The sequence below is a fragment of the Acomys minous genome, assembly GCF_964271855.1.
Source record: "Acomys minous genome assembly, chromosome: 4".
In the NCBI taxonomy this organism is placed as follows: domain Eukaryota; kingdom Metazoa; phylum Chordata; class Mammalia; order Rodentia; family Muridae; genus Acomys; species Acomys minous.
This window is the reverse complement of record NC_140486.1, coordinates 92,659,322-93,163,599: the sequence shown is the minus strand read 5'-3', so window position 1 is coordinate 93,163,599 and position 504,278 is coordinate 92,659,322. Positions and strand designations below refer to the sequence as shown.

Below are 504,278 nucleotides of genomic sequence, written 5' to 3'. Positions count from 1 at the left end.
TTTACTTTATATGTAATCAAAATACAAAACAATATGGGAGTGAGAGATGAATCAGTGGTTAAGTGGGTCCCTGGATGCTTTTCTAGAGGATGTGAATTTGATTTCTAGCACCTACATAACTCATAACCTTCTGTAACTCCAGTTCCAGGAGATCAGATGACTCTCTGGCCTCCAGAACACCAGGCCTGTACATGGTATCCAGATATACATACAGGCAGAACACCTATACACATACAGTTTTAAAATTAAAAATTAAAACAAACAAAGCAGTGACAATTAAAATACAGAACAATGAAAACCCTGAGTTCAAGTCCCAGGCCCTACATGATGGAAGGAGATCTGAGCTTCCCTCTGAGCTCCTCACATTCACTACAGTACATGTGTGACCCCCCCACACACACATGAACAAATACATGTGATTTTTAAGGGTTTTCTTAATGTGCCTAATAAAGCAAATTTTATAAAATAAACATTCCATTCTGTGCCTAGTACTTAGATTTGGTATGCTGCTTTGTTTAAGCAGACAAGGAAACAGTACTTTGTAAGTACCTTCAGTGGGCAATATAACAGTGGGTTTCCTTCCCAGCAGTGAGAGCCATTGAATCAGGACAAGGACACACTCAATGGTTCCCATTAGACAAACAGCTCTTGTAGCTTTAGAAGATGACTTAGAGAAAAGGAGATTGGAGAGAGAGAGAGAGATTTGACATGGAATTTTGAGGGGTTTGACTCATGTTGACCTCTCTTTTGCTCAGGAGTGAATTCAGAGGCTAAATATTGGTCCAGGCTTTAGCTCTGGCAGCCTTGAATCAACTGGCTCTTCCTTTTTACCATCCCTGTAAATATAGACAACTTATTTAGCCTCCTTTGCCTTAAGTATCAATAACTCGGAAGTAATAGTAGCTTGCTAAAGTATTGTCAGATTGCCTGTGCGCGCGTGTGCGTGTGTATATGTGTGTGTGTGAGTGTGTGTGTGTGTGTGTGTGTGTGTGTGTGTGTGTGTGTGTGTGTGTGTGTTTGCTTTGTATGTGCACCATGGGAATGCAGTGCCAGAAGAGGGCAACGGATCCCCCTGAAACTGGAGTTCAAGTTGCAAGTGCTGGAAATTGAACCCGGGTCCTCCTCAAGAACAACAAGTTCTCTTCTGTGCTGAGCCATTTCTCCAGCCCCTCATGTGAGCTTTTAAACAGATTGTTATGACCTTTGTTACCAGTGCTTGATAGATAATGAGCCTCAGCCATCTCTTGTGCCACTGATTTACGTCAGGTGTCTTGCAGATGACCAGTTCTACCTTGTTTTGCAAACCCGTCCAACCCATCCATCACTGCAAAACCCGGCATAGACAGCAGTAACATCATACAATTCCATTCTGTTTTCTGTTGTTGTTTCTGTTTTTTGTTTGTTTGGTTGGTTGGTTTGTTTTGTTTTGTTTCTGGTGTTTTTGAGGCCAGGTCTCATGTAGTCAGATTCTCTATGTGAACATGACAAGGTTGGCACTGAACTCCTGATGCTCCTGTATCTACCTCTCGAGTACTCAGATTACAAATTTGTTCCACCATGACCACCTAAAAAATGCCATCCTTAAAGGAGAGGCAAATGTTGTGCAATTTTACTTTCTCCTTTCCCCGATCTGTCTTTTAAAATATTACCTTTACATTCATTTGTTCTCAAAGTATAGAGTTTGACCAGTGTCCCTCACCCCCGCCTCCTACCCTTCTTTTAGGTGAGTATTGAGCATCTCAAAAGGGGGCTGAAAAATATTCTAGGAATGGGCTTTGTATAAATAATGGTAAGAAAGTCAAGAAAAACACTAGACATTCAAGTTGATATAGCTGCATCCCCTTGCAGTGACAAAATATTTTCACCAACAAGGAAGGAAGGGGTTTATTTGGCTTATACTTCCAGCTCACAGTCTACTTACCCCAAAGGTTAGGGGTAGAACTTAATCAAGAACTTCAAGGCAGGCTGCTTACTATTCCACACATTAGTGCCTCTAGCCAGGGAACAAACATGCAAACATGGAAGTACATCAGCACCCATGAGGGCGCCACTCTGGTTTTTAGGATTCTGCTTATCCAAACTCTGTTTTCATTTCCCTTTATAATATACTCACGGGTCTATTGTATAGACATTATCATGAAGGCCCACAATTTGGGGTGAAAGAGTAGACTAGAGAAGAGGGCAGGCAGAGCTTAAAGTGTTTGTTCTTAATTAGTTGCCCCACTGCTCTGTGTCTCCAGCGTATATAACACAGCACTGGCTGCACAGGGAGGGCCTGCCTTTGTCAAGCATCTGGCTCCTGCTTGAAGCTGCGTTCAGTCACATTCTGCTGACTCCCAGGCTCCAGTGCCTCTGGCTAAGTGAGGGTCATCACATCTGGCACCTGATTTGATATCAGCCACTGACCTTCTTCTCACCTTCATCCCCATGGACTTCTTAACTTAGTATTTCTAAAGATATTATGCAATGCTGTCTTGCTGACTTAGATGGGTCAGTGACAAATTAAATGTTACTCTGCCTCTGCTAGCATGAATTCAAGAGTCATCCCTGTGGCCCAAAACCTGACAGGATATTTGAGTATTCTGACCTGTAAGTCTGGTTGCATTGGCTAGAAGTGTATGGAAATGATGGGGGGGGCGGGCATTCAAGAAGTTATTAGTTCATCTTTTGGAGAGGTAATAAATTGCTTTTGTCTAAAGATGCTTGGAATGGTTTAAGAATAACCTACTTTATGATATAGACTAAGGGATAAATAGTCTCTGAAACTCTGCACCACATACCCAAGACTTGGTTGTTTGAAAAGTATGAAGACAAAATTAAAGAAGTGGGTTCTATTGCCTTTTTCTGACCTCAATGCTTTTAAATGATGATTTGCATTTTGACTTATCCCCCACCCCAGAAGGGAAAATAACAATTTACATTTCAATTATGGTTTCCTTCTGACATTAAAATGTATGGATCTTTGTGAAAATCCTGATCATTATTGCTACCACCTTCATGGTGCCTCCTTGTCTTATGTAAAAGTGAGCCATAAATTATATACTTCTAGGAACACATTAGCTCAGTGAGGCTAAGAGCAGGCAGAGAGGGTGGGAGTTATATTATTTGTAGATGAGTTCATTTCGTCAGTGCCATACAATGAATTTCCAAAAGCTAAAAATCAGTTTAGTTATTGGCTAACTAAAATTCCTAGTAGGTTAAAGTAGAGGATTGTTCAGTTCATTCACAGTTGATCTGGTAGGCCCCATTGACAGTGTTTTAATTAATGCGTCATAATAGTTAATCAAAAATTACTTACTGAGCACCGATCAGGTACATTACGTGAATACTCAGTAGGGAGCTGGGAAAAGCAACCCTGGAAGGGATTAACTAAATGAAGACATAAACTGAACCTGTAAAGTAGATGCTAATGAGATAGACATTTGTCTTTATAAAGTGTCAACCTGTACCTGTGTAATTGGGTGACCCACATGCAATTTCACTCAGAATCACCCAGCCAGGCACAAATCAGGAAGATCCAAATTTTACTCCTTTTAAAATTGAGGCTGTTTCTGTCTGGAAGAGTTGGAAAGAGACACAAGTTAAGGATAGCAGTGAAATTACCCTAGACTTAGTGACTTCTCAATGGGGAAATCCTACTAACATCTGCTGGAATCACTTTCTGATGACACGTACCACGTTGGCATGCTGGGACTCATGTGAGATAAAAGTCAAAAACAAGAACAAAAACCAAAACCAGTGTATGCTTTTTATATGGATTCTTCTGCAGCGGGGAGGGCATGCGTCACACACTGGGAAATGCACATTGTGGTTATGGCATCTAAAGGTGAGTTCAGAGGTGTCAGAATTCAGAATGATGAGCTTCCTCATGGGTATCATTTCCAATTTTGTCTTCTCGTTTCTTGAAATCAGAAATTGAAAACTGGTGGCCTCATGAAAAACTTAACTTACCAGGAAAGTTGGTCGAGGGGAGGATTGTCCCATTGGGACTTTAGGTGAGAGAAGCATAGGAGAATGGAGAAATAGAAGGATAAAGAGGGTCCTGGAAACCTACAAGAAGGACATTATGATGGGCAGATCTGGGTCCTGGGGTCCTGTCCAAACTATGACACCAGCCAAGGAAAATATAGGCAGTAAACTTCGAACCCCTACCCAGACCTAGCCAATGGATAGGATATTCTCCACCGTTGAGTGGAGAGTGAGGTCTGACTTTCATATGAACTCTGGTGCCCCATTTCTGACCATGTCCCCTTGATGGGGAGGCCTGGTGGCACTCAGAGGAAGGATAACAGGGCACCAAGAAGAGACTCGATACACTATGAGCATATACAGAGGGAGGAGGTCCCCCTCAGTCACAGACATGGGGGCGGGGTAGGGGCGAAGTGGGAGGGAGGGAGGAATGGGAGGATACAAACGATGGGATAACAATTGAGATGTAATATGAATAAATTAATAAAATATTTTTTAAAAACTGGTGGCCTGATGATAGGATATTCTTGAGCAGTTGGTGGTCTTTATAATTGAACTAAATAGTATTTTCAATTATATATTGTCATTAAATGCTAGAAGATGATACATCAACATATAATAGTATTGTTCCCCCTTTCTGTTTTGAAAACAAATCACAACTTAGGGACAATATACTAAGTGAAATAAGCCAGATGCACAAAGGCAAGTACCATGCTATCTCACATATAGGAACCACAAAAAACCGTTGACACAGAAATAGAATAATAGTCACTAGAGATTGGGGAAGCCTATTATGGGCGGAAGAAAGATGGTAGACTGCAACAAATGCATATTGTAAGTATGTATACATACTAAAGGCCATTGGCATATCCAATTAGTATGTGTTAATACATAATAATATGATAAGCAATGCCCCCAGATGTCTGCCTGGCCTTGGTCAGCTAAAATAGAAAAGCAGCTGTCCCTTCTAAAGGTCAGTTTGCCACCATCTCCTTGACACCATGGCCAAGTGTCAGGTGCCATTTGTCACTATGGTGCTTTCTTGCAGCTGGCCCACTTGACTCATTTATATCACCTGCCCAGAGCCTCTAGGCGCCTGAGTTTATGACCCCTGTCTTAAGAGTACTTCAAAGCCGATTGGATTTGAGCAGTATTTGGTGATGAAGACAGATATTCCACATTCAGACTTATTCTACTGCATTCCCCTGGGATACCCTGTCTATGCTCCTGGGCAGACTCTGGACTAATTCATTTAGAGAATGCCCATTCATCAAAAGAAGGCCCAATCTAGCACAACCCTTTCTAAGAGGCTATGCAATTTGCCTCGTCCAATTGATGTGCGTATTCTGCTTAGCGTTTCCACAGCAAGAGACAGAACATTGCTCACAAAGACTAATGTCTTATAGGAGGGAGTTGTTTACAAACTTTTTGCCAAAATTGAATAGTTAAATATCAGTCTGAAAAATTCATGCTTGAGTAATCATGTGGCAATGTCAGCTCATTGTCTGTCATCACTGTGGTAGGGTTAATGATGGCAGAGGCTGTGTCTGAAAGGATGAGGGCCACATGAAACTGCTGAGTCTGTTCTAAAGAGTAAGCTGGAAATTTTTCCTTTAATCAACCACATGGGCCTAGTAGCCCAGGAGTATTCAATGGATCCCATGTTTCTCCCATTCCATAAAAATATTAATAACTAGTATTTCATATTTTTTCTCAGAAGGGCCTTGAAAACCCAACACACTGCTTTCCCCCAAAGCAAAATGAAACTGACCCTAGGAAATAAACCTTTCCCCTTATTCTTTTTATTCCTTTGACTATATGCATTGAAAATGAACCTCAAGACAATAGGGAGGAAATCTACAAATATAATATCAAGCTGAGGTTTGTGTTTGGAATCACATGTTCTGGCATTATATTTTGCCTGTAATTCACATCAACCTATTAGCTAGGGCAAGCTGAAGATCCGTGTGTAACTCACAATGATTTATTAGGTTTTGAGACTAGAGAGATGTCTCCATAGGTGAGAGTGCTTGCTGTGTGAGCCTGAGGACCTGAGTTGGAGTCCCTGTCACCTGTACGTGCATGCATGACTGTAACACCAGTGCTAGAGGAAAGGCAGGTATGCATATTATTGGAGCTTTCTAGCTGCTGGACTAACTTCAGTTTCAAAGAGAGACCCTGTCTCAAGGGAATAAGATGGGAGAGTGCTAGAGCAGGACAGCCAACATCCTCCTGTGGCCTCTGTGTTTGCATCTGTGTATGCACCCACACATACACTTGATTACATCCTACACACACACACAAACACACACATACACACACACACATACACACACACACACACACACACACACACACACACACACACATACACCTTAGTCTTTTTCACATTTCCCCATTTTTGGCTGTATGAACTTGAAGTAGTCTGCTTCTGCCTTCTTTCTTTATGTATAAAAATTTAATAATGATCCCCCATCATAGCTGCATTCGGAGAATACATGTAGTGTGATGGGTAGAGTACAAGATAAGGGACATCCTTCATTTTTATCAGTGAGGACACCTTTCTCTCTGCGCTGACTCCAAAGGACCCCAAGAAAAGGCTCTTTAAGAATGGAAGTGGTAAACTCCTGTTTCCATCCTTTCTTTTAAAAACAGTTTTATTCGCCCAGCAAAAAGAAAAGAAAATGAATTTATTTCATGACAGTGCACATTTAAGCTAACTGTTAATTATTTGCTTTTGGCCCAAGATTTTATCTTGGCTATATTTCCCAGATATATGTGCTAAAGAATTTCACAGAAAAGGAACTGGTTTTTGTTGTTGTTGTTGCTGTTGTGTGTTGTTGTGTGTTGTTGTTGTTTAATTTTTCCCTTTGAAAGCAATACTGGAAAAGTTAGTAAGATAAAGAAGGCGGTGGGGGTGGAATGGGGGTGGGGAGCTGCCAGAAAGGTGGCTGCTGTGTAAAAGAATAATGTGGAAGAAACATGGCCTATAACTGGTCCAGGAAGCTGAACAAATGGCATCCCTGGCATTGGTTATCATGTCTGCTCCCCAGCTAGGCTCTCTTCCTCCCACTTTCTCTGCCTCTGTCACTCAAGCTCTTAGTTTTTGTTTTTCCCCTTAAAATAGAAAATCGACAAAAACCCACAGAGAAAAGAAACAGCTGCCCGACCGGCCTCAGAGGCTGGTCACATCTCAGGGTTCCAAAGCTGTGACTAAGACAGACCTGGAGTTTGTCTAACTTCAAGCCACTTGCTAATGCAGTAGGAGCTAGTGGTGTTCCTCATATTTTTAAAATTTAAAAAAATTAACATTTTCTATCTTTTCCTACCAAATTAAAAAGTAAGGCTTTTAGGCCCGTCTGGTTACAGAGCAAGTTCTTGGACATCCAGGGCTATACATAGTAACCTTGTCTTGAAAAACCAAACTAAACCAACTAAACAAGCAAACAGACAAACAAACTGTTCTTTGCTTGAGTTGTCACTGTTCGTGACTTTACTGTGTTCTTTCTAAATAGTTTACTGGTGTTCACTAGATAAACTGTTTTAAACTTTTGCCCTAACTTGTTTTTATAGTCATGCATGTTCATATAATGTAGGTTGGATGGGGTTTTTGTGTATTTTGTGGTAGATTTTTGTTTGTTTTTTTGTCTTCTTGGTCTGCAGCTATATTTTACAGACATCATGACATAGGCAGTATTTACTAAGCGTCTGGGAGCTGCCATTTCTCTCTGACTTCTTTGTCTATTCTTCAATAAAACAAAACTATATATTTTATTCTTCCCACTTTTCTATGCTACCAGACTTTAATAAGACATATATGAGAATTTAAATGTTAAAAATTATGGTGATTCCATGGCTATGGGTGTAGTTCAGTGATAGGGACTTGATTAGAGTGTTGTGTGGGTTTGGAATGAGACTGGTCCAACAGGCTCATATATTTGAATGCTTGGTCCCCAGTTGGTGGAAACTGTTAGGGAAAGGTTAGCAAGTGTGGCCCTGTTGGAGGTTGTGTGCCACTGAGGGTGGAGTCTCTCAGTGCATAGCTCTCTCTGCCTTGTGTTTTTGGATCTGAGGTAAGTTCTCACCACAGTGCCATACTTGCCTGCCTGCTGCCACGCTCTCTGCCATGAGGGTCAGGAACTCTAACCCTCTAGAACTGTGAACCCTAATAAATGTCTTATCTTATAAATTGCCTTGGTCATGGGGTTTTATCACAGCAGTAGAAAAATAATTAAGACAAAAATGGAAATACACAGAGAGAGAGAGAGAGACAGAGACAGAGAGAGACAGAGAGAGACAGAGACAGAGAGACAGAGAGACAGAGAGAGAGACAAAGAGAGGGAGAGAAACAGAATGAAGATAGGTTTTTATCTGTATCTCAAATTTTTACATATCCTTTGGCTCAGTAACCAATACCTCCAGTAACTTTTAATATATTATCATCTTCTTTGATTTTTTTTTTAAAAAATAGAATGCTGTTTACTCTTTATTCTTCTGAGGAGCTCAAAGCTTAAAAGGAGCTTTAGAAATTTCATAATGCTATTTCATCACCTTTTGGTGGGGAAAAGTATATTTTGGCACTTACCTCAGGGTACATAGCTCATGGCAGGAATGAAAATCATATTCTTCATTTTCCAATTTTTGTACTGTTTTACTCAATGTCTGACAAAAGCATTAGAAACAAAACCTTCTATCAGGCACACAAATGGCTTTCTAGCTCTGTGCCACAGCCTGCTACAGACAGAGCAGCCGCAGCTCCCTCTTCCCAAGCTCCGTCTACCCATTCTCTGGCAATTTGCTTTTTGTTGTTTTGTATTTGTTTGTTTGGATTATATTGTATCCACTCAATTAACTTAATTTAAGTTTTTTGGCTACTTCTTAATAAAATTTAATTTGTTACGGGCCTTGTTCTTTCATGCATATAAAAAAAATGCTTAAAAGCCAGTCAGCAGCTTAAATTAAAGCATCTTTTACAGGCTGAATGTGGTGTGTGTGTGTGTGTGTGTGTGTGTGTGTGTGTGTGTGTGTGTGTGTGTGTGCGCTTTGAAAAGTCATATGCTGAGAGCCAATACAGAATGTGTTGCTGTTAGAGACTGAAATTGCTATGAGGATGGAGCCTTGGGAATAGAGCCAGTGCCCTCATTATAAAGGCTAGAGTGAGTGGCTTCTGTTCCTATGTCTGTCCTTCTGCACAAGGGGACAGCAAGTGGGTGTCATGGATGATGCCGAGAACTTTTTATTCACCAGGCATTGGATCTGCTGGGACCTGGATCTTGGAATTCCCAGCTTACAGAAACATTATCAATAAATTTCTGCTGCCTAGAAATTGCCTATTTTTGTTATTTAGTTACAGGATCCTACATGATCTAAAACAGTCAGTCTGCATTTCGTTTTCGAAATTCCTATTTGTGTTCGACTTGGTATTTGGATGTACACTATGGCACGGCTGTCTATATTTCTTGATAACTGAGCCCCAGCACAGCTTGGATATGGACATCTTAATGATATAATAATGTATTGCATTTATCTTGGCAACAAGAAAAACATTTTTCCCCTTAAAACAAGTCCTTGTTCTCTAAAAACAACAACAACAACAAATGCATTTGTACACAAATGAGCACTTGGTCTGCAAAATACCTAAACATGACCTGGGAAAGGTGCACATGTAGACATACTTACCTGTCACTAGTCATTTCTCTTTCTCCCTATCTTATTTTTCCCTTCCACTTTACCATCAGTGGCCAACAGAGCCATGAAGGGCTGTCAACACCGCTGCTTATGTATTTCTTCTGTCAAGGAACCCAGTTGCTCTGAAATTCTCCTGTTTCCATCTGGGTTCTTTGCAGCTCTACAACCATAGCAGTCTTTACTCTGGATGCCAGTGACTTTCTCCCCGTTGTCTCTGAGACCTCAGCAGAATGGCACTTACTTTCTGTATTGTGCCAACGTTGTGATCAAGACCGGGTGACAAATCCCTGGAAGACTGTTGTTGCTTCTTGTAGCCCCTGTCTCTTGAGTCCCACTGGTCTTGTCCTCACAACTCAATTCATAACCTGGGTCTTTCATTTTCCCAGCCCACCTCTCTAAGTGTGTTATTGGTTCTAATCCTTCCCTACCTGTTCAAGTATTCATCAGAGCAACAGCTTCACTTCTTTTGTTACGTTTTGATTTTGTTTTTTTGAGACAGGGTTTCTCTGTGTATCAGCCCTGGCTGTCCTAGACTCTGCCCAGGCTGCCCTTGAACTCACAGAGATCAAGCTGCCTCTACCTCCTGACTGCTGGGACCAAAGGTGTGCCCACCATGCCCGGCTAGCTTCACTTCTTGGTACCAGTATTCTGTCTTAGACTGTTCTATGCTACCACAACAGAAGTACCCAGGCTGGACATTCAATGTGGCCCATGCTTCCGACATATCAGAAGTGCAAGATGGAGAGAAAACACATCTGGTGTGGGCCACTCTCCTGCATCATAGCATAGCAGAATGTATCACAGCAGCAAGGAGGAGTGACAGAAGACAAGACATTTGCTTTTATAAATAAACAAACAAAACCGACTCACTTCTACAGTGACAAAACTACTCCTGAGATGATGACGTTGACTCATTCATGAAAGGAAAGCTGTCTTGTTCTGAAGTCCTTCCGGTAAGCCCTGCCCATAAGCTGTCACAGGGGAAACATTCCAACCAAAGCAATCCATCCCAGATCATATATGTGTCTTTATCACATGCATATGAGCATAGATATTTTCATGTGTATATACAAATATATAATGTGCATACACAGTCATTATATATAAATATTATATATCATATATATGTATATTCTATGCTATATTACATACTATAAAATATCCATCACATAGCATGTAATTATATAATATATATTGATGTTATAGAGTCAGCATGAATAAAATAGAACAAATATTGACATTTAGGCCATCTTGTGAACATCATTCAGGGATTCTCTGCTATATCTGTCAGGGTTCCTTTGTTTCTAAATCGCTTTTAAATGTGATTTGCAGCATTACGAGTTGTATCATCTCACTCAAAACCTGGCATTGCTGTGACTTAAAACCAGAGCATCTTTTTCTCATATGTTTAGCATCTTAGATAAGTGCCAGCCTTTGGTTTATGAAGTTAAGTCTCAAGTAACAAATTCTGTGAGGAAACAAAAAGCCTCTTGTAGCCAGGTGTGCTGAACTAAATCAGAAAAGGAAAAGTTAAATTCATAGGGAAGGAGGCTAGCTTGACTATCTGCATTACCCTCACCATTTCTATTCTACTAGCCCTATTAGAACTTTAACAATAATTTTGCAAAACTTTAAACTGAGCCCGTTGTCCCAAGCCCCCACCAAAGTTCTCTACCCTGGCTTCCCTGAGGTCTCTGCACATGACCGCTGTTCCTGGTGGGTGGATGGAATCATTGAGCTGAATTTGAACTTTGAACTGAAAATCATTCAGTACTATCACCTCGAAGTAGCCTTACGTTTTACATTTTTAAAAGATGTGTCTACGTCATGTTATGTATGTGTGGGCACACTTAATGCTGTGGTGTGCATGTGGAGAGCAGAGGACAGCTTGCAGGAGTTGGGTCTATCCTCCTAACACGTGGGTCCTGAGGCTTGAACTCAGGTTATCATGCTTAGCACCAGGCACCTTTACCCACTGAGCCATCTCACTGGCCCAACTTAATTATTTTAAACATGTTAGGTCAAATTGTGAATGAAAGACGCCTTTACAGGGATTTTTTTTTTAATCTGTTAGCCAATAGTGGCAGATATACACTTGTGTTTGGGTATGTTCACAATTGCCCAGAAGAGGCCTCAAAAATCACTTTCAGACCACACGCTGGCAGGAAAGCTAAACCAAGGGGCCTGTTGCATCACTTGCTGCAATCATGTCCCAATTCTCTAGATTTCCATGCAAGTATGGGAGCAGGCACCTGAGTAAAAACAGATTAACTCATGTTTTGGATGATACAACCCAATCCTATCCTATCCAGGACTAGACACTGAGTAGTCAGAAAGAGAAATACATGCGAGCCAGGCATCCCGCCTTCTCTAGCTACTCATCAATGGTCGGTCTCCTTATTTGTAAAACGTTGAATACATTTGCGGCACTTGCTAAAGAGCAGGCACTTACAAATGAGAGCCAATAATAGTTTAAAAAATTACTTATGTCACTTACTAATTTTGTTTCTGTGATTTTGATAAAAGCTCTAAATTCATGACCTTAATTGGACAGTAGAGGTCGTACTAGTGACCCTGGTATGATCATACATGATGTCCAGTGAGTGATATAAGGAGTTTCAAGACTACTAAAATACCTCTGAGCTGTAAGGAAACAGTCTGAATCTAGAGGTATTAGTAAGTGAAGAGGGTCAAGGTTTATGTTAAAACTTAAAGACTCCTGATTGTTCTATTGGTGCCATTCCTTCCTGCCTGCGATGGGGGCACAAAATCTCTAGCTCTCCAACAAACTTGTTGATGTGACTCTGACCATCAGTCATCTCCAGACAGCACCCAGTCAAAGCCCCCAGAGATATCCTTCGACTAACAGATTCTATACTGGACCACTATTCCTTTTAGGGACCAGGACAGAGAAAATAAGGCTTACCTATCCTCCACGATGGAAGGAGATGACTCTCTTGGGGGAAATATAATTCATGATGGGAGAATAAAATTTGCCTTGTTTAATGCCCCAATATAGGAAACTATCTGCTTATGGCATGATTGGAAATTAGGAAATGCTTGCTATATGAGCAGGAGTTTAAGCACTAAATTGTTAAGTATATTAAAATACCTGTGGAGTAGCACAAATTATTTTACTGTTATCACTGCTCTCCTCAGCTCCATTAAATTAATTGAGAGTTGATTAGTGAAAATTGATATGCAATTACAATGACGTCCATAATCTTGTTGGGATAATTAACTAGAGTAGGTCTTCTTGTAAATGCAGTGTTCTACTTGTAGCTTGGGCTATACTTTATTGCTGATAAGCCTTTTCTCATTGGCTGGGCAATAATCATGATGGATTCTTAATTCTGTGTTTGTCTAAGACAATGGAAAACCATTTAAGTCCTAAAGCATACACTTTCATGTAAAGACTCAAAGAAAAGAACATTATAAGAATTTCTAAAACACATTAATAGGTTGGATTCTATTATTAAATGGCATTTTTCCCTAAGCAGGACTTAATAGTCTCTATTTTAAACATGCAATCTATAGCTTTCCCACTCTCCTTCAATTTCAATTTTCTATTCCTTTTAGTCTGGGATGTTGGAGCTGCTAGGAATATAGACTATCCACCAAGGAGAGCTACAGATGCTGTCTTAGTTAGGGTTTCTATTGCTGCGACAAAACACAATGAGCAAAACGCAAGTTGGGGAGGAAAGGGTTTTATTTTGTTTACACCTCCAGAGCATAGTCCGTCACTGGATGAAGTCAGGACAGGAACTCTAGCAGGTCAGAACCTAGAGGCAGGAGCTGATGAAGAGGCCATGGAGGAGTGCTGCTTACTGGCTTGTTTCCTGTAGCCTCCTTAGCCTGCTTTCTTGTAGAACCCAGGACCACCAGCCCTGGGCCCTCCCCCATTGATCACTAACTGAGAAAAGTACTTATAGCTGAATCTCATGGTGTCATTTCCTCAGCTGAGCCTCCTTCCTCTCTGATAACTCTAACTTTCATCAAGTTGACACAAAACCAGCCAGTACTGGTACAGAGGGAAGCCACCTCGAGAGAGAGTGCATTGTAGGCAGCAGGGTCATGGGGTGGGGCTATTCCAGGCCACTTTGTGTTCAGATGATTCTACCATATGCTCTAATATGAGACATATAGCTTCAGGAATGAGTGTCTCCCTCGCTGGACTTCATTCTTGCTTTAGTCTAGTCTGTCTTTGCTATGCCTATTTCTCCCTTTTGGAACATGAATGCTTACTCTGTGTATACTGGAAGTGTGTGTTGGTGTTGAGACCCACCAACATTGAAACAAGCCCAGGCCTTACTACGTAACATAAGAACAGCCATTTTGTTTTCCCTAGTGTGCAGTTCAATACTTGCTGCTTAGAAGAAAATAACAGAGATGATAAATGTATGCTCTACTTGAGTTAATGATAAGTCTATGTTCTGCTTGAGCTAATGATAAACATATGTTCTGCTTGAGTTAAGCTACAATGCCCTGCTATTCTCACAGGAATGGTAGGGATCTGGAATCCCCAAACAGCAACCCCACAAGAGAGGGAACTGTTAAGTCCCCAAGTTCCCTGCCCCCCCCCCTATGTCACAGCCAATCAGCTTAAAGATCAGCCAAAATGCTTTGTCTAGTTATCTAGGCACAATGTGCCTGAAATAGAACTGATTCTTCCTACATGACTGTAGGGTTTTTGTTTGTTTGTTTGATTTTTTTTTTTTTGGTTTTGTTTTTTTCCTTTCAGAAGCTCACACTGAGAATGCCTCGGGGTCACAGTCTTGGTTCCTGAATCCATACTGTGTCCCTGACCTGTCAGTCTTTGTTAAGTGTTCAATAATCTTTCATAAACGTGAGTTTGGGGTTTGAGCAGTCAGTGCAGGCTATTCCTGAACCCTAACATTTGAGAGTTCATCTTGGGTATCAGAACACACACTGTGTGCCTGCAAGACCATGGGATCTTGGTACCTTGTAGGTTTCCCTGGAATATATCCTTGTTGACAGTCAAGAAACCTGGAGGGAAGGACTGCAGACCAGTCTAAGACCCAAGGGAGGTAAACAAAGGAGTAGAGGGTATTTATCCTATTATCCCTAACCTTCATACCCTCCTAACCACCTTGCCTCCAGAGAAACAGGTGTACCCAGTTCTGGGTTTGAAAGATGCATTCTTCAGCCTTCCCTGGGACAAGAATAGTCAATCCCTCTTTGCCTTTGAATGGCAAGATCCCGAGAATGGGTTCAGCCTGTGGCTGAGCTGGACCAGGTTTCCTCCAGGGTTTAAAATTTCACCAGCCACCACTGATGAAGCTCTACACCAGGACTTATGGTGAATGCATGCAGAATATGTCAAGTGTGACCTTACTCCAATATGTGGATGACTTACCCTCACCAGCGCTAGACACTGACTCTTGCCTAGAGGCCACTACAGCCCTCCTAAAAACCAAACACAAACTAGGATACAGAGTCTAGGCTAAAGAGGCACTGGTTTGCATGTCTGAAGTCACCTACCTGGGCTTCCATCTCGAGGAGGGGCAGGTGATGGAGCCTGTCTCAGGCCCATAAAGAAATGATTCTGGGCACCCCAGCTCCCAAATCCAAACGCCAGGGCCTGAAGTTTCTGGATTCCACTGGCTTCTGCAGGCTTTGGATTCCTGGCTTCCATGAAACCCCTAATTCACTCTATGAGACCACAAGAGATCAAGAAAGAACTTTCGAATGGCATAGAACTGAAGCAGGCTCTATTGTCTGTTCTGGCCCTAGCCCTGCCAGATGTGACCAGACCCTGTCACTTGTTCATGGAGGAACATTGCAAAGGGCATTGCAAAGAGGGTTTTGACTCAAAATTTAAGCCCCTGGCACTTCCCAGTAAGAAACTGTACTCAGTGCCTGCTGGTTGGTCAACCTGCCTAAGAATCATAGTAGCTACTGTGTGGCTATTTAAAGATGCTAACAAATTAACTCTGGGCCTGGGCCAACCTCTGACATTTACCACTCCCCACACTATTGAGGGAGTGCTCAAGAGGCCACCTGGCTCTGCCTCCCAAGTGCTGAAATTAAAGATCTACATCACCACACCTGCCATAAATTTCCTTTTTTAATAAGCAATTTAATACATGTATGAGATTGCTGTAATAGTGCCCTGTTCTAGTTTGCCCCTCTGTGGCTGTGATAAAACACTGACCAAATGCAACTTCAAGAAAATTTTTATTTGACTCTCAGGTTATAGTCTATCACTGAGCAAAGCCCAGGAGCCTGACGGCAAGATTTGAAGCAGAGACCATGGAAGAATACAGCTTACTGGCTCACACTGAGACCACATTCAGCTATCTTAGCTATGCAGCCCAGGCTCACCTGCCCAGGGAAGGGCGCCATGCAGTGGGCTGGCCATGAAACGCATCACTGTTAAAATATAACCTTTTCTTTCTTGTCCCCAAGATCTCAGCTTGATATCACAATGTAAAACACAGTCCAACTTTTAAAAATCCAACTCATGAGGCAGGAACTATTGAGGACTTGCTTATCCTATCTTGGTAGAGTTTGGCCATCAACTCTGCCTGCATGCAAGCTTGCCTTTTTTTTTTTTTTTTTTTTTTTGAGGCAGAATTTTGTGTGTGGTAGAAACGAGAACATTTCCCCCAGTGGCTTGTTTGCCACATTTGAATCCATCTCTATAAGGAAGTTCTTTGATGCTCAGCATCTTCTTTGAGGTGGGCTGGGTGTTGCCAGGAGTTAATCAGTCTTGTTATCAAAGAATCTTTAAAATAATAAAGCATCTTTAAATGCCATATTCTGTAGGTCTCTGAGGCTTAGGGGTTAAGATGTTTGTATGCCTAGATAGAAGCTTTAAGTTGATAGAGATGAGATATTGATTTTCACTCAGAATTTTAGACTCACCAAGATAGGGAAGATGTTCTCTTCAAGTTTGTCAAATACAAATAGCTAAATCACTATGAATGTAACATTTATATATTTCCCGACTATTTCATGGCTCTTCTTCCTGAATGTAGTTTATTTTATTTATGTGTAATAACATAAATGTATATGTAAAAAAAGAAATAAAAAAGAAAAAAGCATATACAAAGTCCAACTCATTAAAGATTTTATTTTATTTTAAAAGTTCAATGTCTCCCTATAAATAAAAATCTTTAACTGTGGGCTCATGTAAAATAAAAATTAAGTTATGTAGTTTTTGCTCCAAAGGGGAAAAAGCAAACATAAAAACAGCCACACTTAAGCAAAGCCAAAGTATAGCAGTGTAGCGCCAAATCTTGTAACTGGGTATCTGACGTCTGGGCCACAGTGCAGGCTTGGGCTGTCCCTCTTCTTTGTCTTGGTCATCCTCAGCATGCAGTTTGTTTAGTGGACTCAGGCAGGCTCCACTTCACTGTGGTGTGTCCTTGATGGACATCATGGTCCTATAGTCTACAGTATCTTAGCATCTCCACGGCAACTGAAGCTGCATCTTTATCAATGACCTCTCCTGCATTTTCATCATGAGCCTCATCTCACCGTATGGTGCCAGGCCCCAGCCAAACTCGATGACACCCTGTGCCCACAAAACTAGTAATGTGGGAGACTCTTACACATCACCAAGCTCCCCTGCTAGCTTCCGATGAAGCCTTGGCTCCCTGGACTGCGGTCACCATGTGCCTCTAGAGCTATAAGCAAGTAAGCAGCTGATGTTTTAGGTCACCCAGTTCATGGTATTTTCCTTTTTATCTTTTTTTTTTTAAAGTAAGAATTCTAGAAAATGGACTTTTTAGTTCTTTAACGGGTTTTCTTAGTTTGAATCTAAGACCTTGTCTAGTTTATTTGGAACACCTACTTTATTAACATTTTACACAGTTTCCTATAGTCTAAATTTCTGTAGAGTGGGCCAGGAGGCATATCCATCTCATGCCTCATTTAGGACATTTGTGTCTTTCTTTTTCTTTTTCTTTTTCTTTTTGTAAATCAAATATTTGGGTTTTTGTTGTTAAGAATCAGCATTTAATTATTTTTTTATTTTCCTCCTTTTTCTGTGCATTAATTCCTCCTTCTGTCTGGTGTGTGTGTGTGTGTGTGTGTGTGTGTGTGTGTGTGTGTGTAAGGTGCTCACTTTTTTTTTTTTTTGCTACTCTTGAAGCTACATTATTGAGATAGTTTTCTACAACAGTACTTTAAAGCAGCAAATGCCTTTCCAATTATCATTTTAGATAGAACTGGGAAATTTCCATGTTGTCTTTTAGTCCAGTTAAAACTAATTTCTATTTTTCTTTACACCTTTACCCACTGAGTAAATTTAATTTCAAAATATATTTCTATTGTTGATTCCTAATTAGTTTAATCATTACCAGAGAGCATAATCTCTGCATGATCCATTCATTTTAAATTTATTCACATTTGCTTTATGGCCTACCATATGAGGGTGTCTTGGAGAACAGACACCTTCAAATGAGTATAAATTCTGCTTTTATTGAGTGGCCTGTATTTACTATTTAGGTTGAGTGTTTTTAAAAGTTTCTATGTCCTTAATAGTTTTCAGTCTAATTTCCTATCCATTATTAAGAGTATTGAAAATCAGATTTTGTTGTCTGCTTCTCAATTCATTTCCCCTAGACACACAACCCCTCCCCTTTTGCAGCTCTGTAGCCTTGTACCTGCTAGGCGGGCACTCTAACATTTGGCTACACCCTAAACTCCCATAAGCTTAGGCCTATATTTTTGGATACATGGATAAGTTCCTATATCTTATTGCTTTAGCCATTTTCACAAACTTACGAGATCTGTCTGCCTCTGCCCCCCAAAGTGCTGGCATTGCAGGCATGCAACTCCAAGCCCTGCTCATTTTACTTTATTTAAAATAGGAGTGAATGTTTTTATTTACTTATTTTTTTTTTTGAGACAGGGAGTCATATAGTCTACGCTGGTCTTGAAGTTATATAGCAGAAGCTGTCCTCCAACTCTCAGTCTTCCTGTGTCTATCTTCAGACTGTTCTGGCTATTGATTTGTCCCACCACACCCTGCTCCGAGAGGACACTCCTAAGCCCTGCCTCCAGTTGTATTTCCGCTCCCTCCCTGCCCCCAAGATTACTGATTTGAGGCTCTTTTAAAGTCACCTCTTCTCTTAATTACATATGATAGTGACAAAACAGTTTAAGTATAGGAAGGTGTCCGGGGTGGCGGAGAATACAAAATAGGAGTGCATTAACAGAATGATCCATATGATCAGAAGAACAAATGGGGAGTCCGCTCCTTTTGAGAAATTGCACTTATTTTATCTGAGATAATTTTCTATATACAATTTACTTGCCCTAGTCATTTGACTTTACATTTCCAGGAATGCTGTTTCTCATAGTCAGTCTTGGACCAATATAGTCTTTTTTTTTTTTTTGTCTGAAAACTTTTTCATTATAAGATTCAAGAATTCATCCCCAAATTCACTAAGAATTTTGTCATTTTAAATTCTAACATATATCTCCTATAAAGAAGCCAAATTTTCACTTTAAATTCCAACTCCAAGATAAAAATTTATAAGAAGAGTGTTTCTATTAGGCAAAACCAAAAGATACACTTTTGGAGCACAGGAAAATTTTAATATGCTAACTAAACATGACTGCTAAAACTTTTGCTAAATAACTGGCTGCAAAGGGCTACCTGCACCTGACTCGTGCTTTGAAAAAAGTAGAACTTTCCTTCAATTAGTAGGAAAAAAAATTATGCCAAAGGCAGTTTACTGGTATGAAATGAATGCAGCATTGCTTTTAGTAGAAGCTGCCCAGGAAACTGGTTTCACAGGAGAAGCAGAAAGGACATTTTAATGAAATGACCTAGGACTCAAATACCTTATACTTCAAGCTGTCAAAGCAGTAAACAGGCTAGGCAGAGAGCCTCGGATGTGCGCTTGGGGACTGAAATGTACACCATGGCCTTGTTTTGCCGGCCTACTTTCTGAGACAAGCAGCTTTCATGAGGTCCATGTGGAGAAGCTACTGTCCTCCCTGCCCACTTTGCAGGCTGCATTGGACCGGGAAGAAACTTTCTCCACCTTGAGGGAGCTGGTCACAGGCGGCTCATGTGCTGTGCGCGCGGTAAGTGGTCAATAGTTCTTTATGGCGGTAAAAGGACACTGACATCCTCGCTGCCGAGGGTTGAGGTGGGATAAGCCCTATATATTAGGCAGAGGAATAGTAGAAATGCCAGGCTCACCGCTGAGCATGCGCAGTCAGTCGCACTCCGCTCTTGTAGGCCTCCGGAAGTGAAGCCTCCAGAATTGGAGTCCGTAAGGGAAGTTGAGCCACCGGATTCGGCGTCCGGGCGTGATGACGCGTGTAGGCGGAGACTACGTGAGGACGGAAGCGGGCTTAGAGTGAGTTTTCCCGTCTGTTCAGCTGCTGAGTTTGTGGCGTCGCTTTTGTGCGGCGTGTGTCGCGGCTTCCCGGGACCGCGGATAGTGGGGCAGGGGCTGAGATTCCAGCAGGGGCAGGCTGGGCGGAAGCGCTGCGTTGGGGGCCAGGGTCCGCCGGGCGGAAGCGCTATTTTGGAGCCATGGTACACCGGGCGGAAGCGCTGCTTTGGGACCAAGTGGATATCGGAAGCGGACCCAGCGGGTCTGGGTCTTATCCCTTCAAGCTAGGTAGGGGTAGTCTCACCTAGACCGCGTGGCTGGACTCTTAGTGGTCTAAGCTGCCCGAATGGGCTTTTGATAGATTCCTCTGACTTCAGGAAGTTTGAGACGAAGTTGCGTCAGCCAGAGCTTGCAGTGACAGGTGCTTGACTGGATGGCCACTTCTGTCTCAACACGTAGACCCATACTATCTTCTGTATGGTTCTTCCACGTAATAGAGGACAGAAATACACCCGAGGGACTCAGCTCTTATCCATTCACACAAAAAGCTCCTATCGTATGCTTCTCCGTTCCTCCAAACCAAACATTATTTAAAAAATAAAACTTAGCAGCACTTGGGAGGCAGAGGCAGGTGGATCGACTTGAGTTCGAGGCCAGCCTGGTCTACAAGGGGAGTCAGGACAGCCAAGGTTACACAGAGAAACCCTGTCTCAAAAAACCAACCAACCAAACAAACAAAAAACTTAGTATCGAATTATTGTGCGGTTAAGATTCGGTTGTTGGGCTCTTAAAATTCCTTTCAATAGGTTTGTGGCACCCAGGATTTTGATTTTGTGTTTTGTTCCTTGAGGGGAGCGTGGCACCAGATTTTTTTCTCCCTCTCTACTTTTTGTCCCAATATCTTAATCTCCTTTACGGTCTTCCTACTTCTGTTACTGATTCTGCTTCCAATCTTCTAGTGTTCTGGCACATTCCAAGAGCCCTCCATCATCTAGGGAAATTGTTGGCAATATAGATTTTCGTGTCATGCCCCTTTGAGCAAACCTTCTGGTCTATTCCAGTGTTTCTGGGTGCTAAGTTTCATGAACAGCATAGTCATAAAAAGCACTCACTTGTGGAGGCACAGATAGTGCGGTTTGAGTAAAGTGAGGTGTTGCCTAGATACAGAATCTCGGGCAAGTCACTTAACTATGACTTCATAGTGCTAAGTATTCCACGTGAAAACAAGTGGGTAGCGCTAAGGTGGGGCCAGGCATTCCTGAGTTACTAGACCTGCATGAGGAAAGCACATAGGTTGTCGAGGAAGGGACGAGTTGTAGGGTTAGATAGGAATTGGAGCGCATGGCTGTTGTGACTGCTGCATAGAGGGCACTTCTTTTATCCCAGCTACACAGGGATAACAGGACACAGGACAACTTTTTAGCTGGCAGTGGTAGCTCACACCTTCAACTCCAATGCTCAGGAGACTGAGGCAAGAGAAATCACAAGTTGGAGGCCAGCCTCGGATACATTTGATGAGACCCTGTGCAAACAATCAAAATAAACCCAGAAAGTCACAGCAGTAGGTACTGACACTAATTTTATTTACGTTGTGGTAAGGTAGTTTAATGTTCTTCTTGTTTCTTCATCTTAGTTATACCTAAGTTTGGCTGATAATTTGGTAAAGGCCAGGACACAGTTGCAAAGAAGCATAGAGGAGTGGCTAGCAGCCCACAGCCAAAGCTGATGATGTTTCCATCCTTATCTTTTGTCCTTACATGTCATCTCGCTCCGTCATAGCAAAGGCGGCCTCATGCCATCGGAAGGGTCACGGTTAAGTTAGACATGCTCTTTAAATGATTTCTTTCTTCACGGGCCCGTGTAGAGGAAGAAATAGTTTCATTCAGGGTCTGAAGTTGCTGCCCTAGCTCCAGGCTTGTCAACATTAAAAAGGGTCAGTGACTGACTGGGGCCTATGCAACCGAGCTTTGACTAGAGAGCGCTGGCGCCAAGGCCATGCTGAGGCCACAGGATACTATGGGGAGTGAGTGTTCATGTAAATACGTCACTTGTGTTATCAGCTTCTATCAGTGATTAATTAAAGTGATCTTGAAGTGGTGGTTTTTCAGAGTCAGATGTTTTCTTATTTTCTGTGTAAGAAAGATGTGTGGCTATGGTTCTGGGTCAGGCAAAGCCAGAACCAAATGTTTGAATTCTGCCTCCTCCTGTGCATTGATTATGCCCTGTAGACAAATTAGCATGTTTCCAGTTTTAAATTCTCCCCCTGCAAAGTAGAGGCTACTATTAAATGAGATAACTATTAATTGTTATTTGTTACTACATTATATGTTAGGTAATGTCTCTTTTTGAAAGAGGAAGAAATATTTTTTGGTTGTGAGCCTAGCGTTTAATTGCTGAGCCATCTCTCCATCCCTGAGGGGAAAATGATACATATCAGTTTCGTTCTGACTGCTCTGTTAATTTCCTCAGCATCTCTTGCATGTGAGGTCACTTTATTACCTGGTCACTGTGTCTTAAGTGATGAAGATGCTGAAGAGAGAGTCAAAGCTTTCATAATTAGTGAGAGAAAGCAAACACAAGAAAATTACAGCTCAGCTTGGTAAAACAGTTATTTCATAACCAGTGATTTCTAGACATTGTTTTTATAGTTTCCAGAAGATTAGAGATAGTTAACATCAAAATATCTTTGATTTTCCTATAGCTGACTTCATTGGGGACAGTCAGCTGCCGTATGATGCTGTTATGTCATAAAGAACGATACTTCTGCAAATAAATGCAGAAAATGTTAACTCTGAAAAAAGTTGATTTTTTTCAATATATGTGCTTTGATATCTATTTTCTAAAATTATTTTCATAATTTTACATAGCTATGAATGTATATACATGGAATATGCTTAAGGCCATTCATAGTAGGCTGTACTTTTGTTTACTTTGTAGTGTATTATATGAAGGTAGAGAGAAAATGTAAAAAGAAATCTATACTTATATGCATACACTCATTAAAATTATTGTAAAAAGCCATTAAAACTTTGAAGCTGTTCTTTAAAAGAGGTCCCTTAAAGGTGCTATTATTCTATCTAAGCAGTGATTCTCAGGGTTTTGTTTGTTTACTTTCTTTTTTTCCTTTTTTTAAACTTGGAGTCTCAGAAGCAGAAACATTTACCCAGAAAGTTCAAGAGTTGTGAGGCTTTAAGATGGACAAGGTTGGAGGACACAGGCTCCTGATCCAGAATGTGTCCGGGGGGCTGGGACTTTGGGGATCCACATATGAGTCACTATCAGAGGCTCAGCTCTGAGCATGAGTTGCACCAAAAAGCTATGATGTTAGGGGTCCAGGTGCTTGGAATCCTTAGGCAGGCCCTGCAGAGTAGCTGGCTTTGTCCCCAGGGCAAACATATGCCTGAGTTCTCATGCAGAGTCATGGGTGATTATTCAAAACAAACCAAAACAAACCCCCAAACAAATCCAGTCTTCAATCTGTCCCATATTTTACAGAAATGGGACTTTATGCTGAATAACAAACAGCAAACCCCACAGCTTTTTAGAAGTTCCACTTACACTATGACAGCTGTATCACTCTTAAAGCTGCGTAGTATTTCAACTTGTTTAGTATCCCAAGTGATCGAGGAAGAGAACTAAGGAGTCAAAAGGAATATATACAGTATTAATTGTGTATACAACCCACGTTTTTGTTATATGACAGCATCTGGTTTGCATTCATATGCTAAAGTAGTTTTGTGTGTGTGTGTGTGTGTGTGTGTGTGTGTGTTTTACTAACATTTTAGTTAATAATGACTCCTCATAAAAATAATTTCAAGTCTCACCATTTGTTAGCTTGTTATTAGTGGTAGTAGTAGTAATACTGCCATTTTCCCACATTTGAGGGGCTTTCCTGGTGACAGCTGGAGAGCGAGGGGGGAGGGGAACCACTTTCAATCAACCAGCTGCTCCTTGCAGCATCACGGTGGTGATATTTCAAAGCTGGTGGCTAATTCTGGCCGTATTCAGAAAAGAAAATGTGTCATATTTCCGGGATGCAGTAGATAGTGTGCAGGGGCCCTTTGGGATGTAGATGATAGCCAACGGCCAGCGTGTGCGTTCAGGCTTGCATGTCAGTGTTATTTACCATCTAGCGTCTTGGACGTTGTTACATGCACATCATAATTACAAAGCAATGAAGTCCAGCTCCATGGGGAGACGTCTCATTACTTTATGGACAGGAAGGGGGAAATGAAGACTGAACTTGAGTGCTGCCCTTCATGCTTTTATGCGGTACACTGTTTTATCTATTCTTCACCGTGGCTTTAGGAAACAAGTGCATTTTTTTTTTTGTCAAAATGGATAAAAGACCAGGTAGCTCAGCAAGACTGAGAATGTGATCTGTCCGAGGCCACACACCGTGTACATGACCCCTTCTGACTTTAACTTCAGGGATCTTACACCATCAGCTGTTTCTCCACGGTGCTAAGTGACATACTTATAATCCGGAGTGACAGTATTAGGATAGCAGTGAATTAAATGTATATACATATTACAGTCACCTCAATTTTATAAGTAATATGTAGTGTACATATATGTTGCATCTATGCATAATTCTGGATTTTTTTTTCTTGAACAAAGCATTTTGGACAACGCCAAAACTTTAACACCCATTATATTACTGGTAGCAAAATTTTGTAATTTTAGGTGTTGTAAAATGAATGAGTTGTGGTTCGAAATTTAAGCAACTATATAAAGACTACATGCTGCCACATAGTCTCTTTTACATAGTCACTGCTCTTTTCTTCCCGTCAATACATGCTAATTTTGTACTAATAGGGGCCTGTTAGGCTTCTCAGTTTTCATCCTGAAAAGAAGTCCTTTAATTTTTGTTGGGTGGTTCTGCCATTTCAGTGGGGTTTGGGAATTGGTCCATCTTCTTCCTCTTGTCTAAGGACAGTGCTTAGCCATAAAAACTTGAAAGCTTGTCCTGCACTTTCCGCTGTGTGCGTACGCTTAGGTGCAGTTTTGAAGTCATCCTTCGTGGTGTGCTAATGCTGCTGTTGATGGCTTTGCCTTTCTAGGCTGTAGCTTCCTCAGAGGACTAGCGTGTTAAACAGAGGAGTATAGACTGATACAGCTGTGGTCTTCATGCCGTTTCAGACATATACCCTGCCTGTCCTAGTCTCACAATTAGAGAAGTGTTTGTTAATGCAGTGGGTAAATTGGGACTTGAACAGGTGACTTCAGGAACCTTCCTGAAGGCCACGAGACTGAAGAGATCAAACCCTTATTCAGTTTTGTTTCTTTTGCTTTTAAATGGATGGGTACACAATTGTACCCCTAAGTTCTAGGGAGACCTTTTTATCCACTGGCACTTCGCTGATGCGTATACTCTAGACTTGTTTTCCATGAAGAACGGAGGCACAGATGCTTTAGAAAACCACTTCTATCCTTTCTACTACTGATTACTTTTAAAACATCAGCTTGGTATAAATGGAAGATACAACTGAGACAGAGCCTCCGTTTTTCCTTTTGAGACTACATTATTCATGTAGTGCTCACCTGAGCGTGAACATTTAAGAAGACTTCCTGCAGAAGTTGCTCTTGCCCACGCCCTTAGGCCTGTACTCACCTGCCTTGAGGAACAGCATGCTCGCTGTCAACTGTTAAGATACAGCCCATGTGACCTCCATGTTCTGGCTCCCTTATGGGGTAGAGCCTTTGTTAGTCTAAAGGACGTGGTGATGCTTCAGATAAACTCAAACCCCCGTGTGAACGCTTTCATAAATGCACAGTGGCTCGGGTAGACGTCTTTGATGGCAAACAGAAGCAAAACTATCTAATTGGTGTGATGCAGATAATGTAGTTAAAGACAAGAACATTACTGGAAGCCATGTGGATGAGCGCAGACACAACAGCTAGTCCAAATGGCCGGGCCCCAGTGAAGGTCAGTGGGAAGGTGTGTTTTCTGGTCTGTGCAGTCTCAGTTCCTGTGACAAGCGCCTTCGCGTAGTCTCAATGTCATCAGTGCGAGTTCTCTATTCAGGTTCCTAGTTCCAGAGCAGAATTGTCCCTGCAAGTTCGCTCTCCCTCAGCCCTGACTGAGAGTCCATCTTTCCCCCCAACCCAAGATCACATGGAATGGGGTGGGCCACAGCTTCTTGTACTTATATTAGATTGGCAAAAATCCCCAACCTGTCCCCGATCACGGGTAATTTGAGGGACCGTACCCCATCTTTGAAGTATGGCTGCCTTTCCCACTTGACTAGTTTTTGTGCAGAGGGGATTCGGTCCCATAAATAATTCAGAATCAGTTCATGCACATGAAATGAGGGGTGACAGGGGCGGGCAGCGCTTTCTCACTTGCGCGGGATAGACAAAGAAACCTGATGTAGAGCAAAGATGAGGGTGAAAGTCCTTAAATCCGCTTGAAGGGCGTGATCAGTGGTATGCTTGCAGTGCGGTCCCCGGTGTGCACCCGGGTTTAAAACCTACGGCTGCAGGGCTGTCAGTAGGGGAACTTTAATGAGCTCTCATTACACTAAAACTTGTGGGCTGAGCGAGGAGGAGCTAGCTTATGATTGATATTGGAACTCATAAGCGTTGACGGGACAGAAGTGGAGTTGGCGTGAATTCACCCAGAGCCGTGGAGCAAAACTGAGGATTATATGCAAAATCTAGTAGCTTCAATTTTTCAGTCACTTTTCATGTGTAAATATAGTCTGATCACTAGTGTTGAGCCAATAGCACTTTTAAAAGTTGGAGGAAAGAAAAATTTTGCCAGCTGACATCTTGAGATTTGTTGTTGTTGTTTAATCTCTAGAAATGAAGGGTCATTAAATTCACACAGTATCGCATAATCTTGACAAATAGTGGCTTGAGATTTTGTTATATAGTTTCTTTTAATTAAAAAGTAACTTATGGGGCCAGCATATGGCCCAGTGGGTAAAGGTGTTCGCCGTGGAAGCCTGATGACCCGAGTTCAATCCTGGGAGCCCATGGACAGGTAGAAAAGAAAACCAGCTCTATAAAGCTGTCCTGTAATGTCTTTGTGATACTGTGGCACATTCTCTCCCTCCCCAAGATCTTCCTGCACACGCCCAGTAATAGAAAACAATCCCACTTTCACACTCCTTTCATGTAACTATACTGTTTAAAAGGTATGTATGTCATTGAGTCACAGAATACAGTTTAAAATGTGGGCTAGAACTCTTAGAGGAGGTTAGTCACCATCTTATAAAGGCACTCAGAAGTATTTCCAGCTTCTTTCCCTTAAAATTACTTTTAATTGATTTGTTTATGTACATAAACCGCCATCACTTCTCAATTGGCAATTATGTCGTTTCTATGTTTGAAATCTTACTTGGTCTTTACAAAGCCAGATGAGCCCGTGTATCCTGTTACAGGGGAAAAACTGACATTTTTTTTTTTTTTTTTTTTTTAGCATCCATTGGTCAGCATGTTGTGGCGCTCCCACTAAGGACTATCCCCTTAGCCACACTGCCCTGACCTGTGTGCATTAATATTGCTGATCTTAGATATAAAGGGCTCAGTCCGTTCCTCCCCCGACCCCCCCAGCCTGTCTATTAACACCCCCATCCCCTGACAACTTTTATGTTCTGAAACTGTTAAAATGTGTCCTGCTATCCATCATCTCGTGCTTCTGTTTGCTATGCTTGTGCCAACCGCTCTCTGGTGCGGCAGCGCGCCCTGAGAAGCCTTTTGTCCTTTCCGTCTCGCGGCAGCCTGACAGGCTTTCATGTGGGAGTCAGCAAGATTGCTTTTCATGGAACAAAGCTGAATGTTGCTTTCTAGGTGAAGAAAAAAAATAATTAAATGCTTCTAAAGATGTATTTGATTAACAGGAAGCTGATCTGTGTAAATTAATTATAACTGTAATGATGTCACAGCCCTGTCTTTTGTTATTAACCAGGTAATTGACCAGGAGTTTAGAAGCTTATTGTAACTGACAGTTAGCAGTTTGACCTTGTGTACTGTCTGGAAGTGAAACACACACAATGAATGTAAATGCAGCCGGTTCATTGGGTTGCGCGTGTTGTCACGGTGTCTGATCTTGGGGTCCTATTTTCATTCTTTCTTTACTTCTTTGTTGAAATTGCTGGCCTAGCCAATAGTCTCAAACTTGACATTATTTTTAAATGCCCCCTAAAAGCATCTGACCAAACACATATGTCTGTGTCCTTGAAGAACTGTAATCAGACATGAAACCTTGGCGCATTTGGGATATATGGTCTAGTAAGCAAATATCAAAACTAAAGGAACCTACTTTTTAACGTCTGTGTGAAGGAAGGTAAGACGGCTTTTGATGGATGGATGTAGGGGCACACTTGATTGACGGAGAGTTTATTCCAGTTTGTAATTTGGACAAGTAAAGTAAGAGTCCTTAGGAATAAGGATCTTTGACCTTTGGTGAGTTTTGTTAAGGACAAGACTGTGAGAAAGAAGCAGACTAGAAGTGGCCAACTACTGTTCCCGGGGTTAGCCACCCGATTCTCCTGCCTGCTAACTGTACTATCAGCCCTGGTACAGTAGGACGTAGCCATTTCTACAAATCATGACGCTATGCAAAATAGCTAAAAAAAAACCTAAAGAGCTTAGAGACAGGTAAAGGCAGGGGAAGAAGATGGCAGCCTTATGTAATGGTAGCGCGTATATGTGTACTCCATGTAAGTAATGTGAGCATTGCAGGAAACATGGCTCTCTCTGCTCAGAAAGCCTCGGGCCTTGGATTGTCAGGACCACAGCACAAAGCTTACTGTTCAGTGGTGGAGATACGATGGAATGTAAAAATGGACAGAAAGCTGTGCGTGCTGAGGTCATGATGTCCTCTGTGAATAAGGTGGCAGTGGGTGCTGAGGAGTGTGTCTACTCTGTACTATCTGCCCCAGCTGGATTCAGTTGTCTGAATGCATCGTATGTGGAATTCTATTCACACTGTCCTCTACGGATGGGGTGAGTTTGAAAAAGCTTCTTTCAAAAGACGTGTTTCAGCGGAACTCACCAGACTCGCTGTCTCTGCCTTCTTCCGTGCGCACTTGTGTTCTCAGGACTCTGTGCTGAGGGCGCAAGCTCGCCAAGCTCCACCTTCACAGCCCCCTTTTGCCTTCTACCTGCTTTTGTTTTTCCTCCAGAGCTTCGCTCAAGCAAGGAACCAGCCCCAAGGTCGTCTCTGAACTGCACTTTGAGTTCACATCGGCAGGTTTGTGTATTACCGGCACACTGCTAAAAAGCATGTGCATTAGATGACATAAGACACAAGCTTGTGACAAAGGACAACACTGAGCTCAGAAGGCTGAGGCACTCAGCAGAAGAAAGATGCCCACTTGTCCAGCTCTGCCGAGATTTGGCTGAGTGGTGCTGTGTACCAGTACAAAGATGGCTCCTTGGGTGGGACCTACGCCAGGGACCCTTGAGAGTTAAAACTTCCAGCTTTTCTGCTCATTGGACCATGCTCTCACTTAAAGAAGTGACACTTGAACCAGGTTTTCAAAGCTCAATTCTGACTTGCTCACAAGATGAGCCCTGAATGACTCTGATTCATTGTGGTTACAGGCTTGAGCAGACTAGTCATACTCAAAGTGAGTGCACAACTGAGGACTAACTAGCGATGTGTAACATGTGTCAAGTTGGCCAGTGGTCTCACTTATCTTTGATTTGTATTTTTAGAATAGATAATCGGAGTAGAAATGTGTGTTTCTTTTTTCATCCTTAAAGACAATAGAGACTAGACTTGGATTTTCAGACTGAGCTGCAAAGCAGTCTGTTTCAGCTTAAGAAATCAATTGTTCCAGAAGTTGATGGTTTTGGAGTACCCAGAGCCACGAAGGTGAGGACTTAACTGGGCAGAGGGAGGCCAGCTAGCATGAACAGAGTGTTGGGGGGTACCGTGTGTGACAGTCATTCCAATTCATTAGTCTGCAACATTGCCAGTTGTTTTAGCTATGCATCTCATTGCATTTACAAAATGCTGCTGAAGAACAGTTGAAGTAAGGAAGTGTCTGCTTTGCCTCCTGCTTCTGGACAGAGAAGCCATGGTGACAGGAGCTTGAGGCAGCTGGTCCCACTGCATCAGCCATCAGGAAGCAGGGAGCTGAGTCATAGCATTCAGCTCCTCCTCTTTTTTTGTTCAGTCTGGGATCCCAGCCCATGCAGCTGTCAGACAGGTCTTTGTAACTCAGTTAACCTAAGCAAGATGATCCTTCACTCTCAGGCTCAGAAGCAGGTCCCTTAGGTGTTGCTAGCCTCTGTCACGTTGACTGGGTTAGTCCTCACATCTGGGGACCCCTGCATATTACTCACCGATATCAAAGCCTTCTAGTTTTGGCTAATAGCCCTGTGGTGCTTTATTTTTTTATTTTTTATTTTTTTATAAAATACTTTAATTTTGAATTTATGTGCGTTGGTATAGGGATGTCAGATCTCAGAGTTATAGACAGTTGTGAGCTGCCATGTGGGTGCTGGGAATTGAACCCGGGTCCTTTGGAAGAGCAAGCAGTGCTCTTAACCACTGAGCCATCTCTCCAGCCCCCTTTAAATAGGAATGCCCCTCATGTGTTTGAATGCCTGCCTCATAGGGAGTGGCACAACTAGAGGGTGTGGCCTTGCTGGAGTAGGTGTGGCTTTCTTGAAGGAAGTGTGTCACTTCAGAGTCTCAGAAGGTCAAGCCCAGGCTCAGTGGCTCACTGTTTTGTCCTGCTGCCTGTGGATCCAGTTGTTAGAACTCTCAGCTCCTTCTCCAGCACCATGTCTGCCTGCATGTCGCCATGCTTCCCGCCATGATGATAATGGACAAAACCTCTGAAACTGTAAGCCAGCCCCAATTAAATGGTTTCCTTTATAAGAATTGCTGTGGTCATGGTGTCTTTTCACACCCTAATTAAGATAGACCTTATTTCAGAGAGTGTAATTTTGAATCTTTGTTTTTCCTTGTGTAATATAATTTATATAGCTCATGTACTGTTTGGTTGTTACTGCTTTGTATAAGTTCAGAGCATTTCCTGAATCTCCAGTTCTTTTCTGGATTGTTCTGCTCTCACTGAAGCCAACACAGTTCATGTGGATCTTTAACTCTCAGCTACCAGTCCTCAGCAGAGTAGAAGGATTTGGTTTTTGATGTGGGAAGCGGTAGTAGTTTTGTCTGCCTGTTTTATTTCTTTAGGTCACTTATCGCCCTCTTTGGTTGTGAGATCAGGGCAGAGGTTGGAGTCTAACCTTTCTGCCCTGCCATTTTCCTCATCTGGTGCTGCTGGCCTCACCCTTTCTGGCTCAGTTTTAAAACTGCTTCTTGGGTTTTTGAAGTCTGCAGAGCAGAGCCCGTCCCCCCTCCCCACTTGATTGTCTTTATTGTCTCACATTTCTAGGCTCAGAAAAGATGACCACCTAACTTGAAACAGTTGTTCCATATTTAAAGTCTTCTCACAGCTACCAACTCCTCCTTGCTCCGGTAACTCTGTTTACACAGATAAGGCTGCTTGTTTGTCATCGGGCTCCAGAAATCCCTCAGACTCCAAAAACCCCCATGTGATAGTGTTTGGAGGCAGGTCGTGTCAGAAGTGACCAGGCCAGGTGGGTATGAGATGGGAAGGAGAGCCAAGCCTTATACAAAGCCCAGTAGACTCTTCTGGTGTGTTCCCTACCGCCTGCAAGAGGCTCTCACCACAGTGATGTCACCCTGCCACTCTCATCTCCACTTTCTGGCTTCCAGAACTCTGAGGCATGATTTTTTTTTTCCACCCAGTGACTGACACTTGCTTATATGGGGTTGAACTAAGGATGCCAAAAGCATTATCTAACATAAGAGTTTCCTTTTCCTTTTGGTAAGAGTTTTCATAAAAGGAAACCTTTTCCTTTTAAATCGTCAACATCACTTTTAATTGCAGTTCTCATTAAGCTCTAGCTAAACTTCATGTTTACTCATATGTTATGAGTAAATGTTGATCTAAAATTAAACAAAACTTGGTTTTTCTCAGTACTGTTAGGAAATTGCTTCAGACTTAATTTTATCCACCAAGAAGCATTCATATGGAAGAGAAATAGGTGTCATCTTTTAAAAACAGGGGTTCTCATTTTGTGACTTAAGTTGGAAGACCCTGGCTGCACAGCAGGCCATTGGGCTATTTCCTGGACTGCTCCTCTGTCATAGCTTCAAGTTTTTATTCCCATAATTAATAGGCATCTGAGGCAGTTGTTACCTGCTGTACAGTGTAGATTGGGAAATTTGGCTCTCATAAGTGAGGTGCAGGTGGGCTGCTGGGGCCTCTCAAAAGCATTGGCAGTGGCAGGCAGTGGTGCTGTTGTGAGAGACAAACAGCTGAAGGGTCTGTCTCGGAGCTTATGGGTATTGTTCCTTTGACTTTTCTTATCTGTATAAGGGAAATAGAATCTGTTTCAGCTTCACACCAGGGCTGCTGGAAGGATATTCACTGGGTCAGGCTCTGGCTTTTGGAATTGGGATTATACACTGTAAGCTTGATCATATGTCTAAAGAGCTCACTTCCATGCCTTCTGGAGGAAGAGAACCCATGTGACTGTCCATTTGTGAAGATGGCCATGTGCATTAAGCACTTTGGATAGAGAAGTGGAGGCCAGACATTTCAGCATCCTTGAGTGTCTTAGGCAGAAGCACCACTAAACTACTTCTGTGGATAATTGCAAAACAGCTTCAGAGTGGACACTGACATAAGTCGCTTTCTGGGAGAGTGCCGGACGGACCAACTGGTACTTAAAACAGAAAGAATGCCTTCATAACATTATAAGAACTAAGTGAAATAAATCACACACATCCACTTCTAAACTAAATGTGTAACTATCAGATGATATTGAAAAGTGTATAGATTATTATAAGACTGCAGTTCCTAGGCTAAGCCTTGGTGGGTCAGTGATGATGATACCTAAGTGCTATCAATAGACACCTAGAATTCTAAGTTTTAGGCACTGTTAGCTGTCAGTTCCAGAAGGGCAGTCTCATTGTTTACGGCCCACTTCAAAGGTAAGGGGTTCAGGCATGGATTAGGAATTTAATTAAGAGCCAAGTGTGGTGATTCCTGCACCAGGAGACAGAGGCAGGCGGATCTCTGATGTTCCAGGCCAGCCAGGGCTACATAAACAAAAATGACAACTTTTTTTTTTTAAACACAGGATCTTTTGGTCTCAAAGCATTTAAGTCAGTCTTTAAACGTGGGCCTCTTGGCCCCAAACTCCATCCTGTTAACCATGGCATGCTTCATGATTTTGCAGGGTCAGAAAGGCATCTGATGGATCGCAGGGGAAGATGGTGTGATGAACTTGGATTTTAAGCAAATTGAATCAGGCATTTTGTAAGTAGATTAGGGAGAGTATCATGTGCTGAAGAGCTGGCCTTTGTGGGTTGTGTCACCACATTAACATGTGGTTATTAATGGTTGCTCACTTGTCTGGAATATTCTTATGTCCATCCATGTAATTCTCTTAAATCCTCATTCCTCCAAGTTACTGTGTAAACCTATACAAGCCTTCCATGTGATTGGTATTAAAGCAAGCCATTCCCTTTCTTTCCTAGTCTTTTTTTTTTTTTTTTTGGTAACTTTATTGTTTAAAAAAATGAACAAAAACCCTGCTGCAAATAAAAGGGCAAGCTATTATTAAAAGACACTTGGACATCATCCCATTGAGGGATGAGGAATTTCTTTACTGGTAAAGATTGTGAATGGGCAAAAAGAAAGGTGGAAGAGCCTGTGTCTTAAAAACTAAGTCTTCTTACTTAAAAGCAGAGGACACAGCCAGTGGCATCAGGCAGTCTCTAAGCTGGCATTCTTAGTTGGGTGCCTCTAATATGGAAGTCTCTGCATCTGGCGAGCCATCACACTAAAGGTCTCCATAGACTTTAAGAGAAGACAGGGTTTTTAACTCCTAGTGTCTCTGGTGCAAAATCCAAGTTGTAGGCTTCCCACGAATAGATACTAGAATGTAACTATTGAGAGTGTCATGCTACTCCCAACGACTAAGCTCCCGTTCCCTCTTTATATAATTTGATTCCAGTCTTCATGTTTTATTCATGAAGTTCATTTTTATTCATTTGATTGTCTTTGCTCTTTTTATTTCTCCCTTTAATGCGAAGTAAGAAAACAGAGCCCCATTCTGATTCCCTTTGCTTTTATCACAGTACAGTTCACAAAGCCACTTAGCAGATTTTAAAAGACTAGAAAAAATTGTTGTTTGTGTGCAGCTTGTCATCAGCTGACTGTGGAGTCTGATGAAGAATCCACACTGTCTCCCCCAGGACCCCCTGTGTACTAGTCTACTTAGGTAGATGATGCTTTCTGGTAAATTGAGCAGGGTATAATGATGTGGAGCCATGCCATCTGCTATTATATTTAATATTTAAATGTTAAATTTGGAAAGCATAATTACTATAAAACTTTTTAGCGGAGCTTTTTGAAACTCAAATATGTTTATTTGAAAATAGACCAGATTTGTTTGTAAGTATTGAGTTAAGAAAATTCTTACTTTCTTAATTTTCAGGAAGATCTTAAATATCTGTATTGTGATCAGTGTATTCTAGGACCTAAGGAAACGACTGCTTTTTCAAAAATAAAATTGTACTGGCAGAGGAATAAAATAATTGTGTTATTGTGCTAGGTAGAAACATTCTCCTCTGTTGATACTCCAGTGACAAGTAGAGAAAATAGTTTCTCAAGTTTGTACTTGAAAAGCCATGAAATACAAGGTTTCTAAGAATGCATCTGGGCAGCTTATTGTGCCCTAGAGAGAGAAGGCTCATTGAGCTGAGCAAGGTGCACTGGTGTCTTACCTAGTCTCTTGGTCCTTTGACTATGTTTAATGTACTGCTCTGTTATCTGGCTCTTGCAATTAAGAAAGCAGAGATGTTTTTATGTTCAGTACGAACATTTGTTCTTTCCATAACATTTCACATGGTTGGAAATAGTTAAAAACACAAGCCCTCTGTGCTCTTTTGAAAGGATTTTGTGGCATTTACAGTCTTATGTGTTCATCTAAGCTGTTCTATGCTGTTGAAGGGCATTCACGTTTCCTCTCAACATACCATGTCCTGGGGGAATTGTGGTACCAATTTTGGCAGTTCAGCCAGGCGCTTTCTCTTTGTGATTTCACCTTTCTTTCTCGTGTTTTCTCTTGATCCGAGCTTGTTCGGTGATTTCTTAAGGGTAAGGGGTGAAGTAAACACTTTTGTGTTGGGTGAACATGTCTGAATTCATATTGTGTTTTCAGCAATGTATAGTTAGCATTTATCGTTATCATTAGCCCTACAGTATCATTAGTCCTTGGAGATGGATGTTCATACCACTTCGTTCTCACTAGGATGAGAAACACAGATAAAACCAAAAGAGTCCAGCTGGGCAGTGGTGGTGCACGCCTTAAATCCCAGGACTCAGGAGGCAGAGGTGGGAGGACCTCTGAATTCGAAGCCAGCCTGCTCTACAGAGCAAGTTCCAGGACAGCCAGGTCTACACTGAGAAATCCTGTCTTGAAAAACCAAAAAAACCCCAAAACAACAACAACAACAACAACAAAGCATAGATTCTTGAGAAGATGAGGAAGTCAGAGGCTTTGCATCCTGCTAGAATGAGCAGGCAATGGCACATGAATTTGAAAAACTATTTTTCGTTATGCCTCAAAAAGTTAAGCCACAATTGCTGCTGGCCCAGTAACTCCTCTAGGAATGCACGTTCATACAGAGAGCAGCACACTCAGATCCTGGGAGCATCCGAGGGCCAGGCTGCAAACAGTGGGGAAAGCCCACCTGCAGATGAATAGGGAAAACAGGATATGGGTGTGTCCATACAGTGAAACTTGTCCATAACAAGTGTTGGTATAACACAGAGTGATCTTCAAAGTCAGATGCTCTGTATGGCGTGATTTCACTTACATGAGATGTCCAGAGTAGCTAAATCTTATCAGAAATTAGGTAGACAATTAAGGTCTAGAGGAAGAGTGGTAGTGGAATCACTAAAAGGTCTGGGTGTCTTTTTGGCAACAAGAAAGTTCTGGAATCAATACTGGTAATGGTTACACAAACTATGAATATACTGAAATCCCCTGAGTTATGTGCTTCAAGAGTGTGACTATTATGGTATGTGGATTGTGTCTCCATTTTAAAAATTCTAAACTTAAGCATTGTGAAAGTCAGATATTTAGAAAACTCTTAGCTTAGGCCATAGCAGGCCTTTGTTAATTATTATATTTTCCTATAATTAACAAATAACAATATATATTCAACTATGTACAACTGTTAAATGAAATTTACCAAAGGTCTCAAAGCAGCAATGGCACACCATTGATCTTTCTCAGCTATGTAACAATGAACATTTTCTTGGAGAGGGAGCCACACAATGGGAGACGACGTCAGTAAATTTGTAGCACTTAAAATAATACAGAGACCCAGTCTTCAGCGAAGTGTTTAATTACTCCCATTAAGACTCTATCATGTCTGTGTTTCTTGTGGAATTAATTTGGTTACTATCACATACCAAATTGGGAATAGAATTTATAACTGGTATATATTCTTGCAATTTAATGGTTTCAGTTATTATTGAACATTTAAATCTGAAAATTGAGATATATACTGCCTTGGTAAATGATAATGGTAAGATATTTTCTGCTTTGCAAGTAGAATTCAAAATCCCTGTAATTAGTTTCTTTTCCCTTTCTCCTCCTTTCTGCCCCCACCCCTTGGGACACACTGGTTTCCCAAGTTATGAATTTAGTTTCTTTGTTTATTCTAGCCATGTAGTTTTTCTTATTACATACCTGTTTAATTTTTAATTTCTCATTAAAAGTAAATATGGCTAATTTCCCCATCAATATTCAAGAAATCTTCCATGATCTTTGCCAGAACCCTGATATAGTGTATATTACTACATAATTAAAATGGTATTTTTCTTGTCAAATAGTTCTGGCAAAGCAATCTGTCAACACATTTTTAAGTGAAGCATAGGCTTATGTCTATGAAGTCGATACAGTGTTCTGGAAGGGAGAGTGGTGCACCTCACATAGTGGGAAGGTTGTTAGAACTGTGGGATGAATGGAGGTGATAAGGAAGGTCACCTAATTTCCTTAACCATGCTCGTCTATCCTGCAATGGAAGCTCATTCAAAATACTAACCTTGACTCATTTGGGAGCCTCTCCAAGCACAGAGCATGCGCTGGTCACCATGGTCACAATGATCACAGAATAGATAGTTCTGTGTAACTGTGGCAGTCACATTCAACAAGGCTACTCCTGCCCTCTGCCACTTAAGCTGCACTTGTGGGGACTCTTATGATATAGGAGGAGCAGAGTGACTAAGGCAGGGTCTGTGCTGATAGAGCAAGGGTGGGTGAGGCACTGGAGTTAGCACTGTCAAGTTACGATAAAGGGGTTTCACTGTATTCTCGCCATGAATGATAAGACATGAAAAGGTTACTGCTGAGGGTTCACCCTACGTTACTCAAGGTTACAGCATGAGTTCCCAGGAGACAGAAGCACATAACTGAGGCCATGCTTCAGTAGGACTTGTCCGAGCTATGCACATCAGTGGGAGAGGAAGCAGAAGTTAGAACCATTGTGGTTTACTTGAGCAGGGCTGAATTCCCCGCTTTACATCTCTCTTCCCCACTGAGCAACTCCACAGCTTATCGGAGGACATTTTAGTATGGATTTGTTACAGGACGCCACTTAAAACTCCTAGGGTGCTGTCCTAGCCTTTGTCAGGGAGGGGCCCTTTCCTCTTTGGCTGAGTCCACCTTTGCATGATGTGTGCATCAAATGAGGGTGCATGCTGCATATGTCTGCTCTTCTTTCCTGGAGCTAGTATCTTCATTTCCTTCAACAAGTATAAATGGTCATGGAGGGGCTGGGAATAAAAGTTCTATTATTTGCTGTCCTCCTAGTACAAAACATTTTATATAGGTGAATGAGAGACTGAATCATCACACTCTGTAGGGAAGGAAAGGACATGTGCACATTGTATTTCTCCTCTAAGGTTGTGCCCTAGGAGCATGCTCAGAAGCCAAAGCTGAACCAACCAAAATTGGAAACCATGATAAAAGGAGTTGTCAAACCTGAGAGTGTGAGTTCATAGGAAACCTTTTTAAAGATAGAAGATGTAAGCAGCTGAGAAAGGGATTAGATAGCGTTTCCCAACACGTGGGCCTCGACCCTTTGGGGGCTGCAGATCAGATATCCCATATATCTATCAGATATTTACACTGCGATTCATACCAGGAGCAAAATTACAATTATGTAGTAGCAATGAAGGCAATTTTATGGCTGAGGTGACCACAACCTGAGGAACTGTATTAAAGGGTTGCAGCATTAGGGAGGTTGAGAGCTGTTGCCCTATAGGCTTGCCTACAGCCTGATCTTCTAGAGGCATTTTCTTAATTGAGGCTCCCTCCTCTCAGATGACTATGCCTTGTGTCAAGTTGACCTAAAAATAGCCACCACTTAACGTACAAACACATCACTGTTAAGCCATATAACCTTTCCTTTCTTGTTCATCCCCAAGGATACACATTAATATGAAAATATTCCAATATATATAAAATATTCCAAGTCTTTAAAGTACCAGTCTTTACAAATTCAAACATTTATCCTATTTAAAAATACAAAGTCTCCTTTAAAACCCAAAAATTACTTTAAAACTTCAGTCTCTCAACTGGGGACTCCTATAAAATAAAAAAATAAAATAAAATAAATACACCCTTACATCAAGAAGGAAGAAGAAGGACACAGTCACAATCTGAACAGAGCAAAGCCAAACTCCAGCAGTATAAATAACTCAGTGTCTATTGTTTGTGATGCACTCATGATCATCAGGGCTCCTCCAAAGGGCTTGGGTCACTTCCCCAGCTCTGCCCTTTGCAGCATACAAAGCGTGTCTTGTAAGCTCAGTCAGGCTCCGCTCCACTGCTACCTGCTGTTCTTGGTAGCCATCTCCCAAACTGTCCTGGTGCCTTGCAGCCAGTGGGCTGCATTTTGAACAGCAACCTCTTCTGCGCTCTCTCCAGGGACTATAGCTCTGTCACGTAGTGACAAGCCTCAGCTGCTCTCAAAACTAGCACCACCTGGGTGACTCTTAGGTACAACCTTGGTTGCCTCTGGAACACACACAGCTTCTGGGTGCTGACGATGAGGACACATTTCCCAGAAGACTTCAGCTCAATGGTGCTGTTCTCTTCTTCAGCCACAGCTGACCAACAACCATTGTCCCAAGCAAAGCAAAGTTTTACTGTAGTTCTTCTAATCTCTTGTTAATCACAGCAGCTGGTACTTCAGCAGCAGCTGACCAGTTGTCGCAGAGTCTTCCCACAAAATGCCCGGCAGAGTTTTTGCTTCCCCCTACACCATCGTCTGCACTGCTCCCAACATGCTCATCTCTCAAACTCCTACAGAAAAAAACTCTCCAAATTCTCAACACTCAATAACTTTTCTAGCCTCAAGGTCCTTCCACAATTCTCCCTAACCAACCCAGTCAGCTCTGTCACAGCAATACCCCAGAGTCATGGTACCAACTTGTCTCAGTTAGGGTTTCTTTTGATGCAGCGAAACACTGACCAAAATCAAGTTGGGGAGGAAAGGGTTAATTTGTTTTATACATTCACACTGTAGTCCATCAGAGAAGGAAGCCAACAGGAATTCAAACAGACCAAGAACCTGGCGGCAAGAGCTGATGGAGAGGTCATGGAGGAGTGCTACTTACTGGCTGGCTCCTCATGGCTTGCTCAGCGGGCTCACCAGGCTTACCAGCCCAGTGGGGACATCACACACAGTGAGCTGGGCTCTGTCCCCTTGAATCACTAACTAGGAAAAGGCCCGAATGGCCTGAGTATAGCCTGAACAAATGAGGCATTTTAATTGAGGTTCCCTCCTCTTAGATGACTACACCTTGTGTCAAGTTGACAAAATTAGCCAGCACACGGTCCTCTGATAAGCTTCTTACTGCATCAGGCATTGGGTAATGCAGAAATCCATAACCGCACAAAGGGCTGAGAATAAATGATGTTGGAGTGTTCTAACTTTGACAACTTTAAAACCTGTATCATTTACTTCTCTACTGCTGTGATATAAAACACCGTGACCAAGGCAACTTACACAAGAAACCATTTTATTGGGCTTATGGTTCCAGCGGGTTAGAGTTCATGATGGCAGAGTGAAGGCATGGTGGCAGGAATCGATGAGAGCTCACAAAAGCAGGAGGCTGAGAACACACTGAAGATGGCATGATGCGTTTGAAACCTCAAAGCCAGCCCACTGTCGCACACTTCCTCCAACAAGGCCATACCTCCCAATTCTTCCTGAACCAAATACTCAAACATATGAGCCTATGGGTCCCATTCTCACTGAAGCCACCATAACGTACCGTACCCCCAGAGGCTCAGGGAATGTCTCAGAAGAGGGGACCAAAAAGAATGTGAGAGCTGAGAATTGGGAGGGAGATGTGCAGTAAAAAGATGACGTAGCCATTGTACTCTATCTACACAGCACTTGGGCAAGATTGGACTCGTCACTCTTCAATGTGGATGAAGGAGGGACCAATGAGGCCACACCCTTCCCCACAGTGTTATCAGCCATTAAAGCTTATGGGGGTCGAGGAGGATTATCACTTTCTTCAGTGATGTAGCCACAGAGAAGTGGCCCCATGCTCCGCTCAGTAACTTTTCCTCCCACACCCCAGCCAAGTAACTCTACATCCACAAGAAGAAAATACGGAAGTACTCGGGGAGAAGGGACTTGTTTAGAAGGGGGCCATTGGGAGAGGGAGAAGGATGGGGGTGCAAATGACCATAATTCATTAGGTAATATATAAAATAAAATACTGGAGGAAGTCCATCTCGGGGATTCAGAGTACATTTGAGCTGAGCCATATAGGAATTCTGCCCTTTACAGGACTGTTTTCAACCAAGTGATATGACTCTATTGAAATGAAAATCCTAGCACTTTGCCAGCACATCCTTTGCTCCTAGAATCTTCTAGCAGTCCTGGGATATTAGTTATTCCAGTCTAGTGAGAAGATACTGCGGTCCGGCAGCCTTAGGCCACAGGCTCACTCATGGCACTCCTAAGTAGACGCTTTGTAAAATTTATTTTTCTTTAAATAGTTTCAATTTTTTGAAACTCAAATATAATTCCATCATTTTCTATGAAGCCCATGCACTGTCTAGTGTGCTCAGTTACTGCTACCTGGAGTTGGGAGGTGAGAAGCTGCCACAAGAAAAGACACATCAGCAAACAAGCACTTTGCCCGAACATCTGCCACCTTCTTTGCCTATTTTTCTTTTGTCTATACCTGACTCCCCATCCCCCACTTACTGTTCTTTCTTTCAAACACTGGATCCTTTTTATGGGCCTGTATTTAGCCTGCCCCTGCCTGCTCCATCCCCTCTCCTCACTAGCTGCTTCTCAAAAGCAGGAACCCATCCCTCTCCAAAGTCAATACCTTCTAGGTTAGCGCTTGGCTGTTTAACAATCCACTCCAGAACTTACCTCTCTGTGGTTCAGTGTAGGAGGGGCTCCTTGGATTCCACTTTCCGTCTGTGTCAGTTAGACAGCTTTGCATCTGAAGCTTAGCTGCCAGTTGCCGGGACCCTCGGAGGACCAGAGCCTGTGCAGACTGGCCCTGACTTAGAACCCTTACAGGAAACAGAAGCTGGAAACAGAAGCCTGCAGTACATCTTGAGACTAGGCTTGGGCTTCTTGCATTACCCGCCCCTCTGCTTTCTTTCATTTAAAGCGTGTCACAATGCAGCTTCAGCCTAGCGGGTGGGTGGGGAGGGGTCACCACTGCCTCCTGAAACCCTTCCTTGTCACTAACTCAAATGAATGCTTTAAGACAGTAGGTCCTGTCTGTCACCACCTTTGGCGGAATTGTGTGCCCACATTCTTGGGTTCCCTCTCTGTGCTTACAACATCCCGAGGCAGCGGTTGGTTTGCTTCCTGGTGACAAGTGAGCTCAAAAACAAGGACTGCATTTTTCAATGTAGGGTTTGGCACATAGATAAGTTTTTAGGAGCTTATGACAAATAAAGAGTTCGGGGAGCAGACACCTGGTAGTGCGGAACTTGGGTTAGGCCGTAACATGTTCACAGAAATCTTAAAACCTACTTTTTGGCATTTTGAGTGTTTCTGCTAAAAATAACAGAAGAGATAAAGAGACTTGGCAAGGATTTTTTGGGTAAAATTACTTAAATGTTTGCATATTGTCTTTGTAGGTTTACTGTCATAGTCCAGGTTGTCATTTGTATCTTTTTTATATGCATATGATGTATGCTTAGGTGTGTATGACGTGTGTTTGTGTATTTGTATATGATGTGTGTGTGTGTGTATGACTTAGCATGTGTGAGTGCTGGCACACATGTACCATGGCATGCGTGTAGCGGGTAGAGGCCAACCTCATATGTTGGTCCTCACCTTCCACCTTGGTTGAGGCAGGGTCTCTTGGTTTTTGTTTTCCCTTGCTGCTGTCTACACCAGGCTGGCTGTGACTCTCTTGTCTCTGCATCCAGATTCATCATAGAAGCCCTGGGTTACATATGCAGGCAACCATGCTCAGGGCTGGGCATGCTTTGGATAATTATGTTCAGGTTTTCAGGTTTCCATAGCAAGTTTAACACCCTGAGCCTTCCCCCAGCCTAGTTTTTCTCTATTATTATTATTATTATTATTATTATTATTATTATTATTATTATTATTATTATTAATTGTGTGTATATGATGTGTGTATTGTGGGCAGCATGTCACAGTGCATCTGTGAAGGTCAGGTGACAACCATATGGAGTTGTTTCTCTCCTTCCACCTTTTCATGGGTCCAAGGATCAAACTCAGCTTGCCAGGCTTGCCTTTTAGTTTTGTTTCTTTGCTAAGAAAGACACATTACAAGTTAATGACATAACGGTCAGGGAAAGCATGCCTGTCGTAAAGTTCACTGGGATGTGGGATAACATTTCTCTCTTAGAATGTGAGATGAAGAGAGAAGTTAGAAGTTAATGTCTCCGTTGGGATGAGATGTAGGCCATGCCACTGTGTGCTCATCTTCCAGCGCGGTCCTAGCAGCACGCCTGTTGTCAGCTGATGAATTCGCATGCACTGTGTGTTTCAGGGGCAGCTCTCCGCATTCCTAATCCTTGACTACGGTTCCCCATCTGTGCTCCTGATATCCAGTCATGCAGCGGAGATCCAGGGGGGCCAACGTTGGGCTCCTAATGCTCCTTTCTCAAGTGTTCCATGTTGGGATCAACAATATTCCACCAGTTACCCTTGCAACCTTGGCTCTCAACGTCTGGTTCTTCCTGAATCCTTTGAAGTCCCTGTACCACTCCTGCATCAGTGTGGAGACGTGTTACCAGCAAAAAGACTGGCAGCGTCTGCTGCTCTCGCCCCTGCACCATGCCAACGACTACCATTTGTATTTCAACATGGTGTCCATGCTCTGGAAAGGAATAAAACTGGAGCGAAGACTGGGAAGTAGATGGTTTGCCTACATCATGGCCACGTTCACGCTCCTCACAGGGGTGGTGTATTTACTCCTGCAGTTCGCTGTTGCTGAATTTATGAATCAGCCTGACTTCAGAAAGAACTGTGCTGTCGGTTTCTCAGGTAAGGCGGACACTTTCTGAGGAAACACAAGTGAGGCCCGTGAGGGAGGTTGGCTGTTTGTTTTCCTAGTTGATAAGGGGAAGGACTCTGAGTGGTTTATGGCTGCTGGGGTCTGCATCTGGAAGAGCAGCCTGACTGGGGTACGAGAAGGCAGCGTTTAGGCTGTCCCGCTTTATTCCTCATCTTCATTCGATCTTCAGAAAGAGGAAGGGCAGAGACACCCAAAGCCAGGCCCTCCAACGTCAGCTCATTCTCTGTGAGAAAATATCCAGCTGAAAATTTTTCTTTTAAATAGAAGTATGGATTTATATAAATTAACAGGCAAAGGGATTTTTTAAAATTTTATTTCAGTTTATTTATTTAAAGACAGGTTTTCTCTGTGTAGCCTTAGCTGTCCTGGACTCACTTTGTAGCCCATGCTGGCCTTGAACTCACAGAGATCCGTCCTCCTATGCCTCCCCAGTGCTGAGATTAGAGGCGTGAGCCGCCTAATGGGACTGAAATTGCCACTGGGATTTAAGTTACATGTCCTAAGTGTGTGAATGAGGAGCTTGGCTTGTGGGTCAGGGAGTACAATACGGAAACAAGAAGACGGAACTCTCCTCTCTGATTTTGCTCTTCCTTCCTTCCTTTCTTCCTTCCTTCCTTCCTTCCTGCCTGCCTTTCTTCCTTCCTCCCTCCCTCCCTCCCTTCCTTCCTTCCTTCCAAAATGCAGCCTTCTGTGTGTGATTATGGAGTGCATACACCCTGCTCTCAGCGTTTTCTATACAGGCTACCAGATACATTTTAGTGGTATCTGTTCACTGTTCATATTCAGATAGCATAAAATTAGCTCCTTTAAAGTGAGCAGCTCCCTGACAATCGCTACCATTGCTGGTGGCCCATTCCCACCTTCTGTGTCTCCTCCTGGGAAGCAGTTTGGAGGGACAATGGCCATCCCCACCTGCAGTTCTCCAGTTGGAATAATTGCGTAGTTGTTTTCCTATTTAGTTTTCTTTGATTCTCTCCTTGTTGGATTGTTGATAGGATGTGTTCTCTATTCCTTTCTAGGAGTTTTGTTTGCCTTGAAAGTTCTTAACAACCATTACTGCCCGGGAGGCGTTGTCAACATTTTGGGCTTTCCTGTCCCCAACAGATTCGCTTGTTGGGCAGAGCTGGTGGCCATTCACTTCTGCAGCCCAGGGTAAGTCTTTACTCTCAAGGAATAAACACAGGCACTGGATGGTCCGTGCCAAGGAGAGGAAATAATAACGAGGGAGCAAGCTTTCTGTTTTTTCATGTGGCGTTGGCCTGTAACCTCAGCACTTAGGCATCCAAGGCCAACTTGGGCTATAGAGAGACTCGGTGTCTCAAAAACCAAAACGAAACCAAAACAAGTTGATTGTTCTTTTACCATGAAGTTTTATTTTTTAACTCCAAGGACAGATTTGAGCTCCACGGTTTTGATACTAGACATTCTCTGGGTGGAATCCTTACTGAAGTGTGGACATGCGGTGTTTTCACTTCTTCCCTTTTATCTAGGAATAAGACTCATAGTTTACAGACTGGATCAGTATTAACCAGTTACTGGTGAATTCTAAGAATATTCTAGAGAATCACATAGATACCACAGGAAGATTAAAACAAAACAAAACCACACACACTGACCTAACATTTTGGGGCCATGTTAAACTATAAACTGCCTTGATAATAAAAAATCTTTAAGTAGGAAATTTTTACAGAGTAATAGATGACGTCTGCTGGGTGTGGTGGCACAGCCTATAACCTCAGCACCTAGGGGACTGAGGCAGGAGGATCACAGGTTAGAAGCTAGCCTCCACTATATGTTTGAAAAATAAGAGAAGAAAAAGGGAAGTATGAACCGTTTGGAGTTGTGAGGCCCTGCTCTGTTACCTTGGTGCTTTGCCTTGACTCACTTGCTAATGTGGTGTCACTCACTATTCACGGCTGCTCAGCTTCAGACTCATTACTTCATTTCCTTTCTCTTCCTGAGACCCTAGTAGGTGCCTGTGTTTGAAGAGGTGTCCCTGCTTAGGGGGTTGGCGCGTGTGTGTGTGTGTGTGTGTGTGTGTTTAGGGGGGTACTGTGCAGTTCAGGATGGGAGAGGGGTGGGTCCCCAGCAGAATTCTTGCCCTTCCCATCTAGGCCCCCCTACCAGCAGTATCTTATTGAGGAAATAAGGGGGAGCTGATAGCAGAGTGTGTCTCCAGCACAGATTATCAATCTCTGCAGAAAGCTAGGCAAGAAACCAAAGTTAAGAGGGTGACAGGGCGAACAGCTCCTAGGTGAGACAGCCACTGAGACACTGAGCTAGAGGACAGGGGTCACGTGTAAGGGGACCAACAGCTCCGGTCCAGCTGTGGGCCCTCAGCCAAATCGGACTCTTCTGTGCCTCATTTTCCCCACTTGTGGACTGAGGAAGACCACTGTTTCAGCAAGAGCAGGTTTACTTTTGTGAACATCAGGTTTGTGCAGTTCTGTTAATCTTCCTCAAAGATGGGAGATGGAGGGGGGGGGCTGTCAGATTTAAAGCAACAACAACAACAACAACAACAACAACAACAACAACAACAACAAAACTAAGTGAGAAAAGAAACCACAGGAATCTAGGAATTGATTTATATTGTAGAGACATTGCCATCCACCACAGTAGCAGGATGCCAACTGGCAGGCCCACCTGCAGCATTTCCCGCACAAGTTTGTGCTGTAGAAGTTATTCTCGCCAATAAAAATAATCTAGAGATTGTCTTTCCAGAGTGGGGACATCATGGTGTTTCAAACTTAGGTTTTTACTAACTAGTTCAGAAAACCCTCTTTCATCACCCATCATGTACTATCGGGTTATTGTTTAGTCTGGGGAAGCCTCTATCAGGCTGTTTTTACATAAACTCCATAAAATCCCGTGCTTTCCTGGTGTCCTTGTGCACTAATTGTCAGGTGTTGTTGGGTTGACTCGGATACGGCCACTTACCTGGGGCGGGGCCGTGTGAGCTTTGATTTCTTCGCTGACTCAATACTTTGGGCTGAATTGACAAACGTAACTGAAACACTTAAGTAATGCTCTTAGCGCTCAGTCTTCTCTGGAAATTCTGTTATCAGAAATCCATGGTGCTATCGATTATCCCTGTGTATAACTTGTGGTAAACCTTGAAGACAGTGTTGCTTGGGTGTTACAACTGCCTAATCCTTAAAGTCTTATTTGTATGAGTTTCAAAACTGAGACTGAAACTGGCGCATTTATAATGGTTTGTGCTGCATTGTCAAGTATGCATTAGCATAGCTGAACTTCTGTTTAATTTCTGTTTTGACTATTCTGTTCTTGTTGTTTGTTTGTTTGTTTGTTTGTTTTTTGGGTTGTTTTGTTTTGCTGCTATGATAAAGAATATGACCAAAAGCAACTCAAGAAGGGAAAAGTTTCTTTTGCCTACAGCTTGCTATCCATCATTGAGGGAAGCCAGCTCCAGGCAGCAATCCTGAAGGAACACTGCTTTCTGGCTTGTTCCCCATGACTTGCTTTCTTACACAACCCAGTACCTGCTTGCCCAGGGGTGGCACCACACAGTGAGCTGGGTCCTTCCACAGCAATCACCAATTAAGAAAATGCCCCACAGACATACATACCCAAAGGACAATCTGATGTAGAAAATTCCTCAACCGAGGGTCCCTCTTCCCAGGGCACACTAGTTCATGTTGAATTGACAGAAGCTAACTATTTACTAGTGATCAATGTGGGTGGGCCCAGCCCATTGTGAGTGATTTAATCCCTGGGCTGGTGGTCCTGGGTTCTATAAGAAACCTGGCTGAGCAAGCCAGTAAGCAGCAGCCCTCCAAGGTCTCTGCCTCAGCTCCTGCCTCCAGGCTCCAGGCTTGTTTGAGTTCCTGTCCTAGCTTCCTTCGATGAGGAACTATGATGTGGAAATGATAAACCCTTTTCATGGTGTTTCATCGAAGCAATAGAAATCTTAACTAAAACAGAGGGGGAAAGTATATGTATATGGAGGGGAAGGGCACGTATGTAGAGGGGAAATTGTACATATATGGAGAGGAAGATGTATGTATTCAGTATTAGGAAATAAGGCAGGATGAGGCATGCTTTCCTTTGCAAAGAAATTGAAATACCTAAATCCAGAAACATTGGAAGACTCCGACACAGCCTTGGAGATAAAAGCTGACGTATTGCTGCCCAGCGTATGTTCTTTTGGACACTAGTTCCTCTATAAGGTTTCTTAGCTTGTATGAAATGAAACCCAGGGAAGCAGAACCTGGGCAGTTGAACCCTTTCCAAGGGAACTCCAGGTAAGAGGCATCAGAGGTAAGCTGTAACTATTGAAACAGTAGAAGGGTTCTAACCAGCCTGGAAACATGGCTTGGCACGCCTTCCCCTTCTCCCCGACTCCCTCTGCCTTGCTAAAAACCACTAGATCACATTCCTAAAGCTAGTCCCCAAAGTCTGTTCACTCAATTTGGCCACTTCCTCCTCCTGAGGCTGACCTCCAAGGTCCAGCTATCAAAGTATTGAAGTCTAGCAATCAAAAGCCCCCTTTGCTGCCCTAATTAAGATGCCTAATCAAAATTAAACACCTCCTCCTATCACAGGGTTTTCTCTTTTCCTTTTATAAACCACCATTTTCCTATGGTCTGTCTCCTCTCTATGCAGAGACAGGACTTTGACCTAGGGGTTAAATACCCCTTCCCCCTGTCCCTTGGTCCCTTCCCCTTCTCCCTGTCCTTTGTCTCCTGTCTTTGTCCCTTATGAATGACCTTTGTCCCACAGGGGCAAATAAATCTCCTTTGTGCTGAGAACATGGTCTTGGAGTGTCTTGAGCTGACTTGAGTTCCCTATAATAGATAACTATGCTCCCAGGATCAGCTTCTTGTCCCTCTAATTACCAATACTGACTGTGGATTACACTTGTGTCCCACTGGACAGACAGACTGCAGATGCTCCTAGTCTCTCTCCAAGTTTCGAATTCTGTTTGCATATTATGGGACAGAGGGAGGGAACAGGAGAGGAAGGTGAGTTAAGTTGGGGCAGCTCTTATCTGAAGTGCCAGTCAACACACACACACACACACACACACACACACACACACACACACACACACACACACACACAGGGCTCTAGCTACGTAGTAGATTGTTAGATCTTTGTCTCTGAAATTAAGAATAAGGCTGGAGGTGACAACTTAGAAGGTGACTGACTGTATGCAGTATCTCTTGTCCCATCTATTCTTTTATAATTCGGCCATTCAGTCTCCAAGTGATTGAGGTGAATTCTCTTATCTTTTGAACTGATAGATTTTTGACATATCCTTCAATAGAATCCAGCTTAAGTATCATGGTAAGTCCACAGGTTTTGGTTTTTGTTTTTTGCCTTGTGACTTAAAATCTTGGTCCCTGAAGCCCATGTAAGAAATGTAGCTTCCCTGGTCCCAGCCACCAACGGTGTCAATATTAGGGTTGTGAGTGAGCCCTGAACTGCAGGTGCAGCCTGAGGTTTTCATGCTGTGGCTACAGACAGTATGGAATAGAGGCCCCTTGGTGGTGTTCTTTCTGGATTCCTGAAACACAGAATCTGAGTCTAAGAAGGCAGTTGTTCTGTGCCATGCTCTATGGGGCAGCATTTTTCTGCAGTCCTGACATCAGCAGTGAGTCATAGGACAAGAGGAGACATGGAATAAGGCAGTGTAAAGATTGTGCCCTGTGAAGCTGGCTCAGGAAGAAGCAACAGTGTCCACTGTGACTTGAACCCTTTGTCAGTTGTGGCTGGCCATGGCTGGTCATGCCTTGTACCCAACACACTGGAGGCAGAAGATCTGGAAGACTGTTAAGTTGAATTCTAAACCAGGCTGGGTTTCATAGTTAAGACCCTGTGGGCAGGGGAAGAAAGAAGAGAGGAAGAGAGGGAGATAGAAGAGATGCAGGCACCACAGTCAGTGACGCACGTAGGTAGTATGGCTAAGTGTTAGTCCAGTGGACTTTGGCTTCAGTTTTATGTACGGTGCCCAGTTAAGTCTAAAACAAACTAATGTGATAGATCATACACTTTTTGAGTTCTGTTTTCTTCAACTAGAATTGAAAATAGATGAATAGTGTCTGATGTCTGTGTCTGTAATGGAAGAGCGCCAGGTTGTTGGTGGCCTTGAGAAGAACAGACTGTGCTTACAGAGTTCAAGGCTGTTGTATCTTATGAGGACACGACCTTGTCCACAAGGTTTCTTCATGGCCCCCGACTCTCAGGATATGTCTGTGTCGGGGTGTGTGACTCATTCTTCCCCTAAGCCAGAAACACTCCTAGCAATTGTTCAGTTTTAAGCAACATTGTTACCTCACCCCTTTTGGAAAAATACACAGGGTTATCAGGAGCAAAGAAGGAAAAGAGGTGTAAAAATTAACCCCATCCCCAGACGCTACAGTCGCGTTTCCTTATAAACTGTTTGAAAAGTATGTATTTCCAAAATCATAGTAGAAAATAAAACCCACTGGACATTGAATTGAGATCCGCATGAGGGCACTGTGTAAGTGAACAGGCAGGGGGTAAACATGCCAGTCCAGCCATGTTTGAGCCAATAAAGCTATGCAGAGGAAGCCTTGTCACAAGAGCAGCCTGCCCGCCGGAAGCTCTGGAGTGCATCTTGCTCTCTTGGGTTTTGGTCAGCGTTCATGCAGCCGCCTAAGAGGCCTAGGCCTGGGATTCAGGATTTTCAAGAATGGCTTACACTGTTTTTCAAGCAATTACTCAATTTGCACCATGCTTTTGTTAGGTTTAGCACAGAGTGCCCCTGTGTGTGGGGGGCATGCGTTCATGTGTTGTCCAGGATAAGTATGTTCTGTAATAAATACCATTTACTGTTTATATCGTAGAACCATATATTTTATCTTCATATTTACTAAGGCTATCGCATTTTTCTTTCTTCATTTAAAAAATTTTTTCTGTATGTCTGTGTCTACATGCATGCGTGCACATGTGTGTGGATGAGGCCAGAGGTTTATATCAGGTGTCTTCCTCAGTCACTTATACATTATTATTATTATTATTATTATTATTATTATTATTATTATTATTATTATTATTATTTTTGAGACCTCTCTCACTAAGCAGAAGCCCACTGATTTAGCTAGGCTCAGCTGGATCCTCCTGACTCTACCTCCTGACCGCTGGAATTGCAGCCATGTGACCCCTCCTGGCATTTTACCTGGATCTTGGAGATGGAAACTCAGATTCTCCTGTTTGCAGCGTGACCCCTTTACCCACTGAGTCATCCCCCAGCCCCGCCGTTGCATTATTCTAATGAGTTTCAACAGCAAATGCATGTAAAAATGATGATCATCCTGTCTGATTTCATGGAAATTGTTCTCTCAGCCTGTTAGAGTTTTCTTCAAGTCAGCACTCCAGAACTGTTCTCAGAGATTTGTAGAGTAGATGAGGTTTTTTTTTTTCCCTATGTTCCTTGGATGTCTGTTTATGTATTTTATGATTATTGTCTTATGTGCTTCCATAAAGGTGTTGGCAGATCCACCTGCCTTCTGGGAGGGGTTCCAGTCAGACAGAGCTTCATGTGGGAGCAGTATTTCACCCCAAATCAAGACTCCCTTGAGATGGATTTTATATAATGAGACAGACATTTTGAAGCAGGATATTTTCCCTCCCACTACACTTGGAACTCACGGAGGGAAAGGTTTTATATAAATCACCACCCTGGCCATGGAATCAAAGCCTATGGAAAGAGAGCCGGTCCAGACCAGGCCTGAACAGCTGGACTCTTCCCTACCTCTTCCCCAAGCACCGTAGGAGTCGGCCATGCTCCATGCAGAGGAGACAGTTGACCCTGACTGCTAACCTGTCTTTAGTTACTGTCTCCTGGGATTTATTATAACCTCTCCTTTTAAAAATCCCTTGTTTCTGGAGGGATGGCTCAGTCTGTAAGCGTTAGGACATGGATTTGGATCTCTGACCCTAAGTAAAAAGCTGGACACGTGCAGTCCCTGAGGGCTCTGTGGGTAAAGGCGCTTGTTTCTCAAACCTGCTGCCTGCCGTTCAATCCCTAGAGCCCACCGAAATAGTCAGCTGTGGTAGTGCCCACCCGTGAACCTGCAAGCCCTACAGGGAGGTGGGAGGCAGACATAAGAGAAGAGACGAGAAACTCACCAGTCAGCTAGCCTGAAGTACGTAGTGTGACAGAAAAAAGAGAAAACTTGCCTCAAACACAAGGTCTGAGGGCAGAACCAAGAAAGTTGCCCTCTGTCTTCCACATGTGTACCAACCACGGCAAATATGCACACATTTATTTACATATACACATCATACATGCAATAATAATTGAAAATAAAAATGTTGGCTTGGTTGGGCCATGTCTGTAACCCCAGCTCTGGGAAGGCACAAATAGGAGGGTCTCTGGAACTTGCTGGACAGCCATCTTAGCTGAGTGTTCAAACCTGAGGATCAGTGAGGTATGCTGTCTCCAAACATATGGTGGCAAGTGATGGAGGACATCTGAGGACACCTGATGCCGACTGCAGCTTCTACATACACATACACACACCCACACAAGCAAGTGCACATAACCACACATGCACACACATGTGTAGATGGACATCGTGGCAGCAGGAGCCTATGCTAGTGACTGCTTACATGCATGTGCCCCTGACCCTGGTACGCAGCTATGTTTTCTACATTTACCTTAACCACAGAACTCAGAAGCCTCTGTCTTAATGGCTACATAATATTTTCCACCAAGATTCTTAGTTTGTTTTCCTATTAGTGCCTGATGCAGATTATAAGTGATGCTGTTTGTCAGTGTCATTTCCAAGTCTCGGCTTTCAAGCCTGAATACTTCTGTAGTTTCCAAAAATGATACTTCTTTGTTTGTAGTTGGTCTTGTTTGTGTCCTCTTAAATGGTTTCAAAGGGTTGTGATTATGTTAATAAGTGATGAGAAAAGCTAAGATACCTTTCTTTCTGTTTTACATTTCATTTATTCATTCATTCGTGTGTGTGTGTGTGTGTGTGTGTGTGTGTGTGTGTGTGTGTGTGTGTGTGTGTCAGAGGCCATCTCTTAGAAGCCAGTTCTCTCTCTCTACTGTGGGGGCCCTAGGAGTTAAGCTCAGATAGTCAGGTCTGGTAGCAGGTGCCTTTGCTGATTAAATGAACAGAAAATGTGGATTTTTAAAAAATTTATGTTCTGGGTGTTTTGCCTCCCCTCCTTCCTTCCCTTACCGCCACCCCCCACCCCCGCCCTATGTGTGTGTGTGCGCCATGCATGCAGTACCTGTGGAGGACAGAAGAGGGCATTGGGTTCTCTAGAGCTAGAGTTACAAACAATTGTGAGCCACCATGTGGGTGCTGGGAACTGAACTCAGGTCCTCTGGAAGAGCAGCCAAGGCTCTTAATCACTGAATTGTCTCCTCAACCCCAGGAAATAATTTTATACCAAAAATAAAGATATAACTTCCAAATGTACCAAAAAGCTCCTTTATTCCATATACCCAATTGTATCTATAATTGGCATTTTATTAGTACTATGTTGTTGTGTTGGCCTTATTATTTCAGTGATAACTTGACAAAGAACTTGAAGAAGAAACTCTTGGCTCATGGTCTCAGTCTGTACTTGCTTCAGTTGACTCTTGGCCCATGCGAAGTGACCGTCATGGCAGCAGATGCTTATGGCACCTCTCATTTCATGATAACAGGAAGTGGACATTGGGGCAAGACAGGACATAGTTTCTTTTTTTATTAAATATTTTTAACATATACATTTTTATTATTACACATATATACAATAAACTACCTATAGCAAGAAGAACCATGACCAAACAGGAATTATATAAATGTTATATTCTTAGTGTTTTGGCTATTTGTATTTGACAGCCTTGAAGAAAACATCTTTTCTATCTTGGTGCATCTAAAATTCTGAATATAAATCAATATCTATCATATCTCATCATTATCAACTTAAAACATCTATCTAGACCTAAAAACCTCTTAACCCCTAAACAACTAAGCTTAATTGTAAAACTAAACTATCTGGTCTTAAATCCCATCAGAGACTTGAGAAGGGATAAATTGATTACCTGAGTATGCCGGGAGTGCAGGTTATTAGCTTTCCAAATGCAAAGATGACAGAGACAGTTTTCTACATGATCAGTCACCCAAAACTCTCTGTAACATTGAGCATCATCTTCAGCCTTCTGGCCCAATATATCTGACAGACATGTTTGTGAGGCAGGAACTATTGAGGACTTGCTTACCCTGTCTTGGCAGAGTTTGGCCCCTAACTCTGCCTGCATCCAGGCTTGCCCTTTTTAAGGCAGAATTCTGTCTGTGGTGGAAACGAGGATATTTTGCCCAGTGGCTTGTTTGCCACATTTGAAGACAGGATGTAGTTTTAAGGACACACTCCTAGAGACCCACTTCTTCCAGCTGATCTCCATTTCCTAAGGTTTCCAGAACCTTCCCTCGTAATACCAACTTCTGGGGACCAAGACTTTTACTTATGAGCCTTTTGGGGTGACATTTCATATATAAACTCCAACAGGTGCATTAGCTAGAAGTGGGGAGCTAGTCTTGGCACTTTGTTGTTAACTAAAGTCTCTACCTCAGTCAGCTAAGTCAGCTCTGCTGTTACACTGCATCGTGGACTGTCTGAATTAAACAATAGAAATCTGTTTCTCTTAGTTGAGAAATCTGAGAATAAGGTGTTGGAAAACAGTTCCTGTGTAGGCATGTCCTGCTGGCTACCTTCTTAATGTGTTCTTAGTGTTCATGTGACAAGGAGAAGGGAGAGGGATCAAAGATGGAGGAGGGATGAGGAGGGAGGGTGGGTACAAAAGGAAGGGAAGGGTGGGGGAGAGAGGCTAGACACGGGGACATAGACATTTGCACACTGTGGTGTCACTTCTTACAAGGGTTGTCATCCCGTCCTCAAAGCCCCAGCCTCCCTGACCCTGTCTACACCAATCATCCCTCAAGAGCCTTGTCTCCAGACACTTCCCATTGGACGGTGGGATCTTATTACATTACTCTGGCAAAGACACAGCTGGGCCACAGCAGCTCCCGTTGCCCATGACAGAGGTTTCACTTACTTTGTAACGAAAGCTCGGAAAAAATACCACTTCTGAGTATCTCTGTATGAGCATTTACTCTCATTTTTCTGTCTTTGATTCAAAAGCCATGTTCAGCCAGCACCCACATGGCATGGCTTCTAAGCACTTTTGAATTTAGTAACAGGAATCCACATTGCCCTATGTAATTGGACAGGCCTGCTGTGGTTCCATGTAAGAAATCGGTTACAAACAGAGCTCGAAATACATGTAACATATGTGTTGAGGGGCTGCTCCTCCCCTCCCCCTCCCCCTCCCCCGTCAGCCAGAATAACAGTAAGCAGTGGCTATAATAAAAAAGCAGCTGTTTGTGTAGTTGCACACAGGGTTGTATGGGATAGCATGCACTGCGCATGTCGGACCTAATTGGCCATCATGCTGTCATCCGATTGTTGCTGTGTGGATGATAACACCTACTCAGTCTACACCTATAAACAGGCTTGTTAACAAGTCATTCCGGTGACATGGTGACAGGCGGGAGGCTTTGGTATTCTCCGTTGTATGTCCTAGGTCATAGGGATTGCAGATTATTTTTAAATTTCAGTCTTTTGAAAACTAAAAAAAAAAAAAAAAGAGTCATGTTTCCTGGTTCAGCAGGTGATACCTGCCCCCTGCTTAAATGAAGCAGCCCCCTGTAATATGTTTCTAAATGTGATAGCTGATGTATTTAAGGTTTTATTAAGCCTTTGAGAATTCCACACACGCATTTGATGTATTTTGATCATATTCACCTCCAACTCCTCCTCCACCTGATCCACTTCCTCCCAAATCCATGTCCTTATTTTAAATAACCCAATGAGTCCAATTTGTGCCACCCCTTTACCCATGTGAGGCCCTCCACTGGAGTGTGGTCAACCACCATCAGCCATATGAAACAGGTTTATTTGCAAACAGGAAATTTAACTGTAAATTTAGTTATTACATTGACTTGAATTTTTCATAGTGATTTTTTTTCATTCAAAAAAAATAATAAAAGGTGTTAAGTTTATTTACCCCTTTGGCCCACTTAGAATATAAGCTTTGGCTTTGGTGGAATTTCTTTCAGGAGATTCTATTGGTGATAAGTGTTTTATAATTAAATATTCACTCTCAAATAATAAGACAACAAATCACAGCTCATATCTTTCTGATACTTTTACTTATTTCTTTCCATTTCTGTATGAGGTATAATGTTTCAAAATAGAGTTTCTTATACTTGCTAAATTTGCTCCTGCCATATTAGGTGATTTTTAGTTAAAGGTCATGGTCACTAAGCAGGCAACAGGGCAGTTTGTCATTTATATTCAGGTTTGGCTCAATTATGCAAAGTGAAGCCAGTGGGCTCTATGAATTGAGGTCATAAATACATCAATTATTCTGAGATAACAGCTGAGAACAGGCTGCAGATGCCATTGACGCTCCTTCCATTTAAAGTTGGATTCTCATTAGCTTATACGAGAGAAAATAATTTGATTCTAATTTATCTTTTTTTAAATGGACATTGCTCCCTTCTGAATTCAAGAGGAGAGCGTTTCAATGTTGTAGCCATTTCTAGTACACAGATCAAATAAATAACAAGTTGTATTTCTAACAGTATATGTCACTGCTATAATTTGTATTATAGCAGTTCCTTGATTCCAAGACACACATCTTTTTAGTAAGTAGCAGGTCATGGACATGATGAGAGTGACATTAGGCATCATCAGGCTAGTGACAATGCTGCTTCCTTAGGGTTTGTTTGGTGTGTGTTATGCTTGTTGTTTTGGTAATTTGTGCAATGCCAGACCATCATCTCATGGATGTTTGATGTTTAGAAAGTCTGATAAGACCTATCTGAAAATGCCTAAGAATATGCGAAGGAAATCATCCTTTCCAGTTTTGAGACCGAGGTCTTGCCTTGAGGTTGGCCTCCAAGTCACTGTCCTCCAGCGTCCCTCGGATTATAAGGTGCCTTGTGGTGCCAGGCTGGAATTTACATTCCTAAACTTAAAAACAACAAGCATAGTATTAGATGCAGACAAAAGGAACTGAGCTTTTTGTTTTTTGTTTTTTTTTTCAGGTCCAAATTCATTATAAACCAACATAATAAAACACTAGAAATTAATGAAAGGAAATGACTCCTTTTTTATAATGAGCAACATGAGCTTCAAGAGAAATTCCCCACAGACAGATTGGCAAAGGCTGCCATTTGCAGAGATGAGTCAGTGCATACTAAACACGTGGCATAAAGATTGATTGAGAAGTTAAGGCAATGAGCCTGTGTCCTCAGGAAGTTAATAAGCTTTTTAAAAAAGGCATCAGTATTATTGAGGGTTTGGTGACCTGAGTATTGCTATGAACTGGTAGGTGGCACACTGGGGACAGGCATTCTGCAGGGTGCATAGATGGCGAGTGTCCAGCCTAAGAAAAAGTTTATGTTCCTTGGTTTCTAAGAATCTGTAGAAACTACAAATAAACCATAAACACAAAAAAACAAACAAAGGAAATGATTGATATCAGTCTGTGTATTGACATGGACTGTGGGGAGCCACTTAAATGCCCAGCCGCGTATAAATCAGTCAATAATTGTTATATAATAGAATATTATACAGCCTTTAAAAATACTGCTAGAGATTAGTTTAATGGATTTGGAAAAGACTCATGGCAAAATAAGGGTGGAAAGTGGAGTTCTAGGTATTATATACAGCATGGTCCCATGGTTATTTTTATATGTTTCATATCCTGGTATGGAACCCTGGGCCTAGCACCTACTAACCAAGTGTTATCTTGCTGAGCTACCACCCTCTGTCTTTGCTTTTTATCCTTAAAGGTTAAAGAGGAACACACCATAATATTAATAGTAGCCAACTTAGATGAAGTATGGGTATATCATTTTCCCCCTTAAACCTTTGGGGTTTTTTTTTTGTTGTTGTTCCAAATTCTCTTCCAAGCCAATGAAATATAACTAGACTGTAGCACTGTTTCACAAATCTTAGCCTGTTATGTGTCTTGTCCTCCACTTATTCTCAGACACTGATCGGTATATTATAGTTCCACAATAAATCTTAGTTGAAAAAAAAAAAAAAACAGAGTTTGGGGTGGGCCAGCCACTGGCGGGATGAAAATCAAAGTACAAGTAAGCAAGTTTGCCACCCAAACTAGGAAATCAGAGGTGGGCTGAAGGGGAGCACCGGAGATTCTAAATGTAGTGAAAAGCTAAAGGCTGAAGAGTGTCGGGGTGAGCAGATAGAGGAGTTGATGTCTCAACTGGCAAGCAGGTGAGGGGCTTGTTCTGCCTCCCCTAAGCTGAGAGACTTCAGAGGCAGCCTCAGTCATCGACGAAATGCATCACGTGGTAGGTCATGTTTTCTGCTCACAGAGTGACCACAGTGACTTGATCATGCTTGATATAAACACAGACTAATACTAACACCGAATCCCTCGGGAGCTTAGGTCTCTGTGTAAAAAGAAGTTAAAAGATACTACAAATGGCTAGTCCAAACCTGTTGTATTTAAGCCTGTGGCCATGGAGTACATATGCATGTTTTATTGTGTAGCCAGAAAGTTTTAAAAGTAACTAGCTAAATCTCTAAGAAGGTCAAATGGGCCGGCAGGGGCGGGGTGGGGGGTGGGGATTAAGAGATGAGAGGAAATGGGCTTGAGTATAAGAAAAGCACTAAGAAATGTTTTTTCACATTTTTAGTTACAATGTGATTCTATGACTTTCCCCCTCACCTATCCTCGCTCCCTCCTCTCCCAATGTCTCTTTCCTCCAGTTCCTTCCAGTCTGCCCGCTCACCCCCTCTAGAATCCATGGCTTCTTTTTCTTTATTATTAGTATATGTACATATGCATAGGTATTACATGAATACAACCTGCTAAGTTCATTTAAAGTTGCTGGTATGTGTATGACTTCAAGACCGACCACTTAGTATTGGGAAACCAATTAGGGGGAAACCTCCTTTCTGTTTTGGTCAGGGAGTCCAAGAGACTCCCAAGACAATACAGACTTGTTTACTGTTGCCCTTGGCTTGAAGGGTGGTCCCAAGTGCTAGACACCATACACTGTAGACACTGGAGTTAGAAGACTTTGAGCTAGATCTGGCCTGAAAGCCTCCTCCCCGAGGTCTAGATACCGTAGTAGCAGTAAGTGCTGTCCAAGTTACCGTGGGAGGAAAGCAGGCAGCAGTCCTGCCCAGGTATGCCACCTGTGCGCCAGAGCCATGACCAGCGTGGCTTGATATCCGTAAAGGTGGAATAGTGGCTCTTAGACCTTGGCAATCACTAACGACTCTATAATTATACTTAATTGCTCAACAGGAGGGAAATCATGCCTGGTACTAGAAATGTAGCCAAATGCCAGGGGCTAGTGAGGTCCTGGGTCTTAGAGAACGACTACCACCACTTCACTAGAGCAGCTTAATTCCTAACTGCACTCTAAAGGTATCTTTCTCCCCACAGATAAGTGAAAGGGGCTTCTCTTTCAGGCAGACAGAGAAAGGTATAGAAAACTACAGCTGCTCAAAATGCAGAGAAAGGCAACATTTAATAAAATAAGAGCCAGATCTGATAGACTTGATAAATGAAGAGTTACACTTTTAAAAAGATAAACTGCCAGGCAATGGTGACTCACCTTTAATCCCAGCACGCTGGAAGGCAGAAGCAAGCAGAGCTCTAAGTTTCAGGTGAGCCTGGTCTACAGAGTGAATTCAAGACAGCCAGGGTTACACAGAGAAACCTTATCTCAAAAAAAAAAAAAAAAAAAAAAAGGAAGGAAGGAAGGAAGGAAAAGATGGCCTAGCAGAGATGGCTCAGTGGTTTATAAACCTGATTTATAAAGAAAAAAATCTCCCTGAGTTTTCATGATTCAGAGGGTAGAATATAATCTTTCAGAACTCTTTGTGTGTCCCTGGTGTGTTATAATTGCTGTTTGCAACCAGATCCCTGGTCTCCTTTGAAGTTACACTTTGGGTTTTATTCAGTGACTTTTTAACCCTGAGAGCACTTAGTCCTAGTATCCTTTGGTTGGGAGTTCATGGTGCTGTACGTTTTCAGGATAATTAACTGTTGGACTCTGATGAACCAGTTACTCTTACTTAGAAGGTGGTGTAAGTATATGCTGAGTAATTTGAACTCGGGGCAGAGGCTTCCCATCCCCCATTTCTCTAAAGCAGCATGGTAAGGTGTGATGTACTGTGGGTAAAAATAACTCAGACTTGTTAATGAAAGACAGTGTGCACCTTATCTGTTCTTGCACCGCACACTTTTATAGATGCTGAAAATGCTGTTGTCAAACAGTATTTTAAAAACTGTCAAAGGGGGGGTCTGTGTGTGTGTGTGTGTGTGTGTGTGTGTGTGTGTGTGTGTGTGTGTGTGTAATGAGTTTTAAATAATTCGGCACTATGCAGGCAGCAGACACTGACTTCATTAACTTGCAGTCCTTTTTTTGTGTTACATTTACCATTAATTACCATGAATCTCTCCCATCCATCCTGTACCAGTGACCAGGGTAGAGTAGACACTTTCGTTGTTGCTGGCTGAGTGAGTCCCATTAAAGAATTGCAGTACGATCGTTCCGACAGATGCTGCATATTGCAAACAGAGAGCTAGGCTCCTGGCAGCAGGGCTCATCTGCTTTGTCTGCCGTGAAGGCTGGCTTGTGGTAGCTGCCTCTCTCTCTCTCCTCTGCTTCTTCCGAGTGCTGCAGCTTCAGAAGGACAGACAGAGTAGACAGGGAGATAGTTGACTTGGAGTGGGCGATAGGTTGTTCAGGGTTTGCCAACCAGCCCGTAGTGGCTGAGCTTTTTAAATATGAAATATAAGCCACACAACAGATATAAGATGGAGAAGTTTATTATAGGGGGAGGAATACCCCAGAGAGAAAGAGAGAGAGAGAGAGAGAGAGAGAGAGAGAGGGAGAGGAGAGAGAGAGAAAGAGAGAGAGGAAGAGGAGAGAGAGAGAAAGAGAGAGAGACAGCAAGAAAGGAGAAAGGAACAAGAGAGGCAGGTAAATGGTAAGCGAGAGATAAGAGTTGGGTTTGCTCTATTTATATTCTGGGCAGCTAGCCCACCTAGTGGCAGACAAGTAATGACATCATAGGTTGCTAGGCAGACTGGGGACAGTATGCTAACAGAGCTCCACTGGAAGAAGAGTTAATCTAAAGTCCCTCCTGTGTTCAAGGCTGAGCAGCAGTGGAAAAGCATCGATCATAGGGGGGGTGAGTCTCGGCCACATTTATCATTGGCTCATTAGTCACCCTTCTCTTGCTCTTCCTGTCCCATTTCTTTTTTTAAGGTGTGACAAAGGAAACCTTTTTTTCCCCCTGTGAAAACTCGTTAAGTGGGATGTGTAATACTGGACATTCCTACGTTCTGCCAAAGAGTAGCCAACCCTTTTTTTTCTCTCAGCATCCTGCTTGGGACTGTTGAGAGTGCTTTCTGTGGATAAAAAGGGGAGTGGTCATGCTTAGGAGCCACTAGACCTTTCTCTGATCTGTATACATCTGAGTGAAGTGACTTCATAATGGAATATTTCATGTATGTTCATACAGAAATTCAGTTATTTGACTCATGTGGACTGTACTTGTCTTTAGACACTGCATTGAAACCTTTGAGGATTGCTGCAGTAACTTTAAAGGTTTGCTCTAAGAAACTTAACTGTAAAAACTCATCAAAATGTATCAGTCCTACCCCAGTGTCTGTCAGAATACACTGTGTGTGACTGCCATCAGGCCCCCAGAGCTCGCTGATCTTGTACTCTTTAGCACACACACTCCGCACTGCTCCAGATTTTGCTCACGCGCACCCCAAACTACTGCCCACCAGTGGGAGACTGCTGGTCTTGTGAATGGCAGGTGACCCTTACGTGTCCCACACAGTTCAACGGGCTTCTGAGGGCTCATAGTTTTAATGAGTGGCCCCTTTTGATATGGATTTCTTAGGTCTTTGGCATGTAATTGTTTATAGGGTTCAGCTAAGACCCAACAGTGAAAATCCAGAATTAGGTGTGGAAAAGGCAATGTTTTCAGAAAACAGTGGTGGTGATTAAAGAGTTGAAGAGCCTCTTGTGGTTGGTGTTGTTTTGAGACATTTTGTTGAGGAATGCCAATCAGCAGAGTAGATTAGGTTTTGGAAGGGTTTGGTGCTTCAAAACATGAGTTATGACCTTGTCAGCCTTGAGCTACATGAACAGTTTGGAGGCTGACCATCCTAATTGTGGTTGTTTTCTTGTTCCTCTGTGTGGGCTGTAAATCCAAATTAAACTTTTCTAGGGCCCTGCGAATCCAGTCAGGGCTACAGAGGGTGTTCCCTCGGCCTCCAGGCATGGATTTAGTGGATAAATTTCTTTCTTTCAGTGTCACTGCGCTGAGTGTCACACCTACCACCTACTTCTTGGCTCTCACAGCCCTAGGTCCTTGGCTCATCAGTGCTCTAATTTTAGTTCCCTATCTCTAAAGTGGGACAGAGTTGTATTCAAGCCGTAGCTTGTTGAGAAGTAACCCAGAAAATGCTGTTACCACATTAATGTCTGTGTGTTGTTGCCTATGGGTAGGTGCTGGAGAACTGGCTGGTGAACGGAGCTCAGGCCAGTCAGAGCATACAAAGGTGTTAACCTACGGATGAGCCTTTGCACGGTGTCCAGCCGGAGTACATGCTCTGGGATTAATGCCGTAGCTATAATGTCTTGGTTATTGTTTCATTGGCATGGCAACGTCTCTTTCTGTCTCTCTGTATACAGTCTCAGTCCACATGGGATCTGTACACAGTGTGTAGTAGACTCCTTCCTGAGACTTGCCAAGTCTTTGTTGCCTCTGTCATCTTTCTCATCTTGGCCAGGATCCTTTTGGCCACAACTTAAGGAAACCCCATGAGCTGATTAAGCAAGAGGACAGTGTTGGCTCTGTATGATTAAATTTGCCAGTGGTGCCCACTAGGGTTCCAGGTATTTCCAATATGATGTGGTTCAGGGGCTCAAAATGTCCACACAACTCTGGACCTCCACTCCAGTGTCTACCTCTTGGCTCTACTGTATTATTCATCTGCTGCTAAGTAGCAAGAACTCTCAGACTTAAAGAAACACACTTGTCATGTCCACTTCTGTAGTAGAGGAGCCTGGACATGGTTTGTTGAGGTGTCTACTCAGCTTGTCTCTCAGGGCTGTGACAAAGATGACAGCCTGAAGTCTCATCTTGATTCAGGATGGATTTTCTTCTAATCCTTATGGCTGTTAGAAGAATTTGCATCCTTATGGGTTGTTGAGCTAAGTAAGCCTCATTGCCAGTTGGAAGCAACTTTTAGTTTTTTACCTCTAGGATGGATCCCAGTGAACCAATTCCTTCCAAGAAGAATCTGATGGTGAGACAGAAATCGCAGTCTTAGGGAACATAATTATGAAAGTGACAAGCTTTATTCTGTTGGTTTACAAACAAGTCATAGGTCTCCTTCATGGGCAGAGTGAAGGGTTTACTAAGGGCTGAGGGCCAGGAATCAGGGGACATCTCAATGTCAGCCTACCTCACCTTCACTCTCTATGGTGACAGAGGTGACTGTGAACTCTCATCCTGCATCTTTACAAGACTGTCAGTTCCAGAACAAAGAGCCCTGGCATCTACTCTGGCCTACTTAACCAAAAAGGACTGGCTAGGAAGGTATTAGGATGTTTCTACTACTGATAAGTAAACCGTCTTAAGTCAATTTGTACATTTTGGAAGCTGCTAACCCGTACTGCAGGTTCACTCAGGAATTTAAGTTTTATTCCTTCTCAAGTCTCTGAGGGGCATTGAAGACAAGATAGTATAGTTTTACAACCAAGTTTCGTTGGTTAGGGGATAAGATCGTTTTAGATCGAGATAAAAAAAGTTAAGCTATTAGAGTTGAGATAGGATAGATATTGAATTTCATTCAGAAATTTAGACTCAACAAGACAGGAAAGACATTTACTTCAAACTGGATGGATGCAGATAGCCAATTCACTATGAATGCAACATGTATAGAACTCATTATTCTCTTGATTGTCACATGGTTCTCCCTGCTGTATGTAGTTTGTTTTGTACATGTGTAATAAAATAAATGTATATATTAAAAAAAAGAATACTGAAAACCCAGGGTGGAGAAACGTATAGAATTGACACTTGTTGCAATTGACCACTGTTTCCTTAAGCTGATTTCATCACGAGATTCTTAACCTTGTCCATAAAGCACAGCTGCCAAGATGGGAGATGAAGGACTCTGTGTTCCTCGTGGCCCTCAAGAGATGAGGTTGCTTCTTTGATTGGCACTGCTCTAATCTGATTTGAGCCCACATGGGGGGGATTGTGTGTACCCACCTTTGATAGATGTCCAGTGTGGCAGGCAGCATTGCAGAATCAGACTGTGCTCGAATGGACAGTTTTTTGGAACTTCATAGCTGATGGTTCTGCACTCTTATTTAACATTAGCATAAATAAATAAATAAGATAAGTAGATCTGCTAAGGAAGCACAGTGTGACATCGATGGTATACCTAGGTCTCCAAGTCATACAGTAGGCAGGACATTTCAGTTTTCATAGTTAAAAGTTTTATTCTCAGACCGCCTACTGCCATCACCTTCTCCCATGTGACTCTTGTACATGTCAGTAAACTGACTTACACATTTTCCTGGACACTTATTTAAATTTTACGTAGATCACTATATGTGGACTGGCATGACTGTATGTGTACCACATGTTTGCCGTGCTCACAGACCAGAAGAGGACATTAGATACTCTAGAACTGGAGTTACAGCTGGTTGTGAGCCATCATGTAACTGCTAGAAACTGAAGCTTGGTCCTCTGCAAGGGCAGAAATTCTCTTAACCACGGAGCCATTTTCTAGTACCTTATCAAGTTTTTATAAGCCCAAGGGACTTGTACATCTTTTGAAGTAACTTCATGCTTCCTTACATGCATTTTCCAAGTTGTACCTTCCCAAGTAACAACACAATATATTCAATAAGACCAACTTAGCAGGAAAGGAAACAGATGTCGTTTCTATGCAGTTATTTACAAAGTGCAGCATCTTGATTACTTTTAAAATATTTCCTTCACTGGCCTAATAAATCAGCTGATACCTAACCATTGGAATTAGAGCTCAGGATTAAGATAACATTCTTACTACATTAGAACCAAAAATTACAAACAAAACAATAGCAATAGCAAGGTCCACATAACCTTAGAAACTTCTTCATGAGATTCACATATGTGGTTAGAATTGAAATTCAACATATCAAGATGTGGACCCAGGAAAGACCATTTATCCACATGTTATTGTGTGTACAGTGGAAATGCAGAGGCGGTTACCATAGCCCCACTGCTGAAGCTGTCTCTGCAGCCCCACCATCTTGAACTCCCATTAAGGATGTCAGCCTCCTGCTGCAGCTGCAGGGAACACAGGTACCAAAGGGCCAGCTGTTGCTCATTCTGAAATTCCTTCCAAAGGCCAAGCTCATGACAACATTATCCATTTGCCTCATCACGGTAGCCAATGCAAAGATCAGGCTATAAATAATACTTCTTGTCTTTCTTTCTTTTTTCTTTTTAATTACTCTCTGGAGGTAAAGGGGAAAATGCACAGTCATGTGGACTCCAGAAGTGTTTCTGTCTGTAGTGGGAACAGATGGCAGAACGTTTCCTCATGCCAAGTTGAGTGTACTCTACCAGAGTACTGTGTGGAAGTGATCATAGCCTCTTTCGGACATTTCCACTCCCCATGTGCATTTCAGTTATGGGGGATGTTTTCTGTGTGTGAGTTCAATATGGAATTCCAGGAATGTGCACAGTATATTCACCTGGGAAATGCTTTGAAAGAAAAATTTTGAGGTCTCATGATTAAAGGTCATCAATTAAATAAATAAACAACTAATAAGCACATTCCAGGTCGTAAGCCAGTGGTTTCCATTGGGCTGGGTGGTTTGGGAAATGAACACTGGCTGTTTTTAGTTGTCATGATGATTAATAGGGGAACCACTAGCATTTGTTATAATGGAGCCAAAGATGCTACGGATCTTGCAGCTTATAAGACAGCCCTTACAAGAATGGTCCCATAATGTGTGCATGCCTGTGCACACTCATGCTCCACACATATATTCTGTTGAGGGACTTGTTCAGGTGAAAAACCTGTTTATGATTATGTGAGTCCAAACCTTTCATTGTTCATATGTAAACACGGAGAGCTCCTGGGGCATAGATGTAATATGTAATGAGTCATAGTCTATTGAGGGAAGCCACGGCAGGAACTCAAAGTGGAAAGGAACCTGGAGGCAGGAGCTGAGGCGGAGGCCATGGAGTAATGCCTCTTTCTGGCTTGCTCGTCATGACTTGCTCAGCCTGCTTTCGTATAGAACCCAGGGCCACCAGCCCAGGATGTCACCACCCGTGGGCTGGACCCTCCCCCATTTATCACTAATTTAAAAATTCCACTACAGGCCTGCTTACAGCCAGATCTTTGTGAGGCATTTTCCCAAAAACTGGCCAGTATACTACCTCTGAGAGTGCCAGCTCCAAATCCAACAGTGTCACTTTAAATAAACACTTGAGGAATCAACCCACACCATGCCTTGGAAAGTAAACTGCTTTCTTACACTTACAACTTATGGATTCTGTGTCTGTCTGTGTTTCCGCCCTTCTATTTATCTTCCTATCAGCCCCAGAAGATTATAAACTTCAGGAGCCAGGGACTCTTTTATCTTGTTTATATGTAGTCAGTTGATAAATATTTGAGTAGACGAATAATTTTTTATTGACCCAGCTTAAGGAATTAATCCTGTCGCCTGGCATAGGCAGGTAGAATTGACAGCCAGGGAGTCATCTGTGATCTTGGAAAGGCTTCTCTGCCTTTGCACAAACCCCATTTATTATTATTATTATTTTTGTAGTTAACGTACTAAACAAGTTTTGTTATGATGGTTTTGTACATGTACGTGTCATCATAGTTAGGGTTTCTATTGCTGTGAAGAGACACTATGACCACAACAATTCTTCTAAAGGAAAGCATTTCATTGGGGCTGGCTTACAGTCCAGAGGTTCAGTCTATTGTCGTCATGGCGGGAATTATGGCGGCATGCAGGGCCATGGTGCTGGAGAATGAGCCGAGAGTTCTACATCTGCATCAGCAGGCAGCAGGGAGAGAAAGACAGAGACAGAGACAGAGACAGACAGAGACAGACAGAGAGACAGACAGAGACAGACAGACAGAGACAGAGACACAGAGAGACAAAGACAGACAGATACTGGGCCTGGCTTGAGCTTCTGAAACCTCCAAGGATAGCCCTGATGACACACTTCCTCTAACAAGGCCATACCTCCTAATAGTGTCATTCCCTAGTGACCAAGCACTCAAATATGTGAGTCTATAGGAGCCATTCCTATACAAACCACAAATACGTCCTCATACTTTATTCATTTCCACCCATTGCTCCTCTCGTCCCCCCCATGCTCCACCTCTCAAGGACTCTCCCTTCCGCTTTCCCTAGACCCTTATTTCTGTGTAGATCATGACTGACAGGCCTCACGTGGGATTCCTTAGTAGCCGTCTATTGCCAGTCCCATGTCTCCAGTTGGCATTGTGTTGAATGGGACAGAAGAGGCAGCACAGGGCGTGTTTACTGTGTAGTTGCTACCTTTGGAGCATGTCAAAAAGGAGCTACTCTACCTGCAATGCCAAAGGTGGCAGGGAGGCATGGTAAAGCTGTTTACATACTGTGTCCTTCCCATAGTCCATGGCCAAAAGTACATGCTGGTTATGTGGTCAGGGAAGACATCAAGAACAGAAAATAGCCAGGCGTGGTGACACACACTTTTAATTCCAGCACTCGGGAGGCAGAGGCAGTGGATCACTGTGAGTTCGAGGCCAGCCTGGCCTATAAAGTGGTTCTAGGATAGCCAAGGCTACACAGAGAGAAACCCTGTCTCGGAAAAAAAAGAAGAAGAAGAAGAAGAAGAGGAGGAGGAGAAGAAAATAGACTGATCACCGTGTTTTCCGAGCCATGATAGACTGTTTCCTCAAAGTTAACACAAAAAGAAAGCCTTTCAATTTGGAGTTATTCTTGTCAGGTATTTTATCACAGAGGCAGAAAAGGTAACTAATACAGAAACCCATACTGAGAAGTGGGTCCACGGCAGTGCTAAGCCCAGCTATGAAACTCCCAGGCCTTTAGAACTTGTGTCAAAGAGGACTGGGGAAAAATTTGAACTTGGCCTTGGGTACTGTAAGGAAAGATTAGTGGACCTTTTTGGTGGGCCCTTGAAATACAAGAATGTTGAAGAGAAACGTGTACAGGGGAGGCCCAGCTCGGGAAGATTCGGAAGGAAACAAGCGTGCTGTTTGGGACTGGCTCTCGGTCATTTGTGTGATAGTCCAGCAGTGTTCTTGTGTCCTGAGGACACAGCAATCACAGGGCTGGGTACCTTGTGCCACCGTATACTTGTTTTTATTTTATGGAGGCTCAGAGAGAAGAAAGTATCTGGAGCTTCAGTTTGGGAATCAAAAGACCGTGGGCTTTCCAAGTTGGGCAAAACATATTCTGCAATATTAAATGGCCGTGTTCTGAGGGGACAAGAGCAGCAGGCTTATGATTTCAAAGGAATGTTTTTGAGAGGAAAAGTTGACTAAAGCAGAATTGTGATTGGTTAATATTGATTGTCAACTTGACAGGGTCTCCACCAGGAGACAGGCAGGCTTGCGAAGGATTATGCGTGTTAAATGAGGTGGGAAGAGCCTAACTATGCCTCTCCTGATGCTGAATACAGTGTGCCCAGTTGCCTCAAGTCCCCCCAAAGTATGAGCAGAAATCAGCCCATCCCTCCTTACATTGCTTTAGGCAGGTATTTCATCTCAGCTCTGAGGCCAATAACAATGACAGGCATAACACTTTGTGTTGCCAGAAAGAGGAGGGGTCTCCAAAGGCTGCCCTGTCTTCCTCCCCGAAAGTCCGAGGCCTCCTTCTGCTCCCAAAGGTAACTCCCCGCTCAGTGAACGGCTTTGAGCAGCAAGGAAGGGTCACAGTACTCCTTAAAGCAAGCTGTATTTCCTTGCTCTGTGGGGAAATTCCGCTTCTGTGTGTCATGCGAGATTCCCAGTTTTGATTAAGATCAGAATCTCTCCTTTCTTTTTTTATTTAAAAAATGAACACTTCCTTAAAGCATGTGAAGTAGTGACAATAGCTAATCGTCTTGTTCTAGGAGCTTTGTGTGGCTGCTCAGGTTGCAGGATGATGCAGTGTGCACCCCTCAGCTGTTTTAATTATACCAGAGCAATTAGATTATAACTCAAGCGTCTGAAAACCCATTATAAAGATAAGGAATTCATTTTACTGTATTATGCTCCAAACTGTAAATGAGATTTAAGATTAATTGTCTAATAGGTTGGATTTTAAATTGAAACTTCCTCCCATTTTTTTTTTTTTTTTACATCTATATGATCCACCATGAAGCTTGGTTATAAAAGTTTCAAAATTACGGATTCTATAAAAATAAAGTTCTTTTCAGTTAAATCGAAGCCAATTTCTTTCTAAAAAACAAAGATGGCTTCTTTTTGTGTCCTTAAACCAGCAGTTTCTCACATCTAACCAGGTGGAGGTGTGTATGTTGTTGATGGCTGAGTAGAGAATAAAATAAGAACATGAGGGAGGGAGGAACAGGAGGATACAAGTGAGGGGATAACAACTGAGATGTAATCTGAATAAATTAATTAAATAAAAAAATAAGAACATGAACGGGGGGGGGCACCCCAACAAAAAAGCCCCGTTCTTATTGTTCTCCCCATAACATGCAAAATACTTGACTATATTTCATTTTTCATAATGAAATTTCAATAATATTTTCATTATTAGGTTTTAAGTACCATGAGGAAAATTCCTGATGGAAACGATAGCCTTCTTAGCCAATGAGTGTAACTGGGTGTGTGCTAAATGAGGGTGAAGGAACAGCCCTTAGGACAGTCAGGGGAAGGAGGGAGTTTGTGGTTTCTTACAGAGGTGCAGTTAAGCTTGGACTACAGGTCACAGAGAGTGTTTGGATGTGGGGAGATGGGTGTGGTGGGTCCTGGGGCTAAAGGAAAGAGGTGAACAATGCAAGAACTGGAGTCCAGTGCATGCTGGGTGTTCGGTAGGTAAGGCAGAGGAAGGCAGTGACACGACTTGCCCTCTGGACAAATACTAACTGTGGGATTCATTGGAGAGAGAGATCCAGGTAGCACGTTAGCTGATTTTCTTTTGCTCGTGTATTTATCTGATGCTCACCTTATATCCAGTGTTGGACTTTTCCAAAGAGTTTAGTCAGGAACCCCTAAGGGCATGCATAGTTAGTGTAGGAAGGAGCCAAAAGGCTGCAGTGGATGTGATGAGTTTCACAAGATGGAGCTTACCAACCGCATGGAAGTGAGACTTGTTTAAGGTGAAAGGGTTTGTGCACATTTGTGTGTGTGCAGACAGTTCCAGACAGCTGACTATCGACCAGGTATGTGACGAGAGAACTCGGCCATCTTGGTTGTAAAATGTGCAGTTCAATACATCCCTAGCAATTCTTAAAGTTGGCCTGAGAGATTGTTCAGGCAGTCAACTCTACAGACACATTCCCTAGCCCACAACCAACCTGTAAATAGCACAGGTCTCTAGAAATACTACTGTCTTGATAGATGTAAGCATCTGAAAAGACATTTTATCGCATGAGCAGTTGTCACACTTACGTGGCAACTCCAGGGCCCAAGTCTTCTTTCAAGCTTGGAGTCTTTTCCTTGTTTTTGCAGAATGACAGAAAGATCATTATAAACCTAAATGGGGTGGCGTGTGGAGACATTTGTCCTGAATTTCGGAGCCCATTTGCTCTACTAGTCAGTCCTGCACAAACACTCTGTCTGCTGTCCTGTAAACACAGATAGGCACTGTCCCTCACAGTGGCTGAGCAGACCAGATTTCACTCTGAGCAGAGAAAACTGATCCCATTGATATTTTGTGATAAGCGGTCCAGAGAAGGGCTGGACATCATTCAGTGGCCTGTCTTGATGGAAGACTTCAGCTGGTGCCGAGAAACAAACAGATCTGCCTCGGTTAGGGAAAGGTGCTGCATTTTAAATGCGTGGATGTTATTATTCATTGTCCTGTTTGTTTGCTTTTTTTTTTTTTTCCTCTTAAGGTAAGAAATGTCATCCTTTGGACTAATTTAAATGTTACTCAGCATAAAAGGCTGTTTGGAGCAAAGCTTGCAGACCGTAACTAATTGACACGCACCAGGCTAATGAGGAGACGGAACGTGTCTAATCAGCAACAGAGCAAACACTCACGAAGGGTCTCCTTTCCTCCTAGGACTTCCTTTGCTGGGCATCTGGCTGGGATTCTCGTTGGGCTGATGTACACTCGGGGGCCTCTGAAGAAAATCATGGAAACATGTGCAGGTACAGAACTCGGAACTAACACCTTCGGCCTGACAGCGATCAGAAGTTCCTCCTCCCGCTGTGCACAGAAGCAGCCCCAAGAGTCCTTGGGGGTTCACTTTAGAAATGTCCTAATATACTCAGGTCTCTCTGGAAACCAAGAGCTAACAGGACAGCCATCGTAGCGTCTCACGTTGTTCCACACAGAGGAATGCAAGCCCAGATTTCTCCCCTGAGGTGTTCTTACGGAGCAAATGCCTATAGAGTTATACCCTCAATCCCTAATGCGTTCACGGGAAACCATACATTTCCTCAAAATGTGAGTTTACCGGAATGTATTTTTCTAGAACAGTGCTTGAATTAGTAGACATGCCTGGCAAGGTTACAGAAGGACACCAAGCCTGGACTGTAGGACAGGGCCAGTGTGAGTTGGAGGACAAGGCACTGTACTAACAGGACACCAAGCCATGTCACTTACTTCTTGCTTCTTATTTTCTTTTCCCTTTTCCTTTGTTTTCTCCCCCTCTAAACTGATGTTCAATGAAAATGTTTTACTTAGTAGTGAATGCATTTAGACCCTTTAATATAAAATACTGTACTGATTTTGACTTGTAAGGCAACTGTTTTGCAAACGCTTGTTTTATAGACCATGCGCGTTCTAATATTTCATCTTTTATTCATGAAAAGTCTTCTGAGACTCTTTTACCTTTTCTTGAACCATAAATAATTTGTTTTCACAGTTTGTGCCGATGACTGTAGTTCTTGGGAACCATATAATATTCATGGCATTTGAAGGCTTTCTGGGTACTGCCTCCACAGCCTTTATTGGCAGGTTGGATTCACTTTGGGGTGGTTTTTACAGGGCCATGCTGCATCTATAGGGATTTCCATTTCGTGCCTTTGCCCCTTATTGTAGCCTGTGTGAACTTGGAGGAGGCAGCAGGAGCAGTCCTTGCTAACAATGGCCCTGGCTTGCATTCTCAGGGCAGCTGGACAGTGGCTCTTCGGTACAGAATGCTAATAAAGGGGGAGATTGCATTGTCCTGATCCACTTCCTGTGTCCTAACATCTAATGCTTCTTAAAGCTCTCTGTGGATAGACTATAAAATTTAGACACACGCTTGATTTAATTTTCAAAAAGTATTTCCTCCCCACAATTATAACATGTAAACTTTTCCCCCTTAAGACCATTGCTGTTTTCTGTGCAGACATTTTTTACATCAATCTTTTTTTTTTTAAAGTGACACAGAAGAAAATTAAGTTTGAAAAAACAGCCTGCAAATTGTTTTCTGGTGAAAACAGAGAAAGGATGTGTAGTGAGCAGAAAATTGGAATAACACAGGAACTTGTAAAAAAAAAAAAATGACCCCAAAGAATGTGGAGCCTGTTGTTTTGTGCTTCCTAAAAGAATTGGGTCATCCTGAGAGTGTGCCTGGGCCTCTCTGTCTGGTTCACCTGTGTCAGAGAAAGTCCCTTAGGAAGGGTAGGGAATGTGGCTCTCCTGATGGCCTTGTTGGGAGAAGGCTTTTCTCCAGCACAGCTTCAGAACCCAAGCCTACTGTCTTTAGAATCAACAATCAGCGATGTCACCTAGGATCTTTTAGGAACCACCTTGCATGTTAATTAGGGTTTTATTGACACCCACCCACAATACACTCTCTCTCTCTCTCTCTCTCTCTCTCTCTCTCTCTCTCTCTCTCTCTCTCACACACACACACACTTTCCTAAAGGGTTGGCTCCAAACAAGTGGTTTGTTTTAATAATTGTCTAGAAATAATTTAAAGTGACCCTGGGCTTTCTCATTAAGAAGTGCACAACTGTTGAAAAGATTATCTGTTAAAACCAGATGACTGTGCCAGGCGTGGTGGCACACCCTTTTAATCCCAGCACTCAGGAGGCAGAGGCAGGCAGATCTTTGTGAGTTCAAGGCCAGCCTAGTTTACACCACAAGTCTAGGACAGCCAAGGCTGCTTAGAGAAATCCTGTCTTGAAAAAACAAACAAACAAAAAAACCATATGACCTCTATTAAAATGTTGATTTCCTCCATGTTTAGGCATTTTCCCCTCCAATGCTGGGTATCCAAGGCAGCAGTACCACTTTAACAATGCAGGTAAGTTCGTGTCATCTCACATATTTCAACTTGTTTAAAAAACTACAAACTGAAAAGCATGGTGCTGCTTAAGATAGCACTAGTTTTGGGTGTGTTCACATGCACACAGCGGTACCTTGACTCTTCCTGGAAGCTGAATGGGGTAAGCGTAAGCCAGGGTGCTTCACAGGTCCCTAGGGAAGGTTAAGGAAGAAGGTAACTCTGGCGTGGAACAATTGTCTGATTGGTGTAAGGCCTCTTGTGTGCAATATGGTGCTTATTACCCCCAAGTCACCCCAGACTCCCACTGGTAGAGTGTTAGGATTGGCCACAGGGATATAGCTCCCCACAGTCTGTCCCATATACACATCCAGGAAGGCTCTAGCTTGCCCTAATATGCTAAGATGGGCTTTAATACCATGAAGCTTAAAGAACAGAATGTATTTTTCATGGCTTCTTTATAAAAAAGATAGAAAGGACTTCCTGCCCAGGCCTAAGACTTTTATACTCCAGTCTGAGCATTCAACTCTAGCAGGGGAGAGAGCATGGGTGGATACTCTGGATGGCTGGGTGGGTGGTGCAGTAGTAGGTACTGGGTGTCTTAATGCAGCAGACTCTATGTGTCTGTTTTTAGAGGCTTATATTGAAGTCTTGGCCCCTATCCTGACAGTATTTAGAAATGGGGCCTTTGGTATGAAATCAAATCACCACAAGGCAATAGCCTCAGGAGTGCCCGCATGAGGAGGGCTCCAGTGAGCTCCCTGGCCTCTTGCTGTTTGAGTCTACTGTTGGTGGTGGTCCGGAACCCGGATGAGAATCCTCGCCTGAGCTGAAGCGGACATCCTCACTTGGACAATTGCCACATGTCGTCACAGTATACTCGATACCGTAATATCAGTTAACGATTTGAAGCTGGCAGCCTTTTGTGGGAAGCACCAGATAGCTAATATTTTAGACACCACCAGGCTCTATGCCACAGTTGACTCTGCTCTAACTAGCCAGCTGTTTCTTATATCATGAGGACAGGCATTGTCTTATGAAAATAAGCCATGTATTGGATTCAGACCATGGGCTGAATAGATTGTCTTTAAAGAAAAGTCTATCCAGGCGCGGTGCCACATGCCTTTAATCCCAGCACTCCGGAGGCAGAGGCAGGCGGATCTCTGAGCTCCAGGCCAGCCTGTTCTACAAAGTGAGATCAGTTTTGTTTTGAATCCTGGCTTACTTAGGCCTTTAACAGATAACAAGGAGTTGTTAATACCTATCTGATCCCTGGTCTTGCTTGTCAATCTGACTAAAAGATCAGTAAAGGGCGCATTTCTGGGCATGTCTGTGAGGTAATTTCCTTAGTTAACTGAAGGGGCATGGCCTTCTTTGAATGTGAGTGATAACATGTAGTTGGCTAAAGACCCCCTGAAATAAAACAGGAGAAAGAATAAAGCCCACTAGTCTCTCCCTTCTCTCGCGCTCATGAGTGCTATCTTTCTATCTCTCTCTCTCTGCATCCTGGACTACATGAAGTGAGCATTTCAGCTCCTCTGCCCCCTGTCTGTGAGGATGGCTCTGCCTTGCCACAGGCCCCTAACAACAGGCAGCAGGCAGACGTGGAAGGATACCATGAGGCAACTCCATTCTTTCAAGGTGCTCTTTCAGGTATTTGCCACAGTGATGAGTAAGCTATCACTGTGCATGTATGTATACATAAATACACACATGCACATGTATGTGTATGTAAATATCAGTTGGGGTTTATTTTTCCCATACAGTGTTATGAAGTCACAGACTGTCAGACTGTTATATCCACCAGCTCTCTGCCAAGGTCACATTGCAGAGAATGCTGTTACAGACACTGTAAGAAAAAAACAAAAAACCAAAAAACAAACAACAACAAAAAACCCAGCAGTCCCTCTCTTAGAGTACATAGTGAGGGGTGTAGATATACAGGTGTGGGTATACAGGTGTGGATATTTATAGGTGGGTAGATTTGATAAGATGGAACAAAAGGGACCATAAGACTAATTAGATAAATATGTCAGCTGAGCCATGGCATGTAAGTCGATAGCTGGTTATCCTAGCATTAGTTGAATTTTTACCTACTTCTACTGGTCAGGTTCCCGCTCCCTCTCTCCCAGAAGACGTCTACACCCAGGGAACCTGCTCTGCCCTGCTCTTCTCTCCTCACTGTACCACACAGCCTGCAGAGTGCCTCAGTTTCCTTTTCCTAAAGGTTCAGACTCCCGTATTGCCGACTCTGCCTTGCCTGAGAATGGTTTTCACACATTTCCCCTACTCTGCTACTAGATTTCTACAGTGGGCTTCACCCATCCCCTTCCGTTCCTTCCAAGCACAAGTCCAGACAGCAGATGACATGGAGACAGGCGTCAGTGCTCTGGCAAGGAGGGGTAGAGTTGTGCATGAGCCTGTCCAGAGGAAGCAGAGTACTGGGACCTGACAGGTGATGAAGAAAAGCAGTCACGGAGAGGACTTCCCAGGGAGAGAAGGCAGAGTCACAAGTGGCATGTTGGGGACTGGGCAGAGAGTGCTGGGAAGGTCCCAAAGGATTAAACCTGTATTGTGACAGTCTTCTCCATAGTCCTCAAGCCTTGGCTCGTGACTGTCAATCCTGGCTTATATTGTGTATGAGTCACCTGCATAGCCTGAAACTCACCCAGATCATGAGGTCAGAAGGGGAGGGCTGCGAACAAGCCCCGCCCCAACTTCTTAGGTGATGGGATTAGGAGTAAAAGCCGTGGCCTTACATGATGGGGACTTTGGACTGGGTACCATAGACAAGAGTTCTGTCTCTGCCTCAAGACGACGCTTTGCATTCGAGGCTTCCACCTCTGCTTGGTCTGAATGAAGTGATTATCAGCTGAACTGAGAGGGTGTGATTGATCAGCCTGTATCAGTCTGGACAGAGAGGATAACTGTAGTCCCTGGAAGCGCACTTTGGCTGACTAGTTTACAGTGAGTAGTATAGACGTGTTCCCTGACCTGTGTGACTGGAGGAACAGAGCTGGTCGGTCAGGAGAACCATCACAGTTCCACCTCCCACTGTGGTGCCTCTCACCTTGTTGTCATAGACTCTCCAGGAGGCAAAGGACAAGGCTACTAACAGCTTGAAGCCAGCGCGTTAGAGGGAAAGCCTTCTACCTCACTTTAGTACATCCCCACAAGCAATGACAGGAGAGTCTTGGGGGGGAGAGCTCTGTCAGTGCTGTTCTTACCTCACAAGCATAAAAACCTGAGTTTGATCCCCAGAACCCAGCTTTAAAAAATAAATAACAGGCGGGGCGCAGGGGCACACGCCTGTAATCCCAGCACTTGGGGAGGCAGAGGCAGGCCGATCGCTGTGAGTTCAAGGCCAGCTTGGTCTACAAAGCAGTCCAGGACAGCCAAGTCTGTTATAGAGAGAAACTGTCTCAAAAAACAAGACAAAAGAGCAAAACTCTGTGTGTGTGTGTGTGTGTGTGTGTGTGTGTGTGTGTGTGTGTGTGTGTGTAAATAATAGGTGTAGTGGTGTTGGACCACCCAGCCTGGCATAGCCAGGCAGCTTAGCTGACTCCAGAATATTGATTCCCCCTGCGCGCGCGCGCGCGCACACACACACACACACACACACACACACACACACACCGCCTTCTTCTAGGTGAAGGGACTAGCATTACCATACCTGTGCACAGACGTGGCTTGACATGGACTTCCTGATCCTGACATTGTGCTGGAAAACTGAGCTTAGGAAGGCTGTGTAATTCGATCACATTTGATCAGGGAAAGACTGGGACAAGAATGTAAGTCAGTGATTCCTTGTCCCTGTTTTTCTGTTGTGTGGGGATGTGAGATTCACACATACTCTGACAACTGAGCTTTAGGAAATAAAGTCACTCTGTGCTCTCTGTCTGTCTGTCTGTCTGTCTGTCTGTCTGTCTGTCTGTCTGTCTCTCTCTCTCTCTCTCTCTCTCTCTCTCTCTTCCCACCTTCCCTCCTTGCCACATTTACTTATATTTATTGAAGACAGAGATGGAAACCCTCTCCTTCGCTGTCTGCTCTCTTTCTCCGTGAGAGGTATTTGCACAGCACACACAGAGACTGGAAATTTCAAGGCAGGAATCCAAGCTCGTTTTTAACCTTCCTTTTTGATGTCCTGTAAGACTAACATATTTATATTGCTTCCTGTGGAGTGATTGGATTTCTTCAAAGACAGCACTACAGAGGGCCCAGGTGGACAGGCTAATGGTCATCTAAGCAACTTTGATGCGGACATACGTATCTCTTGCAAGGAGTGATTTAATCTTAACGTGGCCACCTTCAGCTGGGAAACTCCTTGGAGGTCAAAGAAGCTAACAAATGTTTTAAAAGCTGTTACCAATTTTTCTAATCTGTGTTGTTTTTCTTGATCTCTTTGCTATGAAATCCTGGAATGTGTATAAGGACCAGATGGAGCAGTTAACAAAGTAATGATAACCAGAAGAGCTTTTTATTATTATTATCATTACAGAGCCAAAGTATATAACTTAAAAAGTGTTTATCACAAGACATAATTTGAACTTATTTATCCTAAGCACTGACTGTTAGATTCCTCTGCCCTTGTTTATTATGAAGACTTTAAAACATCTGATTGGGCCATTAGAGGAACAACTGCTGAAAACTTTTGTTTCTCAGGGACCTATTATCATAATAGATATTGATGGCATTTTTGGTCTTGCTAATGATTTATGATTGATGATACAGAACCTTTATTACACCAGTCCTTTTGACTTAAAGCACCACGGTATTTTTCATTCTTTGTTCCCTCGTTTTGTCTGACAAGTATCAAGTTAAGTTTTATAATGTTTGTATGGTAAGAGCTGTTGGATTTATTTCATCAAAGCATTGCTGGGTTGTTTTATTTTTTTTTTCCAACAAATGGAGTAACATGTAGAAAAATGTTTTTCTGCATCAAGAAGATGTTGTGTAAAATTCCTGTAGCTAGCATCTGTGCAGTTAAGACTCTACCATGTGTAGTATTTCCACACAGGAGTGCTGAAATGCTCCCGGTCGTTTGGGTTCTGAATTAGCTAAGTGCCCTGCGGTGGGTTGGGGAGGGATTGCCGTTTGCTTGGCCCTTCCATATTCCCACAGAGCGTTAGAGGTGATAATGAGCCATGTGGGAAAAGAACCCACTATGGGTTTTTGGCCTTGTAATAAAATAATTAGCATTCATGGGCAGGGATGGGGTTGGGGGATGGGCGGTTTTGCCACTTAGGGACTATTGAAATATTCTGCTGCATTTGGTGATATACCCATAAGTATTTGACTAGTGCTATAAAGTCTCTGTGAAGTGAGGTTGTTAATTTTGACTTGACTACTGCTCTTCTCTGCAGTGCTTGGTGTTTGGTGAAGCGTATTAAAAAAAAAAACGATATCTGTAGTAATTCCATCACACTCTCCCTTGCTCTCCAGGTGGAAAGCATACTGAGAGTATCCCTGACACATCAAGGGGACCTGAATTCCTGGTGGTTCCATTGGGTAGAGAATAATTTGAAGACAGTGTCCATCTTTGAAATTGTGTTCTGTCCTCAAATTGGTCATAAAAACCACTGTGAAGGCTTAGACATTTTTACTTTTCTTCTCCTGTTTTGAAAATCATTAATTTTACTCTTCTGACGTGGGTCATGTAAAAAGGGATTTAGAAATGGGCCTGCTGGAAGTATTGAGTAAATATTCAGTGGTATTTACTGCGCTGTGAACAAAGCCGTCATAATTATCCATCAAATTCTAAGAATTTTTACTTACGGCTTCTTTCAGTAATCACTTTTGTTTGTGTTACGGAAATTCAACAAAAGAGAACCAAGCCAGAAGAGTATTATAATAGTTGGTTAAAAGAGTAAAGTATCCACTGAGACATGTCTAGAAAGAAAACTTGCAAACGACCAGTCAACCCATAAAACGATGCTCAACCCTGTTGATCATTGAACCACAATACAGTGAAAGTGGCACATTTCTGCACTTAGGAGATAGAAGCAGGAGTTTCACAAGTTCAAGGCCAGCCTGGGCTACATAGTGAGTTCAGAGCCACCCTGGGTAATTTGTAAGACCCTGTTGCAAAAACAAGATAGTGAGATACCACAATATACCTGCTTGTATTAGTCAGAGTTCCAAAGAAGAATAGAACTTATAGAGTAAATCTCTCTCTCTCTCTCTCTGTCTTTCTCTGTCTCTCACCCTCCCTCGCCCTCTCTCGCCCTCTGTCTCTCTCTGTCTCTCTGTCTCTGTCTCTGTCTCTCTGTCTCTGTCTCTGTCTTTCTCTGTCTCTCTCTGTCTCTCGCCCTCTGTCTCTCGCCCTCTGTCTCTCTCTGTCTCTCTGTCTCTCTGTCTCTCTCTCTCTCTCTCTCTCTCTCTCTCTCTCTCTCTCTCTGTGTGTGTGTGTGTGTGTGTGTGTGTGTGTGTGTGTGTGTGTGTGTAAAGGGGATTTATTAAAATGGCTTACAAGCTGTAGTTTAGATAGTCCATGGCTGTCTATGAGTGGGAAGTCCAAGAATCCAGTAAGTTGTTCAGTCTATGAGGCTGGATGTCTTGACTGGTCTTTAGTATATGCTGTAATTCCAATGACATAGGCTCTGATGCAACTGGGGGAATGGACTTGCTATCATGAACAAGAGCAAGTAGGCAAAAAGAGAACTCACTCCTCCCATGTTCTTCCTATAGGCTGCCAGCAATAGTCCAGAATAAAGGTAGATCTTTCTACCTCAAAGGATCTGGATCAAAGATTTATCTTTCCATCTCCCACTCAGCTGATTGAATAAGAAAAAGTCCCTCACACGTGTGCCTAGTTGTACTGAAGTTTGACGGCCCAGAATAGCCGTCATACCACTACAAGGGCTATGGCTAAATGTAAAGAGATCAAAGAGCAAGGGTTGGTATGGGTGCAGAGCCTCTAGAACCCTCCAAACACTGCTTGTAGAATTTTAAAGAGATGCAACCATTCTGGAAAACATCCTGGTGGCTCCTGAAAGACTTAAACAAAACTGTAGTCAGATGATACACACTCAGCAGAAACACAAATGTGTGTTTGCATATGCACTTGTCCATACATGTTGATAGGAGCAGCATTCAAAATATTTGAAAGGTGGATACAGGGTTGGGGGCCGGAGGTGGTAGCTGCATAGGCAAAGTACTTGCTGTACAAGCCTAAAAGCTTATGTCTGCATCTCTAGCATCCACCCAAGAGCCAAGCATGATGACATCTGCCTGTGACCTTGATGCTTAGGCGTAGGAACAGGTGGATCCTGAGGGACCATTGGTCAGCCAGCCTAGCCAAATTGACAAGGTTCAGGCCCAATATTTTTGCCCCATCTCAAAAAAATAAAAATAAGACAAAAATTAAGGTGGGGATTGATTGAGGAAGACACCCCAAGCCAACCTCCGACCTACACGTGTGCCCCTACACATGTACACATGTACACACACACACACGTAAAAGTAAATGCCTACCATCTGTTGTGTAGACAAACTGTAGCTTAGCTATCCCAACAGCTATTATTTGACTGTAAGAAGGAATGAAGTGCTGGCATGTGTCACAGTAGTTGGGAGCCTTGAGAGCATGCTTGTAAAGTGAACGAGACACAATGCAGCATGCACTGTATACCTCTACTTACACGATTTGTAAGAATAGGTACCTCAATAGAGACAGAAAGTAGCTCAGTGATTACTTAAGAGCTGGGAGGCTTGGGAAGCCGAGGGGCGTTAGCTAAAGGCACACATTTCTTCAGGGGAACAACAAAAATATTTACAGTTACTTGTGGTGACTATGGCACATATACCGAAAAACTGAATTGGTAAATTTTTCACTAGTAGTTTGCTAATATTTTTTTCTGTTCTTATAGCCAAGTTGGAAATGGGTAATTCATAAAGAATAGAGTTTATTTAGCCCATGTTTCTGGAGTCTGGGACACCAGACATGTTGTTAGGGTCTGGTCAGCACTTCTTGCTACCTCAGAAATGGTGAAGGGCATCACATGGAATCAGAGCAAGTGAATTTAGGCCTCACTTCCTCTTCTCAGATAGGCACTGACAGCATCCTTGGAGCTGCATCCTAATGACCCTGCCTAATCTGCATTACTCTGCAAAGGTCCCACCTCCATATATGTACACCATATGACACACATAGTGATGTGAACACATAGTAGTTACTTGGTTAGCAGTTGAAGCTGGATTGCTATATTGTAATTTTATTACTTAATAAAAATAAGGATTCCAAATTACTGAATCTTTTCGCTAGTTATGATATGGATATAGAGGGCAAGAAGATGGGGGAAGCAAAGGCAAAGATCAACTAAAACTCAGTACCTATAAAATGCTATAGGGAAGCCTTTGTATGGTAATTAAAAACTAAAGTAAATTTTTGTTGAGAAATCATACATATTAAAGCATTTTAATAATAAGTTTTAAAAAAATTTCAAAATAGCTTGAATTCTAAATATCAAATTTTTGAGTGTGAAGTTTCACTCAACCAAGTTCTGTGCTTGTCTGTGTCTGTAGTGTTTCATCCATGCCCTTTGTCGGACGTTATGGGGATATGTGATCCTGTAGCTTATAGTTTTCCATCAACAACCAAGCACATTAATTAAGACTTGAAACATCCCCTTCCAAGAATATGATAGTGACAGGAGAGCGGCGAACACGGAACAGAAGATAGCGTCTCATTATGCCAAACTGTTATACGTAAATACAAGTCTCTTCAAACTAATTCTGTAACCATTGACAGTTAAAGGAAACACAAGGATTAGATTCAAACTGACAAAAATTAGAATTATTTTTTTGCAAAAGCAACCTTTGTTTCGCTTCTGTCTTCGCTTAATTGGTGTCTGTTTAGTGTGCAAAACATTATTTAACGACCATGTTGTCTCCTGTTCAGCTCAGAAGCCAGTTTTTTTTTTTTCTAACCTGTTATTCATTGGAAGTGTGGTGTCTGGTAGTTATAATCAGCAAAATTGGCGCATCTGTCTCAATGTTGTTATTAGTTTTTGGAATAGACTGCCCAGCATGGGTGCTCTGCGGTACATGGTACATGCACGGAACATCGGCTGCCTCTTTTTGGATGGAGCCACAGACAGTAAAGGTTTCCTAGCTGCTTCTCCCCACTCTCCCCACTCAAGTCAGGACTTCAGGGGAAACCCTGCAGGGGCCAACAGCTCCAACATGACAAATAGACTCCATCAGGCCGGGTCCCGTCTCTTCTCCAGCACTTGTAGCTGCCTTCTGAGGTATTGATTCTTTACCTCATCAGCGTGTGCGATCTCATTCCTGTCCGGGCATGTTGGGCACTGTGGTTGTAATGGTGACAGGACCGTCATTGCCCCTCTTGTGGGAGTTTTCTATGTGTGTCATGTCATCTTTTCTAAGTTAGATTATTATCATGCTCAAAATAGCGACATGAGTTATTTGCTGGTGTTTGCATTTACAAAGCTTGAATTCTGAAGCAAGAGACAAGTCCATCACTGGCATCTTTAACCATTTGACTGTGCTCACAGGCCCCTCTGGGTATCAGAATCACCACCCGGATGGCAGAGCAGGGGCCTATGAAGAAACTCACAGGAACTACGATGTCTACACAGCAGGACTGAGTGAGGAGGAACAGCTGGAAAGAGCACTAAGAGCCAGCCTCTGGGACCGAGGTAAGAGCCCTGGATCCTGTGGTTATTTTAAGACCGGCCTTGTGGTAAGGTGGTCTGGAGAAGGACTATTTGTAGCAAATTAAGCTTTGAATAGTTTATATAAAAAAAAGGGGGTGTATAGATGAAAACCCCGTGTAGATTGTGATCTCAAAGAATGGGGTGTGATGCTGCTGTCCTGCAGCTCCATCTCCCAAGGTGCCAGACTGGATGCTTTGTTAAGTATTCTTTTTATAGGCCTGCTGAGCTCTGTGCTCTAACATTAACATCAAGAAATGTGGAACAAGGCAAAACGAAACCCACTTAAGTACACAAGAAAAGTTAGCTTTGGAATTCACAGCTGTAAAGGAGGCACCATATCACCGTATATCACAGCCTTGGAACCAAAGGGACTCAGGTTTGAATCCTACCGAATCGATCCCTCCAGAGGCAAAGCCTAGGGCTTTGCAGTCTTAACACACCTTAACACACCGGAAGGTTATTCTACAAATTGTTGTTGAAGGATTAGTATTCTTTTGCTGTCTTTGCTCTAGGTTTGGCCTATGAAGTTGGCTATGGCTATTTTCATTATTGTCATACTGTAAGTAAGTGGCCACTTACTCGGTAACATTGCTACACTTCATGTAGTGTACTGTCCAGGGACAGGGTACATAGAGGTAGAAGATGGGGTCCTCCCCCCTTTCACTGTCTCCGGTTGTGTATGTTCTTACTTGATACCACCTCCTCCCGTCAGGGATCTGCTCTGAAAAGCTTCATGGTGTCTTCTCAGTTTTGTAAGATTATAGCACCTATGCCATATACTGCGCTGCGCAAGTAACCGCCAGTTCAAGTACCCAGGAGAGGCTCGGTGGGTGCTAGGGGTGAGTGGAATCAGGAGTGTCCTCACGTCTCCACAGAGGAGGAGACGCTTGGGGCTTCCGAAATTTGTACTTTTCAGAGACGTCAAAAACATTCTAGGGAGCTGCTTTGAGTGTTGTTGCGAACAGAGAAATAAGGGTTCTATTCAAGCCAGCCCTTGCTTTTGAACTGAGCACTGAGAGACAGAAGAAGACAGAAAAACTGGCATGGGGCACACAAGTCCTGTAGTTCAACAGTCCCGGCAGAGCGGTGTTATGATGCGTGATCTCAGTGGCCAACTCGAAGAGACTTGAAATCTTCATTTAAAACTTTAAGCATCCCATGGCCTGGGTTCCTGGACTGAATAAGTAGAGGAAGCATGTGGAACAGCAGAATTCATGTATTTCTATTTCCTGACCTGGGACACAGTGTGACCAGCCACCTCACCCTTCTGCTATGCTTTCTCTGCCTGGCACCGAATCGCCTCAACTCTAAGTTGGAATAAGTGCACTCTCCAGAGCCAGTGCCGTAACGAATCCTCATAGATATTCCTGTACACGTGGCTAGACATAGTGTGTCATGGGCAAGCAAAGCAGGGCAGGGCTCATGGGCATAGAGTGAACAACTTGTCTCCATCCCCTTCCACACTGGCTTCAGAGAAATCCCAGGAACCACAGAGTGCACACATGTTAGAATAGGTTAACACTTAGGTTTTTGAGGGGACAGTATTGGATTATTGGCATCTGCTCAAAAAAGAAAAAAAGAAATGCCTGCCAGTGGCAAGCCTTCGAAAATGGTAAAAGATCAGAGGAAAATTCAAGCAGGTTGAGTCAGAATATGAACATGGGGTCTAGAAAGTTCCCGTATCAAATGTAAGAGAAAAGATTCAACCAAAAGAGAATAGGCCTCCTTTTGTGAAGTTTCGTGTCTTGAGTTTGTCTCATGCCCCCCTCTCCTCCGGTTTTAAAGGAGTCAGTAGCAAAGGTGCTGCTTTAGTTTTTTTCACCCCTGATGGTGTGCCCAAGAGTGGATTTTTTAGTTTTGACTGGGGGCGGGTATGTGTGTGAGGGGGGGTGAGGTGTGCTCAGCCATTTCAGTCCCAGGTCCGCTGGATCCATTGTTTTGAGCCGAGGTAGCACAGAGTGTCGTGGTGGGAACTTGTGACAGGCTGCTCATCCCTCGGCTACTGCAAAGCAGAGAATGCCAGACAAGAAGAGGCCCAGAGCAAGACAGGGCCTTCAGAAACAGGCTCCTGCTGACCTGTTTCACTAAGAAGACCCCACCTTGTAATAGCTCGTTCAGTTATAAGCCCGTCCAGCTGGAGACAAAGCCCTCAGCGCCGATCCTTTAACTGGCATCAGATCCAAACTAGAGCAGGCATTTATTTCTCAGAAAGAGAGGAGCTCCCTTCAGTAAATTACTCGCCTTCTGTATCTTTCAGAGACAAGTGTGTAGAGCAGTGGTTCTCAACCTTCCTAATGATGTGACCCCTTAATACAGCTCCTCATGGTGTGGGGACCATCCCAACCAGAAGATTATTTTTGTTGTCACTTCATTGCCGTAATTTTGCTACTGTTGTGAGTCATAATAGAAATAGCTGTGTTTTCCGATTTTCTTAGGCGACCCCCGTGAAAGCGTGATTCCACACCCCCCACCAAGGGGTGGAGACCAACAGGTTAAAAACTGCTGGTGTAAGGGATTGATAGCTGGAAACATCCTCTGATGGGCCCGCCATTTCGGAGTGGCTTTAGAGACTTGAATGTAACTGCAAAGGAAGGTCCTTCATTTTGTGGCTCAGAAAAGGAAGTTAGAGTCAGCTTTTGCGAATGTTTCATTTGTAGACCTGTACTGGTTATTAAGCTAATATAAACAAAAATAATATTGAACAGAAAATAAGCAGAAATATTTAAGTATTTAGTAGTGGGCAGGAAATAAGATACATACCGCCTTTACAGGCTCCATACACTTAATCCTGTATTTTTAAAGATTTTATTTATTTTATCTGTATGGGTATTTTGCCTTCATGTGCATCTGTGTAGCACACGCATGCAGAAGAAGGTGTCAGATTTTCTGGAACTGGAGTTCCGGTCGATGACTGTGAGTCACTTTGTGAGTGCTGGAATCAAGCCAGTGTCCTCTGCAAGAGTAGCCAGTACTCTTAACTGCCAAGCCATCTCCCTCTCTTGAGACAGGTCCCATGTAGCCCAGGCTGGCCTTTGGCACTTCATCCTTCTCCACCAAAGGCATGCACCACCACACCTGACCAGGCTTAATCCAGTTGTCTGAAAAACAATTAAGAAAACAACTCAGAAAGGAGCACCATGCTGGGCAGCAAGATAAACAACTTAAATTTTTTCTCCCAATCCTCTTTTAATTAATATTTTTTATGATCCGTCATCTCATTTATAAAACGTTTCAGGGAAAGTAGCATAATTTGATTTTTCAAAAGTTACTGTTGCTCTTCCTGCCAAAGAAAGGTAGGCCTGATGAGAAGACACTGGGATTATTTTGAGGCCAAGGGCTTTGGTTCTGCGTCTGTGTAAACCAGTCATTTGGTTGAGGTAGTTACAACCTACACTTTGTAAGTCCAAGGTGTTTGTGGTGCGCTCTCCCTGCCCAGTTGTTCTCATGAGCTCACCACTGATTTCTCCACGCAGTCAGATGGTCCCCTCCTTCCCCCATTCACTTACAAGTATAGTTTCTGAATGTAAAGCATTATCTCCTTTCCTTCTACAGAAACCCACAGTAGCGCCTGTTAATTGACATTGGTCCTTCAAAGAGCCCATCTACCTCTGAGACCCCCCCATGACCTTGTTTGGAATCTTTGTAACAGTGAGCACATCCTAGAACCAGGGCACCAGGCAAATCTATTGTCTGAAGATTGTTCCTTGATAATTTAAGTTGCTTGGGAGGAAGATTCAGGTTTGAGCCTGAACACCTAATATACCCGATTCTAAACTAATCTTATGAAACATAAAATCAAGTATTCCAAAAAGGAAAGTATAAGCAGTAATGTAGGTGAGTGGTTGTTATTTTTTTGTTACCATCTTCTCTAACGGGAAAAGCAGTAGAAAAATAGAGAAGAGCAACAGAGAATGTCATTAACATGTAAAGGACTCATATAACACAGTAATTAACACCAACCCTTACTAATAAAAAGGAAACCAGTTTGAACATATAACTAAAAACAAAAACAAGCAACGTGCGTCAGATACTAACGTGTTGTGTATTAGCAAAGCTATGCTAAATCTCAACCACATTTGGTGGTTGTAGCGCAGTTTCTATGTACTGCCGATGGGGTGGTTGTAGCGCAGTTTCTATGTACTGACGATGGGGTCTTTGTTCACTCTCTGACTTCTGTGAAGCTCGTGAGGGAGGGTCATGCAAGAGGTGTATGCTCAGTTATTTCATAAAGAGGAGTCGCTCTTCCTAGAGAGATAATAATCCCATATTTGTATGTCTACTACTTATTTTGTAAATGGTAATTATGAAATACTTTTACGTGTATAATAATCTGAATGAAGACTAAATAATTTATAGTTTTGTTATACCATGAAACATTTTACACATGTTAAGAGCAACATTATTAAAACATGTAGTGGTAAAAGTATAATTACGATATTATTAAATGAGTCAAGTAGGATACAAAACCCTGTGTACCAGATCATCATCATTTTAAATAATAACAAAAGAAATCAAGAATTTTCCCATAGGGGGGAAAAAAGCAAAAAAAATAATTTTTAAAATCTTTCAAAATATATCCTTTTTATCTTAATAAAACAATGATAAAGTATTTTGAGGAAAAAAAGTTGGAATGAATGTAAGCAGTCTACAAAAGCAGAGCCTTTGCTGTTATCTCTCACTACTGTGCAGAATGTTGCCTTAGATCAGTTTGTTTGAAATTACTTCCATATTCTATTTAGAACATTCATTGAAAGTAAAATTCTGTGGTCAAGCAACTTTGGGGACAATTAATTTAATAAATGAGTTTCCTCAGAGCAGAACTAATTAAAATCATTAGTATACCATTGCCACTGAGGCGCTCTGTGGGATGCAGCTCGCAGTCTTCCCAGCCTTATGTGAATGTGCACTTCCTGGGTGAATGTATTTGCACCAAAGGGAAGGCAAAGGGGAGGGTCGTCTTGGCTGCGGCCTGTAACAGCGGTTTGCACGCATCATGTTACTTTACCTCCCAGTGCTGTGGTATGGGTCTCGCAAGAACAGAGGACATCCTGCTGCTTACACACGGCAGCTTGTCACATCTAAGAAAATGAGCAATTCCCCAACATCTAACATGGAATCCAAACCAAAACTCACCAGTTTTCCTTCAAAAAAATGTTTATAGCTACTTTTTATTTTTATTCGTGTGTGTGTGTGTGTGTGTGTGTGTGTGTGTGTGTGTGTGTGTGTGAGAAAAGTCACTTGGAGTGGGTTCTGTTCTTCCACCATGGGCTCAGTGATGGTTTGCAGGTAACTAGGTTTGGAGGTGTGGGCACTTTATACACTGAGCCACATTAGACCAGCTTTGTTTTTTAAGCCACCAATGTTGTCTTTGATTTTTGTTGTTGTTGTTTGTTTTTTCGAGACAGGGTTGGCTGTCCTGGACTAGCTTTGTAGACCAGGCTGGCTTTGAACTCACATCAATCTGCTGCCTCTGCCTCCCAAGTGCTGGGATTAAAGGTGTGTGCCACCACTCCTAGCTTTGATTTTTTTTTTTAATAAAGACTACACCCTGTTATTTTGCTCCCCACCCCCAAGAGTCTATATTAGGATTTCTATTATTCTAATGAAACAGCAACGAGCAGGAGCAACTTGGGGAGAAATGGGTTTGTTTCAACGTACGGTCCATCATCACAGGAGGTCAGGGCAGGACCTCAAGGCAGGAGCCTGGAGGTGGGACCGGAAGCAGAGCTAAGGGAGGAGTGCTGCTAACGGGCTTGCTCTTTGTGGCTTGCCCAGCCTGCTTTCGGATAGCACTTCAGACTAGCAGCCCCAAGGGGGCGCCACCCAGTGAGCTGGGCCTTCCTACACCAATCACGGAAATGCCCCACAGGCTTTCCCACACTTAGGTCAATGGTAGGGCTGTTTTCTCAGTTGAGGTTCCCTCTTCCTAAATAACTCTTAACGTATATCAAGTGGACGTAAGCACAGCTGACCCTGTGTCAGCTTGACACACAAACACATCTCTGTTCAGCTAGGGCTCTTCTTCCTCATCTGTCCCCAGGATAACATGTTAATGTTAATATCACAATATACAACTCTCTAACTTTTAAAAACTCCCACAGTCTTTAATAATTCAAACAATTTAAGTGTTCAGCCTCTTTAAAACATCTAAGGTGTCTTTCAGAGTTTCCCTAAGATATGTAAAGTTTCTCAAATATCCAAAGCTATTATAAAATCCAAATTTCCCTAACTGTGGGCTCCTGTAAAAGCTAATGTAGGTTATATAGGGTTTTGTTTGTTTTTTTCATTCCAAGGCACAGTCTGGGACCCACTTACAATCCTGCAGTCTCCACAGGTCTCCACTTCCCCAGCTCTGACATTTATAGCGCACATCAGCGTCCCTCATAGAATCAAGCTGGCCCCTATCCACAGATGCTGCACTCTTGCTGACTGCCCCCCGCCCCCCGTACTGGAATCTCAAAAACGTTGGCTTGCCACTGCAGCCGCACTACACCTTCCCCCATAGTGTCTCCTGAGATCCCTCCCAATAACTCGGTCCCTGTTACATGGAGCCGTGCCTCAACTACTCTTCACAGCCGCTTTAAGTCTGAGGTACAACTGAGGTGTACCTTCTCTCCTTGACCTCTTCAACTCTGGCAGCTTGATGCCACCAACATCAGTTACAGGTGGGAGATTGTTATACATGAAGAAATTTGGCTGATGGCTTGACATGCAGCCTTGGCCCCGTCTGCACCACGACTTCTGTGTGCTGGTCCTGAGAAACACTGTGCAGATGATTTTGTTTAGATGTGCTGGGCTCTTCTTCATCATAGCCTATTCTTTAGCCACAGATGACTGGTTTTGACCATCCCAACAAAGCGGAGGTTTCACGTGAGTGATTAGTGTCTCCTGCTAATCACGGTTGATTCTTCAGCCCGAGCTGACCAGGACCACAGACTCTTGGTTTCAAAATGTTGAACAGTCCCGACAGAGTCTGAGTTGCGTCTAAAGCTTTCCTCCAGAACTTCACAAGTCAGGCCTCCACTGTGTGTACTGCTCTCAGCATTCCTCCAAGCTCCCACAGGAACAGCCCATTGCAGAATAATTCAATGTTCCTTCCAGCCCAAAGTTCAAAAGTGCCTCCACCATCCTCCCCAAAACATGATCAGGTCAAACACAGCAGCATTCAATGAGCCTTGTACCAATTTCTCTCCTCATTGGGTTTCTATTGCTGTCACAAAACACCACAGACAAAAGCAACGTGGGAAGAAAAGGGTTTGTTTCTGCTTTATAGTTTCACATCACCGTCTGTCATCAAAAGCAGTCAGGGCAGGGCCTCAAGGCAGGAACCTGGAGACAGGAATGAAGGCTGAGCCCATGGAAGAGTGCTGCTGACTGGCTTGCTTCTGGTCCCCTGCTCAGCAGCCCAGGGGTGGCACCATGTATCTGGTCGTCCCAGGTCCCCCTATATCAATAATCAATCAAGAAATGCCCTACAGAGTTGCCCAGGTCTGGATATATTCTCAGCTGAGGTTCCTTCTTTGAATTTAAATTATATCAAGTTGGCATTAAACTTAACCCTCCCCGCCACCGATCCCACTGACTTGTCGGAAGTCTATCTTTGATGTGGTTATTTCTTCCTGGTGCGTTTGAGGTGTCTCCTAAATCCCGTTAGGACCTCATTAGCTTCTGCCTAGCAGGTGTTAGCACAGATATGACATAGATAGTCCTGTGTTCTTCACAGCAGTCAGGAGGAGTTAGATGCACACTGTTAGGCCATCCTGTCTTTATTTGCCACGAAGGTGACAGGGACACTTCTTTCTCTGGTTTCTCTCTTGTGAGACCTGTGGAAGCCCCGAGAAGTACCCGGCAGCTATTGTCTGGATGCCCCTGTATTAGCGCCAGTGGTTTTGTGGTCTTTTCCTTAGCCAGTCCTCAGTCCTTACCCTTCTCCTGGCTTCCTCCTGGTTCTTGTTGGCGTTCAAATCTGAGGAGGTCAGCAGGTTCCCACACACCAGTGTAGGGTTGCTGTTTGCTGCTTGTTCTACCTCCTCCGCTCTTGCGTATGTATACTCCAGGCAAGTGACTGTTCACAGGGCCTAGCGTTTGTGTTTATTCTGTTCTCTACACGTCTCAGCATTGCGCATAGGGTTTCCTTCTCCGGGGCTTGAGTCAAGCATTCCTTAGAGATTTACTTTAGAAGCTTCGTATTATTTGTCGCGTTTATTTTTGCTTCTTGACTGAAGATAGATTGGGAACAGTAGTTCCTAAGTCTGTGTGCATATTTATTTTTTTTCTGGGGTTCATGGATTGTTATGATAAGGAGTGTTAGTTAATAGTTGTGCTTTTTTTTTTAAAACATCAGCTGAAAGAAATTTGCTGAGAGCAAGAATACCAAGCCCACACCAATTAGTTTAAGAGCATTCTTCATTTAAATATATTGTAAAAGTAAGTTAGGGAGTCGAGGCAGCAGATTTTTTCACCTCAGGATTTTCTAGTATTTCCAAATAATACCTGGCCATAATTACAAGCTGTAAAGTGCATGGCAGGAATAATAACACCAAAGTGGCCTTTGTAGAAGAAGTGGAGAGATCGCTATTATTTCAAAGACTCGCACATTCACAATTAGCAGAAGTCTTGTCTTGTTCTGTTGGCAGTCAGCACTCAAAAATGAGTCCAAGAGGCAGCTGATACCATAATAGTAGGCAAAATTTGGAAAAGGGCCATCTCTTTCTTTGAGTCAAAAGGCAGATGCCAGCTAGGAGCATTAGCTCGCTGCGGTTTTTGTTCTTTCCCTCTCCACGCCTTGCGTAACTTCTGGTCCCTCTCCCCATTGTCCTTCGTTAATAACCTGCCACCAAGTTCAGCTGGCCTTGGGCACAAAATTCTGTACTTTCCAACTTTTATGTGCCAGCCTGGGGCCTGTGTCCTCATTTAATCTGGAACTCCTTGCTGATGTGTGCGGTAATGTTGGGTATCTTCTGTTCGATTTCTGAAAAGCGCGTGTCCACATCCACACTGGCTGTCCTGTGACGATCAGGCTGAGTGATCATCCCCCGGCACACATGCCCACACCCACCCACACACTGTGCAACTGGGTTGCTCCTTAGCCATATGTGAAATCAAGGCAAGACACACTACAAAAGCCTTGGCTGGAGAATGAAATTGGTCGCCATAATGGAAAAGAAATAGGCTCCTAATTAATAACTAGCACTTTTGCTGTTGATATCTTCGGGCCCTGCTTATAACAATCATATATTCAAGGCAATCAGCCGAAGTATGATTTAAATGAGGGGGATTTGTTGTAATTAAACTGTACATTCTTCCTTTCTCTGTACTAACATCAAGGCATGTAAAGGTAGTGTTTGTCTGGATTATTTTATTGTATGGGAAATAATAAAAACGTGGACTAAATTGCATTCAGTGTTTTTTTTTTTAAGTCAGTTATATTTATTGAACAAAATAGGTTTCATTGCGACATGCTCATGTGTGTATACAAGGACTTTGATTGAGTTAATTGCCCCTATTGCTAAGTCCACTTTTGCTGTTTTCTAGGAGTAGACTGGAGGAAGGCAAGACTAGGAGGTATTGTAGAGGAGGGAGACAAGGGTTTGAAAGTTAGGTCTCCTGTTGTACAAATGAAAGACTTCCTGAAGATAAACTCACACAAATCTATGAGGAAGCTCTGCTTTGATAAATGTGCACATGATATGGTTGTAACTTAGCTGCACTGTGTGTGTGTGTGTGTGTGTGTGTGTGTGTGTGTGTGTGTGTGTGTGTACACGCATGCTTTGGCTTAATGCAGTCATATGCAGTTGGTGGTTTCTAATGTATGCAAATTCCAGCTGCTGCCTTGCTTGGCTTAGGAGCGCTACAGCCAGGACAGAGATGTATAGCTGATGCTAATTCTGTGTGACCGCTTAGCCTCTCTTTTCTTTCTCTCCTTTAGTAATTTGATGTGTTTTCCCTGAGAAAAACTTCTACATAGTAAGAAAAAAAAAAGTGCCATCTGCCCGATTGTCTGAACGCAGTTTCAGTGTAAATTACTGGCTTTCTCCCTACTCCGCATGTCAGGGATATTCATTTCAACAAAGAATGTTTTCTCTTTGAGACCATGTTTAGGTGTGAAATTGTACATGTAAAGAAATAGAAGTATTGCACATAACCATCTGTAAGCATGGAAGAGGAGTAATAGAGAAATGAGAATTCTATGTAGGTTCCTTCTAGAAGGTAGAAGGCTTCTATTTAGGGCCCACCACTTAAAAGTATTAGAATAGCCTGTAAACAATTTAAACATGTTGGGAAATTGATATGAGAGACTGTATGTGATTTAATATGTAATTTTTCTGAGCCCACACTCACCATGTAGACACCATTCATATGCTAATGAGCACAGGTGACAAGAAAAGTATAGCAAGACTGCTAGCTAATGGATTAGTTCCCCCATCGCCCCTTCTCCTTCCACATAGAGACTATCCACTGGGCTGCCTGGTCTGTTTTCAGAATCACTGTTGTTGGGGGACAGGGTGGGGGGAGGGGGGGAGAGGTGTCTCAGTCCCTCATACCAGCAGGGCCAAGGGTGAAGCACTGTAGGCTGAAATTATGAATAAGTCTTGGTCTTTGCTATGAGGTAAGAATGCTCTGCACTTTGATGGGCAGCAGGAGAGTTCAGCAACCTACTGGAGCTCAGCCTAGCAATGTAGTGGATGTAGGAAAGAACGGCAGTAAGTAGCCTTTGGCTTAGGAGAGGGGACGGCCTTACTTGCCAACTGGTGACATATTCTGCTGCAGCAACCACGAGCGACTGTAAGAACCAACTGGGCAAGGGGTTTACTAACACAGTTGTTTGGATTTTCCAGTAACTTATGCAAGTTTTCAGTCTCTGAAGTTATTGATATTTGTATTTGGTGTTCCATAAGATAATTTGAGAAAACCATTGCTACTGGCCTTCTGCAGTCTTGATGTTTCTCAAAAAAAAGAAATGTATTAATTCAGAAAATGGGCTATTGGGTGGTATGTTAAAATTGCCTGCATCCTGTGTTCTCCTTGATCAAGAGATGTGAAGAAATTTTCAGAGCCTCATATCGGGGCCAAAATAATAACACAGAATAAATAGTATCCCCTCCCCCTTTTTGTGTTTGTTTTGCTTTGTTTTGTTTGTAACTGGCGGTCCTAGGCTTCGATATATAAACTTAATAGTTGATACGTTCAACAAACAAAATTGTGTTTTTAATAGTTTTCTGGCTTCTTTCTAAGCATTGCAAGCACACTTCAAAATGATGCATAGCATGTCTCAAGGGAGTATCTGAATATTTTATGTCCTAATTGAGCTGCAGTTTCTTTGGGTGTTCATAAGGAGCTGTGCTGTTGATTATATTAAGCATTTAACTGCTACTTGAGTCTGATGGGGGCAGGGAGATACGGTATTACTCTGATCCTTTGCTTAATGTATTGCTCCATGTATCATGATGTCACTGCATCCCTGAACTGATGAAGGCTGTGATCTGTTGTGGCCTCTTAGGTTTAGGGTAGTAGCATTGTTATGGTTATAAAGTGATACATTGTCACCGAGGAGAAATACAAATTAGCACAAAGGTGTTTAAAACATAAGCTGGGACTGGGAAGATGGCTCAGGTGGCAAAATGTTCGTTATACACACACACACACACACACACACACACACACACACACACACACACACACATACACACACACACACACAAAGTGTCTTGTCCAGAGGATCACATTCTAAGCTGGAAATACCAGACTGGAAGGCTGATGTGTCTATTCCTACAAGGTACACAGCCCAACTAGTCAGGGAAAGAGGAGCCAGGCAGACTGTTGCTGAGCTGTGATTTGAAGCAGACATCAGCATGCCTGACTGTCTGTCTTCCTCAGCACAGTCGTCTGCAGAACTGAGCCAGAGGGCCTTCCCTGTCTTCACTCACTGTCTTCAAGATGTACTATCTTGAATTCTGAAAGCCAGAGACTTGGCACTGTGTGTCACCACTATAGACAGCTCTTTGCTAAATTCAGAAGTGAGTATCTTACTTACAGAGAGCATGATCACGCATCTTTGACTCTCGTCCTTAGTTGCTGCTGTGAGCTAGTTCACCCATGCCAGTCATGGTAATCCTTGACTCCAAGTGTGTCACACCATGAGAGGAGGGGATGACTAGATTGTTAAAGAACAATCTATTGGTGCTTTTCTAATGGGAGTGATCTCTCTTGCTCCTGTGTAACTGGGTTGCTGTACGGGGTGCCCTTCCAGTTTGAATGCTCCTACCTGCCTGCCTTTCTGTCTTCTCCCATGAGGCGACCTTTTAAGGCTTCTGCTAATGCCTTGCTCTTGTACTTCCCAGGCTAAGAACTATGAGCTGAAACATACATTTCCTTTGTAAATTACCCAGGCTCAGGTGTTCTGTTACGGCAATGGAAACACCTGAGACATCTGCCCCTATATGTCTGGCTCAGTTCTATCATTCTGATAGTTTGAAAGTTTTATTTTTCAGCAAAAATTCCTGATAAGAATTTTTTAAATCATGATATAAATTGTGTTGGGAGGGATTTACCTTCCATGTATGAGAAGGCTGTTTGTCATTCTTTCTTTCTTTCTTTCTTTTGTTGCTTAGCTTTCTTCTCAAGTAGTCCTCCCACACACTGAAACTGTATCCCACCATGCCTGCTTGAGAGAGGAATACACACACACACACACACACACACACACACACACACACACACACTTGAGTTAAGGCTATGTAAATTGTTAACTAGAACTCAACTTGTCTTCAGTAGTCCCCCTTTTAGAAGTGGTTCATAATGAAAAGACTATATGCTCACACCTCGCATGAAGTGTGCCCTCAGATCATGTGCTGTTGAGTTGCTTCACAAAGCCACGTGATGGTTGCATATACCAAGTAGGCATGTAGGAAAGGCTCTTCCATTGGCTCCAGCCTCTCCTGTGGTCTTTGTCCGACTTATGTGCTCTATCTGCTGTACCTGCTATGTATGGCTGGTTGTGTTGTGCTATTGACAGGAAAACTGGAGATTCATGTGTTTCTTTGTAGTGTAGAATGACAAGGTTTACTTTAAGAGAGTTTTTCTTCTTTCCTTCCTTCCTTTTTATTTATTGTTTATGAGTGCTTTATCTGCAGAAGAGGGCATCAGATCATATTATAGATGGTTGTGAGCCACCATGTGGTTGCTGGAAATTGAATTCAGGACCTCTGGAAGAGCAGGTGTGCTCTTAATCACTGAGCCATCTCTCCAGCCACCACATGACAGTTTGCTAAGAGTCCAAAACTGTCTTATTTCTATTGCACTTAACCCTAAAGAGCCAGATGTCAAGGTTGTACTATATGTATTTATGTATCTTCACCAACATCAGTTGAAGCATACCCGTGCTATTTAAAATACACTTTTGTGGTCATATAGGACCCAGCTTTTACAAAGTTACTGAGATTAATATAAATATTAAGCTACTTTAAATTACATTCTAACCATTTGCTTTGGAAAGCCTAAATAGTATAATGGTTCAGCAACAGGACACAGGTTAAATAAATCATCATATAGAATCATACTGCACCATTAAAAGCACAAAGAAGCAAACTCAGGGCGTGTCTGGTGAGAAGCAGGGTGCCCACGGTGTTCTTAGAAACATTCCATCTGTTTCCATCAATATCATATTTAACAAAGCGTCAATCGCTTTACTTCTCAGAAACAAGCTATAGTGACATGTGCTTTCTTGTTTGGCTTATATCCAGTTCTGGCTTATGTGCCAGTGATATAGAGCAATTAATAAAGAAAAGTGCTATTAAGATAAAGCCATGCATTACATTTTCCCCTCACTCTCCATAACACCGTAAGCGCAGAGGGAACTCTACCTTATTCATTTATCTGTAGCCTCTGCAGGGTATTTGTGGCGAGGTAGCAAGATGAAGGAGGCCAAAGGGCCCAGAGCATCCTAGCCACATGTCGCCATCCCATTGTCGTCTTTTCTTGCGTGGTTCCTTGTTCCTTTCTGTTTGTATTTTTGGAGACAGGGTTTCACATCTTACCCAAGCTGGCCTGGCATTCACTTTGTAGCCTTGTTGTAACCTCCCCCCCCGCCCCCCCCCGCCCCCGCCTTTCCGGGTTACCACACCGATGGATGTCTTTCTTTCCCTTCCCCTGCAAAAGCATCTATCACTAAAACGCCTAAATGGTAGGTATGCAGCTCAGTGGTTTGCACTTGTATGCAGCCGTAGAACCACGAGGGTAAAAATTTTTCTGACTTCCGTCACTGCCCCTCAGCTTTACTAGTTCAAAGTGCTTGTCACCACTGCCCATCATGGACACGTAAAAGCTAGAACTTGAATGAGTTAATGCTGCATGTGCCTACTAGAGTGGCTAGAATCTGAAAGTCATACCATCCCGAATGCCGCAGCAGATGCCGAAGGACTAGACCCACCACACAGCACCAGGGGCACAGGAAGTAGTAGCAGTCGGAAGCCCGCCCCCTTCTGGTGAAGTTAGATAATAGGGCATCTCATAGCCCTGCATCTCACGCATGCATATATGCCTAAGAGATAGGCAGGCCTGCGCAAAGAATGATCTAACGGCTTCTTCATACTAGCACAGACCCGGGAAAGTGCAATCATCTTTATTGAGGGTTCCAGAATGCAGTAGGCTTATTTTTAGGCTGTTTTAGCTCGGTGCCAGGCATGTCTGTTTACCTCACAGCATACAAAGATGTAAAGCCTCAGAGGTCTTCCTGATGGTGCCCACTTCCTACTTGTTCTGATTCGTCTCATGGAAAGGTCCCTCGGTGCATAGAAGGCTAGGGTGCTAAGGGAAGACGGGTGTACCTCACTCTCTGTGGAAGGTCAGTTTTCCACTGGAAACTGATTTTTGTGTCACTAGAAAACAGTAAAGACTGACTGATAAACATTGCTGCATTCGGAATTATTTACAAATGAAGCTGGAATACCAAAAAAGACCATTCGGTCGTTTTGTTGTTGTACTTTGTATTTTTTTTTTTCCCAGTTAAGTCTGGAAGAAAACTGTATTCTTTTACCCAGTGTGATGCTGAAATAAATTATACTAGCTGGTGGGCAGTGAGGAAGGTAAGGTGTTTAATAAGTGTCTCCTGGCAGGGGAAGCATCTGTGTAGAACATCTGCTGTCTCCGTTGTACCTTTAAATAAACTGGGCCTCTCGGGGCAGGCAGGTACCTGCTTTTGGCACACTGTGCTATGACAGAGATAAATCTTAGACCTGTGGTGATTTACTGATGTGTAGAGGGTGCTTCAGGATGAGGAGGGACATAAGCCCCTGACTTACATAATGTAGGTCCAGCAAAGCCCATTTTGAGCCTACCCCTGAGAACGTGACACCTCAAAGATAAATGACTTTTCCTATTCCTTGGTAGCCTGAATTCTTTGCTAATTGATAGTTTAATGTTCGATACAACCATTGCATACATGGTAGCACATAAGCAAGCATGTGGGCAGTGCTTCTTGGTAGACACATTCTTAATTGGAGTCTCTGGGTTTCTTTGTGTGCTTTGAGGAAGGGACCGAACAATCTGTGGAAACATGTCTACTGCTCAGGCCTGTGTGCAGCAAAGCCAGGTGGGCGGAGGCGACCGAGACCCAGCAAAGGCTGTTCTCCAACTCTTCTTTACATTGTCGGTCAGGTTTTGCAGATTACAGTCTAGCCAGCAGTCTTTAATCAATGACATGTCCTTAATCAATGACAGAGGAAGACCTAGTGGCTCCCCCAAAATAATATTTAATCTCCAGCATGGCTCATCCTATCAACCAAAAGAAAAAATAACTACCCTAGCAAGGAGTTTTAAAGCCAGGATTCAAAGGTGCTCTAGCTGTCCCCCAAGAAGCAGCATTTCCACAAATGCCCTGTGCTCTCTCAGACCTTGACACCAGACAAAGGAACATCATCAGAGTTAATGAGCAATTAAGATGTTCTTCCTGTCAGTTAACTAGCCTACTAATGAGACCAAATAAGCACTGTCCTTAAAAATGCCATACTTGTATTTTCTAAAAACCGTGTTTTCTCTGCTCTCTGCAGCTATAAGACAGGCAAACACTTAACTTAGAAAAAGTAAAATGGACAAAAGAGAGAAGTGTGCAGATTTAGTGTCATTTTACTCTAAGGGCAGAGTGTAGATAACCACTTCTATGAATGTCCAAAGTGATGTCATAGCTTCTGTCACCTTTTTTTTTTTTTTTTTTTTTTTTTTTTTTTGTTAATCTAAAATGCTATCAGACAAATTACTTAGGTGCTGAACAACCTTTTTTCAATGAAGGCATAAAGTTAAAATTTAGGGTGTATAGTAGTCAAGTTTCTTCTAAAAGAACAGAATTGATAGAAGAGATATGTAGGTAGGTAGATGGATGGAGAGAGAGAGAGAGAGAGAGAGAGAGAGAGAGATTGTTTAGACAGTAGAGTGACTTATAGGTTGTGGTGTAACAATGCCTGTCTCCTAATAGAAAGGCCAAGAATCAGGAAATTATTCAGTCCACGGGGCTGGGTGCCTCAGCTGGTCTTCAGTGTATGTTAGAATCACTAAAAAGTAGGTTCTATTATGGGCAAAGGAATGCCTCAGGGGAAGGGTAGATGATCTTGCCGGTAAGAGTAGGAGCAAGCAGGCAAAAGAAAACTTACCTTTAGGGCCCTTTCATGTGAGACTTAGATAGGTCTTTCTACTTGAAATAATGCAAGCAAGAAAATTCCTCACAGATGTGCCCAGCAGAGTTTTAGTTGAATCCAGATATAGCTGAGTTGCAACCAAGATTGGCCATCAGAGAGTAAATGTGGAATTGATCCCTAAGTTTTAATTAATGACTTCAAAACCATAGCCCACGTGTGGGTTCCAGTGTTACCTTGAATGTGATGAGATGCTAGAAGGGTATGAATACAGGAGTAAGCTGAACGGAAGTGATGGGTAAAAGCTAGGGTGGGCAGGTGGGCTACTGGAGGGTTGAAGGGGGCTCTGGCTCCAGTAGACTTTGCAGTGTGGAGACCGTGGGGACCAGAGTGACAAATTGTGATGATGGAGGCAGAAATAAGAACCAAGCCATGAAGAGCCGTGTGTGTGTGTGTGTGTGTGTGTGTGTGTGTGTGTGTGAGAGAGAGAGAGAGAGAGAGAGAGAGAGAGAGAGAGAGAGAGAGAGAGAGAGAGAGAAGAGAGAGAGAGTAGGCTTTGCCCATGAACCTGAGGACAGTTTAGAATAGTGGCTCTCAACCTTCCTAATGCTATACCCCTTTAATACAGTTTATCATGATGTGGTGACCCCCCCCCCAGCCATAAAATTATTTTGTTGCTACTTCACAATTGTAATTTTGCTACTGTTTTGAACAGTGATGTAAATATCTGATACATGACCCCCAAAGTGGTCACGACCTACAGGTTGAGAACCGCTGGTCTAGAACATTAAGAGTTTTAAGTAGGGGAATAGCTGCTGGGCGTGGTGGCTCACATCTATACTTTTTGCACTTGGGATGAAGCAGGAGGATTATAAGTTTGAGGCCAATCTGGGCTACTTAGACCCTACCTCAAAAAGAAATAAAACAAAAACAAACAAACAACACTACCCAAAACAAAGAAATCAGCAAGCAAAGAACAAACACTGTAAGGGAACATGAAAATCAAATGCACGTTTGAAAATCATTGTGCTAAGTGTAGAGGGTACCAGGACTTCAGTGATGGGCAGCATCCCAGGCACCACTGTGAGGCACATGTGCATGGGTACATGGGTACACCCCTGAGTGGAGCATGACTTGGAGACAGACCTGACCGAGGCCCAGAGCTGAATAGAGTAAACCTGACGTTGGAACCCAATGTCCAGCCCCAGACCACATCCTTAATCTTTACATTGCTTCGCCTTCACACTGTCTTAGGAGCTAAAAATTGTGGTATTTTCATCAGAGATAATTTAATAATTATTAGTGTTCCAGGGCTGCATAACAAAATACCACAGACTGAGTAGATTAAACGATAGAAATTCATTAATTATCTAGCTGGCTTGCAGGTGGTGACCTATTCCCCATGCCCTCATGTGTCTCCCAGGCCACAACTCCCTCTTATAAGGACACATTCAGATTAAATAAGGGCTCATTCTAACAGCTTCTTTTTCGAAATTAATTGTTTTGATAAGAGAAGTTGTACATATTTGTTTGTGAACAAGATGGTGTTTTGGAGTCAGTATATAGTGTGGAATAGCTCATGCAAACTTGTTAACATACTTTACCCCCCCCCCCACACACACACATTTTATCTATGGATCAGCATAACCCTGGCTCCAGGCACCCACTATTTTACCCACAAGCAGGTTTCATTTGCCCTTCTGGCCTGGCTAACTCACTAAGCACAGTCCAGGTTCGTCGCTTTGTACACACATCATTTCCTTTGTACATTCACAGGCACGGAGGTTGGTTCCATGCTGGTTGCTGTGAATACTGCCAGACTGTAGAAGTGCAGATGCCTCTTCTAACTACCGAGTACCGTGTCTTTACGTAAATACCCAGCAGCGGAGATTCCGGATCCTACCTCAGTTCTGCCTTTAACTTCCTAAGGAGCCTCTGTGCTGTCTGTCTCACTTACCTTTCCTGTTGCTGAGATAAAGTGCCCAGACAAGAGCAGCTTAGGGGGAGAGGTTTCCTTTGAATCACAGTTGGAGAGTACAGTCCATCACTGTGACGGGAGCTTGAAGGCACTGGTCACACTGCAGCCAGAGTCAACAAGTACCAGAAGGGTGACCAAACAAGCCTGCTTTGTCCTTTGTATGCAGCCCAGTACTCCTTGAAGCTCGGGGAATGGTTCGGTCCCCTTTTAGGGTGGTCTTCCCACCCCACTTAAACTAATTAGGGCCAGAATCCAAATGAATCAAAATAATTCCTCATAGGTGTTCTTGTCCCCTAGATGACATTGATCCTTACTGTGTTTGTGTGTTTGTGTGTGTGTGCACGAGTGTGTGTGTGCATTTGTGTGTGTGCACGAGTGTGTGTGTATGTTATACATGTGGTATGTGGTGTCTGGGTGTGGCTGTGTGACTGTGGGGTTGTGGTCTATATGTATACATGTTCATGTGTGTCATGTGTGTCTGGGTGTAGGTGGATGTCTGGGTGTGTGGTATATATGTATACATGTTCATATGTTTTCACATGCAGAGGCCACAGGTCATGATCAGATTTCTTTTTCCATTGCCCTCCACCTTGTTTTTGAGACGAGGGTCCCTATTGATGTGGAACTTTCTGGTTCACCTAGACTGGCATGCCAGCATGCACCTGAGATCCTCCTGTCCCTGTTTTCCTGGGGCCAGGATTTCTGATGTGAAATAGTGGACTGACTTCTTATGTGGGCTCTGGGGACCAGACTCAGGTGCTCACAGTCTCACAGTAAGCACTTTGCCAACCGCAGCATCACCTGGGCCCACCTGAATATTGTTTAGCCTGCAGATTCACATTCCTGTCAACACAGGGAAGGGTTCCGTTCTCCCAGGTCCTCTGCAATGATTAGTAGGTGGAAGATATCTCATTGTGGTTTTAATGTGCATTTTCTTTAGACTTGGTGACACTTGATTTTTTTTTCAAATATTTGTTGGCCCTTTGTTTGTCTGCTTTTGAGAAACGTCTACTCAGATCCTTTACCCATCTTTAGATTGGGGCCTTTGTTTCCTTGCCATTGAGCTGTTCAAGTACTGGATATTAGTATATATACTCTAGATATTAATGTTTTATCTCTGTGGTTTGTGGACATTTCCCCCATTTTATATGTGGTCTGTTCATTCCATTGTTTGCTGTTTAATGTCACATTTGTCCATTTTTACCATTGTAAAAGTCTGTGCATTGGGGGGTCATATCCCAACACATGCATGCGCACGTGCATACACACACACACACACACACACACACACACACACACACGCACACACACACACACACACACATGTGCATGTATTTATGAATAACATGATCTTCCTCAACTAGTATTGTGGAGCTCCTCTCCTGATTTTTGTTTCTTTTGTTTGGTTTTAGTCGTCTTATGCTTTTAGGTCATATGTTTTCTTCAGCCTGTTTTGAGTTGCTTTGTGTACATATGGTGTGAAGTGCAGGTGTAAAGTCATTTTTCTATGTCTGGGTGTTCTGAAAGCCTCACCTTAACTTAATCACATCCGCGGAGTTCTAGATTTTAGGACTTTACGGTACTTATGTGTGGGAATGCAATTTTGCCCTGATAACATAGTAATAACAGTAGTTTTCATAGCCTACTAAATGGTATTAATGATTTACTAGTTTAGTTTCTATTTGTGTCCTCTGCACACGAGTGCGCATGCACAGACAGAGGTGCGGTAGAGGAACTGCGCTTCACCACAAGCTTCGCAGGTGATCCGAGGACCGGCTAAGGGCAGTCTCCTTTCCCTCTGAATCCATAAGAACAGAGTGGAAACATCAGGTTTTTCCGTGTTTCTTTGTTTGTTTGAGTCAGGGTCTCACTATGCCATCCTGGAATTCCCTGTGAAGACCAAGCTGGTCTCAGACTTGGAAATCTGCTTGCCCCTCCCTCCAGAATGCTGGCATTGACAGTGTCACAGCCAGCTGTGCACCACCATCACATCCAGTATGCATGCACTTCATTGTTTTGTTTTGTTTCAAATTTGAAGCTATACACAGAACCACCTACTTTAAGCAATTACCTGGCTGTCCTAAAGTTTGTATATATAAATTTAATAGTATGTGGTGAACCCGTATGGTACAAGGATATGATGTAAAGATTGGGCTTTTCAAAATATATATCTCCATGCGGGACAAAGAAGCCATTAAGACTAACTTCCATCACATTCCAGCTTTTATGGAAATTTATGCAATTAAGAAAATATAAAATAGCATGATTTTTACGTATGTTATGCTCTAGGCTTTAGACTTTTGAAGAATGTTAACATAATGCAATGAATTTTAATGATTATGGCTTATAGTGCCTTTTAAAAATGTTTGCCTTCTAACATGTTTCCTATTAGAGAGGAATGGAATTTTTCATTGCTAATTAGAGCTGGCTATAATGGGATGGTAGGGCTGTGCCATTTAAGAAGAGCTCAGCTGACACTTAGACTCAGAAGAAAGGACTTGTCCATGAGCTGTTTGGCAGAAGTTTGGCCCATAAAAATTACACAAAGTCCTCATTAACACAGCTGTTATTGAGACTATCACTCTGTGAAAGCCTTGGAGATGGCTGGTCCAGACTACCTTGGCACACTGCACCCTAGAAAGAGAGGTTGTCATTGGCGGGGAGCCATTTGGACAGCCAGTCCCCATGCTTATCTCAGAATCTGTATGGTTCCACTCTCCATACAGAAGCGTTTCCATCATATCACCTGTGCTCCTCCATTTGCTGTTGGCAACAACACGGTCTGACAGACTGGGCGAGCTATAAAGAAGAAAGGTCTATTTGGTCTGCAGTTAGAGAGACATAGACTAAAACCCGTATCTGGTGATAACCTCCTGCTGAGAGTTCCAGGTGGTGCAAGGCGTGGGGCATGCACTGGTATAGTCTCTCCTGCATAAAGTCACTGGGACTCCAGCATCCTTGGTAACACTCCAATTCAGCAGGTCTCAGCCTGTGGGTTGTGACCCCTTTGGGAGGGGTGTTGAATAACCCCTTTATAGGGGTCGCCTAAGACCATCTGGAAAACACAGATATTACATTACAGTTCATAATAGTGGGAAAATGTACAGGAATGAAGTAGCAAAGAGACTAATTTTATGGTTGGAGGTCGCCACAGCATGAAGAACTGTGTTAAAGGGCTGCAGTGTTAGGAAGGTTGAGAACCACTGCACTAATTCTAATCATCCTCTGAAAGGTCCCATGCCTCATCACCACAGTCAGATTTCTACCTTCTCAATACCTCACACTGAAGATTTCATTTCAATTTGGAGAGTTCTGGAAGACACACCCAGCATTCTAATCTAGATTCCCTTTTCCAGTACGGTATTCAATCCAAATATAACCTGAGTTCTTCGGGGAAACCTTATGCACAGTCTGCCCACTAAGTATTTCTCAACTACCATAGAGGATGGTCAATAATATCCCTTGGGATCTCCATGTGCCTTGAGAAGTACCTAGTGAGGATCCACAGCTGAGAGGTCAAGGGATGTCTCTCAAGTTTTAATGGATTCTAGTAAGCAGTTAATGATAGATCCCAAACCAAAATAATGGCAGCCAGTAACCTAAAAAGGTGTTGAAAAGGGGCTTGCCTGCCATCTTGTGTTTAATGTTAAAGCTACACTTGTAATTTCAGTGGTCCTTATGTGATGGAGGCAGGGCAGGTGGCACTGTGCCATCTCCTTCTAGCCACAGCGTCTAGAACCTAGGTCAAGGTTAAGCAGAGATAGCCTTCCTCCTCTTGCTGGGTGCTTGCAGTTTGTGTTCATACAGCACTGATTGGTGAAAACACCTAGCATGTGCCAAACATGGTGCTGAGGATACAGTGATGGTAAATAAGACACACAGCACATTTTGGCCATGGCAACCATCTTCCGGTAACTCACCAAAATGGCAAAGACAAAGGAAAATGGGGCGGGGCGGGGCACTCACTATATGTTCTCTAGGCCTTTTGGAAAACATGGAGTTGTTCCTTTGGCTACACACATGGGAATCTACAAGAAAGGCAGTACTGGACACATCAAGAGAACGGGCAGTGTTCAACAAGGAATGCCCCATTAGGGTTATCACAGCAAAACTGGAAGAGACTACATGTCACCCAGCATGCCTTGGGCACCAGTGTACGCAAGCAGGTTAAGGGCAAGACTCTTGCTAAGAGAATCAGTGTGTGGATGGAGTACAACAGGCACTCTAGGGACAGCTTCCTGAAGTAGGTGGAGCAAAAGGAAGCCAAAGAGAAGGGACCCCAGGGTCAGCTGAAGCCCCAGCCTGTGCCACCTCTGTATAATGGCTTGGGATCACCAGCCTCTGAGAAAGGAGCGATGCTATGGTGTCAACCCAGTCCTGCTGTATTGACGTGCCTGCAGTGGCACTTTGTGAGGACTAACGGGAAGGAGCCTGAGCTGCTGGAACCCGTTCCATACGAACTCATGGCCTAGTGTACAAAAAGGAATGAAGGACTCAGACTGTGAAGTGTTTTCCAGAGGGGGGGGAGGAGAGAGAGAGAGAGAGCACACAGCATCCGTGCCACAAGGGAATGTGTGGCGTACAGTAGAGAAATGAGTCAATGAAGGTAGGGCAGAGAATGGTGGCTGGGAGGGCTGACACACAAATAGATAAAAGTAATCACAGCCGGGGGCATTGCTATAGAAAAGATGCAAATAGGGTGTGGTTAGAGAAGATCCTGGACTCAAGGGAAAGAAACAGAACTGCAGTGAAGATCCTCAAAGGGCTTTCTGCTGAGTCAGCATTTAGCAATTGACTTGCGGCCTCAAACATGAGAAGGAAAAGGAGACAGCTTGGAAAGATGGAAGCTGTATCCATGCTATTTATGCATACTGTTGGGGAGTGACAAGGTGGAACTGACACTACTGTGGTCATGTTTATCCCTGGGGGCTTGGTGAAGAAGGGGCAGGTCTGTGCGTTTGACAGGATGGGAAACAGGAAGATGCTTCCCAGTAGTGAGTGAAATGGGTGGTACAGTTCAGGACCGCAGGCTTTCACAGGCTCTGAAGGGTCTGCTGCTATGTCTGGCTCTGCCTTAGACCTGAGGATGGCATCCAAGAGTTGTGGCAGGCGGTGCCAGGAGGTAGAAGAAAGAATCCCTGTTGCATTGCTTCCCGGACACGGTTCACGAGGACCTGTGTGCTGGTTTGCTCCCTCTAGAATCAGGTAAAGTAGCATAGCCATTAAAAAGCTGCCGTTCAGTTTGTGATGCTTCACAGTAAAAGTTGGTGAACGTTAGAAGAGCCAGACACAGTGTCCCTGGGGCATTCCAGGCCTCTGTATTGTCCTGATAGCCTCCTCTGTATAATGGCTTGGGATCACCAGCCTCTAGAAAGGAGCGATGCTATGGTGTCAACCCAGTCCTGCTGTATTGACGTGCCTGCAGTGGCACACTCATGTGCTGGAGCTGCTTTCATAGAGCACAGCCGGGAAGGCCCAGATTAAAGTGTTGGCTCAGCTGGCTTCTCTGTAGCTGGAGGTGGCCACCTCATCCTTGCTTCTCACATGGTCCTCTCTGTACACATCTCCTGTCTCTTGTGAGGATGCCATTCATAATTGGTTAGGCCTGAACTCATGTGATTCCTCTTAACTTTAATTACTATTTTAAGAGCCTTCTCTCCAAGTGAAAACACAGAGGGTTTGGGCTTCCATAGATGATTTTGGGGAGAATGTAGTACAGTCCCTGTCAAATCGCCACCATCTACTAAGTGCTCACCCCATGCAGAGACTAACACTGGCGCTTTCCCTGTATCCCTTTACTGTAATAAAGGAGAATGCAGTTCCCATAATAACCCTATAAGGTCCCATTTCAAAGATCTGGGACACAGAGAAATAGCTTGCGCAGAGCCTCCATCCTGGAGAGCTCTGTCTGGGAATCACTGCTAGCACCAGAGTGGTCCCTTCCCCAGTCTCTAGGGTCCTTAAGCGTTATCTGCAGAATTTGTGTTTTTCCCTTGCTCCAAAGCTGACTAAGCCTGGGCTTTGGGAGGGTCACCTGCCAATCCCAAAGGGCTCTGCTTCAGGAATACACATAGGCCGCAAATTTCTGCTGAGAAATGAAATGACTTTTTCTTTTTTTTCTTTTCTTTTTTTTTTTTTTGGTCTAGTTTCAGTATTAGCTTCTGCTAAAAGTCAGAGTACAAGAAATATTTGGCACTTAGAATCATATAATTATAGATTATAATCATCAAAATTATTTATTTTAACCCAATACAGCTGGCAGGAAGACCTGACTTGGGAATGTTAGAGGGGTAAGTGGCAGAAGCTGCACAGAAAGGGAAACCTAGGTGCTGCTGCTTGCCCAGGCGTCCTGAGCGTGCTAGACACTAAGCTATACCCTGGCCCTTGTTTGCTGTTGTTTTAATAAAAGAGCTTACTATGAAGCTTAGGCTACCCTAGGACTTTCTCTCCTCCCACCTTTACCACCACCAAATGCTAAGAGCACACCTGATTATGCTAACTATTTCGATGCTCTGAAATTTTGACCACATTGATTTTTTTATGGTGTCGCTCAGGTGATTTTTTTTTTCCTTAGAGAATTAAGAATTATCAACATCTCATTACTTGACGAATTCTACAAGTTATGTTTACAGACATGAATTTTTAGTTTATGTTGCTAATGCTGACATCTTGCTATTTTCTAGACTATAAGGGCTTTGGGTTGGGAGGGGCCTGAGCAGCTCTGTCTCTGAGCAGTCAGAAGAGCTCCCTGCAGTTTTTCCTGCTGACCGAGAATTAGGAGTCTCCAGACACCCTGCAAAAGCAAGCTGTAGAACAGGAATGATTCTGTCTTTTGTAGATCATTGCAAGTTGTTACGAGGATTAAACCTGAATTATCATGATTAACTGACCTTAATTTAAAATGGGTCTTAGGTTAGATTTTTTTTTAATGATAGTTATCAGGTGAGATTTTGCCAGTATTTGATTACTATGCTTTAAAATGCATCTAAGGCGAATAAAAAGGAGCCTAGAAGGGTTTAGCATCTGTATCTCTGAAGCTGAGGTGAATCCTTCTGCAGCCTGCCTTTGCAGTTGTCAGCCCAGCCCAGCCTGGAAGCCCAGCTGGCTCTCCTGCCCAAGGGGACAGACACAGGGTTTGTGGATGGGGAGTTATGGCCCCCTGGGCCATCAAAGATGCAGGCCTGAGGTGGGCGGTGCAGGACACAAGGAACATTTCACCTTCTCCCTTCCTCCTCCTCCCTGGATATACACATCGAGCACACGTGAGGCTCAGCACAGCCTTTTCAAGTTTGTTCTGTCCCTGTTTTGTTTTTGGTTTTTGTTTTCAGAAGAAGGAACCGTGTCGCAGAGAAGCAAAGTAACCTGTCCACTTAGGGACACACAGGGAGCTGTGTGTGTCACACAGGAAGGCCATCCAACCCCTCCTACCTCATCAGCTGTTGCCAGAGTTTACTTTGCAATACAGAAGAGATAGGCACTCCTCGGGCAGCTTGGGCTCCTTCCTGCTTTCCAGCAAAGTAGGGAATCCTACCCTCACCTTTGCTTTTGTCCTTCTGAGGCAGCCTAAGCCAGGGAGAAGCAGCAAGAACAGCTCCATTAACTGTTAACTAGCGTCCTGCTTACCATCAGTTCCCAAGGCATCGCTTAGAGTCGTTAATAAGTGAACACGCATGTTTTCCGAGTGTCTTGATATTTACAGGTCTCATCTTTTACCATAGGAAGTGGCTTCGACAAGCGTATTCATGTGTTGACAGTTCTAATTAATACGACTAATTAGCCCTGACAGTAGAACTGCAAAAAGAAGACCCATTCATAAATTCGGTCTCCTGTTACTCTGCTCCAAATCTAATTACAGTCTCGTCTTCAAATCATTTCTCTATATGGTCAGAGGGCCATCTTACTAAATTCTTTCACCTTTACTTCTAATAAGGGAATTTTATCAAAATTATTGTATGGTTGGAATGTAATTTTCCACTATGCAGGAACTGGTAAAGATCAGAGATGCTAATCTTTCTAGAGAGAAATAAGCAAGAAAACAGAGGATGGGCAGGAGAAGGAAGGAAGAGGAAGGGTGATGGTGTGCTGACGACACACCAGAGGCTCTGGGACCCTTATGAGTATCCCTGCGACCATGGAACCCTGTAGGAAGTGCCTTCACCTCCCCACTGAGGACTCAAACCCGAGCCTGGGCAGTGCTCATTCTTTCCTGACACAGGTTGGACCCGTCCATTCCTCTCACCTGCCCACCCGGTCAGGAAAGTTCTTTTAACATTGATCCATCTCATAGGGGCCCTGAATTCTTAGTGCTCCTGACCTACAGCCCTGTTAAAGAGTAAAAGGAAGAGACACAATGGCCGGCACGGTCCTGATTCTGCTTCTAGCTTTTCCTGCTTTGCTTCGGAGAGTAGCTTGCTAATGCTAGATCCAGAAATCCCTGGTGCTGCTCATGTGGGTGAGAAGCCTTTGACCATGGTGGCCTCTTGCCTTATGCTCTTCCTCAGGCTCTTCAACGTGTAGCTATCTCTGCCTGCAATGCTGACTGCATGTGGCAGGTATTCTCTCATAGCTTTCTGCAGTGAGGGCATTTGTATCTCTACCGCCCAATATGGCAGCCAAAAGTGCTGAACCCTAAGAATGTATTTAGTACAATGGGACAAACTTTTTGTTTGTTTGTTTTAAGATCATTTAAATTTACAAAGCCCTGGTACCCAGTGGTCACTGTAGAGAACCTGGCACCTAGAGGCCATTGTAGAGTGCCGGTCTAGAGCATTGACTCTCAAAGTATAGCCCCAGAATTTGCTGAATATGTAAACTTTTGGACCCTGGCTCAGACCTGCTCAGCTGGAAGCTCTGCTAGGGTTTCAAAAGCTCTGTGGGCCAGCAGTTTAGTCCACACTGCAGTTTAGGACCCATTGCTAGGCCCCACCCTGAGCTCCTGATGTGCTGGGTCCAGCAATAATATGCTTATCCACCCAGCTGGGAGTTGCCCTGGGAACCAGAGCTGGAAGGTGGATCCAGTCTCTATGACGGGGCCCCAAGAGTCTATACCGTAAATGCCACATAATAAATGTGTGAGTCAGCATGTCCCAAGTGTACTTTCTATGGAACTCCTTTTCAGTGTTATCTCGTGATCTCGTAACAAAGGAGTTCTTAAATACATGTTGAGTTAGTGAAAAGCCTTATATAAATCAGCCTAGATTAAATGTCTGGAGTTCAAAGTTCTTACCCCACCTAATGCTTTCTGCCTGTCCCAGCTTTGGCATCCCTTACAATTTATTATTTTAGAGTCCTACTTTGCTGATCCATACTCCAGCAACTTGATTGAAACGGCATTATTCTGTAGCTTGGTAAATGTGTTACAATGGTTAAAAGGTGATTTTTTTAGTTGTTGTTTTTAGTTAGATATGAGTGTGGTATGTGCCTACAGGGCACTTGGCAATGTATATGTAGAGGGCTTTGCATAGTCACAATCACAAGAACCAACGCTAAAGGGAGATACGGTGTTCTCCATCTATAGGACTGTCCTGTGCCACAGAAAGATACAATAGCCTGTTCGTAGCAGACATTAATAGCTTCTTAGTGGCATGACCTCCAGGCCTAGGACCCACTTGTGCTCACCATGTTTCCCATGAGCATTTTAAATGAGGTTTACCGGTGCTTCAGGAGGGTGGCACACCATCTCGTCCTGCTCTTGTATAATGGGATGTAATTCTTCTAGCACATGTAAGATTAAGTACTGTGGGTTTACAGGAGCATCTGAGCTGTAAGCCTACCTACAGAGGAAGGCGTAGTCCCAGCAAAAAGCTAGGGGTGTTGTGAGAATTAACTGAACTATAGGAACGTAGATGGAACATTTTCGACGGTGTCAATCAAAGTTCAAGCAGGAAATGGAGCCTGTGGAAGACAATACCAAGAGTTACTGAAAGGAACTGGCATATGCAGTAGTGGGAGCTGGGCAGGCAAGTCCGAACTCCATAGGGTAGCCCATCCAGAAGGGCAGATCAGCGTTCTCAGACAGCTAGAGACTGAAGCCATGATAGAATTTCTTCTGCGGCTCCTCTTGGGCCTTCCAGCTCATTTACTCAGCCCCATCCAGATGGCCTAAGATGATCTCCTTTGAAAGTCAACCGGTCGTGGACTTTAAGCACTCTACCAGATAGATACCTGTGCAGCAGCTCCCTGGTCTGTGTTTGTTCTGGTCCTTGAAGAATGGCAGAGTCATCAGTGCAGAGCAGACACTGGAGACAGCTTGACAACTAAAAACTAACCAAACAATGAAAAGTGCCCAGCCGGGGAAGGACACTGGGCCTCTGGCATGGCTTTGCTACATAGTCTTTCTCTGACCTTCAATTCTCCATTTTCTCATTTAAAAAGGGGGGGTAATGGGGGTTCAGTAGTTGTCAGAACTTTTTGCCAAGAACCAATAAGATGATGTTTTATAGTAATGATGGTGGTGATACTGTATCGATGTAAGCTGGGATTTTGTGTGATGGTGAAAGGGCCAATAAGAAAACAGAGCCTCTTGTTACAAGCTTTGTCTGAGGCGTACATCTTCAATTCTCTTGATTGGTATTAGTTCCTAATGACTAAAAGAGGATGAAAAACCCATCTATCAATCTGTATCCAGTCATTGCAAAGCCATTCACTTTGGGCCTAGACAAGGCAAATCTCCTTTTTAATCCAGAAGCAAGCACACTGTACTCTTGATGCTTAAAGTATTGGAGGCGAGGAAGAACCATCTATTATAAAGTATTGAACCATTTGCCTACATAGGAGAAGAGTTCAAACACTCGTAAGGAGCTTGCTCCAAGTTTAGGTGATGACTGCTGTGGCCAATTGACAATCACCAAAGAAAGCACCAGGCATGGCAGAGTGAGGGCTAGGGCCCTGCCCCACAAGCTGAGCCCAATCTGCCAAACACGCCTCTCCCCTAGTTTGCAAAGCCATATGTATCTTGAAGGGAATTTAATCCATGTGTTCCTCAATCATTTTTTTGGCTAAGTCATGAAGAAGTTATTTTGTAAATGTGATTTCATGTTTGAAGTCTCTTAAAAGTATTTTTAGTAGGTTTTCATCCTTCGCAAAGCTAATTTTTTTCCCTTGGTTTGTTTTCTTGTTTGACACACTGTGCATCATCTCAACACGTCTCATGGCGAAGGCAAAAGGGAAAGCCTGGGCCTGGCAAGTGTAGTGCACTGACACGGAAGCAGCCGGCATCTGTTTGTAGGACTGTGAACCCTCATCAACTTTGTGTGCTCTATCTCGGGCTACTTCTAAGCTGCTCACCTTGCCTTCCCAGCCCTCTCCCACCCTGCTCCCCACAGGGGCACCATGAAGGGGCCGGGGGGAGAGCAAGGGAAGGACAAAGAGTGAAATCAAATTGCCTCTAAGGCCGATTTCTATGCTTTGTCATATGATTCTTTCTTTTCAAAATTGAGTTCTTTCTCCTCTTTTACCCAGTGCTATTGCCAGCCGGGAGGATTAAGGAGTTTGATAAAACTTCTAGAAAAGGGAGAAATGGAATTGAATTAGGAGCAATCTCCGGCTTCTGATGCTCAGAGCAAATAGAAAGTGGGATCCGCTCGGCTGCAGCTAATTGAAAAGCTGTTTCTTTCTCTAAAAGAAAGTCTTTGGAGTCCGGCGATATGGGTCAGGCTTTGGCCCTGCCTGTGCGTCCAGGTGAGGGTTTGTGTGTCAAGAACACTGCTGACTGCAGAGGGCAGTGGAGCAGCCATGTTTGGGGCGTGGCTGAACTTGGGATCCATACAGACTGCCTGTGCAGCCAAACAGGTGCCTCCATCAGGGCACTCGCCACCCTCAGGGACAGAGCTTGAAAACTTGGACACTTTCCCCTTGGGCCCTGCCAGCCTCTGGAACATTTCCCCATCTACTTTAAAGATATTTGTCCTGTGTGCTGTAGCTCTTGTTTACGGCTTGTTCTAAGGAGGAAGCAGAGATATACTTGGATGTTTTAGGAGGCAGTTATGACTGTTGACAGGTGTCTGCCCCCAGCTGACTGTAGTCTCTGTCAGAGTTACACACGCCCTGCCCACTGTTTGAGAACCTCGGAGAGCTTTTGTGGACTTTGTAATTTAGAAGCCCACTCCTTATCACTTCTGGTGTATTAAAACCTATGTGACCCCCACTTTCAGTTTCTAAATACAAAGTTAAAGTATAAATATATAGAACATGACCCATATGTAACTGTATGTGTAACATAGCTGTAAATTGTTGAAACGGTCCTTTTCATAGGCATAAATTAAATGCTTTTTACATTTTTCATAGCTTCTTTACTTTGGAGCCAACTAATTATTGCAGGTCTTAAGCATGTTCACATGGATGACCCAGAGCAGAGCGTGAGGTAAAGAATAAAAGACTTAACAAACAAGCCAACAACAGCTGGAACATGAAGTCTAGCACCGATGCTTGTCTAACCCTCTAAAGATCTAGCGTCCCTTCTATTTTATTTTATTTCAATTTATATTTTAATCTAATTTTATTTTATAGTCATGGGGAAGCTAAAAGGACATTCTGCAAACTATTCAAAATATAGCAGGGAGTGCCCTTGTATGTGCCTAATATTCCAGCACTTGGGAGGCTGAGGCAGGAGGATCACAAGTTTCAGGGTGGTCTGTTCTACCCAAGGAAACCCTCTCTGAACAGCAGTTCTGTTTCTGTGTTTCTCCTCCTTGTTCTTTCTCCACCCATTGTCTTTTCTGTGACAGCTCAGACTGAGAGAGAACAGACCACAGGACATGGAGGAGCTCTTGTTTACATGATCCAATAGCTACATTCATGCCAGAATCAACTCTTTCTCTCCGCTTTGTTGCTACAGTTTAGTCTGATTCTCCTTACATTCGTGGAATTAATGCAACTCTTAGTAATATTTGAATATTCAAGTTGGTTCCTTGGCAAAATGAAAGAGGGAGGTGCCTTTTGCCTGTCTCTCTGTATGATTTAGAATCCTAGGTTTTTCATAGAATGTGACATCTTATTGAAAGTCCAAAGGAGAATCTGTGTGGCTTTTCTTCAGAGCTATAGGATGGAAAGCTAGAGGAAGGGCCCATGTTGTGAAAGAAGGAGAGAAAGAGACTGCATGTGAGGAGGGAAGAGAAGCAAAGATGCCTTAACTGAAAGAGCCGTCCTTTGCTCCCTCAGCATCACTTCTAAAAGTGTCTAAAAGGTCTGCATGTTGAAAGGACACTGGCCGCTAGGTAGAGCCTCTGCGGGTGGCTAAACACAAAGCCTATAGGACTGCTTTGTGGTCCAAGGTCTTGAGTCAAAGCAGGAGTTGGAAATGAGGGCACTTTCCCTCCCATCACAAAATTCTTTGGGATCCGGTCAGTCCGTGTATCTTTATTGGACAATCTCGGTAGTGATACCACACAAGGCAGATTTGTTCCCTGGAGACAGACGAGCAGTCTCTCTGGGCTCACCGTGTGGAACTCTCTTCACTAGATAATATAATCTTATGGGACTGCTGTCATCTGTGTTGCCTATCACCAGCTGAACTGTTACATAGCACATAAATTGTGTGTGTGTGTGTGTGTGTGTGTTTTCTTAAAGCTGTCCTCACATGACCTTTTTATAAACTCATCTAGGCCATTTAATTAGTGACAGGAATCCCAAAGTATATTTTTCTCCAGAGAGAGAATGAGATCTTCCCAGAATTACCTGGAGGTACCAGTTTCTCTAGAGAATCATTGAGATGGTGTGTGTGTATGTGTGTGTGTGTGTGTGTGTGTGTGTGTGTGGTGTCTGAGGGTGGTGACATTGTTCCTAGTTCGTTCTGTATTCTGCCCTCTCCTTTGCTTTGACTTTAACTTAGCACCTTCCCCCATTTGAAGATCAGTGCTTATTCATTAAGCTTAAAGCGCTACGGGCCTCCAGAGGGTTTCGTAAAAAAACAGTCCTAGGACACAACCTCTCACGCTGCCTGCCTAACCCGGTCCCCAGGGACTTTGTATTGTCTCAGTTGTTTTCTTGCCGAGATTTTTCATTCTTGCAAGGGCCAGGCCTTTGGTTGTCATTCACTGTTCCTGTATGAATGAGTAACAACCAGATGGGCAGAGCCCCGAGCGGAACTGGTCCATCAGACTTTCTTGCTGTGTTTCTCTGACCTGGAGTGCACAGCCAAAGAACCAGTAAGTAATCGAACTACCCCCCATCCCCCCCACCACCCCATGGCTTTGCCTGCTTAGCCAACCAGCTGTTCCAGCTAGGGGTTCCCATTTGGGGTATCTGGCCTACCTTTGGCAAAAAAAAGCCTGTCTATTTGAGGTGACAGGAGGGTCTGGAGCCCTTGCTTGCCTCACAGGATTTTCTCAAGCCCACTTTTTCGCCCAGTCTCACGCCGTCGAGGTATGGCTAAGGAATTCCTCCTCTGTGGGTGTAAGTCATTCGAACTCTGAGCCTCCCAGACCTCTCGCGTCTGCTACAGCTCCAGGCATACTTTGCTGCCAATTAAAAGACTGAGATTTGCCTTGAGATTACCCAGGCCTTTTGTTCATGTGAATCAGAGGACAAGAGAAAAATCAGTTAAGGGCTTGTGCAGTGGAAAGTTAACTGCCCGCACTTTTGAGTATTCGGAATCTGACCTCAAAGAGAAGCCACTGTTCTAAACAGGTTACAAGCTATGTGAGCAAGACTGCACTGGCCATGTTGGTGACTACCTTCTCCTGAATCCCTGCCATGTGACGAGTAGTGTGACAGTTGGTCATAGATTCTCAAGATTTATGACCCTTGACCACCTCATCCTCCCTTCTGCCTTTCCCTCTTTGTCCACGTGGGCTGTATGGTACACTGATGCACTTCCTGGAATCCAATAGTGGTCTTCTAGAATATCCGTTAGTCTAAGAGGAGGAAGGAGAACAACCAGCTGAGTTCACACATTGGGTTATTGTCTCATTTGGAAGGGAAGGGAGGAGAGGGGGTCAGAAGCACCCGCTCCCGCCTAGCTGTGGCTATAAGTACTACAGGCAGAAGGACAAAGTCAGGCCCTTTGCATGCATGCAGCATGTAGGCACCTGGGCCCTGGGCAATGAAGGGGATGCCAGTCCTCAACCATGACTCTGCTCTCACGACTCTGTCCCTGCTTCAGGTGTCATTTTAGTGTGCCCCACCTGTGCGTCCTCTTGGAGATCTTTTTCTAAGACACGTCAAACAAGGTCAAGATGGGAGGCCTGGTGCTTGGTCCAAGACATAGGGTCCTGGAATACCGTCAGGCCGTGGCGAGTCTGGCTCCTGGCTTTCTCTGGTTATATATTTCTGGACCTTTGCGTTCAGAACAAGGTGGCTGAGCCTACAGGGGTCAAGGACGGTCACTGGGACTTTCTGTCCCTCCCTGGTGTGTGGACTCTGCCTGCAACTCTGTGTTCATTTTGTCTTGCACTCAATGAGACCCTGCCTTGTCATGATTGCCTCTACCTCCTCCTCCGTACACAAGAATAGGAAGTGTGTTCGCTTTGGTCTTCAGCTGTACCCACCCCCTGTGTGTCCAAAATAGCTGCCTGGAATTCATGAGAATGTTGTTTTCAGATGTTTATAATCCCGAAGATCTCCCTTCTGTTTTTTATAAGAAAATGACTTGGGGGGGGGGGGGGGTCAGTGAGTGTTTTGTGTCAGAAAAGCTAACCTGCCTCACAGTGAGTTGTCAGTTACAGTGCCATGCATTCTGTGTCATTTGTAGCCTGCCCCAGAAGCAGTGGTGACCCTTGAGGCACTGCCCTAGCCCTATAGATAATTAACAAGATCAAACCCAGGACTGGGGGACACACACAATGGTTGTCATCTGAGATAAAAGCAAGGAAAAGTTCTGATAAAAACAGTGTACCCCAAATTATATAAAGAGCTGTGCCCTAAAAGCGTTCACCGCTAATTGAAGAAGCCTCTTGAGGTTTAACAGCTCGTAAATTCATACTGGGAATTGCCCTATTGTTTTGAAGTTTCAGTCTTGCCTTTAAAGTTAACAGTTGTACTTTTTTTTTCTGTGTTCCTCCAATAAGTCCATTGTAAACATGAAGGCTTTGCATTTTAGCATCAATTTGAACAATGTGGTTTTAAAAGAGTTCCCCACATCAAAGCCAGGCTGTTTGGGCATGTTTTACAGATTCTTTTCTCTATAGTATTTAAAGTTACAAATGACTCACAAGATGGCATTCCATTTAGATCAGTCATGTTGGCAGAGCTCCACCTGCATGGGGCTTCACTGCCCTTCACTTTTGTACCCTAAGAGAGTTATCTTGAAAACAGGTGTGGGGGCCTTTAGCCAAGCCAGATGCCCTTCCCTACAACCTTCACATCGGAGGAAAATCTTGGAATTTATTGTATTTACTACAACAAACCTTAGGCTTCTTTTTGTTCTTGTTTTCTTTCCTTTTCTTTTTGAGAAAATGGATGTCTGATGGTGTCACCCTGGCTGGCTGTGAACTCACCACATAGGCCAGGCTGATCTGGATCTCGCAGAGCTCGACCTGCCTCACAAGTGCTGGGATGGGACTAAAGATATACAGCACCATGCCCAACCTTCTTGTCGTCTTTCTTTAGCTCACACATTCTTTGTATCAGTTCACTTTCTCTTCTCCATGTGCCCTCCCAGTTTCCTGCTTAATAGTAATAGCATTTTGCTGAGCCACTGGTTGGAGGGAGGGCAGTTCAGGGGAAGGAAGCCTTGTGCTGATGGGTTTGAAAGCAACATGGAGGGACATTTGGATTGTGCCACCTGGGCTGGAACTTGATTCTGCATCGAGGCTGTGAGACCACATCCAGGCTTTGGTCGTGGGTGGGATTGGGGGTGCTGAGATAAGGGGGTACATCAGGGGAGTGAAAGACATTAGCTTGTGGATGAATAGTGGAGGTGTCACAGGGAGAAAGAAGAGAGAGACAGAGACAGAGAGAGAGTCAGACAGAGAGAGAGAGAGAGAGAGAGAGAGAGGGGAGAGGAGAGGAGAGGAGAGGAGAGGAGAGGAGAAAAGAGGAGAGGAGGAAGGAGAGGAGAGAGAGCAGCTTGGAAAAGTAGTTCTTAGGGGAGCAGTCTGACCCTCATGGATTTCCTTCAGGTTGGGTGCTAAACTCCTTTAACCCACTTGGTCCTAAGAATATAGTTGTGTATTCTCTGGATTTCTGCACTGTAAAAGTAAATAAGTTGAGGATCAGTGCCAGGAACTTACCTGAGGGCACAAGTAAAGGGAAAGCTCGGATTCAAACTCACCTACCCCTCCACACCCAAAGTGTGGTCCCCTACCATGGCTACGAAGCAATAGAGCACTTCAGGTGTGGCAGGTGGCGTTTGGATTGTGCTGGATGAAATGACTCAAAGAACAAAGCAAGGCAGCCATGCAGCTGGAACCGGCTACAGGGCCTTGCCTCTTGGCTCCATGCAAATGTACTCCTTTTCCGGAAGTCAGTTTCCCTGCTCTGAAATTCTATAATGTTTATAATTTCCTGGATGCCACTCACAGACCCTCCTTTCCACACTCAACCCAATGTTTACCTTTTTTATTTTTAGACAGGATCTTACGTAGAGCAGGCTGGCCTCTGGCTTGCTGATTTTAACCTCTTGCCTCTGTTTCCCCAAGTACAGGGGTTAAGCATGTACCGTCATACCTCACAAACTTTATCAAATCTTTTTTTTTCCCTTGAAACTGTAGAGAGACCTTCTACTACTAGCTTTTTATCGGACTAAAACACATTCTAAACCTGCTCAGAGAGCATTTACCTTCCCTTCATCTCCACCTTCAGCTGTCCGGAATGAGTCTGGTTCCAGTGTCTTGAACTTCCAAGTTTGGTTCTATTTTCTCCTTCGCCATTATAAATTTAGCTTTAGTTTTCTGACAACAGTAAATAGATGTTTAGGAGTAGCTCACTACATGGTTGTCAACTCTCGATAACACAGAACGTCTCAAAAGCATGTTGAGATTAAGTCTGGCTACTTTGACACAATTAGAGGGAGGGCTATTTCAAGAGAAACCCCTAGAAGGATTTGTTTGTTGAAGGTGCTATGCTTTAGTCTGAAGGAACTGTTAATGTAGACACAGCGATGCACACAGGTGCACAAGGTCAGGATTCTGGGTAGGAATGAGTTCATCAGACCTAGATGACCACACAGAAAGTGGGAATGAGACTCAGGGTTGGGTTCAATGCTATCACTCTCAGAAGCATGTGCCTCTTCTAGGATAGCTTATCACATCGTAGAATTGGCTTTAGCCATCACAATTTCAGGCTGACTCTGACCTACATGGCAGAGCTCTGAGAACCAAGGACCAAGGCTCCTGCTTGTTTGTATATTTCTCCAGAAGGCCTCTCAGGGTGCTTATCTCACAGCTTATCCTCTTGGAAAGGGAACAGGGTTGGGCCGTCCTCACTTTCTGAGTTATCTGCTAGGTCTTACCGCTCTGAAGGCATGAGCATCACACTTTCTCCAGCGTGCCTCCTTTGGCCGGTCTTCAGCCCCCTGTGCCCCTGGTACTCTGTTCTCTTTGCTTTGCTCTTCCTTTGTTGCTTTGGCCTGGCAAAGAATAAGGCCATAGGATGAAAACTGCTTTCTTTCTTGTGGAGGATCTAGCCTGGGCTGCCCTTCTGTAGAGTCCTTGGCCCTGCCCTGAGATTGACTATCTCACTGTCACAGCCAGGGTTCCTCCTTCAGGAGATGGATGCCCAGAGGGCTTTTAGCTTTAATGACAGCTTGGAATAATCGCCATGCTTCCCTGGTCCAGCGAGACAGTCAAGGACAATTTCCCAGGTTAGGGTTTATTTCCATAATTATGCATTGATGTCAATATATCTGAACATCTAGTTATACTGACCAAGCTTGTGGTTTTTTAAAAAAATGTATACTGTGAATATTTATGGCTTTTAAGACAGCATTCAGAAATATATATATGTATGTATGTATTTGTATATATATCTATATATGTATATATGCATTTGTATATATGTATATATGCATGTATGTATATATATGTATATGCATACACAGATACACACACACAGACACACACACACATGTATGTGATATATCTCATCTCTCAGTCTGTTTCTTGCTCTTAGATGTGTCAAGAACTCTAGGGCCCAGGCAAATTCATCTGATATGTAACAGTCTGATCTGTATTTCCAAGTCCTATGGCTGCCTAGCCTCCCCTGTTTGAGTTCTGAGTGCTAGCATGACTAAGATCTGGTGCTGTCCCTTGCCTAGGATGATAGCCTCCCTGCTGTGCCTACGGCAGGCAGCAAGCTCTCAGGAGCCCCACTGTAAAGACTTCACCTACAAACACAGGACAGTGACGATTAGGACTTCATCATGCGGACTAGGGGAGGAAGGGGCAGCCATCCACGCCATAGCAGGTCTCTTTCTGGACCTGCACCAACAGGCAGAACAACAGCAGCTACCCGAGATCACAGGCTGAGCTAGTGGATTTTCCTGGCAAAAAAAAAACCAACAACAACAACAACAAAAAACATTGTGCAGGAGGGGCTCTGCAGATTCCTAAAACTCATGGAATGCTCCATTCTTAAGTACTAGTCCGCCCAGAGCTTTGCAAGGAAAAGCACCCAAGTCCAGCCTTGTCATGGAGAGAGCTGAGCGATCCAGTCTTTTCCCTTTCTCTCTTCCTCCTTTCCTTCTGTCTGACATTCCTCTGGATTAGCGCGAGGAGAGGGGCTGATGCAGGTAGGAGGGCTGGAGGGAGGATATGTAGAGGTGTGATGGTGAGTCTTCATTGTAAACATGTTTGAGTAAAGAAATGCCCAGGTATGGGGCTGGAGGGATGGCGCAGCCATTAGGAGTGCTTACTGCTTTTGCAGAGGACCCAGGCTCAGTTCCCAGCACTGACGTGGTGACTCACAACCATATGGAACTCCAGTTCCAGGCAATGTAATGCCTGATTCTGGGGAATGCTTCTGCATGCGTGTAGTACACATAACCCTCACAGAGCCTCACACACACACACACATATATATAAATTAATTTTAACAAAGGAAGTGCCCAGACTAGGAAAGTACACCTGTGCGTGTGCTGACTAAATGAGTAGTTTAATCCTTTGATGGCTTTATAATGTGGCTGCAGAATTTATATGATTGCAGTGTTAGGAAGTTCCAAAAAGTGTGAGGCGCAGCTTGGCTGAGGGAAGTAGGTCACTGGGGTGTGTCTTTGATAATTATGTCCTGACCTGGCTCCTTCCTGTTCTGCTCTGTTCTGCTTCCTGTCCACCGTGAGGAAAGATCCTCTGCCTCAGAGCTTTGTTGCTGCAGTACAAGCATGTGGTGCCCAGCAACTCTGTACTAAACCCTGAAGCTGTGAGCAAAATGACTTCTTTCTCCCTTAAGCTGTAGGAAATGCAGTTACAGCACTGAGGACGGCCACTGACACAGGTAGGAGTGGCCTCGTGCACCCCTTAGCAGAAGCACTCCACATGGTCTCAACTCGGTTCTGACTTGCAGTTAGGAGTGAGGGGAGGCTACAGACTGGAGCAACAAAAGGCGTATGCACAAGAGCAAAACTGAATCCTGACTTTGGAACTGATGAGAAAGGCCTAGATCCACGCCCTCTCTCCCAGTGCCTTGTTTGTCTTTCCTTGGGAAGAACTGTGATGTGACATGGAAGCTGCTAGATGCTGGCAAAGACCCCGCAGACCATCTAGACAGTAAACAACTCCCTAGTATCCGGTGCGGCGTCTTCTGCAGAGCCCATCTGTTTGAAAATGAAGCTCGTTCTGCTTACAATGCGGAATGCTTTGCTGACTGGAGAGTGTCCTAGTTTTCAGCTGCAGGCTCTGTGTTGTGGGCCTCTGCTTCCCCCTGCTGGCAGATGCAAGTACTGAGTGCAGCCTACCGGGTATTTTCAGCTGAAAGATGTAATGGGTAGTGTGGGTCTCGTACCTAGAGATGCAGGAGCGCAGTAAAAACTGGGTGTCTGGGCTTACTGGCAACCAAGTTAGACCCAAATCCATTTCTTAACCAAGTTCCCTGGCGAGTCACATGCAGAGAACAGTGAGGGCCTCCACGCTGGGACGTCAGAGACGGGAGCCCAGTGAAAGTTGTAAGTGACTCCGTCACTTCCTGCTCATCCCCAAGTGTGAGCACCCATGTGACAAATCTCATATGAAATGCCCAGTCTCCCCACTTCCATCTTATGCCCGCTTGGAACTCAAGCGAAGTTTTTACAGTGGGGTTGGAAAGTTGGCTCGGTAGTTATGGATGTCTGCTGCTCTGGAAGGGGACAAGAATTCAATTCCCAACACCCATGTTGGGCATCTCAGAACCCTGGGCAAACCCCAGCTTCAACATATCCCAAGGCCTCTTCTGGCACATGCTCACACATAGACAGACACGCATACATACATGTAAATAAGACAGATTAAAAACAAAATCTTACCAAAAATGTACAGTGGAGAAACTTGGCAAAACACTCCTTAGCCAGTTGCTTAGGGTTAGTCTCACCGTGGTCCATCTGGCTGGTGCCACATGTCCTTGATAGGGAACAAAAGTACCCTTTGTTTCTGTGACTTTTTCTTTCCCTTTGTCAAAACTTGGAACTTCAGTCTAGTCAAGAGGCCAACCATCAATCAAACATAACTTGAGGAATTTCTACATGGTATCTGGCCAGGCAGTCAAAGTCATAGGAAAAAAGAATGACTAAGAAAATCCACAAACCAAGATACTAAGTGGACTGCGATCCCTTGGATTGGACCATGGAACAAAAACGTAGGAAAACTGGCAAAATCCAAATCAAGTCTAGAATTGAGTTCTCAGTAATATGATGACGACTGTTTCTTAGTACTGACAAATCACCTTAGTAATGTAAGGTGTTAACATCACAAGAATTGAAGTTTCTATTCCCTCTGCCATTTTTAATAAATATGTAGATATTCCAATAAGAAAAAATGTAAAATACTTGTAAATGTTTGGGGAGTGTTGGAGCAGGCCACTGAATAAGACCAAATGAGTTGGAGGACACTGCTATGGAGCACAACATAGTGGTTCCTTGTCCAGCTACCAAAAGTCAGAACCAAGTACCATACTCCATAGAGGAGGCCATCCCGGCTGCAGGAGGCAGACAGGGCAAATTTGTGCTCTGGGGGTGGGGAACCCGCCAGCCATGATGACTCACTGGGAACCAGCCATGGGCACATGAGCTTCCTTGTGGAAGTATCACAAATCTGGGCCAGCCCCCTCAGTTACACATGAAGTGTTAGCTTTCTGCTCCAGTCGACCTACCTGTGATGTCATTACTCACCTGCCATGGGGGCGTGGTCCTCCCCAGGGCTATATAAAAGGACAAACCTTCCTGTGCTAGTGCTCTCTCTCTCTCTCTCTCTCTCTCTCTCTCTCTCTCTCTCTCTCTCTCATTCTCTCATTCTCTCATTCTCTCTTCCTCTTCCTCTGTCTCTGTGTCTATCCTTTTCTCTCTCTGGGATACCACTCCCCCCTTTCCTTCTCCCCCATGCTCATTTAATAAACTCCTCTACAACAAAATATCTGACATCTGATATCTCTTGTTATCTTATCTTACACCTTATATTTTATTATTAAACATAAAATTGGTGCCATGACTCATTTTTTAATTATAGGAAAAGGTAGGAATGTTAGGGTTCTGCTTCTCTGCTTCAGTCTGCCTACCTATGATGTCATTGCTTACCTGCCACGGGGGCATGGCCCTGCCCAGGGCTATACAAAAGGACAAACCCTCCTCACCTCTACTCTCTACCCCCTTATTCTCTCTCTCTCTCTCTCTTCTCTCCTCTCCCTCTTCTCTTCTCTTCTCTTCTCTTCTCTTCTCTCTCTCTCTCTCTCTCTCTCTCTCTCTCTCTCTCTCTCTCTCTGTCTCTCTCTCTCTGTCTCTCTCTCTGTCTCTCTCTCTCTCTCTCTGTCTCTCTCTCTCTCTCTCTCTCTCTCTCTCTCTCTCTCTCTTTCTGGAGTACCCTTTCCTCCTTTGCTGCCTGGTACCTTATTATCTTATATCTTTATTTTTAATCATAAAATGAAGATTCTGAGGTCCAGAGAGAAGGGACTTGTCTGAGTTTCCAGTGGAGTCATAGAGATCCCCCACCTTGTGAATCATGCACACCCAAGCTAAGGAACCAGTACCAGTGACAGCTCTCTCTCTCTCTGACCCATGCCATGCCTAAGACCACCTAGCTTTGTTCAGAATTCTTGCATTAGAGCCATTGAGTGGCTAGGATCTCATCCCTGAGTCTGCCTCTCTTGGCTAACTGGTTGCTATTTGTTAGAAAGCACTGTGATGAGGGCCAAGGCTGCTAAAACCATCACTATCCATTGAAGATGAAGGACATAGCAGGTGGCAAGCAGCATGGCCCTGCCTCATTGTGTCTCAGAAGGAGCTGGTGCATTTAAAATTTTGATCTGAGTATATTCTACTCTACTCTACTCTACTCTACTCTACTCTACTCTACTCTACTCTACATTACGCCCCCAACTATTCTCTCCCTTGTTAAATAATGAAACTAAGACTTACTCTGATACAACCCCAAGGAGCAAAAGACAAGAATGAGACTCCCATCTGGGCTCTGAGGCCACTAGAACCTCTCTGCTGCTCTCTCCCATCATGCCAGAGACCCACCTTTAAGACAACCAGCTCTAAGAAGACTGTGGCAAGTCCCCATCCCTTCCAGGCAAATGTCAGAATAAGCAGAGGCCTTCGATGCCTGAGAAAAGTAGCTCAGGCATCAGGGAACTCTTGAAGGCCAATAGGACTTGAGCAGAAGTGTCCTGGCTAGCAGTGGAGAACAGCCATACTCATGTGTTCTTTTTCTTTCTTTCTTTCTTTCTTTTTTTTTTTTTTTTTTTTTTTTTTTTTTTTTTTTTTTGGTCTTCTATGGACTCTTCTGGAACATCAGGAGAGGCCAGGACTGCAGCTACCCCACAGCTTCTGAGAGGAGTGAAACTTAATTATGCTAAAGAGCCTTCATCCCTTTTCTAGCATTCTTGGGTGTGTTTCTTATGTTCTACTCACTCCCCTCATAGACCCATAACACAACGTTGACTTCTGTATTTTACCTTCAGGTTTCTATTTTCCACTGTTAGCTATGGCCTCACACCCATGTCTAATGCTGGGTGTCCTTTTCTCTGTCTCTTTAGCCTCCTGTGTATTACCCAGTAGGACACGGAGTGAAGGACACAACACAGCTTCCGCCCTTGGAGAGCCTGTGTCTAGTTCTCTAAGAGATTGTATATATTTGCCCAGTGAATGTGCCTAGGTGATTTCCAGTAATAAAACAGAAAGTCTAAACAAGCAGGAGAGGGGAAGGGCTTCTTGGAGATGACCAGTCTCTTTGAATCTCCAGATTCAGCCTATGTGATTGGGTAAACTGAGACACCTCCAGATTACAGACAAAAAGCATTCTTTTACAGACTGAAGACATTTTAGAAGCTCCTAAAGCCGTATTGACTGTATGGAGAAGCCTCTAAAGACCATTCTCAGACTCGCCAAAGACTCCTCACAGTAAAACACCAAGAGGATAGAACTTTGAAGGGATTCAAGAAAAACTGAGTTTTCTAAACATTTTTCCATTAAAATCTTTAAATATTCCTTTAAAATAAATCTCTTCTGTTGTTCAGCTGGCAGTCAGCTGCTGCCTTCTCGCTCCTCCACGTTTCTGTAGGAAGCTATAAAATATTCTTTGCTCTAAGAAACCACAGCAAAATACCAATGTTGAGTTCTGCTGAGCCTTAATCGTCCTCAGTGGGGATGCAGGCCCATTCAGGGTCCTAAGTGAAATCTGGCATTTGAGGGGGCGAACCTTAGCCAGGGCAGAAGGTAGATGGTTCCCGGTACTTTCAAACAAATCCAGTGCCTGAGTGGCCAACATGACAGTGACAACTTCAGATTTAGTTTCTGGTGTGAAATGAGGGACCGACACACCCATGCCTGGGGCTCCCTGGAGAAGGAAGAGGGCTTGAGCCTTGTGTCTTTTTTTTTTTAATTTAAATAATATATTCAGATTACACCTCAATTGTTATCCCCTCACTTGTACCTTCCCGTTTCCCCCCTCTCTCCCTCTTTCACCCTACTCTCTCCCCCTAGGTCTGTGACAGAAGGGGACCTCCCCCCTCACCATATAATCACAGCCTATCAGATCTCATCCTGGTACCCTGCCTACCCTTCCTCTGAGTGCCACCAGGTCTCCCCACCAAGGGGAAGTGGTCAAATAAGGGGGTACCAGAGTTCATATCAGAGTCAGTCCCCGCTCTCCACACCACTGTGGGGAATGTGCTGCCCATTGGCTAGATCTGGATAGGGGTTCTAGGTTTATTGCATGCATTGTCCTTGGTTGGTAGAGTAGTTTGAGCAGACGCCCCCTGGGTCCAGATCCCCCATCCTTGATGGTCTTCTTGTAGGGTTCCAGGACCCTCTGAGTCTTTCCATTTCCCCATTCTCCCATTCCTCTGTCACTTAGAGTCCCAATAGGAAGTCCCAGCATCTGTCCCGGTTCCCTGCTAAGTGAAGACTTTCAGGGGACATCTCTGTTGGGCTAGTGTCCAATTATAAGTGAGTATAAACCATGTGTATCTTTGTGGGTCTGGGCTAACTCACTCAGCATGATCATTTCTACTTCCATCCATTTGCCTGCAAATGTCAGGATTTCCTTGTTTTTAATAGCTGAGTAGTATTCCATAGTGTAAGTGTATCACAGTTTCTTTATCCATTCTTCAACTGAGGGACATCTAGATTGTTTCCAGATTCTGGCTATTACAAACAAGGCTGTTATGAACATGGTTGAGCAAATGTCCTTGTTGTGTGGTGGAGCATCTTCTGGGTATATTCTAAGGATTAGAATAGCTGAGTCTTGAGGTAGTCCTGTTCCCAGTTTTCTGAAAAAGCATTAGATTGATTTCCAAGGTGGTTGTGCAAGTTTGCATTCCCAACAGCAATGAAGGAGTGTTCCCCTTTCTCCACATCCTCACCAGGGTATGCTGTCACTTGAGTTTTTTATCTTGACCATTCTGATGGGTGTAAGATGGAATCCCAGAGTTGTTTTAATTTGCATTTCCCAGATGACTAAGGATGTTGAGAATATCAAGTGTTTCTCAGCCATTCAATATTCCTCTGTTGAGAATTCTCTGTTTAGTTCTGTACCCCATTTCTTAATTGGGTTATTTGATTTGGTGGTGTTTAATTTCTGGAGCTCTTTATATATATATTAGACCTTTGTCAGATGAAGGGTTAGTGAAGATCTTTTCCCAGTCTGTAGGCTGTTACTTAGTTCTGTTGACGGTGTCTCCTGCCTTACAGAAGCTTCTCAGCCTCGTCAGGTCCCATTTATTAATTGTTGACCTTAGAGCCTGGGTTGTTGGTGTTGTGTTCAGAAAGTTGTCTCCTGTGCCAATGAGTTCAAGGCTCTTCCCCACTTTTTCGTCTAACAGATTTAGTGCCTCAGGTTTCTGTAAGTAACTTAAAACTGTCCTGTCTCAACTCCGTCACCTGTAAACTTGATAAGAAAATTCTACGTGGAAACATATGTGGGACCAAGACCACATAGAACAACATGGAAGACTCACAAATTGCCGAAAAGCCGAGGCCTCTCAAGTTGACTTTTATAAATTCCTTTATGGATGGTGTAAGTGAAAATGGACTTGTGTATTAGAAAGTACATAAATAAGAGATGGTGGAGAAGGGAGGGTAAGCTGGCGGGAGGGGAAAAGAACTGGGGAAGATAAGACTCCTCGACAACCCAGAGGCTTTAAAGAAAAGACAGGGCTGTAAGGACCCGAGGATGAAAAACATTAGAATATTTTAAATGTGGCCAAACAAGAAAGGATCATCTGAGTTCTGGGCATCTTTTGTACTTCTACCTATGAGCTTGGTTCCACATATTTAGTTCATAAAAGTTGGCCCAGTAATATTCTCCCAAAAGAGGGGTGGTAATGCCTTGGTGGGCGTGGAGCAGAGTTAAACTCTATGCTGATTCTTCCTGAAAAACAATAAACATCATGCACTTGGCTGTTTACTCAGTAGCTTCCTTGGCTGTTGTTTCCCAAGTCTCTCATGTCTATTAAATGGCTGCAACATCAGCCAGCTGAAGGGGAGCGAATCGTGTAATGGCAGCGCCACACTGCTCTCTACCTCAGAGCTTTTGCACTGAGATCCCAGGTGCCTCGTGAGATTTGGGGTTGGCTGGCTTGATTGGTTGGCAGGATGGAAGAGTTGATTTTCTCTCATGCCCAGACTATCTGTTACCCTTCTTTTGAGCCATCATGAAACTTCTATAGGTATGAAAATCACATGGTTTTAGGTAAAGTCCAAGCCATTTTGAGAGTGATGGTATCATAGTGAATGACCCTGAAAGTAAAGGTGTACCTAACTGCCCACCCTTCCCCTTCCAGTTCTCCTCTTTCTAAACTGCTAGAGCTGCTGTTTCTTCCAGACTTTTCTGGTTTTTTTGAAGTAAATAACATAGAAACCATCCTTTCAGGAGCCTTTGTGATTCTAGTGAAGAAACATTCTTGAAAGCGAGCACAGGGGACCTGTGCAGCTGCCCTTGATCCTCGGCAGACACATCACAGAACACTAGTGGTTTATTTAGAGCTTTTGTCCTTTTCTTCCTCTTCAGTCCTCCAATTTAATGTAAAGATACGATCCCACCCCATAATTCCATTTAGTATAATTTGAATAGCATGAGTGCTTATCAGATCATGTGCAGATCTGTGAATGCCAGAAAATTAAACATCTCTATTTACACTAGTGAACAGTAGGGAAAATGGCCATCAACTCTCAGGCTTCAGCAATTCTTATGTGGAGGAAATTGCTTCACTTCCTTTAGCCATGAAATGTGGAGGTTACTGCATTATACATAAGGGTAGAAAACTGAACATTTTCCATCAAGAACCACAAATCAATAAGTTGTATGAACTCACTACTGGTGCTGTAACCAAGCTAAGTCATCTTAAACTAGGCAGTGTTCCCCAGGCCCTTTGAAGCATGCCTACTGTTTCTTTGAGTGAGACTGAGGTCTGACCTCCATTTGCAGGGACATGGGGGTGAGTCTCATAAATACTAATATTCTTTGCCAGGCTCTGCAGAGTAGGGCCAACTCACCCAGGCCAGCAAATGGTCAATGTGAGGTTTAACTAAATGGAAGAAAGGTCCATGCTGGACACTTGGGCTTTCCCAACAGCCCAAAGGTTCCTCTGTGTTACAAAAATGGGCTGCCCAGTGAAGTTTGCCATCACCGACAAAAGCATCCGCAAACAGTGACTGATCTTGGTGCGTATCTTATGGAGTTAGTTCTCTGCAAGCACAGACATTCAGTTTGATCCCCGACGGCATTAGGGCTGTAGCAGGTGTTGAGTGAATGCTATTAAGTCATCTACACGCATCGTCTCTTGCAGTCTTCTCAGCAGTCTCTCAGCAGGAGAGTCAGTCACTCTCACTATTCCATCTCATAAACTAGGAAACCAAGACCAGCATGAGGGAAGCCACTTACTCAAAGATAAGTAGCTACAAATCACTGGTCCTCGATCAACTTTCCCAATGCTGTAACCCTTTAACACAATTTGCCATGTTGTGGTGACCCGCCCTCCCCCCAAACTTAAGATTATTTCGTTACTACTTTATAACTGTACTTTTGCTGCTGTTATGAATTGTGCTATAAATATCTGCTATGAGGGATATCTGATATGTGACCCCCACATACAGGGATCATGCCCCATATGTTGAGAACTGCTGCTGTAGATGAAGTGTAGGGGTCTTGTCAGACTGTTACACTCCAGACCAGTGGGAGGTCAACAGCTCCTCACCCACAGGAACCCACTGGGGCCTGCTTCCTGAAGCATCTTTTGTGGGGCATGTCCATGAGTCCCAGACAGACCCAGGAAGCCATCTCTGATTCCCCGCTAGCATGTTCCCATTGTGAAACTGGAGACATCTTCCATCTATATGAAGCTAGCCTCGGCCCTGAGCTGTGTACCTAACAGATGTGAGCAGATGTCAGAAGCTGGAGGTTACGGTGCTTTGAGACATGTCTGCAGGAGCCTTGGACCTTTTGAGGTTCCAGGATAGAGAGCAGCAATAGATGATGTAGGCGGGTGGAAAACACAGAAATGTGTTTAAAAGTCAGTGCACAGGAAGGAACTGGGTGGCAGAGTGGACAGGACCCTCGTCCCTGGCGTCTTGCTGACTCTGCACACACAGCAAGCACTAGGTGAGTAACTGACTGACAGCTGAATTAAAATTCCTCCCAGAACATCAGAGATTTGTTAACATTTGAAAACTGATTTAAAACCAAGAAAAAGTAGGGGTAGGGTGGTGTTTGGATCCTGAAATGAGCAATTCAGGTAGTTAGGATAGCTTTCCCATTCCCAGAACCCAAGGTTGAAGGATTTTTTAAAAACCCACAAAATGAGAGGCCCGAGCTAATGCCTAGTGCTGCCGGAAGTCATGGCACCGTGGTGCGCTTACAGAACGGGACCACTCTAGTTTGCACTGGAATTTAATGAAACACAAGGTGGGATTTCTGTGCCTTTGATATTAACTGAGGTTCATAAGAGTTGTGGGGATGGGCCGGACTTCCCCGGCTTCCTGTGTTCAGAGTGAGCCCCACATGCCATGAGGAGAAGCAGCACTGAGCATGCGTGGGAACGTCAGGTGTGGTGAGAAGCTGTGGTGTTTACCTTCCTCAGTGCCTCAAAAGGGATGGCAACTGGGTAGGTTGTCAGAGTCTAGAAAACCATGGCTCCGGCGTTGTTCCCTTCTGCACTGGCCAGGAGACCTGAGGTGTCTTCCTAGCACGCTCCGTCCTTTAGTTGGCCCCTCTCTGGAACTGGGATGACTAGGTTGGGAGCGGAAGCCAAGTGAACTAGGAGCTCTTGAGAGAGCTCTGTTAATGGAGGGACTTTCATTCCTCTGAATGGATAGAGATGTGAGTCCTCTCCTCAGCATGTGGTGTTGCTTCTGTTGCCTAAGCCTTGGTTATCCTTGAATGCCCTGTAAATGGGTCCAGAGAGAGGAAGGGGAGGGGAGGGGAGGGGAAGGGAGGGGAAGGGAGGAGAGGAGAGGAGAAGAGAAAAAGGAAGAGAGCACTGCACCTATGGAACCCTCACCCTCTGCCCCCTAACACCTGGCCCCTCTTTCCATCATGAGGACATTAGTCCTCCTAAAGGCAATTGTGGATGCTCTCCTAGAAACACAACAGAAGACACTGGTTTCTTTAAGAGTCTGAGGCCGCTTTCCACTTCAGAGTCTGTGGCCAGTGGCCTGGTGGCCACACTGCCACGTTGATCCTGTTCCTGATTCTAGCCACAGCTCAGTCTAATAGAGCCCTGGCCTGTCTGCCATGGGCTGTCAAAATTGAATGGCCTGGGTTCGTGAGCACAATTAAGAATCCTCTTGCTAAAGCAGCCATAAACAGCAAAATAGGATTTGGATCTGATTACATGAAGCAGTTTTAAGCAATAAACTTGTGTTGAATTGATTCATGTATTTGCCATTTCAAAAATTCACCATTTTGAGCAAAGACAAATTCCTTAAAAAAAAAAAAAAAAAAGCAGCAAAAACTGTATCCTGTAAAACTCTAAATCTTGACGACTCATAAACTGTTTATGGTCCAAGTCTTAAGTTTATTTATTCTCTGTCATCTTTGATCTAGGTTAAGACAGTAACATATGTTTTTGCTGTATTAAAAAGCCATGAAGTACAGGTTCGGTAAGGGATAAACATAGGGACAAGACCTTTCCTCTTCACTTTGGTTGCTCAGGTCAACAAGGCTACACGAGCTTGAGAGGCCATTGTCCTAGCATCAACAGAGAAGGCTAATTAAAAGCAAGCTCGGGGTCCCCAGAACAATACATGAACAAAATAACCAGAAAGGTCATTGCCTTCCTTTTATGAACTTCTCTTTGGCAACTGAAATTCCAGCCTTGTCAGTATGAACATAAATGAGATGTCTTTGGAAAAGAGCCAGTCGTAGACAGCGAACAGGAAGGATCACATGCCCACTTGCTTCTGTTCAGAGGAAGCAATTTTCCTTCCTCACCCTCCCATCTGGCTGGTGAGTTCAAAGCCTCTGCTCCCTGAATCAGCCATGTCAGCCCTGAGTGGGTTGTGATGGCTGACGTCTGGCCATAACAGATCCGTCTGGAAGGCATAAGCAAGTGTTGTTAATACCATGTTTATTTGACAGCAGCTATGTATTTGCGCATCAGTGATGTCCCCTAACACTTTACAGTCTATGAATGGTAGGAGGGAGCAGAGGAGCACAGAGATGGCAACCCTGACTGGCAGGATGTGACAGCTGTTGGATGAGGACAATTAATGGAGCCGGTCTTGACCACTGAAAAGTTGTATTAGAGGAGGTTCTTCAGGCTTGGCCAGGTGTTTAAAGAGTGAGGCTTTTGGTTGATATCGGTGGTGAGAGAAAGATTTATAGCCCATTAGTAGGGTTCGCAGATCCAGGAGTGAAGAGGTATGACATTCCGGTGCCACCTGCTTGCCTGTATGCAACAGCAGGTATGAAAGTCCCACCACGAGGTTTAAGAGCAAGGACTCTTTCAAAGGATGCTCCCACACACCGACTGAAATGGTTGTGCTCTCACTGGCTGTGTTTGGAGTACATCTACAGACTGAAGAACCTCCCTCTGCCTTGTGACCTTTAACTATTGTGCCTGTGTTTTTGTCTGTCAGCCAGCAAAATGTGTGTGTTACGTATGGCTGGTTGGGGGGTGGGGATGAGATAATTAAGAAGAGAATAAAAGATAAAGGCAAAACATTAGCCCCTTGAGACGTTGCATTGTGCTGTCACTGGTTCAGCTAACTTTGCTGACCTTCCACCTCCATGAAGGTGGAACTCATGTCTCAGCCGAGTATGCTTCTTGATACCAGACTGGTAAGACTGGCAGATTAGAGGGAGGAAAGCGGACACTCCAGGGCTGAGCAGGAGAAGCCAGCCAGCATAGTTAGTTAGCAGTGAGCTATGGAGGAGTTAGTTGAGTTGGGCATAAAACAATCAAAGCACCCCTTGAGATATACGGAAGGTTAAATGATGTGAATTATGGAGTGTGGTAGAAGGAAAAACAAAACAACAACAACAACAACAAAAAAACGTCAAAGTGGGACTGAGTACCACAAGCTGGGAATGAATCAAATTAAGTTCATGGAATGAGCCACACTAAAAATATTTACTCTGTGTCGAAATTAGTATTGGCAGATAAGGTTGAAATGTGTTTGTTATGTGTCTTTTTAACATTGAAACAAAGATGACACCAGAACAGCTGGTTTTCTCTTCTTGGAATCCTAGGGTACACCCTGCCTTGTAAATGTCAGAAGGATGGATAGGCAACGTGTGATCCCCCTTTTGCTTTCTCACTGCAGGAAATACCAGAAATGGCCCAACACCGTATGGGTTCCGGCTCACGCCAGAAGAAGAAATGAGGAGGCAGCGTCTTCACAGATTTGATGGCCAGTGACGTGGCACCACTCCTGGAAAGATGTGGTCCAGCTGCGTGGTTATAGCCCATTCAGTTTACTCCCCAGTCCCCTGATTGGTTTTAAACAAAAGCAGAGCACACCATTAATGTCGCAGATCACTCCTGTCTGCCATGGTCTGTCACTCCATGGCTCCTGTATGTCCAGATCTGTAAGTCCAGCTGACACGTCTGGAAACCAGGCTTATCCCAGGAAGCACACAGCTTGCCCCAAGTGACCTGTCTGGCCCTATCATCTTTCCTAAACCAAAGGTCACCTCTTTAGTTGGGACCAATTTCCACTCTTCTCTTCTTCCCTCCTGACTCAGTGGCACACCCACACTGGGATTGAAGACCGTGACCTTAATAGAAAGTGTGTTTTCCCCCACCAGGTGAGAGAATCCACACTCATTCTGCCTGGTATGCCAGGTGCTTGGCTTGGAAGGAGGGGCAGTGCCACCTCCTGGTCCTCCTCACATATTTCCATGATGGTGTGGGAAGAGGATGTGGTTACCTTCCCAGGATTTTCTGGATTCTCTTTGATTCAGGCCCCTAGGGATGCTCAGGCAGCTGGGACTGCCTGCTGTTCACAACCCCTGCTTTGTTCTCCATGTAGAAGATCTGACTAGAGGAGAAAAAGAAAGATCAAAGGTAGAGGGGGGGAAACCCCTATTTGTTCGTTCACTAGATAGCATATGGCAGTAGCAATTTGGGTTCACAGCCAGCCCCCCAGGAGCGGGAAAGGAGGCCTGTTTAACTGCTCCCACAGAGCAGCAGCAGGCGCCACACACAGCAAAGCGGAGGTGTTCCAGTGGATTTCTCTCTGGGACTCCCCCTCACAGGAAGTATGTTTTTTTTTTCTTCATAAAAGTGCCTTCTCATTGGCCACTGTGCCTGCTGTTTGTCATAAACAAGTGTCCAAAGGATGCCCGAGGGAACCGCAGTGTTCAATACACAGACTGCCTGTGTCGCTGAAGGCATTTCTGTTGCGTGTGTTCTGAGAATAAAAGCACGGAGAGAGAATGCCCTACCGCCTCACTGTCACAGAGCGCTTAGTTCAAAGGGAGTGTGGAGCAACGACAGCCGAGGCTCCTACTTTAACCACCACTCATGTAGCGTTGCCGATTATGAAAGTTGTAGACAAGCTTTCTAATGAAAATGCAAACATCTGGGGGGGGGACTGTTAGAGTAGATTAGCTTTGGAGGGGGAGCTCATGGGAGCTTTCTTTGTTTACAGTTTTTATATTCTAATTTTTAAAGTGTGTATGTGTGTGTGTGTTGCTTTCAGAAGATTAATTTATATAATAAATCAAGAAACATGTAACCAGTAAAACAAACTTTAAGCTAAGTACTAAGTCCATTAAGAAAATTCCCGGACTAGGCGTGGTGGCACACACCTTTAATCCCAACATGCGGAATCCAGGATCAGGAGGATTTCTGAATTCAAAGCCAACCTAGTCTACATATGGAGTTCTAAGCCAGCCCAGAACACACGCACACACATACTCCTCTATACACCAAGAACCTGTCTCAAAAAAGAATAGAAGGGAAGGAAGAAAAGATGAAGAAAGGAAAGAAATTCACAGTATATAAATAAAACTACAAACAAATGCTCAGCTTTAAAGCAAGCTAATGCCCAGGGTTGACATTTTGAAGGTATTAATGTCTTGGTTTCTATTGTCTGCATTTGACATATCTGGCACATTGCCAACATGTAGGACCACATCTACTCGTTACTGTGAATCCACTGGACTGTTTCTGACACCTGCATATAAATGGGCTAAGCATATCGGTGAAGTCGGAGAGTATTTGGACAGACTAGCTAGACAGTGGTGCGTGCGCACCTTCGTTTGAATTTGCAGTTGGTGTAGAGCCACAGCTAGCTGATATTGTGAATTACACCTGTGAGCCCGGTACCTTCAAACAGATGTAAATTATAATGGTCATGCTAAATCACCCTTGCTTCTCAAGCTGTTCATTAGCCTCCTATACCATAATGAGAGATAGCCTCTTCCCTGCTTGCCATCTTTTGAAGCTCCTGGAAATTCTTCCCTTATCTCAGTATTCTTTTCTTGTGCATACCTACACCAAATCATGTCTGTGCGCAGTGTGGTTCTGACGGATCCTAGCACAAGGCCTGTGAACTTACCTTCCCAGTCTCCTTCACTCCATACGCAAAGGCTCATTTTTCCACCAAAGTTATTTTCCATTTGTCTTAGAATTCTACTAGCTTGTATATGTAGCTTGAGTCTAATAATACTACCTGCCTCTGCTTTGTTTGACTTGTTGGACACAAAGACCCTAACATCCCAATTTTGGATGGTAGAGTTCTAGTAGGCACTTTTTCATTATTTGTGAAGTGGGATGTCACCAAATGTTTATTACAGATGTAGAAAAGGTCTTTTTAGTGATAAGTGAAAACCAAGTGTCTTTCAGAATAAAGATGTTCTGGAAATTATGATACGTTGTTCAAGTAACGGGCCTGCCTGTAGCTAGTGGTTATTGTTTTCTGTGTCTTTGTTTGGTGTTACATTTTTGTTTGTTTGTTTTGGCCCCATCCACAAAAGGGACTCTTCAAAGTTATGTCAACAAACCAGAAGTGGCCTAAGAAGCAACCTCAGCAGCTGGTAACCTCCAATGGGGAATAAGCACGCAGAGTGATTTTTAAATTTGGCTCCTTTATTAGTAATCTTCCAGTTGTCTTTTATGGGCCCAGTTCCCAAGGTTTGGTGTGGTCCATCAGTCAGTCTAACAGAACTCTTCAGTCACAACCTTTCCCTGCTTCTCAAGAGGAAGAACCGGCTGAGATCGCTTCCTCTTGGTGACCTGAGGTGTGTCGCCTGGGATTTGCAGAGCTTCCCTTAAGAATGCCTGCTGCCGAGGCTGGAGCTAAGCAGTAAGTGACTAAACTTAGTAGCATTTGACCAGAGAAGTCGACTGGAGAAGTGACAGATGACCCTACCACAGAGTGGATCTCTCTTGGGTGTTGGTGTTCAGGGGGAGGGAAACGTCTCCAATCACTCATAAATAATCATTGCTTCTATCCCTTCCCGTGGATCACTGCAGCAACTTCCCAACCTACTTTCCACTGGCCCCACTTTTTTGTTTCCTCCTCCAGTATTTTAGAATCATAAATTCTCAGCTTGGAAGGACCTTCAAGTCTCTCAATTCATTACTTTGCTCAATACTTAAAATCCCTCTTAACTCAACTCTAAATACTATTGCCAGTTGGGCTTCCAAAACCCGTTTTAGCAATATCACTCATCATCTCAGATATCTTTTATTGTTTGTCTGTTGACAAATGGTAAAGGTCAGAGCCATTAACCTCAGCAACTGGGCTCCCAGCAGCTTTGGACCGCATCCCATTTATTCTTAACACTCCACTCACTGGTCTTACCATCCAGGCTGTGAATGCTTCAGATATTAGGACCTTCTCCTCAGCCCTTTATGTCCTCATGTTGTCCTCTGGTTGAGGCCTCTCCTAAAGACCACGGCTCACATCTCAGACCTGCTGTTGTGTTGGGTCTGTGTCTCTTGGTATCCACATGTCACTTGGCAATGGTGATTGCGCCGTGCACGCACATCTTCCTTCCCAGGGCAGGGACTATTTCTCTTGACTGTCCTCACTGTGCCTTCAGCCTTTGAAATCTCTCAAACAATAAATACCTGGGGACTGAAGTGGAAAGAAGCTCATTTGTATGACAGGTGGGAAGCCAAACTGCTTCTCAAGTATGGTGCATACATTTATGTGTGCATGTGTGTGAGTGTGTGTGTGTGTATGTGTGTGTGCATCCATTGTGTATGTGCATGCATACACATACACACACAGGTGCCTAGGGAGACCAGAAGAGGATATTGGATCTCCCGAAACTGGTTGCTGTGATTCCACTTCTCTAAAGGAGCAGCCAGTGTTCTTAACCATTGAGCCATTTGTCCAGCCCCTGGTACCATCACTTAACCATTGAGCCATTTGTCCAGCCCCCGGTACCATCACTTTATTTTTTTGAGACAAGGTCTCTTACTGGACCAGGCATTCTGATGGGCTTAGACTGTCTAGCCAGAGAGGATTAGGTTAAGCTTTGCAGGACCGCTCCAAGCTCGACTGCACATGGGTGTTGGGGATCCAAACCCAGACCATCACACTTGTGCTGCAGGCACTTTACCAGCTGAGCCATCTCCTCACCTTGTAGTTACCTGTATCCTAAAGCAAACTGGCTTCTTTGATACCCGTGTAACATCTTTTCCCCCATTTTAAAGTAGTCCCTATTTTTAACAGAAAATTACACCACTAATACCCATGCCCAGCAGTGCACAGTGCACACTGTGGAGATTTGAGTATGAAGTGTCCCCTGTGTCACCCTGCCCCACTTCAGACTGATGTGCTGAGGGCTTATGTTGCTTCTAAGAAGTGATGGAATTTTCCAGAGGTGGAACCTAGCTGAACTAAGCCAGTGCAGGCATGTGCTTGGGAGCCGGATGCTCCAGCTGGGCCAGTCTTGGTCTCTCTCTGTTCCCTGGCCATGGTGAGGTGAGCAGCCTGTGCTACATGTACCTACTGTATGAGACTCCTCTTCACACCTCAGTTTACCTAGCCAAGCTTGAACTGAAACTAAGTACAAATAGACTCTAGTTTTAAATTGCTCCTCTCAGCCATTTGTCACAGCAAGGGAAAACTCACTAGCAAAAGGAGGCTATATGGAACAATGTTTTATACTGTATGCCTCTACAGCTGCCCTTCACACCTTCAGCCCTTCAAATAACCCTGGATATAGGCAGTCTCATCTTGTTAACATGACAGATAAGGCTTAACTAACTTGACAGGAGGCTGAGATCCATACTGCCCATTGCCCCATCAACAGCCTCTTGCTTGAGGTCTGGTTTCATTTCTTTTCTCCCCCAAACACTGAGTAGAAAGCTATGCTGCACAGAGCTCCAGAGTCTTCTTATTCATCACAGCTCTGGCCCTTCCCTCCTGCAGATCACCCTCCTAAGCCAGTGCCAAGGCTAGACCACATTACAAGGTAGATTTAAGATAAAGATGGGGCCCAGTGCCTGGAGTAATAGCTCTGTCATAAGTGTTTTCTAAGAGAGCATGAGGGTGAGTTAAAACTCCTGATCCCACATTAAATCAAAGAAGGCAGGTGTGGTAGCACATGCTTTTAATCCCAGTGTTAAGGATGCGGGGGGGGGGGGGGGGGAGGGGGGGAAGGATGCAGAAACGGAGGTACCCGGGGCTCCCTGGCCAGCTGGTCAGCTTGTTTGGTGGATTCAAGCCAGTAAAGATGCTGTCCCCAAAAATAAAGTGGATGATGTCAGGCTTCAAACCTGGGACAAATGACTGAAGTGCCTATTTAGCATATCATAGTGGATGCTGGCAGCCAGGTTCTCCCTGCATCCCTCAGTCCCCACCTGTTACAGGGCCCTTCTTCCTGGCATACCCTGGCCCCTACACTGAACTCTGCAGCTCAAAGGGATGGGCTGCCCTCCCCTATAGAATGCAAACGTTTTTGGTTCCCAGCTCTCGTTGTGCCTTTGTACCTCCTGGCTCCTATATCTGACTCCCCTTCTTCCCTCTTCCCCTCCCCCTCCCCCCACATGGCCCATCTTAGTCTGTTCATGTCCACTGTGGACTCTCTCAGATGTCCCTGCCTCTGGCTGTGGTCTCCCACATATATGCAATAAACGTGCTTCTCCGCCATACCTAGGAGCAATCATTTCCTTTCCTTTTTCTTTGTCTTTTTTCATTCAGATGGTATCGGGCAAGTAAACTGTGGGACCAGGGGGACTGGCCTGGAGAAAAAGTGAGGTCTCATCTTGAGGAATAAGGATTGCTCCCTCCCTCTTCTGGGCCTGCATGCCCCAGTGACCATCCCCCCCACCTCTGCCACCCTTAATGTAGTCACATAGCTTAATAGCCAGGTTTCAGGTTAAAACTTCTTATTTCCTTATAAGGACATATCCAACTAGCACCTGGAATTCCTCTTCATGCAAATGAAGCATTCTCAGCACCAGCCCCTGCCAATGATGTACATTCATTCCAAAATCCCTACCCACTTCCCCAAGGTTTATATAGCCCTTATGACCTCCAATAAAGGAGAGCTGTTTCACTGGAAACCATCATAAAGAAGCCCTAACTCCCTATTCACCGCTGAACCAAGATCCTGCTCACCCACCCATCTGGCTAAGCTTCATTCCTTCAAGTCCAGCATCTATGCACAATAGTGCCTGAATACCTTAAGGGAAGAAGCAGACCTGGGCCAGCAAGATGGCACCTGAGGAACAGCAATTTAGGATTATTCCCACATACACATGACACATACAGACACACAACTTCATACGTATATCTGTATACAAGAACATATATATATTTTTTTAAAACCCACTTTGGCTTAAAAGAAAACACGTTTATCAACAATACTGGTTTTGGAAGCCATCACAGAATTTTATTTATAATGAACCACATTGTAAGTGACAATACAGCAAATATTTATGTATCAATAGTAGATCAGGCATCTTGCAAAAGTTGCATGATCAAAGTCTTTTACTTTAAAACCATGGGTTAGAGAAAGGGATGCAATTTAATGGACATGTTTCACATTTTTCCAACGAATCATTAAATATTTAAGCACCATAAAATTCAAGCATTTCACATGGATGTGGCAGCCAGACGTCCTGGTTTAAAATGCATTATGCAGAGTTCCTTACAGATAATAACAGAGACAATTGCAGAATGCTGATTTTTTTTTTAATGTTGATTGTTTGTTCCCTGCAGACCTTACTCATAATGTCCCTGCAGGAAATTGGGTTACTCTTTGTGGTACAATAACGTTGTGAGCTGAAATAAAGAAGATGTTAAAAACTGGCTGGATATAAATAATTCTAATCAGTAATTTATATGCCCTGTGAGAACCAACATGTAATTTTTGTGTGTGGAAAAAATAATTTTCATATTAAAATACTTTATTTTAATAGAAGATGTGTCCCTAATTGGTGCGTGGTGACTGCTATGGTCTAGGCAGGCAATTATCCAACTTTAAGTTTCAACATGAGTATAATGTCCTACCTTATAAATGAGGGAAATTTAGCTGAACTCACCCATGGCTAGACAGCTGAAAAAGGGCACAGCTGGATGGACATCTGGGTTCAGCCAATTCAGAAGTCTTCATTCCCCCATAGCAAGTAAGAGAGACGAGTGTTAAATTACTCCAGTGGGCTGGTCAAAACACTGATCACAAAGGTCTGTTATGTGGTGACCTGCAGGACTTGCTGAAGAAACACTTTGATGAAGTTCAATTCTCGTGAGCCATTCTTCTGACTTTTTCCGAAGCACTCAAAACACACAAGGGCTATGTAGAGGCAATTTGGGGCCAAGAAGCCCTCAGATTGCGAGGGAATACAGATTGCAGCATGAGTCATGGTATCATTTCAGCGAAGGATTTTCTTTCTGCCAAGTCTGAGAGTCAATCTTATTTCTGCAATTTCAGCTCATAGAGAAGTAATTAATTGTGGAGTGAGGAAGGGTCAATGGTTGCTGGTAGCCATTATGGTGCTAATTGTATTAAGAGATTGTGGGTGTGGGGGGGTGTTTGACATTCTGATATTCTGAGGTAAGACAGGCCTAGTATGCTGGTCACCCTTTTACCAGTTAGATCTTATATGCAGAGCTGCACATCAAAGGCTTACTAAGGCGTAGGAAATGAGTCAGTAACAGATAGGCTCGCCCAGGTGCTAACGCTGGACATCCAAAGATTAGCAGAGCACAGTCCCTGCCTCACAAAGGCTTCAGTTTTTAGCCAGGGAATGAGAGAAGTGTCCTGAACCATCAGAGAAGTAATAGAGAACAGACAGCACCGCCTCCCCCCGCCCCAGTCTCTTTGGGAAGTTTATGTGCCTACCACTAACCTATGCTAGGATAAACATGTGTCTACCAAATCAGTGGACCCAAGGGAGGACACTGTTGTAGAAAGAAGAGCTGAAGACATAAAGGTATGTTGGTATTTGCAGACAATAAGCCTCATAGTTCACAATGGACCTTTTACCCCATGTGAAGTCATTTGGATTTTACAGGCAGTGTGGTCACAGGCTTTTAAGCCAAAAGATAAGGAATCCCACTTGGATGGGATTTAGGGGATGGCTGGGATTCCAAACTGGAGACATCTCTTGCCAGAGGCTAGGTGGAAAGCTGTGTGAGAGGAGGTAGCAGCCCACAAAAGCAGGGAATGAGCTTCAGTCTGGGGAACAGAACACGTGCAGCATGGACACGTGCTTGACTGGTGGGTTCCACTTACCAAGGATGAGCACCCAGAAGGAAACATTCCCATTAGGGATCTAGGCCCATTCCAGCCAGTCATGGGTGGAGATCTTGAAAAGGAGGTTGAGATAAGACCATCACAGTAATGGGTTGGGATAACTGCAAAACTTTGTTCGTGGTCCCCTCTGAGCAAGGCTGTTCCAAGAACATTGATATATATCCAGGTGGAAAGAGATAACTTTAAAATAACATGTTCCTTCTGTCCCAAGAATGTGGTTCCTCTTCTCTAGCCCTTCTGGACCATTTCAAAATACATTACCAATTTGTGCCACGTCTAGAGGAAGACTGGGGGAGCTATACTTTGAACCTCTTCATTCTCGCTGTCTCAGATCTAAATTGCCCTCCTAATTCAGCCAGCCATAACTTACTATGAAGCATGTTAACAACCTAACAGCAAAGTTAAAGGGTTTAACGTTGCTATATAGCAAGCCACGTGTGCTCTAGCAGGTCACACTATTTCCCCAGGCCTTCCTGGACCATGTTCTCAGGCCAAGTTCAGGATGAACTTTCAGAAGGCCTGGTTTGGGATGATAGATGAAGGTTCTGGGAATATAAAAGTAATGCAAGTAAGGAAGAAATGGGCTTTGATTTCAGACGCTCAAAATAGCATAAGCTTAAAATCAAATGGGTTAATACTGGGAAGTCAAGGAAATATTTCATGTTAAAATAGAGATGTTCAGCCCTGGTTATGTAGTGAGAGAATATTTTCCAAGCAAAACAAAACAAAAATTGTGTTTCTTTTTAAAAAGCTGAACTCATAGCACTTGAGTGGCTCCAGGCAATTGCCAAGAGACTGGGATGCTATCTTAAAACAAAACAAAACAAATATTATTTACCAGAAAATTGTCTTAAACTGCCACTCCACAGGGAGCCAACAGCAAAAACAAAAACAAAAAAGAATAATAACAACAAATATGCTAACTGTGTTCTGCATAAAGGAGTCATCACTGACCAAAGGGTGGCAGGAAAACACACCTTAGAAATGCTTTAATTCTGTATTTAACTACGTGTATGAGTATGTGTCTGTGGATAGGTCCTTGCATGTGGACAGGAGAACCTGTGGGAGCCAGCAGAGGGAACTGGAGTTATTGGTGATCATAAGCCACCTGTCCTGGGTGCCAGGAACGGAAGTCAGATCCTCAGCAAGGGCAGTAAACACTCTTAACCACAGAGTCACCACTCTAGCCCCAGAAATGAATTTTAGTTGAGTTTTTCTTTCAATTTTTAAGTGCACTGAAAAGTGAGCTCTGACATAAGTATCTCTCAGGCGGGGAGTCTTTTCTTTCCATTAAAATTACAATTTTACTTCAGCCTAGGAAGGTGAGTTTCAAAGAAAAAAGTCTTTCTAGCAAACCTTTCCATGTGTGGTTTGTACCGATCCCTGACTTGGTAGCCAGCAAACCTTTTCGTGTGCAGAAAAGTCACTGCAAATTGACATGGATCCTATCCGTGCATGGTAGCTGCTAAGTGCCAGTGTCAAACAGCTGTCTTGCCATGATGCTAATACAATATAAAGACTGTTTGAAAATTGGTGAGACAGATGCTCCCATTTAAAAAAAAATCATGAGAACACGAAATTCAGATTGGATAGCATCTTTGTTTCTGTTCAAAAAAGCCCCATGCCTTCCTGGTAGGGTGACCCCGACATAAATGAACCTTCTTACCTAACTTTAATTAAGCCAGCCCTTAATTTTTCTCCCAAGTGCATAATGATAGCCCTGTCACCTCCAGAGTGAGTTGCCATTATCCATATGGAGGAGGAGCCTTGCAGGTTCTCCTAGGGAGGAGAGCAAGTGGCTTTGTACCAGCCTCTCCTCACTTGCCGGAGTAAGCCCCATGTGGCTTCAGTGCCATTAGCAGGAGGACACGCTGGCCCCCGACTGGGGCAAAGTGGTCTGTTTGCAAGTTCCCTGGGATGGGGAGTCAATTTTTTGTGAATCACTACCTTAATATTCATTAATAGCTTTTAGGACCCTAATCCCTTATTGAATATATTTTTCTATAATTGCTACTTTTCAAAAGGGTTGCCAAAGTAGGCATTTCCATTCTCTGTAAAATGTAGAGGAGAACATAATGTTTTATATTCATCTGTGAAGTGTTTATGCTAATGTCGACACTCTGGAATACGGGACTGAAGGCCTTCCAGGCACAATGGCTCATTCTGCTTTGAAATGAGCTGCTAATGCTGGCAACGTAGAGAGGTTGTTTTTCTTTTCTTCCTCCTTTTGAAAAACCTCTTTGGGCCATGGTCTCACAATTATTTAAAGTGCATGGTTCAAAAATAGATTATAGAGAAAATCATTTTGAGACACTGAAAATCTCTACTTTGTAGCTTCATGTGTTGGCCTATTTATAGTTTCTCCTGTAAAATCTAGCCAGGAGCCCAACGGATTACAGAATAATTGACTTCAGTTGTTTGAGACACTATCATCCGATGAATGAAGTTTGCAGTTGTTTATAATCTGGTCTTTCTCAGTCACTTGCTTTTCTTGGAATTAACATATGTTCAAGTAAAGCCTGTTCTTCCATCATCTCAATAAGAGGAAAATGTGGGGGTTTCGTCTAGATCAGTGGGGACCAAACAAATCCACGTGTGTAGCATTTGCTTGCTCTGTACAGAGGGGAAGGAGGCTGCTGGGAATAACCATGCTAAGATAAGGCATGGCTGAAGGGGTCTTAAGAGAGCACCACTGAATTTGCTGGGATGGCTGGGAAAGCTTTTCCTCCATGGGCCACCTCTCTTGATGCCTGTTGACATGTTGTGATTTCTCTAGCTGTACTTCACGCAGACCTGGCACCTGCTGATTTTCTGGCGCTGGGCCTGACCTTCTTTCAAGGTGTCTGGTGACGGGCCAGAGGAAAACTGCTGGTCTGGGTTCACCGTGGTCAGCCAGAAGCTGTACTTGTTTGCAAAAAAGTGACATGTTCCCTGCCGGCCCTGGCACTCAAGGAATGGCGCAGCTCTGAAGTCCTCTAGGCAGCTGCCAGGTGACATGAGTGCCTGCCCTCCTCCTTGGTCCCCAGCTCCAGTGTGCTACCCAGAAAAAAAAAGAATTGGGGTTCAGCCACTCCAGACCACCCAGACAGTATCAGTAACATGCCCAGGTCTAGGTCAACTTTAAAATTTAAGTCACTCCATACAGAACAGTAGGAGGTGTGTTGGCTGTGCAGGCAAATTGGAGCCAATTTAACTGGTGGCTGATATAAATCCATCTTCTAACACACTTAGCAAAGAATAATTGATGAGTAAAGATAAAGAGAATAGTAACAGCCCTATAGCTCAACATCTACAGTCTGTTTGCAGTGGCTTGGTTGACCCCGGGCCTTCTGGTTTCTACACAGTACACAGAACTACCCTTGAGACAGAGATAAGACTCAAGGGCAGGAGACTCACCATCAGAAATGAGTACCCAATCCAGAGGCTCCTCCACGTCCGTGGGCACGGTGGGATAGACTGGTCCTGACTATGGACAGCCACCGCCTGTGCTGGGGCCTCACACACAGCACAGCGACTGATGTAAGGGCGGATCTCTTCCTCTGAGAGTGGCATCATAGGAAGAGGAGCTGCACTGGACAGCCAGTAGGACCTGTCATTTCTCTGGGCATAGTGGCATACTTGGTGGATGTTGCAGTAGGCAAAGGGCAGAGTGCTAAACATAGGAAGACAAGACCCAGCCAAACCTGGGAGAAAAGAAGATACACAGTATCTTGTTACACAGCAGCCTGTTGTGTGCAAGCAGCAGTGACTCTCACATGTGGCATTTTACAGACACCTACTATGACCTATGGAGAACCATGCCAGAGCCCACTGCCACTTTGGCCACCTCCCTGATCTGTGGACCAGCCTCCATTCATCCCCCTCTTTGGAGCTCAACAACCCACCAAGAGCTAGAGATGAGCACAGACACAGCTGTCTTCACAATACAAGTGAGGAGCAAACAGATGGTAACAGATGAGACGGAGAAGCCCTGTGGATGAGAGGTAAGGGTTGCCCAAAACTACCAGAAGGATGACTAGACTTTATTTTAAGCTGTGATGCCCAATATGAAAATGATTGAACCAGGTTTGGAGATGGCAGTGACCATTCAAAGGAAAAGATGCTGAGATGGAGAAATCCTGAAACACAAAGCTTTGGCTCAGAGCTCATTCGGCACTGGTAGAAGCCTGGGAGAGAGTGCATCTGTGTGACATCATCTCTGGATATCTGGAGATAGTTTATACCACGGGATGTGGGCTTTGGTGATCTTGTTAAGGGGCTTGGTCTGCCTAAAGGTTCTACAGAACTTTAAGATAGGTGCCCCATCTTGACCAAGGCAAGAGAAAACCTGATATTAGAAAAGAAAGGAAAGAAAGCAGGTTCAAAATAAGCACACTTTCTTCTTTCCCCTGTCCTCAAATAACCTAGGCATCTAAGGAAGGATGTGAGATGGCAGTACCAAGATGAGAAATAAAAATGGGCATCTGAGCAGCTGCCATTCATAGGCCTGCCACATTGTCATCCTCTTACTAGCTAGGGACCAGCCTGCTGAAGGCAGTAAGACCCGCCCAGCTGTCCACTGCCTTCTACTGCTTGACACACTTCCTGCACCCACCATCCATCCCTGCTGTTGCCATCATAGGCCTTGGCATTGGGTCCTGAAGCTTACAAATCTGCTGGTGGAAGGTAAAAAGGAGCACAGAGGGCTGATGCTTAAAGGCTTGTGACCCCAACGCAGAACAGGACAGAGCTGGTCAATGCTATACATACACCCAGGAAGCTCTGCCTCCAACAAAGGCATACATAAACACGGAGCTCAATATGCCCAGTTAAATAATTTACACTTAGTAGCAAAAGGTTGCGTTCTATAGCAAAGAAACATTTATCCTATGTACTGAAAACAAATAAAGAACAACAAGATAATCAAGGTGCATGCCTGTGGTGGCCTAAGCTATTACTTTCAGCTCTTAGGAAGCAGAGACAAGTGGTTTCTGTGAGTTTGAGGCCAGCCTGCTCTAAACAGTTCCAGGTCAGCCAGGGCTATGTAGTGAAACTATGTCTCAAATAAATATATTTATCTTAAAAATAAATAAATAAACAAGTAAATAAAATGAAACAAATAAAAACACACAACAAAACAGTAAGTAGGCAGATGATAACCAGTCAAGAGAATGAGCCTCTGGTATCTAACAGGATCATAGGAATTAGCATAAGAAGCTTTTTTTTTTTAAGTAGTAAAGGCAGAGAAGATTAGAGGCTAAGAAGCTGATGAATCTGTAAGGTTAACCCTTAGGTTTTACTCTCTGAGCCACAGCCTGGATGACCCCATATAGCACGTGACAGCATAAGCTTGGTGTGTCCATACCAAGATCTTGATTGTGTGCCTTCTCCTGTCCTTCCATGTATAACAGGCTGTACCCTGTCCAAAGCTGGGGCATGCCCACAGGGCAGGCCGGTTCTTGATCTGTCTGACTGTGGAGAACAAGGAGGAAGCCACTGAGGTATCCAGGGCCAAAACCCTTGGGCCCAGGATCACCAATTGGACCAGGAGGGCCTGCAGAAAGAAAGAAAAAAGAAGCCCACAATTTAGGGCATTCCGTTTAATGAGCACTTTTAAGTGTCTCTGTTCCAGCATCATGCTCAGCATCAGGAAGCAGAGGGGAGCAGGACATAACGTGCCTCTCAGGACTTCCCCCCTAGTCTGTCTTTAGCACACAAACACACAACTCCTCCAGCAGAGCCACTGAGCTTCTGCAAGGGCTGGTCACTCAACTGAGAACTGAAAACACATGTTTTACTTGCTTCTGAACTAAGCATGGAGGCTCCGTCCCATGTTGGTCTTCCCTAAGTGATGCAGCATCTCAATGACGTCACTTTAGGTAAAGTAAGGAATCTAGATTCCCAGGAACTACATCAAAGCCTGCTCCATCTGCAGCCCAGTGTTACAGGAATGGAGACAAGAGGATGCCTGGGGCTCCTTGGTGAGGCAGCCGACCCAGTTGGTAAGCTCCAGATTCAGTACGAACCTCAGGATCAAAAACCAGGTGGAGAGCTACTGAGGAAGAACCCTAGCCACCTCACACATACCTGTGCACACCCACGAACATGTCACACTCATACACACAAGGTAGATGGGAGGAAACGGGCAGGTTATATGCAAATGTGCTCATCAGAGAGGCTCAAAGCAGCCCAAGGCTCTCACCTCTGTGTGGAGGAGGGGTGTTTTAGAATCCACTCCCTGACAGTTACTAAGAATAAAAACACCTCTTGGGTGACTGAGATTTGTGAGCATAAAATAGAAAACATGAATACCCCTCCCATTACTTGCAGAACTGGTACTGAAGGCAAGTCTGTTTGTGCATCCACGTTAGAAGCTGCTAAGAGCAAAGACTGCAGGGTCAGAGGAAAGGGAAGAGAGGGAAACTCTACCTGGTGCTCCAGGACAGCCGGCCTCTCCTTTGTCACCTTTGCGTCCCGGTGGCCCGGGAGGTCCAGGGATGCCATCCTGACCCCTCCTGCCATCCAGCCCAGGCTCTCCTTTGCACCCTGCAGAAAAGTGCATGGTAGTGGTGGTCAAAAAGTACAGCATGTGCATCCCATGAGCTGACTCTGACCTCTTTACCCGCTTTGACAATATTGAATCTACTCACTTGGTCTACCCAAGTGCATGACAGCGGCTTATGGCCTCAGCCAAGCAACTGGAGCAATGGAGGTCTAAAAAGGTACATCCTATCTGTAGCCCTAGCCCAAGGAGATGTTGAGAGGGTTTGTTGTTGTTGTTTGTTTGGTTTGGTCTTTTTATTTTGTTTTTTTCTTTTAGAAGACCCTGAACATGTAATGCCTTCATGATCACATATTCTTTCATGATGATGTTTTAAAAATCTGGATGGAGGAGTGGAGGAGTGAGTCAAATTTAATAGGATGCATTTTTGTTGTTGATTGGTTGGTTGGTTTGTTTTTTGAGCCTGAGGTTCACCGTATCCCTGGCTGTCCTGGAGCTTGTTCTGTTACCCAGGCTAGCCTCAAACTCAAGAGATCTGAATACCTCTGCCTCCTGAGAGCTTGGATTAAATGTGTGCACCACCATGCCCAGTCTAGGATTTGGTTTCAAGAATGGCTTTTTATCAAGGGTTTATGACATGCTGGTTTCAAGCTGACCCCTTCATATGAATTATGAACTGAGTCTTTATAGCAGCTGTCAACTGCAAGGCCGGTGTGCACTTATTCCAGAAGGGAGAGAGAAACTTATGCAGATGTGAGGAGCACACATGAGCTAACCAAGGAGCAAGGGCAGAGGTGGTGTCTATCAGCCCTAGCCCCAGCTCTTGGCAAACTTCAGATGCATCCTTGTGGATCTTGGCACAATCGCATTAGTCTTGTGGGTATTTTACCTGCTTGGCGTCCTTTTCTCCTTCCCAGTTCCTTAAATGCAGTGTCTACGGGCTCACAGTAGAACCCATGCCCACCATGTATGTGGCCGTTTATGATATTAGACCTATTTAGCAGAATTATTAGTTGTTTTCATGTTTCTAGACTCTATTTGTTAAACTCCTTCCTTGAGTAAGCTTATTATGGGCTAGGGTATGTCATCCTTCTTCCAAATTTATATTGAATTCCTAATTCCTAGTGGCTTACAATGTCTATATTTGGCAACAATGTCTTTAAAGATAGAATCAAGGCAAAGTAAGGTCTTTAGGGTGGGTTAACCCAATCTGGCCACGATATTTATAGGAAGAGAGAGAAAGTGGCTATCTGGAAAGGAACCTCAGAAACCAAGCCTGTGGTTGACTTAATCTTAGACTTGCCCTCTCCAGAACCAAGAGATGAGATGTTTGTGTAGTTCCTACTCTGTTCATTTATTATGACTGCCAGAGTAACTGAACCATTGCTTGAGACCAGCTATTCAGCCAAAGGAGCAGTTCTAAAAGGAACTGTTCTAAAAGGAAGGGCTTTGGAGCCAAATGGTGACAGGGGTGAACCTAGAAAGCAAATGAACTGATCGAAGACATTATCCAAATCCTGTCATGTCAAGCTCCACCCCTGCCCTGAAGAAGACTGTAGGGTCTGGGCTTGGCAAGCTCACAGCCTCAGGGACGGAAGACACTACTTCTTTTTCCATTTGGCTCCAAAGCCGCCCTTCTTTTAGAGCAGCTCCCCCTGTTGCCCTAGTTTAGGCCCTGGATGGGTTTTGTGCTCTTGTTGCAGTAACTGACTAAGAGTCCCCTGGGCCCCAGTCTTCTTCCCCCAGCATGCGCTCTCTGTCTCTCTCTCTCTCTCTCTCTCTCTCTCTCTCTCTCTCTCTCTCTCTCTCTCTCTCTCTCTCTCTCTCTCTCTCTCTCGCACACAAACACACATGTATATTCAGGTGCCCACAGAAGCCAGAAGAGTGCTGGAATATGACCTCTGGTACTCATAACTCTTTGTTTCTCTGTGTACCGCTGTCTTCCCTGGAACTTTCTCTATAGACCAGGCTGGCCTTGAACTCAGAGATATGCCTACCTTTGCCTCCCAGCAGCCATCACTCTCAACCACTGAGTTACCTCTCCAGCCTCTTTCTGCCAACTCTTAACACTAGAAATGGTACTCAAGAAACTTATATTAAGAAAACAGTGCCTACAATAACTATAGGAAACATCTGCAGCACGCTCTATTGCTTCATGATGTCAGACCATCAGTGACGGTTAACTGAGTTGCACAGTCGGCCTCTCTGACGTGAGGAAAGTGAGAGCCAGAGCAGCGTACGTTTAGTCAGGTTTCAGAGTGTCCCTCCTGAGCCACCACACTCCCTCTCTGATTCAGTCAGAAATGGTTAAGTCTGGAATGTTCATCACCCAGATAGACATGCCTTAGGAGTTACTTATCAGATGGAAAAAGTGAGACTACCTTAAATGCATTTAGGGTGGTCCCAGAACAGCAGCAGCACCCGGAACTCTTAAGAAAAATGAATCTCACAGCCCAATCCACACTTGACAAACCAGGAAGTCTAGGCTGGGGCCAGCAATATGTGCTTTACAAGTTCCAAAGGTCTTAAAATCCCAGGCTTTAGCTCTCACTCTTTTTCTCCTGTCTCCAGGTAAATTCAATTACCCCTCTTAACCTTTAGGACATCCCAGCCTGTTGTTGGTACCTTCACTTTCCCACTTTTCCTTCGCCTGCTGCTACAAGGGCAGGGCCTTGTTAGATTCCTTTATTTCTTGCAGAGTGCTGGCACCAAAACAATCGATAAATAATTCATGAAAGTGGTGGTTAAATGAATTATGGCACACTCAAATAATGCAATATTCTGCAGCTGCCACAGACAATATTGTCGGAAAATATGTAATGACACAGAACTAATGGCATGTTGAAAACAGCGGTTTGCACAACACTGTGGAAGAACAGACTCTTTAAAAAACACGTGCAGAAATCAGAGTGGACAGATGATAGACAGCCAACTGTGCCTTTTTAAGCTGTGTTTACTTTCTTTTGTTTAAATTCCTATAGTAAGTTTGTTGTTTTTGTTGTTGTTGTGTTGCTGTTTTGGGGTGTGTGTGTGTGTGTGTGTGTGTGTGTGTGTGTGTGTGTGTGTGTGTGTGTGTTCATGTACATATGTGTGTAGCTGCACGTGTGTACGCAGACAAGAAGTTAGAGTCAAGTGTCTTCCTTGACGGTCACCTTCCTTCCAGTCACCCTTCCCGTTGCTCTTAGCCAGGGGCTCTCATGTAACCTGAAGCTCTCTGACTTACCTAGACTGGCTGCCTAGCACACCCAGGGCTTCTACTGTACCTGCCTTCCCAGCACTGGGATTCCAAGCACATTGGCTGCACCCAACTCCTTTACATGGGTTCTGGGCATAGAACTCAGCTCCTCCTTGTTAGGATCCTGCCCCAGTCTACCTGTGATGTCATTGCCTACCTGCCACTGGGCATGGCCCTACCCAGTATATAAAAAGACAGATGCACCTCGCCTCTCTCACCTCCCCTCTTACCTCCTCTTAGCTCTTACTTTTATTCTCTCCCTTCCTCTTCCTCTCTTCCTCTCTTGCTGTCTCCATCTCTCTGCCTCTGGGGTATCCCTCCCCCTTTTCCTTCTCTCCCCGTGCTCTTATAATAAACCTCTCAATATCATATCTGTTGTGTGGCACATATTTCATATTCTATCTCATTATCTCATTATATTTAAAACTCGTGCGTATGCCAAAAGTACTTTACTAAGCCAGGGCAGCAGTGGCACAGGCCTTTAGTCCTAGAACTCAGAAGGCAGAGGCAGGTAGATCTCTGAGTCCAAGGCCAGTCTGGTCTACAGAGCAAATTTCAGGACAGCCAAGGCTACACACTGAAACCCTGTCTTGAAAAAACAAATGAACAAAAAGAAAGAAGAAAGAAAGAAAGAAAGAAACAAAGAAAGAAAGAAAGAAAGAGGAAAGTTCATTACCAACTAAGTCATCTCCCTAGCCCCAGAATAAGGTTTTGGGTTTTGTTGGTTTGGTGTTGGTTTTTGGTGTTTTGTTTTTGTTGTTTTAACTTCTCCTTAGACTGATGCTGATAACCTCCTATCCATCTACAAACAGTTCTCAGCCATTAGGTATTTCTGTTTCCCTGGGGACATTTGTTAACATATCTGCAAGCATTCTTGGTGGCCACAAAGGTAAAGCTCCAATATTCATGTCTACTGGAAGAGGTCAGGAACACTGCCTGACTCCCCACAACTTGAGCGACCCTTTAAAGAACAGATTCTCTGCCCCACCCCCCACCCCAAGGCAACAGCACTAGGTTGAGAAAAGCTGCCCTACACTGTAGTTGCACTCAGGGCATCATGTATTCCTCCATCACGTATTTAGCAGGCACCTCCCATAACCCAGGACCCTGTGGAGATGCAGCATGGAGCACTGAGAGCCCTACTCCCAGGCTGCTCTGGTCTCTAGGGTAGTAGGAACGCAAGTTGCATTTGACTCCCATACCTTTTGACAGTGCACTGAACAGAATCGTGTTACAGCCGGGCAGTGGAGGAAGAACGAGAGAGGCTGGCCCAGCCTCCCGGCTGACACTGCACACAGGTGCTGAACTCAAAGGCACTGCAACTGCTCTGAAGAGTCTGTGCTTCCCAGATGCTCAGGACCCCCTAGCTCTGACAAATGACCCAATGTGGGCAGGATGTGCAAGCAGAAAATAACCTATGTGGAGACTGCTTTTTTCCAGGGCAGTTTGGTTTGTGTGCTAAGGATGGTCTTCCCACCCTGACAATGACGAGTGCTCATCAGGGCAGTTCCAGGAAGACTGCATCCATTGCCGAAATCTAGAAACACTCCCCATCTTTTCGGCCTCCATCTTCTCAGTGGTTCCTTACACTGTCGCTTCTCACAGGCTGTTTCTGCTCCACTGGTTCCCAATTCAATTGTTTTTGGTTGGCTGGTTGGCTTATTATTTTTGCTTGTGTTTGTGCTTTTGCTGTTGCTGAAAACCAAGCCAATAGTTATGAAAGCAGGGCACCTACTCTGACATGCTATGGACCTGGCCACATCAAAAAGCTTTCAATAGGAATTCAACACAAGAATAGAAAGGATGTGTGGATCTAGAATCCAATTCCCTTTGTGTTGACACATACATATACACATACGAAAGAAATAAATAAAGAAAGAAAGAAAGAAAGAAAGAAAGAAAGAAAGAGAAGAAGGAAGTTTTCACAGATTTGCTATGGAGTTATTTACATTCCTCTTGAAGAGTAACATCATAAAACACTTAGATTTTCATTTCAACAATGAACTCAGAGAAGCTCATACCTGTTCCAGGGGGGCCTCTCTGTCCAGGGACCCCCATAGCTCCTTCTGGTCCTCTTGGGCCTGGCACTCCAGGAAGCCCTGGGATTTGAGGACAGGCATCTACATCTGCAGGAGGCCCAGGTTCACCTGCGGTTGAAATCACTACTGTGTAACAGGTTCACAGCTCTTTCTGCAGTCTCTGGTACACGATGGATTCCTGACACAGTACTAAAATCTTAACAAGAGCCTTCAACAGTCCAGTGTAAGTTCCACAATCATAGGAATTTGCCTTGCTCCACGCAGGGACACGCGAGGCTTCTAGAAAGCCTTTGTGGGTTAAGAGACCAATTGAGAGATGAATGGCCAGTGAAAGCAGAAATAGAGATTACTGGTTCTTGACGGATGTAGCAATACTTTGATGACTTTCAGGGGATTTCCTACCTCTGTGCCATTTTTTACTAGTGAGCTAGCCATAGGTGTCACTGCAAGAGGAACTGGGGGTGGGGTTCCTAAAGGGGGGGAGAGGTTTAGTGTACTGGATTTGCCTAGTATCAGTTACCCCTACATACTTCAGGCTGGCCAGAGGCGCTCATGCAGTGACTTTTCAATCTTGAGTGAATGGGGAAATGATCTATGTGACCACAAAGACAGACTGTTACCTGGGCCCCCACCCCAAGGAATACTGCAGTGCTTGACAAATCCAGCCACAAGGGATTTTCAAACGTTTTTTTGCTGGTGGGAAATTATGAAGAGAAACCTGAGACTTGGTATGATTTTAACTCTTCAGGGGATTTTAGAGTGCACCAGAGCTGAGAAGCACCACTGCAGATCTGAGTTCAGCACATCAGAATTATAGGCCAGGTGGTTAGAAAGAAGCCTCTGAAGAGGGAGGTCTGAAGTGGGATCTAACGTGCACGTGTACGTTCCTACCGCGCTCTCAAGCAAAATGAATAGTGTTGAGCAGGCAATCTGACCTTGAGAACCACCACATTGAGGGTGTGACACTTTGAAAATATTGTTTGTATTCATCTTTCAGTGAATTTCAATTTATTATACAGAGAAGACAGAAATGAAAACCCATTCAATATCCAACTTTAGCTTCAAATGATGAATATTTAAAATAATATGGGTTTTTTGAAGTTTTTGTTATGTTTTCCTTTATCTTTTAATAAAGCAGAAGCTGAAAGAAAAGTGATAAATTGGGTCTTCTGAAACTCCTAGAAGTAATATATGGGTCTGTTTTCAGGGCAATTTTCTTTAGAATAATAACAAATACCTGGAAAGAAAAAACACACATCTTCATAATTTCTTTCTTTTTCCTCTTTTTAAAAAAATTTTGGGGGTGGGATGAGTTTACAATTTCCCTTTAATTGTGGGTGTTGGATTGCATGTATGTCTGTGTACCATGTGCATTCCTGCTGGCTGTGGAGGCCAGAAAGGGTGAGAAAATTGTGAGTTGCTATGTGGGTGCTGGGAATCAAACCCTGGTCCTCTGGAACAGCATCCAGTGCTCTGCGCTACTGAACCCACTCTGCAGTCCCTTTATGGTGGATTTTTTGAGAAAAGATCTCAGTCTATAGGCCAGCCTAACCTAGAAGGCATGGCAAATCCTTCTGTCTTATCTTCCTAATGCTGGAATTACACACATGAACTACCACACATGCCTGTTTCCCCCCCCTTTGGGAACATTTTTTAATTCTTTTGTGAGAATGCCAGATACAAAATCACACCTTGTTTTTGCATGACAGAGTATTATGTAAGCATTTTCCTTTTGACATACAAATCTGTTCCTGAGAATGGATGCATGTCTCTTGGAGGGTTTAAGGGTCCATCTTTTCGTAATGTTGGTGCTGCTCGCTTTGAAGATGTTGTACATGTTTAGGTTGTGGGAATAATAAGAGGAGCCCCACTGTCATGTCCGGTGGCATGCAACAGTGAGAGCACCTCTACTTACAGCCTGCACTGAAATTCTGCGAGCTGAATGCCTACCTCACCCTGACACCCTGTAATGAGGTCCTCATCCGGACACTACTGTGAAGTTTACTCTAGCTGCAGCGACGAAGTCAAGACATTAAAACCTACGATGACTCCAGAAACCCCACTTACCAAAAAAAAAAAATGCAACAGCTTAACTCACATAGTGGGAAGGGTAAATGCAGGGTGACAGGCAAATAGAGTCAGGAAATTATCCATTTCCCGTCACACTTACCTCTGCAGCCTGAAGAGGTCCATCGCAGAAATGCACAACCAGGCGACATTTTTCACATGATGGAAAGAAAATTTAAATTTGTGAGTGAGGACAAAAGTGAAACCGATGGCTGAGAACATAAATAATAATTTGAGGGAGCATCAGTGACAAGCGGAGTGACAACGTTGTATTTACATAAAGAGTTTGCACCGTTGTGAGTGATGGGAACCGCTATGATTTTGTACTAATGGAGTTTTCATCTTTACAAGGACTTGAAATGAAACTCTCTTGAGAAATAGACAATTCTAGCTGATTTTCTATGGCGGATGTGTCCTGAATGACTATACAGGAAGTGTGGCACTTAAAGGCTTCTGAAAATCCTGTATTAATTTGTCACACTTCGTAGTCTATATGCACAGAAAGGAAGAAAAAGAATCCAAGTATCACCCCTTTGTCTTGCTCTACCATGACCACTGCAGAAGTAGAGTGCTTTATTTGTCCCTTGGATTATGGTGCCACAAACATTGCAAAACAATTGGAATTATCACTAAATATCTATGATACTGTTTGGGGATCTTTAGAGACATTTCTCTCACTAACCTTCCACACATATGTCTGCTTGTCCTTTCTCTTCCCAATTCATCCTTATGGTTAAAAAATATTGGCTACATATGCAATAAGGTAAATAGCCTCTTATCCCATAGGAACTAATGCATTTTTTTTTTCAGAAAACAGACAAGACATGTATGGAAATTTGAGGACAAGAAGTAGACAAGCGATCCTAAGGATAGTCAACTCCTCCTCTGTCTCATGGATGAAAAACACAGAGATATTTATTCCTTTATAAATAATCTATGTGACATCAGCGTTTAATTCTTAAACGTATTTGTTCTGGTAGTTTATCAGACTTGAGACTCGATGGAACAGTCTGATACAAATACTCTCTTTGTATCAGAAGGGTTTAGCTTGCAAGTATGCAGCAATGGCTTCTGAAGGCTGACCCTCATAGTAACTGCTTAGACGGGAGGCTGGAGGGACATGCCTTAGAGGACGGCGGCCACTGGGAGCTTACCTGGAGGGCCTATTGGTCCTTTCCTGCCTGGAGGTCCAGGTAGTCCCTTCTCTCCTGGTGCCCCAGGAAGCCCAGGTGGCCCCGGAGGCCCTGGGAATCCCATTGGTCCTAAAGGAAAGATAAGGGCGAGGGCACAGAAGAGAGCGTTACAGGGACTAGAACTGGATGAGCAGCTGTAAGTTCTGCTCCAAGAAAGAGCAGAGCAGAGCCAGTGTAGGGGAGGGGCTTTGCTTCACTCTGGGAGGCTGAGAACTACCTCTGCAAAAGAGCCCCAGGGGCCAATGAGAAGGGCTATCAAGCCCAAACTGTATGAACTATACAAAAATGCAAAGCCCTGTATCCCATCCCAGGGACAGCAAAGGATTAGAACTGAGTGGAACAAAAAGAGAGGTACAGGGGGTAAGGTGTCTGCCTGGCTGGAGGTCTTTAGAGTCAGGTCCACCTACAGCATCCTTTCCTTGCAGTGGTCCATGTGGATGCTATTTAAGTTTGAGTACCTCTGGCCTCTAGTAGGTGCCCAGTACATATTTGTAGACTGAAGAACGCCCTACCCTTGTTATAAGAAAGCATGGACTGGCTGGTGCACCTCCTAGAATAGGAGTGAAGCCGGAACCATAGACAGTGGTTTCACTAATAGTCACTTTTTAAAAGTATTACAATTGCGTGTGTATGTGAGTGACTGTGCGTGTATGTATGAATGTGAGTGTGTGTGAAAGAAGGGGTATGTGCATGCTGCCGTGCATGTGTGGAGGTCATAGAATACTGTAGTGGTGTCACTTTTCTACTTGCAGGGATTAAACTGAGTTCGTCACATTTGTACAGCACGTGCTCTTACAGTCACCAAACCATCTAATCAGCGTCGTCGTCCACCACTATTTCTAACGCCCCCTCTGTCCTTGGCCGGTCATGGTGATTAGGCTGGCATGCTGTTTCCCCAGCTCTGCAGCTTGTGTCCAGGTGAAGAGGCGTGCTGCAAATGTGTCAGCTCCCTTTCTCCTCTTGATGGCATGTCTGTCTGATTCCGATAGTCAATGAGCAAAAGCCTACAGGCTTGCGGATGTAAGTTACAGCATGGCAGCTGAGTTTTACAGAAGATCGTGTAGCTTGTTTGATAGCGATAAAGGAGGTGGCTGCATGCTTTTGCATAGATGTACACCGCACAGTCCCACAGAGAGCCTCTGCAGTGTGGCGATCACAGGCTTGGGATAATTTTGGTCTTTCTCCCCCCTCCCCCAGCCCGCCTTAATCTTTTGCTGTGTTTCATATTGGGTTCAGAACTCAGGCAAGGTTCTCAGTGCTGGGCTCTTTTTGGAAATTTCAGAGGTGGGATTTTGGAACCCAGACCTCTTATAAAATAAAGAAGTTGAAAAAAATATTCAATAGTCCCCTTTCAACAAAAGTGTTTCAGAAGTCACTTTTCCTAGCTACACATGTCTAGTGCGCACATGAAATGTGGTCAGTCCACACTGGGCTGGGCTGTAATAAGTTGACACACACACACTGAGTTTCAGTGACAGGCAGTGGGTGTGGCATACTGGGGGAGACACTGCGTTTGATGATTAATAAAGGACAATATCTGCTCGGTAGTTCTATGCTGATTATATAAGTAAAACAATAATATTTTAATATATTTTATGAATAAAGTAGAAGACTTAATTTTACATGTTTCTTTTTTTTTAAAAGAAAATTATGGGGAGTGGATATTTTTTAGACATGGTCCTACTCTATAACTCGGGCTGTCCTGGAATGCTCTATGCAGCCCAAGCTGGTCTTGGACACAGAAATTCTCATGTGTCAGGCTTCTGCATGCTGGGGCTGCACACAGGAGCCACCATGCCTGGCTAGGATCACCCCTTACATGTGGCTTCTACATCTTTAAGTCACACACACAAGGTTCCCTCTATTTCACTTGCTCAGTTGTGACCCAGAGGATTCATTCTTTTTCTTTTCTAGCTTAGGTATTTATTTAAGACAGGTCTCGTGTACCCTAGGCTAGCCTCAGACTCAGTGTATAGCCAAGAGTTATTGTCAACTCCAGTTCCCCCTGCTTCTGCCTCCCAAGTGCTGAGACAACAAGAGAACGCCACCACCCCCTGCATGAGACACTGGACACCAAACCCAGGGCATTTTACCAATTCCAGCCACTGTGTAGCTTTCTTTCTATTTTTACTCCACCTTGAGGACTTTTTAGAGAAAACCAGGACATTTTAAAAATGGCAACATTGTTTCCACAAGAAATAGGAATACCAACATTCATACCTTTCTGGCCATCTTTCCCATCACATCCTGGGGCACCTGGACACCCAGGAGGGCCTGGTGGGCCTGGGGAGCCAGGTGGTCCCAGCAAACCATAGTCACCAGGATCCCCTTTCAGAAGATCGACACTCCCAGGGGGACCTGGAGGCCCAGGTAGTCCTGACAAACGGAGGAGGTAAAAACATTCTTTCAGTCAAAGACAAAGGTGAGTATTGGTGGTTTGAGAGCTTCTTAGAGAAAGAACTACAGTAATTTGGAAACAAGGAATATAGAGAATCAGAAGTCCCAGGCAATCAACAGTGTTAGAAGTGAGATATAAACTGTGTGCTATAGAGTCTAAGCTGAGAAAAGTTAGGTTAGTAACTGCTAAACTAAATTGACTTATACTAGACCTCTTTCTCATCTGAGCCATTTGGAAAGGATCCGCTAGTGGGTTGTATCTCTTCAACCATCTCATTGTTTTAACAGGATGGATGGATGGATGAATTAGTGGATGGCTAAGTGGGTGGGTGGGTGGATGAATGAGTGAGTGGGTGGTTAAATGGATGGAGAGATGTGTGGATATGTGAATGGAGGAGGGAACGGAGAGGTGGGTGAGTGAGCGGCTGGTTGGATGGATAGACAGGTAAGTGGGTTGAAGGTTAGATGGATGAATGGGTCAAGAGATGGATAGACGAATGGATGGATGAAGTTTTCAGTAAAATACGAATAATGAAATATGAATGTGTCCTCAAGATTGTAATCTTATTTTAAAAGAAATATCTGTACATAGGAGTGAGCTGACCCCAACTATATTCCCACTTAACTTCTAGACTTCCAAGCACCGTTTTTAGTTGCTTTTATTTTCTCTATACAATCCCACGCTTACTATAGTTCTAAAAACAATATCCAAGATGGCAAGTCCATGTCTCCATGTGAGTTCGATAAGTCAGTGTAAATGTGGCTATCAGTAAGGAAGAATCCACCACTAACCCATGTTCTTCACCAGTCTCCCAGGCCAACCCAGTCTACCACCACTTCTTTTAGCTGTTAATAACTTCCAGAGTCTTGCCCTGCCGGAGCCCATCCCTATGAAGCATGTGCAGCCCATGTGCAGACTTTCTGTGTACATGACAGGCAAGGGTCCTGCCCCTCTGGGCTAGTAGACAGATGCTAGAAAACAAGGAAAGCACAGCTCTTTCCTAGTGGGCACTTAAGACTGGCAGTGCCTATCTAGTGATTGGAAATGCTTGCTCTACCTGTGTTGGTACCAGGACAGCAGGCATTTGATGCAGTTGATATAGAAGAGTTGTGTGTGTGTGTGTGTGTGTGTGTGTGTGTGTGTGTGTGTGTGTGTGTGTTCTATTTTTTTGTCCTAGGAGATGACTGCTAACTATGCTGCCTGCCCAGGTGCATCTCACTTATCCATCTTCTAAGTTGGTAGAGAAGCTTGGGCATTTCTCTGTGAGATACTACAGCCATGTCTAGCTTATAGTTTCTAAAGAAGACACTATTGCCATCCTCTGCCACAATGCCATCATACCTCTTGGGCCATCAGGTCCAGGAGGTCCCCAGTCTCCAGGTGGACCTGGATAAGGAATGTAACCCTTAGCAGCTCTTCCTGGGGCACCTGCGGGACCAGGTGGTCCTGGTCTCCCTGTGGAAGCATGAGGTCATATGTTAGCTCTGTCACATCTAAAATGTTTTCAACTAGTTCTTGAGGAAATATCAAAGCATGCTGTTTCTTACCTGGAGGTCCTGGGAGGCCTTTTTCTCCAGGAAGGCCTGGGGGAGAAATCCCTGGGCTTCCTGGGTCACCTTTCTCTCCTTTTAGCCCAGGCATTCCTATTGGCCCAGGTGGACCCATTTCAAACAAACCTTAATGAGAAAAACACCATCAGTTTTACAATCTCCTCCTTGTTTATACCTGTCACAGAATCTAAGAAGGCTCCAGCCCCCAGCAGGAGTATGGCAGAGAACGTGGATGCTTCTACTGAGACCAAACTCTAGATGCAATGATGCTCAATTCCTTGAATCCCCATTTCTTTCTTATGACCCATTGCAATGACCAACCACAGGCTTGGTTTCTTTTGGGGATTATGTCTCAGATTTTAAAAAACATTAGTTTAGGGACAGTTTCACAAAGCAAAAACAATGGATATGACTGTATAACTGTGAACAAATTGCTTAGAAGTCTGAGGGAAGACTGGGCTACCATGCAAACTATTGTACTTTGGAGCTTCCCATTAAAAGGGAAGAACTTATCTTTGGTTTCTTTGAGGGGGTCACTTACATATTTAATCAGACCAAGTGAAAGAGACACCAAACAAATTTTATGTGATCTGAGTCACTGTTTGAACATCCAAAATCCACAAAGATTCCATCTCTCTCTAACAGTAGAGTCACACCTAACTGTAAAATCCTTTTACTAACCGTTATTCAGATGTACAAGTTGGGTTCAGCTACTATGTCTGATTGTAGGCCATTTTAATGAGAGAATAATACAGTAGACATTTTTAATGGAACAAGCTAAAGCCCAGTGGTTGAAGATTAACCCATTTGCAATATCAAAAACAAAGGCAGGTTGGGAGCTGGAGCAATGGCTCAGCAGTTAAGAGCACTTGCTGCTTTCCCAGAGGACAAGAGTTTGATTCACAGCAACCATGCTGTTCTACTCACAAATAACTGCCTGTAACTCCAGCTCCAAGGAAAGCCAAGACCTCCAGCCTCCTCCACCACCTGTACTCATGCTCATATACCCCCACATAGATACACATAATTGAACATTATAAAAATAAAACGTAAGAAACTAATACAATGTTATTCAAGTAATTTTTGACAGTAGCAGTAAGAGTGCCAGCACCATTAATTAAATCGTCTTGGTTGTATAAGCCATTGGCATACTTAAAACAAAGCAATATACATTTTTAAAAATAACAAGGCTATTTGTTTTTCATAACATCTTGCAATCAGGTCCCATTTTAGCAATAATTCAGAGTATTCAAGTAGACAAACCTCAGCAGTAAAAAGGAAAGTACTACTAACTACCATTCCTTTGCATCAAGGTTTCTTAAAGGTCCCTTTCACATAAGCATTCACAGAACTGGAAACACTTCCAACACTGTCTCTCCCTGATACTATCCTTTTGGACCCATCCCCAAATGTCATGATGTGAAAAAACACTGGGGAAGGGTTCCACTTCACCTCCGGGTCCACTGATCCAAGTCACCAATGAATGTCTTACCTGAGGTGCCTTTTGCTCCTTTTTCTCCTTTCAGACCATGCAAGCCATTCAGACCAGGAGACCCTGGGGGCCCTGAAACACAACGCACAGGTTAGAGCAGCTTTTGATTCCTAGTGTGGCTACAATCCCATGCCTATGCCAGGGGAACGTGAGTCAAAGGGAGGAAAGTTGACAGATCTCGCTGTCTGGAGGTCATCACAGAGGTAAAAGTCTAGCCTGAGAGCTTTTCAGCGTGCTCATTTCATGAAGATTTTCTGACAAGAAGACTTAACAAATATGTTTCTTTGGCTTGATTTGTAACTATGTCATGATGGGAGATTATCTAGAATTGCCACATTCGGGTGCAGGAAGTGACCTTTGGTTTGATGTTGATCAGTCTTTTTAGACAAAGTTAGCGATTGGATGAAAATAAATCCAGGCTTGCTGCTTCCCAGATTGAGTTTTCACTTTCCAGCCAGGTATGCTGGTCCTAACTCCTACCAGATGTAGTCATGGTAATGAGCCATAACAACAGGACGGTTCCTGCTGTGGCGTTTGGGGACTTCCTGTTCCCCTTGATTTGCATTAAGCACTGTACTACACTGGAAACCAGAGCTGAGGTCAAGCTCAGCTGGGGCTAGTTCTCTGCAGCTAGTCCTCTCAGAACAGTCCTTTTACTTTCTTACAGCAAATGAACTGACTTTGTGGTGATCTCTAAATTCAAACCCAGGCTCTGAACCCAGACTTTATGCCTCCACTGATGTCGGTACACATGAGATTGGATTAACCAAAAGGCGTTGTAGTCTAAGTGTCTAAGCAGACACTTCCCAGCCTGCCATTACTTCCTTCCTTCATCTATTGTCATCAATCGCATCCAGTGATAACTGTACCTAGGGGTTTCCCATCAGTAGACACTGGGTTGTGCTTGACTTTTTCAAATGAGAGTTTCTTACTAGGCCAGCACTAAGTTGAGGAGGGCAGAAGCGAGGGAGCAGAGAGGGAGGAAACAGACAGGTAAAGTGTCAGAGTCCCTCTTGGGTGCAGAGCCCAGCCACAGGTGGTCCCATGGGTCTTGGACAATTCTAAGAAGATGAGTGTCTCAGCCTTTGGCCAAATGCAATGAATGACCTTCTGAGTTGGCTGGGTTTCCCGCCCAGTGGTTGTCCATTCTCACCAGGAAGTAACCTTTGCTCCACACAGTCCTCCACTCACTCATATTAACATTCTATCTGCTTGAGATAACAATATGCTCATCTTGTGTGGGCGAATGCATGGACAGTGGTCCCTGCGGTGCCCACGAGCCCTGCTGGTCTTTCTATCTATCTCCACACTGAACACAGTTCTTACACCTCATGAGCATTGAACAAACACTTGTTGACTTGGTGAGTGAATTACCAAAAGTGAAGAAAGGAGAGTGAAGGTTGAGGAGATGGGGAGAATGTGAAAGAGAACGCCGCCATTTCATGTTTTTCTCTTAACACATTGGTGGAACAACTATGATTCAGAGAGGTTAGAGAGAGCTACCTGTGGGTAAATAATTTGAGTGCTGATTACTCTTTGTTCCTTGAATCCTTATTGGAGCATACCACAGTTATTGGCTCCACTCTGTTTATCATTAGTACTTGAAAAAGACAACTGTTATTCTCCTTTTAAGATCTCAAATTTAGATTGATTTAAATGAGCCATATTTTCTTTCACTGAAAAAGAGGGTGGAGAGTGCGTCCCTATTTTCCCTAAATCTCTTATTTTCTAGCCACTTTTCACAGTCCTGGCTTAGTTTATTTTCCAATCCTCTTTCCTATTTTATGAGCCAGTATTTCAAGTTTGCACCAAAAGAACACAACGACCTTCTCCATCTGCCAAATCTGGATATTTATTGCAATCTATCTAAAATGATAATAAAATTTTGAGGCCACTTTACTGTTTCTATGTGTTTTGGTCTCCAGTGTTAGCCACCAAGATTGATGGCTTTGGGGACTTGGCTAAAGGAGGGCTGTCCTAGCCTCTGCCAGCTCTCCATTGTCACATCAACACATCCAGATCCTGGGCTGTCACAGCCCAGCCCCTTGCCATTGTTGAACTGGCCGACCCTTATATGACCCAATGTTATCTTTCTAAATTGAATGCAGCTACATCTGGGCAGGGTTTTAAGCATAATTTTCCCTTTTTACTGAAAGCTTTTATCAATCCCATCTCTAAATCAGAAAGTTGTTCATGCATAAAATATATACAGGCAGATGAAGGGCAATTAGGCTGACAAAGCACATCCCGTGGTAATGAGGAATTTGTATTCACCTCTCTGATCGTCCTTCTGTTTAACAACCACCATTTAAGGCTGCACCGGCTGCACTCGGGGGCCAGTATCCTTGCTCTTCCTCTAGTTGGTAACCCTAATCTCCACCCCAGCACGTGGTGTCTTCCCTCTGTGTTAGACAGCCCACTTTTGGGGACAGAATTCCTACTCTCAGGTTATATTTTTGTTTTAAAGCTAGAAACATGCTACTGTGTACTACCAGGGCACTGGTAAGGTTTGCATTTTAATAGAGTGACCGGTGTGTCCCTGTCTGACTAGAACCTTTTACCACTGGAAATTCTACGCCCTAAGATAGTCCCAAGTAAAGTGAGGCAGCTGATCACCCTTACGTTAATGTTGATGGGAAAGAGAAATCTTCACAACTATAAACAAAGGTGGAAAACCCTCGAGAACTCTTATCAAGAAAAGATTCCAAACTAAGATTTAAAAAAATACTCTTCACTAACGAATACACGAGTACCTACTGAAAGGATAAATATGGCTTCCTAATGCACACAGTTCCATCCCCCTAGAGCATATCTCATGACAAGAACTGAAGAGACAATGGGAAGCAAGAAAGCTATAATCCCTGACCTGACAGGACAAAGAAACAATGACAATGACATCCAGTTTGCTAAGTGCTGCGGTGGGAGACAGGAGAATAATGTAGTTACAGAAATGGGGGTAGGGGAGGAGGGTGGGGGGAAAGGGAGGAGGAGGGGGCAGGGGGGGTTGCTCTGATTGTCACAGCCCTGTGATGGAAGGCATTTTCTTCCTCATAAAAGACATCTCGAAGCACTTTTCAAAAGTGAGCTAGCAGGGCTGGGAAGATGCTTCAGTTAGTGAAGGGGCCACCGTACAAGCATGAGGGCCTGTGTTTGCCTCACCAGCACTCACACACCGAAAACAGCTGGGTGCATGTCTGTAACCCCAGAGCTGGGGGACCGGAGACCGGCAGATCCCTGAAGCTCATTGGCCAACTACTCTAGCCCAATCAGGGAGCTCCAGGCTCCAGGTTTCAGTGAATGTCCGGTTAGTTTTGTTTTGTTTTTTGTTTGTTGGCAATCTGACACAAACTAGATCATCTAGGAGGAACTTCAGCTGAGAGTTAAAGACCCTGTCTCAAAAAAAATATGGGGAAAATAATTGAGGAAGACACCCAGCATTGACCTCTGGCCTAAACACACACACACACACACACACACACACACACACACACACACACACAGGCACAAGTGTACACACATGGACATGTATATACACACTTACCTCTCTACAAACACAAAAGTGAACTATTTTAATGCCACTAGCCCAGATACCCAATCCACATATAGAATTGTCACACTAGTAATTCTCAGTAGGTCTCCACCATCCTCATCTTGCGTGGATGTACAGCTAGAAATTGGGGTGTTTTCCTTTTAGCGGGTACATGTACTTAGAGGCATAAAGCGAGCAACCAAGCCCCCTGAAGCCCGTGTCTAAGTTAAAGTTTAATTTTGACTGGACCTAAGCAGGACACAAAAATCCATACAGACCATACGAGCAAACACATCTGAGTTAGCAGCTGGTTTGTTCAAACAAGAGAGTTGGTCTTCACTCAAAACATACTTCAAATATTTAGTTTTCTCAGTTCAAAGTGTTTCCGCTGGATCGGGCTTCATTTTTACATCGCCATGATAAACTGCAACAATGGATGTATCCTGTGATGCTTTGCGTTTTAACAATATATCCCACTGTTTTGTTTTATTTTGTTTTTGATCTGTTTGGCTGAATCATTTGCTTGCAGTGTGCAGTGAAACAGCGTCCCCGCGTGGTAGCAAAAGAGTACTGCAGCAGGCACTTCGATCCTTTCCCTTCCAATACCTCCCAAGAAACTCACTATTTCAGTGTACAACATTAGGTGGCAATTAGCAATTACTTTTCAAGTGATTTCATTATGGACCAAGTTCACTTCTACGAAGCTTTTTTTTTTTAAAGTAATGTCATAGTGAAGCAATTTGATAAATGTTCCAAAAGGAAGGAAGAGTATTACAGCCGCCTGCAGGCATTCGGAAATGTTCCCCGTTGTGTGGAGTTGGAAGGCTGTGCAGAGAGAGCCTTTGACAATGTAGAATGTTTTCTTTTGGATCCCTACCAAGTTCTTCCAGACTGGAAGAATGTTGAAGTCAACGAGGAGCCCAGGAGGGCTGCAAGAGTTGCCAGAGACAGGAAATGTCCACAACCACCAGAGGGAAAAAAATCTCAGAGCAACGGTCTCAGCATTTTGTGTGGAGCTTTGAATTCATCAGGGGTCTGACTTTCTCATCACCACAAATGTCAGGGAACATGGAGGCAGTATCAAGAGATCATCTGTTCTAACAAGAACTCCCATCAAGTGATTTGGCTGCCAGCAAATGCTTGAGTGTGCTGGAAACTTCCGAAGGAGGACTTCTCCACTCTGCGGTATAACACTAAGAAATGCACACCACCCTATTTGCTTGTTGAAAAATCTAAGAATTTTGGAAAGCTGAAGAGTGAAAAGCAGAAAGGATGAGGGGAAAAAAGAATTTGGATTTTCAAAACAATAACAGATTTAATTCCAGAAGTGATTTCTAACTCTGCTAGGAAGTGCTTTGGTTTTACTAACTTTTAATATATGTATATAAGCCAATGACCAGGACATAGAAGGAGCTAACGTGCCAGGGTGGGCCCAAAAAAGCTTGGCTTCTCGCCTACTGTTTGACCCCCAACTTCATAGCTACTTATTTACCAACCAAAATACATATTGTGTATCAGCTGGTACCAAGGACATTGTAAAAAGGTCTTGGTTTTCAGAAGATGGTATTATCTTGGTAAGAACGTCTTCTGCAGGGGTTGTGCTAGAGATATGCACAGAGCGCCCAGAAAACCATCTGTCTAAATAGGCAAGATGTAGAGATGAGGGGGAGGCAGAAGAATGGAAGGCCATGAGTATATGTTAAGAGTGACCATTCTGCATGGTACTTTGTCACACTGTTTCCAGACAAATAACCAGACCACTATTGCCTCTAAAAGCCAAAACCTGCAACCAGGACAAGTGATTCCAGACCTAACCAAGGCAGTGACTATGGTTTAAATGGGTTCTCTTTCTCTCTAAAGCCCTCTTGTCTTCCTGCCTCGTACCACAATCAGTTCACATGTATTGATGTATACAAATACTTTAAAGTCCACCACTTAGCTCTGTGGCCACTTTTGGGCACCACTCTCTTATTTCTGAACTTTTTTCTTAATCAATACACACCATGCTGAAAACGTTTTTATTCTTAGTTTTTGTTGTCATGCTTCTGATGCTGTAAGCACCCAAATGGAGCGTGCTCTATACACTCTGTAGGCATGATGGACTGACAGTGCTTGTGGTACCTTGTGACTCAAGAAATGGGCATTCGTGCAATTAGTCTAGGTTTTTAATGGCAGCTGCTAGTGCTTAAGAGGCTGAATGTCTACTGAGCTGTTTCTGCTAGTTTAAATAGGCCTGGCAACCTGAGTGCTGGAGTTCCCCCCCTGTGTGACTGGATGCCCTTATCAGATGTAGAGGAGTGATCCCAGGGCCTCTGGGACATCTCCTACCTCTCCATCACCCAACAGCTCTGCTCTGTCCAAGACATTTTGTTTTCACTTTTATTTATTTATTTCTTATAAGTTTATTTATAATAACTTACTACAGACAAGCATGCCTTTAATTCTGAAATTTCCTTGTATTATTGGGGAGGGGGTCCAAGGTCCTGGAAATCACTCCCTGATGCCTTCCTTACCAATTCTCAGGGCTCAAATGCTTGCCAGCTCTGCTGCTATGGTTTAGACATACATTGTATCTCCTGAAAGCTCAATTGCAAAGCTATAACTCACATGTAAGGCATTAAGCATGCAGAAACTTAATCTAGCTGCTCTGGTGTTAGAAGCCACACCCGTGTCTCTTATGAAATAGCTCCATGAAGGCTGGGATACTCTCTACTTTTTTTTTAATGGCACATGACACAACCCAACAGAATCTAGGGTATAAATGAAGCTTGACTGTCATTGGAGGCAAATGGGTGGCCGAAAGCATCATGACAGACACAATGCGCCCTCTGAAGAAACAGGATGGAAACATCAAGGGCCTGGGCCTTCCCCAACTGAAGGCAAGTGAAGGTGGCAATGGCCTCAAGCCGCTAGGAGAGCTGCTGGTGGCATTGTGAAGAGACAGGCCTGCTGGGGCAGAGCCACAAGCCCAGGAAAGGAGCTACAACTTTGTCCCCAATGGGCTGGCCCTTTCTGGAGGGCTGGCATTCTCCCTACTTACCTTTTACTCCGGGAGGACCTGGCCTCCCTAGATCTCCTGCGTATCCTCTTGGCCCAGGGTCTCCCACTTCTCCGGGATGGCCCTTGAGCCCAGGCATCCCTGGGTCACCTGGGGACAGGGGAGAAGTTTTTCAGACAATGACATGTAAATAACACTCCCTGGTAAGGTCATCAATGTTTGGGGTTTGGGGTGAAGAAGAGGTAAGTGTGCATGCCCTGCCCTGAGGCACTTGAGAGGCAGAGGGCTTTCCGTGAAGAACAGCTCTCTCTGGTACACCAAGTCACATGAACGCTTGGGGGATTTTCTAGGCTTTCTTGCAAGGTACCTGGATACCCTGGTGGTCCAGAAGAGCCAGGCTGTCCAGGTCTGCCTGGTGGTCCCCGGGGTCCTTCAACTCCAGGAAAGCCTTTCTCCCCGGGGTCTCCAATATGTCCTAAAGAAGGAAGGAATAAAATTTGGTTAGCTGTAGATTGCTCTTTGCAACAGTGGCTTTTGAACCGTCAACTTCAAGACTCACTATCTGTTGTGGATTTTTATTGTTGCTGGATTGTTTGGGGTTTTTTTGTTTGTTTGTTTGTTTTTTGTTTTTTTATACTTTTTCAATTGATAAGGAACACATGATTGAGAATAAAATTTGATGACAACATTTTCTGATTTTAAAACTAGTATTTGTATCACTGGCAGTTTTCCAACTTTGGAATGGTTTATTATTTTCAAATGCTAGCTTCTTGATCAACCTTACTTTAACTAATCAATCTAAATTATTACTATGCTAGCCAATCATGTACTTCTAATTCTTTTTTCTATTACATATAATGACCCTTACATACATATATGCTTTTATTTACTCTTTTGACAATTTCATACATGTATGATCATTTTCACCCACTCCTTCTCTACCTCTCCTGTCTAGATCTTTATTCACACTCTCCTTCTGAACTATTTCCTTAAGAAATAGTTTCCTTACTTTTCAGGAGCAGAATTTCTTGATAAATAGTGTGATAGTTGGGTTTATCTTACAATACGTTGTTACATGCTAAAACATTTTAAAGTTAAACATAACCATTGTGGAATTCCATCTCAAAATGCTTCAAGAGGTAAGCCTGAAATATAAATCACCCTCTGTTGCCAAGATAACACTGTGGCTGCCAAGAAAATTAACAATAACAAGAAAATAACAATTCCTAAGCTCATCCAGTGTTCACTCCAGACTCCATTTCCTCTCCCACCTGTTGACCTCACTAAATTCTATACCAAAGATACATATTGTGTCTAATGGGTGTATCTCTTATATTAAAATAATAAAAAAATTAAAGTCTCTAGCAGTCTCTTGTTCATGACTGTGATCTCCTAAGGAAAGGCTGGCTGCTCTCTAGACCTTCTGGAAGAGGTCACTCAGCATTTGGTTCTTGACACAGACTACCTGTGGCTCAGAAGAAGTACTCCGCCTACAGCTACCACCCCACGTGTCCCCCACTCCCAGCACTGCACCAATACTTCGAGAACAAGCTCACTCTCACTGAGAATTTGGGGTTTGTTGCCTTGCTTTTGATAACTTGCAACTAGGCTGGAGGTTCAGCATGGGAACACAGTTATTCAAAGGCCCTTGTTGATGAGCAGTCCTCCTCTGTCAGGGAGGGTCTTCCTCTTCAACTGAACGTGAAGGAAGGGTCCATGTGGGTCCTCCAAGCATCCTTCAGGCCTTTGATGCCATAATGGAACTTCTAAAGCATTTAGCTTCATGAACTGAGCAGCTAAGGAGCTCTCAGACTCCTCAGAGATCAGATAGCTATTGTTAGACTACCTAGCCTCTCCTGTGTAAATCAATCAAATAAACCCTTTTTTGTAATATATATTGTTATATTATATATTATGTTATGTATGTAATACACATGTATTATATTATAATATATGTAATATATAATCTGTTGATTCTATTCCCCTAGAGAACTCCGATACACTTTATTTTCCCATGTGCTTATTTACATGTGGGACTTTAATTCTAATTTATAGTAAACCAATAGTCTGTACTGAAAAATTAATGTATTTCCAAGTCCATGGATGGGTAGTATTCATTACAAAGTAACTGATGCCTGTGCCTGATAACTCATCAAATTTACTGTCTTTTAGCCCTGCTCTGTATTACCTGATTGATCGCAAACACCTTCCTGCAAGGGACACACGGTATCATCACTGTTGGCTCAGTTGCCGAAGCAGCCATTCAAAACTCTATCCCAAAGTAACAGTTGGTACTGGGAGCAGAACCTCAGGAGTAATTTGTGCTGTGTTTCCCTCTGAGTTGAAGTGGATGGATAGGGTTAGGACTGACCCAGCACAACCATACATAACCCTGGAACAAGCTATGCTCTATACATCCTCGCCAAGCTCACCCCAGAGCAGCGCTGGGATTCCTAGCCAAAGAAAATAGAGTATCTAAACTCTGTGCTGAGGAATAACAGACCAAGTTTTGAAACTCTAAGCTTAAGCCATGGCAAATAAGAAACCAGAACAGTTTAAACACTGATGACCACAGGACGCCAGTTCAAGCAGAGTAAAGCAAAATTTCTGGGAAAGCCTGACTCAGTATAAATAACCTCAGACTTATGGTTTTCAACTTAAAATACTAGGTAACATAAAATGCCTCCAGTTTGGAAAGTTTTATATCATCGGGTTTATGACAAAAATATCCATAAGCATGAGAACATTCCTTACTGAAGTCATTCATGATGACGTGTGTGTGGTTTTCAGTTTACAAGTGGCTTTTATTTGATGTTCTGATTGGACATTCTATTTTTGGGAAACAAAACATGGCTCCTGCCAAATGGAACTTCAAGGTGATACATGGATGTCCTGGTTAGATTTTTGGTGTCTGAGAAGAGGGAGATTCAATTGAGAAATAGCCTTCATCAGACTGGCCTGTAGGCAAGGCTGCAGGGGCATTTTCTTGATGACTTACATGGGAGAACCCAGACCACTATAGGTGGTGTCACCCCTGGTCCTGGAGTGCACAGGAATGCACGCTGAGCAAACCATGGGAAGCAGCCTGGTACGAAGCACTCCTTCATGGCCTTCGTTCCATTCCTGACTCGAGTTCCTGCCCTGATAAACTGTAAGATAAAATAAACTCTTTCCTCCTCAAGTTGCAGTTGGCCACAGTGTTTGTCACAGTAATAGAAAGCAAAATATGACAATGATACCAAGCCTTAATTTACAAGAAAACTATGTCAATTCGAGCAAAGGTTTACATCTTACCACTACTGACCATTTGCACTTAAGCACAACCATCTGTAGGTAGACGTTTGCTCTGTAGATACAACAATCCCTGTTGTTGTATATCTTTTCATACTTTCCTGATTATTAATTTCATATATGTTTCTAGCAGAAGAATTCTTGTATCCAAAAGAAAGCATATTTTAAATATTGATACACGTTTCTACAGGGCCCAAAACAAATGCAAAATTTGACTTTCCGTGTTTACTAATCTGCTGCTTGCTATCAGTGGGAGAAACGGGTCTTCCAGCGTAACTTGTGGCCATCTTAAATGACAGAGATGACAAAAATAATCTTGATTCTAATTGCTTGAATATTCACTTTGTCTTTGTAAAAAACTGAGAAAGTATACTGCTGTGCCAATGCCATTAGTCGCAGGAGCCATCATAGGAATACACTGAGAGTCCCAAGTGCACGGTCCTGGTATTGTTTTGGGTAGAGGATGCTACAGCAACGCCACACAGAGTCATTTTGATACATACCTTAATGGGCAAATGGTAAAGAAAATACTGATACAATCATTCCTAGTATAAGTGTAAAGTGTAAAATGTAAAATTACTTTGTGTTTGAAACTGTCTTATTTACCATAATAAGAAAACTGTGGAGGTATACCTTGGTATCCAGGGCTGCCTGGCTCACCCTTTGGACCAGGTGGACCATACTGACTGGCAGGATCACCTTGGTCTCCTGTGAGTGATATAATACCGAGAGCATTAGTTAGAAAATATCATTTGATCTCATACAAGTAACTGTCATTGTGTTTGTCCACATAATCTAGCATCATGTTTTCCAGGAGACTGTCTAAAAACTTTTTTGTTTACAAAGAAGAACAATGGAAATATAGAGGAAAGATGTGATTTGCGATTTTTTAAAAAGATGTGTTCTATGTCCATGAGTGTGTTCCTTGGATGTGTGCTGTGTACCATGTGAATGCCTGGTGCCTCTCGACGTTACCCAGTCAAGGATCTTGCCTTGTTAAGAGTACAATATCGGTTGTGTTTACAAAGCAATAAGGTTTTGGGCACAAGATAGGCTCAGGCCTATTGGGCCAGCCTGCTGCTGTTGTGCATATAAAGTTTTATTGGGATGTAGCTGAGTAGTTGTGGCTGAGACTGTATGCCCCCACAAAGTTAAAAAACAAAACAAATAACAAAACGTTATGATATGGTCCTTTAGGGAAAAAAGAAACTTCTGGCTTGAGAATTCTTAAGTAAACAATTAACACTTGGTGGGGATTTATGCTCTATGATTCTTATAATTAGTATCCCAATGGACGAATACAGGACATCCTTAGAAAGTGACTGGTTCTTATGGAACATGGGGTTTCTGAGTTAAAGTGAACATTCTCTAGAGATGTGGATCTAGTGGTTTGTACCAGCTACAATTTGAGAAGAGTTGTGATCACTACATGGACAGCTTCTGAGACTTCCATGGAGAGGAAGTCATAATGCCCTTGTAGATATGCTGTATCCTACCTGGTACCCTTGGACCTGTGTGGAAATGAGAACTCTTTGAAGCCAGCATCTCACTGTGGAGAAGAGCCTAAGAGTCGCTTCTGAGTTCTAATTTGTGGTGTATTTTATCACTAAAAAGATGCTCTCTCGCAATGTTACAACTCTCAGGACTCTGAGTTTGATAGCTGGGAACATTTTTCCAAGCCATACCTTTTGGTCCTCTTGGTCCAGTGTCTCCTGAGAATCCAGGGGCACCTGGAGAACCTGGATCACCCTGACAATTAATGGAACAAAAATAAGACCCTAGTTGGGTATCCATGCAATGGCACAAAAACGTTACAGTTTTCTGCAGCCAACTTAGTGTCTATAATTGGCAATGGTGAAGGAAATGGTTAGTGTCTTGTAAACATAATACTATGTCTATGTTTCACAAGTGGCTAAAACTCCTCCAAAATTAGAGCTATCCATCCAAGCAAGAATCATAGGATTCTTTATACACAATTACAAAAGAGTATCTGTGTCATACAATTTGAATTCATGCTTTGAACAAACTAGTTGATATAAAATGAAATATTGAAAGTTGTGTTGTATCACAAATTTTAAAGATCCATTTTATTCTAAAAGATGGAAAGCCAACTATGTTATACATTTTCCAGAAGCATGATACAAGTTACTACATTATATTTTCTCATTTCTTAAGGGGAATATTACTCATGATTATAAAGGCCAAGTGTATTTAAAGGAAAAGATATGAAATCTTCAAACAGATGGAAAGGATTAGAAACCATAACTTGGCCAGTGTTCAGGATGGTGTTTTTTGTTTGGTTGGTTTAGTTTGGTTTGGCTTTTGTACCAAATAAAGCATAAGTCATGAGCAAGGCTCTAAGAGTTATTTAAACCTGGGCTGGAACGTGTGGCTTGCTCACCTACAGCAGGACAGCCAGTTCTGAAACACTAGTCAGAACATTCAGTTACATCATAACCTTCCAGAAGGCGCCATTCTTCTTTGATGCTACCATTCACTTACTTTCAGATAGCCAGGAAATGACAAGGGCACATACTGGCAAGTTCTGACATTTCGTGGGACCCTGAGAGCAAGAAGGAGTTTATTTCCTTTCCCTTATAGAAACAGCTTCCTCACCTGATCACCTGGAAATCCCGGAAAACCAATGACTCCTCTTAGTCCAGGTGATCCTGGAGGCCCAGCGGGGCCAGGAGACCCAGGAGGCCCGTTTATCCCAGGCTGCCCTCTGTGGAGTCCAGGTGGTCCATCTCTTCCAGGATCTCCTCTTTCCCCGTGCATCCCCGGGCTTCCTTTATCACCTGTTGAGGGCAGCAGTGTTACCAACCCCTTGGCTGAAATCCTAGGCTGAATGAAGATTGTACTGAATGATTTGGTTCTACTTGTAAAAGATGATGACAACGGAATTAGGGGTGCTGGCTTCTGTTCAAAGCCACATTTCTGTGGTTTCTCTCTTTGGCAGCCTCACTCTGAAAGAATCTGTCCAGGAATAGACTTGAAGCTGTCTGTGGAAGGAGGGAGCAAACAAGGTCATTTGTTCCAGCATACATGCCTTACAAATGAGAAAGAGCTCACTCCAGTGAAATTAGAATGTTTTTGTTTTTCCTAAATGGCAAACACAGGACATAAGTCATCCAGGTGAACCCGGAACTTGAGAAAGAATACAAATTGACTCTCAAAATCCTTGCTCTGCCATGTTTCTGAGGCCTAGCAGCACGCCATCAGGATGTTTGTGAGAAAAGTAACAGCCTTGATAGCCCCCGGATTCGTAGATTGAGGATGTGAATTTAAAAAGGAACCCTAGGTGTTTTATATGCACACTGATGTTGGAGAGGGGTGGTCAGCCCTAGACAATGATAGCAGCTTCCCAGACAGAGAGGCTTTAAGCCTGGAGCCAGTAGTTTATGTATACCTTGTGTTGGTCCCAGTTTGGAATACCCAAGTTTATAAATACATATGAATTCCAAGCATGTTTAGTATTGAAAAGCCAAAAAGTTACTGGAATGCTTATCAGGGCACAATTATATTTAAGAAATGACCTTTCTTAGTTCCTTGTTAGAGGGAAAGTTGCCGAATACATTGGCTTGACGGAATGATCTATAAAAATGCCAGCTTATCTGATAAGATTGAAAAACTTCAATTATTTACCTCTTCTTCCTGGGAACCCATGATCTCCTGGAGGCCCAGCATCCCCGGGTTCTCCCTTCCTGGAAACGATGGCTGTTTCTCCTGCATCGCCAGGAGGGCCTCTGTCTCCTGTAAATGTTACTTACATGAGAGAAACACAAACACACACATGCTACACATGCAAGTCCTCTTCTATCACATTTCAACCTCATTTATAGACCCCATCTACCTCCACTAAGCTGTATTAACGGATCCATCATTATCGGTCTCAGGAACTGAAAATCTCTTCCTGTCACCACTTAAGCTCCCCTAGGACAAGGAGCAGTCGGTGTACCCAGTAAACTTGTTGCATTCAACCCAAATGTCTCAGGATCCTCCACGAGTTAAGACAATCAGAATGTTCTAATCCCCAAGACTGTTTGCTTATCCTGCTGAAGCTGAATCATCCAACATGTATGGTGGTCCATTCCTTTCTCTTCCAGCACCTAGGAACTGTATCCCGTATTTCAGCTAATTTTAAACACCATCCAAAACAGAGCAGTGTGCTGAGAGAGGCTCAGCAGACCACCATGATGACAGTTGATTGTTAACAGAGAATGCTGAGAACCAACCGCTATAGTGTTAATTGTTTGCTGTCAGCAGGTGTGAGAGTGTTTATGGTGTTGTGGGCATATTTACACTACTGTAATTGGCCAGCACTGTCAGTGCTAGGGCTTTCCTCAGGCAGAGTTTTGGGAGAGCTAGTTTACAACTGAAATGCTAGCATTGATCCAATTCTTTTTTTCTCAGTGGAATAACTTTAAGAGTATAAAACATGAATTATCTGCAAACATCAATTATCTTATGTAGCAAAGAGATTTTTCATCCTTATAATTTTCAATTCCTTAATTCTGTATAGTCTATAAGCGAATAGAACAATTGAACCAAAACAACTACAGAAATAAAGAACTAAGAAGAAAAGGTCATTTGAATGAAATTGGACGCCATTTCCCCAGAGAACGTTAATAGTTAAAAATACTTCTTCTAAAGACTGCCTTTCCCAGGAGCCTAGTATAACTGTCATCCGGAAGGCTTCATCCAGTAGCTGATGGATGGAGAGACCCACAGCTAAGCAATAGACCAAGCTCAGGGAGTTGTGTGGAAAAGTTGGAAGAACAATTGAGGGAGCTGGAAAGGTCAAGGACACCACAAGAAGACCTACAGATTAAGGTAACCTGGGGCCATGGGTGCTCAGAGAGACTGAACCACCAACCAAAGAGCTTACACGGGCTGGACCTAGACCCCCTACATATATGTAGGAGATGTGCAGCATGGTCAACATGTGGGTCCACTAACAATGGAAGTAGGGACTGTCTCCAACTCTGTTGCCTGCTTTTGTGTCCCTTTCCTCTAGCTGGGCTGCCTGGTCAAGCCTCAGTGGAATAGGATGCACTTAGTCCTGGTGTGACTTGAGGTGCCAGAGTGGGTTTGTACCCCTGGGGACTCCCCTTCTCTGAGGAGGAGAGAGGAAGTGGGAGGAGGGATGCATGAGGGTGGGACTATGAGGAAAGGAGGGAGAGGGCTGAGATCAGGCTGTAAAGTGATTTAATAAATAAATAAATTAATTAATTAATTTTAAAGACTGTCTTTTCATTTTTAGAAACACTACTTTCTCTCCTGTATCAGGAGCTGAGAGGCCAAAGGAAATGCCTATGCTATAAATGATTAACGTGGGAAGGATTCAAAACATAAAACCCCAAACAATATTTTATGAAAATTAAGTGCTTGTGAAAACTATACAAAAAATCAAGTTTCATTATTCACAACCAAAATTCTGTTCCAACTCTTAACTATATCGGGTTTGTGTGTTGTCTCTGTGTAGTTTTCATGTGCCAAGGCCAAAGTATGTGACTATAACAGAGGCCATATGGCCCCTAAAGCCTTAAACATTCGCTACAGATGTTTACCACCAGGTGAACAAGGTTTCTGAAGCCCCATATCTATAATCAATACATAAAGGACCACTTGTTAGCATCTCCAATGACAGAGCGATTCATTTACTTTTGTTACATGTAATGAGACTGAAAGGTAAGTAAAATGAATTCCTAAGATATCACGGAACTGAAGAAATACAGAGACACGTTAACAGCAGTTGATCAAATACTGGGAGCAAGCTCAGGCAGCCCCCAGTGCTGTTAAAACCACTTGCCTTTGGCACCTCTCTCCCCCAGGTCTCCCTGCGAGCCAGGATGGCCTTTCTCTCCGGTGTCTCCCTTTCTTCCAGGTTGCCCATCGGGGCCTGGCTTTCCTCTCTCTCCTGGAAAACCAGGGAAGCCAGGCAGCCCTGTGAGTCCTGGTCAAATGAGAACACAAAGTTTTAGGGACTCATTTTAGTGCTAGCATGATTTTTTCATACTCCTGGTCATTCAATGACACAAATTACAGCCTAACATTTATGCTGAAAGTAAGCCATTATTTTGACCCTGACTGTGGTTAAACAGCAGTGTCCTCCAGCCCACACCTGTTTCCCTTCCCTTAGGCCTAACCTGGAAGTGCTGATGCTTTGGGGTCCTGAGCCCATCATGTTTGTTTTGTTTTGTCTTGTTTGTTTGTTTTTGTTTTTTTGTTTGTTTTGTTTTTGTTTTTAAGATAGGATTTCTCTGTGTAGTCCTGGCTGTCTTGTACAAGCAAGTGCTTGTAGACCAGGCTGGCCTTGAACCCACAGAGATCCACCTGCCTCTGCCTCTGCCTCTGCCTCCTGAGTGCTGGGATTAAAGGTATGTGCCACCATGCCCAGCACCCACCGCATTTTAACAGCACCAAGGGAAGGGATGAGAGAGCGGAGGGCCCATCCAAAGTGAAACGTGTTAGTCCTGACCTAATGATATCAATGGTGCTTTTTGCTCCTATGAGCTGAGGTGTCCTCACCCTGTGAGGCCAAGGCCTTTTGCCAATTAACTTATACCAGAACATTCTACCACTAAGAAGGATAACACAGAGAAGAAACGATACATCTGAAACCAGAAGGCAAAGTCAGCCAAGTCATACATTCTACCAGTGGAAGCCTTGCATGGCCAGTTTTGCTTGACAGTTGATTTTGAGTTTGTAAAACCAGGAGACTTTCTGGGAAAGCACTACTCACCCTTTAGGCCTGGAAAACCAGTTGGGCCATCTTCCCCTACGGGGCCTGGAATCCCAGGAGGCCCTCGGAGACCATCTGCTCCTGGTAGGCCTGGGAGACCAGGGAGGCCCTTCATCCCAGCTGGTCCAGAAGGCCCCATATCTCCTGGTGGGCCTTTCCAACCTGGGGCGCCTGAGACAGAGCACAATACCCATGAGGCAGGAAATCTTAACACTTTCTTCAAATAAGTCACAGGAAAAACACATTATAGAAAGCTTAAACTATGTAGCTGTGGAACTTTAAATAAGAACAAAACAATTTTTTTTTCAGCTAAAGTTGTGAGGAGCATCTTTTCATTTGCCTAAGAATATATTTTTCTGGATGCTCTAAAAGGAGGGGAAAAGATCATCTGAATTCTTAACCCCTGTAAGAATGAGTGAAGATTATACAGTTTGCTATTTTTATTATAAAGACACTGAAATGAAAACCAAGAACTGTGCTTATATGTTCTCTTGAAAGAGAAGAGGAGGTGGAGGAAGATGAAGAGGAGAAGGAAGGGAAGGAGGGAAGGAGGAAGAGGAGGAGGAAGCAGAAGAGAGGAGGAAGAATAGGGAGAGGAGGAGAAGGAGGAGAAGAAAGAGAAAGGGGAAGAAGAGGAAGAAGAAGAAGAGGAGGAGGAGGAGAAAGAAAAGTCTCCTGGTGCTTTCTGACCCTTTGTCCCAGTGAACTCCAGTCAGGCTGTTAACTATGATGAAAGACTTGTACAAGTCAGAGCAGCACTGACCAGAACAACTTGTGCTTGCCGTGAGCCTGCAGTAGCAAATTCTGTCCCAAATTTGGCTGGCTTTTCAAGTGGGCATCTTGCACTTCGATAAAAGTGACAACAGATACATTGTAGAGGGACTGGCCCTGGTGATGAGATGAGAGCATACTGGGGATAGATCCTGCTGTGAGAAATGCGTCTCCCCGACATTGTTATGCTGCATCTCAACCACCAATGTGAGAGGACTAAGAGGAAAAGCGTTTTGAAGATGATTGAGTGTAAGCGTGTGAGAGAGGTTCGTGGTAGCTTGTATGAGGACACTAGAAGGTGTTTCCTATGTGGAAGAGGTTCTCACCAGCCATCAAAGCTCCTGGTGTCCTCATTTTGGACTCTCTAGCCTCCTACTAATCAATTTCTATTTCTTATAAATTACTCAGTCAAAGACATTTTTTTTTTGTAGTTAGAGCACTTGACTGAAGCAGACTCTGAGCATCTGTGTGAGAAGATGCACACTCAGAAGCCGTTTACTCATTCACGTCTCACTGAGTGCCTAGAACGCAAGGTCCTGAACTCCACCTGAGCATCTCCCAAGGTCATATTTACAATGAATGACTTTTACAGATGCTGCTGCACCTCCTTCAGGATGTGAAGCGGGCCTGCTTGAGGGCTGTTATGATGTGCAGTTCCTAAGCTCCATCCATATAATGTTGCATATAATGTTGCTCACCACATGTGTAGCCTCTAGCCAGCTTCATACACGTTGCATAGATAAGACTTTGAAAAATAACACAGACCAATATGAAACTCTTGAGTAATAATTGTCCTTGTCTCAGATCTGGTTTCTCAAGCTTCTGCCAACATCCATACATGACCCGGGGCAAGCTTCCTGACTTATAGGCAGCGCCCAGACACTTCATGTTTTGGCACCTGCTGGCACTTACCTGGACTACCTGGAGCTCCAGGAAGTCCTGGTTCTCCTGGGATCCCTGGAGCACCTCTTTCACAGGAATGCCCAGGGGAGCCTGGGATTCCTGGAAACCCAGGACGTCCCTCTCTACCTTTGGGACCTTTGAGACCTGGAGATCCGGGGATGCCAGGAGGCCCTGAAAAGATAAGATGCATTTGAGACATTCATGAGTTAACACTGTCTAAGTGGTCTATAGCATCGCTTGTGCATGTCAATTCTAGAAATAAAGCAATTTGACTCTATCTCTAACCCTCAGAATGGATCTTCGTATCTTGAACATAGGTCCAAGTGAGTGTGGAAACCATGTCTTGATAAGTGGGCTGCTTGATAAACTTACAGATGACAAAGACGGTTCCTAGGCAAATAAGAGACCACAAGCTTTCCCAATTCTACCACTCTCCATGTTTGCAGCAGATTTACACCCAGATACACAAGATGCACCCAATGTGTGCTGCATGAATGTGCACTTGGTGGGAGGGGTTATCAGTTATCCTTGCCAATTTCTCCTGGACTACCATGGAGACTGCTAAGCCCCAAGCCTCACTGCTGAACCCCTGAGTGGCTACACCTCACACAGAATGTACTAAACTACCTCAGTCTGGCACTGGCAGTGACAAGTTGGCCAGCCCAGCACACATATAACCTGGATAAAACTGAACAGATTGAGCCAGTGTGGCCCTGCATTTGCAAACCAGCAGTAAAATGCATAGGCAACACAGGAGATTTAGGCTCATTCGATGTGATCAGTGCCTCTTTGTGAGCATGAAATGTGCCTGTGCTCACTGCCCAAAGCATGACAGTGTAAACATCTTTTTGGATTGGGCCAAAGCTGAGCAGACAGTCTATAACAAAGAGAGAGCAGAGGCCTCATACCTTTAGCCCCTGGGCATCCTGGGTAACCTTTGAATCCTTTCATGCCTGGTTCTCCTGGAAGACCCCTATCTCCAGGGGGTCCTGGATCACCAAATGCAGGGTCTCCTGGGATTCCTTTCTGGCCCTCCATTCCAGGAGACCCAGGTGGGCCAGGGGGTCCAATAGGGGAGGTCCCCTTTTCACCTTTGATGCCTGGATCTCCCATGTCACCACGAAAACCTATTTAACAGCAATAACAAATTTCTATATGGATAAATATAGGTTTGACACTATTAAGGATGATTGAAAACCACAGGCACTCTTAATAGTTACTTAATAGATAACCATTCTATCACTTAGAGACTCAACAGGTAATACTGCTTTGTCACTCTATTGGTGACATCAATTGCATTTGTATTGTTGCTGTTCTATCTGTATAAATGTATTTGCTTGTGGAGGCAGGCAGGTACACACGTGGAGGTTAAAGGACAAAATGTTGGGGGTTCCAGGGATGGAACTTGGGTCATCAGACTTGGTGTGGCAAGCAAATTTTACTTATTGAGTTCTCCTGCCATCTTTCTTTAAGTTTTTTTTTTTTTACATTTTTAAATTTCATTTTATTTTTGTTTTTTATAAACAGGGTTTTGCTGTGTAGCCTTGGTTGTCCTGGACTCGCTGGCCTCAAACTCACAGAGATCCACCTGCCTCTGCCTCTTTGAGTGCTGAGGTTACAGGCATGCGCCTTTTTGAGACAGGATCACACTGCAACCCGAGATACCTGGGATTGTAGTACATTCTCCAAGATGGCCTAGAACTCAAGATGATTCCCCTGCCTACACATCTGGGGTGCTGGGATTACATGTGAGTTCTGCCTGACCACTTTCTGCACTGTCCAGACACTGCTCTGGACTGGGTGGTTCAACCACACAATAAACTTGTGACGGCCAACACCTAAGGCTTCCTCTGGAAGGAGCCTCAGCTATATAGGACATCTACAGGCTGTCACAGCATAGCTGAGGGTCCGCGTCATCCCCACCCCCAGAGAACCATCCCTCATTATCTCCAGATCCCCTGACCATCCCCACACCCATCCCCAGAGAACCATCCCTCCATTATCTCCAGATCCCCTGACCATTGCCTTAAGAGTGTCCATCTTTAGGAATACATAAAAGTTCCTGATGTGGATGCTCCCAAGGAGGAGGAGACAGCCTTTACTTACCAGGTGGACCTGGAGCTCCAGGCACTCCTGGTTTGCCTGGCCGGCCTTTCTGCCCATCTGGACATCTCATACCAGGAGCACCTGGGGGACCTGGAAACCCCTTGGGACCTGAAAAGGAACAAATAAAACAAAGATTCAATCTCACAGAAACAAACCAAATAAAAACAACAGAAAGAGGAATTTTGAAATGTCTCTGTTAAATGTCTTTTGCAGTATGTCAATTTTATGGCCATAAAAATGTTTTCCATTGTGGCTTACAGAAGCATTCTGTAGTCTTGTTCAGGCAAACGTTTCAGAGTGCTTTCTCCCAGAATCTGTGCTTCTGGAAACCTTTGCACATACATCACCATTCACCTAAATTTTAGCACCTTCCATGGCAGGTCTGAAACACAAACCCACAGGCCTAGCCTGTTCTTTAGGAGAACAAGGTGGTGGCCAGAGCCTACCCTGCTGAGAAAGCACAAAAGGAGCCCTACATTATACAGAACAGAGGCAGACGACCTGCTGAAAGAATCAAGATTTTAGCTTAAATCTCAGATTTCCTCCTGGGAGTTGGCTCAGCTCACACAGCTTCTGAGTCGTGAACTTCGGAAGAGGCACAACTGCTTAGGAAGCGTGAGAATTCACTTCCTGTATGCTAACACTGCCAGCGAGCAGGCAAACTTTTTCATTCTTCCCCAGGAAGGCAACAGGAGAGAAGAATGACTACTCAGTGATCCAGCCAGCTGTCCATCACACTACAGATGTTGAATTATCTCTCTACCTCTCACAGCTGGAGTGCGGTGAGTGGAATATGCCACCCTGTCCTTTGAGCTGGAGCATGGCCACATGACTGGCTTCAGCCAATGGGCTTTATTTTTTATTATGGTGTGTGTGTGTGTGTGTGTACAGTTATAAAGAGATTTGAACCTGCTTGGGCCAATAAGATCTGAGTGGCATGATGCAATCTGAGGTGTGAGGTGATCCTGAGAGGCTGGACCTGCCCTTTCACATTCTGCAACCCCATGTAAAGGGCCCGCATCTGCCCTGCACTAGAACAAGGCTTGCAGATATGAACCTAACCTAGGGCCAGGCCGGCACCGACACACACTGCCTTAGACAAGCTGCATCCCCATCGTGCTTCAGACTCACGAGAGGCAAAGCAAGCGTGTGTCTGCAGCTTACTGAGATTCTGAAACTACTTGGACACACTGTAATGGGAGCAAATGGTTTCAGAAGATAGCAGCCAAGTCAGGCATGCCTGAACCCAGGAGGTGTAGGAGAGAGAGAAAGAGAGGGGTGGGGGGAGACAGAGAGAGACAGAGACAGAGACACACAGAGAGAGACAGAGAAACAGAGAGAGACAGAGAGAGACAGAGACAGAGAGACAGAGAGAGAGAGAGAGAGAGACAGACAGACAGACAGACAGACAGACAGACAGAGATATAAACTATGAATACAGAGGCCAGATATCAATGTCAGCTGCCTTCTTCTTCTTCTTTTTTTTTTTTTTTTTTTTTTTTTTTTAGTTGAGAAAAGTTTTTATATAATATATTGTGATCAGGGTAGCTCCTCCACCAACCCTTCCCAGATCCTTCCTACCTCCCCGTCCTACCCAGTTTCCCACCTTTTCTTTCTTTCAGGGTTTCTCACTGAATCTTGAACTTACAGATTCAGCTAGGCTGGTTTTCTAGAGTCCCCAGATCCTCTTTGTGTCCATCTTGGATACAAAATGCACATGGATTTGGAGTTTCATTCCACTAAATGCAGGAGTTGGCTCAAATGGAATACATATGTGAGCATGTATTCAGAAATGTTGATACAGGGGCATTTTTCAGGCTCTTTCTAGTCAGGAATGGTGGAAGGCACAGTCCACAGGCAGGTGCTACTTTCCATTCTTGGTACACAGGAAGTGATAAAGGATATAGCTTTAGAATTTTCAAGGGCAGACACATGTTAACTGATAGGTGATCAAACAAGGCACAAAGAGTCTGGAAAAGCCCATGAAAGGGAACCTCAAACAGGAAGAGGGAGGGAGGCCCGGGAGCTAAGGACTGTGATGTTTTTCCCAGTCTCCTGTCCCTCGAGACCCTGCACTATCAGAAGTGCTCTGCCTGAGAGGGTTTGTTGTGTGCTTATCCATCTTTTTGGTTCTTTTACTCTGGAAAGCGTGTAGGGCAAGAACATTGCATTGGTGATACCTGGAGGTCCATCAGAACCTGGCGGACCTGGTTTCCCTGGGTAGCTTATGTTACAGGAAGTGGTGTCACCTGGAAAGGAAAAGAAAAGGGACATTTAGATAACCAAGCACCGAATGCATGTGAGTCTCTGCGACAACTTCCATATGGTGCATTAAGGTTCGGAAAAAGAGAAGTCCCCAAGCATCATTAAACCAACTTTCAGGATCCGTCCTTAAACCTAAATCCCAGCTGCCAAAGCAGTTACAAGCAGTTATAAACAAAGCAATTGAGTCTAAGAAGTATCAGTTCTAGTAATTGGGGAATGGACAGGAAACGCTGCTAGGTCGTGGAGACGCTGTGACACGCAGCACCGAGTTAGACACTTTTGATCTTGGACACTAGGGAGCTACACAAACGAAAAGACCCTGTAAGACACCAATAATAGCCACCACTTTCGAGATCTCTAGGGTCCAGAGATCTCTATTGCCTCTTGGCTTTCCAATGACTCAGGAAAGGAGGTGCTGTCGTCACCTGTTTAATTGGTAAAGTAACTCAAAGCCTGTGCCCCTGAGTTCTCATGTCCTACTAACGTCCAAAGGTTCACTTTCCTAACGATACCTCATAGTTTATTACTCCGTGCACTTTCAAGCTAAGGTGTGAGCGATACAGAAAAACAAGATTACATTTTTTTCCAAGTATCATACCACAGTTACTTCTTATCAAATATAAAGGTGCTTGTCTTTTATGTGTTGTCAAAACAAGAGCCAAAGACTGTATTTTATCTTCAAATTTCAAAATTAGAGCTATAGTCCAAGGCGTAATAAATGTTATAAAAGAAAAGAATCTTAAATAAATCTTTTTCTGACAGCCATAGCTCTGAAAGTGACTTTATATTTTGAAGTTCATATTGCTGTCAAGTATGATTAAAATATCATCACTTTCCCCTCCCTAAAATGCTTACAAGTGTGTTTTCATGGGAGATATTTTGTTAAATAAAACAATACTGTATCTTTTATTAAAATATATCATGATAGCTCAGAAGATTGTAAAAATTTATACTTTTAATACATATAAATGATTTAAATGTAGTTGGACTTCATAAGTTGATAGGGAGAAATGAAGAAAACAAAGTTTTGGTGTGACAAACAGAGAAGTGAAGGGGGCAACATTTGTGGACCTATTTAGAGTATTTGTGCTATAATACTTTCTGTTGCTAGACAGCCCGCAAGCTTCCCACAGCACCCAGGTGATAACTGTGCTCACAGAAACTCCCTTTAATTTTTATAATTTCACTTAATATTCCCTCACACAAATAATATCTAAAATTACCTTTCTGCCCCTTCATGCCGTCAAAGCCCCTCATGCCTGGCCTCCCCGGCTCTCCTGGTAGGCCTCTCTCTCCTGGTGGGCCTGGAAATCCCAGGCCTGGAGGCCCTGCAGGTCCTGTTTTCCCTGGAGGGCCTGGCAGTCCAGGAAGTCCTCTCTCACCTGGGACTGCATCTTCATGGTCCCCCTGGGAATGGTAGGTCACAAGTCTATTATTGATCTTTCCAAGCCCACGAATTCAAAGCAGTCTACATATTTAAAAATCCCAGATTTTTAAAAGACAGTAACTCTGCAGCAAGTGTGATTTAAACAAATTAAGATTCTCCCTAATATTTTATATGCATACTTTGCATACATACATGCACGATACGGATGTATATGCTATGCAGCAAACACAGAAAATGAATCATATTATACCTTATATACAGAATAAAAAGTGGCATGGAGAACCACCAACATCAGATATATCATATAAAATAAATAAGTCAAGTGGTAGATCCACACACAAAGAGAAAACTCAAATGAGTTTTTGTATAAAATTGACTTTTTACCCAGTTAGGCTCCATCACCCTCCATGTCTGTGGGTACAAATACAACAAATCTTTACCCTTACTGTGTGCAAGCCTGAGCTATAGCTGCCAGCCTTGCTTGTATGAGCGTATCAGAGAATTAAATTCTATAGCAGAACTCTACATACTGGAGGCCCGGCATCCCCTCTTTCTCCAGCATGTCCATCCTGACCATCTCGTCCTTGTGGCCCTGGAAATCCTGGTGGCCCATCAAGGCCTTTTTTTCCTTTTTGCCCTGAGAAAAGAAGGCAAAAGACATGTGAGCTCTTACACATGGGGAGTGAATTAGAAGAGATGAAAGGATTCCAGTTAAGAATAATAGCTTTTTGTGTTCTGTGAGGGTTCTTTAAGTCTCCTGAGTGACTCGGTGGCCCAAAGTCACCCAAACCATTACAGAAACAAGGGAAGGGTGGCAGTTGCAAACTCTACTGGCTCTCTTTACTTGCGAAATTCTCCTCTTCTCATTTTAACAAAGGGGTGATGTGTGGAGGGACCAGCCGTGGAAGCTTCCTGACTCAACGGCAGTGCATGTAACATTCTATTCCTGGTCTTACAGGATGGAGGAGTTGGTGGTTAGATCACTGCCCTAAACTGCACAATCCTTTCGAAGTTATTTCTCTGCTTATAACTAACACAGCATCTCTGCTGTCAAGGACTGGGGGCTGCCTTGTGCATGGTATCCCTGGGGCATGTAGCCAGAGAAAGCCAGACATATGGGAACCCAATGAGAGATGAAGGATACGAAGACAGTGTCATGATGCTATTCAAGGCCACAGATCTGTTTGTTCCAGTGTGGACCCTACACCTAGTTGTTTCATCTAGGAGGTCAATAAATTATATTATTCCACAAAACTACTTTAAAATAAGCATTGGTTGCTTGTAATTATAATAGAGGACATTACAGTGCAGAAGGCAAGTCAAAAGGGATTTTGCTTCAAACTCAATTTAACCACAATGAAGATTTGAATATGTCACTAAAGAAACATTTATGATTTCAAATAAGGGGCAGGAGATTCAGTGCTCAACAGCCAGACCATTCTATGAAGAACAGAAATTACTTTTAAGACAATCTCAACAATCCTAAATTATATACAATTGATCTGAAGTCACAGGGGAAATCAATGCAAGTGGATTCCCATAGATCATTCATAAAATGTCAGAGGGCTAAGCGATCAGTCACACTCACCTTTCACTCTTGACAACACCATGTCACCCTTTGCCCCTTTGTGGCCAGGGGGTCCCAAGGCACCAGGATTCCCCTTGATTAAAAAAAAAATTAAAATCAGTGCATTAAATTAATTCTGTTAAGGCAGAAGTCATACATGTTCTTGTCTAGCTATCTAACACCGTCTCTTCTCTTCTCTTCTAAATCTCTGTTTAAAGTTCTGGCTTGGAAATCATTGTTTTGTCTCTTTTCCTGCCTTTCAGGGTGGTTCTATTGCACAAAGCTCAATGTTCTTTGTGCTAAGATGTATGTAATTCTGTATCTGGGTTAGCAGAAGTGTGTCAATGCCTCTTTTATCTTAGCAGTTCACAACGGTAAAGATATAATGGATTGGGGGGGGCCTGGAAAGAGGGCTCCGTGCTTAAGAACACTTGCTGATTTTGCAGAGGACACTCACTGGTGAGCAGCACCCATACGGTGACTCTGAAGACCCTGTAACTCCTGGTCCAGTGAACTGACTTCCTCTTCTAGCCTCCACATGCTCCAGGCATGCACATGATGCTCATACATACATATATGAACATGATACACATACATACATACATACATACATACATACATACATACATGCATACATACATGCACTCATAAATACACACAAAAATTTTTAAGTAAATATTTTTTAAAACCTGGGGAAAGAATACATGAGAATTCTATATGGATATGCAACTTCATGGTGAGTCTTAAATAAAAGGTATGCTAAATAACTATGTATCATCAAAAATATTTTAAATTATTTTAGCCTTTGATCTGTGAAAATGAAAGCAAAGAAGAGGGAGAGTAACATAAAATCTTCCATGGAGCTGAAGGTGGGGAAATTGGCCAGGGAATACTGTGGTATTAACAGAAACTGATGAGAAAGAGAAAGGGAAATAAGAAATTTCCCCTATGCCGTTATTCTGATCCCAATTTCTAAACACAATATGGTGAATGCAATGTAGAAAGAAGACATCAGAAACAGAGTCAACCCAGTGAGTCCCAGAACAACCAAACCTCTGAGCACACTAGTCCACAATGCAGCGATGTTAGCCCTGGGAAGCAACTAAACACAAAGCCACAGCACTGTTTTAGAGTCACTAAAAATATCAAGGAGCAACATAACTGACCATGATAAAAATTAAATTTTGCAAAACGAACTATGATATGCAAAGTACAGAGTAATCTCAGCACGCTTGTTCAGTATTCATGCATCAAGGACCATGCTGAGCTTTATCCTTCAGGCTTTCTGCAGAGCCAGCTTTGCAGGTGTGCTGTGCACATGTGGGAAGGGTGCGGCTGGAGACCACAGGCAAGGAGGGGGACGCATGCACATCAAGTGGAATCCTCACTCTCGCTCATTTTTATTAGATTCTTCTAGGAGAATTTGAGAACGACTTGGGGACTTCAGAATTGAGTCACAGGTCACCCCGGCACAGAGGACCAGTGGGGCTGTCTCCAGACTCCCAGGGAGATCTCCTGTGAACAGTGAGGTTATGTGTAGGGACCAGACAGATGGAAGGCTAGCTTCAGCAAGTGGGTGCCATATGGTGATGGGCAGATTCTTGCCGAGCTGCTGCTCACAGATCTTTGACTGTGGGCTGAGGGTTCATCTAGGTTACCACAGCTAAGACTTCCTTCATCCAAATCGAGGCCCATTTGGATCAGAGTGATTCTGATGTCTCTGTCCTATGTATGATTCTCTCTGTATGGCTTCTTCACATGGATGGGTGGGTACCCAAACAAGAATGTGTTTGGTCATTAAGATGTTTTTAAGTTCAAAACATAAAATGTGTATCACACATCAAGTTAGAAAGGGTACAGTAAGTTCTCTCTGTCCATCTTGTTTGAAGAGATTATGACCAGTAGAAGTTACTTACTGGTGGCCCTGGAGGTCCTTCAGCACCAGGCGGGCCTGGATCACCCTTCTCCCCATGCCAGCCAGGAAGCCCTAAGTCTCCTTTACTTCCTTGTCTTCCGGGAAGTCCTGGAGGGCCAGGGGGTCCCATGGGACCAGGTGGACAGTCACAGAGTCCCTCATTTCCTAGACAGAGGTAGAAAGTTAGCTTGACATAGTTCCTAACAAAAGCCCCAGTGAATTTCTTATTACAAAAAAATACAAACAAAAATATTTTTAAAATGTTTTTTACAAAAAGAAAAAAGCCCCGAACTGGATGGCCTTGTCTAGCCTCAGTAGAAGAAGATGTGCCTAGTCTTACTGCAACTTGATATGCCAAAACAGGTGGATATCCATGGAAGGCCTTCCCCTTTCTGAGGAGAGGGGTCAAGGTGGGGGTGAATGGGTGAGTGAAGAGGTGAGAGGGAGGAGCTGAGAGGAGGGAGGGGAAGCTGGGGTCATGTAAAGTAAATAAATAACTTAACACAATAAATAAACAAATAGTATGACTAGAGAATAATTCTTATCACAGGAAACCAAGACCACGTGACATGTAGCTAGCGTGCAGCATGTGACAGGATGGAGTCTCTAGCCTGGTATATGGGGGACGAGACCCTGTGGCAAGAGGTAGGATGTGGCAGTGTGGCGTCTGTTGTGTGTCCTCTGTAGGATGAGCCCATATGACTTGGGGTGGGAGTGCAGCGTGGGGCAGTGTAGAGGGGTGGCTGGTACAGTCTATGTGGGGTGAAAGCGTGGAACAGGAGGGCTGAAATGAAGCATGGAGTTGGGCTGCTCTGTGTGGGATGGACACACACTTTCTAAATAAATGGAATCCTTTTGTGCCCTAAACTCCTCTACAGCTAACATAAAGTTCTGGTGAATAATTGAAAGTCTTTTTTTTTTTTTAATCTGTTACTGAAGAAACAACAACAACAAAAAATGAATAATGTACACCAATATATAGATAAACTAATTATGCCATGACTCTGATTAATCAAAGAAACACATGCCTGCAGGGATTATTGATCAAGTGGCACATTACGATTGCTAATTCACTACAAAACACCCCTAATGATCAGAACATTCGGGCTGAAAAATAAAGTTTGGCAAAGTCAAATTGGTTTGTGGTCTTGCTCTCATACTGGCTGGCCCAGTTGTCCAAAAGGCTCTGACAAGGTACAGAGGAGGGAGACAGCCATGGGCATTTAATGAGTCCAAAGCACATGAGATCCACAGAGAAACTACATTAAGATATGAGTGGTCCCTAATCTGCACAAGAGAACCTTGTGAGCAAAGTTGCTCCCTGAAAAAGAACGTGTGTTCTTTCTACTCTGAAGCCCTGCTTTTATAAACTGTGGGGGCCAAGCCTCTATGGTGGATCTGCACCCAGGGCGGAGAGTGCACAAACTGATGCACCAAGGACATTGCAAGCAGAGAACCTAGACCCCATGTTCAGACGTAGCCGATGAACATCTCATTCTCCACATGGGAAAGTGGGGAGGAAGAGCGGGGTGGGGGGTGGGGTGGGGGGGAGACTGCCTCTGACATGAACTCTAGAGCCCTCTATTTGAACAGTGCCCCTTGGTGGGGAGGCCCTATGGGAACACAGAGGAAGAAGATGCTGGCCATCCAGATGAGACCTGATAGGCTGTAGTCAGATGGTGGGGGAGGAGGACCCCACTGGTCAGAGGTCTAGGGGAGAGGAATAGGGCAGGAGAGGGAGGGAGGGTGAGAACAGGAAGATAAGAATGAGGATGTGTATTTAAAAAAAACATTAAAATGTTTAATTTTTAAAGTTGATGTGGAATTGCTAAGTTGAGCTTAAAAAACAAGGTGTGAATAAAGTTTAGCTTGGGATTAGGACAAAATTTCCTAAAACAAAGCTAAATGTACTTGTGTACTTTTAGGCATTATATTTATGCAAAGCAATGTTCTCAGCATTGATTATAAAATCAAAATATCAGTTTACTCTGAAAAACCTTGAAGATGGTCTACATCCTGCAGCATTAAACATTCAGCCAAGATAGAATTCTTTACATAACAATAAACACCTCTATCACATTAGTATGCAAACCTGCTTCCACATTCAATAGATGCTACTTATGTGCATTAAAGAATTATTTTAAATACATTTCTCCATTATGTGTCAGCAGTAAAAGCTTGATTTGTATGCCTATTTTATATACCCATACACTTGAAATGGCATGAAAAATTTTCAGGTAAAAATGGGTCTTGAGTGGCAAAGTATAAGAAGCCCTTGTTTGACAGAAGAACTTGAGTCATGGTGACTTATGCGCACTTGAACACACATTGACATGCAGTTCTCGTGAGGAGTAACAAAAGTGAGTATTAAGCCCGAATGGCATGCCAGGCTATGCTTCTCATAGGCTCCCTCACCCTGGAACTCCATGTGTGGCTGTCGTGTATAAATTCTATCTTTCATTCATACTTGCCTTTTTCTCCTTTGGCTCCACTTCTTCCTGGGGGACCCATTTTTCCCTTTTCTCCCATTGGCCCAGGGCACCCAGGGCTACAATACGTCACTGTTTGGAAGCAAGGATATGGTAGACAGAATCACATGATTTAGATGAAGTCCCCCGGAGGGCGCCAGTGTGGTGTACTCTCAGTCTCTGCCCTATGTTTTACTTCATGATGTCCCATGTCTCAGTTCTCCCCCCTCTTCTCTCCTTCTTCCTCTTCTTTCTCCACCCTTTCCTCCTTCCTCCCCTCTCTCTCTATACATATAGACCATGGAACTATCTACTAGCACCATTGATAAAGACACTCTTAATGCCAGCCATAGGTCAGTGGGCTCCAGAATAAGATAACAGATAACACCAACAAATACCAAAGCAAAATAAATCATGAACAACAAAAGACGGAGTCAGGATATAGCAATGTTTTTTTTTTCTCCCTCATTTACCAATTACCAGGCAGTGAAGAAACCACAAAGCACAGCTTGCAAAAGCAAAACTTTTGAGACATCTGGATAAAGACGACATAGGCTGCAAATGCTACCCTCTGCATTCTCCAGACACTTTAGTAGGATAAAAGGCTAAAACAACAACAATAGAAGGCTTAAAACCCCAGAAGACCCTAAAGATGCCAGGATCCAAGCATCAATGGAAAATGACAAGGGGAAAAAAAGAAAAACAATTAAAAAGCAGGTTTCACACCAGAATCTCTCCTCTGGAGCTTACATAGTAGAATGACAGAGTCTCAAACAATGAATTGCTAATAAAATATTTATATGGAAAGACTCCTCTCAAAAATTGTAGTAGAAAATAAAACACCCCTTCAAAAACAAAGAAGAAACAAAGTTTCAAGAAAAAACGGGTAAAGCACAATGTAATTAAAACAGTAGAGGGGGCACTATTTCACACTGAGACAATGAACAGAACGCTGCAAAAGGGAACACTGAAAGAGAACTAAACTCTCAGAAACAGAAGTAATTAAGTCCACAAAACAAACAAACAAACAAACAAACAAAAACTATAAATTCAGTAAGAGCTGGAAGATAGGACTGAATAAAAAAAATTAAAGCTTCCAGTATGGAAATAGATTTCAAAGGTATGTGCAGACAGTAACATAGTATAGACGTTTGCAGTGCTCTCACTACAGGCTGGAGAATGAAATCCTGAGAAGAAAGATTTCCAACCCAGAATTTTATGCTCACCTAAACTACCCATCAGACAACCGAACAGAGCGAAGGTGTGTTATGTCCGTGTGATTCCCCAGCTTTAAGCTCTTATTTTGAATTGTTCTCTGGAAGTCTAATAGGAGAGTAAGCAATTGGCCAGTGGAAAGTAAAACACTAGAGAGATGTGGAGGGAGTAACAGTGAATTCATGTTTATTACTGCTCTTTTCACAGTAGCAAGTAAGTGGAGTTAGCCTCGATGTCCACCAACACATAAAAGGATCGCGGACATGTGGCTTATATATACAACGGAATTTTATGCCATGTTTAAGAAAAAATAAAATCATGAAATTTGTAATGAAAAGTACAGAACTAGAAAATATAATACGGAGGTAACTCAGGCTCAGAAAGACAAATGTGGTGTGTTCTTTCTCACATGTGGATTCTAGCTTCTAAAGGTTAAATATGTGTATTCAACTGGAAGCAACTGAAGAAAGGAGCCAAAAAACAAAAAACAAAAAACAAACAAACAAATCCAGAAAGAGGTTCTTGAGAAAGGAGGAAAAGCTCTAAAGATAGCAGTTCTTTGGGGGGGGGGGGAGGGTCAAATGACTTTTTCACAGAGGTCACATATCAGCTATCCTTGCATATAAAATATTTACATTATAATTCATAACAGCAACAAAATTATAGTTATGCTGTAGCAGTGAAATAATTTTATAGTTGGGAGTTACCACAACATGAGGAACTGTATTAAGGGGTCGCAGCACTAGGAAGGCTGAGAACTACTATTTTAAGGGAAGGCATGAGGTGGGCAACAGAGTATGTGAGAAGTGAAAAGGGAAAGGTGCTATCTGCAGGAGGAAGGACAGAGCGAGCAGAGAAACAGGAAGGGGAAGAGAGGCCAAGGAGTCAATCACATCTGAGCACATACATTTTTGTCGTAGTTTCTACAACAGGATATTGAAATGGCACTAGATATTATAAAAACAATTTAAAAATAACAGTGAATGAAAAGCTCCAAGTATCTCAGCAATAAGTCGAAAGTGCAGCCTTACTAACTTGAAAAAGTTAAAAAGGTCCAGAAAACTTTTGTTTTAAAAGTAACACTATAAGGCTATTTAATGAGTTAGAATATATAACAACAGAGTATATACAAAAATCTGGGAGGTTTGAGATTAATTTTAAATAACTAAATCAAAAGTCAAGCAAGCACAGATGGGCATACACAAAAAGACAATTTACCAAATGTTGCTATGAAAAATAATAAATGAATCAGGCTGGAGAGATGGCTCAGTGGTTAAGAACACTGCTGCTCTTCCAGAGGACCTGGGTTTAATTCTCAGCAACCACATAGCAGCTTACAACTGTCTATAACTCCAGTCCTATAGGATATGTTGCGCTCACACAGACATACATGCAGTCAAAATACCAGTGCACATAAAAATAAATAAATGTTAAAAATAATAAATGTATCATTAAAGGCTGAGCTGGTGGGTACACTTATAAACCATTAAATGGAAACACTGAATATTTCTATAGCCCAAACTATGACACCATCATTCCACGTAAGCAATGAGAATAAGAAGTGTATACATATAGAATGGGGCGTGGTGAATAGTGGCTGAGTCTGTAGGGAGGAGTCAAACGGCAATGAGCAAAAGCAAAAACTTTAGCAATAGAAATATAAATGCGCTGGATGATAATGTAGAACCAAATTATGAAGAGATCCAGCTACATGTGCGAAAATAGCTGTCTCTGAGGAGGAAAAAAGCAGGAGAAGACAGAGCTTGGCATCTCCTTACTTTTAAGCCAAACTCACATAAAAGTCCAATAAAAATCAAAACTGTGTTGACAAAACAAAAATCTATCAATTTATCAAATCTTATCATTCATACTTAAACTCACAATTAATAAATTGCACATATTCAATCAATAGGCCAGTGTCATTTCCCATATTCATTAAAAAGATTTTAATATGAATAACTTGACCTATAAAATGTTATACAAGTTTTTAAGTATTTAGAAAAGTAGACTTTCTGAATGAACCTATAGCTATATGAACTGCAGCATAAGAGTTAATGAAGATCAATGAGTAAACTTTACCATCTGATCCAGGGGGTCCCTGTGGTCCTGGTGCTCCAGGTAGTCCAGGCGCTCCTGGCCTCCCTGGCTTTCCTGGGACACAGTTGAGTCTTCCAGGAACACCAGCATCCCCTGGAAATCCTGGGGGACCAGGAAACCCTGGAAACCCAGGAAGTCCCACCATGCCTGCAAGGAAAAGTCAGGGTGGAAATCACACATGGTCTCAAGAGTAACCGTGCTGGTAGAAATCCCAACCAGAAACATGGAAACAGAAGAAAACACCTGGGACTGGACATCACACCTAATGGAACAAGCCAGACACGGAAAGAGAAGCTCCCGGTGCCTTCCCGTCCACGTGGACCCTAACACAGTCAAACTCACAGAAGGAAGGACAGATGGCGACTGTGTGGGAACAAGGGGGTGGGGAAGATGGTGATGTTGATCTAGAGGACAGACTTTCAAGAGAGCTGACTAAATTCTGGGGAATTTAGACCAATAGGAAGTCAACAAAGCTTGACAGGAAGAGGGCGAGAGAGACTTGGGAAATGGAGACAGAAGGATCACAAGACGGGGGCTAGCTTGGGCTATAGAAAGAGAGTATGTTGTAACAGCACCCAAACCCAAAACTAGGACAAAACCCCTGCTTTTTCCACAAGGCTGACTGCTAGATAGAAATCAGGAGCCATACCACGATAATCTGAATAAATTTTTTAAGAGTAGGATGCTATAAAAAAAATGGACTTGAGGCAGGAGAAATGGCTCAGTGGTTGAGAACAATTCCAGCTCTTCTGAAGGACCAAGTTCAGTTCCCAGAAGCCATGCCAGGCAACTCACAAACACCTGTAATTCCAGATCCAGGGGACCAAACAGTCTCTTCTGTCTTCTGAAAGCATCAGTGCTCCATAGTGAATGTATGCATGCTCACTCACATAAATATAAATAAAGTAAAATCTTTTAAAGCTTAACTATCCCATACACCAAAAGGCATTGCTGCTTTTGAAAGAAGCTGCAGCTGGAAGCCCACAGGTCTGGGGGATCATGCCCCCCTCCAAGAGAGGGTTTCACTATGTAGCCTTTGCTGTCTTGGACTCACTTTGTAGACTAAGCTGGCCTCACACTCACAGAGCTGTGCCTGCCCCAAGTGCTGGGATTATAGACATGCACCACCATGCCCGGAGGGGACCATGTTAGCTTAACTTTCCCCCATTCTTTGTGTTTATTGGAACAGATATGTTTCACTTATTTCAAAGTAGAATATTCTTCTATCTTTCCATCCTACTAACTCATAAAATTAATCCATAGAAACCTATTACCACATCTAGCGGATAAAATATCTGCTCTTTCATCACCTACATAGGAGAGATCTTTTTGTAAAAAGTCTGCTGGGCATGCGTGTGTGCACACATATGCACACACACACACACACACACACACACACACACACACACCATACTGACTGTGTATGTGACTGATAGGTTCACCCGCTGGATTACAGTGATCACTATGGCATAGCAGGCACACACGGCATCAGTAGTAGCAGTAATAACAGCTCACACATTGATTCTTTACTAGGAATCAGGCTGTATCACACACATCACATCTTCCAATCCTAATGAGATCTCATCTTAGATGGGGGAACTGAGGCATGGAGAGGCGCAGTAAATGTCCAGGACGACACAGTTTGTAAGGAGTGACAACTGGAATGTTGTAGTACACAGCTCACTATCTGGGAAGGCTTGATCCAATTGCAAGTGTCTGACTCTGAAACCCACCCATCCCATGTTAGCTATGGCATGTAGCTGTTACATAAGACACAAAGTCTTACATACAGTGATGCGCTGGCAGCAAATGCCAATGCCTCCATGACATGCATGCCACCTGTCTTGCTGTCGCTCCTAAGACCTGCCAGGATTCTCCTCACTCACTGGGTAACCCAGGTAACACTTGTTGCTTTGTCCAGTACCAAGAACAACATGCAACCCTCTTCACCAAAGGCAATGGGCTAGAACGTGTGACACATATCAGCTTGGCCACCCAACGCTCTCACACAGAATCTTATAAGTGTGGGTAGTAGTAACGTGATATTTGTTTTTCCATTCTATTCCAGGGTGGAATAGAAAATAGGGTATATTGTGTCCCCCATATTATCCTGTGAAGTCTGAATTTTATTTTATTTATTTATTTAGGGTTTTTTTTTTGAGACAGGGTCTCTCTGTGTAGCCTTGGATGTCCTGGACTCACTATGTAGACCAGGCTGGCCTTGAACTCACAGCGATCTACCTGCCTCTGCCTCCCAATTGCTGGGATTAAAGGCATGCACCACCACACTCGAAGTCTGAATTTTAACTAGTGTATATACACATGTGTAATGAGATATAAATGTAGTGCAAAATAAAACGTATGTCTTACTATGGGACATACTCAGATTCAAAAGCCACTGGGTTAATTGGATTTGTGTGACTATGTGTCTCTCCGTGTGCACTCCTGTGAGGGGTAGCACGTGTGTGTGTGTGTGTGTGTGTGTGTGTGTGTGTGTGTGTGTGTGTGTGTGTACACTGTGCTTAGCCTTTGGTGTCATTACTCAGATGCTGTCCATCTTTTATGGCACAGGGTCCCTCGCTGGCCTGGAACTCACCAATCTGGCTAGGCATTCCAGCCAGTGAGCCCTGGGAGTCAGTTTGTATCTGCCTCACCAGCCCTGGTATTCCAAGAGTGCACCTCCACTCCTGGGTGGGATCTGGGGATTGATCTTGGGTCCTCATACTTGTGTGAGAAGCACTTTATTGACTGAGCTATCTTCCCAGCGCAGGATTAATTTTTTTAAGGAATTAAGAGCCTTCCTGTGTATTTGAATATATTGTTCCCAGTGGATCTTAATTTCAGTCCACTGGACATACAATTTTTATTAGAAACAACAGAGAACAGATAAGACTGGAGTTCAATGTTTTCTGACCAAGAGAATATTCTTGACGGCTTATATAATCCTGGGTCAATTAAACCCAGACTGCAGCCTCCAAAGACTAACTGATTGAGACAAGTCTTTTTAATATTGCTGTTGTCAGACCCTAAAAAAAGAGGAAAGCTAGATTTGTAGAGAAGTGAGCAAGAATTTGGTAGTCGATGACCGAACTTCTTACCCTTTCTTGGTGAATACAAAGGACACAGGCTGGGAAAAATATTTACTCGAGATTTTTTTCTCCTGCCAGGTTTAATCTGTTCTCCTGGGTTCACAGAATAGAAAAAAGGCATCAAACTCCTATTCCTGATCCTACTGGAATATTAACCAGCACAACTTCCAAAGAGGTCCTTGTCGTAATGGCAGCAATGGGGCTGTCAAATGTTACGTGACCTATGCTTTCCTTTATTCTCTTTTTCTTTGAGCCTTTCACTTTAAGTAAGGCTGTATCAAAGGTTTGTCTGTTTTTTGTTTTTTAAATCATCATGTTTATGTGCACATCTGACATAAAATATTAGGACTTTAGGTAGATGGATGGAATTTTGCAAGTAGATATCAACTTAGAAAATCTTTCAGAACAATAGTCCAACTAAGTAAACACTTTATCCCTAGTGAAAGTTTCAAATCCTCTCTGCAAGTGGAAATCTGATGGAAGGCCTGTCACACAAATGCTTGCCTCATGGCAGTTCTGAATGGCTCTGTGTGTGTGTGTGTGTGTGTGTGTGTGTGTGTGTGTGTGTGTGTGTAAAGATAAAGGAACCTACATTCCTCTAATTGGGTCATTTGAATTTGAAGATGTTAGAACCCCAGGGCTGTTGCTATGGCAGCAGAGCTTAGCATGGGAACCTGGAGCGGACACAGGCAACCATCTTCCATAAACTCTTAAGGCTGTCGCCTTATCAGCTAGAACCGGGGATTACAGCTGGGGTGGGTATGATGTAGGAAATCCACTGTAACATATCGTAGATTCATACCTGGACAAGTCTCCCCTGGTCTGCCTGGGGGCCCCGGGGGGCCCGGTAGTCCAACATCTCCAATTTCTCCATAGCCGCCTGGGGGCCCTGGGTCCCCTGGAGGACCTGACAAAGGTAACATCAGATGTAATAAGACAAATATCCACACACAACTTGAAATTCAGGGATGTTTGTGAGTCTCGCTAAAGTCCAAGTAGGAGGTACTTTTGCAGTTGCTTGACATAGTTTTAGTGGAATATGCCACACTGGGTCCCCTTTGACTGTCTCTCTTCTGCAGACACAGGAGCCGTGAGCTGAGTTCTCTGACATTGATTTAGGCTTCTCTTTCCACAAGCATCTTGGGAGATGTTAGTCAAGTGACCTCACAGCTTTTTTTTTTTAACTACAAGTTTAAGAAAAACTACTTTCTGAAAATTTAAATAATAAAAACCCTGCCACATATTTACATTATGAAATAAAACTTGATGTCATATGCCAATGGGACATGAACTAGGATGCACGGTTCTCCCTGCACATTGAGTGGCATCTTCACAGTAACTGTTCTGGCTTGAAGCTGAAATGTCCCCAGGAGGTTGAACACTCTAGCCCCAGGTGATGTCACTGGTTTTGGAGGTTGCTGAGTCTTAAAGAGATGAGGCCAGGCCGGGCAGCAGTGGTGCATGCCTTTAATCCCAGCACTCAGGAGGCAGAGGCAGGTAGATCTCTAAGGTCTAGGCCAGCCTAGTCTACAGAGAGAGTTCCAGGACAGCCAGGACTACACAAAGAAATTCTGTCTTGAACCAGGAGAGAGAGAGAGAGAGAGAGAGAGAGAGAGAGAGAGAGAGAGAGAGAGAGAGAGAGAGAGAGAGACCTGGTGTGAACGTAGAACCATAGGGAAGGAACGGTGAGAGCACTTCACAGCTGTGCTTGGTTTCAGTTAGTATCTGTTTCTAAGCTTGCACCACGCAGAGCTCTGCCAAATCTGCCCACCACAGTGTTTCTTGACTATGCCTTCCCCAGCATTGTGGATCCATGAGCCAAAAGAAGCCCGTCCATCAGGCATTTTGTCACAGTCATGAGGAAAAGTAACTAAATATTAATATTCATGGTTTTATCCTCCCTGGTGTGCAAACTACAGGAATACTGAATCAAACTCTTTTTTCTGCACCTGTCTAGTCCATTTCGGTATACATGATGGAAGAACTGAATTGAACACAAACCTTTGAGTGGAGGAGGTGGAGTTACCAAAAAGCCCGGTGGTCCTGGGTATCCGCGATCTCCAGGATCCCCCTGAAATCAGTCATTCATTTACTTTCCTTGGAAATAAGGATGCTTCCTGATGTTAAGCTAAGGTTAGGATGCCACACACACATTCATCAGGGAAGGAAAGACAAATGGTCAGCTACAGGAGTGAGTTGGCCTAGGAGTTCCAGAAGGAACCAACAGGCATCTGGCCTCTCACCCACACTCACAAGTAAATAGCGAATGGACAAAGCTATAGCAAAAGAAAAAACATTAACATCAGAAAAATTATTACCATGTGCTCATAAATGAAATACCGTAGAAGTCACTAGGTCTCTTGGGTGTACTTTGAACGTCAGTATAAGAAGGCGTTCTAGTACAAACACCTTGCAGGGCCTGACTTTGCATTTCATCATGGCAGCAAAATACTGTCTCTCCTTTAATCATGTCCCCTGAGAGCAGTTGGCCTTGCCCAGAACAAGCACTGAGTGTTGGGTCCCAGAAGTTACAAACAAAGGAAAAGGCACCACAGTGCTACAAAAGAAGATGATCTCAATACATCTGATCTCATGAGAGCTTTGAAGCTCTCATTATTATTCACGTTCAAAAGAATTGCTTCTCAAATGGAAGCATAACTGTGTTTCGTGTACTGATTCTAATTATGGCATGAAAATACACTACTTATACATAATACACAGAATTCATTAAAGTAATATTTATAAGATTACATCTATCTCAAAAGTTACACTAAACTTTAATTTGATATCAGAATGATCTAAAAGTTTTCTTTGACACGGCCTCACATTTTTACCTTTGGACCAAGAAATCCGAAGAGTCCGGGTTCGCCGGCCACTCCTTTTTCTCCCTATAAACAACCACAGACACATGTCAAAGAGCTCGCTATTAGGGGCTGACATCACCTCAGTCCAATCTAAAATGAACTGTGCACACTCACAGATGTCTGAACCACTCTTGGAATATATCCGTTTTGTAATTCAGTTTTAAAAGTCAACAGCACAATCCTGTATTTAGTGGTTCTCAGCCTTCCTAATGCTGCTCCCCTTTAATGCAGGTCCTTACGTTGTAGTGATCCCCCAACCATAAAATTATTTTCATTGCTACTTCATGACTGTAATTTTGCTACTGATATGAATTGTAATGTAAATACTTTTGGAGACAGAGGTTTGCCAAAGAGGTCATGACCCCCAGGTTAAGAACCACCATGTAATTAATTAAATGAAACCAGGTGTGTAATACACACTTGTAATCCTAGTACTTAAGATGGAAAGGCCATACTATCAAAGGACTAGGGGCCCCAGGCCAGCCTCAGTTACATGGTTATGTAGTGAATTCGAGGCTAATATGGACTACATATAACCCTGCCTCAGAACACCTGAGAGAGGGGGCTGAAGGGATGGCACAGGGCTGTGGAGCGTGCATTACCCTGGCAGATGGCTGGACTTGGGTTCCTAGAACTCTTGTTGGATGGCTTACAACTGCTGATGTCTTTTAGACTCTGTGAGCACCTGCACTCCCATGTGCACATAACTCTGTATATATTTGAAAATTTGGAAACACATGTTTATGTAAATTAGGTGAATATATGTGACATACCATATATTCTATAATCCATGCATTTTATAAATATATAAATTAAATACATAATAAAAATAAATCACTAAAGGCACGGTTTGTGGCTGAGGGTAGTTTAAATGAAAATGGCCCCATAGAGTCATAGGGAGTGGCATTATCGGAGGTGTGGCCTTCTTGGAGGAAGTGTGTCACTAGGGGAGGGCCTTGAGGTTTCAGAAGCTCAGGCCAGGCCTAGTGTCTTTCTCTCCTCTTGCTGCTTGAGGATCTGGATGCAGAACTCTCAGCTCCTTTTCCAGCACCATGTCTGCCTGCGTGTTGTTACGGTTCTCGCCAAGACGATAACAGACTAAACCTCTGAACTGTAAGGCAGCCCAATTAAATGTCTCCTTTATAAGAGTTGCTATGGCCACTGTGTCTCTTCACAGCAATAGAAACTCTAACTAAGACGGGGTAAAATGACTCAATAAGGTAAAATGACGGAGGTAAGATTCTTACCACAAAGCCCGAGGTTCTGTCTCTAGGCCCAAGCAGTGGAAGAAGAAAACAGACTCACTCAAACTGTCCTCTGAGCTTCATGAAGACACAGGGACACATGTTGACACACGCACGTGCGCGCGCACGCATACACACACACACACACACACACACACACACACACACACACATACACACACACACACCTCTGCTGGAATGGAATGTACCTGGAATCCTGGAAAACCTGGAGATCCATGGGAACCAGGCTCACCCTAACAATGACAGAAAATCAACAAGTAGAATTCAAACATAAGAAATGGTGTTTTTATCTTCTATAACCTTGTATTGATATGTAGTTTTGATGTGCTTTGATATGCAATGGAATAATAATATGTAATCTTGATACACATTGATATTAAACACAACTAAATAGGATAAACATAAAATGGATTCTACGTACTTCTGCCATTTGTTATTCCGCTGGATCTTAAGTCTTATTCAGAAAATTCACATCATTGCCAGTGTTTAATTAATAGGATTCACGCTTTTGCTGTTTCTATTCTTCCAATTTAAATTATTTAGCATGAAGTTTGCACTAGGTCAAATGTCTTCAAAATCTACAGTGTGTTCATTTGCATGGAAATGAATAGTTTACTCTGTGCAACTTTAGCAATAAAAATGACACAAAAGCCAATAATGGGCCATTCAATACCAAAGCTAGAGTTATCTAAGCCTACTGGAAATTGGCCTCCCAGTAATTCCATGGGACATGCCATTACTGGGAAAGTCAAGTGACATCTACAGGCTGACATAGTGCTTTCGTGCTAGGCACCCTTGCTTAGGCACCATAGTTTATGAAATAGGTTTGAGCTAACCAGCACAGGCACCTTCTGCACCATCAGTGAGCTAACAGGAATAGCCACAGTCCTGTCACCTGCCTCCCTCGGATCTCCTGTCTTGTGCATGCCTGTTGTAACTAAATGACATAGTGGCAGGGAACACCCCAGCTCTTGTGCAAACTGCATTGCTGTATGTGGGATAGTTTTTACAGTTTAGCTCATGGGAATACAGTTATAGTCTCACAAGTGTGTGAATAAACAATGCTACCAAACTCAGTGAGGCTTAGGACTAATGATCCTTACCCGGGGTCCTGGGAACCCAGGAATACCTTTTTCTCCTTTTGTCCCGATGCCAGGCTCTCCCTTTAAAAGATGACAGTGTTAGAAAGGTCTAAGCAACAACACTTGTTTAAGTTGGAAAGCAACAACAAAATGAGAAACAAAAACACTGGCAGTAGAAAAGAGAACTTCTTTACAATGGAGGTTTATAAGGTCATAGTAAGATAGTAAAATGTTTTGGCTGCAATTAAAGTAATGATTAAACCATGCAAAAAAGTAGGTGAAAATACTGTCTCACATAAATAGATGAAAAGAATTTAAATTACCTTGCGTCCTGGAGGCCCTGGAGATCCAATCATTCCCGGAATTCCTTTGATACCCTAAAAAGTATGCATGACATAATAGGATTACATAGTAGTCACTGAATTCCATATACTTCACAAATCATTTCTTTTGACAACCTGTTTCTTGTTGGGCTTTTTTTTTTTAAAGCAAGGGATTGAATTAGCAACTAAGACCTAAGTACATCACCTCTGGTATGACTTGGGCCAGGATGAGAAGCGTGTGGGGACATGGAGGGGAGCTATGGAAACAGACTGCAGATGCAAAGTGGGAAATACAGCTCTGGAGAGAACTGACCTGTTATGGTAAGGGAGCAGAATTTAAACCACAACTTAAACACAACTACAGACTGTGCGGCTGGCACTGGGAATAAGGATTTTCCCAAAGTCTATTGTGTATGCAGCTCTTGTAAGCTTTCCAGATCTCAAAATATGCAGCCCACCTCTGATACTGAGAGGACAACTGGGTTCCCCGTGACCTTTGCACACGTAAAGGCAAGTTACAGGACTGTGGCTATTCCTGTTAGCTCACTGTCAGAATACATCAGAACAGCCCTCTTGAAGTCCCGTGCTCTGGAGGACTTAGCTCAGCCCAGTCTGCCACACAGCAGCTGTGTGAACCTGAGGACTCTGTAAGGCTCTGGGAATAGCAGGAATAGCAGGAGCACCAGCCAATGAGGCAGCTCTGAGATTCATGTGACAGTGCACAGCCCTGAGCGTGCGCAGCAACGGCTTCTATTTGGGCTTCACAAGGTGACTTGGGAGATGAGTGGGCCTTACCTTTTCTCCTTTATAAAGAATCCAATCAGGTGACTGGATAAACAGGGTGGGCCCCCGAGGACCATGCTGGCCAACTTCACCCTTTAAAAGCATCAAGAAAATAGGCATTTCATTTTAACTTCTGCTTTGAAGCAAAGAAAACTTTCACCCATGAATAGTATAATGTTTCCAATCCCGTATGTCCTAGATTGAGAATAAAAAATGTACTGTGTGATATAAAATTATATTTATTGTTTATTATGAAAATATGACTTAAAACAAATTTTAAAAATAAGAATGATCCATAACATCATTATCCAGAGACAATCTATTGAAGACATTTGGTGTGGTGCTTTGTAGTGTTTATTTGTGAATGGCATGGACACAATGTATGAACATACAGAAACATCTGTCCGTATGCATGTGAACAGTGTCTTGTTAAATGCAGTTTTAAAACTATAACCAAGCTAACTATAATACATAGTAATCTCAGCAAATAAACTGAGACAGGAGGATCACAAATTTGAGGCTAACATGGAGTGCGTAGTATGTCTGTGTTTCTGATAGGTAGTATTTCTTCAGGAAAGATAGCATTTCAAGTTTACTGCAAATAGTATTTCTAAGGATCCAGGCACTGAACATGCCAGGGAGGCTCCTGAAGAGCTCAGAAGTTAGGAATATTGTAAGATATATATCCTGTTAGCTATCAGTGTTGATGTATTGACTGCTACGTACATTTTGTAAAGAGATGACTGAACAAACACAGACAGCACAGGGGTGAGCAGTGTGCACTGATAAGGATGACCGCTCTTATCCTAGCCAAAGTGCAAACACAGACCAACAAAAAGGGAGCATCTTCAAAACTGGGCCATGCTACTACTTTTTCGTATTATTAAAAAGTATCATATAATTAGCATAGTCAGAGGTAAAAACCCAGCAATACTTAGTAACAAACATATAGGTTGGTGTTTCTGTTTTTATTTTATTTTTAGTATAGGTGATGCCTCATGTATCCCAGCTGGCCTCAAACCTGTTATGCAGCCAAAAAAAAAAAAATGGTCCTGAACTCCTAGTCCTCCTATCTCCACCTCCTTAATGCTGTGATTAAAGGTATGTGCCACCTAGCCCAACTTTTCCAAGAATGTGTATGTGTGTGTGTGTGTGAACACACACGGATGCACGAGTGCACATGTGACAAGGTTTTACCCTCCCGAGGGCTGGGATTGCAGGCCTGCATCACCATGCCTGACATTAGTGCCCTTTGCTGTTCCTTTTACACAGTTAACTTTCTAGTTCTGCGACCTGGCCTTTATGTTCGCTGTCATATGGTGGGCATTTCCCACACCAGGACATCTTCATATGGATTTCTGACTCTTGTTAAGCAATTGTGCTGTAACTTAACTACCCTGGAACTCCGTGTCAGCAGGGAACATGTCAGTCTGGCTAATGTCAACCCTACCCTGCTATGGAGGAGATGCTCCAGAACTGCTGGGCATTCAAGTGAAGAATAGATAAGCCCCCACCTTAAGTCACCCCTCCTAGCCCTGGTATTCTGTTTTGTCATAACTGTCATTTTACAGCTAAGGGTAAAAGAATTCAGTGAACAGAAGTTATGAGCTATAAAGCTGGACAGTGTCTGCACAATGAACACAAATGATCACAACGGCCTCTATCACTAGAGAAGGCACACATCTCAACATCCGCCCTTCTGCACAAGCGGTCCTTACCGGGGCTCCCTTTTGCCCTTTCAGACCCAAAGCAGGATTTCCCTGAAATGAAAACGAAATAAATAGAATTGGTTTTTTAGTTTTCAAAAGGCAATTAAGAGCAATTAAGACTTCTATCTGTGCAACTCATTAGGGTGTATTTAAGTGGGAAGCCTGATAAAAGGAAAGCTGGGATCAAGACGGAGTCCATGACCCGTCATCTCACTGAGGGCAAGCTCTGATGATGTGTTGTATTCAGAACTTACCTTCAACCCAGGGCTTCCGGGATGACCTATAGGCCCCTAAATCAATGAAAAACATCAATAGTCAGGCATGGTCATCAGAATATTTTCCTTGGTTACCCTGAGTTTTAATTAGGAAATATGTTTGATTTTGAAGTTGTTTATGCTACTGTTCTCATTCTTATGAGGAAGATAAAACTTGGATCTCCTATGAATAAGGAGAAAAATAGTGGTTACCAGAGTCTGGGAAGACTGGACAGGAAGAAGGGGATGAAAGACTCGCTAATGAGAATGAAGACACAGTTGAAAACAGTGAGTTCTAGTGGTCTACAGCAATGAGGTGACAGTTAACAATTTATCTCATATTATAATGGCTATCAGATATTTTAAATGCTTCCAGTACAAAGAAAAGATGAATGTTACAAGTGATGAATGTACTAACTATCCTAGTTTGATCATTGCACATTAAATGCATGTATCCAATACCATGTTGTTGCTCATGAATACACACAATTGTATGTGTGTGTGTGCACACGTGTGGGCAAGTATATGCTCAGGTGTGTGTATGTGCAGGTGTGTGTAGCACACGTGGAGTCCAGGATCCATCTCAGATGTCATTTCTTAATTTTAGAGACAGTGTCTCCCTCTGGAATGTGGGGTTCACTAATTAGATCAGGCCAGCTAGTCAGAGAGTCCCAGAGTTCCACCTATATCTGCCTCCCCAGCAGTGAAATTAGAAGCATGTACCGCCGCCATGCTTAGCTCTCTTATGTGAGTTCTGGGATAGGACTCAAGTTGTCAGACTCCTGTGGAAAGCCATCTTATGACCCTATGTGCACAAGTATGTGTCATTTTAAAATGGAAATGACACATAGTGGACTTTCAAACATGGGTGGGCTATTTTGCTGTGTGGACAATAGCTTCTTCTTGGGGACTGAGCATCAAGATGAGTTCTGGTCAGTAAGGGTGGCTCATTGGCCTGACCAAGAATGTAGTTTTGGTCTCATTGCTGCGCTGTTGGCTACAGAGAGGCAGCATCGGCAGCTGTACTTACTGGCAGCCCTGGTGCACCAGCATATCCCATGGGCCCTGTTGATCCCTGTGCACCCCTAGGTCCCTGGAAAGAGAGAGAAAGAGATCAGCACTTTTACTGTGAAAAACACAATTATCTCTGACAGAAAGGATGGCTTGCAAGCCCAAGTAGATAAAAACCGAAGACACAGTCAGACGCCCACCCCTACAAATGGTCAACAAGAGAAGAGTTGGAAGCAGCACTCCAGTAAGAGTGGACACTCTGCTGTAGGGCTGCCCTTGGGTCAGGAGAACAATCAATACCGCACAAACAACTCTAGTAAAAAATAAACAGTGCAAACAAAAGAACTTCATTAGCTCTTCCCAAGTTCAATACAGCTTTATGTACATCAAGATGTCTTTTCATATTGGTATTGGGTAAGATGCATATTTGCAGACTTGTTTAGTTTATGCTTATGAATGTTTGCCTGTACATATGTCTATGTACCCCAGGCCAGAAGAGGCCACTGTGTTCCCTAGACTTAGAGTCACAGACAATTATGAGCCTCGGTGTAGGTGCTGGAAACCAAGACCAGGTCCTCTGCAAGAGCAGCAGGTGCTCTTAACCACTGAGCCATCACTCCAGTCCCCATATTTAAGTATTAATGTATTTGTACTTTTAAAAAATACTTAAAACAGCTGGGTAATGGTGGCGCACGCCTTTAATTCCAGCACTCATGAGGCAGAGGCAGGCAGATCACTGTGAGTTCGAGGCCAGCCTGGTCTACAAAGTGAGTCCAAGACAGCCAAGGCTACACAGAGAAAGCCTGTCTTGAAAAACAAAACAAAAATAATTGAAACATGACTTAGAAGATCAAAGAGACTAGAAATACTGTCCCCAGCTCAAGATTAAGATGGTTGAGACATAATTTTCTGTTTCATGTAAGTTGTCAGCATTGTGGCTTACACGTTGGCAAATGGTAGTGGCGGCTGGGCAATCCTGGAAGGCTGGAGAGAGCCTCCTCCACAGTTCCTATCAAATGACTCATGAGTGTGAGGTTCTGCCCTCTTTAAGAAGACGAACTGGCATCTATCTCAACAGTGACATCAAAGGCATCTCGTTTATGACATGGAATTGAGCTCCCGCACTGTTAGGGAACTGGCCTGTGAAAGTAACTCTGTGGGTAGCTGGAAGCCACCGCAAAGCAGAATTATAGGCCAATCACTGGGAGGCAAAACTGCCTTCAGTTTCTATCTAAATACTGATCAACTAGAAAGACTAATATGGTCATTGAATTACAAACTCCAGGGAAACGAAACTGGGGCAAAATAGCATAAACAGTTACTAATTTGGCAGGTAAAAACGGTACAGAAGTGGCACAAAATTCCATTTGTATATTTATGTACAAGGCCATATACTCTGTGTGTGTGTGTGTGTGTGTGTGTGTGTGTGTGTGTGTGTGTGTGTATTTCTAAAAGTTAATTTCCTACAAGTCTATAAATGCCTAACAATGCTAAATGATCACGACCAGACAATGTGTGTACGTGTGTGCACACGCATGCATGCGTGTCTGTGTGTGTGTATCTATCTGTCTGTCTGTGTGTGTGTATGTGTGTATGTGTGTCTATGTGCCTATGTCTGTGTCTGTGTGTAAGAGGCACCTTGCTGGGCTCAGCAACAGCTTCCTGGTAAGTGACCTGGGACATCATAGCACATGAACTTACTACCCTGCTCTCAGTACTGTGAAATTCTTAATTTCTAGCAAGGAATCACATTTGTATTCTAGACTAGGCTGGTCCTGTTGGACTTAAAGTCTGAAGAGCTATTTGACAAGAATACAGATGCCTACAGTCTTCTCCAAAGACTTACTGGTATGCCGGGCAGTCCTGGGTCCCCACGGTCTCCCTGCAATGACAACATTATACTGTTTTACAAGAGGACAGTTTTCTAGGGCACTGATGACTTGGAAAGATAAATGCAGCAGGAATAACCTGTACTAGGCCAGGTAGGCAGCATATTGAGAAACCAGCCATGGAAGGGCTCTATGGAGCTGATTTTCTTTGTTTATTCTCCTTCTATTTACTGGAGACTGGAACAAGGTTGGTGGAGTCAAGACAACAGAGAAGAGAGATGTGGGTTGTCGGTCTGCTCATTTTACTCTAGCATCTTAGCCCAAACATCCTGTCTCCTCACAAGAGACCCACCTCTGGTCTAGTGGACGCACCAGGCCTTGCTTTAGACCAATGGTTCTCAACCTGTATGTTGAGACTCCTTTGAAGTCCCAAATCAGATATCCTGCACATCAGACATTTACATTATGATTCATAAGAGGAGCAAAATTACAGTTATGAAGTAGCAACAAATATAATTTTATGGCTGGGGGTCACCACGACACGAGGAATTGTGTTAAAGGGTCACAACAACAGGAATGTTGAGAGCCACTGCTGCTGAGGGACACGAAGGGATCGTGGGGAGCATACCTTCCATGTGGGACATCCAGAGCTAACACTTGGCTTTATGCTGAGGGTTGATTGCTTTGCGTGATGGTCAGAGTGTGTGCATGCTCTCAGACACAGGCTCTTTCTAAACACAAGTTATATTTAAGGTACAATCTAAGACTTTGCCCACTTTTAGGCATAGCTTTGTCTGTGGTATTAGTATCACAGTGCTGTTCAGTCAAGGCCACCTCAGAATTCTCAGTGCCCTGTGATTCTCAGGTCAGTTCACAACAATTGACTACCTGGCCCAAATAACCATAGTGATGTGCCCAAGGAACCTTAAATGAATGTGTCCTTACAATTCTGAATGTAGGAGGCAAGGAAATCTATAGCCATAGAAACTAAGGCCAGTGCCTTCATACAAGGAGAACAGAGCTGTCTTGTTCTGTCAGGTTCATGAAAAAAAATCAGTACATTCAATAATACTTTGTAAGAAATCCATGACCCTCTGTTGCCTATTGGGCAACTGGCTTTGTTAAACCCAGAATGGCCATAACACTCACCTGAATACCTTTAAAGCCACCTAAAATGACCACCGACCTTCCCTTTTCTCCATTTTCCCCAGGGTGACCCTGAAAAGGAAAGAGTCACTTAGGAAAAAATAGATTGCTATTTCAGTGTTCAATCCTTTCACAAGCACTGTAGCCATTTCACCGGCGTGGATTTATGGTTTTCCAGATTGTTGCTGGTCCAAGGTTCAAGGTTCTCATACACATCTACTCAGGCATCCAATTAGGGTCTGTGAAGGCTGACCACTCACTAATGAACAGTTACTAATTACGCAACAGAAAAGCTGCTTTTTCTCATAATATGATGCAATGCATTATCCTTAAAATAAATAATTTTGCAATTTGATTTATGCCCAGCAATACTTCTTAAGAGCATTTATTTGACCCATGTCCATATTTGTATTTAAAATAGAGTTTATATGACCTTTTTAAGACTGACTTTCGAAATGTACAGCATCTTCCCTTCTGTAAAGCTGTTCCTGTTTTGATTGGTTGGTTGGTTTTGTTCCTTGATTGATTTGCTGTTTGCCTCACTTTTGAGACAAGGTGCCACTACGTACCTATGGCTGATCTGGAACTGACTATTTAGGTTAGGCTTGTCTGAAACTCACAGAGACCTACCTGCCTTTGCCTCCTAAGAACTGGAATTAAAGGCACGTGCCACTACGTCCAACAGTTTAGAGCATTTTTAGATGGTAAATGAAATAGATCAATGAATTACATTATAATTTTTCTTATAAACAATTTAAAATCCCAGTTAACATCTTAGATGTATTAACTTGCTTGTCACACAGAATTTCTGCCTGCTTCATATTAACAAGCTCTGGGAATGAGTATAAATTTCTAAGTGATCCCACTCGTAAAAGTGCCTGACCTTGTTTCCAATGGGAGCCACTCACTGGCTTTCTGCTAAAGTCACAGCAACTGTTTCCTGGAGGAATCAGTTCTGCCTCCCAAGGCAGCAGTGGCTTCCTACAGCACCAGTCTGCATGGACTTCAGCTCTGTTCTGAGTTAAATCAGTTATAGAAATGGAGATCGATTGAATAGTGGCAAAAGGCGAGAGCTATAACTTGAAGACAGAATGCTTGACTGGCAAACCAAAGGTCCTGGGTTTCATCCCCGAGATTCAAACAAACAAACAAACAAACAAACAAAATAAAACCCTTCACTGCTGGCTTCTTGGACTACAAATCACTATATGAATAGTCTGGTCATGATCAGTGATGAATCATGCCATGTGTTTCAAAGCGTGCTATGACTGACTGACCACTGTATAAGCCTGCCATGATTGGCCACTGCACTTCTTTGTCCATTTCTCATTTTCTTTTCAATGGATTATTAGCATATATTAATTATGCATGATAGGGGTTTAATCATGACGTTTTCATTCATGTAGATAATGTATCTCGTTCATAGTCACTGTTTCTGTCTTCTGTCCCCCTCCCACTTCTGTTGTGATCTCCCTTTCCCTAACTAGTGCTCCTTCTGCTTTTGTGTCTTTTTTATTTTTTATTTTTGTGACCCCATGAGTTTCAGTAAGTTTGTCTATAGGAATATGGATGGGAGTTTGTTTGCAGGAGTGTGACTACTATACATCTCTTATTCAGACATGTGTACACATACACACACACACACACAATACAGCTCAGCAAAACACATAGATGTGTTGTTTCCTCATCTCTTAGAGATAAGCCCAGTGGTATTCTACAAAAATGGCTATTTGAGAGAGGGAATTAGTCTTCAAAGATGAAAGAGAAGCAAACACAAGAGAAGCAAACAATGGTTTCAAGTGAAACTCCAGAGGATTGTAAGGGGAGTTAGAGAAAACATGGCAGCCAAAGCACCCAGGGCTGATAGGCTCATCGACAGAGACACAGTGGCTGTGATGGAAAGGATGTGAGGAGGGCAACTTCACACTGGAGAACCTTAGGGAGATATTTCTCAAGAATGAAAACTGACTCAAACATAGAGGATGACATCTTGTCACAGCATGAAAAAAAGTTAAATTTGATATTATGTATTACATGAGAAAGGAAAGCAGGGTTCAAGATAGTCTGGAGAATTTGTTTTTAACTGAACAAGCTTTGATTCTCAATGTTTAAAATCACGAACTATCGTGTAAATGTTAGTTCTGGTTTTTCATGCAAGTTCCTAAGGGATTAACGGAAACACGTAAAAGGCCACAGGACAGTAGTAACTTTCCCCACCAGTGGCTGAGGTTGCTTTGGGTAGCTTTACCCTCTGCAACCATCTCATCTTATAGGCAGGGTGACCAGAAGAGACAAAAGAAGGCTGCTCAACAAAGGGACTACTGTGACATTCCAACCCTGGGGTCAATACTGCTTGCCTTGGTAAAGCCCCTGGCCTCCAAAATGCCTGGTTCAGTAGAGTGAGGTCAGGCCCAGCTGGAAGAGCTTGGGGGGGTGTATTCACCTTAGAGCAGTGGGCCTTACAGCAGAGTGTACTTGAACAGAGAACCTTAGCGCTCAGAGTGATTTTAATGTGACATCAAGAAAGGGGCTGGCCTGCAAATCCTTCTGAGTTCTATGTTCTGATCAGTTCTCCTTCTGTCCAGAGCACAGGGAAGATGAATGAAGAGAAAATGGATGGCACTGGTAGTGCCAGTTGGAAGCCTCATGGCAGAATTGGAGAAGAGATATTTACATAGTAAAGGGAAGAGGCTGAAAGATAGCCATGCATAGAAAATCAACTTTTTTCTTACGGGAAAACATTTATTTATTTTTAACTTTTTTTCCCTCAATCTTTATTTATTCTTTGAAAAATCCATATAGTACATTTTGACTCTGGCCAAACCATGTCTGATTTTTCTTAAGTGAGAAAGGTGGGAAGGCAGGTGGTGAAAATAATGGAATGTCCCTTGCTGAAGCTATACTTAAAAATAAATTCATCCTGACCAGTGGGAATGTGGATTTTGGTAAGCTGTACCGCTCCAACCCTTAACTATCCAGTCTTTTGCAGGAATTAGAAATACTTTAATGAAGCCAGTTGTTCACACTCTCCTCTTATAGCCACTTAGTGTCTTCTCTTGCCACAGCCTGTGAAGCCCCTAGACATATTCTGCTTCTGCCCACCTTGCCAACCCTTCCCAAAACACCTAGTTTAGTTCACCACGCCACAGGCAAATTTGCAAGGACTCCACCTCCAGAATAGCCCAAACTGGTTCCTGCAATCTATAAAGTCTTTTCACCTAGGATCACTCTAAGCTGTGCTAACGGTGTCTTACAGGGGGGCCTCCTGGGCCAGGAGCTCCTCTTTCTCCTGGAAATCCAGGATCACCTCTTGAGCCATTGTAGCCATCCTTGCCAGGTTTGCCTCGGGGTCCAGGAGGCCCTGGGTAACCCTGCAAAGGACAAAGCTGTGAGTGAAGTACTTCTGCAAGAAACCCCCAACACAAAGGCTGTGCAACGTGGACCCCCAAATTACAGAGTTACAGTTCATTTTATTTGTTTCATTTTGTGAGGTTTCCTAAAAGCGCTACCTGGGAAAATTACAGCTTAAATACGTACTATGTCTGTGGTCAGCTAGTTTACTGTAGCTTGAGTTATTCTCCAGCTTTGGAGGACTCTGTAAAGTTCTCCCAACCCCGCTTTCTTCTTTCACTGGGCTTCTGTGCTGTATGGCTCTCAACATCACACGCAAAGCTGGGACACACCAGAAGATGAAGCTTCTGTTATGAGCTCACATGTCATTCTAGAGCAGTGCGCATGGCACGGCAGGTATATCTACAGTCTATTTTGGATTTGATTTTTTTTATTTGTTTGAAGAGTTTTCTCTTTGTGTAAAAATGTTTTGGTTTGAGAATTATTGTACAAAATTGAAGAATATGCAGTATAGTTATTTTTAGAAATTTTAAGAGTAAGAACTAATCATACATTTTTTTTAACATATTTTTTCAGGGAATTTGTTTATGAGGGTTTTTTTCAAGACAGCGTCTCATTATGCAAACCAAGATAGCCTCAAACTCATAATCCCCCTGCCTCAGCCTCCCAAGTACAAGATGACATGTGCGTGTGCCACCACACTCTGCTTCGATTTAGAGCTTCTAATGACTGTTTCTTCCTTTCTTAAAACAATGGAGAAAAGTGTGGGGACACTTACAGGAGCGCCATCCAAGCCTGGAAATCCAGGGACACCAGTTGGACCCTAATTCCAATATATAAAAACAAAGATGTAAAGATGACTAAATTATTAAACTGGCAAGCATATTTACTTGAAACTATGAACAGTTAGTAATCCCAGACAGAAAGACCTTAGCAGTCATTGTTGCTTGTCTTTACATTGATTGCTCTAGGCCCCAACATTTAAGAGTATCCTTTCACACTCTGTTGTTCAGGGCCTAAGAAGGCAACTTGGCAGAATCCACCCTAACTAAATATTCAGCATGCTGTTAAACTCCATCCCTCAGAATCTTCCCCCAGGACAACAGACTCAACATGAACAAGAGCAGTTGATGGGGTTACATCCCTGCCCTGGCACTGTACCAAGTTGCAAAAGAATTTCATATTTTCATCAACAGAAAACAAACTGTGGTTTTACAAACAGGATGGCATATATTAGTTTCTTTTTTTCTTTTTTTTTTTAAGAATAAATGTGGGATAAGAAATTTACATAGAATCAGTAATCTCTAAGTCATATTGTTGGCTGAGAAAGGAAAGGTTCAGTTTGGTACGCCCCATAGTTTTTGAACCATTAGATGCACTTCCCCCCCTCAAAAGGTGGGGGGTGGTGGTAGAATTAGGGTGCACCTTATGGTCTGGTTGCTGTTTTTACTGCTTTTATTGTTTTACTGCTGTAAAAACTGGGTGCGTCTTATGGTCAGGTGAGTCTTATAGTCCAAAAAATATGGTAATGCTTTGTTTGGATGGTACAGAAAGCAGATGGACAACACCAATCTTTCATGTGCAGAAGTGTTGTATAAGGCTTGCTTCTCGGGAAAGGGGCTAAGGACAGACTGGTTACCACAGAGTCCTGTGTCTTAGATTTTGGCCAGGTGCAGGGCTGTAGTATTCCTGAGCCTGAATGTTATAGAGAGATGGGGGGAATAATTTGCCCTTTAGTAAGATAATGTACTTTTCCTTCCCAGAATCCTTACCCACAGTGCAGCTGCTTACCAGGCTATGAGCAGGAAGCTTCACAAATCTGCCCACTGCCTCAAAATATTCAGAAGAGAGGACTTCAACTTTCTTTCTTTTCTCTAAGCATATTTCTCCTAACATTTTGGGCTCCCTTGACACTTTAGGCTTCCTTACTCTTCTGAAGTTCTCCTGCCTGTCATGTTGCTGCTTTTCTGTCGTGTGTATAACCACCAGGCCCCATGCCTCTAGGCCTCCGTGCCAGCTTAGACTGCATATGTTTTTCCCATCTCTTCTCTACTCTCTTCCTTTGGGAAACTGCTGAGGTTTACAGCTTGCCCATAGAGGGGAGTTTTCTTTTAAATATTAGCAAGATCATCCTCAGGCTTTTAAACAAGCAAACAAATAAACCCTGGGTGTTGGAGACTGTAAGATATTAAGTGACTCACCTTGTCTCCTTTTTCTCCTGCTGGTCCAGGTGGGCCACTGTCACCTCTCATTCCTTTTTCTCCTGGAATCCCAATGGGTCCCGGGGGTCCCAATGGCCCTATTGGTCCCTGTGGCCCCAGCGGACCTGGTTGACCCTGAAATGAAAAGGAAAGCATAAGAAGCCATAGATACTGCTTGCTAACGCAGGCACTTCCCTGTGAGTATAGGCAAATCAAAACATTAGAGTTGAGCAAATTCCAATAGAAACACAAACCACTGCCTAATACAAATAGAAGCTATGGCATCGCCTTTTCAAGCTGACTTTAAGCTCCATGATAAAGTTGCATTGTTCTGTCCATGTGTGTGCACATACACATGTGCATCCATGTGTGTGTATGTATACAAAGGGGACATATATATATATGTTTGCACATATGGGTGGATTAAAGCTATGTTATTATTTTCACGCTGCAGATTGCATTTGTAGGTCCTGGCATGTCTCGTGCATCAGAACTAAAAATATCAAAGTCTGATTGCTACCATGTGAAGAGCACAGCTATGAGCGAAGGAGAAAGTACCTGATATACGTAAAAGGGGTCATGGTTTTTATGTCCTATTTCTATTCCCCCACCTATTCCCCTGTACAGTTAGTGATTTTGAACTTTTGAAAACAAATAATCCTATCAAAATATAATTTTAATTTGCAGAAATTCTAATTGTTTATTTCTTTATAAAATAATCAACCTATGGCAACAAAGCAGCCATTTGAATGGACTCAGAAGTGTAGAATCAGCTCGTCTAAATGACACTGTCTCAGCATTCTGTCCATGTCTAAAATTGCAAGGATGTGGGCTGAAAGTGGATTTGATTCAAATGTTATGTTAAACAATTTGCTTTGCTGTCTTAGGCTACAGTGCTGACAGTAAACAGAGAGAAGATTGCAATGAGCTGTGGAGTAATAAGGCTGTCACCAATGCATGAGGGTCTGACTGGATGACAAAAGTGTTCAGTGTTTTCCCATCACACCTCAGTATGTGTTATAGCTCATTAGAGTTGGAAAACACTTCTCAAATTCATTCAAAGTTGGGCTATGAAGTTTTTGTGGTCCTTCAGATTTTCTAAATTCCATTAAGAAAAAAAATATTTTAAAATCCTTTGCCCCTAACCGCACTCATAAATACATCTTTTAAAAATGAACATTTTAGCTAGGCAGTAGTGGCACACACCTTTAATCCCAGAGGCAGGTGGATCTCTGTGAGTTAGAGTCCAGCCTGGCCTACAGAATGAGTTCCAGGACAGCCATGGCTACACCATGAAACCCTGTTTCAACAAACAAACAAATAAATATTTTTAAATTGTTTTATTGCAGTATATATGTATGTATGATCACACACACGTGTTTCCAGGACTATCTGCTAAGATCATATCACTTAGATTTCTAAAAACAAATGAGGAGAACTTCTGAGATGCACAGGATCCTGGGAAAAATATTTCTTGCAGAGTCCAATAAAACTCAGATATATGCCAAGTCAAGGTGTTAGCACCATTCAATTTGGATAGCGAGTCCTGTGTGATCACATGAAGGAAGTCCTGTGTGCTGGCAACTGGGAAGGCTCTGAGAACCAGATGTTTTGCAGATGTGCTGGCAATTGGGAGGATTCTGATAAGCAGATGTTCTCCTAAAACCAGGGCAATAGCCAGGCCTTCCCATCAGACCAGCACATATGATGAATGCCAGGAAACCTTCCATGTTCATCTCTACACAGGAGATCACCCCAGTGGGAAGAAACCATAACTGAGACTCCCAATCGTTACCACACTCTGTCCCCGCTTAGTTAGTGGTGCTGACTACAGCCAGGCCCAGCCAAGCAGAGGAAGATGACGCAACTGGAATCTGGTGAAGGAGCCATTAGCAATAATACAAGATGATTCATTACAATATCATTTGCCATAGCAGGGAAAACCAGTCTTGTGGAAGCCCACCAGCCTGGGACAGGGTGAACACATCGTATTTCTTACAACAAAGCATTGAGTAGGCTCGGCCACTGAGTATCACAGTGAAAACACAGAAGGTAAGCAGTCTGGAAGCTGACACAGGTAAAGAGAGAGCTGAGAGTGATGCAGACAAAAAAGGCACCCCAGGAGGAAAAGAAAATGAAGTCACTCATCTTAGTGGACAGCTAGATGAGACTTTGACAGGAAGGCACTACTCAGTACCCTGCATTGGCCTGAGAGAGCTGGGGTAGTCCCCTCTGAGGCCGAGGTCTTAACAGAGAGATGCAGATGTGGGCAGCTAGACTCCCCTGAGTAAATGTGGGTCTGCAGTGAGGGTCTGGGGAAAATAAGTTGTTAGAGAAAGTGACAAAGATCCACACTGGCTGACAGAGAGCATGAGGAAGACAGTGGTCAAAAACCTGGGCAAAATATTCAGTCCCTTTGCACAAAGCTCAAGGCCACATTTACTAGCTGTGTGTCCTTGAGTAGGTGTTTTATTCTAAAAATATCTCATTAGCATATATTAATTACATATAATAATGGACCTCATTATGACATTTCTGGACTACATCCTTAACCTCTCTCATGATAATCATCTTTTTCTGACAACAGCTTGGGGCCAAAAAGAATAAAACCTGTAAACTGGTTTAAGGGAGTACCTGTCATGATAAATGTTAAACACAGTTACTATGCACTATTATGACAAATGTGCAAATGACAAAAGCAAGTGACAGGACAGTACATCATATGCTCCCAACCCTCAAGAAACAGGACAGAGCCTTTTGCTGATGACCTGTGTACAAATGGAGGCTCCCAGAATGCTGTGCAAGCAATGAGGGAAAATACAAGCCAGGGGAATTTCACAATCCCCTTCTTGTACATCTTATAATCAGCAACTGTGAGCTTTGGAATAAAGATAATCATCATTTCTGAGTCACCATTATGTCACTGGCTCCAGCAGTATCACTGACAGCCTTTAACCTCTACCTGGGCTAATTAAAACTGTACTTTATATGTATTTTCCTTTTTCCTCATACTTTTCCATCCTCAACATAATGGCTGCAGTTAACTAAGAGTTATAAAAGCTTGGAATTTTTAGAAATTTGTGTGTGTGTGTGTGTGTGTGTGTGTGTGTGTGTGTGTGTGTGTGTTTCCAAATAGTGGTAACAAACCAGAGCTGTGAAACCTTGAGAACATGGAGAAAGTTGATCAATCTGCAGTCAATAGCATGTACAATCTAGACCACAACCTAAAACGAATAATAACTTTAGATGACCTTCTTTCCCTACTTTAAGTAGTCTTATATCTAATATTAACTTTTTAGATGAGATTAATTATCATACATATAAAAGTTCTCAGAAACTCAGAACTTCAGAAAACAGAAAACAACTGCTATTATATTAAATTTGAAATTATCTTTTTATCTTACAAATAATTTGTACATAACTCCCCAAATTATCTTCTGGGAATACAGCCCTTTACAATAATGTGTTATTTAGAGGCATAGCAAGATGAGCTCTCACATAAGGGGAAACTAAGAAAGAGATGGCCAATTCACTGGCCATAAATCTCTTTAACGTCTTTCATTTTAGACATGCAGTCCTGAATCCAGTAAGCTAATGGGACTTTGCAGAGGGAAAAAAATGAGTGGAAATGTTTAACATAGTGCTGACTGATAGAATTTCATTTAGTATTCTGTGGAAATGGGTCCTGATTAGAGAAAGAACCATAAACAATACTTTGAAAACAAACAGTAGAGCAGCAAATAGCTGTTTGTGTTACTGAAGAAAATTGAATTTTCCTCCAAGGTCCCCTCCCCCAGCCTAGACATGCATATCAACTTGTAGCCATCTCTGGGAAACTCACCTGCTGCCCTGACTCACGAGGGTCCTCCATTCCTGCCCTTGGCTGACAGTCTCTCAATGTTCCCACGGAGAGATCCCCTCACCCCGACTTCCTGCCCTTGCACTTACAAATAAAATGCCTCTCCGAGATGCCAGAGGAATACTTCTCACCTGTTTCCACCATCCTCTTTTTACCCGTGCCTTCCCATAACCCTACACTGAACCACGACCTGGCAGAGACCTCCCAGGAGACAGAACATGGCTGTCCGAGGCCATGATGGCAGGAAGAGGTATTGGTCAGCCTTTTATCATTATAGTTAAACAACCCAGAGGCAGGCTGATTTATAAAGAAAAAGGTTGGGGTGAAGATGTAGCGTAATGGTAAAGCATCCACCTACCATGCATACATACATTTAATCTCTAGTATTACACACACACACACACACACACACACACACACACACACACACACACACACGGACAGAAAAAGAAATGTATTTGGACTCACGGTTTTGGAAGTATGTGAAAGGTATAAATGACATAGCACAGCTCTGGCCAAAGCTCAGGAAGCTATACCACACAGTGATGGGAGAAAGAGTGTAGTGTGTGTGTGTGTGTGTGTGTGTGTGTGTGTGTGTGTGTGTGCGGGCACGCATGCGTGAGTGTGTTGAGGGCAGAGGTAGTTTCTCCCTCATCCTTGTAGAGCCATCTGATTCAATCATGGGGGCTCCACTCCAATACTATAGTCACTTCACAGAGGCCCCAGCCCTGAGCATCACAGTAATTCAGTTTCGTAACACCACTTACTATCGCTAACACTTTGGGGATTCAGCCCCTGTCCAAGTTTTGAGGAGACAAAACTCACTCAGACCATAATGGCAGAGAGCAATAAATGCTTCACAAAATAAGGTGAGGCCTGCCCCATCTTAAGGAAAGATGGGTGCAGATACTTTCTTGTAGCCCCAAACCACCATCCCCAGAACTTGCAGGACTTCTGTGAAATGCTGAGACCCTGCCACAGAACTGTGTATGAATAGAATATGGCGTCACCTGCTGGGCAGTGAGCCGGCTTGCAGGCCTGCTGGAGACTGCACAAAAAACGTGGCATCCATCAATGCTATAAGGCCTTGTTTTCAACCTCCCTAAACAGCAACTTCGTAAGTGGAAAACTCACATAAAATTTGGAATGTCTCCCTTTGAAGACTATGAACTTTATGACTTCCTTTTAGTGCTTTTAATATTATTATTTTGTTATATGATAACAATTTTAAAAGAAACACATTAAACCTTGGGTGACTGTACTGAATCTGCCTAAAAGCTGCTCACAAAAATCCCCCAAATGTTAGTTTTTGAAATAGTGGTCTGCCAGCTCACTCAATTAGAATAAATAATTTATCTACAGTAACACAGAAAGAGTTTCTATTTTCATTACAGTCAATTCACATAAAAATGGGGTCAGGAAAAAAAACTCCTTATAAGTAAATATTTAGGCTTGCTTATCTCTAAGGCTATCATAGAATTAATTACAGAGTGAATAAATAAAAATAACAGTCTATGAAAGTTATTTTCATAACTAGAAATTTAATCATCAAAAGAATTTTTAACATATAGATGCCTGATCCTAGCCCTTAGTCCCCACACCCCCCAACCACAATATGATAAAAATGGGTACCACATAGAGTCCTGTGACTGAGCTCCAGATTAAACACCTGTCCTTTATAATGTTCCTACTATGTGTACAAAATTGACTCTACGGTTTGTGACTTTCACAATAAGACAGGAAAGTCACTGGCTGCAGATATGAGTGACAATGAGTTTAGCCTCTGAGCAAGTTGGGTATGCCCTGTGAAACCACCGGCTCGTGTCTTCCCCCCGTTCCAGGGTCAAGCTGACAGGGTCATCAGATGGGTTATCAGTGTCCAGCAGGGCTTCTTGCTCAGCGGGCCAGAGGAAGGTCAGACACACAGAATCACTCCAAAGTCAGGACACTTCTCAGGACTCTGTCTCTTGTTAACTAAGTCAGAAATATCCCTTCAGCAGGAGTAAGAAAAATCACTTTTGCTTACAAAGTAGAAGAAATCAAAAGATAAGAAAAAATATACTTTCTAGGGAAAAAAATCAAATTTTCAAGTCACCCTTTTTGGCTGCTACTGATCTGGTTTCTCTGAGACCAGAACACATAAGGGATGATAAAAAATAAAATAAAATAAAATAAAATAAACCACCACGCCTTTGTGATTTTAGCATTTCCCACACATGCGGTGAGGGCACCTTTCCATGAGAACTTTGAGAAATCAGTAATGAGTCAGGACACTCTCTCTCTCTCTCTCTCTCTCTCTCTCTCTCTCTCTCTCTCTCTCTGTCTCTTTCTCCCCCCCCCACCTCTCTCTGTCTGTCTCTGCCTCTCTCTCTCTCTCTCTCTCTCTCTCTCTCTCTCTCTCTCTCTCTCTCTCTCTCTCTCTCCCCCCCCCCCCCCACTCTGTCTGTGTGTGTATCCAGTTTTCTCCTGTAACTCTTTCATGGTTTTTTCTCAAACAAAAAGTCTAATTAATGTAAAGAATGAATTAAATAACAGATAAAGCATTTTCAGTCACCCTTGGCTTGTAAGACCATGGCAGTGGCCATCAGAAGTGCTGCAGGGTTTATATACTAAACTTGTCTATGTATGGACCACCCTCCTTTACTACCTCATGGAATATAGATGAAAGTTATGAGACTTTATCTCCACAGAGACAGATGATAAAATTGTGTCAGGCCCACACCCTTGCCACCCTGAATCCCTGCCTAGATGGCCAGCCTCTCTCCAGACCCTTCTGCCTCCCACTACTTTACCAGCACAGTGCAAGGTCTCAATAATTCTTATGATGTCTGAAGTGAGGTTCTGGTTTTCCTCCTCCTCCACCTCCTTCGCCTCCTCTGCCTCCTCCTCTTCCTTCTCCTCCTCTTCTTCCTCTTTATCCTCACCATCACCACCACCATCATTATCACCATCACCATCATCACCACCATCACCATCATCACCATCACCATCATCAATCAGTTTTTGGACACAGGGTAGCTCTGTAGCCTGGGCTGGCCCTAACTCTCTATGTAGCTGAGTATTGAATGCATGGAAACCTCTTGCCTCACCTCATGCCCACCCCCTAGATTCTATGCTGGAATCACAGGCACATATCACCAGTCTCAGCTGTAATATTTGTGTTATATGTTTTCTTAGCTCATTTAGGGGAGGGAACAGAAACTGGGCCTTTGAGGAATGCTAGGCAAGCACTCTAGCACTGGGCTCAACTTTGTCTAATTTTGTGACCCCTGTTTCTTTATCAGGCATCCCTGGGAAACAACATCTAACCTAATTTACTGCAGATTTCGCTTCCCATCACCTCAATGCCATCTTCTACTCCCAGTCCTGTTTTCTAGCTCTATTCCAGACTCTCTTGGGTATCTTTTTCCTAACTCACACACTCCATGTCAAAGCAGGCCTCCTCTCTCCCAGGCTCCTTCCTGTGACTGACCTACGCTCAGCATCCTGTGGTCTATTTGGCCTTGCTGTCTCTCCCTCCCATAACCACATCAGTCATGTCTTCCTTCGAACTCAGTGTCTAGTTCATCTTCATCCCACTGCAACAGCTATGTCATTGGTAGCACAGGTTACTCAAGTGTCACTATCCTTTGATCCCTTGACCCAGGTTTCTCCCCAGCATAGCTCCCTTCAATGTGCCCTCTCCCTGCACATTTCCTCTGGTACCCTCTACCCCAGCCCACCAGTCCCTGCTCCATTCACACTTGGATATCCTAGAGATGACAATAGTCTTTCTTCACCTGTCACTCAAACCCTACCTTCCCCTCACCAAAAACATATTGGTGATGGCAATGACATTAACGACCATGTGACTATGGTCTGAGATCTTCAGCTGCCCTACGTTCAATACAGTGTTCCGCTTTCTTCTCATGGGCTCTTTAAACCCATAGAAAGCAGGAAACCATCCTCGTAGTTTTCTTCATTTCCCCCAAGGAGCACTCTTAGCCTTAGAGATAAAGAAATTTGTTTGACACCCTATAGCCAGGACCTGGGGAAGTAAAGATCTTCTGACCTCAAGGGTGTCTGCCTTCCTCTTCATCCCAGACGTCACCAACATCACTTTCCTCAAACCATCATATCTACCTGAAAGTAACTGACAAACAGATTCACCGCCTTCATTTCATTAATGTTGTGTGCATATTACTTAATATCTGCCTTTGTAATGTCTTTGGGGCCAGAGATCCATTTCCATTACAGAACCTTGGCCATTGTCTCACACACTACAAAATTTAAATGTGTGCTCATCCTTGAATACTTCTGAAACTAATATTGACAAATAAACATTGTGTCTGATGCACTTCTTCCTTGCTGCATCTACTTATTCTGATAGTATTGTCCTTCCTTTTAATGGCCCTCTTCTTTTTAATGCTGAAGTGTAATTTGGAGAATATGCCACTAGGTGTCACTAGAATATCACAAACACCCTTATAATGGGTGGACGGGGAAGCTGGAGTCCTCTGGGCACACAGTGCCTCCAGCGCCCTCCTATATTCTTTAGGGGGGGGGAGGAGTTTGGACATCGGGAAGAATTTCAAAACCAAAGAATGAAAAGGTGGTGATTAGTCCCGGGATCCTGGAGGACAGCGACAAAGAATGTTCCAGAACCTTACCGATGAGCTCACCTGCTTGAGGGTGCATTGAGGGAACACTAAGGAAGTTAGCTATGCTCTCAAGAGGCAGCGTGCAGGTGCACTTGAAAAACCATGCACAGAGAACCAAAGGAGGAAGCTCGGCCATTTGGACAATAAGTTCCCCTCTTGGACCAGTCCCTGATGAACAGTTCTCCCATTTTGCAGTATTCGTGTGGTGGGAACAGTCTAGCTGCATCTGTGTGCTGTGGAGCCCTGGGATACCAGATGGGGGCCTGTGAACTCTGCCCCTGTAACTTTCCCCCCTTCCCTGCCCTGTTCTCTTGGTTTCCCTTCCAAAGCTTCTTTGTGTTTTTCACCTCCCTGTGTCCTGTGCAGCTCCTCTTCCTCCCGTAGGAGCTCCCCTGGGGCTCCAGTGGATGCCTTGGCCCCTTCTCGCTTTCTCTTGATGGGAAAGTATGTATTTCCATGGAGCCCGCTGCATTCAGAGTTAAACAATTCCCTCAGCACTTCTCCAGCCCAAGACCACCCCTTCTGAACACCTTCCACATATACAGGGGACCTCGGGCTAGATAAGTCCAGAACTGGACCGTGTTGTTCCCTTAAATGTGGCTCTTGAAATATTTGTCTGTCCACACTACTTACACCTTCATTTGGGGAAGAGCACCGCTCCGCGCACTCACCCACAGCCCCTAGGAGCCTCCCTCTGTGGCCAAGGCTGCTTCAGGAATATTTCTGAGCCTATCTACCTCCGTATACACTCCTTGTTAAGACTCTATGTCTTCTTGCCTGAGTAATGCAGGCTTTTTAAAACAACACTCTATTCTCCCCAGACACACATGCCACCTGTCCCTATGCCCACTACGCTTATAAAATGATAAGAGGTGTAATGGTAGGATCTTATCCTAGGTTCAGTTATAGTAAGTTGTCCAAGGGGAGTTGTAACTGCTCTCCCACGTTTCCTTATAAGAACGTTGTGAGTGAGACTCAACACAGACCACAGGGAATAAAGCAACATGAAAAAAGCTAGGGCAACGCAAGGACCAAGGAATGTTAAGCACTCTTAAGAACCACGTTGCTTGGAACAGACTCTCCAGTTGGAGCCTGGCAGCGCTAATGCCTTGTCTCTGAACATCTGGTCTCAAGGATTCATTAAAGCATACACTTCTGTTGCAGCAAGCCACCAAGCATGTGCTAATTTGTCACAGAAGCTGTGGGTGTTAATGTGACTGTTCCTCCATGCTAGGGCTGGATGCCCTCCAACTCCAGCAGGTCCAAACTCCAGGGCATATCCAGCATCCTGTGCCTGATGCCCACATGCTCTCATGCAAAGCCAGCTCGGGGCACCAACCTGCCCACCCAGGGAGAATCCAGGGCCCCTTTTGTATCTTCTTTTCCATGAGGCAACCCGAAGTACACAAAAAGTGCCTGGCACTGAAAAGGCAATCAGAAATAGGAGCTGGAGGGTGATTCTCATGTCTTTCCTAAGGACTGTGAAACATCCCAGCCACTGGGACTTTCTTCTTTATCACATGGTCTTACCCTTTGCCTGGCTGGTTTTGAGAAAGTATTACTATTCCTTGCAGTGAAGACAGTGTAAAAAGTGGTGAAATAAGAGAGCAAACTGCACATAGAGAGACCTGAAGCCCCACTGGAAGGCACTGCACGGAAGGCGATGAATGGCATAAACAGATCCTTGGAAACCCACCATCACGCCCACACTGCAACTAAGTCCTGGAAGAAGCCCTGTTTGTTAGGACCACAAGTTCACTTGGCATCGTGGGAAACACTGTACAGTGCAGGAAGCAAATATTCGTTTTCAGTCTTTCATATACACAAATGATATATGTCAAGGACACTTGCCAGCATACCAAAACTGATGCTAGTAGCCTGCAGTAATTCTTCAGATAGCCCCCAACTACTGTTGTTGCCTTGATACTGTAAGGGGGCGGGGCTCTGCTTAGCAATTCTCCAAACGCAACCCCTAGATGGAGCAAATTCAAACCTAGAAATATGTTCCCTTGGCGTCTGCAAGTGTTCTGGTGTTCACAAAGCATCTTACCATTTCTGAAATAAACCCTTGAGCAAGCTAAGCTGACACTGTAACCTGCAGCCTGGCAGCTGGAATCCACCAGGGGACACATGTAATAGCAGGGCATGAGGTGTCAGAAAAATTCTGCATTTTGGTGCCTCTGCAGGACAAAGGTGTGGTCCAGTGCCTCAGTGCTTATCAACGAGAATGGTTCCAGCCACCTGACCTCAGCTTACAGGCACCATATACGTAAAGCACTGATCAGAGAATGTTCTGGTGATGACAAGGTGAGACAGAGAGTCCTTGAAGGAATAAGATGCAGCAGGACAAGGGAGCAGCACCAAAGCCAAGGAATGGGTGATGGGTTGGCTTTATCAACCCTCAGCTGTCACTGGGTGGTGTGTCTGTGAAAACAGAACACTATGGACTACTGGGAATTTGCAGACATACAATTCCTTCTCAGAAGCATTTATTTGCCAGGCTGAAATTAGTGTCCCAAATACAGCTGTGTCCGCGATAAAGCATCTGAGTGTGAGAACTGTGTGTGCAAATAAGTTAATGGCATGAGAAATGCTGATAATAATTGAAATTCTCCAAGCAAGTTCTGCTTTGTAATCACAGGATCAGAGTGATAAAAATATAAGGGAAGATTGAGTGAGGGTGTGGGGACTCCCTGAGACTAAAACCTTGTAACAGTATGAGTCTACAGGCATTTGCCCCTGTACCAGGACCACACATCATAAAACTTTGTTGGTTTTATGGCTGCTTCACTCCCTCAGATGATAAAAACAAATTTACCTATTTTTAAAATAAGTCATGGGAAGACAAACTATTAATACTACCCACCTAGTTACAAACCGAGAACTCATAAAAGGCCCCATCCTGGATCATAAGGGCATGCCTTTATTTTATAGACAGCCACTAACTATATAGAGCTGCTGCCCTTGACAAGGACTAAGTTAAAATCCTAATTCTATCTCATTGGCCTCCTTACAGAGAGATTGATGGCAAGTTTAGAGAGGAGATGGGAAAGATCATAGATCGTGTAGCAGGGATCAACTCAGCAGCTACCAGTCACACCCTACATCCTCATCCAAAGGGTACCACCACCCTGAGGAATGGGGTTAACCCTCTAAAAAAAACCTTTCTCTCCTGGGTTGAGCTTGAATCTACAAGCCAGACACTAGGAGGGTGGCCTTCTATTCCCTGCCCTCAGCCCAACATCACTGGCCTGGAAACTCCCTAATACCACAGTGGTCAGAGCTGACTCACTATGAAGATGCACATCTCTGGCCACACTTGAAATACACAGGGCTTTGAACTTTAGGAGCTTACTCACTTCGTAGCAGTGCCAACGTAAGGTAGAAAGGCCAGGTGCAGAGGAAAAGACCCATTGTCAGCGGGTTCCTCTCTCTCGGAGACAGCAGGTTACCTTACAGATCAACAGTGCTGGCACTGCACACTGCATTCTCTCTAGGCTGGAGTCTGAATTTTAATCTATTGATTGATTCGGGTAGACTACCTAGCCCCCCAGAACACTGCAATGGAATACACTTATTCCAGAGAGAAAAGAATGAGTAACAGCTTGTCCCTCTAACGTGTGCACTGTGACTCAAGAGGCTGCTTTCGTGACCTACCACAAAGACACGCTTATGTACTAATTAGGGAGTTCAGGCACAGCCATAGTCAAACTGATTGAGAGAGGAGGCTAGACCACTGCACGTATCTGTCCCTGCTTTACCTCGCTGTCGCTCCAGAATCAGACAAAGAGCTAATCACAGCTGTTAACAAGAAGCTAGCTTTGCTTGTCAAGAATTGCTTTAGCCCTCAGCACAGGTGGATAGTCCTCCTCCAGAAGTCATAGTTAGGAGGTGAAAATCTAACCACCTGCTACAGGATGTTGACCAAGGACAGGGAAGGGCTCGTGGTGCCACTACTCCTCTGTAAGGAACCCATGGCTACTGATGGCTGCTGGGGAGGTATCATTTCCTTCAGTGTGGTACCCACTAATAAGGTGACAGTGTCCCAATAAGTAGCCATTCACCCATGCTCAGACAAGCAGTCCTAGTTAAATTCAATCTCACACACACACACACACACACACACACACACACACACACACACAGTGGAGGCAGAGATCAAAGTAGGAAAAGGACTTGCTGAGAAGAAGAAAGTGTTCAGTGGGGGTGTGACAGATGATATCAGGGAACAAACAATAATAAAAAGAATTATTCCAGACCAAAGAATTTCTAATGTGGGACTTGAACAAACCACCCATTGAGCCCACAGGGGAAGAATGATTTCCTACTTAGGGATACCAGCCTTTCCCTGAGTGAGCTGAGCAGCCTCAGGGAGATACCTCCAGGCCCTGGAACTCAGTGTCGACTCATTTTTATTATTGCGCAGTCCACCTGGAGCTGCTCCTGTAGCTCAAGAGCTTGGCTGGATGCTAAGGACGGACAGCCCGCCTCTCCATTCTCTCTCAGTGGCATATGGTCTTCCTCCCACATTCGCTGCTGGAAAAAAAGCCACCCATACCTGCAGCCCTCACAGGGAGATTCCAGCCATTGGGCAAGGTGGGGGTTACTGGGGTTGCACACACTGTGCCCTTGGCCACCCAGTACGGGGGACACACACATAGCAGAGAGCAGCTCGGCCCTGGAAATGCTGGCAATCCACAGACAGCCTTGGAGGCTGAAAAAGCACACTCTGTGCACAGCAATCATGGGGAAGATCAAGAGAAGGAAGCAGGATCCCGGCAGCAGATGTAAAGGGCCTGATCCCAGGAAGGGCCACTTGAGCTTACAAAGTGACAGTAGACCCAGGTGTCAGAACCTAAGCCTAACAACCTTTCCATGCCTGTGGGGCAAGTGCTGGAGTTGAGGCCAGGCACCTGGATGTGGTTTCTGGCTCTGATCTGGGCTCCTTACACTGTCAGATGGAAACACAAACAATCACACCCACCCCACCTTCTCTATGTATGCACTGTTGGCACTGGGGACTGACCGATCTCTGGTGTAGAATGTACCCTGTAGCCCAAGAAGCTGAGCCATACTGTTGGCCTCTGCTAGTAGCTCCCTCTGCCCAACTGTGGTGACTAAAACATGTGTCAACTGACAAGTGTCCCTAGAAAGGTGGGTGAAACAAAATGATCCCCAACAAAGAAGCACAGAATTAAGGGGACTGAGATGTCTAAAGATACACGGATACAGCAATAAAGCCATGGAGTGGAAGGAAATGTTTTGCCCTAAAGATTGACTACCAGCCAAGCATGCTCTCTGAGTGTCGTGTCTAGCCTGTCTGTCTGTCTGTCTGTCTGTCTCTCTCTCCCACCCAGGACATCATCTTCAAGCCAGGAAATAGTTCTTACTAGCTACATGGTCCTCAGGCACCTTAGACTTGGCTTTCCTACCTCCACAACTGTGAAAAACAGATTTAAGTCGACTAAGGACCTGTACTGGCTGGGTTTTGTGTGTCAACTAGGCACAAGCTAGGGTCATGAGAGAGGAGGGAGCCTCACTTGAGGAAATGCCTCCAGGAGATTCAGATGTAAGGCCTTTTCTCAATTAGTGATCAACAGGAGAGGGCCCAGTCCACTGTGGCTGGCAGTCCTGGGTCCTATAAGAAAGCAGGCTGAGAAAGCCATGGGAAGCAAGCCAGTAAGCAGCACCCTTCCATGGCCTCTGCATCAGCTCCTGCCTTCAGGTTCCTTCTCTGCTTAAGTTCCTGTCCTGACTTCCTTTGGTGATGAGCAGCAATGTGCAAGTATAAGATGAATAAACCCTTTCCTCCCCAATTTGGTCTTCGGCCATGGTGTTTCATCATAGCAATAGTAACCCTAAGACAGGGGTCCCCAATGCATTTTATTTGTTTCAGTAGCATGAAGACTACAGCATCAAAACCAATCATGAATTGACCTAAAAAAAATATCTGAAGGTTAAGAAACATAACCAACCCTTCTTGCCAGACAGTGGGGCTACTTCCATAGTGGGGTTTTTCATTTTTAATTGACACACAGTTGTGTGCATTTAAAGGATAAAGAGAGCTAGTTCTGTGTGTGTCTACAAAACTTGAGAGGGTTTTGAAGCAAAGAGTTGCTTCCCCTGGCCCTCAGCACACAATGATTAGCAGGCTGCCAACAGCAGCTGTCAGAACACAGGGGCATGCTTGTGAGTTCCTGAAAGACAGCAGCTACAATTTATGAAATAGACAAAAGAGTCCGGTTGCCAAAAGAACTATTCTAGGTAGCCTTGAACTAGAAATTGGCCTTGGACACCGTCTTCTGCACAGCAGAACTGGTGAGTGTAAGGCGAGGAGTCAGAAAGCAAGGTACGGTGTTTTGGGCACATAATATAGTCAACAGCAAATATAGGGCACGCAATGTATAGCTATTGCCTTAACTGGAATGTTAAGTTTCAATACATGCAAGTTTCAATACATTACAGTCAAATGTCTGGAAAGATGACTTTAAACCAAGTTAAACAGGTTTTAAACACTTCTAAGGGTAAATTCCTTGGGCGCAAATTTGTTAACAATAAATTGTATCTGTTCGGCCTAGGAAGCCAGTAACTGAAGAGACTAAACCCTAATTGAAAGCTGCAAGCACTATGCTGGGCAGAATCTAAACTGCTATTAATCTAACAATAAACTAAAATAAACTACTCTAATCCTCATAACCTACATATATCCCAAGCACTTGCCAATCTGAGCCTTCTCCGGCGGCTTCTCTCCTCCAACTTCCTGGGTCAACGCTTAACTGTCAACTCCCGGCTTCTCCCCCTCTCCAGGAAGTCCTGCCTTCCACTTCCTGTCCTTCTGCCCAGATGATTGGCTAAACAGCACTTTATCGACAGTTGTTACATCCACTCAGGACAGTCCTCTGCAGCTATTTCCTTAACAGGAATGTTAAGTTTCAATACGGTCAAACGTCTGGAAAGATGACTTTAACCCAAATTAAATAGGTTTTCCCCCTTCACACACTTCTCAGGGCCTTTAAAACACTGATATGCAATAAACCTTGGAGGAGGTGACCCAGAATGACACCACAGGCCTTTTTTTCATAGGAGGATTCCTGACACTAGTGTTGTATAAAACACGGGGTGAACTGCAGGTCCCAGCTTCACACACAGTCTCAATTAACTGCAGCCTTCTCTAAGAGCATGAGAAACATTCACTGTGAAAGTTCGGCGCCATGCCGCTGGCTAACAACTCATGCCCAGGGTTGGAGGCTACAGAAGGCTAAATATTCAGAATGGTTCGACCCCTCCAGGCAGGCGGTTAGTGTTGATTTCTGAGTCACTCACCCGAGATCCCTTCTCAGGAAAACACTGGCAGACAGAGCAGTTTCGTCCTCCACAGGGGCTGCCATATTTCTTGCCACTCTGCAAAGTAAAGCCGCTCGTTCAGTGTATTAAGCCTCGGGGGCTTAGTCCAGTTCATAGACTATACACTAGAACAAGCCCAACACGTACAAATCCCACAGGACACGCTTTACCTCTGGATCCAGGAAAAGCAAATACTACTTTATTTATTGTGAGACAGGTTGTTGCTAGGTAGCCAGGTTGCACTCAAACTTTTGATCCTCCTGCCTCAGATTCACAAGTACCCTATCACACCTGTCTGCAGTGGAATGGAGCCCATACATAAAAAGGCAGAGCAGCAGCATCGTGGTGCTGCCCCAAGGGGACTGATTACGTGGGTCAGACCACACCAACACTGAGGACACTGGAGAAAATGGAACTTTCTTCAAAAGCCAGCAAGCCATTGTCACCTAGATCCCTTCTCTCCTGTGAGGACCACATTAGTAAGCTGTGAATAGTCTAGGGGCATATGTGAATGGTGCAGGTGAGGAAGCTATGCACAGACACAGGGGTCGAGTTTCGATGACAAGCTTGGCTCCCCCACCCCCATTTCCCGTGGCCTTCTTGCCGTGCCTCTCAGGTCAGTCAGGGTATGTGACCAGACGAATCCTTCCCAGGGCTATTCTCCAGATAAAGTCTTGTGGTTTGAGTCTGTATTTGAATTTTTCTTTCTACAATTTGCTAGTTTGACTAATTCAGTGATTCTCAACCTGTGGGTCTTAACCCCTTTGGGATCACATATTTGATTCTGTGCACATTAGATAGTTACGTTACGATTTATAACCATAACTAAATTACAGTTATGAAGTAGCAATGAAATAGTCTTATGGATGGGGTTCAGCAAGACATAAGGAACTGTGTGAGAGGGTCACAGCATTAGGAAGGTTGAGAACCGCTGAAAGTCTAATGTGTCCTTTTGATCACCAGCTCCTGGAACATAAATCATTTGGGCTTTCTCTCTCTCTCTCTCTCTCTCTCTCTCTCTCTCTCTCTCTCTCTCTCTCTCTCTCTCTCAGACATACACACACAGAGACACACACTCACACACAGACACACTTACATATGAAGAGATAAAAAAGTTCAGACATACACACACAGAAAGACACCCTTACAGACCACACTCACCCACACCCATACACACAACAGACAGACACAGACATGCAGACACACACTCACACAACAGATACACACAGATTCACAGGCACACATACAGATACACACTCACCAACAAACACACACACACAGAGACACATACACATACTGACACATACACACATAGATACACACACATACACATGCACACGCACACACACACACCTTAAACTAGAATGTTCCTGCCCTTTGTAAGACGCAGCACTTTGTCATCCATCACATGTCCACATTATCTATACCCAGAGCCCCCAACCACTTCAATACTAAGTGTAGTCCAAGAATTACTGTTTCCATATGCAGACTCTCTACAAAAACCAGTCACTTTCAAGCACCTGCTTTTGTTCACTCACTAAGGCTTTGGCTCAGATGTGAATGGAGAGTTAGGTACTAGATCATGCCTGGTGTGGTGGCACACACCTTTAATCTCAGCACTTGGGAGGCAGAGGCAAGTGGATCAATGTGAGTTCAGGGCCAGCCTGGTCTACAAAGTGAGACCAGGACAGCTAAGCTATACAGAGAAACCCTATTTTGAAAAACAACAAACAAAAATCAAAAAAATAAATAAGATCGTCAAGAAAACAACAGAGATAAACTTTGCCTACTCTAACTTTGCCTGTTTGTATAATTGATGCTTTTTTTTTTTGAGACAAGGTTTCTCTGTGAAACAGCTCTGGGTGTACTCTGGCTGGCCTCAAACTCACAGAGATCCATCTGCCTCTGCCTCCCGAGTGCTGGGATTAGAGGCGTGCGCCACCATGCCCGGCAATTGAAGCATCTTTTCAGCATAAGGCAATGAACATAAACTAATGTGAAATGAAAGAAATAGAGAAGTTCTATCCTATAACCTTGGCATTCAGGAGGTAGAGAAAAGAAGACCAGGGCAAGTTCAAGACCAGCCTAGGATATATGACACACTGTCAAAGAAGAAGGAAGAGGAGGAGGAAGGAGAAGGAGGAGGAGGAGGAGGAGGAGGAGGAGGAGGAGGAGGAGGAGAAGAAGAAGAAGAAGAAGAAGAAGAAGAAGAAGAAGAAGAAGAAGAGACAGAGACAGAGATGGTTCAGTCTGTAAAGTGTCTACCATGTGGGCATGAGGACTTGATTTCAGGTCTCTGTCATCCATGAACAAGGTTGGGCACAGCAGCACATGCCTATAATCCTAGTGCCGAGGGGGTGAGGACAGAGGGATCCCTGGAGCTTGCTAGCCAGGCAGTATGGCTGAATTGATGAGCTCCAGGTTCATGAGAAACTCTATCTCAATTAATGCTGGAGAGCAATAGAAAAATATACTCAATGTTGACCTCTGACCTCCCCATACATGAGTGTGAAAACACACACACACACACACACACACACACACACACACTTCATAACCACACAAAAATGAGTTTGAAGCTTCAGAAGTATATGACTCTCAAGTTTTGATGAACATTGTTATCAGTGAATGCATGAGCTCAAAATCCTAGATGATTAAGAATTAAATGCCCAGGTTTGGCTGGGACAACACGCAGAACAGTAGCTTGTCTGAGTACTAGGATCCCTTTAAGGTCAGGACTCATTACAGTGCTCGGTGAAATACCAAAATAGCGATGGCAAAAATGGAGTCAGTAGATCTGATGCCTTGATGACAAAGGCAAGTGTTCGTTTGATATATGCTTACTTTGCCAAGCATCACTGAGATGTGTGTGGCAGGATGCCACTTCAGGAGTCATTTTAAATTAGACCAGCAGACTGTAAGAAAGAAATAGCTATTGACTCATGAAGTGGGGCCTGTGAGCTTGTAAAGGAAGAGACTGAACTTAACGAACATACCAAGTTTGACACCCAGACCCCATATAAAAATGCAACATATGGTGATACAGGTTTGTAATCCCAGCACTGGGGAGGCAGAGACTAGCAGACCCCCAGGGCTCACGAGCAGCTAGCTTAGCTAAGTTCTAGGACAATGAGAGACCATGTCTCTAAAACAAACAAACAAACAAACAAACAAACAAAAAGAGGTGGATGATGCCTGAGAGCAACATCTGAGTTTGTCTACTGGCCTCCTTGCTTAGCAAACACATGCATCTGACTTCCATACAACTGGCGCACAAACACACACACACACACACACACACACACACACACACACACATACACAGAGAGAGAGACAGAGAGACAGAGACAGAGACAGAGACATAGAGAGAGAGACACACCCACACCCACCCACCCACAGAGAGAGAGAGAGAGAGAGAGAGAGAGAGAGAGAGAGAGAGAGAGAGAAGAGAGGGAATGCAAAACCATTGAAAAAGACAAGGACAATACCACAGACAACTAAATGTCCACAGTGTGGATCACGATGGCGAGGAATACACCCATGCTCAAAAACTCACTGGGAACAAACCTGCACTCATAAGGTCACTAGAAGCACAATTACACTCATACTCCCACTGAGAACACACCAATACTCACACACTCACTGGGAATACACCTCCTATACTCATACACTAACTGGGAACACACCAACACTCACACACTCACTGGGAATACACCTACACTCACACACTCACTGGAGACACACCTACACTCACACACTCACTGGAGACACACCTACACTCACACATTCACTGGAGAGACACACCTACACTCACACACTCACTGGAGAGGCACACCTACACTCACACACTCACTGGAGAGACACACCAACACTCACACACTCACTGGAGAGACACCTACACTCACACACTCACTGGAGACACAACTACACTCACACACTCACTGGAGACACACCTACACTCACACACTCACTGGAGAGACACACCTACACTCACACACTCACTGGAGAGACACCTACACTCACACATTCACTGGAGAGACACACCTACACTCACACACTCACTGGAGAGACACACCTACACTCACACACTCACTGGAGAGACACACCAACACTCACACACTCACTGGAGACACACCTATACTCACACACTCACTGGAGACACACCAACACTCACACACTCACTGGAGACACACCTACACTCACACACTCACTGGAGACACACCTACACTCACACACTCACTGGAGACACACCTACACTCACACACTCACTGGAGACACACCTACACTCACACACTCACTGGGAAAACACCTACACTCAAGCCAACTTATTTTTCTCCAAAGTGAAAACAGGAGAAGCTGCCCTTCTTTACCTCAGATGTCATAAAACACATGCTTAATACATAGAAAGTTAAAGAAAGTAAAACATTAACTTCTACAAAGTTAACTCTGGCCCATATTTGTGCCCATTTTCTTTTGTGTGTATGTGTGTAAGTAAATAATACAGCTACAAAACCAAAACATCAAACTGTATAAAAGCATAATAGCGGACATTTTTTCTTCTTTGTCCTGGCCTCCCATCAGGGAGGCCTGAGAGGATCCATCTCTTTGCATTGGTACCTGAGCATTAATAAATATATGCAATCACATGTACCCACACTGTTGGTCATTTGAGGTTGCTTTGGTGACACTTGGGTGGCATGCTGCCTGGCCATTTTTACATAATCACAATTTGCATAGTTGTTTTGACAATGCTCTTCATAGCTGCCCATCTCATATAGCATCAGAACTTGTCCAACCACTCTCTACCAATGGATACTTAGGTTGTTTCCTTTCTAAGCTGCAGAATACCACCCTGCAGTTAATATTCTTTTTTTTAAAGATTTATTTATTGTATATGAGTGCTTTATCTGCAGAAGAGGGCATCAGATAACATTATAGATGGTTGGGAGCCACCATGTGGTTGCTGGGAATTGAACTCAGGACCTCTGGAAGAGCAGGCTGTGCCCTTAACCACTGAGCCATTTCTTCAGCCCTGCAGTTAATATTCTTGCGTATTCATCTTTGCAAAGACCAGAATAAAAATATGCAACAATTTTTAATGCATTCCTGCACCAAAAGAAATGTACATTTAAAATCTTGGTAGCTATGCAAATTGCCTTCTATGGGTACTGTGTCAATTCACACTTCCCCCTTGCATCCCAGTTATCATACGGCTACTCCCTGCGTGAAGACTTTAAAATCTCTCCGCACCACAAGCTGATGGGAGTGTCCAGGATTGAACAGTCTTTGGTCCAGGAAACACATTCACTCACATGGATATAAGAAAGCAAGGAGAGCAAATTTTAGGATGACGCAGACTTTTATAATAGAAAAATGAATGACTATAATACAAAAATAGGCCTAGAAAAATCAGATAAGATTAACCAGACAAAGGTTCCCATGCAAGCCTCAGAGGGCCCATTCTCAAATGCACATGACCTAAATGGGACAAATCTCAATCTCCCTACTTAACATGAGAGGGGGGCCGATTCTTAGCTGGGTTAACGAATAAGTGACTTGGGAGAGCCAAGAAGTAAAGATTTCTCATTCCTTGATGGGCTAGTAATGGGGACGTAGAAACAATTTTCTATTTTAGGGACTTTACAAATATCTTTGATAACCAGGGGGCTTGAAATGGCTGGATGTCAGCCACTCCACTGGTTTTCAGGCTGAGTGGCAGGCAACCCCTAAAAGGTCATCTTTAAAACTTTTGAGATTGGCTCCATAATATTAGATTCTTCCTTGAGAGAGCAGAAGAAAGAGGGCTCATTATAGGCTGAGATTTCTCTAGTGCTGAAATATCTAGACTGATCTTACATTACTTGTTTAATCTTGAAATTGGTTCAACTATTTCTTTTCTGTTCCAAATAAGAAGAATTTAAGGAAGGGCTGCGGTTGTTGTGAGATAAAGGCCTCTCCAACACTCAGGCAATCCTATAACCAGCTTGGATTGAAAAAAAAAACTATCAAAACTGTGTTTTATCTAAATGTCCATTTGGGGGCTATTAAGGATGAGTCCCAGAGAGTAACTAGTTTAAACATATTTTTAAAAACATACACTACGATAAATCATATATTCCAAAAAAGTGAATTTTCCATGTACAGAATGAATTAATATACTTACCCCATATTCATATTGTATGGTAAAGAGAATAAATATTAGTGACCTATGAAAAAGCAAAAATAAAGACTAAGTGCTTGCTTTAGTGAGAAACAACCTAAACAGAGCAACAGTACTAATTCCAGAAGACTGGTTCTCCCTTCTGACTGCCACCACCCAACACAGTCAACGCCATCTTCTCTCTGGCTGGCATCCTCACCTCTCCTATTTTTTAATCAATCAAGGAAAATATATTGAAGGCTTCAGTATGGATATATTGAAGGCCATGGTGCTGGAAATCATAGGGTACCAAGGGTGAGATCAAGGCTTGAACGGACAGAAGGGTGAAGATGAGATGACTTTCCATGACAGTGAAGGGAAAGAAGGAAGGAGGTGGCTGGGACACACCTAAGACCAATGACATCCAGGGCATCACTTAACAGGACCAATGCCAGGGGGAGGGGCTGGTGGAAAGCAGAAGAATGGCTCAAGGTGAGTGAGAATAATACGGAGTCATTAAGGAAACGTGAGGTGTTCCACAGCCAGAATCCACCTAGGGTTTTGCTGTCATTACAGACAGATTTTAACAGAGGAGGGATGTGGTTAAGAAAGGCCTCTGTCGAAGGCCTTCAGTGAACATCTCATTGGTTCTTGAGCATCTATGGTGAGTAGGTGTTCTTTTCCATATATTCAACCCCGCTCTCCATGGTAGGAGAGCTGGAGCCAGGCCTTGGGCTTGTTTCCCCCTTTGGAATCATATATATGCTAAGTAAGCCTCCTTTCTCTACACTGTAGCCCTTTCTCTATTAGTAATAGAAACACTATAGACAACGAGAACGCATTGTGACCCTGCTGAAGGGTTCAGAAGCTGCAGGGTCTTATGGGTTGAAATCAAGATATTTGGAGGCTATGCTCTTGAACACAGAGAGTCTGATCCTTGCCTTTCCCATTCTAGAACTGTCCATGTCCCTTGGATCACAGTCCCTTCCACCTTCAAAACTAATGCTCTCTGGCCCCTGCTTCTTCACTGATGCTGGCCTCCTTCCTCCCCTTTCACGTCTAAGAATACATGTGATGACACTGGATTGACCAAGATAGTTCAAGTTCACATGGCCCAGCCCCATCAGATCACGTGACTGGAAAGCCGAATCCCATGTGCAACTGTACATTCCCTTTCTCATATAAATAGCATATTAACAAAGATTAGGATGTAGACTTCGTTGCAGTCATCAACCTGCCCTTTGCATTCATGAAAGTCCTTTGTCTTAACTCCACTGGTTTCAAGAACCCTGACATTCTGGGAATTTAATGGTTTTGCTATTCAAACCAGGAACCGGGGGGCTATTATGTGTATGGAACAGCTTCACATTTGGTCATGTTGTGAGTGTGTTATAGGAAAGATGTTGGTATTTAAGTATCAGGATGGGCCCCAAATGGCAGCAGAAATTGTTCCATAAAGAAATGCACACACCAAGGATACTCACCAGGGGGCTGTAACTAAGGGCTTGGTCCATCTGAAAAAGCACCTCATGAAGAACTTGAGCACTGATGCCCTCACGGATAACCTCTGTGGCCAAAACACTCCTCCAGCCTTCTCCTCTCTTCCAGAAGACTCTGGTAGACAGTTGGGAGTCAGTGTCCTGTGTTAAAGTACGTACATGTGAAATGCAAATATGTCTCTTATAACGGTGGTGCATCATAACCTTGAGAGTAATGGATTCCATTATTCTGTCTGTGATGGAAACATTTTCTAAACAACCCCAATGCCTATTGACATAGCAAACTTTTTTTTAGTATTTGTTATACTGAGTAAGCATCTTTAGAAGTGAAAATAATCCTACTAAGGGCAAGAAGGAATGGTGGAGAAAGACAGGGGCATAGAAAGGAGGGACAGGGGTGGGGGTGGGTGAGGGGTAAGGATGAGGAATGTGTGAAAACACCATAAAGGAACATGGAAGTTTGTAACTTATCTTTAAAAGGGAAACTTCCCTTGTTTTTATTTTACATTTATGGGTGTTTGGCCAGCATCTGTCTGTGCACCATGTGCACACAGTGCCCAGGGAGGCCGTGAGAGGGAATTGGATCCTCTGGGACTAGAGTTACAATTGTCTGTCACCTTGTAGGTTCTGGGAATTGAACCCAGGTCCTCTGAAAGAGTAGCTAGCACTCTTAACCACTGAGCTGACTCTTCAGCCCCTTGTAAGCTAACTTTGAAAGATAAAAAGAGATAAAATAGAAATTGAAATAGTCTCCAATCCTCTATGTGAAATAAATATGTTTTTGAAAAGTGGAAAGATTTAAGAGAACTGAAGACACATTCTCACAGTATATTTGTACATGATAATCATAGCAATTAAAGTTTAAAAAATCAATTAATTGATTAATGGAGAAACAAAATATTACATCATACAATGTAATATTATTTAGCCATAATAAGGAACTGCACATAGATACATGCTGCTACATGGATGAACCATGAACTCATAAGCAATGGGCGAATCCATAGAGACAGAAAATGTCAGGTGTGGGACTAATGGAATATTGGGAAGTACAGGGTTGGTTTGAAGATGACAGCACTGTTCTGGAATTAGAGAGTGACCAGGGCATACATCATGACTGTAGCTGGGACTACTCAATTATAAACTTCAGAGGAGTTAAAATGGTAAACTCTGTGTTTTGAATTTTATTTGTAAACAAGAGAACATTTATTTTTAAACTTGACCTGAAGAACCCTTTACTTTGATCTAAAATCTCTTTGGCACAAAGAATGGATATGTCTCATTTTTAAAAGTTTGGCTCCTCTGAGCTCCTGTCCTTATAGGAACTGGTAGGGAGAAAGAAACCAGTTGTGTCCGGTATTAGGAGCTATTTTTAAATTTCTGGATGAAAGCTGGGCAAATGAATCGATGCTGTGTTAACTAAAGACCAGTTTTTCTGGTAGTGGTGGGACCACATTCTATGATAGTTTCAAAACCAAGTAGAAACACAATCATGGAGAACACGCAGATTTTTTTTCTATTCCCAAAGTTACATTCTGGAAACCAGTCACAATAAAACGAATTATTATTTTGGAAAGAAAATGCAAATTGACTTGACTCACATAAAGTATACTCAATATTGCAAAGAAATGGAAAATTTTCCAAAATTATGAAAGATCAGAGATATGTATATTTTAGTGAAAAATAATTGGTGCAGTCAATCTTCATACTCACACAGGCATGCTGTGAAGACGTTTTCACAGAGAATCACTACTAAAATGCTGAAGAAGGATGCCTGACTACTGTCTAAACATCTGGAGTTTGACTACTGTCCTCACAAACATCTGGAGTTTCTCAATACACTTGGATGATTTCCGGAAGCTCTTCAGCATCATTTTAGAAATATCCAGAGCATCATAATGTCACCACAGTCCGATTTCCACCTTCGACAGGTAAAAAAATAATGTTGCACATATATTCTTTAATGGAAATTTACAATGCCCAATGTTTATTATGAACTTGTATTTACACAGCATACATCCTATATATATTCAACTGTTTTTGTGTGCAGCTGCATGAGTGTGAGGGGGGGGGGTCATAGGTCAAACTCAAGTGTTGTTCTTCATGTGCCATCTACCTTGTTCCCTGAGAAACAGTCTTAGCATTAGCTTGCAGTTCACCAGATAAGCTTGACGGGCTGGTGAGCCCTGGGGACATCTGGGATGATCTGAGGACAGGAGTAACCTAGTTTCATTTTTGCTGTTGTGTTAGCATTTCTTGACAAAAACAGCCTTAGAAAACAAGGGTTTATTAAGCTTACAATTCCAGATTATGAGTCATCACTCCAGAGAAGTCACAGGAGCAGGACATCTGCAGTCGAGAGCAAAGAGAGTGAACGTGCCCATGCCTCCTGCTTGCTCTCTTTAAGCCTCTTCCCGTCTGATACAGTTCAAGATTCCTTGCCTAGGGAATGGTGCAGCCCACAGTGGGCTCGGTCTTCCCACATAAACTAACAATCAAGACAAGTGTACAGGCCAACATGATCTGGACAATTCCTCCTCAATCAAACCCCTCGTACTCGGTTCTTCCAGGGTGCTTCAAGTTGAAGGTTCACACTAACTAGCTCAGAGGGTATGTTCTTTTCTTGAAAAGCATAAGAAGGACAATTGTGAGAGGCGAGATAATAATCTTGATAAAAAACAGAACTCCGTGGAAGAATACATAGCACAGCTGAGAATCCATCTGGACTCTGACTCTGTTTCATTTTCCAGAAAATGAGTTATATAAGTTTGGAGCAGTGTTTGCTTCCCCGGGATATGTGTACCTCAGTGTGAAGACCCATTCTTAGTGAGTGACCAAAGGGAAGTAACGGTCTTTTTATCAGGAACAGATCATGAGTGGGTCTACTAGCCCGCAGACCAGCCCCATGAAGCAGAGCCTTGACCATGCTGCCATCTTGACACTGTTACCAACAATGTGCACCTATTCTGTGCATGAGACGTGACCTCATATGTTACATGCAATACATGAGGAATTTATTTGTTGCAATGGCCAGGGCTGAGTACATTAAAGTGTTTGCTTTGGTCTAGCTTCCAAGTACATAAGAAGTTACCCTCTCTCACACACAACAGTGGTCCTCTGAGTTAACATCCTACACTAATGGCTGATGTTATGTGGAATTAGGTTGAGATGGCATGTTTCTGTTTGACTGTGTCACTGCCACAAACATAACGGGAGCACTCCGAAGCATTGTGACATTAGGATATACACAAATGATGTCCGGTAACCTTCTACACAGTCAACTTCTGCAGAGGTGATGTGTCTTCTGAAGGAAGTGCTTTGCCACTCTTGCCTGTAACTGATAAAAGGAACATTCTCCGTGGTGGCATGAGGTCCCACCTTCAGCCCAGCTGCATGAGGGCACAGCCAGGCTTTCTATCGTCTGATCCCATCTCCTCAGCCCCACGGAAAGAACGACAATAAAGCCCTGCATCTAAGGCAGCCCAATTCAAAGCAAATCCCTGTGACAGAGAACTCTGGCTCCAGGCTGGGGAATAGCGCCAAGAGAGACTCCGTGGAGAGCAGAAATAACAACACTGAGAAGAAAAGATGTGGGAAAAGAAAGATGCATCAAGAGGCGGCCCAGGGTAAAGTCCAGGTGAAGAGCAACCTTGAGTTCAGAGGAAAACAAGTATGCTGGGTAGTCACAAGAAGCTGTTGTTGGAAAACGCAACAAGAGTCCGTAGGCTGAGAGGACGGAAGCTGCCCCGCCCCTTCCTGTAGCTTCACTGTTGGTTTCCTGTATCTGAGTGGACCTGTACAGATGAAGTAGATGGAGTGTTTCTCCTTCCTGAGGGTTCTAAGGCTGTCTGCTCTCACAGGAAGCTAAACTCACTTGCCCTCCGAGAGAGAGACTGAATATCAGCACTTTAGTGCTTTTCTAAGTGCCTGCTCACCGGAGAGCTACCCTTTTAAGTCTCCAGGCTCTTTCTCCCAGCAGACAAACAGAAGTCCTTTCTAGCACATGCGACTAACAAATGTCACCATATCATTTTCTAACTCCTTGTGATTATTAACTGCACTTCATTTATTTCAAAAGGAGAATTCTCGGCTTCCAGTTCCCCTGGGATGGTTCATGTGCCTTGCTCAATGTTTTTCAAATGCTCCAATTTTGGGAACAAGATCCAAGATTTTCCAGATTTCCATGAGTTCCACCATGGGAAATTTGTTTTTTCTGCAACAGGCTCTTGGGTTGAAACACTCCCTGCGGGGTTCTCATTGGTGTGGGCTTGTGGCCAAGGCTGGGGACCAGATGAGCAAGAGGTTGCAGTCTGGACTTTTCTACTCACAAAATACTTATAGAAGTTGATGTCTTTTCCCTAATTGGTGATGCTAAATCTGTGAGTTCTGCTAAATGCCCGGATTTTGTTCTCTCTGTGAAACAATGTCCTACTTACCCGATGAGCATTCGTACTGTCTTTCTGACATAACTACCAGAAGTTTCTTTCCAATGACAAATCATTATGACTGTGTGGACAACCACCTTTTATACTTTTCTTTTTTTCAAACTAGAATTTTCAGTGCTTGGGCTTTTTTATTTATTTTATTTATTATTGTTATTGTTGTTGTTGTTGTTGTTGTTGTTGTTGTTGTTATTATTATTATTATTATTATTATTATTATTATTATTTTGGTTTTTCGAGACAGGGTTTCTCTGTGTAGCCTTGACTGTCCTGGACTCGCTTTTGTAGACCAGGCTGGCCTTGAACTCACATTAATCCACCTGCCTCTGCCTCCTAAGTGCTGGGATTAAAGGCATGCACTACCACCGCCCAGCTGCTTGGGCTTTTTAAAAACGGGGGTAAGGGGGTCACTGAAGAGGTGGCTTGGTGATTGACAGCACTGGCTGCTCTTCCAGAGGTCTGGGGTTCAAGTTTGAGACCCAACCAGCTAAACTCCAGTACCAGGAGATCTGATGCCCCCTTCTGCCTCTGCAGGCACTGCATGCACATGGTCTACAGACATACATTCAAACACTCCTACACATAAAATGTAATTTTTTTTTTAATTAAGAAAAGGCTCTTCCCAGTTATACGTAGGGGAGCCTTATTTACCCCAGTCCACTGGATAATTTCGTTTAATGGCCCACACCTTACCTATTAAGCTGATTAATGCTGAGGGTGGCATTCATTTGCCAGAGTGCTTGCCTAGCACGCCCAAAGCCCTGAGTACAGAACCCACACTGCATAAGTAGGATGTGTAGGGCATTCCTTGTAACTCCATAACTTGGCATGCAGAGGCAGAAGGATCAAAAGACCAAGGTCTATCTTGATTACATGGTGATTTTAAAGTCAGCCTGGGGTACAGAAAACCTGTATTTAAAAAGATAGATGATAGCTGGGCATGGTGGCACACTCTTTTAATCCCAGCACTCAGGAGACTGAGGCAGGAGGATCTCTGTGAGCTTGAGGCCAGCTTAATCTACTAAGTGAGTCCAGGACAGCCAAGGCTACACAGAGGAACCCTGTCTCATAGAACAAAACAAAAAAGTTAGATGGTAGATAGATGATAAATAGATAGATAGATAGATAGATAGATGGTAGATATAGTTAACTTTTTTAGATATACAAACTAGTTACTTGTTTCTGTTTTCATTAAAAACAAAAACAAAAAAACAGGGCTGACAAGATGGTCCAGTGGGTAAAAATTTTATTGCAAAGCCTGATGGTCTGAGTTCAATCTGAGAACCAATATGCTTGAAGGAGAGAACTGGTTCCCCCAAACTATTCTTTCATTTCCATAGATATGCAAAGGCACCTCCTACACACACACACACACACACACACACAGAGAGAGAGAGAGAGAGAGAGAGAGAGAGAGAGAGAGAGAGAGAGAGAGACTCACACACTCGCACACAAATATATGCACAGTAAGTAAATAAAATGTAATAATTTTTAAAATTCGATTTTATTTTCACCAATACCTTTGAAAGCATGAAAGAAGTTGCGTTAATGAGGAGCTACAGTGCATGCATACGGTGTAATGTCAAATCAAGAAAAACTCTGTTTCCTCAAACATGCTCTCATTATCATTTCTTTATGCTGAAGGCGTACAAATGAATTGTGGTGGTTTTAACACACGGGCTATGGTTCAATATTCAACGCTTCTTACATATGTAACAGGACACACCACCCGCTGGCCAGCCTCTCTCTCAGCTTTCTCAGCCCCTACTGCCTGCCCCCAACTTCTATGAAATCTGCTTCTGCCATATCCCATGTGTCACTGGGATAGAGCGAGGTGTGAGTGTCTCTGTCTGGCTTATCTTGCTTAACATAGTGCGTTCCGTCCAGTCCCATTGATTTCATCTATTTAAGCTGATTCTACTCCAAGGCAACCCCCTTGGCAACCCCAAAGGAGAAAAAAAAAACCAGGTTTATTTAAATTCTTTAGCAAAAACAGTCACCCCTAATTCCACCCGAGATTTTTTTCCTGTGGGTCGTGAGTCTGTGTGGTCCGAAGACGCTCGGAACGTGGCTGCGGCTTCATGGTCTCTGAAAGGGAAAAACTTGACGACTACTCGAGTACATTCTTGAGAACTGCTCTACATTCCAGCTGGAACAGAATGCCCCTGGCCTCGAGCCAGCCCACCCCACCTCTCCTACCCTGTAGACCTGGTTGGAGTTTCTGAATGCTGCAGTCCTCAGATGACACTGGAGTTGGGTCTGCTAAGGCAGCGCCAAGCGCACCCTATCTCAGCTCACCCACTATTCTGGCAACATGGGTTTGCGTTATCACTTCCTCTGTGAGGTCTCCTCCCAACATCAACAGAAAACTTGACAGTAACCACAATAATGTCACATCTAGGAACGGCATGGTACATGCTATTTAAATAAAAATAATAAAAATAAAAGGCATGGGCTACCTTTCAGAATCAGACTGGCCTCTTACCTCCAAGTTCAGAGTAGCATCCCTAGTTCAGCATGCTCTCTCAAATGTGTTGCTGAAAGCGCTAAATGGCAGCTCCTCCCTGGCCATGGCAGTGCACTTATCTCAGCTCTCTGGGCCTTTTAGACTTCTGAGATCTGCCTTTGGAATGAGCTTCTGGCAACAACATCTGCTGATTCCTTGGGTAGGGCTATTCCCAAGGGCAGTGGAAAGCTGAGTTCCCAAGTGGAAAGTGACTGGGGTTCCTATGTAGGGAGAGTCTGCTTCCCTGCATGCCGACCTTGCGGTCCAATAGCTAGGGGATGAGAATGGGAAAGGCTGGTGTTCAGATATTCACTACTCTCACATGGACAGTTTATTATGTAGTTAAAACGTTTGATTAGGGTAGCCCTGTGAAAGTCTGTAATTCCTCTGAGTTCAGGGTTTCTCAGAATGGAAAATTAATACCCAAGGGACCAAAATGAGTCTGAATCAGTGCCCGGTCCAGTGCCTGGCTCCATAACTGATTCCTCCCTCCCTCCTTTCTTTTCTTCCTCCCTTCTTCCTTTACTCTCTCTTTTTCTTCCTAATGTGTAATAGAGACAACAAAAAAATAGCTTCCCAACATGTAAAAAAAAAAAAAAAAGGTTATAAAATAGAAAGTGGGCCTGGCCCAAAATAAAAGGGAAGGAATGTCTGGGGACACAGTAGCTTCTTGGTGGGGGGGGGGGTGGGAGTTAGGTAGCTGGGTAGCTAGTTAGTTCATTAGTTGGGTAGTTAGACAGACAGATAGATGGATGGATGGATGGATACATAGATAGATAGATAGATAGATAGATAGATAGATAGATAGATAGATAATATTGTTATGATGCCCAGGCTGATCTCGGACTCCTGATATCAGGTCCTCCTGCCTCTGCCTCCTACAGAGTTGGGTATATAGGCCTGAGCAGTGGTTGGAGGTTAAAAAAACCTTTCAAACATCAAGCAGAGGGAGTCATGCAGAGCAGTGAGTCTTCAGTTAGTGTGGAAGAAGGAAGCATGCGGTGGGACAGTTCCAGGTGGCACTACAGAGTGAGCTGATGCTCATCCTGAAAATACAGAGAAAGGGCGTGGTGAGGGCGTGGGGACTCTCCCACTTCCTTATCTTCCCCTCTTACCCCCTCCACATTTCCTTCCCTCCTGTTTCACTTCCCCATCATCACCATCACTCTCTTTCCTCCTATTAGAACAATCCTCAGAGCCGACAGAGGCTAAACGGACCGTGCGTTCTAGGCCATGGGCTTTGTGGAGACTTTACATCTTTGATAAGAATTTGTGGGTCTCAGAAAGCCGATCTCGGGAAGGAAAGACTCTAGGAGCATAGAGAATCACTTATAAATGGGGTAGCTTGGTGCCACCGAGAGGCCCTGTTCCCTTTGAATCTCAGAAAGCAGCCAGAGTTCTCCTTTAGAGGCCTTTGCATTTGGAATTCAAGTATAGAAACTTGCATTATATAGGGGTCAAAGGGGCACTGTCTCTAAATAAGACAGAGAAGAAAGAGGACCAAATTTAAGGATTTGGTCAAAAAGAAAAATTTGTCAGAAAGTATCCAGATGAACTCTAAGGCTAGGCAGAAATGCTGAAGGGGAGGGAGGTGCACTGTGTCCATCTCAGAGACCATAGGAAAGCTTTTTCTTGGAGAAGAGTAACTGGGCTCATGAAAGTTCTCTTCTTTCCTAAGAACTCCATCATGGCTTTTCCCGTGACTACAGCTTGTCTTCTGGCCAGCCTCTAAGCCATCCTGGCTTCCTGTGGGAAATGATCCCTTGGGGCCAGGACTCTCCTTAGCATGTCTCTTCCTTAAGAACAAGACCTGAAACAATACTCCCTATTGAATGGTTGTACCACTCAGGAATGTGTCAAGAGATTTGAGGGCATAATCTCAAACCTGAGATTCGGGGATGGAGATGGTGCCTGGGTAAATGACCTTGCCACTAAGCCTGATGACCTGAGCTTAAACTCTGGCACCCACACAGTGGGAGAAGAGATGAGACCCTTGTCCTCTGGCCTCACACAGGTGCGGTGGCACACTCCCTTGCCAATAAGTAAGTGAAAAACAAAACCAAACAGCAACAACAACAAAATAAGACATCTTCAGAGTCACAGACTTTGTATAGTTCAACGTGTGTCTTAGCAGCACATGCAGTATGGCTCACACACAACCGCCATGGCTGAGCAGAGCCCAGGGCATGCTTTATGTATGCATGAGGGTATCAGTGGAAAGCATGGCCAAAATAATTAGCAGCTGAAAATATCACTGGGAAAGAGTTCCATAATTACAATTAAAGTAAACCTGCTCTTTTATTATGAACTTTGGAAATAAAGAACCTTAAAAAAAAAAACCTCAGACAATAAAGCCACAAAGAAGTCTATATTATATTTCTACAATAAAAAGAGATAAGAACAAAACACTAAGTCTAGTTTATGTATAACAAGAACGAAAAATGATTTGCAAATTAAAATCATTAAATATAATAAATCATAAAATATGAGGTAGCATTCTATAAATTAAGTTGGCACTGATGACATGTATTTCTTGTATCATCTGCATATCTTTAAATGCAGCATAAATATCTATAGTTATTAATGCAATGAGTATCTAACTGGCTATTATTTGCACTAACTCATGCTATACATGATCAAAAAAAAAAAAGAATTGATTTACTGAAGTAACTATATATTATTTTTGTCTATATTCTATGGCTATTATATTTTAGAATTCTTTTATATGCATGTAGTGAATTAGTGAGTGTGTATACATGTAGTGTATTAGTGAGTGTACATATGTATGTATATTTGTATGTGTGTAGGTGCATTTGCAGGCCCAACGCTGATATTGGGTCACAGTTGTCTCTACCCTGTATGTGGGAGCAGGATCCCTTGCTGAACAAGAGAGAGCCCACCATTTTGGTGAGGTTGTAGCTAGCCTGCTTGCTCCAATTACTCTATATATACACTTCTCACATGTTGGGAGCACAAGTGGACTGCCACACCCATTAGCTTTTATGCAGGTACACACACACACACACAGACACACAAACATGCAAAATATTTACACAAATAAAATAAATCTAAAAAGTTAAAAAGAAAACAGAAGAGGCATGATATTAATTGTAACTTTAAAAGCAGATTAAATAATTATATAGAGCTTGTCAAAGGTACTGAAAAATTGTATTCAAAACGTCCATCTAGTATCAAGCGTTTAAAAAATCTTGTACAAAAAGAATCATTTTCCCCTTTCCTTTTGTTTTTCTCATTGAAGGAGTAAACTACAAAATACTAGTTTTCTTGATTTTTTTTTTTCTTAAAGTTATGAGCTCTGGTTAATTACAACCACAGGTAAGCATAGGCAATGATGTAGAGGGGTGTGTGTGTGTGTGTGTGTGTGTGTGTGTGTGTGTGTACGTGCGTGTGTGTGCTGGAGAGGCAAGGACTGTGTGCTTACATCTGGTTCCATGTTTCACTTTCAAATGAATCAGCTAGAGGTTGATCGTGAGTCTTTGATGGTTACATTCTGATTCGCTGAGTCTGGGTGGCAGCTGAGATTCCAGTTTCCAACAGCTCCTGGGTATGCCAAAGCTGCTGGTGTTTGGGGAAGCAAGGCAGGGCTCTAGGTGCCTTGGAAGGGTACTGACCTGCAATCAGTATGGGGCTGCTCTTGGTTCCTGTCCATTAGTATTGAGCTCAGGAAAGCACCCTGCACTGTGCAACCATTTCTCACGGCGTCCATCCATGTGACCATCTGCAGCTCCAGTCGGAATGCAGCGCGTGGTGGTTATTCGAACGTCTCATACAAATGACTTCTGAGGGATTATCAGAGTCCCACAATATCCCAAGCCTGGTACCGAGAGATGTTGTAGAGGGTAAGAGTTCACCCTGGAGCTGTTAATCCATACCAGTAAGTACCGAAGGATTCAGAAGTCAGGAGGTTAGTCCACATGCCAGGTTCATGAGCATCTGCTTCCTTCTTCCTGTATTACGTCCCATTTCCTTCCACTGTTGCATCAGAAATATCGTGCAGGTGACTGCTCAATGCTGGCAAAACTCAGTCTGTTCTCCCATCAAAACTCCAGGGCTCTGGGCTGAGGACACAATTCAGTGGGGAAAGCACCTGTTGTGGAGGTTTGCACCTGAGCTTGGATCCCAGGGTGCATGAAGAGGCAGGTGTGTGTGTCTGTAAATGCCAGCACTCCTAAAGTGAGATGGCAGGTGTAGCCTGAAGAAGCCCTGGAGGCTCACAGGCCAGGGACTAAGGGGCCCTGTCCCAAGCAAGGTAGAATCTAAAGACCAACACTCAAGGTTGTCATTTGACCATCACACACGCCCTATAGCTCCTGCTGACCCACACAAGAATATGCACACACATGAACATGAACACATACATCACACACAGAGAGAAAGAGATGGAGGCCCTGTAGTTACAAGGCCTCAAGAAAAGCCATTTAAAATTTCAGATTTTCTCTAACCCTGCATAGAGGAGTAGCATTTGATATCAGGACTGAAACTGTGATTTTTTTTTTCCTTCAGAAAGCAGTGTATATTTGTAAAAGGCTCATATGCCTCCCAGGATTCTTGGGCATTGTCACTACATCAGCAGAGGACCTGCCATCCTACCCCACAAGGACAGCAGAAGTCCCCCTAAGAACTTTCCTAAAGCCACTATGTGGCAAATTACATTTATGACCTAGGCACAAATTCTGCAATGTCCCTAAATCTTAATAGAACCTTTAATATTCTCTATTTAATAATAATATTTTATTAATATAATAATTAATATAATTATTTATATAATTATATATTCTATAATTAATTATAATTAATATTAATAATATTATTATTAGAGAATTTAATATTGTTATTCTACTAAAGAGACTCTGATTCAGTGCCATTCACCAAAATGACTGTGGTCAGGATGTAATGTATAAGAGAGAAAAAACAAAACAAAACAAAACAAAACAGTGCCTACAAAGTATCTTTGCACAAAGAATCTGCAAGAGGCTCTGTCATGCACCAATAAGTTTGTCCTCTAGAGAGGCTGATATAATTGTTTTGGAACTCACTGGGTACTGGAAATTTTAGATATTCCTCGGGAGATTCTAATGCACGGCCATGGGTGTGCATCATGGAAGATGCCCCCTTTTCATTCTGCAATCTGGAGGGGGGTGAAGGGGGAAGAGATGAAAATTATATGGCCAGTGAACTTGGATAAGAAAACAGTGACATGTAAATGTTCACTGGTTCTTCATGGAAGCTGGGTCTGTCATTCAGTGAGGAGCATCATCTAAAAGGCCACCGATGCCGGCAGCTGAGTTTTCGCTCACTGATATCTTCAGGACGTTTGGGTAGTTATCACAAGATTTTTTTTTCTCAGTTACCATCGTGACAATATGGCTGTTTAATGGGAGTGTTATAGAGCTAGTAATACCATTCAATAATAATACTTCGTGCCTGTTAGTACATAGCTCCTTTAGCACTGCGAAGATTGTATCTAAGTAAAACTGTGACTTTACTGTAGCCCGTGCATTTTAAATGATTCACCCTATTCAAGGTAGTCTGCAGCGTGAGATAGCATAGGAGCCTGGCAACAGGGTGCCCTACCAAGCCAGTGGTGGCATTTGCATCCAAGGCCCTCCCAGGCAGGGACACCCTGGACCAGAGTTGCCTCTCATTTTCTCCTCCGTTTCCGCAGATAAGGTTTAGCCTGAAAAGCAGTTCAACCCAGAGAATAGGATGAGCTTTCTCTTTCCCCTCAGCTGCCTCTTGCTCTTGGCATTTTGGAATGCCAGCACTGCCAGGACAGTAACTCGAGCCTCCAAATTAATCAAAACACACAGCGCCCAGTTCAAGCCCTGGCAGAGAAGCCTGGGAGCCAGGGAAGCTCTCCTCTGCTGACCCCAAGGCCACAACTTCCCCAGTCACCACCCCTTAGACGCCACAATGTTTCTGCTCCCGGGCAGGTGCCCTGGCGCTGGGACAGTGCCTGCCTATAGGCGGCTTACCTGACGAACCACCAGGCAGAGAAAGAACTGCAAGCTAGCCGGCAGACCCGACACGCGCCTCGCGGGCGGTCGTGGCTTGAGGGAATCCACCCGTGACCGTGTTCCTCTTCACTGCCTGCTCAGCGTCAAGTCTGTGCGCTGGCCGCAAGTTGAAAGCCGGCAGCAGATGCGCAGTAGCGGGAGCTGCCAGCAAACCTGGCCTCCAGAGTTGCAGACTCCCGCGCGCCTCCCGCTTAATCTGGGCAGGGCTGCAGGCCACTCCCCCGACCCTGTGCAGCCACCTCCCTGCCGCACACCCCTAAATTCCTCACGTTGACCCGCACCCGCTAGACACCGGAGTCCCAGGATCGCAGGGACATCACCTCTTTCACCCTGACCCTGGATCCGCGCCCACCTGCCTGCTTTGCCGGCTCCCAACCCTTTCTCACTTCCTGGGCACGATGCCCGGTTGAAGGGACAGTGCCTGGGAAGCTGGGAGGGAGAGGGGACGAGGGCGGGACCTCAGCCACTTCTTCCCTCCCTTGGAGTCACAATCAAAAGCTTGAGTGAGGACAAACAGACCGCGGTGGGTCTCGAGTCCTACAAAACTCGCCCCGGCGGGCCAGCAAGGCGAACTTCACAGCGAGGCCTCCCCCAATCTGTGTCCCGCGGGGGACCGGGAGGCCTGAGAGCCCGTGGGTCCCGTAGGTCCCTGGACACACCGGAACTCAGGACCGATGCCCATCATGCACTCAGAGACTGCTCCAAGATTCCAGGCACTCCTGCTCTTTATGCTGCTGCTGCTGCTCCTGGCCGCCCCGCCTGTGGCTAGCAAGGTGAGTGACTGAAGGGCTGTGCAGAGGTACAAGCTAGTCCTACCTACTACCTACCTCTGCCTTTGGGTCACCCTCTGGAAGGTTGCTCAGCTACCGGCTCTTCCTGAGTCCAGAGATGGCAGAACACGGGAAAAGAGCAGCAGCCCTTGAGGACCAGGTGGAATGTATGGCGCTGGAAGAAGGGAGGAGCCAGCCCCGGCTGCCCAGTACTCTAGGAGTCCCAGATGGAAGAGAAAAGATTGCAGAGATCAGTAAATAGATACCAATAAATAGGTCAGATAGATAGGTAGATAGATAGATAGATAGATAGATAGATAGATAGATAGATAGATAGATAATAGATAGATGATAATAGATAGATAGATAGATAGATAGATAGATAGATAGATAGATAGAAGATATGAGTGGATACAAGTTAACTGATAAATAATAAATTTAAGTGATGAAAGATGGGTGTGATAAGTAGGAGGGCAGAGATGGGAGGTAAATAGACAATGGATGGACAGATAGATGAGTTAGATAACAGATGGTGGATGGATAGATGATAAATAGACACACAGACACACAGACTAACAATGATTATAATGGCCAGGGTACTAGATGTCAGGATGATGAACAAACAGGTGGCCTGAAGTGCCCCAGCCTGGGACAAGCCTCCTTGGAGCCTCAGCCCCATTCCTTCCTAGTTTAGACTCCCCCCTGACACTGTCTTCCCAAGGTCCCGTGTTCCTTTAGATTCTCTGGACACAAAAGCCATCACTGTTAAAAGAAAAAAAAATTTTCAAGAACTTATATTGGGATGAAATAAACAATGTCACATTGATTTGGTTTCTACTTGGAATTTGGGTGACCCCTGTGCTCATTTGAATCTGTTCCACCATCCTTGGCTGGCTTGATTTTAATCTGTGAATCAGAAAATTAACTCTTATACATGGTGTTGTTTTTTATAATTAGAAGTTGGTTTGGGTACAGGAAACCAACCATCATTTCCGATGATGAGCAGGCTTCTTAGTCTTACATGACTGGGACTGTGATTGGAGATTAGTGGTCACAGAGCTACTTACGTGTCACCCGGGAACACTGTAAAAAATTATGGCTGTGTATACTCCGACTGCTTCCATTCCACTTACATTTTAAGAAAGACATTACAGGCATCCTGGCTAAGCTAGCACTCCTCTGGGCCCCATCCCTCTAGAGTTCCAGTTTCTCACAAGTACCCAGACTTGTCCTTTTTGTGGTATTTCCAATTTCTGTGCACTGAGATGTACAACTGCAGGCCCACAGTAACCCATAGCTGTGGTTTTTAATTTTTTATTTATTTTTATCTCACAGGCATTGGCATTTTGGCTGAATGTATATGTGTTTGAGGGTATCAGATCTCTTAGAACTGGAGTTACAGATGATTGTGATCTGCTATGTCAGTGCTGAGAATTGAACCCCAGTCCTCTGGAAGAGCAGCCAGTGCTCTTACCCAGGAAGCCATCTCTCCAGCCCCCAAAGTTGTGTTTTTAACAGACCTATTTCCAGGCTGAATGTGTCCTTTGGCAATTTAGATCTTTGGGCCTGTCAGCACCTGTAGTTAAGATATACCACTTTTTATCTTTTCCCTTTGCTGGGCAGCTCTTAACAGCGTGCTAAAGCTAATTGATCTGATCATCCACCATTCATTCACATGCAGGTGACTTAGTGTCTTTAAATTTGCATTCTAAAAGATTTTATAGCTTATGTAAAGTGGCTCTGCCAAGAACACATTTTTTTCCTGAGTTAATGAGATGGCTCAGTGTATAAAAATTGAAAACAGAAATTCAGTTCCCAAGTAGAATAAGAAAAAGAGCTCACAAAAGTTATGTCCTCTACCCCCAACAAACAAACAAACAATAAATAAATACTTGTGCAAACTAGTGTGGCCTACCTAACAGCTTAAGCAGAAACCAGTAAGTCAAAAAAGCCTAAAGGAAGTACATGTTATACAAAGGCCTGGGAACATTTCAGAACAGTAATAATCAAAAGAAAAAGCAATGACATTGTGAAGGGACATGGGACTCTTGGAAGCATCAAGTGGTGCCTGAGGCTGGACAAGTGGCTCAATGATTAATAGCAGTTGTGGCTCTTGCACAGGACCTGGGTTCGATTCCTAGCACCCAGATGGTGGTTTACAACTATCTGTAACTCAAGTCCCAGGGGATCCAGTGTCTTCATCTGGCCTCCATGGGCAACAAGCATACACATGGTCACATACATACATGCAGAAAAAACACTCACACATAAGATAAAATGAATAAATCTAAATTTTTAAATGTGGTCCAATGTGACCACAGACTCTCCAGTTATACCTTGTATAAAATTCTATTGTGATATTCTCTTGCTTTTTTTTTTTTTTCGTGTAAAATGATTTCTTTTGAGTTTGGAGAGGTGAAAACATTGCAATTTAAGTGAGTGGCTACCCCAGTGAATCCCTCTGTCCTGTTTCTACTGAAGCCTGAAATGAGCCTTTGTAAAAAGCACCCAGTCCTCATTTACACTGAGCCTTCCGAGGGAGACAGCCCAAAGACTGGGCCATACTATAGAGAAAAGATATCTCAAACTAACTGGTACCTGTGTGACATGTGCCAACACGGCTGAACCTACACAGCAACCGTGACACTGAGCAAGGCAGACAGAGCCCTCTGGATCTCGATCCTTTCATCTGTGACGCGGGAGAGTCGACATGTTTCCAGGAGCCAGCAGCTAATGCATTAGGCAGTGGAGGAGGGGACAACCTTCAGGCCCATCCAGCTGGTGACAGTCTAGACTCCAGGCCCAATGTGCCAGCATCCTTCGAGAAGAGGCACTAGGGATCTAGTTTTTAAATCATAAATGCCTGGTATTAATATTAGGCAGCAACTGAGTTACATTTTACTCAAAGCAAAATAGCAAGCAAAGCAAGCAAGCAAGCAAACAGACAGATCACTGTGAGTCAAACAACCTGTGAGTGAGAGCTGCATCCAGCCTTTGGACCGCCGTGTGTATAATCTCTCTGTTATGTTTCCACTTGTACTTCAGCATTTCCCCAAACAGGAAGCTAGCGGCAGTGCTGACCCTGCATGCCCTGCTCAGCTAAGGTGAACGCACAGTCTGGCCACACACTTTGTCCCTGAGCACCCAGGGAGAAGGGCTTTGCTGCTTGGCGCTGCCTAGCTAGTCACTATGCTATAGGCTTAAGCTGTATCAAGCCAGCTGGCCCTCTGCTGTTATTCTAGGCAGTAGGTGAAGAACAGAGGTGGAGCCTGCCCAGCCCTGTCCCCTGGATAAGGGCAAAGTCACCAGCTAAGTTAATGTTGTCCTAAATTCCGGGAAGACCTGTAAGGTACATACGGCACATGGAAACACTTCCTCATCTAAATTTATTTTCAAAATAAAAAACTTCAGTTGGACTAGTTAGCATTTTAAACAAAGAGTAATGTAATAGCACAAAATTATCTGTGCCTGAGGCTAAGAAAATATTAACAAAACTTGGCTTATTATCTCTCAGAGTCCCTGTGTTAGGGGGAAAATACAGAATGTCATGATACTTAAATTCTTAATTTTCTTCCAACGCAGAAGGTCTGTATATGTCATTCTCATAAAAGATTTTGTGTTTATGATCCACACAAGTGAAGTGTGTATTTGTAACCTCCTTAAAAATAAATATTATTGTTTTGTGGGTTTTTTGAAATATAATAGTTCCATATTACACACTTGCTTTTTAAGTCATTGATTATTATGTCATTGGACTTTATCCATACAGGCATAGATTTTTTTGTTTTCTTGTTTTTTGTAGAACACTTGTTTCATAGCACTCTGAAATATAAAGCAGATAATTTTGTCAGTTCCCTCCTCAACAATGTAAGCCTGTCTTCACACTTTCATTTCACCAAGTTGCAATGGGTGCCTTTCTGTATGTAACATTGTGACAACTGGAGTTTGAATTCCTGAGAGCTTACAGAAAACTAAGTATTGTTACATTAGTCTACAATGAAGTTGCTTCATGTTCAGCTTTTCCCTTCATCAGTGGCAAAACTCGATGTGCTTGGATGTTAACAAGTGAGATCTTATTTTATCTAATACACCTTCATACTTGATTGCCAGTTTGTACTTCCCCCACTGTGAACTGCGTGGACCACTTTCTGCTCACCTATTCATGTGCTCTTCTATTACAAACTTTGCCTTTCTTTTACTAACTATTCAGAAGTGGTGTGTGTGTGTGTGTGTGTGTGTGTGTGTGTGTGTGTGTGTGTGTGTGTTGGATCAAATATGTGCTATTTAAATGTGTTACAGGAAGGTGATTCTAATCTTTGTTTTACCTTTGAAGTCACTGGAGTCTTAATGCACAACTCGTCATCCTACATAACTGCAAATTTACCCATGCTTCTGTAGCATCATCTGCACCTTGTCAAAGAAATCCTTTCTGAGACTATGAAAACATCACTTTCTATTCCTCCATTTTAGAAAAGCCTTTTAAAAAGCCTTATGGTTTAAATTCTTTATACTGAAACTGTCATCAACTTATAATATATGGATTCATTTTTATTCGTATAGATAACAAATTACCCCATATTCTTTTCATCCCACTGATCCTTTCATTGTGTTGTTTTGTTTTATTCTCTATGGCAATGACACACTGATTCTGGCCAATTTCTTTGTTTTCAAACTACATCTTCTAAATTGATTCCCAGACAGAGCACTCATGCCTGATGTTATTATTTTCTTTAAAATTGCCACTGCCATTCTTTTGTGTTCCTCTGGCTGAGGTCTGGCATCCACTTATCAACATTTTATCAAAAATCCCTGTTGGATGCTGATAAGCACTGCAATATGTAGCTTGTGCTGCTGCAGAAACATGTGCTTGCCTCATACAAATGCTACGGATTTGAAACCTTACTGTGGGTCTAGAAACCTTGAATTTTCTTATTATTTGTAATGCCATATGCATTTAGATTTCACAAAGTAGCTAGTCATATTATCAGTGGATAAAGACTTCATTTCTTTCTAATCTTCATCTCTCTCTCTCTCTCTCTCTCTCTCTCTCTCTCTCTCTCTCTGTGTGTGTGTGTGTGTGTGTGTGTGTGTGTGTGTGTGTGTAAGAGAAAGAGAGTGAAAGAGAGAGAGCATACAATCACACATGGTGTGTATATGTGTTTGGGGGGGTTCTCTCTCTCTCTCTCTCTCTCTCTCTCTCTCTCTCTCTCTCTCTCTCTCTCTTTCTCTCTGTCTGTCTCTGTCTGCCTCTGCCCCACCTCATCATGTGTTTATTAGTGTGTGTTTGTGTTTGCATGTGTTTTGGGGGAAGGGCTTCTGCACATGTGTAAGGAGGCCAGAGATCAACATTGGGTGTCTTCCTCAATCTCTTTCCACCAACTAGCTGAACTGGATGGCTAGAAGATGCCGTTTGGCTTCCCAGTGTTGGGATTGCATTGGATTGCCTGCCTTTTATGTGGGTGCTATCAATTGAACTCCAGTCCTCATGCACTCTACTGACTGAGCCTCTCTTTTTTCTCTTGATACTGGGCTAATTATAATTAGCATTTTTATTTTGTCTTGTTATTGGGTTAAAGGGGCTGCTTCCAACATTTCATTAATACAGTACCTGCTGTATCATTTTAAGACAGTCTGTCACAGTTTCCTTCCCTCATGAATCTTATGGTTTTGATTTTATTAGGGGAATCTATACTAATACTATTACTCTGTACACATTTCAAGAAAACCATACAGTCTTCAGTCAGCCGATGTAGTGAGCCAATATATTTTGACTGTTAAACCATCCTTGCGTTACTGCAGGATGAGATCTCTATTGATCACAATGCCTTTTCCTAAAACACTCATTATTAAAGGTGGTACAAACATGGGAGAGCACACTGACAGGTGAAGAGTGGAACTGGTCGCCAGTTGAGTATCTACAGAAAGGCCATGCTGGTCAAGGAACAGAGCATTACCAGGACCCAAAAGTTACTCCGCCGTCTCTCTCTGGCATGGTTCCTTCTGTCTTCCTTGAAAGACACTAAAATCTGCTTTCAAGTAATCACTTCCTTCATTTTCCTAAGACTCTTATCATCTCAATCCTCACTCACACTTTCCCAGGGCTGAAATTTCAGTTTATAGATTCACAAGACATATGCTTCTTTGGGCTTATCTCATTTCCTTCTGAATTTTCATTGTGACAGATCTCTTGGTGGCTTGTAATGGAATATCATTTTCATCACTAGGGTAAGAATAAACGTATTATTTCTACCTGTGAATGGCTTCCAACAGGAGGCCATTACAAGTAATGTTACTATATACATCTTTATTTATGAGATTCTGAAGTAATTTTTTTAGGATTTTTTTCTTTGTTTCCTTAATCTTCAAGTATTTTATGCTCCTCTGCTATTATACACAATATATTTTAAATTTTTTAAATAATCTGACTATTAAATGCATAATAAAACCTAGCTGAATTTGGTATCTTGATACTGAGCAAGCAATCTGAAAAGTACAAATGCATTTAATGAAAAATCTTTCTCCTTAACTTCATTTTAAAAGTTAAGAGAGTTTTAATATCATTAATATCAAAACCTTTAAAAATATTTATTGGGGATGGTGTTGAGAGAAGACTCAGTGGGAAAGAGCACTGGCTACTCTGCTAGAGGTCCTGAGTTCAATTCCCAGCAACCACATGGTGGCTTATAACCATCTGTAATGGAATCTGTTTCCCTCTTCTGGTATGCAATAACAGAGCACTCATAGACATAAATAAATACATCTTTTAAAAATATTTATTGGCCGGGTGTAGTGGTGCACGCCTCTAATCCCAGCACTTGAGAGGCAGAGGCAGGCAGGATTGCTGTGAGTTCTAGGCCAGCCTGTTCTACAAAGTGAGTTCAGGACAGCCAATGCTACACAGAGAGACCCTGTTTTGAAAAACCAAAAAATAAATAAATAAATAAATAATAAAAATAAATATGTAATGGGATAGCTTTGTTGTGTGGATTGTCAAAATTGTATTTCTTAATTCTCAAACAAATCAAGTTTTTCCTGTTTATATATTGTTAATTATGGTACTAGTCATAAACTGATTTTTTTTAAATTGTGAAGGCCAAAGATTTTGATCATGCCATTAAACTGTAATATACGAGACAAGGTGTTGCTACGCTGCCCAGGTTAGTCTGTAACTCAGGATCCAGCTGCCTCAGCTTCTGCAGCGGCCACTCTATAAGTGAGCATCACCATTCTCGGGTCACTATTAATATTTTTCCCTCCTTGTTTCTCTAAAGTCAATGTTCTCATTAGACATAGGCTAGGCCTGGCTGTGTTTCCTCCTAGTTCTCTAGCTTTTTAAAAATTATTACACTCGTTGACTTATTTTGTGTGTGTATCGATACACGCAAGCCACCGCATGCCTGTGGAAGGCAGAGGACAAATTGCCAGAGCCATATCTGCCCTTTCCGCCATGTAGCAGCCAGGGATCTAAGTCAAGCCACCGGGCTTAGCGACAAGTGCCTTCCTCACTGAGCCAGCTCTCTGACCCCTGACCTCTTGAGTGAAACACTTTGCTATGAGCATGAAATCTTCTTGGCCTCCCTGAGTCTAGTATCTTGATCTCCAACTTCTCAGCCTTAGCACTTCCAGCATTACCAAGGCTCATTCTGATGGTTTCCCTTGACGTGCCCTGCTGCTTCTCCATTGCACCTCGAAGCCTACAGTTTCCATGCCAACGGAGCAAATCTTTCTCCATTGGGAAACAGGAACAGGAGCCATGAGATAAATTATCTTCTACCCACAGGGCCTCTCAAAGACCCTCTGTATAGTCCAGTGAGACCCACTATCATGTATGCATGTGCTGTCTCATATGCTACTTCTGGAGGGATCCAAGCCAAGCTATTTCTTCTATTATACTCTTTTATTCCCCTCCACACTGAGCTCTGAAACTTCCTCATCTTCGCCCTCCAGTTCTCTAACTCACTCTTCAGCTGTTTATAAGTTTCAGAGGAGTTTCACCCCCTGCAACTTCTCAGTAGCAATCACAAACCCAAGGTATGTGATGATGCTCATTACAACCCAGGTCTATCGGTTGCCAGCTTTCGTTTCTGCCTTAGTTGCTCATCTTAAAATGGAGGTAAAACGTTTGAACCTCAAGATGTATGTTATGAGGCTGGAAGATTTAATATGCACACTTTCGTTGGCATGTTTATAATCACTCTCCATATGTCAGCTGTGATCACTGATATTCATCATATGTTCCTTTCAACGATTACTTGAGTCTCCAGTCTCTACACATTTTCTATTCTTATTTATCTTTATTTCCCATAGTTCCCTTTGCTGCATCTTCAGCATTTTATAAGTATGTACACTGTCATTCTGATTCTTGGTCTGTATTTCAAGATTCTGGATCTTCTATTTGCTGACTCTCTCGTGAGGAGACAGTGTGAGGGCATAATGAGGGAAAGAGTCTGCAACTCAGTTCTTTCCCAGAACTACTCCGTTCTGGGGGCCACTCCCAACTCAGATGTTTGTGTCCCCCTCAAAGCCATATGCTGAAATCTTCCCCAGGGTGATGGTATTGGAAGATGGAGCCTTTGAGAGGAGAATTTTCTTGGAAGGGAAGAATCTCATGAGTACAATTAGTGTCCTTTGAAAGAGGAGGCATGCCTGCTTTATGCTGCATAAAGACAGTATGGAGATGCCTTCGTCAAAGCAGACAGCAAGGTGTCCTCAGACACGGAACCCATTACCGTCCTCATGTCCAACTTCTTGGTCTTCAAACTGTGGGCAATAAATTTCTATTATTTACAAACTACCCAGACCAACGTATTTTATTAAATCGGTCCAAACAAACTAAGACAGTACCAAACAAGCTTCTTTTCATGTTCCCAGGGTCACCTTCCTCCAGTTCCTCCTGCAGCACTTTCCAAATATAGCTTGTTTCTGTTTGGTGAGACAAGGGTCAAGATCAGCCCAGCCCAGCCACCCACTCTCCTCTCGTGTCCAGCCAAGGGTCTTTCCCTTTGAGGACTTCTGAGGACAAGTTGGTTGTTCTTGGGTAGGACCCTATGCAAAGCAGCAAGCTGAGTGAAATATATCTTAATGCTCCGCCCTGTAGTTCTGACTGCGTTTACCAGCGTGCAATATAAACTTCCTGTTGTTAAGTGGGAGATCGGTTTTGTTCACAATCGCAGTTGACTAAGGGCGCAGGAGCTTTCGTCAGTGTACTATTCCAACTACAGGGCTGGCTGGGTGGAGAACGCCCTGCATTCCTGCTTCCCTTTGGAGCTGACCATACTTGTGCTATGGCGTTCGGCCAACAAGCAGCCATCCATCCTGGAGTAAAAGACGTCCCAAGCCCAGGGAAAACACACAGCGTGTAGAGTATTTTTGTTCCACAGGGTTTATATCTGGCTTCCGCCTAAACTTTTTAATCATAACATATCTTCCCCGTAGCACATTTACCTCAACTTTGTTTTCAGTTTAAGGGGGAAAGGAAACCAGGATGACGTAGTTTTAACAGACCAGCCATCTTCCTGTGCAGCACTGTGATACAGTGATCCTGAATTGCTATCTGAGCGCTCGAAGGGCCTCCATCCCTAAAAGCCTCAGTGGCCTGAAGGCTGTGGTGAGACTTTGAGATGAACGCAGGTGAACTCCCAATGCCATGCTCCGTGTGCTAGTTCCCTGGGCACACCTGCAGCTCATCTAAGAGGTGCACGTGATTTTCACATGTTTGCCAAAACCTATAAAGAATGGAAGGCCTTAAATGGGAAAGGTATGTGCTCGAGGGAAAAGGTGTATTTGTAGTGTTTTCATGTTTTGTAGAATTCATCTGTCTGTGTATGTCTTAGTCACCATGGGCTGCTTCGACAAAATACCATAGACATATTTATTTCTTATAGTTCTCAGAGGTTGTAAGTCCTAGATCTGGGTACCAAATGACTAAGTGATGGTAAAAGCACCATTCTTGGCTGGCAGACTGCCAACTTCTTGCATCCTCATGTAGAAAGAGAGTAAGGTGGCTCTCTGTTGTCTTCCTACCAGTGTTACTCCCATTGCAAGGACTTTGCCTTCATGGTCTCATCTGAATTTAATTACCTCCTAGTACTTAGTCTTCAAACACTACCACATTAAAACCCATGGCTCTAACACATAGATTTGGGAGGCAGGATACAGAGACTGCCCATAATATCTTGTGCCTTGTCCGAAGGTTTCTTGTGAATAGAATATGTCCTGCTCTTTGACCAAAAACTTCACATAGATAAAAGCTATCAACGATGTTTAGAAGTTAGTAACCCTTCTCTGGCAGTCATAGTGTAAACTTTAGATTAACACAGTTTCCAGAAGAAGAATTCTCAGTGTTGCTCATCAGTAGGAACAATGTGACAGAAACAAGTTTGCTGACCTTAGCACAAAGCAACAGACAGAGGCCTGACTTCCCTGTGATGAAGTCTGTATAGATGTGTTAAGACAGGCCTTTACTCTGGGTTCTGCATTTATCTCAGAAGATGTAATCACTAGTTGTTGTTTTCTCGAAACATCTATGTCAGTCTTTCCTTCTTCTCCGAGCTCCCCCTTTGTATCTGCTAATTAAGGCTTTGGGCTTCAGGTGTTTGTTCTGGCCAAGACTGAATTAGGTTACATTAGCTCAGTAAGTTTCCACTTCATCCAAGATCACAACTTCAGAGGCATAAACGTCTGTGCGTCTGCCATACAACAAGGATGTGATGTGAGCCGTTTCCTATGAGCCACAGCATCCATGTTACATTTTCTAAATTTTATTTAAATATCCAAGGCAATATTTAAGCTGACTTTAGCATACATCTCAATATGTGTACATTATCTAAATATACAGGTACTATAAAAGCTTTGATAAGGTATTCTACAGTGTTCTTTTGCATATCATGTCTTCAGAAACTGGGAGTAGTTTTTGCATTTCTAGGACATATTAGTTGGGACAAGACATTTCTATGTGTAGCCACTGTCCTGAGGAGTGAATTCTATAAACGTTTTCCAGTGTCATAGGTAGGGGTCAGTCCATAAGGTCACACCCATGAGAAGGATGATGTGATTGTTTTCTATAAAAAGTCACTGTCAAGATGATAAATCAAGTTTCTATCATTAATATCATTAAAATAATACTGGGGGTTAAATTCTCCCATGAGGTCTGCATGACGAATTATATTCAAATCCTAAATTAGTGGGATAAGTCCACAGGGTTGTGCATGACTGATTCTGGATAATTTTAATGTTTACACTTAACAAACTGATCTTTTAAAAACAAAGACAACACAGAGCATTTATGTGGCTCTCACCACGGAGTACCCGTGACTCTCAGGGTGGCACAGTGGCAGGTTATGATGCCCTTCTGTCTTCCAGTTTGACATGTTGCTCACTGCCTATCTCTCCTCAGCCTCATTGGGGAGGAGCTGAACTTGCTGAAAATGGCACCAAGTCAGGGAGTATGAAACCTCACGAAAGGGGTGGGAGGAAGTAAGAGGCATCTTAGGAACAGGAAGGAAGCAGAAGTCCTCTGGACCAGCACAGCTACTGCTCAATCAATTTCTGCTACTGTGTCGCCTGAAGCTAACTTGATAACCATTACACACAGAGAGAAGTTTAAAAGACACCTCTGTGCATATATCAGATGTAAAATAAAAAAAATCTTTCCACTGGGGATGGCGAGATGGCTCAGCAGTTAAGAACACTGAATGTCCTCCCAGAGGATGTGGGTTTGATTTCCAGCACCCGCATGATGGCTCACGACCATCTGTAACCCCCGTTCTAAGGGATCTGAATGCCCTCTTCTGGATTCTGTGGATACTAGGCACCCATGTGGTACACAGACATATGCATAGGCAAATCACTTATGCACATAAAATAAAATAAAGAGTATTTCCACATGTCATAATAGATATTGTATGTGTAATATATATGTGTTTATATATACATATTTACGTACATGTGTGGTTAAAGAATATTTTTTCAGTATTTTTTCACTGCAGTGTGGAAGTGGTTTTAAAATGTGTAATTTTCAGAGCTATTTAAAAGATTGGGAGCCAGGCATGGTGGTGCACGCCTGTAATCCCAGCACTCAGGGAGGCAGAGGCAGGCAGATCTTTGTGAGTTCAAGGCCAGCCTGCCCTGCAAAGTGAGTCCAGGACAGCCAGGGCTACACAGAGAAACCTTGTCTTAAAAAACCATATATGAGGTTGGGGATATAGTTCAATGTTAGAACCCTTATTTAGAATACCAAAAGGCCTGTAGTGCAATCCTAAAACTAAAAAAAAAAATGAATAAATAAATAGTTGTAGCCACAGACACACTCCATCATAGTGGCAGAAGGGCGGGGAGTGTGCTGCCTAGTTTTATGTCAACTTGACACATGTGAGAGCCACTGGAGAGGAGAAACCATCGATAGAGAAAATGCCTCCATTAAATCTGCCTGTAGACAAACCTGTAGGCCATTTTCCCAATTAGTGATTGATGGAGGAGGGCCCAGCCTGTTGTGGGTGGGGCCATTCTGTGCTGGTGGTCCTAGATTCTATAAGACAACAGACCTGCCACATCATGAGGAGCAAGGCCATAAGCAGCATCCCTCTATGGCCTCTGCATCAGCTCTGCCACCAGGTTTTTGCCCTGCTTGAGTTCCTGTCCTGACTTCCTTTGACGACGGACTATGATGGATGTAGAACTGTTTGGTTTGGTCATGGTCTTTCATCATAAAAATCGTAACCTAACTAGGACAGGGAGAAGTCAGAAACTTTCGCATTTTTAATCATCAAGATCTGTATTTCTTAATTAGATTGTGTCTCCAAATTGGACTCTCAGAAAAGTCACTGCACTGTTTAAAAATGAGTTCAAGTGTGCTTAAAAACACTGGGGAGATTTGTCGTAATATAGACAAAACAGTCAGGCCACTGGAATTTTTTCCCACCATGATAATTTTGTTGCTATGTGGACTTCCCAAGGAAAAGGTCCCACGGGTAGGAAGCTGAAGGGCCTGTATCCTCTCCCTTTGGACCAAATGACGAAGTTTGCACGGGGAGTCGAAGGAGCAAGGCGAGGGGTTTATTTTCTTTGTTTGGCCAGCGATAATTTTGTGCTCTTTGTTTTTGTATAATATTGAGAAAGCTGAAGAATCTGCACGCCGGACTTCAAAATAAGCTCAATGTGCTTAAAAGTGAAAACAAAAGTATTCTGTAATCGTAGTTTCTAAAGATGACATTGCTAATATTCTGGCCACTTTCTTTGCCTACTTTTTTCATCCAGCATAATCTGGTATATTTTTTGTGTTGTTGATTATTATATTAAGTACAATTTTCACATTTCTACAAAAGATGTCATTGTAGGCGGGTGCCAAGTATTGCTCAAGAAATTCTGTGTATTCCCAATTACTTAGAAGTCAGGGCTAAAGCAATAGCTTAATCTGTGAAGTGCTCACTATGCAAGCATATGGACCCAAACTCCAGCCACATAAACCACTTAACAAAGCCCTATGTCCAGTCCCAGCACTAGGAAGGCAGAGAAAGTTAGATTCCTGAGGCTCGTGTGCCAACCACTCTAGCCTAGTGGGCAAACTACAGATCAATGGAAAGACCATCTATAATACACCAAGGTAAATGACACCGGAGGAACCACATACAGGGTTTACCTCTGGCTTCTGCATATATCCACATATCCACATACACACACACACACACACACACACACACACACACACACACACGGGGGTGGTCCAAAATAGAATTGGTGATAAACCTTTACAAAAGTCATCTTTTAATGATAATGATCTTTTAATAATGTAGATACATAGTTGTCAAATGCCCCATGCCCTGTCATGCATTTATGAGAGCCAGATAGCAAAGCAAAATCATTCCTGGTTCACAGATACAAGTCTGACCCAAGAGCATCCTCAGTTAACAGAGGGAGCAAGTGTGTAATGGGGGATGTCCCAAGAGTCTCTCTAGGTAGCTAAAAAGGGACATCGGATACTACCTGTTCATTGCTTAAACAACTATGTGATTATTTGAGATAAAATTGAAATTTAAAATGATTTGGTTACCAAACTAAATAATTCCTGACACCGTTTCCTTCTTTTAATCAAAATCAGCAACTGATTCCATTTCTTTGCTGAACTATGGCTTCCCTTTGCAGTCTAGAAATGGATTAAGCGATTCCCATGCCGCTGTCCCACTTCACTCCTTGAAGACAGGTGCCATGCCTTGTCTGTCTTGGTGAGTCGAGCTCTAAGCCTCACAGCTTGTATTTCTGCCTCCAATAAGCTGTCGTGGAACAGGACCAATACTGAATTAAACAATAAAACCTCAATATTGGCAAAGAATGACCAGATTCTCAAATCCCTTGGCATTTAAGAAAAACCATGCTTTTCAGATGAAATGTTTAAGAAGCCATGTACTAATTCAGCAATTCAAATACTTTCTCATATCTTCACTGTTAATATTAGCTACAGTGCTGCGTGATGGGAACAAACATATGTTTTTAAATGCCCCTCCCCTGCCTCCTCATGGAGTATATGCCTAAGTGCCGAGCCTCGATAAGCTTGGAGACAAAAAAAAAAAAAAAAAATGAGAATTCCTTGAGGGGATAACTATGGAAAAGTACGACCTGAGTGGCGGAGCTTAGAGGAGGAATCAAGACAGGAAGTGCTGAACTTGGTGCAAGAGCAGCAGCAGATTTAGTACAGGAGCCGAGCGTAGGAAGATTTCACTGACGGAAAAGCTATAGTTTATCTTCAAGGTAAAGGTCATAAGGGCTAGCAGTGATCTTGGGAGGCAGTCAGCGTGAATCCTGGGCAGTACGTGTCCCTCCTCCCCACAGCTTGTGCTCCAGCTCCAAGTCTGGTTGGCAGCTTATATATACGTGGCCTGAACTCTCGTTATTCGGCTGCCCCAAGCAAACACAGACTGCACCGTCCCTTCAAAAGCTTTAATACAAGGACCATGTAATGTCTGAAACCTTACAAAAGAAAGATCTCATGAAGGCTCCCACTCACAGAAAGACCGTCCATGTGTTCCAGGCAGGCTCTCTCTAATAGTTGGTGGAGACGAGCAGTGGGTTTCTTGACTGCTGCGTGTACCTGGGGCTGAGCCCACAAGCCTTTATCCACTCACTGTGATCTACTCAGGCCTTTCTGAGGCACAGCACAGGAACAGCATTTGACCTGAGTGTGCTGCATCCTCAGACCTGCAAGGGCAGTCATGGAGGCAGGGGCATCTGAGGTGCTGTATCATACAACATAGGCAGTGCCTCAGCCTTGGGAAGAGTCCTTCGGGAGGTACCAGGCAAGGGACATTGTTCTGATGGCTTTGGGCAAGTCACTTGAATTCCAATGCTCTCTATTTCCTCAGTCATAAAATGAGGCAGGTAAAAATTTGCCCTGCTTATCTACAGAAACACTGCAGTTAAGCACACTCTGTGCTCATTCAAGCATTCCACAGATGCCAGGGATCGCCAAGACAAGAAAGCTGCCACCCGTCACCAAAGCAGCTGTCTGGATGTGCTTCTTAAGCTCCTGAAATGCCCCTGTTGTCTTGTGACCAGGGCTTCCTGGAACGTATTAAGGAGTATCTTACTTTCAAAAATATTATTCGGTGCATTCTTTACTGTTGGCATTTTCTAATAAGTTCGTTTTAAAACATCAGCAGAAACAACATCCTCCCTGAGCACTGTCCCCATTAAAAGTGAGCAGTTTATTGACGTTACGCCATCCTGTGCAAACAATGTTGCTAAAATTCCACTGGTGATATCACCACTTTTAAGGGATTTTACCAAATACTTCAACTAACATACTTGTTAGTTATAGAGCTATTCCTGACAGATCGCTAATGTTAATAATCTGGAGGCCTGGGAGATGGCTCAGTGGGTAAGAGCACTAGCTATGCAAGCACAAGGACCTGAGTTCAAATCCCCAGCACTCATTAAACAAACAACTAGAAAAGTCAAGCATCTTACACATGGCTATAACCACAGCACTTGATCTGGAGATGGGCCAGCGGTAGAACATGCAAGATTGACCAGCTGACCAGCAACTTAGCTGAAAACCAGTGAGTTCCAGGTACAGTGAAAAAACTGCCCCAAGGGAGTAAGTAAAAAAGCAGGATGCTAGTGTCCAGTTATTAGTGAGTATGTACCATTTGAGTCTCTCTGCTTCTGGGTTAGCTCACTCATTATGATCATTTCTAGTTCAATCCATTTGTCCACAAATTTTGGAAATTCCTTGTTTTTAATAGCTGAATAGTATTCCATAGTATAAATGTACCAAAGTTTCTTTATCCATTCTTCTACTGAGGGACACTTAGGCTGTTTCCACGTTCTGGCTATTATGAATAAGGCTGTTATGAACATGGTTGAGCATGAAAGTCTTCACCTACCAGGAAAGTGGGATAGAGGTGAGGACATCCTATTGATACTCTAGGTGAGAAAAATATAGGGGATAGGGAAGTAGGTGCATCCAGAGAGTCCTAGAAACCTACAAGAGGAACATTATGATGGGTGGATCTGAGCCCAGGGGTTCTGCTTGATCTAAGGCACCAACCAAGGACAATAAATGCAGTCATCATCAAACCCCTACCCAGATCTAGTCAAGGGACAGAACATTCTCCACAGTTAAGTGGAGACTGGGGACTGACTTTCACACGATCTCTGGTGCCCCATATTTGGCCATGTCCCTTTGTTGGGGAGGCCCAATGGCACTCGGAGGAAGGATAGCAGACTATCAAGAAGAGACTTGATACCCTAGCACCATATTCAGGGGGAGGATGTCCCCTCGGTCACATTCATTGGGAGGGGGGATTGGGATGAAAGTGGGAGGGAGGGAGGAATGGGAGGATGCATGGTATGGGATAGAAAATGAGATGTAATATGAATTATTTTATTTTTCAATAAAAATGTGTTTTAAAAAAAGCAGGATGCCCAGCACTGAAGGAATCAGGGTGCTTTACATGTTACCAAGTGCTGTACCACAGGGACATATCAAGGTCTGAATCTTACCTTTTTATACTTTTTTTTTTTTTTGAGGCAGGTTTTCTCTGTCATATCTTGGCTGTCCTGGAATTGTTTTGTAGACCAGGCTGCCCTTGAACCCACAGAGATCCACCTGCCTCTGCCTCCCAAGTGCTGGGATTACAGGTGTGTGCCACCACGCCTGACTTTATGTTATACTTATTGTGAATATTTTCTCAATTTTATGTCACTTTCTACCATGTTAATCAAATTCCCGATATTAATAGGGATGTCTATAATAACTTTTCTTGCTTCGTGTCTGTTTTTTAAAACAGATTTATATAATAAAGCCATTAAGTGTAACTAGCATAAAACCTTTTACACCACAAATAGTATTCATAAAATAACCAAGTTTTAATAGTGATGAGCAAAATAAAACTGAATTTCTGAAATCCTATCTTGTAACTACAACAATAATTAATATTATATATATATATACATAGTTAATATTCTTTTCTTATTTAATGAAAACTGTGATTGGCTGGAAACTGGCAATTCAAATTTTTTTAATCCCCCAAATAAGGAGAGTGATGGCTTACTGAATAATAAAATCCACCCAATAGACAATTTGTCCAGTGTTACTTCTGGAATCATCTGTCCATCTGTCCATCATTTTTTTTTAACTTGTCTCAGTTCTGACCCAGAATAAGCCAAAAAAAATATCTTGAATGGTGCCTGTATTTCTTAGAACACAGTCTCAAGGTTAAGCGCAAAGCTAGTGGCCATAGATAAACATGGGATCCATTTATTCCACCCATTGTTATAGTCAGGAGTCAGCCAAGGATCAGATAGTTAAGAAAGGCCACCTCAGTCGGCCTCTCCCCAGCTTGTGGCATCTGTGAACTGGGACAAGATTAGGCTCAAACTCTTCTATGTACCACCACCTCAGGATGATGATGTTGGTCTAGAACCTTTGTCTTCTCCTGCACCTTCCCTCCTATCCTATAGTGTTCCCCTCATCTGTCTTTATGGTTTACAGCAGGACACCAAGCCTCGCATCTAGGCTTCCTTAATGCTGTCCTGGTAGATGTCATGTGCATACTTTGAGACAAGCCTGACTTCCTAGTGTCACGCCAAGCAGTGAGTTGATAGTTTGAGAGTGCCTTAACCTCAGAAGCGAGTATGTAATGGCTGCAGGATAATCTCAGGAGCAAGAAAGGTGAAAATCAACAGACCAGAACAGAAACGACCTCAAGACCCAAGGCTCCTTGGCAGAGGGAGAACTTGGGAAATCACGACTTGTCCCCGTGGAAACAAAGAATCCGTCAGACCCCTCTTGAGGTCTCACACATGCAGCCCAAGAACTCAAACAAGTTAACGTGTACGTATGTTTTCCACCTTCTGATAGAAAAACAAAAAGTAAATGCCAACTGCACTGGCATGCACCGGCTGGCACAACGTAAATGATTTACTTAGGAGTCCGTTCAACAAAGTTCACCTTCAGGACGCTACTGGGGAGCTTCTGTGAGTTCTCGGCTGCTTCTATGGGATAATTCCCTGAGTTGCTCTAAACAGTGTGGGCTCTGATTTTAGGACAGTAAATTTACTCAGCCACTGATCTTCTCATTTACTCAGTGTGAAGGTGGTAGGCTTTGTGGCTAAAACTGAAGTAGTTCTTCATTGCGGATGATGGCCTCAGTCCTGGTGAGCTTTAATTGTCAAGCCGACAGAGCTTAGAGTCATCTGAAAGGAAAGACCCCATTGTTGCGGATTTACCTACATCAGACTGCCTGTGGGCATACGTGTGGGGAACTGTCTTGGCTATTAATTGATGCAGGAAATCCCAGCTCACTGTGGCCAGTGACATACCTAGCCACGTGGTTTTGCTGTGTAAGAAAACTAGCCAAACAGGAGCTAGAGCACAGCCGAAGAGTAAGCCCATGTGTAGCATCCCCGCTCTGGTCCCTGCTTCAACTTTGACCTGGAAGTATAAGCCAAACAAATCCTTTTCTCCTATAAACTGCTTTTGGTGAGGGTGTTTACTGTTCTGTAAGCAGAACCGGACAGTGTCCACCATGGCAGCAGTTCAGACTGTACCTGTAAGCCTTGCTTGGTTGTGCTTTAGAATTTACGCAAGAGTGGCTAATTCTGCTCCTGTTTCTCCTCTGAACTCTAAGTCCATAATTATTATCATTTTAAATAGGAGAACCTTTTACCTCATGAAAAATGTGTTTTACAGACCCAATCTGTTTTCGTGAGATACTTAGAAAGCTCATCACAGCTTACTCCACAGAGACAGAGATGTATGGCCTTGGCCAAGGTTTTGAGGTTTGTTCCCTGTATTTGCAAATGATAATATCAGCCTGTTGCTGCAATGAAGATGCCTTTAGCACTGTGCCTGGCACATGCTAGGAGCAGGCTATGTTGGGCAACGACCGACAAATCATCACCTGTGCTGCGGAGATGCCTCAATACTTTAGTTCTTGTGGAAGATCTGAGTTTGGTTTGCAGCACTCAAGGGGCAGAGACAGGAGAATCAGAAATTCAAGGAGAGCCTCAGCTACATAGCTGAGCCTAAATCATTCTTCTTTTTTTTTTTTTTAACCACTAAGCAAGGTGGCGGCTGGAAGGCAAACAATAGTCTGGCCAGTAGCATTGGTGGGTGAATAGCCTTCTTACCATGCCAATGAGCCAGGTCTTACCATGTGTAGAGACAGGTAGCTTCAGGAACATAAGCTCAGGGCAGCAAATGCACATGGTCACTGGGAAGACCACCTGGCAGACACCCAGCATGACCTAGGGAATGTTTGCACAGAAGTCACTAATTGGTTACCACCTGTGGCATCTCCAGGTCAGCATGCATTAGTACAAGTGCCAGACCTGAAAGACAAAAGTGTTCATCTCTCTGCAAAATAAAAGGATAGGAACTAAGCATCATCCTTCATCTTCCCCAGAGATGCCACTTGCAATAGTCACTTGACCTAGAATGTTCACCAGGACACCATGGATGCCTGCTTGGTCTCAGCACCTGCCCCCTAAGCTGTGATGCTTACTTTTCAATGAAGAAAGACCTAGGCAGTATCTTTCTCTGAGCCACTGTATTTTGTATTCATTTCCAAGTGGGCTTTTGTTTGTTTGGTTGGTTGGTTGGTTTGGGTTTCTTTTTTTGTTTCTTTCTTTCTTTTTTGTTTTTGTTTTTGTTTTGTTTGTTTGTTTAATGTTTTTCAAAACAGGGTTTCTTTGTGTACCCTTGGCTGTCCTGGATTCACTCTGTACATCAGGCTGGCCTCAAATTCACAGAGATCTATCTGCCTCTGCCTCCCTGAGCTCTGGGATCACAGATGTATGCTGCCACTGCCTGGCTTCCAAGAATATTATTTATAACTATAACTGCTCATGGGCTTTACCTTTATTCTCTCTAACAGGAATAATTTAATTTCTCCAAGTAAGTTGAAACATAAAACAGTAATATAGCAAATTAATGTACAGCAGTAAAATCTGAACATGTTTAAGGTTCATATGCATGAAGCTGGGGCAGGGATGAACCAAACCCAGCAATTTAAGTGTATATGGAGGGGTTGGAAAGGGGGACATACCGCCTGCTAGTGTATATGGAGGGGTTGGAAAGGGGGACATACCGCCTGCTAGGCCTGCTAGGTGTGCTTTTGGCGAATTCTCTGTAAAGCTCAATGTATATTATTTATGCCACGGCACATGCGGTATTCAGAGGACAGCTTGGAGCTCCAGCCACTTCTCAAGTCCCATTTGTTTATTGATTTCCAGCAGACAAGCAACTTGTCAGCCATAGGTTTATGTCGTAATATGCTGTCTTTCCCCCCCCCCTTCTCAAAGCAACAAGGTCAACTGATAAAGTCCTAAAACTGCCAAAACTCCTTCCTCAGCTCTAAAAGTAGAAAATGATATCTATTTCAAAATCTTATCATTTCCTTGGGAATATTTCTTTAGTCTGGTCTTAATTACAAGCAGAACTTAATACTGAAAAGAGACCTCCAAATAGCCCACTCAAAGCTCAGTGATCCATGTGAGGCAAAGGCTTAACACAGAATGCTTTTACATAACCCGAGCCACCAAGAAGGATATCCGGTCAGCTATTTTTAAAGCGTTTCTCCCCCCACTCCAGCTCATGTAGCAGGGTTAAAGCAGTTTGCTTAGAAAATTGGCACTGTTTCTAGAGTTCATGAAATCAAACTTGAATGAAATACTTTAACTTATCTAAAACTGTTCTACTTGGGAACTGCCATCCCAGGAAATGACTTTCCAAAGCAGACACATGTATGCATGTGCTGGGAAAACCTTTATATTGCTATATATGTGGTATCATATATTGAATTAATTAACTGATCCACAGAGCAGGTCCTGTCTGCTGGAGACAGGAGGGTGAGAACGGGAACATGTTCTTTCAGAGCACAGAGTCCAGTAAAAATTAAACCTAAGCAATAGGCAACTACAGTTGGTGGGGAGGCGGCAGGAGAGGATGCCTGTAAAGGAGCAAGGGGCAGATCAGAGCATCCCACAATGCAAGCTGAGCTGAGCCAGGGGAAGAGAGAATCTTGCATCTCAGCTATAGTTACTGTTGGTAGGTCAGTTAGCTGTGTTGAAATACTTACCCAACCATGAAATAGAGTTTTCTTATTTCTGTCTGTCTGTCTGTCTGTCTGTCTGTCTGTCTGTCTGTCTGTCTCTCTCTCTCTCTCTCTCTGTGTGTGTGTGTGTGTGTGTGTGTGTGTGTGTGTGTGTGTGCGTGTGCGTGTGTGTTCATATGTGTGCTGGTGCATGTATGTGTGCAAGTGTACATGCATGCAAAGGCTGGAAACTGGCATCACATGGACACCTCAGTTGGTCTCTATCTTTTATATTGAGGCAAGGTCTTGGGCTAGCTAGCCACTTTGCCCCAGAGATTCCGTGTCTCACCTGCCTTCTGAGTGACAGGCTTACAGGTGTGTGTGGGTGATGGAGATGCCATGCCTGCCTGTCTCTTCTATGGTACCAAGGATTTGAACTTCAGTCCTCATACTTGTATACACTGAGCCTTTTCCCAGTCACAGATTCTTGGTTTGTTTTTTTTGTTTGTTTGTTTGTTTTTTTCAATATAAGATGGACACAGGTCCCTCAGGAGCTAGAAGCACGGTGGTGAGAGTAGCTTTTCTCCCCACTCCTCCATGAACTACTCGCTCTGCCACTCTGAGTCCCCCTGGTGCGTACGGAGACAGTGAATGGCCATTGGAGTATGATTAGAATGAGGCTGTAACGTCAAATATTTTCTAATAAAGCAAAAGTCAATAATGCCAAAATGGCATTATGCTATAATTTCCAACAGAGTATGTGAGCTATGTCTGGTTTTTAAGATAAACATCTGCAATAATTTCTTCTTTCATAGATTCTTTTTTTAAAAAATAAAGTCAGAAGCAATGAATGAAAGACATTTTGTCATGCTAAAAGTCAGTGGCTGAGGACAGAGGCACATGGGTAATATAGAGAGACTGTATTTGAAATACAGAATATATACCAACCCACTCACAAAAAAAATTGATTCAAAACTTTCCCTACCTACAAGACATGCCAGGGATAAAGATAGTGAAGATAGAACAGAGATTGAGGCAATGTCCAACCAATGCCTGACCCAACCCAGACCCACCCCGTGGAAGAGAGCCAACCTCTGACACTATCAATGATACTCTGCTATGCTTGCAGACAGGAGCCAAGCAGAGTTGTCCTCTGAGAGGATCCACCCAGCAGCTGTTTGGAACAGATGCTGAAACACACAGCCAAACATTGGGTGAAGCATACGGAGTCTAGTGGAAAAATTGGGGCACAAATAAAAGGACCTAGAGGTGACAAGAGCTCCAGGAGAAGAACAACAGAGCTGACTAACCAGGGCCCAGAGGGGTCTGTGGAGTCTGAAGTGCCAACCGAGGACCATGCATGGACTGGACCTAGGTCCTCTACATAGATGTAGCTGATGGGCAGCTCAGGCTTCATGTGGGACCACTAGTAATTGCCTGCTTTTTTTTTTTTCACTTTCCCCTGACAGGACTAACTTGCCAGGCCAAGGGGGAAGAGAAACTCCATCCTGATGTGACTTGATGAGCTGGGTTGGGTAGGGAGAGGGGGCTCCCCTTTTCTGAAGACTAAGGGAGGGGAAGGGAGCAGGGGGAAGGGAGGGGAAGACTTGGGGGAGAGGAGGGAGGGGACTATAACCAGGATGTAAAGTGAATAAAATTAATTAATAAAAACAAAAAAAGAAATATAGAATGTAGTTTCAATATATACATATCTAACAGAAACTCTTGACCATGTGCTAGATATTAAAATGAATAAGAGAAACCTTCTTTGACATCAAGAAATTCCCATCAGAGTGGTGGATACAAAAGTTTCTAAACTAGTGATAAATTGTTATAATGAGCTGAAGCTGACCACCAGGGAGAGAAGAGCCTGGAGAGACTATCTTTTCTGTCTTTCTTCTTGAACTGAGTCATTAAATTTTCTATGGAAGGCAAGGGAGTGCCAGTGTAGATTGCAACAGGAAGTCAACAGTTGTGCATTTTACACAGGTCATCTGGCTGGAAAGAGAAGAGAGTGGTCTAGGGACAGAACAAACTGGGACGGGCCTGCTGAGGTACAGGACTCCAAACAGAGGGTGCAGGACATATGGCATCACTGCCCATCACTCTGACACTACTGCAGGCTAGCCAGAGCAGAAATCTTGGACAAAGCCCTTCCCGTAAAACAGTGGTTCTCGGCCTTCCTAATGCTGTGACCCTTTAATACAGTTCCTCACGCCGTGCTGACCCCCAGCCATAAAATTATTTTTGTTGCTACTTCATAACTGTAATTTTGCCACCGTTATGAATCATAATGTAAATATGTGTGCTTTCCAGTAGTCTTAGGAAACCACTGTGAAAAGGTCACCCCACCCCCAAAGGGGTCACGGCCCACAGGTGAGAAGTGCTGCTGTAAAAGCATAGGGACGAACACAGGGGCCCGGAAATAATGTTTGAAACACTTGAAGTTCTCAGGGGAGCAAACCTGGCAGGACACTGTAACATTGTGGCCTCAAGCACTTTCCTCTACTTGTGTGTTGATTGTCCAGAGGAGAGTACTAGTTACTTTCACTCTCAACAGAGGACTGAAAGGAGCAAGTGAAGTGAGAAGTGTTGCAGCTTAGCCTAGGCACAGAGAAGCTCTGACCAACAGGTGAAGACTAGTGTCAGTACTTACACAGCAGAGCCTGCTACCAGACTCCTTGATGATTCATACACATGTAAGCATGTACACACACACACACACACACACACACACACACACACACACACACACGGGATTGTGTTGTTTCTATTATAGACACCACCTGATCATTCTAGAAGAAAAAAAAAAAAAGAAGAAGAAATATTTTAGAAATTCAAATACAGCCAGGTAATCCGTGGCTCGTTGTTCATTTTGGCTCTAAAGGCCTGTGACTGGATCAAACAGATCCAGGATTTATTTCTAAGCTGAAGCATTCCAGAGAGATTGACTTGAAATCACCCTGCAGTCTCTGCAAGTCCTCAGCTTGACAGGGGCTAGCAGCTGGGCTTAACTGGTTGCTTTAGTAGTCCTGAACTGTCACCTGTGACCCAGGGGAATCACCTGAGAGAACTGAAACAGCCAGATTCCGGAAAGGGGCTCAGACTAAACATTCGCATCCCTGGCACTTACTCAACTTTCCTGCATCAAAATGAGACAGGTTGTGGGGAGGGGAAGAGTAGCCGGTTGCTGCCTTCAGCAAGCTCCTGGGAAATCCTTTTTTGTTTGCTTGGGGGAGGCTTGTGATTTGTTTTGTTCAGATGGTTCATGTAGCTGAGTATGCCCTCAAATCACTATGTAGCCAAAGACGATCTTGAACTTCTGATCCTCCTGTCTCTACCTCTCAAGGAATGCTGGGATAACACCAGTGTGCCACTATTTCCAGTTTATTGAATCCTGATCAAGCTGGGGGGGGGGGGCTTTGTCTACCCTAAGAAAACACTCTATCAGCTGAGCTGCATCCTCAGCCCTGCCCTAAGTAACTCTTAAGTGCATTAAAATGTCAGAAAAGTATCTGAGGTCGGGCCTTCAGTGCTTCCTAAGAAAAAGGAACGGTCCAATGAAGGTCCCAGTGGCATGACTTTCTATTCAATATGTTGGTTTATGTTTTGTGTCTATCAGAAGCTTTGGAGTACTTAAGGGGCACATGCATGGCTTCACCTCTTCATAGCATCTAGAAGCAAAAGAAACCCCGGAGTGGACCAGAACTAAAAGGAATCTTCTAAGTTGCATACATCTAACTTCCCAGGGTCTGGATGTGGACTGTACAAAAGGAGAGAAAGGAAGCTGTGTCTGTGTCTACACGTCCACACAAGGGCTTTCTCTGCCATCTATGGCTGCTTTCCATAGAACATTTTTCACCCCCCACTGAATTCAAAATCCCTCTTGGAGGCCATGGACCCAAGCACTCTCCCTTCTCCACTGTCTGGAACCAGACTTCCCTGACTGTTCTCGTCAGTTCCATTAACACACAAAGGGATTTTCCATAGTCCAGATACTGTGGCCCACAGCTGATGTATCTGATACTGCCCCCACCCCACCCCCACCGCAGGAAACAAGAAAGTGCTGTCGGAAGTTTTCGAATGTGCTGGAACTAAGACTCACAAAACTGCTCACAGAGCCATTCATAGTTGACTCTCTGGTAGCACCGCAGGGTCGGAGGCTTTAGTCTGCCCTGTAGGTTCTAGAAGCTTAGGAACAGACTTTAAAAGCAGGCCCCTGTGCTGTCACAATTGGCACCTGTAACCTGCCTCTGTCTGTTACTAATTCACAATAAAGTCCGTGGCTTTGTTATCATTTATGAATGTCAAGCTCCTTACCTCTCTTAGCTTTTTTTAAAAAAAAAAAATGTTACAGTGAAGATATTCACATTTGTAAGAATTTTTTAATTTAACTAAGCTTAATTTAGAAACTACACTTTTCATATTTAAGTTTATTGTAAGAATAATGAAATACCTTGGGAATATTTTTTAAATATTTGTTTTAATTGCATTACAATGTTGTTTCCACAAATCTTTTTAAGAACAATCAGCCCTCAGAAGAATCCAGAAAGTAAGAGTTGAACAACATTTACTTAGTTTCCCTGTAGAGAACAAAGATTATTTTCTATGAGGGGGAAAAATGCTTACTTACAAGTTCACGAACAGTTTTATGGCATGGAACTTTTCCAGTGAGGAGCAACAACTAAAAAAAAATTCCTCTGCTGGTAGAATTTTATAGTAGCTTAACAGGATGTGACCTAGTTATGTAGGATCAAAAGGCAAAAGCCAAAAGTCAACACGTTTGGGGCTGAAAAGGAAATTTTGTTACTTTCCGGGCTCACAATGACTTTTCAACTGTCAGTGGCTGTAGCTTACGCCTGCACATGCAAAAAGAAGGGAAGGTGGGTATGTGTTTCCAGTTGACCTTGACTTCAATAGACTGTGATTCCAAGGTGTGAGATTGTGTGTTTAGAGAGACAAATGGCTCATTCTAAAATCAGAGGACTACCGGATGCCACTGCTGACCCCAACCAGAAAGCAGCTGCTCCTTTCAGCTATAAAGCAGAATGGCTTCTGAGTGCTACCAGAGCCTACAGTGGTCTGTGGGACTCCGGCTCCAACTGTGTGTTAGTGACTCTTGCCTGTTGGGATAGATAGTGAGGTTTATATTGTACAAAACACCTCTTAAATGCATTGGTCTATTTTACTTGTTTTGACAGATCCTTCAGACATCATGGAAAGATGTATTATTAACTAAAGTACTGAATGGAAATTATCATACACTTTAAATGCCAGCTCTTAACCATTAACCTGAGTGCTGGTGAAAGGCCTTGCCAAGGCACCAAGTTCCACTTAGCAGTCTGATTTCAAGGTTGGTCAGCAGCACGAAACTCCAGGTGTAAAATTCCTTTCCTGAATCACTGGGATTATACGGGGGTGGGGGTGGGGTGGGATGAAGCTCATTGGAACATGCTGTTGCCGACGCATAGCAATACAGCTTCATGTGGTTTAGCTTGTCTGTGTCACCTGTGTTCAGAGAGCTGCGTTAATGAGGATTCACCCGTAGCTTCCTGTGGATGTCTGCACATCTTTCTATTTCCTGTTTCATTGTTCTTCCCATCAAATGTTACCCTTAGATAAACTTTGTGAGCACTGAAGCCCTACCTTCTATGATTATGGCTGTCTTCAGTTCTCTCTCTCTCTCTCTCTCTCTCTCTCTCTCTCTCTCTCTCTCTCTCTCTCTCTCTCTCTGTGTGTGTGTGTGTGTGTGTATGCCTCTGTCTGCCTTTCTCTCTGTCTCTTTGTCTCTCTGCCTCTGTCACTGTCTCTCTCTCTGTCTGTGTCTGTGTCTGTGTCTGTGTCTGTCTGTCTGTCTGTCTGTCTGTCTGTCTGTCTCTCTCTCTCTCTCTCTCTCTCTCTCTCTCTCTCTCTCTCTCTCTCTCTCTCTCTCTCCTTTTTATTTTTTCCTGCAGAAGCAAAGTCAGTTTTCATATGAGTCCATTTTCAGTAACATTCCATAATTATTAGACATATATCCACACGTCCCTCTACAATACAAACCTCCTAACCATGGAGCTTTACCTAATGCTCTTTGCTGAGCCCCAGCACCTGCACCAGTGTCAGGACTTTGCAGCACATTCATCTTCATGGAGCATCATTCTGTCTAAATAGACACTGGGCTGGGTGTGGCTAGAGTTCCCAAACTATCGGATGTTGAGTGAGGAAGATCATTTGAGTCTAAGAATTCAGGGCCATCCTAGGCAACACAAGGAAACTGCTTCCTGCCTCGGCTTCCTTGAAATGATAGGTAGTAAGCTGGGATTGTAGGCCAAATACACCATCTCCTTCCCTAGTGGCTTTATCATTGCAATGGAGGTGAAACTACAGCACCTGTCTCAGGAGTGCCAACTAATCTTTCAGCTCTCATCTGGCGCTGCATCAATTGCTCTCTCCTTCTCTTGAACTTTCCTCTACTTCTATCTTACACCTTCACCTTTTTTTTCCTTCTGTTTTCTCTTTTCTCCTTTTCCACAACCCTCTGGGAACTGTCACCAACATCACTTACACTCGGTGTGTTTCAGATCAGATGACTGCAGCTCTACGTAACTGGTAGCTCAAAAGCCAAAATTCTGACTTTCTAAAGACAAACAAACAGAATTCATTGTTGGTATTTTCTTTGAAAAGGCTCCTTTCTTAGCTTAATCCTTAAACCCAACAACTGCTGAGCTGCACACAGGATCAAATGGCCATGGATTTTTCAAATTCTATCCCTAGATTTGCCTCAGCCAGCTTGCCTAAACTGCTCATGTGTAGCTTCCAATTTAACCAAGAAGACCTAATTGTTCACACAATAGGTTGTGGGGTCCTCAAAGCAGCAACCTGGGGTGTGTACTGTGACTGTGCATGTGTGCGCACACGCAGAAGTCCAGAATCAGGCAGGTTTTCGTCATCTCTACTCTACCTGGCCAAAGGCTTATTCTGTGCTTGGAACTATGCCCAGGCATGGACTTGCACACAGGTGTGACACTAATTGATGAAACACAGCATTCGTTTGTCCTTGCAGTTCATTTTTAAAGATGTGTAAATGGAAATAATAGAAACATCCAATTACATTCCAGGAACAGAATCTCTTCAAGTGGAAACGTAAACCTGGCTACTTTACAGAAAGTGTGCGTTGCCTCCACATACAGTCTACAAATATGGATGACTGGACTATGCCCCCTTTCAGTTTCTTTGCTTGTTTTTGTTGTTGTCTGTTTTTTGTTTTGTTTTTTAGACTGGGTCTAGCATAGATCAGGCTGACCTTAAACTCACCACGAAACCTTGAATTTCCAATCCTCCTGTCTCTACCTTCTGAGTTTCGAGACTACAGATGTGTGCCACCATGCCTGGTTTATATGGTGATGAACAAACATATCTGTGCACACTCAGCAGATACTTTACCAATTAAACTATATCCCTAGTCCCTATTTGTATTTTTTTGAGAATTTTATCTATATACTTGAGATAAAGATTACCAAACTATGAGGCCATACGAAGCCATCCCGCCATGTATACATATAGCCCTCCACATCCTGCAGCACATAATAAGCATTTCTAATTTGTCAATTAAAAAACTTAATTTAAAAAGTAGATCAGGCGCACTGACACATGCCTATAACCCAGACCCTCAAGAGGCTAAGCCATGAGGATCATAACCAGAGCTGCAAGGTGAGATGCTGCCTCCCTCAGTAATAAGATGAAGATCAAGGACAGAGGCCTATCATCCCAAAGTGGCAATCTCTACAAAGCTCAAGCATTATGATTTTTCCTTATAAATTCAGGTTTTTTTTAAAAAAAAGGAAAGATGGCTCAGAGGTTAAGAGCACTGACTGCTCTTCCAAAGGTCCTGAGTTCAATTCCTAGCACCCACATGGTGGCTCACAACAATCTACACTGAGATCTGATGCCTTCCTCTGGCATGCAGGCAGAACACGTATAAATGATAAATTAACAAAATCTTTTTTAAAAAGGAGGAGGAGAACAACAACAACAATAGGAAGGAGGAAGAATAACTCTTCTTCATGGGTGTGGCTATTGGTAGGTTTTCTGTGCTCCAGTGGGTGTCCCCACACCCTGTACAGTGCTAAGCACTAACTGGACTTAGTGACTTATATAAAGAACTTATAAGAAGATTGGAGGAGGATGTGTGTTGACAGGAATATGGTCGGGTGGGTGAGGAGAGGAAATGGCAGTTGGATATAATATTTTATTCCATACATGTGTGAAATTCTCAAGGAAGAAAACTCCTTCTAATTAGAAATATATATGAAACTGCAGTAAAACAAAACAAAACAAAACAAAACAAAACAAAACAAAAAAACCAAAAAGCAGGATGGAAAAGAGCAGGATGAAGAGGACGAGGAAGAGCTGATGTAGCTTGTTCACAGACCTTGCCTGGCACACATGAGGTCATGAGAACCACCTATCTCCAGTGCTCCAAAAATAACAATATAAGAGAAGCTGTTTCCAGTGCCTTGGGGCACACAGTATTTTCAATTGTACCACATAATTAAGAATTGATATTTTATATTGGAAATGATTTCCATGGTTGTAAATAATCCCAGACATCTGTTTAATTTTCTTGCCAATATCTTTGAGGCTAAAATTGTTAAAGGTTAAATTTTTAAAGAAACTGGAAGCAAATAAATTGCATCAAAGTATTCATTGAAGCTGAGTGTCTTAGTTAGGGTTACCATTGCTGTGATGAAACACTATGACCAAAGCGACTTGGGAAGAAAAGGCTTCATTCAGCTTAACACTTCCACATCACAGGCCATCATCAAAAGAAGTCAGGACAGGAACGCAAGCAGGACAGGAACCTGGAGGCAGGCGCTGATGCAGGCCATGGAGGAGTGCTGCCCACTAGCTTGGTCCCCATGCCTTGCTCAGCCTGCTTAGAATCTAGGACCACCAGCCCCAGAATGGCACCACCCACAATGGGATGGGCCCTCTCCAATCAGTCATTAATTAAGAAAATGTCCCCACAGGCTTGCCTGCACCCCATCTAACAGAAGCATTTTCTCAATGAGGCTCCCTCCTCTCAGATGACTTTAGCTTGTGTCAAGTTGACATAAAACTATGCAGCACCCTGAGCGTAGTTCCGAGTACCCTACCGTGCCAGCACTGGGGGTAGGGATTGGCAGATCCTAGCCATCCTAGAGGAGACAGTGAGCTTCCAGCTCAGTAAGACAACCTGCCACAAAGCAGTAAGATGGAGAATGACAGAAGACATCAGACGTCCTCGTGTGACCTGGTATGCATGTGCAGAAGTGCGTGCACAAATTTATCAATGATGACACGCTATTCTCTCCCACAATTTTTGAAACTCAGAAGGGGGTTGCATGCCCGCTCCACCAGGCCTGGCTCAGTACAAAAACACAGAGAGATTTTAAATAAACAAGTATGTCTTCAAATCTTTCTCTCTCTTCACTTCTTACTTCTTTATTTCGTCTCCCTATGGGAATACTGATGCCCCCAGTACTCCCACACTTGCATACAGAGAAAGAAGCCAACACAGAATTCTAGAAGGAGGAGTAAGAAACAAAGTAAGGGCACAGCTGGGGCCCGAGTGACAGCTACACAGGGAAGAGCGCTTACTGCCCTTACAGAGGACTCAAAGCTTTGGTCCCAGTATCCACATCAGGTAGCCTACAACAACCTATAACTCCAGGAGATCTGATATGCTGTTCCAGCTCCCACAGGATCCTGCATACACATGGTATACATAACCTCATACAGATACCACACATACACATATACACATTTTTAATGTGAAGAAAGACACAGCGGGCAGGCTGGAAACAAAAGAACCTCTGTGCATATTTCTAATGCATGATAATTAAGTTTCAAAGATTATGCACACACACACACACACACACACACACACACACACACACACACACACGTTTCTCTAAGTCAAGAATGATAAGAAAGAGAAGAAAGCATGCATTGGATAATTCCCAAGGGAGCAGAGCATTTAAAAAGCAAGCTTGGCGAACTAATTAGTTACCTAAGCCAGCCATCTCAACACAAAATATGACCCAAGGAGAAGCAGTTCTGCCATCCATGATCATGTGCTTGGAGCATGTGCACTGAGGTCCTTGAGGGGTTATCCTGGGATAACCCTAAGGGATTGCTTTCTTCTGGGGTGCGCAGGCTAGGGTGTATTCAGCTACGTGAGGGCAGTGTGATTCAGACACCGCTTACCTGATTTTTCAATGCATCATCCACTACTTCCTGTTCACCTCTTCTCTCCTGACAACCTGATCCAATGCATGCAGCCCCTATCACCTCCAGCCTTTATGGTCCTGCACCCAGACAGGCCCACTGTTTGGAACACTGTCTATCTTATCTGTGCGGCTGTGGTAATGTAATCTGGGAACTGCGGTTCTTCTGACTTGGGACTTTAGATGATGCAGCTTTATCTGGGCACTTCTCATTGTCTTTTGACTTGGATATGTGCCAAGAAACCCCCGTGTGACTGACAGAACGGAGCTGGATGAGAAGGCTGATAGACTAGAGTGTCATTGGCAGGGGTGTGGGGGAAGGGCAGCACTTGAAATGTGGTTGTTGAAGTAGCTCAGTCGGTAGAGTGCATGCCTGAGCCATGAGTTCAACCCTCAGCACTGTATAAACCAGGCGTGGTAGCTTGTGCTTGTAATCCCTGCACTTGGGAAGTGGAGATAGGAGGGTCAAAAAGTCAAGTGGACCCTTGGCTATGTAGCGGGTTCAAGGCCAGCCTGGTCTATACTAAAGCACATCTTTGGAAGAACAGGTGTTACAAGGATATAAGGAGTTACTCTAATACTCCACATACTTAGAAACAACCATAGTATGCTGTAGGCGTCTGGAACCCGGCTGAACCAAAGTAAATCTGATATTAACTATTGCCGCATAATGGGTGTGCCTCCAAAGCACAACTGTAGGCCTCAGCTACAAGCCTCACAATGCTGTCCCAGAGCAGAGCATGCCGCATACACAGAATATATTGAACGCATGAGAATGCAGAGCATAGATTCTACCAGTGTATTCAAAACTCCAGTGTGCACTACCAATCCATAGGCCCACCCTAAAGGGCAACTTGAAACTCTATGCTAATTACTGTCTTATCATCCTTATAGTAAAATTCCATTTATTTCTTTCCTAAATAAACATATATATTAATATCCCATTATGCATTAATATATATTACTTTGGCCTGCTTTCAGATTCTGCATCAGTATAATTATACTGCTTACGCTTATAGTAACTCAGTTTTTGCAGTCGATGTGTTTTCATTAGTGAAGCAGAGCTGCTATCTACTCAGCTTCACCACTGTATAATAGCCCATTTATCTAATGAGTGCAATAAATTTTTTCTATTCTACCACTGAAGCAATAGAGGTTTTCAATTTTTGCTTTTTACAGACAATGTTGCGGTGAACACATTTGTATGCTCACGCTTGCACACAAGTGCCAGGATTTCTCTGGGAAATATTCTAGATGTGGGAATTGTTGTGAGATGGAGGGATTTGTGCACTGATCTTTCTTAGGAAGTGGATTAAGTCTTGCCCAAAACATGTGAGCGTTCCAGTCTTTCCTCATCTTCACCAACCTTTGCTTGGCCAGACTCAGTGTCTGCCAGTATGGAACTTGCTTGGAATTTTTGCCATAGTGGTTGGGGTGAATTTCATGCCTGGGTTTGGGTTAAATAGGTTTGTCTCCTTTAAGTTAATTATAGGTGTGATTTAAAGAAAGAACTTGAAAAGCTTCAAAGTTAAAATCACTATGGGTGTTTGAATGTGGAAAGGCCCTGACCAACTCATGTTTCAATGTTTGGTTGGAAGCAGAGGAACTGTTTGAGAAGGATTAGGAGTTAGAGGGGGCGTGTCACTGGGGGCGGGGCTTGAGGTTTCAAAAGCTCACACCAGGCCCAGGGTCTCTCACTCTGTCTGCTGCCAATGGATCAGGATGCAGCTCTCAGCTACTTCTCCAACACCAAACCCACCTGCAGTCGTACTCTTGCTACGATGATCACGGACTAACCCTCGGAAACTGAGAGCAAACCCTCTGTTAAGTGCTGTGTTTTATACACTGCCTTGGCCATAGAGTCACGTCACAGCAATAGAAGAGTAACCAAGACAATCACCCAGCCAGGTGGGCTGAATGAGGACGATAAAACCCATTTAAAGAGACGCTCAAGATATTTTTAAGCAATGTAAGAGATACATTTAAGAAATGGCTCTTGCCTTTGTCAGAGTGGCCTTGACCATTCACAAACAGAACCATTTTGGACAGTTCTGTTTTTGTTTGACATCTAAGAACTTGTAAATATAATTACTACCCTTCATCTTGACCCAAACATCCTCCCCCATAAACCAGTGTCATGGCATTGCTCTTGGGGTACAGTGATAGATTTCACAGGGTTTCTTAAAGAGCCGAGGTAAGCTGTATGCTAACAAGCTCAAGCTCAAATTTAATCAAAGGAATCCTATGCATTAATGTGTATGCCCAGGGTACTTAACTAGCTTAGTGCCACACATTCTGAAAACTGACTCAGGACTCTTTGTTCTCAACCCAGTTCCAACATTTTCTATTCTGTGTTATTGGGGTGGCAAACTTTGTCTGGAAAATTGAATAGGATGTATCTTTGCCCTTGTAGGCTGAGTTACTGTGTCAATTCTCTCAGCAGCTATCCTGCTGGAAAGTGTCACAATCTTCATTTATTTTTAAGTTTTGATTGACATATCATAATCTAAAGATGGGTCAGTCTCAGTTCAAGGACCATGTGAAACCAGATAGGCCAATCAAATGTCCCCGGCAGCTGGCAGTTAGCAAGCCCTGCTCAGACCCATGTGCTGGAGATGTCAAGTCTTATTTCTACATCTTTGGTAATGAAAGCCATAGGGAAATATTCAGAGAGCCCCCACTTCAATCACTGGCTGTGATTACAATTTAGGAGCAACCAGGAGAAAAACTGCTCCTAGAAATAAACGAATTGTGCTGTAGGCATTCAAGGCTCAGCTCTGAGGATGGCTTACAAATTTCAGATTCTATGAGAAGGCTGTTGTCCTACAGGCACTTTGGTACCGAATCCCAAACTAAGAACGGAGACTACTGTGAGCGCTCTCAATAATGTGGTAAAATACTTCATCTGTGTGGAGCCCCGGACCCAGGCACCCTGGAGAGACGGAGTTATGACTGTGCCCAAACCCAGTCTGAAGACTGGAAGCTTCTGATATAGCTCCTGGAGCTTCTGAAGACCCAAGTCGAGTGTGGTTGCAAGAAGATCAGGCGTCCCTATAGACCCCAGTGTTCTAGGAGAGAGGTGCTCTCCAACACGCGGGTTGTCGCTTTTATCTTTTCAGATTTGGATTGTTTGATTCGGGCATTTTGAAGTATGTTGTGTTGTCGTTTCCTCAACATATTATCTTTCCTACCTTCCTCTTCTAAACGCAAGCCTTTTCTTTTTAAAAATTACATTTACTTGTGTGTGTGTGTGTGTGTGTGTGTGTGTGTGTGTGTGTGTGTGCGCGAGTGCGCACACACAAGTGTGAATGCATATGTGCCAGGGCGAGCAGGAAGACAGCAGAAGACTACCTGCAGGAGTGAGCTCTCTCCTTCTACCATGGAGGTCATGGGAATTGAAGCCATGTTGTCAGGCTTGGTGACATGTCTCTTCCTTCTGATCTATTTCCCTGGCCCTCATGTCTTTTTTTTTTTTTTTATCTATAAGTAACAACCATCAAGCCCACTTCACAGTCCTAATGCTACCTCTGGGTTTTCAACTGGGCCTTCACTCTTCAAATACTTGCTTGTCACTAGATATAGACAGTGGCATTGGAAAGTGAAAAGCATTTCAGAGACTTATGTGTCCAGAACTTGAGACTCACTACACAGCCCTTTGAAACACAGTCGTCAGGGCATGTCAACTTCTTTTGTCTTCGGTTTTGTATCCCATATTCTGAAGAGGCTTTTTATGAACTCCCGGACTCCTAGGGTCTGGGTGTGTGGCTTAAGAACACTCCTCTTATCTCATCTTTCCCGAGGACTACCAATGTCAGTATTTACCAATCCCACAGGAATGAAAAGTGTGCCTGAGAGTGCTCTCAGGCTGGCTCATTCCTGAATGTCTGACACTTGTATTAAGATTTTGTTTAGTTGGTTGAGGACAGAAGAATAAGGCATGAAATTAACCCTAACGCATGCAATTTAGCTTGTACTTCGTGGACTTGCCAACATCCTATCTTTCCATCCTCGTTATGCTATGTCCTTTCTGACAACACAGAAAGTGTAACACATTTAGCGATAGTGAAACAATTGGTACTCAATGCAATTAAAATAATTCAAGAAACTATAATAAAGTCCATGGTGATAGTCATTAAACTCCCATTTCTAGAGGGTTCCTAGCTGGTAATAGAACATGACCATTTCTTCAGAGATAAAATGTAGAGGCCTTAAAAGTTAAGTCTACCATTATAGGTCTTGCCCGTGCCGTTGTACAGAGATGGCGGCAAAGGAAACAGTGTGTGCTGGGGGCGGGTGGGGAGGAGGAGGAGGGTACGGGGTGCACAGGGAAACTCTCAGAGCCATTGTGAAAGTCATACTCACCCGTTAAAATATGCATCCCACCTCTCAGTGCCATGACCATGTGGACATTCCAGAGTAGGACTGCATGTCCTGACCACTGAGACATGCAGCAGCCCTGGTTGCTGAAGGCCAGAGTGGAGAGTGGAGACCATTTTACAGAGCAGGGAGAATCACTCCGTCTTTAAAGATGGGCCTTCATGGACAGAGGAGAGAGAGTCACCCCATCCTCATGGACGGAGCAAGGAGAGTCACCCCATCCTCATGGACGAAGCAGGGAGAGTTGCCCCATCTTACAGATTGGCTTTTAAGGACAACTATGTTTAAAATCTGCCATAGGCACTAGCTAACCCAACCCACTGTAAAGGTTTCCTGAGTGCAACTGCACATGTAGAAATATGTCAGGTTAAAAAGATGGCATATTTCTTCAAATATGACACTGATGGCATCCCTGTGCAAAGAAAATAATTTCATGTGTCTCTGTTGTTCTTTCTGTGGTGTGTCTTCCAAAACTAACAGTGAAGCAAGCTGTCTAAATGCCTGACCTTCTGAGCCAACTTGAACAATCAAACTCTATTTTAGCAATGACAACAAAATATTTTTGATATTAAGAAAAAAGCAAAGCAAATATATGGAAAGCAGGAAAATGCAATCATTCCAGGGAACTCCCAGAGACACGCTGTGGGTGGAAAAGTCCAGGGACAGGAAGCACAGCTGCTTTGTGTTCTAAATTATCTGGGCTGGCTTTTAGTTTTCTATTTTGTTTTGTTTTGCTTTGTTTTTTCCCTGCCTACTTGTATATGTTGTTTTAAAATTCAAGATTGATCTTTTTTTTTAATGCACTTTTCCAAGGCTCAGTTTGTAGGGAGCCTGAGTTCCATCACCCAGAGTCCATGTAAAAATCTGAGTATGGCAGCACATTCCTGTGATCCCATCGCTGGGGAGGCAGAAACAGAAGACTCCTTTGGGGTTCACTGACTAGCCACTCTTGCTAAGCTGCTGAGCTCCTGGTTCAATGGGAAGACTTTGTCTCAAAAACCAAAGTGGAGTAAATAGAGAAAGAAATTCAATGTCACTGCTCGTTTCCCTACACACACACACACACACACACACACACACACACACACACACACACAATGTACACACACGCATGCATAGCCACGCAGGTATGCGTTCACACATACCCACATCTAATTCCCTTTTCATTTCCTTTCACATTCCAGTGAGACACCATAACACAGCCTGCCTGAGCCCGCCATATACAATTGTAACATGGAGTGAATTCTGTGTCCCCTAACCTACCATTTGCTTTTTTATCTGCCTTCCCTACTGCCTGCCTTATGGCTCTGGCGTGGCTCTTCTCTGGTGATTTGCTACTGATACTGGCCTGTGGCCACTCTTGGCTTTCTTTTTACCTCTGTCAATCCTAAGGACTCTGGTTGTTTCTTCTTTGACTTTCTCTTCTGCTGCTCTGAAGGTTTGACCGACTTGGTATCTGTGGTCTGGGTAAGTAGCCAAAAAAAAAAAATGGAGTCATTGAAATGTCTAAAAGACCCAAATGTGTGACGCTGCAGAGCTCTAGCTTCCAGCTAGGCATCTGTTTGTGTGGCATCCCACGCAGGTGCCATCGCATTTAATCTTTTCTTTCCAGACTCTTCTCAATGTCATGAGGCACTGCATCTTTGCACACCATCTCCGTTTCATCTCCTTCAATTGCTTTAATAATGGTTAGATGATGTGCACAGCTAAATGATGCGCACTCATGGTCTAGCTCGTGTATTTAGCATCCTGTGACAACCTGTTTTTCTCATAGCCAGTATTACTTCCAGAACCTCTCCATCTGCAGCCGTGGGCCTCAATGGCAGCATTTGCATCTCGTGAAGGCCACGTGCTTCATCTCAATTTCTGCATTCCTCTAGGCTGGTGTTTTATCAGGAGCTTTTCCCTTGGGTTTTCTGGATTTTTTTTTTTTTTTTTTTGCAGGAGACCAAAATTTGCCAATGTCTCATTTTCCATGACTATTCTTTCACTGGTGGATCAGAGTGGGTAGTGTGCCTCTCGGTCAGTCTCCCTAGATTTGGGGAATTTTATACCACAGATGTTGTTCAGTGTGGGGTGTTGGTGACATTATCTCGACCGTTTTCTGTGTAGATGAGGTTAGTTCCAAATACTGGCTGGCACTAAGGTCCTGTCAGTCATAATAAATTACGGCCTCGATTTCATGTTCTTAGAACAGTTGCCAGGTATTTTGAAAAGATAAGCTCTTTGTCCAAACCAGAATTGTGGGTGAATGTCATTCTAGGACTCTTTATTACGTGCTTTTTGAAGTGGATAGTCCTCCCCGGCACAAGGGAACCATCAACCCAGCAAGTCAGCATTTATGCACCTTGGTCACCCACTCACTGGCACGGTACCACTCTTAACCTTGGCAATACCAATCCCAGTATTCTCTCTCTGTCTCTGTCTCTGTCTCTCTCTGTCTCTGTCTCTCTCTTTCTCTCTGTCTCTCTGTCTCTCTCTCCCTCCCTCCCTCCCTCCCCCGCCTCAGCATCCACTCTTATTTCCATCCATGTCCCTTTGAGGGGACAATCTTGCTTTCCCTTCTTCTACCCCTTTGACACTGTCCCCTTGTTCCTGGTGTCCCTGTGTCTTCTTCCTTATTAATTTTATTCCACATTCAGTGAGGCCTCAGAGTGCTCATTAATATGCACTCTCCTCTGGCAAAATAAACTTGCTCAAATTCCACAGTCTCCCTGCAGCCAAATGAGGCTGCCTCCCTGTAGTCCTTGAACTCTGTACTCCTTATGGAATGTTTCCTAGCCCGCCCTCACATTCAGTTTCCTTCTTTCCTGCTTCCATTGCTTTCTCAATGGTTCGGATGACTTAACTACGTTATACCTTTACTTGTCTGCTGTTCTCCTTCATGCTGCTGGAATAAACTGCCTATGCGCATGTAAAAAATATTCCCTAGCACACAGTAGGCACTTGATAAATATGAATGAATGAGTGGATGACATTGCTTCCAGATTTGTTGACGAATGGAAAGTTGGAAAGTAAGAAAAGTGTGTGTGTGTGTGTGTGTGTGTGTGTGTGTGTGTGTGTGTATGTGTGTGTGTTGGGGTGAGTGCTTTGAGAGTAAGAAAATGGATTATCATGTTGTTAATCATAGCAGGTGATTTCTTCCAGGATCTTGTTAAAAAGCCCCCAAAGCCCCCTCAGGCACAAAGTGATCCACCTGCCAACCTGATCCTTTCAAATCTCACCACCCAGCTTCCCTCTCTGAGACCACATGTGTTTTCCACTATTCCTGTCTGCTTCTACACAGGGCACATCACACATTTCTTGGCCAGCTCTCAGGATGACACCCACTCCCACTGTCCACACTGTGGCCAAAGTCTTCCTTTCTTAATTCCTTGGGCTCAGGAAGTTGTGGGAGCTAACGGGATGGTTTCCTTCAGGGAGAACAGTTCCATCTTTCTTCTGTTCCATGAAACTGGTCAGAACACACAGAAGAGTAAGATCCACTTCCTCCAAGAAGCCCGACTGAGTGGTGCTGAAAGATGTGCAAAGCGGTGCAGCGGCTGCGCCTCTGTTCTAAGAGCAGTTACGCACCCAAAGAGGGGCTAGCAACTGCCTTGGGGATATGGAGAACAAAAGGTGACCCTTGAACAGCTCCCAAATGTGCTGACTTACCCAAGCAGAGGAACAGACGTGAGAAGTGGCCACTGCAGCCAAAATGCCATGTGGAAAAGCACAGGAATGTGAGCGAGTCGGCAGTATTTGTGAGGTGGAAGAGCACACAGCACTCCATGAGGACCAGGGCCTCAAGCTGGGGGCAAGGGATGCAGGCCATCAGAGCACAAAATAACATCCTTAGGTTGTGAGTGGAGACGTGGCACTGATGGTCATTCGTGATAAGCAAATACATTCAATGGAGGAAGTGGTATAATCCAATTTAGGGAGTTCGTTTTGGGTTGCTTCATATCCCCAACTACTCTATGCTTCTCAAACTTAATATACTATCTTACTGTTTCATAAGTATTGCAGGGGTTAACAGTAATGACTTTTGAAATGAAACTTAGTTTGTCTTTAATAATTTTCTAAATCACAATGTGATGTGTGTGAGAAGCTTACATCACATATTATAAAAGGCAAAATTCAGGGGATGGAGATTTAGCTTCCTAACATGCATGAAGTCCTGGACTCCTTCCCTAACACCATGTATGGAAACTGAGTATGGTGGTGCACTCATGTAATCCCAGCCCTGGGCAGTGTGGAGTTGGCAGGGAAACAAGTTTAAGGCAAGCCTAGAATACACAAAACTTTATTTTAAGAACGTTGAAATTACACACACACACACACACACACACACACACACACAGAGAGAGAGAGAGAGAGAGAGAGAGAGAGAGAGAGAGAGAGAGAGAGAGAGAGAGAATGTTTCAATGCTAATTCAGGGTTTCTTACTCTGTATGAGGAATTATGGTCATGATTCCTAAGCTTACGCTCATCCTCAAACAGCCCCTTCCCTAAGTAGCATCACATCTCTTTTTTGGGGGGAGGAGAGATTTTGCAGAGCAGTGGATGGCTTCAGTGGAACCCAGTTTGGCCACAAATGTACACATGCTCCCCAGCTCTCCACATAGGCCAAGCCCTGAGCAGAAAAGTCAATGTGTAGCATAGCTTTTCAAAATCTCTCCCCAACTTTGGTGTTCTCATTTGCCAAAGACAAATAAAATGATCCAGGCTCCAAAGAAGATCTGGACCAGTCTAGGGATGAGGATGAGATGGGAGAACGCAAGGCAGTCTTAGCGTCCGATAACTCAAAGCCACCATTCTCCACCAGCAATAGCTGAGGGACCCCTCAGGTTTGGTGTGTGTGTGTAGAATTCTTCCAGCTCAGAGCTTTCTTCATCAAATACCTTAATCACTTTCCTTTTAAAACTTTCCTCTGTTTACTCTGACTGTACGTTTTTTTCTACAAGGAAATCAAAGCTAGGTTAGTAGTTTTCCAAATGGAGAAAAATACCATCTAAAACGAATGTAGCATGTTTATTTGTTTTAGAAAACAATAAATTACAGGAATTCAAATGTAAAATAAAAGGCATTTTCTGTATTTGAGATGAACTTTTTATTATTCTGGGCTTTCTTTGTGGTGTTAATTTTTATTTTCAGAAAAACTATCCTAGGTGGACTTTCTGCTTTTATTGTTGTTAACAAAGTAAACATGCACAAAATAAAAACATAATAATAAAAAATCCTTAACATGAAAAGCTGGGAACAAAACACACTTCTCATCCTTGCTGCTTCCACAACAGTAATGTTACCTCCACTGTGCTCTCTGTCGCTGTCTCTCTTTGTCTCTGTCTCTCTCTGTCTCTCTGACTCTCTCTCTCTCTCTGTCTCTCTCTCTGTCTCTCTCTCTGTCTCTCTCTCTGTCTCTGTCTCTGTCTCTCTCTCTCTCTCTCTCTCTCTCTCTCTCTCTCTCTCTCTCTCTCTCCATCAACACTTATCTGTGGATAAATTGTCAGAGGGAGGTGAGAACTGACGAGCTCTCCCCCTTCTGTGACAAGGTGTTGACAGGCTCCTGTGCAGCTCTTGTGCGAATAACCACAGCCTCTGTAAGTTCAAGAATGAAAGATGCACAACATGCCCGGAAGTCAACATTCCTCACTGCTCCCCACCCTACTTCATCTGACTATTACATTCCTTCTGTCCCTTTCTCCAGAAAGTTCCCTGAGCCTTGGAGGAACTGATGACTAGGACATCTGCCTTGTTTATGATGCGACATGCAACAGTTACATATTCTCTATATTGGACTAGTATTAAAAGTCTCTGCAGTTGTGGCTGGTCACTCTGACCAAAGCTGACACAGGCATAAAGGCGGTTGTTCATAAGGCAATCTGTCAAGTGTGTCATGTCCATTTAACAAAACAATAGCAGTAGTTTCCCTACCAGGACCTGCTATCTCTCAAGTCATAAGCTTAGAGCTAGACTCACAGTTCCCAGGCATAAATTATTTCCTCTGGAGTGGGCACAAAATCCAATGAGAAAGCATCTAGTTAGCACTAAACCAGACTTGTTTCTGTGACACCGGTGGGATCAGCCTGCTTGGCCAGTCACTATTATTGCACACAGGGCCGACAAATGAGTAAGACTGATGGTGTTGACATCATGACATGGTATTTTCATCTGTTAAATTCACAATGGAGAATTGCACAACCACGATAGCAAACAAAGCTTCAAGAAAGTCTCCTAATATATTAAGGGCACTTGTGATTTTGCATCGGGTCACATGCAGCTTGCAGACTGTGGGCTAGACACACCTATAGTACCTACAGCGTCTCGAAGACCCCAGATGCCTTAGTCATCAGTCAGCAGGCAGACTGTCACTGTTTCCCAAGCAACTGACCAGTGCAAAGAAGCAACAGCTTTTGTACATGATTACGATATATTGAAAAAGATTAAATAGCATTATTTAAAGTATTTTCTGAAAGACTAAGGAACCAGAATCTCCAGAAATCCACTTCCCAACATGGAGTTTGGATTTTCTACTGCTCAGTGTATTCGGGGAGCTTCTCGTGTTAGGAGCTATTGATTCCTGGAAACAGTTTAAAAAATGGATCTTATAGTACATGACACTGTAGACATGGCTTTCTTTCACCATCTTAAGAGAAAATTCTAGAACAATAGATGATAAAGCCAATAGTGGCTCACAAGAAGAGGAAGCAGCTATGGTCTACCTCCCAGTCTAACCTGTGCTAGCCAGTGAGACTTTCTCTAGGCTGAGGAAATGAGGAAGGAACAACATACAGATTCCACAGGCCCCACTGAAAATGTCTAAGGGCAAAAACTCCAGGCAGCAGTTGCTGGTGCAAATGCGGGGGGGGGGGGGGGGCGGGGGGAAAGGATCCCTATGTACTGCTAGTAACCAGTTCAACCATATGGAAATTAGTACAGACGTTTGTCGGAGATCAGAAGTAGAACCACCGTAAAATCTAGCTTTACCAGTTCTGGCCTTGTCCCACCGCACAGGGGCCTGCAGCCCCACGTCTACTGCTGCACTGTTTGCAAGACCAAGAAAATAGAAAAGACCGGGGACATTGAAAACGTGCTGCATAGCCACAACGGGATTATATCCAGCTACGAGGAAAACTGAAATCGTGTAATATTGCAGGAAAATGGAGGGATCTAGAAAGTGTTATAATAACCAAAGTAACAGGCTCAAAAAGAAAAAGGAAATGTAATGAGTTTTTTAGACCTGAGCTTATACCGTTCATAAGTATGTATGTGAGGGGGGGTGAAGATGGAGATAGACCAGGGAAGATAATGAGAAATTCTGAGGAAATGGAGAGACCCATAGGACCCATGAGATGTAGATGCAGCGAGGAGGCTATGGATGGGAGCTCGTAGAAGAGTATTAGGAGAGGGGGCTGACAGGACAGGGACAAAGGGACACAGGATCAACAAAAACAACTTTTGTTTGAAAATGCCATCACAGTACAATGTATGCTAATCAGAAATGTTTGGAAATAGAACTTTAAAAAATCTTACAACATTTTAAGGGAAAGAAAAGCTGGAGTTCATAGCAACAGAAGACACCTCACTCCCTGCCAATACACAAGGCAGGAAGAATGTGTTTTTACCAAAGTGTTTGTTTGCAAGCATACCGGCGAATTCAGATTGCTACCTTCGTTGTCAGAATCAGTCATCTGCACGCTTGCTGTCACCCAGAAAATCCAGAGCGAGTGCCCGGGTTAGCTGTCTAGACTAGTGCTATCTCCCTGGGCAGGAGCTGAAAGATGGGAAGAGAGGCAGCTTCAGTGGAGACGGCTGTGGGTGGGGCAGGCACCTTCCAGGTCCTTCTTTGCCGGAGGGCAAGCTGCCAAGGTTCACTGGCAGGCAGAGTGGAGGCCGCTCTGCCGCCGAGAACAGCTGTCTGGCACCGCTAGGCTTGAACTTGCTCAGCTCTTCTTTTCACATACAAAAACCATTGCCTCGGGCCATTGGCTGGGCACAGAGACTGGCAGGGTCAATAATTTTAATGCAAAATCAACAGCCCTGCTCAGTAGAGTGTGAACCAGCTTCGAAGATGCCAACTTCCCCTCCCACTGACCCAGGGTAGCTAGATGCAGGCAGAGACAGAGGGGACAGGAGGCCACCTCAGTATCATGAGCCAGCAGAAAAGAGGCATGGAGGAGGGGAGATCTGAAAATTCTTTTCTATTAATGAAAGTAAAAATATATGTATACATTTCTTGGATCGTTCAACAAACGGTATGAATGTTTGTGTCTCATTAAGTCTGCTGATAGGTTATTATTTTTTTTCTTCCTGTGTATGATTGTGTGGGTGAGTGGCACACGTGTTGGGGTGCCTGCTGCAGACAGAAGAGGGTACTGGATCTCCTGGAGCTAGAGTTAGAAGTGGTTGCGAGCTGTCAAGCACAGATGCTGGGAACAGAATTCAAATCCTCTGGAAGAGCAGCAGACACTCTTACCCACTGAACCATCTCTCCAGCCCCTAACACTGGCTAATTTTAACAATGTATATATAGGTGAATGCTGTGGAAGTTGAGACAAAGGCTGTCCAGGCTGTCTGGGCAACAGCTGAGAAGTAATCACCACTTGTATATCCTTTGTGCAATTTGGCATCGATCACTGTGAGCATCAAATACCACAGAGATCTCTGGCCAGCATTTTACTGAATAAATAAAACGTTATCGTATCATGTACAAATAACATTCGGCTAAGCAGCTAAGATACTCGGTGTGCTGTAAGGTAACAGACGCTATAATTCAGTTGTGAAATTAACAAAGAATCTTCGGCCTCATCCTTATTTTGGATGTCAGGGTCAGTTCTCTGGCACTGGACAAATTCAGGAGGAAATGTCTGGGGGGAACATGGCTAGTTTAGACCGACTAAGGATAAGACCAGACAGTCACATGGCTGTCCTTTGGCAACCGACTGTGTCGAACAGAGGGGGGGTGGGGAATCCCCTGAGTCCTTACTGAGCGCACAGCCATCTGCAGGCAGCCTGTGACCAAGCCCTGTTTCTCTCTGCAAACCACCACAAGATGGGTTGTTTTCTCTTCGTTTTTTGAGGTGATCACATAACTCCATCTCTTCTTGCTTTGCTTTGCTTCTTCCAAACCCTTCCATCCACCTTTTCTTGCTCTCTTACAAATGCACGGCTTCTCTGTTCATTCATCGCCATGTGCCACAAGACAAATCTTAATGCTTTCCTCTTCGAGTGAAACAACCAGGAAGCATTTGGCGATGGACCTGAAACTCCACTTAGAACCTGAACAGATAGCGCACAGGACATACAGCAGGCCATACATACCAGGCTGGTGGTTGCAGAAATTCTGAGTCTTTTAGATTTTCTACAGTGAATGTTTATCTTGCATCCTGAGGGAGGCCATTAAAAAAAATGAATGTGCTCATTAAAAGAATGATTCTCCCAGGTGAATAATTTAATATTCAAACATGCTAAAACATAATTTTAGGCAGCTTTCTGATTCTAAGGAAGAGAAAATAGCAGAATTATTAAGAGCTTCCTGCTCTTAACTTCCTTGAGGTTCAGTATGAGGCTATTAAACACTTTGTTGTTGAAAAAGGAAAAAATCATAAAAATATTGCATGAGAAATAAGCATCCGGTCAGTTGTGCTGGCTTAATGCTAGCCTCTGGCCACACTGTTTTTCAAGGAGTTCACTTCTGAATAGTAATTAGTGGGTCGTATCCATTAACGGGTCCATCAAAATGAATGTAAAACAAACTATGGCCTCTACACCATTTAGTCAAATAATCTAATGACCCACTGATTGAGCCACACCCACGTATTTGCAAATTTCAAATTGTATTTAAGGAAACATGGCAAAAAAATGAAAAGAATTTATATCTTTCATGCACGATCACCCTGGGGAGGGGGCCTCTCTCCATCGTCACACAGGCCTCCGGATAGCTGCCAGAGAGTTGCCCTCGATGTAACTTTGAGTTCGTCCAGTCAGGTGGAGACTCCACTTCCTGGCAAATTGTCACGTATTCTGAAGTCCCAGGCAGCATGATTGTGCAGACACACAGGCAGGCCACACCCTGACTGTTTGACTGATCCTGAAGTTGTTCTGGAGACAGCTGTGGGCCCAGCTGTGGAGCCACACCCACTGCTCAGCCACACGCACACAAGGAGAGGGCAGAAGAAACGTGAAGAGAGGGTACACTGTCTACTGAAAATGCCTGTCCATCCAGTTGGCTCCCAGAAAGATTAGGTTCTCCACACTTTCTTCTAGTCAGCAGGTCAACTGACACACCGTGCTTTCCACAGCAGAAGACCATATGCCCATCTATGGATTTCTGGATTGCCAAGAGTTCATTATTCCCACTCTAATTTCCGCCTGTGGCACACAGGGTTGTAACAAAGTAAGTTAATTAAGTGTTGAGGAACAATCTGATTAAATGAGTGGGTAAAAATATATTTCTATGAAAACAGTATTGACAGATTTAGTGAAAATAAAATTGAAGGGCTGGAAGAGTAGCTCCGTCTTAGAATAATCAAGATTCTAGTGCCGTTCACAACACTTCAACCAAACAATAATTATTATTATTATTATTAATATTATTTATATAATATTTTTGCTGTTGTTGGAAGTTCCTTTTTTGAAAGATGTATCTGGAGGTAAGGCTTTTGAGTTCAGAGCACTTTCTGTTCTCTCAAGAGACCCAAGTTCAGCTTCTGGCACCCATGTTGCGGCCTCATAGCTACCTGTAACTCCAACTTTGGGCAATCATATGTACTATTATGGCCTCTGCAGGTAATCACACACATGTAGCATACACACACACACACAATAACACAGATCTCTCTCTCTCTCTCTCTCTCTCTCTCTCTCTCTCTCTCTCTCTCTCTCTCTCTCTCTCTCTCTCGTTTTTTGCTGGACTCACTTTGTAGACCAGGCTGGCCTTGAACTCATAACAATTCACCTGCCTCTGCCTCCCAAGGGCTGGGATTAAAGGTGTGCACCACCACATCCATCTTAGAAATGTCTCTTTTTAAGTGATGAAATCTCTACTATAAAATCAAAGATTTGCTAGACATTAAGCAGCTTTTAATCTTCTACCATTAATAAGAATCTTAAATAAAGTTACGATCCTCTAATAAACAAGTATGCTAAAATGACATTCATTTTGCTTTCTTACTTTTAATGCTGAAGTTAGATTTTTTTTAATGCTCATTTGGAGGTGATGTGTCAGCCTACATGCAGTCTACTTTTGAGTGATTTGAGGGAGAAAGTGTGTGTGTGTGTGTGTGTGTGTGTGTGTGTGTGTGTGTGTGTGTGTGTGGAGAGAGAGAGAGAGAGAGAGAGAGAGAGAGAGAGAGAGAGAGAGAGAGAGAGAGGGAGGGAGAAAGGGAGAGGGAGAGACAGAGACAGAGACAGAGACAGAGAGAGCAGAGACAAGGAGAAATGAAATGTATAGGGATTACATTGACAGCTATTGAGCTGAAATGAGACAGTATTTGTTGTACTCCTTTTCAGCTCTCAAGAGGATTTCGTACTTTTCTAAAAATTTTTCAGCCCAAGCAACTAACAAATAATTCAGTTTGTGTTAAGAAAGCCCAAGGCTCTGGCTTCACTCTTTTTTCACCTTAATCATAATTGCCCATAAACCACACACACACACACACACACACACACACACACACACACACACACACACAGCACCTTGGTTACAGTGGTCCACCAACAGCCATAAAAGTTCTGTGCCTTAAAGAGTCCACATTCTGAGTGAACCATATGCTTCCATCCAATCAGCTCAAAATCTGTTCAGGATAAATGGCAGAAGTAGGACATTGATATGAACAACACTGGACAGTTCCTTCTCTCCTGGGACACAGAGCCATCAGGGAAAATGTACACTAAACATGAAACTACAAAAGTTCCATGAGTGTGAACAGGAGAGGAGATGTGGTCAAGACTAAAGAAGACTGGCGAGGGTGCACCTGCTCAAGGTGAAGTTGAAAGTTTTCCAGGCTGGAGGCTAAACAACTGACTCTTACTCAAAAGCAAATCTATGGTAGGTAAGTCAATGACAGATAGATAGATAGATGGATAGATAGATAGATAGATAGATAGATAGATAGATAGATAGATAGATAGATAGATAAAACAAAATAAAATTGAATTAAGCCTGCCTCCTTAAGGCCCGATTTTATATTCTCAGGTTTAGAGGACGACCAACATGCCCTTCCTTTCTCTAGACCAGATGCTCAGGATCCAGGGGTCAATGCCTTATAAGAGGCAGAGCTTCTTGCTAGTGATTGAGGACAGTGGCTAGGGCCCCATGCATAGTCTATAGAGGACAGTGGCTAGGGCCTCATGCATAGTCTATAGAAGACAGCGGCTAGGGCCCCATGCATAGTCTATAGAGGACAGTGGCTAGGGGCCCATGCATAGTCTATAGAAGACAGCGGCTAGGGCCCCATGCATAGTCTATAGAGGACAGTGGCTAGGGCCCCATGCGTACTCTATAGAGGACAGTGGCTAGGGCCCCACGCGTAGTCTATAGAAGACAGTGGCTAGGGCCCCATGCATAGTCTATAGAGGACAGTGGCTAGGGCCCCATGCGCAGTCTATAGAGGACAGTGGCTAGGGCCCCATGCGTACTCTATAGAGGACAGTGGCTAGGGCCCCACGCGTAGTCTATAGAAGACAGTGGCTAGGGCCCCATACATAGTCTAGAGAGGACAGTGGCTAGGGCCCCATGCGTAGTCTAAAGAGGACAGTGGCTAGGGCCCCATGCATAGTCTATAGAGGACAGTGGCTAGGGCCCCATGCGTAGTCTAAAGAGGACAGTGGCTAGGGCCCCATGCATAGTCTATAGAGGACAGTGGCTAGAGCCCCATGCATAGTCTATAGAAGACAGTGGCTAGGGCCTCATGCGTAGTCTAAAGAGGACAGTGGCTAGGGCCCCATGCATAGTCTATAGAGGACAGTGGCTAGGGTTCCATGCATAGTCTATAGAGGACAGTGGCTAGGGCCTCATGCATAGTCTATAGAGGACAGTGGCTAGGGGCCCATGCATAGTCTATAGAGGACAGTGGCTAGGGCCTCATGCATACTCTATAGAGGACAGTGGCTAGGGCCCCATGCGTAGTCTATAGAAGACAGTGGCTAGGGCCCCATGCGTAGTCTAAAGAGGACAGTGGCTAGGGCCCCATGCATAGTCTATAGACGACAGTGGCTAGGGCCCCATGCATAGTCTATAGAAGACAGTGGCTAGGGCCCCATGCGTAGTCTATAGACGACAGTGGCTAGGGCCCCATTCATAGTCTATAGAGGACAGTGGCTAGGGCCCCATGCGTAGTCTATAGAGGACAGTGGCTAGGGTTCCATGCATAGTCTATAGAGGACAGTGGCTAGGGCCCCATGCGTAGTCTATAGACGACAGTGGCTAGGGCCCCATGCATAGTCTATAGAGGACAGTGGCTAGGGGCCCATGCATAGTCTATAGAGGACAGTGGCTAGGGTTCCATGCATAGGCTATAGAGGACAGTGGCTAGGGCCCCATGCATAGTCTATAGAGGACAGTGGCTAGGGCCCCATGCATAGTCTATAGAGGACAGTGGCTAGGGCCCCATGCATAGTCTATAGACGACAGTGGCTAGGGCCTCATGCATTGTCTATAGAGGACAGTGGCTAGGGCCCCATGCATAGTCTATAGAGGACAGTGGCTAGGGCCCCATGCATAGTCTATAGAGGACAGTGGCTAGGGCCCAATGCATAGTCTATAGAGGACAGTGGCTAGGACCCCATGCATAGTCTATAGAGGACAGTGGCTAGGGCCCCATGCATAGTCTATAGAGGACAGTGGCTTGGGCTCCATGCATAGTCTATAGAGGACAGTGGCTAGGGCCCCATGCATAGTCTATTGAGGACAGTGGCTAGGGCCCAATGCATAGTCTATAGAGGACAGTGGCTAGGGCCTCATGCATAATCTATAGAGGACAGTGGCTAGGGCCCCATGCATAGTCTATAGAGGACAGTGGCTAGGGCCCCATGCATAGTCTATAGAGGACAGTGGCTAGGGCCCAATGCATAGTCTATATAGGACAGTGGCTAGGACCCCATGCATAGTCTATAGAGGACAGTGGCTAGGGCCCCATGCATAGTCTATAGAGGACAGTGGCTAGGGCCCCATGCATAGTCTATAGAGTACAGTGGCTTGGGCCCCATGCATAGTCTATAGAGTACAGTGGCTAGGGCCCCATGCACAGTCTATAGACGACAGTGGCTAGGGCCCCATACATAGTCTATAGAGGACAGTGGCTAGGGCCCCATGCCTAGTCTAAAGAGGACAGTGGCTAGGGCCCCATGCATAGTCTATAGAGGACAGTGGCTAGGGCCCCATGCGTAGTCTAAAGAGGACAGTGGCTAGGGCCCCATGCATAGTCTATAGAGGACAGTGGCTAGGGCCCCATGCATAGTCTATAGAAGACAGTGGCTAGGGCCTCATGCGTAGTCTAAAGAGGACAGTGGCTAGGGCCCCATGCATAGTCTATAGAGGACAGTGGCTAGGGTTCCATGCATAGTCTATAGAGGACAGTGGCTAGGGCCTCATGCATAGTCTATAGAGGACAGTGGCTAGGGGCCCATGCATAGTCTATAGAAGACAGTGGCTAGGGCCTCATGCATACTCTATAGAGGACAGTGGCTAGGGCCCCATGCGTAGTCTATAGAAGACAGTGGCTAGGGCCCCATGCATAGTCTATAGAAGACAGTGGCTAGGGCCCCATGCGTAGTCTATAGACGACAGTGGCTAGGGCCCCATTCATAGTCTATAGAGGACAGTGGCTAGGGCCCCATTCATAGTCTATAGAGGACAGTGGCTAGGGCCCAATGCATAGTCTATTGAGGACAGTGGCTAGGACCCCATGCATAGTCTATAGAGGACAGTGGCTAGGGCCCCATGCATAGTCTATAGAGGACAGTGGCTAGGGCCCCATGCATAGTCTATAGAGGACAGTGGCTTGGGCTCCATGCATAGTCTATAGAGGACAGTGGCTAGGGCCCCATGCATAGTCTATTGAGGACAGTGGCTAGGGCCCAATGCATAGTCTATAGAGGACAGTGGCTAGGGCCCCATGCATAGTCTATAGAGGACAGTGGCTAGGGCCCCATGCATAGTCTATAGAAGACAGTGGCTAGGGCCCCATGCATAGTCTATAGACGGCAGTGGCTAGGGCCTCATGCATAGTCTATAGAGGACAGTGGCTAGGGCCTCATGCATAATCTATAGAGGACAGTGGCTAGGGCCCCATGCATAGTCTATAGACGACAGTGGCTAGGGCCCCATGCATAGTCTATAGAGGACAGTGGCTAGGGCCCCATGCGTAGTCTAAAGAGGACAGTGGCTAGGGCCCCATGCATAGTCTATAGAGGACAGTGGCTAGGGCCCCATGCGTAGTCTAAAGAGGACAGTGGCTAGGGCCCCATGCATAGTCTATAGAGGACAGTGGCTAGGGCTCCATGCATAGTCTATAGAAGACAGTGGCTAGGGCCTCATGCGTAGTCTAAAGAGGACAGTGGCTAGGGCCCCATGCATAGTCTATAGAGGACAGTGGCTAGGGCCTCATGCATAGTCTATAGAGGACAGTGGCTAGGGGCCCATGCATAGTCTATAGAAGACAGTGGCTAGGGCCTCATGCATACTCTATAGAGGACAGTGGCTAGGGCCCCATGCGTAGTCTATAGAAGACAGTGGCTAGGGCCCCATGCATAGTCTATAGAAGACAGTTGCTAGGGCCCCATGCGTAGTCTATAGACGACAGTGGCTAGGGCCCCATTCATAGTCTATAGAGGACAGTGGCTAGGGCCCCATGCGTAGTCTATAGAGGACAGTGGCTAGGGCCCAATGCATAGTCTATTGAGGACAGTGGCTAGGACCCCATGCATAGTCTATAGAGGACAGTGGCTAGGGCCCCATGCATAGTCTATAGAGGACAGTGGCTAGGGCCCCATGCATAGTCTATAGAGGACAGTGGCTTGGGCTCCATGCATAGTCTATAGAGGACAGTGGCTAGGGCCCCATGCATAGTCTATTGAGGACAGTGGCTAGGGCCCAATGCATAGTCTATAGAGGACAGTGGCTAGGGCCCCATGCATAGTCTATAGAAGACAGTGGCTAGGGCCCCATGCATAGTCTATAGAAGACAGTGGCTAGGGCCCCATGCATAGTCTATAGACGGCAGTGGCTAGGGCCTCATGCATAGTCTATAGAGGACAGTGGCTAGGGCCTCATGCATAATCTATAGAGGACAGTGGCTAGGGCCCCATGCATAGTCTATAGACGACAGTGGCTAGGGCCCCATGCATAGTCTATAGAGCACAGTGGCTAGGGCTCCATGCATAGTCTATAGAGGACAGTGGCTAGGGCTCCATGCATAGTCTATAGAGCACAGTGGCTAGGGCTCCATGCATAGTCTATAGAGGACAGTGACTAGGGCCTCATGCATAGTCTCTAGAGGACAGTGGCTAGGGCTCCATGCATAGTCTATAGAGGACAGTGGCTAGGGCCCCATGCGTAATCTATAGAGCACAGTGGCTAGGGCTCCATGTATAGTCTATAGAGGACAGTGGCTAGGGCTCCATGCATAGTCTATAGAGGACAGTGTCTAGGGCTCCATGCATAGTCTATAGAGGACAGTGGCTAGGGCTCCATGCATAGTCTATAGAGGACAGTGGCTAGGACCCCATGCATAGTCTATAGAGGACAGTGGCTAGGGCCTCATGCATAGTCTCTAGAGGACAGTGGCTAGGGCTCCATGCATAGTCTATAGACGACAGTAGCTAGGGCCCACATGCATAGTCTATACAGGATAGTGGTTAGGAAACTCCATGCATAGTCTATTGAAGACAGTGGTTAGGGCCCACATGAACCCCATGCATACTCTATGGAGAACAGTGGTTAGGAAGATCCATGCATACTGTGTCAATCTCACGTAGGAACAGGGTTGTCAGCTGTGAGAAAGAAATCACTAGCAACAAAGAGGTCTTGACAAAACAGATTCCTGAGAGCTGGTCCCCAAGTTTCTGATTCAGTTAGCCATGGGGCTGAGATGAAACTCTGCCCTCCACTTTCCAGATGCCATGGATGTTCAGTGAACCCACTGCTCGTAAGGATGCAGTTAAATGTATGGCCGACATGAGTATAGACTGTTAAAAGTCCAGAAAGGCGAGGTTGAGACCATTAGGATGGACGTTCGTCACCGCCGAAACCAGGAGGAAAAGAGCAAAGCCCTGGAAACTACAGATGCCTCAGGCAGTTACTTCGCACTCACAGAAATCAGACTTCGCACTCACAGAAATCAGTGTATGAATGGAGTGAGGATGGAAAGAGTGAAAAATCATCACCCACTCTCATGTGAATGGCAGAAACGCCTTCTACTCTCACCTAAGGAAATACATTCAATTAATTACGCTTCGAGATATTTTCCCCCTTTCAGTTACACAAATAGAATTCCCTGTTTTGTTTGCAATTTCCCTACCAGTCTCCTAGACTTGTTAGCTCATCAATTATCAATTGAGATTATCAATTCTATTTTTCTATAGAATCAAACTAATTTGCAAACTAAAGGGAACAATGAAGGAAATGATTCATATGTGACCACACAATATATTATGTATGTCAAAGTACATATTAAACCTACTACTTATAACTATTTTCCCTTTGTGTTACTGCAGGCAGATAATAACTTTTTAGTTTATTTGTATGCAAACTCTAAGGGTGGAGTCTGTCAATGTGTCAGAGTGACTAGATAGATGTTCTCTAGCTCAGGGATGTAGTTTTCATTCTTTACATAAGAAAGATTATTCTGATATCAACATGGTGACTGCACGTCTTAAAGACACCCAGTAGACATCAACTTTTTTTTTCATTTTTCAAGACAAGGTTTCTCTGTGTATCCCTGGCTGTCCTAGAACTCACACTGTAGACCAGGCTGGCCTCGAACTCAGATCCATCTGCCTCTGCCTCCTGAATGCTGGGATTAATGGTGTGTGCCACTACCACCAGGCATCTGGACATTAATATTCTAAACCAGTCATGAATGCCATTCAGTGAAGCAAAACTTGGAACCATATGTACAAAGTGGTGTGCATTCAGTCATATGTAGAATGTTGCACACAGGAGAGCCAGGTACAAATATGCATTCAACCCAAATCACACACACTCATGAGCATGTACACACACACACACACACACACACACACACACACACACACACACACACACATTCTGCTGAACCTAAGAATATGCCAGTGTTAGGCCAGTTTTATTATCATGGAAAAGGGTGAGGGTTAACAGATTTTGCCTTTTCTACAAATAAATTGCCTACCTTCCTAAGTCTAATTTTTTAAAAAGTGGCACTTCTATGTCACTTGACGCTCCTTCTATGATGTTTTTTCTATTCACTTTTATTGATGCATTGCCACAGTGTGGTGTGGATCAAGGTTTGAGTCTCCAAGGTTCAAAGAACAGAAAATTTGTTTGCTATTCATCAACTGTCCTCTTTTTCTCTTCTCAGGGCTGTGTCTGCAAAGGCAAAGGCCAGTGCTTCTGCGCAGGGACCAAAGGGGAGCAGGTAAGAACAGAACTTTCCGCTGCCTCTTCCCACTAGAGATGCCTTGAGCCTGTCACATTTCGCCCTTTTGTAGCGGAGACCATCGCTATGTTATCCAGTCCCCTAAATCCACCTTTAAAGTAATTGTATATAAACATTAACCTTAAACAGTGTTGAAAGGCTTCTAGGAAGCCTCAGCTACCCGGGCTACCTTGTGTAAATACAGGCAGTTAGTCTGTAACTCTCTTGGTTGAATAAGTAGCAAGTTGGCAGAAAAACATTTTAAGAAGCCTCCATAGCATACACTATATTTATAATGTTGCTAAACATGAGAGAAGAAATTAAAACAACTTGATTCTCTCGCTTCGACACAAACATTGAAACCCACAGACGCTGTGTCGCAGCGCTGGGATAAGACCGCCCCCTGGTGGCGAAATTGGCAACAGCCCTCTAGTCGAAACAAAATTCAAAGCCCAAATTGCAGAGTTGAGGGAAAAAGGATGCTGTGAAATCTCATCAGTTCGCTCCATTAACTCTCAATTTATGACATTTAAGACCGGGGCAGAGCTAAAGTATTTCTGTTTGTTTACAATCCCCTTCCTCAAAGACATTAATTATTCAACAATATTGAAGAATTAAAAATGTGTTACAGAAAGCACACAATGTTTATATACCTATATGCTAATTGTGACAATCATTTTATCTATAGATAGTATATATACAATTTTCTTGCACTAGGGTCCCCCTTTCCAGAAGCTATGAATGTAGCATGTTCACATTTACTTGGAATGCATTCTTTGTTCTTGAACTTCTATTCAGGCATATGTGGAGACCCAGATACGTGGAAGATGCAGTTTTAAGACATGAGAGTAATTGAGTGATGAGAGGTCTCTAGAAAATCCATGTTTTTTTCTCTGTTTATTGGGTGTGCTTGCCTATGTAATGTAAAGTAGCAGGCCTTTGATCTTTTTGTGGGTCTATCTATCACTCTACCTACCTATCTACCTACCTATCTACCTACCTACCTACCTACCTACCTATCTACCCACCTATCTACCTACCTACCTACATATCTACCTACTTACCTATCTACCTACCTACCTACCTACCTACCTATCTACCTACCTATCTACCTACCTACCTACATATCTACCTACTTACCTATCTACCTACCTACCTACCGATCTACCTACTTACCTACCTATCTACCTACCTATGTACCTACCTACCTACCTATCTGCCTACCTACCTATCTGCCTACCTACCTACCTACCTACCTATCTGCCTACCTACCTACCTATCTACCTACTTACCTATCTACCTACCTACCTACCTATCTACCTACCTACCTACCTACCTACCTACCTACCTACCTACCTATCTACCTACCTACCTACCTATCTACCTACTTACCTACCTACCTACCTACCTACCTACCTATCTACCTATCTACCTACCTATGTACCTACCTACCTACCTATCTACCTACCTATCTACCTATCTACCTACCTATCTACCTACCTACCTACCTATCTACCTACCTACCTACCTACCTATCTACCTATCTACCTACCTACCTACCTACCTACCTACCTACCTATCTACCTACCTACCCACCTACCTATCTACCTACCTACCTATCTACCTACCTACCTATCTACCTACCTACGTACCTACCTACCTATCTACCTACCTACCTATCTACCTACTTACCTATCTACCTACCTACCTACCTACCTATCTACCTACCTACCTACCTACCTACCTACCTACCTATCTACCTACCTATCTACCTATCTACCTATCTACCTACCTACCTACCTACCTACCTACCTATCTACCTACCTATCTACCTATCTACCTACCTATCTACCTATCTACCTACCTATCTACCTACCTACCTACCTATCTACCTACCTACCTACCTACCTATCTACCTATCTACCTACCTACCTACCTACCTATCTACCTACCTACCCACCTACCTATCTACCTACCTACCTATCTACCTACCTACCTATCTACCTACCTACGTACCTACCTACCTATCTACCTACCTACCTATCTACCTACTTACCTATCTACCTACCTACCTACCTATCTACCTACCTACCTACCTACCTACCTACCTACCTATCTACCTACCTATCTACCTATCTACCTATCTACCTACCTACCTATCTACCTATCTACCTACCTATCTACCTATCTACCTATCTACCTACCTACCTACCTACCTATCTACCTACCTACTTACCTATCTACCTACCTATCTACCTACCTACCTACCTATCTACCTACCTACCTATCTACCTACCTACCTATCTACCTACCTACGTACCTACCTACCTATCTACCTACCTACCTATCTACCTATCTACCTACTTACCTATCTACCTACCTACCTACCTATCTACCTACCTACCTACCTACCTATCTACCTACCTACCTACCTATCTACCTATCTACCTACCTATCTACCTATCTACCTATCTACCTACCTACCTACCTACCTATCTACCTACCTACTTACCTATCTACCTACCTACCTATCTACCTACCTACCTATCTACCCACCTACCTACTTACCTATCTACCTACCTACCTACCTACCTATCTACCTACCTACCTATCTACCTACCTACCTATCTACCCACCTACCTACCTATCTACCTACCTACCTACCTACCTACCTACCTATCTACCTACCTACCTACCTATCTACCTACCTACCTACCTACCTATCTACCTACCTACCTACCTACCTATCTACCCACCTACCTACCTACCTATCTACCTACCTACCTACCTATCTACCTACCTACCTATCTACCTACCTACCTACCTATCTACCTACCTACCTACCTACCTACCTACCTACCTATCTACCTACCTACCTACCTATCTACCTACCTACCTATCTACCTATCTACCTACCTACCTACCTATCTACCTACCTACCTACCTATCTACCTACCTACCTACCTAGGGGTCCTACCTTACCTATCTACCTACCTACCTACCTACCTACCTACCTACCTACCTACCTACCTACCTACCTATCTACCTACCTACCTACCTACCTATCTACCTACCTACCTACCTATCTACCTACCTACCTACCTATCTACCTACCTACCTACCTATCTACCTACTACCTACCTACCATCTACCTACCTACCTACCTATCTACCTACCTACCTACCTACTACCTACCTACCTACCTCCTACCTACCTACCTATCTACCTACCACTACCTACCTACCTACTATCTACCTACTACCTACCTACCTACCTACCTATCCTACTACCTACCTACCTACTTACCTACCTACTCCTATCTACCTACCTACCTCCTACCTATCTACTTACCTACCTACCTACTTACCTACCTACCTACCTACCTACCTACCTACCTACACCTACCTAACTACCTACTACCTACCTACCTACCTATCTACCCTACCTACCTACCTACCTACCTATCTACCTACCTACCTACCTATCTATCTCTACCTACCTACCTACCTACCTACCTACCTACCTACTTACCTATCTACCTACCTACCTACCTATCTACCTACCTACCTACCTATCTACCTACCTACCTACCTATCTACCTACCTACCTACCTACTTACCTATCTACCTACCTACCTACCTACCTACCGACCTATCTACCTACCTACCCACCTACCTACCTACCTATCTACTCACCTACCTACCTACCTACCTACCTACCTATCTACCTACCTACCTACCTACCTATCTACCTACCTACCTACCTATCTACCTACCTACCTACCTACTTACCTATCTACCTACCTACCTACCTATCTACCTACCTACCTACCTACCTATCTACCTACCTACCTACCTATCTACCTACCTACCTACCTACCTACCTACCTATCTACCTACCTACCTACCTATCTACCTACCTATCTACCTACCTACCTGCCTACCTATCTACCTACCTACCTACCTACCTACCTATCTACCTACCTACCTACCTATCTACCTACCTACCCACCTATCTACCTACCTACCTACCTGCCTGCCTGCCTGCCTACCTATCTACCCACCTACCTACCTACCTATCTACCTACCTACCTACCTATCTACCTACCTACCTACCTATCTACCTACCTACCTACCTATCTACCTACCTACCTACCTATCTACCTACCTACCTACCTATCTACCTACCTACCTACCTATCTACCTACCTACCTACCTACTTACCTATCTACCTACCTACCCACCTACCTACCTACCTATCTACTCACCTACCTACCTACCTATCTACCTACCTACCGACCTACCTACCTATCTACCTACCTACTTACCTATCTACCTACCTACCTACCTATCTACCTACCTACCTATCTACTTATCTATCTATCATCTATCTATCTACTTACTGCATTTTCCAATTATATCAATGTTGACCAAATTAACTGCTGGCCTTGACTGTTGAAGACCATATCCAGTATTCACATTCATGGGAAGGTTGTTGTTGGTGAAACCATTTTACTCATTTCTACAAGGCACTTCCCTATACTGTCCTTTCATTTCTTGGTCTCTTTCCCTCTAACCTCTGTCCTGAGTAGGTCCACCATCTGGGAAAAGCCTCTAAAGGACAAGGCTGTGGATATATGTCACTAGATGATGGCTTTCTTGGTGTTGAGTGCTAATGCTTGACTCTTAGATCCAAGGGAAGAATGTCACAAAGAAAAGAAGGCTGGGAGTGGCAGTGTGGGACACTGGATAACCGCCACCAGCTTCTTGATTCATTTTGGTCTTAACAGGGGGAAAAAGGCTTTCCTGGATTCCCTGGCCTTCCTGGCCAGAAAGGATTTCCAGGTCCTGAAGGCTTTCCTGGACCACAGGGACCCAAGGTATGTTAGCGTCCGTGCGTGGGGAATCCTCTGACCACCTAACCCATTTTCATGCCCACCACATAAGCCCCATCTTGGTCACCTGGTGGGTAAGGACAAATCCTTGGTTTCCTCTCTTAGCTGAGCTTTCAGAACTGCATTTTTTGAAATTTTTTATTAATTTATTCTTGTTACATCTCAATGGTTATCCCATCCCTTGAATCCTCCCATTCTTCCCCCCTCCCATTTTTCCCCTTATTCCCCTCCCCTATCACTGTTCCTTAGGGGGATTTCCTCCCCCTGTTTACCCCCACCGCCCCACCCCAGTCCCTGTGTGGCTTCCCATTAACCCAGCGAGACTTCTCTTACATGGGAGGATGAGGTCTTTCCCCTGTCACTGAACACCTGTCCATCCACCTGTGCCCTGACCTCTGGGATTCCCACCATGACCTTAGTCCAGCAACACTTCCTCTCTAAGGAAACTCTGAACCATGTTTTTGATGCTGGCTTTTTTATTTATTAAACCCAAGAGAGGGTTTACTAAATGACTGGGAACCGCCAGATCTGCCTATCATTCCTTCCTACAAGGGATATTAGCTAGAGGGACATGCGGGCTGTCAGACAAACCAACTCACTTCCCTTCCCTTGCCTCCAGCAAGCTGTGAACTAATAAGCTATAACAGATCATTGTAATTGAACTCTGTGGAGTCTTTTAACATCCCACCCTGTATTGACATATACGAGAATAGTACATAGAATACCTCAGTGATGGATTTACTCCACATCAAGCACTGACACAATTGTTCCTCCCTGTATGTCATTTACTCCTCACGTTGGTCCTGTGGTGCCAGTGCACAGAACTCAAGGAAGCTTTTCTGTTTACCACTTTGTTATAAGGACAAGCGTGAACAGACACACAGACATAAGCATTGGGTGCCCAGAAGGTCCCGGTGCAGGCACTTCCAGTGTCTCCATCTCCTGGCACAGAGTTCCCAGTAATCATCTCGGAGGATTCTTGTGGAGGTTTTCCTCTAGGGGACAGGATGCACCCCTAATTCAGTCTCTAGCTTCCCTGCTTCCTACACAATGGGGCTGCAGGTCGAGTTCCCACATTTCTAATTGGAGTTTGGCTTTTCTGATGACCAGCCTGCCCTTAGCCAGGAACCCATCAAAAATCCCCTCATGGAAAGACGTTTATTAATGTGTCAGGGAACTCAAAGGGATTTGGAAACTCTGTATGAGGGGTCAAATATTAGGACTAGAGACAATCGTTGTACCACAACCTGTCAGGGAGAATGAAGGAGCTTAGGAGCTATAAGGCAGGCACTGCGGGCAGAGCCACGTATCTGTTTACTACCCTAAAGCAACCAGACTCATATTTACAGTGTATAAAAACAAGTCTGATTCCCAGGCATTCTGCCATTTCCGTCTGCATCATCCACATCAGCCTTCTCCTTCTCTGTTTTTTTTTTCTTCTTCTTCTTCTGATGCTAATTTAGAATTAGCTGGGATGGGGAGATGCTTGCTATACAAGTACGAGGACCTGAATTCAGATCCCCGGCACCTCTGTAAACTTGGAGCGTGGCACTGTGCTTCTGTAAGCCCAGGGCTGGAAGCAGAGGGCGGAGACAGGCGACTCCAGTAAGTTCTCAAGTCAGTGTGCTTGAAAACAGAAGATGGAGAGACAGTGATAGAGGAAGATATCCAATGCCAAATCTGGCTTACACACACACACATATAAAACATGCACACACGTGCACACACACACACATACATATATAAAACACACACATGCACGCGCACACACACATTTTAAAAACTCATATTGTGGGCTGAGACTGATTTTCTGTTTAACACATTTAGGGCTTGGGCTTGGATTGCCCTTCATTTCACTGGTAAAAGGATTTCTGACACGGGAAGCCTGCAGAGAGATTAGCTGAAGCTTCATTTGTTTATTAGTTTTTTCGAGCCAGGGTTTCCCTGTATAGTCTTCACTGTCCTGGAACTTGCTCTGTACATCATACTGGCCTCAAACAGAGATGCACTTGTCTCTGCCTCCCAAGTGCTGGGGCTAAAGGCGTATGCCAGCATGGCGCAGCAAGAGCTCCTTTTCTACTTTATTCTCTGTACTCTGCTCTGCTTGCTTGCCTTCAGCACTTCTTTAGGAATACCGGTTGCAATTATAGTGTCATCACCACACTTCATACGGATTGCATGATGTACAAATATCCCATAAAACTAACCAAGAAAATGCCTGTCCTGTCATGAAATCTCATTTTCAGGCACAGCTTAGAGACACATATAGCTCCAAAGGAGGACTCGATCAAAGGCGAAGAAACAGAGAACATTAAAATCTTGCCAAAATAGTTTTCAGATTTAAAAGCTTCCATTCTCAGAATTATTTTCTGCACGAGAAGATTTACAACAGAGAAGCAACACCTGCAAATCTATCTTCTTTTCTGCCCTCTGCATAACACAAAACATCTCCCACAAGGGCAAGAGACAGCCTTGACCATGGCCTTGCATCCAGGAATTCCACCTCAGAAGGGAACGGCCGACTTTGGCCTAATAGTCTAATCTCACAAGACTCTGTAACAACCATTCCAAATCAAAAAGAAAAAAACTAAACCTCTCTGGAATGAAGGAAATAGCTTTTGAACAATGGTGCTCTCACAGCAAGTGGCTTAGTTAAAATATTCTCCATTTAAGGTTATTCTCTATGAAAGGGGCGGGGGGCTCAAACCAAGACTCACTGTGTGCTGGAAGTCACATCGTCTCTGGCACACGCAGTCCTCACTCTGTTATTTATTTACTCATACATGTCAGGTACATTTCGTTACACAGTGTTTCTTCTGCACAGAATCGCCAGCTGCTGCTCTCCTGTGTGTTCTTCCTTATCAGACCTCAGCAGCTGCTTGGCCACTGTGGCTCTTTCACGGGCTCACAGTGCTTTCCAGTGCAGGAGAACCCCAACAGAATCCCGTTGAAATAGGGACTGGGAGGAGAATTAGAGGTGGGACTTCTGTATTTATACCAAGCTCCCGGGTTGACGCCAAGTCACTGGTCATTTGTCCCTGACCCCACTTTGAGTAGCAAGGGTTTAAATGCAATTTTGTTTGTCCCATTCCAATTGGTACTTGATTGGAGGCAGCAAGTGATCAAACTTTATCGATAATGAAATAATCATGAGAGCAAAACTGCTCAGCCAGGAGACAAGATGGGGGAAAATGGTTTTTTACTATACTGACTTTCCCTTTTTCCACTTGTATCTAGGGCTCTCCAGGACTTCCAGGACTCACTGGTCCCAAAGGCATCAGGGTTAGTAGTCCAACCCATCCATTCTGATTGCTGGCTGGATGCACTTGCTTCTAGCGGTAAACACTATTCAAACGTCAGTGCGGAGTAAGTACATCGTGTCTGGCTCCAGAGATGGAGCCTGAGAACAGGAAAACTAACGTGCAGGCTGAGGCCAAAACCATGGTAACTACCATAAGGACAGACATAAAGTGATGGGGGAAGGGCGCAAGGGACCTTTGTAGAGAGGTGAAGGTGCCTGACCGAGGTGGAACTGTATGAAGTGACTGTAATTACGCCAGTCCCGAGGGGTCATGCCTAGCATCCCTAGTGACAAGGCAGGAGCATTGGGAGTTAGGGACAGCATGACTCAAGAAGGAAGGAAGGGAGGAAGGAAGGAAGAAAGGAAGGAAGAATATGTATAAAAATTTGCCATGATTTTCACAGAAGACATAAACATTTTCCTACATGCAGAATATACCTTAAAACTTAATTTCAGTCAGGTATGGTAACTCACACCTACAACCTCAGCACTCAAGAGGCTGAGGCAGGAGGATTGCTATAACCTCAAGGTTGGGTCGCCTAGTGATAGTCCCAGACTAGCCTGGGCTACACAGTGAGACCTTGTATGAAGGAACAAACAAAAAAGAATCCTCCACAACCAAAACAACGCCCCCTTTAAAAGCTTTATAAGTAAAACTTTCGACAGAGGAAAGTGCTTGAGGTGCACCTCTTATTACCTGAGTTCAATACCAGGGTCCTACTTTATTTTTTAAGATGCTGGACTCAGGAGTGCACAATCCCAGCACTCATATATCCAGATAGGAGGTGGAGCTAGGATAGAGGGCTGGCTAGCCTGGAGTGTGCAACACGGCAGAAGTATTAAGAGAGGCCCTGCCCCAACAAGGGGAAGAAATAGAACAAACTCACTAGAAGTTCTCCACTGACCTCTGCAAGTATATGCAAGTGGCATATATATCACAAATACCACACACATGCGCATGCACACACACACACAAAGACAGATAAATACATACACATGCACACACACAAACACACATGCACACGCACACGCACACACACACTCTGCAGTTCTATGAATGGAAGGTAGAGACAGAAAAGCCATAAGCTGCAAGCCAGCCTAGGGTATGCACATGATGCATGTGACACCAGCCTAGGCTACATACATTGCAAGGCTGACTCTCACAAAACAAAACCAAAATTTAAATAGTTGTATAAAGGCAAGATGTACAAAGATTTTTTGAAGACTTTTTTTTTGTAATCATTTTTTATATACTCAATACACATAGTTGCAAAAAATGATTACTGAAATAGCAAAAGTTTTATGTTTATAAGATGACCATTTTTAACTGTTTTTCTCTCTACCCTTTCTTCTTTTACTTACAATTAGGGAATAACTGGATTACCAGGATTTTCAGGTCCTCCTGGACTTCCAGTAAGTAACGAGAAGTGTGTGTTTGTGTGTGTGTGTACATTGTATATGTCTGTACGTATGTGTGGTGTGTATGTGTGTACTCTCGCTGACATGTTTATCCTATTAGAGACATTAGGACAGTCACGCAAGGAAACAGTTCTGACATGCTCTTTATAAGAAGAAACTGTACCCTAGGGCTAATCATGGCAGAGTGTGGATTTGTGTGACCTCTAAGCAGAACTGAGTAGAGTGCCCTGTTTGTAGCATAGAACAATAGAACAATGACGTAGTTCCTCTCCGCCTATGGCTCTTCCTAGTCCCACCCTTAGTCTCTTGCTTGGAAGCATGCCATGTAATTCCATTTTCTGCTTTCTATACATTTGTTTTATCTAAAACATCCACATTTATCCACCAGTCTTTATCTTAGCTAACCGATTTTGTCTGCTATGATATTTAAATTATACCTAAAGTCTACAATTGAACTTTGGTACGTAAGCCTTTAAGCAGCGACTTCTAGCTAACAGCTGTTTAAACTTGCCCATCATTTCCCTTGAGTCCTGACTCTTTTGCAGGGTTCGGGTCTTGCGATGCTTTCTCTGTCTTTATCAGTGAAGTCTTGCTCTTGTCCTAGGGCATGCCAGGCTACCCTGGGCCTCACGGGCTAGCTGGTTTACCAGGATGCAATGGTTCTAAGGTACGTCATGTTTGCACAGATGATTAATGAGAGTGTTGATGAATAAAAAAGTCAAGGTTAAGTACAGTGAGATGGAAGTCAACTTTAGGAAACATGATTTTGAGTGGCAATTTCTTCCTCTCTTCTTACGCATGGTCTTAAAGGAGTTTTCCAATCAGCTCCCACAAAGGCTCAGCTTCTTACTCACATCAGAGGTTGTAGATATCAATCAGAGACTAAAGCCTTGGGGGCAAAGTTAGTGTCTGGAATGGAAGTTTGAACTTTGCAGGGCTCACTCTCCTCCTTTTTGTCCTAACTGAGCCACTGTCTCCCCGAGCATAGTGATCGGGAGTGAACTAGTTACTAAAGTTCCAAGAAGCAGCAATTAAAAAGTTCCTGGCACAATTAGGCTGCCATTTATGCACAATTTGAGAAGCAGTAGACCCTGATCTTATTCTCAATTAAGATAATGGTTTCTGGCCCTCAGCCTTTCAACCAGTAGCCACCAGGAATTTGAATTGGTTTGCCTAGATTTGTCCCCACAGGGTTGGAGGTGAGACACGGGGATAGCTCTGGGCTGTTCTGGTACAACTAACAATTTGGACAAACCTACCATGTCTTCTAGGGTGAGCAAGGATTCCCAGGCATTCCAGGGACGCCAGGCTACACAGGACTGCCGGTAAGTTCGCATCCCCAACTCCACATCACAGACATGAATTATAAATAAAAGGTGTCCATTCCACATGCTGTGCACACAAGGCTCTCGTGACATTGGGAAGGCTGGGATATTATCTGACACTGAGGAAAGAGAGATGGGCAGGGGGAGAAAGAAATGGAAGAGGAAGGGAGGAAGAATGAATCATAAAGTCAGGTTTAGGCATTAAGAATATTAAGATCAAGTTTAGGCATTAAGACTTTGCTTTGCTTTTGATGTATCCACATAAAGAAGGATAATAAGCAGATTGCCTGGGGGAGAGTGTGAGGACAAGTTACCAGCATCTCCGAGTGAGAGCAAAGAGAACAGAGCTTCAGAGATCAGACTTCCCTCTAGCATATAACTTCTAAGTCAAGGGGGATGAGCCGAGAAACGAGAAAAGGCCCGAATGGCGGAGAGAAGCCCAGGAAGAGTGTAGTCTGGGCACCTTGGGGAAGATGGACTTCAGTAGATTTGCAGGCAAGATGAAAGAGAGACTGGCTGTGACAGATAGAGGCAGAAGATGAAGAAGAAACTGTTCGCCTGTTGAAAATCAGAGAGCTGAGCGTGTTGAAAGCCAGTGACAAAGTATGGTTAGGAAGCAAAATACGAGAGTGGGGACAAGGCCAAGTGCACGAGCTTCCTCGGACTCTAATGGTTAATACACTGCTTCTTTCCTAGGGTCCTGATGGTCTGAAAGGACAGAAGGTGAGTCATTTGTCCACTACTGTTATTGAAGGTCTCTAAGCATGTGCATAACAGGACTTCGATTAACTAATGAAATATAAACTATTACACACAGGCCTCATCAACCAGGTCTTGCTACTAATAATTCAGATACCATAGGAATTACAACATGGTACCTTTCTCCTAGTGAGCAATTTCCTCTCACTTTTGTCATAGACGGACAGTCTTTGGGTCAATTACATCATCTTTTAGGGAAGGAGGATCTAGGAGAAGGGAACTGACCTCCTGTTCCAAACTCCATGTTCTAGGTCAGAACTTGCTAACAATATAAGTATCTAAGGAAATGTAGGAAATGATTTATTATCCCTAATCTTCCCCTCCTACCACAGTAAGTTGTCAGTTTCAAAAAAAAAGTACAAAAGTGGGAAGAGGGGCTTGTGAAGCCCCGCCCCTGCCTGAGGATCTGTGAGCAGCTGAGGTTGCTGAGGAAGTAGAAACATTTTCCTTGATGGCACAAGCACTGGTCATTTGTCCATGCTCCCATAACTAGTGTCTCAGTCATTATTAGGTCAACTCACTGGCTACACACACACACACACACACACACACACACACACACACACACGGAGAAGAGAGATGTGAAAGTGTGTGTAGGGGGGGGTGTCTATAATCATCAGGAGTGTGAGAGGGATGGGTTAGTGAGGAGGGGATATGACCAAATTGCATTATAGAGACAAGTGCATAAATGTCGAAATGAAACTCATTATGTACAATTGATATAGGGCAACACATTTTATTAAGCTTTTTGAGTTCTTCAAAATAGAATAACTGCAAATTTTTAACACTTCTCTAAGTATGTGCCTCCCAAACACTCTCGTCTGGAATGGGTAAAGCCTTCAGTAAGTATTTATGGGTTTTTTTTTTAAATACAAAGTTGACTGGAGTTGATGACTGCCTCTGTCTTCAAGGGTGAGCCTGCTCAAGGAGAAGACAGGGACTTCAGTGGGAAAGGTGACCCTGGGCCTCCAGGGCACCCAGGGTTCCAGGTATGACACTTCTAGAAGGTGCTGTCATTCATAGTCATATTGTTTCTCTACCTATCTCTATTTAGCCCTCCCTCCCTCCTTCCTTCCCTCCCTCCCTCCTTCCTTCCCTCCCTCCCTCCTTCCCTCCCTCCCTCCTTCCTTCCCTCCCTCCCTCCTTCCTTCCTTCCTACCTCCCTCTTTCTTCTTTTCTCTCCTAATCTACAATGCCCATCTCATATGCACTGTATGTATATGCACCTCATAGCATTGACCTCATTAGGAGAAGCAATATGCTGATATGCAAAAAGGACACTATGTATGTCTTTTAGTGTCTTAAGTCTCTGTCACTCGGTCCCTAAATGTAAGAGTATTCAGGGAAGGCTTCCATTTCTCTGTACTGGCTGAAATCAAGGATGAGTTCATATCATGCACTGACTATCACCTAAAACTGTAGTGTAAAGAACACCCTGGTTTCAATATTTACAGAGCATTTTTTAAAGGTTTTATTGATGTGTAGCTCCCTTCTCTTGAACAATGAATCGTTTGCTTCAGTGGTTCATCTGGAGCTAGCCTGGAGGTATTCCACAACAGACCCAACGAGACAGGCTATTCGGGGCTTGTGTATACTTTGTGATCCACAAGGCCCCTTAGGTAAATACATACTGTAATTGCTAAATTTCAGGCTGATGAACCAAAAGTAACTTAACTTAGTTCAGAATTAGGTGTGGAAATTTCTGAGATGAGACTGGATATTTGCTTCAGTGAATTGGAGTTTGAGTTGAAACCCTGGGTGTGCTCATAACAGTGAGCCAGGCCAACTGTGGTAAGCTGTGACGTTGGACTTGGAGCTGACCGGTCACAGGAATGTGGCTAGGGGCTGGCATATGCTTCTGAGAGAGGCATAGGATCATTCTGGATCCTTTGCTTAGGAACCAATCATGCAGAAAGGAGAGCAGTGGATATCTCCGTCAGGATCCTCCGTGCACTATTTACTACACAGGTGCTGAAGAAGACAGTGCAATGCATTTCTATAGGGAAGGTTTCTTAGATGCCAGTTATGCAGTTATGTATAAGTTATGCAGCAGGATTAACTCTCGGCTCTAGGGCCCAGATGAGCCAAAAACCAGTTCTAAAACTTCTTACCCCCTTGGAATCTATATTCTAATGGGTAGACAGAAAAAACCAACAGTCAATGACTGTACCCTGGGTTACAACGTAGTGAATGCCAAAGAGAATGAAAATGAAGAAAAGAGGGAAAGAAAATGAACCCGGAAGGAAGACTCCAATCCTGGGTACACTGAGAAGGAGCTCAGAGCTCCAATGTCGGCATTCAGAGAGGGCCAGCCACAGATATAAGAGAGGGAAACAGTTATTCACACAGATAGAAGGGAAACTAGGCAGGAGAGCTGCAGGTGGAAACAGCCTTAAAGGAGGAGGAAAAACACAACTGTCCAAATACAGGGAGGTAGGGAAAGACAGGGAAGGAGGAAAAAAAACCCTGAACACTGCCCAAATCAAGAAGTATCACTGACCACACACCTGTATGCAGTAGCATGGGATGTGCCAGGTGTCTGTTGCCCACAGCAATATGTTTGAAATTCCCTGTAGGTGGCTGCAGTCACTCAGAGGGGAGGCGGTACACTCATGTGATTTCCTTAAAACATCACTACGTCTAACTAATGGGCTTTGTCATTAATTAATGACTACATTAAATTTGCTCTTCTCTTCAAGGGTTTTCCAGGCCCCCCAGGTTTCCCAGGGCCTGCTGGTCCACCAGGTCCTCCGGGACTTTATGTGAGTATGAAGTCACTGCTGCTACGCACTCTAAATGTATATATTGGTGATAGCAAAGTGTTTAGAGACTTCTCTGCCTGAAGGAGATTCCTGCTGTAACTTTTATTTATGACTTTTCTAGGGCTTTCCAGGAGCTATGGGACCCAGAGGACCAAAAGTAAGTCTAAGTTCCTACTTTGTAGTACTGAGTGCACCCTAGCCAGTCCAAAAGCCTAGCGGACCACTGTGGGTACCTCCTTGGGGTCACAGGAGTCCCAGCAGGAGAGGCCACAGGACCAGCCGTGACTTAATCCCTGACCCAGGGCTCTGGGAAAAAGCAAGGGTTTCTAATGTAGAGGATTCCATTTCTGGTAACCCTACTTTAGCCCATCAGTTCCTGTAGTGGGCTGCTTTGCAAAATCCACGTGATCATGTGTGACTAAATAAATGAAAAGCGACTTCGTGGTGGTCTTTAATCTGGTACTTTACGTGTTTCTATTCAAAAAAATCAAGTTGTAGCTTAAGGAGAGAAATTATTTCACCAAGGAAATATTACTAAGCGCAGTGCTTAATGACCTGACGTACAGGACGTGCCCAAAAGTGTTTTCCCATCTACTACTTCATTGTTAGATGCCCACTAGCAATCTCTCTGTCCCTCCCCTCCCCTTCCTCTTATAGGTTCAGATCACATGAGTGGTAGCTAAGGCTGAAAGTTTTTAATTCCCCTGCAAGTTTCTACACTGATGGGACAGAGAAGGTAGCAGTTGCTTTTCCTATCATTGTGACAAAAGCAATGTGAGGAACGAAGGGTTTATTTGTGGGTACAGTACATCAAGTGGGAGGTCACAGCAGCAGGGACATGGCACTGCCCACACTCAGGCGGGGTCTTCTCACCCAACTACCTAATCCATAAAGTCCTCCCAGAGACATGCCCGGGGTCACAAGCAAGGTTAGCCACCTCTCCAAACAGCCAAGGGCACAGAAGCAAGGTTACACATAGGAGAAGGCACACGGGTCAGGGGGAGGGGCAGATCAACCCAGGGAAAAACGTGTACAGAAATCCCACAAGGCGATGTTACTCCGTATGCTAACTTAAAAATAAACTTAAAAAGGAAAGCTGCAATTCAGCAGAAACTTTTGATAGCAATGAAGTCCCAGGTAAATAATGACTAAAAACACATCTCCAAAGCAAAGATTCACTGTTAATTCAAACTTGCACTAAGCTGTTGCCGGAAGAGTCTTTAAAGCAGAAATGGTATATTCTAAACTAGGAAATGTCCACATAAAATTTGTTATTTTATGTACACTGTACATGCAGACTGGCACATGGCAACCTTAAGCTGTTTTCTTAGAAAAGCCTGTAATGTGAAAAGTCCTGCTTTTGCACAATTCTGAACATTTCATAAGGTTTTCCCCATGTTTCTTGAGAGTGTTAATTGGTAATATTAAGACATTGGACCACATTTATAGTAGAATCTTTACTATAAAAACAAGAATTAGCTGCCTTGAAAGAATTTCATAAAAAAAAAAAATACCGGTTGAAATAATGGGTTAGCAATGCTACAATCTATTTTCAGTTGTTGTAACAAATTGCTACAAAGTGGGTAGAAACTTATTCCTTACATATCTAGACCGTGAGCACTCCAGTGTCCAGGGGTGTCAAGAGCTTCCCTTTCCTTTCCATGTTTTTCCCCTACATTTATTTATAAGTAGGACAAGGTAGGACAAGGCACGTGTGTGAAGGACAGAAGGACAGCTTAAAGGACTCAGTTCTCTCCTTCCAGCATGTAGGTGTGGCCATGGAACTGATTATCGGGCCTGTCAGGCCTGTCAGAGGGGACCTTTACCCATGGAGCCATTTTTCAGCACCTGTGTAAAGGATTCCCAGCAGTGTCCCGAGAAAATGCCGGGACCGTGTGAGGATGGTGAGCTATCCAGAGAGCTCACATCTTAATACTTCACAGTTGGCTTTACATGTTCTCATTAGCTGTGATGGATGTTCAAAGAGCATTCAACAACAGCCATGGTTGATGGGTGGTCACTATTCACCTCAAGAGGCCTCCATGTCACTAAATTACTAGTGACACTGCACGGCTTGCATTCCACTCTTGGCTTTCTGACTTGAACTTCAGAACCTTGAACTCCAGTTACTCGGCCCTACTATTTTTAGCATGACAAAAGTAGGACGTCGGGAAGTGAAGCAGCCAGGAAAGGAAATTAGGTAGCCAGAAAGTTAAGGGCTAACCAGGAAGTAGCCAGCCAATAGAATCAAAACCAGACGGTGGCTTAGCCAGAAAACCTCCCTGTGCTGGATTCCAGTCCCTACCCCAACATTTGTGTCATCCATTATATGCAGTGAGTATCCTGTTTCCTGTGCCCCTAAACCCTCACCTTTAAAAGAAACATATTGCTGTTCTTCTATAAAAATAGTAATATAACTATTAATTTCAAGAGTAAGATGAAAGACTGGAACTTTAATGAGTTCAGTCAGTTATTTATATTTTTCAAACAGAATGACTGAATGTGAGGAGATGCAGTAAGAAAACTGCCCAAAAAAAAAGACTCCTCCATTATTAGACAAAAGGCTTTTATTTTGAATAAGAGGGGGGAAATGTATCCACAGCATTTGGAATAGTCAAGAACAGAGAAAAAAGACAGCAGGCTAGCCATGACCAGAGTCCAAAGAGGGGAGAGGGAGGGAGAGAAGTGGAAATAGTAAAAAAGCAGGAGTTGGCTCTGGCACGGGGTGTGTGTGTGTGTGTGTGTGTGTGTGTGTGTGTGTGTGTGTGTGTGTGGTGGGGGAGGGGGGCAGACAGGACATTTTGCCTTTATAGAGAGCACAAACAGTTATCTGGGAGGAGAGAGACCTGAGGTGGTAAGAGGGGCCAGGATACTACTGTAAGGGCTTTGAAATATATAACAGGTACATGTAAGTAGGGAGCTGAGGGAGCCTGGGACATGGGATCTGATAAGCAACCACAGGTACATGGAGCCACATGTCCTCTTCTGCCAGAGGCGGAAGAAACGACTCCTTTGGGGGACATCTCACATGGTCTCGATGAATGCTGGCTTCTCTTGAACTTCCAGACATTTCTAGACATACGGACTTCCTGAGAGCTAACCATGGCATTTCATGTTTTCTTACAGGGCCAGATGGGTGATGGGATGATAGGAGAAGAGGGAGAAAAGGTAACTGGCGTCTGACGGTATGCGTTGACGGGTCAGAGGACGCAAGCACCTCGGTGCGCATGCCTCTCGCTTACTCACTGGCCATGCAGAAATGAGCGCTTTCTTTCGCTGTTTTGCCGCATCTTTGAGAGAGTACCGCTGACGTGCTGGTGCTGAGTGGCTCTCATTCTCTGCTGTCCTTGTCCTTAGGGTGTGAAAGGATTACCAGGGCCTCCTGGGCTGCCCGGAACAGTGGTTTATACACTGACTCGCCTCCCATACAACAAATCGGTAAGGCTGCCGCCTCATGATTACAGGTGTGCCGTTCCTGGGAAGACATCTTGGTGATTCCTTCCTCTCTTTTACCTGCTCCATCAGGAGCCCTGTTCAGCCCAGCTCCCCATCCTGGCCAGCCTGAACATCTAGTTTTAACTCCTTCGTGATGAAAGATGGGAAGGTTAAATGAGGACGCTGAGACGTGTGACTCCAAGGCACAGGCCTGATTTTGTTGACACTTCTTTCCTGTTCCCTCATTGTCCCTTACACAGTATGTGTGGCTTTTGTCCAATAGGATGGCAATGGCCTGTAGACAGGGTAGAGGACTACTACATTCTAAAAGGGACCCTTCACAGGGCCGTTGTAACCTCAAAACACACCCAGTCTTCACCAAGGACACTACCCCATGTCATTTTGGACACTGACTGTTAGTTCACAAGCCATCGATATCATCACTTGCTGCCACTAGGTGTGTGCCAGACTATAAAAGGGCCAGCCTGCCTTCTCTCTCTCTCTCTCTCTCTCTCTCTCTCTCTCTCTCTCTCTCTCTCTCTCTCTCTTCCCTCTCTCTCTCCCTCTCTCTCTCTCCCCTCCCCCTTACACTCTCACTTCCTCAGCTTCTCCCTCTCTGTCTACCTCCCTAAGAGGCACCTCCTTCTTTCCCCCTTCTCTCTCTCTCTCTCTCTCTCTCTCTCTCTCTCTCTCTCTCTCTCTCTCTCTCTCCTCTCTTGGCCCACTCAGGCCCTAACTCCTCTCCCTTTTCCCTCCTCCAAATAAATCTCTCCATTTCATATCTGGTCTGTGGCATCTCATGATTTCCTCTCCTGGGTTCTATTTGATTTTTGATTTATTTTTTTTATTAATTTTTTATTTTTTACATATACATTTATATTATTACACATATATACAATAAACTACGTATAGTAAGAAGAACCATGAAACAATCAGGAACTATATAAATGTTACATTCTTAGTGTTCTGGCTATTTGTATTTGGCAGCCTTGAAGAAAACACCTTTCCTATCTTGGTGCATCTAAAATTCTGAATGTATATCAGAATATACATCATATCTATCTATCATATCTCATCATTATCAACTTAAAACATCTATCTAGGCCTAAAAGCATCTTAATCCCTAAACAAGTAAGCTTAATTGTAAAACTAAACTATCTGGTCTTCAATTTTTACCACAAGAATATACATCTTAGGTGCAACAGATAGATATGATTCTATAGAAAGATAAGGCAAAATAGATAAGGACTTAAAAAACTTCAAAAATGCAGAATATGGCATTTAAGGTGTTTTTATTCTTTTAAAGATTTATTGACAATGAGACAGGTTAACTCCTGGCAATACCCAGCCTACCTCAAAAAGGATGATGAGCATCAAAGAACCTCCTTATGTAGATGGCTTCAAATGTGGCAACCAAGCCACTGGGGAAAATGTCCTAACAAAGGGCAAGCTTGCATGCAGGCAGAGTCGACAGCATCTCATTCTTAATGATACCACTGATTGCTTTTTGTTTCTATACTGAGAAGACTAAGAGGCCCAGGATATGGAGCTAAACTGAATGCTCAGGAAATGACTTCATAGGACCATTAAACGAGCCCACCCCTAGCCTGCACAAGAGAAGCCCGGGAAGGGACATAAAGAATTCAGATGGTATCGAGTTAACCAAACTCTCAAATTCTTTTTCTCTTTGAAATTACATTTAATTGCTTCAGATAACAGTTTAGTTGAGACATGATTTAAATATAAAACTATGCCTTTTAAAAGTATACCTCATGTATTTTAATTATAACTAGTCTTTAAATGTTCATAGTGTAACATACAGGCCATAATATTCACTCATTCATGATCAACTCATTGGCTTTTCAATGTTCACTGAGTTGGGCAACCATCACCACTGCCAATCTTAGAATACCATCTTTAAACTAAGAATACACCCTATAACCACCATCCACCTGTTCACAGTATAAATAACCAGAACAAAATGAAAAGAGGTTCAGAAAAAGCATGATGAAATTTAATATGAGAAAAATAACTTTAAGACTGGAAAAAAGATGAAAATAACTGAATTCTTCAGAGGCCATCAGCAAAAAGCAAATTAGTGGCGCCTAAAGCATCATTTTCTTATTTTTTTTAAAAAAAGATACATGTTTACATTTACAGAATCCACATCTAAAACATTTGGCCTGGGGGAAAAGTTAAGTTGGAAAACACTAGTGTCCTCAAAAAAAGACAGATATTGGGGGACAGAGGGGAAGTTGATCAATTAAATAAGATAATGGGTCACACTGAGTCAATTCATCATGATGGCATTTGAACAGAAAAGTATTATTCCAATAAAAAAGTGCAATGATTTGGAAATGAATTGCTATAATAGAAATGAATGCTTTATAATAGAAAGCTGGCTCGGTATGTAATTTGATCCAAGGGACATTTGTTTTGTTTTGGTATGGTTTTTCAAGACAGGGTTTCTCTATGCATCCCTGGCTGTCCTAGAACTCATTCTGTAGACCAAGCTGGCCTCGAACTCATAGAGATCCACCTGCCTCTGCCTCCCGAGTGCTGGGATCTCAGTCCATGGTTTATTGCTAAAACATATACATCCAGGTACAGAGTCTCCCAACAGTTCCTTTTCCAAGGGATCAGATTTCTTCAAACCTCCAAAGATGCATAGATTAAGAAGCTGCCTTTTGGAGGGCTTCAAACACCCAGTGCGGTTCTTTTAACATCACCATCTAGTACATCAGTGGCACCAATGGCACAACGGAAGGTACATGGAAGAGCAAGTAAAGAGCAACCTCTCCCCTTGGAGGGCATGAAGCAGACTACCAAGTAGATTACCGAATGTTCTTGATCTTCTCATTATGTATATGCCTGGGTTTAAGGTTAGTTCCCAGCTCAGTGCTGTGGTTTAAGGATTGGCTACATGGGGACAGATTACTTGTCTGATCCCTGGGGTGCGGATGCTAGAGTTGGATCCAGAACCCAGGTCCTCTCCAGAGCTACCTCCCAAGAACAAAGGAGCATTTAAATTAAGGACATAACACATCTTCACCAAAGGTCACAAAATGTTTTTTAAATCATCAATAATCATAACTATATTTTGACCTTAAAGGAGTTTAGAAGTCTGAACTTTACCAAATACCATGTGATGTCTCCTTTTCCTGTGTTATCTACTTTAATGTACTATAGTGGATGATTAGAAACAGGGTTTAGCATTTTCCCTGGAGGGGGAGACCTGGTGGCACTCAGAGGAAGGACAGCAGGTTACCAAGAAGAGACTTGATACCCTATGAGCATATACAGGGGGAGGTAATCCTCCTCAGGAACAGTCATAGGGGAGGGGAATAAGGGGAAAATGGGAGGGAGGGAGAGAAGAATGGGAGGATACAAGGGATGGGATAACCATTGAGATGTAACAAGAATAAATTAATTTTAAAAAAGGGAAAAATTTAAAAATCAAAAAACAAAAAAAAAACAAAAAAATATCTTCTATGTGGCAGACATAAATTTTTCTTAATAGAAATCAAAAAGAAAAAAAAAAGAAAAAGAAAAAAGAAAAGAAACAGAGTTTAGAAGAACACTGAGCTTACACCTTTACTGGCTGGCAGGTGTAACACTAACTAACAGAAAATTTCTTTTGTTTTTTTAAATTGTGGTGACCCTTGATTTCTTTTCTTTTTTAGATTTATTTATTTATTATGATTTATTTATTATGTATACAGTGCTTTGTCTACATGTACACCTGCAGGCCAGAAGAGGGCATCAGATCACATCACAGATGGCTGTGAGCCACGATATGGTTGCTGGGAATTGAACTCAGGACCTCTGGAAGAGCAGCCAGTGCTCTTAAGCACTGAGAAATCTCTCCAGCCCCGAGAATACTTCTACTGAGGATACACAAAGGATACTTTTTCTTTTAAAGGTTCAATAGCGTTAATGTGCTCTCATGTATAAAGTGTGAAAGATAAGAAAGAAGAAGAGGTGCTGGCCGCTGCTGCTGTGTGGCCAATACTGGTCTTCAGACCTACGTTCACTGGACAGAGGGCATTTCCAGATGCAACACCCTAATTCTCTTTGGTTGGTTTGTGGTAGTGACCTTGAACTTTTAATAACAGGAACTCAAGGGAGAGAAAGGAGATCAAGGAGAGATGGGTGAACCTGGACTTCCTGGACGCCCGGTAGGTCATTTAAGTCATTTTGTGACACATAAAACAGAACCTTCCTTCGTGCCCATGGCTAAGATTATCTTCATTTGCTGAGCACAGTGGCACGTGTCTATAATCCCAACCCTTGGGGAGGCAGAGGCAGGCATATCTCTGTGAGATCAAGGCTAGTCTGGTGTAAAAAGTGAGCCCAGGACAGCCAAGGCTACACAGAGAAACCCTGTCTCAGGAAAAAGATTATTTTTATTCTTTGACAATTTTCTGCACGTGTAAGATGTATCTTGGTTATATCCACCCATAACTTCCCTCTCTACTCCTTCCACTCCTCTGAACATGCCTCCAACCATCTTCATGCCTTATTCTTTATTAATAATCCACTAAGTCCAATTAGTACATTAATCCATATTTTTGACAAATGCTCAACCTTTAAATATTGATATTAGCTTAAACACAAAGCCTAGGAATATTTTAGAATTACCTTACAGCCATTTCTAGGTAAAATCTCTGCAGTATTTTAAAATATCTAGTTTACTTATATCACTTGTTTTTGAATATCTACTTAAAACTAAGTTTTATAATAAAAATTTTCATATATCCAATAAAAAAGACAAATTATTTTATTAATCAATGAAAAACAGTCATTTCTAATGCATTTCATAACTCTAACCGCACAGGGACCACCTGGAGACTCCTATGGATCAGAAAAGGGTGTTCCTGGAGAGCCTGGTCCTCGGGTAAGGTGGGAATTCAAGACCACATGGAGCCCAAAGAAAGGAGAGCTTGGGACTCTTTGGGTTACAGAATGAGATGTTCCACCTAGCTCTCATTTAAGTTTTGGTAGGTGGATCAGTTTCCCAAGTATCTGGAAAGTTCAATACTAAAGAATGCCCCCAGGGATTTCAGAACCTGAAACCTGCGGCAGGGCTGTCTCTGCCTCACTTCCACTCCTCTCTGGGCACCATGCCATTTCTGTCCAGCAAATGATGACTATCTACACACAGACACACACTCACACACACGCAAACACACTCACACACATGTGCACACACATGCACATACACACACATACACACACAGCATACACACACATACACACACTCACACACACACATGCACATACACACAAACACACACAGGCACACACACAGCTATAGAAAACTCCAGAGATTCCATCAGATTCACCTAGCTTGCTCACATGTCTTGCTGTGATCACAGGGGAAAGGTCCATGATTAGGCTAGACAGGGGATCCTGTATGTGACATATCAGAACCAGCCAGAGTGATGACAGAACAGTTCCCAAAGGAAAAAAAAGGGTTCTGTGTGTCTGGAAAGGGTTCTGGCCACAGAGAAGTGATAGGGGCCACTTCCCCCACTCAGCTCCATTCTGGAAGACTGAGACAGACATAGCCTGTGAAGATTCTAAAAAGCGTGTGTTGAGGAGGAGAAAGTGGAGTGAGGATGGTGAAGGAAAAATGTCTCAAATGATGGCCTGATTTTTAATTCTATCAGAAAGGGCCCATGCCGTGTATAATACTTCACTTGAAAGCCATTTCTGCATAGGCACCACAATATGCTTCATAGACATATAGCCACATATATGTTTAAATATTTACCTAAGATGTAAGAAATGACATTTCAAACCAGTAAGTCGTAAACACTCCTTCTTTATAAATTCCTTATTTCCTGTCTGCTTGATGCTTCCCCAATTCTCTTTCCAAGATCAAGAATGGGACACAAACTCCACTCAAAGCACATTAGCGTCTCCTCTCCCTCCTTCTGGCTCTAATTACTCACCCTACCTGCCTGGCTTCTTCCCTCGTAGGTGATGCCAGCCCCTTGCTGTTTAGTCACTAGGAGTCTTGCCTTATAAAATCCAACTGTGAGGGACCTCCATGATGGTCTCTTGCCTGGTGGACCATGGATGTTATCTATGTTTACCAAAGTTAATATGTCTGTTAACTTAAGTGTTCTGTTTTAGGGGAAACCTGGAAAAGATGGTGCTCCTGGCTTCCCCGGCACTAAGGTATACATGCCTGTTGATAGTGATTGACAGTTGTGTGAGAGTCACCAGGTGGTTTGAGCTTTTAAAGACTACACTTGGTTCTGTAGACCCATAGGGGGCCAGCTGAACACACTCAACAGAGCAAGACCAATATTGTGTGATCTCCTCAGGCATGGCATCCACAGAGGCTGATCTCAGAAGCACACTAGATGCCAGAGGCTGGGAGGTATGGTGAACTGGAGGGACAGGAAGGTTAGTCAGTGAGTGCAGGTGTTACATTGACTTCCAGGCACAGTCTCACAGTAAGGTAACAGTAATCAGCAATGGCATATTGTCTACTTGAAAATAGTTAAAATGATTGGTAACACTACAATGACATGATAGACAATTGAGGGGGGTAGACATGCTAGTTTCCTGGCCTGATCAACACACCTAATGGATACGATGTGATTAGATAGACCTTGAAACATCACATTGTATACCAAATGTTTGTACAGATACTACATATTGATTGTGAAAATAAATTTTAAATATGTAAGAATTAGGTAAGTTCTTCATATAGGCACAATTGACTTGTGTCTTATGACCTGTTGTCCTTTTGTTTTCTATAGGGAGCCAAGGGCAGCAGGGGCATTCCAGGGTTAATGGGCGAAACTGGCATAAAGGTAACATCCTATTTTCAGCCTTTTCCAACTGATTAGGCATTGCCTACCTTCCCAGGAGCAAGGAATTGCAACATCAGGCATTATAAAAATACATGAGTCGATACTGAATTGCAGTGAATTTTTCTTGTGTGTCTTCTGAGGTTTCCGAATAGAACGAAAGCTGTCAGTGTTACTAACCACGTATGTCATGAGCCCAGCTGAATGCTGCTCACATAGTCCTTCTTGATCCCAAAGTCACTCCTGGAGAGTGGGCGTGAGTCCAGTTTCACAGGCAGGAAGGTTGTCTGTTGTGGACTACCTGTCACACGGCAGGCTTCTCCAGATGTTCTTCCTTCCTCGCCATCTTGCAATGGCGCTTCCTCCTCCCATGACTTGACATGATCAAGCATGATCCAAGGTCTCACACATGTGCTTCACAGACCCCTTCCAGTCTGTTTATCTGTCTAAATTTCCATTTCCTTTACATTTTTATTGTTGTACCATTTTTTACATTTCACTTTTGCTTATTTATTGGGGGAAGGAACATGAGCCAGAGCACAATTGTACAGGTCAAAGGACAGCTTGTGGGAGTTGCTTCTCTCTTCTACCATGTGGTTTTGAGGAATCAAAGTTGGCTAATCAGTCTGGGTGGCAAGCACCTTTACCCAGTGAACCATCTTGCCTCCTCATGTGTATTGCATCATCATCATCATCACCATCATCATCATCATGTTTCTGTTAACAAAGTATTGAGATTAAAAACTGTGACTTGGCCATTGGCTGGGGATCCAAAAGGATCATCAAATGAAATGGTCTCAGTTTTTAGTGATGATCTGATAAATATGTGAACGATTGACAGTGACCAAACACTCTGTCAGTCCTGTGGAAAAAGACTCCTCCCCTCAGGTCTTTTCCTCTGCCTCTGCATGTAACAGGCTGGTTATCACAGTCATGTCTGTGCATTTGTAAAGCAAGCTTGGAGAGCTCTCCATGGAAGAATATAAATTTGTTTTGTTGGTAACTGAATGGTGGTGCACACCTTTAATCCCAGCACTTGGGAGACAGAGGGGGGTGGATCACTGTGAGTTCGAGGCCAGTCTGGTCTACAAAGTGAGTCCAGGACAGCCAAGGCTACAGAGAAACACTGTCTCAAAAAAACCAAAAAATAAAATAAAATAGTTCGAAAAGAAGCAAACGATCTTTGTAATCTTTTTTAGATGACTTTTCTTGAATGCTTGATAGAAAAATAGTAACAGAAGCCAGGGGGGAAAATGTCTTAGTTGTCAGTTGAAGCTGAGGCCGGCTGGCTCAGGACCCTCCAATGAAGTACTGCTTCCTATGAGAAGCCTATCCGAAAAGACCCACAATAGCAGAAATCTATCTGATCATCTGAAGTCAAGTGTAGACGTGGACCCTGGAACCTCATCCTGGGTCACCAGTCCCTGAAAGGTCACAGTCAACTAGTTGTGTACTTTACTCCATACTACCAGCTTCTGATATGCTGCAGATATTCACTGGTAATTCACAGACGCAAAGATATATATTCAGATTCGAAGTCTGTCTTTCAATAATCAGTCCTGGGAGAATTCTGGATTGCCATCTTGAATCAAAGGAGGTTGGGTAGACTGGGCATTAACTACAACCCTGACCTGGCTATCCTACAACCACAATCTGTTTGAGAATGTGGACGTGAAAAGCACGTGACCATAGGATGGAGGGGGCATGGAGGAAAACTGGGGCTCTCCAGGAAGCTGACTGAAAGGCAGTTACAAACCCTGTAATCTCTTTTATTGTCCAACTTTGCTTTTTTTGTTTGTTGATTGGTTGGTTTGTTGTTGTTGTTGTTGTTGTTTTGTTTGTTTTGTTTTTTGGGCGGAGGGGTTGACTATGCTACTTTAGACTTGCATACTCATCTGTTACTCTCTTTCAATTTAGGGATGGAAAGGAGACATTGGCCCTCCAGGACTTTGTGGCCCAGTAAGTGCAACTAGGGATACAAAGTCAGAATTAGCTTGGGGGAGGGGGGGAGACACATGGTGGCATATGCCTTTAATCTCAGCACTCAGGTGGATTGCTTTGAGTTCGAGACCAGCCTGGTCCACAAAGCGAGTTCAGAACAGGCAAGGCTATAGAGAGAAACCCTGTCTCAAAAAACAAAAACAAAAACAAAAACAAAAAACAATGTCAGAGTTAAGTTTTTCCAAGCACTTAGCAAGTTTTAAATCAGCGTTTCTCAGTAACTGTCATGATGACAAGAACATTCCCATTTATCAAGCCAAGGCAAAAAACTAGTTGTAATCATTAGTTACCTATTTGGCAATAGAGAAATATTTCAATTCCATTATGCTTAGTCCCTAGAATGTACTAATAAAGCCCATCTTGAGTTCTGAACAAGAAAACAGAACAAAAACAAAAAACCTGGCTTAGGCACAGTTTGCCCAAGGTGATCCTGTCCTTTCTCAGGGTGGAATAAGAAGGCTGCTGCCCAGTTCCAAACGGATGCTGAGACTCACAGCCAAGCATTGGGCAAAGCGCAGTCTTGTGGAAAAGTGGTGGAGGGGGGGGCAGGGGGGGAGGGGAGAGACGGACCTAGAGGGGACAGGAGCTCCAAAAGACCAACAGAGCCAACTAATCAGGTCCCAAAGGGGCTCGTAGAGACTGAAGCACCAACTGAGGACTACACATGGACAGGACCTAGGTCCTTATACAGATGTAGCCGATGGGCAGATCAGGCTTCATGTGGGTCCTCTAGTAAAGGAGGAGAGGTTGTCTCTGACATGGACTCTGTTACCTGCTTTTTGATCACTTTCCCCTGCCAGGAGTGGCTTGCCAGGCCACAGGGGAAGAGGACGTGTTCAGTCCTGGTGTAACTTGATGAGTGGGGTGGGGTGGGGATGTTCTCTGGGATGTAAAGTGAATTTAGGAGATGAAGAAGGCTACCTGAGAACTAGAGAGCTCGGCCCTTCTTTGTGCATGTCCCACTTTGTCACTCTTCACAGCAGGCAACCGAAGCACAGCCATGCATGGGCTTAGTGTGGGTCAGAAAGAACCAGGGCTTAGTGCAGGTCAGAAAGAACCAGGCCCTACAACCCAAGCTCTACTGCACTGGGAGCGTTGCCCTGCCCAACACAGACGTGGATCTGATGACACTGCAGTCTCAGCAGAAGAAAGAGAGTGGCAGCTGGCTCTCAGCTCCAGCGTCCGCTCACTCATCCAAAGCAGACGGTCTCGTTTCCAATGTGCTGAGCGGAGTTTCCATGTCTGACTATACAGACTGCCGAAATGGCCCAGGATGTGCGTCTAGTTTGCAATGTAGTTTTCAAGCTGGAGAGGTGGCTCAGAGGTTAAGATTGCCCATTGCTCTTTCAGAGGACCTGAATTCAGTTCCTAGCACCCACACTGGGCAACGCATAAGCACTTGTGACCCCAGCTTCAGGGGATCTGAGCCTCTGATCACTTTTGGAATCTGTATTCACATGCACATAGCTACACACACACACACACACACACACACACACACACACACACACATAATTAAAAGTACAGTGCTCAAGAGATGGCTTAGCAGTGAAGAGCACTTTACCTTGCAAAGAACCTGGGCTTATCTCCCAGTAGAAATCTCGTGGTTCATAACCATCTATAACCACAGTTCCAGAGGATCCAATGCTCTTTTCTGGCCTCTGGGTGCCAGGCACATGAGTGGCACACATACATATATTCAAGCAAACCGCCATATATGTAAAAATAAGTCTGTTTTTTTTTTAGTGCAGTTCCAGACCCCTAAGCTACATAACTTAGTTCAATGAGTGACAGTGGGTCCCAAATATCTGTCTTTCTGTTTCAGAGGCAAGGCACCCCACCCCACCTCACCCCACCCCAAAAGACAGCTTTATGGAATGTCTAGGAAAAGTTAATAGTCTGCTTTCTTTTGTGAAATTATGAGTTATAGCAGAGTCAACTATCCAGTAGGTGCACATACAACATGGTAGAATTTATTCCATCATTATTAGACACTTTTCTGATTTAATATATGAGGCTTAATTAAAATGTGCTTGTTATTTTATTTTTTTAAGTCAACAAATACATCAATCCATTAGTTGAGTCACATCATTTTTTAAAAAAATGTATTTCTAGGTCATAGCTCAGTGGTCCGGTGCTTGCAGGCAGAGGGCCCTGGGTTTGATTCTTATCACAGAAAAATAGAGTTTTAAAAATAGAGTTAAATTAAATGTAGTTCTAGCTGAAAGCCCATGAAATATAGGATAACATCGGGAAGCTCATCTCTGCCTCCACACCTATTCATTTGTACAGGCACAGCCACCGTATTTCTGCTAATATAAAAACCTTTCAACTGAGGAAAATAAGGAAGTTCTCTTTTAGGCCAAAATGAAGAGACTGAAGGAAAGGAGGTAGTGAGCAGTTCACCGGTAGTTGTCCTTCCTGTTTACTCTCTGCCTTCTCCTTTAAGACAAGGTACTATGATGCATACCTAGAAAAGGGAGACAGAGGAATGCCAGGCCCGCCTGGGCCCAAAGGAGCTCGTGGCCCACAGGGTAAGGACACATTTCTCCCTAAAGTTTTTACCATCATCGTTCTGTCTGTCTGTCTGTCTGTCTGTCTGTCTGTCTGTCTGTCCTTCAAGGTGATGAGTAGTGTTTTTAGAGCTATGACAGTTTCTGGGTGAGGGAAGAAAGGGCCAGTTTCACTTTACATCAGTCAAGATATATTTTGTGTTTCCAATTTTCATATTTTATATGAAAATGTTATAAGTAATATACCTTAAAAGTTGAATGATTGCCACAATGATATAATCCTAGATCATTTAGAAGTGGACAGGGGAACACCTATAACTCTGCGGGCAGTTAATTGATGTGATTATATTCCCAGGTCCTAGAGGTCCCGCTGGAGCTCCTGGAAATCCTGGTATGTCTGTGTTTCTTTGATTACACATAAAAATGCTATTTTTAATAAAGGGAAACCACTGTTCTTATAAGCTCCTATTATTTATAGAAGACAAATTTCCATTTATTGGTCTAAAAGAGGTTCATAGCTTCCTATTTGTTATCTGTTCGGCCTTCACTGGGAAGGCTGCAGGCACTGAAGCTAACCCGTGAGCAGCTCCCGGTGGTTTCAGTGTAGGCGTGTGAGCTCAGGGTACGAGCAGGAGCCCTGATCCCCAGAGGGGGCACAAAGAAAGAAAAGACTGATGCCACAGCAAGTAGGTTAGCTGAAAGTAATCGTGTTCATTATATATCACAAGGCCTACACGGATACCTAAATTAAGCTTTTTTTCTGTAAAGTTTGGTTTAGCTTGGTTTGGGTTTTCAAGACAGAGTTTTCCCATGTAGCCCTGGCTGTCCTGAACTCACTCTATAGATCAGGATAGCCCAGAATTCAGAGATCTGCCTGTTTCTGCCTCCCAAGTTCTGAGATTAAATGTGTGTATCAACACCCTTGGCACAATTTCTATGAAGTTTTACATTTTTCATCTCTGAGCCATTATCTTCCAAGAAATGATAGCCATAGAGATGAATTCACAAGAACCCATCGACGGTGACTGTGCCATAGTCCTTTTAAAGGAAGCAAATCCAATGGATACAGAAACTGACAACTATTGTGTGTACCCACGACATACACACATGCATGTACACACATGTATACACGTTAACAGTAGGTATTTCCAAAAGCTACAGTGAGCAACAGGGTATTTTAGACATTGGATAAAGATTCGAGAAGACTTTCTTCTCCGTTCCAGGCCACTAAGGAAAAAGACAGTGAACAGAAAATTACACAATCTGAAGTAGATAACCATCAGAAGGCTCCATTAGCAACCCCAGCTGTTTTCTCAGCCCTTTGGTGGTGATATCTCAAAAGTTTATTGTTGTTTATGAGGTCAAAGTTCAAGATGGCCCCTCATGGCAACATTGCTGACTTAGAGTTGGTCTAAACTACATAACTTAGCATTCTTTATGCAGATATGCCCACCTTCCTCCATCTTTTATGGTGGAAATACATTTTAATTACTTGTTCTTTTTCATTTGGAAATGCCAAAATTAACATCCTCTAATCTCTAATTAAAAACAAACAAACAACAAACTACAAAATGTCACACATGCAAGAACTCTTCACAAGTCCTTGTGCATAAAGTCTACCACACATCCCAGACTCAGTCTTGGATCTTTGCAATAAATCTCATGAGTCATCTCATTGGTATGTTTTTGTACTTTGTCTTACTATAATATAATGTAACAAGGCCACCGAGGAAGGAAGGATATTCACTTTTTGTTTTACATATTTTACATAGCTTTCAACTGTACAACTCTTGTAAATAAGAATCTATAGCTCTGTTTTCAACTGAAAAATAAACATATTCGTCAGAAGAAAAATTAAAACATTTCAAATGACTCTTTCTTCAAAGGACTGTCAAGACCTGGTCTCAAAGGACCCCCCGGATGGCCAGGCTGGAAAGGAAGTAAAGGAAAGAGAGGACCCCCTGGAAAAGACGCTCTGGGCCCTCCTGGACCCATGGGATATCCTGGTTCACCAGGCCCACCAGGACCTCCAGGACCTCCAGGACGACCAGGTAAAGATATAAAATGGGGCTGTTTAGGTGTCTGTTACCTTGACAATTGGCACAAGTGAACTTTCAAAGAACAACTACATCAAACCCATCTGAACGCAGGCACATTCCATCATGCCTGTAGTATATTCCTAGAAAGTGGAAAATAAAACTACACCTTCGTAAGAGCTGGTCGGCATGCATCTCCTCAGCTGTGGCTCAGTGTCTAAAGGCTCGTCTTCCACCAAGAAGGATGTAGGAAAGGCACAAAGATCTTATGTGTATTGAAAATTTGTTTTTTGTAAAACCACAAATAAAAATTAATTTGTGCATGTGTGTGTGTGTGTGTCTGTGTGTCTGTGTGCCTTTGTCAGGCAATCACTCTAACCACTAAGCTATATCCCCAGACATCTCCCGAAAACAAGTAAACTGATGTCTGATGGTGTCTTCTCCTAGGTGACATTATTTTTCAGCCGGGTCCACCTGGTGACCATGGCGTACCAGGTGATGTAGGACCTCCAGGACTCCCAGGAGTTGATGGACCCAAAGGTTTGTTCAAACCCAGTGTTATTCATTTAGAAAAGCCCACTCCCATCACCACTTCACTGATATTTTTTCCTCCCCAAGACAGTAGTGATCTTAAACAGTCATAAAATGGTTTCTTTTCCAAACAAATTACCTAAAAGTATTCACTTACCTGTAAATTGGTAGTTCATTTACCATGAAGTGAATTGCTAGCTAAGGCTAACGGGAGAGTCTATCCTACTTGCACAGGGAAAAACTGGGACAGAAGGCGCTTTGTGTAGATCCGTGGACTTTCCTCTCTCAGAAAGTTAGAGCTCACAAGAAAGTATCATACGTGAAATTGTCAATTAATACAAATAGTTATTAGTTTTACAACATTAAAGAAAATGTTTAAATAAATGCTGGTGGGTGAGAAATAGCTGCTCTTTCTGATCACTCTGTGTAGCTGGCAATCAATGTGTACACTGTCCCATTGCAGGAGAACCAGGCCTTCCATGCACACAGTGCCCTAGCATCCCAGGACCCCCTGGTCCCCCAGGACTTCCAGGATTAGATGGTGTCAAAGGAATCCCAGGTATGGACACTTTGCATGAAGATGTGTAGCTTTGTAAGGAAAAAAAAAGTAAGCATAGTAGGATGTTAGCTAAAACTTCTGTACACTATATACTAAAATTGAGCAAATATTATCTTTCTGATGACAGATTTGTTTTTAGTTTCTTCTGTATAGTTTTCTTTTAAAGAACATATATTGTTTCCATCATAAGAAAAATAAATACATATGTCCTTAACTTACCACGGTGAGAAGGCTAGGAAGCTAGGACTTGAGTGTTCCTGCTGACAACTTTTGATTGCATGGATGTTATAGGATAGAAACTGTCTTTCTGTTCTCACAAGGAAATGTATTTTCTCAATACACTGTACTGCTCTGTTCAGTAGCTCATAATCAATTGCTTTGCAGGAGGCCGAGGTGCACCTGGTATGAAAGGAAACCCGGGGTCCCAAGGAAGTGCAGGTCTCCCAGGATTTGCAGTAAGATTTTGTGGTTATAAACTTTAGCTTCAGCTCGGAAAGCTGAGCCCTCTGGAAATATGACTGCATCATACATAAGTCAGCAGCCCATAGCAAAGTGTAGGTCTTTACCTCCGAAACTGGAAGCTACTTCATAAATATTTGTTGATTACATGAGCAAATTAGTGAATTTCTTTATCCACATGTCATTTTTAGTGGTAGCAGAAATAGAAATCAGATCATTGCTCCATGTTGAGTGTAGAAACAGACTTATTATAGATGGAATTTAGGGGATCTGGGGGAGCAATGAAGATGTTTTAATGCTTATTGTGGTGATATCATTGAATTTTACTGATATATAATTATATATGTTCATCTACACATAAAGTATCAACTTACGGTATGTAGTTTATACCTCAATAGAGCTATTAAAATTACTAATCATTTGTCATTATACAACATTATATATGATTTTGTTATTAATTCTGTTCATTATTATAGTGAATCAGAAAGTTGTGTTTGATGACTGGGAGATGCATGTTAGAATTTGTCTAACATTCAATGTGGATTATGATAATGGTATAGCATGTAGAATTTCTACTACTACGTCACCGATGAAGTAATTGTTCTTTGTATCATATTGGCTTGTGCTGTCTAGCTGGCTTCTTTTTCAGTTTTGGAAGTTAAAAAACAAAACAATATAAAATGTCTGGCATGATATTTGTGGGGCAAACGAGTTCATGTTAACAGCTAAGCTTGGTGGCTTGGGCCTGTAGCCCTAACAATGGATACTAAGACAGGCTTACTGTGTCTTTAATGTGAGCCTGGTCTAGAGTTTGAGACCTTGTCTTAAAAAGCAACCTCCCCCACCAAAAGTAATGTGTGCCAAGAGATATCCATGTTGTAGTATTTACCTCCAGAGCAGAAGAAAGACTCGGGAGACTAAGGAGGGCACAGGGCAGTCTCTGTGGTATGGGCACTGCCCTCTCCACCCCCCCAGAACACAGTTTCATGGGTCTTTGTGTTACAAGAACTAATCAATCTCTAACATACATACTTAATAGTATGTATATATTAGATATTTCATATAAACATACAGCTTCATATGTCTGTCAACATATACATATTAAATGTGTTTTGGGGGAAATCCATTTTTACTAAGATTGAAAGGTTCTTATTGATAATGTTTGCAGACTGACTGAAGACAGTTCTAGAGAAACAGCAGTGTGACTCACTTTTGTATCACCACAGGGATTCCCAGGTGACCAAGGGCATCCAGGACTTAAAGGGAGCAAAGGTGAAACACCTCCACCTTGGGGACAAGTCGGTGACCCAGGCGATCCCGGACCCAGGGGCCTGCCAGGGAGACAAGGCCTCGATGGAACTCCTGGAAGTCCAGGAGCAAAAGGACCACCAGGACCTAGAGGTGAACCGGTTCGTATTTAAGAATTCTTTCACATTTCCCAGCCTGTAGTAAAATGCTCAGAAATTAGGAGATAACGTGATTACCACAAATACATGATTCTTCTAGAAAAACACAAGTCATCTTCAAAATGACAGTAGTCATCCAAGCAAATACTCATAGCATTTTGACAAAAATAAAGAAGCTCCTTTCTAGGGCTTGGCCCAGTTGTAAGTGCACTGACCCTGGTTCACACTTCATAGCTCAATGTGGCTCAAATTCACTTGTAGAAAAGACTTGTAACGCCGCAGTGGGACGTGGCTCAGTTGGCAATGCCCTTTCTAGCACAGAGGAGGCCCTGGGTTCGACCAACACCAAATAAACTGGCCATGTCTGTGCATGCCTATAATCCAAGCACAGGAGACATGACAGCAGAAGTTCACGGTCACTCTCAGCTACACAGGAAGTTCTAGGCCAACGTGAGCTATGTGAGATCCTGTCTCAAAAAAATAAGAGAGGAGTGGGGCTCTAAATGAGGAAGGGAAGGGAAAGGACACAATAGCCTCAGCAGCGGAAGCTTTTAGTAAATGTTTCTGGGGTCTTTCCTATTCTGCTAAGTAAACGCATAAAAAATACAGTATTTAAGGTATGGTAGTCAAACAAAGATGTAAGGTGCTTAAAACTTTTCAGTTTATGCAAATTTTACTCTCTTCACGGGATAGAATTTCTCACACATCCAACTGAAAATGCCACAGAGTGACAAGCCAAGAGTCGCCACGATGTACCTGTGAGAAGTTTGTCCCAATTAATTTACAAAACGCCAGCTTCTTTTCCACCTTCCCAAAGGTTAATCAGATTTATCTAATAAAAGGAATCTCACTGGGCCAGCTTGGGGAAATTCGGTGAGCCAGTCTGAAGATTCACTTACACACACACACACACACACACACACACACACACACACACACACACGCACGCATGCGCGCACATGTGTGCAGAATTTACGTGTGTGCTCATTTACAGAATCTCTAACAAGATAAATGTGACTTCCCGAATGTAGATATGGCAGACAGTTTTTCCTGGTGCTGCTGAAGGACCAGGGTTCCCAGGCAGCCTCTCTGTGCCCCTCTTGAGCTAACATTAATCTGTGGTGAGGAGATACTTACCAATACCAAACACGTTCCTGTTGTCACAGGCCCTGAGTGGAAGGAAAGGTGACCAGGGCCCTCCAGGGGTTCCTGGACCCCCTGGACCCCCAGGACCTGCAGGACCAGCTGGACCACCAGGCTACGGACCCCGAGGAGAACCAGGTCCAAAGGGAGCCCAAGGAATCTCTGGAGCCCCGGGACCACCTGGAGAAGCCGGTTGGTTAGTTTTTTTCCAGTCTTGCCTTTTTGTGAAGTGAGGGACAGTTTCCACAGCCAACAAAACTCCTTCAGAACTAATGAGTATACATGCAAACATGTTCCTGGCAAATATGTCTCCTCAGAGACAGGGAAAGGATGGGTAAAGCCATGGCAGACAAAATCCATTTTCCCTGTCACAACAGCTCATCTGAAACCTCCTGTAACCATCGTATCTACGACTGACATCAACACATGAAATGAATCCATCCCAAGTGTTGAACAGAACTCAATTACAAGACTCTCAAAGGAGGCAAAAAAGCAAAAACTTGATCTGAAGAAGTGTATTTCCTTGAATGTGTGATCACAAGTTAAAAACAAAATTTCAAAATATCTAAGCTATATGAAAAATCATTGATAATAGTCTTAAAGTCCATGTGACTTTTGAGGCCTACAAGTAATTCTCTGAAAATAATTCTCTGCCCAAGAAAAATAGATTCTTATTCTGGAGTTTTCTTTTATTTATTTATTTATTCATTCATTCATTCACTCACTCGTTCATTCATTTATACAGTATTCTTCCTGCGTGTATGCATGCATGCCATAATTCTCTGTCCAGCAGAAATAGGCCCTTATTCTGGAGTTTTCATTTTTCTATTAATTAATTAATTTATTATCTATACAGTACTCTGCCTGCATGCCAGAAGGGGGCACCAAATCTCATTATAGACGGTTATGAGCCACCATGTGGTTGCTGGGAATTGAACTCAGAACTTTTGGAAGACCAGCCAGTGCTCTTAACGTCTGAGCCATCTCTCCAACCCCCTTACTGCGCAGTTTTCAACAAGTAAGGCCTTTGTGGTCATTTACCACTTCTAAGATCACTTTAAACAGTGATTGCCAGGATAGCATATTCTCTATTTATACCAAACGTAGGTCCTATTCCATAGCATTCATATATGCCGTCAAGTAAATGCATACTTTTGTCCACATGTATGTAAACCTTATTTTAAGATATTTGTTTTATTTCTTCCCATACATTACTTTGGAGCCTGTTGTTTTGATCCAGGGATTTAGCACACTGTATGAAAGTACCAACCTAGCCCATCAATGCATTTTATGTGGTCCAAAAGTTAAGAATGTTTCCTATGCTATTAAACAATTGAAAAATATTAAACACTATTTTACACATTAAATTAATGAACTCCAAATTAAAATGCCCACACATGAAGCTATTAGAATGTAGCCACAATTTGTGTAGTTACACTGTACATACATGAGGCTACTGGAATGTAGCCACACTTCTGTGTAGTTACAGTGTCCACCCATGAGGCTATTGGAAAGTATCCACACTCCTGTGTTCTCTCTGGATGCCTCACAATGGCAGAGTTCTGTCATTGTAAACAGATCAGAAGTACAAAACCAGAATTGTTAACTATATAGCCCTTTATATAGTTTATGGACTTCTCTTTAATCTCTCATCCAACTTTTTTTTGTTCTCTCTAAATATGAATCTAAATGAAGAAACTAATTATCATAAAATACATTATCAAATAAATGAAGGCACTCATTACATAAAATACATTGTTCAATTTCCCATCACAAACTGTAAGCCATACTTCTTTTTATAAGTATGTCACTGTGCGAAGACTGATCACAAACATGGTTTAACATTGGCCACTAAGTTCAGATCATTGCCTTAAATATTTATCTGCCTGGTAATCATCATCTCCCCAGTGACAGATAAGGACTTTCTCAAAGAGGTTAAGAAATTTGTCCACATTCATGAAGCTTGCAAACAACAGTGCCAAATTTCAAACCCAGGCCCAGTGTGTGCTGGCTCACATTTGCTGTTTTATTCAATATACCACACTAGCTTTCTATGAATACCAGCCATCTGATAAACTGGTGCCCTGCCACTATTCACCAACTTCATGCCTAGTATCCATTTCTGGAACAATCTTTCATTCAGTAGAGCAGCCTTCTGGGTTATTAATTAAAACAAGACTTAAACAGATGATTATAAATATTTGCAGATCAATTAGAAATGTTTCTACAAACTGGTTACCCCAAACTACTTTTGAAACCCATAAAAGCAGGAATTGCTTTTATTTTCCTCAGATGTGTTTATGACTCCCTCATGATATTTCCCACTATTATAAAAACACACTTTAATGCACAACCCAATCACACACTCATCCTTTCTTTTTAAGGTCTTAAAGGAGAACCCAGTATGTCAGTACCAGTTTTGGGTCCTCCAGGCCCTCCAGGGACCCCTGGTCAAGCTGGCCCCCAAGGTCTGCCTGGTAAGTGTCCTCTTGCCAGGTGACATCAGATGCCACCTCAACTTTCCTGAGAAACTACTGCTCCCAGTATAAGGAACAAATACATTTACTGGGTCTGAAGGAGAGTACAGGTGGGAACAATTCTGAAAATCCAGCTGGCAGGAGGCGTTCTGCTGTCCTTTGAGGTCACCCACATGCTCCCCTGGAGCTCTTGATCTAAAAGTTCCAAAAGAGAACTGACACAGTTCCTCACAGGGGTAAAGCTGAGTGATCCCCACAGCTCTGGCAAGCAATGTCTTCCCCACAAATCAGGGTGTTTCCCTCAGCAATTTCATTTTGAAACTTGATGTCCTTGCTAACATGAGTTGAAATTAACTTGCATTTACAGAGGAAGATGTGTGGTCCAAGGTATCTAAGATCCTTTTTGAAGAAATAAGTTATATTTTTAAAATTCATAGCAACTACTAGCCTCTAGTCCACTGCATAGGAATGGGGAGAAAAGCTGAAGTTATGTTTAAAAGTATTTCATGATTTCTAGAAAGTGCTGGAAGGACACAGAGAATGCAGACTTTTCTTTTGGAAACAACGGAAGGGAAGTCACTGACATGCACGTGTATGTGTTTTTAAGGTTTGCCTGGACCTCTGGGGAAATGTGAGCCTGGTCTTCCTGGACCTGACGGTGAACCAGGGATCCCAGGAATTGGATTTCCAGGGCCTCAGGGACCCAAGGGTAAATCAAAAATTGTACAGTACAAGGTTCACTATGGATAATTCAAAGCTGTAACTATGAATAGTGATAAACTAGGAAATACCTATGATATGCTGCCAAAATGATGCTTTCCAAGAATCTTCAGAAGTCTTAGGACAATATCGGGTGAAAAGACAGAATTCGTACTGATCCGCACAGCAGCATCTCAATCATACTTTTTTCTTTGAGCATTTTAACTTATTTATTTTGTGCACCCTCGGGGATAGGGGCGCGCATGTGGGGGCCTTAGGAAAACTGCAGGAGTCCATTCTTTCGTTCCCAGGGGTCAAACTCAGGTCATTAAGCTTGACAGCAGGAAACTTTATATGCTGAGCCGAGTCATCACACAGGCCCATCAATCATACTTTTAGAAAGTAGAGGGGAAAAAAAAACCCTGGAAGACAATTCACCAAAATAATAATAGCAATCCTTTCTGGTCGTAAGAGGTTTGTTTTTTTTTTTTTTACTTAATCCTGTATGTCTTAGTGAAATATCCCCAAAGGGAGACCCTCACTCAAGCCTCGGGATGGCGCGCACCCAAAGACACACAAACGACCGTCTTGCTGTAAACACATGAGGCAGTTTATTGGCAGAGCTCCGGGTCGACACGTATCTCACGCAGGAGACAGAGGGGTCGACCCCGAAGCCCAGGGGTTTGGGGTTTATATGGGCAAGGGTCGGGGGGAGTGGGAAGTTTTGGCGCGGCCACACACAATTGGTTGTTTCAAACATTTGAACATCAGCAAATTGCGTAGGCAGATCTGGGGTAAGCTCAGACTTAATCATACGGGAACAGTCCTTGGTTCCTGTTTTTCTTGAAACCCGAGGGTAGATATTTTATCTGAGCTGACAACACATCTGGTTAAACTCAAACCTGCAACATTGTGTGCGGGCCTCAAAGAGGATTAAGCAAACACCATAAAATTGGATGAGGGGTCTTGGCTCATTACTCACTTGATCATGTCCGGTACCTGCTTCTCTCAGGAATTTGTCCTTGTGTATCCTCCCTATCTTTTATGGCCAGCCAGTTCCTGGAACACTCAGTAGGCCTTTGTCTCTTATCTCCACATTCTTTGTGACTTATCATCTGGGACCTTGGGCTAGAATACCTGTCGACCTGCACTTATGAGTTAGAGAGCTCTGCTGTTCTGGTTGCTTTAATGCTAATTAAAAATTTTCCCTTGCATTAGATTTATGTATTTCTTCACTTCACACATTTTTAAATAAGAAACTAACTATTAAGTCACAAATTGGGCTAGGGATATAGTGCAGGAGTAGAGTGTGTTTAGCAAGAATAAAACCAGGGATTCATTCCACAGCATGAAATAATAAAATAAAACAAAAACCTAGGCTGCCCTGTGAACTTGAATATAAATTAGAGGAGTTATTTTCCTTTAATTAAAGATGCTGGGGGCTGGAGAGATGGATAAACAGCAAAGAGCATATACTGCTCTTGCAGCGGACTGGGGTTCGAGTCCTCCCAGAACCTGTCAGCATCTCACACCTGCTGTAACTCTGCCTCCAGCGAGACCTGGTGCCTCCAGGCTCTGTGGGCACTGGCACTCATACGCACACACCCACATACATATACATAATTTTAAAATAATAAAATAAATCTTTTTTGTTTGGTTTTTTGAGACAGGGTTTCTCTGTGTATCCTTGGCTGTCCTAGACTCACTTTGTAGTCCAGGCTGCCCTCAAACTCACAGAGATCTGCCTGCCTCTGGCTCCCTAGTGCTGGGATTGCAGGCATGCACCACCATGCCTGGTGAAAATAAATCTTTTTGACAAGAAAAAAGAAAGATGTTATTTTCATCAAAATGGAAACAGTCTAAGAATTCCTGCTGCTGATATTGAGTAATAACTTGAGCTGCTCCTCTATAAGCATACCAAAAAAAAAAAAAAAAAGAAAAAGAAAAACCAAAGCAAAACAAAAACCCTGTCTAGATCCATTAAAAAGCAAACAAACAACACCTCAGGCTGTGGACGATTACACAGAACTGTAGACTTTATGATAATTTCGTGTTTGTTTCACAATTGTTTTGTTTGTTAAAATATAATCAACATCTTAGTGTCTTATCTCTTGTTAGTAAGCCATTGCTGATTATTTATTGCACATCAGTTCTGCCCAAGTAAATGAATACTTAGTAAATGAAAATCTAACCCCAAGAATAGCTCTGATATTGATTTCATAGGTTTCTTCCTCCGTGGAGTAATGGAGCCTGGCCCATATTTTGCCTAGCTCTCCTGGGCCCTCCACTGATAACTTGCATGCTAACTTTGCAGCACTGGATTCACTTTCTGGACAGAGGCCACAACCATGAGAAGCAGTACAAGTCTAAGCGCTGGCAGATCAGGGAGCTGTACTTGTAGATGGACCCATTGAGATCCATAACTTGCATTTTGATTGGTGGAGGTTTTGTTGGGTTTGGTTTGGTTTTAATTGAACCAAATTTCAAAGCCAATGTAATTTGACTTGGAACTCAGTTTGGTTGGAGTTTTTAGGTTTGGTTGCTGTTGTTGTCGTCTTGGTTTTAACTACTAATTAATCAGTTGGTTTTATTATCATTCAATTTTTCATGTAAACATCTCTCTACCTAGATGCCTCATACATGTGTTGATAAAAGAAACATTGCTCATAAACTTTCTGTGAGACTAATCTCTAATGCGTATTGCTTTTGTTTTGTGTTTTCTGCAGGAGATCAAGGTTTCCCAGGAACAAAAGGATCGCCGGGTTGTCCTGGAGAAATGGGGAAGCCCGGCCGTCCTGGAGAGCCAGGCCTCCCAGGGGCCAAGGTCTGCAGAGGCTAAAGCACAGACCCATGTCAGGGAGGGGCACTTACAATCAGCAGCTGAGATGCCCTTATCAGACAAGACACTTGGGGTTCAGTATATTTCTAGATAAAGATACTATTTTTTCAGTATATTTATAGATAATAATCTTTAAGTTCCTGAGGAAACCTGCATTTCTATTCCTTTATTAATGACTTCGTAGACATTCAGAACCTATAGGGGCACTCATACTCCTCTTCAGTGGATGCAGACTGCACATCCTGAAATAGCATTAAGCATGATTTTGTAGCAAAGCCAGTGATTAAAGCTGAAAGGGATATAATTGTTGAACTGTGGTGTCTATGCACCCCAAGCAAGCAGAACTGAAAAGTGTTCTGTGGGAGGCACTGACCTCATGTCTCTGCTACAGGGAGAACCAGGCCTGGGCAGGCCTGGGGAACCAGGAAAACCAGGATTTCCAGGAGAAAGAGGCAATTCTGGGGAAAACGGAGATATTGGACTGCCTGGGCTTCCAGGCCTTCCTGGAGCTCCAGGAAAAGACGGGCTTGATGGGCCTCCAGGTACAGCACCAAGTGTGATGAGCACCACTGTAGGGCGCTCTAAGCAGTTCCATCTCAGTGAATACCCCAGGAAAAGGGCCTAATTCTTTTTCCATTCCATGTGGCTGCTCTATGTTCGTCCCTCCTTACTTCTTTTCTTTATTATGAGTGTCCTCTATACAAGCATGCTGATGGTATTAAATAGAGGTCTGGTGCGGGAAGGTGGAGCTACAGAGAGATAAGGGGACAGCAACCAAGGGCCTAGGGCTTTGGCAACTGAGCAAACTCCTGGGCTCTCTACTGCAGGAGACCCAGGACAGCCTGGAGCACCTGGAGCAAAAGGACTCCCAAGGAGGTGCACACAGGGACCCAAGGGCGCCCAAGGACTTCCAGGCTTAAACGGATTGAAAGGGCAGCCAGGTAAGATGAAGGCCTCCCATCCAGGAAGGAGGCAGGCAGATGATGTGGCCTCTGGCTCTGAACTTCGCTGCTCACTAGGGAAACTGTCCAGCAACAAGTCGTGACTGCTGTTCACCAAGATGTGGTCTTTGGAAATACAAGCCTGGATATGCAGGCTTAATGGATATACAGTATCCACAAATAACAATGTGTTCTGGTTATAGGAAGAGATTCAAACTTAATATAGAGAGTTGATTTGTTCCTTTTATGTAAGGAAATACGAACCCCATCAACAGATTAGGTGATAAACATATATAGACAAATAAATGAGTCATCCATATATATTCATATACCTAAACTCTCAATCAATATTTTACTTTTAAAATTCCATAATAAGGAAAAATGTAACTTTATGATGATTAAAATAGAGAAGATGTACACTAAGTTACCTGTTTAACAAGTTATTAACCAAAATATGTAGTTTATTACTTATTCAGTAACATAAAACCAAGGTGTATGAAACTAAACCCAAGTGGGGCAAGTTGCATGGTCCAGGTACCGTGAAACGTACTCTGCCTACTTGGACACTTTCAACCAGATATGCGGATGGTTCCTGAGAAAAGTTCTTTAGAGCTCCACTAGTGTCTGTAGACTAGCATTCTGCTTATCTGTCACAAGTAAACTCTTAGCCAACACTTTAATCATTAGAGTGGCACTGCCCTTTGCAGAGCATATGAGAGCTCACTTCCCGGGAGCTGCTATGTAGATCTAAGGTAAAGGATGGGGAAGCAGGCATAGAACGCAGTCCCAGAATGCAACACTCCGAAAGAGACATGCGCGCTCTACCTTTACCCCTGCATGACCCCTGAACTGGTTAGTGTTAGCACAACGGGGATTGGAGGAATTTTAGAATGAGACAATAACCAAACACACAAAGAAGTGTGCTGTTTACTCAACTTCACATAGCTTAACAATTAGCACTAAAATACTTTTGCAGTTGGTAGGGAAAGCATTTGCTAACTCACTCATTCATCTATTCATCTATTCCTATGTAGGTAAAAGAGGTGATACAGGGCCAAAGGGAGACCCTGGCATCCCAGGCTTGGATAGGTCAGGAGTCCCTGGAGAACCTGGACCACGAGGAATGCCAGGTCATCCAGGTGAGGTGGGACCACCTGGCCAAAAAGGATATCCAGGAACTCCAGGAGTCCCAGGGCCACCAGGTATCCTTCGTGCAATTGTCTTCTCAAGTCTTCTTCCTCATTTTTCCCTTCAGGTGACTCTGCACTCTGCTTGTCTTTTCTTTTGGCTAGTATATTTTTCTTGCTAAACTAATTTTTGGAGGGGAGCAAGGGGCAGGAGAATGGGAGAGTAGACCCATTACATTTTATAACTACCCGGCTATGGTTATTTTTGCTGTGGTTTTTTTTTTTTTTTTTTGCAGTTACTTTGCAGTAATTTTTCTGTAGGATACCTACTAGTATTTGGTTGGTGTTTTCACATTTATATTCACAAAGAACATTGGTCAGCAGTTTTCTTGTGATAGCTTGATCCTGCTTGTGTCAATGCTAGCCTTGTCCAGGAAAGGGTCTTCTTGTAGTATTCCCAGGAAGAGCTTATGAAGAATATTGCTACTCCTTGGCCATTTGATAGAGTTCACTAGCGAAGTCATCTGGGCCTAGGTATATTTTTGTAGAAAGTCTTTAAGTTATCAGCTTAGGGGCTAGCGAGATTGCTTAGCAGTTCAAAGTCACTTGAAGTTCTCCCAAGGGACCCACGCCAAGTGACTCATAATCACCTATAACTCCAGCTCCAGGGGATCGGTCATCCTCTTCCAGCCTCTTCAGGCATCTGTTCCATGTAAATTTATAATAATTAGGAACAGCCCTAGTTGATTTTCTATTTCTTTTTGAGTCAGTTTTGGTTCTGCGTTGCTCTAGAAATTTGCCCATTATATCTTCAGTGTGGTCATAGAACTGTTCATAATATTATATCTTCCTTTTAGTTTGAGGTTGTTTTCATTATTCCTTCTTTTGTAAAGAGTGTTCTGCTTCCTCCTAACACAAGGACTTACTGATGTCCTCTCCAGGGAGGAGACCAGGGCAATGGCTGAACTGATACATTATCCTTTGGTTCCTATTATTGGCCTCTCGTGTGTCAGCTCTATTCTTGGAATACTATATTTTTATGGCACATCTCCCATAATAGAAGAACATTAAAAACTACATTTTAAAACCATCTTTAGGATGCATAAGAAAAAAGTATAACGGAATACATAAATGAAAATGTCAGAATAGTGTGCTACTTTTTAGAAAGGGAAGGAAAAAACTAAGTTTAACTAAGTGCTGTGAAAGAATAAAGTGACAGGTATACTGGGACAGGAGGTGAGAGGACAAATACACCAGGAATTCTGGGCAGTCTGTCATCATCCATCGTGTGATTTGCTACAATGACATGCAGGCAGATGAAAATTTAAGGCATTGGTCCATCACAAACCTGGTTATTTCTCTATTTTAAAAAAACCATCCACTCCCAAATTTCTCTGTCTCCATTATTTAATTTTCTGAAATATTTTGTTTCTCATATTCTATACATCATGAAGTGCTTGGTGTTCATTTGTCCCCATAGGCAAGAAGGGAGAGGTTGGAATCATGGGTTACCCTGGACCCACTGGCCCCCCGGGGTCTCCTGGGAAACCAGGCTCACAGGGACAGAGAGGTAAGTGGTGTTGTCCTTTTCAGTACTCTAAGGTATAGACAGTGTTTACCTCCTTAGCTGAAAAATAAATGATATTTTTTCTCTAGGAAAAAAAAATAGTTGTCAGCGAATAACATAGTTGATCTTTCTGTGTTCTGAATCTCCTTCTTCCATTTGACCAGGTCTTATTTTCACCCACAAACCTACACCATCACTGTTAAGTAGCTGTGTGTTCTCAGCGCTCTTCACACTTTTGTTCTGTATGATTACGCACGCTGCTGAACTTTGAATTCTGATGCACTAGTTAAAGAATTAAGGGCCCGATGTGGTTACTCCTGTCTGCCAGGGAGCCTTGGAATCCCAGGAACAAAAGGGGAAAGAGGACGCCCCGGAGCCAAGGGTGAACGAGGAGAGAAGGGAATCCCTGGTCCTTCCCAACTGCCACACTTAAAGGGGGACAAAGGAGAGCCTGGGGTCAAAGGTAAGGAGCTTCTCCTGTGTAGAGACTGGGACTCTGGGACTAACAAGCTATCAGAGCAAACCCTTTAGTGGATCAATGAGGACTAGGTTGAGACACCTGCTCAGTCACGTGGCCCTCTGGAAGCTGAATGCATTCACTCTTATAACTAAATTAGTTACACGTTCTGGTTGCCAAATTTAAATTGATACTAGCTCACTTTTTTTTCTTATCATAATCCTCTAAACCCACATGTTTTGAGAAGCACATGAGACATATGATATCTATTTCTCCGGCCCCTAAGGCAGCAATGTTCACTGCAGCACTGTTCACGACACCAGAGTTATAGAGCCAACGTAAGTGTCCTTCAACAGAGGGATGGACATCGGAAAACTGGTGTGTGTGCACAGCGGAATTATTTTGAGAAAAATGAGGAGGAACAAAGCTGAGACATTTGCAGGAAAATGGATGCAGCCAGCAATAACTATATTAAGTTAACCAATCAGTCTCAGACAAATACCATATGCTTTCTCTTGTGTGTATATTCTAGATTTTATACTTATAAGCACTATCATATAGTGAATATGGAATGAAAGTACAAGCAAAACTATCTGAGGAAACAAAGAGGACCAATGGAACCAGGAAATAAAAGGAGAGTGTACTGGGGTCTAGAGAGGAATCCGCTCAAAGGAATTTCTATTCTCACAAGAAAATGGCTTATGTATATCATTACAATAGAATAAATAAATAATACCATGTTCTTTTTAAAAGTTCTCTGAGCCAGCCAGGTAAGCAGATGCAGTGTCACAAGCTTCTAATCCCAGCATTTAGGAGGATACGACAAGAGGATTGTGGGTTTGAAGGTAACACAGACTACAGACTAAACTCTTGTCTCAAAAAAGAAAAGCCAAATTAACAGCAACATAAACAATGTTTCTAGTGGAAATGGAAACCTCTGCACCAAATTCTAATTATTCTGTTAACTATCAGGATATATTTTCTGATTTCATCAGAAAACATCTCATGTTCAAAGTCCTTGGAGAATAACAGTAAGGAAAGCATAAGTTAGCCTGAACTTCAGTCCTTTAGCATACGGTTACTGTTAGGTGTGGCTATTGGGCTAAAAGTTAAATCCATTCAAGTTGTTTTAAATCACCTGGCTTTTGCAGATGTTTTTGTCATATGACTTATACGACCAGTATTAAGCCAAATTTTTTTTTTTTTTTTTTTTTTTTTTTTTGGTTTTTCAAGACAGGGTTTCTTTATGTAGCTTTGGCTATCCTGGACTCGCTTTGTAGAGCAGGCTAGCCTGTCCTTCTCTTGATGTGCTGCCACGTGTCTGGGCCATGCATCCTGGAGGAAATAAGGGAAGCAGAAAACTCAGCAAGCATAATACTGGCCTTGAATTCATTATGTAGCCAGGCTGGTCTCAAACTCAAAACTCTCCTGACTTATCCTCTTGAGTGCCAGTGTGCCATGACACAACCACTTTTTTCAAATGTAAATTTCATACACAGAGACCTTCACTCCAAATGTGGAAGAGACACTGGGGGTTAAAAAAAAAATCAGTAGCGATTGTCATTACTTTGAAGAGTCTGCGTGGGAAACAGACATATCTACAAAAAATGAGCAAATATAAGGATTATACTATTTAACCAAGGCCTACATAGCACCCTGTTTGAGTATTATTGTATGCTTGCTAAATATCATCAACACAATGCCACAACCAGCCAAGGGCGTGGGCCTGGGATTACCAATCTCATTTCACACATAGGAGTTGAAAGGTCAAGTCACTTAGCCAATGTAACTGTGAAAGGAAGCAGCTGGCTGCAGTGGTCACACCTGTCCTTCTCTTGATATGTGTCAGGGCCATGCATCCTGGAGGAAATAAGGGAAGCAGAAAACTCAGCAAGCCTAGTAGTCAGAGGAGCTCCCAAGAATAGGGCTTTGTGAACAGGATTCAGAGACGCAAGTAACCCCTGGCTCCAAGGCTTTTGGAGGGTTGCTCTCCTCCTGGCAATTGGTGGTCACTGGAGGGGAGTCTTCTAGCAACTTGGGGGAGGAAATGACTTCTTTTGCTTATATTTCCAGCTCACTATCCATCCCTGAGGGGCATTAGGACAGGAACTCAAAAAGAAGCTAAAGCAGACACCATGGAGGAATGCTGGTTACTGGCTCCTCTCTGGCATGCTCAGTTTTCCTATATAACCCAGGCCCACCTGTCTGTGGATGGTGTTACCCACAATACCCTCCCACCTCAGCCACAACCTCTGAGAGACATGGCCACAGACCAACCTGATCAAGGCTGTTCTTCAGTTAAGGTTCCCCCATCTCGTGGAACGTCATATCCCCCCTCTAAGTTGTATCAAATTGACCACAGCAAGACAATAGGGCCATTTCTCTTATCAATGGTGTTGCTCATGAGAGCGTGCCAGTGTTCCAGGGAACGCAATCAGACACCCATGCTTATATGGGCAGAACTAGGTGGAGGCTAAGGTTTTTTGTTTTTTTTTGTTTTGGTTTGGTGTTTTGTTTTGACAGGGTTTCTCTGTGTAGCCCTGGCTGTCCTGTAACTCATTTTGTTGACTGGGCTGGCCTCAAACTCAGAGATCCACCAGCCTCTGCCTCTCAAGTGCTGGGATTAAAGATATGTGCCACCACTGCACAGCTTTCAAGGGGTTATTTTAAAAGAAAGGAGAGGAAGAAAATGAACAGGAAGTTGGGAGAGGGAGGGGTGCATCCAGGAGGAACTGAAGTGAGGGAGAAGGGTTAGGATCTAAATACACTGTATTCATGCATGAAATTAAGAAATAGCGAAGTGTTAGGAAGAGCCTCCCTATATTGCATATATATCTTGTCTTCAGCCACATGCTATGTATGTGTTCCATACTTACTTTTTAGTGTCTATGGGTTAGGCATCTGATTAGGTCCTGAATACAGAGGCATAGCTTTCTGGTCACAGTGAAACCTAAGTTTAGTATGGCACCTAAACACTGCTTCAAGCCAAGCAGTAAATGGTAGGCTTTCTAGGCCTTATGAGGTCTCTACTGTATGTTTTCCTTTGGGTTTGTTTTTAACAACCCTTTAATAATTTACATTGTCACACAGTTAAATTTTTTTTTTACAAATCATCCTTTACTCTAGAGCCATATAAAATCAAGCCAGGGCCTGGGGATGACTTCATGGGTAAAAGTGCCCGCCGTGTAAACCTAATGACCTCAGCTCAATATTCAGAGCCCACATACAGGCAGAAAGAGAGACCTAACTAAGTACATACGTGGATGAATGGATAAAAATCACGCTATATCTGACCTGCGGGCTAGAGCAAATGCAAGCACTGAAGCACACGCACGCTTAGATAATAATAAATGGAAACGCAAAGGTGCAGAACAATCTCACCCTTTACCATTCCTTCCTTGCACGGGCTATTGTCTAGCCTGGAAGCCCTGTCTCATTTTCTGCTTTCCTCATCCAATTACCTACGTGTCTTCAAAAGCTGAGCCACAAAACAGTCTCTCTTCCAGAAATTCGCCCTTGTGTCGCCTATTATGGTCAACTGTATTACAGAAATTATCTCACCGGTTGGCAATTGTTTGTTGCTTGGCTGTCTCCTTAATTAAGCACTGAAAACTTGGGAAGAGGAAAAGGACTTATTTTTGTTTCCAGACCTGTCTGTTAATTAGACACTTAATCCGTATGTATCTATGTGTATAAAGAGGAAAAGGCACAAAGCCAGGCCAAGGACAGACTGTAGAAAGTTCCATCTAGCTAGGGAGGCTTGTAATTGATTGCTGGTAAAAATATAACTAAGCAGGAGAATAAACTGGTCAAATTCAAGTTTTAGGGATGGAAGGGTGACCTGGGATGTGAGTAAGCGTCCTAGCCATGCGTAACTACCTTCAAGTCCTGGTGCTGTTGCTGATTGACAGTATGAGTCTACACGGGGTCTCTGACTTAGTCAATGCCTAATAAATCTTAACAAATGGATTGAGAGTGAAGTGTTTATATAAGAATGATGCTGTATACTCTTTTACTACAGTGCCTCACACATGCTAGGGAAGAGATCAAGCACTGAACTACACTCGAACCTTTTAAATGTTGCTTGAATGCAGTTGCCCTTGCTGGTTGAGATTGATTCAAGCCAGACACTATGCTAATGCTTTATTTTTGTTTGTTTCTTTGTTTCTTTGTTTCCTTGTTGACTGTTTGTGGGGGTTTGAGACAAGATTTTTCTGTGTAGCCTTGGCTATCCTGGAACTCACTCTGTAGAGCAGGCTGGCCTCGAACTCAGAGATCCACCTTGTAGAATGATGCCACATATCTGGTACAAAGAGGTTTATTGTATGAAGGCAGGGTGGGGAGGGGGTGCGGCTAGGGAGTACAGTGGGGGGGGGCTGTGGGAGTGGGCAGAGAGAATAAGTGGAGGGAGAGAGAGATAGACAGAGAGAGACAAACGGAGGCAAAGACAGACAGGGAGAGGGAGATACAGACGGGGGGGGGGTGTAAGGAGAGAGAGAGAGAGAGTGCAGGCATGTTCTTATTCACACAGGTGGTGACATAGGACATTGTCAGGACCCCTGAGGACAGGCCAGTTGAATTGCCTGCACACCAACATAACACACCTGCCCTCCTGCCTCTCTCTTCCAAGTGCCGAGATTAAAAGCATGCGCCACCACAGCCCAGCCACAGATGCGTTCTACAACTTCATTCCTCTGTGATTTTTTAATTTATTAACTTTACATCCCAATTATAGCCCCCTCCTTTGTCTACTCCAGATCCCATCCTTCCTCCCTCTTCCCTCACCTCTCCCCCTCCCCAAATCCTCAGAAAGGGGGAGCCCTCCTCCCCTATCATCTGACCCCAGACTATCAAGTCTCATCTGGACTGCCTGCATCCTCTTCTCTGTGGCCTAGGAAGGCCAACCCACCAGGGGGCAAGTGATCATTGAGTGGGTACCAGAGTTTATGTCAAACTTCCCACACGGAGACTGTGCTGCCTATGGACTACAACTGAGCAGAGGCTCTAGGTCCTCCCATACATGGTCCTTGGTTGGTCCAACAGTCTCTGCAGGCACCCCCGGCCCAGATTTGTTGTCTCTGTTAGTCTCCCTGCGAAGCTCCTGTCCTCTCCACGTCCTTCTATCCCCCAACTCTTCCATAAGACCCCCTGCACTCTGCTGCAAAGTGTGGCTGTGAGTCTCAGCATCTGCTTCAATCCCCTGTTGGGTGGAGTTTTTCAGAGGCCCTCGTTGTAGGCTCCCAACCTTTCCTTCTCTTCAACTGTTCCAGTGTCCATTCTATTTGCCCTTCTGAATGAGAATTAAGCATCCTCCCTAGGGTCCTCCTTGTTATTTAGCTTCTTCAGGTTTGTAGATTGTAGTGTGGTTATCCTGTACTATATGACTAATATCTATTTATCAGTGAGTATATATCATGCGTGTCTTTCTGGGTCTGGGTTACCTCACTCAGGATGATCTTTTCTAGTTCTATCCACCTGCCTGCAAATTTCAATGTTCAATTCCTTTAAAAAAAAAAAAAAAGACAGAAGCCTGCCTCTCTCCATTTTCTTGATCAATGTGTGATATTGTACTTTGGCAGCAGCCTGTCAATTTAGACCGGGGTGTGGATGACTCTGATGAACCTCTCCAGTTTGTTTCAGTGCCAGCTGGAGCTCTCGGCCCTGTGAATTTTAGAACCAACTTTACCGCTGAGCTGTATCTCCAGCCCCCTAATATGTGTCTTTAAAATCTGGTCTTTAACTTCAGGATTTGTAGGAAATCCTGGTGAAAAAGGAAACAGAGGCATTCCAGGGTTACCAGGTCAAAAAGGCATCGAGGGACTGCCTGGGCTACCAGGCCCTCCAGGTATGGCTAACTCTCCAATAGAAACAGCATGTTCTAAGCTTTCCTAGACCTAAATGTAATAAAGCTCACTTCTAGATTCACTAGGTCAAACATAAAATCCGCCACAAAAAGGTTCCAAGAGAAATTTGTTGTAAATTAAACCAAAATGAAGGTGTTCAGTAGCTCGCATCTATTGACTAAAAAACATCCTACATATGATTCCATTTTTATACTCAAAGTTTTTTTTTTAACATGTCAGGGATAAAAAAAAAAAAGTAATGCTCTAGTCATTTTTGCTTTTGCATCTTCCTTTTGTAAACAAATTATTGAGTTTGCAAAGCAGTTATAAAGCTATTAGAGTAGCCTCCTCTCCCCAGCCTCCTCGATAGCAAATTTATGTGGCAACTGACCTTCAGTATGCTGTCAGAGATGGACTGCAGTGCAGCAGTGAGAGGAGTCCCTCCCCCTATTCCGTTGATGGTGGTCTTAGGGTGACTTTGAACAGACCTAACTTTCCACATCCTAAGTCCCCAGTCCTGTGGTGAGCGCTCAGGACAGGCAAAAGGACAGCTAGCCTGGAAGTTCTGTCCTTATGTACTCCTGGAACACGGGTGTGCCGGCTAATGCCATCATCCTGCTATTATAAGCCCTCAAAACTCACTGTAAGTCAGAGCTACAGATTTTCTGTGTTTTGATTATTCATTTACTAGAAAGTTCTGTACTTCTCTACTCATGCAAGCAGAAGATATGTGCTGAGCACATATGCCCAGGAACTGGCTCATGCGATTCTATTTCTTCTCAAGGCCCTAGAGGAGATATGGGGAGCAGTGGAAACCCTGGAAGAGCAGGCCCACCTGGCATGCCAGGAAACATGGGGAGCATGGGGCTACCAGGTACCGTATCATCCTGTTCTGGCCAGGGGAGCATGGGGGTACCAGGTACTGTATCATCCTGTTCCGGCCAGGGGAGCATGGGGCTACCAGGTACCGTATCATCCTGTTCTGGCCAGGGGAGCATGGGGCTACCAGGTACCATCTCATCCTCTCTGGCCAGCCACGGCACTCACAAGCCAAATGGTCCTTTTTCTATGTTTCTTTCTTTCTTTTTTCATTTAATAGAAAGTTTATGTCAACAAGTTTTGCTTTTGGATAAAGGTTCTGTATGTTATCTGAGTGGTAACCAGATACCTATGTTGTATAATAGTTGTACATTATATAGCCCGATGTTTATGATTCTGAAAATCTTGGAGAACGAGTCATACAAGCATTAAAATGAGATATTTCAAGATCCACTCTTCTCTTCTCTTACCTGATATCTATCCTCATTTCAGGCCCTAAAGGGAAAAAAGGAACTTTGGGACTTCCGGGTCTAGCTGGAAGACCAGGCCTGCCAGGGATCCACGGTCCCAAAGGAGATAAAGGGGAACCAGGTTATTCAGAAGGCGCAGGGCGAGGTCCACCAGGACCAAAGGTATGCAGACCACTGAACCAGTTACATTTTGGCAAGAATGGGGAGGCTTGGATATCAACAAAGACCAGATTTCATGTAGGATAAAAAAAAAACAAAAAAACAAAAACAAAAAAACAAAAAACCCAAGAGATTTCTATACATTCAGGCAGCTGTGGGTTTTTGTTTGTTTGGTTGGTTGGTTGGTTTGGTTTGGTTTGGGGGGTTGTTTTGTCTTGTATCTTTACACATTCCTATTTCTACAACAGAGGCTGTATCACATTCTCAATTTGGGAAAATTGGTTTCAGACACCAAGAAATTTCTCTGTCCCAGCAGGGGGCAGTAGTGACAGGCTCCCACAAACTGACCAGGAAGGGTTTCATTCTCCCTGATACAAACCATGAATATATCTCATAGAAAGCTTTTGTTCTTGCTGTTTTTTTATGCAGAAATTTTGCACTCTATATGCAGAACTCTTTGTCTCATTAAGACGTAAATAACAGCATAGAATAAAATAGAGAGTGTCACTAAAAAGTAAAAAGCTTAAGCTGCCTGTATGTACCCTTGTCTAGATGATTCTGAAATGTTTTCACTTCATTACACAGAACGCTCTTTACCTTGTCGCAGCGTTCTTTCTCTGGACTTGTGTTCCATCAGACTGAGGTTGGCTATCAAAACTCTTTCCAAGTGTGCCAAACACTGGGTGTTTCAGTGGGGGGCCTGCTTGCTCTTCTCAGTTTATTTCCTCCCAACCTTTTTATTTTCTTTTCGCACTTAACAGAGAGCTACACTAGTATAGATATTCCAGTAAGCAGAGCTTTTAAACCTGGGATTCCATGGCCTTCCCTGGAGAAATCGGCAGCATCCCAGGAGATGTCCTAACCTCCTAAACTGGATGTGAAGTTCTTGGGTGCGTGTTTTTGTAAGGGGAGCAGATAGTTTTCATCAGATGTTTGAGGCCTGAAGGAGCCACACCGTGGAGTTGTTTTCTGTTTTGAGGCAGCAGTGTAGCGCTGTGTCTCATGCTTCTAACTCTAGCTCTTGGGAGATGGAGGCAAGATGAGCAGTAGTGAGGGTCACCTTTGACTACAGAAGTTGGAGGCCAGCCTAAGCTACATGAGATCCTGCCTCAAGGCAGCAACGACAACAGCAACAAAATTGCTATGATTATTTCCATTTTCTACAGTAGTCACTGTTAGAGACTGCAAAGACCTGAGAACTCAAGCTTTCATTACTTGAAGCACAATTTTCCCCCTTCCTATTTAGACTGGTTTTCAGAAAACCAGAGCGACGCCTTCCACCGAGGTTTTTTCTCAAGAAGCAATCCTATTTGGTTGGGTTCTAGTTTAGTTCATTTCCAGCTCTGTCTAGATTCAGGTTTTCATAGAGAATAACCACATGAAATTTTAGAGCTTTGTATTGGCCACAGGCTGGGTTTTCTCAGCTTAGGGAGTCTCAGTAAGAGAATAATACATTCTAATCAGCCTTGATGGAAATTTTCTAAGTCACTGTCAACCATGCATGATCTGAATTGTCTATTAAATCAGCAAAATGACGTTTTAAACATGTGACTGGCAGACATGTGTCTTTAAGCACTGTATCTACGGGACACTTCTCTGTTTAGCCTACGTCTTATTCCCTGTCAGTCATCATAATTTGTGTAGTTTTCTACTTGTATGATCGTTTGATAACTCTCTCCCAGCTGGACTCTGAAGTCCATGAAGGAAGGGACTGTGCAGTCTATCTTCTCCTAGGCCCAGTGCTATCCAGGATCCCATCCTACTTAAATATTCTACTGTTGTTCTCTTGAAACCCTTTCAGTGTCTTTTAAAAGAGAGAGAGCATTTTCATTTTGCTCTGGGCCTCACGAAGCACACAGCTAACCTAGTTTCCATGCATTTCATGGTGCTGGCCTGTAGCAGACCCTCAGCGGGGATTGGTACATGGATAAGTAGTCTTTTACCTAAACCCAACCACATGTCCTGCTTATATGAGAACTTTAAAGGTGTTTGACTGGATTTTAAGGGCGATTCAGGACTGCCAGGTGACAAAGGAAAGAAAGGAGAGAGAGGCCCACATGGGCCGCCTGGACAACCGGGACCTGCTGGACCTGCTGGAGCCCCTGGGAGTCCTGGAAATCCTGGCCACCCAGGTGAGGCCCGGCTTTACAGCTCTGAAAAGTAGAAGCAATGTACCTTTACCTTTCAGAACCATCTTTGTAAACAGAATGCTACAATTTCAGTTGTGCGTGCTACAGGTGCTTGGATTCAACCTTGAACTTCAAATCCTATGGCACTAAAAACCAATGAATTCATCGGCGGCAGGGGGACACGGGGGGGGGGGGGGAAGGAGGACTCATTTTCCTGTTAGTGGACCGACATTTAAAGGCCTGCTTTTGTAATCAAACCATCTGAAGTTCTGCCTCAACGAATTCAGCCTAGAAGCATGAAATGGCACTTCCGGCACTAGCTTAGGTTAGGATGAGATCGCGGGGCTTGGATTAAATGCTTAGACTGGGTGGCTTAACAGAAGCCTGCTTTCTCACTGTCTGGAAGCCAGAACTCCACCACCAAAGTACTGGTACGGCTGGTTCTCGGGAGACCTCTGGGCGCGGCTAGCGCCATGTTGTCCTATCTCCCCTTGTGTTTGCCTCCTGATCACTTACAAAGATGCTGTGAGTGTTGGATCAGAGCCCTCACTTTTGCTTAACTTTCAAAAGTGTGTTATTTATTTATTTTGTGTGTGGGATGCATGTGGACGTCAGGGGACAACGTGCACGGAGGACAACTTGTGGGGATCAGTGCATTCCTTCCATCACGTGGGTCCTAAGGGATCGAGTCCATCTTGTCAGGCTTGGCTGCAAGCCCCACTACCCACTTAGCCATCCTTCTAGCTCTAATTTTTAACAACCGCATTGCTAAACCCAACGGCATTCTGAGGTACTGGGGGTTAGGGCTTTAATGTATAAGTCTGGGAGGAGCACAATTCCACCTGCCGTGCTATTTTAAATCTTTTATTTTGCCTGGCCAATGTCTGGGCATGGATGTTGATGTTAGCTTATAACAAGTGTTCACTTTGTTTTATTAAAAACAACTGCTCGACTGGAGATGAAGCTCAGTAGTGCAGCATTTACCTCACCATACACAAGGCCTTACATTCACTTCCCAGCTTTGGCAGGAGGAGGGAAAGGTAGGAAGAAAAAAAATGTACTTAATAAATCTGAAAAGCAAACAAAAAACTTGCTGAAGTATTAGCTTAAAGCTGTAGGCCTACATAAAGATAGCATTTAACTGAAGTGTTTAAACACTGAGGGTTCAAGAGACTTGCAGTTAGCTCCTGCTCTTTAGCAGTAAGTCAGACATTGAGTGATTCGTGTAGGGGTCCAACTCAGGCTGTCAGACTTGGCTACAAGCACTGTTACCCACTGAGCCACCTTGCCAGCCCCAACTTCTGACAACCACATTGCTAAACACAATGACATTCTCAGGTGCTGGGTGTTAGAACTTCAACATATGAAGGCAATCACACCTGTGTGATTTCAGGAGCAATGTCTTTCATAACAAACATCTGAGGTGGCCTGTTGGGAATTCCCTGAGGGCACCCTGAGCACAGCTGACAGGAGGAACTTGCTGTTTCAGTGGCTGATGTAACTAACCACTTATGTCTTGGCATTCTTTTTTTCTCTCCCCTCTCTCTCTCTGGATCTTTAGGAAAACCAGGACCTGGTGGTGATTTGGCTCTTAAAGGAAAGAAAGGCCTCCCAGGCCCTCCAGGAAGCACTGGCCCCCCAGGTTTCATTTTAAAACTTATTCTACTCTTTTGCCCTAAGAAAACAGTTTGTCCTTGAGATTAAACTGCCTAAGTGTATTGTCCCTGTAGAATGCAGAATACTAGAGTCCATAGCACTATCTATTGATGTATCTGCCAGTATAAAATACTGGGATCATCTCGTGACAGTATTAATTTGAGCATTGTTACTTTTTGTTGTTGCTGCTGCTTAACTATGAATGCAGCTCTGCATAACTATGGTTCTGAAAATTCAGTACCCTTGAGCACTTCCCACCTCTCTCCCTGGTATTCACAGTAGGCCACCAGATGAAAAGAGGTCCTGTCTTTGAATGGCATGATTTGGGTTTCTGTTTGTTTCAGGTCCTCCAGGACTCCCAGGACTTCCTGGACCAATGGGTATGAGAGGTAACCAAGGGCATGATGGAATTCCTGGTCCTCCAGGAGAAAAGGGAGAAACAGGTACAGCTTGCTATCTCCCTTTGTGTGTGTGTGTGGGGTGTGTGTGTGTGTGTGTGTGTGTGTGTGTGTGTGTGTGTGTGTGTGTGTAATAGCATATATACATAATATGTCATTTAAAATATATTTTATATAAATGTAATGTATATAATATTTATTATATAGTGTGTGTGCATATATGTATAGATCTATTCATGCTGTAGCCAGTGTGTGGAGGTCAAGAGGATGCTCTACAGGGGTCGATTCTCCCCTTACCCTACATGGGTCCTGGAAGATTGAGTTATTAGCCTAAGGGGTGTGAGCTTTTAGCCACAGAGCTACCTCACTCACCCTTGCTTTTAATATTTGGTCTGCTCACTGGTTTATTAATAGCATTTCAATTCCACGTGGCTCTAATAATTCTCCATTGATAGAACTGATGGTCTCTAACACATTGTCAGTGTGAATTAATTGTACTTCCTTCATATATTGGATGTAACGAGATTAATCAAATGTTAATATATCAAAATTACCTCCTGCAGGCTTGCTGGAGGGCTATCCAGGCCCAAAAGGGAGCCCTGGTCTTCCAGGTAGGGAGCTCTTCTTCCCTGACATTAAAATACACATTTTCAAGATTGGAATCTACTTCTCTATGATTTGTCAAACAATGTAACTTGGCAAGTGAAAGATGCCCCAATGATGATACAAATTATCATGTTTGTTGATGGCTACCCTGTACCTCTCTCAACATCTGAGGCAAGACAACTTATCTAGTCCTAATAGTGAATTAAAACTATTTATCATCACAACAAAGGAAACAAATGCAAAGCTGTGTTCTGGCTTTTTTGATTTCCTTCTATGTAAGTTTTTAAAAATAAAAATAATTCATATATATCTGTGTTGTTGTTGTTAGTTGGTTGTTTTAATAACTTGACTCCTAAAAGGATATAGGTGGAGTTGGCTTGCCTGTGAGCACCCTTCCCTGCTGTTGCGGTCCGGTGGTGGTGCCACCATTTCCCACTTTGCTTCCAGCCCCTGCACTGAGCTTGAGGTTCATGTTTCTATTTGTCAATGGCTTACCCTGTACCTCTCTCAACATCTGAGACAAGATAACTTATCTAGTATGTTCCTCAAAGTGCCCCTTTCTCAGGCCAGTGGCATAGGATAAGCAGATTCTTTGAACTCTTCCATTTCATAGAGAGAGAAGCCAAAAGAAACATCAAACTGTTTGCACCTTTTAATGATCTTTATTAGCCTTGCATCCTATATATAGGAGGAATTCAGGGTAGCAATTACACTTTAGTCACAACGATTGATGTTATGAGAACCTGCAAAAGACGGCTTGATGGTAGACGTGAGCTACACTGGCGTTGGAGCGTGAAGAAGGCAGAGCTGCTCTTTCCCTCTGTTCCTTAGTGATTTGATTGTCCTTCTGGTCGACCTCAGTGTTTACACACCTCCCAACGCCTTCCATCCCCTATGAGCATTGAACTTTCCCCCTTCCAATGTCTAGTTGTAGAACTATAGGCAAAAGAAAAGTTTCTGTTCATATTGTTAGGTTAAGCTCAAAACCTACTGAGCAGGGAGTGCTGTATTTGCATTACTTTCATTTGACTGCAAATAACATTTCAAAGGGGGAAATCACACCTTAGATAAGAAAAAAAACTTTAAAAATAACAAGTAGCCCAGACAGCAAGGGATCGCATGCCTCAATGCTTCTGGGATAACAAAACATGAAGAATTCACTAAAACTTGGAAGATATGGGTTGGTTTAATTGGTTTATTCTCCTAAATCCTTAGAAGAACTCACATCAGAGAACAAAGAAAAGATTTTAACAAAAATGTAATATAAAACCCACAACATGAGTGCATGCAGTCATTGCTGTACAAAAACAGTGTTACAGAGCCAGGAACAAGCTGAAGGCCTCTGCTCACTTTAACAGCATGAATTATAGGCACTACAAGACTAAGGAATGTGAACACTCTACAGACAATACCGTAACAGTCAACAGTTTGGTTTTCTTCATTACCCTAGGCCTTTACTATCTACCCAACAGTGACCCACTCACAACTCTTCTCTAGTCACCAGCCTCACTCTCAGTTGCCTATACTCATGCCCTTTGCTCTCAAAAATAATATGGGGGCTGGAGAGATGGCTCGGAGGTTAAGAGCATTTGTTGCTCTTGCAAAGGACCTGCATTCAGTTCTCAACATGTACACAGTGGTGCACAACTACATGTAGCTCCATTAAATCGCAAGGGATTTAATGCCCTCTTCTGGCTTCTCTGGGTGCCAGGGACACACATGGAGCACATATGTACATAAAGGTAAAACATACATATAAAATAAAATACATAAAACATTCTTTAATTTAAAAAAAAAAACATAGAGATGGGAAAGAAAAGGGAAGATTGTTACCAGTCCATACTACACCTTTCATCTAGGAATGTCAAAGCACAGTTTCTTGGAGGTTTTCTGAGATGACAGACAATACCTGGCACTAAGATGTGACATTTCCAGGGTCTTCTTTCATATCTCTTGCCATGTTTATTCCCCCACCCCACCCCAGACTCAGTGTCACAGCTGTGGAAAATTTTACCCAGGAGACTAAGCAAGATTATGACTACCTCTAACTGGGCAGCAATTCCAAGCTCTACCCTGAACTTTAGCTCTTCTCTGCTCTATTGCATTGTCTGTAAATAAATAATGTCACTATAAAGTTCACCAAATAATAACTGTGGCTTACATTTCCATGACACCTTAGATCTTAAATCATGCCTTTTGTCCATATGTTGGCTAAATGTTCTTCAAAGAACTGTTCTCTGACAGGTATATTTTTACTTTTAAAATAAGAGAGTGGAAGGGCTGGGGAGATGGCTCCACACGTATGAAACAGGCACTGTTTCATGCCAGCACTGGGCAAGCAGAGATATGCAGATCTCTGGAATTCGATAACCAGCCACCACAGCCAAATCAATGATCTCAAGTTCACTGAAAGCATTTTTTCAAAAAATAAGACACAGGAGCACACACACACACACACACACACATACACACACACACACACACACACACACACACACACACACATGACAAGAGGGATTTATAAGATGTAGTGATTTTGCCTACATCAACACCTAGTCAGAAGAAGACCTATAGACAAATATTTTTGTTCTCTGGCCTTTTTTTTTTTAAACAAAGAAAATACATTATGAATCTTAACATTGTAAAAATAAAAAAAAATTATAAAGAGCCTACATTACTGAAACTAACCACAAACTATAAACCCAGCCGTGCTTTCTTCTCTACAGGTGTCAAAGGAGACAAGGGAGTTCAAGGCTTGCCTGGCCTCCCTGGCAGAGAAGGGGTCATGGGAGATGTTGGACCTCAAGGACCGCCAGGCATTGCTGGACTCCCAGGACCACCAGGTCTACCTGGGGCAATTGTCCCTGGCCCAAAAGGAAGCAGAGGTCTCCCTGGCTTAAGAGGAAATCCAGGTAGAGTGTTTCCTTTCACAAGTGAGTTGGTGGGGTGTTGAGGGACAGTGGCCTGTGTAAAACATTAGTAGGTTTAATGAAGTATCCTAAAGACAGCGACCTCTACTGTTGAGCTTCTGTTTGCATTGGGCCAGATGCCTGCCCACAGACTGTCCTCAGGGAAATGTGGTTCCTTCCTGCTTTCCCCCATGTTTCCCTGGTGTTCTCTTGTTCCATCTTCACCACAGTCCCACCTCCCAGCAGCAAAGAAAAGGGTGTTTGGGGGCAGTAATCAGGTGTGGGACTCCATGACAGAACTCACGAGAATCCCTTACTGGCAACTCTGACGGACTCTTTGTGAATCCAGGTGATCCAGGTCCCCCTGGACCTCCAGGACATATCGTAAAAGGCATAAAAGGTGACAAAGGATTTATGGGACTGCCTGGCCCCAAAGGTCTACCTGGAGCTGTAGGAGACATAGGCCCACCAGGACACCCGGTGAGTGTGGAATGTTACTAATGCAGTTCTGGCTTACTGTTGTTATACTGCAGGCATATTGTGTATATCATCAGTACTGTTCACACTTGCTCACTATTCATGGACTGTACTATTAACTGGTAAACTGACTGTTGCAATGATCAGTTGCACCTGAACACAGTACACTTTCACTATTTATGATACATCTGTGCAGTGATGTGATACATCCAAGGTCCCACAGAGCCCAGGAAATCAAAAACTTTTAAGGGCTGCAAGACCTTTATAACACATGGATCTATGGGGTACAAACCTCTGACTCTTGTTTATTTAAACCCGGAGCTATTTAAACTCTCTGGGGCGGGGGAGAGAATTCTAAGTACCTAGTAAATGACAATTGCCTTCAACCTGCCTCAAACAATAGTCATTTTTGCCCTCTATTAATATGCTTTCTTTTTTTAAAGATTTTACTATTATGTATACAGTATTCTGCCTGCAGGCCAGAAGAGGGCACCAGATGTAATTTTAGATGGTTCTAAGGCACCATGTGGCTCCCAGGAATTGAACCCAGGACCTTTGGGAGAGCAGCCAACAGAAGCACTCTTAACCTCTGAGCCCTCTCTCCACCTTCCTAATATTCTTTCAAAATGATCTTTGCTATCTTGCAAATATGTGCATTTTACCTCCCCCAACACATACATATGTATCGTCAAATGTTTGAATATAACTTCCATTTCCTCCTATTATTTTCTACCTGGTTCTGGCAGATTCAGTTCATTGTTCATCAGCCTTACCTCTACCGTGAATGTAACTCAGTTTGACAGCATCTCCTTTTAAAATGAAGCCAGCAACAGAATAACTTTCGGAAAAAAGAGCAAAGTCTCCCAGTGAGTGGCTATGGAAGGGAAGTGTCTCTCTGGTCTGAACATTACCATTTTAGGACTTCAGCCTAAGTTCCCTTTGGGCCACTCAGCTGACTCATGGCCACGGTGGTAATGACACACTGAGCTTAGAACCAGCTGTGCTCACAAGCCATAAAATTCAACTTCATTGTTGTAGACCGGTGACAAGGGGAGAAAGCTCTTTAATAGCACACATCCAACGCTGGCTAATGCCCAGGAGAAGCCAGCCTGGCATGGAAGGTTACTCATTTATGTACACCGTAGGCTTATACAGTGCACATAAGCTATCATCTACCCTCCCCCCACCAAAAAAAAAAAAAAGCCCTCTTGGGTCCCAGCTTTAGGTCACACTATGAACAATGTAAATTGAGATGGGAGACTGTAAACATAGCCATTTAGGCAAATGGGGTATTTTTCACCACAAAGATATTGCTAGAATCATTTTAAGCACACCAGGGTTGTATTTTTTCCAAAAAGTTGTTGCCCAGGTTCATCTTGGCCAACTGGCAGAATTATGCTTTTCTCGGGAGTAGAACCAGGGGCTTTATGGCAGGCCAGGATTTAACACTGCTTGCGACCCTGTATGCCCCCTTGAGCATCCTGGTGGAGGCACTTCTTCAGTGCTAAGCCTGATGACTGGTTCATTCTGGTAACATTTACATCCTCGCATTGTAACCCTTGCTCATCTCCATCAGGCCTGGTTACTGGGTATCTACTTGTCTTTGCAGTCCTTTGGAGGCAGAACTCCCTCAGCTAAATTCCACTTGTATGATTAATGCCTCCTAAGCAAACCCATTGCTAAATCCTTTATAACACCAACTCTCTTACTATGAGTTTCTCCTACAGCAGCATTTCTTCTGTGTTTTCCTTGTCTGGTCTTGTGCTGTTGGTGTTTGAGATGCAAGTGCAGAGCTTTTGCATTTACCTCCAAGGATATCATCCTGTTCTTGGAGGCCCAGACTTCCAGGGTCCCATCCCAAGAGCTTTCATGACTGAGTCCCTTCCTCACCCTCCCCCACCTCCCCTCAATTCTCTTAGTAGCACATGCAGTGAGCTCATTACTGTTTGGAAAGAGGTGTTGAATAGATGAGTGTGGGTTGATGCTCAGTATGGAGTGTGGACTCTGTAGCAGTCAACAGAGGTAAGGAGAAGTAGAAGATACGGAGATACATTGTTTTTACACTGTTACAAGGAAAGGTGGAGGGCTGAAGGAACACAGCAAGGGCACTGCATCTCCCCTGTGGAATGTGCTCAGAGCCTGAGTCTGAAGAGATGCACATCAGTTATCCAGAAGAACAAGTAAAAGTAACAAGTAAAAAAGAACAAGTAAAAAGGCTGAGAGGAAAGGAGCTTTCGGAGCCTAAAGACTGACTGCACATGTGTAGGAGGGGTACAACTGGAGGCTGAGGTTGAATGTGAACCTATCCAGAGGGCTGGAAAGAGTTGACATCAGGAGAGTCTCATTTTCTAGACTAAGAAACAATGCACCACAGCTGGAGAGATGGCTCAGTGGTTAAGAACATCTGCTACTCTTCCAGAGGACATGGGTTCCGTTCCCAGCACCCTCAGCTCATAACCATCTGTAACTCCAGCTCCACGTCATCCAATACACACACACACAGACACAGACACACACACAGACACACACACACACACACACACACATACACACACACACACCAACCACCTCTTCATTCAAGAATGCATGTCATTTCCTCTACAAGTTGAAATTAATCCTTTAAAGAACCTGCCTCTGTTTTGGTCATTCACCAAGCTTAAAACCAATCCTGATTGCCCTATGTAGCAGTCACTGTGACCACAAAGATATGGTGGAGAGGTCACATGAAAATACAGACTCTGCCAAGCCACGACCCAGCTCTAATACCCGCACTAGGGGTAAATATGGGGGTTCTGTGGCATGACTATTATTAGGAATCATGTAAAGCTGTTTTCATCTCTTGTTATTTGGTTTCTAGAATCGACTTTTTGAGATATCACCCGCCTCCAACCAATCTGCAGATGTTTCTCATGTACTCTCTGGTGCTTCAAAAGTTGTCATTACTGATGTGATGATTGCACCTAAAGTTCTTCCAGGGTCACTGGCAGATAGAACGTATGGTCTGTAAATAGGGCCTCTCGTAATTCTTCAGGTGCTTTTGTGCTCATTTCCAATGGAAAGATGATTCTTCTGGATGGATTTCCTGACTGGCCCTTTTAACATCTGTCTCTTTGCATAAAATACCTCCCTTCCCACCCAAGGGCTGAAGCTGATACCTGACTTTCTTTAGCTGCCTTTTGCTAAAGACAACAGATGGTTACTTCATCCCAGCAACTGGACTATGGTCTTTTCCTCCTGAGGGAGCTGACTCTAATAACCTTGTGATTCTTGGCACCTCTCTCATGATTTTTAGTTCATTGTTTTCAATAGCACTCTATCTCAATTCCTAGGAACAACGTGAGAGTAGACCTAAGGTATGGCTCTTTTTGGAAGCCCTGCTCCCTCTCTTCTTTTCCACCAGTCTTTGAGTGCCTCAAATATCCAACAGCAATTAATGTGAGCACCTTCTACTCAGTAGGCTCAACCTCTTCCCCTACTGCCCTTTGAGGTCCCATCTCTAGACAGTAGTTCTCCTGCTACCCTCGTCAGGAATAACTTAGAACTCTGACAGCTGAGCAGAATGACACTTGGGTTCCACAATGGCTCCACTGTCCTTGCAACAGTTACAGGTTCATTCTTCCTGAAATGACCCCCCAAACACAGGGCAGTTCCACTTAAATGCATTCAAAGCTAAAACATATGCATTACCATTAGATGCTCTCTCTCTCTCTCTCTCTCTCTCTCTCTCTCTCTCTCTCTCTCTGTGTGTGTGTGTGTGTGTGTGTGTGTGTGTGTGTGTGTGTGTGTGTGTGTGTGTGTGTTTTAAAGAAGAGCTCCTAAGAAGAGCTCTGGGAAACATAAAAGCTAAAAGTAGGTAGAATGCTGAGATGACAGATAAAAATCTTGTCTGTTAATTTTACTTTATTCTTATCCAATATGAAGTCACATCTTTTGCTTAAAAGTAATCTGTCATGAGTACTATATTTTTAAAACTTTATCTGTGGTTCTGCTCCTTCCCCTGTATTCAAAATATAGGGAGCCCCAGGCATTCCAGGTCTTCCAGGTCTCAGAGGTGATCCGGGATTCCCTGGATTTCCAGGCATAAAAGGTACTATTTTAACACCATTGCTCTTATATATAAATACACTGTAACTGCCACTCAAATCACATTTGTAAAACAGCACATCACGTTTGATGAACTTCTATGGCCACCAGAGACAGAAGGAGCAGTACAAAGAGGGCTGCAGTGTGAGGACCCACTCACAGGATTTCAGTGTGAGGACCCACTCACAGGATTTCAGTGTGAGGCTAGAGCACTCTACTAGCATCTGAACCCATGGGTTGAGATGAAAGCTACAACATGAGAGTGGAAACTATGGGACAATTAGAGACAATTGAAAGTGCTCCCTTTGGATGGTACCCTTCATCAATACTAACAGTGATATTTTAAAGTTTTGGCCATAATTTGGAAAGCTGATAAAAATCTTAAAAAAAAAAAAAAAACCAGCCACCAGGCCATTATGTGGGTGAAGTGAATTTTTAGGCACAGATTTATACATTTGTGTCTTATGGGGTTTATTTATTTATTTGCAGTAATAGGGACTGAACCAAAAAAAATCATATTTGCTGGACAAGAGCTCTAACACTGAAATCCATACCATTATTTTATTAATATTGAATGTAGTGTGATACGCCAGAAAGAGGCAAGAGGATCACTAGAAGTACAAGGTCAGCCTGCTCTACATTGTGAAGTCTAGACTTTCCAGAGCTATGTAGTGAGATTCTGTTGGGTGTGGGGAGGTTGTAATGTAATGCAAACAATTTTTTATTAGATTCATTGTTGAACTGTTCCTCTTCGTTATGGGTTTCTTAAGGGTGGAATCTTTTCTTTTCTGACAGCCTGTAGAAGTACTAAACAACAATTGTACCCAGTGTGAACAAAGCCTGGTTTTCCATGAAGGAAAATGGTTTCTAGGTTCCATCCTTTTAAGGAGCAGTTAGCTAAGGAGAGATCATTGTGAATGATTCTGAGGAATCTCACTGGATGTGGGGCAGATGAATACAGACAGGTCATCCTAGATCAAGTTAATGACTCCGCCTTCCCAAGTCTCAGAATAAAAACATCAACAATGTGAGAAGCACATAAAAGCTCAACTAAAGAAAGGAATTCGTGAATGCTTTTCAATGTTTAGAGGTAAGCAGGGAGGAGAGTCTTAAGACCAACTCCTGTGAATTGGTCTTAAGACTCTCTATAGGACACAATCAGATTTCAGAAGAAGGCCCTGGCCTTGAATAATGGCTTCACTCCTTTATTTGGGAAAACGTTCCATCACCGCAGTATTTAGGTTGCTTCTCATGCTCATAGGTGGACATTCATCCTTTCTTCTGGGTCTCAGAGGAAATGGATAATTTCTAGAGGAGTTGTCAGTTAACTTTGGTGCTGTAATTATTTTATTTTGTTTCTTTTATCTTTTCTGTTTTGCTTCTTTGAAAGAGCCTTGACCCTGCAATCTTGCTTCTGTCTCCCAAGTACTGGGACTGCAGGCCTGCACCTTATTGTATTTCACCTCTTGATAGCCTATTTATTATTGAAGTACTTTAGGTAATTTAGATCTAATGTCTATGCAATTTGTTACTGTGGTTGTTTTGAGACAGGGTCTCTGTGTGTAGTTCTGGCTGTCCTGGAACCTGCTGTGTAGATCAGGCTAGGCTTGAATTTACAGAGAGCCACCTGCCTCAGCCTCCTGAGTGTTGGGATTAAAGGTGTGGGCCACCATGCCGAGCAATTTTATGTCTATGCAATTTTAATACTCTTTAAAGGAGTATTTCTGCAAAACAATGGCTATTTCTTGGTAACCTCTTATTATCTGTACAGAAGATAATGAACCGAAGTGAAATGCTAGCGACTTTGTTACATAAAAATTTTTATGTGAGAATACCTGATATAAACTCTGAGCTATCTATGCAGCTAGAGCAACAAAATAAGAACGTGGGTAACTGAGTCAACTAAATGTAACAGCTCATCAAGAGAATATCGGCTCAGTGGAACCTCATAATTTACCCAAAATACCTCACTGGGTCCCAAACTAAAAAAGTACATGCTTAGGAATACTTCCCTAAATACAAGGTTCCTGCCCCCCCCCCCCGCTTTATTTATATTTTACTTTTCCTCCTCCTTCTTAGGAGAGAAGGGTAATCCAGGATTTCTTGGATCACCTGGACATCCAGGACCAACTGGGCCAATAGGACCACCTGGTAAATAGCTCTATTTCTCTACTGCTGTTCCCTATTTTAAAAGGGGGTGGGGCTTCATGAAGCCATCTTCTCATTGTGTTTCTGTCAATAGGCGCACCTGGAAAACCTGGCACACTTAAGATCATCTCTCTTCCGGGAAGCCCAGGGCCACCTGGTGCACCAGGGCAGCCAGGAATGAAAGGAGATCCCGGGCTACTGGGACCACCAGGAATCCCAGGTGCGGGGTTAACGCCATTAACCTGGATCTTTAAGAAAGGGTGAAGAAAGAAAATCTGTAGCACTTGGAAGCAGACAATAGAAAGCCACAGAAAACACTAGACACTGCAATGTTTTGTACAGCCAGTTTAGGACTGGGCTCATTTACCCTGACCAGCAAAAAAAAAAAAAAAAAAAAAAAAAAAAAGAGCTTAGACCCACATTAAAACATCTCGGCAAAGCAGGGGGGTGGTGGTGCACACTTTAAATCCCAACACTTGGGAATCAGGAGCAGGCAGATCTCTGTGAGTTCAAGGACAGCCTGGTCTACAAAGAGAGTCCAGGACACCCAGGGCTACACAGAGAAACCCTGTCTTAAAACAACAACAACAAAATCTGGACATAGTACAAAGTAGGAAAAACACACCTGAAAATGCTGTGTTTCATTTTTATTAGGAGAAAAGTATCTTATCTGTCTCCTTTGACAAACATCAGCTTTGGGGCTCAACTTTTAAATGAATGCCTAACTATATCCAAGTCCCATAAATTCGACTCCTCTAACAATTTATACACCAAGGTGTTAGGGGAAATGACTTTAAAGCCTTTCCATATTACTATATTTGGGAACAGAGCCTGAGCCCTCACAGACTTATCAATAGGACTCTTGCTCTCTCGCTTTGTCTGTATCACATGAGAGGTAAGAGCGGAATTACTTGTTGGCTTATTCCATGGGAATAGTGAGTTCTGGAATAAAGTGAAATGAAACAGCACACATGTTCATATATTCATGGTTTCTTGAGGCCTTTTGGGGAAGTTAGAGAGCAAATGTGCCAGTTTGTTCGAGACTAAAGAAAGCCTTCCTGGGATGTCAATCTTGGCTTGTGAAACTGCAATTCTGTGCTTACTTGGCTGGGTGGCAGGCTCACTTTTTATTCTAATATGATAGCATGTAATACACCAGTGCCTTTTGCCTAGGACCATGTGGGCCAAGAGGTAAACCAGGCGAGGATGGAAAACCAGGAACTCCAGGACCAGATGGTGAAAAGGGCAACAAAGGCTCTAAAGGTCAGCAAGGTAAGCATCCAGCCTGGGACCCTATGGAAGCAGTATTGTTTCAGTCTCCAGAGGGGACTTATTTATACGTATGCCCATATGACTGCACGAGTATTTTGGGTCTTCTGGTTAGTCCCATTGCTCAGATTAGAACAAGGACAGGGGGCCAGCTGTTCATTTGGAAGAAGCAGGAATCACAGATGACTGGAATGCACTGTCCATTCTGCCCTGGGCAGATGTACTTTTAATTTTTAGTCAAGGTGTACATTTTTGGCTAAAGACAAACAGAGCTGCTGAGTCACTAGTTGGTATCCTATTTTTAGAAAGGCTAATTGTTTTTTAGTTGCCTACAAAAGTTAGTTGGCTAACAATTTCTTATAGGAGTAATATGACCTGGACTGGCAAGTGCTTCTTCAGTGACAGGGTCCTAAGTGGGAGGGCCAGATCAGAAGATGAGAATATAGAAGATTTGGGATCGGGAGATCTTGCATAAGCCCTGCCTTATGCTAGGGAATCTCATTAAGAAGTACAGCATCTAATGCACTGCTTCTAGGAGAGGAGTGGGACAGTGTCTGTGGAGAGGTATCATATAGTGGGAAGAAGAGGGGGAAAGCTAAATCAACCAATGTTGCACACGGAGAACACGGGGTATCTCAAGGGCATCAGGGACCGAGAACAGGGCACCTCGGGACTGATAGCCGTAGGCCCTTAGGGTGGGAAGAGTTGGGTTCTCAGGATCCTAAGCCACAGCTCCGCTAAGGCCATTACAGTTCTGCCAAGCACATACCTGGTTTTAGAGAAAAAACTGTGTTCCTTCTTCATGGTGGGGGAGGGGGCTGGCTCCAGCTATTACTGACTCTGCCAAGCATGTTTCTGGGTTACAGGAGCTTTGTTCCTTCTCTACACACGAGGGTGTCAGGGAATGCTTTGGCTTGGTCAGGCTCTCAACAGTGGCATGTCATGCTGAGATTTTTGTTCTGTTGGTTTGGTTTGGTTTTCTTAAATACTACCTTGGCATGGATAAAACAACTTTGCGTCCTTCCTTTATTTATTTATTCTTGACTTCCTTATTTAACAAAGCTGACTTTTAAGTATACTAATTTTGAACACAAGTCAACAACTCAGGTGTTCTATAAAAAGGCCTCTTAAATATAATGATCTATGTAGAGTATAAGCTATGAATGTCAGTTTGAAAATCTGCAAACGTCTCAAGCACTCCTCTGGAAAATACTGAAAGTCTGACCACCTGAGGTTACTGGCTTTGTTAAAGAAGGCATAACTTCCAAGTATGATTTCCCAACTAAGTTAGACACCTCAATTCAAATATGGTACTGTCATGTTAATTGTGGTATTACGCTGAGGTTACTTTTGATATAGCTGGAATCTACATTAGAGGACAACCTGTTTGACTTCATTATGTGCTTTTCTCCATGGTTCTATTAATTTATACATTTTTAGTGGCCAAAGCTGGACTTTATAATGAAGTAAGAACAAGCACAGGATACTACAATACAAATTGTGTTGGGAGTTGATTTATCAAGTAAATCAACTTCTATAGAGGCCTCATAAGAATGATGCAAGGATTCAGGCTTAGACCCATAGTGATGCAGCATAGTCTAGCATAGCGCACATGAGCATGAAATGTTGCCTCCAGTTTCTGCCGTGCTCAGCTCATCATTTTATAGTTGCCATGGCGAGACTAGAAAGCGTCTTTTGTTTAAGATCCATGGTAGTTACTTTTGAGTCTCTGTGATAAACATCCTTAAAAGAAGCAACTTAAGGGAAGAAGGGTTTGTCACCAAATAGGAAAGGCACAGCAGTGACCACAGCTCAGTTTGTGACAACAGAAGCAGTCCTCGCCTCTTGGTGTGTCAGCAAGCATAGAAAACTAGACTTGCTGGCAAGTAAAATCTTCAAAGCCTGACCCTTAATGACTAGTTCTAGCTGTCAGGCCCCACTCCTAAGGATTTAGAGCCTTTATAATAGTGCCACAAGCCATGGAAGGACTGAGCATTCAAACCAGAAGCTTCTGAGGAGCATCTCGGATTCGAACTGTCAGAGCCATCTTACAGTCCACGGTTCCCTAAGATCCCTTGTCCTATCCGTGGCTTACCAGCTACATAAGCACATTTAAAAGAGTACTTTGGTAAAGAAGCGTGGTAAAGAGTCTGGTCCTGTTGCAACATGTATAACTTGTTTTTCGAAGGCCCACCTGGATCGGATGGATTACCAGGTTTAAAGGGAAAAGCTGGAGACCGGGGTACACCTGGCACCGGGACACGAGTTCGAGGCTTCATCTTCACCCGACACAGCCAGACAGTGGCCACTCCTTCCTGTCCTGAGGGAACACAGCCCCTCTATAGCGGGTTTTCTCTTCTTTTTGTACAAGGAAACGAACGCGCACATGGACAAGACCTTGGTAAGGTTCTAGATCCCTGTCACCTTATGATGCAGACTGTAAGATATTCGTTAGGATGGGAGCTTCCTCTGACGGCCATTGTAAACAATGTTAGCATCTTCTGGTGCATTTGACAGAGCGACTGTGGGCCCACGGTTGAGTTTCCATCCTGATGAATACACAGCTAGAGGGAACCCACCTAGATTGGTCAATGCCAACAACTTTAACCTCAACCATCTATGTTTTGTTCTTTATTTAATCTTCAAATTCATTTTTTCTAAAGCTTCCTCTGGTTATTTGCTATTGTGAATATCTGGAAATAGTTGACGCAAAGACATTGTCCCAACTGAACAACATCAGGTCCCAAGTTCTCTCCAAGCAGAAAGACAAAGGGCTGTGGGAAGCATTCTTGATAGGGCAGGGAGGGCCGCTTTGCTATTTGAGGCTTTGACTTCCATCATTCCTAAAGCTTTATAATACCACATTTTGCAAATAATTTTTTTGGTCCAGGATCGCCACAGGTTATGTGATAATTGCCCTGTTTCTAAATAATAATGACAATCAGAATAACTGTAACTTACTGGAAGTGATGCTCAGCCTCATGTTTTATTAGGTACTCTGGGCAGCTGCCTGCAGCGATTCACCACAATGCCATTCTTGTTCTGTAACATCAATAATGTATGTAACTTTGCATCACGAAATGATTATTCGTACTGGCTGTCAACACCAGCTCCGATGCCAATGGACATGGCTCCAATTACTGGCAGAGCCCTTGAACCCTATATTAGCAGGTAACAGCTCAACCCCTTCACTCTAGAAGAGGGTCGAGTGAATCACTTAACTCGTACGGAACGTAACGATAGAAAGGCACTGTCGTACTATTGGTTTCATTTTGCAGATGCACCGTCTGCGAGGGTCCTGCAATGGCCATAGCTGTTCACAGTCAAACTACTGCTATCCCGCCATGTCCCCATGGCTGGGTTTCTCTCTGGAAAGGTTTTTCCTTCGTTATGGTAAGAAGAAAATAGAAAAACCTTAGCACATTTCCAGCAATGAGTATTGCTTTTAGAATCTTGTACTGTAACTATAGCTCTTCCTAGAAGACGCCCAGAGCATTAGCAAATCTGGATCAAAGGGAATAAATTAGAGTTTTCTGGGGGTTTATTTATTTGTTTGTTTGTTTGTTAATATTACTGCTCCCTACCCATGCCCAAAATGTGGGAACACTTGCATTGAGCTCCAATGGGCAGTGTTTTTCACTGAGGTCTTTTTGTTGTGCTAGTTCACCAGCGCAGGCTCAGAGGGTGCTGGGCAAGCACTCGCATCACCTGGCTCCTGCCTGGAGGAGTTCCGAGCCAGCCCATTTATAGAGTGCCATGGACGAGGAACGTGTAACTACTACTCGAACTCCTATAGTTTCTGGCTGGCTTCATTAAACCCAGAAAGAATGTTCAGGTAACTATGCAGTGTTGGCCTTAATCTGATAACTCAATTGAACAACTGTACTTGCTTTTTATTTTTACCTCTGTGTGGATGTACTTACATTAGCTCTCTCAGGACTACCAATAGAATCCTGTTTATCTTCATACTCCCAGGCTAGAGGTTTTTTTCAAGTCAATGAGTAGCCTTATTTCTCACTGTGTCAGTAAAGACCAAATGTACACATGACTTTGTCTTCTCTAAGCACGTTCAACACGTAATGGGTTCATAGTAAAGTACTGAATAAAAACACTAGCTAATCTTAAGGTAATGTATTAGAAGGCTTATGAGTATTTAAAGGGAAGGAATAGTCTTGCAGGAAAGTCTGTATTCCATGAATCACAATGAAACACAATGAAATTTATAAAATGTCGATATGTGTATAAATGCAAACACAAGAGAATTTCAAAAATTCTCTTCTATAAAGGGAGCTGTTTCTGTAATAAACTAAAATTGGCTACAATACTAACAAAACTCAAAGCAAATAAGTATTCCCTTTTATCTACCAATCAACAAGCTTATTCATTTGTGTTTATTTCAGAAAACCTATTCCATCAACTGTGAAAGCCGGAGAGTTAGAGAAAATCATAAGCCGCTGTCAGGTGTGCATGAAGAAAAGACATTGAAGAAAGCAGAACCACATTTTCGTCTTTCTTATATGCCAAAATCGTGACTCAGAACATGCATTTATCTAAGCCTTTTTCTCTAGTTTTACACTGTTGTTCTGTGAGGATTTAGTAGGGTGGAGTTCCACCTCACAAGAAGGCATTTCATTCAAGTTAGTCTGTGATGCAGGTCTCAAATCTGTGTGGTTTCAATGTTCCCTGTGGAAAGGCAACAGCTTCTCACAGATATTAACTGATGTCACATTTCCGCTTGTACCCAACGCACTGTGTGAAGTCTGAACTACAGGGTAAGAGGGATTTGGCCCAGTGGATCCACAGTGTGTTCCTTGGCTCCCCCTCTTGACCTAGGGAGTTTGGTCTGCTTCCTAAGACATTAGACTTCAGCTAGCGAAAGAGATGGGGCCTACAGAACCTGAGCACACCATGAAAAGAATTGGAGGGTCCGACCTGTCAGGTGGTACAAGGCCTGAGAGCCCAGGACAGGTGAAGCCCGGGATGCTCCAGGACTCATTTAAATATGCCCAAAGCTAGGACCAAAGGAAGCCTCCCAAAGTGAGTCATAGAGGCTTGGATACGAAGTCTAGTTTTGTTTTCTGTTGAAGAGATTCAAACTGAGCTAACCGCTTGCCTTTAGAGAACTAACTTTTACTAGTAAGGATGTTACATTGAAACATTTCTCTTTATTGTTTTCAATGTACTCACAAGTGGCAAGGACACTACTTACTTGACGTGCACTTTATCCCCACTCCTATAAACACTGACCTTAAATAATCTCACCAGTAGTTCAATAACCCAGGAAAGAATAGAGGCACTTGCTGGTTTATCAGACCCACATATTTTTCGTTGCTCCAAACAGTTCATAACATGGCCTTATAGATTTGTTCCTTTGTTAATCTTCTACATGTTCCTTTGGATCTCTCTCTCTCTCTCTCTCTCTCTCTCTCTCTCTCTCTCTCTCTCTCTCTCTCTCTCTCTCACACACACACACACACACACACACACACACACACACACACACACACACACGTTTATGTTATATATTCTCACCAACCATGTGGAGAGAGACCACTGGGTGAAAACCTTACTGTACACAGCTGCTATGTCTTAAAACTTGCTTTCAAATATATTGAAACATTCCCAAGTTTACTTAATTCAGCTTAATAAGCATCTTCTTCAGTACCAAACTATGGCCCATATGCTATGCTGCGGGTGGTAGGGAGTACTGAGAGACTTGTTTCTGATCTAATCTCAGAGAAGGCAATTTATTCTGTGCAAAGTCTCTCATACATGCAAGAAACCCACCCCCACCCCCTGCACCAAAACCAACCAAACAAAAATAGTCTCATATATGGGTGTAGCTCTCCCCAGGTTTTTTTTTTTTTGTTTTTTGTTTGGGTTTTTTTTCCCCCACTGTCTTTGTATTTCATCACAAATCAGCAGGCTTGTTAAAAGGTTTAAAAATATGAACTACGGGTCTGGTTCAGCTGTTAAGAGCACTTGCTGTTCTTACAGAAGACCCTGGTTCAGTTCCTAGGACCCATACCTAGTGTTTCACAGTGGCCTGTTCCAGGCGATCCAATGCCCATTTCTGGCCCCTGCACACACACTCAGCCACATACACATATACACAATTTTTTTTTTGAAATTTTAAAATAAGATCTACGCCCAGGCTAAGTTCAAGCCTCTAGCTTCTCTTAGGCACCACAGAAGGTTAAAGTTGGGAAAAAAATATTAAGAAAACAGTAACATTTTAAACATGAAATAGTTGTAGCACTTTTTTGATGACTCTTTGAGGCCAGACATTGTGAGGCAAAGCCTTGACTACATTTCTTGATCCACTGAGGTGGAGCTGATGGTGCTGATCTTTAACTTCAGGCTGGTGCTGCAAACTCAACTGCTTTGTATTGGAAAAATGCAACCCGAGAGCACAGACAAGGGTTCATTCTCCACCACTCATGTGACTGTTGCCAAGACACTGTTACACCTGAACTAAGATGTGCAACATCTCATTTCAATTACGTATTTCACCTAACTTTTTATGTTTGAAAAACATCCTACTGCCCCAGTCCCTAGCAGTGACTAGAAGGGACCAAGCTCCTTGGCCGCTGTAATCCCCTAGTAGGAACAGGAGCAGCAGCAGCAGCAGCAGCCAAGAGCTTTTTCTAAATGCTAACTCCAGAACATTCTAAACCTGCAAAACTAGAAACTGTAATTGGAACCCAGAAATCTATATAGCCCAGGATGGCTCCCAAATCTCTGCAATGTTTCTGTCTCAGCCACCTGGGTTTTGAAACCCCTCCTCAGACCCTGGTGCACTCTACTCACCAGGCAAACATCCAAGAAACTGGCCACCATCCTCTCAGAAACTCACAGGTGACTTCCAGGGTAATCTATTCTCCCACCAGACCGGTGCTGACGCCCAACGGCTGCCCTTCATTTGCCCACGGGCCTCTTTCTTCTCTTGTCCTCTTATCAGTATTCAGCTTCCAGGGGATGACAGGTAATGCCCGATGCAGCCTGATCAACAGTCCCTCGATTGCACTTCTGAGAGTGACCATTAGAATACAGCCCGCGCATACCGCCTCCTGGATGCTGATGATTACATTATAAAGTTGTTTTAACTTCGTATGTGGCTGGAGACATTGCTCAGTGGTTAAGAATGCTGGCTTCTCTGCGGAAGACCTGGGTACAGTTTCCCATACCCAGGGAGGCAGCTCACCGCTGCCTGTAACTCCAGCTCCAAGGGTTCCAGCTGGCCTCCAAGGCCACCCATGCATAGGTGGCATTCACTACTAGCACAGCCAGAGCCATGTAACTAAAAGTAAGTCTTTCAACATTTCTAACTTGATCAACAAAATGTTTGCTTTAAATTTGGTGCTTCAACTTTGGAATTTCACAGTGTGCTAAAAACAAAAACAAAACAAAAACAAAAAACTACTTGTCAATTGTTTGGTTTTGCAAGATAAGCATTATTAATTTATTTATAAAATTATTAAAAATGTTTAAATTTGAATTTTATTGCTAATTTTACAAAGGTTTTTATATTTCAAATGTAACTTACTACCACTAAACTTAATTTAATATTTTCTTCTATAACCAAGTGAGATTTATTTAAAATATATTGAATATTTTATATTGTTATATCCTGACAAAATTATGATATATTACAATGTACTAATATTTCTTAAATATAACTAAAGTTCTATTGTTTTGTCAAAATAAAATTGAAAGAACAACTGTATCAGGTCTTTGGGTTTTTTTTAATGTAAATAAGTTTATTTTAGATTATAAAAATAATAGTTACTGTGAAAAGAATGGGCAACTTTGAAGTTAAGAATATCAAAGCTACTCTAGATGAGAGAATCATGGGAGAAAGGCAAAGTAGAAGGACCCACAGGGTCCTAGAAGCCTACAAGTAGAACATTATGATAGGCAGATTTGGGCACAGGGGTCCCGCTCAAACTAAGGCACCAGCCAAGGACAATACAGGCGGTAAACCTTAAGCCCCTACCCAGATCTAGCCAATGGACAGAACACTCTCCACAGTAGAGTGGAGAGTGGGATATTACTTTCTCACATACTCTGGTGCCTCACCTTTGACCATGTCCCCTGGACGGGGAGACCTGGTGGCAATCAGAGGAAGGACAGCAGGTTACCAAGAAGAGACTTGATACCCTATGATCATATAGAGGGGGAGGTAATCCCCCTCAGGAACAGTCATAGGGGAGGGGAATAAGGGGAAATTGGGAGGGAGGGAAGAATGGGAGGATACAAGGGATGGGATAACCATTGAGATGTAACAAGAATAAATTAATAAAGGAGGAAAAAAAAAGAATATCAAAGCTGCCAGTATTTAATATTCATTCTCACCCAAAATAACCATCAAATTAAGATAGTAAAAGATACCTATAGTATTATGAATCTTGATACCAAATATTATATATATATATATATATATATATATATATATATATATATATTGCCATAACTGAAGGACAGTAACTGAAGAAAGAATGTCTGAATTGAAAAAAGGAAACGTTTTAGATGTAAAACCTTATTAGAACCAGCCAAGGACAATATAGGCAGTAAACTTCGAACCCCTACCCAGACCTAGCCGATGGACAGGACATTCTCCACCGTTGAGTGGAGTGTGAGGTCTGACTTTCATATGAACTTGGGTGCCCCATTTTTGACCACATCCCTTTGATGGGGAGGCCTGGTGGCACTCAGAGGAAGGATAACAGGTCACCAAGAAGAGACTTGATACCCTATGAGCATATAGAGGGGGAGGATGTCCCCCTAAGTTACAGACATAGGGGAGAGGAGCAGGGGGGAAGCATGAGGGAGGGAGGGAGAAATGGGAGGATACAAGGGTTGGGCTAACAATAGAAATGTAATATGAATAAATTAATAAAATATTTTTTAAAAAAGAAGCAGGTAAATAAGCAGTCCTCCACACAAACAGCATCACTGATGAATCAAATGGCTGAGGACATCCAAGGAGAAGAGGTTTTTCAGGTGGAATCCTTACAATAATGTGACTATAAGAAATCGACTGTCAGAAACAAAGCTGTGTGATAAACAACTATTTCAGAAACAATGTCACTTATTCATATGCATTTTAATCTTGGTATTTTCTGGATTTCTTTATAAATAAAATATTAGTTGGAAGATTTAAAAAAGAAAAAAACCTTATTAGGGTTTAAGTCCTAATGGGAAACATATGCAGAAATGGCTAGGAACCATGCATCAGGATGAAACTAAACTAAATGAATGAGAATGTTTGGATTTATATACTATGAAGCTGTAAAAAAAAAAAGCCAGTGACAAATTAAGTCATAAATAGAAATACCCACATCAATGAGAGAAGAAAAGGAAGACCCACCATGAACCGAGAACACACAAAAAGGCATAGACTCTCCATGTGACTTGAGGAAACACCCTTCATGCCACATACCTTTTTTGTATTTTCCTGAAGTCTGTGCCACACCATTAGGTGCTCTGACATTCTGTGAAACATTGTCTTACTTAATAGACTCATATGATGCCAGATGTAAAATGAACAAATCAGGGTTACAGGAGAAGACTAGGGTTTGATCACTGAATTATGCATCTTTATTTAAAAGTTATGTTGGCTCTTTCCCACAAAGTTATTTCAAAAGACTTTGAAAAGAAAGGGTTATGGACAGAGGAAAAATCAATGTGCAACATTTCGGAAGTGTGAAGGCTAACGGATGCAGTGGAACCCTCACTCTTAAAGGTTTTGACCACATATGGTCTACACAGCTTAATCCCTACTTGGAATGACAGAATAATGTCACTTAATCTACCCATAAAGAAGGATTTTTGCCACTGTAAAGTAGCAGGACACACCACCCACCGCTGGCCACTTTGGAATAAAGATTATTTTGAGGCTTAGAAAGTATCTTCCCACATTTTTACAGTTTACTGCGACAGCCAACTTCTGATCCCAAGAGCTTCTTCGGGTCTTCATTTTCCCACTCCAACATACAAGCCAAAATTACTAAGTAAGATTGCATGTGTCCTGTCCCTCCTGTCCACCTGCTGGTTTGTGTCAATTTAATTGGGGGCCCACTGAGGCTGTAAGAGGGATGGTAAAGGGAAATTTTACTTATCCTGCACCAATATTAGGAAGGACACATAAAAATGCAATTCAGACAGTAGCACATGCCTGTAATCCCAGCACTTGGGGAGGCAGAGGCAGGTTGATCCCTATTTGTTCAAAGCCAGCCTGGTCTATAAATCAAGTCCAGGTCAGCCAAGGCTACACAGAGAAACTCTGTCTCAAAAACATGAAAAGCAAAACAAAAAGCAAATAAAACAAAACCCAAAAAAAACTTGCCAAATTATTTTGAAAAATGGTAAGATTTCTGGAGTATCATCTGAGGTTCTGTTTGTTTTGTTTTGTTTTGAGACAGGGTCCATTGTGTAGCGCTGGCAAGCCTGAAACTCCTCCCATCCCCTCCTGCTCCCCAGCCCCCCAACCTTGTCCTCTTACCTCTGGCTCCTAAGTATTGTGATTACAGGGATGAGTCAAAGATTGACCTTAGAACATTTTTAGATTCAAGACTACATCACTGGAGTAAGTACTCCAGAACCACAGCTCATACCCAAATCTACATGGTTAAGTCTCTTATATAAAATGACTTAATGCTTGCAGGGCACCTATGCACATCCTCACAGACACTTGGCATTGTCTCTAGATTACATATATTTAACCCAATACAGATATGTTATACTCCATTAGTAGGGAATGACCACAAGGCCGAGTGTGGTTTTGATACAGATACTGGCACCGGCTTCCCTGTCACAGCATACAGGAAGTCCTGGTCCTCTAGCTTCTACCTCCCAAGCCCCCAGAACCTTATTTCCGGTGTGTGCCACCAGGCGGAGCTATAATATGACTGACCTGAAAGAGAAAAAAAATTCCTCAACCCTGGTTGTTTGACTCCAAGGATGGGAAACCGTGGATAAGGTTGCTAGGTTGTTTGTGTACATCGAAGCACACATCTTATTTTCTGATTGGGCTTCTGGTCCGTCCCAATAAGCGAGGCTGGTTCCTGCGTTCCCACCTTGTTCTTCCAGAGGGGAGCCACAAGTTGGGTGATTAGACTTGAAAAAGATTTCTGACAGCTACTTTTTTTTTTCAGCTACTATTTTTAAACCCAATTCAGATTCCCTTTTCTTTTTTTTTCCCGGATTCTTAATTTGTAAGTTTTAGGGAAATCAAAATCAGAATGCTAAAGAATTGACCCCAATATTTAGTTATATATGCAGATTCCCGGACCACCACGAGAATTTTTATTCAGGCAGTCCTTTAAAACAGGTTACTGGTTCCCAGCACTTGGGAGGCAGAGGCAGGCGTATCTCTGGGAGTTCGAGGCCGGCCTGGTCTACAAGACGAGTTCTGGACAGCCAAGATAACACAGAGAAACCCTGTCTAGAAAAACTAAACAAACAAACAAACAAACAAACAGGTTACTGGTTTACCTTGCAAACGTGAGGTTCTTAAAAGAACTCTAAACATAAAACCCCTCAACAGGAATCACCTGAGGCGGAGCGCTTTGCCCACAACAAAGATGGCTCCTTATCGACGTTTCACAAGCTTGAGCGCAACATCTGCCCTTTCCTTATCACATGACAGGCACCTACTTCCGCTACGGCTCCTGGAAGGGGCCAGTCCAGGCCGTTCTCGCTTCTGTCCCGGCTCCGCCGCGGCCGCTCCGCCGCTCCTTTTCCCGGGCGCTTCGGTGCGCTCGGCCAACGGCCTCTGCGAGCGCTCGCCCGAGCGCCCCGGAGCCGGCGGGCGGCGGCCCTCTCTCCGGGGACTCTCCAGCGGGCCCAGGGTGAGTGTTGTAGTCTCCCTAAGCGGGGCTCCCGGCCTAGCGCCGCGACAGTGACACCCGCCTCCCGGGCCGGGCGGAGCGGCCCCCCTCCTTGGCCTGTCCTCAGGCCTTGCCCTGCAAATATCTGGGACCAGCTTCTTCACCTTTTCTGCCTCGGCATCTTGTTCTGTGTATAGCCCAGAAGTCGAATTTTACTGACAAAACAAAAACAATTATTAGTTTGGGGTTAGGAAACGGAAGAAAGCCTGGGAGCTAGGATCTGGGCTTTTTGGAGCATCTCTTCCACGGCCCCACGCACTTCACAGTATGACCTTGAGCCTGCCCCCATTTAAAAGTAACTCTTTGTGTAAAATCCGTGTAATTAAAGAAAGGCCTTTTGGGAGGCCCGGAGCTGGCCGAAGCATCCTTCGCTGGTGGCGATGCCGGCTAGTTCTTTCGGGCGCCTCACCCCTCCCCGCTGGCCCGCGGAGCTAAGGCTCCGGGTCCCCTTTAGTACCCCCGGCCTCCGTTTGCAAAAAACCTTGTTGTCATTGCAAAACAAAACCAAACCAAACCAACCAACCAACCAAAAAAAGCCAGCGTCCGAGTCCCACTAGCTTAGGAGCGGGGCGCTCTCTCTGAATTGGTGGCGCTTTCTAATTGTAGAAGCGATTTGTGCCCAATAGAGCTATGCAGGCCTCCCGCTGGGAACCAGTGAATGAGAGTGCCTATTTTCCCCAGTGAGAGCCACCCCTTTCTCCCTCAGTCCCGCTGGCTACTAATGAGATTCCCCAAAGAAAAACCTTTAGGGAAAGTAGGATGGCTTAGCCCTATTTAGTATTCTGAGCATGCAATTAGATTGTTTGAGGAGGGGTCGGAAGTTTAATTTTGGTTTTCGAGGACTTGTTAATTGAGACAGCTCTACCGTGGTGTTTCTTGAGCGTACGCTTTTTATTGAATTGCTGTCCTCAGGGAGGAACTGTGTGTTGGCTCCCTTCCTGCCTGATAGGGCTGCCACATTTTAGGTCTGCAAGTTTTTTTCTGTCCCTCTGTCCTGACTGTTGTGAATGTTTTGTTGTTAATACGTATGGGATTGGGGTTCTTTATTAATTTTTTTTTTTTTGAGTTCTAAAATTCTAGCTATGACTCTCCTGTCAGGTGTCTACCCAACAGAGACGCTCTCCACTCTTAATTTCTTCAGAAACTTTATTTTGTGCAATGTCACTTGCCAATCCTTGCTGTCATTTTTCTGAGCTCCTTGGAGTCCTTTGCCTATGTACCTCAGGGTTTTTGTCTGTTTCCTTTAGAACTTTACCAGCTCTTACATTGACTTAATTTTTAAAATAGTTTTGTTTTGTTGTGTAAACTTACATGTGTATAGCAAGTTTGCGGTTCTAGGGTAGTGATTAAATATTTCTTTAAAAATAGATTTGTTTTTTTCAAAAACTAATTCCAAGTTAAAGAAGAAATTAAATGTAATATATGGGACCCTGACAAAGTTGATAAACACTCTAGATGTTTGGGTGTAGTCCAGAAAGTAGACCTGGGTATCAGATAGGAGTGTAAGGGATTTGGTCTTGAGATATACAGCAAGTATGTGACAAAACCTGTGGATTGAAAAACCTTACCCCAAATTAAGTTTATTTGTTACCAAAGACTATCTGAAGTACCATAGTTTATTGAGGAAGAAAAATAATTAAGATCTCATCTGTTTTATTGAAACATAAAATGTAAAAACTGAGGCAGTAGTAATAAGTCTTAATACAGTTAGTTCCTCAGGTTGTGGTGACCCCAACCATAAAATTATTTTTGTTGCTAGTTCATAACTGTAATTTTGCTGGTGTTATAAATCATAATGTAAATATCTGCAATACCACCCCTGTGAAAGAGGTGCAACCCACAGACTGAGAACTAATGGTGACACTAAAACTTGAGGTAACCTTAATGTTCTTTCTTTATCTTTTTGTTTCTTAGTGTAAAGCTTGTATGTCTCTGTGGCTTTTATTTGAAGAATTTTCAGCTAAATCTCTAATAACGGTATCATCTAGTTTCTCAGTCACTGTTCTTCTCCCCCAGGGACAAAAGTGGCTCTCAGTCTAGCACATGTGCATTGGAGCAATTTAAGGATTTAATATGAAGCACAGAAGCAGATAGTGCCAAATAGCAAGACCGTTGTTTCACATTTGTAAGTAAAATGTTCTCTTTGGCTCTGTTTTCTTAGCCTTTAAGCCATCTGCATGTCAGTTCCTTAAAATGCAGACATTTGGGAGGAAAAAAAAAAGCTGGTTGGCAGTCATAATCCATCTAGGCTTAGCACACTGTACAGTCACCAATGACTGCTGCACTCAGAGTCCTGGGGATGTTAAAAAGTGAAGAAGAAGACATCTGTATTGCCATAACCTTAGTCTAATCACAGAACAGCCTCTGTGACTAAGACATTTATATTATCTTTAGAGTTCTATTGTCCCCGACTTATAATAACTTTGCTAGGACTTTAGTGTAATTTGGCTTCCTCTTCAGGAAACCAACACTTACACATCAAATTTTTAGGCAATCTCAATACGTTTACTTTAACCCTTGCATTCTCTTCATATCTTGTTGGGATGTGATGAGGGGAGTTTTCTGGTAGCCACCCTTCTCCCTCTCTGACTGCACATTTCTGTATGTTACAATATAACTTTCACTTAATTGTAATTGAAAAGTCATGAAATGGGGACTATGCTTAAAGCCGTCTTTCTGACGTGTGGGGTACTGTCGAGTGACAGCTGGGACACTTGCAATGTGGCTTCTCAAATAGAGCCATTTTAAGTAAATACTTTTATTCGTAGTTCTGTTATAAGGTAAATTGTTGAAATACTGATTTCTATTCTTTCTTTTTTACAGCTGGAAAAGCAGTGTCCGTGTTGTTATGTACACCTCCAAAAACAGTTCAGATCTGTAGGGGAATTGTTGTGTAAAGTAAACAACTGCAGGGTAGCAGTATTTAATAGCTATTGTAGACGTGTATTTGCTCTATTAAAATGAGTAAGAAAACGGGCAGTGACACACCACTAGGAAGGTCAGTGAAATTTTTTTCAGTTGAGCTGGTATTATAGATTTGACAGACAGTAGCTTAAAAGCTGCTTGCCATAAGCTAACCATGCTCTTTTATGCTTTTCTTGGCATTTTTTATTTGGGGGCAACATTCTTTCAACTACATCTCCTTGGAATCATGGATCCCTCTCTAATTTAGAAGGTTACTCAATGCATTTGTACTACTCTTCCCTCAAAGAGTTTGATGCTTCTCAAAACTACGAGTATAAATATGATATAAAACATAGGTTAAGAATGTGAACATGTAACCCCTTAAAATGAGTGCATACATCAAGGGCTCATTAATGTAATCCATGTGTCTGGCATTCATTAGATCTCAGTCGTCAGATTCATGTGCAGTAAAAAGTTTGACTTGGGGGCTGGAGAGATGGCTCAGGGGTTAAGAGCACTGTCTGTTCTTCTAAAGGTCCTGAGTTCAATTCCCAGCACCCACATGACAACTCCCAACTGTCTATAACTCCAGCTCCAGATGATCTGAGGCTTTCACACAAATGCACATAAAATTAAATAAATTACTTTTTTAAAAGTTTTGACTTGCATTGCATTATGCATTATGTGATTTTGAGGAGACTTTTTTTTTTTTTTTTTTTTTTTTTTTTGGTAAAGTGAGCATTGGCCTTATTTACCATTGGAATCTGATTTTCATTATTGAAAGGCTTTATTTCATGCAAAATGGCAGTTGCATTGCTGTAAAATCCAGCAACATTCTTATACATAATTAGGATTTTTTTTTTTCCTTTACAGTTTTAGAGATTGAACCACGCTTCATGCATGGTAGGCAAGCACTCTACCTCTCTCTTAGCCTTCTGACTGGGATTTTTTTTTTTTTAATTTTATTTCAGGCTTTTTTTTTTTTTTTTTAGTTTTAAGGAGCATGCACATCTGCTTGCACACAGAATGTTTCTGTGTGTGCATTTGTATAATACTTTAAGAGCTTACATCTAATGGTTGGCCTTAGGGTTCATTTTCAGATAAGTCAGAAGCTTTGTATTGAGCAAAGTGTTTTCTTTGATCCCTTATTTTTCTTTTACTCACAAGTAAGCTGTTTCCTTTTGCTCTTTCTACTGTACGGTATTGCCTTCTAACATCACTGCATAGAAGAGGTTGACTTTTTAACACTCAGTTATTTTGATCTTAAAATTTTCCTTCTGTAGGGTGAGTGGGGCCGCATTTCCTTCTCCCACTGCTGCTGAGATGGCAGAAATTAGCCGAATTCAGTACGAGATGGAATACACTGAAGGTATTAGTCAGCGGATGAGGGTCCCAGAAAAACTAAAAGTAGCGCCGCCCAATGCTGACCTGGAGCAGGGGTTCCAAGAAGGAGTTCCGAACGCCAGTGTCATCATGCAAGTCCCAGAGAGGATCGTGGTTGCAGGTATCTCACACTTGATTGTATAAACACTTTCAGTTTTTCAAAATGTCATTGAGAAAAGGTATTTTCACAAGTTTTACAAATGTATCTAACCCCCACAGTCCAATGCAGAATATTGCCGTCACCTCAGAAAGCTTCCTGTTCCCGTTCTCCACCATTCCTTCACTCTCAGCAGCCACTTTCTTAGAATCTCCTATGAGGGGCTGCAGAGATGGCTCAATGGTTAAGAGCACTGCCTGCTCTTCCAAAGGACCCGGGTTCGATTCCCAGCACCCTCATGGCAGCTCACACCTGTCTGCAACTCCAATATCTGACACCCCCACACCAACATACACAAATTAAAATTAAATAAACTATTTAAAAAAAAAAAAAAAGAATCTCCTATGAATGGAGCCCTGCAGTATATTCTGCTTTGCCTGGCTTCTTTTGCTAAAAGTAATTTTTCTTTCTTCTATTTCTTTCCTCACCTGCTGATCTTTGAAGCTAGGGCCTTGTGCATTCTGGGAAAATTCTGTACCACTGACCTCTATTTGCAGCCCTCAGTATTTTTCATTCAAGAGGCCGGGTTTGCGTTTTCCACACTGCCCTGGAGTTTTCCCTGCAGAGCCTACAGGTCTTACGCCTGCCAGTCCTTCTGCTTTGGCTTTCTGAACTGCCCCAGCAAACCCAGTCTGCTTTTCACTTTGCTTTTATATTGAACAGATTTAGTGCATGCGGGAGGCACTAGGGATTCTCCTGACTTGGCTCCCAAGTGCTGGAATTGCAAAGCTTGTGCTCGTTTGTGTGGCTACTGTAGAATTTGAGATTCTTTCACATTGTTGCATGTATTATCTGTTCATTCCAGTTAACTGCTAAATAATAGTATATTATTCTAAATAATGTGTGGGTATATTATCTTTCGTTCCTCCATAGACATAATAGGCTTTTGTATTGCTTTCTCTCTGAGTGCATGTGAATATTCACAAGTTTTAGAAGGCCATAGATCTTCATGTCTCTAGAATGAAATGGCTATATTATAAATTGTATTTAACTTTTTCAAATGTTGACAAATTTTATTACAAATGCTGTGCCACATTTCTTTTCAGTCAGTGATGTTTGGGAGTTTTAGTTGTTTTATATCCATTTCCCTGGTAACTGATAATTTTGAACATGTGTGCATGTGCTTTTGACTGACTTTTGGTGTTAGCTGTTTCTGTTACCATGGTGAAACATCATGATCAAGGCAACTTTAGAAGGAAGGATTTGTTTAGGCTTATGGTTCCAGAAGGATAAAAAGTCCATCACCGTTATCTTGGTGAGGCATGGCAGTGGGCAGGCATGGTGGCTGGAGCTGCAAGCTGAGAGCTCACAGTTTGAACTGTAAGCCCAAAGCAGATTGGGGATGGGGGGGCTAGGGAGCCAGGGGATGGAGAGACAGAGAGGGAGAAAACACTGGATAGTGAATAAGGCTATTTATCTCATTTTTCTCTTAACCTCCCCCACTACTTCCATCACCAAGGCCCCTACATCCAAAACTTCCCCAAATAGTGTCATCAACAGGGGAACAAGTGTTCAAATGACCAAGACTACAGGAGATACTTGTCATTCAAACCAACACATTGTGAAGCATCAAATGTTTTGCCAATTTGAATTTTTCAGTGTTGTGAGAGTTCTTTATGTACTTGGAGACAGGTTGCTTGAGTTGTTTGTTTTGGTCACACACATATAGTAATGTCTACACCATGGTGTTAAATATTCGTGAAGTATCAAATGCTTAAAAGAAACTACCGCTGTTGGGTAGGTATCTGACAAGATAAAAAGCACCACTGTGAAAATTCTATTCCTTTTGTTTCCCTTTTCCTAGGAAATAATGAAGACGTTTCATTTTCAAGACCAGCAGATCTTGACCTTATCCAGTCCACTCCCTTTAAACCTCTGGCACTGAAAACACCACCGCGTGTGCTCACACTCAGTGAGAGACCACTAGATTTCCTGGACTTAGAAAGACCACTCCCAACTCCTCAAAATGAAGACGTAAGTAGAATTGCCACTGCTTACATTTCAAAGAATTAGAGTTAAGCAATGAGGCATGCATTAGCCACAGATGATGGAAGATTTCCATATGGCAATATTGTTATCAGTTGACTTAATAATTCCCCAAATAAGGTGTTAGGGGGTTTATTTCTTTGTTTTCCTAATTTAACAGTTACGTGATGGGAAAGTGAAAATCATAGAACAAGTATTGTTTCCATTTATGTAGACTTAAAGGAAGAACAGCTCTGTCACACCTCTAGTGATGCAGACAATATCTCAGAAGTTTCTGTTCTCTGCTGTGCTAGGGATTGAACCAGCACTTGAACCTGCTAGGCAAGTGCTTTATCACTATATTCCTGGGAAATGAAGTTCTGCACTAGGAAATGAAGAGTATATCCTGTTATAAAATCATCTGGCAAACCAAGGAAACCCCTGTCTGCTGATATTCCTGTTCTTGCAACTTGATGAGCGGTTTCCACTGAGGTGGTAGCTTGATGTCCCTGTTAATATCAAGCTTGTGGTAAAATGGTCTTACAGGGTATCAACACTGGAATTAAAAGTCCTGTCAATGCTATAGATTCAAGACCAGAATTGAAGTTTCTATTCTTGGAGACAATATTCAGACATATGTTTTTATTAAAACTGGCATTCCTATGTCTACTTTGACTTTCCATGTGGTCCTTTCCAAAGAGGGGTAAACATACATGTAAACCAGGTTAGTGTGATTCCTAGTACTGGGTCTTGCTGGTTTTAGGTTTATTCTGCTTAGGTAATTGAGATAATATATTCATAGATGCCAGTATGAATATCCTGCACATTTGCTTATTGAAAAGCACTATATTTGAGTGTTAATTGTGGCCAAAAATTGTCAAATTGCTTGTAGTTTTGTTTTTTTTTTTTTTAACTTGGCAAACATTTGGCGGGGGGATGCTATGTGTGAAACACTGCAGGAAAAAAATAAGTAATGTGCCCTCTGGACGTTTTCCGTCTGTGTAGCCTCAGAAGGACAGTGGAATGAAGTGAGGAGAGGACATTAATACACACAGAGGAAATTGGAGGCCTCTTTTCAGTACATGCACTGGGTAATTGTGTATCATCCAGGCACAGGCTAGAGGCATCTAAGAAGAAGGAACCCCAACTGAGGAAATGCCTTCATAAGACTGGGCCATAGGCAAGCCATTAGGGCACTTTCTCAATGACTGATGGGGAGGGCCCAGCCCATTGTGGACGGTGCCATCCCTGGGCTGGTGGTCCTGGGTTCTATAACAAAGCATGCTGGGTAAGCGAGTAAGTAACACTCCTCCATGGTCTCTGTATCAGCTCCTGCCTCCAAGTTCTTGCCGTGCTTGAGTTCCGACCTCCTTTGATGATTGAACTATGGTGTGGAAGCATAAGCTGAACAAACCCTTTCTTCCCTAACTTGCTTTTGGTCACACTGTTTCATTACAGCAATCGTAACCCTAACTAAGATATTATGGCTAATGTTTACCAATATTTAAAAGGTGTCTTTAGATAAGAAGATTGTTTGGTACTTCTTCCTACTGGAATTAATAAGGAGGAGTGGAGTAAACCACGTGAACAGGGCCTAATACTTCAGAATGCCCGAATCTTGGCCATTGTCAAGGTTCTTAGAGTAGATCTGGCTGTGTGACTAGGAGGCAGAGGCTTTAACACTGATGCTTCTCTCAGAAAGGAACTTCCCTAGCAGCTAGGGCCAGTGTGAGCTCTTAGAGGATGTGAAAGAAGGCTGTGGAGAAGAGTTTTATCTGCGATTTGACACCTTGAAGAGTGTTCAGGCTTGAGATTTGGAACTTACCATCATGTCCTAGCTGTCAAGCAAGAGTATGCTTTGAAAGATTAGCTATGATAACTGCGAAAGGTTCTTTGAAAAGCTCACCAAAGTACAAAGAGAAAACAGACCCTATAGGAGAGGTTGTAATAGCTTTTGCCCAAATTGGCGGTTCCTACTTCAGGGAAAAGTACTATAATGTCATCCATTTGTAAAATAAAGCCAGAAGTGTTGGATGATCTAGAAGGTACAAAGTCAGTTGGCATATAATAAACTGTGATCCAGTTTGAAAGACAAGAAAAGAACCAATGTTTTCAGAAAAGGAACTTTTGTTCATCGGGCTTAATCAATTTTAAGCTGTCAAGTGGCATCCACAGATGCCAAATCCAACATCTGCCTTGTTCAGATGAGCAGCCAGAGAGCTCAAGGGCTAGGAGAAAGTATATCCAGCTAAGCCAGCCTTATCACAGGGCACACATAGAAAGCAGTGGTCCTGGGGTCTGAAGATAACACAGAAAACTATGGACTACTGTCAGAAAGTTAACCTAGTAAGCAGTCATTCAAGGCAGCAGGTGGTTATCAGTACCCTATGGTGGCCCAATATAATTAATAAAACCTCTTTGAGAATGAGAAGCAGAAGACCATAGCTGACCTGAATTACAGTATACCCTGAACTTTCTGATGATGAAGACTCCCAGGTACTCAGTAAATGCTCCAGCATGTCCTGCAATGGCTTAAAAGACAAAAACAAACAAACCAAAACAGAAAACTATGAGTCTCGTTACAATCCAGTGGCAATTTGTTTTACTCTTTTTCTTCCCCCTTATTCATGGAAAATTGAGCTGGCACTACAGGAGCAAAAAAGAGCGAATTTTAAAAAGAATGTGTGTGTGTGTGTGTGTGTGTGTGTGTATAAAACATGGATGATTCACTGGTGTACACTCACATTCTTTGTTTAGTTATCATATCATACCCTTGGCTTAGAGTTTCTCTTGCCTTGATAAAACACCATGACCAAAAACAACTTGGGGAGTAAAAGGTTGGTTTCACTCACAATTCCATGTAACAGCCTAACATTGAGAAAATCAGGTCAGGCCTTGATATGGAGAAGTGTTGATTACTGGCTTGCTGTTCAAGACTCATTTACCCTGCTTCTTGCACCACCGAGGACCAGCAGCCCAGGGTTGGCACCCCCCACAGTGACCATCAGTCAAGAGAATGCACCACAGTCCAGTCTGGTGGACGATTTTCTCAGTTGAGGTTTACTCTTCCAGAATAGCTCTAGAGTGTGTCAAATTGGCATAAAGACCCTTCTGGTCATAGGCAGACCTCTTCGTGGTGACACATTGTTCATGTTTCCATCCCATAACCTTAATCAATGTCTCAGCTGTTCTCTGAGTTTGCTAGTTACTCCAAGTTTTGGAAATTGACCATGCTTTGAATGAGGAGGATATCTACTCCAATTGTTCTGTCCACACTGCCTTCTATGTTTCCCCTTTGCTGCAGGGTCTCAGAGAAAGCAAGAATTATGCATGGAGGGGGTCATACAACAATTCTAGTACTTGACAGGCTGAACAGGAAGATTACAAATTCCAGGCCAACTTGAGCCTACATTGTCTTAAAACAAACAAAACCTTAAAAAGGAATGTGGGGCAAATGTTAAGGTTTTTTACACAGTCTTTCGGGGAGGGGGTTCTCAGTCTCTTGTCATTACTGTTAACTGTATTGTCTGTTTTTTTAAATATATGATTACGTCACTTGTACAAACCATATTGCTCTTTTAAAATAATTAACTGCCATTTTAAAAAATTAAGCAGATTTTAAAGTAGTGATGAACTTAGTACAAGTCTAGAGAGCAGTGAACAAAGGTGTAAAAGAGCCTTTTGTTGTCATTTATGAGTAAGCATGTATAATTTGGAGTTTATATACACTATAGGAGACTATTAATGCATGTGTGCATCTTAGGTGTGGTACTGTGTGCTATATAGCTAGACACAAAATAACTTGTGGCCCAGCTGCCAAGAAGTAGCCTGGAGCTAAGGAGATTTTTTTCTTTCCATCCTTGCCATATGGAAAAACTGTTCCACTTTAAAGAAAGCAGGCATGACAGCCACAGTAGGCAGACAGGCAAGTACCAATCAGATTCTTATAAACCAACATAGTAGTACTCACTATACATGGTCATGGGGTGTTAAATACTTCACATTTTGGGGTTAAGCTTAAAGGATTTTTCAGAAGGCCCCAGACTGATTTCTGTGTTGAGACAGATTTCCCCGTGGTCTTGCTTTAGCACCCAGTGCTTCATCGTTGTTTGCCTTGTGCCCTGATTGTGTATACTGTATAGTTAGACCTTGAGTGGCAATGTCTAGACTAAGTAGGTAGAGACTTTTTTCTTGTCATTATTCCCTAAACAATAAGGTGTCCCATCTATTTATAAACTGTTTAGATCCTTATATACCATTAGGTACGTTAAGTATAGAGATGACTCAAAGTATAGGAAAATGTGCAAAATATTATGCCATTTTTCTATAGGTACATGATGAGCATTAACTGTATCCTGGAAAACATCTCCTATAGAATCAGGGAGAGAAGAGAACAATGTTACCAACCAAGATTGCTATTTACTTGAAAAGAAACTCGAGTAGCTTTTATTTAGAAGTAAGCAGGCACTCCCAAGTTTATGAGCATTGTAGTCAGTATGGGATCAGCGGCTGGGGAGATGACTCCGCAGTAGAGAGCTTGCTGTGTATGCATGAGGACCTGGGTTTGAGCCGCAGGACCCACGTGGAAAGCTGGATGCACTAGCACATGTCTGAGTAGTCCCAGCCCTGGGGAGAGGAAGACAAAAAGATCCTGTTAGCTTGCTAGCCAGCTAAACTAGCTGAATCAGTCAGTTCCGGGTTCAGTGAGAGACCCCCATCTCAAAAATTAAGGTGGAGAGTGATTGAGAAAGACGCCTGCCATCCACCTCTGGTCTACACAACACACACACACACACACACACACACACACACACACACACACACACACACACACACACACACACACACGGGGGAGAGGAGGATTAAGAACAAGTCCTTCCTGTCTGGCCTGCACAGGCTTTGCTTCTGGCTTTGCTTTTCTTAGTTCCTTGTAGTTTCGTGAGTAGCCTTGGACAAGGTCTTTTATGGTTTTATGCTAAATAGCTTCTAAGCTAAGAATATATTGTTCCTTTCCTCTGTTTGTGCCTTAACAGATCCGAGCAGTTGGCAGGCTAAAAAGAGAGCGTTCTATGAGTGAAAATGCTGTTCGCCAGAATGGACAGTTGGTCAGAAACGATTCCATGTGAGTAGAGCCACAGCATTGTATCTTTATAGCTTTTCTGCTGTATTTTGTCTGTACGTAGCTTTTTCTAAACAATTTTTATAGTTTTAAAAATCTGTTTTACATTGATGGAGATCATTTTGTACTTATACTTTTTATAGTCATAAAATCTGGTTGTTTTGTTTGTTAGAATTTCTCAATCCTGTTTTTCTCTTCAGTGTGTCTGACACTTTTATGAAAAGTGAATATTCTTCCCTATTCACTTTTTGGTCAGCTTTCAGAAACTCATCAGATACCCTTGGTCATGTCACACATGACGTAGCTTCTCTGGGAACTCAGAAAACTTCAGGAGATGACACATCTCCTTTGACAGCTTACAATATAATGAGAGCAGTACAGTTACCATTCTTACAGGGCATGATATTAAGTCATAGTTTAGAACTGGCTGTACAGTATGATGGTGCAGAATGGGCTCTTATGGGGGCAGGAGTTGAAAGAAGACTATTTTTGTCTTTGCTTTAAAAAAAGCCTGATGAACAAATTCACTGGTATCTTTCAGCGAAGTTGTATCTCAAATGTAAGTGTTTTCTTGCTTTATTGAAATTCTACTCTCTTTATGTTGGATGCAAGGGAAGCTATGAGTGGTTTGATTGCTTGGAGAGTCTCTCATGGCAGTGGCAATTATCCTGAAGGATTGCATAGGGAGAAATTGGGTTACAGGAAGATATGTCTCCTACATGAAAGAGTGTCTGAAAGGCTCAACCTTTATTAGCATTTTTAATGTTAAAATATATGTTTTCCTAAGTTATCTGGTTAGCAGATGTCAATAAACCCATGAAACTTGTTTGTCTAAAATTGTTTCCAGATACACAAACAGTAAAAAGACTCCACAGTGTAGTCTAAGGGCTGGTATGGGTAAAACCAGCTCTACTTGTAATGTGTAGTTTGTGAGGCAGCAGAGACTTCTAGTAGGCTTTCCTGCTATTTAAGTTAGGACTTGCTGTTTAAGCCCTTAGTTGACCTTTTGTATCATTAAAATTAAAACATGATTATTTAACTACTTATCTAAAAAGGATATAGTGTTGATGGCTGAGTTTAGATGAGATGAAGGGAATAAACTAATTTCTTCTTAATACAGAAAGTTAAGAGTGAACTAGTACTTAATTTTCTTTATTTTTTCTTCAAAATGCTATCACAGTATTTTCTAAATGTCTAATAAAAACAGAGATCATGATATTAATAAAAGCTTGCCCATTCTTCTCCTACCATGAATTTTATAATTTATAATTTAATTCCTATTTAAAGATTTCTGATTTTTAGATTGATTGTGGACCATTATGCATGAACTTTTGTCTGCCTCCACTCTAGTTTATTGCACAGCTCAAGAAGAGAAATGCAAAGGACAGAGGCATGGGCTGCTGTTGTCTTAGTTTCTTTAAAGAAACGATGAGGTTGATTGTGTCACCTGTTGGCACAAAAATGAACTGTGACAGTAGCATCGTGTAGGATTTTCTTTGTTATAAAAGCTGAATATGTAAAAGAAGCATAATTATTATTTAAGGTGGCACAGATCAGATTCTGCCCCAAGAAATAAAATTTCAAGGTTCCAAGCATCGATTTCTGCACCGGAGTACACGTAAGATTTTATCTGCTCTACTTTCCCCACGTAGGGATTGATGTGGTTTTGCAGGCTCACTAACCCGTTCACCATGTGACTGACATGATGTCCTAACTCTGCTCCAGTACTTCTGTCAGGGTTTCTCAAACTGTCACTATATACTTTAGTAAGTGGGACTGAAGGACAGCTAAGGACGTTTTATATGGCTCGGGAGGTAGATGAAAGGAGAATGAAATAATTTCTGCACAGAAAGACCAAATCCTTTCCAGTTTCTGTATTTTGCTTTGGTTGGCCTCTGAGTTCTCTGCAGATTACACTCAGCAAGGCTCAGCAAATCCCAATTGTCTTTTCACATTCAAAATCTTTCCTTGTTTTACTTTTTAAGCCAGAGAAAAATGGGGTCTTAGGTGTGGTTTGTCATTAAAATTGTTTTTGTTTGGTTTTCCTGTAGAAAATTATGTTTGGAGCAATCTTCTGAGATGATTAATCCCTTGTTTTCTCTAAGTATGGCAAACAGTGTATGGGAATGACTGCCCATGCCTGACAGTGTAACATTTTGGAACAAAGTGCAAAAATTCAAACAGCATGTACAAGGCTCTAGATTCCATACTCAGCCTGTGCAACACATGCTTGTACAAGTGAACAGTGACCGCTGTTCGCAGACAGCAGACAAAAACCACACTGATGGCCAGTGGCTTGTCTCTTACTCTGATTGGTTACTGTACTTCTAGGACTTACTAAATTTCCTCAGTCATAGGACAGCAAATTACATGTCTCTTCGTTTAGGGTCCTAGAGAGCCAGGCGTGGTGCACACACATTTAATCCAGCAAAGGAAGGTAAATCTCTGAATTCAAGGCCAGCTTTGTGTACATATACCATATTTTCAGGTGTATAAGATGACTTTTTAAACCCTGAAAAATCCGTGCCAAAGTTGGGGGATGTCTTATACACCAGGTGCTTACCTGCAGCTTGCTTCCCTTTGCTTCATATGTCTGGCGCAGATAGTGGGGGTGCAGCAGCTCCCAGCTCTGTGTGGGGAATATGAAGCAGGGAGGAACAAGGTGCCTCGAGGAGGAGGAGGAGGAGGAGGAGGAGGAAGAGGAAGAGCCTGAACCTTAAAGGGGCAGTGTGGGCTGGCACTAGCTGTCTGCTGGCATTTAATAAAGTACCTGGCTGTCTGTGCCCCCTGCCTGCAAATAGACACATGCCTGAGTCTGCTGCACAGAGTTTCCATTGGAAGAAGGGTAGTCTTATATGGCAAGTATGTTCCAAACTCTATATTTTAACTGGAAAAGTTGAGGGTCATCTTATATGCCCAGATGTCTTATAGACCAGAAAATATGGTAGCTAGTTTCAGAGCAGCCAGGAGTGTATGCTGATACATTGTGGGCATAAATAAATAAATATATACTGTCCCAGAAAAATGAACCGAGTTTGTATTTGTTTTGTTTTGTTTTAACCACTTTTTCAGAGGCTAATTCTTCAGTAAAAGCATTAACCTCACAGTTTGAGAAACATCCTTTGAAAGCCTGTGGAGAGCGCTATCCTACTTTGAACTTTTCTCTTAATGAGTTGTGCTGAGTCACTGATTTTCATAGAGTTCTGACATTGACTAGCCATTGTTTCCTTAACCCTTACGTGTGAGAGTCTGTGAGCATGAGGTAGCGCTGTTACTAATGAAATAACACGGTAAGCATGAATGCTTCTTCAGAAGTCATTACCCTTTTATTTAAAAAACTAAACTTGGGATTTTGTTTGTTTTCTTTTAACAATAGTAGAAGCAGTTTGTTATCAAAATGCATTGTATTAAATTATGTATAAGACCATATTTGTTTAAAAACCTAATCTCAGTACTTTGCATTATGTTATATTTTTACAATAGTTGACTTGTCAAAATTAAACAAAAGAAACAAAAAAAGTAACTAAACCTTGGTTAGCTATTTCCTCAGTAACTGGGCAGGGGTGAGAACCCAACTCCAATCACTCTGCCCCCTCAGTGGATTCTAATAGAGGAGATAACTTCTGATAGAGTACTTACAGTATTTGTCTTTGTTGTTGTTTTTTCAGTGAAATTTATTGGTTAAAATGTGTACATGAGTACCTAAAATTCCAAATTATTTTCCTAATTTAGATAAAAATTGCTAAATTACTGTTTCTAATAAAGATTATTTTGTTACCTTACTAATTAATCAGCCTAAAAATAACCCTTTCTGTTCTATTTTTCTTATGTCTTGAGGACTGCTATGAAAAGTTAATTGTTTTTTTTTTATTTTGATTTTCAAGACAAGGCTTCTCTGTGTAGCCTTGGCTATCCTGGACTCACTTTGTAGACCAGGCTGGCCTCGAACTCACAGTGATCTGCCTGCCTCTGCCTCCCAAGTGCTGGGATTAAAGGCGTGCGCCACCACACCCGACAAAAAGTTAAATTTCTTACCAGTCTTTGAAACCTTAATTTTTTCTTGGATCAAATATCTCTAATAGTATTGATATACTTGATGTCATGATCTGGGGAGTGTAGCTTGGTAGAGGACAGACTTGCTTGCCATTTATAGGTCCAAGGGTTTAGCACTGAGGGAAATTTTTTTAAAGATCTTTTGTTTTGCAGGACTTAATCTCATCCTTTGCTGTTCTGCATAAATATTTCTATTAAGTTAAGGATTAAGAATCAAAATAAGTTTTTTCTTGTTTATGACAAATCAATATTTCATATGATCATAGAATCTTAGAATTGGAAGAGATTCATAGATTTTCTTATTTTCAGTTTATTTGTATTGATTGATTTTCCTGATGTACATTAAAATCAGTCATTAATAATACAGTGAGTACTTGTAGATTATTTTAGAATCCAACCTTTATTCATTCCATCTTGAGAATTCTTTGCTGCTGACCTGAAGTTATTTATGCCTGACTATTTTGTAAGATGACCATCTCATTTCCTTATGTACCTTGAGATTTTTCTTCTTTTATTTCTTGCTTTTTCTTCTTTCTATTCCTTCCTCCTTTCTTTCCACCTGCTAACCTTAGGCATGTTAAGTAAGTACTCTACAATGAATTATGTCCTCAGCCTGCTTTTCAAATTTATATAATATATGACTTTTTTATATTTTAATGGACAAAAATCCATTAAACTTTACTATAAGTTTGGAATCCATCCATGACATTGTTGCTTTGATTCAAAATACTAAAAGTAAATAATATGCTCATTCTACAACTAGTTCACTTGTTAATATGGCATCCAAATGTGCTCCTTGTGAACCCTAAACTCAAAGAAGCAGTGATAGTTTAAAACTTGCTTAATGAAATTTAGCCAATTGCTGTCATCTTTACTAAGTGTATTTTTGGGGCCTGGAGAGATGGTTCAGCAGTTAAGAACACCGTCTACTCTCCCAGAGGTCCTGAGTTCAATTCCCAGCAGCCACATGGCGGCTCACAACCATCTATGCTGGGATATGATACCCTCTTCTGGCATGAGGTGTACATGAAGATACAGCACTCATATTTAAAATAAATAGATATTTTTAAAAAGAAGTAAAATTTTCCCAAACCTGTAACCCCATGGAAGTGGTGTGCATGGGACTTTCTTCCTCCTCTATTGTAATATCAGTCTGTCTTTCCACATTTGTCAACCTATTTGTCCTAGTGTTACAGTCCCATGGGGTAAAGGTGACTCTTGGATAGTGGCTCCTTCCCTGTGAGCCTGAACCTCACCTTTCATCCCACTCCCCAGTCTCCAGGATGCCAGTAAATAGTGACACAGAACTTAAGTTTACAGTCCTGTCCCTGGACTCATAAACATGAGTTCAGCCTGGCTTCTTGCACACAGGTGTTTGTTGTTCTGTCTAAAGAATGTTTAAATGCAGCCCCACACATATTCTACACTCCAGCCACTCTAAGAGTGTTGTTTGTTTGCTTTTCTTGTTTTCTTTTTTTTTTCATCCAACTATTTTATGATGTTTATTATGGGATTTTCCAAGTCCTGTGGATCAGATTATATAGTGATTTTTTACTATATATGTATGTGTATATGAATATATAAGACTATACATTGACTTACATATGTGTGTATATATTTATACACACACACACACACACACATACACACACACACACACACACACACACACACATTCTTCTGGAATAAGGATTGCCAGTCTCTAAACTGATATCTAAAAACTTTAGTTTGTCTTGATTTCATTAGACTAAATTCTAGAATTTCTGTATATGCCAAGATTTGGCTTAGATTTTTCTCTTCTAAGTGGTCTTCGGAAAGTAGCGTTTTTATATTTATTGCACCTTTCGCTTTAGATCATGAAGGTACTGAATTGTTCACAGATGTATAGATTTTGTTTCATTTTGGAAACTCTGAGGATATTAGATGACAGGAGCTATCCTTTCAAAACACCGTCATGTTCTTTAATTTAGGTTTCCAAGCTAGCACATGTGAAGGGGGAGAGATTACATGGAAGATTTTTCATGTATGCAGCTATTTATGGCTCTACTTTTTTTCTTTTGCATGTCATACACAAAATATAAGATGAGCCTTTGTGGTGTACACTTTTAATCCCCACTGAAGCAGAGGCAGGTGGATGGATCTCTGTGAGTCTGAGGCCAGCTAGGGTTACATAACATGACCCTGTCTCAAACAAACAAACAAAAAAACAAGATTAGCCTCATGTGCTTTCCCCCTGGAAACTACTGAGCCCTCATCTTAGACTCGTGGTCTTCTCTCTGTAAAGAGAACAAGTCTCAACTCCATGTGTCAGTCAAAGGTCTCCTGCTTCAGTAGTAAACAGCTCTCTGGAGATGCCAACACAGACAATAAGAACCTGGGCCAGAGCTGCACCAATAGCTTTGTCTAAATGTGGTCAGCGCACCAAAAGAAATTGTGAATCTCAGCTCATATATGAAGGAGTAATTTGATCACTATCACCAAAAAGTCAAGAAATAGTTGCCCTTCTGCCATCGTGCTAATGGAAGCAGTGCCCTTGTCTTCTTTCTTTCACTGTATGCCCAGACCTGGGCAGTTTTATGCTTTGGAAATTTAGCTAATTAAACAGTCAAAATACAGCTAGTTTTCTGAGGATTTGCTTTGTTGTCTTTGTGAAGTATTTGAACTGGTGTCTTTATAGAATCATGCTGAATTCATGTGTTTAGATGTTGATATTACATCGCAGAATTCTGTGTTCCACTCTGTCATCCGTAAGTCACATACAGTGTTGATTTTTAGGTCTTTGCTTTACTGAATTGCTATATATGTGTGGCACTGAATAAACAGTGTCTCTGTTCTCCACACCAACCCCTGAACACCCTTGTTGCTGGGTATTTTCCCTCCAAGTTGTTCCTTCTGCTTAGACTGATACTTAGAATTTCAAACTTACAAGCGCTACATCATAGCTGCTTTTTAAAAAACAACTCAAATGTTTTTAAACTTCTTCTGTTTGACTGTTCTCTTGAGGTAGATTGGGGTGGGAAATGTGGGCAAGAAAACAGATTAAAAACTGCTCTGCTGAAGTTTTATGAAAATCTGACTTGAGTGTTTTTCTCTTCATTTGCTGTGCTTATGTGAACAGTGTGACACCATCGCCACCACAGGCTCGGGTCTGTCCTCCCCATATGCTACCTGAAGATGGAGCTAATCTTTCCTCTGCCCGTGGCATTTTGTCGCTTATCCAGTCTTCTACTCGTAGGGCTTACCAGCAGATCTTGGATGTGCTGGATGAAAACCGCAGGTGATTGGTCAGCAGTGGCCTTGCCACTTTGTTGCTTATGTTTTGGCTCCTTATTTAGTGGACTGTGGTGTTGTCTTTTTTTTTGCTTGCTCCTTTTTAGTCTCTTTCTAAGATGCAATGGATTGAAATGGCTTGCTTGCTTCTTTTAATTTGAAATTATTGTCCAAAATTCACATTTCACAAGATTCTATTAGCTTTCCCTCACTTGTGGAAGATATTTAGCTCTGTGCGTAGGACATGTAACAAGTTTTTTCAAAGACTTTGCTGACTGACTAAGTGCTTGGTTCCACTTGGAAATATGTTAAAGGGACTGTTGGACTGAGTGTAACATCTGGGACTTGAGCATACTAGTTGTCTTCAGCCTTTTGCTTTAATCACCTAGTGATAGGAGGGAAGTAATAAAGCAGGTAGGAGTAGGCAGTAGCTCCCCGTAGACTTTACTGTGAGCTGTGGAGTCTAGGCTCATACTAGAAATTCTATTTCTGTGTGCTATTACTACTACCACTTTTAGATAATGCTGATATTTTCAGTATATTCATAGACAGTACCTTAATTTTGAACAGCTCCAAATAGTATCATTAGAATTATACTTTGGCTTATTTAAGCAAGTAATTTTTTTCCAATCATTTAAGATGTTTTGCTCTTTGCTTCATTACCTTACAGTATTTTTAAAAGATGGAGTCCCAGGGCTTTGTTGACATCCTGTCATGCTGTGGGAGAGTCAAATAAGCTTCACTCCAGCTCTAAACATTGGTCCAGTGGCCTTGAACGTCAGTGTTAGTGTTTGCATTTTTGAAGAACTCCCAATAAATTAAAACTTAATTTCTTAATTTGGTGTGTCTCTGGCTCACTCGGAACAAGGTTGTTGTTGCTGCACCTTTAGTCCTCCCAGACCCAGCTCTTCACTTGTGCCATGAGTGTCTGGACTCCTCATGTTATTGAATCCAGGGCCTTCTCTGTCTCCCTAGATTAACACAACAGTGTGTATTTTGGCCATAGAACATCACACTAGTGAAAAAAGCTTTAGGTCCATGGCATCAAAGGGGCCATGTAAATACTTAAATTCATACGTGTGTGTGTGTGTGTGTGTGTGTGTGTGTGTGTGTGTGTGTGTGTGTGTAGATTTATTTTTATAGTTGTGCTTTGTTTCTTTTCCTCCGTGGGCTTAACATCCCTTGTTTTGCCCTCTAAGCTTGGTGGACTCTGGCTGTTTGGAAGGGATGAGCAGCAGCAGGGTTCAGAAGAAACGGTGTAGGGTTAGGAAATCTCAGCCGCTTTTTTGATTCTTCCACTAAACAGCTAGCTGCATGCTGGCCTTTGAGCATATGCATTGTCTCTTCTCTCAGGTGAGAAGGAGATTGTACTTGGCTGATCAGATTCTTATGACATCTCCTGCCCTTCACTATTATTTACAGTGTGGGGCTGATGTGTCAGATTGTTTCCCTAGTATAGCTAGAGACCTGTAGAGGCAATGAACAGAAGGCCTTAGGAGCTAACATTGGGAAAGGCCGTTTTCTCCTTTCTCTTTCAAACATTTTTTTCCTACCTTCTTTAGAAGAGATCACATTGATGGGTCAGAATTTATCATGTCCAATGCTATTGTAGTGAAAACATCTGAATGAAAACAAGCAAACAATTTCTAGATCCTTTGTAGGTGTCTCCACTAGATAGATGACAGAGCTACCGTCCACTGTTCTGATCCTCCCTCCCGCCAGCACATCCACAGTTCAGACACGTGATAGGGAACTTGCAGAAGTGTGGAGTTTTTCCCACTTACGGCACGGAATAAATTACCTAAAGCTTAAACATCTGAAATCTTACCAGTGTAAAATTTTATGCTTTACTATGAAAAGCTCTTTGGGACACTAAGTGAATTTTTTACATGATAATATCTTAATAACTTCAAATTTATCATGTTAGCCAAATAAATTTTCAGAAATTGAAAGCTGAGTGTGGTGGCTCACACCTTAATCCCAACACTGGGGAAGCTGAGACCGGAGAATTGCCCTGAGGTCAAGGCCAACGTGCTGTGTAGAGTAGAACTTTGAATCAAGTTGCAAAAAGGAGCTGGGCAAGGTGGCACATGCCTAATCCCAGCAGCACTCAGGAGGAAGAGGCACAAGCGTGTGAGCTCCAGGCCACCCAGGGCTGCATAGCTTCTGTGTTCCCTGACTTGTGGCCTTGTTTTGGACAGTGAGGTTCTCCTCAGCCTTGCCGGGGCTTTCACTACTGAAAGGGTTTGGGGTTTTGTGTTTTGTTTTTGTCTTGTTCTATTTTAATTGTACAAAGTTTAGTCAGAATTGTAAATGCCGAATCACTTTTTGTTTTATTATGGAAGAGTTTAGCCTGCTTTTCAAAGAAATGGGAATGTGAAATTTGGATAATGTCCTTGCATGATTATAAAATAAATATTGCTTATACAGTTTTCAGCGCTTTTATGTTCTTTGCTGTTCATCTTTTTGGTGTTTTGTTTTGTTTTGTTTTGTTTTTTGTTTTATTGCTCTTGGCTATCATGCTAATGCAATATGTATCTTTGCACTTGGGGACTGCACATTAAATACAGCAAGTTTAAACTCGAACTATTTGTCAGAAAAGCAAGAGCCTTCTGTTTGCTTTTGTTGTAAAAGGACTTTTAGTTTCTCAGCTTAAGAACTACTTTTACTTTGTACATCAAGTGGCACTCTGTACTGGATTTTCTGCTTCTGTGGTGGCCTTGGTGTAGGTAATCTAAACAGAGTTAAGCATGAAAACTAAATGAAATTCAGGTGTTGTTACAAAGTTCCTACAAAGGTAGTGCTGTACATTCGGAAGACTGACAAAAACATCAGGAAGAAGGCCAGGTGTTGTTTGCCCAGTTGGCAGCAGTAAAGCACTGTTCTTTGCCAGGCAGAAACTGTCTGTCTTTGGTAGATAGACGTCTCATCTATACTTGTTAGAGCTGTGCATTTCATTCCCAGTGTAAAGTACTAACATCTTTCTGAAGCAACTTAGTCTGTTATATGTAAAACATTATTTAAGCACTGATGTTTGAGTTATGCATAAGCTTCATTTTGGGGGCAGGGGCTTCATTATTTTGTTTTTCTTTAGCCAGGTTGTACTTTCTTTTTAATGACTGGAATAAGAAACCAGTGTATGAATAGTTTATGTTTTTGGCAAATATCCATAAAAATGCAACATGGAAGACAGCTCATACAGTATCTCTTGTAACTTTTCTTCTTAAAAATGTTTAATTTTTGGTCCTCCAATTAACCTGCTTAATTATACAATAATTGATAATTTTGTTGAAAAGAAGTGCATTCTCTTAATTTAGGCCATTTATTAACTCAAAAATATCAGTATAGAAATTACTATAAAAATCTAGTAGCCTTAGATTTCCTTCCCTTTTGCCATTCTAATTACAAAATACACTATTGAATGATTTCTTTTAACATTAAATCATTTTTATGGTAGAAACTAGTGCTTGAATGAAGTTTCTAATTTTGCCAACTATCTGTCTAATTTACTTTTATATTATATGTATCAATTACCAGTGTGAGAAGACAAAATGAGATACGTTGTGAAAGGTAACTGTATTGTTTTCTCCCTCTGCATTTGTAAAAGGGAAATCTCTGTGGTGGATTATGTTCAATATGGCAGATCAATTTGGCCATATTGACACACACATTTTTTAAAAGTTTAGGAAGCACACAAGAGTGGCTTCATTTCATTGGCCATTCTCGTGTTTTAATAGTTTAAATAACTTCAGTACATAGCTTTCCTTATTTCATGAACTAGAAGTGAGTAAGACTTTAAAACCTATCTGAAAAAATGTGATTCATCAGTGTTCTAGAGCAAGCAGAAGGAGGCGAACCTGTCTCCCCCTCCGGCCTCTTAATCCCTGTGTCCCTGCGTGCTGGTATCACGTTAGGGCATGCGGAAACTCAGCATTACATTTTCCTCTATAAACTTTTCAGGTTTGTTTGTTTGTTTCTGAGTCATTTATAGGGCTAGGATTGTAGGTTAGCTGAAGTAGTTGATTAGCATTGAAGTGCCCCGCTTTGATCCCCAGCACCACATGCTCCACAGATTTAGCCAAACCGTGCTAAATGCAACCTTGTGTCAAGAAAGGAAAGAAGAAAAAATTAAAAGTGGAAAAGAAAATTGTTTATATTCTACAGCTGTAACCCTGTTATGCTTACAGTGAGGCAAGCCTGACTAGTTAGAAAATATCCCATCTTTCTGAGTAGTAAACAGGGTTATTATTGTAAAGAGAGTTAACTGGCAGGGATTTAGAATCTGTTTCTTGATTTTTAGCAAATTTAATTGGAAAGGTTCCAACTTAGTCAGGTAGAGAACTAATTGTCCTCTCGCAGCAATGCATGTATCGAGACTGAATGACAACCCCACAAAGTTTTCCAGCGCACCTTGATCCTCATGGAGCAGCCCTGTGTGTCACTCATGGTTGTCTCGAGCTCAGACCCACTCTCCAATTGCACTTTGTAGTTTCCCTATACTCTCTCAGCCCTGTCCTTACCCTGCCCAGTGTTTGGGTGAGAGACAGCTGCATCAAGACAGAAAGCTAGTCTGACTAATCAGGGTTAATGAAGCAGGAGGGATGGAATTGTGGGCAGTGGGCAGTTGTTTAAACACTTAGTTTATATGTATGAGCAACCATGATCATGCAGGTGCTACTCTCAGGTTCTTGATATGCTTTTAAAATGGCTAGTTTTATTTTTCCAGTTGGAAGTGAAGAATTACACTTTTTAAACATAGAGAATTATATGATGGTGCTACTTTGTCACATTTTTCTCTTTTTCTAATTATGAAATACTAAATTATGAAAATAATTTAAAATGGGGAGGACACATAAAACAAGGATTTTCAAAGCATTTGAGGGATATTATATTGTACTGAAGCATACAATATAATCCTATCTGACATTTATTTGTCTTGTTTTTGCTTTATTTTCCTACTTCTCTGTTTCCTGATTCTGTCTTGTGTCTTCTGCAAAAACCTGCCCTAGACCTGTGTTGCGTGGTGGGTCAGCTGCCGCCACTTCTAATCCTCATCATGACAACGTCAGGTAACTTGGAGACTTTGTGATTACCAAAGGACACAGAGATTTGATGGAGCTTGTATTGTTCGGGACATCATAATGCATGCATAGCCATGATTGTTTACATGTAAACAGCTTAGGCCTCTGCAGCTTTCTTTTAGGAGAAATTCTGTGTTTTGCTAGGAACAGGGTTGATAATTAGTCCTGACAATTGCCCACCAGAATATGAGAACATTGTATAATAGTAAAAGTTATGGTTGGGTACGAGGGCACAGCCTTTAATCCTAGACAGAGTCAGAGGCAGGTACATCTCTATGATTTTGAGGCCAGCCTGATCCTACATAGTGAGTCCCAGGCCAGCCAGAGCTGCATGGTGAGACCCTGTCTCAACCACCCTCCTCCCAAAATCATGGCATGCTGTGAGAAGAACATCCAGTGTACCTTACAGCGGTGTCTTAGTAGCCTTATATGGGATCATGCTAACACAGAGAAAAGGCGTAATCTTAAATCTTGTTTTATGTTCATTAGCTATTGCTATCTCCTGTTGATTTGCCTCTTGTATTTGCCCTTTTCCTACTGTCAGATATGCTTAGCCCAAGTCATCTGCAAAGACAAGGAACAGCAGGGGCCAACACCTCCAGCTGCTTCCCCTGTCTTCCGCACGGACACATGTTGCCAATCAGATACTGTCACTCTAATTTTCCAAGCCAGTTTTACATGGAATTATGTTAGCTATCACAGTAGGTTTAAAATGACAGCATTGTTTCTCTTCTCCAAAAGAGGCAGACACCCTCTTAAGCAAGAAGAAAGGGAACCATGCATTTCTTGTTAATCTCATCCATGTTGCACTGGTGGTCCCTGACCACTGGGCTTACTCAGTTCTTCTGCATAGTTTCCCCTGATAGTTTTTTAAAATCAGTTTTAGTCCCTTTAACTTTCTGTCAAGGTGTTTTCAGTAAGTGGTATGACCATTTGTTAGGAGAGATAGTTTTAGCTTAAAACGATTTTATACTTTTTTGTTTAAAATTGACAATAAAATCTTGTTATGTACTTAAATATTTTTTAACAAATGCTGAGTATCTTTAGAGTTCTAAAAACTTTGGTTGATTCAGTATTTAACTGGTAATTTTTTTCATGTATACTTTTATTTCCTTGTTAAGGCTAGGGGTGTGTGTGTGTGTGTGTGTGTGTGTGTGTGTGTGTGTGTATGTTTGGTATGCACAAGCATCCCTGTTCCTTTACCTTCATGTATGGCAGGGTGGGGTGCCTGTATAAGTGCAAGTGCATATGCATGGAGAGCCAAAGGTCAGCCATGGGTTCATTCCTCAAGTGTTGTCCTCCTTGGTCTTGGTTTGCTTGGAACTTGCTGATTGGGCTAAGTCGGTTTGTCAGCAAGCCACAGGAATCCTCCTGCCTCTACCTCCCCAGCACTGGGATTACAAAGATGCTCCACCATGCCCAGCTTTCCTATTTTTAATGTGGGTTTGAGGATGAAACAGTAAGCATTTTCTGGCTGAGTAACCCCCGAGCCTTCCATTTACCTTTGAGGCAGTTGCTGATATTCTTTGATAGCCCCTCCAGTCATTCATTTCATGTGTGACCTTGGAGAAATAGAAAATTTGTATTATTTTGAGGATAAAACACAGATTTTTTTTTTTTTGGCTTTGGTTTTGGTTTTGGTTTTATGAGGCAATGCTTCTCCATGTAGCTTGTCCTAGACTCACTTTTATAGACCAGACTGGCCTCGAACTCACAGAGATCCACTTGCCTCTGCCTCCCTGATTTGACCCATATTTTTTCCCACTGATCATTTAATAGTTTTGGGGGGAAGGCTGTATTATTAGGGCCCTGGGAGGCAAACCCAGGAACTTGCACAGGTAAGCAAGTGTTCTGCTACTGAGCTACACCCCTAATCCCAATAGTTCTATCTTAGTATCTATAAGATTAATTTGCTCAGTTTACAAAAAGTAAACTTATGAACTACATATGAACTAAGTTTACTTCTCCTAACTGATAAAGTTTATTTTGAGTATTTCAAGACACATTGTTTCTAAGAGGAAAGGCATGGTTAGTGTAAACCATATGACTTGGCTGTAAGAGAAACTACAGGCCAGAGATTGCTATGGTTTATCTATAATGGGTACATGCTGTCTGTTATTTAAACTCTCCTTTGCATGCTTTATTAAAGTGTCTGGGGTGGTTTTAACATCTGAAACAATAGAACTTTGTGAATAAACATATTAGCATGCCTAAAGGAACATATAATTCTCCTTCACATCCCTTTATGTGAGGTTATATAGTTTTTCTGATGGGGAGTTGCTGGTAATATTAGAGTAATAATCCATGTGTCAACTCTGTGTAGCTTACATAAGAGTAATTTTTAATTTTGCTTATATTCTGCTCATGTAGAAAGGTTACCATGTCATTTTACTAAAAACTATATAGAATATAAAGTAGATATACATGTAAATAAATTATACTGTCATATATATATATATTATAATAACTTCGTTAAAATGAATTTTAAAATGTAGAAACCTGGTGCTGGAGAGGTGGCTTAGCAAGTCGGAGTCCATGAAGCTTCTTGTTGGTTTATCATTGAGACAGGTCTGTAGCTGAGTGTAGCTGTAAGAGATTTAGAAGATTGTATATTCACTTTTGTGGGAGAATACCATAGTAGCTCGAAATCAGAAGTAAAGTAAAAATAACAAATGAAAGGCAGGCAGACAGGGAAAAGTAATGAATAATCAGTCTTCTGTTCATAGTTCACTTTTGCATCCCCTGTCGTTGCGTCTTTCTACGGAATGACACGGGCATGGTGCCTGTAGTAATTGCTGTGTGTCAGTGTGTACACGGTAGCCCTTTCAAACAGAGACCCTTCCATTAACATGGCTGCATTTTCTGGCTTGAAAAAAGAAAGCATCTAGTAAGAGTTTTTCCTCATCTTTTCCAGTATTGCAGATAGTCATCTTACGCTGCTTTTTCTTATTTATCAGTTCAAATGGAAAATGCTTGTTTACATTGTTAGGTATGACTTCTTTGAGTGTATGCAGCACAGTACATGACTTGACAATTGTTTTTAACATGGCTTTCAATATCTTACCTGCTAGATATGGCATTTCAAACATAGATGCAGCCATTGAAGGAGCATCAGATGACATGACTGTGGTAGATGCAGCCTCATTAAGACGTCAGGTAATTACTGCCCCCAAATAAAATATAGCCTAAAAGCTATCTACAGAATATTTCAGAAGAATAGTTCAGATGATTTTATTATCCCCACCGCGCCCCCCCCCCATGGATCCCATGCATTTAGATTATCTAGTAAACCATAATTAATTTTCTCAAAATTATTAGAGATTTTTTTTAATCACCATTCAAATATTTTTGATCAACATAATACATTGCTACCAAAATGATTGATATAATTTGGCCAACATGAAAGACTATAGATGTACTTATTAATCAGTCTAGTTCTAAATTGTATGCCTTTGCTTTTGCTATGTTGTCAATCACTTTGGGGGCCTTGTTACTGTATGTAATTTCTTCATTTTGGAAACCACTGCTTTGAATGTTCCCACTCCCTCTCCGTACATATTTCATGACCCTACTCATAAGCCCAGTCTGTGGAGTTTGTGTGCTTATTTTTAATATGCTTTACTGCTGTCGTTACAGAGAGGCATTCCATGCAGGGAAGGCATATTTGGTGGTCTCATTATATAGGCCAAATATATAATGAAGGTCTTGAGTAGCGTATCAGAGGGCCCACTATAGTAGGTAATCTGGGGCTGTGGGGATCAAAGTGGACCGGGAACACTGTTATCCAAGTCCAAGGCTGCGTACACAACCTAGGCTCTTGGAAAAGCACAAAGAGGAGCGAGCATCCCATGTTCCCTCTGCTGTGAGAGACAGACCCACCAGACACCCAGCCTGGCTCAGCAGTGTCCTTAAACACTCTGCCTTACACGTAGATTTACAGAACGTAAATGGAGAAGCAATTTACACTGCTGTGGGTAGTGTTTTGTTTTCTATTTACAATTGTGTTCATTTGGTCCAAATGAAACTTTCTATGACATCCTTGACAAATTAATACATTACTTTTTAAAAAGCTGATTGCATTAGTGCTATTTTGTATTTTATGTTTATCTTTCACTTAGATAATCAAATTAAATAGACGTCTACAACTTCTGGAAGAAGAAAATAAAGAACGTGCTAAAAGAGAAATGGTCATGTATTCAATTACCGTAGCATTCTGGCTGCTTAATAGCTGGCTCTGGTTTCGACGCTAGAGGTAACCTCAGCATTCACAAACATTGTCTCAACACCTGGAAATATAAAGGATTTGCAAACTTCACTGTTTCTGTCTTTGCATTGTATGCCGTTTTTCTAGTCCAAGCCCTGAAAATGTATTTCTTCCAGAGTGCAGGGAGGACCTGCGTCTGTAAGTAAAGGCCTGTTCTTGTTGCTGATCTGCAGTCAGCCAGTTCTGCAGTGGCACCTACACACGCTCCTTTTGCATGTTTTGTAAATAAACTCTTGGTTTGTTTGTTTTTAAAGAAAATAATTTTTTTGGTCTCATCAGTCTGTATAGCTAATTCTCTAAACAGAAATGACAGTCATAAAGCGTGAGTCTAGAAAACTACCTGTAAAAGAACAGTGTTTCGTCCTGTTCCTCAGATGATTAAACAGTTTCTTTGGTAGTTGCTTTTTGTATCTGCATCTCAACATTAATGCTTTTGAAGTCATAGTCTGGTGCAGGACTTAAGAAAAATCAAACCACCTAATTCTTCTTGATCACCTGTACAGATGGAATTTAGAAAATCCCAACAATTGAGCAGTTTATCTGTGTGCAATTTGTTGTTCTTTCATCTTAGTTTTCTATAAAATATGTTTTTACCAAGTCCATGTGTGAATGATTTAAAAACGTAAAAAATAAGGTATAAATGTAGTGTGCTTAATAAACTGTCAACCAAAGCAATGTCTATGGGAAGATTTATTTCATCATATGGTGCTGAGTCCTCCTGTCCCAGGAGCAAGTAGTGCATTGGTGAACTGTAGGTCACAAGAGCCTCCTGGGTTCCTCAGCTCTCCCACCCTGGTGAAGGGCTTGCGGGTACTGTGAATGGTTTGCTAATTTATTGTGTCTATGAGAACAATTAAGGTTTATTTTAAAAAGTCAACCCTTATAGAAGTATGTATCCTTTTTCTTACTGTAATATTTGCTTGTTAACACTCTAGATCTCATAAAAATTAATCATAAGTAAAGCTGCATTTTAGGAGCCTTTAATATTCAAAAAAATATTTTTTCAAGAGCAGGTAGAATTCAGCTAGGTTCAATATTCTTTACACATCATCAGTTGTCTTTGTACAAAGAGGTTGAGGAAAGACCTAAGATTTAGGGAGATTTCACACTGCTGTTCTTACTTGTCCATTAATCCAGGAGGAGGGCTCTTTCTTTCACTTAGATTATGTGACTTTGGTAAATTAAATGTGTACCTTCTTTTGCTGAGCAGGCATGGAAAAGATTACACAGAAGTGCTGGAAGTAAAAGGAGCTCCTGGGTGATGAGTACAGAAGCTGCTGTTTTCCCTGTGACTGTTACAGTGACCTGAACATTGTTACATAAAATGGGCTACATTGGTTAGGCAAAAGTGGCTAATTACCCAGGGGTGGGGGTGGGGCATAGGAATAGGTATTAAGAACAAATTCAACCTTACTCAGGATAGTCAGGAAATAGTTTGTAGATGCTTGAGCAAAAGCAGATTGGAATTTCAGTAAGCAGAGAACAAAAAAAGATTCTGGGACCTGAAGCATCAAAGGATAGCTAGGGCTGATAGTATCAAAGGATAGCTAGGCCTGATAGTATCAAAGGATAGCTAGGGCTGATAGCATCAAAGGATAGCTAGGCCTGATAGCATCAAAGGATAGCTAGGGCTGATAGCATCAAAGGATAGCTAGGCCTGATAGTATCAAAGGATAGCCAGGGCTGATAGCATCAAAGGATAGCTAGGCCTGATAGCATCAAAGGATAGCTGGGGCTGATAGTATAAAAGGATAGCTAGGCCTGATAGCATCAAAGGATAGCTAGGGCTGATAGCATCAAAGGATAGCTAGGGCTGATAGCATCAAAGGATAGCTAGGCCTGATAGCATCAAAGGATAGCTAGGGCTGATAGCATCAAAGGATAGCTAGGCCTGATAGCATCAAAGGATAGCTGGGGCTGATAGTATAAAAGGATAGCTAGGGCTGATAGCATCAAAGGATAGCTAGGCCTGATAGCATCAAAGGATAGCCGGGGCTGATAGTATAAAAGGATAGCCAGGGCTGATAGCATCAAAGGATAGCCAGGGCTGATAGCATCAAAGGATAGCCAGGGCTGATAGCATCAAAGGATAGCCAGGGCTGATAGCATCAAAGGATAGCTAGGGCTGATAGCATCAAAGGATAGCTAGGCCTGATAGTATCAAAGGATAGCTAGGGCTGATAGCATCAAAGGATAGCTAGGGCTGATAGCATCAAAGGATAGCCAGGGCTGATAGCATCAAAGGATAGCCAGGGCTGATAGCATCAAAGGATAGCCGGGGCTGATAGTATAAAAGGATAGCTAGGGCTGATAGCATCAAAGGATAGCTAGGCCTGATAGTATCAAAGGATAGCCGGGGCTGATAGTATCAAAGGATAGCCAGGGCTGATAGCATCAAAGGATAGCTAGGGCTGATAGTATCAAAGGATAGCCAGGGCTGATAGCATCAAAGGATAGCCAGGGCTGATAGCATCAAAGGATAGCTAGGGCTGATAGCATCAAAGGATAGCTGGGGCTGATAGCATCAAAGGATAGCTAGGCCTGATAGTATCAAAGGATAGCCGGGGCTGATAGTATCAAAGGATAGCCAGGGCTGATAGCATCAAAGGATAGCTAGGGCTGATAGTATCAAAGGATAACCAGGGCTGATAGCATCAAAGGATAGCTAGGGCTGATAGCATCAAAGGATAGCTAGGGCTGATCGCATCAAAGGATAGCTAGGGCTGATCACATCAAAGGATAGCTGGGGCTGATAGCATCAAAGGATAGCTGGGGCTGATAGCATCAAAGGATACCTAGGCCTGATAGTATCAAAGGATAGCTAGGCCTGATAGTATCAAAGGATAGCTAGGCCTGATAGTATCAAAGGATAGCTAGGGCTGATAGCATCAAAGGATACCTAGGCCTGATAGTATCAAAGGATAGCTAGGCCTGATAGTATCAAAGGATAGCTAGGGCTGATAGCATCAAAGGATACCTAGGGCTGATAGCATCAAAGGATACCTAGGCCTGATAGTATCAAAGGATAGCTAGGGCTGATAGCATCAAAGGATACCTAGGGCTGATAACATCAAAGGATAGCTAGGCCTGATAGCATCAAAGGATAGCTAGGGCTGATAGCATCAAAGGATACCTAGGGCTGATAGCATCAAAGGATAGCTAGGGCTGATAGCATCAAAGGATAGCTAGGGCTGATAGTATCAAAGGATTGCTAGGGCTGATAGCATCAAAGGATAGCTAGGGCTGATAGCATCAAAGGATAGCAAGGCCTGATAGCATCAAAGGATACCTACAGCTGATAGCATCAAAGGATAGCTAGGCCTGATAGCATCAAAGGATACCTAGGGCTGATAGCATCAAAGGATAGCTAGGGCTGATAGCATCAAAGGATAGCTGGAGGTGATAGCATCAAAGCACTAAGAGTAACAGGTAGTACCACGCTACTTCTGACACTTGCCGTGCTTCTTCTGGAAATAATTTAGAAGCATTTTTTGTTTTAAAGAATTAACTGATTAAGAGCACTGGTCCAGGAGTGAATAAAGCACCCTAAATAATGAGGACTGTAAGTTGGCAAGATGATTTAACAGGTAAAGCTGCTGCAGTCAGTCTCTGGGGCTGGAGTTTGAAAGAGCGAACTGACCCTAGCAGTTGTCTTGTGACTTCCATGAGCACTGTGTTGGCACACACACATCATAAGCAAGAAACATTGGAAGCAGGCGGTAGTGGTGCAAATCTTTAATCCCAGTACTGGGGAGGCAGAGGTAGACAGATCTCTGAATTAGAAGCCAGCCTGATCGAGAACAGCCAAGACTACACAGAGAAACCCTGTCTCAAAACAAAACAAAACAAAACAAAAAAACAAAAACAAAAACAAAACAAAAACCCAAAAGCCAACAAAAAAAAATTGAAAAGAAAAGAAGAATCATTAGACTTTACTGTTAGGTGGAAAGGTGCATGTTCACATGTATACAAACAAGCATTTTAGTTTGGATACCAGATCAAAGATTGAATGCCCTCAAAAGATGACAACTTCAGGTGGCCTGGGGGCTTTAGGTATTCAAATTGTAGCATCAGTGTCCGTAAGACTAAAGAGCATAGAAATAATCTGCCAGCTATTTCCACCAATGGTGTTACTGTCAAAGATCATTTCTTTTTGAAACTTATCTTTTTTTCTGACTGAGCAGAAATGTGGACTCATGTCACAACTTTCCAGGATGATGAGAAAAGTCTTAAGTTCTATCTCAGATTTTGTCTCTGTGCATATATATATATTTGTGTGTGTGTGTGTGTGTGTGTGTCTAATTAGCTCACGCAGGTACAGTAAGCTGGCATTCGTTTTATCTTTTTATTTCATGCCTGTTGGCAGGTTAATATTAATTTAGTAAGCATTGTCTTCACTAATGTCTGGGTGCTGAAGATGCTGTTCATTCAGCAGGCCAATCCCTTCCCTACTTTGTATCAGGTACCATGCTATGCACTGATTACCCCAGGAGAAAATAAAATGTATGTGTCCTTGCACCCATGGAGTTTCTGATTTGGTGTAGGACAGTACACTATAGCAGTGTAAGAATCACACACAGGTCTTGGTAGGGGTTCGAAGTTTACTGCCTATATTCTCCTTGGCTGGTGCCTTAGTTTGAGGAGGACCCCAGGACCCAGATCTGCCTGTCATAAAGTTCTTCTTGTAGGTTTCTAGGACCCTGTGGGTCCTACTATTTCCCCATTCTTCCATGCTGCTCTCGCCTAAAGTCTCAATAGGATGTCCTCTCCTCTGACCCACTTTCTTGGTAAGTAAAGTTTTTCATGGGACGTATCCCTTGGACTAGTGTTTTGATATAAGTGAGTATAGACCTAGCCGACGAACATGATATTCTCCACTGTTGAGTGGAGAGTGAGATCTGGCTCTCACAGGAAATCTGGTGCCCCTTTTCTGACCACGTCCCCTGGATGGGAAGGCCTGGCAGCACTCAGAGGAAGGATAGCAAGTTACCAAGAAGAGACTCGATATTCTAAGAGCATATATAGGGGGAGGAGGTCTCCCTCAATCACAGACATAGGGGAAGGGAGAAGGGGGGAAGTGGGAGGGAGGGAAGAATGGGAGGAAACGGAAAGGGCTAACAAGATGTAATATGAACAAATTAATATAAATAAATAAATAGATAAATAAATAAAGGAATCACACACAGAAGGAAATACTAGCATCAGGACCAGAGAGATGGCTTAATAGTTAAGAGCATGGTTGCTCTGCCTTAAAACCCAGGTTCAATTCCCAGCTCCTACATGATGGCTCACAACCCTCTGCAATCTTAGTCCTGGAAACTTGATAGCCCCCTCTAGCATTGCACACATATAATGCACAGACAAGTACCCAAGCAAAACATACATATACATAAATACAAAGGAAAGAAAATGCTAACAGTGTTGTGCTGAACTCTACAGAGTTGTGGTACTTAGTGTTTGTCAGCTTGCTCTTGCCTGATGCTAGAACCTCTAGGGAGATGGGCCTGTGGGGGAATCATCCTGATTGTGTTAAGTAGTGTGGGAAGACTTTTCTTAATTGTACGGGTAAGGACACCTACCCCCACCTCCCCACCCCCAGCCTTCAGCACACTCCTCTGGATTGTATAAAATGGGAGAGAGACCTAAGCACCAACAAGCATTCATCATCTGCCTCTTGACTGGATGCAGTGTGACCAGCTGCTTCACAGGCTCCTCCTGCCTTGACCTCTGCCATGACGGACTGTGCCTTGAACTGGGTGCCAAAATAAATCCTCCTTTACGTTGGTCGCTTTTGTCAGGATATTTTCATCACATCAACAGGAAAAGAAACTGAGACAGAGGGCAAAAAAGAATCCTACTTGTCGGTTTGACAGTCATTGTCACACTCTTTAATAGTCATGATGTGCTGAAGGATGAAAAAGACTCAGCCAGAGGTAAGCCACATGGGGGTAGGAGTGGGACTTGGATGGGACGGCGTGGTTCCTGATCTTTTAAGTTCTGTGGTAGATAAACAAAAAGATTAAAAAAAAAAAAAAGACCTTCATGTTTCAGGAGAATTCACTGGCTCGGGTGATTACTGACTTGGTTAGTTGTGATCATGCTCACAGGGAGACTATTAAGTATATCCTAAAGCTAAGTCTTAAATGTTAATGGGTATGTGGGGAGGAGATAGTTTAGGGAGACTGTCTTAGTACAGTTTAGTCTAGAAAAGGGCTCTCAAGTTCTTGTATTTGGACAGTTATTACACAGTATTGCAGTTACATTCCAGGACTTTTTGTGTTCTGTTTTTAAGATTTATTCTTATTGTATGTGTCAGAGTGTTTTGCCTACCGTGTAAGTGCATGTGAGCCTGGTACCAAAAAGGCCAGAATAAAGTACTGGACCTCCTGGACTTTGGATTACAGACAGTTGTGAGCCACCATGTACATACTGGGAGTTGTACTCAGGTTCTCTGCCACAGCAGCAACTGTTCCTAAATCCTGAGCATCTGTCCAGCTCACTTGAGAAAACACTTTCTCAGCTGTACTTTTGTACTGGCATGTGCACAGTTGCCCTGCAGTCTTGAAGAGGGTACTGGCTCCCTGGAAGCTGGAGTTACAGGTTGCTGTGACATGCCAATGTGGGTGCTGGGAATCAAAGTCCAAATCTTCACAGGAACAGTGAGTGCTTAGCCAATGAGCCATCTCTCTATCCCACTTTATAAAGCCCAGTAAAACTGAGAGAAAATTGAATGTTAGCAAGAGTGCTAACATTCAGAAATTATAAATTTTGTTTTCCCTAGCCTGGGAGAATGAGGAAATAGAAGGATCCAGCGGGTCCTGGAAAACTACAGGCGAGTCTGGGCCCTGGGGTCCTCCGCAAACTATGGCAACAGCCAAGGAAAATATAGGCAGTAAACCTCAAACCCCTACCCAGACTAGCCGATGGACAGGACATTCTCCACTGTTGAGTGGAGAAGGAGATCTGACTTTCACACAAACTCTGGTGCCCCATATTTGTACATGTCCCTTGGATGGAGATGCCTGGTGGCACTCAGAGGAAGGATAATAGGTCACCAAGGAGAGACTTGATACCCTATGAGCATTTACAGGGGGAGGAGATCCCCCTCAGACAGACATAGAGGAGGGGAGTAGGGAGGAAGTGGGAGGAAGGGAGGAATGGGAGGATACAAGGGATGGGTTAACAACTGAGATGTAATATGAATAAATCAATAAAAAAAAAGAGAGAAACAAAGCAAGAGAGCTTGAAGGAACCAAGAGATCACAGTAGTGCCTACTGGCTCAGCAAAAATATCCCAAATGGTTCTCAGCTATATTGAATGGATTTGGTTCCTTTCCTAATTAAAATTTATGACATTAAAAAAATTTGTTTTCTCTGTTTTATAACATTTCAATGCAGTAAATACATTTTTGTTACCTGTCTTTTAAAGGTCAGCATAACATAGATAGAAACCAACTTCTAAACAGCTGAGTTTCCTCATGAAAAGATACAAACATAAGAAAATAGAGTATTGCCAAGTGCCCATCAGCTAAATACAACATTTTTCTGTCACATCAGGTTTTGGAGTAAAGTATTTTTAGAAATGTGGCCTACCTCCTTAAACATATAATTTTTTTAAAGATTGATTTCTTTATTATGTATACAGTATTTCACCTGCATGTCAGAAGAGGGCACCAATCACATTATAGATGGCTAGGAGCCACCATGTGATGACTGGGAATTGAGCTCAGGACCTTACGAAGAGCAGACAGTGATCTTAACCTCTCAGCCATTTCTCTAGCCCCAATAGATATTTCTTAAACTAAGACCATCACAGTATCATGGGGTCTAACAAATGTTTTTCTCAACACACAGGACAAAAAGAAATAAAAAAGCTTCTCTACACCTCTCTCCAGTATCAACCACTGATGACTTTGTTTTTTTCTGAGTGGAGATGTACTGCATGTGCAATATGCTTTGTATGTGAAAGGTTCATTTGTTGGTTTTTGTTTTCAACACAGAGTTTTTCTATGTAGCCCTGGCTGTCCTGGAACTTGCTGTGTAGACGAGGCTGGCCACCAGCCAGCCTCTGCTTCTGAGTGCTGGAATTAAATGGATGCGCCACCACCACCTGGCTTAATAGGTTTTGGGGTTTTTTTTGTTTGTTTGTTTGTTTGTTTGTTTTTTAAAGTTGCTTCAGAGATGATTCCCAAAACAACTTTTTGCATTAAAATGATTCAGTATTCCAGAAGATGCTTCATTATTGAACTTATAAAAACATATATTTTAAATGCAATTTTCTAATTATTCAAAGTACTGAGACTCTAGTTTATTACCCTTTAAACTATACAATTTGGCCCCTTCGCCTAGAAACACCACACAGGCAGCCAAGGAAACCAATGAGAATCTGACTGAGCCCAAACAGGACTTCGAGGATCCCAACAAGCAGGAGGCTCAGAAACACTGAGAAGTGGAAAATCCTGTGTCTGTCCTCTTCAGAGTTGGAGTTGGGTATCTTCCAGTTACTGCCCATGCTATTGTTAATGGTGGTCTTTAACTCAGTGGGAGAAGCACAAGTTTCATTGAAGAACCACTGCAGATTGAAGGATTCAGGACCAAAGTTACTAGAGGGAAAAAGGAGAAGGGTTAAATGTGCCTATTAAGAAAATAAAAGCCTCAGTATACTAAAGTCCAGCAGAAACCACAGCTAAGATCTCATTTTCTGAGCACTTGTGCACAGCCCTAATGCTTAAAACTTTTACTTCCGAGATCAGATGAGATTGGGCACGTTCAGGGTGACACAGGGTGAAGGGGCTGGCATCAGGTTGTAAAGTGATTAAGTAAAAAATAAATAAAAATGCAAGTCTTACACATCTTATTCTTCCTAGAACACCTCGTCTTAGGATGAACCATGTAAGACTGATGCTCTCATGTCAGGATGAAAATAAATACCAACAGGGTCAGGGGTGTGAACCTGTCTGTGCAGCCTTCCCACTTACTTGCCAAAGACAGGAAAGCAAATGAGATCTCTTCTCTCCCCTCCCTCCCTCCCTCCCTCTCTCTCTCTCTCTCTCTCTCTCTCTCTCTCTCTCTCTCTCTCTCTCTCTCTCTCTCTCTCACACACACACACACACACACACACACACACACACACACACACACACACACACACACAGCTCAGTTTTCCACATAGATCTGCTCTAAGGCCAGATGAATGGTTTTTACTCAAGACATTTCAAATGTCTGATTAAAATGATGTATACCTCTTAACATAAAAAGCTTTTGGTCCTAATACATCTGTCTCAATTTTTTTGATTTTTGCTTTTGTTTATCAGAATAAAATGGAGTACTCTTAGGGAGTACACATTTCTGGACTTTGGACCTGAGACCATAACAGTATTTGCAGCACATGACCTCTGAGGCTATGGATTTGTCTGAGAGCACAGGATTGCCCTACTGTATTGGCCTCCCCAGATGTCCAAGAGCTCCTGTCCTCACAGGGTAGACAGCTGCCTACTACATCAGTGGGCTGGTATTCCTTGAGGGTTAAATGTGTGCAGTAGATGTGGTTGGGAGTTAAAATTTTTCTTACTATTAAAGGAATTTCTTGGAGGTTTGATTAGTTCACACTAATACCTGCTATGCAAATGTTGAGAAACTTATATTTAAGTAATAGGGAGGACAGTTGTTTAATAAAGTATAAAAGATCTGGTGACTTTCTGAAACTAAATGGCTAATTAATGATACCTAATGAATTAGATTGCCTTACTGTTTTTGAAAATGCAGGCATAGAATTGTCTCAGTGGACCCTTTATATGCAATTGCTAATGTTCTGTCTTACTACATAGCCTAAATATTTTTATTCCTGTCTATAAGTATATAGAATCTACTAGCTGTTGTTTTGGGTTTTGGTTGGTTGGTTTTTTTTAATTTCAAAAGTACAAAGGCTGGGTTGGTGTCTCTATGAATAGAGCCTGAGAATCAGAGTTTACATCCCAGCACCCACATGAGAACCTAGCACTGAGGAGGCAGAAGCAAGAGAGTCCCTGAGCCTAGCTGGTTAGCTGTATCATCAGGCTCCAAGCTCAGTGAGAGACTGCCTTGATAAATAGAGAGAAATTGAGGACACCTGTCATCAACCTCTGACCTCCTTATGCGTATATGCACATCTGTCCACCCAGAACCAACAGACATTACAAATACATGAACACCATACACGCACGCACACACATACACACACACACACACACACACACACACACACACACACACACACACACAATCTGTGGTTTACAGATTTAGTAATTAGGGACTGGTAGGATGGCTCAGCTGTTCGGAGCACATACTTTCCTTCCAGAGAACCCAAGTTCATTAGTTCAGTTCTCAACCAAGGATAGCTTAGAACTGCCTGTGACCCCAGTTCTACAGGGATACATCACCTGTAGATTCAGGATACACACACAACAACAACAATAATATAATAATAAAATAATAAGGCCTAGAGAAATCGCTCAAAAGTTAAGAGCTTTTGTTGCTCATGCAGAGGACCTGGGTTCAGATCTCAACATCCACATGGTGGCGCAAATACAATTTGCAACCCCCATTCTGGGGTACAGTGCCCTCTTCTGGCTGCCATGGTTAACTGCACACATGGGTGATGCACTTGCATGCAAGCAAAATAGTCCTATGCATATAAAACTTTAAAAAATAGTGCCGACTTGTAGGAAGAAAGTGTCCCCCTCATTCCCCCATCACTGTTCCCCAAGGATTTAAATTAAGTGTATATTCCAAGAACTTCTAGGAGACACGCAGATATAACCGTGAATGTTCACAAGACAAGTATAAGCCACCTGAGATCAGCCAGACCATTTAGATGAGGCCATACTCACAGCATTCAGGATATGGCAGCCCCTCCACTTCTTTATGAGACGCTACCTACTGGTATTAATTTACAAGTCCTAGGAATGTCCCAGTAGTTAGAACAGAGAAAGGCTTGCCTTGTGCACAATGGTTAGCTACAGCTACGTGAGAGAGTGACAAAATGCTACTCACCTCAAGTTTTTCAATGAAAATTCACAAGTGGCAGTATTGTTGGCCGGAGTGTTACAAATGAGAGGCCCTTCCAAGAGAGCCTTCACTGATACCAGCATGCAATACACAGCACCAATGATGGTGATTATACTTAACAGTGATGAAAGAAACATCTGGAAAACAAAGCAGGCACATTTGTACATGTCATTGTATGTCCATCTGTTTCAGGTTATACAGCAGCAAGTGTGTAGCACTTACAGTTGTAGTCAGCTACTGACCGTAGTTCTCCAGTTCATCTATGGCCCTAGATATTTTTTCTTATTTGTAGGTATATATATGTGCATGGTATTTGTACATGTTTGTGTAAGTATGTTCTGCACATGCATGTGTGCGAGTGGTGTAAACTACAGGTTGATATTAGGTCTCTTTCCTTACCACTTCATTCTCCACCTTGTTTTTAGACAGTATCTGTCACTGAACCTGGAGCTCAACCCTTCTGCTAAGCTGGCTGGCCCGTGGGCTCTACCTTTCTGCCCCTGTAACACTGGGGTTATAGGCAGTTGCCACTGTACCCAACTTTAGTGTGATCGAAACTGAGATCCTTATGCTTGTCCGTCAGATACTTTCCTGACATAGCTATCTCCCTAGCCCTGTGCGGTCCTGAGTCTCGAGACTGCAGTTTCTTACGCATGGATTTATGAAAGAGGCAGGGAGCAAAGTCTGCCGTTGATTGTTGCCAAAAGATAGTTACACTTGTCAACGTCTCTGAAAAATTTCAATTTCCATATTCCTAGGCTTTACCTGTTCCTTCTGGCCACTAAACTCTGGTCCTTCCTTCCTATTGTATATAGTTCTAACTACATTGAATCTCCACTAGATCTTAACCACCTAAGTTCTGATTTCTGGCCTCTTGGTTCCCAACTCTTCCATCTGTCTTTGGTTGGTGCTGTAAGCAGTCCGTGGCCAGCATCCTGAAGGAATCAATCAGCTGCGGCATCGAGAGCAGGACTGTTCAGCTCTGCACACTGAAGTGGACATTTTGCTACAGAGAGCCCTTCAAGGCAGGGTGGGATGAATCAGGATCCCTGGTCACCACCCATCAGATGCTGCTGTCACTTCCTTCTCCCAGTCCAGTGTGACAACTAAAAGCTGTCTCAACAGTGCCACGTGCCCTTTTGGGGTAGTTGAGAATACCATGTTGGAGGGAAAGCTTGATTCTGAGTCACACAAATAATGGGTGGAATTTGGCATTAAAAATGGAAATTAGTTGAAATCTGAATAAATTAAATTAAATTTTTAAAAAAAGAAGGAAAGAAAAATGGAAATTAATGTTGGATGTGGGTTTTTTGCCCCCTCCCAAAATAATGTTTGTGTTTCACAAAGTTGTTAGTGATTGGGATTATTTCAAAAGTAAAAATGAAACAAGAGAACACTTTGCCTCTCATTAGCTCCTGGAGGATTGTGTGCTGTGTGTTTCAGACCCTTGATGAATAGGCAGGTATGTCGAAGACCATGTGACGCCACATGTATTATCTCACATAATCCTTTGAACAACTCTGAGAGAGATCTATTGGTGTTCTCTTCATGGAGAAGAGAAAACTAGAAAGGAGGCTGACAGCTCATTATGAAATTCATCTAAGAAGTACTGGTGCTCTGGTTCTTGCCACTTTGTGTCCTTAGATGAAAGCACACAGTAATGGTAGTTCGGGCCAGTTGTAAATCCTGATTCTCCAACACCACTGTGTCTTGTACAAGCTACCGAATTTACTCATTAAGAAGTGCTGCTCTTAGCTCTGACTTGTCACTGCTAAGAGGCCTTGCTATACGCGATTTTAGGCTTCTGTATTTGAGGAGTCATTCAAGTGATTCAGCAAAATCATATCATATTGAGAAACAGAAGGGGAAGGAAGCAAAGAACTGTTAAATGGAAAATAGCTGAAACAGGAAACCCTGGCGTTACAATGTATACTGACACCTGGTGCCCCCTTCCTGCCCTGCCGGGAAGAGAGGGGGATTTTATGCCACCTCAGTCTTATCTTGACCCAGAAGGCACCAACTGTAACTTGAACACCTGGCTGCCAGCAAGTGAAAAGCGTTGATTGCTAAGGAGGTTTTATGACATTGATAATAAGCAGGCAAACACTACTGCTAATGGCATGAGTAATATTAAAGAATGCCTCTGTGCCACCCCCTCTTTGCCACCAGCAGCCCTTGAAGATCCTCAACCTATGGTTTTGTTGAAGTATGACTGAATTATTTTCAAGGTTGATGTGAGCAAAATGGCCTGCTAACTCAAAGCCAGTACCTACATGCAAAGTGCCTCGGTGGAGGGCTGGAAAGGTGGCTCCGTGATTAAGGGATCATCCCTTCAGGGCACTCAAATTCAGTTCCCAGCATCCAGTTCCACATCCTGACACTCCAGCTCCAGAGCATACACTGCCCCCTTCTGTCCCCAGTACATACTCACACAGACACAACATAATTGAAAAATAACACCAAGAGGATCATTTTTCCTGAAAGGGCATGTGCAAAAAAAAAAAAAAAAAGTTAATAGAAACTAGATTTGAGAAAAGTTCCAGTGTTCAGCTAGTTTCCAGGTTCAGAGCATCAGAAGCAAACCAGAATGTCTTGAGAATTTGCATCACACAGAAGCAAGGTCAAGCCCAACTGCATTAAGGTATGCTAGTTTAGGAACAAAAGTGACAGGCAGTAGAAACCAAAAACTAAGACCTATTGAGTGCTTAACAAAGTAGTAAGACAAAGGCTAAAACTACCATGCTTCAAGTGATTATTGTAACCCTGGATAAACAATGCCAAAAGCAGGCTCTGTTTAAAAAAAAAAAACAAAAACAAGGACAAAGGGGGCTGGAGAGATGGCTCAGAAGTTAAAAGCACTGGCTGCTCTTCCAAAGGTCCTGAGTTCAACTCTCAGCAACTATGAGATCTGGTGCCCTCTTCTGGTGTGCAGGTGCACAGTCAGGCAAAATACTGTATAATCAAAAAATAAATCTTAACAAAACTATTTTCTGGGGCTGGAGACATGGCTCAGCAGTTAAGAGTAATTGCTGGCCAGGTAGTGGTAGCACACACCTTTAATCTCAGCACTCTAGATACAGAGGCAGGTGAACAAACGCTGTGAGTTTGAGGCCAACCTGGTCTACAAAGCCAGTCCAGGATAGTCAAGGCTACACAGAAACCCTGTCTCAAAAAACCAAAATAATAATAATAATGTAATTGCTGTACTTCCAAAGGACTCAGACTCAATCCCCAGCACTCACGGGTCAGCTCACAGCCTTCTGTAACTCCAGTTCTAGGGGATCAAACACCCTCTTTTGGCTCCCACAGGCATCGGCAAATGCAGGCAAAACACCCAGTATACTTAAAATAATTAAATTTTAAAAATCACAACCTATCTTCTATGGACATTATTCCCTTTCGGCCAGTGGCTCTTACCCCACCCCACATTGGAATCACAGGGTACTTCTGAAGAATGACACACACAGAATTTTGGGGAATACTCAGGTGCTTGCATTTTTTAAAAATCTCCCTTGGTTTGTGGGTGTGTGTTCCCATCTGATTAGGAACCACTGATTTAAAACCTTTATGCTAAGTTCAGCCCCATGTACTGATTATGGGTACTTGCCATTGGTCTACCCCTACCTTAGAGAAGTAGACCCTCAGGTCCTGTTCTTGGTGTAAATAGTATAAAGACTGTGAAATTGGGAGTCTGGTGGCCTTAGAAAATACTGTGCTGCCCTGGCGAATTATTTCTTGTTTTTTGCTCTCTCTCTCTCTCTCTCTCTCTCTCTCTCTCTCTCTCTCTCTCTCTCTCTCTCTCTCCATCATCATCATCATCATCATCATCACTATTTGGTCAATAAAAAGAGTTGCCAGATTATGGCACATGCCTTTATTTCTCAGGGGACAGAAGCAGATGGATCCCTGCAAGTTCAATCTGACCTAAATAAGAGCAATTAACCTAGCATACTAACCTTTCCATACACACAAAATAAATAAATAAATAACACCATCAAAAAAAAAAAAAACCCTGAGGGTTCATGGGCCCTAAGTAATTTATTTACAACTCAAAACAAGTATTTTAGTATGAAATGGATTACAGTTCTGGGTGTGGCATAAACTCTCACTTGAAAAACTTCTGGTTCTTTAGGTGACTGACCTAAAAGTTAAGGGAAGGACTGAAGGCTAGCTAAAAACTTAAAAAAAAAAAAAAAAGGAAAGAAAAAGAGAAACAAACCAACATAAACTATCTTTTCACTCTTTACTATAGGCAGCCTCAACAGCATGGATCCAAGGCTGCGGCCCAGCAGGGCCTGATGACTCAGGGTGGTTTTGCTCAGCAGTCATTGGCTGCTAATGACTTCCACCCAAGCCCACTGCTCGTACTCACCCCAGTCTTGTTATTGCAGCATGCTCTTTTTCTCGCTGACAAGGACATGGCTGTTGACGGGATGGCCTGGAACAAACATTACAGGAAAGATGAGTGTTATCTCTTCTTATCACATGAAAACTCAGTCCTCACCACCTTCCATTTATTGCCCCTTGGGAGAATTCAGTGCTCGGGAGAATCTGGCAACATCCCTGTGTTGTGAACCTTAACACCATTTTCGGCCATAAAGATTGAAAGGGCAAGAGTCAACAGCAGCCGGGAAGCTTTCTGGCTACTTTCCTGTTGACTCGAGTCAGCCACAGCCTCCTGAATTTTAAAAAGAATAGGATGACTTATTTATGTATGAGTTTGGGAAGAATCTTAAAGAGTTGGTCCTGTCACCCCAAATTTCCCTTTTCTCTCTCTCCACTCCCTTCATCTCTCTCTCCCCTGTTACCTCTCCCCTCCCTTCCCTTTTCAAGTTTCTATAACCAGCAGTCATATCTAAGTTCCTGTAAATAAGCCAATCTGGGAAGAAGGAAATTAACAGGGGTTTTTTGTTTTGTTTTGTTTTCTTGGTTGGTTTGGTTTGGTTTTGCCTGTGACAGGGACCAATTCACCACCACCCCCAGTTGCCTCACTTTCGACACCCCAAGCCACCATCATCTTGCCAGTGTTCTCAAGCCTATGACTGCTGGGCCCCCATGCTCTTCTGGCTCCTGTATCCCTAAAATGTACCCATCAAACTTTACACTGATGTTTAGAGGACTTTGGGGTTTTTTTGTTTGTGGTGTGTTTGTTTGTTTGAGACAAGTTCTCGCTATGTATAGCATTGTCTGGCCTTGAACTCGCTTAATATAGACCAGGCTGGCCTCAAACTCACAGAGATCTACCTGTCGGTGCCTCCCGAGTGATGGAATTAAAAAGCAGACAAAAGTTTAGTATATATTGCATTCTATACTGCTGAGGAGAGCTGTAAATGGTACCACATTCTTAAGAGTTAGTTTTCTATTTTTAAAAAGAACTCGGCATCAGCTGTGACTGGAAACTCTTCACTAGGAGTTTTGTGTCATTGAAGGACAGACTGTCGGTTGCTTCCTTCCACTTGGCAATTTTCAGCTGTGAAGAGCATTTGCCAGCTCGGCCCAGGTGCCCTCGAATAATTCCCCAGCTGCCCTGCTTTGCTAACATGGCAGGCTCTGTAGCTACGGACCAGGTGTTTGTTGGGACTTGACATGTTTTGGGTTGTGCCCCCCAACACTGGTGTATGCCCTATCCCCCTCGCCCGCTGTCTAAACAGGTGGAGCAAATGTGAGGAGCCTGCCTGAGAAAGTCAGAGAGTTCAGAGCCAAGCTAGACATGGGGTCTCTAAGCCACTGCCCCACATTGACTGATGGCTTAAAATTCACAAAGCCACTCTTTCTTGTCTCCTGGAACCCCACCACCCTTGCTCATGTCAACCCCCCTCTTAATTGTCCCTTCCCTCATTCTCTTCTGAAACCATGACTCCCTGATTTTTTCTAGAACAGATTCATGGCTCTAACAAAGCAGCTTTCCCAACATATGTCACCCTATCTAATCAATCACACGCTGACTCGATGTCACTTTGTGTTGTGGCCAAGCTTTGTTTACACCGTACCAACTCAGAAGCCTCACATACATATGGCCTGCTCAGCTACCCCTGTGCATAGCTGAAAGCCCAGAAAGAAAGGGGAAAAAAATCTTTGTCATCATTTATACACTAAGCTTTTTTGGTCGTTCCCAGAAGACACTGCTTTCTGATCTCACATAACAAATAAAGTAGAACAGGAGCTGGTGAGTATGCACTCCCCACCCTTATCACCTCACTTTTATAAATAAAGTTTTATTGGGACCCTATCTCATTTGCATAGTATCTGTTGCTACTTTTGCATTAAAACAGTAGCGGTTGATTGTTCCTAAGCATATTTGAATTCATAGGGTTTTGTGAAATTCAGTCTTGCTTCTCTTGGATTTAGAAATAATTACCACTCATTTTCTTGGCAGGAACCCATGTTTTTCCCCCCAGTTTTAGAAATTGTACAGCTTTATAAAGGAAGCACACAAGAGACTTAGTTAAAAACTATGATAGGAATCAAACTATGGGAAACCCTCTAGGCTCTTGAACTTGAGAGCAGCACACAACGCCATAGCTCAGCATGAACACAGAAGCTCTGTTTTGTAAAGGTTTTTGCATGCAATCTTCTAGTCTGTTCGACTTACAGCCATTTGTTTTGCATTAAGATTTTAATAACTGGCTTTGACAAATTACCCTTATGTAATGAATAAAATCAATAAAGAGAATGATTAAGACCAGGCTTATAATTAACTTTATATAAAGTAAAAGAGCTTTTCTGTTTATAGTTTTCAAGGAACATTTTAAAATGCTTTTAATGCTTGATCAAGGAACATTTATATTGACGTTCCCCTGGCCCTTAGTAGATAATGTCAAAGATAATTAACTATATGGTGTTTTACTTGGTTACAGTTTCAGAAGATAAGAACCTTGACCTGTGATTGGTGTTGGTGAACTAAATGATTTCACAAAGTAATCAGTAATGAGCCCCAGAGTTTGTGGTATATGCAGTGTCCTGTAAAGTTCCCCATTTCTAAAGGGATCCTAACATGAAATGTAGCAACTGCCCAACAGTTCAGGACACTTAGTGAATTCTTCTTTGTAAACTGTCCTGCAGAAGCCAGAGTCTTGATAGATGTCTCAAGGAACAGAATTTCCCTTGGAAAAGATATGCTTCTACCTTTATGGGGAGCCAAGGGTCATGAGCGTATGCTTGCTTCAGGAGCACTGCTGTTAGCCACCTCTTTGCTTGTGGGCTAAGCTCCCTCATGAGGGTCTGCCTATGAAGAGCATCAGGCTTTCCCATGAGTTTGATGCTTTAATGATTTTTCATTATTCTTTATTGAGGGAAGCAAGATAGACTTAGCTGTGGTACAAGGAGTCCAGATTCTCTGAAGTGTTCCGTGAGTGTGGAGACCTTTCTATGACTCAGCTTCCTGGTTCTTATACTTCATAGATTTTATCTTTGACCTCTGTAGGCCGGAGGCAGGGATTGAAGACTATGGTATTTAATGAGCTTTGGCATTAGATAAATCTAGAATTGGATATAATACCTATTGTGTGACCTGACTAACATTCTCAGCCTTCTGGTTTTTTTTTTTTTTTCCTAGTCTACAAAGTACAAGTGATAACTGCAGCTAAGACTAGGCAGCATGTAAGCTAAACTAGACATCCTAGAATCCTCTCTTGTCATTCTTGGTCTGTCTGGTCTCCCCTCTGGCTCCTTGCTTTCAAAAAAAAAGCAAAAAAAAAAGCACCAAAGATGTAAGTGGGTGTCATCACTACCCTTTGCTCTTTAATACTCGTAGCAAATCTTAGAAATACTCTTTCTTGTGCTTTGGGGCAATGCTACTTCATATTGAGAGACAGCTGAGTTTTTCTGATCAGGCTGTCTCAGCCAGGGCACTGCTGGGAGCTGAGCAGAAGGTGCCTGGAACAGACGCACTCTGCAGGCTTCTGACTCTGCTTACACCAGGTGCAGAGGAGGCCAGCCCTGCTCAACTGCCGGGGAGTCTCCCAGAGGACAGGGGGCAGGCACAGTGCCTTGCTCTCGCTTCACGTTGGTCAGCCTGCAAGAGAGCTGGCCTGGTGGTTGGAAGAGGTAGCCCAGATTTTGCAAAAGTTTTACCTGTGGCTGTGTCTGCCTGAAGCAGATGGCCAGATCACTCCTGGTGGCAAAGGAAAAGAAGCCATCGACCTGTGGGCAAGGCTTCTTGAGTGGCTTTGCATTGCCAGATAGGCTCAAATCCAGGGTGTCGGCCAAAGGGCAAAGTTTTATATACTGTGACCTTATAGGTTTTGTTGCTTAGGCGTTTTGGTTTGTTTTGTAGGCTGCTTTGAGTTATTTTGGCTGGCTGGTTGGCTGGTGAGTTTTTAGAGACCCACTGTTATTATTATAGCTCAGGTGACTTAAGACTTAAAATCTTCTGACCTCACTTTTTTCAGTGGTATGACTCTATGTATATGTCACCATATTCAGCGCTAAGAATGTTTTTATGTAAGCGTAAGGAGAGAGCTAGTAGTAGCAAATTCATCTTCACTAAGAATTAGTGACCCATAGGTGGGAGAGATGACTCAGGGATTAAGAGCATGCACTGCGTTTGTGAAGAACCCAGGTTTGGTTCTCAGCACACACATCAGGAGGCTCACAACCACCTGTAACCCCAGCTCGAGGGGACCTTATGCCCTCTTCTGGCCTCCACAGGCACTACACATATGTGCACAAACCCACCTCACATACAGTATGTGTGTGTATACATTATATACACACACATATATTAAATATGTGTGTATATATACACGTAATCTATTTTATATTTTGCATATATCATATATTATACATATACATAATATACAATACACACACACACACACACAAATATAGTGATTCAAAGCTGGGTTTGTTCGTTCACTCATATAACCACAATAAGATCCCAGGTGTGCGTAAAGAAGGAGGGGAAAAAGTGAAATGAGGCAAGGGGTAAGCCACTTCCTCCAATAATTAGATCCAAGTAGAGAAATAGAGAACTCCTCTTTTATGTTCTCAGTTTTTAAAGAGTTATTTCTATGTATAATTATCTGCAAGACCCTTGTAATGTCACCGTTTATAGCTCTCTCTCTCTCTCTCTCTCTCTCTCTCTCTCTCTCTCTCTCTCTCTCTCTCTGAAGCTCATCTCTCTGACACTAACTATACCCACTATATATTACTTTCACCACACAAGAGAGATGGGAAAAATGAAAGCAAGCCCCTCGGTGCTGAGTTGTTGCTTTCAACATCCCTAATCCTATTATACAGGGACCAACAGCCGAGCCCTAGGATAAGTGGTTTGGTAGTGGCCGTAGATCAGAGACAGACAGACCCACAGTCTTTCATATTCTTCCTGATCTGAAAGCTGGATTCTATAAGTGGGTGCTGCCCAGACTGGCTGCACCAGAATTTCTAGGAGAAAATGTAAAACTGACTCAGCAACGCTCTTAACGATTCAGTGTTAAGAACTCAGGAATTCTGTGTTATACCGCTTTGCATCAGATTTCCACAAAGATGCCCGTTCAATATCCTCGAACTATAATATTCTGGCATTCTGGGATCTGTGTAATAGCCAAAACAAAAAGTCCATGAGGTCAGATACTGTCATAGTCACTTTTCTATTGCTGTGATAAAACACCATGACCAAGGCCAAGCAGCTTATGAGAGAGGCCCAGGATTTTGATCTGTATATCATAGGCCAACCCCTTTGAGAAGCAGGCTAAGCCTTGTTATGCCATCTCCACAGCTGCCCAAGCACAGGAGTGCTTCTCACTCTCAGAGAGCAGCTTCCCACATTCCCTATGATACTTAGAAATCAAAATGGGCCAAAGAAAAAGCTGAGGCTATGGGGTAAAAAAAAAAAATCCCACAAAGTGGTGGGTAACTCAGTGGCTTAGAATTCTTAAAGCCCTGCGCACCACCTCCAGTACCGCATTTAAAAAAGAGGAAACTGAAATTCCTTAATATTAAAAAATAGGGTTCAAAAGTGTCATCCTACCTGGGAAGAAATGCTGTCACTAATGACTTAACCAACTTCTTGCCATAAGGTCCCTAAGATGGACCACAGTTTTCTCTGTGTAAACTATCATCCTTTACAACGTAACAGTATAAGTCAATGGTAAACCACATCCCTAATTGTATCCTACAAAGACATAGTTGACTGCAAGGCTGAAAGACACACTTAAAGACAGCAGTAAAAAACCAGTACACCTTTCTCCAAGTCAAGCCAGGTGGTATTACTCACCATCAGACCTGCTCCTATGATTCCCGGGAACCACCACTCATAGCAAGAGATGGGGTTCTGAGAAGCCGAGTCTCCCTCAACTAGGCTGATACCCAGAGGTATACAGTTGATAACCACTCCTAGCAGGACCAGAACCAGCAGGCTGAAGCCATTGCAGGACGTCCACCCCTCGCAGCACGTCATGGTTTTCCCAGTTCGGTTGGAAACCTCCTCAGAGTGGCTGCGCTTGTGGAGCTCTGCCTGGCCTTTTATCCCAACGTTCTGGTTAAAGTTTAGCACTTATGAAAAATGAGTTGCGGAAAGCAGTTCAGAGTCCAGTAGGACAGGATGTTATGAGGATAATGACGGGAACCAATAATCATTTTATATTATGATGAGATGAAGGGAAAAAATCTATGGTTGCTGTGCGGTAAATTTACTCTTGAATATAGGCGGGTAAAAACTGAAAAAAGTGGACTTGTTTAGCATAACTCCTCCAAAATATTCCTTTCCTGATATGCCTCATAAAAAGTAAGAAGACAAGTATATTCAATCAGAATAATTTTCATATATCGGTATTATCATATAAGAGGTATCTTCATTTTGGAGTTATTAAGTAATAATATGAACATATGTAAGATTAGGAAAATGTTTCTCTTCTGTAAGTATTCCTGATTATTCTGAATATTAGTGTTCTATTTCAGGCTGTTTTCTTACACACAGAATTTTTTATTCTGAATTCTTCCAGTCTCGTAGATGATTTTTACACAACCCACCTATGTCATCTGGGAGGTTTGGCTAATGACACCAGAAGTGAAGTGATAAAATATGGAAACCATGACAAAATTAACAGGAGAGAGACTGGAGGGGAGACGATAGTGTCTGGCTTTATTCAAACCTTGCACCATGTACCACAGTTTCTCTTTCTAGACTCTGGTTCTGTGCTGTCTACTGTTAGCTTATGAGGCTCTCGTGAAAAGACTTAATCAGTTGGAAGAAGCTTCAAATGCAAAAATGCTTGTTCACACTGAGTGGTCACCATAGCCCACAGGAGGCTCCACTGATGGCCCTCAAGAGGCCCAGATGAGCCCCCCAGCGGCAACTGGATCCAGGCTCCAAATATACCGAGGCCATGTTTTAAAGTGCATCTGCTCTTATTATTGCCTGAACTTGCCTGCTCCATTTCTCTGCACTCACTGGAAGGTGAGTCACTGGCCTATACCTGAGTATGAGTGGGCGGTAACATTCAAATGAGTTCACCCAGAAGAAAGAGGCAGACCCCAGCCAGCTCCATCTGTAACACCCTCCTTCCATTCCCGGAACACAGATTCCACAGATGCTGCTGGAGGTGGTGATGGGGTACAGTGTAGAGTCTGCTGGATTTACTAGGGATTGGGGGGATATGTGCTTGGAGATGGGTGGCTTTAGTGACCTCTATGTGAATTTCTACATCTCAGTTTCTACTTTACAAAGAGCGACTAGAGTCCAGTCCTATAGTCCCATAATAAATTACCCTCTCCTGCTCTTTTAACTTCTGTTTTTTGGCAGCCAAAAGAGCTAAAAAAGAAAAAAAAAAGGTTACTAAAACCAATTATTGGAAAGCACACTAATCATTTGGCTCATGGCGTGACAAAACCAGAAATCTGAATGCTCAAACAAGTTTATTCAGATGGGCTGGGAACCAGTGTTCCCTTATGCTTTGAAACTGGCTGAAGTTTGACAAAGGGGTGATGAGGAAAACATTCTTTTAACCATGTGAGCAACTTGCAGGAAAAAAAGATTCTTCTGTCTGTGTTAAGTGAGAAGAGACGCACTTGAGGAATTCTGTATGTAAAATTGCTGAAAAGGCCAAAGGAAAGGCTCAGGGCTTAACTTGTCAGCAGGAAGCCTTCCCAGGACATGACTACCTGAAGGGACCTGCTGCCTCCGCTGCTTTCAGAAAGGCAGAGACACCAAGCAGCTGCCCCCAGGAACAGGCAAGTCCAAGCACACACCGACTTAGGTGCAGGGACCACTACCGTGGTTTTTATCAGCACCCCACCACGCACTCCAGGCTGGTGAATGAACCACGGAACACTGACATTGCCACTGCATCTTAAGGTCTATGAAACTGTCATTGAAACCATGAAACTCAGAAGATTCGGTGTCCAATGTGTTCCTTTTCAACAGCCGTAGACAGAGGAGCAAGAAGATAGCCTTTAGGCTGCACTGCTTTCTGTATCTTTCTCAAAGTTCCATCTGGTCATTGCATATTCTTAGTGCTTGCATATCCACATTCCAGATGCAGAGGACCCTGGGGAAAGTATATCCTTGTTGTACAGGAAAGGCAACTGGTAAGACACTGGAATGGGAAACACACAAGAGAGTTCACCATAATTGTAGACTATCTAGGTTAGAGCCCGAGATCGTTTGACAACCGTTTGGACCATGCTTATGCCTGTGAGTCTAGGATGGTGTGTAATATGTTTAAAACAATCAGGGCTTTCCAGTTCCTACTACCTTCTCAACCCTCTGTTCACATCATGTCAAGCAGGCCTTAACCATGCAGTCTGCTGCTCGCCTGTTGAACTTATCCCAGCAAGAATTCACGGGATATAAATAGGTAGCAAACACTCACCAAAGCTAACTTAGTATGTCTCCTTAAATCAGTTCAGAGTCTTGATAGAGAATGAGCTGTATATGACACACATAAAGCATAGTTAACCACTGATATACATATGTGTGTGTGTATATATATGTATATATATTTCCTCTCATGTTCATTTCCACATTTATGCATTTCCTCACTCTGCCCACTTACAGCTAAGTAAGACCATGTGACTACTTCAAACAAATGGACAGAAAGGGAAAGACAGCATGTCACTGTCAAACCAAATTGCTTTGCAAACACTAGGCTCTGTCTACCTTGTGTTCCACTATAGACTGGGAACAACAAAACTATCTCAGAAGTCATGCATTGACCTTCTTCAACCTTGCTCCCAAATAACTAAATGGAGACTTGGCCCACATTCCCCTCTGCCCATCTAACACTACCCAGGATTATTGACATCAGCCAGAAAAAAAAAACTATCCTATTGACTCACTGTCCATTTTTGTGTCTATTTGTTTCTGTAGCTTTCATTTCCTTATTATAGTCTGTGTCCAACCTTGTCTATCTTCCTATAACTTTCCTCGAGTTTGCAACCTGTGTTGCTAAAGCATCAGTTCCAATGGTCTGCAAACAAATCAAATCAAAGATAGTGAAACAGTGTTTTCCCATTGTTTTATTAATAAATTATATTGAGGAAAGAAGGGAACACCTTAAAGTTAAGACACATGGAGTATACAACCAGTGCAAGCAGATATATAAGTACAGGCATCCCATCGAAGGTCAACATTTCAAAATAATAGAATATATTAAAAATCACTTTCACTCAGCTGAGATCATTAATGTGAGTTTTTCTGGACCTTCATGAACTTTGTCATGTTTTTGTTACAATGCAGATTATAATTGGCAGTTCATCGTGGGCTGAGGATAAATTTTAAAAATATAAACATATCACAATGCTCTGTAATCAAGTTTGTTGTTGTTGTTTGTTTTGTTTGATTTGGTGTTTTTAGACAGGGTTTCTCTGTGTAGCTTTGGTTGTCCTAGACTCGATTTATAGACCAGGCTGGCCTCGAACTCACAGCAATCTGCCTGCCCCTGCCTCCCAAGAGGTGGGATTAAAGGCGTGTGCCACCACACCAGCCTGTATTCAAGTTTTATATACAATGTGAGATTGAGGAATAGAAGAGAAATATTCCAAGTGTAAAAGTGGAAGGACCATGAGTTCAGTCTTAAGACCTCAGTAGGTACAGATGCTACTAAAGTTGAGGAGGTCCTTAGAGATTCTGAGTGCAACTTTATCATTTCATTGATAAATGAGCAAATTCAAGGAGGCTGACTCATTTACCTATGGCTAAGCATGTCCAGGAGAGCATAGACTTATCTTAGTCTTCTGTGTTCTACACAGATATGTTTCTGTTAAACGCCACATCTTGATATTTAGGTGAACTGGAAGAGATTACAGTATATACTGTCTAAAAAGCTAGGCATATGAGCCTGCGTCCTAATGTCATCTGCCCACAGGCCAGGAGGCCAGCAGCCATCCTAGCAGCAGCACTTTTTGCAGCAGCACTTCTGCTGGCAACAGCCCTTCCCACAGCCACAGCCACAGGAGCCACAGCCACAGGAGCGGCAGCAGGTGCGGCGGCAGCAGCAGACCACAGGTTTGCAGCAGCCACAGCAACCACAACAGCCACAGCAACCACCACAGCAACCGACCCGGTAACACCTGCAGGTGGTGCAGCTGTTGCAGCCACCACAGCCTCCATAGCCACAACCACCACAGCCGCCACAGCCACCACAGCTGCCACAGCTGCCACAGCCACCACAGCCACAGCCACCACAGCTGCCACAGCTGCCACAGCCACCACAGCCACAGCCACAGCCACCACAGCTGCCACAGCCACCACAGCCTCCACAGCCACAGCAACCCATAGTGTCAGTAGAGAGGAGTCAGGTCAAGTGAGCAGAAGAGTGATTTGGCAGAAGAGAGGTTGGTCTGATGTCTTCTTCTGTTAGAGGCAGGACTTATATACCATCTTGTGGCTGGCATGACGCAAGCACATGGTTTCTATTATTTACTTCAGCTTCCTTGAGAGAATTCTTCAGCACTTCAGGTTTACTTCCTTCTTAGCCTCTTTTAACCTCACAAACAGTTTATTTTTAGCTATGAGTTTATTTGTTCTGAAAACATGTTTACGGTTGGGCCCTGGAGTAGTTTGCTTACATACTGTTGTCTGCACAACCAATGAGAGTCTTACTGTGAAGTTTTTATTTGAGCCTAGCATGCATTGGAACTGTGGGACCAGCCCTTCCTCACATTCTTTCCATGTATTCACTGATCCCTACAGAGATGATGCAGAGAAATACCTTTCGACGACCTGCCAACCAAAGACCTCAAAATGAACATTTCCAGAATTTACGTGCGCTTGGCTCACCCAGGCAGTAGCTTGGGTTTGATCCCAGGGCTGCAAAGACTAAGTAGGCAAGGTTTTAGGGGGTTGGTTTTGGTTTTTAAGAGAGAGAGTGAAAGTCACCTCAAAAGTTAGCATAAAGAGGAATCTTCCAGAAGCTGACTGTGACATCTGGAGCTGCTGTTGGACCACTAGTCACAGATGATGTATGCAGATAGCCCTTGGTCCTGTGCCTCCTGGAGTGTCAGGGACAGTCTTCCCCAATGGTGTAGAGCCTTTCTACGGGATCATAAATGGGACAGAGGGAATAGTAAGAAAACAAAACAGTGTTCTAAGACCTTTGAAAGACACCCATGAATGAAGCACAAGGAAATCTCCCTTGTAAGCTTAGTCCCCGCCCCTACAGCAATCTGCACTGTGGCCGTGGTGTCTGTGTAAGCAGGTCTTTCAATGCCCAGGGCTAAGCCCTATCTTGAAGACATTTGTTCCGGGAGCAGTGGCAGACACCTCTACATGCTATCTCTCATGCATCCGGAACCACCCTCAAATCTAGATAAGAGGTGCCCATACCAGAAATACTTATTAGATTTCAGACTTTCCTATATCACAGTGCAGCAAACAGTAAATCTAATTTAAAAAAAAAAATTGAGGGAGAGCACTGAGCTCGATGAATGAGATCACTTGCTGTACAAATGGAAGGACCTGAGTTGGGGTCCTGACACCCACCTAAAAAAAAAGCCAGGTGTAGCAGAGAGTGTGCATATACAGAGGCCAGAGACATGAGGCTCACTAGCCGCCACCCCAGCTCCAGGTTTAGTGAGAGACTCTGCCTCAAAGAAGTAAGGTGGAGAGTCATGTCCTTCTCTGGCCTCTGTATCTTGACAAGTCTGTGCCCCTACTCATGTCTACACACATGTACCACACATACACACTCAAAGACACACACACACACACACATACACAGGCTGGCCTCTCTGCCTCTACAGATCAGGGCTCAGCCTGGTCCTTTTGCTGTGTGACTAACACAGGTCAGGCTCCCAGGATGCGGATGTGCGTTCCCAAATATGTTCCTCCACAGCCTCAAACCGGAGATGCCTGTCACGAAACAGCATGACTGACATCATCCATGGCTGACTGCTTCTGAGTTTGGGGAAGATTGTGTGGTAAACATTTTGTTTGTTTGTTTGTTTTTTCAAGACAGGGTTTCTCTGTGTCCTGGACTGTCTCTGTAGACCAGGCTGGCCTCAAACTCACAGAGATCTGCCTGCCTCTGCCTCTCTGAGTGCTAGGGTTACAGGCACGCGCCACCACACCCGGCTTGATAAAAAAATTTTTTTCACTTTTTATTCTTTGTGAATTTCATATCATGCACCCCAATTCCACTCATCTCCTCACCCCTACATATTCGCTCTCCACCCTTGCAAGCTCCTTCCAAAGAAAACAAAAAGTAAAGAGAGAGAGAGAGAGAGAGAGAGAGAGAGAGAGAGAGAGAGAGAGAGGGAAACATTTTAAAAAATCTCCGTGGAAGCTGCAGTGTGTCATGGTGTGTGTCACACAGTACATCCTTTTGCCCAAACAACTTTTCTTATAAATGTTCATTGCCATGAGTCATTGGTCTGGTTTGAGGCCCTTGGCTTCTGCTAAGCTATCTATCAATCCTGGATCCTCACTGGGACTTCTCTGGGACATCCTGTTGTTGCCCTGTGTCACAGAGATGCTGCAGCTTCGGATCTGCAAGCCTGGCCCCTTCACACACTCCAGCAATTCAGAGATGAGGTAGATGTTGGGGTGGGTCAACTCAAGGCCTTGGATCTGAGCCTGGGTGGTAGCTGTGCTGTGCAGGCCACCAGCTCTCCTTTGTTCAAGCCAGGAAGGCCAGCTCTCCTGCTTTGCCCAGGCAAGGGGCGGAGCCAGCTCTCCATTATGTGGGAGCTAGCAAAAGAAGGGACTGGTTCTACTGCTCTCATGCCCTCAGGGCCAGTTCTCCCATGTCCAACTCTATGGCACTGCCCAGGGGAAATGCAGCCCACACCGATGCTGCAGCCTGTGAGAGGCAGGGCCAGCTGTCACATGCTCATGCCCTTGGGACCAGCTCTCCTGCACCTGCTCCAGCAGGGCCAGCTTTACTGTGCTGCCCAGGCAAGGGGCAGGGCTGGCTCTCCCAAGTGCTGTAGCTGGTGAAGTTTGGGACCAACTCTTAGGCCTTTGGACATAGAGATGGCTCCGGGAGTCAGTCCAGACCAGGGACATCTACATGGCCTTGGGTGGTAACATGGGCCGTGGACATTGACACAGACCCGCTGCAGGGCCATGGATCCAGACATGGTCAGGACCTCACCATCAGGATGCTCCTCAGCACCCTCGTGTCTCCAGTTCCGCTGTCTTTATAGTCACACACCACACAAGGTTGGTTCTCTTCTCTTTCTCTCCCATCTGCATACTTGCTTATAGTTGCGGCGCCTCTGGGTGTCTTCTGCCTTTCTACCGCATGGCACGGCTTCGGAGCTCACCCATGCTCTCCTCAGGGCTCACTGCACAGGGGTGGGTAAAGTGCTTGCCATGGAAGCATATGAACCCAAGTTTGGATCCCTAACACCCAAATAAAAAGTCCTCCACACTAATCCCAGCACTGAGGAGGCAGAGACCAGGGGCTGGCTGAGCAGGAAAGCAAGCCTAAAGCAGTGGGCGCCATGAAAGGCCCTATCTCAACTACGAAAGGGGAGGAAGACGGCCTGGCATCAACGTCTGGCCTCAACACATGCCCACATTGGCAGGTGCGCCTGCACGCATCCGTGCACACACAAACACCATGCATACATGTATGTACACAAAAACTAGCTGCTCATTGGTAGTGATTTGAGCCTTTTATCTTTAACTTTGCACATGATATTGACAACTTTTTCAAGAAATTTAACTATTTTATCTGTTTCCTTTCTTTCTCTCTTTTTTAAAACGGAGGTCTCAGTATGTGTGTCGTTTATGTATTCTTGAACTTGAGCGATCCTTCGCTCTCAGCTGTTTGAATAGCTGGGAGTGGAGGTGCGCATGCCCATGCCAAGCTTAATGAAGGTAATGTTGAAGCATGTGACAAACTTCCTTTGTCCTCCTGATGAAAATATATGCAAACCTTATATAGTTTAGACAGACGATGATAATAGGACAGGAAGGTAGGAAGCAGGAAGGAACCCTGGAAAAGATAAGGCCAGTCGCGGGGAATACCTAAAAAGGCCCTCTCAAAGACGGTTGTATTTGTCGCAGGGGTAGCACTGCAGGCTTAGGCACAGGAAGAGGAAAGCCCAACACTCTGCAGAACGAACGTGTTGTTCTCCTATGGGGGCAGTGAACTGCCATACTTCAAAGCGTCTCTTCCATGAGGGCAACCCTGAGGATGCCACTGCCCTTCTGCAAAGGACTAGAAAGTGTGGTCCCAAACCTCACCTTCAGAGAACTTGCCCTGGCCTTAGAAAAAGAGACCTGAAAACTGTTCTTCCTTGAATCACCTAAGGCAAAAACAGACTAAGAGAAAAGAGAGCACATTCTTTAAAATGGAGCATGTAATCTATTTTTTTCCCTTGTTCCTAGGATGCTACAGATAGAATAGCATTTGGGGAGCTGTTATTGAATGTAACACCAAGAGGGATACCATGATGTACTTGCGGGGAAATACGGTGTGGTGTATACAGGAGGAGCCCTCCACACATTCAGCTTATGTGAATCCTTTTTGCTTCCTATGTCTTTATGGTAAGTAGCTCCTTGAGGGGCTGGGGATGTATATCTCAGTGGTTAGAGCACTTGCCTAGCATGTGGCAGGAATTGAGTTAATGCACAGTAACACACGGTCTGTCCGCTACCTACCTACCTGCCCAACAATCCTATGTCGCGTTCTGTACCTCCTGATCCATGGGCACTGCTTATAGAAAACAGACACTGTTTGTTTTACTTTGTGAGATTTCAATTGACAGACAGCACAAACCTTGCCTGCCAATCATTTCTTGTCTTTCTAAAATGCACCGCTTTACCCACAGGCTCAACTTTACACATTTTTCTTAAGAAAACAAAACAAAAACCACTTGCTCTCTCTCTCTCTCTCTCTCTCTCTCTCTCTCTCTCTCTCTCTCTCTCTCTCTTTCTCCCTCCCCTTAATATCCTGGGAAACAAATGTATAACTCTGGATTAGCGTGAAAGGGAAAATCGGATGACGACCATCCATTTGTCAGCGTGGGACCAGAGCAGGACGAAAACCTTGAGGCGGGGAAGGAGCGGGTATGAGAGTAGTGATTCTGAGAGGCACTTCTTACAGATCTACAGTAAACAGTTATGAGTGAAATAGCAGCCTGGCATTGCTCAGCAGCAAGCTTTCTAATCTGTGAGGTGGAGGGTTTGCTTCTGGGAAGAAGCCTCTTGGGTGTGGAGGAATGGCCTGACAGCGCCCACAGAACCGCTCAGGACTGTAAACATGCCTGCGTCGCTGGAGAATTGCAGCCTGGCACGTGGGTTGATTTGCTTCACCCGGTGCATGTTTACTGAGCAGCTACTGCGTAGTAGGCACTTGTTACCAGTGAGCAAATTCTGTACCGGAAGCTTCCACAGCTCGAGTTGCCTGTGGACACTGCTTAGAGGAAACCAACACTGTTCATTTTAATTTGTGAGATTTCAGTCCATTGAAAGCATGGTTGTCCCTGAAGCTTCTGTATCCACAGGAGAAAGCAGGAAATAACGTTGCAATTAAATGGTGACGTGATAAGCTCAGTGCAAAGCAGTATCGGGAAAAGACAAGTCTGTGGGCGGCTTCTCAATTTCGAATAAAAAGCTCCTTTGTAATACACGCTCATATGCAGCCTTCTAAAATGGGACAAAGGCATAGAATACAAGCGACCTTAAAAAATAATTAGTTATAGAAAGGTGAATTACAGTATGAGATGGCATTGGAGGGGCTGAGTTTTGAAAAGACATACAACTTTCACACCCCATGCCAAGATCCTGCAAGCCTTGCACCCCTCTCCCCAGAGAGAGCAGCTGAGACCGTGGAGCCACTATGAACAGGCTGGGCATCTCGCTTTGTCCCAGAGGATTCCCCCAAACTCCACCTGTCACCTAATTCCCACGCCCTCTGAGGCCATACACCTGCATAGGCGGCTGTTCTATCTGTCCTCTGTGACCATGGCCAGTGCAGTTGCAGCGCATCAGCAATCCTCTTCCATTTCTTCCCCAAGGACCACCATGACTGTTGCACTCTGAGCTGGCTCTACCTTGGCAAGTTTTTCTTCCATTTTAACCTAGATCCCTTTCTTTCTTTCTCTCTTTCTTTCTTTCTTTCTTTCTTTTTTCTTTCTTCCTTCCTTCCTTCCTTCTGTTGTTGTTGTTTGTTTGTTTTTTCCAGATAGGGTTTCTCTGTGTAACAGAGTCCTGGCAGTCCTGGAACTCCCTCTGTAGACCTCAAACTGGCCTTGATCTCAGAGATCCACCTGCCTCTGCCTCTTGAGTGCTGGGGTTAAAGGCTACACCACCACTGTTATTTAACCTGCAGTTCTAAAGCCTTTGCAGAAAGAAAGCAAATTGCCTTGTTCCTTGTTTACTATATTCCGTCGATAGGTGTGTGTGTGTGTGTGTGTGTGTGTGTGTGTGTGTGTGTGCGCACGCGCGCGTTACATAAAGTCAAAATTAATCAGGATTGAAAATGATTGTTTTTGTCCATTGCCTGTCTGTTCTTGTAAAACATCCGTTGATAGTGGGATGCCACAAATAGAAAGTTGTCTTTGCCTGTCAAATGTGAGGGGATACCGTATGGAAGCTGACAAGCCCTCCAGCACGAAGTGAGCTGTCAGACCCAGGCCAAATCCTCTGCCATGAATCTGACTCATTCTCCCTTCTAAAAATGGACCCATTAGTTGTCATCTCAACTCTTGTTTTGTTGACTATAAAGCAAAATCTTTATGCTGCTGTTAAAATTTTAAAGGCAGGATTTAGTCAAATATTACTACATGATGTGCTGTGAAACTTTAATTCCTGTTTAAGTCAGAGTAACTACTGCTTTTTTTTTTTTTAACAATTTGTTTGTTTGTTAACCTGGACCCATTTCCCTTGGAGACTGGAGACATCCACTCAGTATTCAAGTTTGAAACTGAGGACATTGCTGGGATGTGTTGGCTCACACATGTAACTCCAGCACTCATGAGGTGAGGCAGAAGGATATTTGTAAGCTCAAGGCCAGCCTGGGCTACCCAGTAAGTCAAGACCACCCAGGGATACAGAAGGAAAGGAGGGAGGGAGAGGGGGAGGAAGGAATGAAAATGATGCTACTGAATCTTAGGATTTCATCACTTTACCTCACGTCTCCCAAGTGGTGGCTGAACACTGAGACTCTAAGCCAGGTCTAGGTGCCTCCTAGGGACTGACTTGATCTACTTCCCCCAGGGAAAAGGCTCTTTTATCTACCCTGTTGCTCCCACCCACCTCTCCTTTATGCCACTTCCTGTGTCTCATTCTTTTCACTCCCCCTCTGCCTCTGACTACGTGGACCTGCCGTGTCATGCCAGGTCTATTTTCTGGACTTCCATTTAGAGAACAGAACTCTTACTTTTCTCAGGAATCCACTCTAACCCACCTCCAGGTATGAGACCTGCTTCAAAAAAACCAGTCTCACTCTAGGCTCACAGCCAACCGGTAACAGGCATTGGAGCTCACACCTTGTGTCCCGCTCCTGTGATGACACTGACGTAGAGACTTGGGTCCGGCTAGATTAGAGCCTGAGTCAGTGGGAGAGGTGAACCATGGCTATCTCTTTTCTTTATCATCCGGCCTGGCGCTTCTGTGGCACATACATATTACGCATTTCACTACGTGAGCTTTTAATATGCAATGATGACAGGTAATTTATAGCCTTATCGTTGTAAACGTAAGTATAATAGGCTTATGCCAAAGTTATAAGGAGTACTTGCATACTTTGTACTTCCTTGCATTGAAGATTGCCTAGTCCACCCTTTGAGGCTACCAGACTAGCTGAAAACACAGAGGGTAACTGACAAACAGCATTAGAAGTAAAGTCAAATTTTCATGCTGAATTCTGATATAAGACTAAACTACTACTCATAACAGGTACATATAATTTTAGGGGCACTCAACATTGTTCAAAGTCGGGGAGCTGGAGAGATGAATCAGTGGTTAAGAACACAGGCTGTTGTTCCAGAGGACCCTGGTTCAATACCCAGCACCCACAAGGGGAGGTGCCTGTAGGCACCCACACACAGACGGCAGTCACGAAGAGACGCAAATACACATTTAAAAAACATATGGGCTAAAGAAAGGAATCAGCAGTTAAGAGCAACTGGCTGCTCTTCCAAGGGACCCAGATTCAATACCCTACAACCCCATCTCAAGAATGCATTTTCTTAATTAAGCTTCTTTGTTTTATTGTTTTGTTTTTTGTTTGGTTCAGTTTTTTGGGGGGGGGGTTGGTTTTTGGTTTTTTGAATCAGGGCTTTTCTGTGTGATGGCCCCAGGCTGTTCTAGAACTCACTAAGTAGACTAGGCTGATCTTGAACTCACAGAAACTCATCTGCCTCTGCCTCCTAAGTGCTAGGATTGAGGATGTGAGCCACCACTCCTGGAGTGTTAATTTTAAGGAGGTTCTTAAGGTTTTTAATGAACTCATCATTTTCAGATGACTTTGGCTTGTGTCAAGCTGACGTAAAACTGCCTCTTTGGGACTGTCTCAACAGCTCCTGACCCTGAAAAGAAAGAAACAAAACCAAAACTCATCTGGTGCCTCTAGTTCACCGTCCACTTTCCTTCCCAGATGTCTTGACCTGCCCAGCCCTCTTTCCCCAGGAGAGATGACTCAGTGCTTAAGAGCACAGGCTGTTGTTCCAGAGTACCGGGGTTCATTTCCCAGCACTCACAAGAGGAGGTGTCTGTAGGCACCCACACACAGTTGACAGTCACGAAGAGGCACAAATACACATTTTTTAAAAATTGGCTAAAGAAATAGCCGAGTTTCATGTACTACCTTTTCACTGGTAGCTGTAACCACAGTTCTTTTTCTTGCTTATTTTAGGCCCTCTCCCACCATGTATAATTGTAGTAATAACTACAATTTTCTCACAGCTGTGGGCCCAGTACCCATGACCCCAATGATCCCCAATGACCCCGTGCACGCCAAGCCATGGGTCTCTACGTGGAGTTATGGAGTCTGTGCCCACTGCTATAGTGACACCTGAGGTTTTTGCTGTGTGTTCACAGAAGGGCTTCATTGGGGTCGTAGCCCTACAAGGAGTGTTGCCCATATTTATGATGTGTTAGGAGACACATAGACGTCTCCTTTAAGGGACTGGAGATGTGGCTCACCTATAAGCATCTGATGCTCTTGCAAGAGGCCTGGAGTTTTGTTCCCAGCCACACAGGGCTACTCACTACTGCTCCAAGGGGTCTAACACCTTCTCCTCCTCAGGCACTTGAACGCATCTGCTTGCATGTGAGCACACAAATGCTTGTAATCTCATTACTTGTGAGGTGGAAGGAGCCTTAACTACACAGCCAAGTCAAGGCTAGTCTCAGAAAACCAAAATAGCAACAGTGAAATCCCTACCATTAGCCACAACACGGATGGGCATGGGAGTCACTATGCTAGCTGTAATAAGGCAGACACAAAGCTAGCAGGAGGGTAGTGAGGGTAGAGAGCTGTAAGTCAGAAGATGCATAGATGTTGAATGAAAAGGTTAAAGAACTCCCATCCCCGAAGCCTACAGCTAGCAGTGTGCTTGTTCTGCGTCTTAACTAAATGAGTAGATAGTCCTGACATAGAGAGAAAATGGGCGACTATGTTAGGTGATAGATTTCTTAATTTGTTCCATTATAATAACCACTGTACTGTATATGTATCTCTTAGCATCATGTTTTATACTTTAAATATAGAAAATAAATTTTAAGTTACTACTCCTCCCTATTTTAAAGGGCCAGCATGTCTGTCCCTGAACTCATGGTGATTTATATTGTTAGAGAGAAAGAGAAAAGGGAAGGAAGAGGAAGGAAACAAAAAGAAAGAGAGAAAAGAGAGAGGTAGGGGGTATATGGTAGGCGTAGTGGTAAGCCAGGTTGCCAGACATGAAAGAGTCAAGGCCTGGCTCCTTCCCAAACATTTATGGTTTGTGGTTTTATGGCACTGACAGAATGAAAAGCTTCTTTTTTTTTTTTTCCTGAGATAGGAGCTCATATAGGCCAGGCTAGGACTACAGACGTGCACCACCATGTTAGACCTCTACTACTACACAAAACTGCTATTTCTTCTTCCTCTTCCTCTTCATCCTCCTCCTCCTCCTCCTCCTCTTCCTCCTACTTCCCCTCCTCCTCTTTCTTCTTCTTCTTCCTGTTTTTTCTAGACATGGATTCTATGTGTGACCCTGAACTGGCTTTGCAGACCAGGCTGACCTTGAACTAACAGAGATCAGCCTGGCTCTGCTTCCTAAAGTGCTGGGATCACCCAGTGACTTCTATTTCTTGCTTTTGGGTGTCTTTTTGGTTTTTTGTTTGTTTTGGGGCTTGGGGGAGTTTCAAGACAGGATCTCTCTGTGTGGCCTTGGACCTCTACTTCTTAATTAAATAAATATTTCCCATTGTTGTTCAGGGATAATTTCTAAAACTTGTAAAACACAAGAATCTCTAAGCCAGTGGAGCAGCTGCGACCATGAGATCTCTACCTCCCTGCTAATGCAGTATTTACTTACCATGGACTGTGGCTAATCCCTGTTTGGGTGTGTCTGAGAATATGTTGATCAGCTATAAATATCTTTTATAAGGAACACTGACTGGACTTCCAACTGACAATCGATACTGGGGAATTTCCAAAATGGTATTTATAACCTTTGCTGCCGTCCTAGGGTCCAGCTCTTTCTGAAGAGTCCAGGAGGGAGCCCCGCCTATTTTCCATCCTCTGGAGCCATCACCCCAGCCACTGCGAACACACACACACACACACACACACACACACACACACACACACACACACACACACACACCGCCTTTCCCCTCAGCCCATGTTTTACTCTACACTTCCTTTCTCCTAAGACCTACAGTGATGTGACACTCTTGCACGGGTGGAGCAATCAGTTAGAGTTCTTGATCTTATCAGCTTCTGCAAGTACTTCACTTCCTGGCAAAAATCTCAGCACTTGACTGGAAAAGGCATCCCTGGCCTGGAGGTTCATGGGAGCTGAATTAGTGAAAGCAAAGTATTTCATACAGACAGCTGTGCTTCTTATCAAGTCCTAGGTTGGCAACCCTTTGTATAGGTTTATTATTTTTATTTTACGAATGTGAGTGCTTTGCCTGTGTGTGCACTGTGTGCATGCCTGGTGACTGAAGATGCCACAAGAGGGCACTGGATCCCCTGGAATGGAAATTACAGACAGCTGTGAGTCACCACAGGAGTGCTAGGAAAATGAACCCAGGTCCTCTGTAAGAGCAGCAAGTGCTTTGACTGCTCATCCTCCAGGCCAAGTTTTGCGTGATGTTTCCTGTTTTGTGGGTTGGGTTTTTTTTTTTTCATTTTGTTTCATTTTGAGATGGGGCTTTATTATATATCCCTGGCTATCCTGGAACTCCTCCGTGTATCCCACACTGGCCTCAAACACACAACAGACTTTCTGCCTCAGCCATCTGAACGCTGAGATAGCAGGCTTCCTCCACCAAGCCCAAATAAAAGCCATTCTAATTAATTAATTAATTGTTAATCAATTAACTAATTATTAATTAATTAATTGTTGACTAATTGACAGACAAGGGTCTTGTGTATTCACTTTGAAATCCTTATGTAGCTAAGTGTGACTTGAACTTCCTGCCTGTAGCTCCTAAGTGTTGGGGTTACTGGCATATGCCATAACAAATGACTACTTTTATGTGGTGCTAGAGGCTGAACCCAGGCTCTCATGCATGCCTAACAAGCACTCTACCAACCGAATTGCATCTTACCCCAAACTCACTGTTTGAAATGCCAGTTCTGTTCTTCAAAAGCCTCCTCAGTCTGTCCACTTGAATCCTCCTTGTACCTTCTATCTCACAGCACCCATCTCCCCTTCCTTTCTCCTTTGCTGGCATTTCTAGATGAACTGCAAGTCGATGTTGTTGCTGTTCATCTCCAGCCTCTCTTCTTGACAGAACACTGAAGTCCTCCCATAAGCATCCACTTGAAGACTCCTTAAGATGCTCCTTGGCTAAATGGTCCTCCAGTTGGATAGTTTCCACCACAGTTGGAAAATACTTGTGACTGGAGTGTGGAGGAGAGAGACAGATAGACACACATACACACACACACACACACACACACACACACACAAAGGGAGAGAGGAGAGAGAGAGAGAGAGAGAGAGAGAGAGAGAGAGAGAGAGAGAGAGAGAGAGAGAGAGAATATCAGCCTAACTGCGTAGTTGGTTACATTAATTTGTGGGTCGAGGAAGGTGTTCTGGAAAACACAGCTGAGAGCTAAACAAGATCTGGCAAATGAAAATGTAGGCAAAGAAGAGCATTTTGGTCAAAGGCAAGAACAAATTCAGAGAAGATGATGGCAGAGAAAGGCATCTGCAAGTATGTGAATTGGGAAGGAGAAAGGAAGGAAGGAAAAGCTGTGAAGACCTGTGCGGTTCTAATACCATAGTAACTTTATCTTGGTTGAGCAGGCATCCTCTATCAGGACAGAGAGGTGAAAGGGCTAAGGGTGGAGACAAGAACCCCCCCCAGGAAGAAGATCCTAGAATGGGCAGAGATGTCGAGTGCATTTGGCTGCAACTGCAGAGGTTCATGGAGTCAATAGACTTGGTGTATATTGATTTATTTAAACACTCATGTTGTGTGTAGTGTATGTACATGTGCTTGCATGCCTATGAGCGTGCATGCACACATGTGCCTGAAGACTGCCGAGTGTTCTCTCCCTCAATCGCTCTCCACCTTAGTTTTTGAGACCAATCCTCTCACTGAACCTGGGGCCCACCTATTCAGCTAAACTAGCTGGCCCAGGGATGGTCTGTCTCTGGTGCTCTAGTACCCGGGGTTGTAGCTGCGTCCAGTTTTTTTCTGGGTGTTGGAGATTTGTTTGTTTGTTTGTTTGTTTTCCTTTTCTTTTCTTTTCTTTTGTTTTCTCGAGACAGGGTTTCTCTGTGTAGCCCTGGCTGTCCTGGACTCGCTTTGTAGGCCAGGCTGGCCTCAAACTCACAGCGATCCACCTGCCTCTGCCTCCTGTGTGCTGGGATTAAAGGCCACCACCGCCCAGCAGTGTTGGAGATTTAAACTCAAATCTTCACAATTACACAGCAGGCAGTTTACCAGCTGGGCCATCTCCCCAGCCCCTGGGTTATATGCTTAGGAAGGACTTAATGACTGATTGGATAAGAGAGGCCCTGGGGGAGGGGTGGCAGTCAGGAATTCCTTCAGGCCCTCGCCTGAGTGCACAGGTGATACACTTTGGCTGCTGGGATTGCTTGTGGCAAAGTAAGATGGCAACTTCAGAGTCCCCGGACTGAATTGGACGCTTGTGAGCATATGGAGGTGCCAGTGCGCTGTTAGGAGGAGGTACCCAGAGCTGGGGAAAGGGTCTAGAGGACGATTGCTCCTGAAAAAGTGCTAGATGGTGGGGACAGATATAGAGCTGTCCCGTTGGCACTAAGGAAACAGAATGGGAGAACAGGGCATGAAGAAGAAGAGGCAGTGGCTTGTAGCCAACCAGGGTGCCCCAAGAGGGACTTTAGAGTGAGGGGGATTCCCTGTGACGGACCCAGGTCACAGTGGACTGAGCAGGAAACACAAGTGGTAGTGAGGAGCGAGCAGAACTCTTTCTATAAAGAGTCTGTGTCGTAATAAGACAGAGGAAAAAACCCCTGGGAATCAGTGAATGGGGTCACATCGTGATGTTCAAGAAATGACCTGGAGGGCTCGGAGCTGGGGATGAGTTGAGAATCTAATCTCCTTGACAACGGAACACCAAGATACTCAGCTCCAATCTTTACCTTTGACCTCACTTTAAGAGAAAACCAGGGGGGAGGAGGGAACGAAATCATTTAGCATGGTGCAAATCAGAGCCAGCCGTGTGCTGCTTGCGCAAGCCAGGCTTATTTCCTGGCATTGTATCTTGTGTTCTTTGATCTGTGACACTGGGAAAAGCAAGCAAAGAAAAACAGAAAGGCCTTTTCTCATAGAGACACAACAGAAACCGTGTTTATGGGGCTGAGAAGATGGCTCAGTGGGTAAAGCTAGCTGACCACCAAGCCTGGCAACCTCAGTATGATCCCAGACCCCACATACTGGAAGGAGAGAACCAACTCCCCAAAGTTTTTCTCTGACCTCTCTATGCACACACACACAAAATAAGTAAATTAATTTTTTTTTAATCTAAAGAAAACATGTTTATGGACCAGAGCTATATCTCACTTGGTAGAGAGCCAAGAATGCCTGATGCCCGGATTCCACACCTAGTACTTCGTAAACTGGGTGTGGTAATACAGGCTTGTGATTCCTGCACTCAGGTGGTGGGGGCAGGGAGATCGGAAGTTTAAGGTCATCTTTCGCTGTTGAGATCAGCCAGGGCTACATGAAAGCCTGTCTCAACAAATCAAAGCAACACTAAAATAGACAGCATACTTGAGGAACCGGAAGAATAGTGAAAGCCCATGATCATGCGGCCATGAACATGGTCTGAAAATTTGCCAAGCTATTTTTCTGTGTTTGAGGAAAGAAAATTGGGCCCTATTACAACAAGGGCCTGAAGAACACAAGTCAGGCGCTCATTCATTAAGGAAAAATCGCCACTGATGGGATAAAAAGGTTGAAAAGGAAACTTGCTACCTCATATAGTTTCTGGTTTGAGCTTGCCAAAGGGACAGCTCATATCTGAGAGATGCTGGGTAGAAAAAAAGTGGGCTTTACTGAAGATGCTTGTAAAGCAAGAGGCAGCCTTCTGAATGGCCCCAGGACCATCTCCCAAGGATTTGAAGAAATGGGAATGAAATTAAGGCCTCGGTTCAGAAGTCAGCACTTCCTAGGAGCTCAGCTAAGGCAATCTGATGTTCTAGCGTTTGGATGCAGACCACAGAACCTGAATCCCATCGTGGGATTTCTTTCATTTGGAGAGCAGAGCATTCTAGTCTTTGGTTCCATTTGTGGTCAGCAGCTGGTTTTTGGAATCAGTTCCCCAAAGATAGCTGTCACTATCAACTTCACAAAATTCCCGACTGTTGCTGACATCCTGGGAAACTGGCTTGTAAGTGTGTATCTTTTCTCTCTCTCTCTCTCTCTCTCTCTCTCTCTCTCTCTCTCTCTCTCTCTCTCTCTCTCTCTCTCTCTCCCTCTCTTCCTCTCTCTCTCCCTCCACCACTCTCTCCTCCCTTTCTCTGCTTCTGAGCCTTACAGGCTTAAGGGCTGTGAAAGGCTTCAGAATGAAACAGAAAAAGCCAACAAGAAAAGATAAGGTTTAATTATAAGATTCTAAGCTATACATGGTCCCTCAGGCTGGTAATCCTAGCACTTGGGAAGCTGAGGCAGGAGGATTACCATGAGTCTTATGTCAACTGGGTTGCCTTATGAAGCTCTGTCTCTCTTTTTTTTATTATTATTAATTTAGTCAGATTAAAACTCAATTGTTCTTCCATCACTCGTATCCTTTTGTTCCTCCTACCCCTCCCACTCCCATGCTATTACCCTCCCTTAGGTCCATGTCTGAGGAGGATCTCCTCCCCCACTTTATGGTTGCAGGCTAACAAGTCTTATCTTGGTAGTCTGCCTATTCTTTCTTTGAGTGCCGCCAGGGCTCCCCACCAAGGAAAGGTTGTCAAATATGGGACACCAGAGCCCATGTCAGAATTAGTCCCTGCTCTCCACATAACTATGGAAGATATCCTGTCCATTGGCTAGATCAGAGTAAGGGTTCAGTGTTTTCTACTTGTATTGTCCTTGGTTAGTGCAATAGTTGGAGCAGACACCCCTGGGCCCTGATCCACGTAGGTTTGCTTAGCTTTAAAGAGACAGAGCCTTGGGGGTCTTGGCTGCAAGGCTCTGTCTCTTTAAAGCTAAGCAAACCTACCAAACCTTCCAGCTGGCTGTCCTTGAGCCTGCAGGAAAGCATCTTATGAGTTGTGTTAGAGACACAAGAGGGCGCTGTGTGCTCACCCGTCAATCCTGCGGCTCAGACCTCCTCCTGGAAGGTCTGGCTGTTCTCTCAGACCTAACAGAAATTAAGGGAGCTTTGAGGACCAGCATGGTTAGTCCCCAAGTCTAGTCTCTGAGGCATAATGTGAAGTCAGAGCGTAGAGACTTTGCCCGGAACGGGGAGGAATTCAGACACTAGGATCCAGCCCTAGAACCTCATTATCGAGCCTGCCCTGTGCCATGTTCAAAAAGGCTGACTTTGAGCCCCAGAGAATCTGAAGTCATCTTGCCTCTGGTCTCTAAAACCACCATTTAAAGGAAGCCGCTCATTCACTGGAGGGAAAATGGTATTGTTTGGTTGGTTGAGCTGGGTTTTGTGTTTTTGAAAATGTTTTTTGTAGACCAGGCTAACCTCAAGCTCACTATGTAAACCAGGCTCACCTTGACCTTCTGTTCTTCCTGCCTCTGTCGCTGGAAGGGTGGTATCACAGACTGTCTGGATCACTAGAGAGAGTGTGACTGTGCAGGTGTTATGTGCTAGGCTGGAGTTCAGGGCACAGAACATAGCCCCATGCAAAGTGAAAAGGGCCTAGAAAAGGGATAAATCCACAACCTCCGCACACTGCCTTCTTTTCTTTTCTCTGGGAGCCTTCCCAGGCAGCAGGAACCACCATCTATTCTTACTTAGGGAGTGTGAGTCACACAGTCGGCTCTCCAATCGTGGCTGCCAGCCATGTCTCTCATAGGTCCCATCTGCTCCCAGTGTATCTGGCTGTCGAGTGGCGAGTGGTGATTCCAACACCCCCACCAATGGTGTGCTGCCGAAGGGAGGGCTGTGCAGGCCATCTGATGCCTTGAGCTTGGGCTCAAGTCACTCACTGATTTGGGGTTCCCACTGAACAATGCATAGCCCTGCCCATTGGAACCTTCCTCAATCTCTTCAGCCAGAAGCATGCCCTGCCTCCTCTTAGGCCCCAAATCCATACATACATAGCACAGTTGTAGGGACCACAGATGCCTCAAAAGTGCTGGACCACCACACTGTGTCTTATTTCACTCACAGATTTTCAGTATTCTAATAGTTTGCCACTAACTTTTTTTTTTTTTAGTGGAGATCCGAGGAAGTAAAAGCAGAAATAGCTGTAGCAAGCAAGCCTCACCCCGGCCCCCCGCCACACACATATACACACATGCATAAATGCACACACCACCCACTATGAGATGGTAACACTTATTTATGCACCCACCTCATGAAAGGCCGCGTTCCTCTGGTTGCTATTATCATTAATATTAGCTAATATCAGTGTTTGATGGGCATCTCTAGAGAAGTTCAAGGTCCTTATGTCCTAGAAACAAAGAATTGGGCCGAGATGCGTGACTCATAGGCAGTCTGCCATATTGTTTTCTAACTAGGTATGCTGCTGCCCATAAGCTGCTGCCCGCTTTGATCAAAGCAACTCCTTTTTGCAGTGAGCAGCAGTAACCGTAGAGCAATGGTTCCTAACCTGTGGGTCACAGCCCCTTTAGGGTCGAACAACCCTTTCACAGGGGTTGCCTATCCTATATTTGCATTATGATTCATAACAGTAGCAAAATGACAAGTTATGAAGTGGCAATGAAATAATTTTGTGGCTGGAGGTCGCCACACGAGGGGCTGTGTTAAAGGGTCGCAGCATTCGGAAGGTTAAGACCGCTGCTGTAAAGCCTTACTGAGGGTTTATCCTGCTTAGATAAAAACCACCAGGACCAAAGGCAACCTGGGAAGGAGAAGGTTTGTCTCGCTTAAGCATCACTGAATAAAGTCAGGGCGGGAACTGAAGCACAAGCCATGAAGGATGGTTGCTTGCTGTCTTGCTCCTTATGGGATGCTCAGCCTGCTTTCTTATACAACTAAGGACCATCCACAATCAGCTGAATCCTCCATTATCTGTCATTAGTCAAGAAAATGCCCCTCAGACTTGCCTGCACAAGTCAGTTTTACAGAGGCATATTCTCAATCAAGAGTCCTTCTTCCCTACATATGTCTAGGTTTGTGTCAGGTCAACAAAAAAACAACAACCAGCACACTTAGAATTGGTAAAAATGATGAGAGTAAGTGATAGTTAAATGCCTCCAGGTTCCATGCGGTACACACACACACACACACACACACACACACACACACACACACACCAGAGTACCTCAACGTGACCCTGTCGGCATAATGTTCTTGTACCCTTGTTCGTTCAAATGCTGTCTTCTCTACCCCACTATCTGGTTTCAATCTGGGCCCTGCACTGTGATGTTTACTCTAAGTATCTCCTGCCCCAAGTGTGTGTAAACATGCCGCCATTTGTTCTCTGTGTTGCCAATAAAAGCCAACTAGCCAGTGCTGAGCAATACAGAGAACAGGGTGGGACATCCAGGTCCAGTGAGTGCAGGAGAAAGAGCAGGAAGGAGAAGGTGCACGTGGAGAGGACCAGGAAACACCAGGAGAAACGAACTGGACCTAGAATATGAGTAAAAAGCAAGTATAAAGTGGGAAATCTGAATGGGAGGAAACTCTACTAGCTTGGAGGTTTAGGATGGAGTAATTATTGTGCAGCATTGTGCTCTGCGCTAAAGAAATAGGTATAGTTTCCCTGTGTGGTTATTTGTATATAAAGCTGGTTAAGGAATAGTAATAATATTAATAATCATGCAACATGACCCATCGCTTAAATACACAGCTCCAAGGTTCAGGGGGCGTCATGGAAAAGAGGGAGGAAAGAATGTAAGAGCAGGAGGAAGGGGTAGAACGCTGGGGGCTCAGGCTTCTAAACACAACCCGGCTGCTATGCTCTTGAACTCGTAGTAGCCGTAATTACCTGAACAAGATCTACAGAAGAGTGAGTGCATCAACATCCCACCATAAAGCAGGGTGTGGGGGAGGATGCTTGTGAGCACCGTCTCCTCCCTGAGGATGTATAGGCAGTTGATGGTTGCTAGGGGAGGAAAAGACATTTTGGGAGGGGGTGGATGTAGCCTCTGCTAAGGTGACCTTGTTCCTCCTGCAAGCAAACCTAATGAAACTGATTGGGTTACACACACACACACACACACACACACACACACACACACACACAAATACAAACCATCAAAGTAAAAAGAGAAGTAGGCCAGTCATAGTGGCACAAGCACTCAGAAGACAGAAACAGGCGAATCGCTGTGAGTTTGAGGCCAGCCTGGTCTACAAAGTTAGTCCAGGACAACCAAGGCTACACAGAGAAACTCTGTTTCAAAAAAACAAAAAAACAAAAAAAAAAAAAAAGGAGAAGTAGTTGGGAGAAGAAAGATGAGTGGTTAATCCCAGCACTAGGCAGGGAGAGACAAGTGGATCACTGTGAATTTGAGGCCAGTCTGGTCTACAAAGTGAGTCTAGGACAGCCAAGGCTACACAGAGAAACCCTGTCTCAAAAAAAAAGGAAAAAGAAAAAAGAAAGAAAGATGAGTGGGAGGAAGGCAAGAAAGAGTAATAGGAATGAGTATGACCAAACTACACTGTACAGGTGTATAAAATATGAAACCTATTATTATGTATAATTAATATATGCTAATAAAATACTTTAAAACTCAACGAAACATGTAAAAGACATTCCTAAAGAGCCTGGGAGGATCAAACGTAGTATTAAACATGAATTAAGCACAAATAAAAAATAGACACTTTCAAGGGAGGAGGAGCACGCTAGAACAAAGAGAGTGCAATAACTCAAATGGTCCCACGGTACAAAGGACAGGGCACTTGTGCGACACAGCTGGGCCATTTGCACATTGGGTGTACGTTGGTTTGCTATTTTGTTTTGTTTTGAGACAGGATCTCCTATAGCCTAGGCTGGCCTTGAGCTTACCATTAGTAGAGGATCCTCCTGCCTCCATCTCCAGGTGTGCATTTAAGCTATGTAGCACATTCCAGCACTCTGGAGTGACTGTGCACCGGAAACAGCTATGGGATCTAGTCGCTGGAGGTGTTTTCCAGTCTTCCTCTTTGTCAACTTGTTTCTTCGTTATGTTGGTTTTTATGAAGCTTTCCCATTATCCCACCCCAGCACCAGAATCAGTCTCTCTCTCTCTCTCTCTCTCTCTCTCTCTCTCTCTCTCTCTCTCTCTCTCTCTCTCTCTCTCTCTCCCTCCCTCCCTCCCTCCCTCCCTCCCTCTCTCCCTCTCTCCCTGCTGTACAGTGTATTTAATTGTCCCCATGAGTCGTTATGGCTGGTTATAGTTAGGGCTGTGGTTTAACACGCAGGCGCAGTAAGCTCTCAGCCACGTGGACGCACGCCTCTCTGAGTCATCAGTGTCCCTTCACAATCTATCTCCTGTAGTCACTACTTTCTTGATCTGCCCTGTGTCAGCCACATAGTACTCACAGCCACAGGGACCCAAAGTGCATCAGGAAAACGAGCCTCAGCATCGCCATGCTCCTCACTGCGAGCGACCTCTTGAATGCTGTGTCAGCTGATTCTAAAGAAATGAGAAATGGCCCTACCATGCGCGGGATACGGATGGAAGCTGGATGTGACGGCTGGAACGTGCCTGGATTCATTGAATGAGCTGACAGTGAGGAAGACAGCTCTCTCAACGTGCTTTGCATAATTGCCCCGTCTCAGTTTTTGTGAACAGTCCAAATCCTGTCAGGCATGCTTCTCTTCGTCTGTCAGCACCCAGCCCCTCGCCAGGATCCTCGGTCTATCCATCAGGCATAATTTCCAGACTCTCTCTTCCCTGTCACGAAGAATTTAATTCTTCGTTTTCCTCAGGCCTTCAAAGAATTTCTTACTTTGGAGAGAAAGGGAGGATTTGTAACAGAAAAATAAAGCTTTCAGATTTATTGGGGTGGGGTAACTAGGGCTTGGACCTGGAGCTTCACGCGTCCTTGGCGAGTATCCTCATCACTGAGCCCATCCCCTGTGCTCTTTTTCACTGATTTATTTGGAGAAAAGGTCTCACTTAGTTTCCTAGGCTCCCTCAACTGTCAGATAAGCAGGCCTTTACCTTGTGATCCTCTTGCCTCGGCCTCCTCAGTAGCTGAGATTGCAGGCCTGGAAGACCAGCATCATTCTTCATATATATGTACCATGAATAGCTGGTGTTTGTTTTGCTTGGGGGGGGGTTGTTCTATTGTACTTGTGGTGTGTGTGTGTGTGTGTGTGTGTGTGTGTGTGTGTGTGTGTGTGTGTCTGTGTCTGCGTGTGTGTCTGTGTCTAAGTGTGTGTGTGTGTCTGTGTCTGAGTGTGTGTGTGTGTCTGTGTGTGTGTGTCTGTGTCTGAGTGTGTGTGTGTGTGTGTCTGTGTCTGAGTGTGTGTGTGTGTGTCTGTGTGTGTGTGTCTGTGTCTGAGTGTGTGTGTGTCTGTGTCTGTGTCTGAGTGTGTGTGTGTGTCTGTGTCTGAGTGTGTGTGTGTGTGTGTGTGCGTGTGTGTGTGTGTGTGTGTGTGTTTGTGTGTGTGATAGAGATGTATGCATGTAAATGTGTGTGCTTACTTACACGTGTACCAGTGTATGTGCCTGAATTTGCATCTACAAAGAAAATCTTGGGTGTCCTACACTGTTACATTCTCTCTTATTCCCTTGATACACTGAACCTGGGGCTAGGTCACGTGACTACTAAGCCCTATAGATCCACCCACCTTTCTCCCCAAGCCCCACCCCCACCCCCACCCCCACCACAGTGCTGGCATTACAGCATACAACCATGTTCAGCTTTTCACATGGGTCCTGGGGATTTGAACTCAGGTCTTCATGCTTGTGCAACAGTACCCTTACCTGTTGAACCGAACCATCTCCTCCACCTTAGATATACTTCTGAAGTCACTTATTTGTGAGTAGATCATGCTCTTCCTACAAATGTCAAAAGCCTCAAACTGAGCTGGAGAGACACCTTGGTGGTTAAGACTCGGTATTGATCTTCCAGAGGATCCGGGTTTGGTTCCCAGCACCTCCACCAAGCAGGTTACAATTGCCTATAACTCCAGGTCCAGGGCACCTAATGCCACCTTTTAGCCTCTGTGAGCCATAAATATATATATCACACACTAACACAGACATGCATACACACATAAAAATTACAGAAACAAAAATCCTCTGAGGTGGAAAGATGGCTCCATGGTTAAGAGTTCAGTTGCCACCACTCACAAGAGGTAGCTCACAACCACCTATAAACTGTTTTTTTGTTTTTTTAGGTTTAAATGCACCGACAGTGGAAATTCACGCTGTAATCCCTGTTTGTCGGTCCCCTCATTTCTACTGAAGGAGTCAAGTATGCATACCCAGGTCTTTATCTTTTCTAAAGAATGTCTCTAAAATGTTAGTTATTTAGCATGTTAAGTGAGCATTCCACCACTGAGCAATCTCACTTTTTTGGAGATGAGATCTCAGTGTTCAGCTCAGGCTTGCCTTGAACTCCCAGTGCTCCCAGTGCCAGGATTACAGTCATAAGACCCAACTTGCATATGTCTTTGAGGACGTCTTTCTGTCTAAATGCAGATGAATTCCTAAAAGCAATACATCAAATGCCTATCATTTTGTACTAAGGGTATTCGCATGCTTGGTCCAGAAAAAAACCATGGTTCTAGAGGTGTTTGCTGTGAGACCACTCACAGGTGGTTGCACTGTGATTGAGTTCTCTAGAGTCTGATACACCACGTTTCTTGTCCCTTAACACCCAGTTCCTCTTTCTTGAGTCACATCAGTTAGTCATTTCCCTTTTACACTGAGAGAGGGGCCTCAGTCCTGAAAACGAGGGCACAGAGCTTTGCATGCAAGATCTTTGGTTATGGAGATTCAGCAAAGGAAAAAAAAAAATCTAGTTGAAGATCCAGCTGGTCACACTGCACAATACTGTCAGGACACACTGGGCAGCCAGAACATTGCCTGGGTCTGCGAAGATGATGCACCTGTTCTGTTCCTGCAGCTAGGAGCTCACTGTACCCACAACAGCTGTTGCAATTTTTAAAAATGTTTTTGAGAAGAAGGCGGCAAGAAGGGGATACTTAGGCAGAAGAATCTGGAGTTTGAGGCTACTCTACATGACATAATGACCATATCAAATCTATAAATAAGTCAATAAAAGTTTACCTAAATGATGCAAAGCCCCTAGCATTGATAAGACTGCTTTGATTAGTTTCAATAGCATAGAGGAAACAGAATGTGCAGATTTGATACCCTTGGGTGTCTAGAAGAATCTGGTTTCTTCCACTAAGAGGCCTGCCTTGGTACACGAATAACAGTGTATAAATCTCTCCTAAGCCTACGGAACAAGTTCCCTTCTTGTGTATGTCCCCTGCTGTGCTGGCAGCAGCTAACTGTTAGCTTGAGGTCTGACGAACAATTAAAAGCTTCTTTTAAGCTCAGCTTCCTAAATCTTAACGTATGACACCCTCACTAATTTTTCAACTGCTTTTCACAGTTGAACCATTTGTCTGAACACTTTATTTATAGGCTGACAATTCTTGGTAGCCCCAGGCAGTCTCACGTGTCTTTCACAAGAGCAGGGACCCACCTCCTCCAACTGCAAGCTGTTCTCCTTGGAGGGATTGTGAAAAGGCAAGGGGAGCCCTTGTGTCTGGGTGTATGGACTCTGCAGGCTATGTGGACTCTGAGAGACTCTCTCTCTCTCTCTCTCTCTCTCTCTCTCTCTCTCTCTCTCTCTCTCTCTCTCTCTCTCTCTCTCTCTCCTTCTCATGACCACACAGAAGAAAGTACATGGAGCTTGCTGGGCAGATATTGTTGCTGGGCAGGGATTGTTCAGTCCAAAGCTTTGACATTTTACCAAAGTCCAACATTTGAGAGCAAGAACTCAAGGCAACTGTTCCTGCTATTTAAAGAGAAGCCACAAGTATAGCAGCAAGGGAAGGCGTGCTCTGGGACGCAGATCAGCCATCCAGTCTGCATAGGTTCCTTGGCCTGTGGGCACACAGGCTTGTCAAACGGGATTCTAGAGCCTCTAGGGTCTGTGTGATCCTTGACATTTCTTTGTACAGTCTTGTGCTTCTAATTATTCCAAGCTGGTTGTCTTTTGGTCAATTCCCCCATCCCCATAGGCAGGAAGAGTAAAAATCAGCTCGACAACTCCTCTCTCAAACCCACCAGAGAGATGGGAACCTCCTAGGGCTTTTTTTTTTTTCCGTTTTCCTCCCTATTGTCCCCAGACAGTGGTTCTATTACACAAAACCACTCTTCTGCGTATCAGCGATTACACAGATAAAGACATTGAACCCACAGCTTTGACAGCAAATGCCCAGCTAGGAGGAACTCACACACCTGGAAGGGCCAGTGTCTCTCGAAGCTTTTTTCTGTTTTGTCACAGCTCCCATCCAGACAAAAGAGGCTGGGACGATGAGGCATCCCCAGCCCTGGGAACCCTGGGGAATAGCATCTCTATCCACAGAGGAGCAAGAGGAAGAGAATGGATGCTAACAGATCCTACTTCTGGTTGCCTTGCATAGGAGCGTCCCTCATCCCCACAACTGAACAGCCACCATCTGGACCCCTTCTTTCCCTCAGTGATCTCGTATCTGTCACTACCCACCCAAGCCAGCCTATGAAGAGTCGGAGTTCCCCAAGCACAGAGTATACCTGATTTACATATTACTAAAAACATGACCTCATTTGCAAGCATTAAAACTATTTATCAAATGCATGGGCAACCTCTACTAACGTGAGGCACAGAGTCAGGCCTGGCCATACCAACACTCTAGGTTAGGTTCATGAGATCATCAAATGAATATGCTTTAGGTTTATAGTCTTTTCAACCGATGATGGCTATAGGGGGGTGTAACCCCGAGAAGCATCTAAACTGAAGAAACCTTCTTGACATTCACGAGTGAACAGAGCCCAGGTCAAAATGCTCAGAACTGAACTTAGGCAATTCCCAGGGTTAAATTAATGAAGCTCCTTCCATTAGCCCGTGAGTATTTACTGAAATCCTCCTGCATAGCAGAATCCATGGTGTGCACAGGTGAAGAAAAGAAAAAATACAATAGACACCCACTCAGATGTGGAAAGCTCCATCTGATAGACTAGGGCCCTAGACCGACTGGTAAAACAGAAAGCAAGTTGAGTGTCAGCATCCATCTCTCTTTACTTCCCACTCCTGCAGCCATAATTTTCCTGCTATGGTGGACTGTATTCCCTAAAACTGTGAGCCAGAATAGACCCTTCCTCCCTTAAGTTGGTTTTGTCAGCTTTTGTTTTGTTTTGTTTTGTTTTAATCAAAACAATATGTGCAGGCTGGGTGTTGTGGCACACACCTTTAATCCCAGCACTCAGGAGGCAGAGGCAAGTGGATCACTGTGAATTTGAGGACAGCCTGGTCTACAAAGTGAGTCCAGGACAGCCAAGGCTACACAGAGAAACCCTGTCTTAAAAAAAAAAAAAACACCAATGGAAAACAAAACAAAATAAAATAAAGCAAACTAACAAACAAAACAATAAGAGAACAGTACTTTTGGAAAGCCCTTAAAAGAGAATTCCCTAGTCTGGGAGCACAGCAGGGTAAGAAAAAGTAGCCAAGGAAATAGTTATAGAAGGGAACTCAGTTTACCTTAGAGATTATAGGATATTTCAAGGAAAGGAAATAGCAGATAGCCAGGACTTGCAATACAAAGTTCTGGAAGCAGTCACTCAAGGGAATGGGAGGGAAGATGCCTGAGTCAGGAGCCCACAGGAGGAACTGTGTTTCCAGCAGGTTTCAACGGACAGAGGGTAACTGAGATCCAAGCTGTACATGACATCACATTCGGAAGAATTCTATGCCAAGCAGGAAGAAGCCCAGGCCTGAGTGACTCGGAAGAGCAGGTGCCAATCAATGAGGAGAGGGAAGGAGCAAGCAGAGATGCAGGAAGCCAAGTAAGAAGCCCAGAGAGGAAAGACTCATGAGGGAGTCTCCTTGTGCAGAACTGAGGAGGGCCATGGTGGCTTACACCTGGAACCCCAGCACGTGGGGGAGGATGACTGGGATGGTGCTGAGGTGAGAGAACTGTATAAGCTCAGAAGTTTGAGCCCAGCCTGCAGCATAGTGAAACTCCATCTCAGGATAGAAAACAAAAGCAACAGTCAAGGGCTGGAGACGTGACTCAGTGGTTAAGAGTGCGTACTGCTCTTCGGGGGACTTGAGTTCTCATCAGGCTGTTCACAAACTGCCTGTAACTGCAGCTCTGAGGGGTGGCCCCCTTTTCTGGCCTCCACGAGTGCCTGCACTCACACACACACACACACACACACACACACACACACACACACACACACCCGCCACCACCGTCAACACACATACACACTCACACACACACACACACACCACACATGGTCAGATGTGAGCTGGGTGAAGGTGTGGGGAAAGAAGAAAGGAAGGGAGGGAGGGAGAGAGGGAGGGAGGAAGGGAGGGAGGAAGGGAGGGAGGGAAGGAGGGACAGAGGGAGGGAGGGACGGAGGGAGTACATACTCCAAAGCTTACTTGGCTAGGAAATGTTTAGGTTTGTTTGTTTCCTTCTCCTGTGAGGACCTGCTTTTGTCAAGTTTTATTGGAACAAGTTTTACTCACTCGTGTACATACTATGCGAGAAGCTGAATTATGTCCTTGCTCTCTCCCACAGTGCACCATCTACCCAGAGTAAATGATTTTTAGAGTCAAGTGAATTACATGTCCATGATGGTAGTGTGGTAGAAAGGATCTACTGTCTCATCTCTTAGCGAAGTCCCCATGTTGTCTTGGTCTGCTTTCTGTTACTATAACAAAAATACCTAAAACTTGGCAGTTTACCGAGAAGAGAGGTTCGGATCACTTTGTGGTTGTAGAGACTGGGAGGGTCAGTATCTGCTCAGCTTCTGGTGAGGGCCTTCCTCTTGCGTCAGCAGTATAACCTGATGGAAAGCATGGCGTAAGGGTGACACAGCAAACACACCGAGTTGGCCTAGCTTCTATAATAAAGCCACTCCTTCAGTGACCCATTGACCTACAAATGCACTAATCCATTTACATTGGCAGAGCTGACCCATCTGGCCAAACATCCCACCACCTCCGGAGAGAATGAATATGAATTTGGATGATGACGTTTCCCCATGCATGAAATTTCAGAGAGGGGCGAGGCGCTAGAACTCCATACTGGAGTTGCTGCCCTAACATGGTCAGTGCTCTGTGTTTGATTCACAGCATGACAAGTTTATATGTAAAGTATGTATTATATGTGTATGCATGTGTGTATATACATGTCTGTGTGTGTGTGTGTGTGTGTGTGTGTGTGTGTGTGTGTGTGTGTGTGTGTGTATAACTGGGGGCATAGTCAAATTATAATAAATAATTAAATCTAGTTGTTTGATAGTAAGTTAAGCAGGGCATAGTGGTACACACCTTTAATCCTAGCACTTTCGGGAGGAAGAGGCAGGTGAATTGCTATGAGTTTGAGGTCAGCCTGGTCTACAAAGTGAGTCCAGGTCAGCCAGGGCTTGTTACACAGAAAAAAGCCTGTCTTGAAAAAACAAAAACAAACAAACAAAGAAACAAACAAAAGTAAATAAATTGATGTCCTTACTTTAGGAACTCTGAAGAGATGGGGCAGGGAATTGAGACTGGGTTTCATATAGGCCAAGCTAGCACTAAATGCATTATGTAGCCAGGCACAGTAGTGCAAGCCTGTAATCCCAGCACTCAGGAGATAGAGGCAGGTGGAGCTCTGTGAGTTCGAAGCCAGCATGGTCTACAAAAGGAGTCCAGGACAGTCAAGGCTACACAGAGAAATCCTATCTCAGAAAAACCAAACCAAACCAAACCAAAAAAGTATTATGTAGCCAAGGCTGACTTTGAATTGCTAATCCTCCTGCCTCTATCTCCCAAATTCAAGAATTACAGGGATGTGCCACCAAGTCTAACTTTGGTACCGATTTTTTTTTTTGTCTTGTTTGGTTTTAGGTTTTGGTTTTTGGTTTTTCAAGACAAGGTTTCACTGTGTAGCCTTTGCTATCCTGGAACTCCTCTGTAGACCAGGCTGGCCTCGAACTCACAGGCTGGCCTGAAACTCCTGCCTCTGTCTCCCTAGAGCTGGGATTACAGATTTTGTAAGTACAGATTTTGTTTTTTTGTTTTGTTTTGTTTTGGTATTTTAAACAAGTACCTAATTAAAACCATCTGGTGAGGTCAGATCCATAAAACTTGCCCTTTATAAGAAGTAACTAGTGTGCTGGGGGTGTAGCTCGGTGTTAGGGTGCCCACTTGGTAGGCAGGGGGACCCGGACCACAAGAATGAGCAAGGTAATGGGGGAGGGGAGGCCCACGGAGGCCAGTGGCATTTGTGTGACTGAATAGTGCTAACAGGCTACATGGTGAGCAAAGCAGAAAGTCTGCACCAGCTGGTCCTTTACAGCATCTGCTGACTTCTGGGTAAAGTGACTGTCTCAGGTCGTACAGCTGGTGCATTCCAGAGTCAGGATTTGAACTCAAACGGACACCAGAGCATCCTGTTCCCTGCTCTTCCCCAGGAGCTTGCTGTCTGGCCTTGGCTGTGAGTGCTGATATGCACTGGGTACAGCCAGCATAGCTCTTTTATTTCCTTCAGTTCTGCTCTGACATGTGGGCAGCTGTTGTGGGGGAAATGCCAAGTCATAAATAATTCTTACATTAATGCCGAGGCAGCCGAAAGGGAAATGTCACTAGGAAATGGTATTTCAAATAAGTACAAATTTCATAATCTAGCCATTTCTCAGAACAATATTTCCTTATTTTGAAGTTTATGGTAAACTGCTCATCATTCATAAACGTGGAAGAAACTTACCTTTGCTTGGACGTTCGACCCAGAGATATATGTGATATAAAAATGAAGCCATTTTATTACCAGCTAGAGTGGAACAAGTGGACCACAGGAAAAAGAGGAACAATCGGTCTTATTTATAAAAACGGACACTCGCATCTCGAAGTCGCCCGATACAATTATGGTATTGTGACAATTCTGTTGCAGTTTATAATCCTGAGGCTCCAGAAAACTTGGTCCCAACTGACCAGAATTTTCATGAGTGTAATTTTATAGCAGAGGGCAGCTCTCAACATCAGCTTCTCTCACAGCAAGGCCCCTTCTGGGTGAAGCTCTTGTCCAGCCTGGTAGTTTAGTCTATTAGGTGGAGCAAGCTGCTGTCCCCTCCCCCGACCCTTACTCTGTCCTCTGTGGCCAGCTGTCCTCAAGCCTTCTGCTTTTTTCACAGGAAGCCAGAAATCCAGATTGCATCAGAAATTTCCCAATCACTAAATCTTAACAACTAATTCCATTTTTTTTTTTTTGCAAGGGGAGGGGAGGGAATGACAGGATCTTATGTAGCCCGGTCCAACCTCTAACTCACTACGCAGTTGCGGGTTACCTTGGATTTCTGATTCCTAGTTTATACAGTGCTGGAGATCAAACCCAGGGCTACATGCACACTTGCCACGCAGTCTGCCAACTGGGCTATATCTGCCACCCTAGTTAATTCAATTTTAAAAAGAAAGCATGGCTAGGGTAGAAATACTTTATATAGGAAATGGTTCCAGCCATGGCCCCCGTTAATGACTCCTGCTGCTCTGGTCAGGCCACACTGCCAGGGTAAAGGTGCAGAGGCCTGAAAGGGAAATGTGCTTGCTATTAAGCAAGCACTGCAAGAGCTCTCCTTGTGTGGTCTCCACACACGTACATTTTGAGGGTCCTCCTGATCCTCCTGCCTCTATCTTCCAGTGCTAGGATTACAGGTCTGCTCCATTGCGCTGCCTACCGTGGCTAATACTATAACTACTTCCTCCTCTTCCTCCTCTTCCTCTTCCTTTTGTTGTTGTTGTTGTTGTTGTTGTTGTTGTTGTTGTTGTTGTTGTTCTTCTTCTTCTTCTTCTTCTTCTTCTTCTCCTCCTCCTTTTCCTTCTCTCCTTCTCCTTCTTCCTCTTCCTCTTCCTTCTCCTCCTCCTTGCCCCTCTTCCACTCCCTCCCTTTCTTCTCCTTCTTCTTCCTCATTTGTGTGTGCACATGTGAATTGTGTGAGCATGTGAATGAGTGTGTGGGATGTGTGTGCATATTACAATCATGGACCAATCACCCTGGCTAGATTGAAATTTTAACACTTTGCATTTCCAGCAGCAGTGGCTTCAATAAGCCCCCAAGAATCCCAATAACTTAGTAAAGGGAAGAGAGAAATCAGGCACGAGTTTGTGTGGGTCGGATGTAGATCATGTTCTTCCTTGGGTGTCAGTAGCTCACAGCGTGGAGACACTTCAGAGACCCAGGAGAAGGTAGAGCTGTTCCCTACTGGGTGGAACGAGAGGAAAGCCCACGGACAGAAGCATCAGAATTCCTAGCTCACTCTCCAGGAAACAAAGTAGTGTTGATAACTACACCCCCCAAAATATTCCTACTGTACCCCCACGTATATCCAGGGACTATTACAAAATGAATAAATCAAGAAATGGGGGGTGCTAAGTCTAGATTTAGTGATGCACATCTCTGATCCTAGCACTGAGGATGTAGAGGCAGGAAAATCAGAGAGAGAGAGAGAGAGAGAGAGAGAGGAAGGAGGGAGGGAGGGAGGGAGGGAGGGAGGGAGGGAGGGAGGGAGGGAAGGAGGGAGGGAGGGAGGGAGGGAGGGATGTCTGGCGCTCCACTTGAGTCTGGTTGAAGGCCCTCCATGGTATTTCTTCCCACTATCATGTTTTCTATCCCAGTCTGTTTCTTTTGCTCCCCAGCCCTCGAGGTGAGCAGAGGAGACGGAAGGCTGCTTTCTATAGCAGCTGTCTCTGTGAGTTTAGTGTGGCCATTGTGCCTTTAATCCCCTCTGTTGAAACAACTGATGCAGCATCTATCTACTGACTGGACCCTGCCAGATGCACACTTAAAGCTGGCTCTGTTTATTCATCTGACTGTGGAATCGGGTTCACACTGTGTGCCAAGCTTCCTGCTGAGTGCTGGGACACAGAGGTGGCTAAGGCTGACAAGCTCCAGCTCTCCCAGTGAGGAGGGAAACAGTAAACAGGCACCCACCTCCACTGACGTCAACAGCTCACTTTCATTGGACATCACAGTAGATTCCCTCCTATGGCAATATGAAGTGCTTCCACACCATCATGGAAACCATTGACCCATAGCTGCTGGGGCTGATGTCCCAGCTCCAGAACCCCTGCTTTCTGAGGTGAGACCCACACATATCAGGAGTCTATTGTGTCCCACAATTTATACCTCTGACTGTGGTGGTCACTGAAATCATGTAGAATGCCACGTAATGGGTGCTAAAGGATGAGGATTATTTTCTTAAAAACCAAATTACAGGAAGGTCATTATCAACAGTGACACAAAGGAGCTGCCATGTGCCTGAGAAGGGCTCTTTGTCACTATTGTATCCTCTCCAAAAGGTGTAACTTGAGTCTGATCAAGACAAAAGTGTAGGGTGGCCCTGAGTTGGAAGACATCCTATAGGACACGTGACCAATGTTTCTCAAGACTGTCACGGGGTAAAAAATAGACAAGAAAAATTGTCCTTGGCCAGAGGGCTCTGAGGAGACAGGACAACTAAATGCAGCAAAGCACCTGAATTGGATCCTGGGACAGAAATGAGACAATGGAAAAATGGTTAAAAAAAAAACCTAAATGAAGTCTGGGGTTTAGTAAATGACAGTGGGCCAGTGCTGATTACTCAGTTATGACAATTGGACTCTATTAACATCGGCGGCAGCAGCAAAGTAGCTGGGAGGAGGGTGTACCCAGAACTCAGGGAAAGGGGGTTACCCAGAATTTGGGGTGGAGGGAAGGGTACCCATAACCCAGCACCAGCTCTGCAACTTACGTGTGAATCGAAGATTACACCAAAATACAATGTTTGTTTTTAATAGGAAAGCAACTAAATTACACGCTTTGAGAGATTCGATAATTACAGCTTGCTGTTCAACAATGCTGTTAAATTAGGCACGGGCAAAGACCTAACTGTAAAAGATAAAGAAAAAAAATCAAATCTTATTTTACAGTTCTCTTTATATTTGTTCTTCACTTTAAAGACAATTAAGAATTGTACAAGACAGCCTATGGCTGCAATTTGTGAGAAAACAAAGATGGTACCTGCTTTTAACTCTTAGGAGGTAGAAGCAAGCAGATCTCAGAGAGTTTGCTCTACAGGGTGAGACTCTGTCTCAGAACTACAACAAAAGACACTGGGAACCCATACACACACACACACACACACACACACACACACACACACACACACACACACACACGTCATTATATATATACCATTATGTACATGCCATTATATAGACACCATTATAGATATTATATACATGCGTGTATACAATTATATATGTAATCTCTGCTCTTGCCTGTGAGTGTGCTAGCTGCTTCAAGTTCCTGCCCTGTGTCTTCCTCCTCACAGTGGCTGAGTGCAACCTGACACTGTGAGCCAGATCACCATTCTCTCCAGTTAGCTGCTGGGTCAGAGTATTTGACCACAGCAATAGGACAAGAAACTAAGATACTAGGTCATCCAGATGCACAGTATCATTTCAGAAGTAGCAGATTCTGTTCTTCTAAGGAAGGATCAAAAAAAAATCTATTACAATATGCACTGGAAATGTGGTGCAATGGGCCACCCATCCTCAACTGTGGACTGTACCATCAAACCCTGAGCCAAAGTAAATGCTCCTTTAAGTTCTTCTCCTCAGATATTCAGTCATAGCAATGAGAAGAGTAACTGATCCATGTTACATCAACAGCTGCATCTCTCCATGGAGCCAGTACTTAAACCACATCAGCTCCCTTGTGTAGGCCTGAATTTGTTGTTTTGTTGATTTTTCTAAATGAGTAAACAGCAAACTTTTCATGTTAAAAAAAAAAACCACAGCCTATATATATATAGGCCTAGGTGTATACATATGTACCATGTGTGAGTGACTAATGTCCAAGGAGGCCAGAAGAGATTGTTGAATCCCCTGGAACTAGAGTTAAAAGTGGCTATGATGTGTGTGTGTGTGTGTGTGTGTGTGTGTGTGTGTATAATATATATATATATATATATATATATATATATATATATATATATTAGGAATTTTGATAAAATTATCTACACTTAGATATACTTTTGTGTACTGGGTAGCTGTGTGTGATAGCCAGTCTTGGTTGTCAACTTGACTACATCTGGAATCAACTAAAATCTAACCCACTAGGCTTACCTATGAAGGATTTTTCTTGATTGCACCATTTGAGTTGGGAAGATTTAATGTCATCTACTTATCAGCATATACACTTGTGCAGGTTTCTGGCTTAGTTGGGAAAGTGGGTGTGGGTGCTGGAAAACAGGAGGAGCAGTTTTGAAAATCTATCCAAACAAACTTCGAGTTCAGTTTGGGGTATTTTAAATAATTAGAATATCTTACTTTCAGATGTGTGCACATGCATGCATACACACACGAGAGAGAGAGAGAGAGAGAGAGAGAGAGAGAGAGAGAGAGAGAGAGAGAGAGAGAGAGAGAGAGAGATAGATTCTAAAACCATTAAGTCTCCAGCTACCATATTCTGTGGCCCCAGTGAAATAAAAGGACACTGTGAAAGCTGTTTACCTTCAAGTGGGGAAAGGTGTCATCCCCACAAAAATCTAGGTGATGGTGACATTCTAATTTTGTGTGTGTGTGTGTGTGTGTTGGCCTAGGTGTATACATATGTACCATGTGTGAGTGACTAATATCCAAGGAGACCAGAAGAGATTGTTTAATCCCCTGGAACTGGAGTTAAAAGTGGTTATGATGTAGGTGGGCTCCAGACTTAGCACAACTGACTCCATGATGGTAGTACCATTCAGGCTGTGATGCTCAGCATGCGGACAGCACCACCAGGCAAAACTAAAACAAAGGCTTAATCCATCAAAGTCCATTTAATTCTGGGAAAGTCTCAAGATGCACTAACCTTAGTTTTTGGCTTCTGTAGTTCTGCTTCTGGCTAACTGTTCCTGTTAACTGAGGTGTGTCAACCCAGAACATGGTTTTTGTGCTTGAAAGCTCATCCTGACACAGGGATCCTGAACACTCAGTGTAGTTGCCAGCCAACCAATAAAGACTTAATATTGTCTTCAAATCATGTCCAAGCAGTCTTTTCTGCAGGGGAGGAGGGGGAGGAACTCCACAGCAATGAGACACCAGATAGGATGCTGGGAAACCAGATTGAGGTCCTCTGCAAGAGCAGCGAGTACTCTTAAATATTGATCCATCTCTTCAGCTCCGATTGTCAATTACAATAAAAAGCATGTGGCATAAAATTTACCATCTTAGTCATTTACGTGTGCAGTCCGGTAGTGTTAAATACAGTCACATGATGGGACAACAGAACACTATGACTTTTTAGCCCACAAAGATGAAATCCTGTAGTCTTGTAAATACTATGTGTTGCTGATCTTTTGCTACTTTTCCCCACCCTTTATCCCCCACGTTTCATCCACTAACACTAGATAGGAGAGGAAAAATAATAGAGATGTGTGTGTGTGTGTGTGTGTGTGTGTGTGTGTGTGTGTGTGTGTGTGTGTGTATGAGAGAGAGAGAGAGAGAGAGAGAGAGAGAGAGAGAGAGAGAGAGAGAGAGAGAGAGAGAGAGAGATCCCTGAAATCTAATTTCTTTCCCAATGGTTCCTCCCAGTTTCCTGCCCAGCCCCTTCAAACGTTTTCTTCTCTCAGTTCCCCAACAGCCTGCTTAAACAGTCCTTTCTCCCAGTTCTCCCAATACTAGCAGCTCCAAACTATACTAACTGTTCTATCGTATCTACTCTGCCCAGCTTCTGGCTCAACTGTCTCCTAACAATAGTGACTGCCCCAACTGCTTTCTCTTCTCACTGTACTCAATCTCCCTTTCTCAGCCTCTGCTGGCTTTTTCATATCCACCACCAAAGGTCATAGAGTCAAGCAATGTTAACCATTAAGAATTCTTAAAGGTCCAGTTGACTAGCAACAGGGGATCCTTTAAAGGGCCAGGCACACAAGAGAAATCACACCACAACTATGAATTTGTTCCAATTCCCAAAAACCATTCCAGAGACACAATGGGATTAAGGTTCATAGTTAAATTTCCAGGATCCTCCTGACTCTGCCTGTCCAGAGCTGGGATTTCACACATGTACCACTGTGTTCAGCATTTTTAAAAGACAGATATTACATGCAGCTATTTAACTAATTGTGTGTGTGGTGAGGGGGGGCGGGTACCATCACCATGAGTGTATAGCGAGCGCTGAGAGTCTCAGGAGTCAGCTCACTCCACTGTCATGTAGGATGTAGAGACTGACCCCAGTTCAGTTCGGCCTCGGTGGAAAGCACCTTTATCCATTAAGGCACCTCACCAGCCCAGCTTTTTCTCTCCCAGACCCCCGTGGGCTCGGAAGGATAGAATTCAGGTCCTCATGCTTAGTCCTTTACTGACTGAGCCACGCCCCCAGTCAGATTCTCTCAGCTTCTTTAAGACAAAAAGTGTTTCTTCTGGGGTTTTAGTTCAAGTGTTGCGGTTTCTAGCTTCAGAGCCCAGGTTGGGCTTCAAATAACCGCTTCCATCACACTGTGTAAGGACGTCTGTCTTGAGGCTGGGGCTAGAGCTCAGTCTCTGTCTGGGCTGCTTCACTCTGGTCATTCCTGATCACAGTCTAAGAACAGGAAGTTTGCTTATCAAGCAAGCCAGTTTGAACCCCCTAGCGTAGTAATTTGGGAGTAGTGATGAGAGAATCTGTAGGCTGCTTCCTGCAGATCTTTTCACAGATCACCGTCTATCAGATCGTTGACAAGTTCCCCAAAGACAGGAAGAAGTATGTGCGCATGTGGTGGATGTGGACATGTGTGTACGTGCATGTGTGTGCTCACTAGTATGTGTAAGCCAGACATTGGTGTTGCCTGTCTTTCCCAATGTCTTTCTCCACATTATTTGGTGGTGGGAGGAGGTTTCAGTTTTCAAATTTTGATACATTTTCTTCATTTGATACTCTGTGTATGGCTGTTTTGCCTTCATGGGTGTCTGTACCATGTGTTTTGAGTGCCCACAGTGGCCAGAAGAGGGCACTAGATCCCCTGAGAATGGAGTTACAGAGGGTTTGTAGACTACCCACCATTTGTTGTTTGTTTGAGATAGGGTTGCTCTGTGGAACAGCTCTGGATGTCCTGGACTCACTTTGTAGACCAGACTGGCCTTGAACTCACTGAAGTTCACCTGACTCCGCTTCCTGAGTGCTAGGATTAAAGGGGACATGCTGATTTTTGAAAAGATGTGTTTTATTTATGTGTATGTGTGTTATGTGTATCTCTCTCTCTCCTCTCTCTCTCTCTCTCTCTCTCTCTCTCTCTCTCTCTCTCTCTCTCTCTCTCTCTGTGTGTGTGTGTGTGGGTGTGTGTGTGTGTGTGTGTGTGAGAGAGAGAGGGGGGGGGGAGGGAGGGAGGGAGAGGGGGGAGGGAGGGAGAATGGGTACCCTTGGAGGCCAGAATAAAAAGTTAAATGCCCCTAGAGCTGGGTCCTCTGGAAAAGCAACCTATGCTCTTAACTGCTGACCTATCTCTCCAGTCCTGAAACAGGGTTTCTTGCTGAACCTTGAGCTTGCTCTTTTAACTAGACTGGCTGGCAGAAAGGCCCTGTTGCTGCAACCCCAGAGCTGGGATGGCTGGAGCTCACCATGGGGCCCAGCTCTTGACCTGGGCCCTGGGCCTCCAAACTCATGTCCTCACACTTGTATGGCAAATGCTTTACTGGCTGAGTCACCTTCCCAGGCTCGTCAGTATTTTTGTGTACTAGATGTTTCTGTGTCTATTATTGGACATGCTTGTGGGAAGTTTTATGATGCTACCTACCAGAAATAAGGTGGAAATAAAGACACATTTGTATCTCCCAGTTAGCAAAACCCACAATGGAAATAATTCACATATTTCCTCATAAACAAAGAATGTCCCCTGGATCACTTGAGACAACGATGTCACAATATTAGGAAATTTGGAAAAGCCGAAGGAGAGTACTGACAGGGACTGTGGGGTAGGAAAGACCTACGTATGTACATCAAAGGCCTTGGGACTGAGAGTCATGGGATGTCAGACAGTTCAAAGGTCACTTAGTATAGACTGGGGCATAGGTCAGGTCATCAGGCATGCGTGGCAAGTACCCCTTACCATTGAGCCATTTTGCTGGCCTGAAGGATCTTTTGAGATAAAAATGCCTGCAGCTGTTTAAAAAACAAGAAGATGTGCATGCAACTCTATGAGACGTGCTGCAGCCTGCTTAAAGTAGACGAAATCAAATGACACACCACGGAAAACATGGGTTTGTAACAGTCCCGTGACAACCCATTGAATTTCAGTGTGTCATCTGAGCAATCAGTCAAATGATAAGTAACATTAAACAATATACATAAAAACTGTGTGGTTGGAGCTGGAGAGATGGCTCAGAGGTTAAGGGCACTGACTGCTCTTCCAGAGGTCCTGAGTTCAATTCCCAACAACCACATGGTGGCTTACAACCATCTATATAGAGATCTGAGCCCCTTTTCTGGCCTGCAGGTATACATGCAGATAGAGCATTCATATATATTAAATAAATAAGTCTTCAAACAAAAACACAAAAACTGTGAGGTTGGTCAGCATCCCCCATGCATGAGGACCTGAGCTATGCCCCCAGCCTACACTAAGTAGAAATACCTTACATTTGAGTAGTGACTGTATTTCACAGATCAAAATAAACATTGAAAAAATATCTTATGAGTTGAAGAGATAACTCAGAAGTTAAAAGCACTTGTTCCTGCAGAGAACTCCTGGTTTTTTTTATTTTCCAGCTCCTGGAGATCTAGTATTTTTTTTCCTGACCTTTAAAGGCACATGTATGTACACATGTACATACACCCACACACAGACATGCACATAAATAAAAATAAAATAAATACTTTAAAAATCAGCCTTGGGTATTTTTTAGAGCTGTATCTACAAACAGGAGCATGCATGCCTTTAAGTTTAGTGAACTTGGACAACTGTGCTTTCAGGTAACTATTATAGCTCTCACAGTCGAAATATAGAATATTTTCATCAGTCAAAAAATTCTCTGATGAGGCTGGAAAGATGGCTCAGAGGTTAAGAGCAGTGACTGTTCTTGCAGAAGACCCAGGTTCAGGCACTAGTGACTACACAGCTGCTAAGAACCATCCTTAACTCTAGGTCCAGAGGACCTGATACCTTCTGTGAGCATAAACCTGATACTGATACATATACCCAGGAAAAATACTCATACACATGTTTTTAAGGTCTCTAATGAGACAGGTGAGACAGCTGAGCTAGCAAAGAAAGGCACTTTACACCAGAGCCTGATGACCTGAGCCTGATGCCTGGGTCTCGGGCTGTAGGCGAGAATGGAATCCTGCAAGTTGTCCTCTGATTTCCACACATGCACCACGGCACGTGTGCCATCCCACATAAAATAAATAAATATAAATAAAGCAGCTCAGAACAGTACTTAGGAGCCTAAAGTAGGGGTGGATCATAGTGAATTTGAAAGCGACCTGGGCTACGTACGAGTTTCTGGCCAACCAGGGTAGAGTGAGACCCTGTCTCAAAACCAACCAACAAACCATTATAAATTGTAGGCTTCAGGATGTTTTACTCACTAAATATTGTCTGTATTTCCTAAAGCCACAGCATCTCTTATAGGACCACAGGACAACTACCAAAAGCAGGAATTTACTCTGAACAGTGCCATTCTATTCTCTACAGACCTTATTCAATTTTGTTAGCTGCCCCAGCGCTGTCTTTTACAGCGAAAGGAACCCAAAATTTGAATTCCATCATCTTGTCTCTTGGGATGCAGGACACTTGAGACCCATTCTCCGAACTCGGGTGTTTACTTTGCACATCATCCCTCAGTTCACTTGGATTTGTGTGTTCACTCAATCTGGGCTCAAGGAGGTCCCCTTTTGACAGAAATGTCACAGGAAGGATGCAGACTTCTTCCAGTACATTCTGCTAGGAGATGCCTGAAGCTTCAAAGTTACCTTTGGCCAGTTGGCTCTGATGGTGTCTGCCAGGTTTCCCCATTTACCCATGGTAAAATTACTGCTTTATTCTCCATAATTCCAGTGTGCGTGCGTGCGTGTGTGTGTGTGTGTGTGTGTGTGTGTGTGTGTGTGTGTGTGTGTTTCTTGAGCTCTACTATATTCATTAGCATCCATGTTTGTGAGCTTTCTTCTTCTTTGGGAGGAAAAAAAAATTGCAATTGGCCAGAACCAACTAAATGGAAACTGGAAACTGGCCTCTGCCAAATGTTTTGTCATTCTCTACAATCTGGTGGAAAGAGACAGACAAGAACTGTTTCAGAGCTGGCAACAGGACTGTCTCCAAAAGGGTTTTTCTGGGGTCTGCTTGGTGCTCTGCCTCCTGGCCCCACAGCTACTGTAATTGGCCGGTTATCGCTGAAGTTTAGATTTCTTAGTCCTCCGGGATTAACTCGGATGTGATCCTTCTGAGCTTGGGAATTTCGGGAGGGTTTGTTATTTTAGAAAGAATTCCAACAAAACACATGAAAATACTGGGGGTGAGGGTAAAGGGGCTCTCATTCTCTACTTAAGACTTAAACAAAAGCTTTCTGATCGAGGCTCTCTACCACATAACAAAGCCCTTTCTAAATTGTTGACAAATGTATTTTCCCCCATCCAAATAACCAGCCAAGATAGATCAAGGCTGGGTGTACTCGGGATGGCATATGACTGTAGACTGACAAACATATTTTTAAGAAACAGAGCATTGTTCATTTACATCAGTTTTGACTGGGTGTGGTTTTAATCCCACATTGACTATTTTGCACTTTTGTAAATGGATGACATTATGCTAATAAGCCCGTAGCTTTTTAACCACAATAAATTCCCTTCTGGGCTAACAGCTCTCAGACGAACATTCCTGGCATCAAGTCATGTGATAAGCAATGGGCAGGAACTATGTTCCTTATCTAAGCTCATCTTCTAGAATATCTTTTTCTTTTGTTTCTCTAGAAGTGTGGGAAAAGGTGCCACACATATTTCTCAGTGCCAGGCTGGTCCCACTCAAACGGGGAGGGGCAGACTCTACATGTATAGTCATCACTGCAAAGGCTTTCGCTCGCATCTTTATGTCTGTCGAAACATGGGATCCTTTGGTTCCAGATGCCTTCCGTCTTAAGAGGATGCATGGCTGAGCAGTAGGTCTCACTGAGAGACTGTGGCTTCCTGTTTATTCACAGGCACGGACAGACCAGAGCAAGCAGAGGAAGCCTCCCAGCTCTTCTCCTCCTTTCTTTCTTTTTCAGATTGTGTCTGTGTGTCTGTGTGTGACTGTGTACATGCCTGTAGGCTTTTGTTCTACCTGGATCAAATCGTTTGTTCTGCTTCTGTGAACTCTTTCTGAAAGCACGACCATCAAGCCCTCCTTCTTGGTCTAGCCCAAGCCCATTGGGATTTGTTTCAACCTTACAAAATATCTCAGGCAAATCCTCCAGAGGCCGCGTGCACCTCAGTTAATCTGTTAACATGGCGGCATGTGGATCTAGAATTCTCCCCAAATTGGAAAGTTTATTTATTTATTTATTTATTTAAAAACAAACAAACAAACAAGTTATCATGTATCAGGCTGTTCTCAAACTATCTAAATAGCCCAAGGTGATCTTGACCCTCTGACCCTCCTGCCTCTAACTTCCAGGTTCTGATATTATGGTATGTGCCACCAAGTCCAGCTCTGAGGTTTAGAAACTGTAACGTGATGGTATGTGTAAAAGGAGCTGTGACTGGGGGCCTATAATTCTACAATTTTCAGTACTTTGAAGTATGACATTACTTTATGAAACAAGCAAAAGACTGGAGGCTGAGGCAGTCATCTTAGGTCTCAGACACTGAGGCAGGAGAATAATAAGTTTGATACCAGCCTGGAGCCACATAGTGCATCCCGGTCTCAAAGAAAAAAAAAAAAAAACAAAGAAACTAAAGTCAGACTGAGGGAAAGTGTCCCTCTTCACTCTTTTTACTCCTAATTACTCTTTTTAAATTACTTTCATTTTTGAAATGAAAAATATAATTGTGTCACTTCATCCTTTCCTTCCTTCAATCACTCCCGTACCACCTCCTCCCCTTGCTCTCTTTCAAGTCCATGGACTCTTCTTAATTATTTTAGATAAACATAATTATATATGTATAATATTCCTAAATATGTAAACATAATCTGCTCGGTTTATATGTTACTTGTAAGGACATGATTTCAGACTTGACTACTTGGAACTGGATAACCAGTACCAACTCCTGTTTCTCAGCTCCTGCAGCATAGAACCGGACTAGAACATCCTATGCCAAGAGCCTGTTTCCTCTTTGGGCTTTTACATGTCTTCTAATAATTTTCACATTCATCACAGTGCCCTGAATGCAACTGTTATTTTTAAATTTTTACTATGTCTGAAATCAGTCAGCAGGAAAAATAAACCCACAGAATTTGAGTCATTTCAAAAAAAAAAAAACCTACCCAAAGCAAACATACTGAATGTTCTGAATGTTAAAGACATTGAAAGAAAGCCTAATGGTAGTGAGAAGCACCCACAGTGTGCTCTCATGTGAGAAGCACCCACAGTGTGCTCTCATATGAAGTGTTCCTTTGACTCTCATTAAGCCTGGAATTTCTCAACATTTAGAAACTAGACCAAAAATGTTATTCCTAGATTGTTTAACCATTTCCCCATTTGTATTCAGGCCCCTACAAAGGTATTATTAGTCCCAAATCAGCCAGGAGAAACCTTAAGAGAATGATGCCCCATTTCCTTTAAGGGTGGTTTTGTAGGTTTTAGATTGCTTTCTTGGGCTATAGAGGGCTATGCTTTCTTTTCTGTTTTAAGATTTATTTATTTATTATGTATGCAATGTTCTGCCTGCATGTACGCCTACATGCCAGAACAGGGCATTAGATCACATTATAGATGGTTATGAGCCACTATGTGGTAGCTGGGAATTGAACTTAGGACTCTGGAAGAGCAGCTAGTGCTCCTAACCTCTGAGCTGTCTCTCAAGCTCTGGAGGGTTATTTTCAATGGGAGTTGGTTATAAGTTATTATTGGTCTTATTTAGAAAGAAAACAAGGTTGGACTCAGGGATGTCTCTCTTTTCCTTTATCTTCCATTCTTAGGTTTGGAGATAGGAGGTGAAAAGAAAGAAGGAGAAATATAGAAATATATAGGGAAGGATAGAATAAAATAGAATAAAGAATAGAATAGAATAGGAAAAAGAATACAATAAAAAGTAGATTAGTGAATCTATTCCTCAACTTAATGCCTTAATTGTCACTCATAAGATTATTTTTATTTTACTGGTATAGAATTTTGAATATAATTGTAAAACAAGTTTAATTTTTGATACAATGGTATACAATTCAAGTTTAACATTATTTTTCATACATTATATATATATATATTTCTACTTAATATGTGATATTGTACTCATATGACTCAATTATAATATAAGATTTACTTCCAATACTTTGAAAGGGCTATTGCAGGCTGTTTAGGATAAGTAAGTTATACAAGTTAATTGTTAGTTTATCAAATCATGGTCACATGAATTACTAGTCTATTTTTATCACAAGAATATATATCTTGGGGCTGGAGAGATGGCTCAGAGGTTAAGAACACTGACTGCTCTTCCAAAGATCCTGAGTTCAATTCCCAGCACCCACATGGTGGCTCACAACCATCTACACTGAGATTTGGTGCCTTCTTCTAGTGTTAAAGTGTTCATGCAAGCAGAATACTGTATAAATAATAAATCTTTTTTTTTTTAAAGAATGTACAGGCTGGAGAGATGGCTCAGAAGTTAAGAGCACTGGCTACTCTTCCAGAAGTCCTGAGTTCAATTTCCAGCAACCATGTGGTGGCTCACAACCATTTAAAATGAGGTCTGGTGCCCTCTTCTGGTATGCAGTTGTACATGCAGATGCAACATTGTATACATAATAAATAAATAAATTAAAAAAAAAAGAATAGACATCTTAGGTACAACAGATAAATGTGATTCTCTAGAAAAATAAGGCTATGACCATATAGTGGGGGAGGAAGTCCCCCTGGGTCTTAGACCTAGGGGAGGGGAATAGGGTGAAAGCAGAAGGGAGAGAAGAACAGGAGAATATAAGTGCTGGAATAACAATTGAGTTGTAATCTAAATAAAATAATTAAATAATAAAAAAAGAAAAAAGAAATATAAGGTAAAATAGATAAGTTCTTCAAAAACTTCAGAGTTTTAAAATGTTTTTATTGTTTTAAAGATTCATTGACAAAGGCTGGGCATGGTGGCGCACGCCTTTAATCCCAGCACTCAGGAGATAGAGGCGGGCAGATCTCTGTGAGTTTGAGGCCAACCTGGTCTACAAAGTGAGTCCAGGACAGCCAAGGCTACACAGAGAAAGCCTGTCTTGAAAAACCAAAGAAAACTTAAAAAAAAAAAAAAACAGAGCAAAACAAAACACCCAAACAAAACAAAACAAACAACCCCCCCAAAAAACCAACAACAAAAACAACAACAAAAGCAGGCCTGTTAATGGCAAGGGCAGGAATGATGGGCCATTCCAGAAGCAGGAATGTAGGTTCTCCCCGAGGCTTGTTTTTTCTGGGTGCTGATATCAGCTATAGGCTAAGAACATAGGAAGTGTCTTCTAGTTCTGGCATGGCATGCCCTTGGGGAGAGAGAGACCCTTTCTTCATCTGGCTTTCTCCTTTGCCTGAGGACACTTCCCAGGAGACCCCAGAACACCTTTCCTCAGGACTCAGCTCAAGTGCCCATGTTGGCAGCTGAGATGTATCCTCAGACAGCTTCCCAAGGGCTCAGCTGCCCCTGGGAAGCTGTGGGCTGCCTGGGAGAGAGCCAATTGCTTGAGCTAGTTGACCAGGAGTAAGGAAGGCTGACGTGAAGTCTTATCTGCAATGCCTTGTCACTCCCACTCGGGCTGTGGCTTTTAGTTAGGCCTCTCTTTCTACAGATTACCTATGTATTGTTTCCAGCATCTAGCCGATCCAAATGTAAGAAAACAATAGAAGTTTCCATTATTTTCTGTCCTTGATGATATGTGCTAATATGACAAGAGCAGTTAGGTTCGATAAACAATTGACAAAACCAGGTGACTTCTGGCTTGTTGATGAGGTTAGGAAGTGGGGTTTTGATTCTAAGAGACAGAAAAGCCCAAGAATGTGAACAGTTGATAAGAAGACAGAAGACTGTGAGCGAATCTAATGTGTTGCCCCTTAGCCAGACCAGAAGTCAGCAAGCCTCTACCTCTGAAAACCCTATTTGCATGAATCAGATACAACAATGTGTCCCAGCAGGTGTTCAGGAAACAAAAATTAAGTTATAGCTAAGGGGGACAAAAAGCCTGCTAACAAGATAGGCGCGGGCAGGGACACAACGCTGCTTTAGGGTTTCAAGGCTGTGGTTAGTGAAACAGTCCAAGGGTCCTCCACAGGCTCACAGTGCTGACCACTTGCTTCACAGCCAAAGAAGGTTCTGGAAGGTTCTAGAAACATTAGGAAATGGAGCCCTATGGCAGAAAATAGGTCACCTTTGGAAGGGTGCCTTGGAGGGGCCCAGTTCCTTCCTCTGCTCTGCTTCCTGCCTACTATGAGGTAGGTGAATGGCCACCTCCAGTGCTCTGGTGGCCCTGATGTCTGCCTCAGAATCAACAGAACCAAAGACAATGGATGGAGACCTGGGTGTGAGCCAAGAGAGATTGCATCACTGGAACGAGAGAAGTAACTAGTACGATGAGATGTCAGGATAGTGAAGCAAAAGAGATTCAAGGCTGAGACCACCACACTCGGTTCTATGATCTGGTTGATATGCTAGCCCCCACGCAGCCTCCACAAACAATGATAATTTATTATGTTTAAAAGCTAAAATTTAATTTTTAAAAAGTTTATGTTCATGTCTTAGTATGAGGGTGTAGGAAAGCCATGGGACTGTATGCAGGGGTCAGAGGACAACTTGTGAGAGTCAGTTTCCTCCTTACACTCCTGGAGAGTGAAGTCAGGTCATCGGGCTTGGCAAGAAATGCCTTTACAAAAACAAAAACAAAACAAACAAACAAACAAAACAAAAACAAAAAAAAACCAAAATTAAATAATAAATAAATAAATAGAAAGTGATTTTGTTTTTTGTTTTGTTTTGTTTGAGACAGGGTCACTCTGTGTAGCCTTGGCTGTCCTGGACTTGCTTTGTAGACCAGGCTGGCCTCGAACTCACAATGATCCACTTACCTCTGTCTTCCCAGTGCTGGGATTAAAGGCCACGCCTGGCTAGAAAGGGAAATTTTAAAACTTGCAAATAAGTGAAACATTTCCAAAGAACTTGTGTATCAAAATCACACCATACACAGAAACCACTGATGGCTGGCAAAAATTATTTGGCCCATCACACACAGTAATGAGCATCCCTTACTTTCTCTGTTTGTCTCTCCAATTTCTTTGAAATAATGAGATCTTTCTGGTACTGGCCTGGTAAGGGCTTCATGGTAATATATATATATATAGATAGTACTGTGAACTCTGGGAAAAAAGAAAAAGAAATTGGGACATAGGAAAAAATAATTTTTTCTATTCTTCTCTCTAAAAACTTCTGGGCAAACTTCTGAGGGACTATTAATAGTGCTGAGTTCACAGAGCTGAGGAAAGAGAAATTTTACTTTTCCTACCACCCTGCATGGCGTGCATTAAAAAAAATATATACCACGAACATGTATGGTGGCTGTTATCATTACAAGTAAAAATGCCAAGACAGGAAAGGAGCTTATTAAACGCACCCCACAGTTGATAAGGTTAGGTCCTGACTGATCGATTCTTACTTCTGCTAGGCTCAGTGCGGCTGTCTTCCCAGCGGAGAGCTCCTGTTTGAGTTACCCTTGGCAGCTCCAAGTGGGACAAGAGCAATGTGACTGAGCCCAACAACGAGAGATGGGCGGTCTCCGCGGTGCACTTTGTATAGCTGCTTCAAGTACTAAATGTCACCACTGGCATCTCCTCTAATCCTGAGCTGCACTGTTCTAGTGACACAGCAAGAAATGTCCAAAGATCAGACATACAGCTAGCACCATAGGAAATGGACCGATTATAGCCGCTCCAGCAACAGATTTTTAATTTAACTCAGATCAATGGCTCAACCTTTGACTCCGTGGGAGGGGTGTGTGGGAGGACACAGGCGAAGGCCATAACCTGGCAAGATGGCTCCTATACAGGACAGATGGGCTTTGTTTTCAAATGTGTGAGCATTATTTTGATAATGATCATAGGGTTTAAAGCTACATGGTATGCAAAGATAGCTCACAAAGATTCTTAGTGTGGTTGGCTTGCTTCTCAGGTTTTAAAAAATGTTTAGACTACCCTGGGATTTGCTCTTTGGTCTTTGGAAATATTAACTCTTGGATTCACAGAACTAAGTAGTTGCAGTCACGGCTTTTGGGGGGCATACTGTTTCATCTGTTTCCCTCTTGATGTTGAGCACTGAGATATACTTTATAGATGAGATCAAGGCCAGTGCCAAATGAGTTGGGGACAGAACAGGCAACCAGGAAACATATGCTGGCTGGGACCCTATCAGATCTGCAGCGACAAAACTTACGTCTCTCCATTTTCTTCCTTTTACCCTTTTCTTTTTCTTTTCTTTTTTAAGATTTATTTATTCATTTTATGTATACAGTGCTCTGTCTGCATGTACACCTGCAGGCCAGAAGAGGGCACCAGATCTCATTATAGATGGTTGTGATCCACCATGTGGTTGCTGGGAATTGAACTCAGGTCCTCTGGAAGAGCGGCCAGTGTTCTTAACCTCTGAGCCATCTCTCCAGCCCTACCCTTCCCTCCCCGCCCCTTCCTTTATTCCATCCCTCCTTGCTATGCTCTATATTCCTTTCCTTTTTTCTTAAAGAAAAATTGATCGTGGGAATGATAGAGGCAATTCTCTTGGAACAGTAGTGTAGGATTAAAAGCTTCTCACTTATGCCTGGACTTCAGAGATCTGCTCTGCTCATATAAACTTCACTTACATGGTGACAATTCAAGAGCATCATAGGCTAGATGAGACTCTATCTTAACAAACAAACAAACAAACAAACAAGCAAACAAACAAGCAGTGGGGTTCAGAGAACTTGCTGCTCTTGCAGAGGACCTGGGCTTGGTTCCTAGCATCCACGTGGTGGCTCACAGCATCCACACGGTGACTCACAACCATCTCTGCCTCTATTTCCTGGGTAACCAATGGTTTCTTCTGACCTCTGTGGGCACCAGTCTTGTACTTGGTGCACATATACACGCAGGCAAAACATTCAGTAAATCTAAATATTTAAAAAATGAATTTAGTGAAAGGCAGGAGTTGTAGCTCAGAGGTAGAGCATTGACCTGGTTTAAGACTCTAGTTGGATCCCCAGAAGTACAGGCCAAAAAGGAAAAACTTGTGCTTAAAATGGGATATTTCAAAACAATGTGTGCTTTCTAGAGCCATTGGGGAATCAAGTAGTTGGCTGTGTGATAGGAAAGCAGTTTAGGAAGAAATGATCTTGGGTGCTCTGCCTCAGCATCACTGGCATCACAGGCAGGCTAGTGTTCCCTTGTGGGGCCATCCTGTGGCATGCGGATACCCAGCAGACCCCTTGCCCACTAGACACAAGCAAAATCCCTTCCCTTGAAAAAAAAACCCTAACCCATATCCAGATATTAGCACATAGCCCCACAGAAAGACAAATGATCTGTTGTAGGGACCCTCTCACCCAAGCTCATCAGCAGAACCACAGCATGATCCTTTTCCTTCTGAGCAGGAAACATTTTCAAATTAAAAAAAAAACTGTACCAGTTAAAACTTGACACAGCAAAGTTTTCCTCACTCATTGGTCAGTGCTAGCCTGGCCACTTTCTCTCATGGGACAAGTGGCCTGCTCCCGAGATGAACTCTGATAGTCTAATAGATCTTTTCCCTGTCTCGTATTCTGCCTTGTGACAGCATAATTAATGTGCTGATGCTGAAAGCACAGTGGGGACAACAGGAATAGATTCTCTTTAATAGGACACTGCAGAGTATGTTTGTCCACAAGGGAGAAGAGTGCCATTAATTCAGTTAGAACAGAAAGTTGGCCTTCAGGGAAATGCCGTCTGACCTCTGCGTGCACATGCATAGCACTGTCCCATATATATATGTATATATATTTGTTGCATTCAAGCCCAGTGTACCTCATATACAGATGAAGCTTAGATATAGTCAGAAATGCATAAAAATTGAAATATGCCACCAAGTAGCTTAAAAATCACAGCCAAGACTGCATATTCTACATGGCATAGTCCACTTAGAACACCTATTTCCTGTTTGGGACACAAATCACACTATGCTCCCAGATTCTACTGAATTGTGAAATGTAGAATTGGAGACTTGGTCATAAAAGCTGTTTTGTTTTGTTTTGTTTTCCTCTCCTCATTCCTGCTCTGTTTTATCCCCACCCTCATGCCCCCTTCTCCCGACCTCACCTTTTTTTGACAGGGTTCACACATGCACGAGAAGAGTCGATTTAACACATCTGGATTCTGAAATGAACCATGAGGTGTGTGGATGATTCCATGCAAATATTATGTGCTGTTGATGTCTGCTTGGAGGCTTGAAGTCAAGCAGCTGCTTTAGGACGCTCTGGGAGGAAGGACACGCAGGTTTTCCTAGAGTATGGTCTGAGTGCCTTGCTAGGTCCTACCAACCAGGTCTCACTGCAAAGGCTCAACATTACTCCACAGACTGGCCCACTACCTACTTTGTACAAGTGGCTTTCTCTCTGTGTGGACCCAAACTCTGGGCTTGCTGTTGGGGTGGGGAGGGTTGAACAATGCCCGGTTAACGGGAATTCATCCCATTCGAGGATGCTCATCAGTGTTTTTTAGCATTGTTAGAAAACAGTAAGGATTTTTTTTTCTGTAGATATTTTGCTTAATGTATTTGAGAGAGCCTACAGTCTTACCACGTAATGCAAGCTGGCCTCAAACTTGTAATCCTCCTGTTTCAGTCTTCTGGGCACTAGCCTTAAAGGTGTGCACTACTACACCCAGGCAGAAATTACTATTAAAGTTAAAAAACCAATTATAACCTCACCTTCCGGAACTCTATGCCATAAACAGACCTCTCCCTCTGGGTCCTGTCCCTCTGTGATTCCTAATTGCTTGTCTTGTTTCTTCTGCCTGGGACATTCCTTCCTCCAGGGGCCATGTGCGGTCCAAATCCTGCCCCCTCCGTCCCAGAGCCTCCCTCCCTTTCCTCCTCCAGACAGAGGAAATCGGATTTCCCACATTCTCTCGCTGCCTCGTGGCATTCAGGATCATTTCCGTTTTCTTCCTGCTGCACAGAAAGCCCTCTGGGATGGGAACGGCATCTGGTGACTCCTTCTATTCCCCAACACCACATGGCATTGGACTTTGTACACTGAGTTCAGCAGATAACATGCTAAATAAATGACCCATTAGACATCACGTCTCTGCCTGATATTTGCTCTGCCCTGAGTGTGTCCATCTGGAGTGTGAGATAATGCAGTTAAGCTCCCCTCCGGCCCCATCAGCAGTCCCAGGTGAGGAAAGGCAAAGGCCACTTTCAGATCAAACCCTTGAGCTGATGTTGCAATCTTCCCTCAGCAAACACAAGTCAGCATTTGGTGTTTCCATATCTTTCTACGGATTTCCAGAAAGCAGAGAATGGCTGGTTACTGAAATGGGGACGGTTCCTAAAGACAGAGCCATGGCTTTCCGCCCTGCGCCACCCCCCACCCCCCACCAGCTTCTTAGGTTGTATAACCCACCAACGAGTGTTCTCACAATTAGAAATGGGGGGTGGGGGGGTTACATCACCTAGTCCTGCCCTCTTTTGTAGGGATCACTGCCAGAATGATGAAATGACATTATTCTAAAACCTTAAAGCAGTCGCTGGAAGTGAATCCTCACGGGTGAGGACAGACAGCAGGGAGGGTTCCTTACAACACTCGCGCTTTGCTAAGAATGAAGCCACAGAGGTGAGTTTTAGACATCTTCACATGTGTTATCAAAAGCACGCTTGTGTTTTCCCTGCAAGGTTTGCTAACTTAACAACTCCACTGGGATTCCCAGTGGCCCCAGAATCTTCCCCAGAATTGCTGGTGGATGTGGACTTCCAAGATTGCTAAAGAAAAATAAATTATATTTTAAAACCTCTTTGACCTGTTATTTTATATAAATCCGTATTTCTATTTAAAATAATTTTTTTTCAGCTGAATATTTTCTCACACAGAATGAGTTACTTTGGGTCTCTCGGGCCCTTCCTCTTTCTGAAGATTGAACTTAGACAAGATAGTTTCATTGCTTTGGTTTTGTTTTGTTTTTAATTTGTGCTCACTGCTTCCCCCTCCCAAGCCCCCCTCCCCGGTTTTTCCGAGACATCGAGACAGGGTCTCTCTGTGTAGCCTTGGTTGTCCTGGACTTGCTTTGTAGACCAGGCTGGCCTTGAACTCACAGCAATCCACCTGCCTCTGCTTCCCGAGTACTGGGATTAAAGGAGTGTGCCACTATGGCCAGCTGCTCACTGCTTCTGTAGCTGCACCTAAGAATCATATAAAGTGTATTTTATTGTCAAGGTGGCATGCCATTTATTGAGTCTCAGATGGTACTAGGAGAGAGGCAGCAGGGTGGGGTGGGGTCAAACAGCAGATAGGAGAAGAGTTGCCTGTCTATATTTGTGTTCTTGGTTGTAGCACTGGTGGCAGTTTGGGTTAGAGACTGCAAAGTGACTTCTCTGACTGCTCTGTGAAAATGAGCTAACAAAGGCATAGCTCTCAGACGAACGTGCTCTGTAAAGTTTACAAAGCCGTGTAAATATCATTTTTTTTATTATATATGGGACCCCAATATCCAAATAGTACATTCATTTCAAACCAGTGCTTGGTGTTTAAGTACAACTTCCCATACAAGGGGCAGGGCAGAGAAAGTTAAGCAGGAGACGCTGGCCAAGTAGCCAGGCGTGGTGGCACACGCCTGTAATCCCAGCACTCGGGAGGCAGAGGTAGGCAGATCGCTGTGAGTTCAAGGCCAGCCTGGTCTACAAAGTGACTCCAGGACAGCCAAGGCTAATACAGGGAGACCTTGTCTCAGGGAGAGAGAGAGAGAGAGAGAGAGAGAGAGAGAGAGAGAGAGAGAGAGAGAGAGAGACTGGCCTAATGAGTTGAACCTTGTTGCTTTGTATATCTGAAGGAGTCGCTTATCTGCTGTGTGCTCTGGTTTCTCCATTGTCTGACAGATGCGTCCTCACTACTCTGTAAGAACAAATGAGCCAGCCTTGGTGGCCCATGGCTATAATTCTAGCACAAGAGGAGCTGAGGTGATAGGATGGTGAGTTTGAGGACAGCCTGGGCTTTGAAACCATACAAAACAAAACAGAAGAGAGGGGCCTGGGGGTGGGTCGCAGAAGGCATCGAAGCCAGGCGTGGTGGTATGGTATATATCTTTAATCTCAGCACTTGGGAGACAGAGGCAGGAAGATCTCTGTGAGTTTGAGGCCAGCCTTGTCTACCTGGAAAGTTTCAGGCTAGCCAGTGCTACATAGTAAGATACTGCCTCAAACAGAAAAGGCATTGAGCCCAACATCTGTGAAATCTGGCTATTCCGTAAATGGTACTTTTCTGATGAACACATGCTGGCCAGCCTAGCATCATGGGAAGTCAAACAACCAAGAACTAGCACATCAATTAGAAAAATCCAGACATGGGGCTGGATATGTAGGTCACGTGACAGAACTTCTCTAGCATGCATGCAGCCTGAGGTTTGATCACAGCACCGTATGAAACGAGGCATGGTAGCGCACACCTCTCATGCTAGGTCTCTGTTATGTAGTGACTTTGAGGCCAACCTGGGCTATCTGAGACCCTGTCTTTAAAAAAAAAAAATCAAGACTGGAGAAGCACTATTGAAGACTTAGAATTTGGCTAGAGCCACCTTAATAGATTTCTACACTGAAGCAGCAATACAAATAAGCTCCATGCCTTGCTCATTTCTTGTTTTATTTTGAATTTTATTTGTTTTTTTTTTTTTTTTTTTTTGCATGTGTGGGTGGGTGGTCAGAGGGCAGGTTACGGGGGTCGGTTCTCCCTGGTACCGTGTGGATCTTTAGATTGAACGCAGCTCATCCGTCTTGGTGGCGAACACTGTTAACCCACTAAGCTAAGCCGGCACCCCATGATCCGTTCATTTAGCACTCAAGTGGGTTTAGTATTGCCACTTGCATTCTAAAACAAGAGGGCCGAGGCACAGCGAGTTGACAGGGACAACCTAAAGCGTCACTGAGGAGTCCTGGCTGAGTGGGGAATATACGCAGGCAGTCTGGCTCCCGGAGCCTTAGCTCATAGCCACCACTTACAAAGGGCTGGGATGGAGCTGAAGCGAGAACAAGCACTGTAGGACCAGAGAGTAGGCTTTGAGCCTTGTGTTTTCTTTCTCTCGTGAGGTCGCAGCTTAAAGAGGATGAGTCAGAGTTTAAAGGAAGCCTCATGTGATGAAAAACAGTTTCGAGTCAAAGGGCAAGTGGGACCGAGTTCTCACAGTCACAAGCCACAAGAAGGTGCGGAGAATGGCCTGTATCTGCATCAATTACTACCTGTGGGCTGCGAAGGCAGTTAGTTAGGAGGAGGCCTCTGGGTTTTTTTGTGAAACCGCATCGGCCCTTCAAAGGTGGCCTGAGTTTCTCAGGAGGCTGCCTCGTCTAAGAAACCAAAGCTAGAAGAAACCAAAGCTAGCCCTTTCTCTGTCAGCAAAATGCTGCTGCTGCTGTTTCTCTTTAGAGACAAACCTTGTGGTGGTGTCTCTCACCAGGGCTTAGTAGTTACAGGCATTTCTTCAAAAGGTTAGACTTAAGATGTTTGTTTTTTGTTTTTGTTTTTCAGATTTGAGCAGTAAAATGTCATTGTGTGCACTTAATTAATCAGGCCAGAGTCAGGATTGGGAAAAACAACATTGCAAAGGGTGTTGAAGAAAACAACAGTGTTTAATTCCTTAGAACAAAAACAGCCATTAAAATGGCATGTTTTCCTGGGCAGGGGCTATAGTTCAGTGATAGAACTCCTGCCTAGGATGCAAGAGGCTCTGTTTGTTTTGCCCAAAACAGTGGTGAAAAAGAAAAAGAAAAAGAAAAAAAAAAAAAACCATGGTCCTTTTATCACAAAGACTCAGAGCCTGTCTAGCTTGTAATGTTGTTCTGTGTGTGTGCAAGAGGTCGGCTCTCTGCTTTCAGAGAGTTATGGACACACCTGGAACTGTCCTCAGGCACCAGGTTCTGACACACTTATGATGGCCTCTTTCCCCAGCGTTGTCAGCCTTTCGTGGCAAAGCTGCAGCTCCCCCACAGTTGGATTTGGCGGTGGTTACTGATTGATAAGACATGTCACTGGCTTAGTGTGACCGCTGGTCTGTCTGAACAGTCTAGACAGCAAGTCTCACAACGGCTTTTTGGCTCCTGGTCACATGACCTCACGTCTGTGTGCAAAAGTTTGCTTCCAGCCATTCAAAGGCAGTTAGTATATAACTACTCAGCCATTTAGCTCCTTGCTCTGTCTTCTGCCCCTTCACTCCCATTAATCCATGTTTTATTCCCAATTGGCCCCTTCTACTTTCTTTCTATGTCTATTTATTTGGTGACCCAATGGATTTGATTAGGGTTGTTTACAAGGTGTGGGCAGGATTTTTTTTTTTTAAATAGGAGCATGTACACCTTACCAGTGGCAACACCACACAAGAAAAGGTCTCCATCTCCTTCAACAACGGTTATCTGCGCATAATTTCTTAGGAACAGATGGGGCCCCATAAAACACTTGAATTTTAAGTGAGTTCAGTGTATATTAATTACTGTTTTCTCTACTTATCTTCCAATAAAGAGAAACCTGGTGTTTCATTAGAGTCCTCTACACAACTGTCTTTTCATTAAACAAAGCAAAACAGGGGGCTGCAGAGATGCTTCAGAAAGCTCTTGCAGAGGACCTGGCTCAGCTCCTAGCATCTACATCAAGTGGCTCACAATTGTCTGGACCTCCAGTGCCAGGGGATCTGGCCCTTCTGGTATTCCTGAATATCTGCCCACACATGGCGCATATAAACTCACATAGGCACACACACACATGAACAGAAATAAAAATAACAAATCTTTTTTTAAAACCCATATGATTGCTTTATAAAATAATTACCGTAACTTTATGCTCACACTTTTGTCAGTTTTATTTCTATTTTTTTTTAAAAAAGAGGCATGGCGTCTACATATATGTTACAGTTGTGTAGCTGGGTCTTCTTGTGGCACTCCTAGCAGTGGAAGCCGGGGCTGTCCCTGATGGTTTTTTTGCCTGGTTTTGTGTCCCTTTCCATCATACTGGGTTGCTTTGTCTAGTCCTTAATACACAGGAGAAAGAACCTAGTTTTACTGTAACTTGATATGCCATGTTTGGTTGATATTCTGAAGAAAAACAGAGGAGGAATGGGGTGGGGATGGCAGAGGGCTGTGGGAGGAGGGATTGAGAGGAGGAGAAGAGAGAGGAGAAACTCTGATCAGGATTTAAAAAAAAAAAGCATGAAAAAATTCCAGAACAAACTTGGAGGGACCCTCCCTAAGACCCTCTTATTGGAGTCACACTGACATTCAGTGGCTACTCAGCATGTGTGCAATTCTATTTGGACTCAGAGGTTAATAACAAACAAAACAAAAAAAAACAACACAAAGCAAGAGGCAGATGGGATGGGGTACTGGGGTGAATTGGAGTGAGGTGTAAAAATTATTAAAAATCATTCCTTAGGTGATCTCTTCTATGAAGAATCCAGCAAGAATAAGGAGACTCCGGAGTGTGTGGTCCATACCTGCAGATGATAAAGCCAATTGGATGGCTGGCTTTCTTCTTAAGGTTTACAATACATGGGGTTAGATCAATGGCTCAGGCAGTTAGAGCCCTGAATGCTCTTCTAGAAGACTATGGTTCAATTCCCTGCACATGGTGGCTCACGATGGTCTGTACCTCCAGTCCCAGGGGATCCAACTCCCTCATCTGGTCTCCTCAGGCAATGCACTGATGCTGTGCCTGGACATACATGCAGCCAAACTACCCATCCACATAAAATAAAAATAAAGCTAAACCAAAAGGTAAACACATAGAATACATCGTTTGAATGGCAGTGTTTTCACACATTTTCATTCTTCAGAATATGTATATAGTAAATGTTATGAAATTGAAATGTGGAAAGTTCAGGGAGAACGTAAAGAGAACAGAGAACGTTACATTAAAAAAAAAAAAAACAAGGCAAACAACATCAATGAGTATGTACTAAGTGCAGAAGAAACGCCATCCAGCACTTTGTTCAGTCTTTTCTGCTGTTTTCCCACCATTTTCTTACTCCCTAAACCTTTTAGAGGTGACACTCTGACTACTAATCCTCGTTCAATGCAGCACCGAGGGTTCAGTCCTTCAACATAGGAACAGCCCTCTAAGTGTTGAGCTGTACGTATTAGAAGCGCTTAGAATACATTAGAGAGAGAAAAAAAAAAAAAAACCAGAAGAGACTCCAGCCTTCTTCGACCTCACAGTCTCCTGGGGCATGGTTAAGACATCAAACATGATATACGAGAAGCATATAGTATCTAGGATGTTCCTACAGAATGAGCTAGTACATGTGTGGGTGGTAAGAAAGGTCAGACTGTCCTATTAAAAAGGGTCAACTCAAGACAGCTCCAGAGCAACACTTGCGATGGAATTAAGGAGTTATCCTGGCCAGCATCTGGCTAAAAGCAGAGCCAATACCTAGAGTGAAAACACCAGGTAGGGGTCTGGTGAGGGCTTTTTTGTTTGCTTATGTGTGGGAGTATTTAGCATGCATGCATGTCTGTGTACCATATGCATGTCTGGTGCCCATAAAGGCCAGTAGGCGGTACTGGCTTTCCTGGAACAGGGGCTACAGACACTTGTGCACAGCCTTCTGGGAGTTGGGAAGCAAACCTTGGTCCTCGGGAAGAGCAGCAGGGACTCTTAACCACTGAGCCATCTCTCCAGCCCCTGGTGAATGGTATGAAGGAAGAGGACACAGGTACGAGCAGAGCTTGGATGTGGGACTTTCCTGGGTGGGTAGTACTGTGACAGAATGCTACTTCTGTGTTTGGATGGGCCCTTCCAGATCTGAGGTAGGAGGAACAATGGTCAGCATGGGATGGAGGGAAACCAAATTCCTACTTTCTGAAGTCACATTAAGAGCCTGCGGCTGGCCGGGCGTGGTGGCCAGCACGCCTTTAATCCCAGCACTCGGGAGGCAGAGGTCACCCTGGTCTGCACAGGGAGTCCAGGACAGCCAAGGCTACACAGAGAAACCCTGTCTCAAAGAGGAAGAAGAAGAAGAAGAAGAAGAAGAAGAAGAAGAAGAAGAAGAAGAAGAAGAAGAAGAAGAAGAAAGATCCTGCAGCTGTGGTCCAGCAAGCATGCAGCCCTGGATCCCATCCCTAGTACCATACACACCACCGAGGTAGCACCGCCTGAAATCCTAACACTCTGGAGGGAGAATAGGAGGATCTGGAACTCAAGACCATCCTGTGCTACATAGAGAGGCTGAGGTTAGCCTGAGCTACATGAATCGCTGTCTCAAAAACAAAGAGCAGCAACAGCAACAACAAACCACAGACTACAAACTAAAAGAGAGGTAGCTTAGTAGGGACAAGCTCTTTGCCCAGAAAAGCCTGATGTGACTCACAGAGCCAAGTAAAAGTGGAAGTAGAGTACAGATTCCACAAAGTTGTCCTCTGACATCCACAGGGCATCCATGCATGCACTCCTTCCCCAATAAGAATAAGAATTAAAAACAAGCCAGGCGTGATGGTGCATCCCTGTAATCTCAGTATTAGGGGAGGCAGATCTCCATGAGTTTGGCATCAGCCTGGTCTACAAAGTGAGTCCGGAACAGCCAAGGCTTCACAGAGAAACTCTATATAGAAGAAGAAGAAGAAGAAGAAGAAGAAGAAGAAGAAGAAGAGGAGGAGGAGGAGGAGGAGGAGGAGGAGGAGGAGGAGGAGGAGGAGGAGGAGGAGGAAGAAGAAGAGGAAGAAGAGGAGGAAGAAGAGGAAGAAGGAGAAGAAGGGGAAGAAGAGGAAGAAGGGGAAGAAGAGGAGGAAGAGAAGGAAGAGGAGGAAGAAGAAGAGGAAGAGGAAACAGAAGAGGAAGAATTAAAAACAAAAGGATAGCAAGGCAGGGACTGGAAAGTTGGCTCAGAAGTTAAGAGCACTGACTGCTCTTCCAGAGGTCCCGAGTTCTACCCCCAGCAACCACATGGTGGATCACAACCATCTATAATGTGATCTGATGCCCTCTTCTGGTGTGCAGCTGTACATACAGATAGAGCACTGTATACATAATAAATAAATCTTAAAAAAAAAAAAAAAAGCAAAAAGTAACCCAACATTTTGCTCAGTTGTTTTCTTGGACTTTTTACTCCCTTGCCTGGAAACTGCCTCCACCTCACTCCATACAGTCTGAAGCATGCTTTTTCACTTTAGAAAAGCAAGGGGTCTGCATAGCTTTCCTGTGTTCCCTCAGGAGTGGATTACCCTGGGCATGATGGCACACGCCTGTAATCCCAGCACTCGGGAGGCAGAAGCAGGCGGATCTCTGTGAGTTTGAGGCCAGCCTGGTCTACAAAGTGAGTCCAGGACAGCCAAGGCTACACAGAGAAACCCTGTCTCAGGGAAAAAAATAAGGGGGGGAAAAAAAGGAATGGCTTAGCAAACACCGACATAAACATAAGGCTGGAAAGTTCTGGAAGTGGTTCTGGAATGCTGAGTGACACAAAGAACGGAACCAGGAATGGCAGCAAGCAGGATCCTGTGTCTCACCAATGTCCTAGATACACAAGACAGAGAACAGAGATGACAGAGCAGAGTGTGGTGGCGCACACCTTTAATCCCAGTGCTTGGGAGGCAGAGGCAGTCACATCACTGAGTTCAAGGCCAGCCTGGACTACAAAGTGAGTACCAGGACAGCCAGAACTAAGAGCTACACAGAGAAACTTTGTCACAAACAAACAAGCAAACAAACGCATGCAGAGCACTGCCCCTTACTCTGTGTTGTCTTCTTTTAAGACAATTTTCTCTTGAGGCAGCGTGTTCTAGTCCACTTTCTTTCTGTTGCTGGGATTGCTACAAGCAGCAAAACAACTTGTGGGGGAAAAACAAAAGCAAAAACAAAACACAGCTTGTGGGACAAAAGGGCTTACTTGGTTTGCAGTGGCAGCTTATGGAGTCCATAAGGGGAAGCCAAGGCAGGAAGTCACACAGGAGCCTGGAAGCAGAAATGGAAGCTGAAACCATGAAAGGACCTTGCTTAAGGCTTCCCTCCTCTAACTTACTCAGCTACCTTTCCAATACATCCCAGGCCCACCTAGCCAGGGATGTCACTTAGCCAGGGATGGCACCACCCACAGTGGACTAAGCCATTTGATACCTATCAGCAATCAAGAAAAATGTCCGGCCCACAAACTTACTGGCCAAACCTCAATTCAGGTTGCCTTTCCTCAGGCAATTCCTCAGTTAAGGTTTCTTCTTCCTAGGTGTGTCAAGTTGACAACCAAGGTTAGTGCTGGCCCAGGGTCGCCCTGTGTAGCCTGCACTGACCTGAACTTGCTATGTACACCAGTCTGGCCTAGAACTCATAGAGAGCCACAGGCTTCTACCTCCCAAGAGTTGGGATTAGCCAGGTATGGTGGGGCATGCCTGTAATTCCAGAACTCAGGAAGGCAGAGGCAGGTGGATCTTTATGAGTTTGAGGCCAGCCTGGTCTACAAAGCTCATCCAGGACAGCCAAGGCTACATAGAGAAACCCTGTCGGGGGTGGCGGGATTGGGGGGGGGGTGTTGGGATTAAAGGCATGCTCCACCATGCCCACTCTACTTTTTTGCCTCTAAAACCAGTGGTTCTCAACCTTCCTAATACTGTAACACTTTAGTACAATTTTTCATGTTGTGGTGACTCCCACCCATAAAATTACTTCATTGCTACTTCATAGCTGTAATTTTGCTATAATGATAAGAATCATAATGCAAATATCTGATAAGTAGAATATCCAACATATGAACTCCTGTGTTGAGAACCACTTCTCTAATGGTAATAAAGGAGCTTAGGTTTTGCAGAAAGTCCAATGTGAAGAAGACAGGAGAGGCAGGTGGGGAGGGGGATGCTGACAGGTTAGTAGTTACAGAGGTAGATAATGGAAACACTTATTGATAGGTAGGAGGGGTTCAGAAAAATTAAGACAGAAGGTCTGAGGCCTATAAATATGATCAAACTTGAAGCTTCCCAAAACAAACAAACAAACAACTGTTGTCCTAGCCTTTGTCATCCTTAGGAGCATTTCAGCAGGAGTGGTCAGGGTTCTTAACTATTCCACATGGCCGCAGGTGTAGGAACGCAGCTATTCAAAGAACTCCTAGGAGAGACTACTGCCCTAGAAAGAGAGGTCTCTTGGCCTCAGATGTGCCAAGGAAAGCCATCAGGAAGTTTAAATGGAACTACAGGGATCAGTCACATGAGGACAGAGGCAAGGTCGAAAGACCAGTGAGCCAAACAAAGGCACAGCTCCCGGCCACCTGGATCACCTGGAGCAATCAGGTGCCGGTGAGGAATGGTACAAGGGTGACCGATGCCCTACAGGCCATCCAGGCAGAACAGGTGACCATAGACCACACCTTTAGCATTGCTGAAGAGGTCCCTCTTGCCTTCCTGGCTATTTGTGTTCAAAGCACAAAATGAGGGGCTAATCTAATTTTTCAAAGACCGGAAGAGGACAAGATATGATTCCACTTCTTCAGAGGTGCCCAGGTTGAAACTTACAGGTTTTCTGGCTATGGTGAAGTGTGGGCGGGTAGATTATGCCCCAGGAATCCACAGAATAGCCTCGCCACTATCCGTGTCAACAGTGGGGGTGGTGGAAGCCATTTAATTGTCATAGCAACTTTCCTGAGGTTTGGTAAAGTTTCTCATTTTTTAGGTGAGGAAACTGAGGCACAGAAAATTCCAACAAATTGCGGAAGGTTGGAACTGAGACTGACTCTAAAGTCCTTCCTTCATTGCTATCCCCATCTCCTCAAGGGCAGGAACACAGGGGAGAGTCCAGGACCACTTGAAGATGGACTTCCTAAAAACACACGGACACAATACTCCATCCACTTCCTCTGGGTAGTTAAACATTAGTAAATGGAGATGTCATTTCTGTGGTGAGCGGCAGGGGGCGGGGTGGGGGGGTGGCAGTTCATCTGATAAATGGACTGAACTGAACTGACCTTCATTGCATATTTACTCAGAACAAATAAAAATTTGGGGTGGACTGAGTAAACCAGAGCCCTTGGTAGGGGCTGTGGACTGACTTCCAGGCCACTTCGACCACCGCAGAGACGCCAGCCAATCAAAGTGGAGTAGTGCTCTAGTCAAGGAAGATGAACGGGAGGGGATTTTTGAGTATAGAAGCTTCTGGAAATTGCAGCCAAATCAGGGCTGTGGCTGATGTGATGGCCTTGAGGCGACACTCACAAAATGAAGGGGGAGTTCAAACTCCGAGAGTAGTTTATTTACAGTAAAAATGCCTGTAGGTATGCTCTTTACACTTGCTCCAGAGGTCACCTCATTTCTATGGCATCTCACTCCAACCTCTCAGCGTGGCACCAGTGACAGGTTGCAACAGGAATGCTTTTCAGATTGCATATTCATAGCTTTTCCCCGTGGGGGATAGTGTGTTCCCGCATGAGTGAGTGCCTGCGCTCATGCATGTGTGCGAGAATTTCAGGTAACTTCCCTGGTCTGAGTAACTTTTCAGGTGAAGAGCTCTTCTGTGAGGAAAGGAAGGCTGGGGGGGGTGGGGTGGGGGGGGCGTGGCAGCATCCTTCCAGAGGAGGCAAGCTTCGGGTCAAAGGAACCCAGCGGAGCCTTGTCCCTAGATTGAACTGGGAAGAGGGAATCTGGACTTTGGACTTTGGCCATCAGCCTTTTCCGGGTCTGACACAGAACAGGGGTGGATTCCCAAGAAGAGGTTACAATAGTGACCAGGCTACCGGTGGTGGAGGTTAATGGAGTAAGCGTTCTCTTGGCCTGACCTGGGGAAACCACTAAAGGGCTTATTTTGAGTGTCCAACCTGTCACGGTGGGGGAGGGGGAGGGGAGCGGCAGGAGCTGAGGCAGTTGGTCACCTTGTATTCGTAATCAGGAAGCAAAGAAAGAGATGAACGCTTGCACTCAGATCATGTTTTTTCTTCCCTTCAGTCAGTCTGGGATCTCAGCCCACGGGACCTCACTGCCCACCTTTGCGGGAATATTCCCACATCAATGATCATACCGGAGAAAATATCTCACAGATGCGCCCAGAGGCTTGTCTCTTAGGTGATTCTGGATCCTGCCAGATTGATCATCTGGTTAAATTGGCTAAATTATGGCCTAAAACAAAAACAACACTCTGGAGGCAGAGGCAGGCAGATGGATCGCTGTGAGTTCGAGGCCAGCCCGGTCTACCTGGTCTACAAAGCGAGTCCAGGACAGCCATGGCTACACAGAGAAACCCTGTCTAAAAAAAAAAAAAAAAAAAAAGAAGAGCAATAGAGAAAAGAAAAAAAAACCACAAACAAACAACAAAGCAAAAACCAAACCAAAACCAAAACTAAAACAAAACAAAACAAA

The 504,278-nt window shown here is 43.4% G+C and overlaps 6 protein-coding genes across 30 annotated transcripts in view; 3 read left to right on the top strand and 3 right to left on the bottom strand.

Moving 5' to 3' along the window:
• The first annotated feature begins 19,211 nt into the window (after window positions 1–19,211).
• Window positions 19,212–134,967, top strand: RHBDD1 (rhomboid domain containing 1). Of its 6 annotated transcripts, XM_084779825.1 has the most exons (8): window positions 19,916–20,000; window positions 33,219–33,298; window positions 43,076–43,572; window positions 44,623–44,755; window positions 70,945–71,033; window positions 73,067–73,123; window positions 82,615–82,758; window positions 133,700–134,967. In XM_084779825.1, exons 3-8 carry the CDS (start codon window positions 43,140–43,142, stop codon window positions 133,792–133,794), a joined length of 951 nt encoding a protein of 316 aa, XP_084635951.1. In that variant the 5' UTR covers window positions 19,916–20,000; window positions 33,219–33,298; window positions 43,076–43,139; the 3' UTR covers window positions 133,795–134,967. The 6 variants fall into 6 exon arrangements, with proteins under 6 accessions (XP_084635954.1, XP_084635949.1, XP_084635951.1 ...); XM_084779828.1 differs by lacking the exons at window positions 19,916–20,000; window positions 33,219–33,298 and adding an exon at window positions 19,212–19,722; XM_084779823.1 differs by lacking the exon at window positions 33,219–33,298 and having other exon boundaries at window positions 19,759–20,000.
• Window positions 134,968–140,209: 5,242 nt separating this feature from the next.
• Window positions 140,210–253,432, bottom strand: COL4A4 (collagen type IV alpha 4 chain). The gene is made up of 48 exons (XM_084779829.1): window positions 253,145–253,432; window positions 250,781–250,983; window positions 240,186–240,341; window positions 238,726–238,768; window positions 232,542–232,619; window positions 216,720–216,854; window positions 215,297–215,341; window positions 214,422–214,538; window positions 211,171–211,239; window positions 210,039–210,074; window positions 208,212–208,274; window positions 207,182–207,217; window positions 206,937–206,978; window positions 205,231–205,311; window positions 204,436–204,489; window positions 204,134–204,193; window positions 203,219–203,263; window positions 201,736–201,789; window positions 200,903–200,972; window positions 199,704–199,808; window positions 195,795–195,959; window positions 192,504–192,593; window positions 190,034–190,197; window positions 188,139–188,211; window positions 187,081–187,187; window positions 186,387–186,570; window positions 185,079–185,147; window positions 182,899–183,006; window positions 181,701–181,919; window positions 180,802–180,963; window positions 179,119–179,289; window positions 178,186–178,329; window positions 176,019–176,126; window positions 174,990–175,171; window positions 174,059–174,122; window positions 173,007–173,081; window positions 169,450–169,557; window positions 169,125–169,232; window positions 162,556–162,627; window positions 161,061–161,189; window positions 160,855–160,968; window positions 159,336–159,491; window positions 157,077–157,184; window positions 153,838–153,978; window positions 148,509–148,625; window positions 147,445–147,633; window positions 145,497–145,783; window positions 140,210–145,136 (listed from the first exon to the last, which is right to left on the bottom strand). Exons 2-48 carry the CDS (start codon window positions 250,885–250,887, stop codon window positions 144,873–144,875), a joined length of 5,274 nt encoding a protein of 1,757 aa, XP_084635955.1. The 5' UTR covers window positions 250,888–250,983; window positions 253,145–253,432; the 3' UTR covers window positions 140,210–144,872.
• A 180-nt stretch (window positions 253,433–253,612) lies between these two features.
• On the top strand, window positions 253,613–382,974 carry COL4A3 (collagen type IV alpha 3 chain). Of its 2 annotated transcripts, none has more exons than XM_084779821.1 (52): window positions 253,613–253,959; window positions 308,653–308,709; window positions 313,499–313,588; window positions 316,841–316,885; window positions 318,273–318,317; window positions 318,928–318,990; window positions 319,595–319,648; window positions 320,345–320,371; window positions 321,319–321,396; window positions 323,107–323,169; window positions 323,291–323,326; window positions 326,296–326,337; window positions 326,527–326,607; window positions 330,720–330,782; window positions 331,442–331,501; window positions 332,746–332,790; window positions 333,381–333,434; window positions 335,349–335,390; window positions 337,882–337,966; window positions 338,301–338,336; window positions 339,832–339,996; window positions 340,429–340,521; window positions 340,976–341,071; window positions 341,456–341,526; window positions 342,757–342,939; window positions 344,103–344,271; window positions 346,464–346,556; window positions 347,164–347,265; window positions 349,982–350,079; window positions 350,486–350,636; window positions 350,922–351,035; window positions 352,070–352,237; window positions 353,643–353,732; window positions 354,058–354,192; window positions 359,933–360,031; window positions 360,814–360,903; window positions 361,341–361,480; window positions 363,483–363,609; window positions 365,168–365,248; window positions 365,607–365,705; window positions 366,224–366,271; window positions 368,993–369,178; window positions 369,525–369,655; window positions 373,667–373,739; window positions 375,815–375,886; window positions 375,978–376,103; window positions 377,057–377,155; window positions 379,341–379,553; window positions 380,146–380,323; window positions 380,431–380,545; window positions 380,815–380,987; window positions 381,553–382,974. In XM_084779821.1, the coding sequence occupies exons 1-52, from the start codon at window positions 253,861–253,863 to the stop codon at window positions 381,635–381,637; spliced, it is 5,028 nt and encodes a 1,675-aa protein (XP_084635947.1). In that variant the 5' UTR covers window positions 253,613–253,860; the 3' UTR covers window positions 381,638–382,974. The 2 variants fall into 2 exon arrangements, with proteins under 2 accessions (XP_084635947.1, XP_084635948.1); XM_084779822.1 differs by having other exon boundaries at window positions 353,643–353,736; window positions 354,062–354,192.
• A 5,841-nt stretch (window positions 382,975–388,815) lies between these two features.
• On the top strand, window positions 388,816–417,910 carry MFF (mitochondrial fission factor). 18 transcript variants are annotated; one of them, XM_084779653.1, is made up of 13 exons: window positions 388,816–389,004; window positions 391,060–391,168; window positions 391,867–392,041; window positions 392,821–392,850; window positions 393,231–393,451; window positions 395,292–395,461; window positions 400,486–400,574; window positions 402,115–402,189; window positions 407,743–407,901; window positions 411,432–411,464; window positions 412,904–412,963; window positions 416,047–416,131; window positions 417,094–417,910. In XM_084779653.1, the coding sequence occupies exons 5-13, from the start codon at window positions 393,271–393,273 to the stop codon at window positions 417,223–417,225; spliced, it is 984 nt and encodes a 327-aa protein (XP_084635779.1). In that variant the 5' UTR covers window positions 388,816–389,004; window positions 391,060–391,168; window positions 391,867–392,041; window positions 392,821–392,850; window positions 393,231–393,270; the 3' UTR covers window positions 417,226–417,910. The 18 variants fall into 18 exon arrangements, with proteins under 18 accessions (XP_084635779.1, XP_084635766.1, XP_084635777.1 ...); XM_084779640.1 differs by lacking the exon at window positions 392,821–392,850; XM_084779656.1 differs by lacking the exon at window positions 392,821–392,850 and having other exon boundaries at window positions 388,817–389,004; window positions 407,860–407,901.
• Window positions 417,911–425,509: 7,599 nt separating this feature from the next.
• TM4SF20 (transmembrane 4 L six family member 20) lies at window positions 425,510–438,684 on the bottom strand (the record flags this gene model as incomplete). Its single annotated transcript, XM_084778950.1, has 4 exons — window positions 425,510–425,842; window positions 428,271–428,422; window positions 432,658–432,723; window positions 438,502–438,684. 4 exons carry the CDS (start codon window positions 438,682–438,684, stop codon window positions 425,563–425,565), a joined length of 681 nt encoding a protein of 226 aa, XP_084635076.1. The 3' UTR covers window positions 425,510–425,562.
• Window positions 438,685–441,723: 3,039 nt separating this feature from the next.
• The window catches only part of LOC311595874 (uncharacterized protein), a 171,707-nt gene continuing 109,152 nt past the window's right edge, over window positions 441,724–504,278 (bottom strand). The window contains exon 2 of one of the 2 annotated variants that reach the window (XM_084778951.1): window positions 441,724–442,980. In XM_084778951.1, coding sequence (XP_084635077.1) covers window positions 442,613–442,980 — 368 coding nt within the window. In that variant the 3' untranslated portion in view covers window positions 441,724–442,612. Of the gene's footprint in view, window positions 443,060–504,278 lie in introns of those variants that run through there. The other variant, XM_084778952.1, reaches the window with a different exon arrangement.

Excerpts from the sequence above, each read along its gene's own strand:
- RHBDD1 (XM_084779828.1), top strand. The coding sequence starts at position 43,140 with ATGCAGCGGAGATCCAGGGGGGCCAACGTTGGGCTCCTAATGCTCCTT. Across the intron at positions 71,034-73,066 it reads AATCATGGAAACATGTGCAG|GCATTTTCCCCTCCAATGCT; the intron begins GTACAGAACTCG and ends CTCCATGTTTAG. Across the intron at positions 73,124-82,614 it reads GTACCACTTTAACAATGCAG|GCCCCTCTGGGTATCAGAAT; the intron begins GTAAGTTCGTGT and ends CTGTGCTCACAG.
- COL4A4 (XM_084779829.1), bottom strand. The coding sequence starts at position 250,887 with ATGGTCACATGGATGGACGCCGTGAGAAATGGTTGCACAGTGCAGGGT. Across the intron at positions 215,342-216,719 it reads CAGGAGAAAAAGGAGACAAG|GGTCCAACTGGTGTCCCTGG; the intron begins GTGAGTCACTTA and ends TATTGGAATTAG. Across the intron at positions 201,790-203,218 it reads CAGGTTTTCCAGGATTCCAG|GGAGAAAAAGGAGTGGCCGG; the intron begins GTACATTCCATT and ends GGTTGTTTATAG.
- COL4A3 (XM_084779821.1), top strand. The coding sequence starts at position 253,861 with ATGCCCATCATGCACTCAGAGACTGCTCCAAGATTCCAGGCACTCCTG. Across the intron at positions 375,887-375,977 it reads TGGGCCAATAGGACCACCTG|GCGCACCTGGAAAACCTGGC; the intron begins GTAAATAGCTCT and ends TTCTGTCAATAG. Across the intron at positions 380,324-380,430 it reads CTTGAACCCTATATTAGCAG|ATGCACCGTCTGCGAGGGTC; the intron begins GTAACAGCTCAA and ends TTCATTTTGCAG.
- MFF (XM_084779640.1), top strand. The coding sequence starts at position 392,004 with ATGAGTAAGAAAACGGGCAGTGACACACCACTAGGAAG. Across the intron at positions 400,575-402,114 it reads TTGGTCAGAAACGATTCCAT|GTGGCACAGATCAGATTCTG; the intron begins GTGAGTAGAGCC and ends TTATTATTTAAG. Across the intron at positions 412,964-416,046 it reads CCTCATCATGACAACGTCAG|ATATGGCATTTCAAACATAG; the intron begins GTAACTTGGAGA and ends CTTACCTGCTAG.